At 41.1% G+C, this 469,706-nt stretch overlaps 5 protein-coding genes and 1 pseudogene across 12 annotated transcripts; 3 read left to right on the top strand and 3 right to left on the bottom strand.

Moving 5' to 3' along the window:
* Positions 1 to 4,803: 4,803 nt before the first annotated feature.
* On the bottom strand, positions 4,804 to 25,630 carry NOL11 (nucleolar protein 11). 3 transcript variants are annotated; one of them, XM_073310283.1, is made up of 18 exons: positions 25,461 to 25,630; positions 20,142 to 20,255; positions 19,040 to 19,096; positions 18,087 to 18,232; positions 17,614 to 17,671; positions 16,092 to 16,230; positions 15,502 to 15,693; positions 13,533 to 13,609; positions 12,867 to 12,990; positions 11,750 to 11,859; positions 10,711 to 10,788; positions 9,111 to 9,295; positions 8,487 to 8,612; positions 6,819 to 7,043; positions 6,135 to 6,213; positions 5,697 to 5,789; positions 5,295 to 5,402; positions 4,804 to 4,956 (listed from the first exon to the last, which is right to left on the bottom strand). In XM_073310283.1, exons 1-18 carry the CDS (start codon positions 25,608 to 25,610, stop codon positions 4,843 to 4,845), a joined length of 2,175 nt encoding a protein of 724 aa, XP_073166384.1. In that variant the 5' UTR covers positions 25,611 to 25,630; the 3' UTR covers positions 4,804 to 4,842. The 3 variants fall into 3 exon arrangements, with proteins under 3 accessions (XP_073166384.1, XP_073166386.1, XP_073166385.1); XM_073310285.1 differs by lacking the exon at positions 25,461 to 25,630 and adding an exon at positions 25,045 to 25,356; XM_073310284.1 differs by lacking the exon at positions 16,092 to 16,230 and having other exon boundaries at positions 15,502 to 15,715.
* A 4,998-nt stretch (positions 25,631 to 30,628) lies between these two features.
* PITPNC1 (phosphatidylinositol transfer protein cytoplasmic 1) lies at positions 30,629 to 236,818 on the bottom strand. Its single transcript, XM_073311590.1, is given in 12 exon segments — positions 30,629 to 35,781; positions 52,255 to 52,318; positions 54,093 to 54,248; positions 78,345 to 78,440; positions 105,310 to 105,381; positions 131,043 to 131,050; positions 131,527 to 131,615; positions 140,201 to 140,349; positions 228,198 to 228,295; positions 231,844 to 231,936; positions 236,535 to 236,712; positions 236,715 to 236,818. Coding segments are annotated over 12 exon segments (1,302 nt in total). The 5' UTR covers positions 236,754 to 236,818; the 3' UTR covers positions 30,629 to 35,521.
* Positions 236,607 to 258,542, top strand: PSMD12 (proteasome 26S subunit, non-ATPase 12). The gene is made up of 11 exons (XM_073311589.1): positions 236,607 to 236,823; positions 239,885 to 239,944; positions 240,241 to 240,369; positions 246,297 to 246,404; positions 251,236 to 251,340; positions 252,444 to 252,593; positions 252,750 to 252,884; positions 253,556 to 253,668; positions 254,670 to 254,844; positions 255,526 to 255,603; positions 257,306 to 258,542. Exons 1-11 carry the CDS (start codon positions 236,716 to 236,718, stop codon positions 257,513 to 257,515), a joined length of 1,371 nt encoding a protein of 456 aa, XP_073167690.1. The 5' UTR covers positions 236,607 to 236,715; the 3' UTR covers positions 257,516 to 258,542.
* Positions 258,543 to 273,900: 15,358 nt separating this feature from the next.
* On the top strand, positions 273,901 to 423,417 carry HELZ (helicase with zinc finger). 6 transcript variants are annotated; one of them, XM_073310830.1, is made up of 31 exons: positions 273,901 to 273,995; positions 296,349 to 296,576; positions 297,490 to 297,526; positions 300,772 to 300,896; positions 304,102 to 304,158; positions 305,552 to 305,603; positions 306,074 to 306,149; positions 309,363 to 309,561; positions 310,768 to 310,875; positions 311,241 to 311,538; positions 316,462 to 316,729; positions 324,376 to 324,709; positions 335,722 to 335,852; positions 340,987 to 341,166; positions 341,717 to 341,818; positions 356,917 to 357,095; positions 359,243 to 359,361; positions 361,399 to 361,544; positions 367,077 to 367,224; positions 374,527 to 374,710; positions 375,944 to 376,172; positions 383,425 to 383,629; positions 388,164 to 388,215; positions 389,275 to 389,471; positions 394,220 to 394,427; positions 398,911 to 398,987; positions 400,183 to 400,750; positions 401,218 to 401,455; positions 401,749 to 402,262; positions 415,880 to 416,132; positions 421,931 to 423,417. In XM_073310830.1, the coding sequence occupies exons 2-31, from the start codon at positions 296,367 to 296,369 to the stop codon at positions 422,260 to 422,262; spliced, it is 5,826 nt and encodes a 1,941-aa protein (XP_073166931.1). In that variant the 5' UTR covers positions 273,901 to 273,995; positions 296,349 to 296,366; the 3' UTR covers positions 422,263 to 423,417. The 6 variants fall into 6 exon arrangements, with proteins under 6 accessions (XP_073166931.1, XP_073166929.1, XP_073166933.1 ...); XM_073310828.1 differs by having other exon boundaries at positions 341,714 to 341,818; XM_073310829.1 differs by lacking the exon at positions 273,901 to 273,995 and adding an exon at positions 280,129 to 280,170 and having other exon boundaries at positions 341,714 to 341,818.
* LOC140897977 (deoxyhypusine synthase pseudogene) lies at positions 279,416 to 280,282 on the top strand (annotated as a pseudogene).
* Positions 423,418 to 442,578: 19,161 nt separating the features above from the next.
* CACNG1 (calcium voltage-gated channel auxiliary subunit gamma 1) lies at positions 442,579 to 459,578 on the bottom strand. The gene is made up of 4 exons (XM_073310835.1): positions 459,290 to 459,578; positions 449,640 to 449,714; positions 446,757 to 446,894; positions 442,579 to 443,349 (listed from the first exon to the last, which is right to left on the bottom strand). Exons 1-4 carry the CDS (start codon positions 459,528 to 459,530, stop codon positions 443,123 to 443,125), a joined length of 681 nt encoding a protein of 226 aa, XP_073166936.1. The 5' UTR covers positions 459,531 to 459,578; the 3' UTR covers positions 442,579 to 443,122.
* Between the last annotated feature and the right edge of the window lie 10,128 nt (positions 459,579 to 469,706).

Here is a 469,706-nt window from a genome sequence, read left to right as displayed (position 1 = left end):
AAAAGATTTGTAAAACCTTTCAGAAATCTTGTTGCGGTCAGATGAGCGAATATTGAGAAGCCTTCTACTGGCATGTGCAAGGCTGTTATTGCCACTAAATGAACCCAGGAAAAGACCTCGCATTTTCTATTCCAGCGGGTAATCCAATATTATGGAAAGATGACTGGATAGGTGAAAGATGTGGTTATACCTGTGCCAATCTCTTCTCCATTTCCAAAGGGAAGCGTCTGCTATTTAAAAGTACATTTGGTACTCCCAAGAACAGGCTGCCTCTAATCTTGAGAGCTATTGATTGAGAACCAGGCTTGTAGCTACAGAACATTCATATTAGGGTGAAGCATCTGACTTGCATCCTGAGACAAAACAGCTGAGGTTTGGTTGAGAGCCACCCTGGAGGGAGAGGAGTAAGTTTAACAAGGTAAGGAAACTAAACTTTGTTAGCCAAGTTGGTGCAATCAAAATGGCCGTGGCTTGGTCCTGATGAGGACCTTTAAAAGCAATGGAGTTGGAGGATATGCATAAGAAAAGACTTTTGTCCATGTAATGTGGAAAGCGTCTCCTAGAGATTGAGTCCTGGAACAGAGTTTTCTGCACGTCATGTTGGCTGCCATGACAAAAGGTCAATCTCTGGAAATCTTCCAGCTAGGAATATTTTGTTGAAGATTGAAGAGTCCAAATCCCATTTGTAATTTAGGGAGAAATGTCCGCTGAGGTGGTCTGCCATGGTATTTTGTATACCCGGGAGGTAAGAAGGTGAGATGACTATCTGGTTTTCCAAGCATCAGTTCCAAGTTTATTTCTTTAATACAGAGCAAGCAGGAACGCGCTCTGCCCTGACAATTGATAGAAACACATACAAGCTTTGTCATCTGTCATGATCTTGATGGACTTGTTTTTGACTAGGGGAAGAAAGTGTAGGCAAGCATTTCTGACCACTCTTAACTCCAACAGATTGCTGTGCAAGCATTCTTCCGGTTGTGACCATTTGCCTTGGACTGTGTGAGGACCCAATTGTGCTCCCAATCCCAAGAGGGAAGAGTCTGATGATAGCATGACCATAGGGGGATTGTGGTTGAATAGGACTCCAGCACAAAGAGATTTTTCCACCAGGTGAGTGACTGTAGAATCCAGCTGGGTACAGATACTTGTTTGTTCATCTTGTGTTTGTTGGGTACATGACTATAAGTGTCTGTCACATTCTTATAAGAGCTATTAATCATGCCGTAATCATTTACGGCTTTATAATTTGCTTGTGTCTTGATGGTAGCTGGGCAATTCTGCATTATAAGCAGGCTTGGAAGGATCAGTAAGTGTCATTAAACAAATTTTCTGATACATACACAAACCAATGAAAACATTTCCATTTGACTATCAAATTTACAGATAGGCAAAATAAGAAAAATGCTGCTTGAGAATTTAGAGTCCTCCTTATTGTATATAAAACATGTCGTAATGAATGCTGCATGAAGCATATATTTACAACTTTGTCTAAACAGTTGGCTCCAATGTTAGCAAAACTGGAGCTGCAGATAATTATGCAATATTTATAAAACTAACTTTTTGAATCTCAATGTCTATTGTCATAAAATTATTGTCTGACGCCTTCCCCCCATGATTTCCCACAACTATGAAAATACAAATAAAAAGAAGCTTAAAAATATTCTGATGAAATTATCCCTCCCACCAAATTCTATCAAATCTAATAAGGAAAGCATGATTCTAGGATGGCAGCCTGAATCATAGAATTGGATATTGTGAAGTGACTGCTACAAAAGAGCAGCAACCCCCCCCCCCCCCCCACAAGCAGAGATAAAATTCTGATGCTACAGAGTGTAAGATGAGATCTTGACATTCTGAAATTTATGCAAATGGTAATGGTAGTCTCCAGGATAATGAATTTTAGTAATTTGAGCCCTCAAGACCATCCCCCAGAAAGATGGTCTATTCTCCCATCACAGGCACCAGGAGTTCAAATGGATGTAAACTCCTCATCTTTTACGGGGAGAGCCCCTAAAATGGGACTCTGGTTTTGGGAGTAGGCTAGTTCAGACTTGTTTCAGGAAAATATTACATTAAGGTTTGGTCTTCACATTCAAAAGGCTTTCAACAACATTTAGGGCAATCAAGGTTTTTAATGCAGAATGCGAGTTTGTCACGTATAGGTGAGTGGTGGATTAAAAAAAAAAAATAGAAATCAGAAGGGCTGAAGCTACCAATGGGGCAAAATGTTTGTCTGTATTAGAAAATGGTACAGACGAGGTGCTCTTACTTACCTTTTCATAATACAAAAGCAAACATCCAATGAAGCTAACAAGCACTGCATTTTAAAGATAAGAAGAAATACTGCAGTTAGTCCATAATCAACTTGTGGAACTTAATGCCACAAGCTCCCTTGAATCCAAGATCTTAGGATTAAGAAAAGGAGACATTTGTATGGATAAGAACATTTTATCCTAGCTAATGTAACAGATATAGACCCTCCTGCTTAAGGCATAAATACCACTACTGGTTGAGGTTGAGCAGAAACCGTTTATGGGAAGGTTACTCCCTAATTGAAATTGCAGGGATTCTTGCACATTCCTCTGAAGATCTCGTACTGACTTCCGTTAAGAGAAGATGTTGTTCTATTAACATTCTCTTATCTCTAACACATACCCCCTCCCCCATCACAATGGGGCCTAGAGAAAAGTTGCATATAGTTAGAAGGATTTAACCCAAAATACATTTGAAACTGTATGACCAAACCCACGCAAAATTTCTAATCTATCCCTTTAACCACAATTATAACACACATTGGACTGGATGGACTACTGGTCTATTGCAGTATGGCAATTCTTATGCCAGAATCTGAGCAACTACTTCAAGATCACTGAACCAGAGTGTCTTCTAGGGTGTAGCTGTGGCTAAAGAGTGGTTGGGAACCTATGTGAACCTTTATGCTTAGAGTCAGAGACACCATTGTCAATCTCGTTATACATCTAAATGTAAGAGGTACTAGGAAGCCATTTGTTCAAAGTCAGGTTCTCCATTTTACTTCAAATCAAATGACTAGAGTTCCAAGTCTACAGTTTCTAAGCAAACTTTGAGGGCAATTTCCACTTATCTTTCCCCAGGGCTTACAAACTTGTTTCTCCCTCTATTTTAAAGATTTTCTTAACCATGACCATTGGCTGGGAATGCACCTATGATGGGATAAGCATGGCATCACAATCCTTCTAGATTTAAGAAAGCTTCAGAAGAACAGTTAAGTGTGTGTTAATTCAGTAAATCTTGCATGGATTGATGAAAGGGAGAGAGTGTTCTTGTCAGTTGCCTCTGGCTAAGAAAAAAGGTCTCTCCTTCAGCTCAAGAGTGTTTTACTATCTCAGAGAAACTAGAATATGCTTCATGAACAAGTTCTCACTATTAAACTAGTATTAGATTCTACCTCTTAATCTGAGAAAAATAACACAGTTCTTCCTGTCCAGAAAGCAGCTCTCCTCCTCCCCAACTCTAGGGTCTCCAGTAGTCCTGTGGGGGCAAATCAAGCAATTTCAGGTTACAGCAGAACCTGGAAGACCCAACAGACTGGGGACCTGCTAGGTCAGGCTCGGGACAAAACATTCCTTGCCCCAAGAATTTATAATCTAAGTAGGCATGACAGACAGGACGGGAGGAGAAAGAGGCACAGAAAGGTGAAGTGACGTACTGTATGATGTTGGGCATAAGTGACAGAATAGGGAATAGAAACGAAGTCCGTAAGTCCAAATCCAATGCTCCATTCACTGGACAATGCTGCCTCAGTGAATAAAGCTAGGCTTGGTTGCGCCAAAAGTATATTAGTAAAATATGAAAACAATTTAAAAATGGGAGGCCAATGATGCACACTGTAATTAGCTATGAGCTGAATTTATCTGCAATTCATAAACGAAGTGGTGAAAACAGGAGCTTTGTGAAATACCAAATCTGAGATTTCAGCTGTCATAAAAAGACCAGGGGAACAACAAGCCATAAAATGAGTGCCTCTGAAGGGAAAGTTGTCATTTAATACTTTTCAGATCTGCTATAGCTAGGAGGTCCCTTCCAAAGCTTTGTCGGTTTATCTCCTAAAACCTCAAATTAGACGCTAAAAAGGTAATAAAATGAAAAAGCCACAAGCAAAAGAATATTTGTTCAGCAGGACAATGCCATTTCACCTACTGATAATAGAGGAGAGAACAGAGTTTCTCTTCAGGTTTACACTCTGATAGGGAAGTGCTAATTGACAAACTCCTTATTCTTCATCTTTTGGAAAAGTAAATTTGCCCAATGTTAAGGACCAACTGAAATTAGTTATTCTTACTCCCTAAATGTAATCTGTTTTGTGCACTTCGTGATAAATCTTACTTCCAGTATAATACATATAGGGGAACCAGGCAGATAGTATTAAAATGACCTTCTACACAAACCTAAATGTTTAAAACAAAGATTCCATACTATAATTTCGCTCATACTGATGAACAATTCTTGCACAGTATAATACTGTCATCTTGTCTAAGAAAGTGCCTGTCAAGACCCTATTTATGAAGCTATTTTACCAATATATAATCAAGTTTGCATAAAATCAAGTCACATTTTAGAGTGTTACTGGGAGTATATTTTCCTAGTATGATTATTCTGATGTCATGTGGGGTCTTCAATAGGTCATCCAGTGAAAATGGGAGAGCTTTATACATTAGCCTCAAACTTGTATCCCTCAATGTAGCTACAGAGTAAACCAGTTACCCTGCACAGAAAGCTCACAACCCATTATGAAGAGGAAATAAATTCTTGTCAGAGAAGGGATTAAATAAAAAATAAGTTTATGAAGAATACATATCAAATTCAAACCAGTTCCAACATTTCAATAGAATATAAGCCAAAGTCTTTTTGGTGTTTTATTCTTTGCAGCTCTTGTAAACTTCCTTCTATCTTGTTGAGTTCTGAGTGAAATCGTACCTAAGAAGAAAAATTAAGATGTTTATAATACAAAGTTTATGGAATGCTTTTCATATGTGAAAACAGTGAAAAAAAAAAAAAAAAAGGACATTTATATGATACACTCATCCTGAAGGATCTCAAAGCTGTTCAAACTACAAACACAGAACCACTGCAATACTGTCATTTCTGGGCCTGTAGCAGATGGAAGACTATAGAAATTTGACACAAAGGACAAAGCATGAGTAGAGAAGAACAAATGTGTATGATTGAGTTGACTGTATTTTTATATCTCACGTGCCACTCGGATACTAAATCCATACTCAAATTAGTGCAGTATTATAGGAAGTGTAACTTACTTGTGCTCTCACAAACTTATGCAAGCTAAAAAGTAATCCTTTTGCTTCTGGTAGCATCACCACAACTGTAAAATGAGCATCTAGTAACAGGCACATCCAGTCCATAATCTGAACAAACAAGACAAATCAGCATTACCATAATTATAGTTTAATGATATCTAACATCATCTGCTTAACAGATTACAAGTTCAAAGGTTGAACAGGACATTTGTATTGAAAGTTTAAATTTCTAGTGATGTAAAATGAAACCCCTTTATCTTGGAGAATGTGTCTTTTTCCAAGCCACTTTAGAGATATTAATCTGTTAGCATGTAATGAATAAATGCAATACAATACACTGATCTAAACTACAAGATTATGCCATTACCAAATTTAGGGTAATATTTAATGCTATCTTCTCACCTGGTTTATGGTTGGAGAGCGCATGCCAGGAAAATTCATACTAACTTTTTCACTGCACTTTATATACAGGTACTGCAAATACCGGAGAAACAGCTAGAAGAAAAATAGAGTCAGACTGCTATACCAGATTCTTAGCTATTTCCCCCCCAAACATGCCCCTATTTGTAAATTTTAATATACTGTATCAGCACACAATATAAGGGAAAGGAAAAAGACTTCATTATTTGTTAATTGTAAAGTATTGATCTCATTTTTAGAGAGACTGAGAATTTAGCTTCAGAACACTTAATACCATTTTTAATTCTTATTTGATATCTTAAACCAATACATGAAAAATAAGTTTATGCAACTTAGAATCCATCATTGAAAAAAAGTAGTTTTCTGATTTATAGTTAGAGCTAAACTGATATTTAGTTCTAAGTAGTATAGCATGCTTACAACAACTTGCTGAGCTGAAAGGTCTTTCAGATGAGGCAAGAGAAACGTTTCACTGTATGCTGAATGGAGAATGGCATTTCTGTGTAGGATTATTCAGGAAATACAGTTTCAAGAATTGTCATTTCTATGAAGATTCAGTGGATCTTAAATTTTGTTAAAGTAGTTTTCTACACTTTTAGGGAGAAATGCTGTTCTGGTTTCTGAATATTCTTCTTCCTAGTCTTTGGGCTTCTACCGTGATATAAGTTAGTCTCAGGTCACTGAGACTAGCATTTTTTTTATTTTTTTTTAAATGGATTCAATTTTCTTAGAAGTACTGTAGTTACATAGTTAAGGGTGCCTTTGCCAGCCAAACACTTAATACCAAGTTTTCTTTCTGTGAAGCTAACATTTTATACCAAAAATTATTGCAACATGAAATTGTATACAAAAAGTAAATGTAAATCAAAATTAAGTATCACTTATTTTTACAGGATGAATACGAAGACTGCCTTATTACTTTTTGTGTAGTTATGACCAATTTATCACAACTGACAAGCTTTTTATGATTAACAAGAGGTTAAGACAGACTTTGGAACAATGTTAATAGTAAGCACCACTTATTTTACAGCCTGTATTTTAATCAGACTAGAGATAATTCATGAGGTAACAAAATTAAGAGGGCATATATGCATCAAAGGATACAACAGTGCTGCCTTTTGTGGTCCAACAGGGCATAATTCTTCAGTGTACATCACATGGGATTTGTGTGTTAACTGAACATCACAGCTGTCCTCCATCAGTTCAGAACTGAAGCCATTCTGTACAGTTTCACTTTTTTTTTCTACTTGATCATTGGGCGTAATATCGATGTAACCGATTACTGAATCTAAATTCACATTTGTTCCTTGAAGGCTGTCATCATTGATGCTATAAGAAGGAAGGGTCATTCCATGGACAGACTATTAAATGTTTATGTTTGTATATTCTCTGCACAGGCAACACTATCAATCTTTTTATACCAAAATAGTCTATTAGCACTTTGAAGCATACAATACAGACGAAAGAACAAGAGAAAATCCAGTTAAATTATTTGACTTAATATTTATAAAACGTGTACTGATTCTAGCACCACAAGTTTAAATTACCGTGTCACCAGCCATTCTATTATGGACTAGTTTAAAGAAGGTTATAATCTAAGCTTGTTTTGATCATATGGCATTATATAAAGCTATGTGTTTTGTTCCTTAAAATGTTTATAATTATTCCAACATTTAGCATGCAGGCAGTTGACAGGCAATTAGCTGCTAATATGAACACCACAGTTTGCCATTTTGAAATTTTTAAAGAACGAGTTAGTCTCCATGGATAGTAACTTTTGGCAATCCAAATAGTTTATAGAATTGTTATAGTCAATAGGCATCTTGCACAGATAGAAGGTAGAATTTTAGTATTAAGGGCTTCTTTACACACAAAGTTGTGCCAGTTTAACAAAAGGTTATGTTTAGTTAAAACTAAACATTTAGTTAAATTGTGTGTGGACATTAAAATTAATTTATCACTGTTCTATATTGATTTAGCTTGCCATTTAAGTTTACAGGAGCAAGCTAAACCAACATAAGACAGGCCCTGGTAAAATATATCACAGGCCACTCAAAACCAAGAGCAGCAAAGTGTTCCCTTTAACCTCTCATCTGTGTCTGGGGACTGCAGAACATACATAACTTATGCCACACTTAAGAAACAAGTGCATTTACAATTTTCTGTTACACTTGTAACTAGCTAGTGTGGAGAAGATACTGAGACAAAGACTTATTGCATTTAAATGAATCTGCAGATGGATGGCTCCAAGTATTCTGGGGATTTTCAGGGCTGCTATTCAATCTTTTTTTTTGGCCTGGCTTTATGCTTTGGTTTGTCTTAGCAATATACCATCTGAGAGAATATTAAAAGACAGACAATAGTTCAGCATTTTTTGTAACGGTGAAAAACCATGGTGAGTTACATAAAAAGCATGGTGTATAGGCAAAACTGACTAAGCTTTCCATCTTAAGAAGCTATCAAAGCAAGGGGGGCGTCCAGTTTTAGTGGAAACAAAGCTAATGCCAATAGTGTGTCCTAGGAGAGGAGACACACAAGCCTGGCATCAATTTAGGCTAATGAAGTAATTTGCTGACCAACAAGGTGGTGAGTAAAAATTCAAGAATAAATACAATTTCAGGTTCCTGAAGGTTCTTAAAATATTGTTTAACTCTTCATCTGTAAAAAAAATGCTTAGAATGCTAAAATGATTCTTAGGAATGTATTGAAACCAAGTCTTCAGGTAAAAACTAGACTAACAGAAGGGAAATATATTACCAGCTTCCTGCTTACCTTAAGAAAGCCTTCAAGCAAGCACAGGTAACTGCTTCAGGAACATCAGGAAATTGCTGTAGACAGAGTTGCAACAAATGCACATCTGTCTTCTCCAAGGCAACTGCCATTAAGTCTGGGCACAAACTAAAGCAGAATAAATAAGTTAGTCCCCACATTTCGACCACACGTGAACTACTGAAGTGTTAACCTTCTTTTAGATTAAGGTGCAGCAGTATTGTCCAGTGGTTAGGGCACTAGTTTAGAACTTGGGAGACCCACGTTCAACTCCCTGCTCTGCCACAGACCCACACTGGGCAAGTCACTTAGCCTCTCTGTGCCTCAGTTCCTACATCTGTAAAAAATGGGATCACAGTACTGCCCTACTTCATAGGGATGAGAATGATAAATATTTTTAAAAAAATGAAGTACTTTGAGATCTACTGATGAAAAGTGCTATAAGAGGTACCAAAATTGATATTTGCGACAGAAATCCTACAGGTCTTCCTGTGAGAACAGCAAATCATAAAATAATCACTTTTTCTGGTAAAGGTCTCCACATTTCGACCATAAGTAACACTTTCAAAACTTCACATAAACAGCTTAGTCACTTTCAAAAACTGGACTTAAACACTTAATATTCACCTGTAAGAGAGTCCTTGTGTCTGGATTAACTGTACCAGGCAATTTCGAGGGTAAAATGTTGGCTCTGTTTTACACCTGTTCATGAGACCTGTTATAACGTATCCAACTGTAGCTTGGAAATCTGACATCTGTGCATTTGACAAGAACTGCCTCAATTCCTCTTCAATATCATTCTGAGAAGAATCCTAAAAGTAACATTATCCAATTCAAAAAAAAGTGTTAGAAATACAAGATTAGCATATTGTTACTGATTAGACTAAAATGGAGAAAAAGAAAACTTCAGACTGCAGATAATAACATGCAATGTAGATGTAGACGTGTTGGCCCCAGGATATTAGAGACACAAGGTGGGTGATATATCTTTTATTGGACCAACTTCTGTTGGTGAAAGACAAAAGCTTAAAAGTGACACAGGGCTCTTCTTCCCTGCAAACTAAGATGACTTTCCCTTCTGATATGGTGGTGGTAAAGCTAAGATTTTAAGATTACCCCTTTTGACAGCCTTGTCATAATGACCAAAAGATCTAATCTAGAACTGAAAATTATACCCTTAATAATCAGATGGGAGTGGTCTCATTTCAATCCTTACTCAGTAACTTTTCTCATTAGTTACTATAATATTTGCAGAGATCTTTACTCAATTTCCAATCAAATAACTTGAGTTACAGCACTAGGATTGCTTGAACAATAATATTTTTTCAATTAATGTGTTGCATATACCAAAGCAGCCATGAACTTTCAAACAAGCGGGGAAGCACTTTTGATCACACACCATTTGCAACAATTTCCAGGAATTAATCAGAATATGCAGCGATGTTGCTCACTAGTCAGCTCAGGTTTACTTTTAAAAGTTTAAATACAATTAAATTTAGTTCAGCAATTCTCAAAACTGCACCAGGATGTTGCTTAACTTGTTTCTAAATTGATGTGCTATAGTGAAAAATCATTATTGTTGATACAGGTATTAAGTTTAATTATCTTATTTTGGAAGCGATTATAGGACAGACTTCACCTTCAGACTACTTTTTAAAATTAAGTAGCTTGTTTCACATTGTATCAAGAAACTCAGGTATGAAGATTTGGGAAGAAGGGTTTTATGTTGGAATATTAATTGTCAGGGTGCCTCGTGCCTCCATATAGATGTCTTATTTAAATCAAAACAAATGTAAATATTCCAGACAGAAAAAGTTCCAAAAAGTTACAAGTCTAGAGTTCAGTCAGAATCTTTTTTCTAAGTCTCACCATTTACTTCAGAATGTCTATTGCCTTTAAATTTAAGACCTCCATCTTTGTGCAAGGCTACATTTATAATATTTAAATTATTCAGACGCTGTACACTATGTTCCTGAAGCTTTGTTGAAAGAGCTAGCTTTAATATCATTAGTATTATGCATGAGCAATTCTTTTTGCAGAATAGTTATATACACTGATGGTTTGATCTCCAATATGGCTAATTCTTACAAGTATACATGTATCAAGCTACGAGGACAGGAAAGGAAGAGGGGGAATGACGGAACTCGATCGGCCATTTGGGTTGACTTATTTTGAGATATTCTAATAGGTTAGTAAAATATGAGCTAAGGATATTTTAGTTACTTACCTTTATATCTGATAAAAGCTGTTCAACTGTAAGGGTGTCTCGCTGCACTTTTGCAACATTGTTCCTTCTCGACCTTAACTGTAATTTAAGGAAAAAAAATAAATCGAAGTTACCCTCAAAGCCTGGACAAAAATGATAAATTTTCAATCAAAATAACTAGGAACAGCATGAATGTGCTATTTGTGTGTTGTAGAAGTAGTATGTAGGGTTTAAGGCAGTGTTCCCCAAACTGTGGGGCACACCCCCATAGGGATGAGTGGAGGAAAGCTCAAAGGGGGGGGGGGGGTGCATGGCAGAGCCCATGCCAGCCCCCACCCGAGGCGGAAAGCACCATGCCGCCCCTGCTCCAACTTCGCCCCTGGCCACCACTCTCTCCTCATTCCCTCTCCACCCCCCAGCACTGCTTCAGCCAAAGCTCCTCGGCTGAGCCAACTTTAAAAGGATGGAGGAGGGGTGTAGACAGATTCCATTACTGGAGGGTGGGGGGCGGTGGGAAAGACGACAACAGGAAACGTTTGGACACCACTGGCTTGAGGTCACCAACCGAACAATGTTGAGACGTCCGATCACAGTTTTAGAAACAAACTTATCTGCCAGAGCCAACCCTGAAGTTTTGAAAATACATGCACTCATAATTAAGACTAAAGTTTGTGTCATGCATACTTTTATTAAAAGTCAGACAGATCACGGGCAACAAACAGAAATTCACGGCAGTTTGTGACCTGTCCCTGACTTTCACTAAATATATCCCTGACAAAAGGGGTAGTGGATTCAGCACCCACTGCTGCTGAGGCTCTTGGGTACCCCACTGCTTCAGTGTGTGGGTGCCACAGGGATCCGCTGCTTGCGGCTGAGCAGTGCCACAGGGTCTCCCCACCAGCTTGAGGGCTGGGAGTTGCGAGGGCAGGGCTGGCTGGGAGCTCCAGCCCCAGGGCAGAAAAGGTCATGGAGGTCAATGGAAGTCATGGATTCCGTGACATAATCGTAGCTTTACTTATAATGCAAAGACAACCAAGGAAAAGACAACCCTGAAACTTACAGTTCTCTTGGATTCAGTTTTAGCAGTTACAGATTGCTGTGCACGTGGAGATGCCAGATCTTCTTCTTGAAGCATATTCCAATTCACATATGAAGACACCGTTCTCATACCTGTGCAATCACAAAAAGTTATATTAAACCTATACAAAAAGTTACAAAAGTGCATTCACGCAAAGAATGGAAGCAAGTTAATTCTATCATCTCTCTAATAGCAGTAGGGAATCTTCTAACTCTAAAGCAATTTAAAATATTGAGTCATTCCTTGTCAATATAAAATTTGTTTCCAATTCCATGCATCTTGTGAATAAAATTAAAATAAAGTTTAAGATCAGCATTAAAATAAAAATGTTTTCCTAGAAAATAAGGTTAACGCAACTGCTGTATCAGTCAAGATACAAATACACCAGTTGCTCTGAAATCTATCTTGGACTTTATTCTAAAGTCTAGGATGAATTAGATATGTACTTTCAACAGTATTTTACAGGTGCAACAGTATGACTGGTGTTAAGCTGACTCCACAATACCCTATTTTCAGAAAAGGCTGTGCCAAGAACTACCTCTAGGCAAAAGACTATCATATGAAGTCTGAAAATAATGGAATTTGTATTAAGGGGAAGAAAAAACAAAAAACACCCAAACAACCAGCACTGTATGTAAAGATGCTTTAAAAAAGCTTCCACCTAAAAAACTGCGTAAGTACAGTTTTATTAATAGTAGTAGTAGTAGTAGTAAAGGTTTAACTAGCACAACATACAACAGTTTAGCAGCATGGGGGACAGTCATGTTATTCCTCTACAAAAAATATGCAGTAAGTGAATGCTTAATGTTGTTAAATATATTGTAAGGAAATTCACAGTTCATAAACACCATCTCCCCCCCATCACCAAGGCACGTTAGGATGCTCTGTTTCAGTGCATCGATACTACAGGTAATGTATTATGCACATTTCAATAAAGTTTTTGCAAAGGAACAGAAAGCAAAGTTAAGCTACTGTTCAGCTATTTTACTGTAAGACTGATCCTGTTTTTTCTATGAAGTTTTTCAACAGAATTTTAGTGGTAGGTTGTATGCTGAAATTGCAAGTATTCACTGAATAATATTTATAATTGAACTCTTACCTGAGGTTTGAGTATCCTTGAGTTTTCCAACAGCAGCTGCCAAGGAGGAAGTTTCACACTTGTATACGATTACAGTTAGCACCTTCCCATGTGTTAAAAAAAATTTCTCTCCATAACACCACAACTACAAAATATTAAGTACATTGTTAATTAACAGATGAAGTACAGAAGCTAATTTGGACTTCTACACAAAAATCCATTCAAATCAATATTTTTTTTTAAAAACATCTCAGTAAGTTGTTTCTTTCCATCTACCCTTACCCTCGACTAAAACTCCAACTGAGTCTTAGCATCATTGATCAAGCAGTGTGAATGAGACAAAAGCTTTATTTTTGGGCAGACTAAGTGCCTCCTAGTGGACTTTCAAAACTATGTTTCTTTCCAATCAATTTAGGATTTAAAAAACCTACCTTTTAGATAGCCCTGTCACAGTTTTATTGCATAAGCCCATCTTGCCTGAAGTTTGCCTCAAGAGTTGAGCATTTTAAAGTGTTTATTATTTTACGCTGCTCAAAAACTTCTACTGTTTCTCTTACCATGGCTTAAACAAAACATTCTGCCCCTCCCCAGTTGTATGTACTCATTTCTACAGTGAAATAGAAATGCCAAGTTTGTTAGATTGAAGCCTACAGTACCATAGATATCAAACACTGAATTACAACTTACTTGTCCTGAGGTTCCCTGTGGTAGTTCTTTTGAAGTTTGCAATGTTTGAAATTTTGTATTCCATATAGATAGGCACTCTACAGAAAAAGGAAAAAACTGGATATATTGAGTGTTCAAAGCGACAGACATAACATTTCTCTGTAGTCTTCAGTTACAGAGAGGCACTTCCCAAAATAAAATGAAATTGCATTTCAGAATGTATATAATGCACCCAGCACTAAGGAACAGCAAAAGTGATTTTGGCAAGTCAAATGGGGCAGTTTTCCTGCTAGGATGTCCTGCTTTCCAGTCTGGCCAAACCAGCCAGGCCAGCACCCGACGATCGCAGGGAATATATTTGATTTCAGAACCATAGACTTGTTCCTGGCTGCCTTGCATTTCAGCACAGCCAAAAACAAAAATATTTTGGAAATTCAGTCTTGCGAAAAGCTTCATATTTTATTCCTAGGGGAATTCTGTGCCAAAAAATTAAAGATTCTGCGCACAATATTTTAAAAAATTCCTCATTTTATTTGTCAGAATAATGCAATATAATCACTCTGGTTTCAATTATTTCGGTAATTTATTTAAACTACAATACAATGGCTGGCGCATGGGAGTGGGGAGCATTGGAGAAAGTCCCCAAACCTCATTACCCAATAGTAATGTGGCCAGGTTTGACCCTTTATTTCTAGTTATTAGTCAACAAATATACGCAGCCATATGCTCAGTGTTACATCATAGGCAACTGAAGAGCAAGTGAGGGCTGGGGAATCAAACTCACGATTTATATTGGCTACTGACCATCTCCAGAAAAGTCAGCAGCAAACAGTTCATGAAGCACATTTTGATAGAACTGGTCCAAATTTTTGGACTGAAAAAGTTTCCTAATGACTAAAGCACCGTAAGCATTTATAAGGCTATACTGTCCTTTACACCACTCTGGCAATGTAAGAGGAGCCTTAAAACTTTTACACCTGTTTTATACTCCTGGAGGAATTAACAAAGACAATGGGAACAATTCACTGTGCAGGCAGGCTGTTACATTCTGCTCTACCTAAGGGAACAAAGCCTGCCCCACACCTACCTCCTAAGGAACACACCGAAGCCCTGCCCCTCCATGCTGAGTGTGCCGCAATAGTGAGCAGTAGGGACAGTGTCCCTCTCTCTCTCTCTCTCATGAACGACTGCCCAGCCTGCGCCCCTGCGGCCCTGGCAGTGATTTACATCTCTAGTAGCTGGTTTGTGTGCCTGAACCAACCCATCTGTGCTGCTGGGGAGGGGTGTGTGACCACTCTTGCGCTTCCCTTTGCTTCCCCATTAGAAGTAATTTTTCTGCAGGGAAGCAAAGAAATCTGTGGGGGACATAAATTCTGCACACGTGCAGTGACACAATTCCCCCAGGAGTAAAATTTGACTTTTCATCCTGATTCAGGACAGAAAATGTTTTGGAAACTTAGAATTTCAGTCCTGGGGCAAACTTCATTTCCCAGCCAGTTTATTTGCAGTAGAAGTAGATAATTCTCTTTTTGTATGCTGAAATTACAAACAAGTTGTAAAATATTTGAGGGTTATCTCCCACTATATTTTCATACAATTTTCAAAAACAGTGTAGAAATACTGCAGTTTAGAGAGTGAAATTCAATAGCAAAAGTAGTTTCTAGTCTTGGGTTTGACACTACTATTTACAATTACAATCCATTAGAGGCATTATTTCAGTAAATGTAGATTGCAAACCACTCAGTTGTATAATTAACTGTACTACAATAGTTTCCAACAGTAAACTAGCATTCTGTCAAATTTAGTTTCTTTACCATCCCCACTAAATAATTGGGTCTCTGAAAAAAGTTGTAAATTCCCCGATTAGAAATTCCAACCCAAGATCATTCTTTCCTGTGAAGAGACCATAAAAATAATCCACCAACTGGTCTATGTGGCCAACTTAAATTTTGTCTTAGAAGTTAAACAAAACAAGTTACTTCAAAGTTACCTTTAGCAATATTAGGTGGAGAATCCAAACATCCCAATACTGCAACATGATCTATATCAAGGATGGCTAATGAAGCTCTTTTTAGAACAGTGTCAGACACTACAATTTTGAGCAGTAGTGACTTGGACAGAATTTGCTCTTCCTCTGGGACACTTTGTTGCAGTGACATCTTATACACACATCCATTAGAATCTATCAGAAGAGAAAAGTGACACTACATTTTAAGTTAATGATTGTGTCAAACCATGCCTCTGCATTTTTCTAAAGCTTCATATATACATCTAAGACCATTATAAAATCTGCACATGAAAAGCTAACCTAAATGGACCAACTTTAATCACAATGCAGTAAGTTCAGAAGAGAGTTCAAATGCAGAACTTTCTTAAAGACATCTCATTGTGCAACGCATAGCATGATCAGGTATAAGACTTTCCAGCCATCAGAACAAGAAAATGCTTAAAAAAAGTTTTAATTACTACTACACAAAATTTAATACCAAAAAAAGTTATATTAGACAACAGCAATTCACAAACAGCTGTAGTTAGTTTACAAGTTTCAACCAGTTACATCCATCATAAAATAAGACTTACACAAACACAGGAGTGTGAGAATCTTGTTTTTTGTATATGCTGTAAAACTCAGTGGATGGGATGATTCTTCTTGTTCAAGCTTGTATTTGTGTAGGATATCTGGGTTAACCTTCTGCACATACACAAAATAATTCCCATTCTAAAAAAAAAAATTAGTTTACTGCTATTTCATTTACAAAACAGGGACATGCTACAGATATTATTGTTACAGACTAGCAGTAGTGAACTGCCATACAAGCCATTTAGAGTTATGAACCTAAACTCTTAACTGGACATGTTGCACAAACAACTCACATGAAACAGTTTGTAAAATTCATGCAGGTTTAAGTGACATTATGAACTAATGCAATACAAATGGATTTACAGGGAAGATAAAAACGAGTTAATGAAAAAGCCAAAATATCAGAGAATCACTTTCAGGCACTAATCAACAGTGCATTTGAAGGAGTCAGAAGAGGCTATTAACATGAGCCAATACAGGTTTTCTGGTTAATAAACCAAACGTGACGCTCAAGAAGCCATTTCATTGGCTAAACAAGATTTCTGAGGAACTTGCAGGGGGAGTCCTCACCATCCCAAGCACCAAGAATTAGTTATGAGGGTTCTCTTTTACTTAGTATTTCCCAGTTTTTAATTTTAAGATTTAAAAACAAAGCATGAGTGGTGCTCCTAGGGACTCAGGAATACAAACTACTACTACTGTTCTGATTTTAATTTTAATTGCTCTCTAGATAAATACCCAAACTAGTTTCCCTTCTTGGAGGCAAAATAATGGTAGAGTTCAATGAGATTGTCACTTTGTAGAGACATGTACGGTATTTCAGATAAATACACAGGAATTCCTCCCTCCCCACCAAAATGAGATTTTTGTAGTGGGTCACCTTTGTAAATAATTTTTTTTTTACAATAGAACCTCAGTTACAAACTGACCAGTCAGCCAAACACTTATTTAGAACCGGAAGTACATAATTGGGCAGCAGCAAAGACAGACAGACAACTGTGTTAAACTACTAAAAAAAATAAAGGGAAAGCAGCATTTTTCTTGTGCATAGTAAAGTTTTAAGTCAATATTCAGCTGTAAACTTTTGAAAGAACCATAATGTTCTGTTCAGAATTACGAACCACCCCCATTTCTGAGGTGGTGCTCATAACTCTGAGGTTCTACTGTATGTAAAAATATGGCTTTAAAGTTGTAGGCCTCTGTAAGACTTATTTTTTAAGTTGTCACTACATTTTCCATCATAATTAAATGTCCTGAATTTTGCCCCATCCCTGGGGTAATGAGAACAAGTTCACTATTACTGAAAAGCTAGATGACATTTTGTAGATTTTTCAACTAAGTCACGCTCATCACTACAGGACAACTCAATTATAATATAAATTAAATAGGTAACAAATACTTTACATCATGAAAATTTATATTTATGAAATTAAGCAAGAGATACAAAGAAAGACTAAATTGATTTAAACCCTATTATAATTTATTTATTTTGCTATAACAAATTTTTAAAAAGCCACTCACTTTCTCAGTAGTAAAAATTAAAACAGGTTGTTGTGTTTCCATGAAAGCTTCACTCCACCTAAAAGTAGAAAGTTGTAGGATTATTTCTTGCTACAAGTAAAAACAATTGAACATTTTTAAGTGGGCAATGAACTAAAAATACATTTAACTCAAAACTCTAGGTACATCTTCTGGAGGCACTGCCAATAGAACGGATGACTATCATTGTGATCTTCAACATCACTTCAGTCATCTAAATGCATTAAATTATGTATTTAGACCTTTATACATATATTCTCATTTTAATAGGATACAGCCTTATAGCCATAAAATAGTAGTGCACAAGACATTTTTAAATACGATTGCAGCTCTCACCTCTGCAACACACACTTCAGGGCACACAAGATAGACAATAGCAGACTTAGACCTTGATTCACATATGACCATCAATTCCTTGGATTATGAAGGTAGTTCCCTAAAATGGTATCACTCACCTGATGACTTCATCTGAGATAACATTTTCAATTTCTTGTTGTGGTGCTGCCAGCAGAGCATCTAAGGTTCGCACAGCACCTCCTTTGAAAAGCACAAGTGGCTCTGTATAGGGTAGTGAATGTATCCGATATACCTCAGCTGTTAACTGAAAGAAAAAGTGTTCTCTTTAAAAGTTTATTTTAAATTCACAATTTATTGCCCCCAAACTGTTGTACATTTGATTTTTTTGTTTTTTATTTCTACAGATTTCTTATAAAAACTGACTAGCAACAGAATGCTGCCAGTGCAGAATTCCTCATAATGGAGTCCCAGCAAGTTCCACTTTTGTGAAACATTGTGATGCATCATCATTTCACTGCCGAAAGATGCAATCGCTGGTAAAACATCTGTTCCAACTTAATTAGCATCACATTTCTGGGTCGCATTAGACAGGTTACAATCCGGAACAGTTAAGTGACACCAGGAATTTAAATATAACTGCTAAAGCACAACACATCCACCAACCAGACCTCACTATAAAGAAATACAAAACGCAAATAAAATTTTCTGACTGAAACTCCCATTCAGTTGAATAATTTACCTTTTACTCACAGCAATAGGCTAGAAGAAACCTTATGTATTGAAATTTTATTAGCCCAGTGGCCCCATTCAGAAAATTCCACAACCTATAAATTCTATTATGTTTCAAAAAGAGTTATCACTGGTCCTACTAACCACTTTCAGTCTAATATTTGTCAGGAAGATCTTTAAACCTAAGCACACAGGTGAATTACTAGTAATATTCCATACTACTGGAAGTGTAAATTAAGGAGACAAGTAATTGAAGAAAAAAAAAAAAAGAATATATATTCAACATTTCACTGCAAAGTTAACATCCTCCCCTCCAAAAATTCTTAATTCTAATTTTAAAGTGAATATACATTATTAAAAAAACAAAAACAAACAAACTTACTGTTGCTTTAAATACTTTATCGAAATTAACATCTTCATCCTTCCATATTCTTAAAACCTTTACAAAATAAATGGTTTTATAAATATGATGAAACTGTCCATTTACTGTATATCACAGACTCGCATATGAAATATTTGTTAGTGAAAGCAAACATATCAGGAAATTTTGAATGAATTCTGAATTCACAAGGAGTGACCTTAGTGAGAGCAGTCTTGAGGAAGCGGTTTGTGTGGGAGGGACAGCCAGAGGACCCAGGCAAGAGCTGAAGGAGTTAAGACAGCAGAAATTCAGCACAACTGCAAGAAGTTTGCATTTGAAAGGGAGGATGGATAGATTTTTGAGAACAGAAGATACAGAAGCGTGACTGAAGGAAAACAAAAAGAAACCAGATGAGGATAGACTAAAAGGGAGGAAAAAAAGGAAAATTCCGATAAAGGAGTTGGAAGGGGATATGATCAAAGCCACCCTCTACCAGGTCAGGGCCCAGGCCGGAAAGATATAGTAGGGTTCATTAGTTATTAAATATAATTCATTGGCATGAGAAAGTGTATGAAGCGTAAAGAAAAGCAGAACCGGTGGTTATTTTCAGTTACCTATTTAAAAGACGAGAACAGAGAGAGATAAGGTAGCAGAACAGGAGATGTGAACTACCCCAATCATCTCAACAGGGTGTTAATGCAAGTCTCACAACGTAAATAATTATTACTTCAGAATTTATTTTAACCGAACTATTCTTATGCTTATGTCTATCATATGAAAAGACTTTATAGGAAAGAACTTGCAAGTTTTCAAAAGGCAAGTAACTGAATATGTGGTTCTCAACATAAGGCATCTCCTCTTTCCCCCCCAAATGTGTGTCCAATCCCAGTGCTGGATGTCATCCTCTCCACTGCGCAAAAATGCAGTGACTGAGGTGCTCCAAATTCTGATGGTGTGCAACCTGGAGCATTCCAGGATTTGAAAAGCCCTAAGAGAAGGATAGCTGCATTTATTCTGAAAAATTCCACACTTCTCCAGTACTTCAAATAGCTAAATCACAATCAATTACTTGTAATTCACTCAGAAGACTTTATATTCTCAAACACTGGAAAATAGCTCTCACCTTATTGTCTTGGACAGCAATGTATTCGCCAGTTTCAAAGTTACATACAGCCGGGCATGTGATAGTTTGATCTTGTTTGACTGACCAACAACCCAGTGGCTTTTGGTCCGAAACCTAGACAAGTGAGAATAAGTAATTTAGATTTCCACGGATGACGCAAGCATAGTTCCAAAGAGGGTAATGAGTCAAAACACAAACTAATCAAGTTTCACTTGAATATGGAGTTTATATAAAGAACACAGGAACTACCATTCTGGATTAGACCTAAAGTCCATGTAGCCCTGGCTCAGATGTTACCAGTACCAGATGCTTCTGAGGAAGATGCAAAAACCTCATAATAGGCAGATGTGTGGTAGTCTTCCTTCCATATTAGGTTTCATCCTGGTCTCCACACTTCGAGCTGAACACGTAGTTTCCAGCTTGCATAAACATACACATGCTAGCTTTGATTGAGCTAGCATGCTAAAAATATAAGCGTAACTGCACTGGCACAGGTAGCAGGACGGGCTATCCGCCCTGAGTACAATCCTGTCTAGGAGCGTAGGTACTTACTTGGGAAGCTAGCCTGTTCTGTTGCCTGTGTCTACAGTTAACAGGCTGGAAATTAAACCTTCAGCTTGAAGCACAGATATACACTATTAGTTAAAAATTGATTTAAACCCTGAGGCTTGATATCCCTTCCAAAATTTGTAATCATTAATTAGGAGATCAAGTATGTCCAGAGTTTACCATGTAAGTGTCCAGTCCCTTTTTGAATCTTGTTAAATTCTTGGCCTCAACAATTTCCAATGGAAATGAGTTCCCAAGTCACTCCTAGAGCCTTTTTAAAATACAGGTATAACATTTTCTACCCTTCAATCCTCTGGAACAGTGGCTTTTTAAAAGAAGATATGGCAGATTTTTGTTAGAAGCTCAGCCACTTCATACTCAAGCGTCTTCAGAAGTCTTGGACATAAGCCATCTGGGTGTTGACTTATTGCTTTTTAATTTATCAGTTTTCTCCAGTATTTTTTTCTTCAGGTATGTTGATCTGATAGTACTTCATGCAAGTTACCAGCAAAGCACAGCTACAGGTTAGGTATCTCCCCAATATCCTCAGGAGCAAAAACCAAGAAGCTAACTGACTTCACATTAATAACATCCTCCTCCTTTAAGCCTCACTGATTCTGCAGACCAACCAATTACTTCACAGACTTTCTGTTTCTGATATATTTAAAGAATCTCATTTGCTTTTACATTTTTAGCAATTTCCCTTTCACTGCCTGATGTATTATTTATGTTTCTATTTATTGGCTTCCCTAGGGTCTGATTTCCAAATTTTGAGGGATTTTCATTTGGTTCAAACAACTGCACTAACCATGGCAGTGAGCCACCCTTGTTTATTTCTTGCATTCCTTGTTTTCTTTTTGTTCAGCAGTCCACATATCTTCCAATGCCTTTTTAAAAAAATTAAAGTAGTATTTATGTCACCTCTAAGAATTTAACTTCGTTATTTTTAAGTTTAAGGTCTTTTTGCCTAACCTCATTTCTCCTTTTCCTAAAGTTTAGCGTTACTATGTTACTTTTTGATATCTTGTTTGCCCCAAGCACGTTGACCATAACTATATTGTATTCACTATTACTCTTTTGTTTCCGCTACACAAGCTAATTCAAGAAGTGACAGTATTACCTAAGCCTGAGCGAAGAATTGCCTCTTTTTGAATATTCTAGAACTAGTTGTTCCAAGAAACAATCATTTAAACATTGGAGAAATTGTCTCTTTGAGAACCACTGGTTTAAACTTTTGTACTGGTTACCCCTTTCACACAGCAAGCCTCTGAGTGTGACCCTCCCCCTTATAAATTAAAACACTTTTTTTATATATTTAAACACCATTATAAATGCAGGATGCTAAGCGGGGCTTATGATGGAGGCTGACAGCTCGTGACCCTCCCCCCCCATAATAACCTCGTGACCCCCTGAGGGGTCCTGACCCCCAGTTTGAGAACCCCTGCTTTAAACTCTGTTCTATGATGCCATTTGACCAGTTTATGTGGCTGTTGTCCACCATTTTCATTACTGTTAAATTTGTCTTCCTTTTTGATTCTCTCTGTACTGTGTACATTCGCACATGTTGGGATTTGCACTCATATGTTAATCATAGCAGCATTACAGCCTCACCTAAAGATCCCAACTGAGATCAGGGCTGTACACACAGCAAAAGGCAGTCCCGCTACCAAAGAGTTTACAGCAAGCAGACAACGGAGACAATTGATGGGAGAATGGAATTATTGTACCACTGAACTTTTCTTAATTATGTAGAGCTGCCGTTGCTTTTGTAGAGTGAAGATCTGGTATATGCATCCACGCCCTTTCTGAAAACCAGCTTCCTCTTTTCTGAGAACGCTATCAACTGCCTCGGATATATGCTGGACAATGATCTTATACAATACTTTGCTTGCCACATGTAAAAGTGTGATACCATGCCAGTTATTACAATCACTGACAGCTCCTGTCTTCACTATAACCCCATTGATCCACTCATCTAGCACTTTTTCCTTTTCCCAGACTGATGTAAATAGAGGGGCCAGGATAGATGCTGCTAATTTAGGATTTACCTTGAACAATTCTACATTCAAGTTATCCTTGCCAGGAGCTTTCCCATTTTTTCAGGATTTGATGGCTTGAATGATCTCTTCCTTAGTTGGGGTGTCTGTGTTGATATCAAGATCATCTTCTGCCTCCTGAATGTTTGCTTCTTCTTTAGGTGGCTTCCTGTTCAGCAATTCTTCGAAATGCTATGTCCAGCGCATTTCTTGTTCTTTTTCGGTTGTTAGTAGGTGGCCTTGTTTGTTCCTGATGAGAGTGTTTGTTGCCGTCTGCCGTTTACCATGGATAAGCTGCGTCATTTTGTAGATGGTTCCTTGTTCACCACGAGCAGCTGCATCCTCTGCTTGTGTTGCCAGATCATCAATATAATTCCATTTGTCTGCCCTCACAAGGCGTTTGACCTCCTGGTGTGCCTGGCTATACTGCTTGTGGTATTTGTCCTTTAGCTTCTGGGATTTTGCGTCTAAAACTTTTTTCTTCAAGGCTTGTCTAGTTGCAGAGTCTGCAATGGCAACATACATTTCATAGACTTTGAGAAGGCTTTTGATAACATTCACAGGACCAGCCTATGGCGCATTCTGCAGGCATATGGAATTCCTTTCCATATAATCAACGTCATCAAAAGCTTCTGTTTCAACTTTACATACAGTGCTGATCACAGTGAGCTCAGTTTTTAAGTCAAAACAGGAGTACGTCAGGGGTGTGTCATGTCTGCAATCCTCTTCAACATTGCCATTGACTGAGTAATGCGGCGTACAACAGAAGACATGCCAAGAGGCATTAAATGGACACTTTTCATCCCTTGAAGACCTGGACTTCGCAGATTATGTTGCTCTCCTATCACATAGCCAACACCATATACAAGAACAAACAACTTGAGTCAACACATACAGCCAGCAAATTGGACTGAAAATTAACCGCAAGACAACAGATCTCATGACCTTTAATATTGCCTCACCATCACCAGTAAGGATAGAGGATTATGTTCTCACCAACGTAGAAACATTCACATACTTGGGCAGCACCATCAGCCAGGATGATGGAATAAGCCAGGACATCCGGAACAAAATCAATAAAGACGGGAACACCTTCAGGAGCTTAAATTCAGTCTGGATATCATCAAAATACAACACCAAAACCAAACTCAAGATTTATCAGAGCTGTATACTTTCAACACTACTTTATAGTTCAGAATGCTGGGAATGAGAATGTCCAAGCTGTCTTCATTCCATACAACCTGCCTCAGAAAAATTCTCCATATCTTTTGGCCCAAAACAATCACAAACCAAGATCAATTGGCACAGTGCAGCCCACAGGACCTGAGCACCATCATTGCCAAGAGGCACTGGAGATGGATTGGTCATGTGCTTCGGATGGAAACTGATTCCATCACCAGAGTAGCAATAAGATGGACACCTGAAGGCAAGTGAAAACAAGGCCATCCAAAAACAACATGGGAAGAGCTGTGGAAGCCAAGCTGAAAAATCTGGGGCACAGCTGGGGAACCATTGAAAGACTTGCCAGAAACAGACTGGAATGGAGGAGCTTCGTTGCTGCCCTAAACGACAGTTGTGTAACAGGAACATGATGATGAACTTTTCTATTTTGCTCTGTCAACATGACATGATTGTATGCAGTGTTGTAGCCATGTTGGTCCCAGGACCTGAAGAAGAGCTCTCTGTAAGCTCAAAAACTTGTCTTGAAAGCTTGCCACTGACAGAAGTTTGGCCCAATAAAATATATTACCTCACACCACCATCTCTCTCTAACATAAAATGAAGATTTTTTTATGACATTTTACCCTTTAACTTCAACAACTTTTTTTTTAAAATGAAAGCTATTTGAAGAGTAAAAAGTCATTTAACGGTGGGGTTTCATTTCCAATTTGTTGCTCCTCAGACCAGCAGGCAATGGAGGCTGTAGGATCAAAAACTGTCAGATAAAACAGTTGTAGCACTGCCTTCTAAAATAGAAAGTTACAAACTATCAGGTTTCATGATAGACTGTTTCCCTATGGGTTAGCAAAGAAACTGACCACACTGCTAACTACAAGCTGCACAAGAGGCTAGGTATACTGCAGGGCAGCATGGCTGAAGGAAATACATGTTTTTTTCCTCCTACCCTCAGAAACAGCAGGTACCGGCTATTATCAGAGGCTGGGTAATCAGACTAGAAAAGCCCATGCCCTGATGCAGAATAGCGAGTCCCAGGAGTGCAAGGCCAGCCTTGGGGTGCGCGCAGATCTGACACACAGCGCCCCGCAGGTGCCTGAAGACAAGAGAGGGTACAGAAACTTTTGCTAAAGCACACGCACCCGGGTGGGGGGAGAAGAGAAGAGCCTCCTGCAGCAGCTAAAGCGGCAGAAGTGCCGAGCAGGGACACAAGGGCAAGGGATACATCCCCGCAGGCTGCATGGCCCTTCCCCACCCCGCGCTCGGTGTCCGGCAGCGGGGGTTGGGGCAGCCCGGGAGCAGGGAGGCAGCAGCAGCCTGGGCGAGCTCTGCCATGCTGTCCCTGCCCAGCATATACAGGACGGGGGCTGCAGCGAGACAGGCCAGCCCGGGGGACTGAATCCCCGTCCCGGGGAAAGCGGGGCTCCGCACAGGGTCCCTGCCGACGAGCATGCGGTGCAGGGGAAAGAGGCAGGCGGATCTCACGCGGTCCCGTCCCACAGAGGAGCGAGGCTTCCCCGAGAGAGCGGCCACGTCCGCCGCCGGGCGGGGCGATCACCTTGTAGAGAGTGGCTGTCCGGCCGCGGTCGGTAAGCAGCACCCGGTCGGAATCCGGGCCGGGCTCCAGCCCCACGATACCCTGGCCAGCCCCTGCTCCCGCGCTGGCAATCAGGCCGCACAGCGTGAACTCCTCACACAGCGCCGCCATCTTACAGAGCCGCCGCCTCTCGCGAGAGCTAGGGAAGGACGCGAGACCACATTCCGCGAGAGAGCCGGAGCAAACGGCCAATGAGGGGAAGCAAGCGCGCGCGCGCGAGAATCAACCCCTAGGAGGGGAGGCGCATGCGCATTTATCTTTATGCGTGTTGGGGCGTGGCCGACCTACTTATGAGGGAGGAAGGTGTCTGGTGCTAGGAGGCAGGTCTGCGTGGTCCTTTCCTGCGGGTGCTGGGCGCAGACTCCCCTCCCGATGTACCGTGAGACCTTGGGCAAGTCAGAGCCCTGCGCTGGAGCGGGAGGTTGTACTGTCTCTGACTGGTGGGAGGTGCAGGTTCAAATCCTGGTCAGAAAGCTGAGCATCCCCTCACCCCCATTCCAGGAGGAGAGAGGGTGCTGGCTGCCTCTGTGTGCTGGGTCCTCAAGGTCTCAGGTTGGCAGCTCTCTTGATTGTATCACAAGTTTCTCAACATTTGATGTTTGACTTAAAGCCCCAGCTCCCAGAGAGAAGAGTCTCAGCTGCTGCTTAAAAATAAGAGTGCCCAGCCCTCCCGGTTGCAGAGAAAAAGCTTGAAAAATCCAGCCCAAGAGCAGCCTCAAAGCTCAGAGGGCAGCTCAGAAAAAGGACCCCACATTTATTTATTTTGTAAACCTCATGATTACTACACCAATCTCATGATTTTGGGGGAGCCTGGCTCATCATTTTGTAATGTTTGGAGTTGGCGATACTGATTTGGGCACTCAAAAACTGAGGCACTTGGAGTTAAAGGGCTCATCTGAAAGTTTGTTTAAAGTCATAGTTGGGACTGAAACCCAAACTCTCAGTATCACTATATAGATTGCATTGCCTTTCATTAGGGACCGTTCCTTCGTGAATTAACAAGTTTTTCCTCTTGTTCTGCTCACTCACGCAACTGTTTCAAGCAGATCACTATGCTTTATGGTTTCAGCCTACCCAGGATAGTATCTGAAGAATGGTCTTTTTTATATATCCATTGCCTTACTTTTCTTCCTTTCATAGATTTTTTTTCTTTCTGTTTCTTTGTCACTGAAAAATATCCCCCATCTAAAGTATTTCATATCTCTGGGGAGCTACAAATGCATTTGACATACCGACTATCATCTTAAATCAAATATAATAATTAGATGAACATATTATCCTCAGAAATAATCAAACGAGAATGAGCAATTCATTAAGAAAGGGCAGAAGAAAGCTCTTGGTCATCAAGCAATATTTTTCTAGTTTGGTAGCACAAATGTGTTGGAACCAGGCACACTTCTGAAGAGTATAGAGTTTGAATATTTGTCAGTCAAAGCAAAGTGCCACATGTTTTTTCTTGCTTTCGATACAAGTAAATATGATAGTGAAAAGACCTTTTCCTTTCCCCATGGAGGATGACCAATCTCTACATGGGAAAAAAAGAGAGTATTTAATTGTTGGTATTTCTGGTGAGGATGCCAAGAAGGGTGCTTGTTTTGATGGTAGTGTTTACAATGTGTAAATTTGCCTGTGGGGAAATGGATTGAGAGTACAAAGCTCATATCACTTATTGAATGATGAGTTGCAGTCAATAGTGATCGAGGCTGGATGCAAACCAAGGTGCTGGAAGAGAAAGTCTCTATTGTCTAGTACAAATACCTTGAGCTATTCAGTCCCAGAAAAGATTCTCTATATTATTGCTAGTATATGGAAATAATACCAGGACACAAAGCTAGCAGCAGAAAAAAATGATTTCTGGAGAGAACAGGGGATCTGGAGGTTTTCTTATATTCCCACTAGAATATTCCCACTTTGAGGGAAAATGCAGCTCTGCTCTGAAAAATGTATTTGTAAAAATAGCTTACATTTATTGTGTCTTTCTGATGCTGTATCAGATTTTTCCAGGTAACCATCAGCTCTGCAAACATTTTGGGATCTGAAAGCCAAGCAGAGTTTTTTTAGCTCATGCATCAACACAAACAGTAAAGACTCTGCAGGCTACATACTGCACTCAGATACACCTGAGCGACCCCATTTTGCTCAAATTATGCCCTGACACCTGTGCAATCCTATTGTTCTATTGTGGGAATATATAAGTGTACCTGAGGCATCATTTGAATACAATGCATTTACACAGGTGGCCCAGTTACCAGAAATTAGATGACAACTATATTGTGGATGTGCAAGCCAGACATGATTCAGTTCACTCTCCTAGAGCTAGGTTGATTCTACACAGGAATAAAAATCTGTAAAAGTTTACTATTGTCCCTGAAGTGCATTTCAAAAGATTTAGAGGTTCTAAGGGCTAGATTCAAAAAGGAAATCCATGCTGAGTATTACAGTTTATGTGTCCTGTTGTTAAATGGAATTCACAGCCATTAGGTAGGCATCCAGGCTCTCTATATAATGCTCGGTGAGGGTCACGTGCCAGAAAAGGGATTCACAAAAGACAGCAAGCATACTGAGCTGCCTAAAATAGCTAGTAGGAATTGCCAAGGAGAAGGTTGTGGCCTAAGCCTCACACTTCATAGGGTGTTGGGCACCTAAATCCAGGTCAGAGAGAGATAGGTGCCTCCCTCCACTGGGGATTTACAGCTGTGAACCTTTCTCCTGGAGTTAAGGGCCTAAGCCAGACTGACCCTTTCTCAAGAAAAACAGAGGAGGAGGTGCTGCTACCATGCCTTTTTTACTCAATAGTCCAATGGCTAGAGCAGTAGGCCAGTATGCATGAGATCCAGGTTCAAATCCCCACTCTGCCTGATGTGGAGCAAGGGCGTGAACTTTTCCACCTCAAAGGTGAATTATAAGTGGAACTGTTGGGTGGTGTGAACACAAAGGCAGCTGTGCACATGTAGGCACCTAAGGGACTGTGCCAGTTGAAATATAGGCACTGGAGGAATTTAGGCACCTACAGCATTGGGGACATCTGAACAGAGGTTTTGTGAATATCAGTGGGCCCTAAATGTTGGACCTAGATCCCCTTTGTGAATCAAGCCCTAAAAATCTCACCCAAATTCAGATTTTAACAAAACCCCTTGGTTTGTCTCCTAATCTTATGCTGTAAATCACAAGACAATCCTTTGCCTTTTAAAGGTATTTTTATGTGCAGCATTGGAGCTGTGCTGAGGAACCATAATAGATTTCAGAACTAATACCTAAAACCATGTATCAATCACAACACTACTTACTGAACGGCAGTGTCCCCATCTGTAAAGTGGTGATAATAATTCTTGCCTATTTACTTCATAGAGATTGAAATAAGGCTTAACTAATTAATGTTTGCAAAGTGCATTGAAAATGTGGAGCACTATGCAAGTTCTCAATATTATAGTTTTAAAAAGAATCTTTAAGAATTTCCTATTTGGAAATTTAAAGGCAGGTGTAATTAACAACATTTAAGACTCTATTCCTAGTCTTGTTTCCATTACAACTTACGCGTATTATCTATCAGACCATTTCTACAGCCATTCATGTGGTCTTATGGATGGTTGATTATGCTAAAGAGGTTTAATTTATATGCAGATTAGCACTTGCACATCAGATAAAAGAAAAGGCTCTTGAAATTTTGCATCCATGCAATAATAGGTTGCTACTTGTAAGAATGCTTGATTTAAATCTGCTTCCCTACCAGGTAATTCTTGTTATATAGGATTTTAATAAAGAAAGCGGCAGTAAATTTGTTTCCTTTTGCAAAAGTGCAGCCCAGTCCCATTGACTTCAATGGGAGCAGGAACAGGACCTAGACTGGCAATCAATTCATAAGGTAGTTGAATGAAAAACAGAGACTCTGCATTTCCTAATTCTCAATGTAAAAGCTTGGCAATCTAGTGGTTTTAATACTGTACATATATAGTCACAACTGGAGATGAAAAATATTCACATGGTATTTATTGGATCTGGAAAAGGCCTTTGAACAAGTTCCAAGAGAAATCATCTGGTGTGTATGAGGGAGAAAAATGGTACCGGAACTTCGTGTGTGGCTTGTTCAAGCCATGTATGTGTGTGCAACATCAACAGTTAGAACTTTTAGTGGTGCAACAGATGAACTATGAGGAAAGGCGGGGTGTGCATCAGGGATCAACACTGAGCCCTTTCTTATTTATCCTCATCCTAGATACCCACAAAAGGAACATTCAAAAGGAAGCACCTTGGTGTACATTGTTTGCAGCTGATATTCTATGTAGTGAGGAGAAAGACAGTCTAGAAAAGGATCTTGGTAAGGGGAGAGATGTGTTGGAGAGACATGGGCTCAGGATAAGCAGAGGAAAAGCAGAGTATATGGTGTATAATTTCAATAATGTGAACACTGAAGAATTATCCTTGAAACTAGATGGGCAATTAGTATTATGACAATTTGGAGTAGTTGTCTATACAACTTACTATATCTGGTTGATATTATGAAATTGTTACTATAAAAATCGCTGTATCAGGAAATGTGTTTAGGTCAGCATATACACCATTGCTGACAAGTTTTTAAGCACGTTCCTCCCAAACCATGAACAACAGACAATCCTTAAGGACTATCACCACCTGACTAGGTCTTGCCTGGGTAGAACAAAAAAGTAACTGCAGCATCCTAGGGGAAACCAGTTCCAATAAACGCCATGTAAATGTTTTCTATCTCCCGTTGTGACAATATATGCACAATATTAAAACTACTAGGTTGCCAAGCTTTAAATTGAGAATTAGGAAATGCAGAATCTCTGCTGAAGGTCTGCATTGTGACTTAAATGGTCAACAATTTACAGATGAAAAGGTGAACTTGAGAGTGATGTGTGCTTAATTACCTCAGCCATAATAATAGCGATACTGTGTGGCACCAAAGCACTGGTGAGCATCTTTATTGGGTATCATGAGCACTGAGTGTCCAGGTTAAAATTTTATTTCCTTGGGTTATCCTATGTATTTCAGGCTTATGTGCAAATGATATGGGGAAATTGCTTTGATCAGTGAACAGATACCATAGAGATTATATAAATCTGAACCTCATCACATGATATTGACCAAAAGAAAATAGCCACACTTGTAAAGAAGATTGCTTGGTAGTTTATTTACAACAGAATGTAAGGAAAAGTAAGTTATTAACAATAATAAATAACTCAAAAAACAGCAACTAAGTGATATGGATGACAAATATGAGAATAAAATTCTTCTGCTTAGCCTTGCATTGTTTAACATACGGCACATTTCAAAGCTTGGTCCTTCTCTGATGGCAGTGGTACATTCTCTAAGTTAAATGTCATAACTCTAAACCTAAAGCTAGACACTAAGGATTACAGGGACATTCAAAGTCACACGGAACTTTCACAGAAATGAAATAAAAACAATTAATCTGTATTAGTGACACCCAAAAACTAGAGGAGACTGTAATTCAGTGACCATGCTGTCCATTTAAAGCAAAAACATTGTTAGACTCAGTTAGCCTCAAGCATTTTGGAATTTAGACAACTAAATTAAGTCTGAATAATGGCAGTTGAAAAGTTCCTATTGACAAATTCATGTGTTCTCTCTTATTGCACTTACTAACTCATAAAAAGCATGTATGTTGAGCCTTTTTTAAGTAAGAGAATGTTAAGTTATAGTGCAGCAAATCCCAATGCATTATTAAAGATTGTTGCTGTCTTATTACCAAATTAAAGTCACTGGACAAATAGTCCAGTTTCAAAATATCTATTTGAGTGCCTTCTGTTTTCTAATGTATTTGTATACTACTACTAATGAACATGAATTGTGCCCTCAATGGAGCAAAAATCATCTCCCAAAATCTTGGTATGATCAAAAAGCAACAGAATAAGATCAAACTATGCCTTTCTGTTGGATTATTTTGTAACTCTTACCTATGTGACCAATCATTACTGTAGTGAATAATCCCATTGAAGTCTATTACTGAAGACTATTCACACAAATAAGAGTGGCTGGACCGGGCCCTTGCAAATTCTTATTCAGAGAAATCTTTCTTTTTAATTCAGTTGGTGTTTTACCTGTGTCAGGACTGCAGGATTGGGCCCTCAATTGCCAGCATCATTCTGCGAGGTCTGATTGTTCTGGAGGAAATACATATAAAAGTAGGAGCAGGGTGGGGAGAAGGATTTAAAAATAAATCATAAGCCAATTGCTTTATCAGCTTCATTGTGCTCTTCTTGGTGATAATTTTTTTGTGGAGCCTCACTATGGTTGTATTATTTAATTCTCCAATCATGGCAGCAGGGAATAAGGAGGCTACAGAATTATTAAGTAACTTCAGTTTTGCTTTGCTGCATCGTACTTTAAAGATGTGCCTCGTACAATTTTTTTTCACAAAAGAAATCAACATGTGCAAAATACTCTTACTTCCTTCCCCTCCCACAAACATGTCTGAAAATTATACATCAGATGTTTTTACAAAATCCATTCACAAGTCAGCAATGAAAATAAACAAAACATTTTCTCAAAACATGTTGTCAGAAAAATATTCTAGATTGCTTTTTTTTATTTTATTTTATTTTATGTGTGTAAGGAACATTGTAGAAAACAGATATCCTGCCACGACAAAAAGAAAATGAAATGACATTGAAAAATTATTTTTGAGAGCATATTTAATGGTAGAAACACTGCGGTAAAACAGAGCAGAACACAGCATTGGATGCTTGTGTAACCTGTGGAAAGCATGATGTAACCTATAGTTCTTTCTTATCCAAAGCAGTGACATTCTATGGATCTTTTTATTTGCCACCATTAGCACCCACATTGAAGGCAGATATGGATTGTACTGATCCCCATGTTGGCTAGCAGTGAATTAGAAAAATTTTAGTTGTCTATTCAGTAAACGTTATACTTCTGTAATACAGTACTCGTGAATGGAGCTCAGAGGTATAGAATTGCATGCAGAGGCATAGCATTAAGGATTCATTATTTTTCCACTGCATGCTCAGTCAATTCTTTTCTCTTTCCTAAATATCCACCATACAGCTAATTAATTTGAATCCTCTTAAGATATGTTAATAATGTTCATACATGCCTGATCCCCATACCTACATACGATAATAATCTTATCACACAGGATAGGAAGTTTGATACTTAAAAAAAATAAACAAATGAGTAAAGCTATGTATGCTTTGTCCTAATGATCTGTGTTAAACATTCAGAAGCAAATTAAAGAATATCAACATTTATTTGTATACATGCAGAAATTATGAATACTTAATTAGTACACACATCTGTTAATTAAAGTCATGAGTTGATGTAGGGTACTTTAGCATTTGATACCTGTGGCATTTCACTGGCTAAAAAAAAATCACAAATATCAATCACCAGTTAATTTACTAAGCACATGGAATTGCTGGCCTTGAGAGGAAAGGAAAGCAGAACATGGACAATATATGAGATAATGGATGAAGTCATACCATAGGCTAACCTACAAAGAGCTACTGGATTTTATTTAGCCATGGGCTTTTAAATTTCAAATACACACACATTTTCAATGTCATCTGACAGTGGAATTCTTCCCCTCCCTCTCCCGTTACTAAAACTAGCCCATAAAAATCAGACATTCAACTTAGCATTTACTACTGGACATGGAGCTATTCGAAAGGTCAAAAGGTTTAAGTCAATTAAACTTTTCCACAAGCAAAAATCATGCTACCATGCTGGGAAGATGGTACAAACATATCCCGCCACTGGGGAATTCTATCCACAAACTGATTCTTCATCATTCAGTGATACTTTAACTCCGTGAGGTCCGTCTCTCTGCTTCACCATGCTTGTTATAACTGACAGTACAAGATACCAACTCAATATGAATATGTGATTCAGATAATATCCACCTTTCACTGGGCATTCACAATGACTTATTTAAAGTCTACTACAACAACAAGGGTGGTAGATGCTGACATTAGTTAAATAGCATCACAGGGGACTAAACACAATGGTAGCATTGCAGAGGACTAAACCCATTATATGAAAGTCAACAACGAACCCTGTGACTGGACGTCAATAGGAAAGGTTTCTCCATAAGGCTGAATTTTAGAAAGGAAGTGGCTCCTTATTTCCCTATATTTTTTACTCTTGGCTTGGGGAGAAAATCCCTTTTCTGATTTTTATTCCTGAGACTGAAGGGTGATTTCACTAACAGGCCAGGGATGTTGCTCCCCTTTCCCACATGTTACATTACATGTTACTGAGTTGTCAGATGACCCCTTTATTTTTGGTAAGTCATGTCTTTCATTCCTCTCCCCTTTTAGAGATCAGTGGCAAAGTCTGAGATCTGTTTCCTGCTACTGGAGACCGCATTAGCATGAAAGGACAGGGATAAAGTAAGGGTAAGTCCTCTTTCTCCCTCAGGAAGCCCAGAAGATCCCCATATTTCCCCCCTCATCACCTATGAGGTCTCCTATCACAATCACAATTTTTCTGTCCAGTGAGGACAGGATGGAATTCATCAAATCTGCTCCTTAATTGGCTAAAGTGGCCACTGTTGAATGACTTCTTTTTGTTTGAGGGCTGAATATGCTGCCTCTACAACATTATTATCCCATTAGCCCATGAAGCAAGAAACCTAGACTGGGATCTGAAATTGAATCTGAATATGTAACACATCAGGGCAGAGCAAAGGTTGTGGCTGAAGATCTTTAAAGAACTTTCCAATGGTGGACATATAAAAAATGTTTATTTTCAGAATCTTTACTCCCAGGTGCTGTTCCAAAGCATCATGGCCTAGTTATTCAGTATCCATGCTCAAACAACAACTATTCTGCATCTGGTAAAACACCATAGCATAATATACATTCAGCACTAATTAGTACAGTGAAATCTGTACAGGAGGCTACCCTTATTAGGCACCCACCTGTCTTAAGAGACTGTCCTAAAGTATCCACAAATGTACTAAGTACCATTCTTCCCCACCTTTAGTAGAAGACCTCCCTCATTGAGCTCCAGATTTTTTTACAATCCCTCGAGTGGTTATTTAGGGCCTGAGCCAAAGCCCACTGAAGGCAATGGGAGTCTTCCCACTGGCTTCAATGGGATTTGTATCAGACCCTGAAAGCTGGTTTCATTGTAATTAGCCAGGAGTTCAGAGGACTTAAATGAATGACAGGAATGCTATGATGACAGCTTCATTGGGAGAAGACCCTTGCATTATTTGGACTCTTTAAACTATTTAGCGGCTTGTGTTTCCGTCTTTTTTATACCTGGAGCAGGGGTTACAAACACCAGCACATACTTGAGAGATCACAAGAGGACTGGGGAGAACTAGTAAAATACAATATAAACAAGAAATGGGTGGAATCTTTTATAAATTCTGTGCAAGGTATAAATAGTTCAGTGGCCTTAAAGTCAGTATTATTAATTACAAATGGAGCCTTGGTGCATTGGTTATTTAGTTTTAAAAAGTTTAAAGTTTGTGTTAGCTAGGCCCCAAATCCTGAGTCATATTAAGCAACACCTGAATTTGAATAATTGCTGTTGGTGTTCAAGTATCGACAAGTAGCAGTTCAAAGGTTTATGATTAGACATGATAAGCCTGAGTAGAAAATTTTTAGAAATTCTGATATAATAGGAGAAAATTGGATTTTTACCTTTTTAACGTAACCCTGCACCTAAATTGACACTAGTTCCCTTCAGAAATCCTTGCCAGCTTTATTAAATACCTTCAGCATTTCCAATCACAATTGCAGGCTATTCTCAGACTATTTAATTTCACATTAATAGCATGTGCCATATGGCTTTGAGCTTTACTTTGGGAATCAGAGTATATGAACTATGTTCTCTCACATGCACTTATTTAAGGGTTTTAGGGAACAAGTCTGAGTAAAGAAATCATCTTTCTAGATTGGTAAAATCGTTAAAAAAAATCCAACCAACCAACCACACTGAGCTTTGTAAATGTTAAGTTACTCTTGTTCTGGCAGACATGGCTTGTCAGAAGGAAACATGCTAGGTTAAATTTAAAGTGCTTTTTTCTCTGGGTCTGGAAGCGTGAGGGTTTCTGGAGCAGATTTTTTCCGAGGTCGGTCTTTGGGAACTGATAGGAATTCAGGAGCATCTGAGGATAGAGGAGTGGATGGAGCACTAGAAGGAGCACTACGGGTTGACGAAGGCAGGGAAATATTAGAGATAGATATTGCAGGTGGGAAAGTCCCAATTTTCTCGTTGGTGGCTTCCTGAGTTGCACGTTCAAATTCTCGGACTTCATCCATCGTCATGTCTTTAATGAGAAGAAAAGAAAGACAAATGGAAAGTTAGAACCACTTCAAAGATGATTTCAATAGCTCCATTGCAGTGATTGCCATCAAAATCTAAACCGAAGGGTGTATTCTCACCCCAGGGTGGGGATTCATGTATTGGAATTCTACTAGAGTTAATAGGAGCTCTGGCCAAAGTTTTCATAAGAGGTCACTGATTTTAGGTGCCTGGCTTGACACACCATTAGGCCTGATTTTTAGAGGTGCTGAGCACGCAGAGCATATTGAGTTCCCAGGCAGAAGAGAGTGCTTCATGTCTTTCAACAGGAGCTAGGTGTCTCAAATTGGGTATCCAAAAATGAAAGCACCCAGAATGAAGGGCCACTTTTGAAAATGTGGGCTTGTGGAGAAGGGTCTTCCCCACACAAAAGGCCTCATTCTCCACTGCTTTGAATTCCGTGAAGTTGTTTACACCTGTGGAATTATGAGATCAGAATTGGTAGCATTACACACCTCCTTTGCACAAGTGTAAATGATTGCACAAGGTGCAACGCAATGAAGAATCAGGCCCAAAGAATGCTTCCCTGTTACTAGAGAAAGCCTTCTCATGTGGAGGTGAGCAAATGTATCGGTCACATAGACACTACTGTACAAATCCACAAGAGGGCAGAGTAAGCCCAGAATAACGTGTTCCAAACAGCAATACAAACATTTTCTAATAAACTCCTAAGCCAGGTGTAACCCATCTAATTTTTCTGTACAAACTCAGAATTCAGGACAGGTTCAGCAAAAGTTAAGCAAATCTTTTTTCAAACCTTGCATTGCATTTGGAGTGTCATACAGGGGTTTATTGCTACAACTCAAAGCAAAATTCAGATGAGTTTCACTTTGAGTTTTTTTGAGTTCATTTGAAGGAATCTCAGCAAGAAACTCAGTGGATGTAAACCCACCAGAACCAGCACAGAAAACAGGCTCACACAGAGCTCCTGTAAACTGTAAACTGGCGGAGTTTGGCACAGCTCCAGTCCCCAGCACTATAACATATGTAGTCAGTAAGAAATATTTTTCAAGTACTGTAAAACTTCCTTATAAACATTCTGCAGGAGGTTATATTATAAGTGATGATAGATCCATGGGATGCATATTTAAAGAAAGCTCAGGAGAGGGGTTTGTTTGCATTGCTAAGATTTATGTCTATCTGACTGTTACTGGCCTCCTATGCTGCTCCACGCGAAGGGTATGCCCACACAGCAGCTGCGCGGTGTAATTCTTAGCTCACGTAGAAGTACATGTGCTAGCTTTGCCTGAGCTCTTGCGCTAAAAACAGCAAGTTGGTGGCTGTGACAGCGCGGGCGGTGGCTTGGGCTAGGTGCATAACACGATCCCGCCTGACCGCACAGGGTGTGTATTCAGGCAGCTGGCCAAAGCCACTGCCCATGCCGTTGTGGCCACACTTTTCTTTAGCGTCCTAGCTCAAGCAGAGCTAGCGCCTGTACAGCTACCCAAGCTGGGAACTATACCTCCCAGCTGCTGTGCAGACATACGCTCAACCGCACATTCACGACATGCCATGTGATACTCAAAACCCACACTGTGGAGGAGGAGAGAGGACAACTGTCCTCATAGCCATGTGAGGATGGAGCTATGGGGCTAAATACACGCTCTGGTATACCCAGGGATGTTGTAATAAAGTTTATTGTATTTCTGCAGTGGAGGGGATATAAGCTACGCTACTTCATTTTCTCCTTATGGTTGGATGCCATCTGGTTAAAATGAAAAAAACCACATACGAGCTATACACTGTGACCCCCTTATTTCAAGGTAACATAGTTGTGTGTATGTAGCCTTGACTGTAGAATGTTTCCTGATGCTGTTGTGTGAAACAGGCTTTATGCTGTACTGTAGAATCTATAAGATAATCAAAGTCCCCATTCAGTGCGAATTTGCCTGCTCCCCTCTGAACCGACTTTACTGGTCCAGGGGCTTTTTCAGTCTACAGGCAGCTCCTATTACTGGGAGTGGAGGATATTTTAGCCATATTCACCCCTGAGGTAAGTGGGTGAGGTAAGCGGATGAGCTCAAGGGAGCCCACCCATTTACACCAGGGATGAATTTGGCCCTGTTTTGCTGATTTACATTTTGCTTAACTTATGTTACATTGCAAGTAGTGTTTCTGCGCTTAGGGCCTGATCCAAAGCCCACTGAAGTTAATAGGTGTCCTTTCATTGACTTCAGTGTGCTTTGGATCAGGCCTTTAATAATGAAAAATAAAATAAAATATGGCTTCTGTATGGGGAGAGATATAGAGAAGAAGATTCCTCAATAACATGCCATCAGAGTGGAAGGCAGACCAATGAAAGTCCTACCATGCGCCCCTCCCAATATTGGCAATTTCAGAAGCAGAAGGGGAGCACTCACCCTGCCTGAACTTAATATTTGGTTTTTAGTCTATGCTTGCTTCAAATTCATGCCCATGCTAGGGTGACCAGATAGCAAGTGTGAAAAATTGGGGCGGGAGTGGGGGTAATAGGCACCTATATAAGACAAAGCCCTGAATATTGGTACTGTCCCTATAAAATCAGGACATCTGGTTGCCCTACCCCATGCTGATGTGCACTCAAGTAAAACTAATCCTGACCCAGAACTGCAAAGGACTCAGAAATACGTGACTCCATTCTGTCATTTTCTTTTTATTAATAAAGGCCAAATCCTGCCCTGATGATAGTGGCAGTTTTGCCTAAGTAAGGGCTGAATAAGGACCACAGGCTTTTTACCAAAAGCCCATAGGGCCAAATCCTGAGGTCTTTAGTCTGAGCCTGATTCTAATCTCGCTTACTGGTGTAGGCATCAGGAATAACTCTGAAAAAGTCAATGGGAATTCACCAGCTTAAATCTAGAGTTGCACCTGCGCAAATTTGGTGTAAGAATCAGGCCCTCACTGTTTACTGAGAGAAAGTCCTTCTGAAGTCATTGGAAGCTTTGATTGAATAATGACTGAGTTAGGACTTCAGGATATAGCCCTTAAGGACTAGCCCCGACATCGTTATTTGGGCAAAGCCGTCATTCACTCCCATGGGATTTTGGCCTGACTAGAGATGCCAGACATACCAACATTTTAAAACTGAAATGTCACTGTATCTCCTTTCAGGCTCCTAGTTTGTAGCTTATCAAGGGCAACACTGCAAATGATCTTGAAGACAAGTGAAAAACCCAGTTAGCCTTTTTCTCAGTGGTACAATTTCAGCAGCCCCACAGAACTTTTCCACTCCCCAGGTTCCTGGCTGTTTGACAAATGACACTTGAACACTGACATGGCTTTGAAACAATCAGAATAACTGGATGCCAAACCTGACATTGCTTGATCTTGCTTCTACTAAAATTCCTCTTTGTGTACCCAACAGAAGTTTGAGGATTTTGTTCTCCTGGAAGACGGGGAGTTATGAACCTGACCCTATCCTCTACTAGCTCAGTGGGAGTTTGGGATGCAAAAAATGCAGGATTACACTTTACTGGGAGTGATTCTGATTCCACTGAATGTCAAACCTCCCGTTAACTTCAGGAGCAGCAGGATCATGCTTAAAAAGGGCCATTCTTCTTTGAGTTGTGAGTTAGGCGAGGGTGGGCAATATGTTTTAAAAAACTACATACACTTGATTTTGCATGGCTCTCTATTTCATCCACAGTAGATGAATGTTGATTGCAAACTTTAATGTTGGTTTTTTCATGCATATTTTTCTCGAATTCTCGAACATCATCCATAGTCATATCTGCAAAAAGTTCAAAATGTTGGCATTTTCCATTAATTCACTGCAAACTTTAATAAAAAGGAAGGTGCGAGGGATAGATCGTCTTTCAGCAGAAACCAAAGAAGGTTAAAAAAAAAAAGCAGGGAGCCAACTACCTTTATGAAAGGTGACTCATAAAGGTAGTTAAACCAGCCAAGGAAGATGTAGGAAGGGAGTCATAGAACAGGGAGGAGTGGAAAATGTTTAGGAGTATCTATGTGAAGTGAGCTAGGCAAAAAGTGTTGGAGTGCAGGCTTTTCTACAGGAAAGATCTTCTAAAATGACTTTAGAGGATCCTCCAAACTAACTGACAGGTATTAAGAAATATAAGGATTTACTTACCTTTCTAGGAACTTTCTAAGATAATTCTATAGCATTATCTTTAATATTGCATGGTATGTTTCAAAATAAAAAGAAACCTTCATTGCTGAAGCATACAGCTGCAGTTTCAGAAGCTAGCATACAATCACCATGCTGAACGGTTTACCAGTCAATACCAGTAATAATTTTGTAGCCTCAGACCCTTGGAAAGATTATATAAGTCTGACAATTCAGGCTAGTCCTGAACATCAGGAAAAGATATAATTGTGTGGGTATGTTTGACATTGTTAGTATATAGCTATGAAATAAAATGGTATGGGATGGAATTGCAATACATGGAAAGTCTGTTAAACGTTTTCTGCCCAACTTGTATGATTTAAATTCTACTTTATTAGAGCACTATACTTTCATATTTCCATATGTACCATTTCCAATAAAGAGATGATCACTGAAGTTTAGACAGGAGTTACAGAGAATGTAGCAATTTACCACCCGGTCAGTAATTAACTTGAGTAGAAATTGGGTTTGGGCTCTTGCTGCTCAAATTTTTCTCAAGTGTTTTGTGTGTCATTTGGATTTATGACTTGCCATTTGTTATATTGTACGAGAGACTCTTCCTTCATTTAACAAGAGCATGCTTTTAAGGAGATGCATCACTTATGCTGTTATATCAGCGATAGAGTACAATACTTTATTACTAGTGGATCCTTTCTCAGTGAGAATGAAGGACTGCTTAGCACTGATCAAAATGAAACATATGGAATAACATTAAATGACCCATTCATTTAACCTACTCTTTTTCCTATTACCAGAAATGAAAAAGAAATTAATAAACAATGTAAATAGCATGCTAAAAAGCATTTTTGCCAAGCAAAGGATATGCTCTTTATTAGTAAAGTTTTGAGTTAACAATACAGTGAAGAAATTAGTTTTAATTCATGATAAAGCTAAATACATTTCAGTAAAATCAGTGATAACACACATTAATACTAGAGTCGGTAAAATCTGCTATTTTCCTTTTTAGTCGTTGAGTCTTATAAACAGTGGGCCAAATCCTCAGCTGGTATAAATTGGTGTAGCTCCACCAAACTCATTTGTCTCTTTTGAACTAATTTATACCATTTTAGGATGTAGCCCAAAGGTTTTAGCTTTAAAATTAACACGCGCATTGAAGGGACACTGTCAGTTTAAAATTTATATTTTTGAAAAACTTTTCCTTCCTTATGTTACTAGTAATAGTGAAAGAACTTTAAAAATTTAAATGTACTTTTTACCATATTATATGATTGTTTACTTGTGCATTTCACTCAGTTTGGTCAGTGAACCAGTCACTGTCCAGTCAATTTCACTTTCCGATTCTCATGCTTTAGTGCAATTCTGCAATACTTGGATTGCAAATAGTGCAGGGGAATATTTAAATTCTCCTCCAGGCTTATTTAATTTTTTTAAAATAAAACTTTCCTACTAATATCCTAGATTTTGGGCCTAACCTGCCTGACAGAGTCCCTTTAAAAACATACCCACATGGTATCATAAAAACTGGTACCAAAAGTGAAAACCTAAATGATAACCATGTACATTAATAATTCGCTTATTTGTGCAAACAGTCTTTTTTTGACAGGGTGGTTTTGGGGGTAGAGTACGGAAATATGTGGTTACATTTTTTCCCCTTGGTTTTTCTTTTTAAACTTTTGAGTATGTGCCTAAATGCTTTGCTGAACAGGAAGGGATTAGTCACATACTTAATGCACACACTTACACATTTACCTGAACAAGGGCACGTAAGCTGGTGTGTTTCGATTCCTATTGATAGAAACTCTCAGCGACAATCTCACCCCCATTCACCCACAACTGTGGGTGCAGCTGAACCAACATAAATACAAATTTTCCACTTGTAACTTCTGTTCTTCAAGTATGGTTTCTGATACGGATCCTGTACTAAGCCTGATTCTGGGGTCCTAATTTAGGCTTAAAGCTCCTTTTGAAGTCAAAAAGCCCACATCCTCAGTGGGTGTATACTGATGTTTTGCCATTAAAATTAATGGACTTATGCTGATTTACTCCAACTTGAGGACCTGGCCCAGGAAAGTTCTGGCTGTGTAAAAACTGCAAGATTGTTTTCTGTCGTGCACCAGTCTTTGAGCTTGTGCTAGAATGGCATGCTGTAGTTAAAACAACGCTAACCAGATTCTTTCTTTCTTTCTTTCTTTCTTTCTTGATAAATTTCAGAGAGCACAGAAACAGATGGGATGGCCTTAGTAGGGACCTAATCACTATATGGATTTGATCCTGTGCATACCAGCCCTGATCTTGGGGGAGGGATAGCTCCGTGGTTTGAGCATTGGCCTGCTAAACCCAGGGTTGTGAGTTCAATCCTTGAGGGAGCCATTTAGGGATCTGGGGCAAAAATTGGGGATTGGTCCTGCTTCAAGCAGGGGGTTAGACTAGATGACCTCCTGAGTTCCCTTCCAACCTTAACCTTCTATGATCCTGAAAAGCCCTTAAGCATATGAGTAATCCCACTGAAGTCAATGGGATTACTCATATGTGTAAAGCTAAGCATTTATTTGTTTTGCTGTATCAGGGCTAGAGAAGTCATTCAAAAAAATTACTGGACTGATCCCATATATGTGGGGTGACAGGGGGAGGGGATGGAGATATGTAGATCTGCAAAGGTAAAAGTACCGGAATAAGAGTTTAAAGCTAGATGTTTCCTTTCATCATATGGTGTAGCTCCATCTTCCACATCTCAGCAGTAGCTGAGATTAGACAGGAGATGGAATCTGAGTGCAGTGAGCTGAAAAAGTACACCATCCCATGCATTAGATAACTATAGTTTTGCCAATGGGAATTGGGTTTACCTAGTAACTAACAATCCACATGTGATTCAGGAACAATGAAGAGAGTTAAAAATGAATCCACAAGCTGCAGATTTAATTTGACAGTTAAGAGTGTCCGGTATGAAACTGCAGAAAAACCTGAGAGTCTCTGGATTAAGTTTAGAAGTGTGAGCAACAAGGGTGATGTTGTGGTGGGAGTCTGCTCTAGACCACCGGACCAGGGGGATGAGGTGGACAGGCTTTCTTCCAGCGTGAAGTTACTAGATCACAGGCCCTGGTTCTCATGGGAGACTTCAATCACCCTGATATCTGCTGGAAGAGCAATACAGCGGTGCACAGACAATCCAAGAAGTTTTTGGAAAGTGTAGGGGACAATTTCCTGGTGCGAGTGCTGGAGGAACCAACTAGGGGCAGAGCTTCTTGACCTACTGCTCACAAACCAGGAAGAATTAGTAGGGGAAGCAAAAGTGGATGGGAACCTGGGAGGCAGTGACCATGAGATGGTCAAGTTCAGGATCCTGACACAAGGAAGAAAGGAGAGGAGCAGAATATGGACCCTGGACTTCAGAAAAGCAGACTTTGACTCCCTCAGGGAACTGATGGGCAGGATCCCCTGGGAGAATAACATGAGGGGGAAAGGAGTCCAGGAGAGCTGGCTGTATTTTAAAGAATCTTTATTGAGAACAGGAACAAACCATCCTGATTTGTAAAAAGAATAGTAAATAAGGCAGGCGACCAGCTTGGCTTAACAGTGAAATTCTTGCTGATCTTAAACACAAAAAAGAAGCTTACGAGAAGTGGAAGATTGGACAAATGACCAGGGAGGAGTATAAAAATATTGCTCAGGCATGCAGGAGTGAAATCAGGAAGGCCAAATCACACCTGGAGTTGCAGCTAGCAAGAGATGTTAAGAGTAACAAGGAGGGTTCCTTCAGGTATGTTAGCAACAAGAAGAAAGTCAAGGAAAGTGTGGGCCCCTCACTGAAGGAGGGAGGCAACCTAGTGACAGAGGATGTGGAAAAAGCTAATGTACTCAATGCTTTTTTTGCCTCTGTCTTCACGAACAAGGTCAGCTCCCAGACTACTGCACTGGGCAGCACAGCATGGCGAGGAGGTGACCAGCCCTGTGTGGAGAAAGAAGTGGTTTGGGACTATTTAGAAAAGCTGGACGAGCACAAGTCCATGGGGCCGGATGCGCTGCATCCGAGAGTGCTGAAGGAGTTGGCAGGTGTGATTGCAGAGCCATTGGCCATTATCTTTGAAAACTCATGGCGATTGGGGGAGGTCCTGGACGACTGGAAAAAGGCTAATGTAGTGTCCATCTTTAAAAAAGGGAAGAAGGAGGATCTGGGGAACTACGGGCCAGTCAGCCTCACCTCACCAAGGAGCTTGGCTTGTTTAGCCTAACTAAAAGAAGGTTGAGGGGAGATATGATTGCTCTCTATAAATATATCAAAGGGATAAATACAAGAGAGGGAGAGGAATTATTTAAACTCAGTACCAGTGTGGACACAAGAACAAATGGATATAAACTGGTCATTGGGAAGTTTAGACTTGAAATTTGACAAAGGTTTCTAACCATCAGAGGAGTGAAGTTTTGGAATAGCCTTCCAAGGGAAGCAGTGGGGGCAAAAGACCTATCTGGCTTTAAGATTAGACTCGATAAGTTTATGGAGGAGATGGTATGATGGGATAACATGATTTTGGTGATTAATTGATCTTTAAATATTCATGGTAAATAGGCCCAGTGGCCTGTGATGGGATGTTAGATGGGGTGGGATCTGAGTTACTACTGAAAATTCTTTCCTGGGTATCTGGCTGGTGAATCTTGCCCATATGCTCAGGGTTTAGCTGATCGCCATATTTGGGGTCGGGAAGGAATTTTCCTCCAGGGCAGATTGGAAGAGGCCCTGGAGGTTTTTCGCCTTCCTCTGTAGCATGGGGCACGGGTCACTTGCTGGAGGATTCTCTGCTCCTTGAAGTCTTTAAACCACCGTTTGAGGACTTCAATAGCTCAGACATAGGTGAGAGGTTTTTTTCAGGAGTGGGGCCGGGGGGTGTGAGATTTTGTGGCCTGCGTTGTGCAGGTCGGACTAGATGATCATAATGGTCCCTTCTGACCTTAATATCTATGAAAACCTCAGTTCCTGGAAAAATCATGGAGCAGGTCCTCAAGGAATCAATTCTGAAGCACTTAGAGGAGAGGAAAGTGATCAGGAACAGTCAGCATGGATTCACCAAGGGCAAGTCATGCCTGACTAATTTAATTGACTTCTGTGATGAGATAACTGGCTCTGTGGATGAGGAGAAAGCAGTGGATGTGTTATTCCTTGACTTTAGCAAAGCTTTTGATACGGTCTCCCACAGTATTCTTGCCAGCAAGTTAAAGAAGTATGGGCTGGATGAATGGACTATAAGGTGGATAGAAAGCTGGCTAGATGTCGGGCTCGATGAGTAGTGATCAATGGCTCCATGTCTAGTTGGCAGCTGGTATCAAGCAGAGTGCCCCAAGGGTCGGTCCTGGGGCCGGTTTTGTTCAATATCTTCATTAATGACCTGGAGGATGGCATTGAGTGTACCCTCAGCAAGTTTGCAGATGACACTAAACTGGGAGGAGTGGTAGATACGCTGGAGGGTAGGGATAGGATACAGAGGGACCTAGACAAATTAGAGGATTGGACCAAAAGAAATCTGATGAGTTTCAACAAGGACAAGTGCAGAATCCTGCACTTAGGAGAGAAGAATCCCATGCATTGCTACAGACTAGAGCTCAAATGGCTAGGCAGCAGCTCTGCAGAAAAGGACCTAGGGGTTACTGTGGATGAGAAGCTGGATATGAGTCAACAGTGTGCCCTTGTTGCCAAGAAGGCCAATGGCATTTTGGGATGTATAAGTAGGAGCATTGCCAGCAGATCGAGGGATGTGATCATTCCCCTCTTATCGACATTGGTGAGGCCTCATCTGGAGTACTGTGTCCAGTTTTGGGCCCCACACTACAAGAAGGGTGTGGAAAAATTGGAAAGTGTCCAGCAGAGGGCAACAAAAATGATTAGGGGACTGGAACACATGACTGAGAAGAGGCTGAGGGAACTGGGATTGTTTAGTCTGCCGAAGAGAAGAATGAGGGGGGGATTTGATAGTTGCTTTCAACTACCGGAAAGAGGGTTCCAAAGAGGATGGAGCTAGACTGTTCTTGGTGGTGGCAGATGACAGAACAAGGAGTAATGGTCTCAAGTTGCACTAGGGGAGGTTTAGGTTGGATATTAGGAAAATCTTTTTCACTAGGAGAGTGATGAAGCACTGAAATGCGTTACCTAGGGAGGTGGTGGAATCTCCTTCCTTTGAGGTTTTTAAGGTCAGGCTTGAGAAAGTTGGGGATGATTTAGTTGGGAATTGGTCCTGCTTTGAGCAGGGAGTTGGACTAGATGATCTCCTGAGGTCCCTTCCAACCCTGATATTCTTTGATTCTATATTCCAGAGACAGGTGTGTTCTGTACAAAGAATGATGAGTCAGGATCTGGCTAGCTATCACTGCATTTTTAATGGCCCATCACCTCAGTATCCCTGTAGCACCTGGAAATGATGGGTGCTAATTCTGGCTCAGACGCTGACTCTCCCTGTGGTCAGCTCACTTAACCTCTCTCTCTTTGTTGTCTGATCTGCAAAATGCAGATAATAGTACTTATTTCATAGTCCGTTAGGAGGATTAATGTTTGCCTTGAAGATTATAAACCCTAAGCGGTATTATCCAAGTCCTTCTGAAACTTGTTGCTCTCTTCTGTTGTATTTACTGATTCCCTCCTTTATTTTGGGGTGCTTTCTTCTTTTGTGTCTCTAATATATAAGTGAGCACAATTTATCTTAATTATGATCTTCGTGGCAATCTGCTTGTCTCCTTCCTCTCCCTCCTGAATTGTCTTCTCTTGTCCTCTTTATTAGGCCCCCAAGATATTGTGACTCAGATATCTCCCTGCTTATTGCATACATTTGACTTCATATATTACTCTTGTGTGTGGTATTTTATCAAGCATTTTCTTGATGTCCAAGTAAATCACAGCCTCCCACTGATATTTCTTTGTGTCACTCTTCAGTGAATACCATCCAATTTGTTAGGCCTGACCTTTGTGTGAATTCAGTCTGCTCTATTTTTATTCAAACTCTATTGCTTCAAGTTTTCTTCTGCTCCTTCTTTGGTTAGTGCATCAAGTCATGCAGAAAGATCAATTAGGGCTTATGAAAGGCAAATTGAACTCCAGTGTTATGGAAATTGTTATATCTTATAAGAAACATGAACACAAATGGACTAGTTCAAAGAAATAAATGAAAGACTAGAATTTGGAAAACACCTAAAGTGAACCCAGTGGAAAATATCTCACTTTCTAAGTCGGGGTGGGCAAACTTTTTGGCCTGAGGGCCACATTGGGGTTCTGAAACTGTATGGAGGGCTGGGTAGGGAAGGCTGTGCCCCCCCCAAACAGCCTGGTCCCTGCCCCCTATCCATCCCCTCCCACTTCCTGCCCCCTGACTGCCCCCCTCAGAACCCCTGACCCATCCAACACCCCTGCTCCTTGCCCCTGACCGCCCCCTCCCGGGACCCCCCGCCCCTAACCACCCTCCCGGGACCCCACCTGCTATCCAAACCCCTCTGCTCCCGTCCTCTGACTGCCCTGACCCCTATCCACATCCCTGCCCCCTGACAGGCCCCCCGGGACTCCCATGCCTATCCAACTCCCCCCATTCCCCATCCCCTGACCCCCCCCGAACCTTCACCCCATCCAACTGCCCCCTGCTCCCTGTCCCCTGACTGCCCCCTGGGACCCCCTGCCAACTTATTCAAACCCCCCAGTCCCCGCCCCCTTACCATGCTGCTCAGAGCAGCAGGACTGGCAGCCCCGCCGCCCGGCCGGAGCCAGCCCCGCCACCACGCTACCTGGCAGGAGCTCGCAGCCCCGCCGCCCAGAGCGCGGGTGGCATGGTGAGCTGAGGCTGCAGGGGAGCGGGACAGCAAGGGAGGGGCCAGGAGCTAGCCACCCTGGCCGGGAACTTAAGGGCTGAGCAGGATGATCCCGTGGGCAGGGCCGGCTCCAGGCACCAGTGTTCCAAGCAGGAGCTTGGGGAGCCAGTTAGAAAGGGGCGGCAGAGTTTCCGCAGCGGGGGCAATTCGGCGGCAGCTCCTCCCTTTTGCCGTCCATGATGGCAGCTTTTTTCACTGCTTGGGGTGGCAAAAACTGTAGAGCCGGCCCTGCCCGTGGGCCGCAGTTTGCCCACCTATGTTCTAAGCTGTTCTTCTCCTCTTCAGAAACAAGTAGCATAGGTATGTTCTCGGCAAGGCAAAAAGAACTAGTATATATAAAAGGTCTTTGTTCTGATGGATGCATACTAGTACTTCCCATTGACATAGTGGGAGATAAAGAGTAAGCATCAGAGCACCACAGTATAGGTAAGAAATGAGAAAAAGCAGATGTGTATGTTATTGTCAGATCTACAGTACAATAAGCAAATTGGTACATTGTCTTGTTTTCAGCACAGCTGCAATGGTTGATTAATTTTGAGTCCGTTCTCTCTTCTTAACAATGTACAAGAACGTGAATTTATTGACTGAAAAACAATTAACTTGAAAATTTAGACTCAGTGCTATAGAATACCATCATAGTTATAAATATGGATTTAGCCAGCACTTTTCATTGAGATGCATGGTTCTTTATTTCCATACACGCTTTGCCAGAAAACTATAAAATGAGATCTGAAAAGAAACGTAAAGGTGCAGGCATGAAAATTCAGAGGATGGCAAGACTCGAGATTTTAGTTAGCTCTGAATCCTCATTTGGAACAAAAGTAATAAGAAGCAAATTCTGTGTCCCATTGTGAATTCATACTAGAAAATTTGATTTTGTTCATTTTATTCTGCTTTGTAAATGTAATTAGCTAAATTAATCCGTAGTGTGACACAGCTGAATCCAGCAAATTTACACCAAGGATTAATTTGGTCCAACTTTTTAAAATTATGGTTTTACCAGTTTTTCACTCCTCTACTTTTCAGCTAAACAGGACTCTCTTGTGTAATTTACATTTAACTGGTATTTGTTAGCTTGGATTTCTTGTTGTGCAGTGGGGACCCTGTGGGCACATGTGCTGTGGAGGGTGGGAGTAGAGGAAAGGGACACAGGCCTCCCTGGCCAAAGATGATTAGGGAAGATCTAAAAGTGAAGGACCTCAACACCTACAGCAGCCGGTAACCCAGGCAAACTATGACCTTGAAGCATTGCAGGGATAAGATCTTCATTAGCATGTACTCTTCTGGACTCATCCTCCAATGCATAGACTCATATCTGTCAAGTAAATCTTATTTCTCAAGCAGGCATGTTCTGTGGCTTCAGGGAGGGAAATCTTACTCCTTTTCATGAATAGGTTCTATTGATTCCCTTGTACAGTACTTCAGATTGATAGTCTACCAAAGCCCATTTCACACTGTTGTCATTTTTTGAAGATCAAGACACTGATCATATTTTGCAATCTTCTGCCTCACTAGAGATATCTTTTTGATGTAAAAATTTATATTCTTCTCCTTGGCAACTGAACAGTCAGACTATGCCCCTTTTGCGCTGGTGTAAGACTGTACAGTGGAGCTAACAACACATAATGTGGAAACAAGGACTATCCAAAGCATAGGTGGACTCTTCTGAAGTAGTTCTCCTGGCATAAAGTAAATCACCCAGAAACGGTGCATTACACACTGGCTAAAGTGTTTCTCTGAAGCTGATTCCCATATAAATGAATCCATTCACATTCTCTTATGTGAGAGCAGAGGAACTCCTCAGTCTCTATTTGCAATTTGTGCTGAAGATCATCACCATCCAAAACACTGACAGATATAACTATGTGGTCATGCATCTTGGATATTCTTCTTGAGCAACCCTGTCTGATTGCACAAAAAATTTCCATAGAAATGCCCTCATAGTGTATGAACAAAAATGAAAAGCAAGGAACTGAAAATAATGATGTAATTTTTGTTTAATTGTCTACATTGAGCCAAACATATAAAAATACAACACAAGTGTTTCAGCAGTGTCTTCCCTGATCTGCTTGTGTAAATCAAGTATTTGTGATTAGGGCCTACTGCATAAACAGCGCTACACATTTTAAGCAAGAGTCCAAGCTACCGAAGGAACAACAAAATATGCATTAAGTTGCTTGTTACTAGCAATCAACACTATCTATCTATATCTATCTATCTAAACAGGAAACAAGATAAAACAGGAGATAGGATAAAAGCATCACATGGGATCACTATAAAACATAGCTTAAGGAAATGAAGGAGTATGAATTTCATTAGAAAAGAAACTTGAAAGTTAGAGATAAGCTAAACTAATATTGGGTTATTTTCATTTGTAGCTAGGGGACACTGTCTGAACACAGACACTGTGTCTTTTACAAAACTTATGGACACTGATGATGGCATAAGGATTTGTGGAGGTGTGGGACATATACCATATGAAGAAATAAAGCTTGTTCTCATTTGAATTAAAGATGCAGAATCCTCTTACTAGTTTATGAGTGTCCCTAAATTAAAAAACACAAAGGAAAAAATAAAAGATCCATTTCCAGTCTGCCAGTATTTTTATGGCCTCTATACCACAGCACATATTTCCTCGTGCTTTATCAAATCTGTACAATAAAATAAATTGTGATTTTAAAAGGAAATTCTTCTCTAATTTCTAATAATCAGTAGCCCAGATTATGGTCAGATCTTTATCTGGTGTAAATTGGTATACTTTCTCTGAAGTCAAAATAGCTATCCCACTTCACACAAACTGAAGATTTTTGTTTGGACTTCTAGGTAACAGAATATTTCTGAGCGCTGAAGAGAGATAAACATCATGTCTACACTATTGAGATTATACTGGCATAGCTATGCCTGCATAGCCCCATGGTTTACATGCAGCCTGCGCTGACAGAAAGTTAGGAACACCACCTCCCCAAATGAAGTTAGGGCTTGTTTACACTTGAAATGCTACAGTACCACAGCTGAATTGCTGCAGCTACACAGCTGTAGTGCTTCAATGTAGACACCAGCTATGCTGACGGGAAGGGTACTCCCATCGGTGTAAATAATCCACCTCCCCAAGAGGCTGTAGCTAGGTTGAATTCTTCCATCAACCTAGTGCTGTCTACACTGGGGGTTAGGTCGGCTTAATTGCACTGCTCAGAGGTGTGAATTTTTCACACTCCTGAGGAAAGTAATTATGCTAACTTAATTTTCTAGTGTAGACCAGAGGCAGGTCTACACTACAAACTTTCATTGGCACAGCTGCACCAGTGTCACTGTAGCACGTCTGATACAGATGCTCTCAGCTAACGGGAGAGAGCTCTCCTGTTGGCTTAATAACTCCACTTCTATGAGTGGTCGTAGGTACGTTGGCAGGAGAAGCTCTCTTGCTGACATAGTGCTGTCTACGTGGGGGGTTAAGGTCACTATAATTTTTTCAACACCCCTGAGCGACACACTTACATTGAAGTAAGTATGTAGTGTAGACCAAGCCCAGGTCTTAGCTATGTTGACAGAGGTCCTTTTCCATTGACATAGCTGCGTCTACAACGGGGCACATCTGTGCTGATCGGGGTGTGGGTTTTTTCACATGCCTGACTGACGTAGCTGTGCTTTTCAGTGTGGACCAGGCCTTAGAATCGCTAAAGATTGTTCATGAAAAGTTTAAGGCAGTATTCCCTTGAACCTCAAGGTGGTTCTATCTATCTTTGTCTCTTTTAAATACATTTCTAAATTGCAATTCTATATTACAGGAATGTTTTAGAAATTGATCTATAATATCTGGGATAATGCATACCCTTTATTGAAATAGTATGTATATGGCACAATACCTGTGTGTTTATTGTGCAATAAAATGTCATAAACTATTTTGATGTTGAAATTACTCTGTAAAATTCAAAGTGCCTATTCCTATAGCTGAAGCATGGATTCCGTGGGAGTTGTGTATGCAGCCACTGTTGAATCAGAGCACGTGGGTTTTCAATTGGAGCTATTATATTTATTTGTTTTTCAAACAGGAACTTTTAGTTCTGGTTTTTATTACATTTTATATTAACAGTTTAAAACCCGTCCTGAAAAGTTGAAATTGTGTTAGAAATAACATGGGCCAAAAGCTTGGAGGTTGGAGATGACTGCACATTAGTGCTATGAAAGCAGCATTAATATTGGCTTGTATTCAAACCTATGCACTGTCTTTCATGTAGATTATTCTTGACAGGGGCAGCACTAAACTGTTGAAGATGTGGAGTGTCTGGATCTGGGGCATATGCTCTAAAATACATGGACCATACACCCTGGTCCCACCTTCTGGATGCACCTTCCCCACCAGTGGCTATTGTGGCATAAACTTACATGTAGAGTGAGGGGTGAAATAAGGCCCTATGTATTTTGGGCCTCATCTAAAGTCCATTAAAGCCAATAGGAGTCTTTCATTTATTTCAATGGGTTTTCCATCAGGTCCTTTCTAAGGCTATTTTGTAAGTTAATTTTGTGAAGATGACTTACCATACCACTCATCAACCCATGCAAAAGCCTGTCGGTGTCCAATCATTAATATATCTCTGACCACCTGTGAAATAAGAAAAAAAGGTTAAAAGTATCTTGTGTAGTAAAACATTATAGAAAATAAACTATAGGAACTTCATGGTCTCTCTACAGGGTGGAAGGACATAAACACTCTGAACTTTGAGACTCTACACTGATCTATGGTGACATACACAAGAAGGGGACATTTGGGAGCTGAACAACCAATATATTAATATTTGGGCAAGCAGACTGGAACTCCTTTCCCTTCTATCTTAAAATGGAACCTGTTAGTTCTTTTCACATACAAGAGGTCAATAACCTTCCAAAATTCTACCAATGTCTGGACATTAAAATACTTGGAGAAGACCATTTGATAATTGTATCATTAATGAATTAATATTTGGACAAGTAGAATGGATAACTTTCCCACCACTTGTGAAAGCTGTAGGATAACCTGGATGTTGTTATTCTGTGAAGGTTACTCATTTCTAATTACAGATTTTAAAAAAATCTTTGAAGAAAAATATAATATACAAAACTTTGGCAGGAGAATATATAGAAAATCCTATCCAAAAAGCATGAGTCAAAACCTTTATGAAAAATTCAGGCATTTTTTAATAAAAAAGGGATTGAATTCTGAGGGCTTTGCAGAATAGGAGAAGTGTTTGCAACTGTGACTTTATCATCTTGGAGCTCTGTACATGCCCTGAGATATCTGGTTTTAGAAGAAGGAACCACACATCCAGTGAAAATGAACAATAATATACACTTGAGAGCCAAGCATGCTAAACTTCAGGAAATCAGATGAATGTGCAAAAGGCATCAGAACTATTGCAGTAAGTCCAACTTAGTTGTCTAGAAACTCTCATTCAGTGATAGCTTAATATTACGCTAACGGTCCAATTCTGATCTCATTTACACTGGTTTCTTGCTGGTGTAGCTCTTGTGACTTCAGAGGAGACACTCTTGATTTACATCAGTGAGACTGAGGTTAGAATTAGACTCTAAATCAAAGGAGTGGGTTGAGACTGCCACGGTTTTTGTTTTTAGTATTTTGAGATTGGCAGATTAGCATAATGAGAATTAATAAGCTTTTACTGCATCCAGATAGATAGCCATTAAAGCCAATAGAGCTATCAAACTGAAGTAACTGTTTGGCTTCACATTCTGCTCTCACTTTCAGTACACTGGGAGTAACTACACTGATGTCAATGGTGTAAAATCAGAGTGAGTGAGGTCAGAGTCAGACCCACAGTGTTTGTTTAATTGTGGTAAAATTAAATGAACTGCTGATAAAGTGCAATACAGACTTTAAAAGCTTCAAGTAATGAAATCACAGGGGAAAAAATATTTCAGTCTAGAAACATTGTATTGTATTCATCTAACAGCTCACAATTGTCACAATAAAGCTGTTGTCATTGGCACAAATATTATTTTACCAGCAGTGGAGGTCTCTTGGGCAAGGATGTTGTTAATTCTGCCCACATAAGGATCACAGCACTGGAAACGTTATTGCTGGCTGTACTCAGAGATGGGCGAAAAACTAAGCCTTGGATCTGAGTAACTCGAGCCTTTGGGGAAGTTTGTATCCAGAGATTAATTTTGCAGCTGGGCCTCTTCTCTTTAATTGACACATGAAAACCCCAGATCGAATCACCCTTGAATGTTAAGGAGGTTTGGAACCAGATCTAAACCTGAACTTCCTGGCTCAGCCCATCTCTAGTCCTATTCATGTGCAGGTCAGGATAATGCTCTAGTTCCACTTGTGCTCTAGCCCTACTCCTGTGCAAGATAACAGCATATAGGCATTCACTGACCTTATGTACAAATTGTTCTACTCTAGTTTGAAGTCCCCAGACTTCAAATTTCACAGTCACCAGTTTGTAGGAGCACATGATCGGCTGGTGTGTCTCCCTCCAGCCTTCTTTTAATAGGCCTCTCCCCGTCTTCTCTGACTTGAAATGTTTAGGATCCTGCAAAGCAAGGAGAACCACGACTGAAAAACCTTGGCTGAAAAGTCCCCATTTGCTAGCTTGTTAATGTGTCTGTTTTAAGGCTAATAAACACTAAGGGTATGTCTACACTACCCGCCAGACCGGCGGGCAGCGATCGATCCAGCGGGGATCGATTTATCGTGTCTTGTCTAGATGTGATAAATCGACCCCCGAGCGCTCTCCCGTCGACTCCTGTACTTCACTGCTGCGAGAGGCGCAGGCAGAGTCGATGGGGGAGCGGCAGCAGTCGACTCACCGCGGCAAAGTCACCACAGTAAGTCTATCTAAGTAAGTTGACTTCAGTTATGTTATTCACGTAGCTGAAGTTGCGTAACTTAGATTGATTCCCCCCCTTCCCCTCCCCAGTGTAGACCAAAAATAACACAATTTGCTTAAATGAATGGCAGGATATAATAAGATACGTAAGGCCAAATCCTGGTCTGTTACCCAAAAACCAGTGCATTGATGGCAGCAGTAGATACTTGGCGATGCTGTGAAGCTCATTGGGCACAAAAGACATTGGGCCATAGCAGGGCATGATGCTACAGGTCATTTTAGTACAATGCACTATGAGGCACTGTTTATTGCTCAAGGAGCAACAGGTCTATTTCCAGTGAGACCTGCTAGCGTATTCTATAGTTGGCGGCATACATATACACCTGACTGTGGTCCAGCCACATCCCTATTCCTGAAAACCATATCTCTTTTGGCATATCACACCCACACAACATGGCAGATCTGCCAGCAGACTCTTGTGGGCCATCAAAGGGTGTCAGCTGGAAAGCCCCTTTGCATGCATCACTACTTGTGTGAAGATCTGTGGCTGATTGCACTCTTCTTCTTCCATACCCACTGCAGGAGTTAGCTCAATGTAATGCACTAATGTGAAAATGTAGGGAGTTGCTCAACCTGGAGCAGCAAGGGAGCCAGATGGGATGACGCCTGTTGAATCTCATCCTTAGCTATAAACCAACTAACTATTGGAAGTTTAAAGTAAATGTAATGGCAGGGGGAAATATCCAATGTGTTTTTTTTTAAATTACAAAAACTCTTGTACACACCATGTGTAAAGAAACTAGAGAAGGGAAAGCAGAGATTCCATTGTGCTGTGTGTCTGCACTTTAGAGCCAGCATATAAAAATAAAATGTGTAGTTGTGACAATGCAAGTGGCAGGAGGGACTAGCTGTCCCAAATGTGTACCTGTCTGAGACATTAGGCACATACTCTGGTTGGCTAGTGCCTTCTGCCACTCACATCACTGTGGCTATGCTCTATTTTTAGCACGCTAGCTCAATCAGTTTGCATGGGTAGATCTCCTCGATTTGGGAAGTACACCCTCCAGTTTGAAGATACTGTATACGTAAATCCTGCCTGCATTTTATTCTGGACTCTGCACATCGTTTGGATGGAAAATAAACAGAAACAAGTCAAGGGTGAAAAAAACCAAAAAACCCAACACTGCCAAGCTTCATTATCTATGTGTTGGAAGCAGAGTTACTCACCTGTGTGCTCCTTTATGAATTTATCAAAGGCCTTATCATCTACTGCCTTAGACCTTGTGTATTCATTTATAAGTGTGCAAAGTGAATGCAAAGAAGCCATAAAATGCTACAATCCCAATTTGGTAGCATATTACATGCACACTGTGGAGGTGTCAATGACAACACAAGTCATGAGGGCAGTGAAGAACCAGGGTTCTAATGTTCAAACCAACTGGGAGCACTGGAAAATCATAAAGAACTCTGTTTCTGAGGTTGAGGAAGCAAGTTTCAAGCCTATGAGAGAACCACATTATGGGTATAATCAGCAGATGGTAAAGTGTACATCATCTGTTTGAAGGGCTTGACAATGCCATTGTAAATTCTAAACTAACTTGTATATTACTGGTTGAGCATGAAACTTTACCAAGTTGGAACCTCCAGTAACATGGACAAAACCCTGAAGGGACTGTAATTTCAACATCAGCTATTTGATTTTCCAGTACGTCAAGGAAAGTCAAGAAGTATGATACTAAATATATTGTTTGAGGGGGCAGTGAAGCCAAGACACCAATTGCTATTGAAAGCAAAGACATTACATCCAGTATTGATTCTTAAAATGAAATCACTTTCCAGGTTCTCCAAACTCATTGCCCATGTAATAAACTGTATTTTAAAAATATGGATGTTTTGGAGATGTGGTCATGAGAAGACAGCCAACTTGTCTTCAGGGTTTATTTTAAACAACACAAAAAGATGCCCTTGGTTTAGGTAGGATAGACAAGAAACACTTAGAGATTAGTTGCTGTTTATTTGCATTCGTTTGTTAATTTTTATGTATCTGGCCTTATGTCTATACCTGCTAATTGCACCTTGGCAATCTTGGACAGGATTCACAGTTCAATGTTCATTTTCAAATGAACAAGGACAGGGAAGTAATAATGAATTTACGATACAACTCCTTTAATCTACACTGAAAATCAAGTTCAGCTGTGCCCTACTCCCTGAGGCCTTGATCCAGGAAAGCTTGTGCTTAAGTCCATACTATTTAGAAAAACACTTAAATATGTGGCAAAGAGTCCTGTGGCACCTTATAGACTAACAGACGTGTTGGAGCATAAGCTTTTGTGGGTGAATACCCAGATGCATGTAGTGGAAACTTCCAGAGGCAGATATAAATATGCAAGCAAGAATCAGGCTAGGGATAACGAGGTTAGTTCAATCAGGGAGGATGAGGCCCTCTTCTAGCAGTTGAGGTGTGAACACCAAGGGAGGAGAAACTGCTTTTGTAGTTGGCGAGCCAGTCACAGTCTTTGTTTAATCCTGAGCTGATGGGGTCAAATTTGCAAATGAACTGAAGCTCAGCAGTTTCTCTTTGAAGTCTGGTCCTGAAGTATTTTTGCTGCAGAATGGCTACCTTTAAATCTGCTATTGTGTGTCCAGGGAGGTTGAAGTGTTCTCCTACAGGTTTTTGTATATTGCCATTCCTAATATCTGATCTGTGTCCATTTATCCTTTTACGTATGGACTGTCGAGTTTGGCCGATGTACATAGCAGAGGGGCATTGCTGGCACATGATGGTGTATATTAGATTGGTGGACATGCAGGTGAATGAACCGGTGATGGTGTGGCTGATCTGGTTAGGTCCCGTGATGGTGTCGCTGGTGTAGATATGTGGGCAGAGTTGGCATCGAGGTTTATTGCATGGATTGGTTCCTGAGTTAGAATTACTATGGTGCGGTATGTAGTTGCTGGTGAGAATATGCTTCAGGTTGGCGGGTTGTCTGTGGGCGAGGACTGGCCTGCCTCCCAAGGTCTGTGAAAGTGTGGGTTGTACAACCCATCCTGGACAACGATCTCTCACTTTCACAGACCTCTGTGACCTATGTCTGTTAGTCTATAAGGTGCCACAGGACTCTTTGCCGCTTTTACAGATCCAGACTAACACGGCTACCCCTCTGATACTTGACTTAAATATGCACTTCACTTTAAGCAGAAGCTTCAGTGATCTCCTGAATAAGAGGCTAAATGAGGATGAGCTAGGGAAGTGGCAAACTGGTGAGACTACTCTGTTTGTATTTCCTGCCACTCACTGTGAGCTTCTCTCTCACTTGGTGCTATTCTTTTTCTAATGTTTATAGTTAGCCCCAATGACTTGGCTTGTGATTTGATTCATAAACTGAAGCTCTACCATGAACCTTTCTTGTTAATCAGGCTCAAATGAAGAGATGTTCTTGCCATCTTTCTGAAAATCATTACTTTCACATCCTTCTCTAAATGTGACTGCAGTATTCTCTGCTTTCAACCCTAGAGCACCATAAAAACAAATCAGCTCCAGCACATAGCTGAGTAACATACCACTTCATATCACGAATAACTGTCACATATTGTTTGCCCGTCTTCTCATTCAATAAAGCTTGTCCTCAGCTTGGTCTAGATATTTGAAAAGAATTGTTATATAACTGATAATTGCCTGAAGCACACAGTTCAATAAAAAAAGTAAGATGTGGATGTGGAATTCTAATAGATGGATCCTTGAATTTAGAAACAGTTTACAGCAACAATGTAGAATGATTTCAAATATTCTGATACAATATGCATGCAGTAAATAAATATTCTTCTTTGAGTGCTTGTTCATGTCAATTCCAAACAGGTGTGCGCACACCACATGCACGACAGCTGGAAGATTTTTCCCCTAGCAGTATCCGTAGGGTCAGCCTGGATGCCTCCTGGAGTCACGCCTTCATGGCGCCCAACATAGGGCTCTGTCGACCCGACCCCCACTCAATTCCTTCTTACTGCCTGTGATGGCTAGCTGGAACTCCCCGTTGCTCTTGCCTCAGCAAGCACGTGTTAGCAGTGTTTGTGTATATAGTTAGTTAGTGTTAGTATAGTAGTTTTTTCCTTTGGGGGGGTCCCCCCACCGATGTTTTTCCCCGGCACTGGGTTATGCCTTGGTCTCTGGGCTTTAAACCATGCTCGGACTGTGGCAGGTTTATGCAAAAAATGACCCGCACACTTCGTGCTTGAAGTGTCTAAGCGAGGGGCGTCTTAGAGATCAGTGCAAAATCTGTAGAAATTTTTGCCCCGGGACTCTTAAAGACATGGAGGAGCACATCCGAGTGTTGTTTATGGAGGCAGCACTTCGTCCTCAGTCAGAGCCGGGTGTGGCAGATCCGACTTCGAGCGCCGCATTCTTGGTGCACAGTGCTCCAGCACCGTCCATGTGCGAACCGGTGCCGAAGAAGGACTCTGCTGGAGACCCTTGGCACTGCCATGGCTCCGCCCACAGGCCCCAGACATCGGTGAGGCACCGGTGGTGCTCCCCAGTGCCCCACAAAAGGAAAAAGGCTGACAGAGGGCGCTCCCCGGCCAGGTATAAAGACCAGTTGGCAAACAAGCCCCTATCGGGTACCCATTCGGTGGAGATTCCATTGACTCCTGCCCCGAGATGGGTCCAGTTGAGTCCGGACCAGCACTGCTCACTGACGCGCCGCCACAAAGACCTCCAGCTCCTCTCTACACCAGAGAGGCTCCGAGGCAGCAGTGGACCTTTTGGCGCTTACAGCACCACGCTCACCTCCTAGGTGAGAGATCGCCAGCACCGGTTCCGGGCCTGGTACATTCTGTGGGCAAACTAGCGATGATGTTGGCCTTTATATATCAGCCTTTATGTGTTCCTGCCCACCCCGCTCGTTCACAAGGTACTCCTCAAAATACGGAGGGAACAGGCTTTGGTGATACTGGTAGCTCCAGCCTGGCCCTGCCAATACTGGTACACATCACTCCTGGAAATGTCCATGGAAGCCCCAGTCACCTTGCCGCTCTTCCTGGACTTAATAACTCAGGACCATGGATGCCTTCAGCACCCAAACCTCAAGTCATTGCACCTCACGGTGTGGAAGCTCCATGGCTGAACCCGATGGAGCTTGCCTGCTTGGACTGGGTTAGACAAGTCCACCTGGACGGTAGGAAACCCTCCACCAAGGCCAGGGGCGGCTATACGAATTTTGCTGCCCCAAGCAGTCACTGCCGAATTGCCGCCGCCGCAACAGTGGCAGAGCTGCCGCCAAAAGCCACGGCGGTGGGAAGAGCGGTGGAGCTACCGCCAAATTGCCACCACAGGACACGGACTGCCGCCCCATTCTAAATGCCGCCCCAAGCACCTGCTTGGAAAGCTGGTGCCTGGAGCCGGCCCTGACCAGGGCTACCTACCTTGCCAAGTGGAAGAGATTTTCAATCTGGGCGGCACAGCATCATTCATCTCTGACTCTCGCCACTATCCTGCTTATATTGGACTACCTCCTCCATCTCAAGCAGCAAGGTCTGTCCATGTCGTCAATAAGGGTTCACCTGGCCACCATTTCAGCCTTCCATCCAGGTACAGCCAGCCGATCGGTCTTCACCAACCCTATGGTCAGTCGTTTTCTGAAAGGTCTCAACAGGCTATATCCACAGGTCAGGCAACTGATCCCAGCTTGGGACCTCAACCTCGTCCTTTCTAAACTGATGGGTCTGCCCTTTGAACCACTGGCGACGTGCTCCCTGCTCTATCTCTCATACATGATGGCATTTCTGGTAGCGATAACCTCAGCCAGGAGGGTGTCTGAGCTCAAGGCATTAACATCAGAGCCTCCTTACACCATGTTCTATAAGGACAGGGCGCAGCACAAGCCACACCCAGCTTTCCTCCTGAAGGTTGTCTCCCAATTTCACATTAATCAGGACATCATCCTCCCAGTAGCCTATCCTAAGTTGCACTCAAGTGGCAGAGAGCAGAGGCTTCACTCATTGGATGTGTGCAGAGCCCTGGCCTCTTACATCGAGAGAACGAAGCCATTCTGAAAGTCTGTCCAGTTATTCATGGCAGTGGCGGACAGAATGAAAGGTCTTCCCATCTCTTTTCAATGAATTTCTTCATGGATCATGTCCTGCATCCATGAGTGCTACAGCCTGGCAGGGGTGCCCGCTCCTCCAATTACTGCGCACTCTACCAGGGCTCAGGCCTCTTCAATGGCATTCCTGGTGCAGGTTCCCACCCAGGAAATATGCAGAGTGGTGACGTGGTCCTCCATACATACTTTCACTCCGCACTACGCAATTACCCAGCAGGCCAGAGACGACGTGGCCTTTGGTAGAGCAGTGCTCCAATCAGTAGACAACTCCGACCCTGGAACTTGGGCTTCGGAGTCACCTGACTGGAATTGACATGAACAAGCACTCGAAGAAGAAAAAACGGTTACTCACTTTCTCTTAACTGTTATTCTTTGAGATATATTGTTCATGTCCATTCCAATACCCACCCTCCTACCCCACTGTCGGAGTAGCCGGCAAGAAGGAACTGATGGGGGGTTGGGTCGGCAGGGCCCTATACTGGGCGCCATGAAGGCGCAACTCCAGGGGTTGCCCAGGCTGACCCTATGGATACTATTAGAGGAAAAATCTTCCGGTTGTCATGCATGCAGTGCGTGCCCACCTGATTGGAATGGAGATGAACAACACATCTCGAAGAACAACAGTTACGAGAAGGTGAGTAACTGTTTTTTTCTAAAGAGGTCAAGCAAAATTCACATGAAAATTCTAGTTGCACTGGGTTAGTTACTGTGCTATGGTTCATAGGATGTTTTTGGTATTATGGCAGACGTAGAAAAGATGGTTTTGCATTATTCACATTCTCACACATAATTACATATTTGCATGCTAAGATATAACAGATACAAAGATGATGTAGGAGATGAGATGGCAAATAATAATTTATTAAAATCAAGATTTTCAAAAGTTACTAGGGATTTTGCATGCCTGAGTTTTTTGGGAGCCCAACTTGGAAGACCTTAAAGGGATCTGATATTTTGAAAATATGGAGCACCTGCCCTGTGGAAATCAGGCTCCTTCAAGGAGTCTTAAGTTAGGTGCCCAAAATCACTAGTTATTTTTGAAGATCTTGGCCTAAAATCATTCTTCAACCACTTAGTCACACCAGACTCTCTATTGGTTACTTGAGAAGCAGATTTAGTAATAACAGTACAATGGCTCATCTAATATAGACACCCTAGTGATGGTACTTGGTGACTCTGTTATTTAGATTGATAGGAGCTTATCCTGCCATTCACTGACTTCATTCACTTTGATTGTCCTTTGCCATCCGTAATCTACATCTTTCAGCAAATTTACACTGTTTATGCACAGTGTCAACACACATTGTTAAACACTTTGGATAAAATATTCAAAAGTACCTGTGTGACTTAGGAGCCTAAATCCCATTTTCAAAAGTGGCATAGGCTCTTACGAGCCTAAATCCTGTGAACTTTCAATGAGACTTAGATTTCTAAGTGCCTATGTAATTTTTGAAAATGGGATTTAGGAGCCTAAATTGCTTATGTACTTTTGAAATTTTTGCCCTTTATTTCTTTAAGGAATTTTCATGTGGTTTCAAATGATCTCTAGTTCTATGTTAGTGGAGAAGAGTAATGTTATAAATAAGTTGATGATAACTGCTAATATCAGCTACTGCTGAGAGTCACGTTGTCCCATACATGCAATCTATAGTTTTAAGCCGCAATGATCACTTTGGTTCATGAGGAAGATAAAGCAAATGAAGATTTCTCAGTTACTATTTCATGTTTTTAACGATATACTTTGTACTATGTCAAATATTATTTTCCAGCTGCAGGATGCCTAGATCATTGATCAATTTTCTTTTATTAAACATTTTTTCAATTTAGGTATTCTATGGTTCTTATTAGCAACATGGATGTTTCTTTGACATCAGTGAGTAACTTCCTGCTCTTACTGAACTAAAAGTGGACCATTGCTGATTGCTCTTAAATGAAATGTTCAGGTAGGGTCTTTCTGACCTGGATAACATCTTATTTCCTGTAATACTTCTGGTCCAAAATATCTCAGGCTGATAAACTAGAATTTTATCTGCCATATTGGGTTACTGAGTCCGGAAGTTACCTTAAAGAATTCTATTTTTATATACTTAAGGCAGGGACTGTATTTTCATTTTGTGTGTATACAGTGCCTCATATAATGGACCAGTGGTTCTGATTGGGATTTTTAGGCATTACCACATTAAAAATAAATGAAAAATAATATAGTTTCTACCTATAGTACTATATAAATAATAATTAATTTCCTCCACCCCCAGCAAACCTCTAGATAAAAAGTTTCAAATCCATTAACTCCATTAAAGTCAACAGAATGACCCCAGTGATGAATTTGGCTCAATATCAAAGTTTCCATAGTTTATCAAAGCAAACTAAACAATGACCATCTAAATTGCTTGAATACCTAATTGCAGATGGGATTTGTGTTTTGCTCAAACCATAACAGTTATCAGGAGGTCACAAAAGGCATTTTATTCTTTTGGAAAGTTAACTCAGCACATAACTAGATTAGTGATGAAGACTCTTTTTAGCTGTTGGTCCACAAACAGGCCACGGATATCTACTGCATTGCTCCTGGCTCAGAATCCTTTTAACAATGACCACAATGGATGCTCACAGATGGTCTCTTGGCTGTCTTTAATCACTCCCATCTGTTTGAAGGACTAGTCATAAATTGGCTGGAGTGCTTAAAGCACAGGTGCCAGGTGGTGATAGACCTGGACAGGCAATCTGCACAGCTCAAGAAGTGCCAAGTCTTTTACAGGAAATCCTTCGTTTAAGAAAACATTAATGTACAGATTTCGCATGATGCACCTTTATGAATGAGTGCTGGGAAATTAAAAGGTCAAATCCGAAAGACATTATTCAGCAGTTACTCAGTCCTTGCTCAGGCAAGGCTGGTACTCAATTCAGTGGGAGCTTTGCCTGTTTGAGGACTGAGTAAAAAACTGAGTAATGTGGCCAAAGGAGCACAGCTCCAGTAAGAAGAGGAAGAATTGTGAGTCTAATTTTTTGTCCATACCCCTGAAAATTTATCCCAGGGTTTGCTAACTTTGGTCTCACACCTGGGAAGGGTGCAAGTGTTTTACAGAGGAAAGTAACTATCTGTCTTCGGTTGTAGTTCTGTTGCTCCCATCACTGTAGTGTCTAAGGGCCTGATCCAAAGTTCTTTGAAGTCATTAGAAATCTTTCTAGTGAATTCAGTGGGCTTTGAATCAGGCCACAAGTACTGAGTACCATTCCACATGCTTTGAATCAAATTTTCAAAAAAGCAGCTTCCATTCTGGGGGTGCACTTTGTTCCTGCAATTGGGTTGCTCTTGTAAATCTGAGGACCAGCTCCTCCAGCTACGTGATGGAGAGCAGAAATCAGGTAGCAGAAGAGCCAAGTATTCTGATTTGCATTCACAATCCATTTTGCAATCACAAATTGCACCTGCAGAAAGGTGGCCAGGTTTGGCCCTTTTGAAAAATATACCTCTTTGTATGAAAAGAGGCCTCTGATCAGAATTTTGCCTCGGAGGGAGGGCCCAGGTTACCTGCCTGGCCTCCTCAAATTTGAATGACATTGCAACTGCATGTGCCAGATTACAATGCCACTTATTCTGATGGAGGGTGATAGGTCCAAATGCGAGTGACATTGTTGTCCTGAGTGTTAGGTCACAATGTCATTCACTCAAATTTGGCTCAACCACCCCACTGTCATACCAGATGGGAAGGGGCTCTGCCGTTACGCCACCCCACTCTGGTCAAGGTGGGGCCCTGGCTCTTTGGTCTAATAATAAATAATAATAATAATTAATAATAGCAACCTTACTAGTCTTCATTACCCAGGACATCCAGAGAGCTAGCTGAGCAAAGTAAATTCAACCAGATTACTTACACTGTCAGTTTGGATTACAAAAGATAATAGTTGACCAGGAAAATGTCTTGCTATTAGAATGTGCAGTTTTTAATAAATATTAAATTAAGCAGATACAAATTAATGGAGTTCTTTTCAGTTCTTCAGGTAACCATTCCTGCCTGTATGACATTTTCATAATGCACCATCCTAAAATATAGACAATGGGTAATATTTTCAAAAGTGCTTAAGTGACTTAGGAGCCTAATCCCATTTTCAGAAGCACCAAAATTGATTTTCAAAAGTCTCATTGATTTTCAAAAGGACTTAGGCTCCTAAGTGACTAAGGCACTTTAGAAACTGGGAGTTTGGTACTTTTGAAAACTATACTCCCAGTGACTAAATGCAGGGAATGTTGTGATGAACTACAGATCTTTTGCACCTGTGCTTCACGTGCTTCTACACTAAGTGTTCTCAATATTCACATTTCTCAAGTGAGGCCACCAGGGACTTTTCTTGCAGCCACAGCCTCCTGGGCTCTGATTGGGGGGTGTGGCAAAGTAGCAGCCCCTCCCCCTCCCTGTTGCTCCTGGATGCACTGCCTTGGTGTTGGTTGCTGGGGCCACCAGCAGGAGTTGGGCCCGACCCCCATCTGGAGATACCTGGGGCACACCGCTGTCGGAGCAGGCAGCCAATGAGTTCCCCACCTTCCCAGGTGCAATGGGGCTCAGGCTTTGGGCTTTAGCCCTGAGGTGGTGGGGCGTCAGGCTCTGGCCGTAGGGCTTCGGGCTCCAGCCCAGGGCTCTGGCTGTGGGGCAGCAGGCCCCAGGCTCCAGCCACACAGCTTCAGGCTCCATCCCCGGGCTCTGTCCCCCGGCCATGGGGCTTCGGGCTGTGGGCTCCAGCCCCCTGCTGCCTCCCCTAACCCCCCATTCCACCCATCACCCCTGGTCCCCACTGCCTCCCCCAGCCCCCCATCCAGAGCTTAATTTGTCCCCAGTCTTGCCTGGGCTGAGTAAGTCTGCTGTGAAAAGTGATACCTGTATGTTTGTTAATATCACTTTTCACAGCAGACTTGCCAACTAGCAATAAATAAATTACAATGATTTGGATGTGTATATGTGCATATTTATTTGCTTTTCCTAAAGCTAATTAAGTATTTTAGGAAAAAGCGTGAGAGTGGCCTCCAGCAAGAGTTGGGGATCGCACTCTGAGGCCACAAAAATTTGTCCTGAGAACCCCTAACTTACCTTTCCATTTTCTAAAATAAGTGCTCATCTCTTTCAGAAAAATCAGGAATTCATCTGAATATTTCTTTGGGCACGACAGAGAATCTCTTTTCCCAATGTCATTAGAAATTGATTTAAAACACTCCTTGAAAGGACAATCATTACGCTCTTGGATCCATGTGTTTTGTACCCTAGTGCAAATCAAGCACAGAGGCAGCAATAGTTTTGCTTTGTTAGCACTCGATACCCCTAAAGTGCTGTTTTTAGAGCACTTTGTACCTGGCAATACAATGTCTGGCAAACACAGAGCAATTTGTGCCTTTCCCTAGCAAAACGACTTTGTCAGATGAGCATGCCTCGTAAATTATATCTGACAAGCATTGAGAGAGGTGGGGAAGGATTTTCTAAACCATCCGTACACTTTGGTTGATGAATATTCTAGAAAGGAACACACTGAGGCACTGAATGCTATGTTTGACCTAAGGTTAAATGATTAGATGACTTCAGTGTTTAAGGGAACAAGGCTCATACAAAGGCTTTGCTGTGCTGAAGTTTCAGAGTAACAGCCGTGTTAGTCTGTATTCGCAAAAAGAAAAGGAGGACTAGTGGCACCTTAGATGCATCCGATGAAGTGAGCTGTAGCTCACGAAAGCTTCTGCTCAAATAAACTGGTTAGTCTCTAAGGTGCCACTAGTCCTCCTTTTCTTTTCATTGTGCTGAAGTGTACACCGTGCAATTTTTGGACGAAAGAATACTTTGCTAGTCGTAAAAAATAAATCCCAGATTTCTGTGTGAGTTCTCCTCAAAAGACATATCGTTACACAGCTTACACTCATCATTAACTCGCAAAGTTGTCATGGCCAGATCAACCCAATAAAATGCACAAGGCTACGTTCTGATCTTAAGACATTAAACGGTAGGGTTAGGAATATGAAGGGCAGACAACATTTTAAGGCCAATATTCCAATCCCATTGAAGACAGTTGAGTAGCCCTGGTGTAATAGAGCAGGCCTTAAAATGTTATCTGTCCTCTTACATTCTTAACCCATAGGTCCCAAGGCAAGAGTAAGCTGATTTATCAGCAACAGCTCAGGGGAGGGATTACAGGTTAATTCAGTTAAATCTAATCAAGACACTTCTCTGAAACTAAGTTCTGGCACTTGCTGTCAGGAAGACATCAGATCAAGTTTAGGTTTTGCTATTTACCTACAAGTCTTTATGTGCAAGCTTATCCCTGGCCCTTGCCAATGCACCAATCCTGACCTGCAGCACCCAGTGCTGGGCCTATATGGCTCTCTCAGCTCTGTACTAGAAACACTCCTCCTAGTCTACTCTTGGGGCTCTCTTGAACATTAATTGCTGTTTGGTTGGTTGTTTTGTAATGTGGAAAAATATTCCCAGGCAGCTAGGATGGGCACATTCAACTCATATCCCCTGTGATGAACTAGGATTTAGTCTCCAGAAGTGAAAGGGCAGTGGGCTCACTCTGCATCTTTTTATCCTCCTACAGGTGGCTTTTTGGATGCCTCAAGACAAAGATTCTTTCTGGTATGTGGATTATTTTTCTTAAACTCCTACCACGGAATATTCTACCAATAGATATTTAACATGAAGTTAATTTTTTTTTAGTCCTAAGCTAAAGATCAGTTTGTTTGATCTAGCATTTCAGAACTAATTCTTCGTAATTGTATTTTGAACTATATATTTTGAACTATGGCATTTCATCACCAGCTGTGATGGGTAGGCTTTGGATTTCAGACTGTACATACGGTGCTCCAGAAGGCTATGTCAACATAATCTCCTACTAGTGTATTTTAATTGTAAATTTTGTATTTCATTTTTAAAATATTTCATAAAATATTTGAAGTTTATAAAAATAATTTCTTTGAGGCTGTTAGATAAATACTGCATTACCCCAAATGTCAAGATAATTCTGCTATAAGCAAATACATATTTATTTTATTTTATTTTTAAAAATGTATTAAATAACACATGGTTCTGTGGCATAGGAGTGTAGCCTACAGACCATCTCTAGTAATATGGTCTTGTCTACACAGTAGAAATTGACTATACCAGAACAGCTATTCTGGTATAGTTTAGCTACTCCAGAATAACGCCTCTGTGTAGACACTATTCTGGAATAAAAGTAACTTTATTCCAGAATTATTACTCTATTCTGGAATAATTACTCCACTCACAAAGCAAAGTCACTTGTATTCAGGAATAGATTATCCACAGGGGGACTATTCCAGAATAGCTATTGCAATATACTTATTCCAGTAGACAAGCACAGTGATTGATACGCAAAGTGAAAAGGGATTCAAGGGGGGGAGGGATAGCTCTGTGGTTTGAGCATTGGCCTGCTAAACCCAGGGTTGTGAGTTCAATCCTTGAGGGGGCCATTTAGGGATCTGGGGCAAAAATTGGGGATTGGTCCTGCTTTGAGCAGGGGGTTGGACTAGATGACCTCCTAAGGTCCCTTCTAACCCTGATATTCTATGACATTAGATCAACATCTGCTCCAAGATACTTCATAGTAAATCTGGAGTAATTCCATTTGAGTTAACGCAGTTGCTCTGGACATAGGTGTAACTGGGAACAGAACAAAGACATTTGGTCCCTTGTTGCTCTGCTTTGCTATGCTTCATGAAACTTCTCTGTATTAGAAACTCTTAACTGAATAGAGAGAACATGTTGTTTTCTTTCTTTTACTCTGACACTTTAAAAAGCTGAGATGACAAAAAATGATTGATAAAAATGGGAATTGCTCTAAACTCAGACCCAGCAGTCACCATCAGAAAACAACAGAGCTGTGGCAGACATGGAGGACACATGGTAATCCAGCCAGACATTCCACAAGCTACTCAACTGGCGTTAGTAACTACATGGAGATTTTCACTTGGTTCTGCTTAACCCAAGCTGAATTACTATACTGACAATTGAACACACTTTCAGTATGGGAGCTGAAGCAGCTGTATTATTTCAAATGTCATCATTCTCTGTGCCTGAGGTATAATGCAGGTTTAGTTTTTCTAAAAACACCCCAACAGGGGCAAGTTGGACCCATTAAAACACAGCTGTTTTACACTAAACAGAAACTGAAGGAGAACTGTGGCAGCTGCATGAAATCTTTCTATTTGGAGGTAATTTGAAAAGCTTACTCTCTGTCCCCCAACCTCAGCCACTTTGCTATAAACAGGAAATGAAACATAGTTAATCTGAGAATTTAAATAAGGTGGAAAAGAACATTTTGCATAACAGTTCATAGCTACGGTAAATGTTTTGTTTATGTGAATGGCTCACTTGAGGCTCTCATTCTTAAGCAGTAGCTCAGCTCCTCTGTTCAAAAATTCGGGTAAATGCATCATTTATGTCTAATACACAAACACATACAGGGAATACATGATACTGAGGTATAGTTGGCATGAGTTTGGACTGGTCATGTGAACTCACAAGTGAATTATGAAGATCATCCAATGCTAGTGCTAATAAAACCTTTATGCACAACTCTTCATCCTATATTCTATGTAACATTTAGATATAGATTTGGACACGCACACACACACATACATGGCACATTACAGAGATAAAGACGAGCCACTAAATTTGGATTTGGAGCCAAACTTCCTCACAAATGAACCTCACATCTAAACACCCCAGGCCACTGCTTTCCGGAGCTCCCATTGGCCGAGAAGGGTGAACTGCAGCCACTGGGAGCTGCGAGCCGCTGTATCTGCGGACGCTCAGTTAAACAAAAAGAAAAGGAGGACTTGTGGCACCTTAGAGACAACAAAGGTGCCACAAGTCCTCCTTTTCTTTTTGCGGATACAGACTAACACTGCTGCTACTCTGAAACCTGTCAGCATCTCACGACCCGCCAGGGGCTTACCCTGAACAAGCCATAAACCAAGTTTGGGAACCCCTGCTCTAAATCGAAATGTGAAATGTGAAGTCATAGCCACTCAGGAAGGTGGCAGCAAAAGGTTTGATGATGAGAAATGCACAGAGTGTCATCACCAATAATTGTAGATAGGAAGAACTCCAGGGAAGACAGAGAGGTGCAAGTGAAGAGACCTGAATGTAACAGCTAGGACCCCCCCCCCTCCTCCAGTCCAAACTGAATTAGTTCCTGAACAAATGTATGGGCCAAATTCAGACAGAGTTGCACTTATTTGCACCCAGTCTGAATTTGGCCCTTTGAGTCTCATTAAGAGTTATATATGGAATGATATCAACCCATTTTCTTATGCTGGATCTATGAGATCACGCAAGTTCTCATTGCAAAGTTTAGTGGTTTTCCTAGCATGTTTGCATACACAGAATTGTGAGCATATCCAGCCCTTGTGATTATGCAGGTTCATGTGAGTTTAGATTGACCTTTTTCAGATGCCTTGGATATTTACAATGCTCAGTATATGAGTGCAGAAAAGGCAGGAAGGGAAGATTGTGGGGTTTGGCTGATCCAGTGGTTATCTAATATACAGAATCCATTAATACTATAGACATTTTATTTATTTATAAAATTCTTTTTGCACCTATCCCCAAAATACATGGGTGCTTCACAGCAATAAAAATAAATCTTCCTTTTGAAAGGGCCAGATCCTCATCTGGTGCCAATCACTGTACCTCTTTGAAGTCAATTTACACCTGCTGAGGATCTGGCTATGTTTGTGCTTGCCATCGTTAATAAAATCCTTTTGCGATTCAGTAGTTGTTTAAGTGCTTTTTTGCAAACATTGAGGGATAAGACCGTTATTCTTAAATGGATTAGGATCATTTAGATGGCTCTGGCCAAGAGATCACTCAAGATTATCCTGAAGGATCATTGGTAGACATCCTCTAGGATGTTCCTGTGTGAAATGATAACAGCTCTTCAGCACATGTGGCCCCTGGGTAACTATATCTTTGACACTTCAGTTTGTAGCTTATGTTTGTTGCCTTGGAAGAGGAGGGCAGCAGATGTATGTTACACGAATTACACTTCCCCTCCCACCCCCGCACTTCAATTTTTGTCCCGTTTTCACAAAACACATCTCCCCTGTTTAGTTACAGCAGAAGTCAAAGTGTACCGCATAATTCCAATGGGAGATTATGTACATGAAAGACCTGTCTTCTGTAGCTTTGGCCCTGTTGTTTATGTGAAAATCACTGCTATGTGATGTGCAATGGAAGGGAAAATACAATCTCTTTAACTTGACTGATACCTCTTTTAGATTGTGGGCTCTGTGGAGCAGGGAATGTCTGTTTTGTTTGTACAGCACTTAGCACAACAGCACTCCTGATTTCTCACTGGGGCCTCTAGGTACAACTGCAATGTTGGTATTAATATTATTAATAAGAATATAATCTTTATGTGTAACACAAATAGGTCCAGCTTTTCTGAACTTTGCTAAAGTTAGTGCAACTGTGTGCTTTACACCAGGAGAAGATTTGGTCCATAATCCATGGGTTGGTTCGTAAACAGAAACTCAAAGAAAGGTCACAATCAAATTGCAGAAAGGGGCTTTTCATGCAGAGGCCCCTGCAATATTTATGATATTTACAAAGATGCGGGGAAGGGGAGAAAGGAAAGCTGAATGCCTCAGAGCTAAAAATAAACAGTTTGAGTCACAAATATTAGCCTAATAAGAAAAAGTATGTTGTTAGTGCAATTTTCTCTGATCACATAGCACCGGAATAATGATCCACCTATACAAACAGTCTAATAAACACTGACATATTACAAGAAGATTGAATGCTGCATCAAGTGAGAGGAGAATCTGGTCTGTAGATGCAATGCAGAAAAACAATGCAGAAAAATTGTGTAGAAAAATCCCTTTGAATCACTGTGAAAATTTTACATCAATCTGTTTTTAGTAGAAACATTGTTAATTGTGCTATGAAAAATACAAAGGGCCAGATTCTCATTTATACTGAAAGGTCCCTTTATGCTAACGGAGCCTTAAAATGGGCAGAAATGATATATACACCTTCTTTAGGCCCTTTTACACTGCCAGAGTAGACTAAAGAGCCGTAGTGTAAATGAGAATCTGGTCCATATTCTTCATATGGAAGTGTGAAAACATAGCTTGGAAACCTTTGAGTGTACTGAATCAGTTATTACAAATTCATTACCAACTACCAAATGCACACTGTATTTTTTTTTAAATGAGTACAGGACACCCTCCCCCCTTAAATATGAATGATGGGCATCTTAGCTCTTAGTATTTTATTAATTGTTGAAGAAACTTATGTGGTCTCTACATAAATTATGTTCAAGCACTGGGAGAAACATAACAGTTGTTGGGCTATTTTTGTTGTTTAACAACATGCAAAAAAATCTCAATATGCTTGGAATCGGAGTCATAGATTTGTCCTTGAAATATAACACATGGTCTTTGAAACTTCACTGAGTTAATATGAAGTTGTTTTTCTGCATTGTAAAATAAACCCTTTTCAAAATGAAATTTAATAGTTGGGTATTAAGGAACCATAAGAAAAGCTTAAAAGCTATTTGTTATCTTTATGTTTATAGTATCTTGAAATGCATATTGAGATGAAAAAATATAACTTGATTTCTATAAAACACAGCCAAATACTGGCCAGTTTAACTGCATTTCTGTTCTCTGCAGCTGTTATTCCTAAATGGTACTGGAAGACCATGGGATAGAGTTAAGATAATGTGAGGCTGGTGAGTCATTTCACAAGGTGACATATAGCATGGATTTCAGTATACAACAGATGGCTTTTACTCTACAATATATTTATTTTTCACTCTGATAGAAATACAGTTTTTCACCTCCTGTATTATGATCAGTAATGTATTATAAAAATTTCAATAGGAAGTATAAATAGGAGATCGTAACATATGGCTTTCAGAGTATGAAATACAGTTTTTCCTATCTTATACAAATATTTCCACTGACAGTTCTTCATTTTCTATCCTAAAAATGGTTGTGCAGTCTTGTTGTGCACTGTTAAACAGCCACTGTGCTCCGCCCCTGCTATGAGGATGTTACTGGGTCCAGCCTCCCCTTCTGCAAAAGCAAATTGTGCCTCCAGAATGAACAGTAGGCATGAATTGGAGTAGTTCTTCCTCTAGCTACCTGTTTTGAGCCTGCAGTTAGATGGTGTGAGACTCAAGTGCTCACACTTGCCACTGAAGGGTGGGTGCTAATTCTGCAGCTGTAAATTGCATCCTCCTAAAGGAGGAGCCTTTCAGGCACACTTTAGATTATTGAAACACATGGTTGAAATTTTTGAAGAAGCTTAAGACAGTTAGGTGCTCAGTCTTCATTGAACTCCAATGAGTTTTCGGTGCCTAACTCCCCTAGGATTCTTTGAAAATCTCACCCTATATATTACATAGTTTTTTCTATGTTAAAAAAACCCAGCATTTCGGTTATAACATTGAACATTTGAATGTTAGGAAATGCCAGATTTATGGTTGCTCATGCAAGCTTAATTCAGCCCCTTTGTGCTTTGAACTTGTGCCCCAAACAAAGCAGGGATCCTATGGAAAAATAGTATGTTACCCTATAATTACTCTACTATAATGCATATGCAGTGCACAAGAGGGCAGAATTAAAGTTGCCCAGGCAACTGTAAACAGGGTATTTCCCAACTTTCAAGTGCTTGAGTTTGCAACATTAACAATATTCTTGTAGCATAGTTATTTTATATGTAATTATATTATGTGCATTGTAACAACTTCTCAGCATGCGTCTTAAGCAAAAGTCATGAGCTTGACAAAGGCATCACTTGGCAAAATTCTATGACCTGTGTTACGCAGGAGGTCAGACTAGATGGTCATAATCGCCCCTTCTGACAATAACATCTATGAATCAGCAGCAGCCTGAACCCTGAACCTTCAGTATCCCAGCACACACTGCTGCCACCTGACTAGCTAGCAGCAGCAGCAGCTGTGGATGAACCAGTGGGCCGAAGCACTGGATCTAGGGGATGGCCAAGGGGATGATGCGCCTGGCCCATGAATCTCTCTCTCTCCCCCTTCCCCCCCCCACGGTGGGAATTGGGGAACTTCCTGCCCCCTGAGGTCCCCCATAGTGGGACCAGGTGATGGGTCTGGGGCAGATTTATGGAGTAGATGGAGGGGAAGCTGCTCCTGGTAGGTGGGGGTAGGGGTTCCTGACCAATGTAGTGCCTCCAGAGGGGGACCTGGTCCATTGGGGTCTTATGCTGGGCCCAGGGGTGGAGAGGAGCCCAGCTCAGCTCTTTTTCCTCACCCCTAACGCTGCTCCCAGGTGTTCGCAATAAAACATGGGCTGCAGCAGCCTGGCCTTAGAATATTGGTGTTAGTTATTATTTAGGCAGGCTGCCAATGCTTTCTAAGGAATGCAAGCAAGAGAAAGAAAATAGTGATTTTTAACAGTTTATAACAACACAAGTCAAATGGAATTTCACAGAACAAAGACAAGGCACTTCTCCACCCTGAGAACATTTCCCCTGTTGAATATCAAAGGCCTGTTGTAAACAGTGGAGATTTAAGAGCTTCTCAAAGAAAAGAATCAAGTATATTTTATAATGGAAATTGTTAGGCAACCTAAATACAGGGTCACTTCCAGATCCCTCTATAATCTACAGCACTAGCCCACATTTTTAGACTAATGACCAGCACAATTTTATTTGAAAATACAAAACTAGTTTGAGTCCTAAGAACCCTTTCCTATCCCTGTTCTTCCAGATACATGAAACAGCCACACTGAGTACCTTTTATAATTTATATGAACATCTTAAGATCTTCATCTTAAGAAACTTCAAAAACAGACTCCAACGAGAGACTGCTGAATTGGAATTAATTTGCAAACTGGATACAATTAACTTAGGCTTGAATAGAGACTGGGAGTGGATGGGTCATTACACAAAGTAAAGCTATTTCTCCATGTTTATTCTCACCCCCCACCCCCACTGTTCCTCAGAGGTTCTTGTCAACTGCTGGAAATGGCCCACCTTGATTATCACTACAAAAGGTTTTCTCCCCCCCCACTCTCCTGCTGGTAATAGCTCATCTGAAGTGATCACTCTCCTTACAATGTGTATGGTAACACCCATTGTTTCATGTTCTCTATGTATATAAATCTCCTCACTGTATTTTCCACTAAATGCATCCGATGAAATGAGCTGTAGCTCACGAAAGCTTACGCTCAAATACATTTGTTAGTCTCTAAGAAAAGGAGTACTTGTGTCACGTTAGAGACTAACAAATTTATTTGAGCATAAGCTTTCGTGAGCTACAGCTCACTTCATCAGATGCAGGTGCCACAAGTACTCCTTTTCTTTTTGTGAATACAGACTAACACAGCTGCTACTCTGAAACCTGTCATTATGCAAGGCACTGAATTTAGCCGTATGGAGTGGCAATCTATCAACTTCATGAAAAAACTCATACAGATACAGACAGACAGATACAGACAGATATCATCTTCCTTTCCAAATGCAAACAGATGGACATCATACCAAAAGGACTGAAGGTAAAAAATCCATTACAATCTACATACCACAAAGACTATGCTGACTGCTTGTGCCACACGCTCTCAAAGAAACTGCGGAACCACATGATCAACATCCTCTACAGCAAACAGGGAAAGATTAAGAATGAGCTCTCAAAACTGGATACTCTCATAAAAAAACAGCCTTCCATACAAACTTCCTTGCGGCTGGACTTTACAAAAACTAGACAAGCCATTTACAACACACACTTTGCTTCTCTACAAAAGAAAAAGGACACTGAACTATCTAAACTACCACATGCCACAAGGGGCCACAACAGTGGTTCTCTTAACCCACGCAGCAATATTGTTAATCTATCCAACTATACTCTTAGCCCATCAGAAGAATCTGTCCTATCTCAGGGCCTCTCCTTCTGCCCCTCCACAAACATGATACAGTTCTGTGGTGACCTAGAATCCTATTGTCGACGTCTCCAACTCAAGGAATATTTCCAACACACCTCTGAACAACACACTAACCCACAGAGACCTTCCCACCAAGACTACAAAAAGAAGGATTCTGGGTGGACTCCTCCTGAAGGTCAAAACAACAGACTGGACTTCTACACAGAGTGCTTCCGCCGACATGCATGGGCTGAAATTGTGGAAAAGCAGCATCACTTGCCCCATAACCTCAGCCGTGCAGAACACAATGCCATCCACAGCCTCAGAAACAACTCTGACATCATAATCAAAAAGACTGACAAACGAGGTGCTGTCGTCATCATGAATAGGTTGGAATATGAACAAGAGGCTGCTAGGCAGCTCTCCAACACCACTTTCTACAAGCCATTACCCTCTGATCCCACTGAGGGTTACCAAAAGAAACTGCACCATCTGCTCAAGAAACTCCCTGAAAAAGCACAAGAACAAATCCGCACAGACACACCCCTGGAACCCCGACCTGGGGTATTCTATCTGCTACCCAAGATCCATAAACCTGGAAATCCTGGACGCCTCATCATCTCAGGCATTGGCACCCTGACAGCAGGATTGTCTGGCTATGTAGACTCCCTCCTCAGGCCCTACGCTGCCAGCACTCCCAGCTATCTTCAAGACACCACTGACTTCCTGAGGCAACTACAATCCATCAGTGATCTTCCTGAAAACACCATCCTGGCCACTATGGATGTAGAAGCCCTCTACACCAACATTCCACACAAAGATGGGCTACAAGCCGTCAGGAACAGTATCCCCGATAATGTCACGGCAAACGTGGTGGCTGAACTTTGTGACTTTGTCCTCACCCATAACTACTTCACATTTGGGGACAATGTATACCTTCAAATCAGCGGCACTGCTATGGGTACCCGCATGGCCCCACAGTATGCCAACATTTTTATGGCTGACTTAGAACAACACTTCCTCAGCTCTCGTCCCCTAATGCCCCTACTCTACTTGCGCTACATTGATGACATCTTCATCATCTGGACCCATGGAAAAGAAGCCCTTGAGGAATTCCACCATCATTTCAACAATTTCCATCCCACCATCAACCTCAGCCTGGACCAGTCCACACAAGAGATCCACTTCCTGGACATTATGGTGCAAATAAGCGATGGTCACATAAACACCACCCTATACCGGAAACCTAGGGACCGCTATTCCTACCTACATGCCTCCAGCTTTCACCCAGACCACACCACACAATCCATTGTCTACAGCCAAGCTCTATGATACAACCGCATTTGCTCCAACCCCTCAGACAGAGACAAACACCTACAAGATCTCTATCAAGCATTCTTACAACAACAATACCCACCTGCTGAAGTGAAGAAACAGACTGACAGAGCCAGAAGAACACCCAGAAGTCACCTACTACAGGACAGGCCCAAGAAAGAAAATAACAGAATGCCACTAGCCAACACCTTCGGCCCCCAACTAAAACCTCTCCAACACATCATCAAGGATCTACAACCTATCCTGAAGGATGACCCATCACTCTCACAGATCTTGGGAGACAGGCCAGTCCTTGCTTACAGACAGCCCCCCAACCTGAAGCAAATACTCACCAGCAACCACACACCACACAACAGAACCACTAACCCAGGAACCTATCCTTGCAACAAAGCCCGTTGCCAACTGTGTCCACTTATCCATTTAGGGGACATCATCATAGGGCCTAATCACATCAGCCACACTATCAGAGGCTCGTTCACCTGCACATCTACCAATGTGATATGTGCCATCATGTGCCAGCAATGCCCCTCGGTCATGTACATTGGTCAAACTGGTCAGTCTCTACATAAAAGAATAAATGGACACAAATCAGACATCAAGAATTATAACATTCAAAAATCAGTCGGAGAACACTTCAATCTCTCTGGTCACTTGATTACAAACCTAAAAGTGGCAATTCTTCAACAAAAAAACTTCAAAAACAGACTCCAACGAGAGATTGCTGAATTGGAATTAATTTGCAAACTGGATACAATTAACTTAGGCTTGAATAGAGACTGGGAGTGGATGGGTCATTACACAAAGTAAAACTATTTCCCCATGTTTATTTCCTCCCCCACCCCCACCGTTCCTCAGACGTTCTTGTTAACTGCTGGAAATGGCCCACCTTGATTATCACTACAAAAGGTCCCCGGGTCCCCCCTCTCCCTCCCGCCACCCCGCTCTCCTGCTGGTAATAGCTCATCTTAAGTGATCACTCTCCTTACAGTGTGTATGGTAACACCCATTGTTTCATGTTCTCTATGTATATAAATCTCCCCACTGTATTTTCCATTAAATGCATCCGATAAAGTGAGCTGTAGCTCACGAAAGCTTATGCTCAAATAAATTTGTTAGTCTCTAAGGTGCCACAAGTCCTGCTTTTCTTTTTAAGATCTTAAAAGAGATCCACACATTTTGCATATGGATACCATGTCAAACAAAGATCAACCTGAAGTATGTCTGTTCCCTGTAAGCAGACTGCAGAGCAATGCATATATTGTTTATAAGCCTTCTCAGAAAAATAACATATTTTTGAAAGTACAAAGAGAAATCTGGACAACATTTTAGCACTCCAGTGGGGGATTCTCTGAAGCTCCCAGTGGACAGCACCTGGGTTCTGCAACAGGGGTCAGATATGTGGGAAAAAAATCCTACCAGTGACAAATGAACTCTAGGCTACATTCCTTCTTCACTGTTTTATACTCTTACCTCCGATTCTTTGTAATAGCGCTCAGGGATTTCGTCACAGGCAATATCGATAAAGCAGACTTCTCGCTCAAGATCTTTGGCTTCATTGTCAAAAATCTGCAAGATTTAAAGAAACTTTAACTTTACAACAGGACAGTTCCAGCTGCAATAGTGTTTACTAGGCATTGTGAGGGGCTGAGCCAATGGCTTGTAGAACAGCAGAGCGCATAGTGCAGAGGGATCTGACCTCATGCTTGGAACGCTTGCAGCAGCACTCCATGTTCCACATAATGCCAAGTCATCCGCAGAATCCAGAGGCCCTGTACACGTGCCAGAGCACGCAACGAGGCCCAGGGGAGAAAGTGGGTGTGACCAAGGAGGCAAACAACAAGCAATACATTCCTAAGCAGGATCCAACTGCGGCTTAAGAGGAGTGTGCAGCAGCCATCGTTTTGGGGTATTTAATCACTCCTGCGTCAAGCCAGGAGGCATTGGACCGTACTTAACAGTACACCCTGCTTAGCGCCTCTTGCTGCTGCTCTGCTCAGTCCATTCCTTTCCATGTCACTCTGCACATCTTTGCAGGATCCAGCCCCTAGTGACTTCTGGGTAAAGCAGATATTTCATCAAGGGATTATTATTTATGTTGCCTTCTCTAATTGTTGGGCCAGATATCACCATCAAGGGAAAAGCTGACTTTCCAGACTCAAGTTTTTTTTGTTCTTTCAAAAGAGTTATTAGAAGAGTTATTCTACTTTCGGGACAACGATGAAATGTATCTGTGCATGTGTATGAAATGAGACAAAGCTTCGACTCTGCTGTTATACTGAGACTCAGGATTCTGGCTGAATCCTACAGATTAAAAGGTTGAGGAAACCGTAAAGTCACAGGATAAAGTTCTGCTCTCAGTTGTGTGCATGAAGCTCCTATGGATTTAAATCCTTTAGGACTAGGTTTTGAAAGGCCAGACTCTATTTCTGCACCTACATACTAAGGGTGCACTTTTGGAACCACAATTATTTGCATGTACAATTTAGGCAATTTCTAACTACCTGACTGTGCCCACAAATCAACTACATGGGCATCTCAATGACATATGCTGTGTCTGCAATGTTTTGTTGGCACAAAATGGTGGCCAGGGTAAGGCAGTCCTAAAGCCAGGAGAGCCATGCATGCACATTCAAGGACAAGAACTGGCCAACAGTGTGTTTTACCTGAGTAGTACCATGCTCTACAGCTAACATTTTCAGGAATTATATATATCCCTTGCTTGAAAAATAAATTTAATGAACATATAAAAAAGTTAATTCCATTTCATTTCAGCCCAGTGGGACAATTAATTTGATATAAGGATACAAAATGCAGCGCTACTCAGTAGCCAGACTGCCAGTTTGGTATTTCTTCAAGAAACATAACTATTCAATATACAGCAGTCATAATGAAAGAGGGACTGGAAATGGGCCAGTTTATGGGAGGAGGTTGAGCTAGGCCAGTTTGTAAATTCTTAATAGGTTGCTATTAGTAACACAGGTAAGAAACTTTCTTAAAAATATGTATTTTAATCCGACATTGTCCATTCAGCTGTGTACTTGAGATATTGCAGGCTCAATCTTCGAGTAGTACCTATAAATTACACACAATTCAATTTTTTTCTCGCTTTAAAAAAGTTAGAAATAGGTCAGGTGGACAGATTTCTGGAGGCTGTTCAATTAAATCACTGGCCTTTGCTAGACTGTCAGCCAAGTGAAAGGTTAGAAATGGACCTAAAAATGTACAGTCTTCAGAGGGTTAATTTAGGAGGAAGAGATTTTATCCCTCTCCATCTCCATTAGTCCTCCACCTCTAGAATTTGGCACTAGAACACAGACCATTTCCTTAGCTCCAAAAGTTGGCTGCATGACGTCCTGGCTCCCCATTACTAGCCCAAGTTGTCATCTAATCATTGGTCCATGTTCTTTTCTTAGAATGTCCTCACAAGATTTGCAGATAGAGATTTAATCTCTTAGTTTTATCAGCAGTGGAAAATAAGAAGTCATTAGAGCACAAGATTGATTTCTTTTTTAGGTCTAATTCTCTTATTGCCCTGTCTAGCCAAATACTCCAGGATATTCTTAAAGCCCACAGGGGGGATGGTTTGATTGCTTTTGCAATCAAAATTAAGAGGCTGGAGAAATTAAAAAGTTTTAAAAAAAGAGATTAAAGCCCACAAAAAGAAACATAAGGCTCCCAATCTGTGCAGCTCTATTTGCAAGTGTGCAGAGAGTGACTGACAAGAATGCTTTGTATCCTTCATAATAAAAAAGAAATTGTAGAAAGGCTGAATGTTAAATATTATTAAATCTGAACGGTCGTTCTGAGAGAGAGAGAGAGAGTGCACACTTTACTGCAATATTCAAGCATCTGTGCAATTCCATTTTCCAAGAGGGATGAAAACTGCTCAAGAGAAGTTTCCCAGTCAGACTAAATCACCCCCAAAATAACAGAAGAACAGACAGTAGATTTTAATCGGGCTATTTTGTATCCAGATAAAGTCGTTTGTTTAGAACGAATTTAAATGCCAAAAAAACCCAACAAAACCCTGGGACAACGTTAGAAGAAGATGCCCAAAGAAAGATCACACAGGGCACTGAAACCAAAACAAGTGCTTTTCAATTTACCCCCATTTCTTTTCTTTCTACTATGTAATGCGAGCTCCACCACCTTTTCTCTCCCAGGCTTCTGGCTCAAATCTAGCCCAGGTTGTAGTGACTGTCAGTTTCTGCCATCTGACAGTGAATACTTAGGGTATGTGTTCACTGCAGAGTTAATCTGGGTTACCCTCCCACCCTGACACTTGGGTGGGAGCACCTGGGTTATCCCAATTTGGGTGTGAGCAGCTAGACTACAAAGCCATACAGTTGTACAAAGCCATACTCAAGTTTGCCCACTTGATTGCATCCACACTGGTTCTTTACTCACTCAGGTGAGAAAGTAGGACTTCTGGGGTCACGTCCCATGGTTCTTTGTGCTGCTTTAAACAGAGCTGATATATGATTCTTTCTTACTGAATTGTGAGGGTACTTGTCTGCCTACATTAAAAGCTTGTCTCAAAGGTACTTGTCTCAAAGGTAGAAATTCTGTCCCCATAATTAAGCAATGGGGTTCACTTTAGAAATCACAATTTGATAGCACAGCATAACTAACCATATACCAGCTTTCATGCTGAAAAATTTCTGGCATTTAGCTAAACAGTGATATACAGAAGAAAGATTTCAGTGCTCAGATAAGGTATTAGATCCTGGGCTTGGTTCTCAGTAACACTGAGACCCCTTTATAGTGGGTATATCTGTATGCCCATTTTAAGGCCCTTTCACATGGCCAGTGTCACGTAAAAGAGCCCTAGTGTAAGTGAGAATCAAGCCTTCCATGAACAGCACTGAGTCTCTGTAATTGAATCAGGAACTGAATGTTCCTATAGCTACTACTACTTCATAAGCAAAGCCTGTCCTAGCTCCAACTCCATGCACAGTAATAAATAATACTGTACAACCTATGCACAAGGGGGACAAGGTAGTATTTCCTAACCACTAGGCATTTAATTCTCCCTAATAACATTGCATTAATAGAAAAATAAAAAAAGATTATGGGCACAATCCTCATCTCCAATCCGTCCCCTTTACGTTGGGTGAAAGGGCCAGAGCAGTATAAAGGGGCTCGATAAGCCGTGATCTGGCCAAGGGAGGATTCCCCCAGCACAGGAATGGCAGAATCCAGACAGGCCCTCTTCTGGGGAGCCCCCTCGCAAGCCCTGACACAGGGGACATGCCAAGGGCAGGGCTTTTGACAAAGAGGGGTTTGGGGAGTGGAGCTGCAGTATGCAGCACTGTGGAGATTCTGAACAGCGCTATGCCCCACAGGCAGCTGGAGACAAGCTGTTGTAACTGAGGCCCCGAGAGCAGCTCAGGATCAGGAGGGCACAAAGGTGGCTTAAAACCATCTTAGCCCCCTCTCCCTCTGAGCTGTGTTTTCTGTGCTGTGCCTCTTAGGAACTCAGGAGACAACCTCTCCCTAAGCGACTGTGATTTTAGTTAACTCTTCAGGTCCTCAAGCTTTTATGTAGGCTTTCTTTAAAATTGCTGTTTAAATATAAATAAAGTAACTGAATCTTATTATCAGGCCGCATGCAAAGAAATTAACTAGAGATAATGGTAATCGCCTGGGCTATGACAGAATGGTGATAATTGGCAAACTGAGAAAGGGATTAAATATTTCCCTACATTTCATTTCAAGCAGATCCTCTACCACCAAGGAAGCAATCATGTTGTCGGCCTCAGTGCCTGATGACAGTTCCCTCCACCAGCAAATAACCTCGGAGGTATATCAGACTCTCATCTTAATAACATGCATATTTTAGTGCAAGCTAAACCCAAATTGATGAGTTCTCTTTTATAAGGCCTTAATACCCCCTACAAATCTAAGCTGGAGAACAGAATTTTACTAGGCTTAAGCAGGAATAGGCATCCCTATTATGGTACTTTTGGAATACTCTGCTTTGCCCTGAAAGTTAAATAAACTCAGAAAGCTCCTGTCTATGGTTTAAGCCCCGCTTGCCTGATTCATTTGAGTAATCCCACTCAAATCAATGATATAGCGTAGAGTGAGCAGGATTTATCCCTTAAAAACTCAGTCCTGAGGCAATTTCCTGCAAGATCTCCCCATGCAACTTGCACAGACACTCAGGAGATTGCTAGAGCCCAAGTGTTTGGAGATGTGATATGCCAGGCATGATTACCAGTAGGATGGCTCAGTTCCATGAGTTGTGTGTGATACTCCTTCGGGGAGGGAGCCAAGGGTGGGGAGAAATCATACAGAGTCCCTGAAACTGCAGATTGAATTAAACAGCATCCATTTCATTTACAGCAAGTGATAATGCAAACTAATCCAACATAGGAGGAAAAGGGCAAATACACTTGCTGATTGGGAAACTATTGAAGGATTAGGGGTAGGAGCCAGATCATTTTAAAGGCAAGGAAATTACTCTAGTTTCCCCCTAAAAATAAACTGATGGTGAATTCTTTTTCAGACTGTAAGTGAGTGTTTCTTTTAGAAAGGGAAGAACCCAGGCTCTACCATGCTGTATGGTTGACACTCACACCTTTGCAGGGAGGCCAGTACAAGGCCAACACAGCACTTAAGTCCCATTTAAACCCTCAAATTAAACTTAAGTGGGATTTAAGTGGTGCACTGGCCTTGTGCTATACCTCTGCACAGAGTGAATTTCACCTTATATAACTAAAGCCTAAACGATATACGAGAACGATTGAACAACGTGTAAGTATTGTAGAGTGCACTTTCATAGATTCAGAGGCACGCAACGTGCAACGCTTAGGGCCTTATTTTCAGATGTGCTAAGCAGCTGTAATGTCAGATGGAGTCAATGGGAGCTGTGGCTGCTCAGCACTTCCGTAAATAAGGCCCACGGTATCTCAAGTTGGGCACTCAAAAAATAAGACACGCAAAATTAGTGGCCACAGTTGAAAAATCTGGCCTTGAAGTTTATGAAAAACTCGGAGCCCTTTGAAGGGAAGATGCTATAAGCATGATTGCGTGCACATCAGTCTCCCCAAGACAGCTACATTTACATGTCTTTCCATTCCTGTTTTCATTCATTTATAACTTCCCTCGTTCAGGTTGAAATACTCCAGACCTGATAGCTGCCTGAACTGTGTTTTTTTTTAAGTTTGAGCAAAAGCAGTTCAACAATTTTTTAATACAAGGAGCATAAAAAATAAACATATTCCCCATTAGGAAAAGAAATCTTGCAGAACAAAAGTTCTAGTACCAAAATGGCTCAGGAAAGAAAACAGAAATTGGGCCTAGAGGATGAGTGTGAGTGAGCACTCCAGTGAAAACTGGCTTTTGATTTGATCAATTAATAACCCATTGAAAATGACTCTCTTTGCATTCACAGTATATTTTATGCAGAGTTTTCTTGCTCATAAAGTGTACACTAAGGAAGGATGCATTGTATCTATCTGCATGGCTCACTTAGTTATGCTTTTTATTAATTATTTGTATTATAACAGAGCTTAAAGTTTCCATTGTGTTGGGTGTCATACATACACATAGTAAGAGACAGCCCCATGTCATCTAAACAGACATGGCAAAGGGTGAGAAGGGAAACAGAGGCACAGAGAAACGAAGTGACTTGTCCAGGGTCACACAGCAGGCTGGTGAAAGAGCCAGGAATAGAACGCCTGATTATTAGTCTAGTGCTCTACACATTGGACCATACTGTGCAGTAAAAATGCTGTGAGGGGGGATGGTGAATGTCTGCAGGTGCCCTGGCCTCATTATCTGTGCACCTAGAAATGTAAGAGCTGAACAGCTCATGAGTTTTGCAACACAGAAGCTCCTGCCTCTGGATCTCATAAGATGTGGGATGGGCTGTTTTGGTGCTAACTAGGTTCTCTTTCTAAGATATGTATTTTATTCTCGGCCATGAAATTTCTTCTCAGCCAGCAGCAACACCTTCCTTTAGTGTACTTCAAGGGATGAGCCAGTTAACTACAAAGCTAATTGAGCTGAAAATGTAGGTGGCCTGTATGTGTCAGCTAATTTCCACCAACTATGTGTTATGCTTTATCTGTAGTACATTGTGTAAGATGGTTTACTTGATATAAATAACTTCTGAGGACTCTAAGGCATACACAAAGAAATACAAATTACTACAAGACACGATGACAGGATTTCTAAGGCAGCAGGAAAAAAGTATGATATGCTGAATTACATGAGGAATAATAAAAAGAAAAGGAGGACCTGTGGCACCTTAGAGACCAACAAATTTATTTGAGCATAAGTTTTCGTGAGCTACAGCTCACTTCATCAGATGCATTAATAGATGATCATGGGCTGTGTTGTGATGGATAAAATAAGTGGTCAATGTTAAGGTTACTGGCTTTTGAGTGCTTCACTGTGCAACCTTAACATTCTCTTAAAAATGTAAGTGTTTTCAAAGGAATAATAATTATTGTTGTTAAATGTTGCTCTGGGAAGTGTCAAATATGGGGTCATAACTGTGGTGCAGCCAATATTTCCCCAGGCCCAGAGAATGAGTGTATCAAGGCCTCTCTCTAATTGTATTACCAGCCATGTCTCCTTACAGCCAATTACTGGATCTGCTTCCTACCCAAGACACAAAAAAATGGGCACAGGCCCAAACCACTTAAGAATTGCAGAAGATTGTATCTAGTGCAGAGGTGGGAAAACTACAGTCTGCAGGACCATCTTGCCCGGCCCTTGAGACCCCAGCCCCTCTCCTGCTGTCCCCCCTCCCCTGCAGCCTCAGCTCGCTGCGCTGACAGTGCTCTGGCCTGCCACTCCTGCCGGGCAGCGCGGTGGCAGGGCTGGCTCTGGCCAGGCGGGGGGGGCTGCGAGCTCCTGCTGCTGAGCAGCATGGTAAGGGGACGGGGAGTGGGGGGGGGCACTGGATATGGGGCAGGGGGTCCCAGGGGGCAGTCAGGGGACAGGGAGAGGGTGGTTGGATGGGGCGGAGCGGGGGGGGAGTTGGATAGGCATGAGAGTCCCGGGGGGCCTGTCATGGGGCGGGGCAGTCAGGGGACAGGGAGCGGAATGGTGGTGGTTAGGTGTGGGGTTCCAGGGGGACGATCAGGGGACAAGGAGCAGGGGAGGTTGGATGGGTAGAAGGTTCTGAGGGGGGGCAGTCAGGGGCGGGAAGTGAGAGGGGGCGGATGGGGGTGGGGCCAGGCTGTTTGGGGAGGCACAGCCTTCCCTACCCGGCCCTCCATACAGTTTTGAAACCCCGATGTGGCTCTCAGGCCAAAAAGTTTGCCTAGCCCTGATCTCATGTCTACTACTGAAACAGAAGGGAACAAGTTGTACCATCCTTATGCAGCAGTTGGTTTTGCTCTCCCTGCGAGTAATGTTTTTTTAATATATTCTAAAACAATGTGTGCTAACTACCCTGACCGGGCTCACTTGCTCTAGCTGTGTGCTAAAGTACCAACAAGCAAGTTGGCTTCCATATATTTATTTTCAAGATGTTCTACACAATTACCACTCCCCACACCTCTTCTGAATCCTTATGAATATTATTGAATTAGCTGAACTTACCAAAATGGAATGAGGCCCGAACCCCAATTTTGCCCTGGGATTTGACTCCTGACTCTGTCCCCAATTCCCTGCTTTGGTTTCTGACTCCCAACTCTGACCACTAGGCTTGACTGCCCTCATCCTGATGCTCATATTGATAAGACCAGGATCCGATAATGGAGACAGGATTCCAGCCCCGTACAATAGGTTCAATATTTTAAAGCTACAAAGGGGTCACTATTTGGATAACTGTGCAGAGAGCAACGGAACTGCTGGCACTGATGTTGGGACCTAATCTCTGTAGGTTTATAAAGAAGTAAGCCCACTGCCTGGGCAGATTTTCCCTCACACCAAGGTCCCTCTGCAGCTGCAGATTTGTCAGTCTGCTGCAACCAGCCCTGCCATAGAACCTGCCTCCCTGAAATACAACATTTTGGGGGGATTTTAGCTGTAATTGGCACTCTTCCTTCACTTCACAGGGCGGTGATTCCTTAGCAACTGCTAGAATGAAAACTTTCGTCTTTATTTATTCAAATATTCTTGTTACAGAATCCTTTTCATGGCTCAACATTTGTTATTTTTTTTTCTGTTCCTTGGAATAGGAACAGCAAGTGCTTTGATAACGGGATTGAATAGGTAGTTTGTTTTGCTGAAGCTTCTCCAGTGCCTTTGTATCTTTTGCTGAAATTTTGCCATTTTGTTTTCTTTCTTTTTTATTTTAACATTTTTAGCTGAATTTAGTACTTTAGGAAGGAGCCAGACTGGGAGTTCTGAAGCCTCAAGTCTCCTATTCATTCAGAAAACAAGCACAACTGCCTGCCAACTCTGTAGGAGAAGGACCACTTCTAAGGGATATTTAGTTTCTATGGCCAGCTCTGTCCTAACCCCTTTCCTGAGACCACCTACATACATCAATTAGCACTGGTTGGTGTGGTGGATTTTGTGATGTGGGTTCCTGTCCATTAGGAAGTGAACTGAGACCACAAACTCCTTTCACATAGATTTAAAAGCAGCCAGACTAATGGCTGTTGACCACTCCTGAGCTGAGCTAGAATTGAATGAATGCCCTAGACATAAAAAATTCCCTTCCTAATAGCAAATATATTGGGCTATTCCCTGGCTCGCTATTTTGTAACTTCTTACACCAAGAAGAACCTCATTGACTCATACTATCCTTATGCCTCCTACAGCAACAGCACTCTTGGACGACTATGTACTCTTCTTTCTAAAGCAATGAAAACCCATCCCAGCCACTCTGAAGCTAAACCAACACACCTATCCTGATTCTTTGCACTTGGGCTTGGTCCTACTCATATATTCCCTACGCAAACAGAGCCCCCATTGATCTGAATGAGAGATTGGACCCATAAAGCATAAACCTAAAATGAGGCCATACAGATTTTTATAATACCAGCTAAATGAATGCTTGTTAACACTCAACAAATGCTTTTATAAGGTTGTATGAGGAGAATGAAGATTGCTAGGCTGGTTTTGGCCCCGGGAATCTCTCATACCCCAGTGGAGTGCATTGCCAACCCATATGTTAGCCTTGAATGAGTCTGAATATGTAACTGGAGCTATGCTGATTTGTGTTTGTAGTGCATCCTTTATCACAGCCTACCACTCCAGCAGCGCACACAAAACATTAATACCTGATTGTATCAATAGTCAGAGCAATCCTATTCCTCTCTATATAGACCACCAGGTTTTTGTTTCTTCAGGTGCCCATTAGGTGATTAAAATACTTGGTTTAATTAAAAAAACTCACCACTTTAAAATAGTATTCTAATTTTTTGCCTGTGAATTTCCTTTTTAAAACCTTGACAACCAGCTATTTGCTGGTCACCACTCCCACATCCTGGTTATTTTCATTAAGTTCATTAAGTTGTTTTCATTAAGTTTCACCAAGATGTCCAGAATACATCTATCGATCTATAGAAGTCCCTGAACATCCCCAGGCAATTCAGAAGTAAGCCTGTAAGGAAAATGGTGGGCGGTGGGGAGGGGGAGAGAGAATGTTTAACTGGAGAATTAAAAATTTTATGAAACAAAACCCAAGACGGGGGGTTATTTTGGTACTTTGAGGAAAGATGTGTATGTATAAATAGTGGTATAACTTTGCAAAAAGGATTGTAAATATGAGCATTTCATTTTTTCTATTAAAAATCTGGCACAAAGCCTACACTCTCTAACTTGTGATTTCAATCTCCTTGGATTGGCATAAAGCCAGAACTGTTGGCTAATTTCCAATTTAATACCACAGCATCCGATAGCAGCTTGTGTCAGCATTTCCATTATGAACCTCTGTTTTCTGAGGTTTGTAATTTGGCTTGAAAAAAGGTTAGTTAAAACAAGCCCAAATTTAAAAATAAAATAAAAAACCTGTTAATTTGCTTGAATGGGAATTTTGCCTGAGTAAGGATTGCAGGATTTGGTTTATGTTGCAATACCTGTTCACCCAGGATAATTATCTACCTGGACACATTGCACCATAGCCACCAATGTCTTTAAGTAGAGGCAACCCCATTTGAGATCATGGAATTGCACCTATTTATACCAGCTGTAAATCTGGCCCATTGAGCATGAATGAGTGACATCATTGTCTGCCATGGAGTGAACTTCAAAAAGGTAGTTGTATATTTACAGCCTTCCTCTCCCCTTTTTATCTCTTTGTCAAGCCCCCACTATTAGTTCACCTCATATGAAGTGTAGTTTATTTAGATTTATCCTGCTATCCAGTGCACCACACTCCCCCACTACTATTTACCAGTGAATGGTTTTTGAATACCATCACATCTGTATGCAGGACCAGGTACTGGACTTGCCGTGCATGGCCTCTCTACTATTTGTTGAAGTTTTAGAAGTTAGAGGCAAGATGATTTTGTCTGGTTAATAGCTCTGTCATGATGGGCTCAATTCTGTTTTCCATGAAGCCTGTGTGTGCGCTTGGGACTGACTATTTGTAAAGGTGTTCAGCACAGGGGTGCTGGAACTATTTGTATAGTGGGGGTGCTGAGAGCCATTGAACCAAATTGTAAATCCTGTATATGATGAAAACTACTTCAAGCCAGGCGGTGCGGTAGCACCCCTCGTTCCAGCACCTATAGTTCAGCAAGGCTTGGGCCCTCCATACCATGTGACTTTCAGCCTGATCTCCCTGCATGTTTGCCTGTGTTTGTTAGAAGAGCCATTAGGTGGGGCTCTCTTCACAATAAAGAGGTTTAATTGAAAACTTGCAGGACCCAAGTAAACAGTGCAATTAATACTGTCAAACATTATCAATATAGGACAGATAAAGTTGTCCCTAAAAAGAACCTATTCTGAGATTCAGGCACATTTTGCAATGATGTATAATAAGAGGTGCTCGTAATTATCATATTTCTATTTTATAAATGTTCATCAAGGCTAAATTAGAGTACAACTGAACGCCCGCTATTAAGGTTATGTTTTGCCGCACAACTTTCCTTCAAATAGAAACGAACAGAAGTTCACTCTAGCCAGAGTTCCATTTCAGGATTTAGTGGAACTGCGCTATATCAGGGTTTGCGATAACTAGATTCCACTTTATTAAGTAAGAGAGCAACCAAAAAACTAAAAATAAAAAAGCAGAACCAAAAACAGCTTCGCTTGTCACCCTCGTATTTTAGGTAAAACCTACAACTGAATTTTACTCCAGCTGCATGTTTCTTTATATGGCAACAGATACTGCAAAGTTGCACATTAAAAAGGAAGGAGCATATTTTTAGAAGCATGATGTAACACTGCACATTCAATCACTTCCCAGGGTTGCAGAATTAGAACTCATAAGTTAGAAAAGATTTCCTATCTTTAAATGATGACACTCCACTGTTTTGAGGCTAAATATTGAGCAATATGTACCTATTAGCCACATATTTTTAGCATGTTCTGACTATTAATTTGTCGAACAATACTGCTGTTAATTGATCAAATACTGCTATTATTCCTCTGCATAAAGGGTTATGTGCACAATAGCATTACCTCTGTGCTGTAATTTGACAAATGCTCAATTCTGAAACAAGGTGGGTGAGGTAATATCTTTTATAGGACCAAAATTCCGTTGGTGACAGTGCATTCTGTTGGAGAGCGAGGAGCACATTGGAGGTATATTCTTCTCTTGGTCCACAGACATTTATTTTTGTAGCTCCTACTGCAACAACGTTATTCAGAGTTATACACACAAAATGTGGCCCATTGAGAAGATACCACATCCTGTTATTTTTAAAGATGAGTATGCCTCTAAATCTTTGCTACCGTCTTGTATTGCCCTTAAGAGGCTATATGTATTCTTGCTAATAAATGCTCCACACCCCTCTAACAAAAGAAAGAGTATCTTGTTTTATTATTCCACATATTAAAAACTTTCATGGTATTCTTCAGTGTAACAAACCAGTCACCTTCTTAAGGGCATAGGTTTTATACTACAAGCAGCACAGGGTGGCAAGAAATTTATAAATAATTCTTTTCTATTGTGACAACTGTTCAATTATTTTTAAGTACTGTACCTTTTGCTCCCCACTATCACCAACCAGGCAGTAAAATTCACTGACCAAGTATCAGGAGAAATGTATTCTTGCATAAAAAGAGAAGTCTGTCAAAGATAATGAGAATTCTGCAACCAATATGAAAAGCCCAAGGAAAGTGAAACGTCTTTCTGCGACTCACTCATTTATTTTAATAGCATCTGCCCACCCTACAAGTTTGCCCTAGCCTAGAGTAACTTTCCCCGGCCCTGACAGCATGTAGCATGCAGATCTAGCTTAAAAACAGCTTTTTGCTAGCTATGCATGTCACACTCTGTTCCTTCCCTTCATATATTTTTATTACCATTTAATGCTGGTGTATATTTATAACGAGGTTGATACCAGCTTTGAACTCACCCACAAACAGACTCATGTGTAGCTGTCTGACATAGCTTTGGTAGACAGCAAAAACATGCAGACAGAACAATGAGAAGTATACATCTGAAAGGGTCAATAATTCTGTTTTCTTTGCGTGTGTGTGTGTGTGCATGTCAGAATGTTAAGGCATCTGATTCACACTTGAAACATCCACTTGCTATAATTTGACTTGTATTCTGGAGAGAATGTATTAACTTTAGATTATAACAGCCTAACCATTACACGTAGCTGTGTGCAGACCTGCCACTGAAGCTCTGTGTAAAAAAAGGTGAAACAGTTTGTTCTTGAAAACTTATAATGTTGTTCTAGACCAAGATTTAATTAATTTATATACACTCCTTGGACAACCTGTAAGAAACGGATGCAATATAAATGACTTTTAATAAATGGATTATGGGGGTGGAGATTATTTAATGGTTTAATATTATTTCAGCAGAATTGATACAGGTCTCAGCAAAGCAAGGAATTCACTATCAACAGATGTCATACCATTGCTTCTAAAACACAAAGCTCATTTACGAATCAGGGAGCAAATAGAGGTGGCTTCCCCTGTAGCTTCTGTAGTGCACAACAACGAGAGATGTGTGAAACAGGTAACATTTTTTGCATAAAGGTTTTGCCATTTCACTTTGAGTGGCTTTGTGCAGGTTTAATTTCTCAGTGACATTTTACAAAAAGGTTATTTTTGTACTGAAAAGTTCAGAAAATCTGAACTTCCCTGGCTCATTTTTGAGTGACAAATTGGACTGTGGAATTTTTTGCTGAGATGGTTATTTTTGGTTATTTTTGTACTGAAAAATTCAGAAAATCTGAACTTCCCTGGCTCATTTTTGAGTGACAAATTGGACTGTGGAATTTTTTGCTGAGATGGGCCTATTTTCTCATTCATAGTGAAATGTGAAAAGATTTCTCAGATTTTGAGTAATTTTGCCTTTGTATTTTTTTTGCAAATATTTTGTTTATCACTATTAATACGCAAAAAAATTCCTATAGATTATATGCCCCAGACAGCACATCAGCAATGACAACCTCATTCCATTCAGACTATCTTCAAAATGGAAACTTCAGTAAAGACAAATATATCGTCCATTTTGAAATTAGATGGGTAACTTATACTAGTCAGGCCCTGTTACTTCAAGGCAGTGATGAGCTGCTAAAATCTTAACAACTGGTTCTCTCCTCACCCCATGAGGGGATTGTGGCCCCCCCGCCCTCCCGCGGGACTCCTGCCCCGTCCAACCCCCAGCGTTCCTTGATGCCCCCCCCAGGACCCCTGCCCCATCCACCCCTCTCCCCTGTCCCCTGACTGCCCCCAGAACCAGGCAGGAGGGTGGCGGAGGTGAGCTGGGGTGGGGAGCACGGGCCCCCCCGGGTTACCTACTGCGATGCGGGTGGCCCTCCTCACACCCCCCAACCCCAGCTCACCTCCGCCTCCCTGGGCCTGAGCGGGAAGCCACGGCCTGCTTCTCAGCCTGCCCCGGCTTCCCGCACGAACAGCTGATTCGTGGGAAGCTAGGGGGGGCAGAGAAGCAGGGCGGGGAGACATGTTCAAGGAGCCGGCGGCAGAGCGGAGGTGAGCTGGGGCCGGGGGTGGGGCGGGGAGCTGCCGGTGGTGCTCTGCACCCTCCATATTTTCCCCTTGGGTGCTCCAGGGCTGGAGCACCCATGGAGTTGGTGCCCAAGGCGCCACTTTTGGCCGGTTAAATTTAGAAGCCCTTTTAGAACTGGTTCTCCCTTGCGGAACAACCAGTTCTAAAAGAGCTTCTAAATTTAACAACCGGTTCTAGCGAACTGGCGGGAACCGGCTCCAGCTCACCGCTGCTTCAAGGGCAGAGTAGCCCCAGCCACAATTTGTTCTCTAACCCTCTTACTCTCTCTGCAGGTTGGTAGGGTAGCTATAATTCCTGTCAAAGTTCTACAGGCGAAACTGCTGTGAGAGACGGGGCTCTAGGTGCTAGGGGAGAAGCTGAGGCAGGAGCTGCTGAATGAGATGCTGCGTCACTGCACTCCCCAGCAACCTTGGCCATGCCCTCTTTCCAGCCAACTCATCAACTTTTGGGGCTGTACTGAGCCTTTACACCTCTAGCCCCACCAAACTGAGGTTGCAGCTGCTTTGTGCTACCATAATCTTATCTGCCGGTGGAGTTTGCACCATAACGGTGTACACTGACATTAACCGGTATAACCCTAGAATAAATTAGGCCCCAAATCCTATTTCCAATTTGCCTAAATAAAAGAAAATAAATAAAATTTAGATATACCTCCTATTCAATTTATTCAGCAATATTTTGACTGAGCTAACTAAAATATTGTCTCAGAGATCCATACACTTTTGTACATATAAATACTTCAGGGATCTTACTGACCCTCATCCTACCAGTCTTAAATAAGAAAATCTTATGATGATGATGATTGATGGAAGAACAAGTGTCATATATTTTCCCTGGACTTTTTTTATTCTCTTCCTTGGCTGTCATGGTGTCGCTACTTGTTTACCATGAGGGCCCATCCGGCTGGCCTTAAAGAGAGTCTATCATTACATGAATTCTGAAAACATAAGCAAACTTTATGGACATCTGTGTCAGAGCTAAGTGCCTGAGGAAATGTGTGTCATTCCCTGAATGTTCACTTACCACATCACTTTTTATTGGCAGAGCAGGAGCAAGCGGCATGCTTAAACAAATGCTACAGCCCTACATAAAGAGTTCAGCTCATGTCAACTCTTCTAAGAAGCAAAAGCCCTTAGGGGTAATGTCCCAAGTTCTGACATATCAGCTATTCAGACCTGGAGAATCCACTCCACTTATTGGATTTACAGGATTCAGGGGTGGACAGCAACCTCCGTCATTCCCCTCAGGCTAAAATTGCTTGAGGTCAATCAATATCTTCAAACACATGCCCCATTCGGAGAGATCATGTGCTATCCAAAGGCACAAAATGGAGTGGATATGATCATCTGTTAGAAAGAACTAATTGTTACCATCAGAGTCAATGGAAACTCTATCTCCAAGAGCAGAATTTGGCTCAAAGGTATTTTTTATGTGCACGGAAAATATTTCTTATACTACATCAGATAAAGGGCTGGGGGAAGACAAGGAATCCATTTCAATTTAGGTTTGATGAAATCCTCTACCAAAGCAGAAAGACATCTAGACCTTCAGAAACTAAAGTTTTGCATGTTATCTATCTATTGTTTAGGCCTGTCACAGGGCAGGGTTCCCTCATCCAGCACTCCTTACTGCATACTGTCCTCATAGACATCAGTCACAAGTTTAACACCAAATGCTTCATTTACAGTGTGCTACACAAGTCCTTGTTCCCCCACAACAGAAGGCGTTTACCTTCTCCCTAGCCACAGGGCAGGGAGAGATCTCACCTCCCTGAGATCCTGGACAACTCTGGCCCTTCCTTCCTACTTTACCCTCTTTCTTTTAACTGTCCTCAGCTGAATCCCCTTGTTGACTTGTACTTAATTATCACATCACTTGGTACTTAATTATCTCATCACTTTTGCTTATCAAGTACACAGAAAAGTGAGTCAGCCTGAGGCTACTCAAACTGTGTCACGGCCCCCATTACCACAGTATCTTTGTTGTGCCTCATAATCTTTCACATATATATACTCACAACACCCCTGTGAGGCAGAGAAGTATCATCCCCATTTTACAGATGGACAACTGAGGCACACAGAGATATTAAGTGACTACCCAAGATCATGTGGAAAGACTGTGGCAGAGCAAGGATTTGAACCCAGGATCCCAAAGTTTTAGGCTAGTGTTCAAACCACTGGGCCCTCCTTCTGTATAATAAAAGGCAAGCTGTGCAATTCCCTATTTATATTTATTTTGGTATGGGGAAATGGAGGGTGGAGAAAACAGCGTGTTTACCATAAGAGTCTCTGAGATGGAGTCCCCACACTGTCTTGGGCTCCCTCTTAAGGCAGTGATTGAAATATCAGAACAATATAGCTGGCCTTAATGACTGTAAATTAAGTAACAAACATCAGATGAGGACTGAAGAAAATTATCATTTTACAGCCAAAAGCTCATAAATCTAGTCACAATACTTAATATTTATACCTACTTTACAGTTCACGGACCTGGTATATTATCGTCTTTTCAATATCTAACTCTGGCTCTAGCTCTTTTCACATCTAAATGAGAGGACCGACAAGAAGACGTTTCAAGCCATCTTTCTTACAGGGATTGCTATTTATTAAGGTAAATCACAGCTATTGTAGGCAGCTGCTTTACTAATCTGAATTTGAAAACGAAACCATAAAAACCAAAGCCCATAGAACTCCTGCCTAACAATAAAATAAATGCTTTCTTTTTTTCCCTGTAGTCCTCCATTATAGACTATTTAAGGACTAGACAATTGGGTTTGAATAAACATAGTTTTCTTCGTTTTTAGGGTGTCTGCTTTTTAAAATTCAAGCTCACTCTCAGTTCATAAATTAAATGTAGTGTACATTCTTATGTGCAGCACTTTAGAAATAGCCTAGCAAATACTTTATCGTTTGGCTGTCCTATAAATATCATTATACTGTAAGGACCAATGATAGTTGCAAGTCTGGATGACTTTTATAATACCAAATTTACAGTACATGTGGTCCTCCTTGGACGGATCCTATTACCAGCTGGAGGACTGCAGCGGATACTATTTGTGACCGACTGCTAAGCTGTGTCTGGCCACAATCCCCGAAAAGGACAAAATAAACAAAGTCTCAGTATCTGTGGTGGGAACAGAGCAGAATTTGGGGAGTACCAATTGGGAAAATCCAGGCTATTCTCTACCTCACCTTTTCTGGAGTGAAATGTATCTAATATGAGATAATAAATGCTGAATGGGTACAGGACGAAAGGAAGAAACGAATATCTGCCTGAACCAAGAAGTGAAGTCACCAATTAATGAACACATGCCTTTTCATGGAGGCCAGGACAATCCAATCACACAGGAATGAGCAGCAAGTCATACCACGCATGTCTGTGAATTTATACCATTTAAGGAATTAGAAAACTTTCAGAATTCCCTTCCATCATATCTATGTTATTAATCAATGCGGAGCTGGCATTCAAAACAGCGCTTTTATGTATGCACATAGCAATCTCTTCTCTTGCTGATTTTACCTTATGGACAAAATAAAAATGAAATATGCATATTATGCATTATTTTTCATGCAATCAGTGAGAAAAGATGGAACTGAGAGAGACAGGCCTGTATTTGTATCACCTGTCAATGTATGGAGCCCTTGTTGTAGGCATTGTTATTATTAATATTAGGAGTCCCAGTCATGAAGACGGACCCCATTGTGCTACATGCTGTACAGACATAGTTCCTCTCTTCCCAACAGGGTCTTTTCTGTTTTGGTTCCTGCCTCAGAGTAGCTAAAAGCAGCAGATTTGCAGTTGACTTAAAAACACATGAGGGAGGCAATATTCGTGATTAGCTGAGAGATGCCAGTTTGGGGCCATTCATATTTTATAAGACATTCTCATTTAAAAAAAATATTACCTTCTAATTTAAAATAAAAACTCCACTTTCTAAAAAGACCCTTAAGCAGCAATGCTGAGTGGCTTGCCTCATTAGCCCAGTTTCAAACACCATTATTTGATGTACTAACATGTTCATCCAATGTTGACTCTGTTTTTCCAAAGGGAGAGTTGCCATGTGAACAGCTAGTTACTTCAGCTGTGTTGTAGCACTAGAAATCACAAGTGGCTAGATTTATGGTACTGCACCACTATCATGCAGGCAAGCCTCATTAGTGCGTTATCTCAATAAAGAGCTCCAATCTCCACTGCTTTGCACTTTGTGTCATCGTTTACAACTTGTGCAAAGAAAATGCAAAACTACAGAATGGTACCATTTTACTCCCATTTTTCACAAACGTAAATGATCACTCGGGGTGCAGATTTATCACAGCATTTTTTGTCACAGATAATGGAGCATATTGGTAAGTCACGGGTTTTGCTATTTTTGATAAGAAGATACCATGACAAATCAGAAGGAGGCCCACAGCAGTGGCATCCGCAACTCCTGCCTTGCAGGGCTGGGCTTTGCTCCCCACTCTGGGTGTTGTGACTTGGAGCATGGGGTTACAGTACTGCTCAGGTTTGGCCTGGCTGCCCCCGTCACGACGACAGAGGAGCAGTTGAGCCAAACCTAAGCAGTGCTGTGACACCCACGCAGTAGGTCACAGTGCAACACACTCAAATTTGCCCCACCCCACATTCTGTCATGACCCCATGTGCTAGGCTGCAATATCTGGAGCAGGGCGGCAGCCGCAGCCGCCCCCCTCCCCAGGACTGCCACTGCTGGGTGAGTTTATTAAAGTCACAGACACAAAGACAAGTCTCAGACAAATGGGAAAATCAGAGTATCCATGACATTTTTCCCACTGTGACAAACCTTTAGTCCTAATGATGACACAAGGTATAAGGTCAGGGGAGAACTGGGTCCTGGGTACAATTTAATTATAGAATATCAGGGTTGGAAGGGACCTCTGGAGATCATCTAGTCCAACCCCCAATTTTTGCCCCAGATCCCTAAATGGCCTCCTCAAGGATTGAATTCACAACCCTGGGTTTAGCAGGCCAATGCTCAAACCACTGAGCTATCTCTCCTCACAAGAGAGGGATAGCTCTAGTTAATGTTGTCTTTCATTAGTTTCTGCTTTCAAGACTATTAGCTTTATTTTAAGAAGAAAAGTCAGGAAGACATTTATAGCTAGATGGGTTACTGGAATTAGACAGAATGCTACCAGATAATGCATCATGTTAAGTGAAGTAAGAATATGAATTTACTAGCTCACTAAACGATAACAGGAGCCTGAAAGCACTTAGGTTGCTTTCATCCACTAATCAATATAATTATCTTTAGCTTTCTTCAATTTAATTATTGCTTTTTACAATCAATATCTATTTCATTAAATCACATGCAACTGAAGAAGGGATCAGAGTTCAGAGAATAATTTAAAAAAAAGATCTGAACAATCTCAAGGAAAGCCTAGAAACAGCCTAGCTAAAGTCACTCATGCATTATTAGGACAATAAATTTATTCCTCATTCTACTCTACTAGTAGGGATGATTCAACATATTCTGTATTGAAACTGCAACATGTATGAAAGCATCTCCTACGGTTAATTATTTCCACATCCATGGTTGGCAGTTAAAGTGAAGGGAAATATAGAATACAGTATCTTTGAATGCAACCTGATGCTGCTAATTCACCAGAGCAGTAGAGGTGAAAATGTTATGGGTACAATTCAGTTAAAAGCTATATTTGCCTTTTGCCAAAGAGGGCAGGGGGAAGGGGCGGTGGAGAAAATACAAAAATATAATGATTTTAACTTGTTGAATATTTAAATGCAGTCAAATGAAAAGTTTAGCAAAAAAGGAAAAACTGGCCTTTCTGCTGTTACCTGACTGAGCAAAATTTTTCATATTTAACCTGAGTCTGGCTGCAAATTTTGCCATAAAAGAATACTTTGACCCCAGTGTAGACTGAATTTTAAACCTACTCACCTAGTTCTGAGTGCAATAATGAGCTGGGGACCAAGTCCAAAGCCCTTTAAGTCACTGGGAGTCAGAATTAATGTTTATAAAGAGCTTGATTTCAACGGTGGTACACAGCTGAGGATCCCACCTATGTCCAGTTTGCCTTAAGTTCACTGATTTGATACTTATTCAGGGCTTGACACAGTAATATTTTTGCTCCAGAGAGCTGACATCCTGAAAATATTTTTAAGCATCCATTGCTTGGTTAATGAGTTGAGTGGAAAACTGACTTTCCAACTCTCCTTATTCCATGCTATCAGTGCAGAACACGTTTTCTTCCTGCCAACTGCCATTGCAGTCTGACTGTGCTAGGACACTGTGTGTCCCTCCCATCTGTCACAAATGCTTGACCATAAACTGTGGGCCTTCTCTGAGTTAAGTGTTACTAAGGCCAGAAAGGGGGAGAGAAAATTTAATAATTGTATGAAACTGGGCATACTGGAAGACTAAGACAATTGGCAATGGAATATACAGCCTCTCTCCTTCTAAGTCACTGGTTTGAATCTAAGGGTATGTCTACACTATGAAATTAGGTTGAATTTATAGAAGTCACAGAATCGGAAAGGACCTCAGGAGGTCATCTAGTCCAACCCCCTTGCTCAAAGCAGGACCAATCCCCAATTTTTGCCCCAGATCCCAGAATGGCCCCGTCAAGGATTGAACTCACAACCCTGCGTTTAGCAGGCCAATGCTCAAACCACTGAGCTATCCCTCCCCCCAATTTTTTAGAAGGTGATTTTATACAGTCGATTGTGTGTGTCCCCACACTAATGGACTAAGCGCATTAAGTCGGTGGTGTGCGTCCACAGTACCGAGGCTAGCGTCAACTTTCAGAGCGTTGCACTGTGGGTAGCTATCCCACAGTTCCCGCAGTCTCCGCTGCCCATTGGAATTCTGGGTTAAGCTCCCAATGCCCGAAGGGGCAAAAACATTGTCACGGGTGGTTTTAGGTACATGTCATCAGTCACCCCTCCCTCCGTGAAAGCAATGGCAGACAATCGTTTCGTGCCTTTTTTCTGTGCAGGCGCCATACTGCTTTCAGCAGACGTTGCAGTAGGACTGCTAACCATCGTCGTCATCATCCACCACTTCCACTGCCACTCTGTTCTCCTGATGCTATGAATCCACCTCGCAGGTCCTCTACATGACTGTCGTCATCCACCGCTTCCACTGGCACTCCGCTCTCCTGGTGGTCTCGCAGGGCTGCTTCCACTGCAACTCTGCTCAGCTGCTCTTGTCTCGCCATACCACGGCAAGCATGCAGCCCGCTCAGCTGTTGTGTCCTGGCAACAGACGGTGCAGCAGGTCTGCAAAACTGGTCGTCCAACCACTGCTTCCCCTGCAATCCTGCTCTCCTGCAGACGCCATACCACCGAAGCATGGAGCCGGCTCAGATCACCGCAGCAGTTATGAGCATTGTAAACACCTTGCGCATTATCATGCAGTATATGCAGAACCAGAACCTGCAAAAGCAGGCAAGGAGGTGATGGCAGCGCGGTGACAAGAGTAATGAGGACATGAACACAGAATTCTCTCAAAGCATGGCCCCGGCAATTTGGCCATCCTGGTGGCAATGGGGCAGGCTCATGCCATGGAACGCTGATTCTGGGACTGGGAAACAAGCACAGACTGGTGGGACCGCATAGTGTTGCAGGTCCGGGATGATTCCCAGTGGCTGCAAAACTTTCTCATGCGTAAGGGCACTTTCATGGAACTTTGTGACTTGCTTTCCCCTCCCCTGAAGCGCAAGAATACCAAGATGAGAGCAGCCCTCACAGTTCACAAGCGAGTGGCGATAGCCCTCTGGAACCTTTCAATGCCAGACAACTACTGGTCAGTCGGGAATCAGTTTGGAGTGGGCAAATCTACTGTGGGGGCTGCTGTGATCCAAATAGCCAACGCAATCACTGAGCTGCTGCTATCAAGGGTAGTGACTCTGGGAAATGTGCAGGTCACAGTGGATGGCTTTGCTGCAATGGGATTCCCTAACTGTGGTGGGGCGATAGACGGAACGCATATCCCTATCTTTGGACCAGACCACCAAGGCAGCCAGTACATAAACTGAAAGGGGTACTTTTCAATGGTGCTGCAAGCACTGGTGGATCACAAGGGATGTTTCACCAACATCAACGTGGGATGGCTGGGAAAGGTACATGACGCTCATCTTCAGGAACTCTGGTCTGTATGAACAGCTGCAGCAAGGGACTTACCTTCCAGACCAGAAAATAACCGTTGGGGATGTTGAAATGCCTATAGTTATCCTGGGGGACCCAGCCTACCCCTTAATTGCATGGCTCATGAAACTGTACACAGGGAGCCTGGACAGTAGTCAGGAGCTGTTCAACTATAGGCTGGGCAAGTGCAGAATGGTGGTAGAATGTGCATTTGGACGTTTAAAGGCGCGCTGGTGCAGTTTACTGACTCAGTTAGACCTCAGCAAAACCAATATTTCCATTGTTATTACTGCTTGCTGTGTGCTCCACGATATCTGTGAGAGTAAGGGGAAGACGTTTATGGTGGGGTGGGAAGTTGAGGCATATTGCCTGGCCGCTGATTACACGCAGCCAGACACCAGGGCAGTTAGAAGAGCACAACAGGGCACGCTGCGCATCAGAGAAGCTTTGAAAACAAGTTTCATGGCTGACCAGCCTACGGTGTGACAGTTCTGTTTGTTTCTCCTTGATGAAAACCCGCCCCCTTGGTTCACTCTACTTCCCTGTAAGCCAACCGTCCTCCCCTCCCCACTTCGATCATCACTTGCAGAGCCAATAAAGTCATTGTTGTTTCAAATTCATGCATTCTTTATTAATTCATCACACAAATAGGGGGATAACTGCCAAGGTAGCCTGGGAGGGGTATGGAAGGAGGGAAGCACCGGGTGGGGTGGTGGATGAGGGGAGGAGGGAAGGACAAGGCCACACTGCACTTCAAAACTTATTGAATGCCAGCTTTCTGTTGCTTGGGCAGTCCTCTGGGGTGGAGTGGTTGGGTGCCTGGAGCACACCCCCCCCCCCGCATTCTTGGGCATCTGGGTGAGGAGGCTATGGAACTTGGGGAGGAGGGTGGTTGGTTACACAGGGGCTGCAGTGGCGGTCTGTGCCTTTCCTGCACCTCAACCATATGCTGGAGCATATCAGTTTGATTCTCCAGTAGCCTCAGCATTGCATCCTGCTTCCTTTCATCATGCTGCCACCACCACTCCTGTTGCTCCAGCCATCTATCCTCTCATGCGTCCCTCCTGTCATCGCATTCATTTTGTGCTTTCCTGGACTCTGCCATTGTCTGCCTCCACACATTCTTCTGGGCTCTTTCAGTTTGGGTGGACTCCATGAACTCAGAGAACATTTCATCGCGAGTGCGTTTTTTTCACCTTCTTATCTGCACTAGCCCCTCGGATGGAGATGCTAGTTGAAGCGTTGAAACATTTGCAACTGCGGGAAGTAAAAAGGGAGATTTAAATTGAAAAAGACATACTGGCCATTTAAAAGGAGGGGCTGATGTTTTCAGGTTAAACCCAACTAACCCCCCCCACACCCAATTCTCTGGGATGATCGTTTCACCCCTCCCCCAACCGCGTGGCTAACAGCGGGGATGATTTCTTTTCAGCCACAGGCAAACAGCCCAGCAGGAACAGCCACCTCTGATGTCCCCTTAATAAAATTCCCCTATTTCAACCAGGTGACCATGAACGATATCACTCTCCTGAGGATAACACAGAGAGATAAAGAACGGATCTTGCTTGAATGCCAGCAAACACCGGGACCACACGCTGCCATGCTTTCTTTTGCAATGATTCCAGACTACATGCTACTGGTCTGCTGAGGTAAAGTGACCTATCATGGAGGATGCAATAAGGCTGCCCTCCCCAGAAACCTTTTGCAAAGGCTTTGGGAGTACCTCCAGGACAGCTTCATTGAGATGTCCCTGGAGGATTTCCACCCCATCCCCAGACATGTTAACAGACTTTTCCATAGCTGTACTGGCTGCGAATGCATCCCAAGTCTTTAGGGCAAATTAATCATTAAACACGCTTGCTTTTAAACCGTGTATTATATTTACAAAGGTGTACTCACCAGCGCTGCCTTCTCCGCCTTCAAGATCTGGGAGCCCGAGTTGGGAGGGTATTGGATCCAGGGTGATAAACAGTTCCTGGCTGTCAGGGAGAACAGTTTCTCCACTTGCCTGGTGTGTGCTATCATCTTCCTCGTCCCCAAAATCCTCATGCCTGTGGCATGAGACTCCCCCTTTGCAGGAGTCCATGTACAGGGGTGGGGCAGTGGTAGGGGCACCCCCTAGAATTGCATGCAGCCCATCATAGAAGCGGCATGCCTGGGGCTCTGACCCCGAGTGGGCGTTTGCCTCTTGGGTTTTTTGGTAGGCTTGCCTAAGCTCCTTAAGTTTCACATGGCACTGCCGTGGGTCCCCGTGATAGCCTCTGTCCTTCATGCCCTTGGAGATTTTTTCAAATATTTTGGCATTTCGTCTTTTGGAACGGAGTTCTGATAGCATGGATTTGTCTCCCCATACAGCGATCAGATCCAGTACCTCCCGTTCGGTCCATGCTGGAGCTCATTTGCGATTCTGGAACTCCATGGTCACCTCTGCTGATGAGCTCGCCACACTGGCCAAACAGGAAATGAAATTCAGAAGTTCGTAGGGCTTTTCCTGTCTACCTGACCAGTGCATCCGAGTTCAGAGTGCTGTCCAGAGCGGTCACAATGGAGCACTGTGGGATAGCTCCTGGAGGCCAATACCGTCAAAGTGCATCCACACTAGCCCAAATTTGACCCGGCGATGTCGATTTCAGCGCTAATCCCCTCGTCGGGGAGGAGTACAGAAATCGATTTTAAGAGCCCATTAAGTCGACAAAAATGGCTTCCTTGTGTGGATGGGTGCAGGGTTAAATCGATCTAATGCTGCTAAATTTGACCTAAACTCGTAGTGTAGACCAGGGCTGACTCAGGTAACTAGTGACTGAAAGTTATCATCATCCAATGGCTGCTTGGTGGCCTCAGTCCAGTTTTCAATGGAAAAGTGTCTGCATCACAAAAATCATGATTAAAACCAAGACTATAGTTATCTAATTGCAATTATTATGCACCCATCAACTCAGCAATTTAGCAGAGAGGCCAAGGAACTTGTTGCCTGACCTATTCTCTCACCATTGGAGGAGGTTCCACCGGGTCAGGGTTGGGGCAATGTGTGGGTAAATAAAGAACGTCAGTCTCCAGAGATGCCATCTAGCACCCAACTCATTGTTATAGGATGACCTGTGTCGTAGACCTTTTGCAGTCTCTCTCAAATGCACCCCTCGTGACAGGATTTACTTCCTTCAACAAGGGTGGAACCCCACAATTCAATAACTCAGACTGGATAATTGGGCTGCAGCCACCCTGTTTTCCAACACTGTTAACACAACCAGCCCAAGTGTATTTGACACTTGCAAGAAACCTTCCTCCAGAAACTTCCCAGCCTATGTCCAGCAGCTGATTAAAGTGACTCAAAACAGCTTTTTCCAAATAAGCATATTGTTTATTCACCCAAAGATTCACAGCAATCAGAGAACTGGGTTAAAATAACAAAAATCTACATGCATCTAATCTTATCTAAACTTTACCCTTTCCTTGCAAGTCTAGGAACGTGCACTTAACCCAGAAACCCCCAACTCAGTGCTGGGATAGACAGAGTGACCTCCTTCATTCTCTGCCTCTGGCAGGGTCTCTATGTCAGTGTCTCCCCTTCAGTTGCTACTGGCCACTTACCTGCTCTGTCTTTGGAGAGACAGTTTTTTACTGTTTACAGCCCTTTTGATTTCTCGGCTATGGTCTTGAGGAAAGAGCTGTGTAACTTTTGACTGGTGCCTGGGAAGAGCATCTTCCCAATTAATGGCCCAGCCATTGTTCTCTTCAAGTTGTTTACCCAGAGCTGCCTTATCTCTGACCCTTATTTTGTTTCTTGTTTGTTCTTCCTACCAACTCCTTTTAATTCAGCTCCACATAGACACAGATAATATCAAGCAGGTAAACTTACATACATATGATATAGATATCTCCCTCATTCTCCACAATCCTTCATGAGCATTAAATTCACACCCATGAATTATGTTGAGATTAGAGGAGGAACCTGGAGGTAAGATAAGAGGCATAAACTCTTTATACCATAGTGCTTTACATAATTCTTTTGCAAGTTGCACAGTCTTCATGGAATCATAGAAACATAGGGCTGGACCGGGCCCTCAAGAGGTCAGCTAAGTCCATCCCTTCATGCTGATGAGTTGGCTATCCAGGTGCAAAGATTAAGGACTGCTGAGCATTCTTTTCCAGTTTGCAAGCCATGCAAGCCCCAGGAATATTTCATGATTAACAATGTCCTTGCATGGGTTTAAACATTTATTTTTCAAAAAAGATCATACTTACATTGTCATTGCTTCCTTTGTTGTCCTCATATTTTGTTTCTATGTGAATGGAGAATTTAGGCAAAAATGAGCACTGCAAAGAAAGCAAAATGTGTCCAGATCAATTTAAAATGTCAATTGCTTCATCAGGTCACTTGCTCAATAAATCCTGTTTTCTAGCAGCTTTCCTATTTTTTCTTGATTATTGCAAGAAATTGAATCAAAATCACTAAAAATCCACAATTGCAAAGGTTTTTTTAAAATGATTTTGAAAGGATATATTGATTCTATCCCAAAGTTGAGGACTAAAACAAAGTTATAACTAAACTAATAGAATTGTGGGACAACTAGTTATAGCAATCAGTGTATATTTGATACATAACAGTGGCTATATTCTGAATGTTCCTCCACTGCTCTCTGTCTTAAGTATCGCTATATTTTTCAGAACTTTTGAGCCGTTGTTCTATAGAGCTTTTCCTTGGATGACTACCATTTCCAGAGCAATGCCTATCTGCTCTATGCACAAAGTCTATGGAAATTCCACTGCCTGCAGTCCCTGATCAAAATGCTGAGGATGCTTGATCATGCAGTTATTTTCTAATTCCAGTATGATGCAAGTTTTTAAGTTATCTCATTTTGATTTTCCCTGGAAATTTTCTTAATTTTGGCATCCAACCAAACACACCATCACATCAACCCACCCATATAGTGCAAGAAAAATTACAAACATTCAAATGTTTTTCCTATCGATCAAGAAGAGAATCTGATGCCCCTATGCTCATATGGGCAAATTCTCAATTAGACCCATACAACTCCACTGACTTGAGGGAGTTGGCACATACTCTTCATATCAAATTTTGCTCTAACACTGGTGCATATCCACTAGTGTTACTTTATACAAGACTGGCTTTCTTTCTCTGTGGATTGTTTCATTCATTTGGTTTCCTAAGAGTGCAATTTGCAGTGCTAGACATCACAGTTTCACTTTAGAGACTATTTCAAACATCTTCTCTTTAGCGTTTCACACTCTTGCTCCCAAATCAATTTTTTTCCACTATACTTAAGCAACCAGAGTCAATGGCCAGCAATCCTTGAATGATATTAGTTCAGCCACTTTAATATAAAGGCATCAAGTCTTTTCTTGCATTAACTGTCAGCGACACTGACGTGCCAGTTCTTTGCAAGACATTTAATTGATGCCCGATGGCAAAGAGTCTTTGAACTGCTTGTGACTATTTCAAACATTATGTACTGAGGTTACACAATGAAGAAAGTTTGATGCTTCAGTGCTCACATTGCTACTGGTCCAAATTTGGATTTCATCAGAGTTGATTTTGGTTCCCGCAACAGGAAGGGAGATAGCTTGGAGAGCCAGCTGCTGTGGAGCAAAGCTGAAAGGGGAAGTAGGTTCTTCCTGAGACTAGAGAATTACTGTTTTCTATTCCCTGGACATTATGAAAAGAAGCCATTGATTGAGCCTCTAATTTTGGCCACAGAACACCTACTATTCATTAGCAGCAGCTGAGCAATAAGCATGGACCACTCAAACCTTTACGCAAAAAAGAGTGAGATGTTTGTGCCAGAACAGGGCCCTGCAATGAATTTAGAGAACAATCTTTACCAAACATTTAACACAATACTTACCAGCTATGAAAATATCTAGGCCATGAACTATGCACCTTATTTATGATATTAATAGTAGACCAGTGATAAATGTGGTACAAGAAAAAAATCAGTGGTGTGTGCAATGGAGGATGGAACAGCTTCAGAGATGGCCCAGTCGGTTCTAATTACCCATATCTTTGGGGCCATGTGTTACTTGGTAGGCACACACCTCAGAAGGCTAGGTGAGTGTATTGATTATTCATAAGCAACCAGACAGAGCTGGAGCTAATGCAACGCAGGCTAACGGATCAGAAACCCAGACAGCCTTCCAACTTAGCTTTGACTAGCGGAGTCTCAGCTGATTCCAACATACAGGACGTTTTCGTCCTGTCCCAGGTCTTCCAATCTGCCAAAAACATCCCTATTTTATTTCCCCAAGTTCTCAAGGCAGCTGCAGAGCTTCAGTCATAACTCCTGAAAGAGTTATAACTCATAACTCATAACTCATAACTGAAAGAGGGTCAAGCAAAAGGGTTGTTTTTTCCATCTTCTGCATTACAGATCTATTCAACATGTTATGACTGGGCTGCCCACTTTCGCTGGGCTACACAAACCCCACCACAGCACGGCACAGTGCATGCTCTCATGTGGGGGAAGGCATCAGATTGCTTGTTAGGGTTGTGGGAAAGAACTACCATGACAAGTTTGTGTGTGATTGCTAGTGCCCACTGGGAAGGCTATTACACGTAAAAGCAGGAAGATGAAAAGACAGAGCAGATGGACAACACAAGACCCGCAGGATGCTTTGCTGATTAGTTGCTAGCTGGTCTGAGCATGAAAGAGATTTCAATATTTTTTTCAATCCATTACAAACAGTTTTCTTTCCACTTTCATATATGGATGTGAAAGCTGGAAATCCATCAGAGGTACAGACAGATGTCTAAAATACCTTCAGAAGCAAATATATATCACAAATGCTGAGATTCATGACCGAGTTCAATAGCTTATCTCTGAAGTTATCCACAAAAGAAGATGGAAATATCTGGGACATGTTAAGAATGAAGCCAGAGCATCTGTTGTGGCAGGTGTGCTATTGGGTAGCTAGAGGAACGTGTAAAAGGGGCTGACTGAAAGAACCTCTCTGTCAAATAGTACTAAGCTGGGGGGTGGGGGGGGAATATGGGACTTAACAACAGAGAGAACATGCAAAGAGTGGCCCAGGATAGGGAAGGACAGCAGAGTCCTGTTTGTGCCCTAAGCAACATTTGATGGTTCCAGAAGGATTCAGATTATAAACAGTAAAGAACCCAACATAGAGGGTATGCTTTCTGTTTTACACTAGCTGTTTTGTGTGCGTGGGCAAGTGGATGATGGATAAAGCAAACTGCTACAGAAAGTAGGTTATATACTGCAGATTTTTTAAATAAAAAAGAAATAGAGACTCATCACATACATCTTGCCGTGCAGAATTTTTGGAACAGCTAGAAAATAAGAAAAGGACGGCTGTTACTCTGAAACCTAGAAAATAAGGTGGCCAAAACATGGCATATAGAGTTCTGCTGCTGCCCACGGCAGCTGTGATTTTTAATAGGATGGTGTGTAGCCTGTAGAGACTACAGGTCTGAGCACCTAATGCTCCAGCTAGATTCAAGCTGGAACTCTGCATGCTGAGACTTCTGCTGGGAAGCACCATGTAAGAGATGAGAGCAGTTGCAACTTGTTGCATTTTAGAGATGGCTCCTGGCAAGTGTGGTTTTGTGTGGGTGGAGTCTGGTTATGCCTGCCTTTACTGGGGGTCAGTGTTTAGTTTTGAATTATTGGGTTCACCAAAAATGTCACCAAATTTTTTTAAAAAGTGGTTGCTTCATGGTTGCTAAATGTTTGGAGGATTTGATAGGAAAACACAGTTGATTGGTGTTCTGCACACATGTCTTCAGGCTATTGCTCTGTGTCATCGTCTGTTAATGTGTTTTAGACCCCAGCTCTTCTGGTCCGAGCATGCAGATTTAATTCTCTCTTTTACACAACTTTTAAGAAAACAAAACCAAGTAAAAATCAAATCTAGCAAACAGCAGAAGTTGTAGATGAAATATATGAGCTGCCAGTTGGTGGAGAGTAATCAAAGCATGTACTGTCTGAGCAGACAAGATCCAGGTCTGGCCAATTTGTGAAGCCACAAAGCTGGTTTCTTAAATTACACAGTACAAGTCTGGTGCTTTGTCCAAAACCTCAACAGTTATGTAAATTACTCTTATCACTCTGGCTCTAATGGCCACGGACAGTGCAGCTGCTCCCACAGGCGTACTGGTGCTGCTCCCATATCCCCAATTACCCTGCTTGCCACAGGAAGTGGTGTTGCCATTTTAACCTTCATTGCTAGGTTGTCACTGAAAACCCTCTTGTTGGCAGCAGTAGTTTTTCACATTCACTTTTCTGCTTCTGGTTGCTATGCAGACAAACACCCACCCCCCAGCCACCCACCCACTGATTCCTCTTCCCTTGAACCAGCGAAAGTATCCGTGTGCTATGATCTGACTGTCAAGTCCCTGGAGGTGTTGGATGGAACATATTTTCCACAATATAAATACCTTTTTTCTTCACTTATTGAAACTGTTGCTGTTGGGTACATCTGCACTGCAATCATCCTATGATTGCAGCTCGTGTACATGTAGGTAGAGATTAAAGCTATCTTGGGTATATCTACTGGAGTTGCAACCACACCCCATGACTTCAGTGTAGACATGCCCCTGAAATCACCGCAACCTCACAGTTAACAGAGGATAGCAATCAAAATCATTCTCTCTGCCTTAGTGGGGTAAAGCAAAACTGCAGTTCAATTATAACTCATAATTCAGTACAATTATGACTCCTGAATAAACATGGATAACTGAGAGGATTTTTAAATATATAGACATCTGGGGCATGACCCTATTTTATATAACAAGAGTACTGGATAAATCAAGTGACACTATAGCAAGCTTCTTAGTAAATGGCAAACCCCAAATTTAAGTCCTGCTTAAGTGATGCTTTGTCCTTCTGCCCAAGGGTAAAATTCACCTCAAGTATTTTAAAAGTCACCTGTGATAGGGGCCTAGGAAATGCTCACTGCTGTGTATACAGACAGGTTTGACCATTGGCCTGCTAAACCCAGGGTTGTGAGTTCAATCCTTGAGGGGGCCATTTAGGGATCTGGGGCAGAAAATTGGGGATTGGTCCTGTTTTCAGCAGGGAGTTGGACTAGATGACCTCCTGAGGTCCCTTCCAATCCTGGTGTTCTATGATTCTATGAACAGTAAATATGGCAGGCAACCAGCTTGGCTTAACAGTGAAATCCTTGCTGATCTTAAACACAAAAAAGAAGCTTACAAGAAGTGGAAGATTGGACAAATGACCACGGAAGAGTATAAAAATATTGCTCGGGCATGCAGGAGTGAAATCAGGAAGGCCAAATCATACCTGGAGTTGCAGCTAGCAAGAGATGTTAAGAATAACAAGAAGGGTTTCTTCAGGTATGTTAGCAACAAGAAGAAAGCCAAGGAAAGTGTGGGCCCCTTACTGAAGGAGGGAGGAAACCTAGTGACACAGGATGTGGAAAAAGCTAATGTACTCAGTGCTTTTTTTGCCACTGTTTTCACGAACAAGGTCAGCTCCCAGACTGCTGCACTGGGCAGCACAGCATGGGGAGGAGGTGACCAGCCCTGTGTGGAGAAAGAAGTGGTTCGGGACTATTTAGAAAAGCTGGACAAGCACAAGTCCATGGGGCCGGATGTGCTGCATCCGAGAGTGCTGAAGGAGTTGGCGGATGAGATTGCAGAGCCATTGGCCATTATCTTTGAAAACTCATGGCGATCGGGGGAGGTCCCGGACAACTGGAAAAAGGCTAATGTAGTGTCCATCTTTTAAAAAGGGAAGGAGGATGATCTTGGGAACTACAGGCCAGTCAGCCTCACCTCAGTCCCTGGAAAAATCATGGAGCAGGTCCTCAAGGAATCAATTCTGAAGCACTTAGAGGAGAGGAAAGTGATCAGGAACAGTCAGCATGGATTCACCAAGGGCAAGTCATGCCTGACTAATCTAGTTGCCTTCTATGACGAGATAACTGGCTCTGTGGATGAGGGGAAAGCAGTGGACGTGTTGTTCCTTGACTTTAGCAAAGCTTTTGATACGGTCTCCCACAGTATTCTTGCCAGCAAGTTAAAGAAGTATGGGCTGGATGAATGGACTATAAGGTGGATAGAAAGTTGGCTAGATCATCGGGCTCAACGGGTAGTGATCAATGGCTCCATGTCTAGTTGGCAGCTGGTATCAAGTGGAGTGCCCCAAGGGTCGGTCCTGGGGCCAGTTTTGTTCAATATCTTCATTAATGATTTGGAGGATGGTGTGGATTGCACCCTCAGCAAGTTTGCAGAAGACACTAAACTGGGAGGAGAGGTGGATACGCTGGAGGGTAGGGATAGGATACAGAGGGACCTAGACAAATTAGAGGATTGGACCAAAAGAAATCTGATGAGTTTCAACAAGGACAAGTGCAGAGTTCTGCACTTAGGACGGAAGAATCCCATGCACCGCTACAGACTAAGGACCGAATGGCTAGGCAGCAGTTTGGCAGAAAAGGACCTAGGGGTTACAGTGGATGAGAAGCTGGATATGAGTCAACAGTGTGCCCTTGTTGCCAAGAAGGCCAATGGCATTTTGGGATTTATAAGTAGGGGCATTGCCAGCAGATCGAGGGATGTGATCGTTCCCCTCTATTCGACATTGGTGAGGCCTCATCTGGAGTACTGTGTCCAGTTTTGGGCCCCACACTACAAGAAGGATGTGGAAAAATTGGAAAACGTCCAGCAGAGGGCAACAAAAATGATTAGGGGACTGGAACACATGACTTATGAGGAGAGCCTGAGGGAACAGGGATTGTTTAGTCTGCAGAAGAGAAGAATGAGGGGGGATTTGATCGCTGCTTTCAACTACCTGAAAGGGGGTTCCAAAGAGGATGGATCTAGACTGTTCTCAGTGGTAGCAGATGACAGAACGAGGAGTAATGGTCTCAAGTTGCAGTGGGGGAGGTTTAGGTTGGATATTAGGAAAAACTTTTTTATGAAGAGGGTGGTGAAACACTGGAATGCGTTACCTAGGGAGGTGGTGGAATCTCCTTCCTTTGAGGTTTTTAAGGTCAGGCTTGACAAAGCCCGGGCTGGGATGATTTAGTTGGGGATTGGTCCTGCTTTGAGCAGGGGGTTGGACTAGATAACCTCCGGAGGTCCTTTCCAACCCTGATATTCTATGATTCTTCTTCTGACAAGTCTGTTTAGATGATAATCTCCACAACATCATTGCAGTTTGGAAAAAAGTCCATATCAGTTTTCACTTTTCCTCTCTACCCATAAATATCAGATATTATCAGCTAAGCAACTGTCTGTCAGCAATGAGGCAGATCAGGATGCTTCTTAACACAGAGCCCAGCCATTTTACATGCTCCAGATTGAATTGCACCAGCTTGCAGCAGCTTGACAAACCATTACTTTAATGAGGTGGTTGTTTCCTGTGCTCCCGAGTCTAGACTCTCCTTAAAGTCCAAACCCCAGGATACAAAGACATTTTTCCAAAATACTATTCATATGTAACTAATGGAGAGATGCTCTGCCTGAGTCTGCAGACAGCCTGAAACATTAGCTATGAAAGGTGTGCCCTCCTCCCGCTCATTTCAATGGGGCAGTAACTCTGCAGTCTACTGATTTGCAAAAAGAAAAGGAGTACTTGTAGCACCTTAGAGACTAACCAATTTATTTGAGCATAAGCTTTCGTGAGCTACAGCTCATTTCATCGGATGCATACTGTGGAAACTGTAGAAGATCTTATTATATACACACAAAGCATGAAAAAATACCTCCTCCCACCCCACTCTCCTGCTGGCAATAGCTTATCTAAAGTGATCGCTCTCCTTACAATGTGTATGATAATCAAGTTGGGCCATTTCCAGCACAAATCCAGGTTTTCTCACAACCCCCCCCCCCCAAACACAAACCCACTCTCCTGCTGGTAATAGCTTATCTAAAGTGACCACTCTCCTTACAATGTGTATGATAATCAAAGTGGGCCATTTCCAGCACAAATCCAGGGTTTAACAAGAACGTCTGAGGAGGGGCGAGGGTTAGGAAAAAACAAGGGGAAATAGGTTACCTTGCATAATGACTTAGCCACTCCCAGTCTCTATTCAAGCCTAAATTAATTGTATCCAATTTGGAAATGAATTCCAATTCAACAGATTCTCGCTGGAGTCTGGATTTGAAGTTTTTTTGTTGAAGAACCTTCCACACAAACTTCCTCGTGGCTGGACTTTACTAAAACTAGACAAGCCATTTACAACACACACTTTGCTTCTCTACAAAAGAAAAGGGACACTAAACTTTCTAAACTACTACATGCCACAAGGGGCCACAGCAATGGTTCCCTCAACCCACCCAGCAATATTGTTAACCTATCCAACTATACTCCCAGCCCAGCAGAAGCAGCTGTCCTATTTCAGGGCCTCTCCTTCTGCCCCTCCAACCCCACGAACATGATACAGTTCTGTGGTGACCTAGAATCCTATTGTCGACGTCTCCAACTCAAGGAATATTTCCAACATACCTCTGAATAACATACTAATCCACAGAGACCTCCCTACCAACACTACAAAAAGAAGGATTCTAGGTGGACTCCTCCTGAAGGTCGAAACAGAAGACTGGACTTCTACATAGAGTGCTTCCGCCGACGTGCACGGGCTGAAATTGTGGAAAAGCAGCATCACTTGCCCCATAACCTCAGCCGTGCGGAACACAATGCCATCCACAGCCTCAGAAACAACTCTGACATCATAATCAAAAAAGCTGACAAAGGAGGTGCTGTTGTCATCATGAATAGGTTGGAATATGAACAAGAGGCTGCTCGGCAGCTCTCCAACACCACTTTCTACAAGCCATTACCCTCTGATCCCACTGAGAGTTACCAAAAGAAACTACACCATTTGCTCAAGAAACTCCCTGAAAAAGCACAAGATCAAATCCGCACAGACACACCCCTGGAACCCTGACCTGGGATATTCTATCTACTACCCAAGATCCATAAACCTGGAAATCCTGGGCGCCCCATCATCTCAGGCTTTGACACCATGACAGCAGGATTGTCTGGCTATGTAGACTCCCTCCTCAGGCCCTACGCTACCAGCACTCCCAGCTACCTTCGAGACACCACTGACTTCCTGAGGAAACTACAATCCATCGGTGATCTCCCTGATAACACCATCCTGGCCACTATGGATGTAGAAGCCCTCTACACCAACATTCCACACAAAGATGGACTACAAGCCGTCAAAAATACTATCCCTGATAATGTCACGGCTAACCTGGTGGCTGAACTTTGTGACTTTGTCCTTACCCATAACTATTTTACATTTGGGGACAATGTATACCTTCAGATCAGCGGCACTGCTATGGGTACCCACATAGCCCCACAGTATGCCAACATTTTTATGGCTAACTTAGAACAACGCTTCCTCAGCTCTCGTCCCCTAATGCCCCTACTCTACTTGCGCTACATTGATGACATCTTCATCATCTGGACCCATGGAAAAGAAGCCCTTGAGGAATTCTACCATCATTTGAACAATTTCCATCCCACCATCAACCTCAGCCTGGTCCAGTCCACACAAGAGATCCACTTCCTGGACACTACAGTGCTAATAAACGATGGTCACATAAACACCACCCTATACCAGAAACCTACTGACCGCTATTCCTACCTACATGCCTCCAGCTTTCACCCTGACCACACCACATGATTCATCGTCTACAGCCAAGCTCTGCGATACAACCGCATTTGCTCCAACCCCTCAGACAGAGACAAACACCTACAAGATCTCTATCAAGCATTCTTACAACTACAATTCCCACCTGCAGAAGTGAAGAAACAGATTGATAGAGCCAGATGAGTTCCCAGAAGTCACCTACTACAGGACAGGCCTAACAAAGAAAATAACAGAACGCCACTAGCCGTCACCTTCAGCCCCCAACTAAAACCCCTCCAACGCATTATTAAGAATCTACAACCTATCCTGAAGGATGACGCAACACTCTCACAAATCCTGGGAGATAGGCCAGTCCTTGCCTACAGACAGCCCCCCAACCTGAAGCAAATACTCACCAGCAACCACATACCACACAACAGAACCACTAACCCAGGAACCTATCCTTGCAACAAAGCCCGTTGCCAACTGTGCCCACATATCTATTCAGGGGACACCATCACAGGGCCTAATAACATCAGCCACACTATCAGAGGCTCGTTCACCTGCACATCCACCAATGTTATATATATGCCATCATGTGCCAGCAATGCCCCTCTGCCATGTACTTGGTCAAACTGAACAGTCTCTACGTAAAAGAATAAATGGACACAAATCAGATGTCAAGAATTATAACATTCATAAACCAGTCCGAGAACACTTCAATCTCTCTGGTCATGCGATTACAGACATGAAGGTTGCAATTCTTCAACAAAAAAACTTCAAATCCAGACTCCAGCGAGAAACTGTTGAATTGGAATTCATTTCCAAATTGGATACAATTAACTTAGGCTTGAATAGAGACTGGGAGTAGCTAAGTCATTATGCAAGGTAACCTATTTCCCCTTGTTTTTTCCTAACCCCCCCCAAGACGTTCTTGTTAAACCCTGGATTTGTGCTGGAAATGGCCCACCTTGATTATCATACACATTGTAAGGAGAATGGTCACTTTAGATAAGCTATTACCAGCAGGAGAGTGGGTTTGTGTGTGTGTGTGGGGGGGTTGTGAGAAAACCTGGATTTGTGCTGGAAATGGCCCAACTTGATTATCATACACATTGTAAGGAGAGCGATCACTTTAGATAAGCTATTGCCAGCAGGAGAGTGGGGTGGAAGGAGGTATTTTTTCATGCTTTGTGTGTATATAATAATATCTTCTACAGTTTCCACAGTATGCATCCGATGAAGTGAGCTGTAGCTCATGAAAGCTTATGCTCAAATAAATTGGTTAGTCTCTAAGGTGCCACAAGTACTCCTTTTCTTTTTGCGAATACAGACTAACACGGCTGTTACTCTGAAACCAGTCTACTGATTGTCATTTAAGTGTGGTATTTTCAAAATGCTCAGTGTTGGCCTAACTCTGCCCCCATCCAAGTCAATGGTGGTCTTCTTGATTTCAGTGGGAGCAGAGGTAGGTCAACGCTGAACGCATTTGGAACTACCAGCCTAAATTTCAGTGTTTTAAACTACTGCATTGAGGATCAAAGCACACGAGAAAGGAGAGCGACAACATTATAACGATTTGCACAATCTAGAACGAGTGCCATCTCATGTTGGCATCAGTACTGAGAAAAGATAGGGAGAACAGCACCACTTATTTTCTCCCTGTAGGTCGAACCCTGACTACATTTAATGTCTCTTCATCATGCCGTATTTTGCCACTAGCTATCCTGTTTGATTGCCTTCCTGAGAAGCAATAGGCTGGCATAGAAAGACTGGTATATTTCACTAAAGCTGTTTTAGCAAGTGTAGCAGGGTGGCGTGCCTCTTAGGGTATGGCTACAGAGCATTTTGGACCCAGCGCGAGTGAGCCTCCCAGCCCAGGTCTGCAGACTTGGGCTGGAGGGGCTCATGCTAGCACTCTGAAAATGGCTGAGTAGACAGTGCTTTGAAGATGCGGCTTGGGCTGCAGCTTGGGCTCTGACGTTATACAATTATTTTTAGAGCACCAGCACGGCAGACCTGGGCTGGGGGGCTTTCTCCTGATCACTTCAACATGCTGTGTAGACATACCTATGAAGGCTGGAGGGCCTGGTGCTAAACCTGATTACTCAAGAGGCACACCTGAGCTGGATCAAGTGATTCCCCAAAGAGCAGCAGGAAGCTGCAGGAAAAGGGAAGAGGCTCAGGAGTGAGTGAGAAAGGCTGCAATAGGGGTGCTGGAACAATTTACATAGTGGGGGTGCTGTTATTGCTACTTTGAGCCAGCACCACTGACCCTGAAACCCAGGGAGTCGCCCCAGCTAGGAAGGGCCGGGAGTAGCTGGCTAACACAGAGAAGCCCTCAGACACCCAGGGAGTTTGAGGCTGTGCCCAGTTTAAGGCTGGAGGGAAGATTTTGTGTGTTTAATTTTGAATTTTAAGTTAATACACCAGACCCCCAGCAGGCCTTGTTAAAGCCTCTTATTTGAGTTTATTGAGGAAGCCCTGAGGGGCCACATGCAGGGCTGCCCTTAGGCCTCAAGGGGGTGCCTGGAAGGAGGCCATTCGTTGACGCCTAAGGACCCCAGTCACCATGTCCCATACAGCAAAAGACGTGTGCACTTTCCTGAGGTGGGCAGCAGAGCCGGAGCACAATCACCGCAAACGCCTGGGAATGAAGATGCTGATCATGGTTGGCCTCCTGGTGCCCCTTGTCTACTACCTGAAGTGCCACAAGTGGTCTGTACTAAAGAGCAGAAAAATCGTGCACCGGCCCCCCAAGTAAGCACTGGATCGGAGCCTGCTGCTCTGCGGGCCTTGGCCACCCAGCCGCCACGCAGCCCCTCCCAGGACAGGAATGTATGTTCAGCTGGACAGACAGATGGGTACAGCCCACTCCTCATGATGCATTACTCTTATTTAATGTCCTCTCCCTTGGACACAGCCGCTCACCTGATAGGCCTGGGAAAGGACTCTGGGAAGGGGGGCGGCTGCTGTCTGCATGTGCCCATCGGGGGGGGGGGGGCAGAAATAAACCTTCAATCTTAAGTGGGAAAATGTGGTGTGGTGTGTTGGCCTAGGCCCTGCCCGTGGGGCCCTCGCCTTCCCCTGGCCTTGTCACTGCCACCTGCTGCCCTGCCCCATGTCCTTCCCACCCCAGCTACCTGCCTGGTGGGGACCCCACCAGAGGGGAAGGCCTGTGCCCTGCAGCCCCAGCTTCCTGGGGGGCCTGTGTGTAATGGTGGCATTTATTAAACCATTCTCTCCCCCCCCCCAAACAAAACAAAACAAAAAAAACCTCACAACCTTTGCTCCCATAAGCCTCAATGAGCTAGGACATCCCTTTGATAAATAATGCGTTCGCGAAATACCAAGTCTTAAAAGAAAAGAAAATCCCCGTGGAATCCCAGCATTCTCCTGAAAAATTAGCTTCAGCAACTGCGTGTGTGGGATGAGAGCTTCAAGAACTATGTCTTTGTCACCTGTCAGCTTGTTTCCCCCGAAGAAACATTAAGGGAAGATTACAGACTGAGAATTTGAGTGCCATTTGCCTCATATGGTATAATGGGAAAGAAACTAGGAAGCCATAGGTCCTGCCCAGCCACCAGGTTCTAATCTAAATGCATGTGTAGCACTGGGGCTGTAACAATTTTGGCTGAAACGAAAAATGGTCATGGGAACTTAAAAAAGCCCCCAAAATACTAAAATCCACCTACAGTTACTGGATTGCAAATATACCTTAAAATCATTTAATTTATTGGCAGCTGCTGTTGTAGTAGCACTGGCTTTCAGCAACACTTAGGCAAGGTCCAAATTTTTGTACAAGTCACAGAATGTATTTTGTGACTCATCAGATGCTCTCTGAGTAATTGGCACAGAGCTCTGGCAGCACCAGGGAACTGTTTATGCAGCACTCAAAAGGCTTTCTTATTCATCACGCACAAAGAATTTTTTTCCCTTAAAGAACAAGAATTAGGCAAGAATTAAAATCAGACACAAAAGTGAAAGCTCGGAAATGTTTTTTGAGTGAATTACTCTTCAAGGCACCACTCCTTCCTGCCCTGCCTCCCTCGGGGATGTATTCCAGCACAAACCTGGCAGCTGATTGATACACAAGGCATGCACAGGAACGTATGGGGCAATTCCATTTCCAATTTTCCATTTCAACATCTCTAAGGTTTGCAAAGTGCCTCTGAGAGAAAAAACAAGTAGCAATTCCAGGCTACCATATTTTTAATTCATTTTTTCATTAAATCTTAAATTCTGCAGAACATCTCTAAATTTGCAGGATTCCCCTTGTCTTTTATGACCCTTAGTCCTAAGTTTCTTTTCTGTACAACTGTCTTGATAGCTGACTTATATATCATGGCTATCAAATCCACGGAAAGTGCATTATAAACTCACGTTGACTATCTCAAGCGTCCTGCAAACTCATGATATTTACAATCAGGTGTGTAGGGAGAACGCAATGCACAGAAAGTTGAAATTCATTAAGATTTTGCTTTCTGAGGCCATGGGGAGATTTCACAGCGGAAGAGAGCAATTAGTGAAACAAATGCATCTCTCTGTAAGAGTAATTACCAGATTTAAGCGTGAGTATTCCCAGATTAAAGAAGGGGGAAGTGAAAGCAGTATATGGAAAATACATACCACAGTTGGATTTTCAATTCACTACAGACACTCTCTTGAAAATGAAAGGCTATTTTTAGCATGATGATTGATTAGTGTTGTCATAGCAATAAGAAACACTTACAGGAACAGGATAAAATGTAAGCAAGCCAAAACCACTGCCAAAGCCTTAAAGGGACAGAGTCAAACACATATGGCATTTTGCAGTCAATCTATGGATAGGGCTGTAAAAATAATCTGTTCATAGCGATTACTGTACATCTGAGGTGGATGAAGGGATTACAGTGGTTTGCAATAAAACTGTTGGGCAGAAGGCTAGAGAAAAGGGTTCCTTTGCCCTTTGTAACCTATTCAGGAAGCTGGGGAACAAAAGGGAACAGTATTTTAGCTAGTTTCATTACTCATTGCGGGACCTTCTGCAGAAAATCCAATGAGCTGCTGGAGGCTTCATCAGTGCACTGTACCTCTCTATACTCCTCATGAACATTAATCCTGAAGCCTTGGAAACTATTTTTGGATTGTCAGAGTTAATCCTGCTCTTTGCTAGAGTGGCTGAGGCATATTCCCTTAAATCTTAGCACAAAAGCTAAGGGGCAGCAGTCATTTCATGTCAATGCTCAGTCTGGCCATCTCTCACTTTTCAGGCTTTGTGCTTTCTTATATGGTCACATACATGTTTTCTTGGCAATGAAGTCAGATTCTGCAAGGAGCAAAGTGCCTTTGACTCCCATTGAAGAGCATATCCTAGGACTGGGCCTTATAGACAAGGTGTTTGGCTGAGTGAAGTGAGGTTGGCCAAGTGAAGCAATGTCTTACGCTCAACTTGATGACTTTTCTCTGTCTGTAATGCAACAACTTTCGAACCCCACAGCCAATCAATTCCAAAATGTCAGGGAATGTTCTGGGCATCAGTGGACAGAACTCTTGATTTTGGTGAACATCAGAAAACCACAAGGGGGAAATGGGGGCCTCTGGCTAGCAGACCCAGCAGCTTCAACCATCTCTGTAATTGTCTATAGATTCATAGATTCTAAAGCCAGCTTGTGATCATCTAGTCTGATCTCCTGTATAAACACGGGCCATAGAACGTTCCCAAAATAATTCCTAGGACAGATCTTTTAGAAAAACATTCAATCTTGATTGAAAACTGTCAGTGATGGAGAATGCACCACAACCCTCATTGAATTGTTCCAATAGTTAATTACTCTCACAATTAAAAATTTACACTGATAGATCAAAGAACCAGTTGATGACAGCCATGAACACCTTCCACCTTCATCTCTGCTCTGTTAAGATGCTGCTACCCTGGACAACTTATCTCCCAGAGAGAAATAAATAAGAATGGTGGTAGGGGAGGGGAAATGGGGAGTTTAAGGAGCATTTCCTGCCAGCACCACTAAGGGCACTAGAGGGGGAAGGGCAGGGCGGAATCAAGGTCATAGATCCAATCCCCCTCTCTTGCACCAGGCAGTGGAGCTGGCCAGCCACCAAGGGAAGAGTGTGCTACATGGCCTGAACAGGTGTAGCAGCAGGCATGCTCCCCCTTGAGGCCTAGAAACACCGTGAGGCACAAAGCTGCACTACTTCCAATGCAAAGCTGTGACTAAAAGCCACACGACAGCCCTTCATGTGCAGCTGGGCTTACTGGGGCAAACCTGAACCAAACCCAAATGGCCCATCTGAAGGTGTCTGTCTTTATGAACCCATTGCTCCTCTCAGCTGACTATGTCACTATGGGAACCAGGGGGTCTGAAAGAGCTGCACAGGGCCTCCATTCAGCCTCTCGGGGTTCTTGCAGAATTTGAATTTTTTTTCCTGTCCCTCAGAGAGATAAAACCTATCCTCTGAAGGAATGATCAGATGGAAACTCTGCGCCTCCAGGTCACATTTTCAAGCTTTTCTTCACTGCCATGAGGGCTAGAAACTTTTTTTTTAAATGGAAATGTAACCCACATGCTTTATACTGCAGCATTTGCTCTGAAGTCCAAAGAAAGGCAGAGAAGCAATGGGGAGGAGATATGAATACTTTGTATCTCTGCAGATGTGTAGAAGACCAGGCCGAGCAACTCAGCTAGAAGGGACCAGAACATCCAAAAGTAGGGAATGGCAGTTACTGGATGCTGTTTATGAAGGTTTTCATTGTAGGCTAGCGACTTGGCAGGTCACAGCCATTCATCCTCTGAAAGCTCAGCCAATCAGAGCACAGCAGGTAAGGAAAGTAATAAATATAGGAGTTGTAGACAGTCCTGTGGACTCAGTGGCTGATGCATGCAGATGTGTCTGCTGTGAGAGCTGCGTCCCAATACCTGTCCCATTTTGGATATAGGTAAGTGCTATTCTAGCTTTCCTTAGTAGAAAAGCTCTCCATTAGGATAATGTTTGGTCCACTGCTGTGTGTATCATGGATCTAGACAGAGAGCGGGGAGGCTACAGGACTTATATTTAGCCATTAATTAACGGCTTGAAATTGAGATTCTATCTCAGTTAAAGAGAGGACCGGGCAGAGCTCAGTCAGAGAGGGTTTGTACATTCAGACCTGATTTAACTGGGCTCACAAGGAAAAGCTAGTGCCTTCTAGAAGTCCAGGGAATGGACATTTTATATGCCGATCCCAATACATGTACCACTTCGGATACAGGCTACAGATTTCTGTTTCACAAGCAACTGAGGTCCAGTCAACTGTGGAGGCCCCAGACTGTTTGCTGACTCAGTTCTGAAGTGTTTGGAAAGGAACTGTCTTTGTTCATGAGCTCTGAAGAGTCAATACACATTGTTGAGACTGAGAAATTGGAGAATCTGTTTATATGTATGTAGCAAGGCACTGAAGTGTATATGTTATGTTAAAATATATATGTAACAGCAGCAAAGGGGGAAATCTGTATGAAGAATACCAACAGATTTGCTGCCTAATAGCTTGTATTTACGGTATTCATAAGTATTCCAAATAATACTTGCAATGTACAGGATGATTTGTAATGTTTTGTGTGTGCATTAAATGGTTATTTACTGAGAAACTGTATGGTACTGTCTCATACTGGGAACGATTAACACTTATTTACCAGGGTTTTGCATGCAATAGCTCTGAGGTTTAACTCTGCGTAATACTTTCAGAAAAGTCCTGAAAAGAGAGAAATCTGGCCTGTGCTTCAGCAGAGAGTTAAGCTGAGGTGCAAGAAGAAAGAGAACATAATAGAGCTGTACATAATATCCCCTCAGCATCTTCCTACCCCATTACAAAAGCTCAGAATCTGGTGTAGTCACATGACTCCAAAGGCTGAAGCCCTGACACAAGCCTATGCCCTAAACTAGCCTTTATTATAGAAGTAAATCAAGGGAAAGACCTGTTGGGTTACTTGTCCATCCCTGGCCAATGAAGGATTGTTCCCTATAGCATATATATTAGTGCTTTTATCGGGAGTTTCTTGTCTCTGTATGGGAAGAGCCCAAAAAAAGGATGATTTAGCCACAGGTTTGTAAATCTGTGCTGCAATGTAACTGATTTTTAAGAACAATGATGAAGAAAAACTGCACAAGGTTGTGCCCACAGTGCAAAACCCGCATTACATCACAAACCACCCAGGCTTTGCTCTTGTTGCCACTTCATTATAGTCCCTTGATCTTTGTGTGGTTAACTACATCATATGCTCTCCAGAGAGATGCATGCAGAGAGAGAGAGTGTTGTGAAGAGCTGGACTAGCCTGGAGTAATCACCTTCCACCTGCCTAAAAACTTCCGTAGCTTCATCTGGAAAATTTACTCTCCACTTCATTGTCTAAAACCTTCTTCTTGTTTTCAGTGCAGAATGGCTGCACCCATTGGAGTGATTCCTGTAGAGGGAAGGCTTGATTCTGATCTCACTGACATGGGGATTTACACTGGGGTGACTGGGGTGATTTACGCAAGAGCAGAACCGGGCCCATTAGTCTGTAAGGTGCTCTGGGGTCTTACAGGATATAAAAGCACTGTCTAAATATAGTCTGTTCTTATTCATTTTCACAAGTTTAAGATAACGGTTCAGATCCTAAAGAGAGATGATGTCTTCCAAAGTGAGTGAAAAAGACAGTGTGCGGGAACGTGGAGGTGATATTTGGTCAGTCATGAGCCTAATTTTGCTCTCACTTACACCAGTGTCATTCTGGAGTAACTCCTCTGACTTCAACAGTTTCACTGTATTTACACCAATGTAAAGGAGACAAGAATTTGGCCCAGATATGTAGGTCTTTATGACTTCAATTTAGAGCTGCAGGGTTCACCACTTCACCCCAATACATGTTTGAAGTTGCATTAACTTTAATTAAGCTTAAAATGAATGAAAAGTTTATCCAGCTTCCTGCCAACCCTCACATTCTCTGAAACCACTTTTAATATGAGAGAGACTGAGATCTTTGGAAATGTTGTACTAATAATTTATGAACAGTAAAACTCATCTCAAGTGATCATCTCAAGGGAAAAGAAACAAAAAATAAGCTCGGTAGGAGAGGTTTCCTAACCACTGCCTATTCCTGCCCGACTTGGGTTTAAAATCTATTTTTCAAATAAAGATAGTTACAGCATCCCAGATAAAAATAGACTTTTTTTCCAATAAAGACAGTCAGTCCCCTTCCCCAGCCCACCCTGACATGTTCAGAACCAGCCTGGAGCTCGCTCCCTTGTGGCACAGGGTGAAATCCTGGCTGCACAGAAGTCAGTGGGAGTTTTGCCATCGATTTCAGTGGGGCCAGGATTTCACCCTGGTACAAGTGTCCCCGGCACAAGTTGCTGTTTCCCTCTCATCATTTCTATGTTGCTGGGGTGCTGTAACTGTGGCTTTCTTACCAACAAGCAAATTTCATGCAGAGGATTCCCACTCTCTATTGTCATAATACTTTCTGTATGCTTGTGCATCCAAAATCCTGAAACTGCTACTAATGCTAGAGACACAATCAGGGTGCAAACACCACCACAGCCATTATAGACACTGCATTAGAGTCAGAGAAACTCTACCTATCAACAAACTCAGTCACTTCACCCCAAACTCCCTGGGTTACAGCTATGTTTAATTCAGAGAGGAAAGCTCCCACTCATGGTAAAATTGAAGGGCTAAAATCCCCATGCATCACACTGCATTATTTTTACTCCAGTCTAAGTGGGCAGAAAATAGATTTCATTAAAAAGATTTAAAAAGCTACTGGATGTTGGAAGCTAATGAGTGTGGGACACAAATTCTCCTTGCATATGCAAACACAATTTCCATTGCATATTCCTACATTTTTGGTTGTTAAAAGGCAGATGTAGTATTAGACAAATATGTACCAGTTTTTCCTAGTCTCTTACATGATCCTTTTTACTTCTTAGCCTTTGCCTGGAACTCACTGATTTATATTCTGTGCACTCAACATTTTACACTCTGTACCAGGGGGTGCTGTATTATTGATGGTGTTTTATATTTTTGCTGGCTGTGGCTTTAAATGGGCTGTAATATGTAAGAAATCAACTATTTTATTGGTGTACTAAATTCTAAAAAGAGCAGAGAAGTTAGTGCACTCTGGGCCTGAGCCTCCACCATTGACGTCAATGAGATTGTTGTAAGCTTGGACACTAAAAGGACTAGGGTCATAAGGAGATTTTTAGTCTGTAAACAGCCAATAACGATCTGATTTTAAAATCCTTTTAAACCTCTAATTTTCACTGGTGTACAGTTTGTGCTCAGCAAAAGTTAGTCTCTGTAAATTAAATGTATCTTGGCCCGTTAGCAAAATACTAATCAATTACAGATTTTTAAGCACAAGGGCAACACACTATTTGGCCCTTGATCCTGCACTGTGATCCATGCAGGTGGATTGATTAGTTTATATAGAGCAGTATTTATTTCTATAGGCTTCGTATGGCTATAGCAGTCTGCCCATGCAGATCACACTGCAGGATTGGGGCATTAGGTTGTAAACGGAACAGGCCTTGTTATCTTTCTGAATATCTGTTAAGTGCCTAACACAATTTTAATACCAAATACAAATTATAATGGTGTAGCTTTTTAAAAAAAATTATTGCCAAGATTTTATCTTAACAATATATAAAACTTAACCCAATTCATCCAAAAATGAAGCAAGAGGAAGTTTAACTTTGGAAAAAAATTTTGCTGTGCAAACACTGGGTGGCAGTTGCTGAGCCTGGTAGATCAAGAAACCACTTTCCTTAAAGCAGCTGGCTCTCCTCATTATGGGTCTCATGGAAGTAAACAGGAGTCTCTGACTCGATGACTGCAATGTTTTGCAAATGCAAACTCAGGTGGAAGTTGTACACATGACTTGATTTTCTTCTGCCTCTTACAGAAGCTAGATAGATGGAATTTTCAGTCTTTTTTCATAAATAGCCCCCATATTACTGCCTACCCGTAGGAAACTGTGCACAGCACAGGAGTGTGAACACACAGTAGTGCCATTCATTACCAACTGCTTACGGCACAAGCTGGTGTCAATCAGGATGACAAGTATGTGATTTTATAAGAAGTTATGATCATGATAACTGGAAAATGGATGGCTTGGTAATGTCATGAATGCTGTGACTTTCCTGCTATTTCTCAATCCTAGAAAAGCTATGTGTGCGTCCTTTGGTGCAATCTGCATTGGGATCAGTGCCAGGTTCTTCTTTCTTCCTGCAGTTAGGAGGACGATCCATATAACCTCCAGTCATCAAACAGCTCTCCATGCTAGATCGCCCAAACTTGGAAGAGAGGGAAACTTCATGGCCAGCCCTGATGCATGTCTAAAAGTCCGAGAAGTCAAACAGAGAAAGGCAATGATGTGAAGAGTAGGGCACAACTAGGAGGATGAGACAAAGGAGAGAAAAAGATGAGGAGTAGAGTATGGAAGACAAGATAAGGAGCACGAGAGTGGCAAAGATGGGAACAGTGCTGTAGGGAGGAGAGAGTAGCAGAGACATATGATTCTATGAAAAGAAGCAAGGAAACTACAAAGAGAAGTTCAGCACAAACAGCCAAGTTCAGTAGGAAAACGGCTGTTTACATCACAGGTGCAGACCCTAGGAGATGAAACAGTGAAGGAATAAGCTGCCTCTAACCACTCTGAACCTGACATTGATGACTCTATTCATTCATTGATTCAGGCTCTTCTTGTTCTCTGACATACTGGAACAATAGCTTGCTGAGAAAAAAAGAGGGCCAGAAGTAAGCAGATGCAGCGTTGATAAAGAAAGCAGCAGTGTTTCCTAAATTGGAGAATATTTGATGTTGACTGAATCATAATAACCAAGTAGGAGAATAAAGGAATTCTCATAGGCATCCTTTTAGGGGAAGATTCAATAGAAGCTCTTAAAGATGGAAAACAGCTTTAGACGCATGTGAATTTGACATGATTCGAAGGCAGACAGGCTGATAAAGAGAAAAATGAGCAAACACAGCAACATTTTATAAAAATATAGGGAAATGTTGCTTGGCAGGAGAATTCTGACTTCCCCAAAGATTTTGGAATTGTTACTTGCTAACCTGGGTCTTGTACCTGTAACTCATGTACAACTACAAGTGCCATTCACTTCACAGTGAGTTTTAGTTGGACAAGCTCAGCTCTTTGATCATTAGGGGTCTAACTAGCCAAGCACAGCTGAATTTTCACCGAATAAATTCAGAGGCAGTCTTGCAGTTGCCAGTTGGGATAAGTATTTGAGAATTCTGAAATAAAGTGTTTCCTCATTAACTTGTATTAGGCCCCAGTACTGCAATTGATAGCTGCTGCTGCTTGCATGACTGATAGAGCATATTAGCATGTTCATTAAAAGCATATCAATAGGATGCATCCAAAATTCAAGCAGTGGCATTCAGATAAGGGAAAAAACAAGAGATTCCCCTCCCCCCAAATTCTTTGAAATTTTATCTGAAACAAAAGTCTGCTCCCTTGCTTAACTCTACTGTCTGTTAATCAAGGTAATCACTGTACTTCTTGATAACTTATTTTATGGATAAATTAGCAGCTGATTAAGTGAAACACGTAACTGGTCTGTTCTCAAAACTAGTAGGTCAATAATGGGACATTTAACAACTATCACTCTGGTGCCCTGATACTTGTCAACTGAAGTATTATATTCTCCATGAATCACTTGCTATAGGAAAAATAGTGTCAATGTGATAGATCATCAATACAGGATTATCGTCTCCTGTTTTCTCTTCAAAAACTGTTTTTCATAAACACTTCTGTATTTAGATTCTATTCTCATTGAGGCCAGTGGCAGGTGGAGGGCAATTCTTTTCTGGTATCTGCAGGTTGATCAACTTATGCCTATTTAATGTCCCATATTATCTTAGCTTCCATACTTATAACTATGGTCAAAAATTTTATCAGTGGTCCAATTTGATCATGGTGTGGTCAAAAAGTGTTCCAGCTGGTTTTAAAATTGCAGACCCAGTATTTAAGTATTGCTTGTACTGTGAAAATTGACTGCAGAAGTATTTGAAACTAGCCTTAGTGTGTGATGGGACTGCACATGTGAACCAGCAAAAGGTCTGCTTGAATTCTGCTTACATTAGCTTTTTGTTAGGTTTTCACCCCCCTTCCCTCTATGTGGATATCTGCAAATGTTTTGAGATTGATTTTCAGTGTATTTTGAACATGAGACTGATTTGTTTGGACCAGGACTGAGTCAGACAGTATTGGTGACGAGGTTGTTTATTTGTTTATTTTGAAGCTTCTGTCTTGTTCTCCACAATCTCAGCTTTCACTTTGAACAGGTCACATGAGTATTTGTTCTGTGCTCCTTATTGGTTAACAGGTACAGTATCCCTGCTCTAGAAGCCATCTTCACTTGGTTTCTGAGAGAGAGGGACAGAGAGAGAGAGAGATTGCTTTTCCATTAATTCTCTTTGATCCAGCTGGACAGATCCAGAAAAGAAAAATCTCCTCAGGATCTTTTACTCTGGCAGACAAAGGCCTATTAAGCTTACAGAATTACCCCCATAGCTTGGGACAGTTTTTAGTATTTAATATTTTGCCTTATAAAATTTTCAAGCTTGAGTGTTGTGGGTGCTCAGTCACTTTTCATCTAGGTGTGTAAAAATGACTTTAGTACCTCTTGACACCTAATTATGAAGATTTTGGCAAATACCTTTAAGTGGACCATCTATATTGGACACAATAATGTAGGCGATGGGTAACTATTGTTCAACATAACCTCATAATACTTTCTGTGTTTTCCATTTCTGTATTATGCACCCAAGCTTCTACAGGGGGCTTTCATCACTTTTCTTGGAAGACATTTTGTAATAGTTCCATTAAGAAGTTTTGTTGATATGTGCCTGAAATGTTCTTTGCTTAATTTTGTCTCAATATTCCTAGCTGTGTCTCCTGGCATCACCCACAAGAATTACTCCCTCCTCCCCACAGACAGTTGTATCCACTCATAGTTATTATTTAACCAAATTTTACATTTTTACAATCCCTTTTAATCTTTCTTCATAAGTCAATCTCTCCAGCACCTTGATCACTTTTTATTGCTCTTCTTTGAAGTCTCCAATTGGTGAGTATCTCTCGTATGGAAGTTTACAGAACTGAAATCCACGTCCTATCTGTGGTTCTTACCAGAGTTGTGCAAAGAGGGACGGACAATAACGTCTCTGATTCAGATTTGCTGTCTGACTAATAATAATACCTAGCTTTTATATACTGTGTTACTTTTTTGGGGGTGCCTTATAGTATTGCATTTCAAATTAATATATATTTTGCCGTCTGCTATCACTCCCTAGGCTCTTTCAACATTCCCAACTGTTTCCCACCCATTAGTATCTTTGCTTTGGGTTTTCTTTCCCCAGATGTAGTCACTCGTGTGTAAACAGGTCTTGGTGATTTACTGCAGTTGTTTTCTCCAGTTGGCTCCATAACATCTTCTTTAGTCAATTGCTATTAGGAACACGGTTTAGATTTTTGCGTGGAAAAGGAATTCTCTTTCTCTATAAGAAAGACTGATCCAAAAGTTTACATTTAACTTAGCAATTACATGCACATCCCCATTAGCTCTTCTCTTGGTAGTTTTCTCCACTATTAAAATTATCTACTTTTAACAGGTAAACAGTTAATGAAAAGTTTTCAGAGTGTAAAACAGAGCATAGGTAATGGATGCCAATGCCACATTTCATGATGTATGTCAACTTCCTTACACAATTTAGGGAAAAGTTCTGCTCCCAAATCCGCCGTGCGAGGAGATGATCCTCAGATGGCGTAAATTGTCATAAGCCCATTGAAGTTACTGGACCTGTGACAATACACCGCAATGAATGATCTGCCCTCAGATCACTATTGTTGATTCTGCACTCGTTCCAAGTGTGGACTACCACTTACGCCCATAGGAATATCGTGCATGACACAAATGCAGAACATACATAAAAAATCTGCCAGGCAATCTGGTGAGTAGAGTTTGGCACTTAAGTTTTAACTAACACTTTCCTCTGTCTACTCTACCTACCTCCTGCATGTTCTTAGCTCTGCACCTCCTCCCAACTGTCCCTAGATTTCTTCTCTTCCACTTTCATCACATTAATCTCTTGCTCATTTGAAAAATGTTGCATAAGCATTTTAAATGCTGTACTATCAATATAGAAGGAATGGTGTACAAGGGCATGCTTGCTCTGTAGTGCCTGCTGATGGCTAGTATGGTGGCTCTGCTGAGGCCTGCCTCAGTTTCCCCTTAACTCCTTAAAGAGTCCACACAGGCCAGATATTCAAAATATTCCCCCTTCTGGGGTCCAATTTATTAAGTCCTATACACAATCTTTCAAAATAGGTTCAGATCTACAGTCTTCACCGCAGTTTCAGCTGGACCCTGCCACTCTTCCCAGAGGGTCCATCCTCTCTTTTAAAGTTCTTTTGCCCCAGTCCCAAGCTGGGCACAACCCCTATTCCCTGAAGGTCTGTCTTCCCACCCTCCAGTGCCTCTTGCTTGGAGTTTGGCCGTCTCCACAGGCCTCCTCACTGACTGAGGGGCCTGGAGGAGCCATCCTACTCCCTGCACTGTCTGCAGGCATCTTCTTACAACCTGCAGCTGTTTCCCCCTTTATAAGGCCCAGGTACTTTCCCTTAAGCCCTGTTGGGCACCAGGTAGTTCATCCAGGTGCATTGGACCTCACTCCCTCTTAAAGGGGCCAGTCACCCTGTGACAGATGGGTTATACTTGATCTTTGCTTTGAGGGTCAATCTAACTTAGGGTAGGACCTTCTCAGTTACAGGACTCTATGTCTGGAATGTCATCCTTGAGGACATCCACCCATGTTTCTCTCTCCAAGGCTCAACTAAAGGTTTTTCTATGCAGGCTAGTACCTCTGTAACCATTTGGTCTCTCTTTATGTGCCTATTCTTTTGCCCAGCTCCGTTTGAGGGAATGGTTGGTTTTTCTGGGCATTGGGCCCAGTTTTTGTTTCATTTTGACTACAGATGGTACAGTTTCCCAGATCCTATACCCAGAGACAAGCACTTTATAAGTGTTAAAAAATAAAATAAAATCTGTCTCTTGTCTCCAAGTAAGAACCAGGACTTTAAAAACCCTTCTTTTATAGAAACTTCTTTTCTGTGATAGCTACAGTCATTACCAAGTTATCAAAATAAGTTAAATAATTTATAAGAGCTTCATAAAACACTTTAAATTAGCTTCAATGTGCTTGAACAATTACATAAAATAAAGTTCCAGTATCAAACCTGCTCAGCATTAGCGTGGCAGTAAAGGAGCCAGCTTTGGCTTCTACCTCTGGATTTTACAAAGTGATCTTATTTTCAGAATTAAAGAAATAAAGAGTATGGAAAACTTACTGTGTATTCTGGTCCCAGTTTGTCCATTGGTAATAGAAGGCAAGAGAGGAAAAAAAAAAAAAGCAGAATAAAATAATGCAAATTATTTTCTCTAAATGCAAAGGTATATTAATAATCAAAATCATTGGGTTGAATAAAGTACTGACTTAACACCTCACAGTGCAATCCCACTGGAGTCTATGGGACAGCATGGGATACAAGTCAGCATGATATTTAATATACAGTATCTAAAGATCTAATGCAGAAATTTAAAAGGGGAGAAGGTAGCATAGGATGTTTCAGTTTTACCCATCTATAGTTTCTGCATATTACCCATATTTTTTGGCAATAGCAACTGATGAGAAATAAAAACACCCAGTGGTTAAATAGGAATTGTTCAAATATTTTAACGTCTGCCTCTAGGTATGTGGCATGCAGCCTTTAAGGACAGGCAAGACTATGCACAATAAACTTCCAATGTTTTCAGTTTGCTTTGAGTACTTACCTGTGATTGTATATGGGTAATAATTCCAAGCCTTCTCTGTAATGTAAAATATTTTGGGAACAACTGCTCTGGCCCAGCTAGGTAGCTTGCTGCAAAGAAAGGAAATCGCTCATTAGAATATTGATTGACTTGCAAGAATTGTAAGATACTTTCTAATCCTGCTCACAGTTTGACATGTACTAAGCAGGAGCTACTAACACTAAGTCCTCACACAGTAACGTCTGTAAGTTATGTGTCCCTTTAACCCTGCACTGAAATCTCACTTCAGCCAGCTCCTGACCACTGGCCATTGCACTGCCACACATTTATTCATTCTTTTGGGGAAAATAACTTCCCTTTACGCTTCTCTAGCTAAGGAGAAGATTCAAAGTATGGGTCTGTGAATTCACAGCCTTGGTCATGTGAGGAATCAGCACAGGTCATAAGATCCAGTGCTTCAGAGGAGCAGCCGTGTTAGTCTGTATCTTCAAAAAGAAAAGGAGGACTTGGGGCACCTTAGAGACTAACCAATTTATTGGAGCATAAGCTGAAGTGAGCTGCTCACGAAAGCTTATGCTCAGATACATTTGTTTTCTTTTTGCAGATCCAGTGTGTACTTTACACTATAGTGTTCTTAGCATAAGAAGACAGCCTTTATCAAGGCTAGTGAGCAAGTATAGTAAACTGGCCTAGTCATTCTGATTCTGTTACTTCTGCCTAAGGAGTTTCTTCTTCCATATTGATGCATAAACTCTTGTATTCCATTAACCCCAAATCCTGATTACGAGACAGGATTTTCTGTGTGCTAATAATACTATGTAGCAATTATAAAGAGTTTTATATTCAAATTAACTATCCCTCACTAACACCCTTGTGAAGTTGGTGGGTATGTATTATTATGTCCATTTTGCAAATGGGGAAACTGATCCAAAATGATAAAGAGCCGGAGTTAGAACCGAGGACCTTTGAGTTCTAGCCCAGAGTCTGCCAGGCAATTTACCAATACACTGGCTACAATCCTAGTAGACTAAGAAAACCCTTAGATAACGAGAGAGAGAGAGGGGACATGATTTTTTTGTGGTCAAGAAAAAACCCCTGTAACCATGCGAAAATACCTCTGACACAGTGACAACCCAGTTGGAGTGATGACTTCTATGGGGCTATACCAGGCAAAAGCCAGTGCAGCATTCAGTTGTAATCTGTATTATGGCAATGCTTAAGAGCTCACTAGGTGCTGTACAAACACAGAACAAAAAGACAGTCCCTGCCCCAAAAAGCTTACAATTGCTTTTGAATACTCACATGGAAAGATAACAACCATGATTAGGCACTATTCCTGGTAGGCTGAGGTCAATTTTTGGACTAGCGACTCCAATTCGTGAAGCTCAGAGAACCCCGAGTTATTGTGGAGTTGACAAACCTTGGTTTTAAAGGGAAGCACAGTTTATATACATTTGCTGCTCAAGTGTTGCCTTGTGACATCAGCTTTAGCCACCAGAACTGGTGGTGACAATGATGGGGCACTGGCCACAAGGAGAGAGGCAGAAGTTTGGAGGTGACAAACAGAAATACTCTTCAGGGCTCCATTTAAAATAGTCTTGATCAGACCAGGGGCATTGGAGTCTGAACTGAACCACAGCAAGTAGCTTCTGAACTCAATTATCCAAACATAAGGGGGAAATCAATTAAGTTCAACTGTTTGTGAGTTGGATAATTGAGGGAATTTTCAATACCACCAATGTGTGTCAGGGATAACAGAGGGTTTTGGATAATTAAAGATTGTTCGATCATGATTTTGCTCGATATAAATCTTTGCATTTGTGTGGAAGCCAAAATGCAGAAGTTACCACATCTAAACCCACGAGTTTTCATGTAAACCAGAAGTTAAGTGCATTGACTTTTTCGCCTTCACAATGACATTGTCTGAAGGTTTGTTTTTTGCTTACCCATGCTTTTCTTGTGAACAAAGCCCTAAGCGGTGGTTCTTGGAGAACAAATTACATAACAAAATTCATTCTGCACATGGGTGGGAAAAATTAGACGGAACACTGGATGCTATCAGTCTCTCCCAGAAACAGGAAGAAATCTGTTTGTTTGAACTTGATTGCCAGATCTCTGGGCAGCGTCTGGAACCCCAGCAGGAATATCAGGGAGGAAGGAACTCCAGGGAGAGGTCCTTTGGTTGGGTTTTATAACTTTCTCACAAAATCTTCACTGTATTTGTTTAGACTTTGCCACTAGGCCACGGAGGAGAGTCTGAGCTCTCCAGAGAATGAAAGTAAGGGAAGGTCTGTATTTTTTTTTTTTTTAAGGAGCTCTACAGCTACAGTCTTGAGTGAACCTTAATCTGATGCAGTTAGGGTATTTATGTATCAGAATGAGTTGTTTAAAAGTGTCCAGTCATGGCTTGAAACCTACATTCCTTGCTCATGCAAAGCACCCATTGCCCCCAGTAGGAGAAAGGACTACAAGAACACGACCTTTAACTGGTTTTCTGCCTCATTTTGACCGTCACAGAAGTATCTTATAAACAAATCCTGAACCAAGTGCCACTTCATCTCCATTTCATTTCAGAAGTGGTGGTGCGAGTCCAGGGACATCTCTCTGAAATCCACTTGGAAGAAAACATGGGCCTTGTTGTTGGCTCAGAGAACTGGGTTATGGGATTCTAAATGTAAGTGTACTTTCCATTTGTTCTGATCTCTGGAATACATCAGTATGGTAAAAGCTACTTCCTTTGCCAAAGGCTTGGCCTTCTCCACAGTTTGCTTTATACAATGGAAAACTAAGTGTGACACATTATCACTGCTATTATGAATGCCTCATTTGATTGCTGACTCAACTCCCACTGAAGTCAATGGCAAAATGTCCACTGATTTCAATGGAAAGTTGAATTGGGTGCTTTGGATTTGGCTGCCTCGAGTGCAGCTATAACTTATCCTGCTTAGATTTTAATTTTAGTTCTTCAGCAGAAAACCGGGGCTCTTTTTTCCTGAAACTTCTACAACCAGTTAATTTGTTCTTTGAAAAATTAGCTGCTACATCAAATGCTAAATTTGATACTTGACAGTTATAGAATCATAGAACTGGATGGGACCTTGAGAGGTCATCTGGTCCAGTCCCCTGCACTCATGACAGGACTAAGTATTATCTAGACCATTCCTGACAGGTGTTTGTCTAACCTGCTCTTAAAAATCTCTAGTGGTGGAGATTCCACAACCTCCCTAAGCAATTTATTCCAGTGCTTAACCACCCTGACAGTTAGGAAGTTTTTCCTAGTGTCCAGCCTAAACCTCCCTTGCTGCAATTTGAGCCCATTGCTTCTTGTCCTATCCTCAGAGGTTAAGGAGAACAATTTTTTCCCCTCCTCCTTGTAACAACCTTTTGTGTACTTATCAGGGAACTAATTTTGCAGAAGGTCTCCCTTTACTTGCCATAAAAATTCTGCTCAAATAAGTTGGACTCATTTTAGGTAACAGAGATAAAGGAACACTATATGTTTCTATAGCATTCTTTTGTATCTTCAATTCGATCAGCCTAAGCTCTATATTTTGACCTTTTATTTCTTGTATTTCCCAAAAGTCTGGCATTTTGCAATTATTTGATTATGATCACTTGTACCTTTAAAATCCTGTTTAGTCGGATTGATTAGTCTTGATCTGAAGTTGTGAGATTTTAATAAATACACTGTACTTGTAGTGGGGTCAGCACCCCATGCACCTCCTCATGGCCAGAGGTGCCTCTGCAGTGCCCTGCTAACAGTTTCTCCCTCACAGGGCTTCTTAAATAAATCCACCCTGGCTTTTCTTGTCTATTCACCACCCTTTCTCAGGGCTCTGAGTTTATTCACATAAATAAAACTCAAGGTCCCAAAACACAGGCCATTGGTTTTAACCTCTTGTCAGGTCACTGCCAGGCTTTTTCTGCCTGTAGTCTCAGTAGGGAAACTCCATGCCCCAAATCTTTCTGCTGGAACCTGCTCCCTGTCAGCAGTCTCCAATTCACCCTGCTCCCAGACCTTCCTGGTTGGGACCTTTCCTGCTTTGGCAGGCCTGTACCCAGGGCCTACCTGGCTAGAGCCTCAGGCTTCCAGTTCTGGCTTCCAAACCCCGCGATATCGGGGTCTTCCCTGGAGAACATTCCTGAAGTTTCCTGCATTTCCCCCTTCCCTGCTGCCCTTTACAGGGAATTACCTGATCCAACCCAGGCATGCCTCTTTAGTCATCAGAATTGGCTAGCCCCAAGCCCTCCAGCCCATAAGGGGCAAGCTGCCTTGTTACAGTGCTGTTTATAGTTGTAGTTCTATTTAAATTCAATACGTTTGACTTAAAACACTTATGTTACGGCCCTAGCTGAGCTCCCCTTTGTGGACGCTCACCAGGCTGCTCTTCTGGACCCAAACCTTTGGCTCTCATGAGTTTAAGGGTTATTGAGTCTGACCAGTGTTCAGACACTCCCCTATATCTGGCTTTTCAGGCACACTCCTGGGGTACAGACTCCAATGCTGGTACCCACTCCTGAGTCATGGGGCCCCATAGCCCCGCTGACTTGCACCCCAAGACCACTGCGGACTTTCCCAGTCTCTGCAGTAGCTCTTGCATATCCCCTCCAGAGCTCCACCCTTGTCAGGACTCTGAATTACTGCTCCACCTTTCAGGGAGTTGGTGACACAGACTTTGCCAAGGCACTTTACATCACATACAAGTTAATCACAGACTGAGCATAAGAGATATACAGATCAATAGAAAACCAACAAACGAACACCCCTCCGCAGTTCTTGACCCCTCCTAAGGGCCCTTTGGCTCTTCATCAGTGTCTTCCAGGAAGGTTGGGATTCTTCTGCATCCCCTCCTGCCCCCTCCTTTTGTCAGCCAATGGATGGCTGGCGAGAGAGAGCAGAATTTGTTCTTTTATAAAATTCTAGTTCCCTCTATCAGGTGATCCCCCGAGTGGCTTCAAGTTCCTTGTCAGGCGATTGGTTGCTTGGTTACAGCCTACTTGAAGTCCTGACTGGGTAAGACTGGTTCCTGTGGACTGCAGTACATGCATTGTTTGAGGGTGATTCCATTTGAATGGAAGACCATCCGGATAGATGACCCTTTTTTGCTCTCCATTGTTAGCCCTCTGCTAGATACAAGGATTTTCCCTGATACCACCTGGATGCTTCAGCTGAAAATGGAGGCTGAAGTTGCCAAAGTGAAGACTCAGCAGCACAGTTTAACAATCAAAATGGAGTTCACAAACCAGAATGAAGTTTGCAGATTGACAGACATGTACTAATCCATCAGAACGCAGCATTAGCAGAACTCAGTGAAGGCTTCTGTTGCCCTAAAATGTATTACTGCCTCTCCTGTTGCGGATAACTTACAACACAGCTATCTAATGAGTTAAACAGGAATGATGGCTGTGTAAAACATTCTCAGAGAAACCAGGTGAAACTAGACTAGTTTCCAGCGTTGCAACGAATTTGAGTCTTAGACTAGTTCCATTGCAAAATCACCATAGTTCTCGAATATTTAGAGAAAACCTGCATCTACTTTAGAACACTCAGATCTACTTTAAGCTGAAACCACCCAAAAATCACAGTTGTGCTTGGTAACTTGTGCTCAGAAGTACTATGAAAACAGGTGAAAGTCATCAGTTTTTACTGAGTTCGGAACCCAAAAACTTAAAAGCAAAACTTGGAAGGTACAATGAAACCCCAGAAATGTTGCAAAGTGCTGAGTATGTGTTGATTTAGTTGTCAAAGAATACAAGAAAGCTCCAGCTGGAAAACAATGGGTCACATTTAGCAGATTTACACCTTTTGATCTGATGACAACACTGCATCTAGAATGGTAAACTAAACCAGATGTGGTGGGTGGCTAGGAACGAGCAGCTCAAACATTTAGAATCCCAACAGAGGGTGAAATCCTTGCCCCCTTAAATTTAATGGGCATTTTTCTGTTGTCTTCAATGCAGCCATGATTTCACCCTAAAAGTGAGGTCCAGGAGATATATTAAGGGCTGGAAGGGAGGGACTGGGCTTGTCAGTAGAAGGAGAGGGAGCAGTGAGTGGGTTCAACAGTTAGGAAAGGGTTTAAGACTCGTTGAATCTGCTCACATTTTCCTATGTACTAGCCATCTTGGACACTGATCCATATATTTTAGAAGTTTTTTGGCCTATAAACAAAACAGTGTTCTGACAATGTCACAAATTACTGAATGCTGAATTACTGAACAGACAACTACCGGGAAAAGAAAAAAGATCCTTTTATTGCTAACGTACGTAAACTGTTTTTCACCCAAAGTCTCTAATCTAGATTAATGTCAGGTACTTGATAAAAAGCCAGGCCAAGTCAATGTGACTTTGGAATCGTTTACGCTTGAAGATATAGGGTAAAATCCTGACCCCATTAAAGTCAATGGCACGTTTGCCATCGTTCTATCCCAGAGAGCCAGGATTTCACCCATAAAATCTAAGAAATGATATTTCTGAGCAATATATGAATTTGCTCTAGTCCTATATCTGTGACTCACAGAATTGATGATTTGCCCACAGAGCACCATCTTTTATGAATGTAACTCATATACTGGTATTTATGGCAAGGCTTTCCCCCCCCCATTATAATGGAAACTACAAACTAAAGTATTTATGGACAGCAGAAGTAGAATAGTCACACCAACAGATCTGCACTGGCCATCAGGCAGCATTCTATTAAGACACTGACACTCTCTCCAGGGCACTTTCCCTTAGTCAAGAAAGATATTGGAATCGTTTTGTTGCAATGGATCAGATATGGTACTTTTTTGACAGAAAAAGATATCTCAAAGAGAATGATCTTTCACCTCCCACAAAAATATGGATCTCATGGGGGACAAGTGAAGGAGACAGAATGGACAGCTACCCTGAAATCTCTAGAGTCTGCATGAAGGTGCAGTGATCTGTCCTCGCTGTTTCTCCTTCCCAGATGGAAGTAAACATCTCACATTCTTTCTCTGAATGGAATGGAGATAAAACTAACCCCAAAGGCATATGAATGTATTAGATATGAATCCTCAGGACAGTTTCTGAAAACATGTTATGTCTGTGCACAGCCTTTTGAACACATGTACATGCCAAGCACATTTGTACTAGCACTGATCTCCTAGTCAGTGACAGATATTAAGCTTCTCAGTGGTGAATAAGGCCCTCAGCAGACTTTCTGCACAAGAACAATTATTTGTAGGTGTGGAATATTGCTGGTAATTCTCTTGTTAGGCTGGGGAAAGGTCGGATCTGTCAGGTCATTACACATGCAATGGTGTAATTGCCACAATATTGCTATATCTAGTTCTAAGGATCACAGTGCAGAAAAGCTTAATAAAGAAAATGGGCCTAAGGGAACAGAGAAGAATTAGAAAAGCAGCAACATTCAGTTAGATCGGTAGTAATAAAAAACTGCAGCAGATTAAGGAATATATTTCATACAACAGAAATATATATATATGTTTTCAAATTAATACTGGGCTTTAAGTCAGTGTGGAAGCACTGACCCCTAACACTTTAATTTCAGCTGCAGAAAAGACACATATTCTGCTTTAGGAAATGATGGGGCTGTTGGGAAACAAAAGCAGTTTTTTTCATCATGTCTTTAAGCCTGTCACTTTGCTGCAGAAGGTCACTGATGTACAATTTTAGTGGTCATTCATAATGTCAGCTCACTTTGCTGAGACAAATCTTTTGTTACCAAAATGGGTCACTGGCCTTGTGCAGTTCTTACAAAGTAGTGCTCAATCTTGCTACATCAGCACCCCAAGGGCTCACTGCTACCCTAAGCAATTCTCCGCTAAGTGTGGGGCCAGAGTGACTTTCTGCATGCTACTGATGTTAAACAGAGGAGACATGATTAACCTCTGTGCCATTTCAGACAGGATTAATTTTAATGCACCTATTTGATTTTAGCTGAAGATGCTGATTTGGGATTTTAGAAAAAAAATAAATCTACCTTTGATCTAGATTTTGAAAATAAAATAACTTTGCTTTAAAGAAGAACTTCAGTGTGTTAAATTTTTTGCACTTCTATAGCACTTGCCATCAGAGGCTCTCACAGCACATTACAAACATTAATGAATTAATCTTCAAACACCTCTGTGCAGGAGAGAAGAACCATCATTTCCATTTTGCTGTTGGGGATGAAATGGAAGCACACAGCGATTAAGGGCATACACAACCTTAATTAAAGTCCATGGGAGTTACTGGTGCTCCGCGCCTTGGAAAAATCAGACTCTCCTGGACTGTCACAAGATCACACAGCAAGCATGGGATAGAGTGAGGAACAGAACCCAGATCTAGTGACTCCCAGTCCATCCGGCACACTACTTTTCTTTTAAACAGATCCCCTTTTTGTTTTATGTATTTTGAAAAATGGGGAAGTGTGAAAGAAAATGAGAAATGTGCTGATTTTCAACACAATCCTGCCTTCAGGCCACAATTCTTTGCCGAGGAAAATGTGCTCTAAAATAAAAAAGGTCTCTATTTCAAGTGACGGCGCTCTTCCACTGTCCCTTTCCTTGAAGTTGCCAGTAACTGGCCTGTAGTCAATAGAACACATTACATTTGAAACACAAAGGGTATTTCCTGAGAGAGATGTTACGCCCTACAAATCTTCAACACTGTGCATGACTGGAGGTTACAGCGGCATGCTGTTCAGGGAAACAGCTGCTTAGTACTTGCCTGTTGAGATAGACCCGTTTTTCTGTTAGCTGACCATTGCCATGATTTGGATCTTCATAGGGTTCATTCTGCACAACTTCCACACCCTCCCCTCGGTCACTCTGCTCATGGCTATGCTTACTGATCATATACAGCTGTCCAATTCTGTACTGCAAAACAAAAACAGGAGCAAATGTATTAGCCATATACAATGCATGAGTATCCACAAGCCAAATGTCAAAGGGTTATGCAGAAAAATTTGCAATTTAAAGGTAGTGAGGGGAGGGGGAATCACTGCATTGAGAACTGCCAGAATTATCATAATAAACACTACTACTAATAAATAAATTACTAAATAATAGTGGTACATCAATAGTGTCTTCTACCCAGGGAACCTCAAAGTACTTTACCAAGATCAGTCGCGTGGTACATGATCATTGTTACATAGGTAAATTACATTATGGGAACCTTAAAAACTTAAAAACCATCGGTGGGGGTGATATGGATCAGAATAAAAGCCTCAGTGTTCTGGAAAGACGGAAATTTCTGGATTGGCAAGGAGTCATGAAGAAGTTGGTGAAGGAGACTTCTTTGAAAGCCCTTGGCATACCTCTTTAAGGATTTGTAGCTATAGAGCTAGGTCCTCAGCTGGTGTAAATCAAGGTAGCTCCACTGAAGTTAAATGAGTTATGCCAATTCACAGCAGCAGGCCCCTAAATTACTACTTGCGTCCAAACCATCAGGGCACCTCACTGTCATAAGGGGACTGATTTTCTTCTTCTAAACCAGATACCAAAAGGCAAGCAGTATCCCAAGGAGACTCCCAAGTTTTTTGCTTATACATGGAGAGATATGCAAGGCACCCCTTTTAAACAGGACTAGACAACTGTGACTGTAGAGGTGCCAGGAATGGCAGCCTGGTAAAAAATTATACGGACACATACATATACCCAGCAGGAAATAATGACCTAGCCACGATCAGCTGTGACCATAAGACATCCAACAGCTTCATGATGGTCTGTGTGAAGCAAGCTGGTGGTTTCTGCCCCATTTCTAGTGGATAAATGTCCACATCACAATACCGCCACCACAGCTGACACCCTTATTAGACTCCTCAGAAAAGCCAAGAACTAAATGGGTCCTGATGACTGGCCTCCACTTCTTCTGCTAGAGGTCCTTGAAGGTCAGTCGTCAGGCACTCTGGACAGTCAGTTTGGGGAAGGCTGCACTGCCTCCCTGCCCCTGGTCTATGACTGCATCAAGGGCTTTATTATTCACGTTTGTCAATCCAGCACTTTCTACCAGCACCAGAAATTCACTAAAGTAGGTTAAGAACTCATTGATTTTCTTGAATGAAAAGGTATTTTTTTCTATTAACCTCTAAACGGTATTTTCTGTGCAAGTTTCATGATTCTGCTCTGAGTTTTAAAAGAATGTCTTGCATAACTGACAGATTCATTCTTATTTCACTGAGTTCTATTCTTTAGAAAAGTTCTAAAAATTTTCTTTTATTTAGTTTCCCTAATGTTTTTCTGTCTCTGTATTTGTACATTTTGGAGCATAAGAGAATAGTTAAGAACCAACAGCTCCCTCTTGACTTTATTGTTTAATGGATTTTTTTTTTTAACTTGAAAAGGTCTTTTTCTAGGGTAGCTGTGATGGGAGGACTAATCCCCAATAAGAAACACATCAGACATCTGACAAAGAATTCCAGTGTATTTTGAAAGACAGATTTATAAATGATCTTTGTGCCAGGTTGTTAATACATGAACTGAGGTGCTTTCATTACTAACAGTTAAGTGCTACATTACGTGTCTCATATACTCAAGTGCTAAATAGCAGGGCTGATGTTTAGTACTTGTGTACAAACTATTCTATTATTATTTCAAACAGTGCCTACCACGGTCCACCGAGATATCAGTTTCTGAGACACTATGCACAATAGAAATTACATTACTGTGCAGTATTGGAGGTATTAACTCTGTTCCCCTGACTACTTTCTGTCATGGAGAACTGCAAATTAAAGATCTGATCCTGCTCCTATGGGAATTAGCGGGACTTCAGCCTTTTATTTCAACAGGGGCAGAACTGGGTCCTGAGAACAATTTCAAACAGCAGCCAAGAGAGAGGAGGAAGGAAGATGCTAACACTGCAGTTCTGGGGGAAGCCTTGATGGAGGCTTTCCAAGTACAAGCTGTACTAAATTTAAAATGTATGGATTCAGAAATGTCTGGCAGAGTCATGTGTATGTGCAGTATTCCCTAGGTGAAGATAGGACTTAGTGCCTCCTTTACTCTGTATCCTTCACTCTCTGCTGCCTCTCTTGCACCTGTCAAGCCAGGTCAGCATGCCTCCTATCTTCCTGTTTTCGAAAAGGATGGAACTTCCACCCACCTATATAATTTCTTCCTTCCCAAACACAATCCCAGTTTCTGTTCCGTGGTCACAGTGTCGCTTGATGCTGCAGTCCTTTAAAACTGTGTTTCCCTAACGGTGGGTCCCAACCCACCAATGGGTCGCAGGAAGGTTTTAGATGGGTCATCACATCTGGGACTGGACTAACCTGTCATTGGACCCTGATGGAGGGGTGCATGGGCCAAACCTGAGTGGTGAAGCAACCCTGGGTACCAGGTTGCAATGCCTGGGGCGGGGAGCTGGACCCAGCCTCATGGGACAGGAACCACTGCTGAACAAGTACAGGGTGGGCTTGTTCTTCAACCCTGCTCCTCACCTCAGAGCCTCCCCTCTGCACTGGGCTGGGATTAGGGTGGAGGCCAGGGCAGAGTGTGAATATATGTAATGCGGGGGAATCTCAAAAAAAGACAAAATGCAGTTGGTAGGTCACCTTAGTAAAAAAAAATTGGGAACCACTGCTTTAAAGGAGCTGCTGTGGCAATCACAGTAAAAGATTCTGGAGTATATGACTGAGCAGAAACAGGGAGATCCTTTAGGAAGGCTGAGACGGCGTTTGTCACCAGGAGAGAACAGTTTATTATAACAAAAATACCTAGCTTTTATATAATATTTTATCAATTTAGAACTGTCCCGTTGCAGAATAACCTTGTTATTCCTATACAGTGTCCCCTTACAAGTAGCACACTAAGCATCTGCCTACTTAGCCTATGTCTAAGGCCTTCTTGAAGAGAAGTCATAAAGGCGCTTAGCAGTGATGCAGAGGAAGTAAGATGACCAGCTTCTTGCCTGTGTGGCCTCTTATAGGCTGCTCAAGTGCACAGGCAGCCAGTCCCAGTCCCCATTATCTCACTGAGGTGCCCCTTGTAAAGAGGAGCCAGCCCACTAGCTAGGTGTGTGGTCCCAGGGTTTAGCCTCTGTCCTACAAAGCCCCTAGCCCTGAAAACGTGCCCAGCTGGAATGGTAGAGGTGTCTTTCTTTGGCACCATGCGAGAAGCATTTTGTGTTTGAAAATTTTCAGGTGGGTTTAGTGCTGGTGAAAGGAGCCAGATTTACAGGCTTGGTGGTTGACGTCTTTGGTTTGTCCCCAGAACAAGCCTGGGCAGAGGCAGCAGCAGTGCACGCTTCTTCACACTACCCTGGCACTGTACCTTAAACCTGACCTGTGAGGACTACTTCTATGAGTCAGAGGCTATTCATGTGTGAATCAGACATTGGTTTCTCTACTGAGACTGGCAAGAAAGTTGCTAATTTTGATGGTGTGGACACTTACATTGGAAGCTGGGTGGCCACCCACCGAACACATTTCCCACTCAACACCACCCAACCATCAGATAGCAGCAGGGCCAGATTTAGGGGCAGGCAACCCAGGCGACCACCCGGGGTGCTATTTTTTGTTGTTAGCAACAAAAAGGGAAAATAAAATGTTCGAAGTAACATGTTTCAGGTATTCCATATGGGGATTCATTTTTCACTAACCTCCTAGAATGTTCTGGACCTCTGTAGAATCTCATGGAACATTCCAGACTTTCTGAGAACTACATTTTCCTCAACCCTCCTAAAATGTTGTCAACCATAGCCTGTATAATGGGCAGGGCATCACCAGGCAGTCAGTGAGATATAAGAATGAACTGAACTGAAGTGAAAGCCCAGCTGCAATATTGTGAATCTTATTTTATTGTGTAATTGTGAAAGTGTACTTGTGTTTTAAGACTGGAAGAGTGTAAGCAGCGACTTAGAAAGGACATATTTAATGAGATGCCAGAGATATCTATGGAACTCCTATTTATGCAACAATATAAAAGGAACACTGTGACATGTTAAGCATGGCAAAAGAAGTAACATTTGATGACTTTCTAAGACTGCGAAACATACTATTAGGGAGAGCAAAAGCCTATCTGTTTTCCTCTATGAAAATAAAAGATGCCCTAACAGAAGCCTTCAGCAGCTCAGTATAGAAAGCAAAAAGCTCAACTGCAATCTAATTTGCAGCGAGGGGCTAATTTAATGAGAAAATATCTGAAACAGAATAACAACAGACCTTTTGAACTAAAGGACTAGGGTTTACATTCTAAGGCTGTCACCTACCATAACACTATTTACTACTGGTCCACCCAATGTTGGTGCACAGCTCGATTTCTTGATGTTAGTACATTTCAGTTATTCTTAAAATTAAAAAGTTTACATAAGCTTAGAGGAAACAACTTTTTTATTTGCTTGAATAAATACAGATTTATAAATCCTAGCATGCAAATTTATCATCTTATATGACAGGGATAAATCATGCATGCAAACTGTGCATCTGATTCATGAAATGGACTACAAATGCAATTAAAATAAGGTACTCAAAATTTAACAAATGAAGGGGGTGGGGGCTCCAAAGATGCTGCTTGCCTGGTATGCCATTTGGTCGAGTGCTGGCCACGGAGAGTAATAATTTCTGGTCATATCTCACCTGAGTCGGTGATCCATAGGTGAAAGTTTCTATAAACCATTATTGATTCTCCAAGCTATCCTATCTGACCCTGAGAAACTTTCTTCATTTATACAGTACTCTGTACTATTAACTTTACATATTTTGATGCTTCTGAAAGTAAAGAAAGGCTTTTCCTTGGTACAGGGCGTTACAATATCCAGTATGTTCAGTTTCAAACACACCATACCTAGAAAATTGGATTTTTATAGCACCTGTCCTTATTCACTGTTTCATCTTCCAAAGTGCAGTTCAACAAAGCTTAGCAGAATTTGATCTGAACAAGACTGATATCAGAGGGCCAGATCCTGATCTCAGGTGTAACTTTTTAATTCAGTGGAATCATTCTGCATTTACTGATGTCAATGAGATCAGTATCTGACCTGCCAATCTTGTTACTATTAACTCTTAGGAGCTACCCTGCCCTCTAAATACAGCATGTTAGTGTCTCAATAGCACGTACAGATGCAGTTCTGGCATGGGATGAAGCTTTCTAATCAAACCGTATTGCACTGAACGTCGGGATGGTATAATGCACAGCTGGAATTGCTTCAATGGAAAGGCATTAAGTAAACCAGCTGGAAAGTTTTCAAACATTACTTCTTCAAGTGGAAGAGAAACACAGTGTCCAGTGACCATAATTTACTAACAATGAACTGTCTAATCAGCATTATGATCACTAATATATTGTATTTTTCCATGAACCATAGCAGCCAGGGTAGGTTGGCTCAGACACTTGTGGGATGCTGTACAAAGTGAGGCGTGGCATGCCTAAGGCTCAGGCAGACTTCTGAGTATAGCTCTAGCACCAGTGCGGATGGAGACACCTGTTTAACTTAAGGCTTTTAGCCCCAGTCTCAGGCTTCAGGGGGATCTCTAAAGCCCTCAGCACTGTCAGCATGGTGCATGGGTGCCACAAGTAACATGGCTTCAGGCACTGTGGTTGTGGCTGACCCTGAGCAAAGCAGAGGAGGGAGGGGAGCTCTGTCTCCCCATGATGCAGAAAAAGCAGTTCTGAGTCCCAGGGCTGTCTGGATTTCGGTTAAGAAGGAGACTGATCAGCTGAATTATCTACAAAAATATGAATGGTTTTGACTTTTATAGAAAGTTGTAGAGAAAGCAACTTTGATGGGGGACAGGGCAACAGAGAAGCAGATTTCAGGCTTTTCCATGTCTCACTGCAGGGTGGAGAACAAGGAAAGGAATTGGGGAGGGCAGAGTTCTGAGTTCTTTGTCCTACTGGATAGGAGTTGTAATAACTGTGCCTACAAATCTACTCTAATGGTGAGCACAACTGTAAAAATCAGTGTAAGTTCATAAGGTGTCACAAAAAACTGTAACAAATAATGTTGATGGGAAAAGATGCAAAAGTGAAACAGAAAGACTGAATTAGTCCAAACAAAATGGCCTCCTGACATAAGTCAAGGACTGTTAAATTCATGGCTGGTAAACAAAAAAAGTGTGGAACTGGAAATCACTGAACCAAAATTGGGGTGTTGGGTATTAGGCCTAACTGGATGACAAAAAAACAAACAAAAAAAAAACCAAAAAAAAAAACCCGAGGGGATGGGCTATTCCACCCATCACTCCATTTTGGGGTCATTAAGGAAAGAAACATTGGGGAAAAAACTGGATTCTGGACGAAGCTTCACCATCATGGCTTCCACCCCCACCAACTCCTGGGATCCTGTACCTTTGTTATCCTGATCCTGAGAGATGTCCTGAAGAGACTGAACCAGAGAGAGGGACCTGGATGACATTGCCACCTCTACCTACTCTGGCTGAATCCCAACCATTGCCTGGAATGTGAGATGGTGTCACAAACCTCCCCCTGTTTGTTCTTTTCCTTCCCCACCTTATTTCTTCTCTCTCCTACTCCTCTCTTTTTCCTTGTATCTAATAAGAGTCTAGCTAGCCGGCCAAGACTGCATATTTTGCAACACTGATGTAAGCCTGTGACCAGAAAGAAGAAACCAAAAGCAATGCCATAAAAAGCCTGATGCTGGTACGAGTTTGCCAGGTCTTGGAGTGGCTGATAAGATCATGTGCTGTGCCAGTGTTTTTCCAGCAGCAAGGTTGCAAGTGAGAGTCAACACCAGAGACAGACGTTGCATTTTCTATTGTTTTTGTTCTTACATGTCCAGCCCATCTCAACTAATTTCTCTTTTCTTCGCCAAACCTCATTTTAAAACTGTTTAATATTGGGCAGTGGTTGGGTTATGTTAACACATTTGACTCTTTGGGGCCATTTATTCCATCTAAATTAATGCAACACAGAGCAGTTGATTTTATCAGCAGAAAGGGAAACAAGGTCGCTTTGTCACTAGGAAACCGGAGACTGTGTTGGTAGCTGGTAAAAGAAGGCTTGATCACGTACGTGGCACTGCAAAGCTAGGTCCCCAAGAGCCTCTTTTATTGTGGGTTAAGGGACCAACCAATGGACAGGAGAGTTCAAAGGCATATGTTGGAAAGGGATGCAGACAGAGAGCTCCAAAGGTGCAGGATACTGGGGCCTGTTTAGAGTGGTCTCACCACCCATCAGAATTTACAAATGAGTTAAGAGGAGCATGTCTTTGTTTTAAAAGAACAGGATAGGCAATAGGAGAGCCCCACTGAATCACTGAGTCCATCTCCCATCCTATTGGCTCTCAATTGTAGCCAATAGGACTAATGGAATGTAATTAAAAACCGAAGAATTACTAAAACACTGGGAAACACTAGGGCAGCAATCTAAACTCTGGGAAAGATTCTAATCTTCCCTTAGCTCTCACAACTTTTCCACCCAGACAGGCCTCACAAAGAAAGAAAGAAAGAAAGAAAGAAAGAAAGAAAGAAAGAAAGAAAGAAAGAAAGAAAGAAAGAAAGAAAGAAAAGATTTCCAAGTCAAAGCTTATTCAAGGCATTTGATACCGGCAAAGTAAAAAGTAAAAGATGAGAAAGCGACATTAATTTTAAAGTATAAAAACTAACAAAAAACCCCCAAACCCAACCAACCAAAACACCGCAAGCCTAATTTAGATTTATTTGGCCTGATTCTTCTCTCCATTACATTAGTGTAAATCAAGTGTAGCTCCCCTGCGAAAATGTAATGACACCAATGTAAATAAAAGGTGCAAGGGGAGAATCAGATTCACTGTATTCCTTTTAGATAGACTGTATTTGTAAAGCTGTAGGTTACTGAATGGTCAAGAAGCACTTAAGCCAGTGCCTCTGAATCTTGGTTCACAAGAGCGAAATAAGGTGGCATCATACTCTCATACTCTGTATAGGATTGCAGGACTCCTCTCGAATCAACCCGATGTCAAGTGATTAACCCCTCCATAAATATACCGGGTAATTACTGCTGAGTCACAGTAGTAGATGCATCTTTGTTGATTTCAGCCATTAATTAGGAGGGCATTTGAGCTCTTATCGTGAAACCCAAGGAAGGGTCTATCCATAAATGACATAACACATTTTTAGGTGACTTTCAAGACCCACGCACCCTTTATAACACTGAAACAAAATGTACAACATAAAGGACCCATCCTCCCCCTGTCCCCCAGTGCATTATATAATTTATGGACAGCCCTGAACAGCCAACAAGCTTAGCTTTTATATAACCCTTTTCAACCATAGATCTCAAATTGCCAAAAAGCCAAACCTCAGGAGGGAGGTTAATTTGGACTAGAAACAAAGCATGTTTATTCTGTTCAGAGCGGAGTGGGAATGCCACCTGCTTGTGGAGAGGTAACAAAGGTCCTACATAATTTGAAAAAAATCAATGTAGTTTTGTCTATGTTCCTATTTTCAACATCAGAGCAATTGCCAGCCAGTTTTGTCAAACCTGTTGTTACAATTGAATGTGTTTAGGTAATCCTCATTATGAGCAATTATATTTAAAAGCTATGTGTACTGAACTTTAGTTTTTGTCAGAACAACAATCCAATATAATCGTTTGTGAATAGGCATCTAAACCTAAAAGGTCTACAGACAGTTGCAATTCAGAAAAGCATGGCATGATTTTTAGTGGAAGAGAAATTACACAGCAAAAAAAAGAAAGATCTTCATTGTTTTAATATAGCCTTTAGGCTTAAAACATGTTTTTGCAAATGTTATCATCAAATTCTATCAATTTTCTTTGTGCGTTTTATGTTCTAAGACTTGTGGTGCTGCTATTGTTTGAAGCCACACAAAAGCTCACGCCCCATTAGTATTTAGGTGTAAAATCTGTTTTGCAGTAGGCTCGCTCTAGCACTGTACATAATAATTGATTTTAAGCTACTTCTGTGCAGAAGGTCCTCCTCCAATAGCCCTTGTTCATGCAAAAACTGCCATTCTGGTCAGACTCAGAGTCCTGTGTACAAGGGAGATTTTCACCTAGACTGTAATATTTAAAACTAGAAAAACGTACTGATAACGTCTTTAATTCAGATGAAGTAGGAAGCACTGACGTTGTTGTTGACTTGCTGGATGTTTTCATTTCTAATTCTACTGTTTGGTTTCTTTAAAGTTTGGCCTGTATTCATTCACTGAATCATAGAATTGTAGGATTGGAAGGGATCTCGAGAGGTCATCTAGTCCAGTCCCCTGTACTCATAGCAGGACTAAGTATTATCTAGATCATCCCTGACAGGTGTTTGTCTAACCTGCTATTAAAAATCTCCAGCGATGGAGATTCCACAACCTACCTGGGCAATTTATTCCAGTGCTTAATGCTAACAGTGGGAGTAAGTATAGTTTAGAGGAAAGGACAGGTACCTTTGGTCTGGAATACAGTTTTGTTCTTGGCTCTGTGGAACAATGCTAGATAAATCTCCCTCTCTAGTTTTCAGTTTCCACCTCTGTAAAATGGGCCTAATAATACAGATCTCACAGGAGTATTGAGGCTTGATCAATGTTTAGATAGCAGTTTGAGATCTTCTCACGAAAGGTGCTAGATCAGCGTAAAAGTGTTACAAAATTTGAAACAAATTAATCAATACAAGAGTCTGGCCGAATCGTAAATCACTAGACCTCACATAACTAACATGGAGGATTGCTCTTTCTGGGACAAATTCCGCTTTCAGTTTTTGGTGCAATGGCCACTGATTTCCCCCTCCCTTGTAACTTAGAACAGAATTTGGCCCTATCTGCATCTCTTGTATTAGAAATAAAATCAAATTAAGAAAAAGAAATGGGCTGTGCTCTGCATTTACAATGCTTTTATGACATTTAACAATATATGCAGTTGTTTTCTCCCCTGCTGGGTAAGGGTTACATTTGTTAGTCTTGTATTTCCCTCTGAGACAAAGAGAAAACACAATGAGCAGTCACAGCCCTAAACAAATCCAAGAATGCTACTTCAGGTCTTTCATTGTTCATCTCTTAGTTGAAATTATTTACTCCCAAACCAAACTGCAGAGATAAAGCCTTTTAGAGCATCTACTCTGGCTCTTGTTTCATCTGACACCTATAAAATAGGCTAAGTCATGGCCAAAACAAATATATCAAAAGAGATAGTATCTACTGTTTGCATTACATTTCTTGGCAGCCATAGCACCGAAGGGACAAAATGAAGTTCACGGACTGAGAGTCCTGGCCCCAGTGGAGACAGTGTTACAATTAGTACTCATTCTTCTTTATTTTTAAGTGCCAACAATCATAGGTGCTGGAACTAGGAACATTACCACGTCCCCTGGCTTGAAGTGGATTCCATTATATACAGGGTTTATAGTTTGGTTCAATGGCTCTCAGCACCCCCACTATACAAGCTGTCCTGCACCCCTGCTGACAATGTGCCCAGCACTGAACAAGGCACAGTTATGGCCCTGCTCTGAGGAACTAAGAGACTAAGCCCTGCAGGAAGTCCTGCCTTAAAAGGCATGGGTGACAGCCCTCCATGATTCTCTGTTTGGCTGGCACTCCCCATATAAACCAAGAAGCCATTTTTAGGAGTTGTCTGAGCAATGCAAACCTCTGGTGTGCTTCTGCCTTAGATCCTGCAGGTGCATGCATATTTATGGGTCTGCACAGCTCTTCAAGTTCCTTCCTTTATCTGTAATAGGTTTTATAATATTGTCTGCTTCCATTACCAAGAATTTCGGTTGGGACCAGGGGGTGTAACATGCTAGCCTGTTGGCCTAGAACACAGATGAAGATGACCAGGGGAAGATACTATGGTGAAGGGTGCTAGTAAATAATAAATAATAATAATAATAATTAAAAAAATCCATAGATAGATATCTGAGTTTGGTTGTTGTCCTATTTCTGTTCATTTTAGAATTTGTAAAATCCTATTTTCAACCAGTCATAAATCTCATTCTAACCTAGAATGACAGTGTCCCTTTCAACTTCATTACCCAGACAGAAGCATCAAAAGAGTTATTAACCACCATGTATGAACAGAAATACTGAACCAAAATTGAGGCCCACTTTCATTTAAGTTGTTATGCAAACAGAATTGATTTTAATATTCATGTTGTAACAGTTCTGGAAGATGAATTACATTCTTGTGGGAGCAGAAACAAACGTGCTAATACGGAATATTTCAGAAAACGCTCCTGAGGGGAGGGGGTCAAGATGGGAGAAGAGATATTTACTGAAACTGAGTAATTCACAGTGAATAACTTATTCAAATAATGTAGCCTCCTTTCCGTTTTGAAAATTGGCTGCCTACACCATAGTCCCACTTTCTTCTGGTGATTGTCTATTGCTGGAAGAAGTCCTTTTCAGGATGGTAATTAATCTGCTTTTTTACTGTCCCTGATGGAAGGGTGTTAAACTAGCAGACAGCCCATTGTCTGCTTTTCCTCAGAGTTTAAAGAGATAGGTCTCATAGTTCTTAGACTTCTCTCAAGATAAATTCTGCTCTATAGCAAATATAAATTAAAGACAGATTAAAACCCATCTGTCACACCAACCCCTTCAGGTTCCTGTTAATATAAACCGATTGCTGTGTGAGTATGTTGGAGAGTTTGCAAGTAGTAATAGATTAAATTGTTTAATATACTGTATAAATACTTAACACAAAACCACATCTTCAGGTACAAGCTGATGAACCATATTTTCTCATTTATATCTGTGCAGACCCATTGACCTCAACTGAAATGTGTGCAGTATCATTGATCAGATGTAATTAAGAGACTAATTTGGTCCATTCATTCACAAATAGTGTACTTAACTTCTTGAAGGTACAAAGCAGATCTGGACAGATACTGAACAGCTCAATTTGTCTAGGGCATTCACTTTAGTACATCCCAAATGGGACCCTGATTTTTGGGAAGGTGCCTATGCACCTCCTAGGTGAACAACGTGGGTATCCTAAGCAACTCGATAGGCTGGTTGCTGTTTCCCTACCTGCCTTTGTTACCTGCTTGTTCTTATCTCAATTTATGTTCTGATTCATGAAACAAACACTTATGCTGTGTGTGCCATTACTCACCTGAGCACTTCCATCAAAACCAACAAGAATATTCACATATCTGAAAGATCAGGACTTGAGCCTTATTTGCACTAATAAAGTTTTGTTGTACTCCAATATAGCCATATCAGCAAACCTTCCTAATATAGACAGAGCTTACACCAGCAGGAGTTCTTTTGTCAGTACACCTAGCTTATACCAGTTCTCCAGAAACGTCAGTTTTGCCGGTGTCACCCACCTATACTAGGGCTTTTGCCTGTATAGAAATGTTAGGGGAAAGAAACACCCCCAAACCAACATTACTATAGTGGCGAAAGTTTCAAATGTAGTCTAAGGTTAGGTCTATAAACCTTCTTATCAGGGACACAGCCTTTGTTTTAAGCACTTTATACACTCATGAGGCTAACCACAGGCATTCAAACAAAGCTGTTTGAACATATCTAGTCATCCCCACACTGGTCCATTCCGTTCCTAGAGCAATGGAATTAGGCTGAGCACAGTGAAGAACAAATAATCAATGGCTTCACACACACACACACACCCCCTCCCCACCCACCCACCCATTTGGAAAACTCAGTTATACTGTGACTTGCAGAACTTCCAAAGAATCATCTGCTTGGGGGTCAGTTTTTATCTCCATGCAGTCAAAAGCCCTCCAGTCCTTCTGATATCCTAAAATCTAGTGAATCTCAAGGCATTAATAGAGCTTTAGGACATTTCTACAGAGATACAGCACCTCCATGCTGCTTCCTGTGTCTTCTCCCCCTGTTAAACTGGAACTTTGTAGCCAATGTCTCACCAAACCATATATGGTCCTTACCCTCAAAGGACGTTAGCCAGCATGAATCAGAGTCAGCCTTAATTCCCACAGTTTCTCCGTGAAAGTTTTCTAGGGAATAATGTTGCATAGAGTAGTTCCCTTTCCTTGCCAGCCACGCTGCCCTAAACCAGTGAAGCAAACAACACTTTGTACTTATATCATGCCTATCATCTGAAGATCCCAGAATGATTTAGAAATGCAGAGAGTTCATGAAAGGGGCCAGAGGATTGAAGGCGCGTCAGCTGCTTTTCCTCCAAAAGACTTGGACCATTTTAGCAGGTTTTCCATTACTTTCTCCCCAAAATTTACAGGGCATAGGCTGTTCCTAAACTTCATGGAGGTGGCGGAGAGGGCAACGACTGGAAGAGAAGATATGGCTGTCTTAAACTCAGTAACATACTAGAGAAATTGGTCAAAGTTCATCTGTGTGAAAATATGACATTTGTAACATTTCAAGGTCAGTGAGACTTCTGCATAAGTGCTGGTTGTACAACTTAAATCTGCCTGGGGATTTGTTTAATTTATGCACACAATGTTTTTAATCCCTCTTCCCCTTAATTGCAGAGAATAATAGCTGTAACCTCCTCTTTTATTAGACCCATCATTCTTCCTTTTTTACATCCTACATCCCCTTGGAGACATCACCCTCTCACTACTTGGAAAGATTCTTAAAACACACAAGAAACATTAAGACAGTTACCAGCACAATGTCACTTCAAACACAAAACAAACAAAGAAACAACAGGCACATATGTTGACCCCTCTCCACTCCCTCTATCTGACATCCCCTAGATGCATAACACGCCCCCTTCCAGATGTGATCACTAAAATTATCTCCCTTGCTAATCTGGCTGTATCACAGGCCTCTTCAAATCCCAGTCTCCACTGGATCTTCTATCTCCACTTCATCACATTTACATTTCTTGTCCTCATCTTCAAGACTACACAATTCTTTTCCTTTCTTCCATATCTGAATCTTATGTCCATACCTGCCTCCTCAGCTTCACGAATGATCGTAAATTCATAAGCTGTCACAGTGATTTCACTTGACAGTGTGTTGCAGGAACTGCTATTTCCATTTAGTCCTTCATATTTTTATTCATTTTCACCAGTGAAATACAGGCTGTTCTCCTCTGTATCCATCTGCTCCAAAACATCCAGAGATGGATGTACCTTCACACGGGCAATGAGCAAGTGGACTCGACTCAGGCAATAGTGTGTTATGATATGATGAATCAGGCATGTTAGCCAGTAATAAAACCACATGTGTTGTGCTGACACTGATCATCACTTTCTCATTGATTCTCATACTGTAGAAATCCCTTGGCAGAACATCAAATCACAGAGATCGTCAATCAGACCCAGACACATCTTGTGAATTGCTGATCTGCGAATACTCACTGAACAAAATGGTAGCTCTTTAGAACTTCCTCCATAAACGCAAAACAGAAGTTGCACTATGAGTGCTGAAGAAGGGATCTGTCTGATATATCCAGTTGCATACTATCTGCTTTGAAACTCACAATCACACAGGGCAAATTCTGCCCTAGTCTCCATGGAATGCACCTCAGACAGCACAACTGGTCCTTCCCCCTGCACAAGAAGTAAGCAGGGTCTGGGGGATTGTGAAGAGTGCAAACTCTGCAGCTTGTGCGGGGAGAGGAGTTTTTTCCCCCTGTATATTTACCCATCTCCCAACCTGGTTTCTGAGGCTGAATGCTGAAGCTAGGACTCACCCCACACAGAGTACACAAAACAGAAGAGAAGTAATATATTTTTTGAATTATGTGGCTCAAAACAGTCTAGTTATTGGAGACAACGATCCAGCAGGAGTTCTGCAGTACAGAATTGAAGTGTTGTGCCCTAGCAGCATTCCCCGGAAGCATTCTGGCTGACTGTCTCTCTGTTCTGGCAATACTTACTATTGTGGTGGATTTTGAAAGAGTGCAGTCTGTGCTGTGCCACCCTTGGACAGGGCTGAGGAAGGATGGTCCCTTCCCCATTTCACCCTCCTTTGGGATATCCAGTGTTGACAGTGGATCTTGGCATCCTCCATGTCCTTGAGAACTGGGAATGCAAAGACCAAGACTGTGGCTGCCCTTTGCCTCGATATGCACGAAGGGCAATCCAGTCCCAAATCATAATTTACAAAAATGAATGTAATGAGGGTAAATGGTCTGGGCTGACTCATGCTCTCCCTTTCAATACATCAGTGCTATCCCATTGCATTCAATGGAATTGCACTGGGATAACTGAGGGCAGAGCTGGGCCCAGTGTTTCAATGAGCATAGCTAAATATAATGAATACTGTACACTCAGAGGAATTATTACAATTCCCCCTTCCCCTCTCACATATTTAATCATTCCTTACAATGAATGCACCTGCAGCACAATATATCCACAACATCACCCATGGACGAGTTCTTAATTATGCAGTGTTTTTAATTTTATATGTGCCTATTAGTTACACAAAGTCTTCTCTCTGGGAGACTATGCAGAATGCCTGGTATGTGCTTTCTTCCCCTCTCTCTTGAGATTAGAACATAATGAAGTTGGGTCTTCAAAAAGGTTTGGAGTTGGATATTGAATCACCGCAGCTATTAAAAATAGCCTTCTCTTTGGACTTTCAATTTTGTTTACAATAATATTCATTTAATATGCCATTTGGACTGTTGAGAAAGATAACTGGCTAAGTAGTTTTTCATTTACTAAATCTCTCTGCTGTTTACTTTTTTATTAAAGTTACAATCTTTTTAAACAGCCTGCTGATTTAGATACAGTTTGAAGAGGAAAACAGTTGATACATTGGATGAATGGATAGATAGATGGATAGAAGTGGCTTGTATGGAGCACCATAGATAAGTTTTTGGCTTCATTTTCACGACAATCCTCTGTTTTCACAGTCTAATTATCATCTGATTATTCTGGTAAATTATACTTTGGCTCTCAGCCCACATGTTTGTTTTTTTTTCTTTCTTTTCTTTTTTTCTTGAAAGTTTGGGAGAACTTCCTTCAGCTATTTTTGAATGATTGGACAGTGGGGAAATAAAAAAAGAAACTCAAACTTCTTCAACAGTAAGATATTTTCCCTCACCAATAACTCAAACAACATGGGAATGGTTAATAGTTCTTTATATGCAAATACTTCTTACTGTGGAGAAGGCATTTTGCTAAGTAAGGGGGTGGGAATTAAAAATATCATAAGCAAATAACAATTTCTGAGCATTCAGCATTTGCTGAAAAAGAGTTGACTAATCTGAGGTGGGGGCAGAGGAGAAGGATGATGATACAGGATGAAGTAATCTAGATGCATGTCATAGGCCCTGGTCAAGCAAAGCACTTACACACATGCTTAATTTTAAAGTATGCTTTGAGTATGTGAATAGTGTGGGGGACTACTCATAAATTAAAAATTAAAATTAAACACATGTTTAAATGCTCTGATGGATCAGGGTCTTCTACAGCAGAATTATGCACTTTGATAATGTATTTTAGAAATCCTGGTGATCTTACCAACTACATATTAAACCAAAGCCTTTAGGAGATGTTCACAAAGTTCTTTTTCCAAATTGCCACTAGAATAGACAATGGCATTCCACATGGTAGACTCTCTACTCTCTACTTTTCTCCTCCAAAATTCAATCTCTCTTTTTAATTTTCTCCAATTTGCAATTTAATACAACTGTAACTCTCAATTTTTTGTCCTGTGAAAACTTGCAGTCTTGTACCAATAGACAAGTCACTTAAAAGTACAGGAACACTCATTTTAAGACTACAGTTTAAAGATGACAAGTCATGGCTATTCATTACTTTCCTTAATTTCCTTCTAATTAAATATAATATATACACAATGTATTACTATATCATAATTTTACTCCTTGATTCCAAAGAGGAGCTGTATCAAATGCTTTTTCAAAGTCCACTGCATCCACTAGTTTGACTTTGGAATCAACAACATCAAAGAATTCTAAGGTAGGGATTGTGCCATTGTACTGCCTGATATGTACTATATGATCTGCGCTTTCTCTGAAAAACTACTTTCTCTGCAGTAGTTAGTTTATATTTTCCCAATCTCGTCTATTTGTGCTCTTAAAGTAACTTCTGATGTTCTTGACAACACATTAATCTACAGTAACTGGTCTGTAAATTGGGCATTTAGTTCTTTGTTAAATGGCAAAATCACATGCTTTTCAAAAGCAGCAGAGGAGAAACATGGTAATTATTTGAATGCTCTCCCATTATTATTTTCTCTCTGGACAATCTTTCACTAGGAACTACACTGCTACCAGTAACTCATTTCACATATAATCAGATAACGACTTTCTATGCCTATAGGCTTGGTTTGAATCCATACCAGTCAAGAAGAGGTGAAAATCTACATATCTCATTGCTATTTCATGAGCCATAAAGTCCTTGGGAAATATCATAATTGTTTGTAACAGAAAATACTTCTGTCTGTACTTTTACTTTACAAGATGACTGTAGTGTGCTTTCAGTAGCACCTGTTTGTCTTATATAGCTTTTTAGCCTTATCCTTTTGTAATACCAGAACGTCTCATTTTAGGGCAAGATGCCAAAGGATTCAATTTCCAAAAATTCTAACACTTTGATCAAGACACAAATGATAAAGGGTGCCACTTAAAGGTGATTTTCCCTGCGATATTGTTTTGTGAAAAGAACACTTTGTTATTCTCCCTCTCTTTTTATAGGCAAAAGCATTCCAAACCAAAGATTCACATTTTAAAAGCCTATTCTATTTACAACTTTAAGAATCTGAAATCCAACTTTGCAGATTTTTAAAGTTTCCATCAATACTGTACAGAAATATAATTCAAGCAAAATTTTATGGCCATGAGTAGAAATTATTGTTGCCAGCGTACAACAACGTGCTATTATTATTGTTGTTCAGTCAGTCTGTGAAATTGTGTCAGGCTGTGGCATAAAAAGCCAGATAACATCTCCCATGATGCACCACAGTCAGGGACACCCAGGATGCATGCGATTGCTCAGCAAAAGGTGCATCATGGGAAATATACTCCAGCCAAGAAGCTTTGTCTATAGAGGAGAATGGGAATGTGAGACCCTCAAACTACAACACGCATAAGGCACCACAGAGGCATTTCCAAATAAAAAAAATTGATTTTGAACCAAATGTTTTTTGGCCAAAATGTTTTGACTTTTGATTTTTACCAAGAAGTTGTCACTGAAATTTTCAGCAGGAAAACCCCCCCACCATTTTCCATCCAGCTCTATTCAGTAAGTCTCCCAACACTTCTGTGTCATGATTAACTTGTGGTTATGGTCAGAAAAGTGATTGTGTAAAACTAGTATCTTTTTACTCAACAAGTCTGCTCCTTGTGTGTAGCCAGAATCACATTTGCTGAGTAAAATAAGTTATTACTTCTTACTCCTGACAGCTTTCCAGAGCCAGCACAGCTATGGGAGAGTGTTGGATTCTATTCCAGCTCACACATGAGTAATAACTGTTAATTAAAATAGACCTAATTAAGGCCACTTTACGGCTAAATGAGAGTGTCCACACAGGGTTAAATGCAGTTTAAATAATCCACTTTTAATTCACACTTTCAGTTAATTTGGTTTAATTTTTCTGAGTGCCCCCATGTAGATAAACCCCAAGTTCCACAGGAAGAACATTTATCACTAATGATTTGGGAGCCAGATGGAACACAGTTTGACTTTTTCCAATCTGATTTGCCCAGCTAGCAAACTTAGCAAGTTTGTTATGGAAGTCATCCTGGGGCAATAGACATGGAGTTTATAAAGCCATTTTTACAGACGTGCTTTCCACAGCATAGGCTTATATGTCAAGTGGTCGTACACTGGGGAAAGGGAGGAGGGCATAGTTTTAAGGGACTTGAACCAAGGTCCACAATGGCAGAGCCACCAGCAGAATCCAGGATTGTTGATTACCAGTCCCCTGCTCTAACCGTAAAGATATAAAAATAAAAAAATCAACTGTAAGAGCTTAATTAAAAATATATATATATATATATATATATATATATATATATTTGCCTGACTGCTACTATGTCTATCAGTTGAGGAGAAGATTCCTTAAAAGACCTTATTTCTTTCTGATTTGAATTTTTCAAATGTATTCCTATAAAACATTCACAAAACAATTTGCAAGTGCTGTGTATCCATTTTGTTTGGAAAAATGCTCAAAATAGCATTATGGAACACAATGTGAAAATTTATCACTTTTTTAAAGCTCAGCAAACAAAAAACAAAAATATAGTTGCAATACATTAATAGACTAAGCCATAATAATCTGAGTAACAAACAGTTTGCCTTGAGATTTTATAAGGTCAGGTGAGAATTCTGCGAAGGTTTGAAGGTGGACTTTTATTTTTTTCTTAAAGGGCTTTGATAGCTCTAATAAAGGGCTGCGACAAAAAAAGAATTCAGTTGAAAATCCTTCAGGAGTAGGCCTTTTACAAGCTGATAGCAGTTTAATAGTTTTGATGAACCTCCTTAATTTCCACACTCTAGAGCTTGTTATTTAATTAACACTAGAGTAATGCCAAAAGTCCGTGTGCCCAAGCAAGTTAAGCAAAACTGATGCAGTGACTTGGTTTTAAATTAGCAGAGTTTTTCTGTGGTGCTTTAACATTTCAGGTGGACACAACATCAATAAAACAGCCAGCAACAATGCCAAACTGTGCCATATTTATAAGTCTGTAAAACATTCTCAACTCCCTTCTCTGCTAGCAGCTGGCAACTGTAAGACAATAATATCACAGTGAAGAGCCACATGCTGTCATTGGTCCATGCATATGTCAAAGGCATGAAATGGCCTGAATTAAAATAACTTTGCATTTATTTGCCCTGATGTGATGGGCAAAATGCTGCCATCTGCTGTACAGGTACACTAAGGGGGGAAAAGGACTTGGGCCAGGAGTCGTGATGCACAATGCCTCCCTCCCTAGTACACCAGCCCAACAGCGGCGGGATTCCTACCTGCCACTCAAGGTGGCTAGATGCCTATGTGCATGCAAGAGCACCGTGCCTTGGGACCCTCGGATCCAACTTGCACTCTTTGGTACAATCTGTTGATTAGGGAGCCTGCTCACACCTTACCGCTCCATGCATATAGAACAGATGCAGCAGTGCGAAGCAGGTGCTAGAGGTAGGGTGACCACTTTTTCAAAAGGCAAAAGCTGGTCACATGCAGGAGCCTCGAACCTGTGGCCCTGTCCCCTGCTCCTCCTCTTCCCTGTGAGGCCCCATCTCCTGGCCAGGCCAGAAGCCAGGGGCAGGCCATGGTAAGAGCTGCCCAGGGAGCCCAGGCTGCTGTGGAGAGTCCCTGACCCTCCTTCTGCCCTGGGCAGGGGCCTAGGGTACCTCAGAGCAGCCCCTTGGCCTATAGGTGCCAGAACTAGGGGTGGTTTCAAGTGGTTTCCATCATGTACAGGGTTTACAGTTTGGTTCAATGTCTCTCAGCACCCCCACTATAGAATTTGTTCCAGCACCCCTGCCCCAGCTCGTGTCCTCACTCCCTGGGGCGCGCCAGCCAGGGCAGGTGGAGGATCCAGGCTCCCTGGGTGGCTCTTAGTACTGCCTGGCTCTGGCTTCTGGCCTGGTGAGGGGGCGGGGCCTCAAGGGATAGAGGAGGAGTAGGGGGCAGGGCCCCACAGTGAGGGTGCGGGGGCTAAGGCTGGGAAGAGGCAGGTGCCGCCCCTGAGCCTCGGGCAGGTATGGGGTGGCACCAAAGGGAATCGAGGACAAATGCTGTCCTGGAGTCATTCAGGACTTGAACTCTGCATTTTGGGACTGTCCCGCCCAATTCAGGACAGGTGGTCACCCTAGCTAGAGGGTGCATGTTGCTGCTTTGTTTAAAGGAGTAGTAAAGTGTGACTCCAATGTTCTTCCTGCTTACTTTGAACCATTATACCCTGAACCGGTTGCAGAGCTCTGTGAAATTATTCATAGCCAGTCTTCCCATTGTCCACATAGCATAGCGCTAAGGCTTCACCCTCAATCAACCTGCCCCAATGCCCAGTAAAATCCAGTAAACGTGGCCTGATTTTCAAAGGTGCTAAGCAAAGATAGCTCTGACTGAGGTCAGTGGAACCTAAATAACTTGGGTACCTATATTTAGGCACTCAAGTTTGAAAATGTTGGCCTGTATCCATTACTAGGCCTATAATACAAAAAAAGAGAAGGAAATATTAGTAAAGTGCATCACAGAGCAACAGGATGTACATTAATTCATAATATATAATGAAATCAGTATAAAGCAGAATACAAATACCAATCTGATAAAACCACCAGCTAAAATTAGAAGTGCCAAAGAAATAAAAATAAGTGTAATATTAGGACTTCATTCTCAAGCTCATGCGATGGGGTTGTTTGGGCTTTAGCAACAGAGATCTGCCTATGACTACACTTTCAACTTGTAAAGATCCACTAGGTGGGGCAGGCTTCGAAACATTTTCTACTACATGGAAAGAAGAGCTCTCCTACTATTATTTCAAAGACCAATCCTCACTGATTCCCGGGCTTGTTTTTTTTTAAAGAGGTTAAAATGCAGCTTTTAGGCTGGAGTCACTGATGTGTCTTAACTCCTAGTGGGTTAGATGTTGTCTCAGTGAGGACTTTTCTTTTCCCTAAATGGGCAGATGGTATTTGCATAGTGACATAAATCTAGTCACCTAGGTAACAGGGCTTCTGTTAGCAACAGCATAATGAAGGTCAGTGTGATTCTGGTCTAAAATTAGAAGTCAGACCAAATTTTTTTAAAGTATTCTTTGTATAGGTGCATGCTTACAATAAAGGTCTTCTGTCTTCAGCAGGTGTTCTGGGCGAGCAGACTTGCACAAATGGGCCCTAAGTGAGAACTTTTACTTTGTGCTATAAAATCTTTAAAAACATATTTGGGCACTTTAGCACCACAGCAGAGAACAGAACTAAACTAGTCTTAACATAAGACCTTCCCAAAGTATTTTACCATAATGATCCGCAGAGGAAGGATAGTTTTGTGGTTAGAGATCGGACTGGGATTCTGGGGATATGAGGTGAATTTCCAGTTCTGCCACAGATTTTGTGTGATCTTGGGCAAGTCACCCTGATTATGTCTACACTGCAATGTAAGCCTAAGGTTAGTAGAACTTGAGTTAGCAGACCTTGGGTTTGTTAATCTAGGGTCTTGAATGTCTACACTCATTTGTAATCCCAGATTAGGAATTGTTGAACCCCAGAGTTCCAGCATCTACACTGCATTATGCAGGCCTAAGTTCAACCACCCATATCCCATATCCCAGATTTCCTGGCGGCCTCCCAAAACATGGCTGCTTTAGCCCTTTGTTTGTGGTGCAGTGTGGAAAACCTGACTGTCCAGAGGACAAAGAAAGTTGACCTGTGGGATTGTGAAATATTTTTAGCGGACTTCCAGAGCATAAATCCAGTGGGGCTGCATCTACATTACAAAGCAACGGGACTTGAACCCTGGGTCCTGACTTGACTCAGGCTCAGTCCTTCCACCCCCCTGGGGTCCCAGGCCCTTGGTTCTGAGCTCTGGATTAGTACACTTTATGTGTAGACGGGAGCGGTGTTAGGTTTGAGCCTGAGTTCAAACCATGGGCTTACAGTGCAGTGTAAACATACCCTGAGTGCCTGATTCATTCCCCTTTGAAGTCATTGGGGTTCTTTCCATTGGCTTCAATGGACTTTGGATCAGGCCTTAAATCTCTCTGTGCCTTAACTCCTCATTTCTAAAGTAGTGACAATACTTCCAACCTTTGTTTTGCCTATTTGCTGTAGCTTGTAAGCGCTTTGGAATTGGTACTGTTTCTCACTATGTATATATATATAGCACCTAGCACAATTGGGCCATGATTTTAGTTGTGGCCTCTAGACGCCACTTTAATATAAATAATTAATACTAATGAAGAATAGAGCTGGGAAAATGCTGTAAACAGTTTTCTGCAAATACATGAATTAGGTGCATTTCACTGAGGTTCTTTTATTTGTGTGTTCACTTTCCATGGCCATTTGTTACTGTGTTTTGCTGGCACGGTTAACAGAAAAGTCAAAGTCTTAGGTGTGGAAACTGAACTGTAGATTGGCACACGCGAGTGTTTGCACCAAATGTTCCTGTGAGTCATTTGACTGATCACAGCTAACCAATATGACCTGAATAGCAAATGTTCAGGACTTTTAGGAGTCAATCCAAATTTTAAAATATTTTCATAAAAATAATTGAATCCTAAATAAATCTGAGGAAACCATGATCTGCTCATAGATATCCCACCAGTGGAAACAAAGCTAAATTCATCAGCTAAATCAAATCAGATATTGGCTGAGAAATATTTGCCCATATCAAATAAACAATTAGAAGCTAGCAGTGCGAATACTCTGTAGGCAAAGGAAGCAACCATTCTGGACTTAACTCAACAAGACATTAGAGCCTGTTTTATTGAAAATAGGGATAGCAAATAATTTCTGTGCCCAGTAGAAAGTCTTGGGCCCCCAGCTCACATTTATGTCTCCCTTCTATTTCCTTTCCTCTTAGCTCCACCCCTTTTACCCCTGTATGGGATTTACACTGGATGCACAACCAATTGCTTGTGCAAAAGGCCATTTGGGACTGAAAATCTGACCTTGCATATCTGCAAAAATGTAGGAAAGGGTAAATAAGAGTATCAAGTAATTAAATTCTCCACTGTGAACTACCTTTGAAGCTGAAAATCTTAAAAAAAGATGGTCTTGACTGAGGGAAAACAGCCAGATGGTTTTGGTGTCTGGATTGTAGACAGAACAAAAGTAATTAAACAAGACATATAAACTGATAACTTTACAATATAAATATGCTCATTTGTCATTTCTGGTAATGTTATGTTAGCAATAAGTTAATAATTATGTAACTGCCCAGGAATTTTATGGGCCAAATCCTTTCTGAGGTCAATAAGGCTGTACCAATGTAACCAAGCACACAAATGGCATGCTCCTTTAGGACACGGAACTGGTTACATGCTGTAAGCCAGAAGCTCAGCCGACATAAATTGGCATAGCTCCCTTTTGTACTATTTTGATTTTGTACTATTTTATTCTCTCCACAATGAGTTTTTTTTTTTAAATAAGGAGATGATCCATGTCCATTTATGGTACAAAATCTCTGTAATTTCACACAGTTATCATATACTTCCTCAGCTTTCCTGCCTACATGATATGTGGCCATAGCAGATGCAGACCCTGTCAGGAACATGAATCCTGTCTGAAAATAACAAGGTAGGCAATTGATTTGCATCACACTCATATGGAGGGCCTTTCCTGCATGACCGGGTCCAACACTGGTTCTTCAATGGGCATGTGTCTCCTTGCAGGCCAAGCAACATTCCATCTCTACATCTTTAGCTCAGAAGACACCAGGAGGGATCTCAAGTCACTTCTAATCCTCAGTCAGAAGGCCCCACCAATGATGCAGTAACACTAGGGTTGCCAACTTTCTAGTCACACAAAACCGAACACCCTAGCCCCGTCCCTTCCCTGAGGCCCCGCCCCCCACTCACTACATTCCCCCTATCTTGGTGGCTTGCTCTCCCCGACCCTAACTCACTTTCACTGGGCTGGGGCAGGGGGTTGGGGTGCGGGCTCTAACTGGAGGTGCTGGATCTGGGCTGGGGCCAGGGTTGAGGGGTTTGGAGTGCAGGAGGGGGCTCCAGGCTGGGGGTGGGTGGGGCCGAGGGATTTGGCATGTGGGAGGGGGCTGTAGGTTGAGGCAGGGAGTTGGGGTGCAGGAGGGGGAGAGGGTTCTGGGGTGGGGCCAGGGACAAGGGGTTCAGGGTGTAGGAGGGGGCTATGGGCTGGGGTGCTGGGGGGGTGAGGGCTCTGGGCTGGGGGTGCGGGTTCTGGGGTGGGGCCGGGGATGAGGGGTTTGGGGTGAAGGAGGGGGCTCTGGGTTTGGTGGGGGGGCTATGGGCTGGGGCAGGGGGTTGGGGCATGGGCTTACCTTGGGCAGCTCCCAATCTGCGGCAAGGCTAAGGCAGGCTGCCTGCCTGTCCTGGCACCACGCTGCGCGTGCCCTGAAAGCAGCCAGCAGGTCTGGGTCCTAGGCGGGGGGGCCAGGAGACTCCATGTACTGCTCTCGCCCGCAGGCACTGCCCACGCCCCCCAGTTGAGTGAGGAGCCAGTGCTCAGGGTGGGGGCAGTGCATGGAGCCCCATGGTCACCCCACTGAGGAGCCAGACCTCCTGGCCACTTCTGGGCGCAGCATGGTGCCAGCCAGGACAGGTAGGGACTAGCTTGCCTTAGCGCCGCAGCACGGCTGACCGGACTTTTAATGGCCTGGTTGGTGGTGCCAACCGGGGCTGCCAAGTTCCCTTTTCGAAAACCAGACACCTGGTCACTCTAACACCAATACCTCCCTTTCTTCTAGAAGTTCAAACACAGCTTCTGCAAAGATCCCAACTCCTGTCAGCTGGGAAAGAGGCACCTAGTTGGAAACTTTTGTGCAGAAAATGTACTTTAAAAAACCCCAACAACATGCATTTTTTCCTGGGGGATTAATGATCCAAGGGACAGAGTTAGGCCACTATCCCTAAGAGTATATTTACACTGCCTTGTAAGCCAAGACTCCAAATTCAGGCTCAAGCCTACTCCCCCAGCCCCATTCTTTCTACACACAAACCAACTAATCCAGAGTGCGGACCCAGGGTCCAAGCCTCAGTGAAGTCAGAACCCAGGGTTTAAGCTCTATTTCTTTACAGCATAGATGCAGCCCCACTGGACTCATGCTCCGGGAGTTCTTCAAAAGTATTACACAAACCCACAGGCCTACTTTCTGTGTCCTCTGGGCAGTCATTTGGTGGACAATCAGGTTTTCCCAAACTGTACCCTGAACAAGGGGCTACAGCAACCACATTTGGGGAGGTTACTAGGAAATCTGGGGGTATTCAAGCCCTCATAATGCAGTGTTGGTGCTGGATCTCCAGGTTGAGGCCCAGGGTTCAACAATTCCTATTCTGGAGTTACAAATGATTGGAGACATTCAAACCCTAGGTTAACAAACTCAGGGTCTTCATACTGAAGTTCTACTAATCCTGGGCTTACATGGCACTGTAGACATACTCTCAATGACCTGTACCAAGTCATTTATCATTTCTGCACAGGCAAGCATCTCTTAATAAAAAAGATATACGAACACACTCAGCAAAGGGCTGAGAATCAGGAGATCTGGGTTTGATTCCTTGCTAAATGGTAGAGTCAATGAAGTCAACAGGTGTGCCTCAGTTTCTCCACCTGAAAAATTGGGATAACTATCAGGGGGCTGTTATGAAGATTGGTTCATTACCGTCTGTAAAGCTCTTTGAGATCATAGAATCATAGAATCATAGAATATCAGGGTTGGAAGGGACCCCAGAAGGTCATCTAGTCCAACCCCCTGCTCAAAGCAGGACCAATTCCCAGTTAAATCATCCCAGCCAGGGCTTTGTCAAGCCTGACCTTAAAAACCTCTAAGGAAGGAGATTCTACCACCTCCCTAGGTAACGCATTCCAGTGTTTCACCACCCTCTTAGTGAAAAAGTTTTTCCTAATATCCAATCTAAACCTCCTCCACTGCAACTTGAGACCATTACTCCTCGTTCTGTCATCTGCTACCATTGAGAACAGTCTAGAGCCATCCTCTTTGGAACCCCCTTTCAGGTAGTTGAAAGCAGCTATCAAATCCCCCCTCATTCTTCTCTTCTGCAGGCTAAACAATCCCAGCTCCCTCAGCCTCTCCTCATAACTCATGTGTTCCAGTCCCCTAATCATTTTTGTTGCCCTTCGCTGGACTCTCTCCAATTTATCCACATCCTTCTTGAAGTGTGGGGCCCAAAACTGGACACAGTACTCCAGATGAGGCCTCACCAATGTCGAATAGAGGGGAACGATCACGTCCCTCGATCTGCTCGCTATGCCCCTACTTATACATCCCAAAATGCCATTGGCCTTCTTGGCAACAAGGGCACACTGCTGACTCATATCCAGCTTCTCGTCCACTGTCACCCCTAGGTCCTTTTCCGCAGAACTGCTGCCTAGCCATTCGGTCCCTAGTCTGTAGCTGTGCATTGGGTTCTTCCGTCCTAAGTGCAGGACCCTGCACTTATCCTTATTGAACCTCATCAGATTTCTTTTGGCCCAATCTTCCAATTGGTCTAGGTCCTTCTGTATCCTATCCCTCCCCTCCAGCGTATCTACCACTCCTCCCAGTTTAGTATCATCCGCAAATTTGCTGAGAGTGCAATCCACACCATCCTCCAGATCATTTATGAAGATATTGAATAAAACCGGCCCCAGGACCGACCCTTGGGGCACTCCACTTGATACCGGCTGCCAACTAGACATGGAGCCATTGATCACTACCCGTTGAGCCCGACAATCTAGCCAGCTTTCTACCCACCTTATAGTGCATTCATCCAGCCCATACTTCTTTAATCCTTGGTTGGAAGGCATTAGATGAATCCCAAGTATAGTTATTAGATTATGTGAATGGCTGTTGGAGAAGCTGTACAATAATATTTAAATTAAATATTATTTGTGGTTAAAACAACAAATTTATCTTTGTACAGCAATATCTGATTTAGTCATTAACTATTATAAACAACAGAATTCCATGTACCATATATAAACATGATAAAATACTTGTTATACCTCACAAATTCATTTAAGAATTCTAGTACATTGCAGTCATAGACAAACTTCATTAGAATCCAAACCACACTAATAAAACCCAGCATCCTTGCCAGCCCAGGAAAGCCACCTGACTGCTTGATTGTTGCCCTGGTTTTTTTTTGTTTTGTTTTTTTTTGCCTAATGTTGGTCTCATCTACAGTCATTACACAATTCACTCTGAGAACAAAATTGGTGCTCTGAAGAGTGCTAAAGCAAATCAGCGGAGGACAGTAAAAATGGCCTGTCAGACTCCACATAGGTGTGTTGTCAGAAAATGCTTCCAAGGTCTTCCCTTTGTTAGTGAGTGTAAGTTCTCTCCAGAGACCAGAATCTTGTTCTAGTCTCTTGTCTCTAGCTCCTTGTGGATTACTGATTAGGGCTGCCACAAAGCCAGGTACTTTTCTCGTACAGTTAGTTGCCTGTTCCATGAGTAAACCAGCATTTGTAACAAATACTTTTTAAAAAAAAAATTACATCAGTCCTGACAGACTCCACTGGGAGGTCTCCAGCAGCAGCATTGCACAGGATTTCAGACAAGTCTAACATTCAGACAAGACAATCATCAGCCTCATAGCATCAAGTGCAGAAAATCACTCTCATTACAGCACCTTCTATCTCTACAATAACTCAGAGGAGATGCTGTTATGAAGTCCGTTGACAGGTCTGAGCCTGGCAGGGGACTTCTGCAATAACCCACAAGACGGTCAGGGGAGGAAGGAAAGTGAGGTGAGGTGACTGGTATCAGAGACACTGAAATGTCCTGGAAAGGAACTGCAGAAGTTCCCTTCTTCCCTGCATGCTCAATAAGAAGTGGGAATCGAGGGCTGAATTTTACAAAGAGGGCAAAAAACTGCCTCTGCCCAAACATGCATGCATACACCAGTGGAACCTACTGTGTGAGCGCAAATGAGCATTTGCACAAATATACTGGGTAGCCACATGCATAACTGCCCATTTGCAACTGCAAACACCGATTTTGAAGCTACTGTGGGTACAGATGTAGGTTTTTTCAGGAGAAATAAAAGCAAAACTGGTGGATGAAACATCTGACCAGAAGAGCTAGAGACAGAGGTAGAGGCAGATAAGGGAAAGCCCTCCCACCAGAAACAGCACTTCTCAGTTACAGTCGAGTGGCAGGAACTATAGGAGCCTTTCATTTTCAAAGCTGGACATGCACAAGTCCATGGGGCCGGACGAGTTGCATCCGAGAGTGCTAAAGGAATTGGCGGCTGTGATTGCAGAGCCATTGGCCATTATCTTTGAAAACTCGTGGCGAACGGGGGAAGTCCCAGATGACTGGAAAAAAGCTAATGTAGTGCCAATCTTTAAAAAAGGGAAGAAGGAGGATCCTGGGAACTACAGGCCAGTCAGCCTCACCTCAGTCTCTGGAAAAATCATGGAGCAGGTCCTCAAAGAATCAATCCTGAAGCACTTACATGAAAGGAAAGTGATCAGGAACAGTCAGCATGGATTCACCAAGGGAAGGTCATGCCTGACTAATCTAATCGCCTTCTATGATGAGATTACTGGTTCTGTGGACGAAGGGAAAGCAGTGGATGTATTGTTTCTTCACTTTAGCAAAGCTTTTGACAGTCTCCCACAGTATTCTTGTCAGCAAGTTAAAGAAGTATGGGCTGGATGAATGCACTATAAGGTGGGTAGAAAGTTGGCTAGATTGTCGGGCTCAACAGGTAGTGATCAATGGCTCCATGTCTAGTTGGCAGCCGGCGTCAAGTGGAGTGCCCCAGGGGTCGGTCCTGGGGCCGGTTTTGTTCAATATCTTCATAAATGATCTGGAGGATGGTGTGGATTGCACTCTCAGCAAATTTGCGGATGATACTAAACTAGGAGGAGTGGTAGATACGCTGGAGGGCAGGGATAGGATACAGAGGGACCTAGACAAATTGGAGGATTGAGCCAAAAGATATCTGATGAGGTTCAATAAGGATAAGTGCAGGGTCCTGCACTTAGGACGGAAGAACCCAATGCACAGCTACAGACTACTTTCAGAGTAACAGCCATGTTAGTGTGTATTCGCAAAAAGAAAAGGAGTACTTGTGGCACCTTAGAGACTAACAGACTAGGGACCGAATGGCTAGGCAGCAGTTCTGCGGAAAAGGACCTAGGGGTGACAGTGGACGAAAAGCTGGATATGAGTCAGCAGTGTGCCCTTGTTGCCAAGAAGGCCAATGGCATTTTGGGATGTATAAGTAGGGGCATAGTGAGCAGATCGAGGGACGTGATCATCCCCCTCTATTCGACATTGGTGAGGCCTCATCTGGAGTACTGTGTCCAGTTTTGGGCCCCACACTACAAGAAGGATGTGGATAAATTGGAGAGAGTCCAGCGAAGGGCAACAAAAATGATTAGGGGTCTGGAACACATGACTTATGAGGAGAGGCTGAGGGAACTGGGATTGTTTAGTCTGCAGAAGAGAAGAATGAGGGGGGATTTGATAGCTGCTTTCAACTACCTGAGAGGTGGTTCCAGAGAGGATGGTTCTAGACTATTCTCAGTGGTAGAAGAGGACAGGACAAGGAGTAATGGTCTCAAGTTGCAGTGGAGGAGGTTTAGGTTGGATATTAGGAAAATCTGTTTCACTAGGAGGGTGGTGAAACACTGGAATGCGTTACCTAGGGAGGTGGTAGAATCTCCTTCCTTAGAAGTTTTTAAGGTCAGGCTTGACAAAGCTCTGGCTGGGATTATTTAATTGGGGATTGGTCCTGCTTTGAGCAGGGGGTTGGACTAGATGACCTCCTGAGGTCCCTTCCAACTCTGATATTCTATGATTCTATGATTACCTGGGCAAACGGTGGTGGGTGGGGGGTGTAAAGACCAAGTGGGGAGGCAGAGCAGAATAACAGACAGAAGGATCAAGTCCATTCCAGCACTAGGACAGACTCCCTCCAGATCTCCTGCTGGATTTAATAACATTCAAAAATCCAGGAAATTCAACTCATTGACTTGGGGTGGCACCTGTGACAGCTGGGATAGGGGTGGGAGTCTAAATACATTATCCTGCGAGCACCACTTCCAGCCCCTGCCAGTCCATCCTGTTTCATTGCAGTGGTGAAATAGCAGACATATCCTTGTGCTATTGACATGCTGTTTGCTGAAGTGGATGAGCTTAGTAGTAGTATTGTAGGAACTGGATACAGCAGTGTCACTGGACGGGCATGCCTCTTCAAAGGTTTCATTGAGAGACTGGGGTGTTTGTAGTAATGAGGATGACAAGATTGTACACAACGGCATTCATTTACTTACAACAGAAAATGTGTTACATCATTTCTGCATTAGAACCCTTGCGTCATTGAACTCATATGCAAATGGGGGTTAGAATACAGAGCTTGATCCTGAGAGTTGCTGAGCAACTGTCACTGCCAGTGAAGCTAACAGGAGTTAAGAGGTATTCAGCCCCTCTCCAGATCCAGCCCATAAGGTGTTCAAAGTTATGACACGCAGAGGTTCAGCATAAAATAATCTATCTGAAGTAGTGCACATTACCATTCCCAACAGGGACACATTTTGCACAGTGGCTGTTATTTAATTGACCTAATGTAACAGAAGTTTAATACAAACAAGCAGCTTCCACTGCCAAAAACTAAATCTTTTTCTGTGAAAACAGAGATTTATAAATTATTTCACTTTCTTTTGCCAAGCAGTTTGGTCACTTGCTTTAAATTCCCTGGTGCACATTATTTCACTCAAGAGATATGAATTCTAAACCATTAAGGAGTTAATTCTGCTAGACAGTATTACATGTTCACTATTTAAAAGCAGGAGATAGCAACATGGCCATGACATTCCCATCATTAATAAACTGAATAATGACAGGAATTGCACTTGTTACCTACAAGACATAAAATGTTTTCTACACTGGAATTTCTTCCCGAGTCTTGATTTAGTCAGGAATAGAAATGGGGTGAAATTAGAGCTACAAAACTGAACCTGTTCAAATTTCAAGCAACTTGAATTGGAATGTTAAGTTACAGATTCAAAACTTGCCGAAATGGCTTGAGTTCTCTGTAGAGAAGGGTCCAAACCCACACACGGGCTTCCAATTCCCTCAGAACTGTATCTTTTCCTCTTATCCTGAATCTGAAATAACAGCCACATTTCTCAACTGGCCTATCTTTGTATGTGATGAACCCCATTTGAGGGGTGGGGAAGAGGAGGAAAAGAGGATTCAATATCCAGATCCAGAACTGAATTCTGAGATTCAGGTCCATGCAGCAATCTGGGCCTGTTTCCGAGAAGCAGCCAAAATGTCACAAGATAGCCACTCTTGAGATATTGAAACTAGGTGCTGGAAGTTTCACCAACACAAGCAATTTTGTGAGACAGGCGCTATTTGGAGATGAATCTTGCTAGGACAGCTTGTGAAATTTTGGTGCCACTGAGTCTCAACTGTAGCCCAGATTTGTTTTTGAGTTCAAACTCCAGCTGAAAAACCAGCTTGGATCAGTTCCAATACTGTCTCCTAGCCCATCAATAATATTCTCACCTTTCAAAGTTTTGTTCTTTCTTCACGGTCAGAGTACAGCTGGTATGGTATAGCCTCCTGATTTATGAGCCAGGTTCAGGTTTATTTTCTCTTGTCATCAAACACTATAAATAATGATCACATTTTGCCCTGACTCTATACTCTGTGGAAGCCTACTGATGTCTATGGGATAACCCAGGGTGTAAATAAGGAAAGGTTTTGCTTTAGTGACTTTAGTCTTGCTACGGGTTCAATCCTGAAGTCCCTACTCTAACAACACTCCTATTTAAATTAAATAATGGAATGGAGCCCCAAGTCTTTCGGGTAATTTTCAGATTCAGGAGCTAGACAACAGTCTAATACAAAAATAAAATATCAGGGACATGCTCTTTCAACTAAGTCCTTGGTTCCTAAGCCAGGGAACTCTGGAGCTATGCTGTGCATTTCAAAAGGCTTTATTTAAGTCAGATGTGTTGACCAAGAATAAGATTGCACATTGTATGCCTGCTATATAATTAAATGTGATTGTAGTTAGTTATATTAATCAACGTAATTTCTATTTGAGGAAAAAAGAACAATGGCTTGGGGGAACAACTGCATTTTACTGGTGGCAGAACCAGAGTTATTGAGGTAGCTGATTGAATTTCTACCATTTATTTCTCAATTGTGAATTTTAAATGAATACCTACTTTTCAAAAACAAATCAAAGCTTGAAATGCCTACTACACCTTAGGTACCATAAAATTGGACTTATTTAAACGAAAAAAAGAAATATTAGCTGTTTTATAAAGCACAGTTCAAATGTATAAAGACGACACATTTGCAACAATGAAATAGCTTGGAGTGCCTAGAAACCCTCATGTTTCAGGGCATAAGCCAACTACTGATTGAGAGGGTTGGGAAGGAACTTTCCCTTTCCAATGTTGTCCAATTCTAGATTCTTGCACCTTCCCATGAAGCACCTGCTTTTGAAAACTGGCAGAGACAGGATACTAGATGGACCATTGGCTCCATCTGGTAGTGCAATTCTTATGATCCAAATAAAGATTAAACGCAGTGTGAATCCTTATGTATATATTTGCTTTTATATAACCAGAGCAAAGTACTTGGGACTTATCCCATGCTATTATAACCCACTGGTAAGCAAGTGTTTTAGGCCCTGCCCCCATGTGCTGAGCCACAGAGGATGAGAGTGATCATGGCCCCCAGCTATTTGGCTTCTTTAGCTCAAGCTTTAGCAGCTCCAGTGGTCCTTGGTTCAATCCCCAGTGTGTTGGCGAAGAGAGAAGCCATCACACCATTATTTCATGCTATGCAACTAACGGCTCCAAGCAATTAGATCCCTCCCTGCAAGTAAGATCCTGATCCTGGAAAGTGCTGAGCACCCTCTTGGCCAGGGGTGGGAAAACTTTTTGGCCCAAGCGCCACATCTTAGTATGAAAATTGTATGGTGGCCCATGAATGCACATGAAATTGGGGTTGGGGTGCAGGAGGGGGTGAAGGCTCTGGCTGGGGGTGCGGGCTCTGGGCTCTATGCAAATGAGGAGTTCAGGGTGTGGGAGGGGGCTCTGGCCTGGGGCAGGGGGTTGAGGTGCGGGGGCAGGGGGAAGGCTCCGGCTGGAGGTGCGGGCTCTGGGATGAGGCTGGGGATGAGGGATTCAGGGTATAGGAGGGTGCTCCAGGCTGGGACCAAGGGGTTCAGAGGGTGGGAGGGGGATCAGAGCTGGCATAGGGAGTTGGGGCACCAGGGAGTGAGGGCTCTGGCTGGTGATGCGGGCTCTGGGGTGGGGCCAGAAATGAGGAGTTAAGGGTGTGGGAAGGGACTCTGGACTGGGGCAGGGGGTGGGGCACAGGAGGGGGGCAGGGGTGTAGACTCCAGGCAGCACTTACCTGAAGCAGCTCCTGGAAGCAGCGGTATGTCCCTGCTCTGGCTCCTATGCAGAGGTGCAGCCAGGTGGCTCCGCGCGCTGCCCCGTCCGCAGGCACCGCTCCTGCAGTTCCCATTAGCCATAGTTCCGGGCCAATGGGAGCTGCGGGGTGGTGTTTGGGGTGGGAGCAGTGCGCGCAGCCCCTTGGCTGCCCCTAAGCATAGGATCCAGAGGGGGGACATGCTGCTGCTTCCAGGAGCCTTAGCATGTGTGCACGGAGTGGCCTCGGACCCTGCTCCCCAGCTGGAGCGTGGGAGCAGGGCAAGCCCCAGACTTCACTCCCCAGAAGGAGTTCAAGGACCAGTTTAAACTGGCTGGAGGGCCGGATATGGCCCCCGCACCGTAGTTTGCCCACCCCTGCTCTAGGCCTATTAGAATTAATGGTTGTTGAAGGTACTTGGCACCTCATAGGTTTAAGACTCTGACTAGATCAAATGTTTCTCGTGCAACAATTCATGCTGAAACAAGTCAATAGCTTCCAATCCTATTCTCAGGAAATGACAACTGGTGGATGTAGAAGAAAAAATCAAATGCAGCATCAAAACCGGAGCAAATGAGTCACTCACGTATTTCATTTGCAGACTGAACTAGAACCAAAGGGTGAAATCCTGGCCCCAGGGAACTCCCTGGGAGTTTTGCCATTGATGTCAGCAAGGTCAGAATTTCATCCAAGGTCACAAAAAACAATTGACCTACTCCCCCCTCAATTACATCCATGCAACTACACTGACATCAATGCAGTGGGCACCCAATGGAACTGATGGAAGGCATTTGCCCCAGAGGTTTTAGATTTATGGCATGACACATGATTGAAACAAACTTTTGGTTACAAATAGCAAACAGTTCTGACTCTTATTTTAAAAGAGCAATCTTCTAATGCTTTCTATAAACATAGAATCATAGGACTGGAAAGGACCTTGAGAGGTCTTCTAGTCCAGTCCCTTGCACTCAATGCACGACTAAGTATTATGTAGACCATCCCTGACAGGTGTTTGTCTAACCTTTTCTTAAAAATATCCAATGATGGAGATTCCAGAACCTCCCGAGGAAATTCATTCCAGTGCTTAATCACCCTGACAGTTAGGAAGTTTTTCAACGTGTCCAACCTAAACTGCCCTTGCTGCAATTTAAGCCCTTTGCTTCTTGTCCTATCCTCAGAAGTTAGGGAGAACAATTTTTCTCCCTCCTCCTTGTAACTTTGAAATACTTGAAATATGTTAGGTCTCCCCTCAGCCTTCCCTTCTCCAACTTTTTCAATCTTCCCTCATAAGTCATGTTTTCTAGAAATTTAATCATTTAATCATCTTCTCTGGAATCTCTCCAATTTGCCCACATCCTTCCTGAAATGTGGCACCCAGAACTGGACACAATACTCCAGTTGAGGCCTAAACGGCGCAGACTAGAGCAGAAGAATTACTTCTCATGTCTTGCTTACAACACTCCTGCTAATACATCCCAGAATGATGTTCACTTTTTTTTTGAGACAGCATTACACTGTTGACTCATATTTAGCTTGTGATCCATTATGACCCCAGATCCCTTTCTGCGGTACTTCTTCCTAGGCAATGTATGTATACAACTACTTGTTCCTTTCTAAGTGGAGAACTTTGCATTTGTCCTTATTGAATTTCATCCTATTTACTTCAGACCATTTCTCCAGATCGTTTTGAATTTTAATCCTATCCTCCAAAGCACTAGCAACCCCTCCAACCTTGGTATCATTTGGAAACTTTAAGTGTACTTTCTATGCCATTTTCTAAATCATTGATGAAGATATTGAACAGAACCAGACACAGAACTGATCCCTGTGGGACCCCACTTGACATGTTCTTCCAGCTTGACTGTGAAGCACTGATAACTAAGGTTAAGATTTAGTCACCGGTATTCTTGATAAAAGTCATGGACATGCCCTGGGCCAATGTTCCAGGTGCCCCAGGACAGCTGCTGCTCGGACGGTCTCCAAGGCACCCCCAGGACCGCTGCTCGGGCGCTCCCTGGAGCCAGCCACACCAGACACTGTCCCATCAGTCCCTGGAACCAGCTGGCCCCGGGCCTCCCGAGCTGCAGATGGTACGGCTAGTCCCGGGGACCAATGGAGCAGCTAACCCCAGGTCGTTCCAGCAGTGGCCGGTGCGGCTGGCCGTGGGGCACCCGAGCAGCTGGCCCTGAAGTCAGCCACATCAGCCACAGCAGAAGTCATGGAGGTCACAGAAAGTCAAGGAATCTGTGACTTTTGTGACCTTCAAGAAAGAATCGCAGCCTTACTGATAACTACTCTCTGGGAATGGTTTTCCAACCAATTAGGGCTCTACCTTATAGTAGCTCCATCTAGGTTGGAGTTTCCTAGTTTGTTCATGAGGAGCTCATGCAAGACAGTATGAAAAACCTTACTAAAGTCAAAATATACCACATCTACCGCTCCCCACCCCCACCCCTCCATCCACAAGGCTTTTTACTCTGTGAAAGAAAGCTGTTAGATGAAACATAGTTTGACACAATTTGTTCTTGACAAATCCATGCTGACTGTTTCTTATCATCTTATTATCTTCTAGGTGTCTGCAAATTGATTGCTTAATTATTTGCTTCATTATCTTTCTAGGTACTGAAGTTAAGATGACTGGCCAGAAATTCTCCGGATTGTCCTTATTCCACTTTTTATAGATGGGCACTAGATTTGCCCTTTCCCAATCCTCGGGAATCTCACGTGTCTTCCACGACTTTTTGCTAATGGCTCAGATATCTCCTCAGTCAGCTCCTTGCATATTCTAGGAAGTTTTGCCTCAGATGTTTTCAAGTCATCAGGTCCTAACTTGTCTAAGTAATTTTTAATTTGTTCTTTCTCTATTTTAGCCTTTGATCCTACCACCTCATTTTCACTGGCATTCATTAAGTTAGATGTCCAATTGCTGCTAAACTTTTTGGTGAAAATAAACAAAAAAGTCATTCAGCATTTCTGCCATTTCCACATTTTCTGTTATTGTCTCCGGACCCCCTGCAATGAATAACGGGCCTACCTAGTCTTCCTATTGCGTTTAATGTGTTTGTTTTCTTGTTACCTTGTTTTCTTATTATCCTTTATGTCTCTAGTGAGTTTAATCTTGTTTTGTGCCTTGACCTTTCTAATTTTGACCCTACATACTTGTGTTATTTGTTTATATCCATCCTTTGTAATTTGACCTAGTTTTCACTTTTTGTAGGATTCTTTTTTGAGTTTCAGATCATTGAAGATCTCCTGGTTAATAAATTTCTGGATATTCATTCAGGCAGAATCATGATGGTAAAAGATATTTCTAAATCTTAGTTAAACTCTTACAAATAAAGCAGACAAGTCGATATCATATTCAGCTCTCTAGGTCCCAGAGTCTGCTCTTGGTTATACTGCTGTAGGTCTGGAGTAATTCCACAAAAATCCTGTCATATCCCCCTGTATCTACCTTAATAATGACTCAATGTTATATTTTATTGCAGGTAAATGTGGAGGTTTTCTGTTATTTGTATTATAATAGCACTTAGAGGCCCCAGCCAAGATCAGGGCCTCATTGTGACAGGTGCTGTACATATATACAATGAAAGACAGTCCCTTCCCTAAAGGCAATCTAAATAGGAGACAGATAAAAGGAACAGTTATGACTATTTTAGGGAAAGGGAACTAAGGCACATAGAGATTAAGTGACTTGCTCAGGGTCAGACAAGATGTCTGATATAGCTGAGAATTGAACCCAGAGCCTTGAAGTCTCAGTTCAGTGCTTTAACCACAAGGCCAACCTGGTGGATTTTCTTATGCTCACCTCAGTTATTACTTGAAAAGAAATGGCCTTTCATTTCTACCCACTTATTTTAAATCCAACAGCACTATTATTGTTAATGGACATCTTCCCTCCATCTGTCTTCTGAAATGACAATGCCAAATGCACTATACTCATCTGAAGGTTAATACAGAGCCTCACACGTCAGCAAAGGTAATATTGGCTGATAGAGCATCTAGGCTGTGCACTCTAATCCAGGCAGTTTGTGTAGATGGTGATTCATAGCAATTAAGAATAACTTAGGAAAATGACACATGACCTCCAGCTTCTGACAGAGCTGTTTGTTTTCCTTGTTATTAACATTCCTCGATTGGACTCAACTAGTAGAGAAGAAAGTACAATATATTAGTATTTAGAGCATTGTGTAAAGGCAGATTTCCACTGGCTACTACTTGACCCACTTTTTGTGCCAGAACCATTTTCAACTATCTATTTCCAGGGAAAACTTCTGAACCCAAAAACCCAACAGGCAACAGAATCAAACCTTTCAGAGTAGCAGCCGTGTTAGTCTGTATTCTCAAAAAGAAAAGGATCACTTGTGTTAGTCTCTAAGGTGCCACAAACACTCATTTTCTTTTTGAGAATCAAACTTGTCAGTAGTTTTAATAGGTATTTTACTCATCATCTCAAGGTTTTATTAAAAGACAGACACTGTTTACGAGTGGGAATACGAGTCAGCACTAGATTATCTTCTATTTGCAAGAACAGCTAGCAAATAAAACAACATTCTGAAATCAGATTCAAACATTCAAAAATCATTGCACAACTGGACTATTTTCTACCCCTGAAATATATGGCCTTGTTTGGATAGCTGTTTGCAGGAACAGAATACAATGCCTCTCACCATAACTGGGAGCTCTGAAGTCTATCTTACATTATGGGAGCTACCAGCCTGGAAGAAACAGTTATACTCCTGAAACAGATGGTTGGTTGCTAAAGCTACATAGTGGATTGGGGTGACATGAGAAGAGTGCTGCTGGAAAAACGTAAAGTGAAGATAGAGCACAGAGACGACTGATGACTAAGTGCAGAGAAGTCCTTATTAGCTGTTGGACTATTTTGGAATGGCTGTCCTCATGGCACAGGTAGGAAGAGGGGACTCCAGAAGAAAGAACACATTACCAAAATACTGTCCTCCGAAAGAAAAGGTGTTTCTACATACACAAAAAACTCAATCTTCCAAAACAGCACAAGAGATTGACTCATTAAAAGGAAGATGTAGAAACACTAAATTTTCTACATGTCTGACTTTCTCTAATTACAGATTATTAGTGAGACATGGCATGGTTAAATCCCTGAAGTTAATTATATGTAAAATCTTTTCTAGCCTTCCCTACCACAATTCCCACTTATGCTGCTTTTTTAATGAGTTCTAAGCATATTTAAGTCTCATGCATGGTTATCTTTGGGTTGAATCCTATTAGAGAAGCAGTCTTAAGGGAAAAAAAACAAGCTAAAACATCAAGTCCACTTATCAAAGATATCATCACATCCTAATCTCTGAACAAAATCCATGCATGTTTGCAAAAGCAATTGCAGAGAGGATCCAATGGTTGAAAATTTAAAGACTTTTGTGCAAAAAAGAAACATCATTATACAATTATTTAAAGTAGAATAAAGTCCCACCTTGCAGGCTAACATTTGTTTGTCCAATGTGCCCATCAATAATTGCAAGGTGCGTTGATAATATTAAAGCATTATACAAAAAAGGACAAAAATCAACTCTAAAATGAAAACTTACAAAAGGTCCTCATCCCACTAGCTTGGGAAAGGCCTTGCAACACATCCTGTTGGTCAAACAAATGTAGGGTTTTCAGTACCAGCTGGAGGGCACTCCTATGAGAAAACATTGACTCCAGTCACCAAAGTTCAAACCTGGGAACTTTGTGCCAGAGCATCCCAACAGATCTCAACTGCCAGGATGGTTTCTCAGAGTAGGGCACATAACATTTGCAGTAACCAAGTTAGAGAGCACTTCTGAAAATTCATGTCTCAGTAATTTACTTTTGGTCACAAGACAAATCAGAGGCAGGGTCAGAAACAGAATCTATTTCAGTGGTTCTCAAACTTTTGTATTGGTGACCCCTTTCACACAGCAAGCCTATGAATGCGACCCCCTTTATAAATTAAAAACACTTTTAAAATATTTAACACTATTGTAAATGCTGGAGGCAAAGCAGGGTTTAGGGGTGGAGGCTGACAACTCACAACCCCCTTTGTAATAACATTGTGACCCGCTCAGGGGTCACGACCCCCAGTTTGAGAACCCCTGATCTAGATTGATTTCTAAGTCCCAATCTCCAGGAAAAAGGGGCAGTGAGAAGGGGCAAGGAGATGCAGTTGTAAAAGTTAGGAGCGATAAGTGTGGGAGAAATTGAGAATGGGGACGTAGCCAGAGTCCAGACTGGAGGAGAGGGAGACACAGGAGAACCCAGAGATGACAAAAGGATTTGTGGATGTGACGCATGATGTGGAAACCAGGATTGAGGTCACTGTCAATTACAGGGAGGGGGAAGGAGAGCTGCAGGGAGTGGAAGATTTGTGTGAGTGAGAGCAGAGGATTTCAGAGGATCTAGTTTTTCTTCTGAAGCACAGATGATTTATAAGGATGTAGCTCCTGTTCGTGCTGATGAGAGTTAACTGTATAAATCCCTCCCACATAGACTGGACTGTATAGAATATAATGCTTTAATCTTGGCAAATGATTGAGCAATCAGTCACAGGCTGACTTTTATTTGTGCACCCTGGAAAGGGGGGGCTGATCATAGCGCTCCCATTTTCAACCACCTAGCCCCTGGTGTAAAGTTAAGCTTTAAGTGAGGGGGAAGGTGGTGTAAGCTTTAACTTACATGACTGGTAGGAGATCTAGAATGAATAGTTGAGATAGCAATGTCTCTTTCTGAACTCGCATAAAACAAACTGCTTAACGTAACATTTTGTGAGGAAAAAAGCATTTGGATAAACAATTTTTACATGAAGTTTTATCTCAAAGAATATTAAAATTTCAGAGTTATAAACACCTGAACCCTGAGATTTAAAGTGGAAATCCTGACATAAATGCAGGGATTCTGGCTACTGCTACAACAGCTGCAGAAATATCACCTGCCCTGACCATGAACGAAGAATCTGACAAGTTTAAGTTCTGAGTTGACTTTCAAAATGTTTCTTTTCAGTGAATTCTTGCATGCCTCTGTAATTTGTGCTGCATTACACATCTGGTGGCTTTTAGTTACATCATCAGCATTCTTTAGTATTGCCCAGATTCATGGGAATATGTTTTTTTAGCATCATGAATAAACAGTTGCAGCAGGAGTAGCTGGCTTTCACATGCTGTGAAGTTGCTTGCTTTGCCTTTCTTGAAGAAAATAAGCATTACTACATTTCATAATCCTGCTAAGGTTCCTGTGTATTCAGTCAGTGGCAACCAGAAACCAGGTTATCGAGGAGGAATGGGACCCTTCTTCAGTGTTTTCAACTTCAGATACATGATCTTTTCTAAATATTGTAGTAGCATCTTACAGATTAAAGATCTTGGGACTGCTTATACTGAAGTCCTGCTTTTACTCTGAAGTCAATGGGAACAGCGTTGGGCCTTTGGTTAATGGGTTCAGAACCCAGGTCATTTTAATTTGCATTGAAATGAAAATTGGATTGCAAATTCTTAGCTGACATGCAAACATGTTTTATCAGCTGTAGCTTACATCCTATTTTGATGCTACCTATTTATAAATCTATGTCGGCTGACAAGTGCTTGCAGGGTACCTTGAGTGTGCACGATCTCATGAAATTTCAAGAAGTGCTGCTGTTCATGAGCAGTATTCTGCAGTACAAATTCTCTCACTAAGTAAGCTACCTATATTTTAATAGGTTTCAGAGTAACAGCCGTGTTAGTCTGTATTCGCAAAAAGAAAAGGAGTACTTGTGGCACCTTAGAGACTAACCAATTTATTCGAGCATGAGCTTTCGTGAGCTACAGCTCACTTCATCGGATGCATACCGTGGAAACTGCAGAAGACATTATATACACAGAGACCATGAAACAATACCTCCTCCCACCCCACTCTCCTGCTGGTAATAGCTTATCTAAAGTGATCATCAAGTTGGGCCATTTCCAGCACAAATCCAGGTTCTCTCACCCTCCGCCCCCCCCCTCCACTTCACATTCCGATGAAGTGAGCTGTAGCTCATGAAAGCTTATGCTCAAATAAATTTGTTAGTCGCTAAGGTGCCACAAGTACTCCTTTTCTTTTTTGCTAATTTATGAGGAGGCACTTCTTTTCATTCCGACTACCTTTCTTAAGTTACTTCCAGTAACTATTATGAATTCTCTTCAATTTATAAAATCCATTTCTCATCAAAAATGTCACCTTCCCAGAGCAGAGTAATTGATGTTTTCAGAAAGAACACTCCATGTAAGAATTTGAGCTCAAGCACCAAGGTGGCTCAGAGGGGTTTCCATCATCATTGTCGAATCACACAGAGCAATAACACATTTATAACATTTTGTGGCAAATAAATAAGTGCCTTTGGACATATCTGAAGCAACAGAGTTCTCATAAATATAAAAAAGGAGAACTTTCTTAAGGCACCAAAGAATGAACTGAAAAAAATACTACCGTCAGGATTTAATACTTAACTATTTTACAGGCTGAAAATTCAAACTAATGCAACTTGACTTTTGAGGTTTTATTTAATAATTTCAGAAGACTGTGTAAAATGGGTAATTTTTATATTGTTTCCAAGCTGCATTGCATCTGTTACACATTCATCACCTCGATCAATTGGTCCTTCAGCCCTCGTATAGATTGCACCAATCACAACATGTCTTCCATTCTTCTCGTATCCTGTCCTTCCTTCTCCATGTGTGTCCATGTCTTTTCATAATAAAATCTTCCCATCTCTTTGAAGGTTGGCCAAATAATCATTTCAGTTCCCGTGGGTACCACTCGGCAACAGCTGCAGTTCATCGATTGTCAGCCTCACTATATGCCTGGCCCACTGCATTTTACTATGCCTGTTCTCAAGAACGATGTCCTGTACTCCACTCTGCTGTCTGATCACTTCATTGAACACTAAATCGCAAATTGAAATTCCCAAAATTCTTCTTTCCATCGCCCTCTCTGTGAGACAGTTGCTGCTCCTCTGTCTTCATCAGCGCCCAAGTGTCATTACCGTACAACATTCCTGGCAATACTGTTGAGTTGAAGAGGCTGGCGTGTGTTGCCTTGCTGATTTTTCCTTTGCAGACATCCTTGACAGAATTGAATGCACACCAAGCTGCTTTGTTTCTTCACGAGAGTTCATTTTCCTGATCACAGTGCATGTTAATTTCTTGGCCCAAATAGACATATTGCTCAGCTTTTTCTATTTGTTCTCCCTTGATTGTTATTTGGGCTTCTGGCACAGTATCAGACCGCATAAATTTTGTTTTGGAGTGGTTAATTTTCAGTCCGACTTGGCTGCTTTTTGTGTTGAGTTCTCGCAACATTTTCTGTAGTTTGATAGTATTTTCAGACATCAACGCAATATCATCCACAAATCTGAGATGGTTTAACAGCTCTCCGTTGACGTTGATTCCACCCTTCCAATTCATCCACCTCATGATACTAAACTGGGAGGAGTGGTAGATACACTGGAGGGGAGGGATAGGATACAGAAAGACCTAGACAAATTGGAGGATTGGGCCAAAAGAAATCTGATGAGGTTCAATAAGGATAAGTGCAGGGTCCTGCACTTGGGACGGAAGAACCCAATGCACAGCTACAGACTAGGGACCGAATGGCTAGGCAGCAGTTCTGCGGAAAAGGACCTAGGGGTGACAGTGGACGAGAAGCTGGATATGAGTCAGCAGTGTGCCCTTGTTGCCAAGAAGGCCAATGGCATTTTGGGATGTATAAGTAGGGGCATAGCGAGCAGATCGAGGGACGTGATCGTTCCCCTCTATTCGACATTGGTGAGGCCTCATCTGGAGTACTGTGTCCAGTTTTGGGCCCCACACTTCAAGAAGGATGTGGATAAATTGGAGAGAGTCCAGCGAAGGGCAACAAAAATGATTAGGGGACTGGAACACATGACTTATGAAGAGAGGCTGAGGGAGCTGGGATTGTTTAGCCTGCAGAAGAGAAGAATGAGGGGGGATTTGATAGCTGCTTTCAACTACCTGAAAGGGGGTTCCAAAGAGGATGGCTCTAGACTGTTCTCAATGGTAGCAGATGACAGAACGAGGAGTAATGGTCTCAAGTTGCAGTGGGGGAGGTTTAGATTGGATATTAGGAAAAACTTTTTCACTAAGAGGGTGGTGAAACACTGGAATGCGTTACCTAGGGAGGTGGTAGAATCTCCTTCCTTAGAGGTTTTTAAGGTCAGGCTTGACAAAGCCCTGGCTGGGATGATTTAACTGGGAATTGGTCCTGCTTTGAGCAGGGGGTTGGACTAGATGACCTTCTGGGGTCCCTTCCAACCCTGATATTCTATGATTCTATGATTACCATTTCGAGGCAGGCTGTGAAGAGTTTCGGTGAAGCCATGTCTCCTGGTTTCAAATCTTTCTTAACTGGGATGCGAAGGGGGGTATCAAATATGTTATATCTGTAATGCGGTCAGAATTTGCTTCCTTTAATAGTTTAATATAGTTTGTGTCAATGCCCTGCTCTGCAAGACCTTTCAACACTGAATTGATTTGTATTCCCTTGAGCATTCCAATAGCTGGTTTATAGTGAAAATATGGTCCATTGGTCTGAAATGGGGGAGAGATAGTTCACTGGTTTGAGCATCAGCCTGCTAAACCCAGGGTTGTGAGTTCAATCCTTGAGGGGGGCCATTTAGGGATCTGGGGCAAAAATTGGGGATCGGCCCTGCTTTGAGCAGGGGGTTGGACTAGATGACTTCCTGAGGTCCCTTCCAACCCTGATATTCTATGATTCTATGGAATTCCTCCAAAAGCCTGCCTGCTCTCTCGGCTGCTGCTCGTCCAGACTCCATGAGAGTAGGTTTGTTATTATTTTGGTGAACAGCTTGTAGACATGTGAGAGCAGGCATATTAGACGATATTTCTTTAGATCTTCATGATTGCCCTTCTTGTACAGCAGAATGGTGTTGGACTCCTTCCAGCTAGGTAGTATCATCTGCATTTCCAAGTAATTGCTAAACCTCTGAGCAAGCGTTTCCCAGAGGTCTTGGCCTCCAGCTCTTACCATTTCGATTGTCAGTGCATCTTTACCTGAGGCTTTTCATTTGGTGAACTGCTGAACTTCACTGGAAGTACATGTTGTTGGGCTGTTGAAGTGCTGCTACTGGGATATTTATCTGAGACGCAAACAGTTTGGTATAAAAATCTTTGCAGACTGCTTCCATCCCTGTTCTGTAGCACCATTTTTGTTAACCTGTACATTATTAATTCCCTTTTGCATTTTTTGAGGCTTCTGCAATCATCAGCAGTCTTTAAGAGCCTTTCATTTTGGTACTTCTAGAAGTCCTCCTTTAGTCTTCTTATCAACTTGCAGAGGAGGGAGTACTCAAGTTTGTCACCATCATTTCGCTTCATATTCCTCCACTTCTCTAGTTCCACATTTCCTCCGAGATTCTTCCCTTTGCTCTTTTCAGTCTTTGTTTCTCAGCTAATTTCACGCATTGCCTCAATTTATCAGTGAAGTTTTTATAATCCTCATCGCAGTTATCTGTAAGACTCCAGTCTTCCTTGGAAATGTTCACTTTCAAGATTGTCTCATCAAATATTTTTGGCTGCTGTCTCTGATTTGCCATCTATAGTGCTTTCTTCTCCACCTTTTCACTGAAGTTGAGCCGTGCTCTGAGCAAGCGATGGTCACTACTGGTGTTAAATGATGGTACTGCTGAGATGTCTTGTACAGTGCGCCGCTTATTGATCAGAATATAGTCTATCTTGTTCTTCGCATTGGGTGAGATCCCTGTCCATCTCCTCTTGGCCTTCTTCTTTAACCAATGTGTTACCAATGAACATTTCTTTTGTCTCCGCTAGAGTTGCCAGTCGCTCTCCTCGTGGATTCCGTTCACTGATGCCATACCTTCCAATGAACTTTTCACTTTCTTTCCCTCTTCCAACTTTGGCATTGAAATCCCTCATCACAATCGTATATGTGGATTTTTGAGCAAGGGTTTTCTTGAGCTCCTGATAGAATTCTTCCACATTGTCATCTTCGCTTGTGCTTATGGGAGCTGTCATAAATATAAAGGGAAGGGTAACCACCTTTCTGTATACAGAACTATAAAATCCCTCCTGGCCAGAGGCAAAACCCTTTCACCTGTAAAGGGTTAAGAAGCTAAGATAACCTCACTGGCACCTGACCAAAATGACGAATGAGGAGATAAGATACTTTCAAAGCTGGAGGGGGGGAACAAAGGGTCTGTCTGTCTGTGTGATGCTTTTGCCAGGAACAGATCAGGAATGCTCTTCAGAACTCCTGTAAAAAGTTAGTAAGCAATCTACCTAGAAATGCGTTAGATTTTCTTTTGTTTAATGGCTGGTAAAATAGCTGTGCTGAATGGAATGTATATTCCTGTTTTTGTGTCTTTTTGTAACTTAAGGTTTTGCCTAGAGGGATTCTCTATGTTTTGAATCTGATTACCCAGTAAGGTATTTACCATCCTGATTTTACAGAGGTGATTCTTTTACTTTTTCTTCTATTAAAATTCTTCTTTTAATAACCTGATTGATTTTTCATTGTTCTTAAGATCCAAGGGTTTGGGTCTGTGTTCACCTATGCAAATTGGTGAGGATTTTTATCAAGCCTTCCCCAGGAAAGGGGGTGTAGGGCTTGGAGGGATATTTTGGGGGGAAGATGTCTCCAAGTGGGTTCTTTCCCTGTTCTTTGTTTAACATGCTTGGTGGTGGCAGCATAGGGTTCAAGGACAAGGCAAAGTTTGTACCTTGAGGAAGTTTTTAACCTAAGCTGGTAAGAATAAGCTTAGTGGGTCTTTCATGCAGGTCCCCACATCTCTACCCTAGAGTTCAGAGTAGGGAAGGAACCTTGACAGGAACATATATCTGAACAGTCTTGAGGGTGCTGTTCTTGTTCAGTTGGATGTGTAGCACTCCGATGAACGATGACTTGAACCTGCAGGAGATGATCTGTGGAGACCATTCCTTGTTGATGATGAAGCTGATTCCTTCAACGGTTCTCACACCTTCTCCTTTTCCCAAAATGATGGTACTTTCATCTCTCCACTTCATTTCCATCTCCTTTCTTCGTCGTGTTTTGCAGAGACCAAGGATGCAAGGCTGTCCTTGCCTTCTCCTCCATTAGATGGTTGATCAAATCGTCTCTCATCAGTGTCCTGCAGTTATAGGTGCACACAGAGAGGGCAGTCCTTTTTCTGGCCTCTGAGATTCTTAACAGCGTCTCGTTGACTGAACTCCCAACCATCGTCGCAGAACAGATTGAGGAGTGCACAAGGAGTTGGGGCCAGTTTATTCATGTTGTTTTAGCCATTTCTTCACCCACCCGCTGGCTATGCTGTCAGTGGCATGTTTACCTCCTCAATTTAGCTAGCACCCAACCTCAAGAAGGAGGACAGTTGTCCTCTCCCTGGGTTGGCAGTTTGATACCTTAATAGCATGGTTGAACCTACTGAAGAATACACTCTGCTATCCTTGCTGTCAGACAAGCCAGGGTCACTGCTGCGCCACTTTGAGGCGCTGAGGTAGGATTTTGCAGCAGTACACATCCATAGTACAATTAAATATTTGCATGCTCTGCAACAATCAAGTTAGTGAAGTCTAGACATTTAACCTGTGCTGCTAAGTAATCTTATAAAATGAAACAAACAAAAGGCTGTTTTGTTTTAAATGCACCTTTAAATGGGCTCTGTTTTTTTGCCTGTAGAACTGCAGGTGAAAATAACTACAGGAGCAATTTTGTGCTGGCAAGCACTGTTCCCTCTAAGCTGTGCACGTGTGCGTCCGCACACAGATCCTAAACCCCGCGCACACGGCGAAACACTGCGTGCATAAAAATTTGCACAGAAGAAATTTTTTGAGTACACGGCCTGTGAAAAATTAGAGGGAACATTGCTGGCAAGTATTCAAGGGTACAGTACAGGTCATGTAGATGTCTCAGTACCTAAGTGGCAGACTAGGTTAGTCAGTGTGGTAGGATGCTCTGAGATCATTTGATGAAAGGTGTTATCTAAAAGTGCAAAAAATAAATTACTGATGAAACAAGACAAGAACATGTTGAAATCATGAAGAACAAGTAAAGGGACAGAAGAGGTGGTCATTTCAGTTCAGGAAAAAACCCTTGAGAACGAAGATTCTATTCTGTAAATCTGCATGTGAGAAACATAAGCCTAGAAGAAATAAGTGGCTCAAATAGAGGCACATCAAATGTGCAAAGATCATATCAATCTCTCCGGACACTGCTGGCTTCTGGACATGCATCAGGTCTTTAACAAACCTGATAACTATAGAGTGGGTGGAAATGTATTTACTTTCTGTTGACTTGGAAAATCAAAACTGCAGCCAAGTCAACTTTCAGGCAAGAAGCCCAAAGATGATGGCAGAAGATTGTGTGTGTGTGTGTGTGTGTGTGTGTGTGTGTGTGTGTGTGTGTGTGTGTGTGTGTGTGTGTGTGGTGGGGAATGGATCTCAGGAAGTAAATGAATGTCAGCTATCTCTTGAGTTGTCTAAAGGAAGGAATTTGGCCCCTTTTGTTAAAGACTGTATAGCACCACTTCCATTAATGCGCATCACTTCTTACCTTCCTCGTGAGATACTTTGCACCTGCACTGTGCAGCATCAGGCCCTAGGGGAATCCTGTAACTTTGGAAGACCACAACAGTGTAAAATGGACCTGTGTCATTTAAAACATCCTGATGGCAGTTGCAAAAAATCTGATCTTTCGTTCGTCCAGGTGCCTCGTTCTAATAGTTACTTCTGGAGCATTAATTCACCCCACAGGGGGAGATGAAAAGAATAAACCACCATTTAAACAGCATTTTATCTTTACAGTGCATCAGAATGTGTATTAAAAATCCTGCAGCCTGCTCCTCAGAAAATAATCCAGTCTCCTTTTACATATCATATGTTCTTTGCAGGGTCCACTGAAAACTCTGAAGGCTGACATCAGGCTAAGGCATATTGTACATCATGGTTCACTTATATACTATACAAGCTTAATTACGCCAAAGAAATCTAGAGGAACAGTGGTTGACAAGACCAGTCTGTGTTTAGTTCATTTAAAAAAACCAAAATGACACACACAATTTATAATGCCTTCCAAATATGCACCCAGAAAGTTTTCATACCCCAAAATGGATACTTATGAACACATACATAAGAGGGGTAAATCCCTGTTTTAGATGGGTGACAAGGTTTCTAATCACATCAGAACCAGTGTGATTATACTGATTGAGGTGAAAGGGGGAGTGATTTGGGCAGCTTGCACACCATTATCCTGTGCTACAGAACCCCCCAGTTATTTTTCCATGCTGGGGGTTGGCTGAGGCAGGAGACTCAACAACTTCCATAGGCCACTGTCCAAGTGGGGGGAAGGAAAGCAGGCAGTGTGTAAATTAAACCAGTGGTAAGACCAGAGCACAGGTAGTGGAATGGAATAGGTACAGGTCCATGTTCTAAGGGAAGATTCTTTCCCTCCAGCCACAAAGAATTCCCTTCTTAGCACACACCCTACCTGTTCAATATTCTACTCAGGCTAACTGCTTCCTCATTAGTGGCTGACAACCAGTTGCCTCATTTTAAGGTTATCCTTTGGGCACAGCAGTTCATGTTATATGGCAGCACCAGGGAAATAAAGCTGAAAAATAAAACGACCAAATATACAAATAATTGGTCCGATACCTTTAGAGATAACCTTGTTTTGTCCTCCACACTCATCCAGTCCTACAGTAAAGTGCTCTGGAATAATTATTTGACTATAATTTGTGTAAGGACTTTAGGCCGTATTCTGCTGCCAAAAGATACATGTATAATATGGGCAGGAAGTGACTTGAGTACTTTACATAGACATATATTAGAAAAAGCCAGATCTCCAGAGACAGGAAATTTATTCAGAAGACTTTCCTCTAGGCCTGAGTGATTGAGCAAGCGAAAACCAGATTCACTCTAAAAATACATTACAATTTGATAAAACAATAAAAATGAAATTAAAGCGTATCAACATTTCCCTTGTGCTACCACATGAGTCTCTACTACCCCAAAGACAAACTTCAAACAAGTCATTTGGTTCACAGCCCATACCCAAGTGGTTACCTTAGCGATGTCAACCCACATAAAAGCTCACTGTTCAATACATAGCATGCCTTTTATTAGCATGCACAAAGAGCAGGCACTAAAAACACAAACTTGTTGCATGCTGACAAACCTTGATCTTCATCTATATTGCCAAGTGCTGTTCAACAAACCTGTTACTTTTTAAAAAATAAATAATTCAACGGAAGTTCATGCAGAGTCCTTTGACAACTGTTGTTTGTGTGGCTGTGAATTATTCATCAGTTAGCATAAACTGTTTTAATTAAGGAAATGCACTGTAGCTATTACTAAAATATTAATGAACCTTATTAAAGAGAATGCCCCAAATAAAGCTGCACTCGTAGTTGAATAGCCAAGATCTTTGAGGGGGCAATGCTTAAATGATCAGATGCAATACTCTTAACATTCAGAATACAGCACACACATTGCAGTTTTTATATAAAAGTTCTAATACTGTCTTTATATTATTTTTAGTTCCTATTTAAGTCTACTCCAACCCCAACTACATATATTTAAACCCATTTTTTACATGAGATAAATTGCTTTATTCTAAGTGTTAGGTATCCATTTTGTTAACCACACTGAGCTGCATCTTAATGTGAATGTCCAATGTGTGTCTTCTGCCTTATTTTGTTAAGACTTAAACACAGGAAAGAAGCGAGTTAAAGAATTTACTACATAATAAACTAATGTTATCTGGTGGATAGCATGTAGGCTCATGATCCATGGCGTTCCATTTCCAGCCTTGCCCCTGACCCTCCACATGTCCCTGGGCAAGTCATTTTAACATCTGTGTCTCAGGTCTCCTTTGCAAAATAGATTATAGGGAGAGTTGGCAATGGATCCCTATATTAAATGGCCTGGCACTTTCTGTTTTAAAGGATTCTTTCAACCTTTCCTTTGAGAAGCTCTCAAGCCTCTGTTGCAGGGAGAGTACATTATGATACAATCTTTAATTACATGATCACATGCTGTTTGTTCCAAAGGTCCCTGCCTCACTCACTATTCAGGGTGAATGTGCAAGCGGGCAGAATTAAGGTTATCAGATTTATGGTTGCACATGCATTTCCTATCTTTTGAGTACTTGACTTTGCAACCTAAATACGTTTTAACAAGTTTTTATTTTGCTAGTTTGGGGGCTGTGTGCGTGTGTGTGTGTGTGTATAATATAACTCTAAACTGCCTCATAAGATTGTGGTGAAGTTCTTTGAGATCCCTGGATGGAAGGTGAAAGAGACGGGCAAATTATAGTGACAATGCTTCTAAAATCATTAATAACACTAAAGTAGGGATAGGTTAATATACTAGAATGTACCATTTACTGCTACAGGACTTCATTTCAGCTGTACCTCAGTTACCCAGAGTCTGACTTGCCCTTGTCCCCAACACTGCAGTGCTCTGAGAGCTTTCTGTTCTGTACAGGCCAGATAACTCAGCTGATCTTGAAACAAAAAAAATCTTCTCTCTGGTTAAAAAGATATTACTGAGAAATTTGCTCCCTTGAGTGATCACAGTCATCACTGATTAATAGTTATCAATATGGCATTGGGAGAAGCCTGCAGTGATATCCCTGCAATGCGTGAAGCCACCTGTTGGCGTTGCTGTGGGCAACCATGCTGTGAAACAAATAAGTTGCAATGGTAGGGGAAAAAATCAAGTAAAAACAGATTTAAAATAAAAAAAGTTGAATCCAATCATCTACTTGCCTTTTGAGGCTCTCACTGGCCACCTGATGCTGTAAGATTTAAGTAGGTGTTTAGGCAAGCCACACCACATGACTAGCTAGGATATATGAATATACTAATTATAAGGCAATCAACATTCCAGATATTGCAATAAGATACCCACAATACTGCTACCATTGGGCATGATGAAAGCAGTAGATAATTCTTTGAGCTTTAACATTTTTTTAAATATTAAAGCCAACATAAAAGACGGGACAAAACCGCCTTTGTTCTTATACATTTATTTTTAACTAAACTTGAAAATAAGTAAGTCATATTTGTAAAGATTTAAGACATTTAGAGTGAGGTCTGAAACAAACTGGCTATGAAAGAGTATTTATTGTTGCAAAACAAAGCTTATTTAGTAGAGGAAAAATGAAAACCTCTGCATTCAAGGCGACTGAATGACAGTCCATTAACATCGTACTTTCGTGTCATCTTCCCATGGCACTTACTGAATTAAAGCGACAGCAAATGGGAAGTCAACTTGTTTTATTTTTCAGTTCTGTTCACTGATTTCTAAAAACCCACACATACCAGGAACCATCAATCCAGAATATAGACATTCTTGGATCTGACAAATAACCAGGCTTTCAAAGAAAGTTTTGTCATAACAAATTCAATTTAATTTAGTGCAGGGTCAGACCTTTTCTCCTAGAACTCAGAGGGTTTCCACAGCCCAGCCTCCTTTTTTAGCTGATGAGAACACAAGAACTCACAACATTGTTTACATTTCACCTTAGAGCATCTAGAACCATAACATTTTAGGCTCGGGGTTGGAGGAGAGGAGGAGAAGTCAGAGTATCGGCTTTAGATGGTACGGGACAGATTTTCCCATATCATCTATCTGCTTTGCACAGCTTGGGCCAGGTTCCAGCTCTAAATGACCAGCAAAGAATTCCCCTGGCAGAGAAGAGCTCCCTGCTACCATAAACCTGGAGGAGGTGGCTCCTGCATCAGGCTTCCCCCCCCCGCACCCAATATAGGGTGCATGCTAAGATGGGAAAGGATGTGGGGGCATGGTGGCCTGGAGCTCTACCATGCTGATCCTCCACTAACACAAGTTAGAGCACCTTCTAGGTTGCTTTAACTGATCCTGGAATTGGGCTGGTTCAGGATCAGACAGCTCTGACTCTGTGAGGGTCCCATTGCTCCCCTGTTCCAAGCAAAGTCCAGACAGAGAGAATTGGGCTCACTGTATAGTGTCTTAATGTAGCCACATTCTTTTCTTAAAAGGGCCTATTGTTTTTCAAGAGCTAGGGCTTAACATGCAGAAAGATTGAACAAATACAGAAGTTGTTCTTCAAGAGATACAATGGCTTATTGTCCTTTGGTTGCACCTCAGAAGACTTGGTTTCAAATTCTGGACTTGCAACACCCTTTGGTATTTATACCCTGGGTCTCCCAGATGGCCCTGCCAACACACGTCTGTCCTGTCCTGCAATGTGCCCATAGCTATTCCACGAAAGGGTTTCCTTTCAACAGGGTTGGCGAAAAACATCAATTGTCTATGGATTTTGTCATATGCACAAGTGCCTGCTAGGGACCAGGATGCGTCCCCACCAGTCCTCAATGCCAATCATTTTCATTGTGCACTTATGCTAAGATCTGAACCCAGATCTGTAGATGTGAAAAGCTGATTCAGTAACTCATTGCACTGTGCAGATTGTCCAAGAGTGCTAATTTTTCACTTTTTATTAAAAGTAACAAGATAAAACAGAAATATGAAACTCAGTGATTTTTAGAATTTATTTTTAAACCTTTCAGATTTCGGAACATTGTAGTTCCTTTTTAAATTTATTCCTTTGGAAAAGATTTAAGCCACAGAGCTACCCCCACTTCTGGTTTAACAAGCCATTACATCTGAAACTCACTTGTTATTGCAACAGTACAGCAAACCTGTAGCCTACATGTAAGGCACAGGTATAAGTTAAGGTAGTAATGCAATGATCCTACAAGCCTCGAGGTCTGTAAGCTATTGCTTAGCTAAACTACTCAAGGCATAAGGCCCAAAAAGCCTTAGTATAAGGAGCTAACCAAGCGTAACCCTAGATCACAAGCTATTGCAAGATAGAATGCTATAATACACAAGTATTACTAAACTGCTGATAAGTAACCACAAGATTCTAGTTTATACCAGTTTCAGATATTTTAAAATTAGGAACACCAGCAGATGTCCAACCACAAAGATACTATGGTAACTAATGGATGTATATGCTCATGAACTTGAGGTTAAGAGGATTAGTAACCTATGGGAGAAGAAAAGGAGTACTTGTGGCACCTTAGAGACTAACCAATTTATTTGAGCATGAGCTTTCGTGAGCTACAGCTCACTTCATCGGATGCATACCGTGGAAACTGCAGCAGACTTTATATACACACAGAGAATATGAAACAATACCTCCTCCCACCCCACTGTCCTGCTGGTAATAGCTTATCTAAAGTGATCATCAGGTTGGGCCATTTCCAGCACAAATCCAGGTTTTCTCACCCTCCACCCCCCCCACACAAATTCACTCTCCTGCTGGTGATAGCCCATCCAAAGTGACAACTCTTTACACAATGTGCATGATAATCAAGTTGGGCCATTTCCTGCACAAATCCAGGTTCTCTCACCCCTCGCCCCCCTCCCAAAAACCACACACACAAACTCACTATCCTGCTGGTAATAGCTCATCCAAAGTGACCATTCTCCCTACAATGTGCATGATAATCAAGGTGGGCCATTTCCAGCACAAATCCAGGTTTTCTCACCCCCCCCCACCCCCATAAACACACAAACTCACTCTCCTGCTGGTAATAGCTCATCCAAACTGACCACTCTCCAAGTTTAAATCCAAGTTAAACCTGAACATCTGGGGGGGGGGGTAGGAAAAAACAAGAGGAAATAGGCTACCTTGCAATAGCCTATTTCCTCTTGTTTTTTCCTCCCCCCCCCCCCCCCCAGATGTTCAGGTTTAACTTGGATTTAAACTTGGAGAGTGGTCAGTTTGGATGAGCTATTACCAGCAGGAGAGTGAGTTTGTGTGTGTATGGGGGTGGGGGGGGGTGAGAAAACCTGGATTTGTGCTGGAAATGGCCCAACCTGATGATCACTTTAGATAAGCTATTACCAGCAGGACAGTGGGGTGGGAGGAGGTATTGTTTCATATTCTCTGTGTGTATATAAAGTCTGCTGCAGTTTCCATGGTATGCATCCGATGAAGTGAGCTGTAGCTCACGAAAGCCCATGCTCAAATAAATTGGTTAGTCTCTAAGGTGCCACAAGTACTCCTTTTCTTTTTGCGAATACAGACTAACACGGCTGTTACTCTGAAACCTGTCACTATGGGAGAAGGAGATCCCCAAAATTGCAGGGTGAGGAAATACAAGTGAGGAAAAGGGGATGAAATGCCTGATGAATAAGCATTAGGCATAGTGGCATCACGGTAACACATTATAAAAGTAGTATCCCAGCCTATGTGCCTTGGGACATGCCAGAATGATGACTACTGGTGATGATGAGGGAACTCCGATTTGGGTCCTTTTGCAAGGGATGGTGTTCAGACGCACATTCTTTATTATCTCTATCTACCTTGCTAGGTTGGAGTGTTTGCAACTTTGCTAACTGTGTTAATAAAACTATTACAAACATAGCAGGTTTTCCTAGCTGTGAGTGTTGTAAACATGCACAGCAGGGTTCCCAACTGAACAGGAATTTTAATAATACTGGGCCTGATCTTGGGATAAGAACCTACCAAACCTCAGTGTGCTAATTTGGAGTTCTTAAGTAATCAATAGACCAGGCAACAACCCAGACTGAAGGAATAAATGGAGATGCTGTACTGTTACCCATGTCTGTAAAGTTGCTTTGGGAGGAGAACACTCCTACTATATAACACTGGAAGAATTCCGATTATCCTACCACCGAGATTTTGCATGGCATGTCTAATTTAATTTCAGAGGGAATATATCTAGGGTATATATATATATAGGAATATACCTAGGTACATTCGTTGCTTATGTCCCAGTGGCTATCATAACATTGTGATTTTGGGTATGTCTACACCACAAAACAACGTGTAATGGTAGCACAGGTAGGCATTCCTTTGCTAGCTTTAATTTAGCCAGCACTCAGGACTCGAATTATGGGGAAAAAATAGGGAAGGCTGTGAATCTCTAGTGGCTTGCTTTAATTTCAACAGTAATGAGAGGTAAGTGGGAAATTAGAATTGAGGTAGTATGGGGGCCTGCCCCCTTCCCCCCCCCGTCTCCCCAGTAATTTGAGCACTGCAGCAACACGGTTGTGTTAACAATAGTAGTGAAGACACGGTGGTAAAGATTTTAGCGTGGGCTATCAAGCTGGGTCCCTGGTAACTTGTCTTGGCGTATCTAGCCTGTACTCTGATGCCACTTTATACTATCCATATTACCTAGAATAAAGCTAGGGTGGGTATGTCTACCCGATCTACAATTAACCTTACTTGGAAGTGTAGACATACCTTCTGAGTCAGCATATCATGACATATTGTACAATGTTCCAAAGCAATACCATCATTTTATGTAAAAAGATCACATTATGATGCAGACTTTATACACATGTAAAAAAATATGATCGCATTGCATGACGTCATCAGCACACTGCAACCTGTCAAAACTATCCAGTGGTCTCAAAAGTTATTGATGACTTCCAGAACTGCCCTAAGAAAGTTGGGAAAATTCCTAAAATGGTCACATAAAATGGCAACCCTCCTGTGTCCCTTTGGGAGTATCTTTCTCACTACAGAAGAGATCATGAGGATAATTGCTTGGAATGTTTAAAACTAGACAAAAATCACTAGGAAAATGTAGTAAGAAAAAAAGGAGGACTTGTGGCACCTTAGAGACTAACAAATTTATTTGAGCATAAGCTTTCGTGAGCTACAGCTCACTTCATCGGATGCATTCAATGTAGTGTGAGTATAATAGGCCTCACTTGGGGGTTGGTTGGGAAGAGGGGTGAATCCATGGTGACTGTTCCTGATCACTTTCCTCTGCTCCAAGTGCTTCAGAACTGATTCTTTGTTACACCTCAGTGCACAGTGTGGGGAGTAGGCCACAAAGGAGCCAGTTGTGGTTCCTTGATATTAGGGCCAGTTCAACACTGGTCCCATGTACTTTAGAGCAGTATTATGGAGATCCAGCCAGTTTGGGGCTCCTTTGTGCTTCTGAAGAAGAAGCTGAAGAGAGAGAGAGAATCTGTGGAGAGAATCTGGCCAACTGAACTGAGGATGATAGATGCCTCACTCTATAAAGAGGGGGAAGGAAAAAGGTGTTCTTGGTTATGCCTCTTGTGAACTGTGATTGTACCAAGTAGAAGTGACTAGGGAAAGTCATTTCATTCTCTTGAGCTCTACCACATAATAAATAATACACAGTATTCATCTAAAATCCTGCAGACATCACCCACGTCTAAATACAAATCACCCATGCCTCTTTAAAGATGGATTATTTTCTTGTTTCACTTTACCACTATTCAGATTAGGTCCCCTCATTTTCTAGCCTGCAAAATTCTTAGGCTTCCAATTGCGTATTAGCCTCTCAGGAATGGGAAACCAATGAACGAATCAAAGGAATTGTGTTCTACTTTTCCTTTTCAGAAAGTCACTGAAATATAGATTAAGCCCATCTTAAACGGGAGGATATTCAGAGGACATGATCAGTTCAAATATCTGTACGAATAACTATGCTAGTAGAAGCTCAAAGAAGTGGAACAATCTTACATTTCCTTGAAATGAAAAGTTAGATTTAGAAGAGAAAAGGATATATATACACAGAGAGAGAGAGAGCGCTGAGTGGAGATGGGAGTTCTGGGCCTGGAGAGTGTTTACCTAGGACTTTAATGGGTTTGAAATATAAAAATTAAAGCCAGCTGGGTTTGTGGACAAAGATTGGTAAAAAACTAATAACATCTCATTAGAAGGACACCAGAGGATAGTTGATATTTTAAAAAACAAAACAGAGATAAGATATGTGAGCATTAATACCCTGGATTACTTTGCTCATATGTTGTATGTCCTCCCTTCACGTGTCCTGTCTACCTAGGGCCCAGTCCTGCAATTTGCCATATATGGACAAGACTGCTGCCCCTATACAGAGTCCCACTGACTGACTTCAATGAAACTCTGCGTGGTTGCACCAGTCTTCCTATGGGCAATGGATTGCAGGATTGAGGCCTTAGCTTGTAAGTTGTTGCAGATAATAACTGAGTCTTCCTATGTGTTTGAAAGCACCTAGCATATTGTGAGTCCTACTGCAATCTAAATACATCTAAACCCATATACAGAGAAAGTGACAAGATCCACATGATTAACTGGAGAGGAATACTAGTAAAACTGTGCTAAGTATCCCAGTAATTTAAGGACCATAACCATCCATCATCTTAAAAATAAAGAAAGGGACATGGTCTAGGTGGTCTGAGCATGGAACTGGACATCAGGATCTTCTGAGCTTTAACTGAAACTGACCCTGACCCTCTGCAGCCTAGGACAAATAATAATCTCTTGTCTCAAATTTCCTTATCTGTAAAGTAGGGATAATAACACTTTTATTATATTATAGGCACTTACCCTACCTCATTGCTATGTGGATGGATTCATTAGCTAGTGTCTGTAACTCACTTTGAAGATATAAAGTATTTTTCCTAAGACTTTTCTTCCCTTTTATGTCTGTCTGAATTCCTGCTTACATTTGTTTTTTAGGAACTAAGGAAATTGCAGCCTGTGCCAGCTAAGGTGACCAGATAGCAAGGGTGAAAAAAATCAGGACGGGGGGGGGGGATAATAGGCACCTATATAAGAAAAAGCACCGAATATTGGGGCTGTCCGTATAGAATTGGGACATCTGGTCACCCTAGTGCCAGCTCACAGCTGGAATGACATAACTGATTTCCTACCGTGGATTTCCCACTTTACAACAGGCCTGATCCATAAAGATGCTGAATGCCCTGAACTTCCACTGACTTCATTGTAATTTAAGGTGCTCAACACCTTGGTGAATCAGGCCCAATAACTCATAAGCTGCTGCCAATTCAACTGAGTTAGTGACCATATTACTTTTAGAAACAACATTACTCCTCTAGCAAGAAGCCCACTGAAATTACATTAGTGAATGTTTTGTGTATTTTAGTAGCTGTACTGTTTATATTGCTAGCAATTATGTTGATACTGCAGCAGATCATTACCAGCAATGCAAAAACAAAGCTTATGTTACCATCAACTATTTATTTTAGCATTGACATAGGCAGCACAACTGTGTATATAAGTAATAACATTTTTAAGTTCCTAGAATTATGTTTACAATTTACAGTAGAAATAATGCTGACATTTAGAATCAATCATTTGGACGTATGGATAAAGAAGGATAACAGTGTTTGAGATCAGTGAGCACTATTATTTTTTTTCAGCTCGATGATGAAAGCGCATGACGTAAGTAGTTCCTATACCATGTGGGTGTGATGGTTCAGGGCTATCAAAGCAAAATCATGTCATTCCCCGTTACTTATACAGTAAGGAAACTAAGTATTTCTTCTTGTTGCTTATGGGTTTGGTATCATTATAAGCAATTATACTATACTTCATCTTTGTTCACACAACATAGTATATTGGCTTCAAAATGAAAACTCTAGGACGAATTGAATATTGCACACACAGCACCATATTTCAGACCTCAATACATTAAAAACTGCCCAGCACGACCACTCATGGGAGCTAGCGAAAGCAGTCTCTTGTAAGAGGTGGTCTCTCTTCAAAAGTTTGAACAACAGAGAGCGGTGGTGTACCGTGACTTCTGCAAGCAGTCACTTGTGACAGGTGGTCTTTCTTTAAAGACGGTCTCTAAGGCAGGTTTTACTGTATTTTCGAGTGATGGGGAACTGAATAGCTTCACTATATTGTCGGGAGTCTCTGTAGACAAATCAAGAATCTAATGGGTATTGACTCTGAATGGCAGTTTGCAGAAGTAGGTACTTTCTCTGCCTGTGCTGTACCTGTTCTGTGTATAAATATAAGGACTTCAGCCTGCAGGGCTGTCAATCCTGCACCTGTCAAATGCATTTCACAGTGTAAGAAAAGTTGATCAATATTTTGACCCTTTGATAGTATTCTTTGAAAACAACAACTTGGGTGAGCAGCTTCAAAACTTCGTTTTTTAAATTAAAGGAGCACAAAATAGCTTCTGAAACCTTCTTGCTTTGAGGCAAAAAGCTTTTATACCAAACTTCATCCCGGAGTGAAATTTCCAGCAGTAAAATAGGGCTTTGTAATAGAAATGCTGACAGGCCGGTAATTACGGAGGCACTAGCGAGCACTGCGATAACACAACAATAGATGGGGACACTACTTAAATATGATACGAGGCATCAGAAGATGCTAGTGTCTGTTCTCATTAAGAGCAACAGTTAAAATTCATTTTAGTCTCACTGACTCAAAACTCCTAATTTGGTGTTCAGAAGGACATATGCACTAAGACATACACATTCCAAGAATCCTAGTGAATGTATTTTCAATACTGATTTGGCAGCATTAAAGTCTGGTTTAAATAAAAAAAGTAGCAATCTAAACAGCCACAATAAGCGATAAGAACACAAACATTTCATTTTACAGAAAAAACTGGAGAAACAGAAGATAGAAAAGTGCATGTTAACCTATGTATGGAATGGACTCTGTACAATTATAAATGTTGGGTTTATATAACACAGTTGTAATATTTTGCATGTGTTACAGCAACACTATATTTAAGTGATGATTATGCTTCTGAATGCTTCTGAAGGCAAAGTTTTCCACTCAGATATACACAATGGCTCATCTTAAACAGTTGATTCTACCTACCTACATAGATTTTTCAATATCCATGAAAATTCTGGGCATGTAGAGAAGGGAAAATGCACTGTCCAGATCTGAGAGGAGAATTGGGTCCACTATGTGGCAAACTAATCAGTACATTATGAGTCTGCAGATTCTATGAAGATTTAATTCTGCTCTCAATTACACTAATTTAACCCCACTGAAATTCATAGCTTTGTATGGTTGTAAGCATATAGTGGTAATACTTCAATAACTATTATTTCATAGTTTGCTAACAAGATCATATTGTTGCTTTTATTGTAGTATATACATTTCTGAACTTGCATCATAACATTACACTGCATAATATCCTCTATTAATTTCAAAGAACACATATAGGAGGTTGGAAGGTGGTTAACTTTGAATTATTTGTAATTATGAATTCTATTTCATGGCTAATAAATAGACTCAATTCTTTTTATTTTCTTCCCTGAAGTATGTTGCTCCAAAATGAATAGGCCTGGAAAGTCTACCTTTCCTGCAACCAACTACAGAAACATTCTTTTTTGGCTAAACAGTCCTAAAATTAGATCTTTTTCAAACACAAAACATTTCAGCACGGAAAATGGGTTACACAGTAGAAAGCAAGGTATATAACTCCTACAAGGTAAAAAAAAGGCAGGCTTCATGTTCCACAGAGATTTGCTTCGCTGGAAATGATTCTCTCAGTGAGAAGGTAGAGAAATAAAATATTTCACTCTGAACAGAAAGTACTTTCCCATGGAAAGTCAGAATAGTACTATTTTGAGCAATGCCCTATTTAAATACACTCTCTATCGGTCACTCACACAAATGTGCTTTCATGGTTTTGTAACTCTATCCCACCAAAGGATACAATAATGTGTTACAGCAGTTGAGAATATTATATTTAGGGGGTTCTGATTTTAGGCTTTATCCAAATACCGATAAAACAACCCCAAATAAAAAAAAACAAAAACGAAACTGGTGTTTATCCAATAAACACCAGAAAAACACCAGAAATGGTTACTTGTATCTAGGACTTGTCTACATGGAACAGTAATGCAGATTACAAGGCTGTGATTTCTAAAGCACAACAACATGTTGCACATTAATTGGTCCATGTAGACTCTGACCGTGCGCACTAAAGGCTCTCCAGTGTGCTTTAACATAGTGCTGTTTGAAACACACTATGGATGCTTTTCTGAAACAGTATTACATTAAAACGCACCGCGGAACGTTACAAAGAGATTACTCATTACACTATATAATGTAATGAGTAATGTATATAATACAGCACAACCCTCCAATTTTTAGACATCTACATAAAACTCAAAAATTGCTAAAAATAAACCCTGAAAAACTGAAGCTTAATTATATTTTATAATGCCTCCTCACTACGATTAGCGAAGGCTCCCAAGACAAATGTCTACAGTAGACCTCCACCTGCCCTATTGGAGCTGAAATATCCTACCACATATTCTTGCAATCCTTATGCAGATGTGGAGTATGAGGCAGCTGGACTTTCTGGATTTGTGGCCATGGAATGTTTTAATTTTCTTAGGAAGAGTAAGGTGTAAGAGTTTTGGACTTACAGAAGATGCTGAAATGCCTTACTAAGTTCCAGACTAGAGGCTCACTCTCAGGGAAAACTGCTTCATTCTTTCTCTCTAGTACTGCCACTTGTTCAGTTGGGATTGTGGGGTCCCAGGAATGCAATCAGAGCCTAATCACAACCAGAAAGCCTACTTGTTAATACCACATGACTGTCTGTGGTGGTGAAGTTTCCTGGTGAAGAAGATGCAGTGATAAAATGACACGTAATGGTAAGAATAAAATAGTATTAAGGTTTAGTGGCCAAGACTCATTTCCGATGTAAGTCTACTGTCTTCAACATAAAAAGAAAAGGAGTACTTGTGGCACCTTAGAGACTAAGCAATTTATTTGAGCATAAGCTTTCATGAGCTACAGCTCACTTCATAGTTACACTAAGGAAGAATTTGGCCACATATTGCTAGATGAAAGATCTCTGATGACTTAATACCATTTTGTCTCTACTAATTCTATTTTAATCACACCATTTTCTTCACTCTGTGACTTAAAAAAATCATAGAAAATTCTGTGCAGAGCAATGGTTTGAATGCTGTATATGCCGATGAGCCTAGATGCAACTTTAGCAGTAAATTTGGGTAGGTGGTAAATTTGGTTTAACAAAGCTATTAGCGTGGAAGGTTTCACTGATTAAGGGTGATGATCTATTAAACCATATGGCACTCGCAGAAACAATAAATTCCTTTTTGTGATAGATACTGCCTTAGAATATCTCTTTTCTGATTACTGTCTTCTTATTACAAAATTAACTAGTTTGGTTATAGTGTTTTCTTAATATCACTGATATAAATGGGTTCACTGATTACACTTTAGACTGACTGCATGCACCATTATGAATAGATGGAAACATAACTGAGGTAGCACTTCAAGTTAAAATTCACAAAATTCACAAAACTCTAGAGATTTCTTGATTTTTCCCCTTACAGCAAAACTACTAGATTTTCATCCATTTCACTAGACGTCAACGGGGATGCCCAGAGTGTAAGTCAGCACAGAATGTATTTTGAATTTCATATACTACTTTTTGTTGAATGAATTATCCCTTAAGGCTCCAATTCTGCAGTCCTGGCAGAAGCAAAACTCCCACTGACTTTACCGAGAACAGGATCAGGCCTGAGAAAAACACTAATCTTGCTTATCAGCAGGCTATAGGAATGCAGTTAATTAATTAAATCAGAATCAAATGCTTGGCAATGGACTCTGTACATACTGTATTTTGCATTTACTGATTTATAATCAGTGGGAGTAGGCAAGGCTGAAGGAAGAAATTAAATTTAAATATGGACATGGAGAGCCCTTTATTTTCAAAGCTGTCAATTCTGCGTGCAGTGGGCATGAAGAAACACTGTGACGATGAAATGGCAGCAGAATGTTTACTACTGACAATGACAAAGTCTACACAAAAGAATTATTCCTCATGATATAATATCCTATGCTTAAATGATACACATCCTAAGAGGGCTAGTATTTGAAACACATCAGTAAATGTGCAAAGCATCAAATAAAAGCTGAAGAACATGATATGTTGCTAACCACTTCTCGGCAAAAACAGCGATAATCTAAGGGTATGTCTACACTATGAAATTAGGTCGAATTTATAGAAGTCGGTTTTTTAGAAATCATTTTTATATATTCGAGTGTGTGTGTCCCCACAGAAAATGCTCTAAGTGCATTAAGTGCATTAACTCGGCGGAGTGCTTCCACAGTACCGAGGCAAGCGTCGACTTCTGGAGTGTTGCACTGTGGGTAGCTATCCCACAGTTCCTGCAGTCTCCGGAAATGAGATTCAAAAGTTCGCGGTTCTTTTCCTGTCTACCTGGCCAGTGCATCTGAGTTGAGAGTGCTGTCCAGAGCAGCCACAATGGAGCACTCTGGGATAGCTCCCGGAGGCCAATACCGTCGAATTATGTCCATAGTACCCCAAATTCGACCCGGCAAGGCCGATTTAAGCGCTAATCCACTTGTCAGGGGTGAAGTAAGGAAATCAATTTTAAGAGCCCTTTAAGTTGAAAAAAAGGGCTTCATCGTGTGGACGGGTGCAGGTTTACATCGATTTAACGCTGCTAAATTCGACCTAAAGTCCTAGCGTAGACCAGGGCTTACATGGAAATGCTGTTCCATACCCCTCGTTGTTTGCCAGAAATGGAGGGAAACTGCAATCATCACCAAGAGCAGCAAGGGTTGCACATTCTCCCTCTCTGATTCTCCTTAAGAACTGGTCACCAACCAGCCAATGGTTTCAGCAGACAAGCATAAATACCCAGCTGTCTAAAATCCTTGTAGAAGAGTTGTGTCCACGGGAGTGGCAGGTAGCCATGTTGTATTGCTATACATTTTGAGTCGTTGGAGTTGTGCCTAATTACACCACCAGTGAATTTATCTCAATATCTTATATTGAAATTAGAGGCAGATTCTACAATTTTACCAGGCAGGACAGCACTTGTATTAACAAGGTAGTTTTCATGTACTGTCATTAACTTGATACACTGAACAGAAAACGAATGAGAATAAAGAACAGTTTCTAGAGTGACTCATGTTACCCAAATAAAAGAGGTAAAAAATTCCCAAACAGCACAGAGCAGGAACTCTATTGCTTAGTGTGCTGTGTACTTGTATGTCTGCAAAACATCTTAGTTTTAGGGAGCAATCTATCAAAGCAGGATGGAATGTCTGTTTCGCAACATTATTATATAATTAACAGAGCTATTTTAAAAACCACATTTTTAAGATTCCTTTTATCTATTCTAGGATTCAACTGTCTTAAATCCAGCTCTGCTTATAAAAAAAATCAACAGATTTTTGTAAAGTTAACAACTATATAAAACTAATAAATAAAACTACAAAAGAACATGAAATGACTTAAACCCAACAAGCGTGGAAAGCTACATTCCTGTAATTACCCTCCTACAACTATGATTTAAAACAAGGAGTGGGAGGCATGTACTAGAGAGAAAGAGACAAAGAGAGAGAATGAGAGAAAACTATGGTTTTGAATCATGTAGAACTGTATGCAAGGTCTTTGCGATTAGGCCAAACTAATTTTCATTTGTGACTTGATTTTGAACCCAGCTAGTGTTCTAACTCACCGCAGCTCCTTGACCAAAATAAAAAGGGCCTATTTTTTTTTAAGCATGTAGTGGTTTTCGTGCCAAATTTGAGACACCTTAAAGAGATTTCAGAGGAACAGCCGTGTTAGTCTGTATTCGCAAAAAGAAAAGGAGGACTTGTGGCACCTTAGAGACTAACCAATTTATTTGAGCATGAGCTTTCGTGAGCTACAGCTCACTTCATCAGATGTTGAAGTGAGCTGTAGCTCACGAAAGCTCATGCTCAAATAAATTGGTTAGTCTCTAAGGTGCCACAAGTCCTCCTTTTCTTAAAGAGATTGGATTTTACAGACGAGCTGAACTCACGCCCTCTGAAAAACAGGTCCCTTTAATGTATGTCAAATTGGGGAACCAAAATTTGAGATCCCCAAATCACTAGGTACTTTTGAAAATTTAGGCTAAGATATAAAGGTGATGTATGTAAGTGACATCCTGTGAAAGCAAATTTTCTACTTTAAAAGTCTACTAACATTTTAATGTTAACCAAACTCATCCATTACAAAAACAGGAAATGGCAGATGCATCTATTTGAAACGACTCATTGTGTTGTGGAGAGACATAAAGTCTTTTTTGTAAATTGCTGTTTTTGTTATTTAAATCTGTAAGGCTGGTACCAAAGAATCTTTATTATTTAAAATTATAATTCAAGTTAGAAAATACCCCCAAGAAAGTTTCATTCATATATATGCAAATAAACTACTCAAATTCTTATACTGCAGATTTAACTGAATTGCTGCACCTTAAATCAAATGAACGGGAAGTTTTCGAATGATCTCTACTGCATGTATAATAGTTCTGATTATTCCATTCTCATCTCTCCAGCAAATGCTTTGGGGTACGACTAAAATTTTCCTAAGGAGGGGGCTCAGATTACCTGCCAATTTCCTCACTTCTCCTTGCAGAGCAGGCCTGGCAGCGGAGGAGGGAGAGGAAGGAGTGGGAAGAGATGGTGGCCTGGTGTTCTAGGAAGTGGGGAGCTGGTTCCAGGGAGTCCTGGGGGCCGGAGCCCCTGGAAGAGCTGCCAACCCCACTCTGGTATGTGCTGGACACTGACAGCTTCAATTGCTGCTTCTTCCCCATCTCCAAAGATTGGCCTGACTCCAGGTAAGAGAGGCCTTTGTGCTTTAGTTTCCTCCATCTGTAAAATGGGTGTAATGATACTGACCTCCTTTGTACTTAGAGATCTACGAATGAAGCGCACTAGGTATTGATGTTATTATTAATTATTAATAATAAAATGGAGGTTTATCAGAGAAGGTGACACAAGTGCCTATTTATTAAACTTTGGAGAAAGGTAGAATTGGACAGCCTCATTTAAGTGTTCAAGTTTGGAAAATGGGTTCACAGACCTAGAGGAGGACAAGTATCTGTTATTACAAATAAACATACGTTCTCTATTAAATAGGATCTGTGTTTGACCTTGTATCTACCAGGAAAGCCATTTAAGTCAGTCATAAATTTTTAAATTCATATGCAGTACCCAAATGCTACCATTTCACAAGATGCTACCTACCTATATTACATATCCCATTCCCCATGAGCTATTATTGACTGTTAAAACTGTACGTTTTAAGCACTTAAGAATGGTGGAATCTATATTAAGGCCAAAGACCAGTATAATCAGTATGCAGTCTAAGCCTTGGAGGACAGCAGTTATAGTAATGTATGTATAATGAAGTTTGTGTGCTATTTTTAAAAAGTGCATTAAAGATAATGACTGTTTTGCCTACATGCATGAAGTGATGTTTGCTGGGCAGATATAGGCACCAACTAGCACAGAGATGAAATTTCCTCCCCTGATAGCACTGCATATGCTGACCTTCCATCACAGCTGAGGGATGCTACCCAGTTTTACATTGTGCAGGATGAAACGAAGGGAGACTTTCCCCTCTTTCATCGCACTCTCCATACAGAACTAGTTTTATTCACCTACCTGAAATGGTCCCCCTGAAAATATCTTCATCCTCAGACAAACACAAAGGAACTGTCAGGACCTTTTTCTAAGGGAGAATGAAAGTAAAACTCTGCAGTCCAAATTCTCCCTTCAGACACCCCACTGCAAGTGCACAGACTTCAGTGGGGTTGCATGAATGTGATAAAGAGCAGGATTTGGTTCTGAAATTTTAGTGTCCACTACATTCTTCTACAGATAGAGATGATCACCAATCTCATTACCAATTTACTCCCAATTTAACCATCGCAATCCCGTATTATGTGGCAACACCTGTATTTATTCTTTGTCTCAAAAATTAGAATTATTATGGAGAAGCAATGCTTAATTACAGTAGCAATATATGGCACCCTAGGAGCTGACTTGGAAATAGTAAAAGAAATAGTTTACTGCATAAGCTCTTGGTTCCAGGCTAGCCAGCTGTTCATAGCTTAGTGATAATGCAAATTGCACTAGCTTGCCACATTGACAAATCTAAATTAGGTTTAAATGATTAATTTTTAAAGCCACTCTGGATCCCCCTAACTGCCTGAAAAAGAGCCCTTATTAAATATGTTAGAATGACCTTAAAGTCAAACAAAAATCTTAGCACTTTCAGGACAACAGCTCCATCAAGTAAGCTCCTCTAGTTTATTCATCAGTCTGCCACAGAACCTTCTGAACAACTTAATTAGACAGACAAGCCGAGTCACTGCTTTTCAGCAAGAGCCCATTTGTGGAAGAATCAATACATCTTTCCCCATTTATCATAAATGCTGAACATTAAACAAACACAATTAGAACTTTCTCACTTCATCATTATTGAACATCCTTGCATTCTACCAGTATAAAAATTATAGAAAAGGGATAGTTTGCTATTTCATGCCTAGGAGAAAAGTGTTTCTAACTGCATATCAGTATGAAGCTGTGAGAATTGGTAAAGTCACCACAGAAGCTTTCCATCAGTCTACAGTGACATATAGTGCATTCATTGTCTATGGAGAGCACAATGGACCAAATTTTCAGCTAAAGGTGCTACCGTTGCATGTTCACTTTTGCATTTAACATGACGCATATGTGTGTGCAAATAGCAAGCTGCACATCCAAATCAGGCATCTGGACAACCAACAGTTCAATACCCAAATGCAAAGCGGGTGAACATCTGCTTTAGCTTTGAAACTCTTGTATGAAAGATGCCATAGAAGTGCAACCAGAAAATAAGGGCACATAAAATAAGAAGCTATAGCTGAAATTGTGACCCAGTAGCTTCAGAACCATTTATGGGAATAATTTTACTGGCCTTCTGCCACATAGGCTGGAAAAATTCTATCCTTGTTTACACCTGTGAAATCCTAGTGACTTCATTGGAGTTGCTTAGCTGTAATCCCACAGAGAGAACCGTGCAAACAGTCACCTGTTCTAAAGACCAGTACTATCTCAGTCCTCATGAGAGTACATCCATACTAATCACAAGACATTATTACATGGCCATCTATTATAAAGGCCAGAAAAATAACTACCTCCAAGTTATTGATATTATCAGGTCGCACTGTATGCATTTAAGACTAGTTCTGAGGCAAGAACGGAAAGTGAAATATATGGGAGATTGCTATGGGCATGGAAATAAGATCTGGGAAAATCAATACATGGAACAGAAAAAGTAATAACATCGTCCTGGTAACCACATTTTTTCCTTATGATAAATCCAACTTACCTGGACCAAATGATTCAGCACATTTTTATGACACAGGTTACATAACCAAACCGTTTTAAAGCACTGGCAGAACTATTCACTTTGGAACACAGTCTTATCTTCTACTGCATAGCTCTTTATATTTCCAGTTAAAAGGTACTGAAAACCTCTTTACTATTGTCAAACAGAATACATGAATTTCATCAGTCACTTCGCAATGAACTGAATATCATTTCAACATATCTTGCTCTGAGGAATCTCCCATGACCTATTCAGAACCTTCAGAAAAACCTATTTTTGCCCCAATTTACACCAGTGTACAGGACAGATACTACCCTATTTCTATATATACCACAACTGTCCTCTCCAATCCCACACCTCCAGGGGAGCCAATGTTCTTCTAGTGGAGAAAAACTAGACATGCTGTACTCAGATTCACCAATGCAGCTCTTAAGCTAACAATATTTTACAGGTCTATGGCACCTTTTTACCAAAGGATTCCCCAGTGTTTAAAAACAGAGCACTAGTGAAACAAAGGCACCACTGCAGGGAGAGGTGTGCACAACATGATACATAACATATAAGACCCACAACTGTACACTAGTCAGCTAGAATCCTGTAGTTCCTACTCCAGCTGGCTTGCAGACTTGTTTACCTTTTTCTGAATTACTCTTATTCTTGTCTTATCTGGAGGGGCTAAAATATTGAATTTTCTTTCCTTTCCTATCATTAAATATGCATGAATATTTCAAAACTAGTGCTCAGCTCCTTACTTAGCCTTACTTGGCAGTTTGTTAGCAGCCCCATGGAACAGTGTGAGCTTTGCTGTAACAGTAAAGTTGATCAAATATCACATGTATAATGACCAGCAGGATGGGAAACCTTAGAAAGATAAAGGATCCCACCTCACTGGCCAGCCCAGCCTCTGACACTGTTACCTCTGCAGAAGTGCTGTGGAACTGGGTACTATGTATACCATTTACAGCAACCCAAGAAAAGGAGGGCAGTAGCTGCAGCCTTGTGAGAAGATTTAAAACCCCCCTAGCAACTTGCTTGGCCCTCAGTCTTGCCTACATCATAAAGTTACAATGCTTTAACACAAGGTGTTAGTACAAATGATACATAATGCATAATATTTCATAATTACATAATATTTCATGAAATACATAATATTTCAAATGGAGTTAGTTAAACCAATGCTGTGCTAATTTCGTTGTAGCTTAAATCCAATCAGGAATAAGCTGGTCCCAAAATAAAAGGGCCCATACAGCCTTTTGTACCAGTTTAACAAAACCAGTTTAAAAAACAAATTTCAGTTGAACTTCTGTGTACAGATAATGCCTGAATATAAGTGTCCATGTCAAGATAGCAATATATTTGCTTTTCGGGGAAGGCGGGGGCAGAATGGGGAGGAGGAGCAATGAGAAATAATCTGGAGGTAAATTTAGGAGCAAAGCTACAAATGCACACAAACCTATCCTTGTGGCAAAGATCTATCAATATTCTACATCCTAGAGCTGCATGAAAGAAAAAAAAACAAAAAACAAAAGACTGACTTAGCCTCTGATTAAGGCAAAACTCCAGCAAAAGGAATATACTGACGCCTGAGAGATGCACATAAGCTAAAAACATCTGAAACAGGAAAATAATATATAGAACTTGTGCAAGAGTCACTGTGTCATTTTTACTGTATGCACAACCCTGTCAATTAATTATGTTTTGTTTCATTTTATTTAAATGTATTTTACAAATGCCTTTCAAGCCAGCCTGCAACCAGACTTCTCACCTGTGGAGCTGGCTTTTCTGAGTGCCCCTACACAGCTAGTTTAGACTCTGGAATATGTTTCTTCACTGCTGGCAAGGAGAGGAAGAGAACACTGATAGTTTGAATGATTTAATATCTCACATAGTAGCTAATCTGTGCCTGAAAAATCTGTAATTAAATTTGCAGTCTTGTGGTCTGAACATCACTGGTAATGAAACAAAGAGAAAAATAGGAAAAGGGGTTTGATTCAAAAATAAACAAACAAATCACATCACCCTAAGCGTGATGTTTGGGGTCGGACAACAGAAATTCATTCTCTTTCATCATTCTCTGCACTAGTGCAAAAGCTTTGGACTTCCAAAACAGCTACACCAATCACCAGAGACAGAAGACACCTGAAACAAACTCCCGTTCCTCCTTTGCAGACATAGAAGTTGCTTGCCATGGCTGAACCGCTGTGGCAATGCTATGCTAGAAGAGGCAGGATGTCATGAACACATTCAGGGATTCCATAAACCCTGTATACTATATTATCCTTACTCTCATTATCATGCTCAGCACTCTTTGGGGACAAGATGGGGCTGGAAGATCTGTCACTACACAGATTATCCAGTCCTTCCTACACAGCCAGGATACCAGGGACACTATATGTGAGTGCGTGTGAGTGAGAGTGTGGGATTCCCCCCCTTTGCCCTTGCAGAGCTCCCATTGTCTAAATGACGAGCAGGAAGCCAGATATGGACCTGTTTTCAAACTACAGCCTGCAAGGTTCTCCTGCCACACACAGCATACTTGAGGATGTCACTAACACCACATAGATGGCCAGGCTCTGCAGTCATTGTGCAGGCAAAACTTCTATTGAGAAATAAAAAACCTTTACTCCTAGATTTTTGAAGCACCATGCAGGATTTTAACATATGATTCCTATAGCCACATGGTTAAACCCCACTCTGTTTTTCATGGTACTAGCCAACTACTCCTAAATCAAATTAAAGTAATTTCTCAAATATCAGAACTCACAGCACAAGAGGGGCTGAGTAGAGGCACACATCAACAATTAAATGTTTGTACATTTCTTGAAGTAATGAATTTAAGAAACTGGTTTCCAAACCAGTGATGTGAGCAGTACAATGTTTTAAAACCACAAATATTATAATTATATGCTGTACCAAATACTTTCCCTACTAGTTTTGATCAAGCCAACTCTATGTAGCTCAAAACAAACATATGAGAAATATCTCCAGGGCACCCTTACTTTCTGCAAATTTCACTGCTGTGCCAAATGAAATGGAATTGAGGGCTGGCTCCAGAAATCTGCAAAAATGTTACATCGCCACCCACTAAACATAGCAGCCATCACTAGAATAGACTTGTGTTCTCATTTTAGTAAAGAAGTGTTTTATAGATATCACAGCAAAGGTCAGCTACTTCTTCCTTCTCGCCTACACCCTTCCTTTCATTTGTTTGTGGAAACACTGTTAACGGCTGACTCCACAGCTATTGTGTACACAACAAACTCTCACTGACTTTAATGGGAGCTAAGGGCAACTGCAGCCTGTAGGAATACACCCTGGATGCCTGATCCTTGAAGTCAGCAGGAGCCCAGGGCAGGACATGACCAAGTTGGGCCTTAGAGGAAGAACTTCAGAAGAACAGAAGGAGAAGGTGTTTGGGTTAGGGGAAGAGAATGATAGGGAGGGAGGAGGAAACATTAAAAAAAGGAAGAAAAGATAGGAGGGAAAGGTTGTTATGAGGGATTAAACAAATGAGATCTGTCAGGATGCAGAAGATAAGGATCTACAAAAAATATTTTGTCCTCTGTAGTGAAATGTGTGTGTCTGTGCGCATACACGCACATATATTAGGGTGGGGGAGACAAGAGTAAGACCAGCAGAGGCTAAGGTTTGAACAGAAACCCTCTCCAGGTAGGTCTTTGCTACTTGTGTGACAGATATCACAATTTCCTTCAATATCCTTGACAAAACTTTAATGAATTAAGCTTAATTATCACAGGCCTGTATTATTGTGGGATTGTATGTAACAATTCTAGGGGAAGACATGACTAATGGAAACCTTGGGAAGTATTATGAGCGTCAAAAGACTATTTTAAACAATGCTCCAGACAAGCATGAACTTTTAAAGTTAAGTGCGTTTTCCAGGAAATCTCTAGGGGACGGTGTATGCAAATACAGCCCCACCAGTTATGCAAGAACTCAGCTTTTCAAAACTTCACCATGAGGAAGGGACCTTTGGCTGATGATTACCTGTTATGTTAGGATAAGATGAAAAGGCCCAAACTGTATAAAGGAGGGACTCACAAATTCATGAGTGTTCTTGTTCTGAGAAAAAAGTGTTATGAACTTTTAACCACAGAAGAACCCGTGTGGGGTTTGAAGGACTGACTCCTACCAGAGCCCTTGCAGGAGTTGGGGTGATCTTTGGTAAACGTATTAGATGAGTATAGGTTCTTTTTTTGTTTTCATATGTTTCTCTGTAATGCTTTCAACTTAAGAATAAACTTGCTTGCTTAGGAAAGCTGGGCAGTACCTTATAACTGTAAGCAATTATGCTGTTTATAGCCTCTGAGGGGAAAGCAAAGCAGGCCTCCTTAGGTAGTCTGATTTGCTGGGGAACTCACAGTGAAGGCAGGGAACTGGGCAGTCTGGACCAGCCCTGCCCAAAAGAGTTAACAACTAAGGAGCCAGGAGCCTAAAAGTAGGTGACCTTGCTGGGCCACAGAAGGAAAATACAGGTGCAGTTGCCCTGAACTGTGAAATCTTGGGTTCCAGTTTAACCAAAACTGACACAGAACTGGTAAAAAATTCTGGATGCACATTTCTTTCACACCATTTTACAAGCAGTAAACTCAGAAATCAAAATAAAATAAAAAATACAAACCATACAGACACACCTATGTTTCACCAGTTTCCCAAGCTCCTGGTAAACACAACTCTCATATCTCTCCCTTTTGGCACAATCCTTTTAAACTAAACAGGCTCAGCTACAATTAACTAACTCCCAGTTTTGAATGCCTCTCTGAGTTATTTCTGAGCCGTACAATGAATTAACCTCTGCAGCCCTGTTGTCCAGTTTGGTGGGTTAGAGATACCATGGGGGTAGGATGAAACCAGGCTTTGGGGTCCTATTCCACCTGCCACTTCCCCTTTCCTATGCCTCTTCTCCAGCAGTGAACTTACTTTACATCTAAATTTCAAACAGTGTTAGACAAATGCCAGTGTGGATTTGACTTGGTTGAAAGGGTTATTTCTTGGAATCTTCCCTACTGGTGCAATGAATTGAAATTTGCACTTCCTTGCATTTCTAGGGCAGCTGCCGCCAAGTGGAGGAAAACAGGCAGCAATCTTACCATTGCCATCCCCTGGACTAAATCAGCACAAATCACTGATGTTCTTTATTCCACCAGTGAATGAACTAAATCCAACTCCAACAACTTCGCAATAATTCTGAGCTCAAGCCCTTTCTGTCCGTCTGTAACTGAAAGATAAAACAGCAATACACGGATACATTAATATTGCTTAGTGAAAAGGCAGGGTCAGAGGTATCAGACTGTAATTCACTTGTATCGAACTTGTCTTATGCTTCAGAAAAACGTAACCACCTGTTAAGCTGTTATTTTGGGGAGAGTGTATCTATTTTCAGTGATAGACTTTGCACTGATATCCATCTCCAAGTATGACATATAACACCATGGTAACATAAACAGTGTAGCTGCTTGAGAAAGTTAAATTATAAATAGCAATGTATAGCCCATGAGGTCTTGGAAATAAACTAACTTGAAAAATTAATACAGCGGGTCTTATCTTGCTCCAATTAAAGTCAATGACAAAAAAGTTCCATTGACTTTAATAAGTATAAATATCAAGTACAATATTAAAGATAAATGATGAGGTGTCTTTGAGAAAGAGTCAGGTTACATATATCCACACCACACAATTCACTGTGCCTAACTACAAGAGAGATTATTTTAAGTATACCTGGTTCTTATAGTGATTTGTATTCACAAATTATCAACAAAAAAATCTGATTAGGTGTTTGTTACCCAGAATGATACCAGGTAACATTCTTAACACTACAATTATCGTTGTTTTAAAATTTCTGGCAAACATGTTGTTTTGTTTCACAGGTGCTGTGTCATGGTAATAGTGTTTCAAATAAGGTGGCATATTCAAACTCAGATTAATATTATGCTTCCAAATAATTGTGATATAAAAATGTAAACAAAATAGGTGTAACCACACACAGTGCTGAGTCCTGTATGTACTGGTCTTCACTAAATGAATGTCAATCAGGCAACTGAGTACAATGTTGGCTAAAAAAATGGTTTAAACTGGACTGGCATTATCAGATAATTATTTTGTTATGCATTGTGAAAAATAATTATTCAAAGTCAACAACACAAGGTCATCAGTTGTGCAATATCATTAAACCTATGCTGAAACAAAACCAAGAACTAATATGATGGAAATGAAACAAAAGACATTCAGCTTTACTACATTATTGCTTCTAAGTACAGAAAACAATCTATACTTTCATAGGGCCTAAATGTTCCCAAATTCCAGTACTGAGGAGAAATCAATCTTAAAACAAACAGAGGAAAACATCTAGAGACTTTTGATTGTTCTGCAGATAAGATGTACGAACCCCTTGCTAGATTAAGGCCCCAATCCTGCATACATTTATGCACTTGAATGGTCCCATTTACCTCAAATGGGCCACTTGTGCTAAAAGTTAGGTAAAATGCTATAGGATTCCCACAAAAGGCTCAACTACTGCAACAACAAAATAGGAAATTGTTAGGGTTTCAGATCAGAGAGAAAGAAAAATCTTAGCAAGAATAAGGAAAAGAAAGAAAAAACCCCAACATTTGAAGGAAACAGAATTTTAATTTTCCTGATTGAGGACTTTGAGGCTGCTGTAATGCAAATAAAATAAATAAAGTTCAGCCACAATCCCACAGGAGAAATCTGCAGGAAATAAGAAAGATTTTCTAAGAAAATCATTGAAACCACAGTCCTATAATTTTGTACCCTGCAAAATTCAGAATATGCTCTAACGGTAAAGACTATATTTTTGTACATTTCTGGGGATTCAGAATTGGTCAGTCACCTGTTAACTGAAACCAGGGAGAAAAATTAAACAAGAAGGCAACTCAAAGGAATAAAATCTAGTGTTAGATTAAGAGTTCTGTCTATAAAATCTTATTCTAGTAGAAATTAGGTGTACTTTGCCTCTAAAAATGTGATCCAAAGCCCACTAAGGTACATGGTGATTCTTTTAAGTGATTTGAATCAGGCCTCAATCGGATTTGTATCAGGCCTTAAACGTTTGCTGTATTTCTTCAAAGTTTTGGTGATATGTCTGACTGAATTTTGTTTTTCTACCACCCCCAAACAAACTGTGACTGAGCATTTAAGATATTTGGGGGTAAGTAAAATGACAGTATTTGACACAGTATTTGTGAAATCTGTTATTTATAAAAATGCGGTAAGAGTTTGTAACTTTCTGGAGGACACTTTAGCTCCAAGTTAAATTTGTGTCTTTTGGTGCTTAGCTGCATCTATACTGAAATACTGAAGAGCATTTAAGAAATAAAAATCAGGTTTAACATACTTCATATCAGATGATGGTCCTAATCACAATAATAATTTGCATCTGCATCCTACCTTTCACCTTAACTGCCCATTGCAAATTTTGATAAGTAAATGTTACCTATTTCACAGGGACATTGTAAGTATTATTCTTCCCATTCTATAGTTGGGAAAAGTGAGGCACAGAGAAATTGAGAGGTTTTCCCAAGGCCAGATTGAGAGGCAGCATCAGAGCTAGGATCAGAAGCAAAGAGCTGCTAGCTCATAGTTCTGAGCCTAGACCACATTATTCTCTCACGTGATATGTCTGGGCTTCAGCAACCATACAGAATATGATACCTTTGAAAATAACCTCCGGGTACAACAGCTGCTAACTAGTTAATCCCTAATTTAAATCTAGTTACATGCCAGTTCACACACTGTATAGTTTATTTGATCCTGACAGTAACAATAGTTCCACTGTCATCCTGGAAAACACTGGGTCAGATATTCCGTGGTATAAATCAGCATAGCTCCACTGGGTTCAGTGAAGCTACATTGATTTAAACCGGTTGAGGATGTGGCCCAGTGTCACCAATTCGATAATACATTATACAGCAAACAATACAATGGTCAGCCTTTACCATCTGCTGGGCTAGCTCTAAGTAGGCATTGTTAGTTTCAGCTAAAGACAATTGTTCATCATGGTTTGCATTTGTGGTCAAATGAAAGGGGCTGTATTCTGTTCTCAGTAAGTGAAGCTACTCAGGATTTTTACACTGATGTAAATTAGATGAAAATATGTCTCAACAGTGTGTACATCACTGGGAAACAGTTTCACAGTTTTAGGGCAATAACTAATATGGACTTCTTAAGTCTACATTGAAGGGGCCATTGGATCACAGAAAAGCTGCAATGGAGGACACATTCTGCTCTATAGGACTTTTTATGTCGATATAAGAAGGATGCTCAATGTCAAGATCAAGGTGGCAAATGTTACAAACTGTATTGTTGGTCAGTGTGAATGCTGCTGAGTTGTGTGTAAACCAGGAAAGTAGAAGCCCTAAGGGCTAGAGAAATTGCAAACAATAGCTTACTGCTTTTTTTTTGTTTTTTTCCTTATAGTTAAAAAACGAGTTTTTCTTTTCCACGCACAAGGATGTAAAGCCAAGGTTCATGCTCATCCAAAATCATGGAATGTAACTAAAGAGCCAGTATGTATATGCAGAACGATTCTCATGCCAACAGTATATTAGTGTCTAGCATGACAGCTAAATCTTTGTTTCAGGTGTTCAGATATTCAGGATGGAATAGCTAACTACAATGTCTGCATGTATTCCAGCAACCACAACTGACTCAGCTATAAAAAGACAGCTTGGGGAACATGTTTGTCAGTCCACCAGTCACACAGAGGATGCTGGATGAATCAGTCAATGACAAAACCATTGATTATAGGGCTATCTGATCATCTAGGCAGAATATTTTGTCAAGGAGAAGACAATTCCTAACAGATGTTATCTGTATTAAAACCTGCCAGACCAACTTGGATACATTCCCTCACACAGGCTGAGGTGCTAATTTTCAAACATAACTATCTCAGCCCTTTGGAGGCCAGCATCCTAGTCACTATATATCAGACCAGGCACTGGGTGTAGTTAGACTAGGAGGGATTTAGGAAGCATGATTGTATTTGAAAGGACAGAAGAGATCACTTACAGCTCTACAGAACCTGATGAGCTAATGAGGTATTTAGTTTACCAGCTGGAGAACCCAGGGAAGAAAACAAGGCTGACCCAGGGAACAGGAAAGGGCTTCACAGCTCTGCTGCTATATTGTGATGTACCTGGTGCATAAACAATAATAAAGACACTTGGTGAAGGTACTTTGGTGGACTCTCTGTGTCGGTTACTTCACCCAGAGTGCTTACCAGGGAGGGTCTCCAGGAGCAAACCTATTCATATGGCTATTGCAGAAATCTTTTCCCTCCAAAAACTTAAAGATCTTACTCCACTTTAAGGACTATAATTGCCTAATATTTTATTTTTAAATTAAGAAGATTATCATCTAGAGTCTGACAAAATGCATCCAAAAAATGGGGCATTTCCAGCATTACAGCTCAAAAACAGATAAGGAAATTAGACTGTAGCAAGGGAGAATGTACTTATAAAGCCAAAATTTTCAAACTTCAGAGCTTAAAGTTAGGCATCTACAGCCATCCATAGTTAGAACCTAAATGAGAGTGGCCTGATTTTCAGAGGTGTTGGTCATTGGCCGTTCCCATTAACTTAGATAGGAACTGAGTGTGCTCAGCACCTCTGACAATCTGGCTAAGGGGATAAAACCCTTAAGTTAAGGCACTCAAAGTTAGAGGCTACTTTTGAAAATATAGGCCTTACCCTCTCTGTGCCTTAGTTTCCCCATCTGTAATATAAGTCTAATAAATACTAACTTATCTCACAGAGCTCTTGACAAAACCAAAATTTCTCGAGTGCTCTAGAGCTCTTTGGATAAAAGATACTATAAGTGCAAAGTATTAATTGGCAGCTCTTCCTGTGAAGGGACTGCAGGATCGGGCTCTAAATTATGTCAGATGAAACCTTCCAATCAAAAGTGTAAGTGTTAACCTTTTTGCTTTTTAAAGCTAAAGGACTTCAACACTGAAAGAAATACACACTGTTCTCCATTGACCCCAAGTGTATTTTTATTGTAATTTACATGTGTGTGTTTATAGGGAGAGCTGCTCAGCTAACATCTAATCTTTTCCATTGACAAGTTCTTATTAACTCAATACATTTTTCAATTAATCATCACAGAATCTTCCAATAACACTTTTGTTTTCTTTTACAGTATTGGGTTGAAGTATGAAATGGGTCTGAAGTGAAGAGAAGAATTATTTTTGATCTTTGATCTATTTGCAGAAGAGTTCAACTCAGATCTGACATCTGTTCCACTTTTCTCCAGTTCACAGGTGGCTTGAGTGAGGCTATAGAAAGCTCAAGTGTAAAGCAGGCCAGTCATTCTCTTCCCCCTTTAAAACACATCCCTCCTGGCTTCCAACCATTTCTTCTAAACTACTAGACTATAAATAAAAATAAAACAAAAACATCTATAGTTATTACTAGAAGTCAATTTATTTCGGGCTCTTTGCAGGACCTATATAGTAATAGCTTCACATGCTTTAGCTATTATATGGTTACAACTGTTCTCCCTAGCTTGTCATCTTCAAGGTCAATCTGAGGTCATGTTCTAATGAAGGCTTTTTGATGTAAGCAGATAAGACTGACCATGAGATATCAGATCAGATCTGCTTGTCCACGTGAGTCTTTTACAATGCTTTCTTTTGGAGAGTAAAAAAGATGTATAAAGTGGAGGCCCGGAGAGTGTGTAGATCAGTAATTAGCCATTAATTCATTTCTGCCAAGCACGTCAGTGCTTCAACAGATTAATCTGCAGAAAGAAGATAAAAGATTGTGAGCCAGGTTCTGTTGAGCAATGACGATGAACAAATCTCTTTCCATTTCAATTTGAAAACTGCTGCAAGATCCTTTGAGGAAATCACAATAAGATAATGGAAACATGATAGTCTCTGCATAGCTAAGGCTTCAGTCAGGCTTCATTATATTTGATTTCTACCCCTTATAACTTGGTATGAAAACTGCCAGTCTCACCGTGTAGGATAAGAATGTGGTCAGACTGCTTTTGAGTTACAAGTCATTAAAAATGAACCTAATCTGACATGTATCTAATGTTTATGTGCCCTACTCTTGCTTACAAACAACTTGTTGCTATCCATTCAAATGTCCCATTTAATTACATCTCTTTGAAAACATATGCATGGGTTATATTTGAAAAAAAGACTAAACAACTATTGATTATTTTATTCATTAGTAATGATTACAGTATTGCCCCCTGGTGGGTGATTGTAGTTTAGAGAAAAAGACAGTGTCCTTCTATACAGTACCTCACTACCATAACAGAGATTTTCCCTTAGAAAGATCATGTAATAGAAGCCACTGGAGCAAAAGTTCCCAATCCAGCAAATAATTATGCAGATACATAAGTACTGTCAGCTACTTCTCTGTGCATACAAACACATCCCCAAATAGTTTCAGACAGCCTTAAATCTCTCCATCTGACATGCTAAAAAAACCTGCTCTTTGTGCATAGAGCAATCAGCAGGCTAGGAAATCTCTTCCGCAGGCCCGCTCACAGCAATTCCAGGCCACAGGGCAGAACAGTCAATGGGCCCCCAAGCACACACAAGCCACGGACACGGTCCACCTGATATTTGGGCTGTGCTGCGCCTGCACTGGGTGGTGCCCAACGAGCTGCCGGCTGCACTGCTGGGCACGCTCTTCCAGCACGGCCAGAGCTTCCACATGCCCACCTGGTAGGGTTGCCAACTGTTTAATCGCGCAAACCCAAAGACCCTTGCCCTGCCCCACTCCCACTCCTTCTCAAAGGCCCCACCTCCTGCTCACTCCATCCCCCCTCCCTCCATCGCTCACTCTCCCCCACCCTCACTCACTTTCACCAGGCTGGGGCAGGAGGTTGGGGTATGGGAGGGGGTATGGGGTGCAGGCTCCAGTAGGGAGTTTGGGTGCGGGAGGGGTTGTGAGGTGTGGGCTCTGGGAGGGAGTTTGGGTACGGGAGGTGGTTTGGGTGCAGGAGGGGGTGTGGGCTCTGGGAGGGAGTTTGGTGCGGGATGTGTGTTCTAAATTGGGGCAGGGGGTTAGGATGCAGGAGGGGGTCAGGGGGTCAGCGTTTACCTTGGGTAGCTCCCAAAAGCAACCGGAAAGCTGCTCTGGCAGCGGCTCCTAGGCGGGGAGCCCACAGGGTCTCTGCACACCGCTGCCCACAGGCACCGCCCCCACAGCTCCCTTTGGCCGCAGTTCCCAACCAATAGGAACTGTGGAGTTGGCACTCAGAGTGGGGGCAGTGCATGGAGACCCCCTCCCCAGGGGCCACAGGGATGTGCCGGCCACTTCCAGGAGCGTTGCGGAGCAAGGGTCGGGCAGGAAGCCTGCCTTAGCCCCACTGCACTGCACTGCACTTTTAAATTGCCCGGGCCCCTGGGCAATTGCCCCTTTGGCCCCCCAAATCGGTGGGCCTGCTGTTCAGGGTTAGATGTCCATAAGCTCCTTAGAATGCAAATATAGGTTGTCACCAAACAAAACTGGTTGTTCAAATATTTTTATGTAAACAGTCCATATTGGGGGGAAAACCTCTAATACTTGATGTCTGGAAACATGACAGACACTTTTCATGATTACTCCCATTTGGAAGCTCTAAAATCCTGACTCACTGAAACTTACAAATAATTCAGTCTGTATTTGAGAGTATCTTGACAGTTTTTGCTTGTTTGATATGTGACTATGAGGCTGCTCCTAAATACTTTACAAGGGCCAAATTCAGCTCTTATTTATTCCAGTGTAAATTGGGAATAAGTCCACTGACTTCAGTGGAGATACTCTTGATTGGTACCAGAATAAATAAAAGAAGAATTTGTGCTATTTTATTCACTGGGAGTTTCTTCAGAATAAGAAGTTTAAGATCTGGTCCCATATACCAACTCCAGAACTAAGAGAAATGGTGATAGTCAGCCCATTCTCTGGAAAATACTGAGGATGACTCACTTTGTTTTGCATTTGGCTTCAAAAAGTTGGTGAGATATGACTTCATATTTTTCTAATATAATTTTAAACAATTAATAACTCAGTCTTCCAAACTGGAAGGAAATGGTTGCTGGCTCTCATTTCCCTACAGAGCAATCTCTCCCCAGACATCGCTCAGAGAATTATTACAGAGATCCAAGGCTTTACCTGTTGCCCTTGCTCGTCACAATATGCACATTCACACCCACCCACCATACTGTACAGTTTGCTCAACATTTTCAGATAATTTAACTGGAAGGTATTAAAGTCACAAGATATTTTCTACACAGAAAAAAGACAGGAATTATGATCTGGTATGGAGCACAAACCTTTCTGAATCTTTTTAATATCTTCAGGCAGAACACTTCAGCTGTTTAGCAACAGTTTTCTGAGTGACTTTGGTACTTTAAAAAATTATGTAGGATCTTGTAGTGTTTTCTCATATGATGTAATATAAACATTCCTATTTGTTAAAATGAACAAATTAAAATGTAATGGGAAAGAAAACTGAGAGCTGGAATGATTTGTTAATTGCAGCCTGGTTTGAAGATTGGAAATATGTTCAAAACAATTACTTCATGAGACTTTAGATTCCTTATGTACTATTGAAAAGAAACTACTTTTGTAATTTGCACAGTTTAAGACTGTCAACAGAGGGACTGGTTTTGAATTCCTCATGCAAGTACAACAAGATGAGGAACCAGGATGACAGAATTAGCATGTGGTGGGCAATTGCATTATGAGGGCTAGTCAGACATCATTTATATTTTGGTTAAATTTGGAAAGTCTTGCCTGTAGTTGTGTTTATCCTGGGAAAGCAGTCAACAGGACATTTCCCAGACTATTACTTAGGTAATTAGACAGTTTCCAATGTAATATTTGAAAACAATTCTAGACTCATGGCAACTGACACGCAGTTCTCTCTGTGGCTATGTCTTCAATTAAACACCTGTTATTGGCCCTTGTCAGCTGACTCAGGCTTGGGCTGTGGGGCTGTAAAACTGCAGTTTAGACATTTGGGCTCAGGCAGGAGCCCAAATTCTGGGATATCACAAGGGGGAGGGTCCCAGAGCCCAGGCTTCAGCCCAAGCCCAAACATCTAAACTGCAATTTTACAGCCCCAGTCTGTGTCAGCTGACAAAGGTCAGCCACAGGTGTTTAATTGCAGTGTGGACATACCCTGTAATGACTTGACTGTGACATTTAGCGACAGCCTTAAAGGTGGAGGAGGATGGCATGGAGCCACAATATCCTAGCAAGAGCTCAGTGAAAGACTGAGCTTTGTGGTATACAGAGCAAATATGCAAAGATGTACTTCTCTTCCCTGGACTTTACCTTGTATCCTTGCACAAAAGCCAGGGATAATCTGGACCTTAGGGCAAAATATATACTTAATAATATTTCAGTTAATGGCAATATTAACCAATATTAAATTGTATCCTTGGGCATGTTTTAATTGCTAATACTAAGGAACTAATGCTACAGATGTACAGAAAAAACTCCCACTGACATTACCTGCTTTGAACCAGGGCATTAATCTTCAATGGCATCAATACGCAATTGACTGTCCTAAGTAGACAAGCTAGAGTAGTTATGGAGAAGCTACTATGTATGGCAGAACCCCTCCAGAATACGTGTCTTCATAAGGACCTAGATATGGGACAGGATTCTTGCTTGGTGGCTCAGACTCCAAAATAAAATTTCAGGGCTCTCTCTTACATTCTATACTTTGGTGGAACTGCTGGTCGCTTCAATGGAAGATTTGCCTTTTAAAGGACAACAGCAGTTGGCCCCAGCACATCTGATACAAAAGGTCTAAACCTGAAATTAGCACTGCCCTGTTATTTTGAGATGTATCAATTTTTGAGTCTAAATGACATTTTCTCTTGAAATAATATCCAGGACCTAATGATCAAAGGAGCATTGAAATAGCTGCTGCATTTGTCTGTGCAGATTTACTTCTGGACAAATCAGGCAGACATTTAACTACTTGATTTAAACACAGAATTCCATTTTTACACACAAATTATATTTATTTACAAAATTATGCACACAAATATATAAAGGAAGAGGTTTGCTGTGTATCTGGATGTGCGGTATGCCTTATACCCACCTCCTATGCTTGAGTTTGATCTACTCAGTGTAGCTTTGCCGTATGACAAATAAAGGCAACTGAGTACCGAGACTGGAGTCGAACTGAGTGGAAAAGGTCTCAGGGGAACCCCAACACAACACTGAAGAGTAAGGAAGGATTCTTCTTTTTCATTCATGTTATGTGAGAGTTTTATGCATGAATAATTCGTAGATCAGTACTAAAAAAAATCAACTCAAAACGAAACAACAGCCATGGAAAAGTCTCTTTGGAGACAGAGCATTTCATGATTTCATGTATAAAGTGCATAGGCTCATAGCCAGAACTTTCAAATGGGGGAAGGAACAGTGCAATAGGATTCTTAATAAGGAAAGGGGCACAAAACAAAACAAAGCCCTAACAAAACAAGACACTCCACTGCACACACTTCTCTTCCTAGGGAGAGGATATGAGAATGAATACATGAAAGATGTCAGTCACATTGCATAATACGCTACAGGATAGTGCTCAGATATTTCGGTAATGAGAGAGGTATAAGAACCTATACAGAATAGGAAAGAAATCCAAGCTCTTGTGTAAGAAAGAAATGCTGCATTTTTCAACTAGTTACTAACATCCTAATCCTGCAAGGTTTTGCACACCCTCAATTCCCACTGAATCCCACAGGATTTGAGGTCAATAAACAGCTTGCAGGAGGCAGTTAGACCTCTCTGTATCTAGCTCCAAAATGTTTCTTAGTTTTCAGAAGATGAGCGCCGCTATCCACAATGCATCAGTTTGGAAGTAGACATGCTGTCAGTAATGTATATGGACAATGGTAATATTACATTAGTGCGTACAACTAAACTCTCATTTCAACTTATTTCAACCGTATGAGGAAAGATTTAAAAAGACTGGGACTGTTCAGCTTGGAAAAGAGATGATAGGGAGTGGGGGGAGATTTGATAGAAGTCATGATGATATGGAGAAAGTGAGTAAGGAAATGTTATTTACCTCTTCACATAACACAAGAACTAGGGGTCACCCAATGAAATTAATAGGCAGTAGATTTAAAACAAACATAAGGAAGTACTTCTTCACACAATAAATGTTGTGAAGGCCAAAACTATAATTGGGTTCAAAAAAGAATTAGATAAATTCATGGTGGATAGATCCATCAATGGCTATTAGACAAGATCCTCAGGGATGCAACCCCATGCTCTGAGTGTCCGTAAACCTCTGACTGCTAAAAGCTGGGACTGGACGACAGGGGATGGATCACTCAATAAATTGCCCTGTTCTGTTCATTCCCTCTGAATCATCTGTCAGTGGCCACTGATGGAAGACAGGATATTGGGCTAGACCATTGGACTGACGCAATATGGCCATTCTTATGTTCTTATAAAGTAAGGTATTTAAACTGTTCAGAGATGGTTGGAAATGGTAAACAGTGAATTAAAGTAAGATAAAGTAAGCTGTGGTTCTCAGTTGGAATAATGGATGATTTAACACCAGAGAACAATCTGCAGCAAGAGTGGGCATCCTAAATAATTCTGTGCATATCATACAGGACAAAAGATTTTCAACCTAATCTTGCTCACCTGAGTCTCCCTGTACAGAATGTGATGCATCCTTATATTTATTATATTATTTATTTGTATTACCATAGTGCCAAGGAGCCTTACTTATGGACCAGGACCCCTTTGTGCTACGTGCTGTATCAGGGGTTTTGATTTTCTCTCCACCCTAGAATGCTATGTAAATTAATTTTTAAAAGGAAAAGGAACTTGTTTCCTTTCTGAACACATAACTAACTGCTATTAATTCACTGTGATCGTTTGAGGGCAGCTTGAGTTCAAAGAAGTTTGGCTTTGACAAACTGCTTCTTCCAATAAAATAACAAACTGAACAAGTTAAGAGCTACAGTTCAACATGACAGCTTATTCTATCAATTTCTTCTTTGAAACAATTGTTGCAGCTAACACACATATGTGAGAACAGGAGAATTATTACCTTGGAACATATACATATGGCTTTCTGATGATCCTGGTCCCACAGAAGTCAGTTTGGCCACTAATTTCTACGGGCGCAGGACTGGACCCCTATCACAAAACCAAATCTGAAATTCAGCAGTTTAAAAATATTACTTTAATTTTCCAATTAAGTAGATCCATAGGAGTATCCCCAAGTGTGCTTACTGACATGACAACAGGGACTCCACACTATACACTGGGGGGAAAAATTATCCATAATGGGTAGCAAAATATTAATCTGAAAGTAGTCATTTAAACAAATAACATAATGGATACTTTGATCTGTAAAGTAAATGGATTTTGTGACCATCTTTTATATTTTAACCTGGAATACTTACAATACCTTTTGGGGACCCTTTGTATGTAATAATATTTAATAGTCAACTACTGCATTCAGATACCGAAGAGGTATTATCTTTTCGGGCTAAATCCTACATTCCTAGACGACCCCAAGTTCCCACTGACTGGAGTGGGAGTTTGTAGAGTGCAAGAAATGCAGGACTAGCTACAATTGTGCTATTGTCGGTACATTTTACTACATAAATACCAAAAGCACAAACATTACACATCACTGAAGTCTAGCAGATTTCCAGATATGTAAAGACAATGCAGTGCTATATTTAAACTATGTGATACAAATTAACTGCAATAAAATCACTATAATATTAGTATTCCCACTGCCTTTATATACATTTCTGCACCAAATAGAGAGTGGGATGGGGGAAGAAAAGCCGGCAGTAAAAGAAATGTATTTAAAGCGCCCTCCGGTGGCCCAGAAAGGTCTTAGAAACCAAATGATCTGCCACATTGACAAAAGCAAAAGTAGAAAAAAAAGAAACTTTTCTGAGTGTGGGTGTTTGCAAAAGAAATATGTGATGCACGTTCAGTTTTTGATTGACCTGAAGAGGCACCGTCAAATGTCTAGGGCTGTTAGACAAGGGATTGATGTTTGTCATACTTTCAAAACAGTAACTCCTCTCTTCTTTTAGTGTCCACCACAGCAACATAAAGAACTGATAAAGCAGCATCTAATCCTTTTATTTGTGTGTGGCACTGTGCAACAAGAAAGCTCCATCACCATCATACTCACATATGTATGAATTAGCAGGCCTTTAGATGTCTAGGTATTTATTACACTTACAAACACACACTCACTATACATCTATGTATATATGTCTAAGTAATCTATTACATATACATATTTTGATATGTATAGATGGCCATAAATGTGCATGATACTTTGCAGGCACATAAAAATATAATGTCCATAACCCAGAGAATTTAGTCTGATTGATAGAAAGCAACATGACTTTAAAATACTTTTTTCCAATACTAAAAGCGTACTGATTAATCGTTTTATCAGAGATCTACACACTACAATCATTAAGTTTAAGGCCATTTTTATTAACAATGATGTAAGGGAGATCTTTAAGTCTAAAGAAGGAAGGTTTTCATGTATTTAGAAGTTGGGTTTATTGGACAAATGCTTTATCAGATTCTAGATCTCAACACACATCAACCCTTTCAAAAAATTTGATTTCTAAATTATTACAACTAATACTTCGATGACAGTGAATTCATTACACTTACTTTCACTTACATAAGATTTCCTTATTTTGCAATGGAAATATGCTTCTCTACACCAATCACAACAGGAAAGAGTTCATTGTACAAAGAAAAATGACAGTACAATAAACACAAAATAACTAATTTTTTCTAACCTCCCTTTGAGCCATCATTCAGGGGGGAAAAGGACAAATAACCTAATGCACTATAAGCATTATTAGTGAATGCACCTACCTCTTCAACTGTCAAAGGCATACAGATCCGGTACTCCTTCAAGAGCATATTTCTGCTGCAAACCAGCAAAGCTGGAGAAGAGTGGTTATTTCTGCACTCTGATCACGGCAAAAACAAAACCACAGAAAAATGAATCAAACCCTTGGTTGAGTGTGTACTTGACAATGTGCTCAAAAGACCCCAACACTACCATCTAGGAGGGATGACCCAGCAAGAAGAAAAACCAATACAACTGCTCCTTTCTTCCAGTTCTTCCTCCTTCAAACTGAGATCATGTGAATTTCCCACACATACATACACACAAAGAAGTCTCAAACATCAAATGAGATCTTTAAAGTCAAAGACATCCGTTGGAAATGTATTAAAATGACAGTTCCTTTTCAGCTATATCAAGACATGCCTGGAGCAATCAAAAACAAACCAACCCCAAAACAACCAGCCTCAAATATTAATGTCACCAGCAGCAGTATATTGGAGCAGTGGCAGCAGCAAGGATGAGATGCTTACTTCCAGGACAAAGGCTTTACAACGTTTCCTTTCCAGGCTGATAAACACGGCTCCCTCTTCCTCTCCGTATTACAGCTGCTATTATGCACGCACTAGTTCTGCACTGTGGGGGAGAGACTGGATCTGCTGCCTGATATTTCCCCACACACACACCTTTGATCCTTCCTGGGGCTTGGGTTTCCCCCACCACAGCTCTGTGTGTGTGAGAGGTAGCTAGCAGAACTGAGGAGTCTCTGCAGCAGCAGCCTCAGCTTGGGTCTGAGTGTATATCTGACATCAGCAGCCACAGCAGGAAGGATGGCCCCATCCGGCCAATGGGGAAATGGCACAGCAAAGAATGTGGAGGATTTAAACAAAACAGCATGTCTCTCCTAAAGTGCCAGCAGCCAGCAAGCAAAGTGAAGGAAGCTTGCAAGTGGACAGCAGAGAGAAATGAAATCCAAAGGCACAATTGGTATTATTTTATTGCACAATCATTTTGGGTCATATAAGAATGCGTAACTAGGAGTAGTGGGATGAAACTGAAATTTGGGAAATTGGGAGGAACTTCCCATCAGCAAAAGTTATTTAGGCTGTGGAGCTATCTCCCAAGGGGAGTGAAGGAAATCCCTTTGCTTGTCATATTTAAAAATAAGACTGTACAAAACACGGAAAAATGTCCTGTAAGTAGAGTCCTGCACTGGCAGGGAAAGAGTCATGATTATCTAAAAGATCTGTTCAATCTCTAACTCCTATGCTTTACATTGTATTGTTACGGAAATATGGAATTATTCCATTTTTCCTTTTCTTAGCACTTTTTAACCCTTCAAAACACTTTTCAGACATAAGATCCTGACGTCACTGAGACTGCCCAGCCTTGCCTTTGCTGAGTGATGGTTTGCAAGACCTATTATTATCAAAGAAACTACAAGATGGCCTTCAGGAATTGGTGCAATGAGCACAAAGGAGATATAATAAACACAGGATGTAATAACCTCACCCACTTCCCTTTTGGTTACTCCTTCATTGTATGTGTGCAGGCTCTGCAACTTGGCTAAAACTGTTTTTCACGTCAGCCATCGAACTTAAAACAGTGGCACTGCAATGTCAGTGAAAACACGTGCCTCACTGCTACTTTAGCCATAATAGCAGATCCCATTTTAATAGGCAAATTTTTCCATTGCTTGGGAAGCAGCAATCAGCTGGTTAAGCCTTTAATTTGCCTGTTTGTTTAAAATGTTTTTCAGTGACATTTAAGGTGTAAAGCTAACGTTAATATAGTAATTAATATGTTAATATTAACAGTAATGTTAGTGTGCACAGGAATCTCTTGAATTCTAATGCTGGCTGTGAAGCTGAATTATTATGTGGCCTTAAATTCTGTACCTCCGTTTCCCCACCCATAAAATAGGATCTGTGAGAATAATTTGAAAATATAAAGTGCCATATAAGTGGTAAATAGTAGTGCAATATTTCTGCAATTCTGCATTTTAATGTAAATAATTTACAGTATTTAAAAAAGTGTTGCAACACCAGGTTTTTAGGGATGGATATAAATTTTGATCTAAAATGAAATAGGTATGCCGTAATATGAGAGAGTGAAAAATCTCAGTTGCTTTTTGGCATTGAACCTATAGGTAAACTTAGCCCAAGGGGAACATAGTGCCATCTACTGGAGCAAACAAAACACTTCTTTATTAGCTTGCATTGATGATAGAAGAAAGAAAAGGAGTACTTATGGCACCTTAGAGACTAACCAATTTATTAGAGCATAAGCGAAAGAAAGCTTATGCTCTAATAAATTGGTTAGTCTCTAAGGTGCCACAAGTACTCCTTTTCTTTTTGCGAATACAGACTAACACGGCTGTTACTCTGAAACCTGTCATTGATGATAGAGTTATACATCCACTTTGCCCTCCCTTTGCACAGTTGTAAATAACTACATAAGGCAATGGAGAATCAAGGCTCTAGGAATTTTACATAGAGTTGTGTCTCTCAGTACTTTGGATTCTCAGCTTAAACATATGAACAATGCACTGCATTTCCTCCATATCAAATGAGTCTGCTTTGTCAAACCTGGTAACAGCCATCTGCAAATATCAAGCTGTAGTCATGATTTATATCTTTGGTTTTGTACACCCAGGGAAGATTGTTCCAAAGACATATCATCCAATTTCAAGTTTCAATAAGTAAGTAAGGGCTCAGTCCTACAAACTCTGAACCCTATTGCCCAGTGGATGAGGGGTCGGAGTGATAGGTTTAAAGGATCCAATCATATAAAAATAAATGCATTATAAAGTTGCAGAATGCCGGAAAGAAAAACATAATGCGACACAAAACAACCAAAGGAAGACTGTATGTAGAGCAGTGATCAGGGAGACAGTACCTGGGACATCACCTCTAATTTGGAAGAGACTCACTACGTAATCTTAAATCTAGGGTTACATCCTACCCCTTTTGAAGTTAATCGGCGTTCTGTTCTTGTTGTCAGTTGGAGCAGAATTAAGTCCTAAACATTTTGTGTCTCAGACCCAGCTGGAAAATTAGGTTAAAATTGGTTTCCCATTGAGAATCACATGCTGTTACTCAGCTGAACTTTCCTGCATAAAGCCCTGATCTTACACCACTACAGTCAATGGGAGTTTTATCATTGATTTCAATGACCTTAGGATCAAGCCCTAAATTAATTTACTACCTTCCACCACAAACCAACCAAACATTATAGTCCCATTTAATACACCATAGCGAAACACATTCTCACAATTTAGTAGGCCAAATTCAAAAACTATGTGAAGTGGTCCCCAACACAAGCACAAAGCAAATGTAGCATTAATGTACACCTGTATTCTGGACAGCAGAAGCCTCAAGCTCAGCTCAGTGCCAGCAACAGATCTTTTTGCCAGGACTATTTCCAGATCATGTGATGTTTACACATAAACACAAAGACCACACCTACTGACCACTAGCCCCACCCCAGAACACATCTCTAATGCTACTGTCTCTACCGGCCTGTAAAGTGGCCTTTCCAAACGTGTTGTAGGGGCAGAATAGCAGAGAAACCTTCCATCTGAAGCTGGGCAGGGATTTCTGGGAAGCAGCGTCTGCCTGAATCTGGTCCCCTATTTTTTGCAGGGTGTCAAAATATATCACTTAGACCTACCTCTAAGTTCACCAACCACATCCCAAAATACAGCATGCTGTGGGTGATAAATGAAGAACTTCTTATCCTCATAACTAATTTTCCATTTTTGTTCTAGGAAAAAAATATATTGGTTAAATCTGCTGAACAACAAACACAGCTGGGACTTATGGAACTAACAATAAAAGTCAAACCATCTTTTCACATATTTTATTGTTTAATGACTACTGAATTAAGGGACTAGCCTGCTGGATCCATGCAGGAAGTCAAATTTGGAGACAAAAGCTGCATCCTCTGATCTCCTGATTTCAGGTGTTGTAGGATATCTTCCTCAAATGCTAGAGGAAGATAGTGCCGGTAGGAATTAATTTTCTCCCCTCTCCCCTTTAGGGCCTGATTCAAAGCCCCTGAAGTCAACAGGAGCTGTTCCATTGACTTAATTAGCTTTGGATGAGGCCCTTCGTTCCCTGAAAGCTCTCTCTCACTATTTATTGAGTCTAAGGCAATGTCCACACAACCACTTGTATTGGCTAAACCTATGTCACTCAGGGGTTTGAATATTCCACCCCCATGATGAGTGACATAAATTATGCTATCATATGCACTTGTGTGCACAACGCTATGTCTGTGGAAGAGCTTCTCCAGCCAATATAGTTAGTCATCTACCACTCATTGAGGGCAGATTAATCATGTCGACGGGAGAGCTCTCTCCTGTCAGCATAGAGCAGCTACACAAGAGATCTTATAGCGGCACAGCTGCATCAGTACACCTGCGCCACTATAAACTCTCTAGTAGACATAGCCTAAGATAATGATGAAATTTAAAAATGTGTTTTCAAACATTTGCAACTTTTGGTACTCATGTTCCCCTTTAATCCTTATCCTTCCGTAAAATCTGGGCAGGGGGGAATGTGCTAAAGCACCTGTCTGACAGGAAGGCAGGGGAATGAAATAATTAAAAGGGAAACATGATGTCACATTATCCCTAAAAACTTGTGTTTAAAGCATTGAACACCATTATGAACATCAAATTTGTTTTTTTTTTCCTCCTGTGGAAAGCATCTCTATGGAGTAAAAAGAAAAGGAGTACTTGTGGCACCTTAGAGACTAACACATTTATTTGAGCATAAGCTTTCGTGAGCTACAGCTCACTTCATCAGATGCATTCAGTGGAAAATATAGTGGGGAGATTTATATACACAGAGAACATGAAACGATGGGTGTTACCATACACACTGTAAGGAGAGTACTTGTGGCACCTTAGAGACTAACCAATTTATTTGAGCATGAGCTTTCGTGAGCTACAGCTCACTTCATCGGATGCATACCGTGGAAACTGCAGCAGACTAGTCTGCAGTTTCCACGGTGTGCATCCGATGAAGTGAGCTGTAGCTCACGAAAGCTCATGCTCAGATAAATTGGTTAGTCTCTAAGGTGCCACAAGTACTCCTTTTCTTTTTGCAAATACAGACTAACACGGCTGTTACTCTGAAACCTGTAAGGAGAGTGATCACTTAAGATGAGCTAATACCAGCAGGAGAGCGGGGGCGGGGAGGGGGTGGATGGGTCATTACACAAAGTAAAACTATTTACCAATGTTTATTTCCCCCCTCCCCGTTCCTCAGAGGTTCTCTTCAACTGCTGGAAATGGCCCACCTTGATTACCACTACAAAAGGTTCCTCCCCCGCCCCCACTGGTATTAGCTCATCGTAAGTGATCACTCTCATTACAGTGTGTATGGTAACATCCATCATTTCATGTTCTCTGTGTATATATATCTCCCCACTGTATTTTCCACTGAATGCATCCGATGAAGTGAGCTGTAGCTCACGAAAGCTTATGCTCAAATAAATTTGTTGGTCTCTAAGGTGCCACAAGTACTCCTTTTCTTTTTGCGAATATAGACTAACACGGCTGCTGCTCTGAAATCTATGGAGAGTGCTGGTGCTTCAAGATACTTGGGGTTACCAGTTCAAATAAAAATAAATAAATAAATAAAAATTGTGGAATTAGTTAAAATCACTGTCAATCACTACTTTTTTTTTTGATGGAGTTGAAGTTAACATAGCTGTTTATTTAAGAGCATACGAGGCTGTGTTCAGCAGAGGTGTCCACAGTTGAAGACAGATGTTGATAAATTGGAGAGGGTTCAGTGAAGAGAGATGAGAAAGCTTAAAGGATTGGAAAACATGCCATTATAGTGAAAGACTCAAGAAGCTCAATCTGTTTAGTTTAACAAAGAAAAGGTTAAGGCGTAGCTTAATCACAGGCTATAGCCTCCTATATGGGAAGCAGAAATTTTATAATAGAGGGATTTTTAATCTAGCAGACAAAGGTATAATATTATCCAATAGATGAAAATTTAGGCTTGACAAATTGAGACTAGAAATAAGGCACAACTTTTTAAGAGTGAGGGTAAATAACCATTGGAACAATTTATCAAGGATTGTAGTGGATTCTCCATTACTGGAAATTTTTAAATCAAACTTGGATTTTTTTGTTTTGTTTTATAAAATGAATGCTCTAGTTCAAACAGGAATTAATTCAGGGAAGTCCTATGGCCTGTGTTATGCAGGGAGTCAGACTAGATGGTCACAGTGTCCCTTTTAGCTTTATAATATATGAATTTACATTTCTATCAAGACAGCATGGGTCAGATTCTGATCTCAAGATACAATGGTGTTATTCTGAATTAACTCACATTAAATCAATGGAGTGACTCTGGATTTACATCAGTGTAAGTGAGATAAAAATCTGGCTTTATGTCACAAAGGATTGGAAAAGAATACAAGTTTCCCTTTATTATCAGCTTATCACACATGTGGCATAGAGTATCTTTCAGCTAAATGTTGTCCTTGATTTATAATAAAGATAATTATTTTGCATAGTCATAGACTTTTTCGTTGTTATTTGTTCCTGGACTACTTAATAAAGACTCAAACTCATGAGGAACTGTCTAACTCAGGCTCTTTCTCTGTTTTTTGCCCCCACACTTCACATTCTGAGAGTTTCTCTACTGGATCAGAGTATGACAACACAACATTTACAATGGAAACTTGTTTTGGAACATTGTGATGGCATCCTATCACCATATGTGAAAATGCCGCACCAAAATGTTCCAATGTTAGTATGATGTAGTGCAACGTGTTGCATCAAAATGCCACTACAATGTACAATGCCACTACAAAATGCCAGAACATTACAATGCTACAACACCTCCTAAAAACTTTATCCCAGTGCTCTGAAACATCATCTCATTACCATATAATGCAACGTTACTGGATTAAGTGACACTAGACTGCACAACAATGTCTTGCATTAAACAGTCATTGTGTTCGATCAACATGCCAGTTTACAGTATGATTTATGTTGCATTAATAAAGGCTGGGATGCAACTTGCCCTGTTAAAACATCACCACATCTCATCAAAGATATCGCCTTTTGTGGTCATGTTGTATGAAAGCAGTGACACTCAGACCTCAGTGGTTCAGGAGCGAAATTAGCGATCAATATTACCCAAAAGAGCCACAGTAGTGTGAATTCATCACGTCATTTACTATAGTACAATGTATTCATATTTAAACAGTAGGACAGGGAAAATATTTAGTTGACATATATTATTTTCACGGCAAAATGACTGACCAACTATTATTATTTTATTATCTACAACTTCTTAATAACATAGTAAAAGCATCCTGATTGGTTAATAATCAAATCACACAGCGTTTTAATATCACATGCTGCAAAGAGCTACAGGAGAAACAAAAAGAGCCACTTCATGAGCCTCATTCCGAGTATCACTGCATGAAAGCATTATCACGTTGAAACATGCTGCCATACAGCAATGTCAAAGCATCATTACATGGACATGCCACCTTAGTGATGAGACCACGGCAAACTGACACCAAACTCAAGTACCAGCATCCCGCTACATCATAACAGCACAGTGTTCAAGAATCATTGTGCCATGGTGAGATGGTACCTTCACTTGGGACCTGATGTTACACCAGAGTGATCCCACAGGATAAAACGGTACCTTTACATTCAGGTACCATTCAGCATGATACTGTTTTGTGGGTTCAGTGTGTGTCTCTTTGGAACATTATTGTAACCAGTGATAAAAGCAGATTGAAACAGGAAGGGGAGCTCATACCAGCCACCCAGCAAAGGCAGCCGGAGAGGAAGAGGGGGCTGTAGGGCAGCACCGCTTACCTAACTCAAAAAACGTCGCAGGAGGGGGGAGGAAGGCGGAGATGGGAGGGAGAGGGAAGCCTAAACACAACAGCACCTCTCCCCTTCCTTCAGCTAAAGCTTATTGACCAAAAAGAAAAGGAGTACTTGTGGCACCTTACAGACCAAACAATTTATTTGAGCACAAGCTTATTGACCCTTGCCCCTCCAGAGTCCCACCCCAGCCAGGGCCCTGTTTTTGCCCCTCCCCCACACCTGCTCCCTACCCCCCTCCCAGGGCCCTGCTCCTCCCCACATCTGTTCCCTCCCTAACATCCAAAGCCCTGCTCCCCCCACCCCCACCCCAGGCCCTGGTACTGCCCCTCCCCCAAGCCCCACTCCGGCCAAGGCCCGGCTACAGCCCCTCCCCCTTGCCAGTTCCTTCCTCCACTGCAAGGGCCCTACTCATGCCGCCCCCGCCCGCCAGGGCTCTGCTACTTCCCCTCCCCCAGGTCTGCCTCTCCTCCTCCTCCTCCCTTACCTCCTCCCCGCCAGGCAGGGCCCTGCAGCGGCTGTGGGGTGTCTCCGCCAGTGCCTGCGGGGTCCTGCCGCGAGCCAGCTGCCCGCGCTGCTGCCTGAGTGGGTGCCCCTGCTGGTTTCCGGTGTGTGTTTGAGGCCGGGCCGGGGACGCGGCGCGGAGCCGAGCCGGGAGCGGGCGGGGGATGGCGGACGACGGCGCGGAGCGGTCCGACGGCCGCATCGTGAAGATGGAGGTGGATTACAGCGCCACGGTGGATCAGCGCCTGCCCGAGTGCGAGCGGCTGGCCCAGGTAAAGGGCAGCCGGCGGCCGCGGCGGGGGCTGAGTCATGGCGCGGCCCGGGCTAGGCCGCCCGCCGGGGAGCCGGGCCGGGGGACGCTCGCGGTGCAAGGGGGCTGAGGGAGGTACGCCGCAGCAAGCGCCCCCGCAGTGGGGGAGAACCCCCCCTCCGGCGGGGGGGGATGGGCAGGGCCGGTGTTTGCTGCGAGGGGGTCAGCCCCGGGGGGGGGGGCCAATCACGCCCTGGGTCCGCCCCCCTTCGGAAACAGGGGAGAGGTGAATGCGCTGGGGGCCGCGGCGTGGGGGGGGGAGGGGGAACGCTCCGGGCTTGATGTATCTGTGTCGTGACCGGTCTCCTGCTATGGACAGCGCCGTGCCCCTCCCCGCTTCACACAGCCACGGGACCGGGCACGGGGCGGTCTCCCAAGTCGTCCAGCTTGCGCCCCATCGCCCGCCCGAGGGCCCTGCTGCGGCATGTAGTGTGCTGGTGGGATCGGCAGAGACCCCCACTGGGTGGGCGGGGGGGTGTGCCGCTTATGGGATGGAAAGGACGAGCCAAGCCCACCAGCCTGGTGACTGGTGTGCACAAGGGATCTGCAGAGAGAGAGAGAGAGAATAACCACCAGCGTGCAGCAATAGGCCAGCACAGACTAAGCTGTACGAAGGAATCCCTCCCGGCTGGAGGATGGAGACCATCTAAGAATACAAGGATGACCGTACCGGGTCAGACTAATGATCCACCTAGCCCAGTATCCTGTCTGCCTACAGTGGCCAGTGCCAGGTGGTTCAAAGGGAATGAATAGAACAGGCAGTCAAAGAGTGATCCATTCCCTGTCCTCCACTCTCAGCTTCTAGCAAACAAGTGTGTTCCTGTGACACCTGGTATTTTAAGGCCCTTGTGTGCAGGGAAGGGGGCTACAGTAGAATCCCAGGAGAGCAGCTATGGATTGTGTGTGGTGACAAAACTGTGCCCCCTCCTACCTTCTCTACTTCAGCATAGCCAGACACAGACTGCCCACTGCAGCATACATTGGGATCCTGGAGGCATCATTCCCCCCAGCAGCCAGACTTAGGCTTTATGCTGCAGCTTGCCCTTTCCAAATAGGTGTAGCCTGCAAAATTGCATAGGGAGGAGGTGGACTGATGCCATGTATGACACGTGTACAGTGGTGATGCACAAGAATTAGGAAACCAAGGATATTTCCCTGCAATATAGTCAGTCAGGCACAGGCCATATATGTCATTGTGCAGTTTATTTCTGTGATTGTAGGTGGACATATACTAGACAAGCTATGGTACACAGTTTGAAGGGACTTGGTCAGGATAAAAATAACTTTTGGAAGAAAATTCCCTTATCTGTATTACTAATACCTTAATGCCTTCTAAAAATTCTTCCAGTTTTTATGCTTAAGTAGCCCAGTGCTGCATTGTTTGTTACAAACACCTCTATTAAGTGTAGCTAAAATACTTGTTTGGAAATGTAATCTGTTTTTGGATCTAAAGTTCCTTACAATGGCCTTTAAATCCCATAGACAAATATAGGACATATAGTCCACATTAAGAAAAGGAGTACTTGTGGCACCTTAGAGACTAACCAATTTATTTGAGCATGAGCTTTCCACATTGTACTCCCTTGATTAGGATGTATATGAAGTGCAAAGGCATGTGTCACCTACCTCCTGGCTTGCTCTGTTTAATATCGGAAGGGAGAGATGGGTAACAGCAACGTTTTTTGTTACAGTATTTAACTACATTTTTATTTACTTAGGCTTTGTCTTGAATAGGTTAAGTAGTCCCAAGGCAGACCCAGACTCAACTTTTTTTCCTAGTGTACATGCCGGGTAATGCTGATAGTTTAATTTAAGTGGTCATGTTCTAGTTTAGGCTAGTATTTGGCCGACTAAATCAAATTACCTTTCATCTTCATTCGGATGAAGTTTAGGAATTTAAATCTGGCTTATCGAGCATGTTTTCAAGCTTGACCACATTTCCTTGTAAAGACACAGCCTTACTGTGTGTCATGTGAGAATGGAGGCTTATGGGTATACTGGGAGAGGAGGAATATACTTATATGCTTTTTAAATTGATGGTTACATTCCTGCCTTCACCATACTGTTACTTATGGTAGCTCTCTAGCTGAGGGAACATGTTCTGTTTTTCTGTCTCTTTTTTAAATTATGTGTTACAGTCAGCTATACATTTAAACTGGCAGCTTTTCAAAATCTCCCTAATTCAAGTCGTCATAGCTTGACAGCCCTGAGATTATTCATAACTCCAGATTCCTAATGTGAAAATGTGTACTGTTGCAACTGAGTGTCATTTCTGTGTGGAGTTATCTGTATGGGTCTGTGAATTTCAAGGAAAGCTGAGATATACTACAACAACTAATTTATTTAAAGTGAGGGAAGTTTAAGTATCTGAAGGTGGGATTTTTTTAAATTTAAATCAATAATTAAAGCATAGACACATTTTACATGAGAAAGAGGGAATGGGTTTGGGACTCAAGTGATCTGGTTGTATTCCTGGCTCCGTCACTGACTAGCTGTATTTTTTTGCATGGGTTATTTAACAGATACTTTCAAAAGTGGCTTTTGATTTTGGGCATCAGTTTTTGGATGCTGAGTTTCAGACACACAAAGTCCTGCTTTTTAAGTACGCTGAGCTGTGACCGGTCCAAATGATGTTAAAGTATGGTCATGACCTCTGAACATCAGACTCAAGATGTCCCAAGTTAGGCACTCAAAACCAAAGGCCACTCTATAATTGTTTCCCTTAATTTCTGTATATGTTTTCCCATCCATAAAAAAATGGGGGTAATGATACTTCCACCTTTGTAAGACACTTTGAGATATACAGATGAAAAGTGCTATATAAATGCTAAGTATTATATTAATGTTTATTCCTATCTTCCTTGTTAAAGAAATAAACTACATTGAAATTAGTCTTTTGCCCTGATTTTGCTTATGCTTTTTGCTTATGCTTTTTCTTCTATAATACATTTAGCTATTCTTGGGTTAAACTGTTCTGTATTTTTTTCAATGTTGGTCCTAATAATGTTTGTCCATGATATTAGGAAGGAAGACTTCAAGAGGTCATTGAAACCCTACTCTCTTTGGAAAAACAGACACGAACGGTAGGTAGACTATGCTGTGCAACACATTTATTTCTGGGGTGTTCTCTCGTGTGTTCCCTCTTTCCCTGGCAGATAGTGGTGCTAGTGGGAAATTAGAGTGGTTGGCTCTGCCATGTTCCCCCTTTCCTTGATGGTGGTGGAGCGGGTGGGAAGTCTGGCTCTGTGCCATGTTTCCCCATTCTTTTGAAGATAGTGGGTCTGGAGTTATAATGGATTATTGCTCTTGTTTTTGTATTGTCAAGGCTCTGCAGTGGTAGTGGATCGGTGGTCACTAATGCACTTCTTGTTTGTTGCAGGCCTCTGACATGGTTTCCACGTCCCGTATCTTGGTTGCTGTAGTAAAAATGTGTTATGAAGCTAAAGATTGGGATGCTCTTAATGAAAATATTATTATTCTGTCAAAGAGAAGAAGTCAGTTAAAACAGGTGACCTTATATTTTTTTAAACAAAGAAATGCAGCTGTTTAGGAAGGAAAGATATCATGTTACCTTTCTAGTTCAGCTTCTGTGTAGTGCCTGTGCTCTTTGTGTTTTAATAGCCTTCTGAATATACTAATGCCAGCTTCTGTTGCTGCTTCTGATAGGCTTAGTCAAGGAGGCTTGTGTGCTAAATTCACCTTGCTGTCATCCACATTAACCTACTGAAAAATGCACTAGGGATGTAAAATATTAAACAGTTAAACGATAAGTATTAGTCTTACCGTTAATATATTGCAGTTAATTTTTAAAACAGATTGGTGGCAGCCCCGGATCTCTGCTGGATGGGGACATCATGTTAACGGTTAAACGGTTAACCAATATAATTTTAATGGTTAAAATGGATACTTTTTAAAATGGTATTTACATCCCTAATATGCACGCACTCATGCATGCTTAACTGCAGCCTTCGCTCATGTTGCCTTTTTTTTTGTTTTTGTTTTTCTCTTCTGTTCGTTTGTTAGGCACTGTCCCAAGAATTTGCAGACATCCTAGGTGTAAAATTTTCAAAAGTGATTTAGGCTTCTAAATTCCACTGAAAGTCAACGGGGCTTAGACTCCTAAGTGCCTGAGTTGCTTTTGAAAATGTTCCCTTTTGTCTTCATATCTCTCTAAAGCTCCTAGCATCCTGCTGCTGTATCAACAGTAATCTGTTCACTAATTCCTCTGAGTGAACACATCCTTAATTTAATGTGAATGTGGGATTCCGTTAAATTTTGGTCACTTTGTTCTGGAGCTTAACATCAACTCAAAAAACTTGATTGACTTTGTCCCCTTTGTTTATGGTTCTTATCTTTGAATCTTATTTCTGATCTTTTTTTCTAGCCTTTTAGTTGTAATCTTAGATTCCTATTCTCCTCCCTTTATGCCTCTTTAGTAGCTTGCACTTTAAACACAATATTTAAACATCCTCTGCAGCTTTTTGTATTAATTCCAATCTCCTCCATTTCTTGCTCATTTCCAGCATCTGTTAAACTTTCTTGATCGCTACCTCACACTACACCTAGGTTTCAAGTCTCTGATGACTAGCAACACCAATTCCTTTTTCAGCTTCTCTATTTAGGTATCTTTAACCCTGTTGGTACTATGGTACTGTACCTAGTTTTGTGTTAATACATTGGTCACATTATATTCTCCCCTAGCCTCATGAAATGCCAAAAAGCTATGCATGATAAAGAGACTTCTTGTTTGCCCATTCCACTTTGGTCTTATTTATATCTGTTCACTCTTACATAATTTCATGGTTGAGATTTCTGCACCTTCCTGTTACCTGTTGGTGATATCCAGAATAAACAAGTCTAGACCCAATACAGGTCTTGATTAATTCCTTTTTTTAGACTTCCCCATTTATATTTAGTGGGGATGGATCTCTGCCAATGTGCACCCTGGAATAGGACCCCACTGTCATGCCCCAGCATTAGAGAGTACTCTGTCATATGCTCCAACTGACATATTGTGGAAATGATACATCAGTGTTGGGAATGGAGGGGTGGGGTGAGGCAGAGCAAGGGACAGCCTGAAATGTAAAATTCCGTTAAGCAGTCCAAAGTTGGGGAAAAGCCATGGTGTATTGCTTACCTATTCTCTGCTGTGTTCTCTGAGAGAGATGCTTAGCCCTGATCACTGAGGTCTGCGTCCTTTGCAGTTCTTAATCCACGAAAATGTGTGTCATTAAGCTGTTTTAACTAGTATTCTAGTCTTGTATGTCAAGTGTTTCTGAAGTGCTGATGCTTGGGATTGCTTACAATTCCAGTTTATTCAAGCCTCATGAAAGACACTAATCCACACTAGTCAAGCATGACCTAGCTCATATGAAACAGGATTACTAGTGACTTTCGCTTACATGTTTATCTAACTGTTGACTTTGGTTGAGACACCCAGGATTTAGTGAGGAAGGGTACATGAGGATTGTAAAGTCTGATATTTCAGACGAAGTTGTAACCTCCACCTCTTTAAATGCACCTAGGTATTCAATAATGTTATATCACAGGGGGATTTCTATTTGACCCTAGCTGGTGATCAGCTCTTCCCTTCAGACCTATGAAGATTGATATGTCTTAATTTTATTTTAGTGATTGTAAATGTAGATGATATTTTTATTTATGCTTATAGCAGAGCAAACTGAGCTGTGTGGAAGGAGATATATTTTTAGGTTGCAAAAACTTCAGTTGTACGTTTTTTCCCCCTTTTGTGTTGAGAAGAAGTGGGGGGGAAAGGACTAAGATACTTAGCACATACTGGAATACATATATAATAGTACAGCAGAGCAGTAATTAGCTCACAATGGTAAAACTGACTTTTTCCAGAAGAAAATGAATTATGAAATTGATATTGCAGTTTTTGGTTTACATGTAAAGTGTGATGTTAAACTGCAACAAATCTCAGAGTAGCAGCCGTGTTAGTGTGTATCCGCAAAAAGAAAAGGAGGACTCGTGGCACTTTAGAGACGAACAAATTTATTTGAGCATAAGCTTTCGTGAGCTACAGCTCACTTCATCGGATGCATTCAATGGAAAATACAGTGGGGAGATTTATATACACAGAGAACATGAAACAATGGGTGTTACCATACACACTGTAAAGAGTGTGATCAGGTAAGGTGAGCTGTTACCAGCAGGAGAGCGGGGGGAGGGCCCTTCTGTAGTGATAATCAAGGTGGGCCATTTCCAGCAGTTGACAAGAACGTCTGAGGAATAGCAGGGGGAATAAACGTGGGGAAATAGTTTTACTTTGTGTAATGACCCATCCACTCCCAGTCTTTATTCAAGCCTAAGTTAATTGTATCCAGTTTGCAAATTAATTCCAATTCAGCAGTCTCTCGTTGGAGTCTGTTTTTAAATTTTTTTGTTGAAGAATTGCCACTTTTAGGTCTGTAATCGAGTGACCAAAGAGATTGAAGTGTTCTCCGACTGGTTTTTGAATGTTATAATTCTTTTGATGTCTGATTTGTGTCCATTTATTCTTTTACATAGAGACTGTCTAGTTTGGCCAATGTACATGGCAGGGGGCATTGCTGGCACATGATGGCATATATCACACTGGTAGATGTGCAGGTGAACGAGCCTCCGATAGTGTGGCTGATGTGATTAGGCCCTATGATGATGTCTCCTGAATGGATAAGTGGACACAGTTGGCAACAGGCTTTGTTGCAAGGTTAGGTTCCTGGGTTAGTGGTTCTGCTGTGTGGTGTGTGGTTGCTGGTAAGTATTCGCTTCAGGTTGGGGGGTGTCTGTAAGCAAGGACTGGCCTGTCTCCCAAATTCTGTGAGAGTGATGGGTCATCCTTCAGGGTAGGTTGTAGACCCTTGGTGATGCGCTGGAGAGGTTTTAGTTGGGGGCTGAAGGTGATGGCTAGTGGCATTTTGTTGTTTTCTTTGTTGGGCCTGTCCTGTCGTAGGTAACTTCTGGGTACTCTTCCGGCTCTGTCAGTCTGTTTCTTCACTTCAGCAGGTGGGTATCGTAGTTGTAAGAACGCTTGATAGAGATCTTGTAGGTGTTTGCCTCTGTCTGAGGGGTTGGAGCAAATGCGGTTGTATCGTAGAGCTTGGCTGTAAACAATAGATCGTGTGGTGTGGTCTGGATGAAAGCTGGAGGCATGTAGGTAGGCAAAGCGGTCAGTAGGTTTCCGGTATACGGTGGTGTTTATGTGACCATCTCTTATTAGCACTGTAGTGTCCAGGAAGTGGCTCTCTTGTGTGGACTGGTCCAGGCTGAGGTTGATGGTAGGATGGAAATTGTTGAAATGATGGTGGAGTTCCTCAAGGGCTTCTTTTCCATGGGTCTAGATGATGAAGATGTCATCAGTGTAGCGCAAGTAGAGTAGGGGCATTAGGGGACGAGAGCTGAGGAAGCATTGTTCTAAGTCAGCCATAAAAATGTTGGCATACTGTGGAGCCATGCGGGTACCCATAGCAGTGCCGCTGATTTGAAGGTTTACATTGTCCCCAAATGTGAAGTAGTTATGGGTGAGGACAAAGTCCAGCCACCAGGTTTGCCGTGACATTATCGGGGATACTGTTCCTGATGGCTTGTAGTCTATCTGCTACCCAAGATCCATAAACCTGGAAATCCTGAACACCCCATCATCTCAGGCATTGGCACCCTGACAGCAGGATTGTCTGGCTATGTAGACTCAGGCCCTACGATACCAGCACTCCCAGCTATCTTCGAGACACCACTGACTTCCTGAGGAAACTACAATCTGTCGGTGATCTTCCTGAAAACACCATCCTAGCCACTATGGATGTAGAAGCCCTCTACGCAAACCACTAACCCAGAAACCTATCCTTGCAGCAAAGCCCGTTGCCAACTGTGTCCACATATCTATTCAGGGGACACCATCATAGGGCCTAATCACATCAGCCACACTATCAGAGGCTCGTTCACCTGCACATCTACCAGTGTATATATGCCATCATGTGCCAGCAATGCCCCTCTGTCATGTACATTGGTCAAACTGGACAGTCTCTACGTAAAAGAATAAATGGACACAAATCAGACGTCAAAAATTATAACATTCAAAAACCAGTCGGAGAACACTTCAATCTCTTTGGTCACTCGATTACAGACCTAAAAGTGGCAATTCTTCAACAAAAAAATTTAAAAACAGACTCCAACGAGAGACGGCTGAATTGGAATTAATTTGCAAACTGGATACAATTAACTTAGGCTTGAATAAAGACTGGGAGTGGATGGGTCATTACACAAAGTAAAACTATTTCCCCATGTTTATTCCCCCTGCTGTTCCTCTGACGTTCTTGTCAACTGCTGGAAATGGCCCACCTTGATTATCACTACAAAAGGGCCCCTCCCAGCCCCCCTCCACTCTCCTGCTGGTAACAGCTCACCTTACCTGATCACACTCTTTACAGTATGTATGGTAACACCCATTGTTTCATGTTCTCTGTGTATATAAATCTCCCCACTGTATTTTCCACTGAATGCATCCGATGAAGTGAGCTGTAGCTCACGAAAGCTTATGCTCAAATAAATTTTAGTCTTTAAGGTGCCACAAGTCCTCCTTTTCTTTTTGCAACAAATCTGTTTATCATGATCATACAGGTCTACACTTTATGTGAGAACACATACATTTGAAACTGGTATGCTGACATCAACCAGAAATAACTTCATATTTTTCTAGAAATTTACAGATACCACAAAGGAAGGGACAGTGTACCCCACTATTTATTTAGACCAGGGTAAAATGCATACTGAACACTTCCTTTTATATTATGGAAATCTGGTAGCAAACAGATAAGCTCTTTCCAGCCTGTAAAGTAGTCAGTTTGGTTTGGCATAAGAAAATATCAATTCTGCTCTTCAAGGGAAAAGTGTAGCTAGAATGAATCCCCCAAACAAGTAAATTGAGAACAAATTTGAGAGAAGTGATATAGACACATCCCATTTGACTTGAGCCAGCCTCTGATCTCAGTAACATCTTCCTGTGGAAGGTCATCTGCTCACTTTGGTTATGTCTACCTGGGGATAAAAAACTCGTGCCTGGCCTGGGTCAGCTGACCTGAACTCCCGGGGCTCAGGCTGAAATGCTCTGTGAGGGTGGGCTCAAACATCTACACAGCAATTTTTAGCCCTGAAGCCGGAGCCCCACGAGCCAAAGTCAGTTGCCCCAGGCCAGCCATGGCCATGCCATGGGTCTTTTATTCTTCTCTTTTATCCTATTAAGTTCATGCCTAGTAGGAGTGAAAACAGCCCCTCCAACACACCCACACACTTATTTTGGGAGAGAGTCCATTTACTTTGATATTAATAGTCCTCGTATCTTAATATTTTATTATAAATACTCCAAGATTATATTCTTGGCACACTTCTAGAAATCTAAAAATAGAGTAATATTTTGTTTTGCATTGTTTACACCAGGCAGTTGCTAAAATGGTCCAGCAGTGCTGTACTTATGTTGAGGAGATTACAGACCTACCAATCAAACTGCGATTAATAGACACACTGCGTATGGTAACAGAAGGAAAGGTAAGACTTTTTGTTTTCAGACTGGAACCTTTTGATGTCTAGTGGCATAATAAAAAGGATATTTGCCTTTCTTAAAGCATGTCTTGTTACCATTATTTCCTTTTTCTGGTTAGAGAGAGAGCCAAAACACATTTTGAAATTAATCTGATAAGGAAATCTGTATATTTCTATTCAAAATATCTTGGAAAATTATTTCCCTATATTGCTCATTTAAGTAACTTGTTGGAATACTTTTTTTTTTAAAGTCTCTATTTTAATGACACCTTCAAGTATTAAAGCTGAGAATTCTAAAAATTCAATTTAATGGTGTGTGTTTACTTTTTATGTCTCCTTTTGTGCAATGAAAATAGACTAGTTAGTTTTACTTCCTTATTCTGGTGAATTAGCATGGTGTCGAATGCTTATGTTCCAAACACTGAATGTGATTTTTTTTGTTTAAAAATCTTGATGTAGGAATTTTAAAAAAACAAAGGACAAAAACCAAAACAAAAAATATAATTCATGGGAACATTTCTATTAGGCTTAGCTTTTGTACAATTTGCTTTTAAAAAATGCAAATACTGAGTTCAACTGGACCCTACAATGTCTTTTTAAGATTTATTTTCAGTACTTATTGTTGACTATAAGATTTAAAGTTGTGTACATATCCATCATCATCATCAAAGGCAAATTCAGAAGGGACATAGCTTCCTTGTACATCGAGTACCTCCTGGATAGATCTCTAGCTTGGTTCTTCAGACAATTTAGTTAGATGTGCAGTCTGTTTCCATCAATGGCAGTCTTATTGCACCACTGAAGCTTTTGGTGACCATGAGACTGCTGACTGTGCAGCAGCATTCCTCTTTTGTGATTACCATATCTATTAATTTTCATAATCAAACAACAAAAAATACAAAAAAGAAAATGACTTACATCTTGTATATGTTCCCAAGTACTGCACAGTTCACATGATTTCCAATAAAATTATGCAATTACGCAACTTGTCGATGCTGCAAGACTGGACAATACAAAATCAGACAGTTTTACTCAGGTGTAACATGTTAGGATGGAGGGAATTATACAAACAAAAAAATACACTAATAGGCGTAAAGGTGAAGGAGGGGACCACAGGGAAGTGGACAAGGACAGAAAAAACAGAGATGTCAGGTGGAATGGAAGGCTGGCATTATTTGATCTATCTTAAAATTTTTTTGTCCAAACGTATATAAAAAAAAATCCATATTTCTTTGAATTCATATTGGTCTCTACATCGAAAAGCGATTCTTTCTTTTGCTGCTAACTCATACTGGTCCGAATATCACTTCTTTATTCCAGGCATAAGCCTACTCCTCCATTTATGTAACATCATGGACTTGGTAATCATTGCAGCCCTCAAGAACCAAAATCTTTGCAGTGGAGTTAAACATAGCATAGTAGGTACATAACCTAAGATATAACTTTCAGCTGAGGTTTGGTTGCTGAGGCCAGACACTATTTTTTACTAATGTCCACCTCTTTTCACAGCTGTCTGACTGTTGGACAGTCCCATAGTATATGCATCAGGGTTCCTTTTTCTTTCTTACAGCACCAACAAACATCAGAGGACAGGGACCCCATCTTGCCAACCTCTGTGGTGTCAAGTACATTATGAGTAGACTATTTTGCTGAGAATCACAGAAGCATTTGTAACATTCTGTAATATTCTCTGCCATTGGGCTGTGATAACTTCCCTTTCTATGGGTTCACAAAAAAACTCCAGACCAGTGGAGGGCCTATTCATTAGTAAAAGCATATGTAGTAGACATAGGCCTAAGGAGTTTATGAAACATTTCCAAGATTCCCAGTTGCTCTGGGACTTCTGGCAGTCCTAGGACATCCGAACCAAACTGATACATCAACAGATGTTTTAGTTGTAAGTACTACCACTCCGTTGAGGGTGGCAGGTCATGTTGTTGCATTAGTGTTAGAAAAGAAACAAAGCTCTCATCCTTGACTAATTGGGAAATCCCTATAATACTCTTGCTCAGCCAATTCTTCCAAATCACAGATTTTCTCCTTCCTCTTTTCACCCCTCTCCCCCCCCAATTTGCAAGGCTGGGGTACCTCAGATAGGTGCTTTTGCATGACGGTGAGGATGAAAGTGGTACCTCTTCGCTAGGATTGCCCAGACCCTTCATGCAACCACCCGGTTAATGCTGAAGTGGTTGTAACCTAGAGTTGGAAGCTGTCACAGTCACAGTAAAATAGCCCCATGGGAATGTCACAGTAAAATTGCCCCCCTTTGGGGTCCCCTGGGTAAGCACCAGCATTGTATATCACTAATGCCTATATAGGCATATACATAAAAATGGATTTTGGGAGGGGTTGAAGGTGAGAGTGTGGAGTGAAAAGTTCCTTTGCAGGTTACAAGAGGCCGTTAGGGGAGGAAGGGAAAAGGGAATGGGTTAGCTCGACGCTCCAGCTAGGTCCAAAGATAAGACGCTGACTCCAGCCCAAGGCCATGGCACACAACTGACTCTCAGCTGCCTGCCAAAAAAAACAGGGGCCTGAATTCCAACCCCAACCAGCCGTAAAAACAAAGCAGTAAACTAAACTGCCAAAAATTGCAAAAACTAGTAAAACGGTAAAGGCCAGTGGGGGGGGAACAACAGTTTTGCGTCCCTAAAGCTGGGGTGTTTTAAAAAAGCCACAAAAGGCCAGTGTGGACTGGTACAAAAAGCACGGGGGACAAAAGTCCCTAAACAAAACGCCCCAAAAAACCCAAGGACTTAAAACCCTCCTAAAAGCTAAAGCAAATAAAAAATCAACAGCAGACCCTGGATGGCCTGTGCACAAAACAAAACTCTTGTCCACCTTTCCCCCTCTTCTTCTTATGTTACACCCAGGCTTGGCCAGCCTTGGGTTGTGCATGTGTAAGTATGAAAGTGGGTTAGGGCATGGGCACTAACGCTTTCTTCCTTCCTCTGAGTGACATGGGAAGCACCCCGCATTCACCGCTGTTATTTTATTAATAAAGCTTTAAAACTTAGTCACTTGATGTGCTCCTTCATCTCCTCCCCTCAAAGTCCTGCGGCCTCAGCCTAATCACCTGATGCCCCAGGCAAATTGGTAACATAAATCTGTCACAAAGCTACATGATGGTACTGGCTAGGGGACTTAGTTTTGTCCATATTGTAACCAAACCAGTGTGTGCTGCTGCTTGCACAGGCAGATTGGCCGTCAGCTGCAGTGATTCACCAAAGAGAGCCAACAAGGCAATGTGATTGGCATATTTGAGGTCTTGAAGCAAAATGGTGGTCAGCCAGACACTACCAACAGCTGCCTCTTCGAGCTTATCCATGTTGGTATTGAACAATGATGGTGACAGGACACAGCCTTGCTGAACTCTTATGGAAATAGGAACCTATGCTGTGTGTCTACCATTAACTTGAACTGAGCTTTTTGTTCCATTATAGAGCTCTTCTGTCAATGACACTATCTTCCCAGGGACATCAAGTTGCCTTATTAGATTCTCCCAAGCGTTGCTCAATACGCTGAATAAAAGGGCTGAAAGAAATCTGTAAAAGGTGCTGCACGTGACTTATTAAATTCAGACATCTTCTCAAAAGGCTGTCTCAAGGTAAAGATCTGGTCGTTAGTGGAATGACCAGGTCTAAAACAGCACAGCCTTTGCTGTGAAATGCATCACTGATTCAAGACATTAACATGGAAACAAAGATTTTCTTGGGACTGCCAACAGTGTAATACCTCGGTAGTTACTCGCTTCGGCCTTGCTGCCCTTTTTGATGAAGGGCAAAATCACATCCTTCTTCTACTCATTGTGGATGGTGTAAGTGTGCCAGAAGGTCTGGAAGGGCATATGCAGTTACAATCACAAAACACACCAGTTTTCAGCAGCTGAGGATTAATGTTACAAATTGTATATTTATGAAGTTATGTTACACATGTAAAAAGTAAAGGAGTAAGGATGCATCCGATGAAGTGAGCTGTAGCTCACGAAAGCTTATGCTCAAATAAATTGGTTAGTCTCTAAGGTGCCACAATTACTCCTTTTCTTTTTGCGAATACAGACGAACACGGCTGTTACTCTGAAACCTGTTAAACATGTGTTACTCTTAGTCTTATTAGGTATGATAGAAAATTAACAAAATAGGAAGTGTATCATAGAAGTCTGTGTTTATCTACTCTTACACCTTTTACCAGTTCAAATCAAGCCTAGGTAGCTGGTAACCAAAAGTTGTTAACTAATGGCTGGTCAGAAGTGCTTGTAAAAGGAGATAGTTTCCATCCGAGTTTGTGGTAGACAACAGTTCCCATCACAAAATGAGCCATCATTGTTTGCTTCAGTGAGAGTCTTGGTGGAGAGATGAATGAATTATCTTCTTCCTAGATGCTGACCTTCCAGATCAGGGTTGAGACTCAGTAACAAAGGGAGCTTTGCAGCGTTGCTGCCTCTGCTGTATCTCTTATCTGAATATTGCCAGGGCTACAGCACTGGTCGTGAACAATAGATTAACGAAATATTAAAAAGAAGTGTTTCCTATTGTAATGGTTTTTAAATACAGACTATACACTCTCCTTAAACTTAATTTGAGTTTCCAAATATTAAACTCTTATTGTAGCACAGAGGAAACTTCTATGGAAACATTTCTTAAAGCAGGTGTAACATAAATTAATGCTCTACTCACAAAGTCATCACATTATGTTCACTTCATTTAAAGAACAGTAGAAAGATTTCAATGAGACTATTCATGGGTGTAAAGTTACGCAGATGTGTGTATTGCAGCCTTAGATGTAACACGCTTTAACTTAGTAAAATAAGTTTCAGTGTTGGATTTTATTTTAATTCCAGATCTACGTGGAAATTGAGCGTGCTCGTCTTACAAAGACACTTGCAACAATAAAAGAACAGAATGGTGACGTGAAAGAAGCTGCTTCAATTTTGCAAGAACTACAGGTAATGCATCATATGGTTCATAAGTGTTTCACCTACAAAAATCAATATTTTCTCAACAACTAACAGTAAGATTGTAGAGAGAGCTGAGGCTTAATCAAGCATAGCTATCCAGGAACCAATTAACTGTATTTAGTGGAAGTGTAATTAGATTGAAGATGCTCTAGCTCTGCTAATTTGGCTGATGCTGAAAATTACTCAGCATATTTTCCTTTTGGGAAAGGAGGTTCCTGTGTATTAGCTGGTACAGAAGATTTAGTCCTAATTTAATCTTTGGACTTCTGGAACGCCAGCATTCAAAATGAAGTGTTCTTGGATCCACTTGTTCTTTGTTGGTTTTTTGTTTGTTTGTTTGGGTTTTTTTACATGAATTTGGCACAGGGAACTGGCTCTTGATGTGTCTGGAAGGAATTCCCTCCCATGTTTTATTCTGCTAAAAGAGTAGTGTGTGGGTCCTTTGGGCTGAGTTAAGGATGTGAGGGTATAACCAAAGAGAACCCTACACTTTTTCACATTTCTATTTCTTCAGAGCTTGAGAATTCCCATCTGTTTGCCACATAACAGCCACCGTTTTTTCTGCTGAAAGGGGTGGATACACTTCCTTCAAAGCTAATGAATGTTGTTGTTTAGTCATCTAGTGTGTGGATGCTTTGTTCAAAGGTAGAGATTTCTGAGTAAAATTAGCTTCTTGGTTACAATGCCTTTCTTAAGAAACTTTTCCAGAAAACAAGAGGCAAATGTTTAAATGTGTGTGTGCATAAATGAAGCGTGTCAGTGGGGGTTTGTGTATGTTTGACTATGCATGCATAAACAAGTGCATAAGGCAAGTTTTGGGGGGGATTTTGGCTTATGTGCGTACTCTTTGGGTGATTTAAATGCACGCGGTCAGACCGTATGAATTTGTCCTCTGTTATAACATATATATGATGCTCAGTAAGTCCATGTAGTAGAATTATACATATAGCAGCTTTGGTTGAAAGCTAAATATTTTATAATAAGCACATGAAAGAAGTATGATGAAAATCTTTTGCTAGAAGGGCATGCATCTCTCCTTAACATTATTAAATAAAGATCCATGGAGTTAAACACTTCAGTTTCCTTTTTAGGTGGAAACCTATGGTTCAATGGAAAAGAAAGAGCGGGTGGAATTCATCTTGGAGCAGATGAGACTCTGTTTGGCTGTAAAAGACTATGTTCGGACCCAAATTATCAGCAAAAAAATTAACACCAAGTTTTTCCAGGAAGAAAACACAGAGGTAAAGTTGATGGAGGGATTTTTTTTTCTGTCAATCTGTCAGTTCTCTTTATGCACAGGAGTTTTTGTATAGTCAGTCTTTGGAATTCAGTTGGCTGTAATTTGTGAGATTAGTGGATCTGTTTCAGATTTTGACATTTGTTTGAAATTGTTTCAGAAATCAAAGCTGAAATACTACAACTTAATGATTCAGCTGGATCAACATGAAGGTTCCTACCTCTCAATCTGTAAGCACTACAGAGCCATTTATGATACTCCTTGTATCCAGGCTGAAAGTGAAAAATGGCAGCAGGTAAAAACGTGGCAAATGGAACTGCAGCAGTTCATAGTGGCAGATACCCATTTTACTGTATATTTACTGTATTTGTTAGAGATGAACATGGATCCTTTAGTCCATCTACGTGTATATGAACATTAACAAACTGTCTACATAAGGAGGAATATAATAAAAGCAATTATGCGTGTTCTTATGTAATTAGTATTTGTATCAATGACATATAGTGTATGTTGTCTTAAATTCTGAGGATGACTTAACTTCTCCATTTCATGAGTGAAAGCCTAGAACAACTTGTGAAATTAAATTCTGAACAATATTTTTCTGAATTTATGGAGCTAGCTCTGAAACAGCATACACAATGCAAATGCTGCAAACTCAAGATTGTTTTTCTCTTAAATGCTATTATTACAAATAACTTGACCTGAATCATCTTGCCTTGTGATCAAGATGTAAAAGTTTTGTTTTGACAAATTTAGTTATTAAATTTATTTTTATTTTGTTTTATTACCTTAGTTTCTTAAAAAAATTGAGCCTTACAGAATGTATATTGTTATATGTACAGTAGATTAGCCCCACATACATTTTATTCATATTCTGAGAACTGCTTTTGTTTTGACGTCAGTATTGTGTTTTGTTTTGTTCTGTTTTTCTGTAATAAAAAAACACCATTTTTTTCCTTTGAACAGGAACTGAAGAATGTTGTTCTGTATGTTATCCTTTCACCTTACGACAATGAACAGTCTGATTTGGTACACAGAATAAGCAGTGACAAAAAGCTAGAAGAAATCCCTAAGTATAAGTAAGTATCTTTTGAATAGTCCACTCTGACAAAAAACCAAACAAAAAAACAGCCCTTTAAGGAGTGTTTTGAAGGCAGAAGGGATTCAGCTACTGTTAGTCTACTGCAGTGGTTCTCAACCTATTTACCATGGTGGGCTGGATCCAATGCTACCTGTATGGCCCTGAGAATGTCACATGGGCCGCAGCTCTGTGCTGATTGGGCCACAGGTTGAGAACCATTGGTTTACTGTAAATATTTCCTATACAATTAATGTGGTGTGAAAAAAAAATCTATAAAGATGTTTTTGTGAGTGTGCAAATTAGAATTATAAATAGTAACATAAATGTGTGTCTGTGTTGGAGAGTTCTGTATTCTGGACATAGTCTGAACAGCTATTATTCCATAATACTTCACTAAATAATACTGAGAGTCTAATTTTCAAAATATGGTCCATATACAATCGTTACATGCATATGATAGAATTTACATGTGCAAACCCTTTTTGCATAAGCACACGGAGTACAAATCAAGCATAAATTACTTTAAATGTTGTTGTTTGCACCCATGGATGTACATACGAGAATTGCAGATGGACAGGAGAGACTGGGTTGATGACACCCCCTTTTAAATTTAGCTCCGAGTATCTGTCTCTCCCAAAACAATACTGTGCAGCTTGTATAGTCAAGTACAGCTGTGCAAAGTGGGTGTGAAATGGTTTGGTTTGGTAGAATTTGGCACAAATTTGCACAGGTGACTAAGATAACATATGGTACAAAGAAGTGGAAATTGAGGCCGTAGAGTGTGTGTGAGTGTGTGAGAGAGAGAATCAGTCAGTCAATAGGAAGTGTTAATGTAAAAACTTCCCATTTGTGAATTATAAATTTTAAAGTGCTGAGTAGAATTAAAAGTTATAATTAGTAGTGATAAAATCAAGCTGTTTGCTATGGCTGGATTTTTAATACAAAATACAAGTTTTATTGGTATAGAATTGTGAACTGATTTCATTAAACCATTTACAGAGATCTTTTAAAACTATTTACCACTATGGAGTTGATGCGCTGGACCGTCCTAGTCGAGGAATATGGAAAGGAATTAAGAGAAGGAAGTCTTGACAGTCCTGCCACAGATGTCTTTGGTTATACAGAGGAAGGTGAAAAGAGATGGAAAGACTTGAAGAACAGAGTTGTGGAGCACGTAAGTACAGCCTGTTTTTTAACCATTCTTACAATATAAATTAAGCATGGAATTGCTAAAAATGCTTTTTGCTTATTTTATTTACAAAGAGAGGGACAGGAGAGAAGATATGAGAGAAGCTGATAAGTTGTCTTTTCTTCTTTTCATAATGTTCTACTTCTTTTGCATTCCTGAAATGTTAATTTTGTAGGTATGTGTCTTTGCTAGCCGCTGATGCTGTGTCAAAAAAGTAGATCAAGCACTCTGAGAGTGATGCACATTCCACCACTTGGGCTCAGAAATTATAAACTAATTTTTGCATTCACTTTAACAAATTGGAATATAGCAGTTTGTGCAAACAATGGAATTATAAACAAAACAGCACGAGTGCAAACAAATACTTAATATTTAAATAGAGCTTACATGAGTTATAAGACTCGGCCCTGTAAAATTCTGCTTAGGGTAGAAACTTGAAAAGAGTGCAGTTTAATATTAAATCTGTAGTTAGTATCTTGCCTTTGTATATGCAGGAGAATTGTATGTATCCAAGAAAAGACCCCTTATTCGTTTACATACCTTTCTCTGGATAAGCCATTATAGCAACACAAGTCCTAATCAGTTTTTAACATTGACTTTTATATTTTTGGAGCCTGTCAGTTATTTCTTGCAAATAACCCTCTACTGTGAACACTTTTATTCCAGAATATTAGAATAATGGCAAAATATTATACCAGAATTACAATGAAGAGGATGGCACAGCTCCTGGATCTATCTGTTGATGTAAGTGTTGCTCAGGATATCCTCAGCATTCTTCTTAGACTTGTCCATATGGTAGAGAACTCAGTATTCAAGAAAATAGCTTTTTGACTTAATTTGCATTTATTTGCATTTGGTGTTTAAGATGAAAAATATATTACAAGTCTATCACAAATAGTGTTTGGAACAGCCATGCATCCAGTGCAAAAGAGGAGGTAGAAATATATCACTCTGAGTAAAGAACCTGGAGGAAGAAAATTTGCCCTCTCTCATACTTATCACTATAGTATATGAGCGCCTCACAATCATTAATGTATCTAGCCTCAAAACAGCCCTGATGATATTGCTTTTAGTCTCTGATGCCCATCCTTGTGTAACCAATGCTTTCCAGCTGTTACCATCAGAAACGAAATGGAAAAAAACAATATTAACTTTCAGAGAGATACAGGTAACATTAATTGAATTTTGGTTCAATTATTATAATTCAGAAACTGTTTAAAATCTCTCAGGAGCAATAATACAGATGTTAAATAGAATATTTTTCAGTTTTGCCTCTGATAATGAGTTTATAGCAGGGGTGGGCAAACTATGGCCCGTGGGCCAGATCTGGCCCATTAGGGCTTTCAGTCCAGCCCGCAGGATTGCCAGCCCCATGGCGCAGCGGGCTAAGGCAGGCTCCCTGTCTGTCCTGATTATGCACTGCTCCCGGAAGCGGCCAGCGCAACATCCTTGCAGCCCCTGGGGGAGGTGAGGCAAAGGGCTCCGGGTGCTGCCCTCATCTGCAGGCACTGCCCCCTGCAGCTCCCATTGGCCGGGAACAGGGAACTGCAGCCAATGGGAGCTTCAGAGGTGGTACCTGAAGGCGAGGGCAGTGCGTGGCTGAGATGCCTGCCCCACCCCACCCCCAGGAGCCACTGCTGAACATGCTGGCCACTTCCGGGAGAGGCATGGGGCTAGGGCATGCAGGGAGCCTGCCTTATCCCCGCTGCACGCCGCTGCCATGCCGGAGCCGCTTGAGGTAAGCTGCAGCTCGCCGGAGCCCACACACCAAACTCCTCCAGCACCCCCAACCCCTTGCCCTGAGCCCCCTAGCTCCCTGCCTTGAGCTCCCTGCCACACCCCTCTGGCACCCCAACCCCGTGACCTGAGCCACCTCCCGCACTCCGCACCCCCTCCTACACCCCACTGGCATTGGGAGGGCAAATTCACAGCTTGTTTAGTTCAGAGTATTTTGCTTTAAGATGTTTTAATTGCACCTCCTGCTCTGCACAGCACCACCTCACAGAAGCATCATTTACCTGACCAGTGTTTGTACAGTGTAATTGGTGTGGAATTTAGCAGTAGAAATCATGTTCTGGAAGCTGTTTAGCCAAGTGCTCCCATTGTATGTTAAGAGGCTTTCAGATGTAATATATTTGACTTGTGCAGTTTGTTAGATGTATCTTGAACTGAAAATAGATGTTAACTGTTTAGTGTGGCTAACATCAGAACTTGCTGACCTTAAGTAGTTTAGTATCTACAACATAATTCCAATGCCAGAGGCGTTAATATTAAATATTATGGCCACTATAAGTACTGTAATTCTAAGAGACTGTATTACTGTTAGTATTGGTAACACCTCAGTCACACTGCTGTCGTGTTAACTGGAAATTTGAAAACAATATTGGGTATTTTGTTAATTACAAATGCTGTTCTCCTTATTCAATGCCGTTTGTCTCCTTTGCAGGAATCAGAGGAGTTCCTGTCCAACCTAGTAGTAAATAAGACCATCTTTGCAAAAGTAGACAGGTTGGCAGGAATTATCAATTTCCAGAGGCCCAAGGACCCAAATAACCTACTCAATGACTGGTCTCACAAGCTCAACTCACTGATGGCCCTAGTTAACAAAACCACACATCTTATTGCCAAAGAGGAGATGATACATAACCTGCAATAAGATGCTTCAGTATACTTAATGCTTTTGAAGAAGGCATTAAAACTTGGTAATAGACTATTATCCCAGTGTATATTTGGTTTATTTTCTCCCTACCAAACCCTCCTTGGCCAAAACTTAGAACATGAATAAAAACTCTTGAATTCTTGTTGACAGTTAAGTTCCCTTGATTATTCAGTTAATTGTTAAACATTTTTTTGCTACAGTTGGTGACAACATAATAAAATGTATTGCCTGTGTTATCAAAAGTGGTCTTGTGATTTATCCCAGTAGTGGTTCTTTTTTTTTTTTTTTTTTTTTTTAAATTTGTAGATGTTTGTCTTGATCCACGTAAGAAATAAGTCTGCACTTACTACTTTACATGGTTACTTTTGTTTTTGAAGATGTGGGGTATGCTGTGACATTTTTGGAAAGTATTTTACAAATAAAATGCACCAAAGTAATGTGCAAGGATAAATATTTAATATGTCAAAGGTCTAACTTGTATAAAGGCCAGGAAATTCAGGTTTAAGACTGATGCTTCATTTTTCTTTGTGCTTCAGTATTGCAGAGGTTTTAGACCCAGCACTTCATCTTATAAAGGCAGCTTGGATTTCTCAGACGTAGCTCTGAATTTCCTGGCTTTTATGGGTATGGGCCAGCTCCTTAATTTAACTGTGTTGTGGATTTTAATTTGTAACGGCACCAATAGCACATAATTAACTTGGTTGATGCTTCAAATCCACCCTCTTGTTTTGTTCATTTTGCCTTAATTATATTCCAGACAAGAGAGACTTCTTGCTTGCTTGAACTGGTCATAAGAGAGACAAGGAGGGGTGGAGTGGCTTTCCAGATGCCAAGAGAAGCCTCTGGTAATCTGAAAAAGCAAAGATGATATTTAAGTGTCGGTTTCTAGAAGTCTGTGCAACAACTCCAAGATTGGCCACACAGGGTATTTGGAGAGCCACACACTACGCATAATAGGTAGTTTTTTTGTTTTTTAAATCAATTTTTATCTCTTGGGAGGTATGTATTACTATTATAAAATGAAGATGGGCAAAATTTGAACTGGAACCTTCTTCTTGGTACTGGACTTCTCATGATATGCTTGATATTTCACAGTTAATGGCAATGAAGAGGCTAAAAGGGACACTATCAGGTTAAAAAACGCTTTCTAAATAATATAAATGTTACAGTATCATAGATGCTAAAACTGACTACTTAAAATTTGAGTTCCCTTTTCATCATTTACGCTGTTACTTTTGTATTTAATTCAGCTGGGACAATGAAAGTCAGTGGGATTTAAGCACATGCCTAAAGTTAAGCATGTATTTGAATGCTGTCCTGAACTAGATGGCTGTCCTGAGTTGAGGCCCAATTCAGTACTAAAATTCATGGTGTGTGAAAGTGCCTTTAAATCAATGGGAGTTGGAGGCTTTTGAAAATCATGAGTAAAATTGAAAATCATTTCTGAACCAACTAAGTATGTAAACTGCCACACACGAAGTTGAATTGCTAGAGAGGTGGAATAAAGAGCGCCTGGGATGAAGGAAAACACAATGTCAAGATACGAAGTGTACAGGGAGCAGCAGGGGCGGAAGGTGAGAAAACCTGGATTTGTGCTGGAAATGGCCCAACTTGATTATCATACACATTGTAAGGAGAGTGATCACTTTAGATAAGCTATTACCAGCAGGAGAGTGGGGTGGGAGGAGGTATTGTTTCATGGTCTCTGTGTATATAATGTCTTCTGCAGTTTCCACAGTATGCATCCGATGAAGTGAGCTGTAGCTCACGAAAGCTTATGCTCAAATAAATTGGTTAGTCTCTAAGGTGCCACAAGTACTCCTTTTCTTTTTGCGAATACAGACTAACATGGCTGTTACTCTGAAACCTGTCATTATAGCAGACAGAGACACGCATCCTGTGTGTGAGAGAGAGATGTGCATTGCCCCTTTAATTATGCTTAGCCCATTCTAAGTACATTGCCCTTTTAAGTAGATCAGCAAGTTGAGACAGCAGCTGGTGCCAGCAAGCTCCCTCTGTCCTGAGCCCCATTGTCCCCCTCCCACCCGCTCTGTGGAGATAGGGTAAGCAAGGAGCAGGGGGACACCCTGACATTAGCATCCCTCTTCTCTTCTCTCCCCACCGCCCCTGCACTGTAAGCAGGAGGCTCCAAGGCAGAGGGCAAGAACAGCACATGGCAGTTGGGGGAGGGACACCTGAACTGCCCAGCAATTGATAGCCTGCTGGGCAGCTGCCGTACAGGGAACTTAAGGGAGCTGATGGGGGGCTGCCAGCCCACCCTGCTTCCAAGCCCCCACCAGCTAGCTCCTACGGACTGCTCTTCCTGCAAGCAGTGGACAAAGGCAGCTGCCAAACAACGTTATAAGGGAGCATTGTGCAACTTTAAACGAGCATGTTCTCTAATTGATCAGCAACGTAAGAACGAAACAATGTTAACCGGGACGACTTTAAGTGAGGAGTTACTGTACCAGTCCCCAGAGCCATCAAATCATCTCCCGTGCATACTTAATAAGAGATCAAGTGGGTGAAACAGCAGTAATATGGTATCACCTTCTAAATTAACTTGTGGCTCAGGTGTTTGTGTAGATTATGCTTTGACAACAGCTTGTCTTGTATTAGCAAAGTAAAAGAACCCTCCAACCCTAACATTCATAATAGCTACCTGTTCCGCACAGAAAGGTGGATCTCTTCTCGAATCCTTGTAGGCTACTGAAAGTTGGTACCACTCCTCACCCTTTTGAATGCTCATATTCCTGCACATCCTGTAGTTTCCTGCTCAGCTATAGGTACAGCGAGGTCTTCACCTTGATCCCAAAACCAGTTAATTTCCAGGTTCATTGTTGCGGTGTGCAGGGACCGTTGGAGAGATTTGGCCAGTAAAGATTTCCAGTTAATAGCGAAGGTGAAAATGTTTTGTATGCCAAATGTATTCTTTAGCAAGTCAGCCTGGGTGACATTTGTCCTTGAAGTGCTGCTGTGTGTCCATTCTGTCGCTGCATTAGCACTTGTGTGTGGGCACCGTTCTGTGATTCGAGAACAGAGTATGTTTTGCAAGGAATGTGCTCCCAGGCACAAAAAAATGTAACAAGTGCACGACACGAGGTTTAAAAATAACCCTTCCATTGTAGCCTACATTCTGACCGGACCAATTCCACCGAGAAGAGGTAGAAAATGTATCGCTGTCAGAGAATGTTTGTGGTCCTCGAAGTGCCCATTCTTTTTTCTAGAATGGAGATGATTTGCTGTATCTGCACCCGGATTTAAAATTTCTTCTTCCCCAGTTTAGAAATCCTATTTTCAAAAAATTCTGAAATAAAGGCACTTGTACATGGATTTTCTTTTCACCTCAAGATTCAGTAAAGATTTGCTATGGCCTCTCATTGCAGAGAGGCAAGGGCTTGACGTGACCTGTAGCCTTTGCTCCCTCTTTTATTTATCCCGTACACATCTGCTGGCAGAGAGATTAGTGGTAGGATGAGGCGGGCATGGATGTGTAATTATTAGTTCTCACAGAAGCCCAACATTGAGGTAATTTCCTGGGTCATCCCAACCCATCCCTAGCAGCACGGCTGGCCTCCTACTCTAGCCTGAGGGAGTGAGTTCTAGCAGCCTGAAAGGGGAACGCACTGAGGTGAGTACAAGGATTTGAACTAGAAAGCACAGGTTGCCAGATCTTACAATTAGATCAAAGGGGAGGAGGCGTTTGAGGGGCCCAGCCCTGACTAGAAAGAGAATATTAGGGGAGGAGCCGAATCTGAAAGGCTTATAAAGGCACCTGTGGTGTTTGGTCTTTATTTAAATCCGTCCCTCTCAGTCTTGAGTTTCACTCCCCTTGAGTACGGAACTTGCGCTGAAAAAGAAGTTCGTGATGAACAGTTAAGTGTGCAAGTTTAAGGGTCGGAGCTCCAGAAAGAGCCAACAGAGTGGCATTACTTGCAAAAGTTGCACCATCCACTCCCATTCCCTGAGCATGGCAAGTCAGTGGAGAGATCCTCTCAGAGGACAGCATAGAGAACCGTGGCACAGGCACATTAAAAAAGGTGTCTTACCACTCCTTGATTGGTGCAAGACATGCTCTCCCCTCTCCTAAAGTGGTCTTAGATTCATAGATCCCGGGGCCACTGTGATCACCTAGTCTGACCGCCCCACCCCGTAGAACACTTCCTCTTCCTCAGTATTGCTCATGCTATGCCCATTGTCGTCACCCCAAAATGCAAATCCATTTAATTCATTGCTTTGAATCATTTCAGTTCCTCTGTTCCTTTCCTCAAATACACATTTCCCTACCCCAATGGCTGCCTACTGTCTTTCAACTACTGCACTTTCACATGTTAATTATCTTGAACAGAGGTGTTCTAAAAAGAAAAGGAGGATGTGTGGCACCTTAGAGACTAACAAATTTATTTGAGCATAAGCTTTTGTGAGCTACAGCTTAACAGGGCTGCTACTCTGAGAGGTGTTCTAAGTCACTCAAGCTCAGGGCCTGCTGTGCTTAAAAGGCTGCAGCATTCCTTCTCCTGTTGGTGTAGGTACTCCACCTCCCTGAGAGGCGGAAGCCCTCCTGTTGAGATAGCACTGTCTACTCCAGGAGTTAAGTCAGTATAACTGCATCAGTAGTTATACTGACGTAAGTTTCTCATGTAGAGCAAGCCTGAGTCTGCTTTTAAAGGCACAGGCTTTATATAAAACAGTTCATTCTTAATGTTAATTCTACTCTATATCCAAAGAACAAATTAGTCAGCCAGTCAAGGGTCCCACTGAAAAGACCCAGTAATCATATGAATTAAATACTAGTGGGGAGAAAAGGTGCTACAATTTTACTGTGGAAGATTATACATCAGGATCAAGCTCACTAACTGAAGCAGTAATGGACAAGGGATTACCACCTTTTTCATATACAAAGTTGAGTGGTTCCTGCTCTGTAGAGGTCATTGATGATGGTCATCATCTGAAAACCGGTGAAAGATTAATTTTAATATGCAAAGCTTTGTTTTCCTTACCTATAGGTATGTACAGATTTGAAAACAAAACCGGAAAGTAAGTCCATACTGGTTGTCTTTGAGAAACAGAAGTGAGAAAGAGCTTAGTTTACAGCAGCTTGTTGGAGAGCAGCAACAAAACTGTAAATTGCACTGAAAGACAGTGAATGCAGCTCCTTCTGCTGTCTGTTACTAAAAGGGTGGATTGAATAGCTCATGGGTTCTGACCAATGATAGAGCTATGGCGTAGGCTTTACCTAGAATACCATCCATTTCTCTTTCCAGAGGAGAGAGCTATGTAGTGCAGGTAGGAAATGCACAACATGTCACCCACCTTTAAAGCAAAATGCCCAAGTTCGATAGGTTTCTTGTTGTAACATTCCATTTTTCCAACTCAACCAATATATGCTTTTTTAGCTTTAGTGTTGTTAATGCAACAAATGTATTAGATCTCTGATAATGGAGAAGATGTGTGCACTACTTCATTTTCCATTACCTCAATCCGAATCTACAGGTGCTGGACTGGCACCAGAATTGAGAATCAATGAATCATAGAATCATAGAATGAAAAGGGAGCATACATTTTCTGGTAACCACTTGATGGGAAATCTGTGAAAAGCAGTGTTTACAGAACTCATTTGCTATTTGTCCACCATGTGAAATTAAGAGTACTCTCCTCTAACTTGCTTGGCCTCATTTAAATAAAAACCACTTTCTCTACAACATTTTAGCATGTCCCACATGCTCTTCAGAGGCTATCCATTTCTCCAACCTTTTCCGAACATTTGATAGTGATCGGGTTTTTCTATACTATATGCAGGATTCAGTAAGATTGCTGTTTGTCTTAATTTCATTGGGAAAGGGGACTACTAGAAATACAGTAGAAAGATTTTGCTGGCTAATGAAAGTGAATCATACCCATAACAAACTGAATTTTACATACAAAACTAAACATCAGAGCACAGATGTCACTGATAGTAATACCCAGTATGTAGATCTTTTAATAGCTGTTTGGTAGCATGTTAAAGGGACAATGTCAGGTAGCTTAGGCCCAAATTCGAGTTTATGAAAAAGCACTTGTAAATCCCTTAACAACACTTACAAGTGTTAAAAAAAACTTGAAATGAAAAAATTAGTTGAATTCAAACCCTCCCAATACAATGGTTATAGCTCAAACATGGTGCTAGTTCATCTAAACCTTAAAGTGAAATTGACTAGAAACAAAAGTGAAACTCGTCTATTTTCACAGGAAGGGTTCCAGAGTGTCAGATCCCTGTGCATGAAAAACATTGGTAATTTATAGCATTGTTATGATTTGTATTATGGTGGTGTCTAGAGGCCTTAAATGTGACCAGGGCCCATTGTGCATGGTACTGTACAAACACATAGTAAGAAACAGCTTCTGCCCCCAAGAACTTACAGTGTCATTAGACGACACAGAGAAAGGCAGCATTTTGCAGGTGGGAAACTGTGGCACAGAGATTAAAGTACTTGCCCAAAGTCACACAGGAAGTCTATGCCATAGCAGGAATTTGAACACTCACTGCAACACAGCCCGTTTTCTTCCCCTTGTGGATGTGACTCTAGGGTCAGTTATTCTACATAATGTACATTCTCAGGGTATGTCCGCACTGCGATAAAACACCCCTGGCTGACCTGTGTCAGTTGACTTGGGCTCAGGTTGCAGGGCTATAAAATTGCCATGTAGACGTTCGGGCTGACGCTCGAGACCGGGCTTTGGGACCCCAGGGCTGAGCCCAAACATCTACACTGCAATTTTATAGCTCTGCGATCCCAAGTCAGCTGACATCGGCCAGCCACAGCAGCGTAGATATATCCTAAAACTACTTAGCAGAGATTATTAGGTGATTCAGTATTGTTAAATTTGCGCTCTTAGCTGATAAGTCATTCTTCACTTCCTCTCCTCTTTTATGGCATTGCTGTTCCTGCAATTCACCGCACACGTAGTGGCAATTCTTGCCGTGGATTCAGCGTTGACTATATAGGCCTTGATTCTGCAAGCCAGGGACTGCTTCCTTTCAGTGGGTCTCCTCTGGGCTCAGGCTTACGGTGCAGTGGGTTTGCTGCGTTTACCTGGAAAGCTGCAAGCTGACATTAATTTTACAACCTCTTGAAGATGAAAAGCTGTTGCTGTTTTCTTGATTTTTATCTGGAAAGGTGAGGAAAACAGAACCAGGTCTGGGTGGCCTGAATGACTGTTTACTCTGCACCTGCTTGCAGATCAGGAAGGTTTGGGTGCGTGAACCTGCCTTTTTAACTGCATACCCTTTGTCTTCAGCTGATGTTTTTAACTTGCACTCAAAACAGTGGTGTGTGGAGCAAGTTAAATAAGAACTGAAAGTCTGAGTGCATCAGTCAACTCTCTGTGTTCAAGACAGAAGCACAGTGGGATGGTTATCCAGAAGTTTTTAAAGCACAGCTCCTGAACAAATGACAGGATTCAATGCGCCTCTAAGGAGTAAAGAGAAGTGGGTTGCTAGTATGTTTTTTCTGGGGGCTGTAAGCAGGGAACAGGACTCACACATGGAACTGATCCTGCAGCTGGGGCAATGGGGCTCCAAAGGGCTGCTGTGTTATCAGATCCAATTGCCCAATCTGGGCCTATGTCTGTAAAACAACCTGCTCTAGAAATTAGTTTTTATCACTTATTATTGAAATTACTCAAGAAAAATCTTTCTTAGAAATGACTCAGTGCTGGAAGATCCAAGAAAAGAGCTACTTTGGGGGTGGGGCAAGTTATTGTCAATATGTGGGACTGAAGTGTGCAAATACCTACATCATAGACCATGAAACTCAACAAAGATAAGGGTGGAATCCCAAACTGGCACAGTCAGAGCGATCAGGCAGTACAGTAATCTATGCAGAATAGAAACCAGGCAGTTCTTTAGCTGTGGAGAAGAACCATGAGCAAGTTCTTTGCTGGCAGGTAACTACTCTATCACTGATAGAACTACTGAAATTGTGGGCATGCTTATTTGAAAACAGTTCTGAACTGGAGAAAATCAGAAGATGGTAATGCCACCAGATGGCAGCTCTTCCTAGCAATCTCAAATTACGCTTGTTACATTTCTAAATTACTTTAGACGGAGGGTCTGCAAACTTTTACATTGAAAGAGGGTAGGACATGTGTCCCATCTGATTGCCTCATTAACAGTTTATGGTCAACATGAAGATGTGCTGGCTTGTGGCCTGCGTGGGTGGGCATGGATGCAAGAGATCTGAGATCTGTAATCTGAACAATGTCCTCATGGTGCTATCTGAGCGTTATGCTGTTGTGGGGAAGAGCGCTGGCCTACAGGCTAGAGTGCATATCTCCAGATAAGGTAAGGACCTCATTAAAATGAAAAGGAATGTGTTTGTCTAAGAAAGCAGTCTGGACTGGATCTCTGAATTGGATTCTCCAATCTTGTCATTCTGAGGACTGCCCTGTAAGGGGAAGAAATCCTCTCATGGAGCTACACCCTCTCCCGTTACCTCAACCTCCCCCCCTGCATCTTCCCCACAACACTGCTTGGCTCTCAAAATATTTCATTATGTGGATCAGTTTGAAAATCACCTCACCACAAATTGCACACCTTCAAAATATCTAGGTCCATGGAATTTGACCCATGGCTTGTTTTTTGTTTGTTTTTTTCATTTTTTTTTTTTTTAAGGAGAGGTAGATGCTCTTTTGCTCCTTATGGAACATCACAGGAACTATTTGGGGAATGTCAAATAGTTATTACTCTTAAGAGTAGCAGTCAGCCCGTAAATGGCTGTCTGGAAACAGTTTGCTTTATTGCTTAATAGGACTAAGTACTACTGATTGGTTCTAACCTTACCTATGCCCCTGACTGGTTGTATGGCCTTGGGTAAGTCAGTCAGGCCTGGATACATTTTGAGGCTCTTACCTTCCATTGAAATCAAATCCTTTATGAATCTGAGCCTAATGTCTGTCACTTTCCCCTGGTTCCTTCCTATCCCAGTTTGGCCAGGGGCAACTTGTGTTTTAACAAACCACCCCAGAAATCTGGGATAAAAGCATGAGTTTGATTCCCTCCGTGGGCTTCCTGTGCAAGCAGCAGAAGGTCAGGAATGGCATAGTCCTGTCATGCTGCTGGGAGAGTGTTGCATCTCAGGATTCCTGTCTGGAACTGGCCAGTTACTGCACCAAATACATTGTGATTGGGGGAGAAAAGAGAGAGGGGATTGGGGTTTTTTGGGGGGGAGAGGGAAGAAGGGGAGATTAATTTTTGGAGGGGGCACAGGTAGATGTTTTGGGGTGGAGGAACACAGGCTGACACTGAGAGGTGGATAGGGAGCGTTGAAAGGTTCACTGCTGGGATACAGAAAGAGTAGTGAGAGAGATTCTAAAGGACATAGGGCAGCCCAGACCTCTCCAACTTGCAGGAGAGACAATCAGCTTGGAGGTTCCACTGATGGAGAGAAGGGAAGAGAGATGCCTGATTTCCCCCACCCCATTTCTCAGCAGGGAAAGAATTCACAAAATGCCATCTGAGGTGCTGGGCCTGCTGCTCCTCCCCCAGGCAGCTACTTAGCGCTGGATGGAATATATCAGACCTGCTCAAGAGCCAGTTTCTGTGCCTGACCACAGTGGAGTTGCTCCTATAAGTTCCCTGTTAGAGGCTTATCTTTCAGGAGCTAGAAGTCATGAGGTCTGTTTTGCTGATGCACGTAGGCAGCTGTGGTCTCCGTATGAAGCGATGAATCATTAAACCTCTTCCTTGCATATTCTGTCCGGAGCTGAACTAAACATAGTTTATCTACCAGAGACTGTCTTGGGAACAACTCCCTCCAATCACGTGATTGAATAGACCAACTCTGTTCCCCACTCAGCCATGTAACATCTCTGCAGAAAGTACAGCAGTTGCTTATAGGGAAGAAGTAACATTAAGAAAATACTAATGTAGTTTTAGAGCTTCTTTTAATGCAGTTTAGCAGCTGGAACCACGGAGGAGGATTGTCTATAATGTGTGTGCAAGTTCTGGGCACGACTCAAGCTGGGGCTGGTTCAGTTGTACCCACTGCACTGACAAGCCCCACTGGATCTTTCTCAATGAGGAGGCTGGAGTTGACTAAGCTGATGATGTTTATTGATTTGAATGTCCATGTAGGTAATACACCTTCTGAAACAGTCTCAGGGTGGCCAGGAAATCCTGGCCTATCTCAGGAAGCTGTTGGCTCAATTTATACAGCTGGCCACATGCTTGAGATGATCAGACCAGTAGTGAAAGTGACTTGCTATTAGCAAAAATCTGCACCTTGGTGTACAAACAATACCATACAGGAATTTGTGATTATTTTTAAATTTAGACTTTTAATTGTTTTCTGTTACTAGATGTTTACAGGTAGAGGTAGAATGCTAATATGAAGGACTCTTAAGTTAACTTAAATGCATTCTGAAAAGATCTTATCTTTAGGTTGGCACCTGTCATAATTTAAGCCACTAATAAAGAAAAGCGTACTGGAAAACCACTGAGATTTATTTTTAGGTTGCTAATCAAATGTAATCTGTTTGAATTAAACATTTTTATTTTATTAAAAGATGTTCATGACTCTGCTGGTTTTATTGTCTTGTTACTTGTTTTTTTGTTACTGTTTAAGTTAAAATTCTATTTAATTGCTGTTTGAAAACCAAACTTCTCAGTGGCATGGAATGGATGAATTATTAACATTTTGCTTTTTTTTGTATTTAAACAGTGCTGTGGATCCTGAAGTTCTGTACCAACCGCTGTACAGAATTGTGTATTGATGTGTGGCGCAGAGAGAGAAAGGTTCTGTGGTGATAAAAACAATGGAAAACACATTGCATGGCAGTGAGTGGGAATATCCACCAATAATGGAGCTATAGAGTGGCCTGGCAACATTTTCCTGGAAGCCAGCTACCCACGTTGTCTTACTCAGTTACTACAGCCAGGGAGGTTGGGGGTAGGGAGGTCTGAGTGAAGCAGATTTCAGTGTCTCGCACACATATGGTGTTATTGTGCTGAGATCCATAGAGTCACCAGTAGGAAGGGGAGATTTTAACAAAGGATCTTGGGGCAAACTTTTACTCTTACAGAAACTGGCATGGGGTCTTTAACTTAGATTGTATGCTCATTTAGGTTGGGACTATCTTTTGACTGTGTTTGTATGGTGTCTAACACAATGGGGTGCTGGCTTCTAGGCCTTACTGTGATGCTACTATCACTAATAATGTCCATGCTGAACAAGGATAACCTTGATTTTAATGTCTGGAAGTTGTTTTCAGCCAGCATGAAAGCCATGAAATGCAGTTTGACAGTCCTCCTCCTGTTTCGCTTTTGCATTGTTATAGGAGTTTGGCTTCTGTTTAAGTCAGTGGCAAATTCTCTGCAGAATCTGGTGCATAGAATCTTTCAGAGCAGTTTATCAGTAGCAACTTTACTTGCCCTGAATATTGCAGTTATTCTCTAGAAATACAAATGCCAAGGAGATTAGGTTCTAGTCACTATTCAAAATCAAGTGGATGAGAGATGAGTTAAAAATACAGATTTTTACACTTGCTGATGTAACAGGTACCCAGAAATGGGAGGGAGCCTGAGAAAAAGTATTGTTGTAGATAATATTGGTGGGATTCATCCCTGACTAAAGCAAAGCTTGGTTAAAAACTTAATGCAATAATTAACACTATTATTAATGAGTTTGCATTAATACATTCCCCATTTTAAAGGAAGGATGGTTCAGGGGTTAGGGCACCAGCCCACAACGTGGGAAACCCACGTTCAATATCCTGCTCCACCACAGATTTCCTTTGTGACGTTGGGCAAGTCACTTAGCCTCTGTGTACCTCAGTTCTCCATCTCTAAAATGGGGATAAGGGGTGGTGAGGATAAATACATTGAAAGATTGTGGGGTACTAAGACATTACAGTGATGGGGGCTGTATAAAGAGAGAGATTAACTACTGTAATTAATTTATTTAATAGCTACTGTCTCCCATTTTACAAACAGGCCAATATAAAGGTTCCTTATCTTTAGCCAAGGTAAGATTTAACTTCATGGCATACAATACTTTGCACTTACAGAAGTGATTTTTTTCCTAGGGCTTTGTAAACAAGTTTCACAATGCTGTTGCCAAACAGGTAAATATTATATGGAATTTTACAGACAGGTAAAGCAAATAATTTGACCAAATTTAGATAGCAAGTTGGCAGCAGAACCCAGGAATCCTGCCTCCTAGTCCCATGCTTGAATCATTAGATTCTATTTCCTCTACAGAATTTAAAATCTTTTAAAGATCAGTCAAATGTAGGTTGAATGGTCGTGAGAAGGCATATATGAACCAGTCTGATACAAGCCAGGCACGAGCACCTAATTCCAGTGTAAAGTGCCAGAGTCCACCGGCTTGGTCCTACGCTCATTTGTTAATGCTGTCATTTGCAATGTTGCTGTTTTCCTGACCTGCTGACTCAGGACTGGCCACCACCTGTCACTTGTGGAGGTGAAGTGCAGCCTCCAACCAAGCTAGCTCAGCAAAAAGAGAGAGAAAGGTAGTGCAAGAGAATTATAAAAGCATTACAACTTTGAAGGTAGAAAGAAAAGGGGTTATAATTGGACAGCGAGAGGACAAAAGGGATTAGGCCAAAAGGAAAGGTGAAAAAAACAGGGATCAATGTGCGTGAGAAGATCAGAGACGAGGCCAGAGAAATTCCATCTTTTCTATCCTCTCTGCTTAGGACATGATGCCCCTGCCCAGCTCCACACCTGGAAAGCAGACAGAAAATATAGTAATCGATGCCCCCTTCCTGGATCACATTTAGCCAGATTCAATGTTGACATTCATTCAGTTATTCCAAAATCTGCAGTGGAAAATTTAAACTTTGGGTAAGGGGTTGTGAAGATGCAATCCACTGGTCAGTGTGTTACATATCTCTTTCTGTGCCCAATCCACAAAGGCAGCAAGTCTGTCTCTTTCGCTCAAGCTGTAGCTACTCAAGATGTTTAGTTCTAGAGGTGCTGGGTTCAATAGCTAATGTATCAGACAAAATGGTGGCTGTCATATAAGGCCCATAGAGGAGGAGGAAATAGATATCTGCCCTTTGGAAGCCCTTCCTATTTTTGCATTATGGCAGTTAAGGGTGTTCATTTTCATCAGTTAAATATAGTTACAAACTTTGAGGGTGTCTGGATCCAGGGTTTTGTTCTGGCCCAATTTTACAGTTTGTACCTTCCCCTCAAATAAATATGGATTGTGAAGGAGGTTGTAGAGGGGAATTATATGGAAAAATCCCTGACCATTCACATTTTGCAGGATCAGAATCTATAGATTAATGTTTTGAACAGAGGAGCAAAAAACTGGGATTTAGAAGCGAATCCCATCTCTCTGCTGCTGATTCCATTTGTAGCCTTGGGCACATCCATTTACCTTCCCGTGTCACAATTAACCACTCTGCAAAGTGCAACAATTCTTGCTACTTCACATGGATGTTGAGGGGTTTAATTTAAGCAGCAAGATCTTCAGATGAAATATGTGTGTAGATTCTCACTATTGTATTCGCAAAAAGAAAAGGAGTACTTGTGGCACCTTACAGACTAACAAGTACTCCTTTTCTTTTTGCTAATACAGACTAACATGGCTGCTACTCTGAAACCTGTCGGTATTATATGTTACACATGGCATTTCTCATAATAGTGGAGGCTTCTGTCAATACCATGGCCAGAATTTCCCCACCCTCATCTTTGGATAGTGTTGTGTGCTGTTGGCTGCTATCATTTCCCAGAGGTCACTGCATTTCAGGGCTGTAGTTTGAAAAGCTCCTGGTAAATGTGAAATAATATAATATAGACTGAATAGCAAAATGCACTCACATCCTGACATATTGTGTCACATCCTTTTCTCTTTGTTTAATCACTATCTACAGAAAATAATTCTTAGCATTGTACAGTGTCTAAAGACACAGTAAGATCAAATACTGGCAAAGAGAAGCTTTTGTAAAACCTAAGCCAAATAGAGAAGTTTTCATTTCCCCCCCCCCAGTTCCAGTGGACATGTTATTTTTCTAAATCCCTTCCTTTCTAATTTCCACTTGATTAAAAAAAAAAAAAAAAAAGGCAAAACTCCTCAGCAGTTTTCAACACAAACATTGCAACATTGTGAAAGTGTATGAAAAGTCGAAAGTGAAATTGACAAGGAACAAAAGGTGACATTTCTAGTCTATTTCAAATGTCCTGGCTGAATGAAATGCAAAGGATAGAACAGAAAACAATAGTAAAAAGTTAATTAGATGTGAACCATTCTTTAACTATTATATCCTTTAACTATTTCCTGTGAGTCTGGTGTTTTTAAAAGATATATGGCTATAAACTGACAGTTGACTTGTCCCACATAGGGGTCTTGTTAATATCCTCCAAATCTAAGTTACCTAGGAGGACAAGTCCTTCAGGGGGCCTCGCTCAGTGTGGCTGCAAGGGTTTTCCACAGACGCAGTTAAAGACATTTAAAGTCACAGTGCACCATTTTATGACAGAAAGGAAAGGTCGTTTGGGCTGGTGGAAGCTTTTTGTGACTGATTCCCATTTGCAGCATGTTTACTTTGGGGGATGGGTGCTTGTGGCATGCAGGCAGGCAGCCCCTCCCCAGCCAGCAGTGATGGCCCAGAGCAGGCTGCACAAGAATATTTTTGTCATTTGAAATGGCGTCCTCCCTCCCTCAGAGTGGAAATACCACACTCCTCCTCAGCAGCCCCTGACAGGGCCTCCACCATGGCACTGAAACAGTTAATCATGCTGGCAAACATGTCTTTAAAGTTGAATAAGGAAGAGAAGTGCATTGATTTAACATCCGGGCAGCAAAAATTTTCACATTGCAATTTATTTCCTTATGTATTTATACTTCTGCAAAGGGTCTTCTTTGCAATAATCAAGAGTGTGTTATAGGAGTATTGAAACTCCTATTCCTGGGCACAAGTCTCTGTGCTTGCAGTGGCAAAGGCTCAATGTGTTAGTGGTTAGTCCTCAAGGAATTCAGATGATCTTCAGGTTTCAGAGTAGCAGCCGTGTTAGTCTGTATTCGCAAAAAGAAAAGGAGGACTTGTGGCACCTTAGAGACTAACCAATTTATCTTCAGTGTAAACTTAAATATAAATGTATTTAGAACAATTCAGTGGTAAACCAATTTGAACCCTATATTTTTCTTAATTAAAAAAGTAGAGGGAAAAGTTTTAAAAAACAAACAATTGCAATCGTACTTCATAAGTGACCTACCTTAAAAGGCTGAAGTCAGATCATAATTTTTCCAGTCTTGTACTGTATTTGTATGTTATTTGCCCCAAAGCATAACAAGCAAGGCATTTTGTCACATGCATACAAGCCAAGTCAATAATATTTCTGAAGTTATTTTGCAAAACATGGTAGTTGTGAAGAAAAATACTTGAACTAATATGATTGCTAAACATTTTGAAGACAGAGTCAATAATACACTGCTAACAGGAAAGATTTCTTTGCAAAAATAAACCTGTTTTACAAAATAGTTTCTGAGATTCACGCAGAGCCAGAAATTAGTTTCCAAAAGGGAAAGTTCTTTAGCAAAATTATAAGGGAAAAAATATTGTTAAATACAACAACATACTTTCCTGAGAAACGTTATACTGTTTTTGTCCATGTATTATCTGGTATATATACACAGGCACTAATACAATCCCACGTGGGAAAGCAAACTATTGCAAAAATTATAATAATAAAGTGCAAGGCAAAAGCACATTTAAACGCACTGGTGCACTTTGCCCCAGAGGCTGGCATACAAGACATTTTGTGGCATGCCTAAATATCCAATAATGCATTTCTGAACGGGAACATGTTTTTTGAAAAATAAAAAGTTGCAAGAGAAAACACCTACTTCCAATAAACCGTACCCCAGAAAATGCAGTGACATGTAGTTATGTGTGCAAATCCAATGACACATTAATATATATATATATATATATATATATATAAATCTCATTTAGAAATATGGCATACACTTATTTTGCAAGGAAAACAGATAATGCATTCATTTGCTCCTCTAAAACCTGTTGTCCTGACCTAGGCAATTTGTTGCATGCCCGTGACACATTCCCCAGAAGGAAAGTTCCCGGGGGGCCAGGGGGAGAGAAAAAAGCAAGCAGAAACCACACGGTTCAACGCAGTCACGCTCTGCTCCAGAAGCTGCTTGCGGGGTGCACGGAAAGCCGGCGATTTCACTCCTTTTGGAAAACCCTGCAAGGGGCAGCCCACCTTGCCCCAGTGCCCCAGAGACAGGAGCATGCCAGGCAGCTCCCTACCCTCACTCCGCTCCTCCCCCGCTTCCCTTTGGGATGGGGCTCCCCCCTTTGTTTGTACCACCCCCCCTCCCCTCTAAGTTTCTCTGCTCTGCTCCTGGGCTGGGGGGAAGGAGAGAGGGGGTGGGGGGAGGTTTTTTCCCACAATGCTTTGTGGGGACGTTGACAAGTGGATCCAAGATGGCGTAGAAAGTAATGACAGGTAAGTCAGGACTTCCCTCTTCCCCTCCCGTGGGGGCCGCGGGTGGGGGGGCCCGGCCTGGGAGAGCCCCGGGGAGGGGATCGGGGCCCCCCCGAGGCCCAGCCGCCCCCCGGGGGCGCGGGCCGAGGCAGCTGGCCGGGCTGGAGGCTGAGAAGCGCCGGCTGGAGAGGGCCCTGTGTCTGCGGAGGGGCCTGCAGCAGCAGCAGCTCAGGGGCTGTTTACAACCAGCCTCAGCCTGAGCCCGGGGGGCTGCTGAGCTGCCCCCCCTGGGCGAGACACCCGGGGGAGAGAGACACCGCCCCAGGCCGGGCAGAGCTGGCAGATGCCTCCCACACAATTGGCTCCCCCCCCCCCAACCCCCAGGTCAGGGGTTTCTTCAGGGGGTGGGGTTGGGCGGTGTGTGTGGGGGGTCTCTTTGGTTTTTACACCGGGTGGGGTGAGGTGGGGGAGTTGCTGACTCCAGGGAAGAAAAGGAGTGATTAAAAAAAATTTTTTTTAGGGTTTATTGAGGGGTAAAAAAAAAAAAAAGTTAGATTTTAACAACTGCCTTAAAAATGAATCCCCAGCTGAGCGAGGTCTTGGTAAACTTGCATTTTTGATTGTTACACGCGGGCTGTCCCAAGGTAAGGCAATGTGAAGTGAGGAGACTTAACCCAAAAAATCCCTCTGAGATCACCGTTTATGCACTGAAAATCTTGTGGAAGCTGAAAAGTGGAAAGGTCTTATTGAATACCTCCCCCCCGCCCAACCCCCAGACAAAGCCTTAACAACTCTTTTAGGGCGGAAACCTGCAAACGGAGACACCAGTCCTGGCTAGGATTACTCCCATGAGTGACATTACTACAAGAACCTGGTCCTTCCAACACTTAAATGCAGATAATTTTCATACCTATGAGAAGTTGGTTGGTCTGAATATATCAGAGTTGATCAAGCTGTGGTAGTTTTGAATGAAAGGAGATTTTAAAAGTCATTGACACAAGACCAAATAAATTCCTTCTTTTTACTGGGTGAAAACACACTCTTACAAACTGTCCTTTAATATGAATTGCAAAATGAATGAGGATTTGTCATATTAGCATTATTGTTTTTCAGAGGGGCAGTCCCAGCTTGGGTGATTTTGAAGAGGGAGATTTAAAATAATGAGTAAAATGTAACATAACTGCAATCTGATTGAAAAAACAGGGGAAAAAAATCAGTCATGAGATTTAGAACTGCTTTCCAATGAATGACCCAAATAGGAGATTTGCATTCATCATGGCTGGTCAAGCTGGCGTATTGTGAATAGGAGGGTACTTTCATCGTTTTTCTACACCTTCAAAATAGCATCATTGAAATAGCAAAAAAAATAAAATAACAATCCTTTGTTGAAGGAACAGACACTTTGGAAAAAAACAATTAAAAAAATGATCACAACATGAGTCAACTTGTCAAGTTCACATCATTGTTTTCCCTCATGGGATGATTGGAAGAAGTGAGATTTACAGTAATATTTATAAATTGTAAAATCTTATTGAAACAATTAGTTGTAAGATGGACACCTGCTTAAAAAATTAAGCACAACTTGAGTGAAAAGTCAGTAGGTCTGAAAACATCAGCTAGTTTTGATGGGATAATTTGAGTGTGAGGTAGTAATTCCTCCAACCTCCAGAGAAGGCAGGAGATTTTAAATGTTAAATTGAAACAAACTAGGAAAAATCCTACAGGCAGCGAGTGAGCGCTACTTTGTAAAAATGCTTTCAGGTTAATGAAGACTGAAGGATTCTCCCTGTAGATGAATGAGACTATGGCAGGCCTGATTTTCACTGCCTAAAATTGTTAGGGGCAGGGGATGTATTCAGTTTTCTGTGTCTCAACTTTACTCTAGTCCACAGAATTGTATTCCTTTATTGTTACGCAAAGGAGCAGCCAGAATGCATGCAATGTATTCTATTTTCATTTTATTATGTTAATACAATGTTAAACTTTGAGTTCAGGAAAAATAAACGAGGAGCTGTTACCTCCCCAAATGAGATGTATAATGTAAATTTTATTCCCAGTCGTCCCCCTTAATTCTTATTGTATGAACATATGTTACTTTCAATGAGCTAGATTAATTGGTGGAAAAAAAATCACTATTTTAGAGCTGAGATTTGAAAGGCTGTAGAAGTTTATATTTTATTTGTTCTGGTGACTAAAGGTTAAAGTGAGATATGCAACCAGCACATTAATCCACATTTTATTTGCAAGGACTCCTGCCCCTGTGTGGAGTCCCATTGACTGCAGAGGGGCTCTTCATGGGCATATGGGTCCATGTTAGCAGCTGTGATTGCCGGATCAGGGCCTTCATTTGTAATGAATTTTTTTCTGTTTCGGGTTTAGAGACACAGAGAAAAATTTCCATCTCAGTGTAAAATAAAAATATATGTAACAGTAGATAAGAGTGTTTGGGGAGGGTGTGAGGCCTGGTGGGTCAAGCACTAAATCTGATTGGGATTGGTGACTGTGGGCAAGTTGGTTCACCCCTGTACCTTCTCATTTCCTTCATCTGTAAAATGAGGATAATGATACTGACCTCCTTTGTAAACAGCCTTGAATTCTATGGATGAAAAACACTATATCAGAGCTAGGTATAATTATTTTTGTTTTTTGCATCTGTTAATATGATAGTTTGATGAAAGATTTCCTCCGACACAGATAATTATTTTGCTTGCTTAAATTCCCCTTGCAATTTTAGTTCAATATTTTCCTCACTTCCAGTGTGTGTGTTTTAAAGCAGTTTTGTACTATCATTCTGCATTAGTTACTGCATTTCATCCTACAGGTGGCTTCACTTTAGTAGTGACTGACCAGGTCCCTGCGTATAACTTGGTATGTCAGTTTAAGGCCTCTGGTCCTTGTGCCCTTGTGGAGCTCTTTCATTGAGGTCAGTAGTATCCATATAGATCTGATTGCAGGAGTGAGGTCTAAATTAGCAAAGAGCTTTGGGATGACATACTGTATGCTTTGTGTCCCAGATCCTGCCCCCCAGCCTAAGTAGGGAGAGCCAGGGGAGCCTGCTTGCGGAATGAGCGGCAAGGTGTGGAGCTGCTTTGTGGCTACTACTGCAGCCTCAGGGCTGGAATATCTTGTGTAGCTGGTGTGCTCCCCTTCTTGGAGCAGGGGGATGGTAGGAAATGGCTGGTGGATAGATGTACAGTAGATCAAGAAACCATGGATTTTAATGAATCTCTGTGCATCGAGCCCTGATTTGGTCCCTAAAATCTACTTAGAGCCCCTGGTGCGGGGGGCATTTAGTCTGAGGAGCCCTTATCAGGGTTGTCTTCTTGGAACAGCATCACACTGTTCCACTTCAACCAAAGTCCTCCAACTGCTTAGTATGGAGGAGGAAATGGCAGCAGGATTTTTGTTACAGATCTCTTCTCCCGCTCATCTATCAGGGTTGTGCGTTTATTATTATTTATTATTTGTGTTGTGGAAGTACCTCAAGGCCAGGACCCCATTGTGCTAAAAGCACTGAGCAATATTTTATTCTATTTTTTCCCTTTAAATTTAGAAATTGTATCATGGATTAGGGATTATCAGAACAAATAAACTATTTTTTTTTTGCTTCCTATTTGTTTTACCATTTGTTTTACCATTTTTTTAGCAACCCTTGTGCGATAGTAAGGGCTCCTCTTAAAAGTCCTAGCCTTATCTAGGAGACTGTATATAGGAAAATAGTATGTGTATATTCCAGTGTCTTCATTCCAGATGTCAAGTAAAGGGAGTTAGGTACTACTCATCCTTTTTTCCAAGAAAAAGAGGAAGCGAACACTAAAACAGAAATTGCCATTTGAAAAGTTCATATAGGACATACTTTTGAATAAAAAACCAGACAGTGCTTAAGAGAGTTCCTGGTTAAAACTTCCAGTGAAAAACAGGACAACTTTTTCTCTTCTCTCCATGTGTTGCTTCCAGTAGACTTTGTTCAGCATATGAGCCCTTTTCCTAATCTTTCTGGCAAACCCCCCCCCCTCCTATAGACAGTGATGTTTTCTGCAAAGTCAGATTGCTGTCTGGAAACACAGACTGGCATGTGGTGATTTTGTTATGGTGGTGGTGCTATATAATGCAAATACCTTGTGCAAAAATAAATCTTTCATATTGTGCTTTCCTCCCTTCCCCACATAAGTGCTTTACAAAGTGAGATCCAAACTATACAGGGATAATTTGTTCTGCCACGGAAGTGTACTCCTTTCAGGAGTCAAACGCTGAAAACTGCATGCTAAGTTAGGAAAGGTGGTAAAGAGTACAGTATCCAGTTGAAACTGCATGGGGAATTTAAGCATGCAGAATGTAATTACCTACATTGAAATTTGTCTTCTTGTTGCCTTTCCACTGCAATGGTAAGTTAGAATGTCTGGCTTAGCTACAGTGGATATAATGCCTTGGCTACGTGTTTCTCTGTTTGTGGCATGCTCAAGGCTTCTGTGGGCAGTCACAATGTCATCTACAGCAACTCTCAGTTTTTTACCTCATGTTTTTTCCCTTTGTGCCCAAACAATCACATTGCAAGTTAATGATGTGAAAGCCAGACTCTAGGCAAAGGCAACAGCAAGCCCAAGGCCCTTAGTTTTTCATGAAGGCCATTTTACAAGTCTTGAGATGATCCGTTCCACAACTGAAAGTCCTCATTTATTGCCAATGCCCCATCCCATTTATCAGGGGGCAGTGAGCTACCAAATTTTCTGACTGGTGTGGTGTGTGTTGAATCTTTGTCAGATTAGAGTAAAAGTAACCCCACACGTTACCAGAAAGGAGAATTGGTATTAATCGTAAACCGTCTTTCTTGTCCAAGAAGCAATAGCCCCAGTATGTACCACAGCTGCTGAGTCACTAGAAAAGTGGTTGCAGTGATATTATGTATTGAGACACTATTACAATCCCCTGCCTGGTTTGTTTCTGTTGTGTGGCCTCAGGAAATACCTCTGGTATCAAGAATGGCCAGATATAGGTGGATGTTTTGTAATCTTTGGATTATATATTGGCTGGGGACTACATCTCATGAGCTATCCTCGTTTAATCAATGGCAGGACTAATGCTTCTGAGAGCTCTAGTGAGTTAACTAGAAGGTTAAGAAGAATAACAAGACAGGAGATCTGAATTTGTATATTTTGGAGTTATAGGAGTTAGGTGAAAGTTAGGATCCACTGCCTCTGGAGCAGCATTTGGCTTGTTCCAAGCTGGCCTTGTGGCCAGTAGAGTAAGTGTGATTCAGAAATGGTGGCAATGCTTTTCAGCTTCTCTATCATATTGTGCTGAGTTTCTGTAGCAAGATTTTTGTATAGCTACACATTCTAAAAATATTTCAGAATAGCAGCCATGTTAATCTGTATCCGCAAAAAGAACAGGAGTACTTGTGGCACTTAGAGACTAACAAATTTATTTGAGCATAAGCTTTCATGGGCTACAGCTCACTTCATCAGATTCATAGAACGGAACATATAGTAAGAAGATATATACACACACACACATACAGAGAACATGAGAGCCTGCAGGTGCGGGGCTACCACTTCGACCGAGGGCTGGATCACCGCACTCAGCTCCAGTCCTACCTTACCACCGGCTTCCAGGCCACCAGCTTCAGGCAGGCCATGCAGGAGATAAACAGGGTGATCGTGGTGAAGCTGGAGCCGCTGGGCGAGGAGGAGACCTGCACCAACCTGAACTCCTGCCGCTGGCAGCCCTTGGGCTGCACCATCTTCCTGGGCTTCACCTCCAACCTCATCAGCTCGGGCATCTGTGAGACCATCTGCTACTTGGTGCAGCACAACATGGTAGATGTGCTGGTGACCACAGCAGGCGGTGTGGAAGAGGATCTCATCAAATGCTTGGTACCTACTTAAGTGGGAGTGTTCAGCCTGCGGGAGAAGGAGCTTCGGCAGAGTGGGATAAACGGGATCAGGAACCTGCTGGTGCCCAGTGACAACTACTGCAAGTTCGAAGACTGGCTCATGCCCATCTTGGACCAGATGGTCGCTGAGCAGAACATGGAGGGTGTGAAATGGACCCCGTCCAAGATGATCGCACAGCTGGGCAAGGAAATAAACAACTCTGAATCGGTCTATTACTGGGCACAGAAGAACAACATTCCGGTGCTGAGCCTGGCCCTGATGGATGGATTCCTGGGGGACATGATCTTCTTCCACCGTTCTCTGTATGTATATATATCTTCTTCTTATAAAAAATATTGTTTACCACTGACATTTAAAGTTATACTGCTTCGAACTTTGGGACATCCATGTTACAAACCGAGACCTATTGTATAGTAGAAAGGAAATAAGTAACTCTGCAGAAGTTGGAGACTGCTGCTCTTGAGAATCTGCATTGTCACAGTAGCAGAAGTGTTTAATATAAGGTTAATTTGCTGGCAAAGTATACACTGCTTTAGCAAACCAAAAAAGTAACGTAACTTTGTGGACTAAAATATGGAGGCCCTCACAATAAAAAGTAGAGTTATTTTGGCACCTTATAGTGACCAAGAAGATGCACAAGTAAGAGGTATTTATTCATACAGTATTCTAATTTCTTGTGTGGTTATTTTATTTTCTCCTAGGGTACCTTTGTAAAAAAAGGCAATATACTTCTCCAAAGGAATGTTCCCTCCCCAGAGCTCATCTAAATTCCTAACCGACTAGTGGGATTCCCAACTATTCTTAGAGAGTCGGAAGATAACATCCAGCAAATAACTTTTTAGCCTCTGAGCTTGTGCCATCTCACGTCAAGCAAAATCAGTTTTTCTTACTGCTTAGAAGGGAGACTTCCAAGGAAAATCCTAGAGTTGCTTAGGAGATTGGCAATTCAGGGGCTGTGCTTCTCAGTCAATACTGAAGTGGCATCCTAGGATAGCATTGTGTGCATGATATTATTGGAGGTGCTGTTTTGGTTATAGAGGTTTGTGTTTATAGGATTGGGGCACTTTGGCCAACTCCTACAGCACTCTCCTGTAGGATGGTGAAGGACAGTCAACGTGGCTTCTGACTAAGTGAGTGACTTCAGTTTTGCTAGCCTTAGGCTAGGTAGACACACACACTCTCTTTTTCTAGGTCTTGCCAGAATTGTTCAGTTTAGCCATATCAAGTCCTTAATCCTTCTCCTAGATTAAGTCTAGAAGTAGGAAGAAAATGAGAGAAATGTTCCTAAACTTTAAAAGAAAGATTTTTTTAAGTTTGTTTTTAGAGTTTGGGGTTTTAAATTCAAGACTGAAGGAAAATCCTGTGTCTGTGTTCATTTTAAAAGAGAATAAATAGAGTAAATGCTCTTGGGGAAACTTACATGGCAAGACTTATATTAGCCTGGGCCCTGGAGTGTTGCTCCTAGGAATTACTGTTTGAAGGAAAGTTGTAGAGGCCCCAACATCTGTATTTATAGGCGAGGCAAGTTCTGCAGAACACTGCCCCTTCTGGTAACCCATGTTTGTTCATGCCTTTGGGTATTTTGTTACTACTAAAGCAGTGATTTATAGGAAATAGGGGAATGGCTATAAAAGCCCGATCCAGATCTAATAGGGATAATATGGTTAAGCTCATGAGGTTTGAAAACAACTCCCACAACCAAACACTGGTTTCTAAAACTGTAGCATTTCAAACTCCCTCTTATAAAAAGGATTTTCCAAGTTTGTGATAATGATACTGGTGATTTTTAATTGCAGTGGTTGGTTCCTGCTGTGAATTTCAAAAGAGCAAATGTCCCACACGATCGAAGGTATCATCTTTTTTGGAAAAAAGATGTCTAGAGTGTTTCTGTGACCTGTACTATTATTTTGTGCAGTCTTATTGTAGCTGTGTTGGTCCCAGGATATTAGAGAGACAAGGCTGGGGGTGAGGTAATATCTGTGTGGCTTGAAAACTTGTCTCTCTCACCAACAGAAGTTGGTCCAATAAATGATATTATCTCACCTACCTTGTCTGTACTGTTATTTTATTTATTAATTCTATTGTGGTAGCACCTAGGGGCCCCAATCAGGGCCCCTTTGTGCAAGGCATGTACAAACACAGAACAACAAGATGATCCCTGTTCCAAAGAGCTCACAGATGAAGTATAATTCAGGAATGAATGGGTTTATGTCCATTATAATAATGCAATGAAGACCCAAACCTACCTTGAGTTGTGACACAACTTTCTGGTTTATTTCTAAATTACTTGTCTTTTCAATCTGTGAACTTATGCACTGTTAACTGATAGTTAATGTCAAGATTTTGTTTTCTTTTGCCTCTGGGATGGATTGAAATAGTGAAGCCTGTTGCATGTATCCAACAGAAAAATAAACTTAGGGCTTTGTTTCTTTTCTCCAGCTGTGCAGCCATGACTTGTTTCTGTAGATGAAGCCTGGCCTTGTTCAAAGATCAATGTCGTGGTCTTCAGCTAGGGCTCTTAGGATATGTCTACACCAGTGGTTTTCAACCTGCGGTCTGTGGAGCCCTAGAGATCTGCAGACTGTCCAAGATTTCAAAGGGGGTCTAGAGCTCCATTTGAAATTTTTTAGAGGTCCACAAATGAAAAAAGGTTCAAAACAACTAGTTTACATGATAACTGGAAGCAAGCCTCCCAGGCTGGGTAGACAAACTTATGGTTCCTGTGAAGACTCTAGCTACTCACTGGCGCTTAGATCCAAGTGATTGGATGGGCTTAAGAGCCCAGGCTGCTGCCCAAGCTGCAACACCCATGCTACTGTTTTTAGCGTGCTGGCTTGAGCAGAGCTAGCTTGAGTCTGCCTCCACAGGCTGGGAGGCACATGCCAAACTGCCGTGTAGCCATACTCTTAGGCTACGTCTAGAGTACAGCTGGTATCGACTGTCTGAGATCGATCCACTGGTGATCGATTTAGTGGGTCTAGTGAAGACCTGCCAAATTGACAGCAGATCGCTCTCCAGTTGACCCCTGTACTTTGTCCCCGACAAGAAGAGTAAAGTAAGTTGAAGGGAAAATTTCTCCCGTAGATCCCGTGGTAACTCTACCTAAGGTACGTTGACTCCAGCTATTTTATTCACGTAGCTGGAATTGCGTAGCGTAGGTCGACTTACCACGGTAATGTAGGCATAGCCTCAGTCATGTGGTTTGCAAGACTGGGACATGTCAAAAGTGGAAAATGTTCTTGTATGAAAATGAAAATTTAACATTTCAGGACAAATTGTTCTGGCAGCGTGACAGTAGGACTGCATCACTGAGACTTGGAACCACTGAGTTGTCGGGAAATAGAATTTCTCATGCGTTGCCCAGAAAGGGATATAACGGGACAAATAATTTCTTTTAAAAAGAATTTTACTGCAGAAACTTGAGAGAGTTGTGATGTGAGCATGGGACCATGAGCTAGAAATTCCTGAGTCTAAGGCTATGTCTACACTTAATTCACTGCAGTGCTTCAGTGTAGACACTCACTACAGCAATGGGAGTAGTTAGTCCATCTCCTTGAGAGGCGCTAGCTAGAAGAATTCTTCTGTCAACTTAGTACTGTCTATACTGGGGGTTAGGTCAGCTTAACTACGTCACTTATGGGTGTGTGATTTTTCACACCCCGAGCGATATAGCTGGGTCGACCTAACTTTTTAGTGTAGACCTGGCCTAATTAAGACTAAATGCTCTTTGAAGATAAAGTGCTAAGTATAATATTTAAAGCATTATGAGATATGTTTGTAGCATATCTGTTGTCTTTGAATCTGTGAAATGTGTTTTAAAACAGTCCACGTAGCCCCCTACATCTACAAAGGAATGCTTGGAGGCCTTGCTCAATTACTGCAACTGATATTAATTAGAGTGACATGAGTAAACCCCATACATCGCTTTGAAAATATAGGGGACAGATATTGGATCGTAGCCGAGATCCAGAAGTACTTGTGCCCACAGCAGATGCTTTGGAAAAAATAATTTTGGCAATGTCTGAGAACCCAGCACTGGACGGTATTGGTAAATGAAAGTTTACTGTGCAACTATGGGATTACCAGGATTCTCCAGTACTATAATTAAATTTTATATTTCACTGGTGCCCAGAGATGCCGATCAGGGTCCTATTGTGCCAGGAGCTGTTCAGATACCTAGTAAGAACTATTATTATTCTTAAGGTTAAGATTTAGTCGTGGGCATTTTTAGTAAAAGTCATGGACAGGTCACGGACAATAAATAAAAATTCAGGGGCCCTGACCTGTCCATGACTTGTACTATAAATAGCCCTGACGAAATCTTTGGCGTTCTGGAGGGTTCCAAGAGTGCAGCTGCTGCTCTGGAGGGGGCCTACAGTGCTTCTGCTGGTGCTGGGCGGGGGGCTCTGCGGTGCCCGCTGGTCCTGGGGTGGGGGGGGGGGCTCTGCGGCGCCCGCTGGTGCTGGGGGGGACTCCTGGGTGCCCGCTGGTGCTTGGGGGAGAGGGGTGGCACAGGATCGCTGCTGCTGGCAGGGGAGAGCCCCGCTGGCCTGGGACCGCCAGTGCTGGTGCTGGCGGGGGGTGGCGCAGGACTCCCACAGCTCTGGCGGGGGGCAGCCCAGGCTTGGGTGGTCCAGGGGTCAGTCACAGCTGCCGGCTGCAGAAGTCATGGAGGTCCCGGAAAGTCCTGGAATCCGTGACCTCTATGACAGATTCGCAGACTTAATTATATGATCATTGGTGAATCTTTCTATTAAGATATAGTCCACACCATGGAAACGTTTGAGAACATCTATTTGAGACTGAGTGATAAGAACACGTAACTGTACAGGATACAGGCTACTGCAGTTTAACGGAGGGACTGAGCTATTATGAACAATTGTATTATGCGTAGAAGGAGATTTTCTTTAAAGAAGCTGAAAGAATTGTAGATGAGGCTGGTAATACTGCCCATTATTAAGGTAGCCTGACACTTCCTGTGATAAAACTCTGGTTTTGATTGCTTATCACTTTGCCAAACTTTAGCCATTTGGGCTGAAATTTTCTGACAGGCTTCATAAAAAAACAAAAAACAATTCACCCAAAACTGTGTAGTCATTTCCAAGAACAAGGTTAGGGGTAAAATACATTATGTTAAAAATTCGGGCATCCTTTTCATTGAGAAATTCTAGCACTTCCCCTGCCTTGGATCAGGGACTTGGGGTTGGGGGGAGGGGAGGAATGGGCTTTGTTTCAGGGATGTGTATTTTGTCATTTCATAAAAATCTGTCCAAATTTGGTGAAAATAAAAGACTTTGAAAAATTCCCAAATATTCTGTCCACACTGTGCATGCTGCAGATGGGCTAAGCAGGACTTTCTCTGCAATTGCAGCTCTGGTCTGCTGTGTGCTGTCCTGGGTTCAGGGCACCTGAACTGAGAGCAGGAGACTTTCTCCTGTGCTGTCTGTGCCCCCCATGCTGGACCCTAGGAGTGTGGAGGAAGAAGCCACCTGAGCTGAATGCAGAGAGGACAAGAAATGGATCCTCAGAGTGGGTGGGGGGAGTAGACTGAAGTCTGGGGGTGGGAGAGATGGCCTGGAGGCTAGTGTGCGGGAGAGGGAAATTGAAAGTGGGAGTTTGGATGGGGAGGAGACTGGGTCGGAGAACCAGTGGGGCAGGGTGCCGGGAGGGACCATCGATCTGACGAAGCTGGGGTACAGTAGAAGAACTGGTACTGGTAGGGCACAGAGACTGGAACAAGGATTCGGATGGAAGTGGGAGACTGGAACTCAGAGTTAGTGGGGATGAGAAATGTGGACAGGGAGGAGGGTGAATGGAGGCCAGAGCGCGGGAGAGAGACAGATTGGATGAAGAACAGGGAATTGATGGGAGTAACGGAACAGCTGGGCATGGAGACTGGGAGTGGAGGGCGGGAGACTGGGATGGAGAGTCCAGAGGGGTCAGACTAGGACTGGCTAGGTGAGGAGAATAACATTGCAATGAGAAGCCTGAGCGGTGGAGACTGGGACTGACTAAGTGAGGAGAGTAGGCTCAGGATGAGGAGCCAAGAGTAGGGAAAAGAGAGGACTGGGCCAACGACAGGTTGGAGAGGGCAGAGCGGATGTGTCATACTTAGGGCAGAAAAGTCTGTGTCCACTAGAGCATACTCCCCCCATTGCCTAAAATAGAACCCAAGATCCCTGAGTCTCACCATTCCTCTGGTGTCAGCAGTTGTCTGTGAAACACACTGGAATAGTGCATCATCCTCTCATGCTGCTCTACATAAAGGATGATGACCTACTGCTGCTGTCCGTTACCCTGTTAGCTCAAAAACAACAAGGAGTCTGGTGGCACCTTAAAGACTAACAGATTTATTTGGGCATAAGCTTTTGTGGGTAAAAACTCCACTTCTTCAGAAGGTGCCACCGGACTCCTTGTTGTTTTTGTGGATACAGACTGACACAGCTACCCCCTGATGGATATCTGTTAGCTCAAGTGGCAGAGGTCTGTGTGATGGAACTAAAGGTTCCAGCTCTATTTGCTGATGAATTGGTTTCAATATGATGCTGTGTGATGGAATTTCTGTTTTTCTCTTTAAAAAATCTGGGAAATTATACACAGGAAAAACCTGTTAAAAGAACATTATTAAGGTTGCAGAGTTATGCGTTCAAAAGTTAGGAAATGCCTCAGTTAAGGTTATGTGAGCAACCTTAATTCAGCTCCCTTGTACACATGTATTATGATACAGTTGTTAATTACATGATTATATACTATTTTTTCCAAAGGACCCCTGCCTCATTCAATGCACAGGATGGACCTGGCTCTGGGGATGAATCAGGGTTGTATACAGAAGGAGGCTGTTATCTGTAGGACCATTGCCTGATTTGTTGCAGAAGTTGGAAGGTGTGTGTAATGAATGAAATAGGAGATGGCAAGATGAGAAAGGGTGGTCTCATAAGTAAAGCAGTTGAATGCTGCCCTGGAGAACTGGATTCTATCCCTGCCTCTGCGACAGAGTTCCCATGTGATGCTGGGCAAGTGACTTAACCTAACTTTTCATAGGTGGTCTCTACTAGTATGGCTCGGGGCCACACATTGAACAATGAGGAGAAAACACAATATTGAATTGATGCTCAGTGAATGTGCACTGTCCGTTATGTGCACTGAATGAGGTAGGGTCCCGTGGAAGAAGTAATATGTGATCATGTCATTAGACTGTATCATAATGCTGCATACAAGGAGGTGAATTAACACTGTACGGGCAATTCTGGCACACGCACATTCTCTCTCTCTCTCTCTTTATGGACAGCCTTGAACAAATGGATCACTTGAAAGGCTGTAGATCAAGAAATTAGTGATGGAGTTGTGATGGATGAGGCAGTTAGACCTATACATTGTGCAAGTAATTTTCGAATTCTATGCCGGAGGTCTCAATTTGCTCAACAGATACCTTGTTAAAGGCTGCTGACATGCCACAGCTAAATCAGTTGGACAATTCCCTTGACTAGGAGTTGTCAGTGTAAATTGGGTAGAGGTTTGGAGGCGATAACACTTGCAATTTAAATAAGGGATAACAATCCTAGGGGGCCACTAGCTGAAGTTAATTGAAAGGTCTTGAAATGGTCTTTCTTTTTTTCCTTATTCATTTTCTCCACATATAATGTCACTGCCAGTGTCAGTGCAGACTATCCTCTCTCTCTCCCACTGATTCCAAAGTAAAAACAAAAGGAATCAGTAAACAAAATAAAAGCTTATGGGTATCTGTATTGAAATCTGTCTCAGCATGTTATAAAGTCTTATTTACCATATGTAATGTCTGTAGAGTTCAAAGGCTCCAGGAGTTGGGGTCAGGTCTTTCCTTAATATAAAATATCATCCCATTTTTATTATTGTTGATTTGTGGAGGATAAACCCTGCTTAAAGCATCCAAGGACTGGCTACCACCCGTCCATTTGGAAGCTGGGTCCCAGTCCTGGAGCCCTTATTCAGTAGATGTGAATGGACTACTCACCTGAGTAAAGATTGACCACTTGCCCTTTTGATTGGCTGTCCTCTCTTTGGCCTTTGTTCTAGGTGGAAAGACAATACAAATACTTACTCAGTGAGTGGCTTTAAGTTAAAAGATGTGGTGTTTTTGGAGCACTCTACCTCTTTATGTTCCCTCTCCTAAGATCTAGTCACTTTTCTCATAGGCCATGTAGCTGAAGTTCTGAAGTGCCACTGTGCTATAGTCAACCCTAGACATAAGTTTTCTTCTTGCTCTAGACCAGGGGTGGGCAAACTTTTTGGCCCGAGGGCCACATCGAGGTATGAAACTGTATGGAGGGCTGGGTAGGGAAGGCTGTGCCTCCCCTAACAGCCTGCCCCCCCCCAAACTTCCCGCTCCCTGACTGCCCCCCTTAGATCCCCCCTTGCTCCTTGTCCCCTGATTGCCCCCTCCTGGGACCCCCCACCCCAACCGCCCCCCCCCGGGACCCCACCCCTTATCTAACCCCCTGTTCCTCCCCTGTCCCCCCCTCCCAGAACCTCTGCCCTATCCAAGCGCCCCCTGTTCCCCGTCCCCTGAGCCTCTGCCCCGTCCAGCTGCCCCCCGGGACTCCCTGCCCCTTATCCAATCCCCCAGCACCGGTCTCGGCCCTCTTACCATGCTACTCAGAGCTGCACTTCTGGCAGCTGCGCCGCCCGGCCGGAGCCAGACACACTGCTGCGCTGCCCTGCAGGAGTGTGCAGCCACGCCACCCAGAGTGCTGCCCACGCGGCGGTGTGGCTGCGGGGGAGGGGCCGGGAGCTAGCCTCCCAGGCCAGGAGCTCAGGGTCTGGGCAGGACGGTCCCGCCGGCTGTAGTTTGCCCGCTTCTGGTCTAGACTGATTTCAGATTTCACATCAGTTTTGAACATAGGGCCATTTTGTCTGCAATTGCACAACGTTATAAAAGGAGGACTTGTGTCACCTTCGAGACTAACCAATTTATTTGAGCATAAGCTTTCGTGAGCTACAGCTCACTTCATCGGATGCATTCAGTGGAATGCGCTGTATTTTCCATTGAATGCATCCGATGAAGTGAGCTGTAGCTCACGAAAGCTTATGCTCAAATAAATTGGTTAGTCTCTAAGGTGCCACAAGTCCTCCTTTTCTTTTTGCAAATACAGACTAACACGGCTGCTACTATGAAACCTGTCATTATAAATGGAGTAATTCATCTCTTTCTAGAAAATGGGTTAGATTGTCAGCTGTTTGGGGTAGGGAGTTAGCCTTTGTAGTGTTCTGTGTTGTGCATAGCACGCTTCTGAGCGCTGCCATAAATAATATTACTGCAGTAGCCTTATGACCAGCGTGCGAATGCCAGAGATATGTGCTACTAAGCTTTTGAGGAAGACAGACGCAACCTTTAATTTTTCCCTTTTACTTCCATCCCACACATCTGGGAGGTAGCATTCTTTTTGCAATCTAGTTCATAATTCTTTTGCATTGATGTCATTATCTACTCTCATGTTATTAAGTATTGGTTTGTGGACGTATGATTGTTCATGGTACAACTATCAGGCTGAGCTGGGAGTGCAACAGGAAAGTAGAATTCTTTGCCTGCAAAGAGCTTTGTTTTCTTTTCTCGTGATGTGCAACTTTATTTTGCAGTTCTTAGCTGGAACAACACTCTTTGGTGGTTTGATTTATTTTCTTAAATATATAGGCAAAAGTAAATAGGTTTTTATTATTATTATAGTTAAGAAAAAGAAATAAGTAACAATAATAATTTTGACTAATCTAAAGGAGTTGAGTGGCAACTTGGAGTTACAATCATATAGCGTCATCCAGAGTTGTGAGTGAGCCTTAAAATTGGGTCAGTAGAAACTTAGGAGTCTATTATAGTTTTGTAATATATATATTTTAGTTACTATATAAGATGATATAGCTGTTGGTATGCATATTATTCCATATTTTATTAAAATAACATTCTCTGATTTATGCTGGATCTTTGCTAAGTGTTGACGGTTAAACATTGATGAGTCATGGTTTTGTGTGTGTAAAATGTTGATGCAATCACAGACACAGTGAGATGGTAGTTAACAGGTTGTTTGTATGTAACATTATTTTTTCCGTGTAGTGTCGTAGTCTGTTTTATTTATTCCAGTTTATAAAATTATAAAATGCACCAGAGATCTAGATGCATGTGTAAATGAAAAAAACAAGCACCACATTCACTGGTAATTTGAAAAAAAAATCTAGAAAATATTCAAGTCACAGGGGCCTTGTCCTTATCTGCTATCCGACTTCCATCCTTCTCCCAATGAAAAATTTACCACAAGCCCCTTAGCTGATTTTTAAGGTCTTCTGCTATGAGTAGTTCACATTCCATTTTCACCAGCGATAATAAATTGTATAAGCTCATGGTCTTACTTGGAATTCTTGAGATTCACCATGTGTAGTGCTAGGCACATGGTAAAGTGAATGTATATTTACTATTTCATATGCTTTCTCCCTAATTTGTCTTAGTATTGAATGTCTTTTAATTAGAATCATTACTCACAGTTTTGAAACCTCTGATTTGTAAAGACTGTGTGGTTGTATTGAGTTTTATATAATTACGTAGTTTTTATGATGAGCATCAGAATCAATAAAGTTATTGATTGCTGCTGATGGAAATTTTATGGCCAAATCCTGCGGTCTTTACCCTGACAAAACTCCAAATAAAGTCAGTAATAGACATGAAATGAAAGTTTTGTCTGAGTAAAGATTGCAGGATTTGGTCCTTATTCATTAATAGTATTTCTCCCAATGTTTAGACATTTAATAAAATCCATTTAGTAACTTCTTTTTATTAATGTTTTAGACTGCGATATTTTGGTACCAACCCCTCTCCATTGGTAGTGTTCTGGTCTTTAATCTTGAATTTCCTTTCTGCTGCCAGCTTATTTTCTCACTCTTAAATGATTTAAACATAGATTTTTGTGTTTAAGTCATTATAGATCTGTGATCCGTACCTATTTAAAAGGTAGACAAAAACAGCTTTCGTGCTAAATCAGCCACTCACTTAGCTCTAATAATTAGGTACTCTAAGTGAAATCTAGTAATAATCATAATAAAAGAAACCTCCATTGGGCTTTTGTTGTCTCTTTAAAATAATTGCCAAGAAGCCATCTTTACTTGATGCTTTACCTATATTTGGTAAGAAAATGTCTTTAAACTCTATGCTCCCTAGATAGTTCTGCCACAATGGTGTCTAGCCTTCTCAGCCTGAGGGCCAAACAAATTATTTCATAAAGGGCAAGGAGGCACAATTGACTATTTCCCTAAATTCAGGCCACTCAAGTTCTATCCTGCTCTTCCTGTGGCTCTGACAGCTTGGCAGAGAAGCAGACAATTGAGCAGGCAGAGCTGCCTTATCCCTCTATCCCTTCTGCTGCAATGCAGCAGGCTGTCAGCAGGGGTGCGCTGCTGAGTAGCTCTAAAGGGAAGGGACAAGAGCTGCTAACAGTGCTTGTGGCTCGGAGCAGAGGTGTTCTGGGGGGCAGGAGAAGTAGTGGGGGGCAGTTGGGGAGGCCATGTCTGCTGTTTCCTCTGCCTAATGATGGGTCTGATTCAGAACTCCTCAGTTTAAAAATTTCAGGGTGTGGCTGAGGGAACTCATTTTCAATTTGTAATCAACTACGTGTTTTTTTTTTTTTTAACACATTGCTCTGCAGGGCCAGAGGTTGGACATCACTGCTCTGTTATTAATCTTCGACTTTAATGCTTGTTAAAATATGCAAATATTTACTGAATTGCCTACTTTGTAAATGTGCATACAAGACCTTGGTCCTAATCCTTGTGCCATTGCAGTTAGAAGGATCGGGCCACATCACCTGTTGGTTGACTAGGTAGATAGTGATCTGTCTGTCTGGATTCTCTACAGTCGATTGAGAACGTACCTGCATCTGTTTGCCTTAGCTGGTTAGCTGTCAGCTTGTCTGCTTTATCATAGGCTTTGGCTCCATAAAATACACCATTAAGCTGTGATGTGTAGTGGTGCGCACTCATGGGCTGTACTTCTTCCAAAATACTAAACTTGTAGTTCAGTTCTGCTGTCTCTCCTCCTCCACTTAATTTTGGTTTGTTGTTGGACCAACTATCCAGCCATGATGTAATTCTTCAAAAGCCTCTTGTGTGCCAAAAAAAGATGGCATTTACATTAGAATAAATGAGCTAGATGATTTTGTTGTTTATAGCTCTTCCTTCTTTTCCTACTGCTTTAAAAACACTGAGGCTGGAAATGCTTTATTGGGGGTGGAGGACCAGACCAACGCCCCTCCCAAAACTTGGAGGAATGGATTATTAGGTAAATTTGCCCCTGCTAAAGTGCCTTCTCCAGAAGGTGCTGGAGGAGGAGCTAAAAGACCTCTTCAATTTCTTGAATCATCCAAGGGAAGAACTACCTAAACTCTTGCCTGTGTGGTATTTAGTCTTGTGTTATCACATGGATTGTAGTGTCAAACCATACCCTAAGACTGCATAAAGCATAGTTAAAATGTTGATGCTTTATTACAATTGCTAAATTAAAATAATTATATAAATGTGCACTTCCATGTGAGGGTCTCAAAGCACTTTTTGGCACAGCTGGGAATAAACTTCATATCCTCTGACTCCTAATTCTGTGCTACACTGTGCCTACTCATAGGATAAATTAGAAATTATACTGTTGTATTTGAATTGTATGAAAAAAAAACCTTTGAGGAACTGAAAATCAAAATTTCCATTAACAACTGCCTCCTTCCCATGCCCATACAAATATTTATTATTCTTGCTTGTTGGTCTGTGGGGCGCTCTGGTACCAAAATAGGCAAGTTCTGAAAGATGTCTGACCTTAAATGTCTACATGCCCTGGAGTGTATGTGGATGGAATTGAATGAGCAGAATTTGTCAATATGAGTATGTGAATTATGAATGACAAAATGAAATTAGTCTTTGTTTCCTGGTTAAATTTGTCAGTTTCCATACTTTGCCCAAGTATCAGCATGCTTTCTTAAGATTAAATTCAATTAATAAATTACCCTTCTGAGGCTCCCTACCTATTTCTGTGTTCTGTAGATCTTCTGTGTCCATAATCAGCATTCTGCATTGATGTCCCCTTGAATGCAGAGCCTGTGACTCAGTTAGCCCAATAGATGTACAGTCCAACCAAAACTCTGGGTTAGGTAAAGCTCAGTTATGGCCCCTCAGATACTCTCTAAGGATAAGTGTTAACCCAAAGAAATTGTATGGCCTCTTCAGCATGAAAGGCCACTGCTCAGGGTGTGGAACTTGACTCCCTTTCAGGCCAGCTGATTCAACAAGAATTCAGCCGTCCAGTAGAAGACAATTTATAAATACAATTTTTTTTCTTTTACAAGGTGCCAACTTGTGAAAAGTGGCAGAGCCAGTTGGTAGGTGGTGAGCTTAATTTCCAGAATATTTTTAACCTTGATGCATGGCTGCTCAGTGACCATAGTGGTCCCTGGGAGTAAAATTATCTCAAAGCTGGAATAACTGTTCTGTGTTGTAACATGTTGTGGGAGAAGGGTTAAACAACCTACCTTCTGAAGAAACTATATGCCTATCAGTTATAAGTATATTACCGCCTCCTACCCTAGGGCAGTTAAAGTAAGGTCTGGAGCATATACAGCTCTCTTAGGCTGCTGAGACAAAAACATCAAACAGTAAAGAGCTTTAATGAGACAATTGTCCTAGGAGTTTTGTTTATATGATGGTGGTGGAGCAGGAATTAGGAAATCAAAAGTGCCATGGAGGAAGTGAAATCCTCTTTTTGCAGCCCTGGAGTGGGATAATGTAATTTAAATTTTTGAGTCTTTCAGAGAACCAGCTGCCAATCCCATTCCTTCATTTGTGGTTCCTCCAAGGAATTACTGGTTCCTAATACTGGAGCAACTCCCAGGGCTGTGAAATTTACTATGGGCAAAAACATGAGTGAAGTGAACATTGCAGGCTATGGTAGATCTAATTTTCTATTCCATCTGCTAATTGGTTCCACAGCTTGGAGCTAAATACTGGAAACTAAATATATGTATATACATATGTGTGTGTGTATATATATTGCAAGCCAGTGATTGCTGGTGGAATCAACCAATCAAGTGTGGAACCCATTTTCATTCCATTTACATTATGGACACATGAGAACTGGGTGTGCACTGTACAAAAGCACTTGCAAACTTTCATGTGAAGAAAATCTGTGAATCTGCTTAGATTTTGTGAACATTTGCAAAATTTGGCTTGTGAGAATGTTTGTGGAAAGAAAACATTTGAGTTGACAACCTGGCCCCAGTGAAGTAAATGGCAAAACTCCTATTGGCTTCATGGGGCTGGGATTTCATCCTTTCTGAATAGTGGGATATGAATTGCCAGACTGGAAGTATTCATGTAGCCATCTTGAAAGCTCTTTGATTTTGTAAGTCATTCAGTCAGGGACTGGAAACAGTAGTATGTGACATAAGTGGCCACTTACACAGCAGGAATAGTGTGTTAGGATAGTCAAACTTGGATACTTGCATATGTGCCTCAATTACTTTTAAGTTTTAAATAAGGTTCAAATGATTTTTTTAATCATAGTTACTGACTTTTATAAAACTGCAAGTCTGCCTTCCAAAATAGTAATGAAAATGTATACTTGTTGAATATCAGAAGAGTAGCCATGTTAGTTTGTAGCCACAGTTTTTAAGGTGCCACTGGACTCCTTGTTATACTTGTTGAAGACTCAGTCCTGCAAACATCTGGGTAACTTTGACATCAGTGGAATTACTCAGGTGAATAAGGTTACTCGTGTGCTTAAGTGCACAAAATCTATTGCTTGTCCTTACCATGACAATGATAATGAAAACATGAATGATATTTTATTCCCATCAGCAAAAGGTAAAGCTCTAGGTGGGTGAGTGAGAGTAGAATTGGGAAGATCACTGTTAAGTCAGAAGGTAAAGTTATAGTCTTTCATCAGGATAAAGGCAGAAAACACAAAATTACTTTTCTCTATTTTTGTGACATATGTATTACACACACAGCCATCTCTAACATGTCAAAACAAGATGGGTTCAGTCAAAATTGTTCTGACAAGTCTTTAAACATTGTTTGTACATTCATTTGCCTTGTGATTCTGAAAATTAAATTAAGAGTGATACAAGACAAACAGAGGATTACACCATGCTGCTGTAAAACATTGAACATTTCTTCTTTACAGTTGTACTGCTTAAGCATTGGCTGTGAAAGAGCATGTGGTAATGGGTGAAAAGGCACAGTGGATTACTTCAATGGGAAAGGCATGCTCTTATCTATTTGAGCTTTAGACTTGTTGGAATTCAGGCACCTTAGATTGATAAAGACCTAGAAAGATCAAACATAATGAGGATTTCTAATAGTGAATTATTTAGATGTCCTAGAGATGGAAATTATTTTAAACTATCACAAAAGCTGATTTTATATCTATAAGATACATACATAGTCTCATAACAATATGAGATAATTTATTTTAGGAAAATTTGCCAAAGGTGATCTGCTTGCTAAAAAGAAAATGAGAAACTGCATCATTCCCTGCTTCATCTGTCAAAACAAATTCTTGTCAAGTCCATTTTAAACTAAAATAGCTGTCCTGAACTTGTGAATTATATTTAAATGTTTGGTCTTGGGAGGGATGATATTGTAAAGGGGAGTTATTGAAAGGTTTTGTGCTTTGCTGACCAGGTATATTTTTGGCAGATAATCCTGACCACCTTGGATATAAACTTTATCTCAAACAAAAAATGTCCTTAAATCGTTGAAAGTGAGTTTCAGTGGCATCCAGCTAGCCCCTACCCCTCCTCATTACGCTTTCTTTTCTAAAAGACTACATTTTAAAAAACAAAACTCAAAAGTCCCAAAAAATCAAGATGGCAGCAAGCATAATGCTACCTCACCTACTTGGGACCTCTGGGCTCTATCTGACATCAATATGAATAGAACATGAGAGAGACTGGAAATGAACAGCAAAGCCACTTAAAATTCTTCCTTATTTACTTTCACCCACTCGCCTGAGACTACATACTTTAAGAGCAAAAGTGCTCCTGGAGAGAGGGGTGGCTTGGAGGAGAGGATTGAAAGTTGAGAGAAAGGACACTTGGTGACTAGGAAGTAGGTTATTCTCAAAGGATAAAGAGTGTCATTAATGAAGGCACAGAGCATTGGGTGAGTAATCATTCAGTAAGGTACTTAGGCACATGCCTAATTTGAAACCAATGGGATTACTCACAGGCTTAAAGTTCAGCATGTGCTTATGTACCCTGATGAATCCTGGCCAAAAATAAGAGCAAGAGGGGAGGTGATAAAAGGAACAGTATGAAGAAATGATTAGGAAGAGTTTAGGGAGTAGGAGGGGGTGAAGTAGGAAACATGAGTGGAGCTGAGTAGATGGGGTGAGATTATGGTGCCTTGAAAGTGAGAACAGAAGGAGGCTTGCCAAGATCTGATCACCAGTATAACATTTATCATCCCCTTGCCCCCTCTTTAGGATTTCTGTCCCTGAGTCATGGCAGACAGAAGACCAGAGAAGTCATGTGAACAAGCATGTGAATCACTTAAACAGCAGGATTATGAAGTGGCTGTGAAGCACTGCACGGAGGCACTCCTTTCCCTCAGCCAGTACCCCCCAGCTCACTTCCCGGAAGCATGCCAGGCTGAAATCAACCGCATAAAAATTGAGAGTCTTCTCTATAGAATTGCTTCTTTTTTACAACTTGTGAGTGCGACTCTTTAATAGTATCAGGTGACCTGGGAAGAAGAATCAAGTGCCTTTTATCTTTCAATGTTTAATTAGAAATCAGAACCTTATTATCATTGTCATGTTGCTTGGACATAAAACCCCTCCTTGCAAAAGCAGATGTAAGGCTTCAGTTTTGCAGGGGTCTGTTTACCTGTGTGTACTAGCTTGCAGGATTGGGACCCAAGTGTAGTTTGGATCTGAATAAATGATTGATTAAAGAAACAATAGAAACGTATTTTAACTTTGGTGAAACTTATTCCTGGGTCAGAGATATTCACTAATAATGTACTACATTATATATATTAAAGTAACATAAAAACTATATTAAAAGACAATTAATAAGGTTGCAAAGTCAAGCACTCAAAGTTAGGAAGTGCCGGAATTAAGGTTGCCCATCTGAATGGGATCTTCAGGGAATTTAGCTGCAAAGCTCTCGCAAGTCTCTACTGAACATGTATGTACAAACTGTGATTTTTTCAAGTACAATATGTACCCTGCAGGTTCTGACCACACCATATTAGTGCAAGATTAAGTAAACTGTACAATTCACAGGCAACAGTCTGAATTTTAAGCAAACATGGGAAATGATAGTTCTATATTTCCCTCCGGATGTTATGGCTTCACACAGACACCTCTTCTCTTAAAACATCCATTTAGTTAAAATCCTGGAAAAAGACAACATTCTAAAGGTGAATGTATTAGACCCATGTCTGAAGTTCAAGTTAAACTAATGTACCTTCAACTATATCACATTTTCTACCTTGAAAAATAGAATGTGAAAGAGAAAATGGGTTATTTGACGTTTCAGAGGGAGTTGCTGATTGGCGCAGGAAGTCGTTTATTCCAATTGGAATAATATTGTTTTTAAACCTTTTTTTCCCCCCCACAGAAAAACTATGGACAAGCAGATGAAGACTGTAGGCATGGTATGCTGATTTATTTATCTATTGTGATTTCTAACAACATGTAATCAGTTCTCTGGATTACAGAACATTCCAAAACAAATATCAAAATATTTGCTTTTTTAATGTCATAAAATTGTCCTACCCAAATTATTGCTTTGGTTTATAATGTAAGTACAACCCCACTGAAATACAGCCACCTCTGCTGTGGAGGGTGGCAGCTGACCATTGGATCGTGAATCCCTCTGATGACCAAGAAGAAGTTGGCAATTTTGCCTGCCTTCCCAGAGAATAAATAATAAATGTTTTATCTGCATTTAGGCCATGATTCAGCAAAGCATGTGCTTGACTTGATGCTTAAATTCATCCCTATTCAGCAAAGCACTTAAGCACATGTGTAGTAAAGCCCATACTTAAAGTTAAATATGTATTCTCGTGCGTTATTGAATTGGAGTCTTACAGAGGAATTAACCATCCGTGCTAAAGTTCTGTTCTTTTATTATGGACCTGATCCAAAACCCAAAACAATCAGACTATTTTCATTGATTTCACTGGGCAGGAAATCAGGCTTTATTAGCACCCTCTTGGGAAATAAATTGTACTGTGGGTAGGTCCCACCTTTTGGTGCTCTGACTCTTTAACTAATCTTGAATTGTAATTGAGATTTCCCCCAAGCCCTGATTGAGTTTGAAAGCAATTGTTAAATGGGGACTATGTGATTACTTGTACTATAGATGTATTCGCTTGATGGGATGATTGAGACTTTATCACTTCTGAATATTTTCTGTGTATTCATCATATGCAATGCTGTCCTTAAAACAGTCTGCTATATTTAAAATCCACCTATTGTATCTGCTGCTAGAGCCAGAGATGCATTGTTCTGAACTGGCCTGCACAGTTGTCCTTCCTGACGGTAAATAAAGAGCCAAGAAGAGATATATGGAAGGATGAATAATGGCTAGAGGAGGGAGAAGAGAGAATGCCATTCAATTAATTGTATTTTCATTGACTAATATTCTGAGGATCAAATCTGGGTCATGTTGAAGTCAAATGGAAGATTTACCATTGATTGTAGTAAGGGTAGGATTTATCCTTGAGACAGCTTTGTGGCTTACACTGGGAGACTATCTTTGTTTCTTCTCAGCATGTATAGCAGATACCTGAATATTTCAAAGGAGCTGTACAGTTAAGAATTGCTAAAAAAAATATGCAACAGTAGAGCAGATTAACGCGTATTTTTAATTTAAATAGATCTCTTTTGAAATGCATGGTAGGGAGAAAAAATTAAACAGTGTTCTGGCCATGATGAGCCTTTAAAATCAGACCACTTAAAGGGCTGTTCTAGACAGAAGTCTGGACTAGCATATTACACATACAAATCTTCTTTTCCTCCAGGTCTTAAAATATGTAATTTTAGAACAGGTTTTTATACCAAAATGATTTTTATAATATATATAAACAGATTTGATTGTATTGCCCTAATTGATCTTGTCCCAGCAGCTAGCATTTCAAGACAGCTGCAGAGGTTGTCTCAGTGGGTCTGTTTTTTATTACTATTGAAAGGACATTTTAAAATAAAAATTCCATGCGTGTATCAAGGTTTAGGCCTGTCTGCTATAACGGTATCCATTGAAGTATGCACAAACCTTTTTGACAGAAAAAGCTTTATTCAATCTGCAGTTATGACTTTTTATAAGACTTGACATATTGCAGACACCAATGACTTCATTTTGATTTAAAAGGAATGAAATGCATGCTCTAGCATGCACACTAGAAGTATGTATTCTCTACAAACAGTTGTATTTACTGATAGAAGCACAAGGGCTTACTGTAAGAGTGAATCTCTTAAATAATTCCATAAATATTCAAAGAATTTTGTTAAAAATGAAAAGTTACAAACTGATGGCCTACTGCAACAGAATGCTTTAGCTAAATAACTCCATGCAATTAAATATATAAAATATCTTAATTGAGTATCTAAAGTTTGAGGTGTGTTATCCTAATTATTAACTGTCATACGTCTTAAAACTGAGTTTCTGTAGCTTTGTTTTTCCTTCTGGTTTGGGAAGTAAGTCTCTGTTCTGAAATTGTTGTCAGCAGCCGCAGTGTAATTTGAATGCAGAGAATTATGTTTTGGGCATCTTAAAATCAGGGTTTGGTTGCCATTATATAGTTGAAAACATGTCCTGTCATTTTTGATATAGATGTTCTTTTGGGACTATTCTTTCCTGATATGTTCACATAATTCCCCTTAATGACATGTACACCTATTAAGTGGGAGAATTGATTTGTTTTTTGATAATCTAATTCTGTAGTCCTTGTGCCTGTAAACTTCCCGTTAGCATTAATGGGAGAAACACACATCTAAGAACTGAATAACTGGTGATTGGCAGTAGAAACAGAAATGGTGACATTGACTGCAATAACAACAATGTATGTTTTTGACTGTAACTTTTACAAACAGCCTTCTTACATTATTACAGTTTGCATGCGTAGTTTTACGTAAGGTTTCAGTCTCTTTAAAAGGATCTTTTCTTTCTGGACAGGTAATGCATATAATTAAGTGTTATTACTACTAGGCTGGAGCATTTCTATATCATGAAATAAATGCTTTTACTCTTGCAAATGTCAAGGAAAGTATCTGTTTGGCTAGCTATCTAATCCCACAGTTTACTGGTACAAAGTTTACTGTTACATGAAGCTTTTAAATATCAGGATTAAAACAATCATTCCTATTGCAGCACGAGTGAATACCAAGTCACCTAGACTATTTCTTTTTAAAGTAGCAAGAATATTAATTTCTTTAGAGCGATTGACCAGTGAAGAGGTTTGGTAAATTTGCAAATTATAAAGTATGCTTTTTGCTAGAGTGAATGGATCCTCAGGAGCATGTTTTTATCACCAAAACTTTGTTGCAGTTTTGACTCTTGGAGGGATGAGGGAGATCCTTTGTATCCTTGTCAAAGAGCTGAAGTAACTGTGCTCTAACTTCAAGGGTGTTGTCACCACCCTTCTGGCTAAAGGATGATGGGTTTGCATCTCCTTCGAGCTCATCTACATAATTTCTTAATTGGTGGGAGATGTCACTGCTAAATGACAGGAGGCATGAGGGCAAAGCCGGTCCAAGCCTTGCCAAATCAGGAAGGGAAAGTTTGAACCTAAGTCTCAGATGACATTTTAGCTTTAAAGGTGAAGGGAAAACTGAGTAGGATTTAGTTAAGCTTTTACTGTCTTTTGGTGGGGCTAAAAGTAGGTGCTTTGTGTTTCAGTGCTGGGAGAGGGACTGGCCAAGGGAGATGGCTCTTTCCGTGCAGTGCTTTGCTGCATGCATCTTAAAGGGAAGCTACAAATTGTGTCTAAGGTTCTTTCCAAATCACTGATGGGCGAATCATTGGTAAGTGGATCTGATTTAATTTACGTAACTTGAAAACTAAATTACTTTTGAATTTTTTTGGTAATTTAGTATCAAACCTTGGTATGGCTCTTTGACCAATAGATAACAATAAAATAGTTCATATGGAAAATCCAGGGATGAATGTATATTAAAATATTCAGATGCTCATATGTAAGCAAGAGCCCAGGTTGTTGCTTAACCAATGTTTCTGAACCAGTACACTTTTTTGCGGATTTCTACTTTTGTTACAAATCAGTAGAATGTTCAAATTAGTTGTCTGCATCTAATCCCCATGGAATGGAATTTTTATACATGTGCAGTTTAATAGAGCAGAGCATGCATTTCCATCCTTTTTGCCTGTATTTTAAATATCCACCTGAGACCTTTTTGTTTGTGGTTCAGTTGACTAAGTTCAGCTTTCATAGCAGAAAGCACATTGATGTGATTATATTTTTTAAAGATGACCCAAATTGTTTTTAAGTAAACTTCACAGCTGTTCGAGACAGAAAATAATCCAAATACTTGATTCTAAAATAAAATTGTTTGCCTCACTTGCTGGGACCTGAATTCAAGATTCCTCTTTTAGGCCCTGATCCAGGAGAGCACTTTACACAAGTGCTTTACCTCATGCACATGAGTAGTCTCCTGACTCCAGTCACATGTAAAGTTAAGGACGTACATCAGCCTTCACAGGATTAGGTTCTCATTTACTATCTGTGTTCAGTTTCTCACAGTTTCAGTATCTGCGCACCAAGTTTCTCCTGTGTGAGCTGATGGTAACACTAACATCGAAGGTAGTGTAAGGAAGGCTCTGCTCTGCTCTCAGAGGTGTTAATGACTTCAAAAGCTCCTTGAGGAGAAATCCAGAACCCTAAACTCAGGCCTTAGCAAGAAAAAGCAAAAAAACTTATTGTGAAAGCAAGTTTCTAATTTTAATAAGTTTATCATTTTAAGGCTGTTCCTATAGTTATTGAATGATTTAAGAGCTTGAACATGCAGCATTAATACTAAAATATATAAAATACCATAAGCCCACTTGTTGCTGTACAATATGTGAGCTGTGCCAAGTAATTGTTGGGCCTTTGCTCTAAAGAGTATAAAATCTAAAGCCTACTTGAAGATTAAAATATTTGATAGAACTGTTTGGTGATACAAATCTCCTTTCACTTTCATCTGGGAAGGGGCTCTTGTTTTCCCTATTGTGGTTGATCGCTGTAGCACCCGTCAAACATTGGGGCTGTTGTCCCTTGATTGGAGGGCTTCCATTGTTGAATCCTGGCATCTTTAACAAGCCTTGGGATTGATTGACATGCAGCGTGACACTGACCGTAAACATGCCTCTTCCTGTTATACCCCTTTATAACATCTAAGATTGGGTTGCTGTGCAAGGAACAAATAGGCATCCTGCGTATCCTACTGCATGTGGATGATTGGTTAGTTTTGAAGAAATCTAAATTTGAACATAAATATTGTAACGGCAGAGGAATACATTATGTTGGGGTAATACACTCCTCCTGATGGTAAAACAAATTTCCTGAGATATATTCTCTTTTTACAATAATGCAATCTCTGACAATAATGGTACTGTTATTTATCTGAAGCTTATCTGATATGGTTATGAAGATAAACAAAAAGAATGAAAAGGATTGACATACATGTTCATGTCTTTTAGTAGTAGTTTGCCTTCAGAAAAAATAATGTAAATAGCCAAATACTCCATTACCTAGGCAGTGCATTTCAGACTGTTATTCTACAGTTATGATGGGTTGACAATTAGCTTGGTCTTTCCAAGTGAAGCCCCTACGCCCAAGCTGAAACTTATGATCTCATGACAGATCAAAGATCATCATTCGTGATTGTTTTCAATAGGAGTAGTAAAGTCAGAAAATGGTTTACTGACTTCTACCAATGTCTGTGTGGAGTAATTCAATGAATAAAGTTTGGAGTGTTTTTACTTGCAGAAACTGGAATGCATCCAGCTTCCCCCACAGTAGTATAAGGGAATGTTTCTCAGTAACTTAAATTCTTTATGCTCTATATAAGAGCCCTACAAGTTGGATTTGTGAACTCTGCTTTTGGAAAGAAATAGAATAGCATTTCAAATAAAAGCTCTGTGTATGAGGATTATCAAATGTACAGATTGGCAGTAAAGATATTTGAGTTTCGTTCTGCTGCTCTGTAGTAAAGGGGAATATAAAGGACGATTATAACAATCTGCTATCTAACAAACTCAGTGGCACTTAATTAATAAATGCAGCAAGTGGTCAGTTAAATGAAACCACAGACCCGAATCAGAACTCCTGAGTTCAGGATTGTGCCTTCCATGTCTATGAGATAGCCTTCTAATTGAAAAATAACTTCATATTCAAGGGAATCCCAAGTAAAATCCTTTGAAATGAATTTATCTGAAGTAAGGCAAACACTTAATTTGTAGTGAAAGCTGCTACAGAACAGTTAAAGGGAACATACTCCAGAATGGAAAGAGTTGTTAGACTGTAAAAGTAATCAATTTGCAAAATAGCTTCTTGAGGAGAAGTGACTAGATCATGGATACAGCAGTGTGAATTTCTGATATTGACTCCTCTGAGCTGGAGTAAATATTCTAATAGCAATAATAATAGTAATAATACCTAGCCCTTATATAGAACTTGTCATCAATAGATCTCAAAGCTCTTCACAAAGGAGGTCAGTATCATCATCCCCATTTTACAGATGGGGAAGCTGAGGCACAGAGAAGTGAAATGTCTTGCCCAAGGCCACCCACCAGGCCAGTGGCCATGCTGGGAATAGAATCCAGGTCTCTTGAATCCTTTTCCAGTGTGTCACAGTGTCTCTAGGGTATTTGTTCTGAATAATACTGTCTTGTGAATGTGGAATCTATTAATGCTTCATGTGGGTGACAGCCAAATTTCCTAGAGTTTATTTACCAAGTTGTCCTGCACATGTATCCCATTTTGCCTGACACCTGTCGCTCAAGATTAGCTTTTATCAAGGGCAAGTTTCCTTGTTGCATAATAATGTTTGCTCAGTGTTGCACAGTATGTCATTTACCATTATGTAATAAAACTCAACTGCTCATTTGTCTTCCCCTCTTGCCCGTCCCCTTTCCCAAATATTGGGTAGAAAAAAATGTTCCTCGCTGCCTGTGTTTACCATAGCAGAGGATTTATGTACCGAATGCACTAACGTTTTTCTCTTTCCCTAGAACGGGATGGTAACTAAAGATTTGACAAGACTAAAAATGCTGCTCGCTGAAACAGCGGTAAGAGTAAGCATGTTATTGGGAAGAAGGTGAAAACTGATCAATTGGCTGCAGGGTGTTTCGTTCTGTGCTCTTTGAACAAGGTGTATTGAGCACTATGGCCTACACTAGCCTACCTGTCTTCACTATCTTTAAAGCAGCCTTACACCAGTCTTGGATCTTTGTTTTTGGTGAAAAAATAAGAAAAATGCTGAAAGGTGGTTGACTGTGGCTTGCAGTATTGACTGGAGAAAAATGTGAACATCCACATACACTCTGTTTATTTCTTATGATTCAGAAAGTGATTCCTCTTTCCAGGGAAAATTATCCACTAGATCTGTTAGCTGTGTCCTAAACATGACATAAGACTTAAAGTGACTTGGAAATTCTAGATGCTCCAGCAACATCTGTAGGAGGGAGGGATTAGTCTAAACATTATATTTATTGTTTGAATTACTGTTTTCCTATATGGACTTTGGACTTTGTTCATATTCTTTAAATCTTTGCTTTTCTTTTCCTCTAAATATAAAATAAATAGACGTGTCAGTACGTTGTAAGACTTCACTCTTACTCCAGATGCAAATTGAAATGATTGCACTTTGACTCTTTCTGTTGAATCTGCTTGCAGCTTTGGAACAATCTGCTCAGTGACCAGCCCACTACTTCATTTGCCAGTGTCATATGTTAAATTCTTATGTCTCTAACAGCAGTATGATTCACTCACAAAAATAATAGTCCCTCTTTTTTAAACAATAGCTTTTAAAAAAGAGACACACACTCGGTTCCACTAAGGCCATATGAGTGATTTGGACTGATCTTAAAATAGCCAGAGAGAGCTCTCCTCTTTAGCTTTCTATACCAGCTGCCTCTCCTACCCCAGTAAAAGGTAGAAAAAAGGGATATCAGGTGTTCGAGGAGTGGTTGTGGATGGGAGGTGACATGGTGTAGCAGAGCTTTACCATGCCTAATCCTCCCCTGGCATAAGAGCCATTATGGGCCTTATACCAGTGGCAGAAGTTAGAATAGGCCCCCTGCTGTTCTTACTTCCACAAAGGCTGAATTGATGAGGTTCAGCGAGCTGTGACTGGCTCCTATTGGACACAGCTTTGTTGTCGTGGTGAACTGGGGCCAAAGTTTTTAGACAGTACAATTACATTTTTTTCTTTCATCAGATAAGTACACTGTGGTACAGTAGATTTAATGTTCACATTAGATTTCCTCCATTCAGTTACTGTGACTGCTGGCGTGTTAACATGAGACCCTGGTTTGTGACCAGAATGTTGTTTGAACTAGTTGAGATTGTATTGTAACAGTCAGTACAAAAAAAATCTCTTATGAACACAGTAGCAAAATGCAACTTACAGTCAAAATCTTCATATATGAACCAACATATCTTTTTTCTTTGTTATTGCAGGCAGCAGCTAGCAAAGTACCCTCAGGATACCATGGGGAGGATTTGGAAGATGGTAAGTAGAACGTACTTAAAAGATGCTTTGAGTTGCATGGTGAAGCATTGACGATGGAACCACCGTAGTTGTCTGAAGAAACACCATTGTCTTGTATAGGCACGGCCCAATCATTTGTCCCTGACATTTAGTTGGAGGGAACACACTAGCAGTAAAGGGGAACCCTGCATGAATATTTAGCTCCAGTTTTGTTTGGAGACGCCAGGCCACGTTTATTGGTCAGTTTGTTACGGCAATACCACAGATTAATTTCTGTAACTTGCTTTATATGATTCCAACTTTCGTCCCACGTAAATTTCTCAGGTATTGAAATCAATTGCTCAATAGATTGCTATGGGGAAACAGCAGACCTGCTTGTGTGTTTATATGTTGTGAGATGGTGTTCAGAAACATATAACCCTGTGAATGTCTACCAAAAATTCTTATACTGGCAACTGGAAAAATAACCAGAATCCCCCATTACTCTACAGGATCTCAGGATGGTTGGCAATTCCGCCCCCCACCCAGGGGCGTTACAAGTAGTGAGGAGTACACATTGTGTAAGAGGTAAAGTGATATAGTTTTATTGGTGATGAGAAGCATCTCTGTTTAAGGAATAATTTCATTTCTTTTATTTGCTGATAACTGTTTAATTCATGAGTGGAGACACTATGAGGTCAAGGGATATAACCTACGTATTAGATCAGGGAACCCATTCACACTGTGTCTCTGGGTAAGTCACTTCGCTTCTCAGCACATCAGTTTCTCTGTCTGTAAAATGAAGTCAATAACACCAACCCTTAAGTATGTTTAGCCCCATTTTGCAGAGGGAGAAACACACACACACACACACACGAAATGCCTTGCTCAAGATCACACAATTTGTGCTAAGATTGGCTTAGCTCCTAGTCTTTCTCAGTCCATTAGGATTAGACCATGCTTCCTGTGTATGTAGTTTTTATCATTAGTAAAAGTGCCAAAAGATGCATTAACCTGGGAAGTCCTGCACTGTGACTTGATTTTGCATTGCATGTGTCATGTATACATCAATTAATTTCCCAGGATGTGTTGCAATCTGACCTGCTTTTCAGCTGGTATGGTTGAGTGTGTGAAAATCTAGGCTCTTTGGACCTGATATTTCAGAAGTGCAGAGCACCTGCAATTCCCATTGATGTCAGCATTTTATAATTTCATGCTGGTAATCATGCCGGGAGATTGACAACTTGATGTTTGGTAGCCTTTTGATGACATTCTTTGTGTTAATCAGTAACACATAACAGGAGCACCGTGTGAAGTTTGCCGTTTTGCTCCTGGACTTGGTTATTTGAATGTTGCTAATTGTCTTTTTTTGCCATATGAAAGAAGTAGCAGCATTTTAGAAAAATCAGGCCCTCTGTTTTTAACTCTCAGTATTGTACCTGTATAAAGAGTGGCATTTTGAGCCAGATTTTTAATCCCAATTCTGCATTTTGTTCCAGTGAGGATATAATCTAATGTCCACTGATTACTTTTGTATTACAGGAACTATTACCTTTGGGTTGAGAAGAAGGTCTTGATTAGTGAATCCATGTGATTATTATAATTCTGGCTGTGGGAGTTAGGTTTATTTATAAAGAGACAGTAAGAACACTGAATATTAATTTTTGAAACCACAGTTGTCTTGAAGGTGGCACATGGCAATAGAGATGTGGCATCTACTAGATAATGAAATGAAGGAATTGCAAGACATACTCAATAAGGAACTGAATGTGTAAAATAAATGTAATTGTTGCTAGAAGTACTGAGAAATGAAAGAATGTGCAAAACTGGTTAATGGTGAATGATTTAAAGTGCTGTATCTTTCTATTAAGTGCTGATGAGGAAGAACCCAAGTACTTATTTCTAGAAATATTTTCTGGAAAATGAGAACACTTCTAATACGAAGGGTCAACATTTTCTAAATAATAATAAAAATTCCAAATATCCAGCAGTGTATATTGTGGTTTATTGTTTTTATTAGGTCAGGAATGAATTTGAAGTTTCTTAAGGGATGTTGATAAAACTATCCATTCAAAATTGAATCTCTTACATGTATGCTAGTAATAGTATAGATTGTTTTAAATGTAAACAATTAATTTTACTTACATTTTTATAAATTGTTTTTTTGTTAGCCATTCATTTAGTTTAGTCTGTGAAAATAGACTAGTCAGTGTCACTTTTTTATTCTAATCTGTTTCACTCTTGAATTCTCATGCACTGGTACAATGATATTAAAAACATTGCAGGGGAATGTTTAAATCCAAACAAAGAATTGTTTTCAGTGAAAATATTTTAAGTAAATAACATGAGAACACTTCTCTTAAAATGATATCTAAAATGTTTACTTTCTTTCATACAAAATTTATACTTGGAGCGTCAGAACACAGTGGCATCATTTTAAACTTTCTAAACTTTTCTTAAAGGAAAAGAGTATGCTAATTCAAATAATAAACTATAAGTAAATATGGCTTGTATATCAGACACTTTGCTTCAAGGTTTTTCTGTGATTTTTCAATCACATAGCTCCAGTTTTACCATCTAATTTGCATTGTTACATAATATATTTACTACGAGAAGGTCATAACATTAATCATCATATGCTGTATCTATCAGTGACCTTTGACCTAGTTGATCCATCCTCTTTTTCAGAAACACATCAATGTGGGAAGATGTCTAAATTCGTCCTGTAGTGTAAACTTATATATGAAACTCAACATAAAGTTAGTTACACATCTTCTACATTTACAAGATCATGGTATAGATCGTTGGCTGTCGTCAGCTGTTTGGTACATGTGGTGTTTTAATTAATCAATTTTAGGTTTCTCATGTGGAAGTGAGGATTGTCCTGCTGTTTATGCTGTATACCAGATGATTTCACAGTACTGTCAAACCTTAAACATTAAATTCTATCCTCCAATTCTCCCTCCATCCAGTCTAATTTTTTTAAGTGTTTACAGCTTTAAATAATGATAGCTGACATGCTAAAATTCTAGCTACAAGAATATTTTCCAAATAATATAGCTATTTGAATGCAAAGTGTAGACTAACAGCTGCATAGCATTTTCTGAGAGAACTGGAATTCTTAAATTGTGTGTGGGCAATAAGATGGTACTAAAGGGATTTCTTAATTTTAAAGTGTAAGCAAAATGATATCACCTGGGAACATTACTTGACATTATTTAAAAAAATCCACAAACATAATAAAGTGTTGTACACGTACTTGGTCTGACTCTCTTGTTTCAAAGAGGTTGGTGTTCAGTACTGTATGTCCTTTGGGAGATTTTCTAAATCTATCTATAAAACATTTACACAATATCTACCTGAAGTTAACTAAAAGAACCACATGATGTCAGTGTTGCTTCAGAAAATGTCTGCTGAAAGAGCACTCATCTGATAAGTAATAACATGACCTTTAGAGAAAAGTTTGTCATTGACATTGTTAGGTGTTCAGCACATATTTATTTGAAAGTAAAAGTTTCTTAGTAAAATGATTTATGGCCCTTTATGGTTAAATTGGAAAAATTCTGCATATACCATTATGGGCATTACTGCAAGAGAGGCTGCTGCTGAACAATCCTGTATGTACATGTATATGTAACTAAACCAGTTTCTATTGACTGATCCTGCCATTTTATGTCTTATGTGAGAGAATCAAAAGCCAGGAGAAAACTCTTTGAAGTAAAATCTCAGTTATTGTTTGTTTGTTTTTAAATTGGAGCTTTGAAAAGTTTGAGGCATAATTGTTTTACCTGTTTTGTGTAGATTTTTAGAGCAAGGGATCTGCAGGTATGGTGCACAGTGTACTTCAGCACATTCCCAGGAAGAGCTAACAGAATGGCAAAAACGATATGCTTCCCGCTTGATAAGATTAAAACAACAGAAGGAAAACAAACAATGTTCGGGTAGTTATATGGAAACCTTGATTGAGAAATGGATGAATTCATTATCTCCTGAGAAAGTGGTAAGGAAAACAAACTCCTTCTTTGTGTTCATATTTAAAACTATCAGATGAGCCTGTTTTCAGTCCTTACCACTAGAACTGGTCGAATTATTCATTACCAAGAAACTTTTCCTGCTTACAAAGCTTTCATAGGCTGTGAGTGGTTTCTACAAATGCAGTTGTTCTCCTCAGGAATTCAACAAAGAGTTTGTGAACTACAACTTGTGGATTGATTGCAAATTGTTCATTTTCTTATTGACTATTCATGGTGCAGGATGGGTCAACCAAGTCATGCAGTGGTGTTCCTGCTCTTTGTTCGGATGGTGGTACTTTTTAAACTGAAGCATTAATTTTCAGCGGTGAATACTCCTTTTTGTGTGTGATTCTCCTTCTTTGCTTGCAGTTGCAGGAGTTTGCATGAAGAAAAGTCATTCTCCAAACATTCATTTGGTCATACAAATGTTTGTGGATACTGAAGAGTAAGGTTTCAGAGTAGCAGTCGTGTTAGTCTGTATCCGCAAAAAGAAAAGGAGTACTTGTGGCACCTTAGAGACTAACAAATTTATTTGACTATGAAGAGTAAGTGTTATGGATCTGATCAAACCCAACAGTTCTTTGCAAGTCCAAAGAATGTTTGTGGCACTAGTTTTGCAGCAGTCAACCAGCTCTTCTTATGACTGACACAAAGGAGTTTTCAGTCTATCGTTGATAAAATCTGGGAAAAGTGAGCACTTTGCCAAATGGATTAATGAGCAGAAAGCGTGATTCTGCTCTCCTCGTACTCTAGTACTCTCACTGAAATCACTGAGAATATTGGATCTGTTGGGAAATGCAGTCTCGGTGCCTTATTGTATAAGACCCTTGTTTCCAACTGAAATCTTAGACCTGACTGACCTAAACTGATTTTTGAGATCCATGCCTATGAAAATCAGGTAGTGTTTGTTCTCCCTGAATGGTTGTTTTGGGTCTTTTTGTGTACATAACATGATGTAGTTGAGTTACATTCTTAATTGTTGTCTGCCTCTCTGATTTAGCGTATATCGGAATTAGTTCTTGTCCGGTGCTGATATTAGAATCCTGCACAATGTTTTTGCTGAAATCAACCCTTAACTTATGAAACAATCATTTTAGGCTTTCTGTTTTAAGATGTTAACTTGGCTTGACTGTCTTCTTTATTGACAATGTCTGTAGAAGTTTAATGCTAGGTTTCTTTCTCTTTAAATCTAGCTTAGTGAATGTGTAGAAGGAGTGAGAGTAGAGCATAATCCTGAACTATCGGTTACTGTCACCACCAAAAAGTCTCAACAAACGTGGACATTTGCTCTCACTTGTAAGGTAGGATTCCTCCTCTTTGAAAATGGATCAATATTAAAGCTAGCATGCTGCAGCACTTGGATCTTATTTCTTTGCTCCAGTAAACCCACAGACTTTTGCAATTAGTGTTTCAGCTCCAAAATGCTTCTTTTAAAGTGAAGTAGTGGGGCATGGCCCAACCTCCACTCTGTTTCTCCCCATTGGGGTGGCGATTGCTGGTGTGGATGCTGGGAGGTATGGGGACACTATGTTCTTGAGAGTGCAGAGACTCAGCTGTGCCTGCTGAATGAAGTCTTTTAGCCTCCCCTAATCTGGCCTCAGATGAAGCACTTCATAAAATAGTTTTCAGAATTTATTGTCACTTCAATGTTTGCATTTCTCTGTAGCCTGCAAGAATGCTGTATCGAGTGGCATTGCTTTATGATGCCCATCGTCCTCATTTCAATATCGTTGCAATATCTGCTGGAGACAGCACTACCCAGGTATCACAAGAAGTCCCAGAAAACTGTCAGGAATGGATAGGAGGAAAGATGGCCCAAAATGGAATAGATCACTACATATACAAAGTCAGTATTGCCTTTAACACGGAAATCTTTGGAACATTTCGCCAAACCGTAGTGTTTGATTTTGGGTTGGAACCAGTACTCATGCAACGAGTAATGATTGATGCTGCTTCAACAGAAGGTAACATTCAGCTATTTTTCTTTTTCTACTGAACAGAGTTGATAGAAATGTCCAAAAGAATGTTTCTCCTTGTGGTAATTTTGAGAATCCGAAACATGTCCTGCAGTGCTCATCAGTCAGTATGATGAGCATTTGATGTTGTGTGTTCTCCTGTAATATGATAGTCAGTTTACTATAAATACAAGATGATTATTTATCAGACATTATTTTTTCCTTTTCTCATCTCTGTGCAGAACATTTATGTTAGTGGATAATGAATGTCCTTCATGATATAATATATAATGTCTTACATGTCTATAAATGTAGATTTTGGGCCAGATCTTCAGCAGGTGTAAATTGCCATAGTGTCAGTGGAGTTAATGTTGCCTTGCCGTTTACAGGGGACCGTCTGGTCCTAAGTCCTGATATAGAAATGCGAGAAATTGTTGGAAAGCAATATTGTCTCTACTTGCACTGGGCAGAAAACATGATTGTCTTTGTGTTCAAGTTAAATTTGAACTAAATGTTGCCATGGTCATTGTATTTTGTTTACTGCATTGATCTGTTCCTGTCAGTTACAAACAGGAAATCAGGACTTTCGGTTCTAGGCACCTCATTGTCAGAAAGATATCTACAAATAGGTAGGCATTCAGAGAAGAAGGGGAAAGATGATCAGGGAGCAGGAGTGATTGATGTATGGGGAAAGATTAAAAGAGCTAAATGTGTACTGCTTGGCAATAAGCTAAGAAGGTAGGGTGAGGCCTGGTAGTCATCTGTGTCTCTGAAGATTGGAGAGATGAGAAGACTTAACGGGCCTAAGAAGCATTTTTACTGTGTTGCAATGAGAATAACCAGGATTAATGAGATGAAACTAAGGGAAGGAAAATTGAAGTTGTGTCTGAGAAAGAGAGATTTAATAGATTTTGACACAGTTTCCTAAGAGAGGTGATTACAACACTTTTGCTTGGGACATTTTAAAGCAATTGAGTGCTAGAGTCAGATAGACGTGAATAATGGCTGATATTCAGTTCTGCTTTGCTAGAATCATTTCTCATTGTTTTTGAATAAATAAAACCAATTTGTTGCTGCTTCTTTTCTGACTAACTTTCCCTTTTTCAAAAGAATTTCCAGATTAGCACACGAAAGCCTTTCTTTCTTCACAGTTTTGAGTCATTTGTCAGTTTCTAGTTAGTGTTTGTGTTTTGCTTAGGCTGTTCTGAAATGCTTGTGGTCCTGTTAATGCTTTCTTTTCTTTTTTTTTTTTTTTTTGCACTGACTGTTCTCCAGATGCTGATTAGGTTCACCTTCAAAACATGCTCGATGAAGAATTTTAATTTTTTTTATGTGCCAAAGAATTGTCTTTTGAGGCAAAGGGGAATCAACACTTTTTTCCCCCCTGCTCAGAAACAGTTGGGTATAGTCCGAAGATCATTAGAAATATTTTGCTTGGCAGTTAATGAGAACTTGATTTGTCAAGAAGACTTACAATATGGAGAAGCCAAGAGCTGAGCACTGATTCTTGTTTTGGAAATTTGTGCAAATTCATTTATCCAAACAGGAGGTCAGAACTCAGAAACATTTAGCATAATCTCCCCCCAAAGGCTGTAGGAAAATACAACCAGTTGTACTCCTGTTAATTGTAAATCTTAGGAAATTGATGAGATCCAGATCAAAATTGGCAAAACTACTTAGGAGGTGCAGAAATAGATTGACTGACTGATTCTGACTGAAATAGAGTATGACTGTCTGGGAGATGACCAGAATACTGGTCAATGAAGCGTATTTTATCTCTTCAGGAAGACTGTTTCTCTAGTCTGTCTGTTATAGTCATCAGGGAATCCCAGGAAGAGTTCAGCTCACAAAGATTTGAAGGAACATTGATTTAATTTTTGGCAGAGGTCATAATTCTGCAGGCTATTGTTATTAATTTCTTTCTACCTTTCAGAGATGTGTTGTAGAGACTCTTTCCTATTTCTGGCATCTCCAGATCTATTCCTAAATCTTTAAGTGATCCAGGAAATTCATATTTCCTTGTTTTTTAGTGATATAAGACTTTTGAGACCTTTTTATTAGCAGAAATAATTATAGATGTCATTGCTATACACTAATACATATAGTATGTGGGTTGGCTAGAGTTGCAGGTATTGCTTTTTGCTATTCCTATCCTTTGTTTACATAGAACAGATTTACATTTACCAGATCAGCGAAGAGAAAATGTCAATAGCAAATGCCATAGTTTATGAACTGTTCTTTCCAGATTACCTGAATACTTATAGCCCAAAGCAGGAAGTTGTAGTGTCCACAATACACTAGAGCTTCACATAGGATATGTTTCAGAATGCATGAGATACTGTGTTTAAGAGCAAGGCTGTGGTCTTTTCAGGAACTATTATGTGATCTCCATGCAAGAGGGCAGCTAACCAGAGCTGACAGGTTTCCAAAGTCAGTAAACTTGTAGAGACCTGGTGTCCTTGCAATGTAGAGCTGTTTAAGACCAAGAGAGCCAAGCCATAATTTATTTGCAAAGGCAAAACTATTAATCTTCAGACAAGTCAGTGTCCTTGCAGTTTAAACTGCCAGGATTTCTCAGTGTTGACTGCTAAAACTAGATCAAGGGCAGGGGCAATGTAAATGGCACTCTGGCGCAAAATGGAAAGATGAAGCTGCATAGTGTACTGCCTGCCGAGTTCACTACAACACCTCTTTTTGAGATGTCACATCTCTGTATGCAGAGAGATAGCAAAGGAAATCTCCAATCAGTCAGATTATTATTAATATTTATCTAATGCCCAAAAGTGCGCTAGGTTCTTTACAACCAAACATAAGTGCAAAGTCTTTCCCTTAAGAGCTAACAATCTATGTAGACAACATATGGGCCATGGAAGGGGTAAGGATTGCAACTGAAAGCAAGTGAAGGAATTGTGATGTTAGGCATATATCTTGTTCCATGTGCGTGTTTTGCATTTATATTTCCGTGAGTGGTGGGGTGTTGGGTTATAGTATGTAGCAGTCTGATGGAAGAAGTAACATCGAGCAAACAATCCTGAAGGAGGCCTTCACCTGTTGTTAGTGAGTGCCTACACTGCCGGTACAAATCCGTATATGACAGATAGATCTAGGCAGTGACTTGGGAAGGTCAATAATAACTTTTAAGGATATTGGAGCTATGACCTCATGAAAGACAAGCATCCTCCTTTTTAAATGGTATTGAGAAGAGACATTTAAGTTGAGCGGCGTCTGTCACTTTTCTTGGGAAGCTCTCTCTTTCAAGAGAAGATTAGTTTCATGCCGTGAAAATGTTCTTAGGATTGGAAATGCACAAAAGTCTTTTTAGGAAAGCAACCCTGTATGTATATTCCATGTTAATACTCAGAAAATAGTTATGTCAGACGAACAGTTACAGGAAGTATCTGTAGCATGCAATATCAAATGGCCAATTTCCTAGCAAACAAGGACAGTGTCCTGGCAGTCTGACTGTACTGTTACACTCTTAAGATATGATCAGTACAGGAAAATGTAATACCCATGGTGAGATAATTCCTAATTCTGAAATCATCAAACATGGGCCTTTTTCTCCTGTTGTACATCATTAGCACCTAACATCATTCAGTTTAGAGGAAGAAGAGAATTATTTATATCTTCTTTCTAATCTCTCTTAGATGAACTTTCAAAAATATTAGAGTAGTTTACTAAGTGAGACAGGCCTGTTTCCGATGGCTGAAGAGTGATGTTGATCTGAGATTCCTGTTGCTAAACTGGCCTCATATTATCACTCAGACATCACATTTTTCATCTCTTTAGGATACAGAATGATGTAGATAAAATGAAATATTTTATTTGAGGTTACAGGGTCTTTCTTAACTCTTTCACAGGCAATGCTGTGATATCTGGGCACCCATATTATGCCCGATTCAAAGTTGATACATTAAAAGGCAGCTGTTGCTTCACCATGAATGCTAAATCATTTTGAAGCTTTTAGCTTAACTATAGTTCTGTTGCATGAAACCCCTAAGTAGTCCTCCAGGTAGCAGTTGCCATGTGTTGAATTTTTGCGTGTCAATGGCTATTGCAGGGGTCTATGAAAAATTCTTGACTTCATCTTTATGATTTGGGCTACAATATATAGACATAACAGAACTAACTAAGGACAGACTGAAACATTAATTTCCTTCCATTTATCAATGTGGTCACACTTTCAAGTGATTCTTGGAGAATTAACTGTGTGTGTACGATGTGAATCTTTTCAAATGTTTAACCCTAATGTTATATTAACCTAGGATTTAGTTTTTAATATGCTAAAGGCCTTCCGTGTACTGCAAGTTAGGAGATTCCCTATCACCTACCCTACTGGTTCCCCCGCAGCTTAGCTGACATGATTTACCTTGTGAGGTTCATGTGTATTTTCTCTGGTTTTGGAGGGGAAAGGTGTTTGCTATTATATCTAAAATTTGAAAAGGACATGCAGATATTATGGATGCTTCTGATTGCTCTTAGTTATAATAATAGATTCCTTCCATTGCTTGTTTAATTTGTATGTTCTACCTGTAGATTTGCTATATTTTGATATTCTCTTATTCTTGTGTGTGAGTTGGTTTTTGTGTCTGTTGTCAATCAGTCTCTGAAGTTGGACTTGTTCTTCAACAGTAAAATTATGAAAACTGTCCTAGACAAAGGAGAATCTTATCTGCAGTTTGATTATTTTAAGATAGCTTAGTGACTTCAGTAATCCTGTGTTCTCCTTGAAGAACCAAACCATATTCTGTTAGTTAAAAATTAAGTTTCGCTTACAAATTCACAATTATTCTGTTTTACATGAATAAGCTGTGGTGGGGAAAAATCTATTGTTTCCCACTTATATATGTCATTTGCATGTGATCAAAGTGTAGAAAATCATCTTGGAGAATTTGAACTGAATCTTGTCCCTGTTTGTATTTCCACATGCAGATCTTGAATACCTGATGCATGCACGGCAACAGTTACTAACTACAGCTAAGCGTTGGGATTCTACTTCTAAGACTATTGTAGATTTTGAGCCTAATGAAACTACTGAATTGGAGAAGAGCCTTCTTATCAGATACCAAATTCCTCTATCTGCTGACCAGCTGTTTACACAGTCTGTCCTGGACAAATCATTGACCAAGATCAACTATCAGTCTCGGTTGCATGACCTCCTTTATATTGAGGAAATAGCACAGTATAAGGAAGTCAGCAAGTAAGTAATACTTTTACAAAATTCTGTCTTAACTGACTGTTGCTGTCCTACTAAAAATGATTAGGGTGTCACCCTTTCATTGTAATTGCACTTCTCTGACTGGTTTTGAAAGGGATAACAGTTAGTCATTAAGCCTTCTTACATCTTTAAAGTAAATTAAGAGTGGATATGAGTCTTGAAATCTTACCTCTTCATAGAAGAGAATGGAAATATATACTGTAGTAATAAATGGCTGTGAAGATAAAGAGATGTCTTCATTAACCTTTGGTTAGGGTTAGAGACACTAACCTCAAATGTACTGTGTTTCCCGAGGGTCCTGATGTTAGTTTTTTCTTCTTACAGCTCCCTAAATACAAAAAAATGTTAAGGACAGCAGGGGCAATTTAGAATGTTTCTGTTCCCCTGCCAAAAAAGAGAGCCTGTTACAGTTCAGTTATCTGTGACATCCTCAAATAAAAGGGGTTTCAGAAAAGAAAAGTATTACCATTCTTCTCTATAGACGATTGCAGGTTTAAGAAAACTTTTGAATCCTCCTCATGGTGGGCCAGATCCTGATCTCTGTTGCAGACGTGTACATCTAGAGTAACTGCTTTGGAGAGCTGATGCTTTACCTACTATTCGCTAAACAGGCAGACTGAGTAATAGCTTTCCAAGTGTAAGATGGGCACATAATGTAGACTCTATTTTTTGTGTCAGGAATATTCTTTGTCATTATATATATATGCTGTCCAGCACCATTAGACATATGAGAAGGATACAGGTGGAAAAATAAGGTACACGTTCCAGGTTCATAGTCATGCTATACTAGACCATTTTTCTATTTTGACATTTGTGATTAATGATCTCACCTTCACTTGTATGGTATGAAAATGTTTTAAGGTGACATACCCCTAGATCAAGAACTCTTATTGGCATCATTTCCCCCTTAACTTGATGTGGTAGCAAGTAAAATCTTGTATATACCAATACAAGAATGTCTTCTGTAGAGCACTGTGCCTCCGGACGTAGTCAGGAGTTTAATCTAATTATGCAGTGGTCATTTAAGAATATTAATAATATGTACTATTATTGAAAGAGACTTTTTTGAAGCAGGAAAATAGTATCTAGTCATTTTTGCTTTCATATCTTGTATAAGCGATAGTAAACTTGAACCAGTTCACTGAATATACCTAGTCATAGCACTCCTCTATTGGGGAGCTGGAATTTAACATACAAAGAATTTGCCTCTACATGATGTTTTCAGCAAACTAACAGATTCCCTCTTGCTGACCTCCATCACATGTATTTTTATGGAGGTTTATCTTTCAAAGCATTTTAAACCAAGATCAGACTTAGAGAAAACAATGATACAAACAACAAATAAATAATGTTTTTACTTTGTTAATATTCATGTTGAAAATTACGTTGCCAACATCTCATGGAAGACAAAAGAGCAGCTTGCATGTACAAACGATGGAATAATGAGTACATTCCAATACATGATGCTTCACTTTTGGATAATTTGGTACTGCAATAAATTATTGCTATTGCATGACTTTCTGTTAAGTGGATTAATAAACGTAAGTTCTATACATATTTTTTAAGTGTCTTCTGTTTGGTAGAGTTGATGATAGAAATCTTCTTCTTTTGATTAAATTATGTTATAGTCAACCCATTTTAATACACTGGGTCAAAGTTCTACATACATGTGATCCTGTGTGCCTTAGGTCACAAATGGTGGTTGTTGTGGATCTTGATAGCCTCTAGTAGATATTTGTACAGATTATAAAACAACTGATTGACAACAGGGTCTCTCAGGAGAGGTCCAGGACTGGAATAATTTGCAGTCCATGGTTGCAGTGCATTGCTGGGTTAACTAGTACTGCTGGTTCCTCACTTTCATCAGCCCCTAATTGATCCCATTTAGAAAGTGGTGGTGTGCATGATTTGAAAATGATGCAATAGGCCTAAACATGCACAAGAAAATGCAGAGAAAAGGTTAAAACTTGAGGCTACTTTATGGCTTCATATGCAGCATGTAACACCCCACCTGCTGTATCAAGACCCCTGCAATACTTAGATACACAATAGAATCACCAGCTTCCTGGTGGTGCTTGCTTTAAATCAAATGTTGTCCTTTGGGCTAATTTTTCAGTAGTGACACCTCCAGTTTTGAGCTCAGAATGCATCTGTTTGTGTGCACATGGGCATTTTTTCGCCTAAAGGTGGATTATGCAGTGTGCTCTGCGTAGGACTATATGCAGAAGCTGCAGCTGGTGTAGAATTGAGCCAGCTGATTATTACTAAGCAGAGTTTCCCGCTTGGAGCACATAATCCATACTCCAAAATCTGCACTGGCTGCCAATTGATTTCCAGGTCAAATTCATAGTGTTGGTTTTGATCTATGACACGCTAAATGGTTTGTTTCTGTCTGCCTGCGAGATTACCTCTCTCCTTGTGATCCTATAGCGGATGTGGTCATCTCCAGCGCTTGAGCTAAGAGCCCTCACTATAAGCAGGAGGGTGTTGGTTGCTGGGCATTCTTGGTGAAGGATTCAGCACTCTGGTTCTCGCTCCTAGCCTTAATTTTGAGCCTGGCTATTTTTTTTTTTTGACCTTTAGGGCACACTGCAAATTGCAGTGCTTGTCCCAGACTTTCCTTGGAAGGCCAAAGGTCAAGTGCTGAAAGGTGTCATGTGGAAGAGGTTGAAATGGCATTGGTAAAGTGTCTTTAATTGACTGTCGCAAGGGAGTCTCTGGTGGGGTTGGGAAAGTCTTGGAGAGCTTTATGTGTAAATTGTGTTTATTGTAATATTGTGGAAAATTTTTATTTTAGATAATTACTTAACATGCTTAGAGTAGAAAATAGGGGCAATAAAGGTTTGAATAAATAAGCCAACACTCTGATTTCCATATGCAAACGTGGGCTTTGTATGAACAAGCAGGTGTGCAGGCCAAGCTCTAATTTAGATGCTAGTTTGGATCTGGTGGTAATTTGGACCCTTCATGTAATTTTTGAGGATTTAAACGTCTTCATCTTTCTCACTCTTACATTAAAAAAGAAAGCAGACTATAATAATAATAATACCTGTCACATGTTTTGCTATTCAAATTGTAGACCAGATTCTCCCTCAAGTTTTCAGAAGCCTCACATATTGGCTTTCATGGAAGTTCAGTGTATCTTTGCTGCATTGGGCCCTGAGTTCGTGAGCCATTACTGCATACTACACTGTGCTGCTGAGTAGTAAAATGCCGCTGTGCATGCCCTGTGTGGGACTTACGCGCATGAATGGTAAACGCCATACTGAACCTTTTAAAAAACTGGCACACACAGCCATATTCTCCAAGGCAGTGCTAACCAAAGCGGTGGTCCGTGGACCAGTGCCGGTCCGCGAGCCATTGGCTGCTGGTCTGCGTGCACATTGGAAAAAGCAAATGCCGGTCCCCCACATCAGATAGAGCAGTGCTTCTCAAGCTAAGGGATATTTGGTCTTTTGGGGGGCTACGGTCTGCACTGGCAGCAGATGGGCTAATGATCTGTTAAGTCTTAAACTTTTGTGATGTAATTATAGAAAATAACCTTTTCCCTAACAAATTAGAAATAGAAGCATAATTATGCTGAAATTTTATAACATTGCTTGGAAGGTTGGAATATTGGGCAGAGGGCAGATTTGCTGAGATTTTGGCTGATAAATTTTTCCTGTTAGTTTTTACTGTGCTTGTCTCCAACTTCATGGTGCCCAGAAAAATCTGAGAGAAAGAAGTATATCAAAGACTACAAAAGTTTTGAGGTGGCATGATGACTAAGACAGCTGAAGTTTCAAAAGAAAGTCAAACTTAGTTTTTCTCACCACTTGAGAGTTCATCTCTCAGTGAAGAAAAAGTATTTCTAAAATTACACAAAGCTTGAATTTACAGTATAAGAACTCTCAAAAATTAATTATGGCTTTTGTGGTAAAGTGTTTATGCGAGAGCACACTAAAAAGTGTTAATTGGACTTGCATTTCTGATTAGCTGAATATCAGATCTTTAAGTGTTAGTGTGAAAGCATCCATTGTGTAATCCAGAAAAATGTCAAATATGAGAAAAACCTCAAAAATATTTGATTTTTTTTTGGTAAGTTGTTTGGGAGACTAAGGAGTTTATTTCCTCTTAGAAAAGCACCATGATGTACTATTTGAAAGAACCTATAGTAAAACAAATGGTAGCTATGAACATTACAGTGGCTTATTAATTAATACACTAGGACAGGGAGCGTTGGACTGGGAGACAAGAAACCTGCGTTGTGTTGCTGCCTTCACCCCTGATTTGGAGTGTTACATTGGGCAGATGGCTAAGGCTTGCTCTTTCAAACGTAACCTTTAATTTTGGGTGCTCCATTCTTGTGTGCCCAACTTTAGACACCTATGACCTAATTTTCAGAAGTGCTGACTGTCCAGGACACCAGTTGAAGTCAGGAGCTTCAGTTCATCCCCTCTGAAAATCAGGCTCTTGGTATTTGAAGTTGAACACCCAAAATTAGAGGTCACTTAAAAAAAATGTGTCAGTTAACCTCCTTGTGCCTCAGTTTCACAATCTGTAAAATACTTCCTGACTTCATGGGATGTCCAGAGGCTTAATTCATCAGTTTATAGAAACAGACTTTTGAAAGGAAAGTGCAGTCCCACTCCAAAGTGTTGTTTTTAATTGGTCTGATTCAGATCTTTTGCTTGGGGAGTGAGGTTCATCTTGTTAAATCTTACTAAGCATGAATGTGGAATGTGCTCATGTTCAATCTAAGAAGGAAAGGGGGAGTGAATGAAGGAAGTATAGTGCTTGAGTACTAGAGGATTTGGTGGTTGAATAGCTCACCAGAAGGTGTCTCCCTAGTCAATGGAAATAATTTAATAATCTGGAGAAGAAGGTTTTCATCAGTAGACTAGAACCAATGTAACCACTTAAGATGATTGTGTAAAGAGTAGCATGTCTCAGAATAGCAGTAATATAGTTATTCAGCTAATATATGTGTAATAATATGGACTGCTTTAAGTTGATTCAAGTTAGAGAAAGCTTTGATGAAATAAAAATGTTATACTGCCACCTGATATCTGACTAATAATAATGAAATTTTAAATGTTACTGAGGCTTATATACATTTAACACAATATTGCAGCAGTTATCTGAATGGAATTAACATCTGTAACTGACTAATAGAGAATTCAGAATTATGTATTATAAGTTGATAAGGAAAAAGTCTTGCATGCTTTCTCCTAAATGCTTTTAGAAAGTGGAAGGAATTTATTTTAATTTCAATCATGGTCTGCTGAATTCATGCTTTGAGGTAAACTAAATGATCACTTTTACTGCAAATTCCCTAGTAGCTATTACAATTATCTTAAGTATACTGATGATGAAGACAGTAAATTTGTGTCCCTGTCAAGCCAAAAATCATCTCTTACTTCATTGTATTGGTTATTTGCCAGGGATGTTTGTGAGACTTTGTGTACATGTTATACAGAGAATGAAATACCACTACAAGGAGACAGACTTGCAGTTTTCATTTAAGCAAAAAGATTTATCAGATGTGAAAAAAAATCTTTCATGGGTTTAATAGGCATTTAAGATGCACAGAAGAGAACTGAAACTGGTTTGATTTTGGGACTGTGATACGTTGTAGTAAAGATTTTCTGTTCAAATGGATTAAATAGTATTACATATGCACTTTTAATAGTTTACCAGGAATGGTTAGAAGGAAGCTGAACGGATTGAACAAGTCAACATAAATGTGGAAAGCATCATATGGAGACAACACACAACAGTAGAAAGTTGTCCGTTTCACATGATAAAAAGATCACCGCTCATTTTAATGGAAAGCAATGTATTCTGCATCCCTTCTACTTTCATTGATGTATTCCCCTCTAACTCATTACAAAATATTAGATTAAACTTTTTGACATTGAGACAGATATATGAGCGTGTGTAATACATTTCCAAGGGAATGGCTGAAGCTCTGTTACTTGGCACATTTAGAAACCAGGATGAAGAAGGAACTAGAAAACGTACTAGATTGTTGTCCTTTAGAAAAGGGAAGGACAAGACAGGCTAATAGGTCATTTTTATCTTTATTGTCTATGATTTTTTTGAGAAGTGTAAATACAAAGAGTGGATTTGCTACTTCTACTGTGAATGTCGTGTGGGGTAGTCATGGCTACATGTTAGCGCAGAAAGAACTCACTGTCAACGGGAGCTTTGTGCACAGATGCTGTATGTCAGGGGCCCCAACGTGCCCGCTGGCACAGTTCCATGCGCCCGCAGGACACTGCACTACCAAAATGCTGCCGCCAAGCACGCCCGCTGGAGAACCGCCCGCTGCAATGCCGCTGAAAAGCGTTGCCGTTTCTCGGCTGCATTTCGGCCGGCAGCGCTTCTTTCCGCTTCTGCTTGGGGCCACTGCTCAATGTGATTAGGCATGTGATATGTTAGATATTAATCCTTCTTTTAAAATAGATCCATTCTCATTACTTATTGGTCTTAGCTTCTAATTTCATAAAGTTTTAAAATAATCTGTTAAACTATGAGGGTATAATAGCCCTTTGCTCCCTGCAAGACAGCAACCTGCCTTCTCTAGAAGAGGGTGTACAGAACAAATAGGAACCGTATTCTCTTCTGAACCTGTGTATATGTCCCTAAAGAATCCGATGTAGTCAATTCATGAATATATCGTAAACTTACAAAATATTAAAATAACTTTTCATTGCTGCGGGGAAAATGCTGCAGCCGTTACTCAGGTAAAACTCTCATTGACTTCGGGCAGAGTTTTCCCTAAGTAAAAATTTCAGGGTTTGGGTCTGTCTATTTAGAGCGTCTTTTTAAAACCTTCAGAGATGTTACTGCTTTTAACCACCCGTTGATGTTAGTTACATTCCATTCAGAAGCAAAATAGACACTGTTGCCCTCAGATGTTTTTGTACTGTTCAGTTACTTCCTTTGTTTACAATTGCATTCCTTCCTTTTATTATATATCGTTTTCCTTCACCAAGGTAATGTATATTTACACTTTTTTATAGCTTTACTAATTTATTTAATATAGATCTAATTTGAGTCTGGGTTTTGTAATGAATAAATTTGACAATGGCAGGAAATATATTAATTGAGTTATCCTTTATAAAATTTCTCTACCACATTGTCACTTTGCTTGTAGTGGGGTTTTAGAATCATGGACCAGATTTACTTGCCAAAAGAAGAAACTCGAGGGTCTTTTCATTCTGAATAAACTGATTATTTGTTACCCTTAAAGTACATGTTGCCTTTAAATAACATATAAAAGGCCCCCATACCTGCAGACAGACAGAGCAGCTGCTTGCAGGGGAATTTTTCTCTTATCAACAGAATTTGTAGCTGCCTTCTCTGAATGGAAGCACAACATTTTTGAATGTTCTACAGTACTATGCTTAAATTTCTCTTACTCAGGTCCAGAATCTGCCCCCCTTATTCACAATGAATAGTTACTTACACAATCACATTGAACTGCTGCGAAAGAAGGTATTACTCAGTGTAAGGGAGATAGGTTTGGATCCTGAATGTATGATGTCTCTGAATTTGGAGGCATTTTTTATTTGATTAACATTGTCTACTGATTTCTAAAATCAACTCCTTTTTCTGAACTAACTTTATCCTTTCTGATTTAGGTTCAACATAAAAGTGCAATTGCAGATAGTAGCAAGCTTCATGCTCACTGGTGTTTCCGGAGGTGCAAAGTATGCCCAAAACGGACAACTTTTTGGCCGCTTTAAGCTCACTGAAACGCTTTCTGAAGACACTTTGGCTGGACGGCTGGTGATGACCAAAGTCAATGCTGTTTATTTATTGCCAGTCACTAAAGAGAAGTCAGTACAGACCCAAGGAACCAAAGAGAAGGTTTATGAAGCAGCTATTGAAGAGAAAACAAAGGATTATATCTTCTTGAGGGTATCCAGGGAATGCTGTGAAGAACTTAATCTTCGAGCAGATTGTGAAATGCAGGTATGTTTGAATGGAAGATTCTTGCTGTAGGAGGGATTTGTGCTATTTTTTCCCCTCCTCAAATAATTTACACGCCAAAGGACTAGAAAGATATTAATAGGAATTTTTTATTCTTCATTATATGCAGAAAATCTAGCAAGGAGAAGAATTTCAGGTATAAATTTGATTTTTATATGTAATAGAATTAATATTTTAAAACTGTTAAGAGTAAAAATATATTTTAATGAGACTCATTTCTGATATAAAACTTGTCGTGATATGGTTAAGCATCCTGTGCAAATCTTAGTTTGTGTGTCTCCATGTTCTCAAGGATATACCTTAAGAGCTAATAAGACAGCTAATAGCTATTAGCTAATAAGCTAATATTTTGTGCCTGAGTATAGACTTATTTGTTCTGCAGAGCCTCCAGCTTCATCTTTATTGTTATGGGTGTGTGTTTGTGGGGGGGCATAGGTGTTCTTTCCACTTTTGACACCTACCTGCGATATTTCTAGGTTTCAGTGTAGCAGCCGTGTTAGTCTGTATCCGCAAAAAGAACAGGATACTTGTGGCACCTTAGAGACTAACAAATTTATTAGAGCATAAGCTTTCGTGGGCTACAGCCCACTTCATCGGATGCATAGAATGGAACATATAGTAAGAAGAGAGATGTATATCTACAGAGAAGGTGGAAGTTGCCATACAAGCTGTAAGAGACTAATTAATTAATTACTATATGTTCCATTCTATGCATCCGATGAAGTGAGCTGTAGCCCACGAAAGCTTATGCTCTAATAAATTTGTTAGTCTCTAAGGTGCCACAAGTACTCCTGTTCTTTTTGCGATATTTCTTTATTCCTGTTTTCTTGATCTCTCTGCTGCCTTTTGCCTGTCTGATTACTCTCCCTTTCTCTGCAGTCTCTCCTCGTGGCCCCCTGGGCTTTGTATTGTCTGTTTTTTGAGTATGTGTCAGTGTGGATCCCTCTGTAGATGCACATGTGACTCTTGCATGCGGTTTGGATTTTGTTTTTACTACGGTCTGTTGGGGCCATGCACCTGCCCTTTCCCTCTTTGTGGTAGGGCATAAAGGGTGTGACCCGACTTCGGTTCCCCCTTACTGCCTGCTCTCTTCAGAGACCCGTAACTGGTCTTTTTCAGCCTATTTGGCTATCTTATCTTCACTATTTATCATAAAGCATGTTCCTTAAAAACCAGAAATGTGGAAAATTTGATCAATGACTCCCAGGTACAGCGGGGCAAGGTGAGGCAAGGCACTTCATGCCAACTGCTAACCTTATAGTGCAGTCCAAACCCTCTGTGAAAGATTGCAGGCCTTGAACCAGGGCCCATGGCTCCCCAGGTAGTGATCAGACTGTGGCCGCCACCCAGCAGCTCATCTGAACCAGTGGAGAAGGGGGCTACTGAAGCTCTAGCTCAAAAAGAGTCCTGCCCATGAAGAAGCACAGGAAGTTGTCTGACCATCTAGGTGAATCATTGGCTGCCTTCTGGTATGGTCCCTGCCTACTTGCCTGAGTCCTGGTTTCTTCCTCCCAGCCTGATCCTGGCTCCTGCTCTTCTCATCCCAGACCTCTGTTTATTTCTGGTGCCTGTTTTCCTGCCTTGCTCCATGTGCCGTTGCACTCTATATGAGTCTATGAAAATATGCTCATGAGTATGAATATAATGTAACTGGAATATGCTTCATGCAAAAGGTCTCTTGTAAGGTATCACTACAAAGCTTATAATCTACTGAGTGTGGTCATCCTATTTGTATAAATGTATCACTCTTGTATGTAAACTAGAAGTATGAAATATAACTCTGAGGTCCTATTCTAGTTATGCAAAATGTGGGCCATTAATGGTGGTTTGGAATCTTAATGGTTCCCATTAACCAGGACAATTTGCAAGTAAAACAGAGCCACCTACAGTCAGTGTTCCTGTATACATGTGTGCTGGCAAGTGAGTAATGAAGTCTTACAGTGACATGTGATCACTGGGTTTGCAGGAGGCTAGCAGATCTGGCTCAAACCAGGGCAGGGCACTGAAGTCCTAAGTGGACAGGGCAGGAAAGTAGGAGCAGAAGTAGTTGTGGCACATCAGGTGGCAACCCCCAGGGGGTTTCTGTGATCCAACCCGTCACACTCCAGATCCCTGCTCCTACCCATGATGATGACCTTGGCTCATGATAAATAGCCCGGAAACCTTTGCTGGAAGAATATATTCATCTAAATAAAAGAGGTTCTTGATATGGGCTGCCCAGCATGATATGGACTCAGTCCAGGCCTTGATACATTGGAACCTCAGCTACTTATTACACTTAATACAGACCAGCCTCTTGTTCAGCTCTGTTAAGGTGTAGCTTGCATTCTCAGCTTGTCATCCATCTGTACAATCATGCTTCGTCTTTTCTCATCCCACGGTGTCAAAATTTCTCAATGGGCTATTACACACTTATTCACTGGGCAGAGAACCTACTCCTGCCTAGGTCCTCATTAGTTCTCCTGAGACTCAGGGAGCCTCTCTGTGAGACTGCTCCCTGTACAACCTCACTCCGAAGACCGTCTTCCTGGTGGCTGTTACTTCAGCCAGGAGAGGGGGAGTGAGCTTCAAAAAGTTATGGCTGAACCCCCCAATATGACATTACATAGGGACAAAGTGGTGCTGTGAACTCACCTGAAGTTCATTTCTAAGCTGGTCTCAGAATTTCATCTGAATTAGTCAGTCAAAAGCCAGATTCTGCACTAGAAGAAAAGGAATTACATATGCTAGGCGTCCAGGACTTCGCTTGATTTCATTGACAGGATCTAACCATTCAGACTGTCACCCCCTCTGTGTTTTGCTATAGTTAGGCACTCTAAAGCGGTTTCCTCACAGAGAATATCAGTTCTGGATAACTCAATGTATTGTGCTGCATCACCCATTGGCTGGTATTCCTTTACTGCTGAATATCAAGATGCACTCGACCAGACCTCAAGCAACATCCTCCTCCTGCTTCAGAAATGTGCCAGTTTCCAAGATCTACAAAGCGATGACGCGGAGTAATCCTCTGATCTTTGTCAAGCATTATGCATTGGGCTTGGATGCCAGATGTGAGACAGCAATACTCCAATGACTATTAGATTGATGTGGCTGAAATGCCTCTTCCCAACATCCTGAGGGGATACTACTTGCCCCTTGCGTATAGCAGATTCCACACTGACACGTTTTCTAAGAAGAAAGAACGGTTACTTATCCGACAGTAACTGTGTTCTTCGAGATGTTGCAACCAGTGAGAATCCCATGATATGTCCTCCATCCAAGCTGCCATGGGCTTTGAGTTGTGAGGGAACTGTTGGCGCTACTCTGCCCTTTATCCCCTGGTGTGGAAGCATGAGAAGACACATGTGTGCAGCCCTGACAGACACTGATATTAAGGAAAACAAATATGATCTTGTGTGCATGTGGCATGTGTTCACGTGTAGAAGGATCCACACTGACTATAATATTTAAAGAATCACTTACTGTATGGTAAGTTACCATTCTTTCTCTTCCTGACTGCCTGGCTGGGCCACGTACATGAGGGCTTTTCTGAACAGCACAATGTCTACAATTATTGTGAGTGTCTGTTCTTCCTGTTTCATTATATAAGAAGAAAGGCAACATTCTATTCTGTTAATAGGTAGCAAATTCAAAACCAATAAAAGGAAATTATTTAAACGTTGCATGAACAATTAAATGTGGAACTCATTGCCACAGGATATTATTGAGGTCAAAATCTTAACAAGATTCAAAAAGGGATTAGACATTTATATGGATAATAAGAATATCCAGATTTATAATTGTTAATGCTGACATCAGTTTTGAAAGAGAGGTTATGTGCCAGGCTTAACCCAATCTATAATGATAAGGAATTAGGCAATCTAATACGACTTTTTTTGCACCTTCTTCTCAAGCATGTGGTGCCTGGCCAATGTTGGAGATGCGATAGTGGAGTAGGTGAACTGTGAGTTTGATCCAGTATGGTAATTCCTACATTCCTATGCTCAATAAAAGCTAGGCATTTCAAATGAGTTGTCAATAGGAAGATCTGACATGGCCAAGTTCCTCTTATAGGTGGTAGTAGGCATCCTTTAATCTCGAGAGACCATGGGTATGCACCCCTGAGAGGTAAAGAATTTACTCAGTTGGTTTTATGTCAGCCGTGAATGTGGCTGAAGAGACCCACTCGAGAGAGGCAATCTCTGCCACATCACATTTAAAGGTGATGTTTTGACCCTTTGGGCTCTGCCTTCTGCAAGCTCTTTCTCCTCTGCTAAGCTAGACTGCTTCCTCTCATAACTCCAGAGACCTTTGTTAAGCTCTTGTTTATAAAAGCTGCTGTCTTGAGTGTGATCCTCCCATTTGTCCACATCCATGTCCATCTCTTTGAGGTCTTGCTCGCACACATCCTTGAAACACAATTATGGGCATCCTTTGGGTCTTTTTCCAGATGCCAGTTCGCTGTAGTGGACGTCCTTTGGGGTGCGCCCATCATTCATTCGGCACACATGCCCAAGCCAGCGGAGGCGTCTCTATTTAAGGAATGTTTGCGTGCTGGGTATGCTGACCTGTTTGAGCTCCTCAGTGTTGGTGACTCTGTCCCTTCAGGAAATTCCAAAGATTTGATGCATCTGAAACGCATATGAAAGCTTTTGAGCCTCTTGATGAGAGTATAAGGTCCCTGTCTCGCTCCTATACAAAAGTGTGCTGATAACATATGCACAATACACACAGATCTTTGTGTGTTCTGTCAGTTTGTTGTTTTGCCATACCCTCTTGTTCAGTCTGGACATTGTTGTGGTGGCTTTTCCAATGCAGATGTTGAGTTCTGTTTCAAATGAAAGGTTGACTGTGATAGTGGACCCCAGGTATGTGAACTCATATACCACTTCAAGTTCATAGTTGTTGATCTTGATGGAGGGTGCTTCCTCAACTCCTTGGCACATTATGTCAGTCTTTCTTAGGCTTATACTAAGCCCAGTGTCTTGGCAGGCTTTGGAGAAACTGTCCATTAGGTGAAGAAATTATTCAGTTGAATAACAGAAACTAGAAGGAAAATGCAGACAGAGGTCTGTGTAAGAGGGAGACTATTATTTTCCCTAGCCCAGATGTCTTTAGTGGAGGAATCCCATCACAAAGTTAAGATTTACAGCACCATTGCCAGGGGAAACAGTACTGGAGATAGGGTCAGTACTTTGTTTATTTTGCAATCAGCATGAAATGGACCAAAATCAAAGGCTTGACCTTAAATAGTGTTGTGGGGTTTATGGACAAGATAGTTCAGGTAATGTAAATACATCCTGCTCTAGAACATGGAAGAATAAACTTTAGTTGATAAAAATCAAAAAATTCCCCCCTTCCTGTGTCTCCCTGGTAGAGGTAAGGGGATTGACTCTGCTACCTAACAAAAATAATCCCAAATTAAGGCTACTGAAATTGATTGAAATAAATCCATTTTTGCCGAGGGCATGTCACCTTCCATTCAGTTTGTTTTGTGAAACATATGCAAGAATCCTAATGTCTTCATTTAACATGGATAATTAGTCTGTAAGACTTGTATCATGCTGAGTACGGTTAGTGTTTGTTTTTCTTAAAGCAATAATTAAGGCCGCTAACTGACTCTATCAATAAACTGCCCTGGAATACAAAATGAGTTGGGGCTTTTAGTAACTTTCACTTATTTTTTTCTCTTTTAAAACTTCTTATGAAACTCAGCTAAGGTGAGTTGTTCAGATCTGTTATTTTAGGATTCCAATATCCTAGAATGAGAATTGGGTCCTACAATTATTCATAAAGAAGTGTAATGCTTTGTAAATCTGTTACAGAACCAATGGTCAAATCCTAAAACTCTTTATATAGTTTTTAATTAGTCCTGATTTCAGTGAGAGTTCTTCAGTGCGAGGACTGATTGAAAACTGAGTGGAAAAATTAATAGGGAACTCAGGATCTGATCCCATATACTTCAGATACACATAGGATTCACTGAAGTCAATAGGAGTTTTGCCATTGACTTCAGTAGAGCCAGGATTTCATGTTTCATTTTAAATGTTGGCCAAATCTGTCTTATTGCTATGGTCTTTGGCTAAAGTATATATATAGTTTGAGTCCGATCTCTTTCAGTAATCCATGTAAAATAAACCTCCCCGATCATGCAATTTTCTTGGTGCCCTGCTTCTCGGGTAATGGAGGCTTTTTAATATGTTTGCAGTTCTGATTTTATCAAGTGCATCCTTTACAGAGGTGCAGTGGAAATACCTGTTGTTCAGGGTGAAGTGCTCTTTCTTCTTGGTCTCTGCTCCTTTTGGTGCCAATCCATCTGTAGGCTATGCGAGGACAATTTTCTTTAGTGGCCCACATGGTCCTGTGTCATTTTCTGCTAACTGGCAGTGGAACTATAATTCCGTTCCCACTGTTCTCTTGTTGTGGAATGAAGAAAGATAATGCGATAATACGCCACTCCGTCCCGGATGGTATCAGTCAGTACTTCACAAAATAGCATATCTAACAGAATGAGTTCATCCGAATTAGATTAAAAACCTCTACGTTTATTGTAAGGTATAATGGCGAAGTACATACAGCTAGTAAGAGATGTTTAACACCAACTCAGATTCCTAGAAAGGGCTGTTATAGGGACATTGCCAACATGAAAATCACATTTCTATCTGAAAATTTTGTAGGTAGTACAGCTAAGTGACACGTAAGATGGCTAGAACTGAAAGAAGTAGTAAAAAAAAAAGACTCTTCCTGTTTGTTTATTTTGTGCATTTGACAGCACTTTGCATATAGTCAGCTTAGCTGTTTTTCCGTTAAAAGCCCCAGTCTTGCATTGGCAGAGCCTTGTTCCTGTGTAACCCCAACTGCAAGGTTGGGGCCACAGTCAAGAGTTAGGAAGACACTTCTAAACATCCACAGCAGAGCAGAAAAACTCCTGTGATATTTTTATTAAAAGATAAAAAGAATAAGTTCAGGTCAAACTGTTTGAAGGGGACTCCATTGAAACATGAATTTTTAAAATTAGTCAGTTGTAAAAGTTTCACTTGACATTGTCTCTTTAATATTACAGAAACTTTTTAGAGACCAATGAATTGTAACCTCTCTGCATTCATTGCTGACAGCTCTCATACTCTTTAGAGATCATGAAGAAAGTGGTATTGCATAGTGGTTAGAGCAGAGGCCTGGGAGCCAGGAATCTTGGAGTCTGTTTCTTCCTCTGCCACTGACTCACTGTGTAGTGTTGGTCAGGACACTTAAGATGGGAATTTCAAAGGAGTTTAGAGGAGCTAGGCACCAATGCCCCATCCACCCATATGGAATCTGTGCCTAGGGTTTGAGAATGCTGCCATGAAGGATAAGGTTATGCCCACTCTGCTGTGAAGGTGAGGGGAAAGGGGAATGACAGGCAGTGCTGAATCTCATGGGATGGGGGCTAGGACTTTGGCTGCTGGTGCTAAGTAGAATGTGGGGAGTGATGTACATCTTTGGAGAGCTGTGGGGATCTGTGTTGGAGAACCACTGATGATGGGAAGAAGATGTTGATTGAGGTAAGGATTTTGGAAATCTGGGTCTGATAGATGCTGGTAATGGTTTGGAGGAAGAGCAATGAGAAGGCTCTGGGGCTCAGAGGGGTGCTGGTATAGTGAAAATGGGACAGAGTTGGAGGAGCGGGGCCTGTGGAAGACTAACTTACTCTAAGGAAGAACTACAGTAAACTACATGGTTTCCCTGCTGAGATAGTGTATGCGGTTGTTGCACTGCAGCGTGCTGCTTGGGGGCACATTGTACTTTAGCATTCTGCGTTCTTACTTAGGACTTCCCGCTCTTTCCTTTTCTCGCACTGATGAAAAAACTAGCAGAGCAGGCATTGCGCTTCTGTGCGCTGAGCAAGAGCAGCATGCCACCCGTTTAGGGGAGAAACACATTTCCCCCTCTCTACAGTGCTAGCATGGCATGCTTCCATGCCTCTGTCGCAGCCGTGTGGTGTTCAAAGGGGAAGTCTATACACCGATAACTAGAGGGGGAATGATCTGACAAATTATGATGTAAGATCACTGAGAAGGAAAGACCATGTCAAGGCAGAAGCATGAGTTGTGCACCAAAAGTATGTGTGTCCTTTTCATTGTGTGTCTAGCACCTAGCACGGTGGGGCCTCTAGATGTGTTTCAAAACAAATATCAAATAACACCCTAGTTTAATCATACCAAGTTCCTCCTTGCCTGTCTAGAGCCTAGTTCTTGTATACCTGGTTACGAGATTTATCCAGTGACTGGTTCAGAAAATAATGTAAACATCCCCCAGAATAATGCAACATCCAAATATTTTGATTACTATTTGTAAAATGTATATTAAAATTAAAAGTATATTAAATGTATATTTGTAAATGTAAAATGTATATCGTATATAGCATTTGGTAGGCTCACATCTTAAACTAACCAGGGCTATGGAAAAAGAGATTCCTTATTCAAGTAACTTTTGAAAATCATGTATTTTTTTTTTTTTTAGCTGTTGCGTTTGCCTTTCTAAGTGAATTCCATAGTGAATGCTGTGCAGCTTCGATGTCACCTTTATCTCTTTTGTATGGTTGGCTTTAGATTTTGCATACAAGTAAACAATAGGGATGAAAATTAAAAGTCATTATATTGATTTTTAAGAGGTTTCCAACTTTTGGGCCAAATTCAGCCCTAGTATAAGCAGGCACTGCTCTGTTGCCTCTAGTTGACTTACAACCACTTAAATCAGGGCTGGATTTGGCTTTTTTAGTAAATATTGGTACTGTTCATATTACTATTCACATATTGCCCTACAAGAGCATAGTGCTTAAGACAGATTCAATAGATTCCAGTCCCAATGAGCTTTCATTGTTAAGAGCCTAACCTTGCATGCCCTAAATTGGAGTAATTGAAACATTGACAGTTGAGTTTGCAAGATTGGGCCCTAAATTATGAAGTGATTTCACAAGCAATTACTAACACTGGGATATAACAACTAATGAAGGATGAGGGTTACAGCAATAAGGTCACACTGTACTGTTAGTTGCTGATGCCTGCATTAGAGAAGTTCTGAGGTTTGGTTTTGATTGGGTTTTTATTCCACATGAGATAGCATGTTATTAATTCAGAGGAATGATCATTTGTTTTTTTTAGTGCTCAAGTTGCTGTTTTGATTGTCACAAAGGATTTTTAATGTAACAATTGGGAGGATTTTGTACTTAGTATAGTAAGAAGACTTTTGGATTCCATGTTATTTTAATTGGTGAACACAGTGTTATCGTCTCAATTTGTGGTACTTCTTTATTTTTAGAATTTTCAGTTTGGTCTTTTGAGAAACTTCCAGCAAAGACAGATTTTTAAAAATGCCGTCTGGTTGATGGATGCCAGTTGAACTTTCTGGCTGTTAACCAGGTGTAACAATATTTACCATTTGATAACAGAGAGATTAAGCAATAGGGTGGTCAAATATTATTGAGTTGTTAGAGCAGGGGTTGAGAGTTAATAGATTTGTGACCAAATTTTCTAATGTAGTTGCACGGGTATATATTTATAGTGACTCCATTGACCTCTGTGGAGTTTCTCCAGATTTACACTGGGGTACCTTAGCTTGGAGTTTGACCCCTCATTTCTATTTTCAGCTCTGCTGCAGACTTGATGTGCTGTCTTGAGCAAGTCACTGCTCAGTCTCTCCATTTTCCCATCTTGTAAAATGGGGAAGGTAGTTCTTAACCCACTTTTGTAAAATGCTTTGAGATCCTTGAGTTAAGGTTGCCATAGAAGTGCAAGTGTTACTAGTGCATGTTCCAGTCAGTATGTGTCTTGAGGAGTGCCTTTCTGTATAGGTTGAAATACGTTGACCGTCAGTGTTGTCATGCTGGCCAACACACACGCATCTTGTAGTAAATCCCCATGAGTGCTCTTATTGTGTGTTCACTAAATGCTAACTGAAGTTGTCCTTCAGTGATTACATGGCTATTTGCTTGTTACTATACTATGAAAAGCTCTGCTTCCACATTGGGTAACAATCAGAGCAACTATGGATTTATTTGTTCTCTTCTATTAGTGTGGTTTTGTGTCATATTATTTCTACAGATTTCTGTTTTAATCAACATTCAATTATTCTGTTCAGTACTTTCATCAGGACCATTTGTTTCTGGAGAGATTAATAAATGTAAATTTAAAGCTGTGTAGATTATAGTCTCAGTGGATCATTTTCATTAATTGTTTCCCCTTAAAAGTGACTTTTATCCATTTCTGTAATTTAAAATGTATCTCTTTATCTTTGCTTCTTTCGTAAGCAATTACATAAATTCATTTTACCATTCATTGCTTAATACTGGGTTTAATCACGGATGCCAACATGCTATGCTACCATTTCTGGCTTTGTACCAAGATTTTGTTGTCATCATTCTTTATTTATTAACATTAAAACACCAGTAATCGGAAAGAAAGTAAATGATTATGTTAGTATGCAACTAATCTCAGAAATCCATCTTTGCAAAGATTGTGAGGTATCTTAGATGTCTTTATAGTACAATGTATTCAACAGTTTTATACTTTGAGAATGATTGATACAGCGAGTATTTGGGTTTTGCCTCTCTTGGGAATATGTCATACAGGGCCATCTACTGGTCCACGAAAATTTCTGACCAGATCAAAGTTCCAGAGTAGGTTTGTGTAACCTGTCTTTCAGCTTATATTTTTAAATATAATTGAAAAATATTCTTCTAAGATAGTCCTTTCTAGTTCTGGAAGAGATTACAGAATTATTTCTAAAAGTATGATTAAATCCTTTCATAATAGTCAAAAACACAAATTATACTACAAAGAAATCATATGTTTCTTTGCGATTGTTCAAAATGGGCTTAAGCAAGTTAACTTTATTATAAATCTTTTGATCCGATTATGCTTGCTTGAGTTTTTCTGAAGTTCAGTATAATTTGTTGAAAGATAAAACTGAAGTAAAAAGAGTCCTCTTAATTAAATATTTTCTGGTACATCTATTCATTCATTCATTTTGTACTGTAGGTTGAACTTCAGTTTCAGTTAAATCGCTTACCCCTCTGTGAAATGCATTATGCCTTGGACAGGATCAAAGACAACAGTATTTTGTTTCCAGATGTCCGCATGACTCCCACCATACCCTGGAGCCCCAACAGGTACAAAAATACAAACACTTTCATATCAAAGATGGTATGTTAATGCTGTTTTGAATTCCTTATAACTGATGATCAGATATACTTCCTGTTTTAAGGGTACATCTTTGTTCTTCATTAATGGTGAAGGTGGTTCAGGGAAGGGAGTTGAACTGCTTTAAATAGAAAATGAAAACAGACTCTTGTAGGATTAGGACTGGTAGATTGCTTTTCCCTGTTCTCCCCAAAGTAGACCTGTACTGCAATTACATTGTAGCTTTGGAAGACTGAAGCATATTATTATTATTTTCTATTTCTTCAGCCCTGTGCTGAAAGTGTGGATGGTGCTTTATAGAGAAATAAAAGTACAGGTTCCTGTTCCAAGGGGCTTACAATATACGGGCCTAAACTTGTAAATTTGCGCTTGCATTAGTAGTCCTATAAACTTGGTAATAGCACTACTTATATGAGTTTCCAGGATCAGGCCCAAAGTTAGATGTGGCACTGCAGTATCGGACCAGCAAAGATGTGATAGTAAGTATGGGAAGCACCAGCACCACACTGCCAAACTGTTGTGTCCTCATCTTGTTGGTTGCTTTTATGAAATGTAAAATCTGTAGATTGTATTAATAGTTTTGAGGGAGCTAAACCTGGCACAAGGGCAGGAGTGGTAGAGTCAAGGTCAGAATGGGAATGATAACTGAAAGAAGTGAATCTTGTGCAGGGACCTGATGGTGGCAAGAGTGAAGCTTTGTGGCTCATAGACTTTAAGGCCAGAAGGGACCATCTTGATCTTCTAGTCTCATGATTACACATTGCAGGCCCACAGAACCTTGCCCACCCACTCCTGTAGAAGACCCATAACCTCTCGCTGAGTTACTGAAGTCCTCAAATCATGATTTGAAGAATTGAAGGTACAGAGAATCCACCATTTACACTAGTTTAAACCTGCAAGTGACCTGCACCCTGTGCTGCAGAGGAAGGCAAAAAAACCCCAGGGTCTCTGCCCACCAGACCCAGGGGGAAATTCCTTCCCAACCGCAAATATGGTGGTCAGTTGGACCCTGAGTATAGGACTAAAGGATTATGGTAGATATTTTAGGTGTAGGGGGAGAGGTGAAAAAAGTCATGAAGTTACTCTAGTGCAGGGGTGGGCAAACCTTTTGGCCTGAGGGCCACATTGGGGTTCCAAAACTGTATGGAGGGCTGGGTAGGGAAGGCTGTGCCTCCCCAAACAGCCTGGCCCCTGCCCCCATCCACCACCTCCCACTTCCCACTCCCTGATTGCCCCCCTCAGAACCTCCCGACCCATCCAAGCCCCCTGCTCCTTGTCCCCTGACCGCCCCCTCCCGGGATCCCCTGCCCCTAACCACCCCACAGGACCCCACCCCTTATCCAACACCCCCTTCTCTCTGTCTCCTGACTGCCCCAACAGCTATCCACCCCCTGATAGGCCCCCCGGGACTCCCATGCCTATCCAACCCCCCCTGTTCCCTGACCGCCCCCGCCCAGGACCCCCTGCCCCAACTGCCCCCCCCCCCCAGGACCCCACCCCCTGTCCAATCCCCCTTCTAAAGCCCTTTTTCGAATGTGGCCCTGCGAACATGGCCGGAGGACTCAGGAGGAGCAGGGGCAGCTGTGCAGCTGGAGAGAACCGGCGGTTTCCCCTTCAAAGTGCCGCTTCTCTCTGGCCGGCTGCACGGCTGCCTGGTCCTCCTCCCGCCACTCACACCTCCCACCTGCTCCCCTGAGGCTGCAGGTGAGCCTCCCTCCCTGCTCTCCTCTGCCCCTGCAGTGCAGGCCCCCCTGCGGGGGTTGTGCCGGTGCTGAGCTGCCCGAGTGCCCGGCCCTGGGGCCCCCTGTTTTTGGGGGGCCCCGTGCCAGGGCACCCTGTGTTCACTGGTAAATCCGGCCATGAGCCGCGCTGCCTGGTGATGATTGGTACAGGGACCAAGGCTTTAGTTTTAGAGACAGAAAGGGATGGATTTTGGAGAGAGCCTGCTACAAAGCCTACTAAAGTCAAGGGAATCTTTCCACTGACTTCACTGAGCGTTGGATCAGGCCCATAAAGAACAGAAAGGATTTAGCAACAAGCCTGGATGTGGGAGAAGAGGAGAGAGAAAAGGCAGAAATGTAATTAAGATAAAATTTTACATTTTCCATATTTTTTGTTAAGAATCGTTGTACTGTCTGTAACAGAAACTAAATCACTGTACTGCTCTTAAGTTAGTCTTTAGGTTGCTAGTATATGCACATGATTTGATTACATTTAACAAATTTGCTATAAGTAAATAGTGGAAACATTATTGATGTCAGGCAGCTGTCTGTCATCAAGCACTATGTAAATTAGTTCTACCAGTAAAACAGTATCTATTGCAGCACAATGTAAATTATGTTCAGGACATAGTAATAAAATATTTCATTCAGAATGTATATTTGTTTCATTTTGTTATGAAGATCATTATCAGCAACAGAGTGACCTGACTGATAATAATTCCAAACTTATGATTCTAATACAGCACAGCTCCTGACTCAGGGCTTCTGAACGGTCTCTCACTTAAAAAGATATTAAATTTTTTGTCCTGTATCTCAGAGATTAAATTTTGTAAACTCTAAAACCAGAGTAGCTGAAGGATAAAGTGTGACATTAATTAGAAGTGATGTGAAGCAGCATGGGTCTCAAGAAGGCTATTAAATTGACTTTTTGACTAAACATTGATTTGCCAGAGATAACAGCCCATGATTTTTTTGGAAAATTAATAAAGAAAATTAATTTTTGCAAATTAAGCAAAAAAAGTCATCAAAATTGAAGGTTTTGAGTACCTCATAGAAATATATATATTTTTAAAAAATAATTATTCCAGAGTGGGAAGAGTGTTCATATGAATTCACACACAATCATGTTGACACTTGGTTTTTGGCTTCTTTCCTCAACACTGAACACTTTTATTGTTTCTGACATTGGAAGACATTTTCAAAGACATACATGGTATGTATGCACCCATTTCTCAGTCAGTAGGAATTCGGTGCTCAACTGCCACTTGTGCCTTTAAAAATCTCCCCCTGTATCTCTGTGGTACATTGGCTCTAAAGCTAACGTGAGATGGTCAGGGAATGAAACAATGGGACCAGATTTGAATTTTGAGGGCATGTTGTGTGTTACCACTTACAATTAAGAAGAAAAAACTCTGCTGTTGCACTTGTATAGTAGGAAAATTTCAAGATATGCTATGCTGTGTGCCACTTAATGGAGACTGTAATCCAGCTCCAAGTTTTTGCATTCAGTCTAAAGAGAGACTTGAATACTGAATTGTTAATACAGTTTGTAAGATACTATTCTTGAAATATTGTTAAGGTTTCAGGAAGTGCTGTAAAATAGCAAATCATACCATTTTCTATCTGATTTCTGACTGTTTATTGTTGGTGAAGATACACAAAGCAGAAAGAAAATGGCTCTGTTTTTGGATACCAGGCCAGCACACTTTGATAGCATAAATCAGAGCATACTTGTGATATCAGTATTTATAACATATGAGAAAATAGTTTTGTATGGTGGGTAAGCCATTTTTATATACTTCTTACATAGCAAGCTTTCGCCTACTGCATTGATCATATATTTGTAAGTGTAATGCTGGAACTTTTCGTTTATCTGTGATATGGTCATTAAGACTCGCTTTATTTTGAAACATTGTTATTGTTTGTTCTTATTTTCTTACAGTTAATTGGGTTTTTCCAGGTTTTTCCTGTTTTTTAACCAAATATAAAGTTACAGTTGAAAGTCCTTATTTTTTCTTTCATTCTAAATAATCCTGTATAATCCTATCTATTCAAGTCATTATAAAACACTTTTTGTTGTTGGTGTAATTTTGTTAGGGAGTCCACATTTTTATCAGACTTCTTTGATTTCTGTGGGCAAAGCGTTATGGATCTTTATTCAGGGAGGATTTAATTACTTTGGCCTAAATCTTATATAAGTTAGTAGAGTCATGTCAGAGGTGAATTTGGCCCAATATCTTTATCTTTCTAGTGCAGAATTTTTCTGACATGCTCTGGGGGGGCCGATGCTCCACTTGTGTAAATAATTGAAGTCAGTGGAGTTATGACAATTTACACCATAGGATCTGGTCTGTTATCTTTTCTTGACTGACTCAAGAAGTCTTTGCCTATAGTTTTTCTTCTATTTTTTACATCCTATCATCTTTCCACTAGTTCTTAGGTTCTTCAGTCATCTAGTTGTTCAGAGCAGTCTTATGAGTTAGGAATTCAGTCAGTTCCCTTTTGGTTTTACTCCATGCCACTATCCAACACGAGTTTTCCAGGCCCAGAAGAATTATAATGTAAGTAGCAAGACAGATCACATTACAAAAGTATGGCCATATGTGCAACAGTGACAGGTGCTTCTTATTATGTATACCTACTTTTAAATCTGTCAGTGAGAGTATTAAAAACTGCATATAGAAATCCTTAGCCTCTTACGTTCATTGGAACTTTCCTAAAGTAACTTCCTGTTTAAATGCTGATACCCTTAACCCAGTTATAGTACCAGTACATTTTTTTTTAGACTTCAGATGCATTTTTCTTATGGTAAAGAACGAAAGTGAAGAAAAGCCTTCAATTAACTGGGTAGCTGTAAGTTCTCTGGGTTATTTTTTGCAGTTCTTCTTAGTTCAGCTGTACCAATCTTGAATGGCTGTATTTGATCATACATAACAGTGACTTGTTTCAATTGACACCATCCGTAATTCTACTGAAAACATGATTAATAAGTATTGTTTGGCTGATTAATGACAATAGAAGACGTAGGTTGTGTGTCCGTTTAATTATATTGTCTTGGTGATGGTAAAGTGCATACTGTATCCAAAATGTATACTCCAGAGGTTAATTATGATCAGTTTAGCCAATGTAAGTCATGCAATGGTTAGTCTGCTTTTGAGTAATTTACTGATTTATCATGAACTTTAACAGAGCTTTGTGATAACAGCATGTGGTTGTTTAGTTGTTGGAATACCATTTGATTTTGTTAAAAACTGCCTCAAAATGATACAGTTGATAACATGTAGTATTTTTAATTTGTCTTTTTTATATGCGATACGGCTTTATTTCTAATTGACTTTAGATTGCTGCTGCTTGTACAAACAATCTTGCTTTCTTTGTACAGACAATGGGATGAGCAGTTGGACCCTCGACTAAATGCAAAGCAGAAAGAGGCTGTTCTGGCTATCACTACTCCACTTTCGATACAACTGCCTCCTGTTCTTATCATCGGTCCCTATGGGACAGGCAAAACGTTCACTCTGGCTCAGGCAGTCAAGCACATACTCCAACAGCAGGATACTAGGTGAGCTGGGACATAGAGAGAGAGCAACATAGTTTATTAGAAATGAAATGCCTCTTTTTTTACTTAAATGCAAGTGAAAGTTAGCAGTACAGAATTTCCATCCATCTAAAAAAAACAAAACAAAAAAACCCCCCATCCGTCATTGTTTAGAATAGATATTAAGAAAGTAATATTATAGTCTTAAAATATATTCTCCCATTTAAAAAAAAACAATACAATTGGCATAATGTAGAATAGATGCCATTCACTTGATGTGGAAAGCTGTGGGGTGTGTCAGACAATAAAGGCTGTGTTTTATTTAAGATATAGGTTAGATTAATAATCACAAAATACTTTTTAAAAGTTGTATTTAAAGTTTAAATCTTTTCCTATCTGAAAAAGTGAGTTAAGGGGCATCATTGAATTATAAACTTGGGCTAGGCCAGTGACTAGTTTCATTGAGGGAAATGTGTAGGAAGATGGCCACTGTTCCCTTTTTTTTGTATTTTACTGCTTTGAATTGTTTTCTGTTTCTTCATTGCTTTTTTATTTGCACCATTTATTCCAGCAGGATTCTCATTTGCACCCATTCTAATAGTGCTGCTGATCTCTACATAAAGGATTATTTACATCCATATGTAGAAGCAGGCAATCCCCAGGCGAGACCTCTCAGGTATTCTTTAAGGTTTATTATGTCTCTATAAAATACTATTCTTAAGAAAAGGTGTCTGTAAAAAAAAAAGTTTAAAGAACTGTTAACACTTAAAAGCACATTGGCGTGTAACAGCAGTGCTTTAAACAGCGCCGTCTGTTTAAGAGGAATATGGATAAAATGGAAAGTGAAGCATATTGTCAGTGATTTTGTTTCATATGTTAAATAAAGATAAAGACATCCTTTTTTAAGCTTTTATTATTTCTATTGATAAATGTGTCTTTCCTAGCTGAGCAAACTTTTGATATGCTCCTCTAAAAGCTACTATGATGAAATAAAATGGAGATTAATTGGATTGTACTTTGAAAAAGATTTTGGCACACCTTTACCATGGTAATTTGGAAAGTGGGGCGACCCACATGGCTTTTTGAAGCAATCTCTTGATGTCATAGAAGCTGTATATTTAGAGAATCATGTGAATTTAGTTTGGCCTCTTCTAAAAGGGCAGATTGAAGTAATTTGTATATGTGAATAAATGTGCTTGACATGGGTGTCTTGGGGGAATTAGCTAAGGAAAAATTAGGGGAAGAGGATTTAAATTTACAATAAGACAATGAAGAGGAATTCAGTTATCGGCAGAGGAAAGTCTTTTGGAAGATTTTGCTAAGTGATCATGCTGTATAACTTACTGCCAGTGTGGTGTATTTTCATCTAAAAGTGTGGGAATTTATGTGCATGATTCTCTGAGCATCAAGATGTGAATACACCATATTAACTTGCAACTTAATGTAAGGTAAAATGCTACTATGCAACTTCTAAGCTGTGCAACCTCATTCAAGTCTGTAGGGTTACGCAGAGGCTGCCAGATCCACAGCTAGTGTAAATTGTCATAGCTCTGTTGACATCATTTCAATTATGACAATTTACACAAGTTGAGAATCTGGCCCAGGGAGTCTAAATAAAGGCAGATGCACATATTTATTGTGGGTTTTTTTAAAGCTGCCTCAGAGGCGACTACACCTTAGGAATGTCTTATAATGCACTTTGTAAAGCACTTTGGGATGAAAGGCATTATATACATCTTCTACTGTTGTTGTTAGTGGGGGATGGAAGGAAATATTCTCCCTCTTTTCAATGACCAGATGTAGTCAATGAAATGGGGGGAGAATATGTGATTTAACATTGTAAAAGAGTGCAGTGTGAGTTGTAAAAAATTCTGTTTATGCTACAGGAGCCAAATTTTGGCCTCTTTCTGGGCACAGGGCTCCCATTCAACTTTGCAGTCTGACTCTCAAAAACGTATGTCAGTTGGTTAAAAAAAATTATATTTTTTCACGGTAAAGTTAATACACGATTCTTTCAAGAAGGCAGTTTTATTTTCTTTCAACTGCAATTCAAATATTATCTTTTATAAAAAGTCATTAAATGTTTTAATTTGAATATAATTGGCACTGGGTTTTGATTACTTCAGAAAGTGTTGCTGTAGTTTGTGAGTGAGATTATATAAGTAATAATTTTCCTCCTGTGGTAATTTCCCACTTTTTAAAAAATGAAAGGAGCACAGATTTTCCTTTTTTGGGGGCTTTTATACATTTCTTAACTTCTTTAAAAACATTTGCTTTTAAAAAGTACTGTAGGTTGTTAAGCAGCTAATTGTGAAAATCAGCATAATTAAATAGAAGGGGCTTTACAGCATTGGTAGTTGCACTGGAATGAAAGAGATAGCTATGCCAGACTCCCAAAATAAAACCAAATTAGTCGTATCACTAAAGTTATTGTCCTTATCTATGAGAAGCATGTTTTCTGGGTCACATTCACTACACAGTTGGATATTTAAGAAACCAGATTGTGAAATCTCTGATCATAGCAGAAGCCAAAAATGGAACATCATAAGTGATTGTGGACTTTCCCCTGGAATTATCTTGCTATCGGGCTGCTGTTCAGTCCTGTAGCCTTAAAATTGCACTCATTCCTCAGCAGTATCTATTTTAACAGGAGTTCAGTGTTATTCAGTGGAATTCATCCTGGTGGACAGGAAGTTGCCTGCAGTACACATGGAATGTTCTGATGCGAGACTTTATACATATAGGCCATTGTGAATGGTTTAATTTTCAGTTTGGATACTGATAAGTTTACTACTTACGTAGAAGAACATGCATCTTGCTTGACCCATACAGACATAAGGACCCCATTCAGCTGTTGTGCTTTGTAAGAAATCAAAAGACTACCTACTCTGATATTTTTTCAAGGTTTTTATGCCATGAGTAAGCTTCTATAGCTCAAAAGATAAATGCATTTTTTTGTTGTTTGGCCTTCAGGTATGTGGCATGTGGTGTTAAGAGTTGTAATAGACCTCAGTACTTGCAGACTAACTGCCTGTCAAAGTCAGGGCATAAGTGCTAAAAATAGTAATGCTGATAGGCTCCCTAAAGTTGTCATTTGCACTTACACACCAGTGGCATTCAGGTTCCATCTACATTGCAAAGTATGTTTTATTGTAAATTTATTTAATCTCTTGATCTCTGTAGAAAACTGGACAAATCCCGATGTTCTAAATATATTACACATGCATGTTTTTATATTTAATTTCTGCTTGGAGAAGTGGGTATTATGAAAAATAAATTGGCTTAGTGGACAGAGCATTGGACTGGTACTCAGGAAGCCAGGTTTCTATTTCTAACTCTGCCACGAGACTGCTTGATGACATTGGGCAAGTCTTTTCACTTCCGTGCCATTTCTCCATGTATAAAATGGAGATGATGGTACTTACTTCCTTTGTAAAGTGCTTTGAGATCTACTGATGAAAAGTGCTAAGTACTTGATACTATTATTAGTTATTGCTGTATTCTGAAATTGTTGGTGATGAAAAAGATTTCTCTGTTCAGAGGAACATCAAACGATAGCTTGGTAATTTGTATATAGTACCATTGGCTTTTGTTGCACAGTAAATTAGTGTTTTGTTATCCAATTACCTGAACTAGTCTAGTATGCAGTGTGTTGTTCACATCTGATGGCTAGAGATGACAGATTGATTTTTAATAATTGATATGACTCTCTGAGTTAAATGATTGTATTCTTAGACAGTTATTACAGATTATGAAATCAATCTCTGACAGTTTAATAGCTGAATAGTGTTGAAACAGGAGGAGACATATTCACCATTAACAGTGGGATTTCACCTGGATTTCTGGTGTGGCAAAAGAATTCTGGGCTATAGCGTCTGAGATGGACTGTTGCCTTTCTGTGGAAACCCTGTGCAGAGGTTTTGCATCCATCAATGAAGGGGTTGATTAATGCTTACTTTCAGGAGGGCAAGGTGCCAGCAGTTAAGCCCACAGTGGTTATGACCGTACTAAGAAGCTATCACTTGATATTAATATTCTTGTCAGTTACTGCCCAGTCTTGAATATTTGCTTTTTTGGGGAAGGTTACTGAGACATTTTTGATGAGACAACTTTAGCTTTGACTCTTCATGTTTCTTTGAGTTCCTTTCATCTGTTTTTAGAGCTTGGCATGGCACAAAGAAAGCATTTTATTTCTTTGGTGGATGATCCCATTCTAGCATTGAGAAAGGTCAAGTGTCTGTGCCGAGTATATTGGATCTGTCAGGTGTCTTTGATATTATTGTTCATGAGGTGTTTTGTTGAGCAGTCTGGATAGGAAAGGCTGTTCTTCAGTCGTTAAGATAATTGCCCTACCAGCAGTACATTTTGTGTTTTCATAGCTACTCTAATTAGAGTAAAGAAGACTTAGTCCTTTGCTTGCTTCTTTAATTCTGTCTGTCAGGATGAAAGTTTCCAATTAAAATCATTGCCATTAGTTTAAGTAGTGCCATAAGCCTTTTTCTATATTCTAGGAAAATATCAAGTGGAGCAGTTAAGTGTCAAGGCAGGAAATGGTACTTATAGTGATTGATGTGTTTATAGATGACTGAACAGTTTGCTTTAGGTTTTCTTTTATTTACTATACAAGTGATGAAATAGTTAAATATTATCTTTACTAAGAATGTTTCTGTAGATTAGTTGGGATGACAGTAACATTTATTTTCAAGGGACAGATGACTTAATATTTGTTAAGCAGTGACACTTGCATAATTTTTGTATGCATATATTTTGTGGTTTAGGTTATCTATAAAGTGAATAAATTACTCTATCAATGGTGCAGTGCTTGAAGTTGTAGAATTTTTTAAGTTTTGAATACTCTGCTTTAAATTCAAATATGGTCTCTAATAAAATAATGATTTGTTTATTTAAGCACCTTCAAAGCAAAAATATAGTAAATACATGATAGTGTGATATGCTAAAAAGGATGATTGGAGATAGCTTTATTATTGATGTATAGCGAAGCTTAAGATATTATGTAGGTCACCCCAAAGGAGTGCAATGAAAACTTTTATTGCACACTATATTATTATTATTGTTATTTCTTACTTACTTTGTTTGTACTGTGGTAGTGTTCAAAGACCCCCGTTGGCATAGGGTCCCCAGAGTGCAAGGCTTCAGGAGATATAAAATTTATAAAAATAAATCCTTCAGAGCAATTCTTAGAATCTGAATTAAAACAAACATCGACTGTGTTAGAGAACAGGTTATTTACATAATTGGTTATAAGCAATCAGAAGAACATTAGCAAGCTAAAACAAAAAAATCATGCTAAACAACAAGCAACACCCATTAGCATTCTGTTCCCCGGAGATACCTTTAGCTCTGCATGTTAAATGGATATTAAACGTTCTCACTGATTAATATACAGGAGATTTCAGATTAATTTTACAGTGAATACAATTTTATATTAAATACATCACTTTACATTAATGTAATATTAAGTTTACACTGGGAACTGCTAGTCTAGACCCTTGCACTTGTGTGGAGTCCCACTGACTTCTGCCTTAAACGCTGAAATGTTAGGAGGTGCAGAAGTTGAGGCTATCTTAATAACCTTAGCTCACCAATGTTAGATATGTAGGGGGCCAGTTTTATTCACGCAACTTCACTGCAGAGTTAACTCAAGTTATAACTTGAGTCCCCCCCACAAAACCTTTTCTTTGAGTCTGGTGCTTTTAACTTGAGGTAGTGGCCCATTAGTGGGATAGACTACAGCTCATCCGAGCACAACTCATTAGCTGCTAACACAGTCACTCTTTGCGGCTCAAGTCTTATATTGGAGTGTGGCTGCTCTCACTCAAGCTAGTCTTACTCAAGAGGAGTTAACTGGAGTGTAGATAACTTACATTAACTTCATAGCTAAGATGTAGCCTCAGTCATTTGGAGCTGAATGTGTGTATCTGAGGTCAGAATTGAGACCATTGTACATTAGCCCCTTGTATAAAATACATATTTTAAAAATAACTAATGAGCTGGAATATTCCTTATGTGTAGGGTAAGTGAGTTAAGATGACTATGGGAGGCTAAGTTTTGTTTTTCCTTCCTGATGTTTGAGTGTTAAAAATTGTAGCTTGAGTTTTACACTATACAAATCTGCCTTTAATTTCCCAATTGTTTAAATGGAAAAAAAATGAAAGAACTCATCCCTCTATTGGTTTTGCTTTGTACTGTCACAGTTACAAAGACAAAAACGTAAAGAGCTGAGACCAAGCATGGGAAATTGTAACTCAGGATGGATTTTTTTTCAGGAAATTATGAGGTAATAGCAAGAGTTTATATTGGAAATGTCAGCATAATTTTAAGTATAGTTTTCAGTACAAAATGAGTGCCATTCCATGCCAATTTTTCACTCTTTGTTACACCTTTAAAGTAAGGAATAAATAGGTTTTTTCAATGTGATATGGAGGCACGGAGGTGTTGTAGGTAGGGCACATGGAGGTAGGAGATGTTGATTTGGGAAGCTGTGGAGGAAAGAGATGAGAAAATAATATGGTTAGGGAAATACTGTTTAATGATATATTCAGAAAGCCTCTGTAGGAGGGATCTATAGGAATGTGAAGGAATTCAGATGTAATTATATGTGAGAATGAGAGAAAACTGAAAAACACAATATTTTAAATAGAAACAGATTGTGCATTATGGTTGAACCTGCTCTGACCTGCAGTAGATCCTTCAATCCCCTGCTGGAGCTCAGAGAATTTCTTTTCCTCTCTCTTCTCTCAGATATCATTTGTGTCCATCCGTTCAGCTGTGGAGGGTTGGACGTGCTTTTTCTGAAGATTTTTGGCATTGGTGTAGTGTAGGCTTAAGGGGTCACTAATGGAAATTTACTCATCTGCTAATTTCCTTTATTCCATATAGTCTCTTCTCTAATCTTCAGAGACGGAGGTCAGCTTCAGTGCTTTCACACTTGTGATGCGAACACTGTTGGGTTTGCCTGCTTGGGAAGCCATCAACAGAATTTTTCCAAAGCTGTAAAGTATTAATTTAAAAAAATCGAAACTTTTTCATTTGACCAGTCAGTGAGTGTAACCACCGCCAGTGAAAGAATAAAAACATTATTCATGGCTGTTCATTCCTCCCATGAATGAGATAGTTGAGAAGAGGTAGCTTATGTGACCGTGCCTGATGTGGGACACAGCTGAGAATGTCAAAAAAACAGGGTAGTCACATCTCAAAACGGGTGGTTTATTCTATAATTAGATTTCTTCTTTGAGTGCTTGCTCATATCCAATTAGGGGTGTGTACTGGAAGGTTTTTCCCCTAGCAGCATCTGTCGGGTTGGCTCTGGAGACCCATGGAGTCGTGCTTTCATGGTGCCACATATAGTGCCCCGCCGACCCGCCACCTCTCCAGTTCCTTCTTACCGGCAGTGACGGTCGTCGGAGCGTTAGGCTCTCGTGTTCAACGAGCGATCCTCTAGTGTAGTTTTTAGTAAATAGTTACAGATAGTTTTAAAAAAGGTGTTATAGTTAGTTAGATATTTGGACTTGAGGTACTGAGGGGTGTTTCCCTCCCCCGTTTCCCCATCCCTCTCCCGGGCCTGGGGCATGCCTCAGACCCAGGGGTTTAAGCCATGTGAGGTTTGGCAGAAGCCCATGCCCAAGGGCGACCCACGCTCAGCTTATCTAAAGTGCTTGGGGGAGACTCATCAAACAGACAGATGTAAGATCTGTAGGAGTTTTCGCCCCACATGAAGAAAGGGAGGGATCACAGATTAAAGTTACTGCTAATGGAAACAGCTCTCCGCCCTCAGTCTGAGTTGAATCCCATGGACACAGCACTGAGCTCCTCAGCATCGGTGTGCAACGCGCCGGCTTCAGTCCGGGAGGTGCTGAGGAAGGACTCTGGAGTCAGAGACCCTCGGCACCGGCACTCCCCAGCACCAAGCACGGCACAGTCTCAATCTTGGCACCGCTTGCAGTCTCCTGTCCCAAAGAAGAAGCACAGGAAGACTGATAGAGGGCGCTCGCTTTCCCATGCAAGGAAATGGGAAGCACCGAAGGGTAGGGCAACTGATGCAAGACCGCACCTCCCCCCCCAGCTCAACAGCTGGCACCGTCGACCCCAGGTCCATGGGAAGGACCGTTGAGTCCGGTGCCACCGGAGGAGACCCAGGTGGAAGATTTGGGCCTCCCTTCCACACCCAAAACTTATGAGGCGGCGCAGGACCCAATATCTCTGACGGGTCCGCACTCTCCCGATCACGGTGCCGCTGCCCTGGCCCCGAGGCCCCAAACGACACAGAGGCCACCGGTGCAGTCCACAGGCAAGCAGGCTCTGTCTCGGCAATGGTCTCCATTGCCCCAGCACCGACAGGCATGGTGCCACCATGGTCTCCGTGCGCGGACCCATTGGAGTACATATCGGACATGGACTCATTGGTGTCCCGGGAGAAGTTGGCACCGTAGCCCCTGGCACTCCCCAGACAGTAGGGATGACTCAAACTTTCTCCCTAGTACCGTGGCCACCACAATGGCAAGTGCCATCTCAGATGCCGACTCAGTGGCCCTTCTGGACCCCGTGGGCTGACCACCAGTCCCAGTGGTCCGCCTCGGCCCGCTCCTTTTCGGTCGCTTCTGAGAGAAGAACTGCGTCTAGGGCCAGAGATCTCTCCCAAGCATCAGCCACCGCTACCACTGCTAGTGCCACAATTGGTACTGCGCCCAGCACTGACAGCAGGGCCAGCACCAACAGCAGGACCGGCACCAGACCCAGTGGCACCGTGTCCGGCATCATGGCTACAATAAGTACCAGGGAAGGTACTGCGGCAGGTACCATGGCTGGTACCGAGGCGGACTCCGATTTGGGGCTGGAGCCAGGTGGGCAGGAGGGGCCCTCCCATGTTTGGGGCTCCTCTTCATTGTCTCCAGATGAGGCAGTGGCAGGAACTTCTGGTGTGAATCAGCATATCTTCCCACAGGGCTAGATGTGCATGGGCTTTTAGGGTAGTCACTAAACCAAAGAGCAGCAGAGGGGTTGATGGGGAGTGACTAGGATTTAAATTAGAGATCCTCGTATGTGAAGGGGACATGAAAAAGCAGCAGCACGCTGTGGTAGGGATGTGAAATGACAGCCAGATCTATTGAGATTAGGAAATCTCCCAGGTGTATTGCAGCAAAGGCTGAAACAGATGTTTCCATCTGGGAGTTCGTTATTTTTTTAGTTTTTCTTATGCTGGCATTGAGCTGCGTTAGGTTTAATAATACTTTGACTCCCTTGTCCTCTTGTGGATGATAAAAAAAAATACATAGGATAGCCTTGAGAATGTTTCTGGTATTGTACAGACTTTCTGGCCCCCAGAGTAAGAAGGTGACAGAATTCTTGCATAACTAGTGTTTTTTTGTGTGGTTTTGGACAGCGGAGATTGGATGAAGAATGTTTTGTCATGTCACTTCCAGGAGGCGTCCATGCTGAACTGCTTCCAGGACTTGCTAATCTCTTTGTGGAGGCTTGCCAGTACAGGAAGAAATTGACAGGTAGTTCCCCATGTGCCTATATCCAACCAAAGGCCTTAGCTTGTCGTACAGAGGCTTTGAGGGCAGGCAGACACAGCAGAAGAGCTGGATGACTTTCCCCTGCTGCCTTTGTTCCAGTACTTTTTAGGCTTATAGTTGGAATCTCTGGGGCTATGCTTCTGCCGATGCTGGGTCCAAAAGGACTGCTTTGAGCTGCATAATTGCTTGAATATCCTTTTAGTAACCAGAAGAAAGCATTTTTGGTATGCCAATATTATCAGGCACTACCTTTTCCAATGTTTATTTGAATAGCATTTGAACCAGAGAATTATGAAGCATGTAGAAACTTAGAATAATCACCAGCATTCCAAGGATACAACTGGTGAGTATAACTTAGCTGCAGATCTGGGGCCCATGGCTGTGGCAGAAGAATGCATGATATTTGTGGAAGCATTGGGCATAAAAGCAGAGCTAAGACAACATCTTTCACTAGAGAGCCGAAATTGTTATGCTTAATGGTGCTGATGGACTTAAAGCCATTGCACCATGCCATAGAAATGCTACCTAAACATGTAGCACAGAGAGCAGCTTACAGGACAGCTGCCAGCCCGTCAGAATCCATTCTCAGGGAGCTCTTTATCTTTCTTTTAATCGAATCCCTTTCAGGGAAAAATGTCCTTCTCCGAGGGAATAATCATGCCTGTAGCCAGAGAAATTACCTGTACATAAGCTTTTTGGACACTGTTTTTGGGACATGGAAATTTTGGGTTCTTGACTCTTATAAAATGTGAAAATCTGCCTCTTTAGTTACTTACCTTTTTCTGGAAATTCCCACTGAGATCTTATCCTAACCTCAAAGGAGGAGTGAAAAGGCAACTGTGAATCTACTTTAACTTCACACGGGCTCTTGTTCCATACCACCTGAAACGGGTGTAGCTGGTTATATGTGCCAAAGGTGTGGGGTTTTTTCTCTTGGCTTCAGACTTTTCCAGAGGAAATTTTTTTTCTGCTTTTGTAGTGTGAGCATTCCTGCTCAGATTTAATAATTCACCTTTTTATTTAGCGGTGATTTTGAAGAAATAAGGGAGAAATCAGTTGCTTTTCAAGTTTCTCTTTGATTCCTTGGACTTCCTAGATTTTTAATTTTAACAGTGGCTTCAGATGAGACTTTTAGTCTTCCCAGCTGCCTTGTATCTGAGGGATTTCAAATGAGAAAAAGCTGACTCCAATTCTGGAGAATGAGAACCGGAGTTCCTTCAAGTGGAGTCCTCTGGACCATGTCCTGAAGCGGGGGGTGGGGGGGGTGGGAGGAGAGGAGAGAGAATTCTGACGACCTTACCAAGAAGTGGGGAGAGATGTTCATGTTCCCTGGTTCAGAAAGGAGGTTGACTTTGGATGCTCCAAAGCAGTGCTCATTTACCCTTTCTAGGTAGAAAAGCTGAGAGGATCCTCCTTTCTAGAGCCTGAGTTGAAATGATAGGTTTCAGAGTAGCAGCCGTGTTAGTCTGTATTCACAAAAAGAAAAGGAGTACTTGTGGCACCTTAGAGACTAACCAATTGCCACAAGTACTCATTTTCTTTTTGAGTTGAAATGAGGTTCCCTTTCGCTTGTCCCAGAGGTTCGTTTCTTGAGGCCTAAGGCCCCATTCCTGGCTCATTCGCTCAGTTGCTTTTGAAAATTTACCCTAGGTGACTTACGAGCATTCCCAACACAGCTCATAAGCATGGAGATGGACTTGAATTTTAATCACATGTGGAAGTTAGTTACTTTACAGTTAGACTGTTGGCCCTGCTCACTCAAACAATTTGATAGAAATTCAGCCACAACAGTATAATGTGGAGGAACAGAAGAAAATATGCAGGTGAACACTGAACAGACATATTGGGCCAAATTCTCTGCGGTGTAACTCTGAAGCAAATGGAGAGAGTTAGACTAGCAGAGAATTTGATCCACTCTCTATACTTTTTATCAGTGTAGACCTCAACAAAAGTAAATGCATTTTCTGGAACATACTTGTATCAGATTAGAAAAATAACTTAAATGGATTTCATTGTAATTGCAGGTTGTACCCGAAATGCTTTTTAAAATGGCATTAGAAAGTACCGCAACATGTACAGTGCCATATTCTGAAAAGGGATGGATCTCTGCTGTGAGATTTTGCAGGTTTTCTATTACAAAGTACTAGTTGCTTGACAGAGATTGCTGTGTACATTTTCCATTCTTTTTTCAGTTTCACCATGTATTTCCTATGGTTTTCACTGTGTGCAGTGTATTCTAGTTCTGTGCAAAGATAGGTCAGCCTGAGCCACAATGTTCAGATTTGAATTTCCTCTTAATTTAGGTGTTTTGTTTGGGTTCTTGACATAATATGCTTGATATTGCGGCCTAAATTCTCAGCTGGCTGAGTTCAAACCTCCCTTTCCATGGCCACAATTTACACCCATATCATTTGCACTTGTAACTTTGCTCAAGCAAAATAAATTGCAGGCACAAATTTGAGTACCTGCACTTGTAACTGCCTGATAGCACCTGCAGTCAGATACTTACAAGTGCAAGTATTCAAATTCATGGAATCAAAAATGTATACTCTAGCTTAACCAGAAGTTGTGGGCTTGATGCAGGAATTACTGGGTGAAATTCTCTGGCATTTGTTATGCATGTCAGACAATAGATAATCATAATGGGTCCTTCTGCCCTTAAAGTCAAAGAAATTACAGGAGCAGATTTTGAAGACACAATTTGCATCGAAAAAAAGTCACTATGTTCAAAGTGTCGCAAAGTATTAATATTGGTTTATATCATGACATTTCCCAGTTTTTCACATCTGTCAGGCATTTACTGCAAGGTGGGTGCACAACTGGTTTCAAACTCATAGAGTAGTTATTAATGATTTGCTGTCACACTGAAGGACGTGTCTAGTGGGGTCCCGCAGTGGTCTGTCCTGTGTCTGGCATTATTCAATATTTTCATAAATAATTTTGAGAATGGGGCAGAGAGTATGCTTATACATTTTGTGGACAACACCAGGCCGAGAGGGATTGCAAGCACTTTGGATGACAGGATTAGAATTCAAAATGATCTTATAAATTTGAGAATTGGTCTGAAATCAACAAGATGAAATTCCATAAAGACAAGGGCAAAGTACAACGCTTAGGAAGTAATAGTGAAATGTGCAAATACAAAGTGGGGAATAATTTGCTAGGCAGTATTACTGTGGAAAAGGATCCGAGAGTTCTAGTGGATCACAAATTGAATATGAGTCAACGATGTGATGGACTTGTGAAAAAGGCTAATATATTCTGGGGTGTATTAACAGGAGTGCCATGTGTAAAATACAGGAGATAATTGTCCTGCTCTGCTTGGTACTGTTGAGGCCTCTGGTGGAGTATTTTGTTGCATTTTGGGGTGCCATGCTTTGAGAAAGGTGTGGACAAATTGGAGAGAGTCTAGAGGACAGCACCAAAAATGATAAAATGTTTAGAAAACCTGACCTATGAGGAAAGGTTAAAAAAAACTTGGCATGTTTATTGTGGGGAAAAGACTGGGGGTGGACCTAGTAACAGTCTTCAAATATGTAAAGGGCTGCAATAAAAAGTGTAAAGATCAATTGTTCTCCTTGTCGACTGAATGTAGGACAAGAAGTAATTGACGTAGTCTGTACCAAAATTAGGTTAGATATTGGGAAGAATTTTCTAACTGTGAAGGATGCTTAAGAACTGGAAGTGGTTACCAAAGGAGATTGTGAAATCTTCATCTTTAAGAATGGGTTAGACAAACACCTGTCAGGGATGGTCTAGGTATACTTAGTACTTCCTCGGTGGGGGGACAAAGGGGGAATGCATTATATGATCTTCGAGGTCCCTTAAAACCATATTTTTCTGAGATTCTATGAGCCTTTTCTGCCAGTGGTGAATAATTGCTCTAGGCTACCCTTTTTAATCTCATAACAAAATAAGAGAACTTAATTGTTGAGCAGAGATACTTTTTGAGATGCTGTCAGCCAACCTGAGTCACGCAAAGTTAAATTTTTGTAATAAAAGGCAGTGCGTGGTATAATAATATCTAATGACCATATATTTTGCATTTCAATAGCACCTTTCAGCCAAGATTCTCAAAGTGCTTTACAAACATAAACTCATATGAAACTCAGTAATCCTCACAAATACCTCTACGAAGTGATAGGTAAGGATTATCCCCATTTAACAGACAGGGAAACTGAATCAGAGAGATTGAGTGAATGGTCTTATTTCACTCAGGAGGTCAGTGGCACATTTAGGAATAGAATCTAGGCTCTTACTCTCAGTCCCTTGTTCTGTATTCCACATGTCTTGTTATACTGAGGTATGAAATAGCAGTTGAAATTATCAGTTTGAAAGCTGGTGATAACTACATATTTATATCATTAGAATGGTTTTTTTCTATATTCACTGGAGTAAGTCAGGAGTTTAAATCACTTCCTTCTGCATTGACTTCTAGCTTAAATGTGTTTCTGTTTTGTAACTTAATGTCAATTTCAAGTCTTACCTTTGATGAATAACTAAGTCATTCAGAGTAATGCAACACCTTCCTCTGTAGCATGGGGCATGGATCACTTGCTAGAGGATTCTCTGCTCCTTGAAGTCTTTAAACCACAATTTGAGGACTTCAATAGCTCAGACATAGGTGAGAGGTTTTTCGCAGGAGTGGGTGGGTGAAATTCTGTGGCCTGCGTTGTGCAGGAGGTCAGACTAGATGATCATAATGGTGGTCCCTTCTGACCTTAGTATCTATGAATCTATGAATGCATTTGCATCTCTTTGCATTTCATTTTGTGCTCATTGGCCCATAAGGACATTATCACCTTTGTTTTCATAAACCAAATTTAGAATAGCCTGAGTAATTGTTTTTGTCTTGTTAGATGGAGCGTAATTGAATAGGATCTTTGTAGATATTGTGAGCCCAGTTTTCAAACATGAGTTCGTACATAGGATGTCCAAATCCCACATCTTTCAATCATGTTGGTACTTAGGTGCATAAATCCCTGTTTTTTGAATGCCTGTTTGCTGATTTTAGACATCTTGGGCCAGATCCTTAGTTGGTGCAATTTGGCACAGCTCCTTTGATATCAGTGGGATTACTTAAGCTAAAGCGCTTTGCTGGATCATGGCCCAAGTCCCTCTCCCCTGCCTTTTTTTTTTTTTTTCCTTCCATTCCTTTTCACAAACTGGGTCATATCATGCCATCAGTTTTTAAGCAGGCTCTCTATTGAAATAACACAGTATGTCCCATTAAAATTAACTTATTTATGTGTTTTAAGATGACATTTCTCTTCCATGCCTTTGATGACAATGTCCAGGTTACTAAAGTTTAGTCAAGGAAAATCCTGACTTCCGCTACTAGAATTTCTCCCCTCATCCCCCCCCATTTTATCTCCTCCTTTCATATAGTATATCTTTATTATGGCCCCTCACAATAAGATAATTAACAGAATTTCTGTTTGATTCTTAGAGTTTACAAGACATTCAATAAGTGTAAAAGGAAGGGTAGGATTTGAGCAATATCCTTTCACATACTTTTTAAGACCCTGAAGCTGTAATTGACCACAAGAGTGGACTACTGCCATATGCTCTGTCAGTTGCAGGATTAGGATCCAAAGTGGTATTTCAGTATATGAAACCAAGTATCAGAGGGGTAGCTGTGTTAGTCTGTATTCACAAAAACAATGAGGAGTCCGATGGCACCTTAAAGACTAACAGATTTATTTGGGCATAAGGGTAAAAAACCCACTTCTTCAGATGCATGGAGCATGCCGAAATACATCTGTTAGTCTTTAAGTTGCCACCGGACTCCTCGTTGTTTTTCAGTATATGAAATACTCCCAAAGTATCAACGAATTGAGTTTTAATAGAATAAAAGTTAAACATGACAGTCAAACCAGGCTTCTTAAAGCTCAGAGGCTAACTGTCTGAATTGGATTCAACCACTTAAGAGCAGGTAGTTATCCGTACAATGTATGCATAGATACTTGGTACTTAGCCTTACTGTTTCATTAACATCAGTATTCTTATAGTTGTTACATGAGTCACTGTTGAACTGAGTCCAATAGCTGTGTACATGTATTAATATAATGTAATTAATTAATATAATTCTCAGTTGCTACGGTTCTACACTGTGACAAGATTTAACTTCCAAAAGAGCTGGTTTTATGTAATAGAAAACAGAATCTTAGCTTATGAAATGTTAAGTTGTCTTTGTGTTTAAGTCCTATAGAAAATGAGCCCCTCTCTTCTTTTCTAGGGTATATTTCAGAAATCGCTGGGTAAAGACTGTCCACCCAGTTGTGCATCAATACTGTTTGATTTCAAGCACACATTCCACCTTTCAGATGCCACAGAAAGAAGATATTCTTAGACAACGAGTAGTAGTTGTTACTTTGAATACTTCACAGTATCTATGTCAACTGGATCTTGAACCTGGTGAGAAGATTTCAGACAAGAAATATCTTTAAAATACTTTTGAGAAATAGTCTTTTTCAGTATTTTTCAGTGCCAGTCAAAGTGTCTCTTACGTCTTTCCCCATCCTTGCCATAAATGAACCCTCTCAATATTCTTTTTGGTTTTCCCTTTTGGATCCAGAGACAAGAAGGAAAATACGAATCTTTTTAATTAGTGAATGTTACAGAAGTGTTAAATGTTACAATCTAAATTTGTTGGTATTCAGATTAGCCTCATTCTGAACTTTGTTTATTTAAAAAATGGGGATAATTTAAAAAAAAAATCAAACTTTAATGAAAAAACAAACAAACCAGCATTGTCCATTATTTAGAACTGATCCAGCATGGGAGAGATGGGGATACTGAATATTTTATTTCTCTCTTTGTCAAACTTTGTTTCAGTGGAAACTATTTGACCATTTCTACCATGCTTTCTCCAGGCCCTGATCCAGCAAAACACTTTGCTGAAGAGGGATGGACTTAACGCACATGTTAAGTGCTTTGTTGAATCAAGGCCTTTGGGATGCTGTTAGTGGTGGTATCTTGCTTTTTCACATACAGTACATATTTTCATATCTTTATCAGATAATTTATTTTTCAAAACACCCACAGATTATTCTGTACTTTTTGTGGATTGTTTAGCTGTGGAGACTCCCTGACCTCCCCCTTCCCCTCCCCTCTCATGCACATACATATGTGCGCGCACACACCATTACATTAAAAAGAGATTAATTTGTTATTTCTAGATTATTTGATTTGAAGTAACCTAGACTAATTCACTGGGGCAAAGGCTGCTTAGTGCCCATCACTTTCCTTCATCCACAAATAAATTTCATCTGACATTTAGAGAATGTCTAATCTCTTTAAAGATATTTTTAAGATTAATTCCTTATGGCTGGACACGCTGCTATGGATAAGGTTAAATTCTAAATCATTATACATTTTTTCCAAGATTTTAGAATTTGAATGTGATCTCTTTGAGACCAAAGTTCTTACCTTACTTATTTGGTAAAGGGCTGCGTATTTTCATATAAAGTTGTTACAGGGGGTTCAAGGCTCACTTTCTTAGTTTTTGTCATACAGCATTGAATAATTTATTAGTCTATAATCAATACCTGAATTTTATATTAATTCAAAGAATGATTGTTAGATTTTTTTTTACATATAATAAATCTTACTCCGTTGTACTGAAATTGTTCTCTGACACCATTTTAAATCTTTAAGAAATATATATACACATTTCTCAAAAATGTAAATATATATTTATATTTCTCTTTTACCTATCTAGAGCATCAATACATTTAAGAAACACAATTACAGATGTAAAATTTTGTGTTCAAAGCTTTAGTTCATCAGTTTTTTCCAATTATGAATTTTCCAGTGAATAGACTGCGTAGCCTGATCTACAGATTATATACTAATTATATTAATTACATAAGAATTTCCAATTATTACTTTGAGGGTTGACAGGTTCTTGTCCCAAGATCAGGCCCAGTATTATTTAAATTCTTTTGCCCTCCAGTTTCTCCCCTCGTGAACTCCTACTTTCCCTAGTGTCCCATTCCAGCAAAGCACTTTGGTCTGTGTATAAATTTAAGAACAGTTGTAGAGCCACTAGAGTCAATGGGACTACACACATGTTTGAAGTCCATCATGGGCTGAAGTGCTTGATCATCTAAATGCCTGCAAGAATAGATGGACTTGGCAGTGTGTCTGGAAGGTTAACAAATCTGGGCTCTGTCAGACCCAGAAGGGAAGCAAATTCCAGAGTCGAGAAACCTATTTGGAGAACATCCTGCCAGCGATCTCCTCTTGTTTGTATCAAGGAAGCTCCAGATTGACTATCTCCACTGTTGTCAACTGTGGCAGGGGGAAAAGATGTTCTCTCAAGCAAAAGTTAAAATAATTTTCTGAATCAGTTGGCCACTGTTGTCCATCTGATATGCTGTGCTATTGTTTGGATGGTTTTTAGCAGTTAGTAGACATTCATTTGCATATGAATGTATGGATAGTTTTCACTGGTGAATATCGGAATGTAATGCTCTCAGTAGTTTATCCTATTGTCATCACTGTTTTTTTTTTGTATCTGCAATTTCGTATATTTGCTGATGTCTCTCTCGATTCTATAGGGTTTTTTACGCATATTCTATTAGATGAAGCTGCGCAGGCCATGGAGTGTGAGACGATCATGCCTCTAGCATTAGCTAATAAAAACACAAGAATCGTCTTGGCTGGAGACCATATGCAAGTAAGAGCCTCAGGACTTTTTCATATCAAGCTTGGTTTATATTATAGTTCCCTCAGAAAATGTATTAAGTTTATCCATCTATTTAAGGTATTTATCTGGCCCCATTACTGTAGTAGTAGAGTGCCTCACAATCTTTAATGTATTTATCTTCACAACACCTCTGTGAGATAGGGAAGGGCTATATTTTATAGATGGGGAACAGAAGCACAGATAGGCTAAGTGAGTTGCTTAGGGTCACACAGGTAAGTCTGTGGAAGAACGGGGGTTTGAACCCAGCTCAGCCAAGTCCTAGGCTAATGCTGAAACTACTGGGACAGTTCTTTCTTTTATAGTGCTTCAGTTTAATGAGGTGGGCAGATAAGTATGATCACCCCATATTATACGTTGGAAGGTGAGGCACGACGAGGTAAGGTAACTTGCCTAAGGCTATCCATTGAGTCAGTGGCAGAACCAGGATCAGAATTTCTTCTCATTCTCTGCTCTGACCACTAGCCCACACAGTCTCTAAAAGAGGTGAAGGAAAACAGACATCACATGTTATGATTTAGGCAATGCTTTTTTATTAATGACAACAACATCAGGAAGAGGATCTAAACCATCAGTGAATATTCTATTAGATGAATTGAAATTGAAAATACCATTATGTTTCTGCCCTTGTGTCACCATGCTGTGCTTAGAAATTGTGGGAGTCTCAAAAACCAATGATGGCATGCCATTCTGCTGCCTGTAGGCAAAAGGGAGTGAGCTTAGAATAGGGTCAGCCGTACTTGCTTTGTTGGTTTAGTAGTGAGGATGCAGCCCCTTCTTGTGCACCACTACAAAAGATGTAATGTCATATGCTTATGGCTCCTCTAGTCCTTGCATAAATACCCCTGTTGAGACTGCAGGACCTACAGATCTGGTACAGGGCCAAGGGGACATTTATTGTTCTAATAATAATCCCTAGCTCTTATATAGTGCTGTTCATCCATAGATCTCAAAATGTTTTACAAAGGAGGTCATTATCATTATTCCCATCTGAAAGATAGGGAAACAGAGATAGAGGGAGGGAAGACACTTTCCCAACATCACCCAGCAAAGCAGTGACTGAGCCAGGAATTGAATCCAGGTGTCCGGAGTCCCAGTATAGTGCCCCAACCATTAGGCCACATTTCTGCCTCTATTCTATCCTCCTCTTCCTCTGTAAAAAGCTGTTTTTCCAAGTAAAATAGTTTGGCTGTTTTCATATTTTTTAAAAAATAGTGATCTCACCTCAGTATGCAACATTTGCATTTCTAAAGTTAAAAGTGAGCTGACACTGAAAAAATAAATACAGCATCTCAAATCATTAATACAGCAGAATATATATGTAGGCTTAACATTTCCAGGCAAGTCTAAACAATGTTTTAAAATCAGTTCCGTATTTCCTTACCTTTCTAAATTGAAATCCTGGGTTATGCCTTTTCCTGCTACAGCAAATGGTGTGAGTCACCACTAAAACCGTGTAAGTGTGGTGTAGGCATTAGGGAAGCACACTGGTAACCAGGGCATCTTGAGTTCTATTCCCAGTTCTCCCAGTGAGTACAATAACTTATAATAATTTTATAAACCTTGAAGAGACCTTCAAATTAAAGGTACTAAAGAATTGCAAAATAGTATTCTGCAAGGTGTGTACCACCTTCCATTGTTTGCGATTGTCAGTGACGTCTGCAAACTATATAAGCGAAACATAGACAAAGGTGTTTTGGCACACGCATGTAAACAAGCCTTTTTCTTCCTTTCATCTTTACATAGTAACAAAATATTCTGCTGGTCAGCTAAGATCATAGGTACTTGTGTCACTTTTGCAGCAGAAAGGTGTGTTTCTATGCAGTTATTGTAACTAGCCCCAAACCAAGTCATGGACATATGTTTTCTTAATACTACTGAAGCAGCTTTGTAAGATTTAGTTGTTTACAGGCCATCCTTCAGTTGATGTAGAATTTTTCTTTTAGGAGTATGAAAATCTAAGTCTGCATATTTAGTTAAATTTTCTCTGTATGTGTGTGTCTATTACAGCTCAGTCCTTTTGTCTACAGCGAATTTGCCAGGGAGAGAAATCTTCATGTTTCGTTACTTGATCGGCTCTATGAGCACTACCCTGCAGAGTTTCCATGCAGGATCTTGCTGTGTGAGAACTATCGCTCCCATGAAGCTATCATCAAGTAGGTGTGAACTTTTTCACTGTATCACACTTTTGTTTGACTGGTGTGAGTGAACCTCAAAAGGCAGAACAACTTTGTCATTTCAGTGCTACATTTAGTTGAAAAGAGAGAGAGAAGCAACTACAACTTGTATTTACATAATAAAATCATAGTAGTTTTGCATTTTAAAAGTTAATTGGTGAGAAATTTTTTCCATTGTTAAATAATGAGACCAGAAGTTTTTTTGTTTTAAAAAAAAAAGAAAATACAAAGTTCTGAAATTAGCTGCGGGGAGCAAAAATTGGGGTATATTTCGACACTCCTATTATGGAGCTGTTGTTCAGGGAGAGGTGCCTTGATTGTGAGTCTTTCCTGCTCTGGCTGACGTTAGTTAACCTGCACTGGATATGCTCAGTATGTTCCCCAGTGTCTTTGTGAAAGGCCATGGCTAGTTTGTGATTCTGTCTTGAAGAAGCAGGAAGGTTCAGGTGGCCAAACATTGCTGAAATAAAATTTTTATTAAAGCTAATGATAAAAAAAAGTATATAATACATAAGTTGAGAAAAGAGTGTCTGTACATCTGGGTATAGTGCTTAGATTATCCACAAATACAATGTTTGTTTTTAAAGTTATAAGATACATATAGTGCATAAACAGCAATAACCCAAATTTAGGTGAATGAATTTAAGTATACAGTTCAGATATCTAGCATCCATGCATTCGGGTACGTTACTCATGAAAAAAGTTATACACAGAGTTGATGACGGAAAGCAAAATATATCAATGAGTGAATACTGTCCCTCAGTAATTGAGAATTTAGGATTGGTTGTCCATTTAGAGGAAAAAACAGTCCATCAGGAAAGTATTTGAGTTACTTTCCCAACGGTTCTTCTCATTGGCGCTCCAGCTCATCCCTCCTGGTATTACTAATGTGTTCTATGTAGATGTCCCTCGACCACCTGATGGCATCCGACATACCACATAGCCATTTCCACCTCTCCACAAAGGAAATAGACTCTGCAGCTGCAGAACCTTGACCTTGAAGCCCTTATAAAAATATTGCAGTAATAGCCTGTGATACTGAGCAACACTCTTAGCACCTGCAGTGGTTTGGACCACTAACATAGTAGCTCTTTTAAAAAATGAGAGTAGAATTGAAATTTAATCAACTTTTAACTCAGTTGATATTCTGCAATTCTTTTATTAGTTTCAAAAATTTAGACAGCATCAGAATAATTCAAGAGCATTGATTATTTTTTTCTTGCTTAAAAATAAAAGCTGCTTGCAACATAGAATGACATGATCGTATAAGTACAAAAAGAAAAAAATAGGTCAAATTATGTTCTTATCACTTTGCTAGTGTCATTTTTTATTACCTTTTTCAAGACTCACTAATTAATTGTTTGTCATTTTTATGCTGTGATAAACTAATGGCTGCTAGTATAATGAACTCATCCATGAGCTGTGCTAAAAAGAATCAGTGCAGTCATGGAGAAAACTGTTAAAGTTTAAATCCTTGCTCAAATATTTAGTGAAGAATATTATGTTGCTATCCAATCATGTTAATTGGATTTTCACTCACTATGTTCACAGCAAAAAGCAGAAAAATCCATCATGGAATCAAGATTAAAAGTTTAACACACTTTGCTAAATAGTGTATAATAAGGCCTCTTTCCATTAGGTGTACACTGCATTACAGATTCAAGTGTGGTTTAGTTTAGGCTACATTTCTAGAAATTATAAATGAGAGGGAGGCTGATGGGACTCAGAGGAGGCTGATTCTTTCCACTTTAGGTTACAGATGGGATATAGATACATTCACCTCAGAGTTGTCTAGTGTAATGCAGCCCTGGTTGATAGTGACCTAAAGTTGTGATCTGGTGGTGATTTGATGGCATATGTGAAATGAGTTTTTTGCATTTCGAGTAGACAGTTGTCTATGTCTCCAATCAAAACCACAATTACAATAACTGGCAGCCTTCACGGATTAGGGGGTCACGAAGACTGAGCAATCCTCTAACTTCTAGAGGGGGTAACTCCATGTCTAGGTTGAGGCTTATGAGTAGGGCAGAGTTGGGAAGCTTGCATGTTTTTTTGTTGTGTGTTTGTATAATGCCTAGCACAGTGGGGTCCTGGACCATGACTAGGGGCTCCTAAGCACTATAATAATACAAATGATTAATAAATCATAAAGCCTATACCTGTTCTTTGAGTAAACTGAGGGATACAGGGTTGCAAGAATGACAGTTTTCATGTTCTCTAAGGGACGTGTCAGATTGCAGTTGATATTATGTTATGGACCATGCAGCTAGTTTTCTTCAGGGGTTGGCAAAATGTCCATGGTAAAAATTTTGTGGTCTGTGGAGGGGCCACTCGCGGGTGGTTCCCCGCAAGCGGCTCCCCATCCGTGCTGTTGCTGGCAGAGGCGTGGCCAGGCAGCTCTGCACACTGCCTCTGTCCCCACTTCTTCCCTGAGCGCTGACTCCGCGGCTCCCAGCCCATTGGCCGGGAACCACGACCAATGGGGAGGGTGGCGCCTGCTGACAGGGCAGTGCACAGAGCCGTCTGGCTGCGCCTCTGTGTAGGAGCTGGAGGGCACATGCCGCTGCTTTCTGGAGCTGCTTGAGGTAAGTGTTGCGTGGAGCCTGCACCCCCTCCCGCACCCCATCCCCCTGCCTCAGCCCTGATCCCCCCTCCTGCCCCAAGTGTGGAGGGGCTTAGTGTGGGGGGAATCCAGGTGTGGTGTGTGACATATCTGGATGGGGCAAACTAGGTGGGGGCAGCTCAGTGGGAGATCTGGATGCACAGGGACTCGAGGGGTTCTGGGTACGGGGCAATGGGACTCTGCAGGTGATCCAGGAGAATGTGGTTGGGACTCAGCAGGGGAGGTCTGGGTGTTGGGAGATGGTGCTCGGCAGGGGGTCTGGGTGTGGGGGTCTGAGTGGGTAGATCTGGGTGCTGGGGGAGTGGGGCTAAATGGGATGGGGGCCATGTGTAGCTGGTTGGGGCTCAGTGGGGTGAGGGTCTTGGTGTGGGGGGTTCATCTGGAGGGTCCAGGTGTAGGGGGTTAGGGCTTATCAGTGTGAGGGTTCAGTGGGCCTGCTTAACAGGGTAGCCCCAGCTGCTGCCAAGGGGACTCCTGCTTCCCCCTGTGATTCCTCTATCCTCTTTTCTTCCACATTTCATCCCCCTCCCCCATTGTTCCATGCCCCATTCCCCTCCCTTCACTTCCACATTCCCCTCCCCCTACCCTATTCCACCCCCCCTTCCTTCCCCACTGCTTCTTCCCACCACCCCTTTGGCCCCTTTCCCTCATTTCCTTTGCCCCCCCTTACCCAGCCCCACTGCTGGCACTCTCTGTTGCACAGGAAACAGGAAGGCTCCCAGCACACAGAAGGGGAACTCAACTGGCACTAGGACCAGGAGGCAGTGTTCAGCTGCCGAGTCTGCAGAGCCTAGAGTCAGTCAGCCTCCTTCAGCTGGGCAGCTCTGCTCTTGTGGAAATGAGGATGGGCAGTGAAATGTAACCCCATGTGTCCCTGCATGCCTCACCTCTGTTTGGGGGGGAGGGGAGAAAACCCCTCCCCCCCACCTGTGCCAATAGTCGCCCCCTCGGTTTTCTGCAGGGAAACACAGGAATTCTGTGTGGGGAGGTTTTGCGGGTACACAGTCCTGCAGAATTCCCCCAGGAGTATCTCTTGCTGGATTTAATCAGCAGTCGGCAGGGTTACCCTGTGCTTTTCCCCTGTTACTTCTATTTCTGTCCTACAGTGTTTTTCCTTGTCTGATACACTAAGACAAAGAACATTGCTATTCATGCCTGCTAAAGGGTCAGATTCTCTGGAGTGGGCAATGAGAGCTCAGCACACATCCATAAAAGGCAAACAAATGGGGCTTTTGGCTACCGTTGTGCCCCTGATCTTGAGGTTGCTGGTCACTGACCTAGTCCCAGGCAGAAATTAGAGCAACCTGGAAGCTGGTGTATCTTGTGCTGGCAGCCAGTGGCCTCCAAGGCCTCTTCTGACAGTTGAAGATCAGCCAAAGTGAGGGGCAGCCTGGCCACAACACACTTCACTGGCAGCTAGGAGGAGGGGTATATGTCATCTGGTGGTGGTGCTCCTCTAGTGGCCAACTCCACCAACTTTAGGGCTGCTTTGGTCCGACATAATGGCACAAAGGAGCTGGAGCACTCTGGAGAATTGTAGCCAAGATTCATCATGGTGGTTCTTGATGCTGAAAAGCATTGTAAATGACACCAAATTTCACCCACTAGCTTTCTTATTTGAAATGTCTTGCTTCTTTTTGTAAGAATTTGTTTTGAGGCCAGTTTGCATATGATTTTTTGTACAAACGCCTTTTCCCATTAATCCCATTGCTTTCTTGGTTGAGTGACTCCATTTTTAATTGCTATGTATCTGAAAAGTGTTTGTAGTGTACAATATTGCATTGTGGATAGGAATAAAATTCTCACTGCATTAAGGTAGGTTGTGTATTCATTGTATATAGATATAACATCCAAAAAACTATGTTAAAAGAACGTTAAGTTTGCAAAGTCAAACATTGGAAAGATAGGAAATGCCAGAATTAATTAATTAATTAAAATCACTACCATAATTTCTACCCCTTGTGCATTATGACACACTCTTTAATTACATGATCATATACTATTTTGTGGGGTGGGAGAGGTAGGGGTGGTTCCTTTCTCCAGTCTTCCTCCCCTGGCTCTTTACCTCAATCTTCTTGCCTAGCCGGTCCCAGTCTCCCCACAACCCTTGTTCCAATCACTTACCCTCTACCCCCCGGTCTGGTTCTTGTCCCTTCTCTCTTTAGGTCAAGCAGCTGCCTTCTCTTCCACATTGCCTGGGTGTCAGCAAGGGGAGCATTGCTCTCACTTCTAATGACCAGCAGCACAGTGGCTTGTAACAGCAATTGCAGGGAAAGCCCTGCTCAGTCCCTGCAGCCCTGAGCTGGAGCATGCTCAGTGCAGACAAAATCTTCAGAAATTTAGCTGCCAGTTGCTAACAACTCTTTACTGAGTATGTGCACATGGAGGTTTTTCAGTGGCTCAGAACTCGACCAGATTTCGGATGGGAGCAGCAAAAGTGCTGCTGGTATTACACCAGAGTGATATTGCTACCCAATTTCAAGTCCTTGCTCTAAGGCATTGAGTCAGGGGCTAGAGCTTCTAACTTAAATAGTTGTAAGAATTTTAATATGGGCAAAACAACATATTTTGAAATGGCTGAACCATTTGTGATGCAGCTCAGTCTGAGGCAAACGTCTGCTACAGAGAATTTCAGTTCGAATGGTTAGAGTTTGTCAACTGAAAACAGGGTTTTATAATAGGAAGTGTTGGGCAGACGTTAGGTGGCACTACCAGCATTGCCTGTAATGTGGAACCATCACATAAGAGAAATCAGTTAGAATTAATGAGTAAGAATTAGGGCTTTTGTTTCAGTATAAAACATTATTTTCTTTGATGGCATATTTCTCAGTGGGATATGGGACCAAATGCAAATTCCACATTTTATTCTGTGTTTTGCCTCATTGCAGTTACACATCTGACCTTTTCTATGAGGGCAAATTGATGGCAAGTGGAAAGCAGCCAGCACACAAAGATTTCTACCCTTTGACTTTCTTCACAGCACGCGGAGAAGATGTGCAGGAGAAAAACAGTACAGCTTTCTACAACAATGCAGAGGTAGCTCTTCTTTGGATTTACCTTTCATTGCTTTCTCAAGAATCTGAGTTCTTGGTACACTTAAGCATTTTATCTGTCACAATATCTGTTATCAAATTGCATACTTTTAGAGGTTTTTTGAACAACTTCCTATTGGGTTATGTATGTAGTGTAGTTATAGTCATGTTAGTCCCAGGATAGTCAAGAGACAAGATGGGTAAGTAATATCTTTTATTGGACTGAATTCTGTTTGGTGAAGGAGTTCAAAAGCTTGTCTCTCTCACCAAACAGAAGTTGGTCCAATAAAAGATATTACCTCGCCCACGTTGTGTCTCTGTTGGCTTTTGTGTTTGATATAGATAGATGGCAGAGATTATTTCAGCCTTAAAAGAACAGGTAGCATCCTGCACAACTTGAATATGGAATGTAGAGCTAAGCAAATAGACTACGATCCTTCAAGCTGCACCACCTCTACACCTGCATAAGCCCCCACTTCAGTCAGTGGTACTCCGCAGGGCTCCACCCACATGAAAAGCTTGCAGAATCATGGCCATAATTTGTAATCACTATTTCAATGGATTTAGCTTCTTTTTCTCTTTGCAAATTGGCTGCAAGCTGCTTACAGTTTACGCAGGCTTGTTCATTACTCAGAATTATTTGCTCGATAGTTTTTATGACATTGTGATGGCTGAATCTTAGCAACTGAAAGATAGGAATTCTTTTTACAATTTAAAATAAAGCTTGGAATTTTCAAACAGTTGCCGAATTGTTTACAGTCTCTGGTTGTGCGATCCACACTTTTTTTCACTCCTGTGATTTCCTCCTGTTCCTAATGTTAAGAATGTTTTATTCCTTTTAAAGGATGATGTTTTGTGTTTGAATGAAATGGTCAGTCTGGTTTATGCAAACTGTTTCAGTAGATGATAATAATACCTAACTTTATATTGCATTTTCAAGCAGTAGATCTGAAAGCACTCCGCAACACCCTGTGACGTAGGGAAATATTATTGTCCCCATTTCTGCCCCTGAGGAACTGAGGCACAGAGAGGCTAAGTGACTTGTCCAAGGTCATGCAGGAAGTCTGTGACAGAGCAGGGACTTGAACCTGAGTCTCATAAGTTCTAGGCTTGGGCCATTCTTCCTCTCAGCTAGAGAGCAAAGGGTGTGATGAAAGCCCATTGAAGTCTTTGGAAAGATTCCCATGGACCTAAACAAACTTTGGGATCAGGTCCGAAATGAGCATGCTCAGAAGTGATTTTTCTATCTATAGTTTTTTTCACATATTACAATGGCTGTTCTCCAGAACAACTGTCATTCACACACCCAGATTCAAAACTCTTTCCTCTTTCAGTGAGTATTTTAAAATATTACTGCTAGTAAAAGCAGTGGGATTCCCCTCTCCCATATGTAGTGTTACCTGGGCTTGACCCAAACCCCAAATCCTGACACCCACAAACTTTGAATCCCTATTCAAATTTTGTTGTTTCGGCTCCTTTCTACTAAAAAATGGTTGAACATATTTTCCTTAAACTTTTAACAACAAAATGACCCATTTTCTGAAACTAAACATAGAAAATTTCAGCCCCAACGGAAATATTGTCTTAAATTTATGAGAAAGTAAAGACAGAGGATTATAACTGAAGCTGATTTGTAGTTTAGCAACACTGTTCATTACAAAGCAAGCACTATAATAGTTGCATTATACATCTACTATCCATTAGCCATGATGCATTTCATGTGATGGGCAATTTTTAACATAGTTGTGCTGCATTTGTTTGTTAGTAAGAGATCTGCTGAAATAGGAAGCTCCTGATAGTGCAGCTGAACACTAAACACCAGTGACTTCAGGACACATCACTGAACAAAGAAACCGAAGGCTACTGACTTCTCTCATTAATGTACCTGTATCTCTTCTTCATAAATGAAAAAGGTTGTGAAAGATCTTAAAATATTTTCACTGCCATGCAGTTCAGTCACTGAATGAAAATTGAGTCATTAGTAGTCTGCAGGCAAGAATAAAGGACAAAAGCTACTTAATACTGACAAGAAGGGCTCAAACAATGCGGGAGCATTATTACTGTCAGCTTTTGCTAATTAAAAAAAAATCCCCACATTTGTATTAGCACATTCAGTGTTACAATAAAAACTGGAAGTATATTTTTCAATTCTGAAACCCTTATGCTTTTCATAAATATAAGCTTATGCACTTATAGAAGTATTTATATTATATTTATGAAAAGCATAAGGGTTTCAGAATTGAAAAATATACTTCCAGTTTTTATTATTGGTTGTAATTCTAAGCATATATTCAGAAGCAGTGGGTTTTCAGAAGAATTTTACCTGGTAGTTGAATAAACCTGCAAAGGGATTAGAATAATTTTTACAGCTCTAGTAAATCTATTCGAGTGTGTTTTAGCAACAGAATAGACTTTTTAAATGATTAGAGAATTTAGGAACTGTGAAGCTTGGAAGAATTGCATTTAAAGTATTTTCACTGTCTGTATCCAAGCCCTGCACAAATACCACCAATATATATTTACTGCACTCCTAAAATCTGTAATATTTAAAACAAACTATTCCTGGCTATGGTTGAAACTTTTATACTTGCTGACTAGGTTGGGTGGATCTGCTTTATGTTTTTGTCCGTCCATTTGTCAAGCAAACCAGAAGCTCAGAAGTAACGGTATAACAGTACAAACAACTTTGATACCTGTTGACAAATAGTGTACAAACTTTGAATATGATTACTGGACAGTCACACACTAGCACACTGCACACACGAAGAGTCCTTGCATTCTTCCATTCCACCCCACAAGCTCCTTGTGTGCCACCTTCCCATCTCCTTTTATTTCAGGGACTCTGTAACACCCCCCTCCCCATGCCAGGAGCTCTCTGTCCCCCCCCCCATTTCCTCTCCCTGCCACATGCCAGTGGCTCTGTTTCCCCTCAGGCCAAGGTCTCCCATTCTTCTCCCCATGCCAGGGGCTCTGTGTGCCCTCCTAGTTTCCCCTGTCCCCACCGTTCTTATTTCTGTATTGGAGTGATGGCCAGAGCTGAGATGGTGGGCATTTATTGTTATGGTAGAAGGTGATGATGGCTGCCATCAATCTGTTCTTTGATCTGTAGACAATTTATGGAGGTGATAGAAGCTACTGCCCAAATGCCAGGGGCTCTGTGTGTCCCCCATTTCTCCCTTCTGTTTTCTAGTTTTCATCAAATGCTTCTGCCCTTTGATGTCTAGAAAGATCCCTGAAATTTTGGAACTGATCTGATGTGGTGTTCAAAAGTTGTCCTGCTACGTTAAACAGACAGACAGACAGAGAAATGCCATCAAATTGGGTATAAAACCTCACTTCACTTGGCCAACAATGTAGTGCTAAATATAATCAGATTTGGCTTGATTGGCTCAGCTGAGTGAGCCTGGAGCTGTCCATGGCTGGGACGCTCTGTTGTCCTGATCCTGTAACTTTGTGCATGTGGGCAAACTGCTGTGTGTGGGCAGAGCCCCACTTACATCAGGGAAGCTCCTTATGGATACAGCAAGTCTGCCTGTGTGTGTGAAGCATCAGGACTGGAGCCCAAGACTCCAAGGAGCATTGGAGTTGTGAAGCAGCAGTTGCTGACAAATGGGATGGGATGGGGATAGGAATGAGGGATGTGACAAATTAAATAGCAGTCCAGCTATCCTTCAACTCCTGTTCAAGCAAGTCTGAGATTCTGAATCGCTGTCTTTGTTCAGCCAGAACCAATCTGAAATATGTCCATGCTTTAACTTCATTGAGTAAAACATGGTGAAGTGCCTGGCACCCACCCCCTAACCTGTCCTCTCCCAGCCCGGCTCCCAGTTTCAGGCATTAACTTCATGACCATTCCATTTTCATACACAAAATGACAATGTGACATTTACTAGAGGTGATAGAAACCTAGTCCCAAAGATCCACCTTTTGGATGAAGCATTTATCAAATATGTACAACTGATTTTCTGTGAACCTGTTACAAGTTTCATTTACAATATTTTGACCTTATCTGAGCACAAATCCTACAAACCTATTTGTACTGCACTCATGTAATCTGTGAGATTCACACTCTGTGCTCACTACTCACACTACTAGCATGGAAGCTAATTTGTGCTTATCAGCCTGTGGCGTAGGAAACATGCTCGAAAGTTCATGTGAAAATTTTACATTTTGTGGAGAAATGTTCAGTATTACAAGAAAAGTTTGAAATGTATGAAGTGAAAAAAGGAAGTGAAAGAACAATAAAATGAACATTTCTCGGTGTATCAATTCATTAGTATGGTTTGGGTCAGAGATGTTTGGGACAGACAGGGCCATTTCCCTTATCTAGTCAGGCTTAAGGCATAACAGAAGCCATAGAACCTTACCAGTGATTTCAGTATTTAACTCAGCATCTTGTGGTTGAACTAGAGCATCTTGTTTAGAAAGACATCCATTCTTGATTTAAATACTCCAACTGATGGGGAATTTACTCCTTTCTAGGTAATCTGTTGCAGTTGTTCATTACCAGGACAGTAACATAAAATACGTGTTTTTATTGAAAAATATTATATCCTCAGCTGGTGTAAATTAGTGTGGAATATATTAATGGAGCTTTGCTAACTTACAGCACCTTAGGATCTGGCCTGTAGTTTTTAGTTTGTATGCTACATGTCTCACTAGGATGATCCTGATTTTGCAAGTCCTTTTCTTGTCATTTCTGTTCTGTAATTTCATGTAAGAGTGACTGCATTTTTTATTTTATGATAAGTTGCAATGGGCACATACATTAGTATAAACATTCAAAAAATATTTCTCCACAGGCAGTTAAAATCCTGGCCTACTAATATGAAGGCTAATTAATGTAAATACTGGAAACAGGCTGAATTATTTTTAACAGCCCCTCTAAAGATAACTGGGTGGGCAGTGAAGGGAATCTAGAATACTTGTAGATTCTGTTACGTTGCCATTAAGAGAATGAGCTTGAGGCTCTATAGGAAAAGTCCATTGATCAGTTATACCTTGGGTAGCTAAGTAAATGTTTATTGAATGAGAATATAGATATAAAAAAGGTTTTACCATGTTTTTTAGAAATACTTGTCACTGTGTCAATATCTCCACCCAGTGTCTCTCAGTAGGGGGTTGTTGTCTTTGCTGTGTCCTCCTAGCAGGAGATCATTTTGATGAGAGGTGGAACTGAGAACAGGTCTGTTCTGTGTCATCAAGATAGAAGCTTACTGTTTTTTAAAAGCAGTTTTTAGGCATGATCCTGAAAGGTGCTGAATCTATCATCAATTCACCTGGAATTGTAGGTGGCCAGTGGCTCCAAGAATCAGGCACAGTTTCCAGTGATTGACTAGCTCTCATTGTCAGTTCTCAAAGCCCACCTTTTTACCCAGGCCTTTGTCTGAGTAAGGGTGTTCATGAAAGATGCACCAAATCTAAAAAAGGAGTAGGAATGAGAGTCATCCTTTCCTTCTCTTGCCGGTAGTGGCTGGTAATTAATTTGGGGATCGTCTGTTTGCTGCCAATTGTTGACAGCATGTTATGAATTTCTGATGATATATTTTTAAAGATCTGAATATACCCAGAGCACATATTTTATAAATGCTGATATAAATAAATTAAAACAGAAGTTGAAAATAGAAAGAAATTTAAAAATTGCTTTAGAATAACTTGGAATGTTTTTAAAAAAATAGGGATTGGAGAAAGGGTTTTGCAATGTTAACTTCAAACAGCGTTTCACAGGAAACATTTGTTTAGCTGCTTTACAAGTGTACTGCTTTCACTACATACATTTCCCTGGCTTGAGTTATCAGAGAACCTATAAATTTCTAGAACTAAAATTGTGTTTGGGGAGAGAATTGGCTCCTAATCGTTGAGGAGGCAGCATGGTCTAGTAGATAGGGCTCTGGGCTGGGAGGTCTGGATTCTATTTCTGGTTCTGCCACTTATCTTACTTGACCATGGTCAAGTCACTTCCAATCTCTGTGCCTCTGTTTGCCCTTCCACCCTTCTGTCTTGCTGTGTAGACTGAGTTCTGTGGGCAAGGACTGCCTCAGGATGTGTGTCTACAGCTCTAGCATAATGGAATTCCAGTCTCTGGGGCCTCTAGCAAGCTGCCATAATGCAAATAATAAGTAATCGTTATCATCAGATAACGTTATCATCGTTTTAAATTTATTTTGAGTAATCCCCAGACCACTGAAATTTCCCATTTTAACTCTGAAAACACTTCTCTTTTATTAGGGTCTGATTCTGCTCAGTTTGAAATCCGTAAGAATTTTGTCACTTATTTTATAGGGAGCAAGATAAACCTCAGATTCAGTTTTGTTGCCTCAGATTAGTAATAATTAATAAAGACATCTCAAATTCTCTTGCTTCCTCCTCATGATAAAGTAGCTTCTTCTGGTTAAGGCCAGGTTACAAAGATTTCCTTGAAACTTCCCAAAGTGAAGAGCACTGGCCAGCCTTTATATCTAACCCAGTGATTCCCAATCAGTGGTCCATGGAGCTTCTGTCTAGTAACCTGCATAGAGCCGGCAGGCCACATGGGGCTGAAAAACAAATATAGACTGGGTTTTCTAGTGTATTTCTACTCTCAGAAATGCACACCTGCTATGGAAGGAGAAAAGGGTTTATTTACAGTTTATTCATATACCCACTGAAGTTCTTTACTGGATTCTCCATTACTATCAGTCTTCCTAAGTGACACACAGTATGCTTTCCTCAGTTGAATTGATTGATAGCAGAGGCAGGTGCAGTCTTATGTGACAGAGAAGCTTTCAGTATACTTGCTTATGTGTGTGTCCTTTTTCTTTAGATTCCAAAATGTTACATGAAATATACAAACAGAAAGTAAAAATAAAAATAAAATAAAATACATGTATTTTGTTAACGTATCTAGATCTAGATATAGATATGACCCTAGGTCCTGATGCTCCAAAGTTTAGCATGAGCCTAACTTTAAGTATTTTAGTAGGTATAGTTAAGCATATGATTAAGTGCTTTGCTGGATAAGGGCCTTAAAGATTACTTTTTCATAGGAAACATTTGTCCTAATAGGAATTTTTTACAGTGTTCCAGAGTAATGACCCCAAATATTATTGATACTGTTGTAAGCTATAGTGTTTTGAAACATTATTATGAAATACAATAGCAGGTTTTTGTGTTTACTAAGAAGGTTTTATATAATATTTTGCCTGTAAAATCCTGTACAGTTTTAAAATTCCACTTCTGTTTTTATATAAAGGAATGATACTGGATTAAAAAGCAAATAAACACTTAACAATATTTTTGACTCAGGTTTTATGATTTTCTTTTTAAGGTATTTGAAATAGTAGAACGTGTTGAAGAATTGAGAAGAAAATGGCCGGTAGCTTGGGGAAAATTGGATGATGGCAGTATAGGGGTTGTAACACCATATGCTGATCAAGTGTTCCGAATTCGGGCAGAACTTCGAAAAAAGAGATTATCTGATGTCAGTGTAGAAAGAGTGCTAAATGTTCAGGGTAAGTAGTGATTGCATGTCTTAAGAATCTGCTAACAAAGATAAGATTGTGAAATGCAGTCCTAATTTCTGTATGTAATTTACCAATCTATGTAATTTTTTAACATGTGATATAGGAGGCTTTTTACAGTAAGCTTTTTAATTGTGATCCCCAGATTTCACACTCAGAATGTCTTTGATTGTACTTTGTAATTAGAGTATGATAGTAACAGCAAGTTAAACAAAGGAATAACATATAGGAGAAGCAGTTAAAATAATCTTGACTCTGAGTAAAAAGAGTGGATATAATATACAGTCACTAATGTTGGTGTGACAGGATCTGACTAGTGCACGTGCTCATTGGATATTATTCCATCCTAGAATACCCAAAGCAATCAATGTGTGGTTTGTGAAATATAAAATTTTTCAAAATGAATATGACTTTTTGTGTTAATGGAGGCAAAAAAAGACCTTACTTTTTATTTCTTTATGTAGCTCCAGCAATGTGCTAGGCACTTTGCAAACAATTATGGAGACAGACAAGATCCATAAAGAAACATAATGCCCCAGAGTGTTTGCAATCCAAGGACCCAGTCCTGCAAAGGAATCCACGCTCTTGGACTCCTAGTCCCACATGGTGTTCCATTGACAACAGTAGGATTCTGCGGGGGCATGTGGCTTTACAGAATCGTGTTTTAAATAGACAAAGAGCGGACAAGTGTCTGCCGGGTAGCAATTGGCAAACTCAGATAGCTGAGCAGGAAAGAACAGCCTATTTCACATAGGTAGAAATTTGTATTTGTTTGACTTTTATGGCATTTTTATTTGCTAAGCTGTGAAAGAGAAATGGCTGAAATGATGTGCATTTTTTCCTGCGGAACAGCCTTATTTTTTTCAGATGTAGCCTTTAGTGTAAATTGGTACCGCACCTATTACTGGCTGAACAGAAACTGTGCAGAGGTGTTCAGAACTTCAGAAAGTTCTGGAGTGCTTAAAACTGGCATGGAAAACAAGGATTTTAAAAGGACAAATTGCTCTTGCAATGAAAAGTGTTCTTCATAATGCATTTTAAAATGTTAAACTCTTATTATTCTTGCACAAAGCTCTTTACATGAAGAGTAACTAATGACTCTCTAGAATTACTTACATATAAAATGTCAAGTTCTGAAATCTGTCTAGCAAGTGTTGTGATTTGGTTGCATTACATCTGAAAATGGTTAAAATTATCTCAAACTTTCATCTCTCCTTTCTTTAGGAAAGCAGTTTAGAGTTTTGTTTCTCAGCACAGTGCGAACACGGCATACGTGCAAACACAAGCAAACACCGATCAAAAGGAAGGAACAATTACTGGAGGATTCAACAGAGGACTTGGATTATGGTTTTCTGTCCAATTACAAACTTCTCAACACTGCCATTACAAGAGCACAGTCCCTGGTAGCTGTGGTGGGAGACCCAATTGCTTTATGTTCCATTGGAAGATGCAGGTACAGTATATGTGTGTTCTTTGGCTAAACAGGGGTAGCAGAAGTGCTAGTGAATATTATACATTTGAGTACAATCTATGGACTAAGTAAAACTGGTCTGCTTTTTAGGCTCCAAAGTCAAATGAGTTGCATTTAAAAAATTGAATTGGAGAAACATATATAATTTTTTACACCATTATATATATATATATTCCACTAAACAAAACCTTCATTAAAATCAGTTAAAATTGCTCAGGTGAAGCCACACCATCGGTAAAAAGCGAGGAAGACACTAATTGGGTCTCATCCGTCCCTTGCAGACTACAACTATGGTTTCACCTTGTCCATATTTATACCATCCATTTCCACCACACACATGCCTTCTCTTCTATACTAAACATGCAATTCGTAACGCCAGCCATGCAGAGTCCTTAGAAATTGATGTTTTCTGATTTTTGGCAAGGTTGAGTTGGTGTTATCTTGAAACACTTTATTGTGTATAGTGTATATTCTGAACTGATAGTGTTGTTTAACTGTGTTACCTTGGAAGATTGCTAATGGAGGGAATTGTTTATTTTTTAAGTGAAAATGATTTGTAATAGTGTAGTTTGTAATGTTTCTAGTAGTGTAAATCAGGTGATGTAAAAGGATGTATTGTGTTTTGTTTTTTCAATAGTTGGATTTATGGTGGCATGTTCTTGTGTTTCCAAACAATAACACCAGTAAAGGTGAGAAGTCACCTTTCATCTATCTTGGTGAACTTCAGAGTCTAAATGGGATACTAGCATTATTAAGCACATGGCAATCTTTTCTTTTTTCTTTTTTTTTCTTTTTTCTTTTTTTTTCTTTTTTCTTTTTTCTTTTTTTTTCTTTTTTCTTTTCTTTTCTTTTCTTTTCTTTTCTTTTCTTTTCTTTTCTTTTCTTTTCTTTTCTTTTCTTTTCTTTTCTTTTCTTTTCTTTTCTTTATCAAGTACAAAATCTCTGTGAATTGAACATGAAGGTAGCAGAGATATGATCACCAAAAGACAGAATGCCAAGTTAAGGTACTTCTCTGTCCAACAAAGAAGTGACTTCAGTATGGTTGAAAATAGTATCTTCTTTTAGGACTCTGCTCCTTTGAAATGTTTTTAGGTAGGGGAAACTGAAATGCAGCATTGGCAGAGCCTGATGTGGACTTTCAAACTGAAGAAAAGACAAGGCAAAGGTGTAGTGAGGGTAACCAGCTGAGGAAGAGTGAGATAGTAAGGGCGGGAAAACTTTATGCAAGGGCCTCTACTCATAGGAAAAGTGCCACAGGATCTTTAGTGTTCAGTCAGGGTCGACCCATCTTTGATTCTTAATGTGTCCTCCAAAATCACATTGTAGCTGTTTGTTACTTGCTCAAGAGCCTGCATTTCTATATGTAATGAAGGGTAATTGACAACGCATTCTTGTTGTATTTGCTAATTCTGTAATTTGTACTTGATACTAGTAGCTGAAGACCCTCCATTTCATTTTCAGCTGTTTTTAATGTGCTTATTATAACATTGCATGTCAATAAAAATACTGCAATTAAATTTGGGCATTGAAAAATAGCATGATTTATTACTTAACTGTTTTTTGTGTGAAACATCATGGCAGTCATATGAAAGTGGAAGGCACAAAGCCATCGTTTAGCTATTCTCTGTAAACCTAGAATAAGCTAAATGGGAGCTGAATAAATGAACTTCCTGAAGACACGAATAAGGAAAGGTGAAAAATGGTAGGAGATTTAAACAATCATTTTACGGATGTAAAGGTCTTTGTCTTCAAAGGGTTCTCTTTCTATGGAAGGGGCAAAATGTTCAGATGGTCAGAGATAGAGCCTTAAGCTTGCTTCTGAAGTAGAAGAAATGCTGCACTGACTGTGCTATAACAATGCAGCAAAAGTGTGTGTGTGTGTGTGTAAGTCATATGTCCCTTTACATTGACTTCACTTTCCTGAGCAGTGTCTCTCTATTACAATGCTTCTGATGTTCATGGAGATGTTCAGAGAAGCCCAAATACCTTTTATTTAGAAAATGGAAACCAAACCTTTATCTACTACATTTATTAAAATATAATTTGAATTTAAATACTTATTTAAGGGGACAGCATCAAAATAACCTTTTCTTTAGTGCTGCTAACAGGTTATTAAAATCAAAAGGATTTTTGTGTGTTTTATTTGTACCATTCATGTTTCTTGCTTGCATTTTTGAACATGCCTGATTTATGTAACTCACTGGTCAGCATTTGTTACCCATACTCCTTCGTACTTGAGCCACAGATGATGTGAGTTTGTTACAACTCCCAACACCCAGGGCTTGGTTTTCTAGCTCAAGCTGCAGAGACAATTCATGTTTTCAGCTCTGGAGGTTCCTGGTTCTCTCCCTTGGTGTATTGGAAAAGATCCTGGTCATCACACTTAAGGAAATCGGTCTGTTTCAGATACTCCCTCTGCCCCACCGTGGGCTGTTGGGACACACTGGGTTTGCTCAGTAAGGGGACAAGGCTCTTGGATCCATTAGTACCACAGACCATTATGTGGCCTGCTGATTGGCTCAAGGGTCATCATTTTTAAGTGATGCATACAGTTCATCCATACATTCTCCAGCTTCTGTCGGTTCAGGGTACTGAGAAAGACCTTGAGACCCAAATTCTGACCCCTTTGAGTCCCGATAGCAAAGCATTATGGCTCAAATTTTCGTAAGTGACTAGTGTTTTTCGGTCTCTGAACTTTTTAAGTGCCCAACTTGATAGGTTCCAGAGGTACACTCTGTCCCAACACATTTTTAGAAATTGGCCCCTTTAAAGGGTCTGAAATTTATGAAAATGTAGGCCTAGGCCGCCATTAAATTGCAGTTTTGACAGCTAATGGTCCAGTCTGCCTTTCCAAGTCCAACAGCTTTTATGTATATTCTGTGCAAAACTTACGCAACCAAAAGTTCTTTAATTAAGAAGTAAGCAATGTGTGGGAACTTTATCAAGAAGATGTGTCTTGAGCAATGCTTTTAATATGCCATTGTCTTGTTTCACTGAATAATTGAATATTTACTGTTTGAAACTCCTGCTGGAGGGCTTGGGCACTCTGCTATTAAGAGAGAGTGAGTTCTTTTTTAGCACAAGAGAAATTCAGAAGTCTGGAAGAAGTGACATTTTGTGCAGAAAAACAGACCTCAAAAAAAGTTTAGAGAGTTCTTGAATTTTATAAATATTCTAATACCTGTCAAAGTGAGTCAGGAATTTGTAGCTGTAGTTGCAGAGAGCTATGTGAAGTAGCCCCGGGTAATTATTGCCTTTCTGTATATTACAGGCAGACTAGACAGGGCTGTTTGGCAGACGCTCCCTTTAAATTCAGGAGCAACTGCAAAGCAGAGATGGCAGTGTTTTATTTTCTGTTCTTACATCCCAGTACAAGTGTTCCATGTGTAGGGAGACTGCTTGGTGCATTTTAAACAAAAGTGCATGGGCCTCAGTGGAGTTCTGGTGGTTTGCGGTAGGTTTGATGACTGCATTGAGTAATCACAGAGAGCTCTGTCATTATAGCATCCCAGTGAAATATTTCCATATTGTTGTTTAATTCTCACTTAAATACTTGCAAAATGTGTTTGCCTTACAGTCAAATGACTTGATGCTCCTGCAGAAAATGGGTCATCTATATAGTGAAATTTAAAAGCGCACTTCTCATTTACATGAAATCACAGCGAAAGATTGGCATTAGAATGGCTATTTTAAATTCTTATGTGTATGCAGCTTGGTCTACAGTACATACTTACTTCGATATAACTGTGTCGCTCAGGGTGTGAAAAATCCACACCCCGAGCAATGTAGTTATACTGACATTAAACCCCTGTGTAGGCAGTGCTAGTGCCTCTTTGTGGAGGTGGTGTTGTTAAGCTGATGGGAGAGCTCTCTCCGATTGGCTTAGAGCGTCTTCACCAGACATGCTACAGCGGTGTAGCTGCGCCATTGTAAATTTGTAGTGTAGACCTACCCTTAGTAACTATTCCTGTGGTCTTGCAAGAGAGACACTTGTCCTCCCTCAGGTTCGCCTGCGAATGGCACTGGTCAACCAGTGGCTTCTCTCCTTAGGATCTACATTGCCATAGGCTGGGTGAGCTTGCCACCTGGAACTAGGCTGATTGCCTGTCCTGTTTCCTTAAAAGGCCAACTGCAGAAGGAGACAAGGGGTAGCAAATAGAGTATGTTTCCTATGTTGTTACAGTTGCCAGCACTTCTGATCCGATGCTTCAAAACATTCCCTAAACTTGGTGAGGTATGACATGAGAAATTGTGTATGACTAACCTGGTTTATTCTTGTGCTTTGCCATTCTGAACAGGCTAAATGAAATGAAAAGGGTTTAAATAAATGTGTATTTGTGCGAATAATTCTCCATCTCTGGCTCTAGACAGTGAGCAGAGTTATTTTTAAATGCAGTATTAATCTTTTCGTTCATTCTTTCATCAACACTAGAGTAATTATAAAATTTAAAGCAAAAGGTGTTGGACAAGGTGTGGGGAAAAACTATCCACCTGCAAATACACAGTGTGTCACCCCCTTAATCAACTCATTTTCTAATAAAATTGCTCAAGAAATATTCTGAAATATCTAGGATGCCTGGGTATTATAAAGTCTAGACTCCTAGCTGTGATAAAATAATTCCATGTCATACATGGGCATGGAGAAATATACCAGTGGCAAAGACTCAGCCAGCATCTGGAATGTTAATTCCACTGGAGCTAAATGGAGCTTTGCTATTTTTTTTTCTGCATCTTCACCTATGTGGGGTGAAATCCTGACCTCACTGAAGTCAACCTGAGTTTTGCCATGGACTTTAGTGTGGCTAGATTTTCACTCTAGGACTGCTCCTCTCTTGAAAATTCTGGAGATAACAGGATTTATCTGTGCTTCTTCCATTCTTGCGTCAGATTCTCTGCCTTCCACAGTGCATGCAGAGCAATGGTTCATCACGTCCACGTTGTCCTATAGCATTCGTTGCTTTTAGAACTCATTTTTTATTACAATTATTTATTTAAATTACCATAGCATGTGGGGGCCCTAGTCATGGACCAGGACCCCATTATGCTGGGTGCTGTACAAATATAGAACAAAAAAGGCAGTATTTCCCCCATTTATTGACCAGAACTGGCAGATTCTGCTCCTTGAACATGACCACCCACTAAGCTCCTCTCTGTATGCCCGGTGGCCGTAGTGGATCAAGGAACTTTGATCCCTGAACCCTTTTTGCAGGTCAATGTGCAGTAGACCTGCAGAATGTCAGTTATACAGGTTTTGGGGGACTACAACACTTGTGCATTCTACACAAAACACTTGTGTTTTGGCCTCTCTCTCCTATGGAAGAGCCAGACAGATTTTTGCCCAGGAAGGCACAGTCTTTTGTTTTTAAAAATAATTTTTGCTCATTCGGATGGCCTCATGGGATGTTCATTTGTAAAGCGGGCATTAATTATATTTCCCATCTTCTGTAAAGCACTTTAAGATTTACATATGACTATAGTTCTTATTACCTTAGGTTCAGGAAAAACCAGAAGAAGCAGGCACCCCAATCTGCTTATGAATAATGGAAATACATTATACAGGCCTTCCATTTTTTCAACACCTTCCAGTACAGAAATCAATCTGAGATTGTCAGCAGACGTTTACGAGTGTAAAATATTGTCAGCCTGTCGTCTTTAATCACTTACCAAAAAAATGAAAATTAAAGAGACGGATTATTATTCAGTGTGCCTTTTAAGGTTTTCATCTTTTCAAAGTCTAATGTAGTTTTTTCCCCTACATCTTTTATTTTTCATCACCCTTCATTGCTTGAAGGAGATAATTTAATAATTTTTCCTTGATTAAAGGAGATAAGATCCTGGTTGTTGTTGTGTTGTGTTTTTTAAACAATGACCGATTTAAATTTTTTCAGAGGAAAATGACTGTCCCATGTTCTGCTTGCTTTTCAGAAAAAGTATTTGTTGATAGAATTTCTAAAATCAAATGTTTTACCAATAGATATTGTCACGTGTTTTAAAAAAAAAAAGAGTAGACTTCTACATGAGTCACACTGAGAAATTGGAATGACAGATTGAAATGATCATTTATTGAGCTATTTAATTAAAAAAAAAGCTAATTACAGCACTATAGGGGAAAATAATACAATCCTTTTTCTTACATGAACCTGGAAACCCCTATTATATATATACAAAGTATTATAATAAGAACAGTTTGCATTTATACCTGCCATTGAAGGATCTCAAGTGTTTTACACGTACTAACATATTAAGCCTCACAACATACCTGGGAGGTAGGCAAGTGTTAACCCCATTTTACAGATGGAAAAACCAAGGATCAAAGAGGTTACTTGCCTAAAGTCATGTGGTGAATCAGTGGCAGAGCCAGGAAATGAATTTAGCTCTTCTAACTCACCGTCCTGTGCTTTAACAGCGAGACTGTCCTTCCATATTTTGTCCCACTATTGCTACCAGACAAATACTGTGTGATTTGTATTTAGTAGTGTTACTTCAAGAAAACCAATAAAAACTCAGGGTCATATTGTTCCACCTGTCTCAGTTAATGGAGTAGGGCATGCTGCCTCTACCCTTCCGCCTCCACTGGGGCTGGACTCTTTGGAATGGGAGGGCTTGGGGCCATGAGTACAGCTGCACTTTGCAGTTTAACACTGCTAAGGATATTAGTGAATACACTAATTCTGATCCTGTCAGTGACAACTTCCTTCTTCCAGAGGAGGCAATATAGCCTGGTTGATGTGGCATTGGACTGGGACTCAGAAGACCTGAAATCAGTTTCTGGCTCTGTTACTGCTTTGCTGCCTGACCTTGGGCAAGTCACTTTTTCCCCCAGGCCTCAGTTTCCCTATTTGAAAAAATGGGGATAATGATACTAATCTTCTTTGTAGAGCACTTGGCTTTTTGAGCTTTAATAGAGTCTGTGGTGTTTGTGTTTGCTCTTCCATAAAATTTCCAGGTTAGTGCAGTCTCTGCTTTTATGTTGACATAGGTATAGGAATCAGATATGATATGACATAGGGTTAGGGCTGGAGTCTGATCTGCCTGGACAGACCCTTATGCCTACTCTGTGGCTGGGGCTCCGCATGGATGTGTGGGCCCAGCCCCTGGATCTCATTGCAGAATTGGAGGCATGATGTGTAAGATGGGCATGTAGGAAAAATACAAACTGTACTTTGCTGTGTAAAACCTCTGTTAACTATAACCTGAGTTGGTAAATCTTATTCTTTCTAACTGTTTTCCATAGGAAATTTTGGGAGAGGTTTATTGCCCTGTGTCACGAGAATGAGAGCCTCCATGGTATCACGTTTGAACAGATCAAGGCTCAGTTGGAGGCTTTGGAGTTAAAGAAAACCTATGTGTTGAATCCACTGGCACCTGAGTTTATCCCTCGGGCTCTGCGACAGCAGCATTCTGCAAATATCAACAAACAGCAACAATCACCACCCAAGGTAAAGCATAACTGGTAATGAAGTTTGTCAGGGGGTGGTAGTGAAGGTAGAAATACCTGTCGAGAAATGATATAAAAGGTTTATTGGGCTGGTGGTTGTTTTAAAATAGCTTCCACACACACATACAGACTTGCAGTTGATGGTGTCAGTGCAATTGCTGAAGGGGCCTTCAACAATTTCAAAAGCAAGCACTAGACCTCATTACAAGGTGGTATTTATTTAGCAGTAGCGTGGGCTGGCCAAGATTGGATCTCTCATTGAAAGATGTGCTCTAGCTCAACCACCATTCATTCATTCTTTTATTGTTTGTATTACCGTAGCACCTAGGAGCCCCAGTCTTGGACTCCATTATGCTAGGTGCTATACAAACACAGAACAAAAAGACAGTCCCCACCCCGAAGAGCTTACAGTCTAAGACAAGACACAACAGGTTGATACAGACAGACCAGTGAGGGAGAACAAAGAACCCGTGTGACAATAACCACAATTTTTTTAGGCTTGGTGCAAAAATTACCTCAGGTGAAATTCAGTGGCTTATATTTTGCAGGAGGTCACATTAGATGATCATAATGGTCCCTTCTTGCCTTAACTGTATTGAAATACAGTATTTATTTAGCATTAACTGATGATTGCTGTTCATCAAAAGGCCAAATTTAATTACCGTCAAGGATATAACTGAAAATCTGAAAATCTTCCTTCCACCTACATCATCACAGTAATAAGAGCTATTCCATCTGAACATAGTTGACAAGTTGTCATCTGAGATGACAGGAGTAAAGTAAGCAGATAATACTTGAACACACGTAGGAAGTAACTACAATAAGTAATAAAGCTCCCTTTTTTTCCTTTCAAGTTTTAAAAGCCTGTGATTAGTTCTGTTTTTGTTAGGCCTTTTAAAATATAACATTTATTGTTGTTAGTGGAGAGGAGGCTGGAGACCTGAATGATGCTGATGTATTTCTACTACTGAAGAAATAGGAAGACTAGTCCCCAAGAATTGTTCTGTACTGAGTTTATGGATATCTGTGCAGTTCAAGAGGTATTGCCTAACTGTGATCCACGCTGAAAAGTGACTCTGTAAAACTGGTACCTTCTTACATCTGCCCCAGTGCTTATTCAGCATAAAATGTCTTCCTTGACCTACAAAGAGCCATACTGGGTCAGATCATTGGTCCATCTAGCCCAGTATCCTGTCTTCCAACAGTGGCCAATGCCAGGTGCTTCAGAGGGAATGAATGGAACAGGTAGTTCATCAAGTGGTCCATCCTCTATCACCTGTTCCCAGCTTCTGGCAAACAGAGGCTAGGGACACTTCAGAGCATGGTTTTGCATCCCTGCCCATCCTGGCTAATAGTTTTTAATAAGTTTTTTACATCTGTGACCCCTTCAGGGCCAAAACAGCTAATATGGAGTTAGCTGGATTTTGTACTGGCATGTGCATTATCAACAGAATTGCTAGGCCTAATGTGAAACCTAACTGAAGGCAATGGAGTTGTGTTTATTAATGGTGATGCTGCACAAACCAGAAAGAAGCTGGCTTGACTTTCAGCTCTCAGGTTGGGTTCGTTTGCTATTGGGGGAAGTAGTGGAAATTTTTTTTAATTTTTTTTTATTTGTAAATTTAATCCAGAAGCCATTGAGAGCTCCATGGTGCCATTTGTACAGAGTCATTACGTGTATAGAACTGCACTGTAAATTTTTTAAAAAAATCACCATGTGATGCAGTTACATACAGAATCTTAGTCAAAGGAGACAATCTTTCCACATTTTGAAAATACGGTCCCTGAAAGCAATTGCTACAGAGCATAGCAAGTTTGTTAGGTCAAGCAGAACTTTTATGGGCATATAACAGACCATCTGATACCAATTGACAGCATAAACCAATACAGCAATAGAATTATGTAAACAACAAATGGGTGATGATAAGGCACAAAACTTGACTAAATTGTGATTTGGTATTAGGTCTCTTAGTATACAAATAGCCCCTTTTTAAAAGCTTCTGGGGTTTTGTTTGCTTAAACACAACTATTAAAAATAAATAATTTTCTTTTCAAAAATAATATTAATCCAAAAAACCATAAGAAAATCGGAGACCAGTCTGACACTGTCCTTTAATCTATTTTATGCATAGGTCAACATTTGTCAAATCCACCTGTCTCTGTACTTAGACAACTGATTAATTAGCTCAGACTTCTGGAAAACTGCCTAGACTTATCTACTGGGCAAGTAAAGTAAATAGGTTTTTAAAAATATTTTAAATTTGAGAGTGCATCTCCTGATTCAGAAAAGCATCCTATTCAGCAAAGAACTTAGGAACGTGCTTAACTTTGAGCGTGTGCATGTCCTGTTGATTTCAGGTGCTTAGGTGCTTTCTTCAGTTGATGCCTAAGTGTTCATTAACATGTAGGAGTGATAGCACTGAATGTAGCCTCCCTTTCTAATGTAAAATACACCCAGCAGAAGAGAACTCATCCCAAAGATCTGCTCTGTCATCCCTTCTGGGTAGCAGATACCAGGGGGATAAAGACCAAGCAACTGATAATGAATTGCAAAAGGTGGGGTGATTGATTAACAGAAAATGACTGAAAGGATCTCAGATTATCATTCAGGGTGCATGGTGCCATGCTTTATCGCCTCCACTGCTGCAGCATAGCTTAGCAGCAATTGACTGGCCCATCACTTCTACTGCATCTCCCCTCACTGCGGCATATACAATCTCAAGAGCGATAACATACAATGTTTCTGACTTGGGGAAGTATTTCTGCAATACATATAAAATGTGATATATACTGTTGAGCGGTAGAAGAAAGGGATTATGTTAGCACTACTGTCTGCCGTCTCTTTGGCTACGTCTACGCGATGAAGTAGGGGTGTGATTCCCCTGCTTGTGTACACATAATTGCACTAGCTTGATGTGGACTAGCAGTGTAGCTGTGGTAGCATGGGTAGCAGCAGCAGAGGCTGAATACAAACCTGCAGGGGAGTAGGTACTCAGTACCGCTAAGCCATACCTCCACTGCTACTATACTGCTATTTATACTCACAACCCTACCTCCTAGTCTGGAGGTAGCCTTTGGTGAACAATGCTTAAATTGACCGTGTTGGATTTTCCAGTCAGTTTCTAAAATGGTTGCCTTAGTACATTATTTACATTTAGCAGACTTTTACATACGTACAGCTTTTACAGGCCTTTTGCTTATTCTTTACTTTATTTTCAGCCTTCCTATGTAAGTGACTGCCTTCTTGTTTTTAAAAGTGCTCTTGTCCTACAAATTATACAAATAAGGATTAGCTCCTTAGCCCTTATTATACATGTCTTTTGAATACATAATCAAAAGTTCCCTTCAGCAAAATGTAAATGTAATGTATACAAACAAAGTCAAACTAACTGAAAATCAAGTATCAAAGCTTAAAATCTATGTAAATAATTTTTGTGTGAAGATAGCTGTTACTGTTTAGAGATTTCAGAGTAACAGCCATGATAGTCTGTATTCGCAAAAAGAAAAGGAGTACTTGTGGCACCTTAGAGACTAACCAATTTATTTGAGCATAAGCTTTCGTGAGCTACAGCTCACTTCATCGGATGCAATGAAGTGAGCTGTAGCTCACGAAAGCTTATGCTCAAATAAATTGGTTAGTCTCTAAGGTGCCACAAGTATTCCTTTTCTGTTTAGAGATTAGCTTCCAGGGAGTGCTCTAAAGCTCTAGACACTTTTGGAAACCCGTTTTTGAGTGTCAGGTGTGCACGCATGTGCACACGTTGATGAAGGGGAGCTGCCAATAATAAATTAAGTTGGTAACAGCTGTTTGCTTTCTCCCTGCACATCTGTGATGATGGAAAAGTTTGTTCTTTTATCCGTTCTTTGTAGATGATCAAGGTACTCAAAGCTGGCAAACCAAAATAATAATAATAATAATAATAATAATATTTATCCTGACAAGTGTTTCTGTTCTAAAATTTTAACTTGAAGCCAAAGAAGATATCAAATCCTCAGAGAACCTGTGTCCCAATGCTGTGTATATCATAAGATCCTAAAGACCCTGCAAAGGCAGAGGTACTTACAGAAGCTAGAGTGAAACTGGTCATTTCAAATCCATGTATCAAATTGCTTGTAGTTCCCGTTTCAAGCAATAATAATAAAGCAAATCTATATCTTTTTCTTTGGAAAAAGGGAGAAATGGGAGCATTTCAAATATTGCAAGACTAGGGACAGTGCAATTTTAAATACCCCGTTTTAGTAGTCAGGTTTGGCAGTGGGAATTGGAAGGATGGGCAGAGTGCACTGTGAAACGGAGGTGCTTACTAATGGAACTTTGTACTGGCCTTGGTGGAACAGTACTGAACCAGTGGAATTGGGCAAGTAAAAATACTCAAGAGAAGAGTCGTAGACTTGCTGTTTTTTCCAACCTCTTCTCTGTAATTATATTTAATTTACTTGACTGTTACTGTGCTGAAATAAAGAACTATCTTTGTGTTTGGTCTGCATTAAACATGTAAAAAAAAGTAAGTCATTATGATTTTTTTTCATTAAAGGGCAAGGGTCATCATCATAATCAGAATGACCATTTTCAAACTGATGGAATTGGTAAGTGTCTACTGTTTCTCTGGAGAAACTGGGACTGATTCTCCTATGCTTCTACTAGTTTGACATCAGTGAAGTTAATGTTGATTTATACAGCTGAATGTGTTAAGGGAGGATCAGGCCCATTATGTCTATGAAAGTAATTTATTCCTTATGTGAATTCAGCAAGCAGATATCTCAGCATACTTTAAGTAGACATTAGGTAACTCCTGGGTTCTCATTGTATGCACTTTGCATGCTGACTTTAGAACCTAGATACAACCTTGTTGCAACATAGTTGTTGCTACTATGGTTCTACCACAGTTTCCCTGACCAGTGGCAGAAGATTTGTGTCTGAAACCCATGCTATACACCACTTTGGAATGGGTACAGTAATCTCGTGTGTGAGCCTATCTACACTTGCAAAATGGCTGTGTAAGGGAATCATGGTATAAAATGATAATGATTCTAACTCTTTTATAACATAGTTTGGACATACCTGGATATATGGATCCACACAGAGTTATAATTTACTGAATCATGATATTCTCGCCAGGTAGTCTACAGTGACTTGAGACCTATATGTATTTGTTTTTAATTTTAAAGGCATTTCTAGTCCCTATTAAAAGAGTGAAGAAGTAAACCAGGGTTGTATTGTTGTAATGTGTGCAATTGGTACAGGTCATTTGGCCACCTTAACAGTCATGTCATATTTTAAGTAAAAAGGTATAGATGGTGCTCACTGGGGAGTTTTTCTTTTAGATAACTCCCCCTGCTCCTTCCTCTCCCCCACCCTCTTCCTCTGCTTTTAGATAACTCCCCCTGCTCCTTCCTCTCCCCCACCCTTTCCCCCAGCTTTCTACCAGTCCCAGAAGTTCACTAAAACTTAGCTTGTGTATTGGATCTGCGGAAACTTATGGAAAGAATATTGATTTTAGATTAATGCTCTCTGGATTCTTCTGTATAAAGACTTACCCAGTGGATTTGTAAAGAAGGGTCCATTTTTGGAAGGGAAAAAAAATGTCATTGAAGTACTTCATGTTCTTTTCCTCCCTTTGTTTTCCTTTTTTGTTTATTTTTCAGTTCAGCCCAATCCTTCTGTCCTAATTGGAAATCCTATCAGAGCGTATACTCCTCCTCCTCCTCCTCCTCTTGGACCTCACCCCAACCTGGGGAAATCTCCAAGCCCTGTTCAAAGGATAGATCCTCACACTGGGACAAGTATTCTTTACGTACCTGCTGTCTATGGAGGAAATATGGTCATGTCTGTGCCTTTGCCTGTAAGCATTTTTTTCCCCTGTTTTCTCCTTTTATTATATCGATAAAAATGAACACAAGACTAGGTAGTGAAAAGTGTGTCAGCATCTTTCATGCTTACTTGGGTTTTCCTGGCTAGGAATGTGGTGATGACCACCAAGCTGCAAGGTCTTAATGATGTTGCTCCTACAAAGAATATCACACAGCCTAAAATGGTTTTCATGTTTAAGTCATATGAGGATTACCCATGTTAAAATCGAACGAAGATGATCATGATTAATTACTGGCCTTTTTATGAGAATGCAGGAACAGTTGAGATATAATGGTCAATTATTGAAAGCTTTCTGAATAATATTGTTTCACAAGCATTCGTTGAATTTGTGGAGGAATAGCAGCAACAGGGTGCTTTCTATGTAGAAGTGTAAAGAGAGAAGTGTTGTAAGGTTTCAAAAGTCATCTTTTATAAAGCACAGTAGTAGTAGTCCATAATAGCCCTTGGGTTTTCAGAGCAGATCATATTATCATGGTAGCCTTTGATCTCAGATTTGCAAGGTATGAGGTTAGTTACTTGAACCACTGATCTACCTAGTCCTTTCCTTAGATAAAAACAAAAGTACTGTATATACAACCTCTGCCCAAACTCCCCACATTCACTAATTAGTATAATAATTTACAGGTTTGTTTTATTACTGTTTCAGTGACTTGGGTTATAAAATAAGTTACAATATTATCCATCTTTTGTATTAATTTAGCAAGTCAGAATCCAGACCTGGAAGGCTACGAATCATACTTTTATTACCATAAATATACAAGGAAAAATATAACATGTAAACAACACAATTTGAATAATACTGTACTCAAATTAAAATGGGTTTGCTTGCTTGTCTGTTAGCATGTTAAGAAAATGTGGCTTGCTGAGTACTTAGGGCTTCAAAATTGCTTCTCTTCATTTTGTGTAAGGGCCTGTCTGCACTTGAAACTCTACAGCGGTGCAGGTGTGTAGTGCTGCCGTGCATTGCTTAGTGCGTCAATGTAAACGCTGTTTGTGTAGGTAATCCACCTCCCCGAGAGGCAGTAGCTATATCCATGGAAGAATTCTTCCATCGACCTAGCATTGTCTACACTGGGATTTAGGTAGGCTTAAATAAATTGCCCATGGGTGTGGATTGTTCACACCCCTGAGCGACATAGTTAAGACGACCTAATTTTCTAGTGTAGACCAGGCCTAAGGGGCATTTTCCGATTTGCCTTTCCCTGTTGTAATTCAGGAGACACTGCAGTCAATGGAATTACATCCCAGTAAAAGTGGTATAAGATTAGGTTCAGACCCTAAATACTCACCACAGACATTCTCATTATTCTGTGCAAAGTAATTTTTGTGCTATATGATAGCGATATTTGCCTTAAAGCTTGTGATTTGAATAGATAGGACTATAATTGCATGTATCTGAATGTTGAACAGCTGAGTACTTGAACAGGACCTCTTATTGTGGCTAATTTGACTGAAAATCCAAGAGTTTATGCTTCTAGTCTTTCGTATTCTCTGCATGTAAGTCTGATTTTCAAATCCACTTCTGTGAAGCTTCACAGGTGCACATCATAGTCCCCTGAAGGAATAAGCGTAATGGGAGATGTATCTTTCTCTCTGGAGCATCACAAGAAGTGTGTCTGATTCCCTCAGACTGTTGCTTTATGACTAGCACTCCTTTTGAAGTTGTCATACTGCTAAACCAAAACACACTAGACAATAGAAGATGATTCTAGCTCACCTCAGCTTTGGGTGCTAAAATATTACCAGCATATGAAAATTTTATTACAAGCAGTTAACTGTCCAGCTGATCAATTTAGAACTATTAATTTTCCTTTGTGGAGCACTGTGCTGCTGAAATTACGTGCCTGGTTCTGTTGTTGACCACACTATATCAATAGATTTCCCCCTACTTTTTTTTAATGGGAGTCAGTATTCCCTTCAGTTCTCTCTCCATTAGATGTAGCAACTATAATTCTGGCTGACTTTACCCACAGTGTTGCCAAATAATGATCATCCTTGAGATGTCAAAGAAGAGACTATAACTTGAGCATACAATGAGGCTTGCAGTTTCATTTAGGTTGCAGGAATTACTTGCAGAATTATACATTGATGTAGCACCAAAGAGTGTTCTAGATATTTCACTGTACAAATAAAAAGCACGTTCGCTCACCTGGAAGCCTAAATCTAAGATTAAGGGCATGTCTACACTTACCTCCGGAGCGATTGATCCATCGGGGATCGATTTATCGCGTCTTGTGAAGATGTGATAAATCGAGCGCTCTCCCGTCGACTCCGGTACTCCACCGGAGCAAGAAGTATAGGTGGAGTCGACAGGGGAGCGTCAGCAGTCGACCTACCGCAGTGAAGACACCGCGGTAAGTAGCTCCAAGCACGTCGACTTCAGCTAAGCTGTTTTCATAGCTGAAGTTGTGTAACATAGACCAACTTAGCTCTTCTCTTCCCCCCACCCTCCTGCAGGGTAGACCAGGCCTAAGAGCAGAAAAAAATAGGTAGGAAATTGGGGAAGAGAGAACAGTAGTTACAGAAATAATGTTGTGCGGTAACATAGTTGTGCACATATCCTGAAAGGTTCTTTGGGGATAGGATATATACGTGCACATGTGTACATATAATTTCTTATACATTTTTAAATAGTCACACACAGTTAACTTTTTTAATAGTTGTGTAGGTTCTTTATGAAAACCCAATTCATGGCTGCTATTTTGAGGCCTGCTCTAAACCTGTGCTTTCAACTATGAAAACCATCTGGCAACTATAGATTACACAATCTTCTCCTTTTTTTAAGTGGTAAGGCCACTGATTTCCATTCATTAGATCAAATAAGTTTTCTTTTTACTAGGTTACCAGAAGTCTGCATATGATGCTTAAATTTAAATGGAATGAGAAGGCCAGCAGCTGTATCTTTGTAATACTTACTCACTTTTTATTGATATCAAAACAAGATAATTTAAATATTTTTTTCTGTTTTACAGTTTAAGACCTAATATATTCCTATGTACCGCCAATCAAAAGAAAAAAAATATGAAAATATCAGTATGTTTGAGCGTATTCCACCCCCGCCCCCGGGGATGGACTTTTAAATAATTAGGTATGAAGGTACACATACTAATGAGATGTCTGCTTTCAAAAAGAAGTATATTGGAGATACTTTGAAATGGCACAGACACAATTGGAGGAAGCACATAGCCCAAAGCTGAAGTTCAGGAATGCAGGTTTCAAGGGCAAATATTTGCAAAAATCTAACGAATTGCTTGGAAGATGCTATGTTTAAAGCAAATAATGAAGGGATTAATTTATTAAAAATATGATAAAATGACTGTGGCCATGTAAAACAAAAAGGCCTTTTTGTATCGTTTAGGGCAGCTTTCAGATCCAGAGTAAAAAATGTGGGAGGTTGTCTGCTGCCATCAGTTAAAGATGGTTTGTCACAATGAGCATTGATGATATTCATTTCATTCTCTTTTTATTCATGGGATCGCTCTTTTTAATAAACTTCCCCACAGGGAAAGATTGAACTAATTTGATCCAGAGATGTCTTCCTATTCAGATTTTAGGCCACTAAATGCACAGTATTTTAAAGACCCTGGATTTCACGCTTTCAAGAAGTGAATTTTATTTCAAACAGATGGGCAACTCGTGGGAGGAACGCAAAGGGTGGCTCGTGATCTCCCCACGTGACTCATCCCCGTCCCACCCCCCAGCCCGGGCCCTTGTGCTCTTCCTGTTCTCTCCCCATCCCACGTTACCTGGCGGGGGGGGGGGGGGGGGGGGCGGCTCTGTTCTCCTGCTGCACCGGATACTGATTTTAGGTGAAAGAAAAGTGGCCTCATGCCGGCAGTTCCTTTGGCACGGCTGTACCGGTGCTGCCCCCAGCCCTGTCCTCCAGCGGGGCTGTACAGACCCTAGGAGAAGCAGCTGTGTGGAAGGGCTGGGGGTGGGGCTGGAGGACCTGACGGCATGGGGCCACCCGGCAGCCCCCCATTCTGCTCCTTTCACCACAGTGGTTTCCTGCTGAATGTGCCCCCACTAGGCATTTCGGAAGGGGCGTGTGACCCTTCTTGACGCGCCCCCCCCCCCCCCCGCGCGCGTCACCTTTTAAAATATGTCCCATAACATAGATTTTTAGGTCCCAGTTCTTCAGCTTGTAACGTGTGAGTGGACTGCTTGCTGAGCCCACCAGAGCCCCACTGACTACTGGGGCATTTAGTGGAGAGCGTGACCTGCCTGGTCATGGTATTTAGTTCATAGGCTACTCTGTCCATCTTTCCACTAATATATGTAACCTGTTCTTGAATATCTGCAGTAATGATGCATTGACCCACCTTCTTTATTTAATAAGTTTCATCTGCTTTTATTGCTGTTGGGAGAAGGGAAGATCCCTGCCTTCTTGTTTCAGTGGCTTTTCAAGTCTTATCTCCTGTCAGATGCACTTCCATGATCTCCCTCCTCCCCCCAATGTAGCCTTCATTGTTTATCTCACTCTTCTTCAAAAATCTTCTTCTCTGTGACCGTTGCTACTATGCCTGAATTTTTGCTCTTTACCTGAACTTGTTGCTCATATTTCCTGTCACTCACATGTACTTTATCAGCTCATCATCACCACTAATATGGAGAAGTGCTTCCTGATGTTGCCATAGTAATTGTAATTGACACTGTGCCTTTCCTTAAATGTACATTCATTTATTGCAACTATTTTTTTTTTTTTTATATATTACATAGGTACCGTGGACAGGGTATCAGGGTAGGTTTGCAGTTGACCCTCGAATCATTACACACCAAGCAGCTATGGCGTATAATATGAACTTGTTACAGGCGCATGGGCGCGGGTCTCCTATACCTTATGGCCTGGGACATCATTCACCAGTTAGTATAGGGCAGCAGCAACTTCAACATCAAGAAAAGGAGCAACATGAACAAAATCGAAATGGTGAGTTGTATGTTTCTTCAAATCCCCCCACAGGCGACTTCTTGTTTGGTGACCATATCTGCAGTTCAGACAAAATATTGTGAGAAACCCGTCATTTTTAAGGTGAATTTGAATGTTCCTGACAGATGCTGAATTTGACAGCAATGGAAACTTGTTCCTCTGTTTACACACAGAAATGGTGCTCACATGGCAGGGTTCTCCATGCTATCCCCAACTTGTGAACACCAATCCTGTTCTTCAGGGGGCTGACAGGGTAGTTCATTTCCCACGCCCCACTCAGAACCTGTTCTCTTTCCTGAGATTCCCCACGGAGTTGGTGTGTTTTGGGATGTGGATATGAAGAAATAGACACAAAGTTAGAATAATTTGTAAAACATTAGCAAATATATTAAGCAGAAATGATTATTCGTGATGTTGCCTAGCCAGGAAAATAGCTGGTGTTTGGAAATTCTATCTCTATCGTAGGCTTTATTGTGCTATGAATTGTGTGTCTGTAATGGGAGGCTGTGCAAGGTTGTAGACCGTACTGTAGGCTGGTGGTAGTGGAGGATTCATTTCCTTGAGTATGATTTTAGCATTGGACATAACCCTACTGGAGTATCCTGAAAACCCAGGGATCCTGGTTATTGATATGCCATTTATGATTTTTTTCTAATATAGATGGAAAACCATTTATATTCCAATATGTAGGAAAATACATTGCAAAACCTGAAATGATTTAGGGCTTAGAATGAAATAGTCTCCATGCTAGGAATTGAAGAGTGAATCTGGAATAAAGTCAAATGCCATTGTGGTCCTATTTGAGATTTGGCTACCGCTTAAATTTCTCCTTGAACTGTGATTATGATCAGAAAAATGACTGCGTAAAAATGCCACCTTCATACTCAAGAGATCTTCTCCTGATGGATATTCTGAGTCATATTTGTTTGCTATAGTGACAAAAAATAGTTTACTCTTTTATCCCTCTACAGCAATGGGATGGTTAGCTGGAGTGTTTTGTCATTCATATTACCAATAGAATTGCGAAGTAAATTTGTATTGTGGAATCTTTACCGAGGCAGAGTGAAGGCAGCTTGACTTCAGATCTCAGGTACAGTTGCAGGATAGGCAGTTAGGGGGAAAAAAAATTAATCTACAGAGGTATGAATCTTGCTCCCCTTGCTCAAATGAGTAGGTCCATTGCCTTCTCTGAGACTGCACAAACAAATAAGAGAAGGAGGATTTGGCCCACACTGAAAATCTGACGAGGCATCACTGAGAGACAATGAAAAGGGAATTCTGTGATTCTATTTGCTTAAAATCCAGTTTCAGAGCAGAATTGCACCTTAGTGCTGAAGGCTTGTATTACAATTAAAAGATGCTCTGAATTCATTTGTGCTATTAGGATGGATTCTTTCATTCGAGCTATGTATTGCAAAATCCTTCCTCATTAAATATTTGAAAACTTGAAGGCTGAGGTAGAAAGCTGAGACACTTTCTGTAGTATCAGTATACGAAACATGTAAGTTGTCACAGTAGCACACCAGAAGACATTATTATTCCTTTTCAAAGAATTGCATAGATAATTGGACTCTAAATAGTTCACTGAAATAATCACATGAAGGGGGTTTCACTGAAGCTCATTAAAACAGGGATAATACAGAGAGAAATCCAACATGCCATCCTTGGTGTTATTCTCCCACAGTATTCTAGGTTTCAGAGAAGAGGAAAATCCTGAGAAACTGATTTTGGCCATGGCAGTTCAATAACTTGAATTTCAGTAAGCTAACTAGTGAAAAGGGTTCTCAGAGGACAAATCAACCTTGTGAAATGCACTAAAATAAACTCCTTTTCTTCTGTTGATCACCCAAAAATCTGATCATTAGGGGTTGATTGTGCAAGTGCTGAGCACATTCCCTTTCTATTAATTGAAATAGGTGTTGAAGTCTCTTAGCACTTAGAAGGATTGCTGATTTAGCCCCTCATTCTGTGGCAGCAAGAGTCAGAGAAATTAGTAGTTTCTTTTCTGCTGACCAGTGTGAACCAAACCCTCTTTCTGTTAAGTTTGGAGGTGCCCTTGATATATGTGCTGGGAAGTAAGATTGTAAGGTAAGTTGCATGAGAAGGCCACATTCTGCCCTTGGTTAACTCCTCTCTACATATGAAGTAATTCCGACAGAATGTGTCCCTGTATCAGCATATGGAGGAGCGAGGCATGTGGCTCGAGTGAGTTATCTCATTTTTGAGTGGATACTGTCTAATTATGACAATAATAGCCAACTAGAAAGTTGCCCTGCTAAGGTTTGCAGGGTCCTGACTTCTACTAGAAGACACTTATACTGGACTTGGATTTTTCATACCTACGTAATACTGGAAATACTCATAATACTCTTTTCTTCCTGGCATTAAGAATTAGGAGCAAGAAAGAAATATTTGTCTAATCTTTTGAAGCTAAGGTTTTGTAGGTATTTGTGCTTTAATTTCTTTTTTTTTAATTATTTCCAGAGCTCCTTTTATTAGCGAGTATATGGAGCTATTATTTTTCTCACTGCGTATCTTTTTGCTAGGCGGTTCCTTGAATTGGTAGCTAACATAGTTTTATTATCCACTGGGTTTACTTTGCCTTTCTCTAGTATGTTCTTGTGTAGCTATTCTGAACCTAGATTTCTCTGAGTTACCGAAGAGAGCTGAGATTTTTTGTGATTAACTGAATCTATTTAATGACAAAAGGGAATCAAACAACCAACAAAAAGTACCGTTTGCATTTGAAACAATACATAATGCTACATTTTTCAAGACTAAAGGTCACTGATCAGACTATTACCATTACCATGTCCAGCATGTCTTAAAGATTGTTTCACAGAACAAGAATCCTGCCACAGAAGAACAATGTGCCACAGAAAAAAGAATTATGTCATTAGTACTCTACTGGAGATGGAAGAGAAGCTATAATAGCAAAACTCAAACATCAGCAGTTCAGTGAAGTGTACATTGTTGGGAGAATTGAAATGACTGTTTCAGGAACACAAATGTTATTGTATGTAAATGCCTATGACATATTTCCTGTCCCATCTTGTAAGTGTTCTTTTCTCATGAGATCCTAAAAGTTTTCTTGATTTGCTCATATAAATGCTGTTTTAAACCAGTATCTTTTAAAACTGAATATACACTTTACATATCTCCTCACTTTTGTGTAAAGTGTAAGTGCATACATGAAAAATATGCTTTAGATTGATTGAGCCTGCCTTCATGCAACTGTTACTTTATAGAAATTAGAAGGGGAAGCAGTTTTACTAAAAAAATAAATAAAAAAAAATGCTTTCAGAGATGCATTAATTCTTTTGGTTGTTGAGATTTGTGGTTTCCTTACCATGTACTTTGATATGTGTCCGATGAAGTGAGCTGTAGCTCACGAAAGCTTATGCTCAAATTGGTTAGTCTCTAAGGTGCCAGAAGTACTCCATTTCTGATCTGTCCACTTCAAGGAGTTACGTTTCAAAGATAACCCTCAGCTGAAAAAGAATATTGTGTTCTTGTGTGTAAACTACATGTTTAAGAAATTTTTTGGATCATAATGTCTAGTACAATAAGTGTCTATTATATTTCTATTTGTCCAAATACATAAGCCATATCTGGAAAATATACTTACCTAATCAGTTGCAAGATTTCTAATATTATTGCACCTCCTCATATGTTGCAAAGTTTAGGATCAATAGGCCAATGTAAGAGTATTATGGCAGCCTTCACTGAAAAATTGATGTTTATCTTAACTGAACCTAAAAAGGTTAAGTTTAACTTGGGGTTCAGATTTTTTATCAATAGGGTTCTGATATCTTTAACATCACTTCCCTGGCATCTCACAGAACTCCAGTGATGGATGAGTTTTAGTTAGTTGCTTAAAAGTTAAAACCAGAGAGGTGCTAAGTAAGGTGTTTTTGCCTTTACAAACAGAATAGTCCGTGTTTGTTTGGATCAAAGGTTACTGCGCTACCAAAAAGAACAAGGAGTACTTGTGGCACCTTAGAGACTAACAAATTTATTTGGGCATAAGCTGTGTGCCCAAATGAATTTGTTAGTCTCTAAGGTGCCACAAGTACTCGTTCTTTTTGCTGATACAGACTAACACGGCTGCCACTCTGAAACCTGAGCTACCAAAGTTCAGGGAGGGGAGTGGTTCGGATAAAAGTTCCTGTGTTAGGTCCATTTCTATTTCTCTTGCACAAACCAGTGATTACTTTCTCCTGCAATAGCTCCAGTAGCCCAGCCATTGAACTGGAAGAGGTACTTTGTAATGATTCAAATACAAAACTTAAAACATACAGTGTAAGGGGAAGGCCATATTTAGGAGGAAACGTTGTGTTAAGTTTCTGCCCCCTGACATAAATGCTGTACTTATAGTTCTAAGTCTGCCCATGTCTAAGGAAAATAAACAAACATGTTGAAAATATTCCTTCATTCTTTACATACCTAGAAACTAATGCATAAATATCATAAATATTTTTAGGTAAAACCGAAAACAGTGCTGGACCCGAAATTAATAAAATTCGGACACCTGAGAAAAAACCTGTGGAATCCAAACAGGTGTGTTTTGAGTTGTTTTCCCCCCATAATTTTCCTTCCCTTTTTGGTACTATGTATCTCACTCTAAGGATTCTATATTTCTTCCCCTCCTGCTCAACAGGCCCCCTCCCCATCAGTCACCACATTTCTATCCCGGGGCAATGAATGGGATTCAGAACCCATCAGTGTTGATCGGCACTAGTTGTTGTTGAGTGACGATAGGTCCCTCTTCTCGTCACCCAAGGGCAAGAGAAAATGTAAAAGATTTGAATCTGACTTTTTTTGAAGTGCTTTCTCATGCTACTTGTCCTTCCACACAATATTAATCCCATTGTTTACAATTTGTATTTCACTGATGACTAGCATAAATAACTTTTTTTAAATGTACTGATTTGTAAATTTTAAGTCTACACATAGGAATAGCACTGAGTATTATTGATTTTTAAATGTTTAGAAATTATTGTACCTTTTGATATAAAACTCCTATAAATGTAAATAGTTCTGTTAGGAGTGAAGATTCAGAAATCTTCAGTAATTTTCTGGGAGAGTAAGAGGATAGTTTAATGTAGACTACAATTTCAGTTTTAGAAATAAAGGTGTGAGTCTCATAATGGAGTGTTCTGAAGTGAAATGTCGAAAACCGGCAAATAACGACTTTTTCCATTAAATATTTGGTGTCTGTATCCTACAAATAAAAGCAAAAGGCTCAGCGTTTGACAGTTGCCTATAATTAGCTAAATTAGATATGATCATAAGGAAGCAGCTGGTAATTCATCTCTGCAATAACAGTAGCTACAGAAAGAAATTCGATGATGGAAATGTCTGAGTGTAGTGTTTAAATATAGAAGAATAAGAAGCAAATATGGAGTGCACTTCTTAGTTTGCACCTAGTGAAATAGCCATGAAGGAATTAATTTTCTCTCTAATGGGGAGAAATTTCAGATTAATAAAATACCACAAGTAGAGTAAAGGAGCTTAAATAAGATGAAGCCAGCCAGAACCGTTGGCAGAATATTCCTTCAGTTTGATAAGTAAAGAGAAGAATATGTCTTAAGCTGTTCAGTACCTTCTTTCTCTTCCTTATTCTTCCCACATTCCTGAGGTTTTGTATGCCTGAGTCAGTGTTAGATTAATTTGTTTAGTGTAATACAGTCATAGCTTACAGGGATTTTGTTTTTTTAAGTAACTTTGAAATGTTTTCTATCCTTTGTTCTAGGTTGACGTAGAAGGAAATTCCCAAAATAGAAGCCCAGAGTCACGTTCCAGCGTTGGTTATCCTAATTCTAAATTTCATCGCAAAGATAATCTCAACCCTAGGCAGCTGAATCTACATCTCACCCCTCCCCATACACAGTATGCAGTCCCCAGTCGCCACTACCAGCACCTGTCCCAGATCCCCAGGCAGCCATACCCTGTGCAACAGCAGCAAAATCTTTTAAGTCAGCAACAAAATCATTTGCCTGAACAGCAAAACCAAATACCACCCCAGCAGAGCCAGATAGTCCAGCAGCATAATCATGTAAATCAGCAGCCTCCACAACCTTCACAACTTTCCCCCGCTTACCAGATGGGCCCCAGCCAGTCTTTTTTTAATAACCCAATTCCCCACCGACCACATTCTCCTGCAGTAGATGCTGTGATTTCAGAACATCATCCCCCACCCATGTTGCAAGAAGTCAATAACCCTCTGAGACCTATTGCACAGCACAACCCAATGCTGCCATCTCACTTGAACAACTTCATTGAAGAGAATCCTGCAGGAATGCCCATAGGGGAGACATTAGGTAGGTACCACTGCTCTTCTCCACTGATGAGAGTGCAAATGTAGCTACCCTAAAGTGAAAATGAAGAAAGTATTTACTTGTCAGGGATATGGCTGTATGACTTCAAAATTGTGAATTGGTTATTGTTGGGCTAGTTTCAGTAAGTAAAGTGATCAGGGATAATTTTCTCCTGAGCGTGTATTTTAATAGTGTTTCATTATGAGTTTCATATATACATAGCCCTTCTGGGAGATTTAAATAACCAGGTTATGCTCTGTGATACTTTTGGAGTGGTTGGTATACAGCAGGTACTTTATTAATAAACACATTTTTGGTGCTGGCAAATTTGGCGATTTCATTGTGTACCTTCTTATCACTACTGTTTTTACATGTAATATAACACATGGTAGAATCCTCCTTTCTGGCACCAAATGCTTTGAAAAAGGGAGGCTGGGTAAATTTTTATATTTTTTGTAAATGTTTTACAGATCGTATGCATGGAAATGTAGCTTTGGAAACATTAAGGCAACAGCAGCAAGCAAGGTTACAGCAATGGAATGAGCATAATGCCTATCTCAGTCAGGGCAATATTCCATATCCACACCATCACCATCCTCACCTACAACATCTTCCCCAGCAACCAATTGGATTGCACCAACAGCCAGTTAGGGCAAACTGGAAACTTGCGAGTAATACAGAAGACGAAACAGAGGCAACATATTCAAGGTATTTGTTGTTTGAATTCTCAAAGTACTGTATTTAAAAACAGAACATAGCCCACCTTCACTATAATACCATGCGTAGGTGCCAGTTGTTGTTGTTGTTATGATGTTCAATGTCAGCAATAGGCCTAGATACGTTACATTATTATTAATAGGCCCTTCTCGTTGGAATAGAAAGGCCAGAAATTTTCAAGCCTTCAGAAGGATATTGGTCACTGAGTTTTGTATGTCAATCCAGTTTTAGCAATGCACTTTTTGCATTTCTCCATCTTAATAACATTTATTCTGTGAATACAGGTTCCAGGACTTGCTCAGAGAACTGTCACACCGCGATCAAAGTGAAAGCAGGGACCTAGCTGAAATGCCACCTCCCCAGTCCAGACTGTTGCAATACAGACAAGTTCAGCCCAGAAGCCCACCAGCGCTCCCTTCTCCTTCATGCAACTCAAACCACAGCGGCCACTTTCCCAACTTCACTGAAAACAACAGAGACATTGAAATAGCCAACAACCCAGCATTTCAGCAGCATTTGCCCCAAATATACAATCCCCCGTTCTCACTGCCATCTGAACACATAACCCCACCTCCTTTGAAGTACCTGCAACCTGATGGATCATGGACCTATGCTAACCTACAGCAGAATCACCTAATGGGGCAGGGCTTTCATTATGGTATACCTCCGTTGCCACATAGATCACAACAGAACCCTTTTATACAAATACAGAATCATCAGCATGCAGTTGGTCAGGAGCCATTTCATCCGCTCACATCTCGAGCAGTATCTGCTTCTTCGCTCCACAGCTTAGAAGAGGTATGGGGATTTTAATATATATCTCCACATACATATGATATGTGTCTAATAATAGTGAATTGCAAGCATGTTGTAGATTAAAAATTCATGTCTTGAATGCCTGTGAAAAAGGACAGTTTTGCAGCCACTTTCCTCCCCTCATACACACACTGGTAGTTCAGGCTCTGCACTCAGCCCTTTGCTTTGCTGGCAGGGAGTTACAGGCTTTTGGAAATTAAGATTTGAGCCCTCATCCGACTTAGCTTATACCACTGGGAGTTTTTCCTTGCTCTTCAATGAGAGCACAATAGATTCCTTATTCCATGTAGCTGAATAAAGCACTAAAAGTGAATTCTACTGTATTGTACCCCTTTTTGCAGATTCAAATAAGTTAAATGTCGTGCTCAGAGCCACAAATAGAATCATAGTAACGTCAGGTCTACACTTAAAATGCTGCACGGGAGAGAGCTTCTCCCCTCGGCTTAGTTAATCTACTTGTATGAGAGGTGGTAGCTGTGTTGGCGGGAGAAGCTCTCCCACCAACACAGTGCTCTCTACACCAGCACTTAGGTTGGTATAACTGTGTCGTTCCTGGGTGTGGATTATTCACACCCTTGAGCGATGTAGTTATACCGAAGTCATTTTGTAGTGTAGGCCAGGGCAGAAAGTCATGATTAGAGTCAGAAATTCCTGACTGGCTGGCTTCCCATTCCATTAGACCACACCTGTCTGTATGAAATCTACTCTTTTGTTGCCAAGATTCAACACAATTATTAATTATTTTTGTGGGGCACAAGAGCAATGTTTTCTTTCCTTTGATGGCTCTGCAGTAGCAATAAACTAATAAATAGTCCTTACAGAGCTGTGCTGACAACACTGGTTGCTTATGTACAAGCAAAGCAATATTTAACTAGTACAAATTAATTTTAGTCCTTTGAAAACATGGTGTTGAGAGAGGGGAAGGGATTACTCTTTGCCAAATGCAGGAAAAAATGTTTAAAGAACAAATCTTTCCTCTAAAGCTTGTAATCGGGCTCCTTCAGATAAAGGCCAGGGCAGAGTTCTATAAAGAAAACAAAATGCTAGATGTATTTTTAACACAGATTCCTGCTGCAAGGTCAAGTTTCACAGGGAGATCTGAATACTAACAGTCATTCGAAAGCTAGTTTAGTTCACTCATTCAGCTTGACCGCTGTTTTTCTGTGCATAAAACCTAAAATAGAGTTGTTCTAAATTGTAAAAGAAAATATCTAGTTAGTGTTTGAGCTTTCATCAACTGAGAAACTATAAGAAACATCTGAGCTGCTCTGCTAATCACTAGGCTTTGACAGTTTATTGATTTTACTTCAAGTCCACAATGTTGCAGCTGGAAAAGCTGATTGTTCTCAAATTAGAGAAGATGAGCCTCCACTAACATAGTATTTAATACTTGGTTTTCTGTTTCTTTATATAAATATACAAACTTAAAGCCATATGTTCATTATTTGTGATGATGAGGAGTTAAACAGAGTGGACAGTACATATACTGATGAAGTTGTGTTTTAAAGTTAATTTTTACGTTTGGATACAGATTGGTAAATCAGAAAGTATAAATGACCTTGTTAAATGGTGCTGTGGTTAATTTATATGCCATATAAGCGTTTGACAATACAGGTCTGCAGAAATTTAAATTAAAACTAATCTTCTGAAATATGTAATCCTAGGAGCATACACTAATTATTAGATGTCTTTAACTGAAGGTTCTTAGTCACATTTATTTTAACAGATTAAAACTAGAGATCACAGAGTTTGCAGAATAAAAGGTATTTTGAAAAAGTCAATTTCACATTTACAAGCTTTAAGTGCAAAGTATTTGAAAGAGTTTTGGATGACTTTGTGTCATGTGTTGCAGTTTCACGCAACCAGATACACCACAAACGCAATCCACCAATATGTTAGGCACATGCTATCCTCTTACAAAGGATTGCAGTGCACATGTAGCCTGATGTCTTTTTCAAAATATCTTGTCCTGCACACTTGGCTATATCTGCAGTTTTAATCTGTTAAATGCCTCAATTCAGCAAAAGACTTAAGCATGTGCTTAACTTTAAGCATGTGAGTAGTTCTGTTGAAGTCAAAGAGGTTACTCACTTATTTAAAGTTAAGCATGTTCTGAAATGCTTTGTTGATCTGGGACTAAAATAACCATAAATATGACTAAGAGCCTTTGTATGCGGTGTGGGTTTTTAATGTTAGAAAAAGCTGTTGCTATTCTCTTTAATTGATGCAACTTTGCATTATAAAACAAACTAAAGACAGGTGGTGGTTTTAATTCCTCCATGTTGTAGCTTTCTATTTCTTCTGTGTTATCTATCTAATCTGGCTAATCCGGACTATTTCCTAGATCTGTATTTATAAAGTGCTATTCATTGCATTGTCTAGGCACTTTATCCAAAAATGTTTTTGAGTGCAGTGTGACAGTTCTTGGGGTATCCAGGGCCGTGATTCACCTAGCTATCCCCTGCCTCCAGTGGGGGAGTCTTGATTCTGGTAACTGGGTGTTAAAGCCCTCACACCCATCAGCCTGTCAGCCACTCAAGCACTTTCCTCTGCAATTTGCCAGCCCTGTCTTTGTCTCACAGTTTAAAAAGAGGTGCATCCATTCCTCTGTGATATCCAGCCCTTGACACTGGTTGCTCACAGAAATTCAGATCCTCTGTCTGCCCCCAAAAGGCAATGTGTCCCAGTTTACCAGTTTTACTTTAAATCACTGCTACAGTATAACACATAGAACTTGTGATCACTTTAAACAAAACAAAGTAAAGTTTATTTAAGATAGAATAGAACAATGGTCACCAACCAGCAGATCACAATCAACTGTTCGATCCTGGAGCCTCTGACAGTTGATCACGATCTCCTGTCGCTAAAAGTCCGGCGGAGCAGCAGGGCTAAGACAGGCTCCTTGCCACTCCCGGAAGCGGCCAACACACCTCTGCAGCCCCTGGAGGGGGTCGGGGTCTCCGTGCGCTGCTCCTGCCTGCAAGCACCACCCCCACAGTTCCCTTTGTTCAGGAACAGGGAACTGTGGCCAGTGGGAGCTGCGGGGACGCTTCTGGGAGTGCCACCGACCGAGGTAAGTGCCACCCGGCAGGAGCCCGCACTCCAATCCCCAGCCCTGAGTCCCCTCCGGAGCCAGCACGCATACCCCCTCCTGCATCACAACATTCTGCCCCAGCCTGGAGCCCCCTCCTGCACCCAAACTCCCTCCAAGAGCCCTCACCCCCTCCTGCACCCCAACACTCTCCCAGCCCAGAGCCCCCTCCTGTACCCTCGGGGAAGGGGCAGGGTAGATCCTGGGTTGCACTTAAATTCAAAAAGTGATCTTGTGCGTAAAAAGGTTGGAGACCACCGGAATAAAGATTCCACTTAAAGCAAGAGAGTGTGGTGGAAATAAATGGTTACGATAGAAAACAATATCATATAACACGAACTTGGGTCTACACTTATTAATAGTGACCTTTCCTAGCTCAGAAAGTAGGTTGTCCTCCCAAAGCTCAGTGAGTTGCTGAGCTGGCTGGCTTCACAGGAGCCAGGATTCAACATTTCTGCTCCCCAAGATGTCTCTTCAGTGAAAGGATACAGAGGGCCTTTCCCCAGCCTGTCTTATACTGCAATAGGCTTTTGTCTTTATTCATAGGCAGGCTTATCTGTCTGTTGTAATGTTCCTTTTTTACTTCGAAGTGATTTCAATTGTTTGCAGTTGTCATATGGCTTTCCATTGAAAGTCTTGGGGCTTGTCTACATTGGCACTTTACAGCACTGCAACTTTCTCGCTCAGGGGTGTGAAAAAATACCCTTCTGAGCACAGCAAGTTTCAGCACTGTAAAGAGCCAGTATAGACAGTGCACCAGCACTGGGAGCTGCGCTCCCAGTGCTGGTAGCTATGCCCCTCATGGAGGTGGGTTTTTTAGAGCCATGACTACACAAGCCATGTTAAGCGTTGCCAGTGTAGACTTGCCCTTGGGATGGAGCAAGGCTAGACAATTGCGCCTTGCATTATTACATCACCGGCTAACGAGGGTGGGGTAATAACTCCCTCCTGCCTTAATGGGTCATCATCGAGACACATCACCCCCATGGTGACTAACTTTCACTCCAAGTCCATAAAGCATACTTTCAGTATAAATACATTATTCCTTAAACATTAGCTATACATACATCTCACAATGATTGTGAATCTTGACAAGTTATGAGATTTGTACTTACGTTCCATGTTACTTTTTATAGATAAATATCCTGTAGGACATGTGTTTGATGTAGTGAGTTTGTCAGGCCTGAGGTGACAGTTGTTTGCAAAGAACAGGGGATCCTTTGCCAGGGAGTCTCAGTATCACATGAAGTTATTAAGCCCAAATTTGAAGATATTATAAAAGGAAACTTCAGTAATCCTCTATGGTTCTGCACTCCCAGGTTCATAGAGCTTTGATCACTTCCTAATTGTTTATCAAAAAATGTGAAACTCTCCAAAAATGGTATATCCCTGCATGAATCATTGTAAATCACTCTACTGAGAGTAATTGAACATTATTGAGTCTCTTCAAGATTTGTTGTAAGCGCTTCCGAAGAGACTGAGGGCAGCTGTATTTATGTACTGGAGTTCAAGACATACCAAACTTACACCGTGGGATGTTGTCAAGTAGTTTAGAGCCAGTGTTGTGATCTATCTCCCAGTTTCAAATGCTCATTATTAAATCCACCTTTCCACTGCCAAGGTTTGAAAATAGTAGCCATCATTTCAGTAAAACCTATACAAAATGTCTTAATGGTGAAGTCTTTAGAGGGTGGAATAGTTCTCAGGCAAAAGTGGTAGGCATTCCACATCACTTTGCAACATTTGGAATGAAACTGGACAAAGTACTGCTAAATAGGTCTTTTCCCTCTCTAAGACTCAACCTATTTAAACTCAGTGGAAAGACCCCTATTACTTGAGTGGTCTTTTGGTTCAGGCTCAACAGTCTCTGATGCTTTTAAAAAATTGGGCTTCCAAAAAGGAGAAGGCGATGTCAGAGAAGCCAAGTGGTATTTTATCCCCTGTAAATCGTAGCAGCTGAAATTAGACTGGTATATTCTCTCTCTCTGGCTCTGCTTTTTCTGGGTGACATAGTAGCTAGCAGCTGAGGGGCATAACAGGAAATTTCATTCACATGTACGTAGCTAATTTTCATTGACATTTCACAAAAGTGTCTGTTTTCCCCCTTTACCAAGTAAAGATGACTGATGTACTTCATTTATGATATTCCCATCACATGTGTGCTTTTGACAGTCAGGCTAGTGCGATATGAAACAAATACTGATACTATCAGACATTTATCTTTTAACCAAAAGTACCGTCTCTGTCTTTTTAATGGAAAAAGTTGTGATTTTAGTATTTCAGCTCTGAATCACAAATGATCAAAATGTATTTATACTAGTAAGAAGTTATCTTTGGATCTTGAAAATACAGTATTTCATATTGTAGCGTTTCCCCATAAGGATAGCTGATTCTTCTGTGTTCATAGAATCTGAGATAAACTGCTGGCAAGGTTTGTAAAATCAAGGTTACTATTTTATCTTTGAAGGCATTCTGTTTTTCTTTATTTTTTTTTTATCTCAGCTAGAATAAGGGCATTAGAAGGGAAAAGGCACAGTGGGGAAATGGAAAGTGTTTAAGGAAAAACGTTCATGTGTCAGAGGGTACTGTGTGCTATCTAGAAATTATTTTCAAGTGATAAAAAGGATCAGTGTGTGAATATACCAAGACTGGCTATAAAGTAAGCAAAAGAACATTTTATAAAATAAGAGGGTAAGATTATAAAGATTTTAGAAGGCCAATCTGTGCATAAGCAAAAAGTGAAGACCACAAGGAAGACTGTTACCCCTACCAAGGTTAATATAAAGAAACAAGGAGCCAGGGATCAGTGTTAGGAGACAGTGAGGTGTTGTAGAGATGGCAGGTATCATTTATGACTGCTATAAAAAAGTTTGTTTAAAATAAAATCTATGCTAGAGTGTTTACAAATGAGGATGCCAAGTGAATATCTGAATTTCACATTCCTGGACCTTCCAGGTGAGGATGAAGACATTCAGGGGAAATCAAGACCAATAATAAATTAGAAGACAGAAAAACTGTAGGCCAGTGGTTTCCAAACTAGGGGCGCCACTTGTTCAGGGAAAGCCCCTGGCGGGCCGGGCCGGTTTGTTTACCTGCCACGTCCACAGGTTCGGCTGATTGCAGCTCCCACTGGCCGTGGTTCACCGTTCTCGGCCAATGGGAGCTGCGGGAAGCGGCGTGGGCTGAGGGACGTGCTGGCCGCTGCTTCCCACAGCCCCCTTTGGCCCGGAGCAGCGAATCACGGCCACTGGGAGCTGCGATTGGCTGAACCTGCGGATGCGGCAGGTAAACAAACATGCCCGGCCCGCCAGGGGCTTTCCCTGAACAAGCAGTGACCTACTTTGGGAACCACTGCTGTAGGCCTTTATCTGATCCATTCCAGCAGTTTGAGTAAGGCCTGGTCTACACTAGAAGATTAGATCAGCATAACTACATCACTTAAGGGTGTGAAAAATCCACACCCCTGAGCAGCATAGTTAGGATGCCCAAATCCCCATGTGGAAGCGCTTTCCATCAACCTAGGTACCACCTCTCAGGGAAGTGGATTACCTATACCAATGGAAGACTCCTTGCCATCAGCATAGATAGTGTCTACACTGAAGCACTATAGTGGCTCAACTGTGCTGCTGTAGTGTTTTAAGCGTAGACAAGCCCTAAATCTCTGCCCTACTCTCCTGCCCTTTTCCCACCCCGCCATGGGCAGAGCACACTGTTTCAGCATCTCCTGTGTCTACTGATTGGCAGTGCAGAGTATTTCCATGTGCACATCACCATGGAAATCAAGGCTTCAGACATTACAGGAGGACAACTAAGGTCATGATTATTCAAAGACTTACGCCCATGCTTAACTCTGTGCACATCAGAATTCCAATTGAAGTCAATGGGGCTACTCATTAAGCACTTGTGTAAGTCTTTGTCTGATCAAGGCCTCAGTTTTGTCACTGCTATAATTGGAAGAAAGACAAGTATGTGGGGATCAATTGCTAAATAACAGAAACGACCAGCCTGGCCAGTCAATCTGGCTTTTTCACCTAACAGTCCCTGTGTTTATGTGCTCTCGAAGCGAGTGAGAATGAGAACTAGAGGGTATTTTTAAAATGTCATAGTCAAGATGAATTTAACAAGTGAGTTTTCACTGTGCTACAGCCTGTATTGCTGACATTCTTACAGTGTGGGAGGAGGGTTTGCCACTGCTGAAGGTTTATGCATGTTTTTGTTCATTTTCACCGTTAGGGCTAAATACAGGAGAGATGCCGAGTACTCTCAACTCCCATTGCATTCACTGGGGCTTGAGTACACTCAGCCCTGAGTCATGAGGGTATGGCTAGGGTAAGCTTTTTGCTCTTGTTTTTAACGCAATTTAATTGATTGCCAATTAATCAAGTCAGCAAACACATTTGTAAATGCTAGTATAGGCACTCCACAAATGTTTGATGCAGAATACAAAGCCGGAGTATTTAAACTCTACATGGGTGGAGTGAGGGGTCACTTGAGATGTTAAATGTATCCCCAAACCGGGGCCAGGGGGCACAGATCCTGCTGCTGCTGTACCAGTTGCAGAAGATAATAGTGCCACTGGATCTGAAGGAATATGGATCTGCGGCTCATCCCTTAGCCCACGTTAGAGTGGCTTTCTCAATCTGCCTATGTGGGGCCAGTCTGAAGATCTTTCTCTGTGGTATATAGTGGGTGCTGACCTACCTGCATATCCCTTGTGCACCAGAATGAAATGTGTGTGAAGCTTTTTGAGGAAGAATGCTGCTCTCTCTTACCTGATTGTATTTTAGTTATCATTGCCTTTTCCAGAAACTCAGGGTTTGTGTTTTAAAATCTTAAACTTTACTATGTACTGAAATACTTTGTTTTAGGCAGAATATGTTATGTTCTTTGTATATAACTAAGTGCAGGAGCTAAATGTGTACATAGCATTGAATAGTTCATGCATTTTAAGATTTAAATGATGTGCTGTGATGGACAGATAATTTTCAGTTTTCCTGCAGACTTTATTGAGTATTGTCTCCTTGGAGCAGGTATTATTGGAAACAAATATGAATTGTTGTAAAGTTATCAGAGTTATCGCATTGCTACACAGGTAGTAAATAAATGTTTTTAGCTGAAACAGCTTGTACATCTGCAACATGCCTGTGTTTTTATATCTGATGACCTGTGAGAGATACTTTGTCCTTTTTTCTCATTAATCTTACCATAGACTTGATATTACAGAGCAGTAAGATACGTAGTACAGAGAAATATTTCACAATTCAAAGGATGTTTTACACTGAAATCTGTATTACCTTTGTAGGTAGCCATATCCATATAGATACTTTGTGTTTCTTCATAAATTAGTGTTACAGTACACACATTTGTTGTTGTCCACACCTGATTCCTTTTTGTATGTGCAGATCTGACATCAATTAAGAAGTCTGAAATGCGTTCCTATGTCGTATAATATTATAAGCTAGACGAAGGCAAGAAAGCATTGACTTCTGTGCAGCTGTCCAATCATTTGTTGCTATTTTTCATCTGTTTCTAAGTTTACAAAATATGACACAAGGGGAAACTGGATATAGTAGTTTTGCCAGCCGGAATCTAACTTATTCAGCAATAATAATTTAGTTTTTTTTAAACTGAGAGACAATCTGTAAGCCCTATGGAATTGCTTCTCTTTCTATTATCCTGTGCATTAAAAATATATATCAGCAGGAAAATCTACACCTATACATATACTGTGAATAGTGATATCTGCCCTGAATACTGAGAGCAGTGAAATTAGTAAAGCCAATTCTGTTACATTAAACCAAAGAAATTGGCATTGCATGTTTAGCTAAAGCCATTTACAAAATAAAATTGGTCTTCAACACTTCCACAAAAAATAATAAAAGTAAAATTACTTGTAAATGGGTAATTTTTAAAACTGAAGTTCATGGGAAGGAGTATCTAATGCACTCATTTAAGTTGAACTTAAATGTTCTGTGTATCAACTTCTTTTTTTTATGCCTCAGAAAAGGATTGGCTGTAACATACGCATCAAATTTCTGTTTTAAGGATTTAAAAAAAAAACCAAAACCTGAATCAACCTTCCTTTCTCCTTCTTTGTCTGCCAGATCTAGCTATATAACCTCCTTTTATGGTAGATAATATATTCTGAATTCTTTGAGATGTTAGTGGGGACAAACTCTTTTTGAATTTGCATGTTACCTGTGTAACAAATAATTCAGGTTTTGAATTCAATGGATGAATCCTGGCTCCGCTGAAGTTAAGGGCAAAACTCCCATTGACTTCACTGGAACCAGGCTTTCACCTGTTGTTTCTGAATGATGATTGGTACTATGGGCTTGCTCCTGTGCTCATACTATTAATGTTCATGGGAATTTGTCCTTATTCACTTTCGCCCTATTTATTTCAGACCATTTCTCCAGTTTGTCAAGATCCTTTTGAATTTTAATCCTGTCCTCCTAAGTGCTTGCAACCCCTCCCAGCTTGTTATCGTCCACAAACTTTATAACTGTGCCATTATCCAACCATTTATGAAGCTATTGAATAGATATTGATAAACACTATGAATTTTATTTTAAATATTTAAATATATATATTTAAAATTGAGTTCAATTGCATAGAATCCTCTGTGTAAAGTACCTATGTTTCCTCAGGAATGTGAGAGAGAGGCATTGCCTTTTCTTGAGAAGCAGGCATCTTCCTACATACACAGTTGTTCTGATATGGTTGATCGCTTCCTTCCACCCATTGAATCTGGTGATTAGAAAGCAGGTGCATGTGGTTCTCAACCAGGGATATGCGTACCCCTGCAGGTACGCAGAGGTCTTCCAGAGGGTACATCAGTTCATCTAGATATTTGCCTAATTTTACAACAGGCTACATAAAAAGTACTAGTGAAGTCAGTACAAACTAAAATTTCTTACAGTGATTTGTTTATACTGCTCTATATACTGTATTCCAAAATGTATTCCAGTTGATTTATTTGATAATTATATGGTAATGAGAGAGTCAGGAATTTGTCAGTAATAGTGCGCTGTGACACTTTTGTATTTTCATGTCTAATTTTGTAAGCAACTAGTTTTAAAGTGAGGTGAAACTTGGAGAACACAAGACAAATCAGATTCCTGAAAAGGGGTACAGTAGTCTTGAGAGCCACTGTGTTAGACCACCCCTGTGAGCCATTTGCCATGGGAGCCTCTTCTTCCCTAAAACACTATCATGGCTTTTAATCAATCCTGCCTTCTGTATAACCAACAGAGATTAAAGAGGCAGAAATATAACTTGAGAGCCAGATCCTGTGTGGCTGAAAATCAGTGTAGTTCCATAATGGAGTTATGTCTACACCAAATAAAGATCTATCCTTGCATGTTTTTACAAGCACCAGATATTTAATGTTAGGTCAGTGGGGCTACTCACATAAGGGTTTCAGGACCCAGGCCCTCATGGAGCTTTTTATCCTTTGATTTAAGATGCAAATTTAAACTCTAAAAGCCGCAGCAACATATTGGATACATTACGTATCCAGGGTGTCCTGCCACCAATGTCCTAAAACAAAATTGTCAGAAGCAGCCTTCCTGTTGGGGGAATTCAAGATATATCACAGTCAAACTCTAATTGCATGGTTAGGGATTGAAGGAAAACAATGATTCAGCTATTTTTATCTACACAAACTGACACGTTCCCTCTTTTTCTAAAGATACTTTTTTAAAGGTGGCTCATAATTGGAGGCTTAAGTGCTCTATGTTGAAGAGGAGAAAGCTAGAGCAGAGAGATTCACAATAGCTCAAAATGTCACTGCTCAATGTCTGACATTTTTCCCTTGGATATAATGCGTGCCCTGAACTCTGGAGTGCATGTGAAAAACCTTCATTCTGATGCAATTTCTCCTGCGTAGTTTGTGACAAACAGTATTTCTAAGGTGACTGTTGTTTACTGTGGCTGCTACAAAGAGAGAGTCTGATCCTGTAAGATGCCGAACATCCTCACCTCTCGATCTGGTGAAGTGCTGGGCGCTCTGGACTCCCACTGACCCCCATGCTCCTTCAGAGCTGTGCAGGGTCACATAAATCATCATACAGGAGGCAGACTGACCCCAATAAATCAAATACAGAGAAAATATTGATAGTGCCAATGTGAAAAGTATGTTTTCTAGGTGCATCCCCCTTCAGTTTACCATTTATCAGATTATTTTTCATTCTATCAATGTGATCAAACTACAGTACTAACATACAGAATTACATTTAGGGCTAGAACTTCAGGCATTAGCCAATTTGATTTTGGCAGGATTTTCATTGAAAGTCAATGGGAGTTAGGCACCTAACTTGCTTAGGCGCTTTTGTAAATCTCATGATGACTTATTTGCATCTCGGGCACCTAAATACCTTTTAAAATCTGGCCCCAGTTCAAAACATCAAAAAAAGTTCTTTTGAATTATTCTAGGCCATAACATTAATTTATGTAGTATCTGATTGAAATATATTACATTTTATTTACGCTTTGGAAATATGATATGGACTCAGTCTTGCTGCCATTAAAATCAATGGCAAACCTCCTGCTGACTTTAGTAGTAGCAAGAAATCTATGAATATGTTCAGTAATTTGCTAGCATTTTATTCTTTGATTGGCCAGTCATACTGGATGTGCCCACAAGCAGATACATTGGGGGAGCAATGTATGCTTCTTACATTTTATTTAATAAAAATATGGTTTTTTTTTAAAGCAAATTAAGAAAAGAAAATCCTGTGTCCCAAAAGCTGTAGCCAAAAGAGGCTTTGGAAGAAAACTTTCCTTCAAGACTATCTTACTCTTTTTAACAATCAAAGAATTTTACAATTAAGTTGTCTCTAATGATCAGTTATTCTCCAATATCTGCCTCAGGTCATGGTCTCTCCATTTACAAAAAGCCTGTGAAAACTAAATGTGTTTTAAACTTATTTCAGGCATAGAGCCTGGTTTTTAAAACACACCCTCTCTTCCCTGCAAATCAGATACAGTAGTTAGATCAAAATGGCCTCAGTCAAGACCATATATTTGCACACACAGTTATTTACCTGGTCTTGCTTTACATGCCAGCAAATGCCCTTTTAAATATACGGTCCTTAATCTCCATCACTCTGTGCATTCCCCCGCCCCCGCCCCCCTTTTTCGGTGCAGTCTCCTTATTTGACTTTTTATGCTACTAGCTTTTTAACATTTGAATTGTGGTTGCGCCTGGAGGCCAGTTAGATAGGGCACCGTGGAGTCACACAGAAAATGACAGTCCTTGCCCCAAATTGCTTGCAGTCAGGTGTTCTGTTTGTATTTTAAGATTTATTTCATTTGTTATATTTTCAGCTTTGTAAATAAAAATTTTTAGTATTTTCATGCTTTTCTATTATATACATAGTATTATTCTATTTACTATTGCGATAGCACTTTTTCATTGACTCTTATTGGTCTTTTAGTACTGATTTTTTGGGGTGGAATATGGTAATATCAGGCTAATTTTTAAAGCTGTTTTTTATCTCCATGTGCAGCGTCTCTGCTCAAATGCTCTCTGCATCTCTACTCAAAATGGGACTTCCTTACTTGGAAATGTGAAATTAGGTGCCTGCACTTCAAAACAATTTTTGGCCTTTTGCCTTTCTCAGTCCATATTTGTCCCCTGCAGAAATCTCCACTTTCACACTACTGTACGTTTGCTCTGCCGCCATCTAGAAGTAACTTTACCTGTGCCTTATTTAGACAAGTTCACGCCTCCCTCTTCTTTCACTCAGTTGTGACCATAATTTCTACATTGCTCCAACTTTATCTTTTGCACTAAACCTTAACAGAGGGTGTCTGCCCTGAATTGCCCAAGCATTTAGAGCATCCGTAAATCTCAACTATTGGTACCGAGGGGTTAATGCATCTCCTGTCTTTTTCATCTTCACTGTCTGCAAGATCAATGGAAGCAAGTCTTTTCTGTGTTTTCAAATACAGTTCTTTGCATTATTCCCCGTGATAACAAACCGTTCTTCAAAGCATTTGTTCTCTGTGCGCATATCTTTATGCAAAGGCCAGCATATAAATATGACCTCATCCTTTCCCAAATCCTGGTATGCAAGTCATTCCTGTGTTATTGTAGAAATCAGAGGTCAAACCTGCCAGTTATTTTCTATACATTGTAATTGAGCATTTTCACCTGTTCATGTAAATGCCCCTCTCCCTTATTTAAGCCTTTGAAGACTAAATTTGCATGTTTATAGAGAGATACTGTGCAAAAGAAAACTAACGTTAGGTTGAGATATCCAGTATTTACAAATCAAGAAATCTCAACCTTAACTCTACTCTCTTTGTTATATGCTTTAAGTTATTGTTGCTGTTTATCATTAACAGTCTTTGTCAATTAATGCAATCATTACTAGCGGGAATTTCTTAAGATTTTTCAGTGTTTGAAGGCACTTTCACAAGTGGATCTGTAAGAGAGATGTAGGGGGGAAATTGTCATAACATGTATGCCAGCGAATTAAAGAACTTTTTTTTTTATTCAGTATGAACCAAGAGGACCAGGCAGGCCGTTGTACCAAAGAAGAATTTCCTCTAGTTCAGTCCAGGCTTGTTCTGAAGATTTTAACACTCCTCAAGACAATCTTGGTCAGTGTAAAGAGCTTCAGGACCATAGTAACCAGTCTTCTTTCAACTATTCATCCCCTGAGTTGTGGGTAAACTCCACCTCATCTGCCCCATATCAGAACATTCCATGCAACGGATCCAACAGAGCAGTACCACCCAGAGAACTGTTAGGTAAGTAGTCTTTCTCTTTTTCTAAATCCCTCCACTTGCCTTACTGGGGTGAACTGCTTGAACCGGAGTGACAAACTCTAAATGAGGCTTAGCTGCTCTTCACAACGTATGTGTATTGTCTGCTGAGACTTGAAGCGAATTTAGGCAAACTATTTCTGAAGGGTTCATTATTTTGGTTTTTAATTGTTGTGCACAAGTCCTATTTTCATATACTGTTGTCTCAGGTAGTTAGCAGGTTGACCGAGAAGTGAATGCTATGAAGCATTTCCTCCAAATAGCTCCACTCTCCTCCAGAAATATTACTAAGTTCAAACATTCTCTTCCTTGATTCAAGTTCAGCCAGTTTGTGCTTAACAGGACCTGGTGACAAAAGGGGTGTGGTGTGAGATATGTTGTTTCACCTTAAAGCAGTGGTTGCTGTTACTGCCACCATCTTAGATTTTGATGGTGATCTATAGGAATTGAGTTTGAGATCTCAGTGCACTTCCTAGTGAACTCACATGCTTAAACGTGTCAGTGCTATAGGCCATCATAGCACATTGACAGATAGACATGGGTACATCACAGAAGAATCACACTTGAAACTGGCTTCCTTGCTGGCAGTCTTAGTGGAGACTGATTTATCATGGACATGGAACTAGTTTTTCACTGCTGGAGGGGCTCACTCCAGAACAGAGCTCGGACAGCATAGGGAATCTTGCTCTGCTACTTTGCAAACAAGAAGTCTGCCAGTATGGCACCCTTTCTCCACACTTATTTCAAATAAAAAACAAGCTCTCTTTTGTTTTTTAAGTTTTATTTTATCAGTATTAATGTATCTGAACTTTCCATGTAAGTATTAACAACTCTTATTCATAGCCACTGTTTATTATCTTTAAAAGACCTATTTGTATTTGGTCAACTTCTTAAAACCAATAGTGTCATGCAGTTTCTGCTTCCTTTCGGTTTCATGGTGCACTAGTTACTAAGGTGTTTTAAATTAATGGCATATGTACTAAAAGAAAAGTCAGCAGAGAGTGAACGAAAAAACTGATACAGATTAGCTGCAGTGCTTTAGAATTATTTTCTTCTCATGCATTTTACGTTTTCAGAGTGCTAAAATTTTGATCTTCCAAAACACTATTGGAAATATTATATCCTCAGTTACTGCAGCAATGTTAGCGTCATGGTTGTGCCTTTGCAAGTTTAGGGCACATCCTTTAAAATATTGATATTCCTTTTTGCCCTGGAAAAATATATTCTCTCTCACCACAGTGGCATCCAGATCTGATGTTGCTCTAGGCTTTTCGGTTTGCTGATGTGATGGAAGCTCTGAAACGCCTGCTAGACTATGTTGGGATAAATATGTATCACGTTTCATTGATTTAGTGTAAAGGTTGAGAGTAAGGCTCTCAAGCAAAATCCTCAAAGGAAATAGGGATATATAAAATGTACCTTACATATCTATTGCTACCAACTGATAAATCCTAAAGCCAGCTGGGCAAGTTAGACTAGCATCAGTATTTGATACAAACATGTTTCCATTCTTAGGCATGGAAGCCATTTTTATGAATGAATGAATAAATAAATACACACACACACACATTTGTTATGTCTAGCACCTAATGCAAAGAAACACAATCCACTTTTGAGGTCTTCTAAGTTTTTCTGTGTTTCTAGTTTTGCAGGCCTAATTCTAGTCCAATCTTAACTCTCCTCTGTGGTACTAATTGTTAGTGACTAGGCCCCAGCAATTTCAGTGTTTGTGGCTGATGTTATTTTATCTGTCTGAAATAAGACGCTAGTATTGCACCCCTGCCTTGACTCATTGCCTAGAATGAGCAGTCGTTGACAGCAGAGGGTGGAGGGGCTCACATTTTGGGACATCAGGAATGGAAGCAACAAGAATATTTAAAAATGCAGCCATTGGATTCATGGAGTACAAGAGGACTGCCATAAAATTGTTCTGGGTTTTTGCACACTCTTGAAGGCTATTCCTAGATTGCCGTTTGAGAGACTTGACATACATTCTGCTGTATGTGACTTTCTTTTTTAGACTGAGCATAGGTTAAGTTGTTGTCAGTGGTATTTAGTATGTATTTCTTTCTGTGTTGGGTGCCTCATTTACAGTTCTTTCTCACCCGGGGCCCTCATGCAAGTCATCTGGCCTCTCTCTTTAATCTTTTGCTTTCTTTTTGTAAGCTACGTAACCCTGTCTGTCCTGTCTGTTCTTTCTTTCTTTCGGTCTGTCTGTCTGTCGACCTTTCTGTTAAAAACAAACCTGTTCAGGAGGTGTCTGTAGCCTTTCTAATATGAGGCTGTTCTGTGTACTTATTTCTTTGTTCTTGATAATCATCCTGCACTGGTGTTTTTGTATACTCAACTCATGAAATTAACATTTAATTTTTAAAGATGGGAACAATTACAAAATATGCCCACTGCCCATCACTGGCATTATTTTAGATTTCATTTATATCATTATCCTCCAAATAAACGGCTGAGTTTTCCTAGCTCCTGGAAGACAGGAGCAGAATTCCCCAGCTAAAAGTATGGCACTTCATTAGGATTCAGAAAATTCACTTGAAAGCCGTTCCATACTCGTTGCTTTAAAGCACAATTTTCTTATAGTTGCAGGAGGAGTTAAATATGGAGCAAGAACATATCAATTAACAAGAGTGCATTCAGTCTAAAACATCAGTAATAAGTTGGGTTGCACTGGAAGTCTGAGTTTCAGTTTGTGAATGTGTTATGTACAGTGCTGTAAATTTTAATTTTAGCCTGTTTAAGCTATGAAACGAGAAGAAAAGTGAAAGACACTCCCCACCCTGGGAGATCTGTCTCATTGGATAAAGAGTGTTTGAATTAACATAGGTCCCAACATGAGGCATCTTTTCTCTAATAGGTCAGCTAGTCCACCCTGTGCATCATGGGAGGATCAGTGTGAATAACTGACAGAAGATGGGTGACTCCTGAATATCTCTCCTACTGATTTCACAGCTTCTCCTTCCTTAGCAGATTGTTGCCTTGCCTACCTGTTCTTATAATAGTTTCTCCTAATAGTTAACCCAGGCTTTCTCTCCTACGTAGAAAACTAATTGGGAAACAACTTCTTTGACCTTATACGGTAACATTATTGGGCTAATGTGAAATGTGTCTTGTGGCACACAAATAAATACATCCTCTCTTGGTATGTAAGAGCCAAGGCATTCTGACCTTATAGCACAGAATTAAGTTTACTGACTTAATGTAATCAGCTTTTCCTGATGAAATAGAAACTATGGCCTTAACATGCAGTGTTTATGGATTGTATCATATACCTCTGGGTGATAGCTCCTGAGCACACACTAGACCTGTGTACAGCAAGATCAGGAAATTGGTTTCCTTTTGACTGAAGATAAAAGCACCAATATAGAGGTCCGTAAACAGTAGCACTTGTACTATAATACTGTGTCCCTAGAGGGGAAACTATCGCAAACATTATTTGGTTAGAAAGTAATGTCTTGCACCTGTTAAAATTATGCGAGTTGCAAAAATAAGTTTAAAATAACACAGGAGATTGAAAACAAATGGTTATCGTGCATCCTTTGAAATCGCACCATATGCGTAAGCAGTGCTGTACAACAGATCAGATCTGCCAGATCATTCACCGTGTTTTTACGCACCGTGATTTGTTGCTATGAAAATATCTTATTTGTATAGCACTCATCACAGCAAAGGATCCCAAGCCATTTTACAAACTTGAGAAACAGTGAAATATAATCTGTTTAGGACTTCTCTGGGTGAAAGACAGACACTGTTTCCCAGTGCATGGCAACACACTGTGACTTGTGGTGCCTTGAGAAGGAAAATTATAACCATGTAATACAAACGGAAAATAATTGCCACTGTTTAATTGCCCTGTAAAAGGGGCTAAAGTTCTTTTACAAATGCTAGCACTCATAAAACAGAAATAATTCCTGGGTCTTGGTATAAACATGGCCTAAAATAGGTAACAATATTAAGGCCAAAGTCATTTAATAAGAGATTATTTTTGTCAAAAACTGGAAAGATTAATTGTGAGGTGCAGTTTTTTATCTAGTATAGTCTCTTATTAAATCACTTTGGCCGTAATTTGGGCAGCCCTCAATATTCATCTTGTTCCAACAGCATGTTGTTGCCTCTGATTCTCACTTTCAGTAGTGTTTTAAGTGTATGTGATGGCCACTCACATGAGTAATGGAATATAAAAGACACTAATTTTTGTTCACAAATATTTCATTCTGGATGATTCATTTGACAGTACAGCAAATGAGTTAACCCTTTCCTTTTAAAATAAAGAGCCTCAATTATTCTGAATATCTAAAGCAGTGATTTGGTTTACCATACCTTGGTATAACAAAAGATTGTATCTTGTGAAACGTACCCAACTTTGAAATATAGAATATATTTTACAGTAAGATATATTTATATCTGACCTATTATGCTCAGGTTGGCTCTTCCTCATTTTTAATATCTTTGTTTGCAGGATAAGAGTTAACTAATAGTCATGAATAATTTTGCAAAATGGGAGAAAAAGGAGACCCACATTTCCTCAGACATCATTAAATTATACTGTTAGGCCCTGTCCTGCATATAGTTATGCGCATGTTAAGTTACAGTACATGAGTATTAATAAATCATAATATTTGTATTACCATAGTGCTCGGAGCCAGGTCATGGACCAGAACCTCACTGTGCCAGATTACTCCCATGCTCAAAATTCATTGTATGACTGTTTGCAAGATACTGGGCTCTAGGCCATCAGGAAATATTCTTTAGCTTCCACTTAAATTGAAATGTCTTATTTTATTTTTTGTTTCTAAAACATCGTCTTGCTTAAAAAACACACAAATACTAGTACTGAATGCCTTCATCTTAAATTCTGCCTTCAGTTACACCTTGTAATGCTATTGCCTTACTATTGCTATTGCCTTACTATTGCCTAATGTTACTCAAGGTCGAATTCAACCCCCTGCACAGAGGGAATGTAAAGCTGCAGCTGGAGGATTAGTGTAATCGATCTATAAAGAATTTCCAAAATAAGGAACCAGAGAAATGTGTGATCAGCCCCTGGCATGTTACAGGTGTGAAACTGACACAACTACACTGAAGATGTGTGACATGCTGTAATAAGAAAGAGGTCTTTTAAACTAATTGGAAATCAGTAAGAAAAAGGTAATGTTCTCTCAGGGCTCAATCCTGCGAAATACTGTGTGCTCTTGACCTCGATCCAGTAAGGCACTTAAGCATGTGCCTGACTGTAAGCATGCAGATTGCCCCACTGGCTGCTGTTGAAGTTAAGGAAGTGCTTAAACTGGATTGAGTCAGCGCTGTGCAGGACGGAGCCATCATTGGAATCGGAGTGGCTCATGGTAAATCTATGAAGGATAGGTACTAAAATCTTATTTTTACCTGATTTTCGAACTAGCAGCACCTTTTCAGTATTTCAGATTTTTTCAGTTCCAGTACATAATCTGTAGGGGCTAAATCCTTACATTCCCACTCAGTCCTTACTCACAGTGGGATTAGTCCCTCTGTCTCCTACAGACGTGGATGTAGTAAGGCTTATTTGCTTGTACAAAAGAGAGAACTAAGCAAAAAAGTAGTCTGAAGCGAGAATCATTTGAAAAGGAGCCCTGAAGAAATCTAATAATGTTCTCAAGCCTTCTGTCATTTTAACTTAATATTGAGGTTCTGCAGTATCTGCATGTCAGTTTATCATTGTGTATGAGGGCATCAGCAAACGGATTTCACTTATGAAGGCTATTTAGTTAAACCGGCTTTATTTGTTCTGTTTCCAGCTCCACCGAAGACAGTCAAACCCCCAGAGGATCACCTGAAAGCCGAAAACATACCACTGTCCAATTCCTTCAACTATAACATGCTGCAGCATCTCGGCCAGTTCCCACCCCTCATGCCCAACAAGCAGATCATCGAATCAAACAGCAACAGCCAGCAGAATGCTGGGGGGAACAAGCCTGCCATGTCCTACGCAAGTGCTCTGCGGGCTCCGCCAAAGCCCAAACCTCCTCCTGAGCAGGCAAAAAAGAATAGTGACCCTTTGTCTTTGTTTCAGGAACTTAGCCTAGGTAGTTCATCAGGTAGCAATGGCTTTTACTCCTATTTTAAATAATCAGATTATTTTTTTTAGAGAGAATTTAATTTCTATTTGTGTCAGTAGATCTAAGATAGTTGGGGCTTCACCTGTAGTTGCAACTATTCCCTTTGTTTATATTAGTAAATATATCCTCACTTAATTGCTTTGCTGCTAGACTTGCAACTAATTTTTTAATTATATTCCATTATTTTGCATTTTTTGATGTGGGTCAGAATTTTGAAAGCTTTTATGTAGAACACACACACACACACACACACACACACACACATTATTTTTTAATTTGTGTAATGTTACCAATGTGTTGCATTAAGCTAGCAGCTAAGAGGTTAACTGTGCAACTTTAAAAAAAATAAAAATAAAAAAAAAGTTTGTCTAAATTGTATTTAAAAAGAAATTGTAAGTAGCAATTACATTTATTCAATAACATTAGCATACTGTGCTGGGTTTCTGTACCAGAAATGGCCAGTTAATGTAAAAATGTATGTTATTTCTGCTTAAATTCATTTAATTTTTTTTTTAAATAAAGGTGCAGCATCTTATAAATACTTTCAGTTTTATCAGCTTTTTTGTGAAGGGATGCTGCATTCTGAGACTTTTATAGTTTTAGATTCTGTATGATGTGGTATTGTATTCTCCATCCACTGTAGGGTACAGTAAAGGCATTCTTTGCAGACACTTGCCATTGTTTGGAAACATTCAGATAAAAAGCATTGGTAGACTTAAAAAAATGCTCTACATTTTATTTTTAGACAAGCTACTAATTTAAGCTTGTTTGAAAGGTTAATTTGATAGGTTTTTTAAATGAATCATGAAGCTGAAAATAAATTTTTAGGTATGTTGGTGCTTAGTAGATTTAATAACTATTTTAAAAAAAATTGCGTGAATTTAGTAAAATACTTGTTTTTTTTCCACTATGCATGTGTAAATGTTTGTAATCTGGCTTTTTTCTCCCCTTCGCCAGTGGTATAAAGATAAAGAATTGTGCCGCTTTAAGGTTTTTTTGGGGGGTGTTTTTTTTGGTTTTTTTCTCCTGGGGTTTTTTTTTCTTCCAGTAAAACTTTTGGTACATTATTTGATGTTTACATTAAAATGTGACATTATACAAAGAAATTCAAATATTTTGCTAACTGTTTTGTTTGAGGAACATCATTAAAGAAGAGATTTAATGTTTGTCAAAGCTGTATCCAAATTTATCTAAATCTTCTTTGGGACTAAAATGATGAACTTGTTTATCTCTGAGTTCTACTCAAGATCTCCACAACCCTAGTCCTTTATAACAACATATAGCAAGAGAATTCTACAGTGTATGTAAAGATGAAAGAGAAATCTTTGGAGAAAAGCTCTAAGGATAAAATTTATACTTTAGGATTTCTGGTCTTGTACATTGTTCATAATTTTGAAATGAAGGGATGTATCTTTATAGCTTTTCTGGAGGTGGTGGTAGTCCTTCTACACTTCAAGAGATCTCTTTACATCTGGGACACAATTGATTTTTCACAAGACTGGGATTGATTTATTTACAATATTCCTCCAGTAGATGTCAGAATTACGATTTCAGAGTTGTGTAGGGGTTTTAACTTCATGTTTCTCATTGGAATTGCGCATCTTCTCTCCCACTCCCTACTTGAAAAACATAAGGGTTAATTCCAGACTTTTACAGTTGTCAGTGAGAGGCTGTGCTGATGAGCAGTGCTTGCTGCTATATTCAATCAGATTTTTGTTCTGGTTATAATAAATTTATTTGTTTTTGACTTTGGGTTATAAGCTGTGGGTCTTTACATAAAAATTCATTTAAATTCAATACACCACAGAGGTTTGAATGGGTTCTAAAATCTTTGCTGGGTTCATGGTTCAGAAACTTAGCTGAAAACCTGCTTTTCCTGCTTTAAAGAAGAACATGCATACCTAGTTAATCTGTGTTTTACTATACAAAACCAAACAAAAGATGTCAGGGGATGGGTGGAAAATCACTTCCAAATACTGCTTAGCAATTTGATGCATAGCACCAGATCAAGAGGATCCAAAATGAGATGGGGCCAAATTCTATGACCCTTAATCAAGCAAAACTCCCATTGACTTCAATGGGCATTTGCTCAGTTGAGGACTGCAGAAATAGATAGGTCCATGGGAATTTACAAGGGCCAGATCCTCAGCTTGGTGGAAATTATCATATATCCATGTATTTCAGTGGAGCTAAGCCAATTTACACTAGCTGAACAGCTGGCCGACAAGGTCTGGGAGAAAATCTGTATGTCTGAATGTCCTGTGCAGAGTTCCTGGTAATATGCAAGAGACTATGACAAAAAGTTAGATGGGGTTCAAATGCACTTCACTTTGCCAAGTTGGCACTGTAATTTCAGGGGTCTCAAAGTCACTTGTTTATATGGAGCAATCTTTTGATTCTGTTGACCATATTTGAATATTTAACTAATAAACAGCACTTTTTAATTGACTGCTATCTGTGAAATAGTTAAGGAGTTGCATCCCACCACATTTATTAAAACTGTCATATACTGATTTTATAACTACAGAAGCAGCATTCTAAATTCATGCTTTAAACTGTGATTTTCCCTTAAAAATTACTTTTATGTACTGTTTTGGTTAATTTTTTTTCATGGCTTCTGTAAGTCCACGGATAAGATCTTTTGGATAATATTTTATAAAAATCCACTTTGTCATTTGCAAGTTTTTAGGATGAGCCAAATGTTCTTCACCACTTGAGAAATTTTTCAGGTGCTTTTTCAAAAAAATTGCTTGTACTGTCCTGAGTGAGGTCTTTTAGTTTTATACCTAATTTCTTCAAATCCTACAAAGTTATAGCTACTTGAAAATACTGTATTGAGTAGAACAAAAAAAACGGCTGGGGGGGGGGGAGTTTTTCATGAATTTTTGTTTTAGTTTTCTCCTGAATTTCTAAATTCCAAAAATTTCAAACAACTCGAACACCGAGCATGCCCAGTGTCATGCTGTCTGGAGTGGTTCACAGCGTGAGTGCCAGGTGCTGCAGTAGGACCAGTTTCATTGCGGTGTCTGGGTCAGCAGGGTCCTTGGACACCTGTTAAAACTTATGAACAAAGCTCTCAGTTCCTGATCTGAGGCTTTCATTTCATGGGATATTCCCCTGTCTTTACATAACTTTTCAAGGTCTTTTATATCAAGATCCTCATATGACTGCGATTCACTCATTATTACTAATCTTTGACCTTTAAAAACTCTCAATGTCAAATTTCAACTTTTAACAGTGTTTGGGTTATGATCTGCAAATCCAGTTGACTTGTGATACGTGAATCCTGCTAACTGTCACACTGTCTGGAGTGGCTCACGACGGTGAGTGCCAACCTCAGGGCAGACTGTCAAAAAGCAGAGCAAACACCCCAAATGGGTTGTATGTTCAGTCATTAGATTTCATCAGCCCAGTAACAAGTGTGAACTCCTAAAGCACAATATCAGTCTTACCATGGAGTCAGACCGTCTCCTTGTGCATTCCAGTCTATCTTGCCACTCACGCAAGCTGCATTATACAATAGATGATCACTTACAACATCCATTTACTCCAGTGGGCACTGGACCAGTCGTAGATCTGGCCCTTGACTTTTTCACAGCTAAAATGTCAAACTTAACATTTGTGGCACCTTGGAGAATAACCAATTTATTTGAGCATAAGCTTTCGTGAGCTACAGCTCATCGCTCAAATAAATTGGTTAGTCTCTAAGGTGCCACAAGTACTCCTTTTCTTTTTGCGAATACAGACTAACACAGCTGTTACTCTGAAACTTAACATTGTAGTTACAGTCAAATCTTGTGTTCCTTACTTGAGAGAGACTCTCAGTATGGCCTATGGACATTTTGTCTCGATAAGGACCACAGGATCTGGCTCTAAAAGACTTTACATTTAATTTCAAGAAAAGGTTCTAGTTTTGATTTTTTTCTTTTAATTCATTCTACATTTTCATGAGCAAAATATCCTGCTCGCATGGGAATTTGTGTCTTGCTACATTAAGAGCTAGTTGCACACCATGCAATTGAGAGAGAACGTCAGAGTAAATTATTGGAACTATAAGGTAAATCACTTAATTTAAGGTTACTGTTAAAAAGTAACAGCTGCTGCCCTTTAAAAAAGACATTATTTAACAATATAGTTGGTAGATTTTTCTTCTGTATTTTAAGGATTCATTTTGCAGAGCGTTTACAAGCCTTTATCTTGGTTGTTTTAGATCAGAAAAAAGAAACAGTGAGAGATCCTGCTCTCTAACATGTGAGGCTAGAAATAACTCGGAAACAGGATGGTTCCTGAGATCAGTTCTCTGGTAGTAATGTTACAATATTTATCTCATTGTCCTTGGTAAATTTCATTACAATACTGGGTATGAGTTCACCCATCCATTGCTTGTCCTGGTTTTTCCTGCTACTCATAGACTTTAAAGCCGGAAGGGACCATCACGATCATTTAGTCTGACTTTTCCTACACATCGTAGGCTACAGAACCTCACCCACCCACTCCTCTAATAGCCCCTCACCTCTGACTGAGTTACTGAAGTTCTCAAATCTTGAGTTAAAGACTTCAAATTACAGAGAATCCATTACCCTAGTTCAAACCAGCAAGTGACCTGTGGCCCCTCTGCAGAGGAAGGCAAAAAACCCTCCAGCCTCTCTGCCATTCTGACCTGGGAGAAAGTTCCTTCCTGACCCCAAGGGTGATCAGTGAGACCCTGCTGTAGCTAACACCATCTCTCTGAAAACACCTCCAATTTGAATTCTTCCCATCTAGCCAGTTCTAGCATCACCTTCCCCTGCCCTCTGGACATCTGCTTCACCTGACTGAGCCTCTGCTGCGGGACCCCTTCCAGTCCATCCTCACCAAGCTACCAACCTGTCTCTTACCCCAACCTGTGCCATTGCCAGATTTCTCCCACTATGGAGGAGATCCCGGAAATAGGATTTGTCCTTCAATAGTGGAACCCCTCCCATGTTAGAGTCTGACCCCACTGACACCCTAGCTACCAGAAGCCCTCCTGTAAATGCTGGACATACACCCATGTTCCCCACGTCTCCTGTCTTTAGGGCACCAAACTCCTAGAAGGTGCATTGTCCTCCAAGGGCTAACACCATTTCCACCGCCTTTGGTAAAAATAAAAAACATTTGTAGTAAATCCTATTTTGAGAGATTTCTGTGGGAACCATGGACTGGTGAATGCCTGTTATTGGCCGTAGCCCTTTGTCAAGCATCGTATCCATCCTCACGCTGCTGAACATTCATTCGCCAAAGTGAGCTTGATCCTGCCAGAGGAGGACTGTAGAAGAGTCATGGTGGTTGGTTAGCGTTGATGTGGCTCAACATCCCAGTTTACCGGCACTGGTGGAGCAGCACACCATGGACAGCACCAGTTTCTAACATCTGCGCCTCTAATTGCGAATGCACAGTGAACCTTTAGAGGGGTTGGTGGGGTAGTGTGACCGCACTAGACAATGGAGGAGTGGCTTGCTCCAGCCCCCGTCAGTAGCTATTAAGCACCTCCTTTGCATAGCATGGGTGAAGGCCCACCATTGTTGCATCAGGCAAACCTGGTCTGTACCCCCACACAGCCCTTCTGAGAAAGGAGTTGTGGATGTAGGTGCCTGCTCTCCAGGCTGAGCCTGATCTGCATTTCCTAGCAGAGTGATTGAGCACCTATGAGTAGGTCAAGCGTGTGTCCATGTTTCACCACCCTCACCCGTCGCTCTTTGGGCCAGATTCTGCCACCTGCCCATTCTATCCTGTTGAACTGTACCTTACTCCATAAGCAGCCCTTCCTTGCAAAGTAAAGTACTTCTCAATGTGAGTAAAGGTGTCAGAATGGCCACACATTTCAAATTAACCCATATCAGCATGTTCACCTGGTCTGAGAGTGGGGCTGGCCTGTCCCTAAATCGTTCTAAAGCAGAGCGCCACCTGCAGTGGCTTGTTCTGCTTGTCAACATGGCACATCAAACACGGCGCTTTGTGAATTAAGCGGAAAATCCAAAGCAATAGAGCTGGCGACGGCCCACTTGGAAATGGACAGGTATCGCCAGAGCACTGGAGACCAGCCTCGCTGGACGGAGCCAGGAAGCTCAGACGACTGACCCTACTTGTCAGACTCTCATTGGAACGTTCTACCCCTAGCACGTTTAAAAACTGCGAATTGTGACTCGGGTACAAAGACCCATTTCAGAAAGCACAGTAGCAAGCAAGCAGGCCTCCCCCGAAGGGCTCTGAAACCACTGTGCCTGCTGTTGAGAGGAATCTACTCCACATTGGCAGGGGACAGTCGCACAGCTGATCAGAGAGAGGTTACTTTCCTAACTTTCTAATGACTGATTTTTAGAATATTCGTATAACCATAAGTAGATATTCACGGCTTGTTTTCTAGCTAAAGGGAACTTAGTGATAGGTATTAATGATAAAAGGACTTTCTCAACCTAGGCTGTCCCAAATGGAACTTGCATTACAAAAAGTAGATTAAATCTTCCAAAGCGACCTGCGATTTTAGGTGCCTCCATTTTTCAATGGTCAATCTGACATGCCTGATTTTCAGAGGGTGGGGGCTCAGCATTTCTGAAAACTAGGCTCCTTTAAGGTATCGCAATTTGAACACCCAAAATCAAATACTGGTCACTTTTGAATACATGGCGTAATACCATCCCAGATTTCTCAGTATTTTTCTCCTCTTTGGCTGCTCCTTGTTCTATATTTCATGGTATTTTGTCTTTTCCACCCCTGCCCCAGTTTTCATAGTCTGTGCTAGATGGAAGGCATGACCCATAACACTTGAGTTGAATTTTCAAAGTCATGAGGTCTGAGTCAGGCATTTGTCAGTCCCTAATTCAAAACAATACCTCTGTAGTGTGGATCAGCACAGACCTTCCAATAATTGTGATGTATTATGAACATTCATAGGGTGAGTTAACTTTTGGATTTGCCTACACATTGTTGTGGTGCGGTACTGGGACTGTGCCAAGTAATGGAGGAGGAGCAAACTAAAGTTTTGTTTCTTAATCCATCTGTGATTTTTTTTATTTCTGCATTTATAAAACTGATGCATCTTTTCAGGGTAAGTTTTCGGGGTGGAGGGGTGGGGTGGATGTTATTCTACCTTGCAGTCTCATAGCACAGCCAGTTACGCTGTTGACAAGTCACAGGTGCATGCTACAGGACCAGGTGAAAATGCAATTATCAAGGTGTGATGATGGTTCTGAACTTGTAATATATTTAGCAAAAGGCACATTTGTATATCTGTTACATGGTGAGGAATTATTTTATATGGTCCTGTACTGAGACGTTAGTATATTCATTCAGTATACTATAGAGTTTGCAGTGAGGTCCAACTCTGGGTCTGATGGAGACTCGGTGTGGTCAAACGATTGGCTAGGTGAGCTCCTACAGATAGGACCATGAACGTGGCAAGTTAGTAAGAGGACATAAAGTCGTACAAGAAAATGATGAATAAAGTAGATAGTAAATGATCCTGATCTATCTCCTGTTCAAGTTTATGGAAAGAAAAGGCTTGGACAAGGAATGGACCATTTAAACAGATTTTTTTATATCAGCCACAGAAATTAATAGTCCCATTAGCGTTACTGGTGTGTCTTGCAGGTGTTTGCAGGTATACAACTCTTGACTTCCACATTGTGTATAATACATCGGTACTCAATTACTCCCAAGTATTTTGATACTGCCTTACCTAGGCTGGCTGGGTATTTTCATTTCTCCTCCCCCTATCCCTAATGATCTTAGGGGAAAATTTTAAGAAATGCCTAAGGGATTTGGGAGCACAAGTTCCAGTAAAGTCAGGGAGGCACTTTAGAAAAGTCTCCTGTGTAGTCTATAAATGCTATGCCAAGGTAATAACCTTTCTGATCTCAAACCCAGCATGGAACTGTAGGAGCATGCTCTCAGAGATGGCAATTAGAGAAATATGTCTGCTCTGGAGATACCAAATCAAAGGAAGACCCATTTTAAGTGGGGTATAAACTGGAGCAGGAAGCCTTGTTTAGGCTCTTTGGAAGTATAATTCACCCCATAATTTGAAGGCTTCACAGGGACTTAGGCCCTGCTCATGCACCATTAAAATCCATGGGAGTTTTGTCATTGACTTTAATGCACTTAGGCTCAAGCCCCTAGCATATAGACCCTAGGCCAGCCCGCTTTACAGGGCTGAACTTCACCTTAAATACAAATTTGTTCATAAACCTGGGAAATGGATAATCTTTAATCACACGCGAAGGTATAAAACTCTGAAATAGTCTACTCCCTTTCGTTAGGAGACGGACACAAACACAGTTTCCTTAATGACATAGGCAGAGCTTACAGTGAGACAGATCTGGCAGTGTTTAGAGAAAAATGGCATATAAATAAATAAGTTGTAGCAAACCTCCTGAGAAGTGCAGAAAGATTGTAAAATGCCCAGAATGATTTTACATCTTTTAAAAATTCAGATCACTCTTACCAGTCACCACAACGAACCTGTAATCCATTTTCAGGGCTTTTTTCAAATTGATTTGTCTTAACCACTTTGTGATTCCTTGTAAAATGCATTGAGGATTAGGCTTTACAGTGTCTATTTACGATGTCTTGGTGCACTCCCTTAACTTTTAAAGATTAATGGTAACACAGAATGTATTTTACTGCTACATTTAAAATGTATTTATAATAAAAACATCTTTTCAATAAATAATGTTGACATTTACCAGTAGGTTATGTTTACAGCATACACTGCTGCTGCTTCATAAACCGCTTTGACCCGCTGCACACTGATGCAGGAAGACTGGATTTCCTCCTTCCTGGGGGTGGGTGGGGACAGCTTTGTTTTATATGCAGTGTGACAAAGTCCCTCCTCTTCCTTGGTGGGTCCTGAGCTTATTGGCGGATTTGCTCGTCTCAGAGGTTCAATGCAGCCCTCAGTTTGGCCACTTTTGCTAGTGGCTCAAACCTGCCTTTCACTCAGCTAACCTCATCACTGGCCAGCATGGGGAAAAGGAAGGAGAACAATCCCTGCCGTCTCTGCTGGTCCACCTAGTGGGTCGGTGGATAGGCCAGGGACCTTCCCCTCTGGTGGGACCCACAGTCCAGGACAACTCCTCCTGTATCCAATAGGGAGCTGGGGGGGATGGGAGAAACCTGGGCCCACCCTCTACTCTGAGTTCCAGCCCAGGGCCCTGTGGATCACAGCTGTCTACAGTGTTTCGTGTAACACCTGTGTGACGGCTACAACTCCCTGGTCTACTTCCCCATGGCCTCCTCCCAACGCCTTCTGTAGCTTCACCACAGGACCTTCCTCCTGATGCCGGATAGCATTTGTACTCCTCAGTCCTTCAGCAGCACGCCCTCTCAGCTCCTTGTATGCCCCTCACTGACTGAAGTGAGGTCCTTTTTAAACCAGATGCCCTATTAGCCTGTCTTAATTGATTCTAGCAGCTTCTTAATTGGCTCCAGGTGTCCCAGTTAGCCTGTCTGCCTTAATTGGGTCCAGCAAGTTCCTGTTTGTTCTGGAACTGCCCCTGTTACCTTATCCAGGGAAAAGGAACCTGCTTAAACTGGGGCTAATATATCTGCCTTCGATCACTCTCCTGTAGCCATCTGGCCCAACCCTGTCACAGCAGCCATTACAGAGGGGAAAAGTAATTTTATTTATGAACAGTGGGCCAGAGTCCCAGCTGGTGTAGATCAGCGTAGCTCTGTCAGCTTTAATGTAGCGATGCAGCTTTTACGCTAGCTGGGATGATAGCCCGTGTTAAAGCATGGCAATAGATGGAGGGACAAAATGACTTTCTGCCTCTCAAGTGATGTGCACTGTGTAGCTCAAGAAAGGGACAGAGCTGACAGCTGAGTTTGAAATATTAGGGATCCATTGGAAATTGTGCCACTGAAGTCAATGGGATCAGAATTTCACCTGGTGTTTTTTTGTAAACAAGAAGCATCCTGCTACAGGGATGTGTTTATATCCTTTGTCAAAAATCCATTTGAAATTGCCCTTGATTTTTGAGATTGATATGTAGGTACCAACAGCCACTTGTAGCACTTTATGCTCACCTTTCACATCACAAGGGACAGGGCAGTGGTGAACCAGGCAGGTAATGAATGAGTTAATGTAATGAAAGCTTTGTTAGATGGGCACTTGCCTCAAGATTTCTTGGGAAATTCACTACTCTTATTGCATTGTAGTACTCAAGTACACAGGCAATCACGCTAATTGGGATGGCTCCCGAATGCCTGGCATACAGTATAACAGCCTCCATTCATAAACAGAAAAGTTAAAGGACCTCTAAGCATAAATCGTGTCTCATGTTTCAATTGGTAAGGTAACTATCAGATTTCTCTCTGTCATTATAATGCATCATAGTTGCTGGTGACTTGGGAACATCACCGGTGACAACACCGACGTAAGATGACACAAGCCTTTTCTGGAATGTATAAAGGACTACAAAGCATCTTCACCCACAAGTGAAATAAGACTTGGAGGGGATCATGAGGTGTGAAAAAATGGCTGCAGAAGTTGCACTCCACTGGCAACATTCAATTCTAGGTGATGAAGGATAGGCAGAGCTGTGTGTTAGCTGCATATCACTGAGCCTTGAGCCCATGTTGACTGAACATTCACTTAGTGGTTGCATGTAGATGATTGATGGTGAGTTTTTTCCTTCACTACTCATTGGATGCCTCCCTCCAGGAAAGACTCAAAACAAACCATTTTAGCTCATTACCCTGGACCCCAGTCCTCTCTCTCAGGTGAGAAAGCTATCTCTCATCATCAACAGTATTGATTGCTAAGAGAGGTCCAGGAGAATGAGAATGGATGTCATCTCTATTCATCGACAGGAGGAGATCATCCATCAGTGCCACTAAAGCAGTTTCAGTTTCATGTCCTGGCCTGATTCCAGTTTGTGCTGAGTGAAGTTAGCTTCGGTTAGATGAATTTGTAGTTGGCCTTAGGCTAGCTTCTTTATGAGCTTGCTCAGGAACAGGACGTTTGACACTGGGTGGTAGTTGGCTAGAACCTATGTATCCATAGTGGGTTTCTTCATTGTTGGTCAGATTAATGCATGTTAGAAAGAGGAAGGGAAGCTTTGTTCCTTGAATGAGGCATTGGGTATTTCAGTCAGGAGTGTCACCAGTTGTTCATGACTCTCTTTCGCAAGCCAGGAAAGGCATAGGTCAATTTCACAAGTTTTGTGTTGCAACTCCTTTAGGGTGTCCAGAATTTTGTGATGAGTGAATATACTGAACTTTGGGAATGCTGGCAGACTTTTGGTTGGTGGGTGTAGGCGAGGCTGATGCGTGGTGTTTGAGAAGGCGTCCGGAATGTGCCTCTCAGTGAAGCAGGATGCTAGTTCTTTGCAATGCTCGGTGCTGGGTTCTATTATAGGTTGTAGGCACTCAAGGTTGATTGAAGGGTTTACCACCCTGGATAGTCCATTAGGGCAAGATTTGGTGGCCTCAATGGTGGCCTATAATACAGCCTCAGCACAGGCTTTGAGGAATTCATTATGTTTCATCCTCTCTGTATCAGCCTTTGTTTTCTGTCATTGGCGCTCAGCTTTCCTCCAGCCACTCTTCATCTGACTAAATACAATCACAATCATTACTAATTGTGAGCTGCTCAGATACTGTACCGGTACCTTAGATAGACTATGAAGACCAGATGTCCCCACAAGCTAAGCTGGCAGAGTGTGCGCCCTGCCTATGTTGATGCCATTAGAATTTCTCCCTTTCTCTGTGTCATATTTGTTTTTTGCCCCCTCTGCTCCATTTTTCAGTCTTACCAAAGCAAAAGCACATACCTGGTTTGCGTTTAACTTTCCAATCCTTAGTGACCTAATGGATTTAAAATTAGGTCTGTCTGTAAACTGGGGAAATTCCAGCTGTGTCCATTTTCCATTAGCTGTTAAACATAACCTATTTCCCTTGCCTATGTGCCTTGGAAGTGTAAATACACCGGTATCTGGCTTACCAAGTAGGCAACAGATGCATCTGTCTGTCAAGTAACAACAGTTGCTAGGGTGCAATGTATTATAATTTTGTTGGTTGATGGCAAGATTTATAATAGTCTCAATTAACTCTCTGCTCAAGCAAGAAGAGGCCATAATAAAATTGTAGCAAACAGTGATGGACAGACACCTACATCTGACAAGGTGCTGTCTAGCTGACAGGGGCTGCTGAGGGGGAAAATAGAGGAGGAGGACTTGTGGCACCTTAGAGACTAGCAAATTTATTTGAGCATAAGCTTTTGTGAACTACAGCTCACTTCATTGGATGCATGCAGTGGAAAATACAGTAGGAAGATATATATACACAGAGAACATGAAAAAATGGGGGTTGCCATACCAACTCTAACGAGAGTAATCGATCAAGGTGGGCTATTATCAGTAGGAGGAAAAAAACCTTTTGTAGTGATAATCAGGATGGCCCATTTCAAACAGTTGACAAGAAGGTGTGAGTAACAGTAGGGGAAAATTAGCATGTGGGGGAAATTGTTTTCAGTTTGTGTAATGACTCATCCACTCCCAGGCTCTATTCAAGCCTAATTTAATGGTGTCCAGTTTGCAAATTAATTTTAGTTCTGCAGTTTCTCTTTGGAGTCTGGTTTTGAAGTTGTTTTTTTTTAATAATTGCGACTTTTAGGTCTGTAATTGAGTGTCCAGGGAGGTTGAAGTGTTCTCCGACTCGTTTGAATGTTATAATTCTTGACGTCTGATTTGTGTCCATTTATTCTTTTGCGTAGAGAAATCGGTTGCGAAGGCTTAACTGTGCTTCTGCAGTGGCAGATAGAGAAGGTGACACTCAAATATTGAAGTGGAGAGATATAGCCGGTAGTGTGCTCTGAACCGAGGAAGGATAAAGTAGCTACTATTTATGGGCGTGTATATGGGTGGAGCATTTATGCAAAGGGCTCAGTGTAGACACACAATACTGTAGCAGGCGGTGGATGACTTCAGTGCCCTTTGAATAGCAAGCTTGACTTACAGGCCTATGACCTGCGGTGTTAGGAAAGCCCTGCTGCTATGGGGCAGGGAAAATGCCCCAGAACAAGAGATCTCCCTGCACTCTTCTCTCTCCATTAAAACAGCCCTGTCTGCAGATTTCTTATTAAATTGCTGGGGTTATCTTTAGGATCTGAGCCCCATATCCTCAAACTCTCCTCTCCATCCCATTTACTCTCCTCCTTTCTAGTGTCAGGATAGGATAGAGAACAATGGGCCCTCCCCCCCCCCCACACCCTCTGCAACCCCGTTTCCTGACCTAGTCATGGGAAAAGGTGAGAAAGAGGAAGGGGCATTGGATTTTCCCTCCCCTGTGTTGATGAAGATGGCCTGAAGCCTGGGGTATTCCTCAAATAAGCCAACAGAGGGCAGCAGAGACAGCAGTAGCTGGTGGGTGGCAGCTGGTGCTGGTGGGTGGCATGCACTCAGTAGAACACATTGTCTGCATCTGCAGTCCCCTGGGCCCGAAGATTCATGTGTCCCAAAAGCTGGCGTTGAATTAAAATATCTGCACTAATGACTGTAACATGGCCCCTTCTTCAGGCTCACTCTCATCATCTGTCTATTTTCCAGTCTCTGTTGTAGGCTGCTAGCTGAAAAGTATCTGGACTGACACCTAATACTTTGGCTTTAACCTGCTGAGCAGTTCGGAGCATGCCTCTGGAATCAGGTAATGGATCCACAGCCAGATTAGAGGCTTGTCGGTGCTGAGACAGATGCCCTTGGCTGCGTTAGAATCTTTTTAATGAGGTCAAAAAGCAAATTGGCACCTGTAAATAAACTTACCTTTATTAGCGGCTATGATAAGTTGCACCTCTCTAGTGCCTTCCTACCAAGGTGCTGAAAGTTCTTTGCAAACATCCATTAAGCCTTACAGCATTTTGAGAGTATAGGGAAGAATTAGCCCCATGGTAGATGGGGAAATTGAGGCACAGAGACTGCAAGTCTGTGGGCAAGGCAGAAACGCCTACCAGATCTCCTGACCCTTGTAAAGAACTCAGTGAGTGCTGTTATTAAAGGCTTTGTGGACACACCCATCCCCTCTGAGTTTATTGCTGGAGAGCTTTTACCTTTATCTTCCCCGTTACCAGATGCTGCTCAAGAAGATCCCCTGGCTAACATTCAGCTTCAGATGTTCAATACAAATAAAAGCTGGAACAGCTTATTAATGTATCTGAAGCAGAGTTAATCATAAGGTCATTCCATCAGGGAAATAACATGCACATATGTTCTCCTGGACTCAGGGCAGTTACTTTCTACTGAGTCTTTAAAGGCAGGCCATAGGAAGTAGAAAGAGCTGCTTGATTGCATGTTATAGAAGTAGGAACGATCCAAGAGAATTGTAGGCTAGTGGATGGTACCCGTGGCTGGGAGCCAGAAACTCCCCAGATCTAATAACAGCTTTGCCAATGAGATTCTTTTTGCGATGGAAAAAGCTAGAAAGGCTGGGAGCTGGGGAACGTTCTTTAAATGAACGTTTTGAATTTGCAAAAACCAGCAAAAATAGTGGAGGAAATCGTTTTTGTACCAAACCGCCCCCCCCTCCCGCCCCAACTAATCTTTTTGTCCAAGTGTAGATAGCTAGATGGATATAGTGCTGTAGTAGGTGATCTTGCAATGTATGTATTACATATATATTTACCAGCATCATCGGCCACAAGGCATCTACTACTTATAACGAAAAAACCCTACCGGAATCCAAAGCAGCCTTACAAATAGCTCCGTCACCCTGAACTTGTGGGCCTGATTCTGACCTCACAGCAGTGTAAAACAGGATGGAGTCACACCAGCATGTCATTATTGTTTATTTGTGTTGTGGCAGTAGCCAAATGCACCATCTGAGATTGGTCTAAGCATTGTACCTGCTCATTGTAAGAGATAGTCCCGGCCTGCTATCGAGGGAGCTGGTAGAAGTGGGATCAGGGATGTAATGGAAATCTTTTGTTTCTAATCTCTCTGCATTTCAGTGTCTTGCTTTTAGTTTTGTTCAGCTCACTTGTGCCTTATTGTCAATAGTAGGTGGCAGCTGATTGGTTCTTTCGATCTCGCTCATTGGGCCCTTTACCCCTCTGGGAGTTCCCACAGACGTGTTGCATGTTCAGCTGGGCTTCTTTCCCCTTTTCTCATTTCCTTCAGCATGAGAGGGTTTTATTGGGACGGCCTTCTCATGTCTCCCTTTGATAATGGAAAGGGATGCGATTGGGGGAGGTGCATGAAAACCCGGCCCTTTTGCAATGCAAGTGCTGTACGACTGAGAACAGTTTGTCATTCCAACACCCTCTGGTTTCAAAATAACCCTACATCTCAAATTGCATGGACCGGCACTTCCTCCCTCCCCCCAGTTAGTGCATCTATTCATGCACACATTACCCCCCTTTTAAAGCTCTCGCTTGGTAAGGCTGGAGTTTATAAACCTGAGTTTGTTTCATAATTCAGCGTTCTGCATGTCAGTCTAGTTCCTGCATTTGTATCCCAGAATCCCCCGCTACCACCACACTTGGTATCCTGGGTGGTTCCCTGGAGAATACAGGGGCAAATTCAAGGTCTAAGTGTTACTCTTCTAGATTCTCCCAGGAACTGTCTCTGTGTACCCTTTGAGAGCACCTCCTTCTTCCCAGTGATTTCCTCGCTCTCGCTACACTCCCCAGGAACTATGAAGCTTGTGGGCTTTCTCAGCAGGAGTGCCAAGGCTTTGTAACTCATTGCTGGGGAGATGAGAATGGCCCACCAATCCCACAGACTTCAGATCTCAGCGTGAAACTCCCTTCTGTGACTTTGCCTTGCCACCACTACAACTAAAATCAGTAAAGAGGTGAAGGCCAGAGTAAAGAGCAAAGACAATTAGGTCACTGACCTAGTGTGTGTTTGATTGTTTTGGGAAAGTGCTCAGCTACCACTGCGATAAACACTGTTCCAAGAACCTAGCTAACTAGTCGCTAAACAGACAACTTTATTCTCCAGGGCTGTCAGTTTGGCACCTTTTCTGCATGCTGAATTCACATAACACAATATTTAAAAATAAAAGACTCAGCTTGCCAAGGCTATGCCTAAAACATCGTCTTTGCATAAAAATGTATAAATATTCTATTGCATCAATCTGTTTCACTTTCACTTCCGCTTCGTGCTGACATGGTGCTTTGTAATTTCAAAGTGCTGGCAAACATTAGTGACTTGGACCCGCATTAATAAGAGGGTTAGAAGCACAAAGGGAGAATGCTCACAGCACTCTGGGGAGGCATTTTATAGAGGGACAAGTGGAGATTTTTAGGTGCGCTAGGCTTAAAATGGAGGCCATCAAGTGAGGCTGTGGCAGGGCCAGGACTAAAACTCAATATTGTCTGGTTTTAAGATCAACTTACTTGCTCCGAAGTCACGTTACCATTTTTGAACATCCTTCCCGTAGGTCCATATATCGCTCTGTTATTTTGCTATTGCTTTATTTGCACCCTACTTGTCCATGTTGTTACCATGTGAATTCTTTAGCTCAGGGATTCCCTCTTCTCTTTTGATGATGATTCCTTCCAGAACTAAGATTCCCAGCACATTTTCATGCTACATAAATAAAATCAGTGGGTGAGTTCCTGCCAGGTGCTCAGTTGAGAGGATGAAAATTCAAATTGGTTCAGGTTCCCCTTCCTTCTCCCTCCGCCTCCCCTCCCCGAGTTTTATACTTTGTTTTCTCTGCATAGAGGCCAATTACTTTTATTAACTTTTCTTGCAGCACATTATCAGGTCCCTGGCTGGGAGATCTGGAGATAGCAGACGAGACTTACACTTAGAGCAGCTGTTTCCCAGGGTGAATACCAATAACTGATTTAATGGATAAGTCCCTCGGCAATGTTTATTAATGTCTGAAAAAAGCAAAATGAAGTCGTACACATGCTTCACGCTCAGCATGTAAATAGTAAATTATCAAAAAGCCCCTTAGGAGGCAGCAGATAGAAAATAAAGCTTAGTGAGTTCCAGAGCTTTAGAAAGGGGCTCTAGCTCCGCTTTTTGACTTAAATGGATGCTGGGTCTAATTCCTCACTGTCTTGCACTGCACATTGGCATTGACACCTGTGCAAAGTGGGCATAAAGAAGCTGTAAAACATTTCATACTTGCTTTGGATCCAACCCAAAACCCACTGGTGTCAGTGTGAGTCTTTCCGTTGACCTCCACAGAGCTTTGGATCAGGCTCTTGGTTAATTATGACACAATCACCAGGGCCCCCTTGTGTGTTCTGCTGTTTCTTCAGCATACATAAATTTTTCTTGCTAATTAATATGAAAAACATTTCATATGTTGGGCTGGTGGAAATGTACAGTAACTTAATCTTCAAAAAAGTTCTAAAAAAAAACTTAAAAAAAAGTTAAAAAAAGGACTAGATAAATTCATGGAGGACAGGTCCATCAATAGTTATTAGCCAGGATAGGCAGGAATGGTGTCCCTAGCCTCTGTTTGCCAGAAGCTGGGAATGGGCGATGGGATGGATCACTTGATAATTACCTGTTTTGTTCATTCACCCTGGGGCACCTGGCATTGGCCACTGTCAGAAGACAGGACACTGGGCTAGATGGACCATTGGTCTGACCCAGTATGACTGTTCTTATGAACATTGGGCAGGTTGTGTCTGATATAAAAATTTAGAGACATTTTTTTTACCAAAGAACAATTATAAGATAAACTTGAATAAACTTGTGAGCTCGGAAAAGTGCAGCAAACATGACTTTCCATAACGTGTGTGTCTTTGCTTCAGGAGTGCAATGTTATTCAGTGGAACTCACAGAGCAAGGTGAGATTCTCGGGTTCAAGAACTGTACGGCCAAACCTCAGATGTCCAAAACTCTCATTTGTCCCTTGTTGCTTGGTGAATACTTTGGAAATTCCCTCACTCATCCCAAATCTTTTACCCAGCTTAATCCATTACCCTGGTGTGTAATCCATTACATCTGAGTTTGGTCTGTACCACGTTTTTCTTATGAATCATCCACAGTGATTCCTTTTTCTCTTGTTTGGCACATGGTGTCTCCCTAAAAAATTGCCCCATGTTCCTCAGGCTATTGTTTGGAAGGGACACACAATGAGATGTGTTTCTCAGGCAGGTGTGAAATGTCATTTGTATCCAAACATCACATGTTGGTACCATTTGGTGGTTCACAATTATTCAATGGCAGCTGATATTGTCCCTCAGCATGAGGCAGGATCCCTCATTTTAGATCCAAAATGCAGCTCACACTACTCAACCCCAAGTTCCTCTAACAAGTATACTAAGTAACACGGTGCACTTTCCAGCTTCAAAGTACTCAACCAATATTAACGCAGCCTCACAAAAACCCTGTACTATTAGTGCCACTTTACAGAGAGGGGAAACGGAGATGTAATGGTAACAGCCTGTTTCACACTGCTGAGGAACTCCAATTTTACTCTGGTGTAATTCAGCTGACTCAGGCTCTAAGGCCCAGATCCTCAAAGATAGGTGCTATCTCTAGGTTAGAGTTAACCTAACCTAGACTTCCACTGAAATCAATGGGAGTTTGATGTCTAAATACCTGTGAGAAGCTGGGGCTGTCAAAGCCATGGTTAGATGCCAGGACTTCCTGGCACCTTGAGCTGCATGCTCAGACCACTAGACCCTGTCAGAAATGCTGAAGCAAGCAATTGAAATAACAGGGTCTGGCTGAAAATGTTTCTACACAAGATATTTTTGTCAAAATAATCAGCTGTTTTGGAAAATTAAATATTGTGTGAAAAAATGTTTTTGACATGTTTCCTTTCAAAATGTTTTAACAAATAGTAAAAAACCAAAACAATTTTTCCTCTCTTCAAAATAGTCACACATTCCTCGTTTCTGTTTTTTATGCTCCCAGCCCTCTTCCAGGACCGTTGTGAATAGTCTTACCTTAGCAAAATGAGAGGAAGTAACATTCCCCCACCTATCCCTTTTCTCTCTCTTTTTTTTCCCCCAAATTTTAAAATTCGTTTCGAATTTTTGGGAGAGGGTTCCCTTTCCTCCCTTTTCCAGTCAGAAAAACTGTACAAGTCTGAAAAAAGTAAAAAAAGAAAAAAAGACAAAATTTCAAATGAAACCAGAACTGCTCATTTTCTTTCAACGTTTTTCATGCTAAAACAAAAATTATTGAGCAGCTTGGATAATGGTCCCTATTCATCGCTCTCTGAAATCTGCCTTTTGTGGAAATCAGTGGGAGTCTTCCTTGGGGAAGGGGTGTCAGTAACTAAGTAAAGCATGTTATTTAGGCCTTACATTTGAATCCCACATGGTTCCTAATGTGCATCAGATTAAGGCTTTGCCTCATATTTTTGAGGTGGCAAATTGAGGAACATGGATGTCCGCGTCTTGCTGAAGAATAGAATTAGCTGTCACATTAATGATGAGGCTCCAAGTTCAGAAATCACCAGCCCATTTCCATGCTTTAAGTGTCAGAAGCAGATCTTAATGTACCTATGCAATGCCATGGTAACCTATTAAGCCATTATTCTGCATTGGTCACAGAACAGAGCGTCTCTGCCCTTTGGGAAGCACTGTCAGTCATGATGCAGTACAATGAATAACTTTTACATCATACAGTTGGCTTCCTGTGTGGTTGTTCCACACACTGTGATGAACAAAACAGTATACAATTTCTTTCAAACACGCATAAATAACAGCTATGCGGTTTTTTAACGCGTGGGATTCACTCAGCTTTGTTTATAATGTCCATCCCGCCTTGGCAGTTCCCTTAGAGAGTTCTTGCTTAAAAATGCTTTTACAAAACAGAAGCATCAAGTGGGCTGTTCCAACAAAAGGTCAGCAACAAGACACAAATGTGAAGCTCTGTACAGGAAGTACCACTCTGAGTTACAGTGAAGCAGACACCTGTATGGTTCATCCCCCAAAACCACTGTCCTGAAAACAGGAATCGTACCTCAGTGGGGGATTCCATCTCTTTATTAAAGGAAAACGTTGTCCCTACAGGTCAGTACTTGCTTGGCTTTGCCATTAGCATTCAAATACAATAGGAGTCATAGGACTTTTAATTATCACAGGGGTAGCCGTGTTAGTCTGTATCCACAAAAACAACGAGGAGTCTGGTGGCACCTTAAAGACTAACAGATTTATGTGGGCATAAGCAAAAGCGTTCATGGGTAAAAAAAACACTTCTTCAGATGGATCTTATGCCCAAGTATGCCCAAGTACTTATGCCCAAGTAAATCAGTTAGTCTTTAAGGTGCCACTGGGCTCCTCGTAGGAGTTTTAATTATGACAAGTGCTTAGGTCGGCAGAACGAAATAATTTGTAGAGTTTAGGCGTTACATTTGTAAGGGTGATTTTATCCCTAAACCTCTTTTATTGTAACACTGCTAATGATACAGCACTTCCAATGGGAGGATCTCCAAATTATGTACAAACATCAGCCCCACACCACCCCAGTGAGATAGGGAAGCAATATTCTCATTGTAAAGATGGGGAATCTGACTCACAGAGAAGCTATAAGTCCCACCATGAGTCTGTGGCCAAGCCAGTAATGTGACCTAGATCTCCCAACTCCAGTCCTGTGCTTTAACCACTAGATTATGCACCTTCTCATTAAACCATCTCGTGCTCTCTCACTTTCCCTCAACTGCATTTGCCGAATGCATTCCCAAATTGCTGATGACTTTGCCCAGCATTCAGCGGATTGAGGGTACAAATTGAGTAACCCAAGCTGTTTTTTTTTTTAAAAAAAACAACAACAAACAATAATTAGTATTGAACTTTCCTTTGGTTCAATAACCTGGTGTTTAACTAAGGACACTTTTGTCTTCATATTCCACCATCCTGACACTTTAAAAAAAATGTATCAATTCTTTTGTAGCCCTTTCCGGTATTGCGTAAGCAGTGAGCCTAGATGAAGGCATTTAGTGCTCTGGTTCTGCGTCCATACAAGACTCCCACGGATTCTGTGGGAAGCGAGGCAAAGAGATTAGCAGAAGAGCAATCCCACAGATGAAGAGCAGGACGAAGGAGGAGCAGGCACAGGCAAAAGACCACGAATAGTAGTACTCTATCCAGATAGTCTCCTTGCTGTCAATCATCCTTTTCACAGACTGTCTCATGACTTCAACAGAGATGATCATGCACAGGCCTGGAGAAATAAGAGAGGGGTGAGCTGGAGAGCAGGGGTTTCAGTCCTTATTGCTTTCATTCATAACTGACCTCTTTGCCTGTGTTTCTGGTTAGAAGACTACGCAGTGAGGTTCATAGATGATTCATAGGTTTTAAGGATCAATAAGATCACCTAATTGAACCTCTTGCATAACAGGCCATAGAACTTCATTCCTGCATCGTACCCTCTGGCTTCTTGTTGAACTAGAGTGTGTCTTTTAGAAAGATCTTCAGTCTGGACTGAAGAACTCCAAGGGACAGAGAACTTACCACATCCATTGGCAAGCGGATCTAAGGGTTAATTACCCTCACTGTTAGGCTGGCCAGACAGCAAGTGTGAAAAATCAGGGTGGGGGTGGGGGTAATAGGAGCCTATATAAGAAAAAGCCCCAAGTATCGGGACTGTCCCTATAAAATCGGGACATCTGGTCACCCTTCTCACTGTAAACATTTGTACTTGCAGTTTGAATTTTACTAACTTCAAATTTCAGTCACTGTGGATCTTGTATGGCCTTTGTCTGCTAGACTAAGAGCCCTTGGAGTATGAGATATCTGCTCCCTGTTTGGATATGGGCTGTAATCAAGTCACCTTTTGAGCTGTAAGGCACAAGAAATGCCATGCAACAGGGACCAATAGTCCTGCCAATTTGGCACCCGAATTCAGACAGTGATTTATATCTGAGCTAGAAACAACATTTTATATTTAGGCAGCTTTGTAAATCTCATTTTTAAGGAGAAACAAAAAGTCCTATGGGCAGGTGTTGGTTAAGGCTAAACATGGCTGGGAACGATCAGAGCCACACAGTGCTTCATGAAGCTGTGACTGTAAAGTAGGGCTTCTTGAAAAGTGAAGAAAACACTGTGTAATTCACTCTTTCTACTATGCATTTCAACAGCAAGTAAAACAGTAGAATTAAAACCATGCATTTGGTCACCAAAGCATTCTCTGGGAGCTGGCTGTTCTAAAGCCTGTTTCACTGAGCTACCTAAGTACCATCGGGTATTTAACAGTCAAGAGGAGGATGGGTTGAAAAGGTAGTGCTGGCTGCAGTGAAAATTCAACCATCATGTTTTTTTGAGATAGCGTCATAATCTGAGGCTTGAATCAGATGACCTTTGATTTGTGCCCTGTGTCACACTGGCTGACCAGGTGCCAGCTCATGCCAAGGCCTCTAGGCCTCAACGGAGCACGGACATATGCAGAGCTGGAAACTAGTCTGGCTCACCTGTGTGTTAACTTTTCTAAAATAGATGTTAAGTTTGTAAGAATGTGTTTAGTGTTTAGACTTTATGAAATGCTGGTAGGATGCGGCATGTAGTAATCTCACTTAGAACATCTGTCCCCCATGTTAGCAGTGAGATCTGTAACTGGGTAACTCACCAGAAACAAGCATTAACTCATGTAAAATGCTGGCTTCCTACAAAAGGTATTAGGGCCTGTCTGTGAGGGTTACCAGATCAGCCACTGTGAAACATCAGAGGACAAAAGACTTTGTTGATTGTTTCCCTCACAGCCATGAAGCGGAGATGTGCATGGGGATTCGTTCCATCAGCCTGAACTCCGGGGGAAGGGAATAAAAATCCCAAATAGGGAGAAATTTTATCTTTATGCTGCTTAGACTCTGAGGGTCAAGAATTACTAAGCATAAGCAAAAGATCCCTAGTGGTTGGCCTGGATTAGCCCTAAGGACATTGAGCTTGCTTATTATAGAAGCACCTATTGCCTTTTGGAACCTAAGGCTAAACCTCATTTGTGTGTGTGTGTTTACTCGCTTTAACCTTGTCAATGACTCTCATTTCTTTTTCTTAGTTAATAAATCTTTAATTCACTTATTAGAGGATTGGCTACAAGCATTATCATTGGTAATTGACCTGGGGTAAGTGACTGGGCCTTTGGGACTGGGAGTAACCTGAATATGGTTGTGATTGTTGGGGTCAGGGCCCATCTGTCACAGAGTCAGGTGTTAAGATAGATCGCAGTACCCGAAGTGTGACCTGCTTCCTAAGGGTCTGCCCTGAGATTGGTACTCATTCTCCTGAGCCACTCGAGAGAGCTTGACACTGGGATAGTCTTGGCAGGATTCACATGCCACAGGTCAACTGAATTTATAGATCATAACCCAGCTCTGTTAAAAGTTTAAACTTGATATTGAGAGTTTGAAAGGTTCAAGATTAGACACAACGAGTGAACCACTGTCAGATGATAGTCTTCACAGAAAAGACCTTGAAAAGTGATGTAAGGAGAAGGGAACATCCTATAAAACAAAAACTCCATTTCAGGAGCTTAGACTTTTACTCATAAATGCTGGCCAGGTGAAACCTGAGCACCTTTCTGCACCGGATGCCACAGAAGAAAACACGCCATTGGAACGGGCCCAATTGCTGTACCGGGCAGCCCAGGAAGAACATGAGATCCAGAGACTGATGGTGGAATTGTGGATCAGGGAGACCAAAAAAAAAAAAACCCAAAAACGCTGAGGATGTTAAGCTGAGAGAAAGACTCATGGAACAACTAGCAGCAGTTAAAGCCAATGAGCCAGCTGAAGAGAGATATCAAGGACGTAAAGGAGGTTTTGTCTAAAGACCTAGTTTTAGTCAGCCCTGATTTCAGCAAACCCTTTGTGCTGAATACTGATGCTTCTAACATTGGGCAGTGCTAATGCAGAATGGGGTGGGGGACAAGAGGCCCCGCATTGCCTCCTGAAGTAAAACAGTGCCCCCCCCACCCGCCACGTCATCGAGCGGGAATGCTGTGACACAGTTTGGGCTGTGAAGCAGGTTAAGCCTTATTTCTATAATAAAAAACATAAGGTTTTAACGGACTCCCTGCTAATACGATTGCACTGAGCTAAATGGACCAATCATAGACAGTTAGGCTGGAGCCTAGCTCTGCAGGAGTATGGCATGGAAATAATCCATTTCAAGGGAAAAGAAAATGTAGTGGCAGATGCTTTATCAAGAACAGGGGAACCTTGAAGCGTATTCAGGATCATGAGTGACACCCCTTCCTACATCAGGTTTGTGCTAAGGATTTGACACTGGTGCTCAATGTCTTCTGGACAGATTTCTGTCCCTAGAATCTCCCACATATCCCTGCTATACAGCAGGGTCTAACACTGAATATTTTAGAAATACCCATTTTCTCGAGGTGATTCTACAGTGTTGCAACATTTCAGATACACTCACACAGAATAGCTTCCCAGAGCTGACTCTTGTTTGTCAGGCAAATTTTCAGAGCTCAATAACATAAGTTCAGTTGTATGGAATGATCTGCCTTTCTGCTGCAAGGAGATGAATGCAGCCTTCATGACATCTCGCTCTCTGTCACGCTCGTTGCCCTAAGATCTAAGTGCATACATCTCTTTTAAGTCTCACCAAATGGCCTACCTGCAAAGGTGTAGAACATGGACGCTGGCTTCAGGAGATAATCCATTTTTTTCCTAAAGGATAAGAGGATGCAGATTGTTCCAATGATTGCAAAGCCCACGCTGAAGATGGCGATGGCTGCAGCGGAAATGCTATACTCTGGCGAGGCAAAACAGAGGGAGAGAAAGATGAATGGGTGCGACTTCCTGTGTTCTCCCGCCCGCCACCATGCCTCTGCAATGGGATCAGTTCAGCAAAGGAAAGAAAACATTTAAAATCGTAACAGCTGCTCTTTCCTTGATGCAGATAACTGGCCCAAGAGAACCAAGTATTTCTAGCACAGAAGAAGTGTGGTGAGCCGCTAGGGGTCTTGGTCATGCCCCTGCTGAATTCAGTGGGAGCAGACGCAAGACTCAAAAGAGTAGGGACAAAGACTCTTTCTAAACGCCCCTGGTAGAAAAAAGCAAATGACACACATAATGACATGATAGAAACTCCGGGCCTGGTCCTCACTTGACTAGGCCGCACCCTCACAAGTAGTTACATTGTCTGCCCTGGGCCCAATGGGATTACAAAAGGGTCAGACCAGGGCACTTTTCTGTTTGTACTCACAATTCCCCCCCCAGCACTATGATGAAACAGGTGAGCATAAGAATATGTTGCCGTAATTATTATTTCTTTGTATTGCAGTCGTGCTGACCAGCCTCAGTCCTGGACCCAGACCCCACTGTGGTTTTGTCTAAAGTACAAACACATTTTGCCTCACAAATGAGCACACGAGACCTCATGTTCTGTTTGAAGCTTTGCCATCACTTCCTAAAACCATCCCCTGCAAATGTTTAAACTGAGTTGGCTTGGGGGTAGAATCTGGAGGAGAAAAGCCCAGAAGTAGCTTAAAATAGGGTAATAAATGGTCATGACCAACTTTTTAGTTTATTAGGTTTCCTCCCATACAGGTTTTATCTGAGAGGGTGGAGATTTGGTCTTAAATCTTTAAACGTGTTTCACTCCATTATTTTATCTAGATTTTCCTTTAAAAAAAAGCAGCTAATAGAAAGCAATGCTATTTTTATTATACATGTTTATTTTAGTAGCGCCTATAGGCTCCAACTGTCATCAGGGCCACATAGTGTTAGGCAATATACAAACATATATTAAGAGACAGTTTTCTGCCCCAGAGCTTCGACAGCTAAATAGGCAAGAAAGGGAAAGGGGAAACAGACGTACGTGTGTGTGTGTGAAATGACTTACCCAGGATCACACAGCAACATCCTCTCCTCATCCTGCAAAACAAAGTTTCCCAGCTCTGTGAAAATCTAGCTTCTCAAGAGCATGGGAATAAACTTGCTCCAAAGGTGTTCCATCCAGCCAAGCTAAGCTATGTGTAAGATAATTCACCCAGCCAAAACACAGTTCAATATCTGAATGGAGGGGAGAAATTGCCAGTTGAATAATTCAGATCTTCACTTACATATTGCATTAGTTTTCAGATGCATTTAATATTTAACCTGTGTAGCCAGGCATGAAACATAGCATCACTTGGTGCTATTTGCCTTCCATGTTATTCTTTAGAAATTATCTTCTAAGCAGAATCACGAAGAATCTTTCTGCCTCTTTCTAATTGGCTTCCATAGAAATGAAGCTATTTTTGTAGTAGGCCAAAGCATATTGCTCTTTGGTCTCATTGCTTTTTCATACTCCTTGTTCTATTGACGTTTTCTTAAAATTTTTTTCCTGTGTGTTATCTGCTATGTGTTTGAACCGCCTGAAAGAGTTAGTTGCAATTTAGGAGCCTTTTGTGATGCTTTTGGCTTTTTCCTTCTCTTCACAGAAAAGACGTTTTTCTCAACTTTCTTCTGAAGTGACTAACAATGTAGTGGCGACATTTTTCAGATTGGATGGATGGATATAATAGCGTATAAATGGGTAACAAAAGCAGGCAGCTCCGATATTTGTTCTTTATTCCACTCAGAGTATCATTTCAAATTCACAGTCTTCCCTGTGTCTGGGGGAAATTGCTTCTTTAGAAAACCAAATGCTACAGGGTTTCCCACCGTTTTTATTTACAGCGGAAGCAAAGCAGGTGGTTTACTATGTGAAATGCAATCAGTGTCTAGTTTGCTCCACACTACAATGTGTTGTGTAGCAAAATGTAAGGAGACGCGTCCTCAATAAGAGAGGCAAGCACTTCAGACTATTGCTAAAAATAAGGTTTTAGTAAGGACTGATTAGAAAGGATCTAAATCGTCTGTGAGATGCAGATAGTTTTCCGCATGCAAGCAGAGTAAACACTATCTGGTCAGATTTCAGATGTGGGTATCTTTGCTGTGGCCTAGATCTTTCTTTCTTTGAGTGCCTGTCACATTATAGCAATAGCAAAGACCTTAGGGGGCTACGTGGAGCCTCAGGTACCTCCCTCTCATTGAAGTCAAAAGTCTGCTTGGGGTTGGATTTTTGTTTGTTTGTTTATTTTGATTTTATTAATATCCTTTGTTGTTGCTGTTTAGAGGTAGGAGGGAGTGTCAGTGTTGTGAGTGCCATACATACGGTGGAAAGGCTTTTGGGGTTTCCAAATTGGCCCTTATATGTATAATGCCAGTTTCATGTGCCTAAGGAACAATTTGTGCAGAAACCAAGCATGGGACATGGACAACAGAAGAAAGGGCTGCTGTTTGAAAATTGGTCTCCCCGGGAATCTGGTGCCTCGGCTGGTCCAGAGCATCGATTAGTGGGATATGAAGCCCATCTCAGTGCCAACTGTCTGTTCTAAGTCCCTGTACAGTCAATAGGTGTTTCCCAATTGACTTCAGTGGGCCCTAAATCTGGTGAAACCCTTTACATTAGTTCCCATATACACTCAGGTCACGTAATGCTAGTAAAGAATTCGTCCAAGCAAATTCTTACCTTTTTGGGTGGTTCTTTCAAATATCTCTGTGCTCTGCCCTGGAGAGAAGTGTTTGAAGTAGGAACAGTTACGGTCTGAACAAGAACAAAGGAGAATATCAGTTGCTAAGAATAACTGAGTTTAAGAAACCAAAATTAGGGAAATAAAATTTTCTTTTACAGTCATGGAACTGAAAAATTCAAATGGGTAGAGATTAATGGGACCTTAATCCTGAACTTGCTGCAGACATGTCCGGTATGCAGTTCATCTAAGAGCAAACCAGGCAATGAGGGGCTTTAAACAGTGATTTATGCCCTGATCCAGCAAAGTACTTAAACATGAGCTTTATGTGGCTTTAATGGGTCTTGAGCCTACGCTTCCGTTATTAGAGAATACTTCTCATCCATGCCAGTCACAAAAACCCTAACAACACAAACTCATCACCTAGAAACGTCCTGCTGGTGGTTTCAAATGCACTTGACCTCTCCACAAGCTGCTAATATAAAATAATAGAACGTTAATCGATATGTAAATCCCCATCGGTTTCTCGGATCAGGCCTAATGTCACTTAGCGTAGCCTTGGACCGTTCTGCGGCATATTACACACGCACAGGGGATTGTGACGAGAATCAAGGAAAGGAAATGGAACTTGGATTTCCTAAAAGCTGGTGGCCAAGTGCATGAAGAAGTGCTAAGCTTTAGCCAGTCTGTAATCTGATCTGTGTACATTATATTTACTATGCACGGCAAGCTCTGCTGGCAGAGCGGCCTCTGAGGTACTTGGGAAAGGACTAGGGTTGCCAGCTATGGTCAGATGAATTCCTAGAGGCTCCATCGCATGACATTATCTTTAATTAAAGATTAATTTTTTTATTCCTGGAGACTCTGGGACAATCCTGGCAGGTTGGCAACCCTAGAAAGGACATGGTTTGGAGTCCACGAGGGGTGAATTCTCCTCTGACACCAAGATGAATGTCTGGTGACTTTGCTGACTTCCCAGGGGTTGCACATGTGTAGAGGAGAGGAGAAATTGGCATAGAATGTTTTATGTCTGAGCAGGTGAATGGATGCTGCCTGAAAGGCAGCCGGCAACATAAGCAGAGATAAAGCAATCACAAGGCTGTCATCGGGCAAAACCTCGGACACTCTTCCCAAAGAAAGCGCTGCCTAGGGAGTCAACCTTTCTGTTTTAAGAAGGAATTACAGAAAATTCTTTCCGTCCAGCCGCAGCCAGTGCAGATTCCTGCCTCCTCAGTGCCCCATGGGGCATTTCCTGAGACTGGCACCCCCCTGGCTGGCTTTGCATCTTCCCCTCCTCTCCTTTCTGCCATTGCCAACTCACACCCTCCAGAATGGCATCCCTCCTTCTTTCCTTGCCTAATGCTCTCTCCGCCAAGCCAGGGAGCTGCCTGGGACATCACACCTCTGGAAGGAGCTGGGGTTAAAGTAAGGAAAGTAATGGGGAATGCAGCTCCCTCTCCTCTGCTAAAATCAGAAGGAGTTCCTTTCCCCTGCCTGCCTTGGGTTGGAAGAGTCCCCCCACCCTAGCTTCCCCTCTGACTTGGCTGTGAGCATAAGAGCTCCCTCTCCTGTTTCAGGCTCTTTGCCACTGGTGTTGACAGGTTTATCTGCCTTCTTGCCATTCCTGGCAGTTAAGACAAGTAGCAGGGACTAGAGGGAAGAATTCGCTGCCTTGCTAGTAGCTCAAATCGATGAGGTTTTGCAGCCTGGAATCTTTTTACAGTTCAGTGAAGCTTCACTGTCTATTGAAACACAATGAAGCAAGTGGAGTTTTCGTATAACAGAGCAGGGTCCCACTGTCCCAGGCTTCCTTGGGCTATCCTACTGGTGTCACAAATAGCTATTCTGTGGTGTGACCCTTGTGAACAAAGACTGGGGACTCAGGATGGAAAGCATCTCTCTGTGCCTGCAAAAAATAATGTTTTCAGCATCTGGAGTGAGTGCGAGGGGAAGGGTCTGTTGGGGTGATGCCCATTGACATTAAGCTTTGCCAGCTGTACCATTTGGAGGGAGTTTATTTGCACTTAGCATTTATGTATAACTCATTTCACTGAGATCTTGACAAGTACATATAGCTGAGAGAACATCCCCTTGCCAAGAATTTGGATGGAAGTTGTGTAATCAACAAGATCCTACAAACATAGCCAACTGGGACCTTAAATTGTCTGATTGTGCTTTGCTAATGATCAGCCGGATACTTTGAAGAGACTATGGTCAACCCTGCCTTTACAGACTATATTAAAAATCTCACATTTACTGTACCATGAGGTTATATTTGCCATAGTAAAACTGGGGAATACTTCCAAGACTGCAGGGAATTTAACCATTCTGGATCACAAATGATCATAATTTGTAGAACAAATAATGGAGGACGGAAGAAGTTGGGAAGAAAAGACTATAAAGTCAATGGGTTGTGAGGCTGCTCATCTCATTGCTGCACCCCGGAAATTTCAGCCACTGGTAGCCAGCCACGGCTGAACCAGTGCAAACCCCTGGTGTAGACTCACAAAGCCATTAGTGCAGTATGAATCCAGGGTAAGCATCTCTGGTGCAGTTTATGGCTTTAGCGGTCTACACTAGGCTTTTGTTCCGGAGCCACTACATCAGGGTCTGGGCATGAACGGCTGCAGCCAGAGCAACCCCCTAGTGTAGACAAACCTTTGTAAAGGGCTGTGTATATTTAAAGAGCTAATTTTAATAGTAATAAGATGCCATAATATTGCACTTTATCAGCCTAGTTCTTTTCATGTCTCCTACAGCGTAGATGGCATATTCTGGAGTTGCTGTTACAAGTACGGTATTTATTTTCTCTCCAATAGCAGATCAGACAGTTACAGAGCAGCATGCATTACACACTAATGAGCATGGGCTCATTAGCTGAAGTTTCCTCTGAGAGGTAGCTATTTTATTATATTTTTTTTTTATAAACTGATATTTATTCTGTCTCTCAGCTTCTGCTCATTTGCTTGTCTTTTATCACTGAAAAAGATTGGAGCAAACATGTCTGGACTCAAAGACTTGTGACTGTGTTTTGTGTTTAAGCTGCTGCATACTGAGGCTAAAACTGCAAGCGATGGGCACACAAGAGAACAAAGTGTCTCCAAGCAATCAGGACTGGGGGACTAGCGTGGGGCAGCCGCATCCCTTTGACAGTGAGCGTAGGGTGGTTGAGAATATGTATCAATGCTGCTCCATGCTGGGGAGATGGAGGCTGTTGTTGGGATCCTTTGATCCCTGTGACAGAGGGCAGGGGAACCAAGACAAAATGGAAATGCTTAGTCTTTAAGCCATTGGTTTTGCTTTTAACTAGTCTCCAGAAAAGTGAGGTGTTGGCAGAAGAGAAACCTGGTTTGTGCTGATTAATGCAAAGCCAGGGTCCAAAAATCAACCATCCATGAACTGATCGGGGGCAAGGGCCACAGCTTTGCGTACCACAGGAAATTGTACCACAGGAAATTGGCTGGATGACGCCGCTGCACTGGTTTTGGAGCAGTTTGTTCAGGTTGCATGAAGCTACGATGGATCAGCAGGGAGAGGCTTTTTGCACATGAAATGCAGGGGATCTTCCACCGCAGCACTGGAAGTGGTAGACGGACTTATTCTCTCAGAGTATGTCTCCACTGGAGCTGGAGGTGTAATTTCCAGCTCAGGCAGACATACCCACACTAGCTCTGATTAAGTTCGTGCACTAGAAAGAGTGGCATAACCCTGGCTGCCTGGGGTTAGCCTGGATTTCAGAGGGGATTGTGCTCAGCATGGCCAGCCTGCCCTGCTCTCATGCCGCTGTGGCTATCCTGCTATTTTTAGTGCTTTAGTTCGATTGGAGCTACTCCAAGTATGTCTACCCTACCTTCAGCTCCACAGTAGATGTACCCTAAGTTACATGGCTGCCGCCCCATTGAATGCAAGTGGCAAACCTTAAACAGAAGCAAATATTCTACCCTGTGAGTACTGGGTTAATTTTGATGGAATTAATATGCATCAACGAGTCATGTCTCCCTGGGCCTCTAGCATGAGAGGAGGGGTCCTTTTACTAACTTTGCTCAAATTAAAACAACGGTATTACCCAGCAATTAACTCACTGGTCATCATAAAAATGCTTCAGCACATCATTTAAACTACTCTGTTCTAGTCCCAGGAATCTCTTTATCAACACAGTCCCCTGTTATTCAACAGACCTGTGCCACTTCCATCCTTTACAGTCCACATCATGAATTAAAAATCACCTCATTTGTGTCACGCTCTGTTTACATAATGGGGATTTAAAATGGATTTTATAATAGATGAAAGCTTTGCAGCATCCTTGGCTTTTCTCTACCACTAATTGTGATATCTCTGCCATGAAGTTACCCTGTTGAGCTAGTAAAAGAAACCTATCAATGAGCTATGAATAGCTTCTGTTTAAGGCAGAGGTTCTCAAACGTATTCATAGCATGGTCCACAACATAACAGAGTCTCTGGTGGACACCTCCCTTCCCATTCACGGTCACCCAGCCCAGCTCCCCTTGTATTCATGATCACTGGACTTAACTCCCTTTCCATTCATGATTTTCCTGGACCTCCTCAGCTGCCATTCATGACTGCCTGGACACCTCCATTATCATTCAGGATCACTGGGTTTGATTTCCTTCCCACTCATGATTGCCTGGACCACTTCACCTCTCATTCATAATTGCCCAACCGATCTCTACTACTGTCCATGATTGCATGCACCACCTCCCCTTCTTTTCACAATCACAGAACATCCCGTGGCAACTACAGCAATTGCCTACATGGAAAAGTAAAGTTAGGACAATATTTAATGTATTCCTGGCTTCCTCTATGTAATTTACCATCTGGAAACGAGAAACAGGAGACAGCACCGTGTTTCCAGCCAGCTTTTCATATACCACAGTTTGGCCACCGGTGCTTTAAGGGACATGATCTATCTCTATTTCTTCAGGTCCCCTAACACTTTTTATCACCATGCTCTTGACAGTGAGAGAGAGGGAGACTCACTAGTTTATTTCTGAAGAAGGCAAGAAAATGGCCATGTAGAAGTATGAAAATCTTCTTGGGACCCAGGTCCCTTTCCTGTGCTCATGAACAAACCCATTTACAGTACAGCACCACAGAGGTTACTCTTCATGCTCATCTCAGAATCAACGGGAGTTCTGCGTCGTTTGATAGGAATCCAATGGAAGATGCTAACAGCATTTTACATGGCAGCTGTGTTCTAACTTACAGGCGGTAGTTTGTGTTTTAGTATAATGATAGCCATGCTTGAGTTGATGCTGAGATCACTTCCCAGCAGACCCGTTACTTTGTGTATCCTGCAACCCATTATGATCCAGATCAACTCCTGTAAACTAAACTGGGTAGGGCCTGGTGAGCCCTGGAATATTCCTGCTTATGTGTCTGTCTAATCTCCGCAAAACCAGCTGAACTAGCAGGGGAAAGTGATAAAGAAGCCAACAGTGATTTGAGCTGCTGGAAGGAATAAGTTGTGTCACCGGTGAATCAGGAGGCCCACCATGGACAGGGGTTCTTGCCATTAATGTCTCTCTCCCCTGCAGCCACGTGATGTATTCCTCCCAAATTCTGGCCATCCTTGGCTAGCTACCAACGAAACCATGCACCTGTGTACCCGGATATCTCCAACTGCTTTGAATGTGATCCATTAGCACTCTATATCAATGTCTGGAATGCCTAAGCTCCCTGGAAATGCAGGTTTGAATACTGTCAGAGTGACCCATTGTCCTTCTGACGTAGATAAATTAAACTCCATGAGATATGGTCTTTCACAGGGGTCCTTCACAACACAGACCAAAACCTTGGCTCACACACTTCCCGACCCTTGGATCTGAACTCAATGGCTTGAGCCCATCTCTACAGCCTGCTGAAAGGCATAAAAATAATCATTCTTTGCACTTGCATAGCATCTTCTAGGTGAGGTGAGGCCTGTTATCCCGCTTTTACAGATAAGGAACTGAGGCACAAGAGGTAGGTGAAGTGACTCGCTCACATTCAAACAGGAATTTCATACCAGACCTAGGACTCCTGACTCAATTTCGTAGATTCATCCATTATGATACTCTAATCTGCCTCCTGCATAAACAGGCCATTGAATTTCACCAAGTGACTCCTAATCAAGCCACTGATTTCTGACTGAGGTAGAGTACGCCTTTTAGAAAGATATCCAATCTGGATTTAAAGTCTCCAAGCAGTGGAGGACCCACCATATCCTTATGTAAGATGTTCCAGTGGTGAATAATCCACACTTGAAAATTATTACTTAGTCTGATTTTGTCTAGCCTCAGCTCTGAGCCACTGGATCTTGTTATTCTCTGTAGCAGTTTCCTGAGCCCTTTCCAATTTGTCAACAACCTTTAAATGTGTGGCTAAAATGTAAATCTCTCTGCCTTAAACCATAAGACTACAAGTTTGAAGTTGCCCACTATATTCTATACAGTGCTAAGCTCAACAAGTAATAAAAACCAGAAACAATGCTATCCCTCTTCCCCCTGAGTAGGGCTGGGTAGGTAACTATTAACCAAGTGGTAAATAATAGTAATTTTTCAAATGATGGTGATAGCATATGATTTGCAGAAAAACAGATTTACTGACACACAGGTCACCTACTGAACCTTTGTTTTTTGTTTCACTCGCCTTTCTTGACTAATCCAAATCTGACAACCTTCGCTGGCATTTCTCCTCAGCTGTGTGAAATCATTACAACTAGGAGTGCCATTCTGGAGCAGCGTAGTCTAGCAGCGAGAGCGGAGTACTGAAAGCCAGGACATCTGAGTTCTTTTCCAAGCTCTGCCATGGACTCTCAGCGTGGCTGGCCCTGGGCAGTGGCGGATTAATGATTTTGCCGCTCTTAGGCCCTGAAATAATTGCCGCCCACCCCCCGCCGCAGCTCACCTCCGCTCCGCCTCTGACTCCTCCCCTGAGCGCGCCACTGGGTCCTGCTTCTCCCTGTTCCCTGCCAGTGCTTGTGCGCGAAACAGCTTCGCGAAGGAGGGTGGAAGGGGTGGAACTCGGCACGCTCAGAAGAGGAGGTGGGGCCGGGCCAGGGATTTGGGGAAGGGGACCAATAGGGGCAGGGAGGGGGCGAGGAATGGGGGTGGGGAAGGGGTGGAGTTGGGGCAGAGGGCGCGAACCAGCTCTGCGGGAAGCAGCCTCTGGCTGCTATTATAAATTTGCCGCCCCTGCACATTTGCCACCCTAGGCCTAGGCCTTGTTGGCCTAGGCGTTAATACGCTGCTGGCCCTGGGCCAGCCTTTGACCCCTCTTGTGCCTCAAAAAGATCAGGAGTACTAGTGGCACCTTAGAGACTAACAAATTTATTTGAGCTTTCGAGAGACTGCTGGAATTAATTTGCAAACTGGACACCATTAAATTAGGCTTGAATAAAGACTGGGAGTGGATGGGTCATTACACAAAGTAAAACTATTTCCCCATGTTTATTTCCCCCACCCCTACTGTTCCTCACATGTTCTTGTCAACTGCTGGAAATGTCCACCTTGATTATCACTACAAAAGGTTTTTTTTCCTCTCCTGCTGGTATTAGCTCATATTAACTGATCACTCTCATTATAGTCTGTATGGTAACACCCATTGTTTCATGCTCTCTGTGTATATAAAATCTCCCCACTGTATTTTCCACTGCATGCAGCCGATGAAGTGGGCTGTAGCCCATGAAAGCTTATGCTCAAATAAATGTGTTAGTCTTTAAGGTGCCACAAGTCCTCCTGTTCTTTTTGCGGATACAGACTAACACGGCTGCTACTCTGAAACCTGTTCTTGTGCCTCAGTTTCCCTAATGTAAAAATGGGGATAATAGTATCTACCTAACAGCAGCGATGCGAGTATTTAATTAGCGGTTGTAAAGAGCTCTTTTAGAACTTCCAGTGATACACATGAAAGAATTCAGTGTTATTGAATATAATGGTTTTGAAACTGAATTTTATCAAATCCCAGGAGAATCTGTCAAGCCATTTAAAAGTATACCCACCTATCCAATATCTAAAGGTCATCACTGTTGCAGTCAAGTTGCTCCAAAGAGGCCTTCAGCTCGCTGTCTCCATAATTACCCATTTGTTTACTCTGCACTTTAAGAAGCCAGCACAGAGGGCGTAGATAGCACAGCTGTGAGATGTCCATGCAAGCACATGCTGATGTCTGTCAAAGATATCTAACGCTTTTGTGCTGTATAGATGATGAATCTGTTTTACTGAGACAGCTGGATATTTACGAGTTTTAAATTTATCCAACAATGTCTGGTATTTATGTATTTCTCCCAATCTGTCTGTCTCCCCCTTAAACATAAAGCTTCCTACACGTGCAGAGACAATGGTATAGCCAAGGTTACTAGCTATATTAGAATGTATTTATTATATTAATTAGAAATGGGGCTAAGTGAAACCTCCCAATTCAAACGCCCCCAACTGTGGTGGAAAGCCAGATCTGAATTCAGATCTGAATGCTGTGGATCAGCCTCTTCTGTCTAATAATAAATAGTTTAGCCAGACAGACTGAGAATCATCACTATATGATTTCATAGCAAATTTACAAAGATATTAAAATCTAACTTTAACTTCAACCTGGGGTGGTCATCAGAAGGGAATCCTGTTATTCAGGAGAATTTCTGTCTAGGAAATAATCCAATTTGCCATTAGCGTCTTGAAATTAGAAAAGTCAGGAAAGGGGTATTAGCACATATTGCATGATTGCAGCAGACTTTGCAATCAGCAAAAATGTAATACAACTTCTCACAAATCATGCTAATGTAATGCTCTTCCAGGAAACTAGCGAGGGGGGCAGTCTACCATCCTTCCTGTTGATTTCAATGGGACTACTCTCAGAATATGTAACTACGCAGTATGAAGAAAAGTGTTTGATTAGACTTCTTTCATCACAAACACAGAGCACAGTTGCTTTCTGTCACTGTATTAAATTTAAGGAGACCTCATAAATCACTTATAGATTATTTTTCACTTAATTTACAGCATTTTTGGCACTTGGAGAAATATACCATCGCATGCAGTTCCAGGCTGCCCTAAGTAATACTAGTTATGAAGAGTAGCTTTTGAATTACTTAGGAGCTTTCAAGAACAAGTGGTTCTGGCATAGCTCTCTGAACTACGAACTCCTTCTAGTGAAACAGATATCGGCCCCACTCAGTAATCCTCGCTCAGGCAAAATGCCCTGTGGACTCAATGGAAGTTTTGCCTGAGTATGGCTTTGCATAGTCATTGCAGGGTTGTAGATGTCAGCAAAACATTGGTGGGAAAATATCCTTCTTCCTGATTTCTCTCTGTGACTTTTGCCTTCTCCTATCTGGTCCCCTTTATACCAGCCACTGTCTTTGCTGGATTGAAAGAGCTGAAGAGTAGTGTATTAAATATGCTTACAGATATATATGGTGGCAGGGCATCATACATTTAGGATAAGGCCTCAAGGAAATGTGACAGTGAGGTGTATTTTCAGGCTAATATGAAAACCAAATCGACGTTTTGCATCTTGTAAGATGAAGTGCAATGGAAACAAGAACCGTATTTTTTCCTGCATGTTTTTTCACTTCCTAAAAGATGTCACTAAGAATAGCCTGACATTTTCTCCCATGCATTTTCAGGGTGTAAGTGGAACGAATGCAAGCACGTACCTCCTGTCAGAGTTATCAGCCCACAGCTCCGCTCCTTGGTAGCCTTGTCTTGGATATAAAACTGTTTTGTGCAGAGCCGCCATAGCCCGAAGTGAGCAGCCTCACAGGTGGAATTGTAATGCTCCACTCTATGGCTCAGCACTGCCCAGTGATCAGTTACCACAGCTGCAAACATTAAAGAGATGCCAACCAAAATAACAGAGAAAGTCAGCCGGATTTTCAGTGCTTTGCCTTCATCCATGGCTGGACTGCACTGGAGTGCATAGGGCAGACTGTCTCGGGCGATGACTGCCCTGTCGAGTTAGGTTTGCCTACTTGAAGGAATGCTGCAAGTTATTCAAGTGGTCTTCAAAGTCTTGGCGTGTCTAAGCATTTTCAAATGTCAACCGTGTGATGCAAAAGTAGAGCAGGTTGTGGGCTGGGCTGGACAGCTGACCACATGTACAGCTGTTGAGATATATCAGGAGACTGGGTGACTAGACTTGGGAGTGAGGATTCTATTAATGCACATAATGAATAAAGTAACTGATGCAGCTCGGGTTACAAGCTCGTCCCTGCTGGGTTTGTGCAGCAAGTTCCATAAGCCAACTAAGAGCAAAGCTAGCTCAGTGTCATTAACATTCAGGGCCTCAGGACCGTACCCTTCTCACGCAAGACATGGCCAGGAGCCGTGACTGGTGTAAATTTTAACTTTCCTGTTAGAATGTAAAAGTATTTGTCTTTGTAATAAAGATGGGCATGAACCCGCTTTTATTCCGAAGAACTCATTATTGGTTCTAACAATAGCCTCCTATACACCCTGAAGCTGGGTTTTTTCAAGGGCCCAAATACCCCAAACTTTGGTGGAGTTGGATTTGTCTCTGATTCCAGAACAGAATTTTGTGATTCAGGTTCTTCTCTAGTATGGAAGCACAGTGCCCACTACCTACCTGGCCTATTGAAAACGTTACTCATCGGTGAACACTTGGTTTAGGTTTTCATCATCCAAAATTAACCATCCGCCATGAGTGGCAAGGACGGGCGTCTGACCAAGCATTGTCTTCAGCAGCACCGACACAGGCTGAAAGGGAACCTCTTGACCATCAGCAAGTGCCTAAGTGGGGAAGGATACAAATTAAATATAGTGTCAAGGGGAAATGCTTTTCCACAGTGCAGCAGTTTTTCTGTTTTTCTAGGCTCGCCTTCCGCATGACCATAACTAAAGGAGCTGCCGTGTGGCCTGCTCGGTAGCGGCTGTACATATCTGGCAAATAGGTGACTGGATCTGGGTTTGTTGGCAGGCCAGCAATGCTTGTTTTGTGGAGGTGCCTGGGCCTTGTGCTCTGCTCTGTAGCATCACGCTTTGTCTCCTACCGAGGCACGTGTGTGGTAGATTTTTATTAGGTTTGGTACGGCCCTGAAAATGGAGGAAAGAGCAGCAGTCTGCTTCCTGCAAAGAAGGGAAGTATACTGAGCCTAGCGAGGCAGAATCCCCACCTCCCACACTGATTTGTTCTTCTGCTGTTGAAACATGTCCTAAAACTATAGCTGGCGATTATGGTACTTCACCCTCTGTGATGGGGTATACAAACGCTATACAGGCAACACAGGTTGATGAGCTAACGTGGGCTCAGGTGGTCCTGTTCCCTCACATCTGTGAGAGATGTCAGAATTGGAGGAAGGAACTTCAGAGGGAGAAACGCAGCTCAGTTGAGGGCAGACCAGGGAGGAGAGCAGACTTTCAGTCCTCAGCTCTTGGAGAGAGAGCCAGTGGAAGACAGAAACTCCTTGGATGACCACTGTCCAGAAGAGAGGAAGGAAGGCTAGGTGAGCCGGCCAACCAGCCAGTTAGGATGCTTACTCCTCTTGAGAGGGGACTATACCTCTCTATTTACCTGTGAACTCTATTTAGAACTCACAGCCCGACGAGAAATCCTGAAGAAAACTTTCGGATGATTCATTTGTCTTATTTCCTCTTTTGTTCCCTTTTTTTGACAACCTTGGATGGGGTGGACTTTCCAGGGCCCAGTCAGAAGGCTGAGCCTCAGAGGACTTGAACTGGAATGGGAAAACCACTTGGACATCATAAAGGAGAGGCCTGGCTGAGTGCTGGGGCCCCAGCCAGAGCATGCGGGGTGGGGGAGTCCCAGGGAAAGAACTCTGGGGTCACCTCAGATAGCAAAATTCCAATGCTGTATGTTAATTAAGCTTTGAAGCACCCTGTCTGAGGTAGGTAAGTAGAGTTTGCCAGCATTTTTGGAACAAAAAGTTTTCTTTGTCCAAAAATGATCTTTAAAATAACAACAGTGCATTTTTCACCAAAAATTGGTGTAAGTTTTCATTTTTTCACAAATGTTTTTGTAGCATAAAAAATATTTTCAATTTTCAAGTAAGAACGCTGAGGGAGAATCTGTACCTAATTTAATTCAGATGGAGCCTGTACTAGCAACTGTGGTTCACAATTACTGCACGTCATAGGACCTCCATGCTATGGAAAGGTGCTGGGAGACGCCAGTGGGAGTGTCAGAAGATATGGGGCTGTTATAGAGCTGAGGGAAGCTTGAGGACCCTGGAGACAAGTTGAAGGTCCAGGGTCTCTTTGCAGACAACCCTGACCTCTCAGGGAACCCTTGACCTCTCCATGGATTTTGTGGACAGTCTGAGTTGGGGGGCTTGGAGCCCTCCCCTGTCAGAATGGTCTAGAATAAATCCTTGAGGGCAATCTTTTGGGGCTTCCCATCTGTGCAGTCCACAATCCAGGGCTCTTCGTTGTGTAAGGAAGCCAAGTGGATGAACTTGAATAAAGTTTGGCAAAAGAGTGGTTTGGATCAAAGCACTCAGACATGGTATATTCTCAGAGAGCTAGTGAGGATTAGCATCTAGTGAGCTGTCCCTTGGGTAGGGTGAATCGGGGTGACTGCTCCAGGCCCGGTGCTTTGGGGGGGCCCCGCGGGCTGGTATGATTGGCCATCACAATTGGTTCTGGAAAAGACTAATCTGTCACTTCTGCCCTGAGCCCCACACCTCCCTAGGGGGTTTTAATATTTCAGGTGTTTCAAGTCACACCTGGCTAAGATGAGATCTCAGTTTGCCTGCCTGGCTGGAAAGTTTCATTTAATATTTTAGACCCATGGACCTGTTAGGGTAATTGGACCCAGTTCCTTCTCTCTCTCTCTCTCTCTCTCTCTCTTTTTTTTTTTTTCGAAATGTCCAATGTATTTAAAGAGACATTGTCACGAAGTTTGCAGCTGTATCCAAACCAATAGCTGTCCTTCTATTTAACTTCAGTGGTCTTTGGATCAGGCCCTTAGTTCCCAAATTTTAGACTGTGTTACAAAAAAAAAAGACATTTTGCAAATCCTCACAGGTTAGAAAAGTTGACATACATTTTACATGCAAACAGACTGAAGGAGTTTTAAAATTCCTTTGCAGTGCTGGCAACCCAGATGACAAAAACAGCATGAGCTTTGGGCTAGTGCATGAAAATCATCAGTTTAAACTGACTCCGGATGGAAAGTGAAACGTGGAGTCTAGTTTCACAAGCTGAGTTGACTCCATTGCAAAAGTAAAATGAAGAATAAAACTAGTAAAAAGCAAAATACACTCACACAATGAGAGAGAGCAATCTTAAGGCATTAGCAGAAACACAAATCAGGAAATTTGCTTAAAACTATTATTTATTTGCATATGTATTGGTCCCCAGTCAGGACTGAGGACCAATTTCCTCCATAAAGAGGAAGGATTGTCCACCATCCTAGGACATGAGAGACCTGAGTTCAAGTCTCAGTTCTGCTACAGATTTCCTGTGTGACCTTGAGCAAGTCACTTAGCTGCTCTGTGCCTCAGTCCCTCATCGGTAAGGGGATAATAGCACTGCCATACCTCACTGGGGTATTGTGAGGATGCATGCATTAAATATTGTGAGGGGCACAGATACTAAAGTAATGGGGCCTATAAAAGTACCAAAGACAGATAGCTTGTGCTTGCCAATATACAAATGCATCATAGGAGACAGTCCCTGCCTCAAAGAACCTACACTCTTAAAAGACATAACAGAGAAAAGAGATGAAGTGACTCACAGATCAGTGGCAGAATTGGGACTAGCACCCAGGTCTCTTGACAGCCAGTCCAGTAACCTGCCCACTGGACCACACTGTCTCTATGATTACTTTTGCAGGCGATGTGTCCCTTTAAGATTGAAAACTCACCATTGAGCAGGTACAGGCCTGTGATTGTATTTTGCGGAATTGACTCCTGGCCCCACTGAAGTCGGCGGCGAATCTCCCAGAGTTGCCAGGAGGAACCCTCCCATCCCATTCTCTTGGATACTTTGCCAGATTGCAAAAATAATTCCATGAGGCTGTCAATGCAAAGCTACAGAGGCCACTGTGCAGATGACATTACAATTACAATGTCAAACTGATGATGGTGACAATGCCTGCATGTCAAAACGATGGTAAAAAAATGTCAATGGAAATCTGTAAATACCATGTCAAGATAATGTCAAAACTATTTCAGTACTGTTTTATGAACACCATGCTACAATGTCAAAATAAAGGTAAAACACTGTCAGTTCAAGTCAGCAGTTACGGGTTTGGAGAAATGAGTACAGGACAAAATGAAGGGTGGGGGAGAGAAAGAAATTAAAGAATAAATTTAAAATGTTATGAAACAAAACAATTGTAACCTGGAGATCTGTATGAATGGATAATAATGATAGTTAATAATACCATGAATCCACATATTTCAAAATGCTTAATGAACATTAATTATTTCTTGCAATAAAGCAGCAAGGTGGACAAGTAAATTATTGTAAGCTCATTGGGGCAGGCTCAGTTCTTGCTCTGTGCTGGTACAGTGCCTTGCACAGTGGGGCTCTGGTCCATGTCTGGGGCTCCTGGGTGCTATGGTAATACAACTGAATAATAACATATTGTTCCTTTTTTGGAGAAACTGAAATGCACAGTGAGTGAATCCCAAACCTGAGACTAGACCCCCCGAAGAGCCAGTTCCATTCTGCGACCACTAGACTGCTCCTCCATGTTAAAGTGGATCAGTTCAACAGCTCTTTGTGGTATTAGCCCTTTACTGTTCAGGAGGGAATTCTCTTTGGGCAAGTCTACACTACAGCGCTACATCGGTTCAGCTGTGCCTCTGTAGCATGTCTGGGGAAGACACACAATGTCACCAGGAGAGCACTCTCCCTCAGCATAATTACTCCACCTCTGTGAGAAGCGGAAGCAGTGCTGGTGTGGACAGCGTGAAACTTGCGTTGCTCAGGGGCGGGGGCACTTTTTCACACCCCTAAGCGATGTAAGTTAGATTGACTTAAATGGTAGTGTAGACCTGCCCTTAGCACTTCTCTGCTCCAGGGACTTACAGTAGAGATAAACTTCTGGGAATTGTCATCCCAGTGTTGCTTGGACTTGTCAGCTGACATAGCAAGGAATGCTGGGGAAAAGGTAGGTTATTTAAGGTAGGTTATTCAGAAGAGGGACAGATTGTGCAAGGAATAGTTGAAGTGTCACTGAGAGACAGGTATGTGAAATGGTCTCTCTTGGCTGGGGAACAGAAACTGTAGAGGAGTTTGAATGAGCTTTGTCATCTGGCTGTCTCAGGAGTCTTGTCAGGAGAAAAGTCTGGCTGATGTTTCATGAGGAATTAAATGTTGCAGCAGGCAGACAGCATTGTACGAAAGAGATTTCTAGTGAACGTGCTGAGAAGCATGTGCATGCCCAATAGCAACACGCATGCCAGAATGCCAGGTGTCATGAGATTCTGCGTCAGTGGTTCCCCAGACCCGCAATTCCAAATTCTGCTTGATGGGTTCCAGGATTGGATTTTGAAGGTTATGACATTGATGGTGAGGAAGGTGATGTGCAGAGCTCGTGTGCATCAGCAGTGAAATCCAGTAAAGTGAGGTCCAGGAACATCAAAAATATGTCAGTGCCCATCGGTGTAAAAGAAGGGTGCCAATGCTGTAGTAAGAAAACAACAGCACTGAACTAAAGACTTCTGTTATGGAAGCGCTGGTCACTATTCCATCGTTAGAACTGAGTTCTCATTTCAAAGAGGTCTGCTTAGCAGTGTGTAAGAATGAGCACCCTGACTTGATGTAAAGTGTTGAGGCAAGCTCAGAAATGTCAGTTCTAAACTTCTGCAACAAAGCAGGAGTGTTAAACAAAGCAGTTAATGTATTTCTGGTTCAGGATAGGAAACTCCTGGTGCTTCCCAATGGAGATGACTGAACGAAATGCTTGTTGTTTATATGCTATGAAGCATGAGAGTGAAATACTGACCTTCTGTCCCTAGCTTTTACAGGATGGTGGACACAATCATCTGGTAAGTCTTTTCCATCACTAGCTCTTATGCTTCTGTTTCCTTGTGTGCGCCTCTCTTCTTTTTGTTTTCTGATGGCTGCCTGTGATCCCTGTTTAGGGTTAGACATCTTTGGTTCATGGTTTACCTTTGGTACTTGTACACAGTTACTGAGACCTGCCATTAGCCTTGCGAATACTGTGCACTGAGGTTTGAATTGCTAATGTCAGTAAAGTGCTTTGGGAAAAGGAGGACTTGTGGCACCTTAGAGACTAACAAATTTATTTGAGCATAAGCTTTCGTGAGCTACAGCTCACTTCATCGGATGCATGCAGCGGAAAATACAGTGGGGGAAATTTATATACACAGAGAACATGAAACAATGGGTGTTACCATACACACTGTAACAAGAGTGATCAGGTAAGGTGAGCTATTACCAGCAGGAGAGGTGTGTGTGTGGGGGGGGGGACCTGCTTTGGATTCACTGAATGAATGTGCAACATGGGGAAAATTTTGAAGAGGCAAAACACTTCCCACATGCTGGTTTGCAGTGTGATATTGTAGGGCTTTAGCCTATGGATCTCAACCAGCAGACCACAGGGAAGAGAAAGTATGCTGTAGACCACATTCATACCAGGTTTGCGCTACCTTTTGGTCGCACAAACCCCTGTCCAGTGTAGTATATAGGAATGGGGAAGTATCCCTTCAAATAGTTTGCCATTTCTCTAGCTGTGCTCGCAGTGTTGTATTCTAGAAGTAGCCAGATGCCAATCAGGGTAGCAGTGTGTGTTTATGTAATGAGGCCTTGCCTGTTGTGTATGTTCAGTAAATGCAATTATTTGGATTCCATTGTGCCCATGTGGTTCCACGTATTGTGTGGTGTAAAGAGCAAAACACACACCAGGGATGAAATTGTAGTGCCATATATGGGCTCAACCTCACTTCCTCTGGGTGATGGGTAATTAGAGGCCAGTGCAGCCCCTAAAGTGAGGCCGGCACTGGTCTAGAAGGGGTCATAGCCAGAATGTACAAGTACTGCCCTGATTTAACACTTCACCTTCAGTGGCTCCCACTATAAATTCCCCAGTAGAAATTCCCTGGAGGGAAGCCCAAAGGAAGGTAGCAAAGGGCAGTACCATGTGTATTTTCCTGGGGCAAAAGCCCCTGAGTGCAAGGGACCTCTCTGGTGCAGCAACTATTATATGTTGCCTCCCTGCACTAGCTTTAGTGATTCTGGCCCTGTATGTGTCAGTGTAAAATGGCCTTCAGTGAGCCCTTGATGACTGGCTCTCTCTAGCATTATCTCCAAGGGCATTTGCTTTTCCTGTAAAGGACCTTGGGAATCTCCCCAGAGACCCTACTTGCAAGTGGCTAAAAATCCTTGAATTTCGACTTCGAAGGAGAGTAACGTTCAAGGGGACAAGAAAGTCGTGAGAACAACCCAACAGCTCAGCTGCAACACCCATCAAAGGGGCGTCCTACGCTGAGCAACTTCAAATGCCAAAGGAATCTGTCAGGAGACGAAAACGGCTGCTATGGAAATATCAGGCATCGTCTAGCAATCGGTATCCTTTCCAGTACAGTATGAGTCAGTCGGGGGTGGGGGATTATCAGCCCCTAATGCAATCTCACAATGATTTTTTTTGGAGAAGGTGCCAATTTGAGTCTGATGCCCCACTCCAAGAAAAATTTTACGTTGACTAAGAGTCCTGGCTTGACAGTCCTGGAGACGGAAGCCTCTTACCTAGCTGTAGAAGTGGTACAGCATGGTGCTGCACGCAGCCAGAACAAGGTGCCTCACACCTCCAGCCAAGTGGGTGAAGGTGGGAGTTCATTCTGCATGACCCATTACATCGTTGGCCTATGTGCTGGGACTGCAAAGAAGGGGGTCAGTTATGGTCTGATCTTCAACAGCTCCTAATCAAGTCAGTGGGAGCTGCAGGTTTTCAACACCTCTGAAAATGAGGGCCTAGATATCTCCTAGCAGGGGTGGGAGATCTGGTTTCTTCTGTTGCTGGCTCTGTCTCAGACTCACGGTATGGCTTTGGGCCAGTAACTTAGTTTTTCTGCTTCCCCGTCTGTGGAATGGGGATAATAGACTTCCTTCTCTCACAGAATAGTGAATTAATTAATGCTTACAAAGCACTTTGGGATCTTCAGACAAAAGGCGCTATGGAGGAGCAAACTGCTAGCAGGTACTTGCACTGTATAGCAGGACCCCATTAGCTATCAAAGTCTCAGTATCAAAGGTAATGAAGCTGTCAGTTCCACAAGAGCCAGCAAAGCCTTTATTATTCCCATTGTGGACCTTGCCAGGGATGGCCATGTGTGCACAATAAATTGCCCCCTCTCTGAGGAAATTTATGTTTCAAGTGGCTGAACAACACTAGATCTTTTGAGGCATAAAAATGGAATAATGTATCACACACAGAGAGAAACATTACAGCCGCTTACATTTCTGTTTTCTTAACTACGGCCATGAGTTTTTATGAAAGCAGAAAAGCCTAAAGGGAGCAGATTCTAAAACAGAAAAAGAATGCATTAAAAATTTAATGCCTCTTCTTTTGAAGTAGTCTCTTGTTAAATTTCTCTAGACATCAGTCGATTTTATGAGCTGCATTTTTACTTTACTTTCTAGACACTGGAAACTCCACAGGTCCTTCGCAAGTCGAGCGTACAAAAGTTAATGTGGGTTTGCAAGTGCAGGCACAGCTACTGCACTCAAAACAAGCTTTCAGTTGCTGAGAAAGCAACCACTAGTGATCCTGTTTTAGGCTAATTGCAACCTGCCAGGACGGCAATGCTGTTAACTCATTAGTTATTTCTTCCAGCTGTAGCTGGCATTTGCTCCTCCTGCCAAGGATCAAGCTGTCTGCTCTCATTCAGCTGTTGCTGCCTTGATCAATTTTGAGAGGACTCGTCTAAACAACACAAGGAACACCTCATACAGAAAGAAAGGGGAAATCCACTCCTGAGGCAGAGGGCTTATGCAAGGCTGAAAAAACTAGCATTCTGAGTCAAATTCACCAGTCAAGAAGAAGAAGAAGAAGGTTTTAAAGAACTCCTGTGGTCACTAACATCTCCAGCCCTCTACACCCGTGCAGATTGTCAGGCCTCGGGGGCCCTTTGAAAGGAGGCAGTCTAGCTACTGGGGGTGGTGCCCAGGACAAGAGCTGGAATCCAGAGGAGTGGGTTACTTGTGAGGAACAACTTGGGAGTGCTGCCAGCCTCAGCCCTCTGAGGAAAGAAGATGGGTGGGTTTGTTTATTTTGTTGAAATACCCAGCAGTAACTCTTGACTTGGCCTCTAACCAAGCAGAGGGTAGGAGCTGAGACTTTCTGCACAGCCTGAAAGACTGTGTCCCCTCTTTTGTATGAGGGTCTGGCCTTGGAACTACTTCCTTTCTTGTTTTTACACACACACGCACCCACCCTGGGCCCCAGAAGGGGTGCACTCTTTAAGAAGTACAGCTAGAGGGCTATACTCTATGTCCCAGGACTGGCCCTCAGAACTCCAGTTGCCTAGGAAATTCTGCATGATGTAAGCAAGGTGCCTGCCTTCCTTCTACTCAAGGGGCAACCTCAAGATATAACCTTTGACTAGGGTTGCTGCCCGTCCAGGTTTTCCCAGGAGCCTCCCTCTTTTGAGGGTATTGTTCTGAAAATTGTCCCCAAAGGATTTAGAAACACCTGTTCCATTGAATGTCACTGAGACCTGTGCTCCTAAACCCCCTAGGCACTTTGAAAATTCTCTCCCTTAGATTTTTAATTTACCTAGTGGTGACAGGCTTGATGGCCTAAAATGCCAGGGTTTTTAGGTTCCTTTTTAAATTGAGTGTTTTCTACCACACCTGTTTGAAATGGAACCTCATGGTGATTCTTATTCCAATTCATCCCCAGTTGTGCACTGTGTGAGCATCTTATGAATGCAGAGACAAGACTGATTCCCGGAAGAGCAGTTAACAAAAGGAAAACATTGGCACATCCTCCAGAAGGCTTTAGTATATAAACTATCATTAAGTGGTTCTAGCGATCTCCTGTTGGCAAGTGCCCGCATTTAAAAATCAATAACACATGAAATATAAACATACTATTAATGAGGACCTGTTGGGAAGCACAGG

This window comes from Lepidochelys kempii, chromosome 14 (assembly GCF_965140265.1).
Source record: "Lepidochelys kempii isolate rLepKem1 chromosome 14, rLepKem1.hap2, whole genome shotgun sequence".
In the NCBI taxonomy this organism is placed as follows: Eukaryota; Metazoa; Chordata; order Testudines; family Cheloniidae; genus Lepidochelys; species Lepidochelys kempii.
Note: the sequence above shows the minus strand (reverse complement) of the source record. Positions and strands in the feature narration are given on the sequence as shown.

What these genes read in the sequence shown, in the direction of transcription:
- NOL11 (XM_073310283.1), bottom strand. Translation starts at nt 25,610, where the DNA reads ATGGCGGCGCTGTGTGAGGAGTTCACGCTGTGCGGCCTGATTGCCAGC. An exon ending in ACACAAGGACTCTCTTACAG is followed by an intron (nt 8,613 to 9,110) that starts GTGAATATTAAG and finishes ATTCTGCTTTAG; the next exon opens with TTTGTGCCCAGACTTAATGG. An exon ending in GCTCTCCAACCATAAACCAG is followed by an intron (nt 5,403 to 5,696) that starts GTGAGAAGATAG and finishes TTGTTTGTTCAG; the next exon opens with ATTATGGACTGGATGTGCCT.
- CACNG1 (XM_073310835.1), bottom strand. Translation starts at nt 459,530, where the DNA reads ATGGATGAAGGCAAAGCACTGAAAATCCGGCTGACTTTCTCTGTTATT. An exon ending in TGAAAGAACCACCCAAAAAG is followed by an intron (nt 446,895 to 449,639) that starts GTAAGAATTTGC and finishes TTGCCTCGCCAG; the next exon opens with AGTATAGCATTTCCGCTGCA. An exon ending in CATGTTCTACACCTTTGCAG is followed by an intron (nt 443,350 to 446,756) that starts GTAGGCCATTTG and finishes TTATTTCTCCAG; the next exon opens with GCCTGTGCATGATCATCTCT.
- HELZ (XM_073310828.1), top strand. Translation starts at nt 296,367, where the DNA reads ATGGCAGACAGAAGACCAGAGAAGTCATGTGAACAAGCATGTGAATCA. An exon ending in TGCTGCTCGCTGAAACAGCG is followed by an intron (nt 304,159 to 305,551) that starts GTAAGAGTAAGC and finishes TTGTTATTGCAG; the next exon opens with GCAGCAGCTAGCAAAGTACC. An exon ending in AAGAGTGCTAAATGTTCAGG is followed by an intron (nt 374,711 to 375,943) that starts GTAAGTAGTGAT and finishes TCCTTTCTTTAG; the next exon opens with GAAAGCAGTTTAGAGTTTTG.
- PSMD12 (XM_073311589.1), top strand. Translation starts at nt 236,716, where the DNA reads ATGGCGGACGACGGCGCGGAGCGGTCCGACGGCCGCATCGTGAAGATG. An exon ending in GTATGGTAACAGAAGGAAAG is followed by an intron (nt 246,405 to 251,235) that starts GTAAGACTTTTT and finishes TTTTAATTCCAG; the next exon opens with ATCTACGTGGAAATTGAGCG. An exon ending in CAATTTTGCAAGAACTACAG is followed by an intron (nt 251,341 to 252,443) that starts GTAATGCATCAT and finishes TTTCCTTTTTAG; the next exon opens with GTGGAAACCTATGGTTCAAT.